This window comes from Lampetra planeri, chromosome 7, assembly GCF_965212315.1.
Source record: "Lampetra planeri chromosome 7, kcLamPlan1.2.h2, whole genome shotgun sequence".
Taxonomy (NCBI): Eukaryota; Metazoa; Chordata; class Hyperoartia; order Petromyzontiformes; family Petromyzontidae; genus Lampetra; species Lampetra planeri.
The window spans coordinates 13,856,792-14,433,507 of record NC_136113.1 but is presented as its reverse complement, the minus strand read 5'-3'; the positions used below and the strand labels follow the sequence as shown (position 1 = coordinate 14,433,507).

At 46.7% G+C, this 576,716-nt stretch overlaps 19 protein-coding genes and 1 long non-coding RNA gene across 43 annotated transcripts; 12 read left to right on the top strand and 8 right to left on the bottom strand.

The window, feature by feature from the left end:
* Positions 1–14,742: 14,742 nt before the first annotated feature.
* On the top strand, positions 14,743–23,504 carry LOC144720047 (S-geranylgeranyl-glutathione receptor P2RY8-like). Its single transcript, XM_078596485.1, has 2 exons — positions 14,743–14,895; positions 19,068–23,504. Exon 2 carries the CDS (start codon positions 19,081–19,083, stop codon positions 20,188–20,190), a length of 1,110 nt encoding a protein of 369 aa, XP_078452611.1. The 5' UTR covers positions 14,743–14,895; positions 19,068–19,080; the 3' UTR covers positions 20,191–23,504.
* A 27,851-nt stretch (positions 23,505–51,355) lies between these two features.
* GPCPD1 (glycerophosphocholine phosphodiesterase 1) lies at positions 51,356–72,105 on the bottom strand. 5 transcript variants are annotated; one of them, XM_078596481.1, is made up of 22 exons: positions 71,813–72,065; positions 70,305–70,489; positions 69,209–69,310; positions 68,212–68,303; positions 67,810–67,900; positions 67,468–67,552; positions 67,189–67,264; positions 66,989–67,030; positions 66,422–66,545; positions 65,788–66,037; positions 65,032–65,194; positions 64,442–64,574; positions 63,954–64,008; positions 62,870–62,962; positions 60,955–61,032; positions 59,427–59,466; positions 58,992–59,053; positions 58,802–58,867; positions 58,485–58,621; positions 57,808–57,943; positions 55,943–56,103; positions 51,356–53,841 (listed from the first exon to the last, which is right to left on the bottom strand). In XM_078596481.1, the coding sequence occupies exons 4-22, from the start codon at positions 68,258–68,260 to the stop codon at positions 53,715–53,717; spliced, it is 1,968 nt and encodes a 655-aa protein (XP_078452607.1). In that variant the 5' UTR covers positions 68,261–68,303; positions 69,209–69,310; positions 70,305–70,489; positions 71,813–72,065; the 3' UTR covers positions 51,356–53,714. The 5 variants fall into 5 exon arrangements, with proteins under 5 accessions (XP_078452607.1, XP_078452608.1, XP_078452606.1 ...); XM_078596482.1 differs by having other exon boundaries at positions 69,209–69,292; XM_078596480.1 differs by having other exon boundaries at positions 69,209–69,287.
* A 44,706-nt stretch (positions 72,106–116,811) lies between these two features.
* Positions 116,812–130,644, top strand: LOC144720043 (uncharacterized). 2 transcript variants are annotated; one of them, XM_078596476.1, is made up of 7 exons: positions 116,812–117,282; positions 119,517–119,563; positions 120,004–120,097; positions 120,995–121,063; positions 124,164–124,262; positions 125,529–127,772; positions 129,984–130,644. In XM_078596476.1, exons 1-7 carry the CDS (start codon positions 117,153–117,155, stop codon positions 130,055–130,057), a joined length of 2,757 nt encoding a protein of 918 aa, XP_078452602.1. In that variant the 5' UTR covers positions 116,812–117,152; the 3' UTR covers positions 130,058–130,644. The 2 variants fall into 2 exon arrangements, with proteins under 2 accessions (XP_078452602.1, XP_078452601.1); XM_078596475.1 differs by having other exon boundaries at positions 125,529–127,786.
* Positions 130,645–135,875: 5,231 nt separating this feature from the next.
* LOC144720044 (pleckstrin-like) lies at positions 135,876–168,357 on the top strand. 2 transcript variants are annotated; one of them, XM_078596477.1, is made up of 9 exons: positions 135,876–136,042; positions 141,331–141,486; positions 144,445–144,623; positions 146,165–146,256; positions 150,378–150,556; positions 154,142–154,249; positions 154,920–155,011; positions 158,798–158,879; positions 161,225–168,357. In XM_078596477.1, exons 1-9 carry the CDS (start codon positions 136,007–136,009, stop codon positions 161,399–161,401), a joined length of 1,101 nt encoding a protein of 366 aa, XP_078452603.1. In that variant the 5' UTR covers positions 135,876–136,006; the 3' UTR covers positions 161,402–168,357. The 2 variants fall into 2 exon arrangements, with proteins under 2 accessions (XP_078452603.1, XP_078452604.1); XM_078596478.1 differs by having other exon boundaries at positions 135,877–136,042; positions 154,920–155,003.
* Positions 168,358–190,586: 22,229 nt separating this feature from the next.
* On the bottom strand, positions 190,587–274,581 carry LOC144720039 (inositol-tetrakisphosphate 1-kinase-like). Of its 4 annotated transcripts, none has more exons than XM_078596469.1 (12): positions 274,351–274,581; positions 249,048–249,427; positions 241,668–241,692; positions 223,578–223,703; positions 222,145–222,262; positions 221,105–221,203; positions 218,747–218,787; positions 199,058–199,156; positions 198,759–198,924; positions 198,563–198,630; positions 198,206–198,374; positions 190,587–195,861 (listed from the first exon to the last, which is right to left on the bottom strand). In XM_078596469.1, exons 2-12 carry the CDS (start codon positions 249,221–249,223, stop codon positions 195,377–195,379), a joined length of 1,572 nt encoding a protein of 523 aa, XP_078452595.1. In that variant the 5' UTR covers positions 249,224–249,427; positions 274,351–274,581; the 3' UTR covers positions 190,587–195,376. The 4 variants fall into 4 exon arrangements, with proteins under 4 accessions (XP_078452595.1, XP_078452594.1, XP_078452597.1 ...); XM_078596468.1 differs by lacking the exon at positions 274,351–274,581 and adding an exon at positions 249,911–250,117; XM_078596471.1 differs by lacking the exon at positions 199,058–199,156.
* Positions 231,882–239,749, top strand: LOC144720042 (uncharacterized). The gene is made up of 3 exons (XR_013585691.1): positions 231,882–234,448; positions 237,801–237,880; positions 238,086–239,749. It is a non-coding gene; the product is annotated as an uncharacterized LOC144720042 (long non-coding RNA).
* Positions 274,573–279,867, top strand: MGME1 (mitochondrial genome maintenance exonuclease 1). Its single transcript, XM_078596473.1, has 4 exons — positions 274,573–275,647; positions 276,907–277,186; positions 277,807–277,942; positions 279,195–279,867. Exons 1-4 carry the CDS (start codon positions 275,104–275,106, stop codon positions 279,357–279,359), a joined length of 1,125 nt encoding a protein of 374 aa, XP_078452599.1. The 5' UTR covers positions 274,573–275,103; the 3' UTR covers positions 279,360–279,867.
* On the bottom strand, positions 279,857–295,672 carry OVOL2 (ovo like zinc finger 2). The gene is made up of 4 exons (XM_078596474.1): positions 295,350–295,672; positions 287,430–287,680; positions 283,326–283,509; positions 279,857–281,407 (listed from the first exon to the last, which is right to left on the bottom strand). Exons 1-4 carry the CDS (start codon positions 295,447–295,449, stop codon positions 281,034–281,036), a joined length of 909 nt encoding a protein of 302 aa, XP_078452600.1. The 5' UTR covers positions 295,450–295,672; the 3' UTR covers positions 279,857–281,033.
* A 17,945-nt stretch (positions 295,673–313,617) lies between these two features.
* PET117 (PET117 cytochrome c oxidase chaperone) lies at positions 313,618–316,649 on the top strand. The gene is made up of 2 exons (XM_078596467.1): positions 313,618–313,834; positions 315,906–316,649. The coding sequence occupies exons 1-2, from the start codon at positions 313,739–313,741 to the stop codon at positions 316,059–316,061; spliced, it is 252 nt and encodes an 83-aa protein (XP_078452593.1). The 5' UTR covers positions 313,618–313,738; the 3' UTR covers positions 316,062–316,649.
* Positions 316,246–328,991, top strand: KAT14 (lysine acetyltransferase 14). Of its 2 annotated transcripts, XM_078596463.1 has the most exons (12): positions 316,246–316,383; positions 317,471–317,698; positions 319,024–319,145; positions 319,636–319,757; positions 320,460–320,644; positions 322,019–322,540; positions 323,324–323,621; positions 324,406–324,712; positions 325,795–325,931; positions 326,636–326,811; positions 327,131–327,321; positions 328,432–328,991. In XM_078596463.1, the coding sequence occupies exons 1-12, from the start codon at positions 316,269–316,271 to the stop codon at positions 328,603–328,605; spliced, it is 2,577 nt and encodes an 858-aa protein (XP_078452589.1). In that variant the 5' UTR covers positions 316,246–316,268; the 3' UTR covers positions 328,606–328,991. The 2 variants fall into 2 exon arrangements, with proteins under 2 accessions (XP_078452589.1, XP_078452590.1); XM_078596464.1 differs by lacking the exons at positions 327,131–327,321; positions 328,432–328,991 and having other exon boundaries at positions 325,795–325,939; positions 326,636–326,801.
* Positions 328,992–329,060: 69 nt separating this feature from the next.
* On the bottom strand, positions 329,061–342,145 carry DZANK1 (double zinc ribbon and ankyrin repeat domains 1). 2 transcript variants are annotated; one of them, XM_078596465.1, is made up of 21 exons: positions 342,058–342,145; positions 340,985–341,102; positions 339,961–340,114; positions 339,476–339,605; positions 338,919–339,018; positions 338,490–338,605; positions 338,225–338,310; positions 337,692–337,809; positions 337,403–337,507; positions 336,347–336,439; positions 336,057–336,179; positions 335,510–335,659; positions 334,354–334,567; positions 334,023–334,126; positions 333,377–333,451; positions 332,538–332,643; positions 331,896–331,984; positions 331,104–331,184; positions 329,803–329,930; positions 329,600–329,674; positions 329,061–329,468 (listed from the first exon to the last, which is right to left on the bottom strand). In XM_078596465.1, the coding sequence occupies exons 2-21, from the start codon at positions 341,091–341,093 to the stop codon at positions 329,285–329,287; spliced, it is 2,340 nt and encodes a 779-aa protein (XP_078452591.1). In that variant the 5' UTR covers positions 341,094–341,102; positions 342,058–342,145; the 3' UTR covers positions 329,061–329,284. The 2 variants fall into 2 exon arrangements, with proteins under 2 accessions (XP_078452591.1, XP_078452592.1); XM_078596466.1 differs by lacking the exon at positions 342,058–342,145 and adding an exon at positions 341,296–341,985.
* Positions 342,146–343,026: 881 nt separating this feature from the next.
* On the top strand, positions 343,027–348,564 carry LOC144720034 (GDNF-inducible zinc finger protein 1-like). Its single transcript, XM_078596460.1, has 7 exons — positions 343,027–343,212; positions 344,045–344,400; positions 345,340–346,082; positions 346,186–346,286; positions 346,819–346,992; positions 347,455–347,622; positions 347,818–348,564. The coding sequence occupies exons 2-7, from the start codon at positions 344,104–344,106 to the stop codon at positions 348,075–348,077; spliced, it is 1,743 nt and encodes a 580-aa protein (XP_078452586.1). The 5' UTR covers positions 343,027–343,212; positions 344,045–344,103; the 3' UTR covers positions 348,078–348,564.
* Positions 348,565–349,748: 1,184 nt separating this feature from the next.
* MEMO1 (mediator of cell motility 1) lies at positions 349,749–359,723 on the top strand. The gene is made up of 9 exons (XM_078596461.1): positions 349,749–350,184; positions 353,683–353,764; positions 354,013–354,081; positions 354,191–354,303; positions 354,693–354,804; positions 355,275–355,417; positions 355,830–355,906; positions 357,151–357,255; positions 357,718–359,723. Exons 1-9 carry the CDS (start codon positions 350,112–350,114, stop codon positions 357,847–357,849), a joined length of 906 nt encoding a protein of 301 aa, XP_078452587.1. The 5' UTR covers positions 349,749–350,111; the 3' UTR covers positions 357,850–359,723.
* Positions 359,724–362,999: 3,276 nt separating this feature from the next.
* Positions 363,000–415,702, top strand: LOC144720031 (papilin-like). Of its 2 annotated transcripts, none has more exons than XM_078596458.1 (25): positions 363,000–363,139; positions 366,719–366,822; positions 368,892–368,986; positions 373,107–373,167; positions 379,348–379,450; positions 381,344–381,474; positions 387,646–387,769; positions 388,015–388,095; positions 395,605–395,777; positions 400,484–400,613; positions 401,086–401,209; positions 402,128–402,193; positions 403,537–403,750; positions 404,104–404,262; positions 404,885–405,073; positions 406,192–406,342; positions 407,266–407,343; positions 407,985–408,027; positions 408,458–408,671; positions 409,295–409,403; positions 410,018–410,408; positions 411,308–411,448; positions 412,089–412,219; positions 413,015–413,123; positions 413,357–415,702. In XM_078596458.1, exons 2-25 carry the CDS (start codon positions 366,745–366,747, stop codon positions 413,634–413,636), a joined length of 3,375 nt encoding a protein of 1,124 aa, XP_078452584.1. In that variant the 5' UTR covers positions 363,000–363,139; positions 366,719–366,744; the 3' UTR covers positions 413,637–415,702. The 2 variants fall into 2 exon arrangements, with proteins under 2 accessions (XP_078452584.1, XP_078452583.1); XM_078596457.1 differs by having other exon boundaries at positions 363,000–363,195.
* Positions 415,703–417,262: 1,560 nt separating this feature from the next.
* On the bottom strand, positions 417,263–475,762 carry LOC144720033 (numb-like protein). The gene is made up of 9 exons (XM_078596459.1): positions 475,342–475,762; positions 460,630–460,976; positions 456,728–456,802; positions 447,121–447,195; positions 425,759–425,899; positions 423,856–424,111; positions 422,934–423,323; positions 421,438–421,578; positions 417,263–420,238 (listed from the first exon to the last, which is right to left on the bottom strand). The coding sequence occupies exons 2-9, from the start codon at positions 460,753–460,755 to the stop codon at positions 419,580–419,582; spliced, it is 1,863 nt and encodes a 620-aa protein (XP_078452585.1). The 5' UTR covers positions 460,756–460,976; positions 475,342–475,762; the 3' UTR covers positions 417,263–419,579.
* Positions 475,763–484,948: 9,186 nt separating this feature from the next.
* On the bottom strand, positions 484,949–506,245 carry ERLEC1 (endoplasmic reticulum lectin 1). Of its 2 annotated transcripts, XM_078596455.1 has the most exons (15): positions 506,138–506,245; positions 505,803–506,021; positions 503,548–503,652; positions 502,665–502,745; positions 501,102–501,179; positions 500,600–500,663; positions 499,985–500,034; positions 497,748–497,971; positions 497,052–497,190; positions 495,837–496,010; positions 495,185–495,244; positions 494,269–494,393; positions 493,325–493,402; positions 492,108–492,183; positions 484,949–485,665 (listed from the first exon to the last, which is right to left on the bottom strand). In XM_078596455.1, exons 2-15 carry the CDS (start codon positions 505,998–506,000, stop codon positions 485,594–485,596), a joined length of 1,524 nt encoding a protein of 507 aa, XP_078452581.1. In that variant the 5' UTR covers positions 506,001–506,021; positions 506,138–506,245; the 3' UTR covers positions 484,949–485,593. The 2 variants fall into 2 exon arrangements, with proteins under 2 accessions (XP_078452581.1, XP_078452582.1); XM_078596456.1 differs by lacking the exon at positions 506,138–506,245 and having other exon boundaries at positions 505,803–506,113.
* Positions 506,246–508,420: 2,175 nt separating this feature from the next.
* On the bottom strand, positions 508,421–543,004 carry SANBR (SANT and BTB domain regulator of CSR). Of its 7 annotated transcripts, none has more exons than XM_078596449.1 (21): positions 542,709–543,004; positions 541,702–541,806; positions 539,448–539,634; positions 537,832–538,150; positions 537,473–537,566; positions 536,532–536,770; positions 534,245–534,303; positions 532,685–532,845; positions 530,034–530,120; positions 528,778–528,888; positions 528,038–528,161; positions 519,393–519,545; positions 518,726–518,865; positions 518,262–518,352; positions 517,224–517,326; positions 515,503–515,570; positions 515,342–515,370; positions 513,884–513,957; positions 512,919–513,010; positions 511,629–511,720; positions 508,421–511,163 (listed from the first exon to the last, which is right to left on the bottom strand). In XM_078596449.1, the coding sequence occupies exons 3-21, from the start codon at positions 539,616–539,618 to the stop codon at positions 511,121–511,123; spliced, it is 2,250 nt and encodes a 749-aa protein (XP_078452575.1). In that variant the 5' UTR covers positions 539,619–539,634; positions 541,702–541,806; positions 542,709–543,004; the 3' UTR covers positions 508,421–511,120. The 7 variants fall into 7 exon arrangements, 6 of the variants coding, with proteins under 6 accessions (XP_078452575.1, XP_078452577.1, XP_078452574.1 ...); XM_078596451.1 differs by having other exon boundaries at positions 541,706–541,806; XM_078596448.1 differs by lacking the exon at positions 541,702–541,806.
* Positions 543,005–544,462: 1,458 nt separating this feature from the next.
* LOC144720027 (uncharacterized) lies at positions 544,463–547,653 on the top strand. 4 transcript variants are annotated; one of them, XM_078596446.1, is made up of 5 exons: positions 544,463–545,731; positions 545,855–545,983; positions 546,112–546,293; positions 546,500–546,619; positions 547,002–547,653. In XM_078596446.1, exons 1-5 carry the CDS (start codon positions 545,408–545,410, stop codon positions 547,138–547,140), a joined length of 894 nt encoding a protein of 297 aa, XP_078452572.1. In that variant the 5' UTR covers positions 544,463–545,407; the 3' UTR covers positions 547,141–547,653. The 4 variants fall into 4 exon arrangements, 2 of the variants coding, with proteins under 2 accessions (XP_078452572.1, XP_078452573.1); XM_078596447.1 differs by having other exon boundaries at positions 544,466–545,731; positions 546,112–546,270; positions 546,504–546,619; XR_013585688.1 differs by having other exon boundaries at positions 544,467–545,731; positions 546,504–546,619.
* Positions 547,654–549,466: 1,813 nt separating this feature from the next.
* On the top strand, positions 549,467–568,216 carry AK7 (adenylate kinase 7). 2 transcript variants are annotated; one of them, XM_078596444.1, is made up of 18 exons: positions 549,467–549,615; positions 552,869–553,078; positions 553,625–553,733; positions 553,858–553,952; positions 554,424–554,534; positions 554,646–554,729; positions 554,838–554,926; positions 556,034–556,124; positions 557,503–557,580; positions 558,017–558,166; positions 558,699–558,827; positions 560,597–560,759; positions 561,680–561,808; positions 563,138–563,212; positions 564,602–564,799; positions 565,250–565,467; positions 567,040–567,198; positions 568,044–568,216. In XM_078596444.1, the coding sequence occupies exons 1-18, from the start codon at positions 549,529–549,531 to the stop codon at positions 568,080–568,082; spliced, it is 2,214 nt and encodes a 737-aa protein (XP_078452570.1). In that variant the 5' UTR covers positions 549,467–549,528; the 3' UTR covers positions 568,083–568,216. The 2 variants fall into 2 exon arrangements, with proteins under 2 accessions (XP_078452570.1, XP_078452569.1); XM_078596443.1 differs by having other exon boundaries at positions 549,514–549,598.
* Positions 568,217–568,237: 21 nt separating this feature from the next.
* On the bottom strand, positions 568,238–574,874 carry MRPL28 (mitochondrial ribosomal protein L28). Its single transcript, XM_078596445.1, has 6 exons — positions 574,392–574,874; positions 572,561–572,759; positions 571,671–571,823; positions 570,744–570,878; positions 569,444–569,530; positions 568,238–569,044 (listed from the first exon to the last, which is right to left on the bottom strand). Exons 1-6 carry the CDS (start codon positions 574,478–574,480, stop codon positions 568,937–568,939), a joined length of 771 nt encoding a protein of 256 aa, XP_078452571.1. The 5' UTR covers positions 574,481–574,874; the 3' UTR covers positions 568,238–568,936.
* Positions 574,875–576,716: the final 1,842 nt, after the last annotated feature.

The window sequence follows — 576,716 nt, the reverse complement described above, 5'->3', positions numbered from 1 at the left end:
TCCCTGTGGATTGACAGGGATTTTTAAAAAAACGTACCATTTTTATGATTTTGACCGAGTGGCCAATTAAATTCGAATTAGGTTCTAAAATTATGAGAAAGGGAAAATTTGACACAAGTACAAGCAAGTATATGTTTATGACTAGAAATATCCAAAATCCAAAAAATAGATTTTTTTTGCTCCAAAAAATATGACAATGAAAAATATATATTTTTTATCTCCAACCAGGGCCTAATAAAAAGTGTGTATCGATATGTTGTGAAGAGTCCTGCATCCACATGCTTTAATAAATCACATTTTCAATGGCGACATTTTTTGTGTGGTATTTTTTGTTGTTGAAGAGTGTCACAATGCACGCCAATAAAAGGATGGCCTTGCCAGTACCACACCCAGCTGCTCTGGTCTCTCCCGCAATGTTTATGTTTACACACCACACCAGCTACACATCACCTTACTCATTTAAGGCTGAGTTGACCTACGGGAGGACCAGGACTAGGTCAGATATTCCTTTTGCAACTGATGTTGGTTGTGGCTATGGATGTAACTCGGGTTTCCGAATTTATTGCGTCGTGCATGGACCGATACAACACTCACGAACACATACAGTGAAAATAAAAAATATCCCCCCGTATAGCCTTAACAGACTATTGTGGCAAGTGCTGTTAGCAAGTGTCTATGAAGGCCGACGGCATACGAGGGGGTGGGCGGCCAGCACCACGGCCAAAAGCGGTTGTCTCCCTAATGGTGATGTTTACACATCGCAACAGGTGCTCATTAAAAGCCTGAGTCGACCTAGGGGAGGATCGGTTCAGATCATCGTCACTGGTAGTGACCGTGAATGGGAATTGAACTCGGCTGTGGCCGGCTTCCGATACTCACTGCTCTTCACAAACACACACATATATATTCAAAGGCACACACAATGCATACAATGACACAATCGCCTTGCGTAAGCACATCAGCATAGCTTGTGTGAGTCACCCCGTGTGCCTCTTGATGGAGACGATTTCTGTAGCGGTAGCCGGTCACTGACATTGTAATTCTCTCTCTCTCTTTCTCTCGCTCGGAATAGAGTTTTTAGATAGAATGTCGTCCTTGAGTGGGCAATTTCAATCGGCGCTTACGAAACGGGGAGGATGCATTTATTGACGGCCAACGTCACGGGAATGCACGATTACAGAACGGCAACTCGCTTCATGTGAGAGCAGCCGCCATAAAGAAAACATGGGAAACAAAAGCGGCAAAAAAACCACACAAAGTGTAAATCTAATATGTTATTTTGTCGACGCAATCCGTCTTGTGTCTCACTGGTAACCAGATAGCTTATCGGCTTCTCTTCTCAGATGTTCCCGGGATTAAGTTTGGCTTGATAAGTGAAGCAAGTATATAATTAATGAAGCCCGATTCTGTCGTGCAGTTTGCATTCCCATCAATTATATCAGTGTTGAATTACGCAATCACGGGTAGCGTATTAGTAATCAACTGCAAGTTATTGGTTTCTGAGTGCTCTGATGTCGACTTGTGTGCTCTGACTTCACAGGTTACAAGCGACGACTTGGGAATGACAATTATACTCTTTGGTGCTTTCGGTAAAGTCAGGGAGGTGAAAATAAAAATAATAAAATAAAAAAAAATAAAAAATAATAGAAATACATTTTTAAAAAATAACTTTAAAACATTTTTTTACCTATGTATCAGAGTTCACGACTCTTGGACGCCGGAGTTGGAGGCACACGGGTTTTATTCACACAGCACGGTTCTGGCATACAACACTAGAGGGGGTGTCGGCCCCCTCACCCGGCTAGCTGGGGATACACGCGCTAGCTACTTCCTAGCCTGCCTCCTAGTCCTCCTCTAACGGGCTAGGGGAGGCTATCTGGCCCGACACTAGTAAGTCGGGCCCGGTACCCTGAGTCCCAGACCAGCGCTGACAAGAGCACCGGCTCTGGATCTCGGGACCACGCCGCTGGCCCGGTCCTGTTCGGCCCTGATAAGGACGGCGAACCAGGGGAGTCCAGGGCTCTAGCTAAGACGTCTTCAGTCTTCACTGGTTAGCTTCACAAGAACCCCGAGCCCTCCGATACATCCCCTTTTATACCCAGCCCCCCGCTGAGGGGTGGGGCCCCCCCGGGGTGCCTGGCGCGGACGTCGTAGAGAGCACCTCCCCGTGCACTCACGTAGCCCCGCCCACTGTGTTTGTTTGCCATAAGCTGCCATGCATAACGGGCTCTCTCTCTAACACCCCTACACCTACGTGACTTTACCGAAAAAACCAAAGAGTATGGATCATTGCAGCAATCACGAAAACTTCTAAATCTAGAAATGACAATTATACAGCACCTGGGAGAGAAGCGGTGGTGCAGTCGTTAGCACATCCACGTTAAGGCGTTAGGCACGCTGCCACAATTGTGCGTTGGTCATCATGTATGATGCCAATGTAAAACCTTTTTGAAGCACCCATGTTTAAATGTGTACAGTCGTACATCTTGAATCGATGAACATGTTTAAGTTACGCCATACGCTCATAGAATTCACGATAACTTCTGAGGCTGTGCAAAGTGCGTTTATGAAATCCACTCCGTGTGTTATTTGTGCTAAACGGAGCAGTTGTGGAAGCACTATGTTGATACATCAGAATTAATTTAGGAAATGAACAAACATGTAACTATTTAATGACTTAATTTATAAACAGCACGATATTGCAGATTTTTCTGTGAATTAATTCACCCCGAGAGAAGCAATAACGAAACAGTTTCAGTTTTCACGAAAATGGAAATTTAACTCAACATATATTTAACAACTAAAAGTAGGCTCATAACACTTTAATTTATCTGATATTAATGATATATTCATAATAAGACTTTTATATATATAAAACGACAGCCCTTTATAAACGTTACTACTGGATGAATGCATTTCACACTATTCTGTGTATTAGTTGTCTGTGTGTGTGTCTGTGTGTGTCTGTGTATCTGTGTGTGTGTCTGTGTGTCTGTGTGTGTGTCTGTGTGTCTGTGTGTATGTCTTTAGTTTATTGTCTTTTTCCCCCGCACCTCCGATTCGCACGGTTGGCTACGCACGCTGCGAAATAAGTTCAAAATTACCACAGGCATTAGTTATGGGTGCTGTTTGACCCATACCTCTGCACGCTTGTCAGCATGCATTGCTAAAGGATGGGAGGTGGGTTACCAGGCTCAGCTCAGATGTCACTCATCACCAATGTTTGCCATGACTATAGGAATCACACTCATCTTGCTGGGGGTTCGTAGCGTAGTTCACTAGCCCGCTGCATCACCGGATCCACCCAATTATATAACACTATAGATGATATTCTTGGTTCTTTCGGTAAAGTCACGTAGAAGGGAAAAATAATAATAATAATAATACATGAAAAAGTGGCGGGTTTTTTTCTTAACGTTAAGAAAAAAACACCACTTTTTTAAAAATTTCTTGCCGTGGTTTTCACACCTGATGATGATTGCTTTTGTTGCAATCGAAACGTCGTGATAATTTTATTGTTTTATATTTATATTTTTTATTATTTTATTGTTTCCCGTCTACGTGACTTTACCGAAAGAACCAAGAATATGAATCCCTGCAGTCACGAAAGCTTTAAATAAAAACTATATATGATGACAAATGACATCTCTACTCACACGTACATTTATTCACGATCCTCGAAACCGATTCGAGCGCGGGAGAGCAGAGAAACGTTTTCAATTTGATATCGGGAGCACAAATCCATCCCTTCGCTAGTGAACCAAAAATGCCGCGTTATATAATGCGGCCGCGAGCGAAAACTATTCCGCGAATTCCAACGGCGATCCTGTGGAGGAGGCGAGGGGATTCCTCCCCACGTGTAAATGATGCCCACGGGTGCACAGGGAGTGGCGTCCGTGATGAATTGCTGGGTTTGATGAGGCCCCGGGAGAGATTGATTACAACAGGAGAGACTCCAAACGGGGGAGCGCTGCCGTTGGAGATGAGAGACAAGAAGAAAAAAGAAGCCAATTTAAAGAAGCGGAAATTTACAACAGCACAGTCCGTCCGTAACCCTTCCCGCATTTATAAAATAAATTCTGCTCGCTATTAGAAGCGGTGATTTTTGTTGTCTTTGTGTTTAACGGTCGTGCAGCTACAGCTCACCGATGTTATTATTTGGGTCGTTACCGTGATTAGGAAGCCACTGGAGCTATGCACATTTACATCGAGATTGAAAACTCATTTCTTTAGAGCAGCTTTTTGTGTTTACTTTGTTGTTCTTCCTCCACACCTCCGATGAGCACGGTTGGCTAGATACGGTGCGAAAGAAGTTGAACATACGTACATGTGATGGTCGGTATCGTGTCCGACGTTTCGCCCCACAAACCCACGGGGAGCCGTGCAGGGGGGCTTCTTCTGGAACAGACTTCCATTTCCGGATGAATCTCCGAGCACGTGAATTCGGTCCCTTGAGGAAGCTCCCCCAAGCACGCGGAGCGAAACGTCAGACCTCGTGACGAACAACGCGCGGCGCGACCCGAAGAACACGTCAGCTCGAAGAGCAACTGTGTGTGTGTGTGTGTGTGTTCTAAATGTGTGTCCCAAGTAAGAAGCGGTAAAACACAAAAAAGTAAGGATCTCAGAGAAAATGTAATGAACTCCGGATGTTGTGAGGGTTCAATGGGACGGTGTAGGATTGCTGTGTTGAACCCTCGCTGTCAGGATTCGCTTGTAAATTATGAGAGTCCTCTTACGTGGAACGACTGCCAGCACGGCCAATCGGTAGTTATGATGCCTCTGTTTCGCCAGCTGCCATTTAGCGATTATGCAAAGCGAACCACCGATGGCACCCTACACAAGTGTATAAAGAGAGGCCTTAGCAGGACTTCAATTCAAATGATTTGGTTTAGCTAGATAATGTTGTTACGATATATATTATTGGTTCTTTCGGTAAAGTCACGGAGATAGAAGATAAAAAGATACGTAATAAAATAAAATTACAATTAAAATCAAAATAAAAGCAAAAACCCCACGACGTTTCGATCGCAACACAAGCGGTCTTCATCAGGCGGAGATGAAGACCGCTTGTGTTGCGATCGGAACGTCGTGGATTTTTTGTTTTTATTATTTTCTAATAATATTCTCTTTTAATTCGAATTTTCTCTCTATGTGACTTTACCGAAAGAACCAAGAACATGAATTCCTGCAGTCACGAAATTTTTAAGTCAAAATGAAATGTTGTTACTCCTACGTTATATATTTTTTGCAGTGTGCCGAACAACACTCGGTACGACCCGGACACATATCAGAGGGCTAAACATCTCGAAAGTGTTCTGTATCATTTTTTGACATAATATAAGTAAAGCGGAATATTTAGATGCAGTATGGGCAAAATATACAACAGTACTAAGAACATTTACCAACGTTCCACTCTCTCCCACGCTTTTTCTTTCACTTCGCTCGTATTGTAATCGCTGCGCCGTTGTAGGTAAAGGCGCAGGCCTGCAATTGCTCGCTCACGGCACTGCTGCTAGAAGAGGCCAATGCTAGAGGGAGCTCTAGAGGGCCCCCTCTAGAGGACATCTTGGCCGACTCTTTCTCGCCAAACGCACGTTGCCTGCCGAGCGACTGTCGTCCACTGCCGGATGGACAAGAGGCCGGGCGATTCGAGAAACTGACCCATTGCTTTAACTGCCTGCGCTGCGAGATCGAACGAGCGACCTTCTGACCTTAAATAAAGTCCAGTGTGCTAATCTTTACACGCACGAGGGCAGCATCCCTGCGCCGTTCCAGACAGAATACATTTATACATAAACGCCACTCCAAGTTAACAATCACCAGTCAGCGGGGTTATACATCAATCCTTTAAAAAGAACAATCAACAATAAGCTGCATAGAACAAACACGGCTACAGTTTAAATATTAGACCTCTAGGCAATCAAACCTTCCCGTGGCTCTGCTCTCCGGGCACGATAATGATATTGGCCTCGACTGACTCGGTCACCCTTGGAAGGATTTTTTTCCCCCCTTCTCTCGTCTGACTCAGACTCGGGACAATGGGCAATTTTCAGAAATAATTAAGAGTCAACTCGGATTTCTGCCCGTGAAGATGAGCAGGGAACACGATCACCGGAATGCGTCTGCGTCACGTGCGGATCGAGAGCGATGTGCTCATGTTTATATTAAAGTTGTTCCAGCCACCGGACATATATAATGTCTGCCGTGAAGGAGAATGTGCGTGTGTTTTATACAACAACAATAATAATAACGATGATGATGATGATAACAATACACCGATTGAAATAAAGGCATTGCTGAATAGGGTTGGGAGGAGCGGTGGAAATGGTGGTTAGCGGACCGCAATACGACTCCGGCAACGTGGGTTTAAGCCCAGCCCACGGCTGACATCGATGTTGAGTGATATCTGAACCAGTGTTGAGACCCCCCCCCCCACCCCCTTTACCAACTTACACTGACTGGTGTGGTGAAGTATGGTTAAACAACACCCAGTGACCAACGTGTCGCGTGGGAAGGCCTTCGTGCAGCATTGGATTGACAAAATTGCCAGACATATTATTATTATTGTCATCATGCCTGTCTTACAACTCTTGCATGGGGCTCCATAACTTCTTGCTCGCTCTCTCTCTCTCAAATTTGATTAATGCGTCAATAGCAAACATTGGGGACGGCTATGTTCATAATGTGAGATAGATGGAGACAGTTGATACCAGCTATAGATAGCGAATCAGGGTGGACATTTGTTTGGCATGATTGTCGCTCATCAGCTGAAGCAAGGCACACGATGATGATGAATTTTAAGATTTTCAAGTCACAAGTTTATTTGTTTCACCAGGTGACAACACAAGAGACCAGAATGAGTCGCATTTGCAATACTGCAGTGACCTGGAGCATTGGTCCGTATGTGTGTACGTTGAACGTCTTTCGCACCGCACGTAGCCAACAGATTCTTTCGGCGAATAATCCCAATTGAGTGATGTGCGGGAAATTTTCGAATTTGGCAACAATTGAACGCTGACGCCGGGCACCACGACGGCACACTCTTGCGAATGACATCAAGGGATCTTTAACGTCCACTGTGAAACAGGAGGCGCGTCGTTAAGGTTACTCCACCCGGAGTAATAACTAGGGGGACCGATAGATCCGAACCGCGAACCTCGACAACAAGTGACACAACCTGCTACCCCGAGGCCATACTGTGATGTTTATAGCCCATTTTCAACTCCCTGCTGGATGGAGACCCCCGTTAGTTGACCATACTTATCCACACTGGTCAGTGCAGGTTGGGTGAAAGGGCGCCCCAAGATCCGGTTGAGGCGTCACTCGGTTACCGATGTTCGCCACCGCTTACCGATATGCATAACACGTGTTCTGATAAGCAGAACACGTGTTCTGCATATTGTTAAGTGTCTCACACAGAACACGTGCTTATCTCAATTTTATAAATACCGTATATATATCCTTGTACGTGTGAGAAAAGTTTAAGAGGGAAGTGATTATCTGGCCTGTTGTTCGGTCGTTCAATGTAATCATTCATCACGTTCGCCGGTTTAAAAAAATAAAATTGTGAACGCCTCCGCCGCTGCGATTCTCCCTTGAGAGGGTCTCTTTGCTTCGAGTTGAAGAGATGCTCCGTTAAACATGCCGCGTGTTCCACACCTCTCTGGCAAAAGACATGCGTCATACGGAACATCAGTGCCGTTGTATTCCGATAGCATTGCACGTCAAAAGCGTCGACGCAGCGGCATCTCATACGCTGTACAAATGCGAATTATATTTATTGTAGTTATAGGCTGCCATGAATGTATTAAGAAAAGGCTGAAAGATCGTGGGTTTGAATATGGGCATCAGCCACCTGTAGTTAATTCGGATTTCACAAATGAGTTAATATATATGTTAGCATAGTATTCCTGAGACGATTTTAAACGATATTCGGAGTGTTGCATGTCAGGATAGCCGGGGATTGACCGTGGCTGATAACAATGGTAATTGGGAATGTTTCTAATTTCTCTGTGGGTTCACGTGTTATTGCTCGTGTAATGTTCGTACGCACTGACATCTCCACATTATTTGGAAGCCGCTGGGAGATGTGCACTTTTAAAATCAAAATAACCCGTTTGACAAAGCCACGGCCACTGAGAGTGAACCATTTGATTTTTAAAAAAACAACAGCAGCAAGTTTCACCAACAAATTTCCCCATCGTCACATTTTCCTCTTCACCCCTCGGCCCTAGGCCCCCACCACCACCACTCGTGAAACCCTCAACATCTGTGTCCCCTACAGATGGCAGATAGGAAGGGTTCAGTAATTGCGGGCTGATCCCGTGACAGCGCAGTGATTGGATCTTTATACACGCTCAACAAATAGTCTACGGGTGTATATTAAACAAAACGCTTTACAGATTCACATCTCAACACTTTCGTTTACGGGGTAATACGTTTACGTTTTTTTTTAGGAATCTGGTAATAACATTTCGGGGCAAACGATGCACTTAAAGAGCAACCACAAAAACAACCGCCATTCGCCACAGTAAGTAGTGATGTCACCACGGCGCTTGTGCCAGGCTAGGTGTACAGGCTAGTGTGGAAGGCTCGCAGCAGGTCCCGGGGGTTTCTTGTCAGTCGACCTCCTATGACTGGCGACATCTGTGCCCAACAACACCTGTTGCGTGTTACACAACAGCCCTGTTAATGAAGCCACGGCTGGGCTTAGGGCCTCTTCGTGCCGTAGGGAATCGTGGGTGGGATGATTTGGCTTCAACTGCGCTGCTCAGTTGTGGGTTGCAGGGTGCGGGGAGCATAGGCGTGAGAGAGTACTGTACAACGAGAGCTACAGTACCATCACCACGTGGCGCTGCACTGCAGCCCATCGCGTTAAGTTCGAAAATTTGCCACGAATGTTTGAACTGGGATTATACACAGCAACCATCACCCCTCACCACCCCCTACTGGCTACTGGCAGACGAATGCCCCGGGGTCACTTGCGTATGAGACTAATCGTGGCCTCTTGATTTCTGAAACTTAAAAAAAAAATCAGAGCATTATCCCGACCAAATCACCCTGCAGTGTGTGGGGTTGTTTGGTCGTAAGCCAAGCGCATACATCCATGGCACGTGGTACAATCCATATATAAGGGGCCGTCCATAATGACGTCACGCACCTAGGGGGGGGGGGTCAGACTTTTGTGACGCCGTGTGACGAGGGGGTGGGATCAAAAATCGTCCAAAATCGCGTGACGTTATTTATGGACGGCCCCTAAATACTTTTACATGTTGTAACAAATATTTATCTATGCACACAAATCGGAATACAAATTGCAAATAAACCAAAACTTCCAGAATGATTGTCGGCATTTCCCGGCATGCTCCATTCCCCAGCGACCAAAAAGACCAAATACAGCCGCCAACATGGTGGCATTAACCCAGCGTCCTTCGTTGTAAGGCATTTAATGTGGCCCCTGGCGTGCGGGCCTCGAAAATACACAAATGATGACCCCTCCCCCTCACCCTTCATCATCATCGTGCTGTCAAAACCCAGTGCTTTCAAATGTGTGGCGGCCATCACACTGATGATGATGATGGGCCACCTCTGAAAATGAGTGAAGAACACTGCATTGACCTCCACACGGATGAGAGATCTGAACGCAGGTCAATGGCATCATTCTAACCGTTCAGAAAATTAGGCTTGGGCAGGACGCGTCGCTGGAAAGGACAAATGGGCGATGGCCAAGAATAAGAACGGAGCGGCGGCTGAGGAAAGGGACACGGCGGAGAGGACGGTAGCCCGGGGAGACGGAGCGATGAAATAATCTCGTGCAGGATTGTTACATCGCAGGCGACGAAGTGGGCAGGCCTTCATCCAGCAGTGGAATGATCTGGCTTAATGATGCCGATGATGAATGGGATCCTGACACGAGAACATGCAGACACGCGCGCGCCTTGTCAGCGAGGGCTTTACGAGTCACCCACTTGAAGAAGAAGACACACAAAAAACCGACACCAGTATGAGGTCATCTTTCTAAAAGAACCTCCTCCCTCAACGCCCGTCGTCAATACTGCTCCCCCCCCCCCCCATTTTCCACCTCCGCAAACCAATTTTCTCACGGTCTCCCGCAGGTTCCTCCGGGTGAATTAATTTCACGAGTGACAAGGCAGGAAGGCAGTGAAGTCTTTAGAGAGCACAGAGCGCCTCCTGGTGGTAACATGGAGGCATCGCACCGCCGATTCGCTCAAACGAAACTATTTCTGTCTTGATTTGAAGCTTTCGTGACTGCAGTAATCCATACTCTTTGGTTCTTTCGGTAAAGTCACGTAGGTAGAAAAATAATAGATCACGACGTTTCGATCGCAACACAAGCAAAGAGTATGAAACAATTTATGTTTACATTTTTATTTAAAGCTTTCGTGACTGCAGGGATTCATATTCTTGGTTCTTTCGGTAAAGTCACGTAGAAGGGAAATAAAAAATAATAATAATATAAAACAAAAAAAATTCTCACGACGTTTCGACTGCACCTGCTGTTGCTTGTGTTGCAGTCGAAACTTCGTGAGAATGTGTATTATTTAATATTTTTATTATTTTATTATTTCCCTTCTACGTGACTTTACCGAAAGAACCAAGAATATAATTTATGTTGAGTTTAACAGGTTAAGGGCACCACTGAGCGATGTAGATCTTTTTCAGAAGCGACTTGGCTACAAATGATGGCTCAACGAAAAGTGGCCTTTATCGTGTGGAAACGTATAGCAGCCAAACACTCAAAACGCCCGATGTTGAGTCTAAATGTAGAGGGGGGGGGGGACACGGAGGACCCGGATAAAAATCTATGCGACCACGGGGAGAGAGACATGCAACTTCAAAATATACAGCAGGCATCGTCAGGATCGGGATAAAAAATCCACGAGCTCCTGTATACCAGGCGAGGTAGTTAACATCTCGCCACCGTGCCACACTAACCCGGTCTTTGCATGAGGTCCCCCCCCCCCACGTTCGAACAGTATGTGCCAACAGGATCACCCAATTATAATTGGAGTGCAAAAGCAATTGGCAAGGCGCCGCGAGTACAATAATTCCTTAATAGCTCGTCCGACTCGGCACCGCACGTGTGAAGCTATGCACCCCGGGAGTCTTCTGACGGTGAAGTCAAGGACCATGACGTGAGCCCCTTTAACTCTTAAAGATTGCGAGCAAAGGGAGTTCATCCTGTCGCAATTTAATCGATGCCCCAGTCTCGAAGCTTCTCTTCGTGGAATGTCCGGTGAGATCATTGACCATAACACATTCGTCAATAACACTGCCCAAGAGATGGAACAAAAATACACCGTACATAATAGGTGACGCTTTAGGTATGAAGTAGGACCATTGCTTCAAACGTCGCACGTGTACTTTTCCTCTTTGGGGCCGTGTGGTTGACGAATGTGCAGAGTCTTTTTTTATTTGTGTGTGTGCACCGCTACAAACGCAGTACCACACACACACACAAAAACCCCCATTGAGGTCATTTAGCTTGAAATGGCAATACCAAGAATTTCCCCACATTCGTGCACTGCAGTTCATGTGGATTACCTTCACCGGGAACTGACACGCACTTTAAAAATTAATCTAACCCTTTGACTGCTGGCAGGGCCGGCAACAGCAGCTGGTGGAAACACACGGATCGGGGTGGATGCTGTGTTGCTGCTGCTGCACGTGATCGCCTGTCATCCAGCACTGTGGAGGCAGCGAGGGCTGGTGGATCACCGCACAGATTGTTGTGGAACCTCTTTTCCCTTGGGGGGGGGGGGGTCGAGGAGGTGCCATTTCCCTGGCTGGCAGCATGAGAAGTGGAGGCATCGCGATATGCTTCCATTTGTATGAAATGCGCTTTATAAAATGATTATTATGATAGCTGAACACGCATCCATCTAGGCGAAGTGACAATGTAGACTTGGAGCTGCATGCGAGAACAGCAGATTAATTGTGGTACATATGAAAGCATTGTGTAATGTTTTTGAAATGGAGTAGAATAGCAGATATTTAGAGAGAGAGAGAGAGAAAATGCCAAGAGTGCCAATCAAACCGTGCAATGTTTTCCGTGGGATCGGTGGCAGAGTGGTTAGCAAAGTTAGCTGTGACCCATTGACCAAAGTTTGCATTCCACTTTCAGCGATCACCAGCAAACACATTAATCTAAACCGGTTCTGCCTCCCCCCACCACTCTGCACCAGGAACAAAGCATGATCCGATAACTAACGTCGTTTGGCTGATGTGGATGTCGAGAAACGATTTAATTTCAACGGAGGTGGTTGCGACAGATGATTGTTCCAGGAGTAGCGGGAGTCGTACATCGCTGCGACGATGATGCCTCCTCCTCCTCCGAGTCGTGATCCCTTACACGGTCTCTGGTCTGGGTTGACCACAGGTCGCAACACTGCTGGAGAATGTGTTTTTACACGCTTTCATTTAACTCACTCTGTCTGTTGTTGTTGTCGTTGTTGTCGTTGTTGTATCCTCAAATCGTGTAACTCAATTTTAACCCACTTACCAATGTGGTATCGACTGCAAACTTGGTATACTTATGTCATACTGATGACAATACTATATTCTATCATAAAAAATATTTTTTTAAACATTATTTTGTATATGTTATGTTTTGGCTTGAGTCTAATTGTCCACGATCAACTGACGTTGGCTGTAATTGGCCACGGTCCCTTACGTTATGGCAAGCTTCGGGGCCACTACCTGGAGTCGTGGAGTTCTGCCATTACTAGTACATTTCATAAAAGCGTGTTTTTAAAAAAGTGTTTTTACTTTATATTACTTATTTTCGATTCGTTCAGCGAGTATCCGCACTTCCGATCAGCGCGGTTGGCTACGTACGGTGCCGCAAAGGAAGTTCAACGTGCAGTGGATGCGGGTTTTAGGGGTTGTGGTGCGCCGGCTTCGAACGGAAGATCGAAGTTCGGGGAAATTCTGCGTCGGATCTTTCGCGAGGTGTTTGTGAAATTCTTGTGCAGTCCCCGTTCGGCTTTCCAAACATTGTGCAAGGTCGAGGTTTGCCTTGTGCAAAGTTCATCTCGCGGGTTCAATCACCCCACGTGAACCGCACGTTGTGCGGAGGTTTTCATCCTAGAAGTGGATTTACTAATTCGTACCGTTTTTTTTTCATAATGCTACCGTGCAGAAATGGTGCAGCGCACACTGGACTTGCGATTCCCGTCACTGGCACGTCTACCACCGAGATCAAAGCCGTCGAATCCGGTTCGCAGAGTTCATTGTCACACGCTTGTACCTGGAAACAAATTTCCAAACGCACCCGAGTAATCGAAAACAAATTTGTCGCGCAGCGCGCCCACGATACGAGGAAGATGCCGTGGGCCCAACTCGATTCACCCACGCTCCGGTCTTTGCCTCACGCGGTGTAGTGTCGGCAGTGTTTTCCCGTTCCTCACCGCCTCGCTCCCCCTCCTCTTCCTCCCTCTCTCTCTCTCTCTCATCGCCAGGACGCTCCTCCTCCGCCTCCACCTCGTCTGCCTTAGCCCTGTCCCTCGTCTCTCCCAGCGTGCCCGCGTCCTGATCCCCTCCCCCCCCTCTCTCTCTTTCTTTGTTCACAACCCTCATGCCACTTTTGTTTCTTATATAAACTAGTAAACCCGCACGTGCTTCGCACGTGACTGTACGTCCCTCGCTCCAGGCAGAACAAAAAACGTAAACATAAATATGTAAATAGAAAACAAAACATCAAAACTTAAAATAAAATAAAAAATAATAAACTAATAATAATAAATAGAGAATAATAAAAGCAAAAAACCCACGACGTTTCGATCGCAACACAAGCGGCCTTCCGCCTGATGAAGACCGTCGTGGTTTATTTAATTTCATTATTCTCAATTTCTTAGTTTTATTTTCTTATTTTTTTCTTATTATATTACTCTTTTTTATTTACGTGACTTTACCGAAAGAACCAAGAATATGAATTCCTGCAGTCACGAAAGTTTTAAGTCTAAAATAAATGTAATATAGTATTGTTGGTGATAACTGCATTGGATGAGGTGCACACGCACGAATAACAACAACAATAACAACAACTCAACACATTTGTCAATAACACTTCCTCACAAAGAAACAGTGCATAATAGGGGGCAACTTTTTGGCCAATGACTTTTCTGCACGGCACATCGGCCAGAGAGGTCGTGCTTAGGGAGAGGTTAAAGGGCGATTGGCCCAAAGGTAATTGTCCTGATCACCTTTTTTGGCCTCTCTATATGCAATGAAGGGTCATTGCCCGAAACGTTGGATGTTATGTATTTTTTACTTATTCACTCAAGAGAGTTTTACAGAGTCCCTCGAGAGGGCGTTTGGCCAACTCTTTGAAGCTATCCAGAGGTCTTGGCAGAGGTGGCAGGACCCACACTTTACCCCACCACACACGACCTGCCGCTCGACAAAGTGTGATGTGCACATGCACCTCACACTGCTGGGCGGACAGATGCGGAGGGGGGTGGTGGGGTGGTGGGATGGTGGGGGTTAGTCGGATTTAAGAGACTTGTACCATTGTTTTAACGTCCCCGCCGGGAGATCGAACGGGCAAACCACCGCTTTGCAAGTCCACTGTGCGTGAGGAAGAGACATTGAGACCCTTTGCTCAAATATTTCGGGGCGAAAAAAACAAGGCAGGCTGTAACATGCATATCCCTCCCTCCCTCCCCGTGGGCTGACGAAAGCTTTAATATCCGAGCCATAGACAGCCCCTTTGATCATCGGCAACCGGCGCTAGTAATCCGTGTGATCACTGATGCAGCCAGCCTCACAGGTGAAAGAAGGCGCGAAGAAGAGACTCCACCGCTGCTAGTACGCCTGGAAGTTGACTTTCCGTGGCATCGACCAGAAGGTGACACCTGCACGTTGGGAGCGCAGGTATTGTACCTACTTTCAAGCGCGGTGCTACGTCGTATATCTCTGACCGTCACTCATCCCATCGTAGCCGGTCGACCGCCCACACCCGGCGCAATGTTGGTGCATGGTGCTGTAACTGTCAATTGCTGTGGATGTTCACATATCCGTCTGATACCTCAGTCAGCAGCGAGTACTGTAATACTTAATGCGACGTACTGTAATGCTTAGGGATGTTGCCATCGTGTGATGGTCGGCACACCGGACGTGGATTCCAGTGGTTGCCAGTTGTGTCCCAGTGTGACCAGTATGGAAGAGTAGGCCAAGTACCCCGCTAAAGAGGCCCTCTATAGGGCTACCTGTAGTGGAGGCCCTCCCACCACCAGTGACGTGAGCGAGCAATTGCAGGGCTGCACCCTCACATTTTACTGTAACGCCAATGTTGGAATGTTTTAGGGCTTCGAGAGATGAAAAAAACAGCAACTACGGTACTGTACAGGCAAGCACAGGCATTGGGTTGGGCAGTTTCAGGTTTCTACCTTCAACTGTTAATACCTGTGGCTTCTGCTCTCACTGGAAGGTGCCGTGTTTTTTTTTAAGTGCCTGGTCGTTCCGCCGCTTGCCGTGGGGAGACGGTTGGAATTACAATTTTTGGGTCAGCTTCTCTCACTCGTGAATATGAATAGGTGTGCTCGTCACTGCCCGCCTGTGACCTCGAAAACCATGAGCAGTTAGTTGATTTCTCCGCGTGATGTGTATGTACGAGAAGCAAAGCGTGTGCCATTAATTCATATGCGTAGCTGAAAGGCTATCCCTGGGACACACAGCTTTGGCATGATGTGGTCAGATGGGGTGATGGTGGCGTCTTTCTAATGTAAGAACCGCGTCGACACTAAGCGAGGCCGCGTGCTGACGGGGAGAAGAGACGCTCTTAGAGACAGAGACACACACACAGCACAGGAGAGATACATTGAGGTGACACGGAGAGAGACACGCAGAGATGTGAACAGAGAGGACACGGAGATCCACGTAATTGTGGAGGTCGTTGCCCAGAGAGGTGCCAAGCCCGTGGTTGTTCGTTTCGGTTGTTCATCGAACAGAGCAACTCATGTATGCATGTTGCACTTCTTTCGCACCGTACGTAGCCAACCGTGCTAATCATAGCCGTACATGAGCGATACACACGGATGACTTTCTGCATGGTTACTTTAGAGAAGACAAGGCTAGACCAGTGAGTCAGTGGATACATTTTTTGTTATCCTGAAAGTGAATTTCCAATAACGGGCGATGCTTTGTTGCCGTCGGGATGCGGTTTGCAATGTGAAGAGTCGAGGATGGTGACGATTGAAGTGAGTAATGTGACTCATTTGAGTGCATAAAATAGACATGCTCAAACAAGTGTAGGAGAGCACTTTGAATGGTGGGAGACAATGATGTTGTGTATGATATGAAGCACAATCCCTCTATCAATCCATTGCTGTTTGAAGGCCTCGCCGTGCTGTGTGGGTTACGATGGTTATTTGACCATACTTCTCCACGCTGGGCAATGCAGATTGGTGAAGAGGGGCCCAGGGCCCGGTTCAGATATCACTCGTGGCCGGAAATCAAACTCGCGAGTGCAGTGCGCCAAGCACTGTGCCACCGCTCCACCCTCACCGCGTAGAGCTTGACGGCATTTTAACGGAAAAAAATATTATTCATAGTCGGTGCTGTAGAGAAATGCCAATCTCACAGTCGAAATGTTGTAAATGAAAATCATTAAGGATGGTCTACTGAACCGATCGCCCTTTCTGGGGTAATAAAATGAGCAGCGATTGTGCGGAATTTCTAAAGCCCGTCTCAGCACCAATCATCACCGCTCAGAGTCGCGATAAAGTCACGGGACACGCAACAGTTTTTCTTTAGAACTTCTCAAGCCACTGTCATCGATCATTTGCGCAGCTTTAAATCAAATAGAATGTTTCCGCAAAAAAATAACGCTTTTAGAAAAGTGACTTTTCACTGTTATTACACATGTTAGTTGATGGGTACACATACGGAGGGAGGTGGAATGCACCAAATTCAAAACGGCTGCACGGACGAATCCATCAGACCGAACAAACAAAACAAAAACGACGTCTAATTCAGACGAGAGAAACCCATCGCCAGTTTCAGACATAGTTTCATATTGTTTCTGGTCACACGCTGGAAACTGCCCATTTCGATAACCACACACGTGAGATTACACTGCGTGGGTTGTAGCGCTGCACATCCAACACTAATTACGGAGAGGATGGTGGGGAGGTGGAAACACATGCTGTTGACTTGTTCAGGTCTCCAGCGCCCAATGAAGGATGTGAAGGAGTCTGGTTGAGAGATTACACCACTTGCATGGACAACATTTCCACTGGTCGTACAAAAAAAAATTCCTCCCTCTGGCGATCCAGCAATGACCTTCCTGGCTCTTTCCTGCCGAAAGGGTGTGGCGTCACGGTGACACATGGCACGTGACGCATCGTGGAACGTTAACGAGGTGCACAATCATTGAGTCTGGGTCACTAATACAGGGTGGCTTCAAAAAAATGTTAACACTTACATGGGTTATCGTTTTTAATGGAATAAGAAGGGATAATACTACACTGTGCCATGATAACAAATGTGATGTTAAGAGCTTCAAAAAGTCAACGAGTCTCCAACTTGTTCGCCATCATTGTCAACGCGTGCCTGGGATCTTCTCCAGGTGGTCTCCAGAGCACGGAGGCACATTTCTTGCGGTATTGTCGCAAATTGTCGGAAGTGTTAACATATTTTTGAAGCGCCCTGTATATAAAGAATAAATTCGTTGTTGCTATGGCACTATTTGCTCCAACGTCCATGCTCCTCCCGCCTTGACCAGCGTGGTGAAGTATGGTCACAAGAGTCACGTGACACGGCGCGGCATTGGGGGGGGGGGCGGCCCTCATCCAGCTTGTGTTGCCTCCGAAACGTCGTGATTTAATTGAGTTGTTTTTTCATTTATTTTAATCAATTGATTGTTTTACCTACGTGACTTTACCGAAAAAAACAAAGAGTATGCATCCTTGCAGTCACGAAAGCTTCAAATCTAGAACTCACGCGTTTGTTGAATACATATTACGATCGCACCGCTTGTTGTAACGACTTAACGGTGACGGCTGCAGAGTTGGACTGAACGTAAACAAGAGAAGCGCAAGGGCCATGCACCACAAAGGGGTGACTGAAGAATTTTTGTTTATAATTGTTGACGGGGACACAGCCGCAAAGTTAAGATGCTCGTGCAGTTATTGAAGGCCGGGTCGAGGATCACGGCGATGAAGCAAAGAGGCACAAGGCGAGCGAGAGAGCAACGTGTTAGGAAAATGAAAACCGTCGGACAGATGTTCGTAGAGAAGATAGGGGCCTCCTATACTTACGGACATTCGACTTACGAACTTTTAGAGATACGAACAAAGCTGCCCATACGTCCAGTTGCCCGTTCCGGCCGAGACTCGTAAATTCAACCCCCACGCAATAGATGGCGGTTGTGGCATCTACATTTGCAGAACATGAATAACGGGTGGCATCTACATCTACAGGAGATTATACAAATTTTAAAGCCATTCCCCGTGTTGAGTGAACACGGCGTACAACACGTTTGGAATCGACGACAGGAGTAAAGTTGGACTTACGCACACATCGACCTATGAACAGACCTCAGGAGCCTAACTCGCTCGTAAGTGGAGGAGTCCCCACATTGTGCACGAGCGCAGCTGCGGGGTCACCATAAATCTGGCTGTCGTCTGATGAAGCTGGTTGTAATTACTGGCGAAACGTTGTACTCAGATTGTAAATGTTGTGGCTTGGCTCTCCAACACACCGGTGTGCTGTACTAGTGACGAATTGGCCAAGTTCTGTTTACGTGACAACCCTTACTAGTTGGCTGTGTCGGGTGGTGGCGGGTTTTAACGACACATTTATATATTTACGCGATATAACCCCAAAAAAACCCTCTACATTGGTCGCGAAAGCCTACGTGTTAAAGATTAGATGTGTTTTGTGTTAAGGAAATTAATTAACAGCAGTGGTTTTATGCGGAAGCAGGAAGCCACGAGTGTGTAGGTGTTACAAACGCAGACCAGTTGTTCGTCATCTGGCTGCATCTTGTGTGTATGCGTGTGTGTATATAACCTCCGTCGCCCGGCCACTCGTCCCTGCCGCAGACGGATCGCCGCGATGACGGACAACTCGAGCTCCAACAGCACCGTCACCCTGGACGACTTCACCGCCAGCGTGCTCACGGGCCGCCTCACCACGATGGCCCTGCCCGCCATCTACATCGTCATCCTGCTCGTGGGCCTACCGACCAACGTCTCCGCGTTCTGGATGCTCTGCGGCAGGATCCGGGCGAGCAGGTCGCCGTCGTCCACCAACATCTACATGATGAACCTCGCCGCGGTCGACCTCCTCTTCCTCGCCTTCCTGCCCCTGCAGATCGCGTACCACCTCCGGGGCAACGACTGGCCCTTCGGGCGCCCCCTCTGCCACCTCGTCACCACCTTGCTCTACCTCAACACCCACTGCTCCATCTTCTTCCTTACGTGCATCAGCGTGGACCGCTACCTGGCCGTGGTGCACCCGCACCGGGCGCAGCGGCTGCGCGGCGCTCGCACCGCCGTGGCCGCCAGCACCTGCACGTGGGTCATCATCCTGCTGTTCGCCTCGCCGCTGAACTTCATCAAGCTCACCATGGACGTGCCGCAGCTCGGCATCACCACCTGCTACGACGTCTTCCCCAAGATGGGCTCGGTGGTGTCGTTCTTCCAGACGTACTGCGTCGTCTTCTTCGCGTGCGTCTTCCTCGTCCCCTTCTCCGTCACCGTCTTCTGCTACCTGGCCATCATCCGCTCGCTGCTGCTTGGCGGCGGCGGCGGTGGTGCCGCGGCGAGCAAGGGGGCCGCCCACGTGCGCCGCCACGCAGCCCAGCTCTCCGTGGTGGTGCTGGCGACGTTCGTCACCTGCTTCGCGCCCTGCAACTGCGTGCTGCTGGCGCACTCGCTGATGCACCGCGTGGCCGGCGGCAGCAACCTCTACGGCGTCTACAAGCTGTGCCTGGCCTTCAGCAGCCTCAACACCTGCTTCGACCCGCTCGTCTATTACTGCGCCTCGGCCGAGTTCCGTCGGCGCCTCCGCTCCGCGCTGCGCTGCCGCCGCACCGGCGACGAGGTGAGCCGCTCCTTCTCGGAAGCGGGCAAGCCCAGCCTGGCCCGCGCCGGAGGAGCGGCGCGCAGGTCCGATGAGTCTTCGTCCATCAAGAAGTCGTCGGTGTCCGTGAGCAGCCTGTGAGATTATCGGCGGCCGTCGGGGAAGGTTTCTTTCGTAGTGACAGAAAACGGGGCGCGTCAAGCGCGGGGTTAGTGGTTAAAGGGTAAGCGGGAATGATAGCTGTGTTCGAATTGCCAATATTTGGTTTGGAAAAAAAAAACAGGATTACGTTTATGAAGGGGGATTTTTATGGATTTGGAAAAGTAGCAGCATTTAGCCCATGTAAACAAAGCAGTCACTACCTGCATCGGACGTGCAAAACATAATTGTGCGTGTGATTTCAAATCTCAATTACAGCTTTGCTCACAGACTGTTAGCAAAAAAAAAATCGTGGGCTTCATTTGTGTGTTTGCGAATGTGCCTTCCCATCCACCGTCCCATTGAGATGTTAATCTGGCCCGAGATCTTCATGGGGACAAAGAAAAATAAGTGAAGAGAAACTGAATTTAAGTGCAGTAAAACCATGGAATTAACTTAAATTGTTTCAATCTCTCTCAAATGTCATTTTTATTTGATTTTAAAGCATGGTTTTACGTGAAAGGGTGCTCATAACCTTTCATTGCTATCTTAAATCACGAGCCCTTACCACTACAGTCTTTGCAGGCAGCTGCTTGTTCTGTTAGTCATAAAACCGCAAGCAATATGCAGCCGTGTACAATGTGGAAGTCAGATTAAAAAAACATTTCCTGCAGTTTTTATGAAACGAATGTAGCAAAATGTCAGCATTCAAAGAACAGAAACATCAAGGACTTTTTTGTTGTTGTTCTTAATTCAAGTTAGGTGTGCCCAGGGATGCTGGACCATGGTTCACGTGCAGAGTACCACGTGCCCACTGTCCAATACTGACAACGAGTAAAATGTTCTTATACTCATTACACTGGTCAACACACTTTTTCTGGCATAAGGTATTGCAACGGTTTTAAGGTAATTTTGGGGTGCTGATTACAAATCAGTTTTTGTCTATCACATCAGGTTTTCGAGATATCAAATATTGCATTTTCAATAAAAACTGCAGAAGAAAATTATGAAATAAATGTGGATATCTACATAAAATGCTATTATAAACACACTATCCTAAAAATACAGCACCATATTTTAACGCTAAAGCAGTCACTGACTCGCAACAACTTGCAATCATAAGTGACAGAGTTAATTTCGGGTAAAATCAATGAAAATGGGGTATGCCGATAGCATAAAAATGATGTGATAGAGCAAATCTGAGATCAGATTTGGAATCAGCACCCTGAAATTAGTCTAAAACAGCTGCAAAAATCCAGGCCATAAAAAAATGTTTTTTTTTTGATTGACCAGTGAATTATCAATACCCTCTCGTGGAGGTCCATCCACCAGCGGCAGCAAGAGCTAGACAATGCAGGGCTGAGCCTTTACCTTGACATCTTTAATCCTACGGAACTCATGGATTCCTGCTATTACGGGAGGAATTTTTGAACACCTCATTGGCTATTTCACACAAACAGACATGCGACGATGCACCGATTGAGAACAATTGATGCTTACGACGCACGCACCGACTTGTGTGTGTGCGCGTTAAACTGAAGGAATAGTTGAATTGACCACACAGACTGAATCCTGGCAATTCAGCAGACCGCTCAACGAGATGAATTGGCCGCATGGCTAGTACCAGACTGTCAAGTGTTTTTTTTCTTTCACGTGGAAAACCGGGGGCATGCCACATTATCCCAGCTGAGAGTCAATTAAACCCATCATCCCTCCGTGGGTGATAAAACGAGTATCGTTTTAATGGAAAATCAACTAAGGTTGTTTGGTGGAGAGACGGCCCCCTCCATCATGGGAGTGTGGAATTTCTCACACGGCCTCAGGACCGCCACCTGAAATGATCACGTGGGGACCTTTTGACCCCAGACCGGCACGAGTCGGCTGCGTTGATCTGGATGTTGAAGGGTGAAGGGTGAGGATAGGGAGGGTTAGAGAGTACGGGTGCAGGCGTATGTATGTTGAACTTATTTCGCACGGTACGTAGCCAACCGTGCTAATCGGAGGCGTGAGTTTATATGGGAAAGTGACACGTAACGGGAGTCCTTTCGTCCTGCCATGGCTGCCACAATGGGTGTGGGGATTTATTTAAGCGCTACTTACGCTGCCGACAATTGTTGAGTTAAACGCTTTCTTGGAAATTTGAATAGCAAAGAGAACCAAAAAAAGTGTTTTAATAAAAAACACAAAAAAATGCTTTACGGTTATACGACCGTTGTCTTCATGTGCCACAGCGCAGATTATTACCCCACGATGCACTTTTAATGGCGTTTCTAATCAAAAGTTTGGAATGCAAAACATAGCAATTGAGTTGTTTCTCAATTGCCGCACAAGTCACACGGTGTCTGGCTGTGGGAAGAGAAATGTAAATACACAATGGGAGATGATGTATTTAGAATAGCTCTTGTCGCGACTGCTTTTTGCCCAATTAAATGTACTTTATGAAACGTGTCACCACTGTTCACGAAGCTCTTGCGAAAGCCAGTTGAGGGTGGCGGTGGCTGCTGCTGCTGCTGGAACTCTGAACAAACCGGTGCAGTCCTCTCCACGGCTACGAGCAGCTACGAAGAACGGCGTGTCTTCTTCATGGGTGCTAATCCGGTGTCATTTTGAGCGTTGTCCAGGGCTGACCTTGGAAACATATCTCCCTGCTCCAATTGGGGGGCAGGGGGCAATTGCACCCCCCCCCACCCATTCACCCCCTTCTCCCATCCAGTACAGCCACTGCCATATTTAATGTAGCGCACAGTTAAGGGGTGAATATCATTTAAGCACTTATTCCACTTCAACTGATTTTTTTTTTACAAACGTATTTGTATTGTTGTTACACATATGTTGCATATGTTTTATGCTATGTCACGTTCTCTGATGTGTTGCCAAATACAATGTTGACTTCGATTATGCATTTTGATATGAGAATATGTATGTATGTCGTCCCTTTGGAATTGATGCAATGAGTATCACTTTGAGAGACGGTCAATAATGCTTCCCCTGCGGATCGCCATGCTCCTGCCACAGGAACGTGGCATTTTCACCACCGGTTCAAGGCTATCAAACAGGATGTGTATATCTTGTCCTAACTCATATGAGCAATTCCGACTTTTTATAACTTTTTTTAACACACCGTATTTAACATTGAGATTAAAATGCCAACCGATGCGGTTACATCACATACTGTATTTATGCACTGAACTGTATTTTGTTCACGTACCATTTTTGCTCAATAAGTATCAAGCAACTGTTTTTATATTTCTTACGATGTTGTTTTTATAGATATAGGTCGTAATCGTTGTTTCCAAATAAAAGTCAATGAAATGTCACGATTATTTCGTCAATTTTCTTAAATGTTTAATTTTAAGATCAAGGAAGTGAAGAATGAACAATAGAATGGGTTTCGGCTTGAAAGAAAGGCGTGAATCAAATTTTAATGCAACATATGAGATCAGTCAAAAAGTTATCAAACTGAAAATCAAACACATGTTGGAGTCAATGGCGTTTCACAATAAAGGTTTGTTTCTCGATTCTTACACGCTCCATGTCATGGGTTCACATGACTCCCATTCACCACCCCCCACGGTTTGATATTTTTTGTCTTTTTTTCCCCACAATGTTAAAACAATTCTTGTAATGTCAGTGTCGCCGTCCAGAGATAAATAATCCATTCAGATCCCTCGGAGCAGTGCGTCTCTCTCCGGTAGAGAGCAGCCCGTGGCAGTGGATATCAAAGAACAACTGCTGCCATCCCTTTAAGTGACCACAGGTCAACGCAGGAGTGTGGCAGCAGCACCTTCTATACCCTTCTGCCACAGAGGAGAATTTATTCGTCGCTTGACAGTCAAACCGGTTTAGACTGTTGTCAAACCAAGTGCATTTCCAAGAAAATGTAAGGTTTTTTTTTGTGTGTAATCATTGGTGAATGGAGGCCATAATCTCATGACACTTAAGAACCCGGTTTTAATATCCGACTCACCTGTCTGCATTTGAATCAAGGGTCTCAGCAATGCAAGGGCAGCACACTGATCATTGAACCGTCTGGCCTACTGTACCATTCACCTGAATGTAATAAAAAAAAATTAGATTAATTGTTGATCAAAATTTAAGTCCTGAATCGTTCCGGGATGGGGTCGTGGAAGGGGGGTTGGATCACTTCACCCCGAGTTACACATCTACTCAATATGTATTGCATATCACTTAGAGATGGAACCCACATTCTAATCTCAATATTTATTTATACTGGAAAAATCCGATGAGCAATAAAGCTCTTTTCAGATATTTACAGTAGAGAGTGGGTCAGAACGTTACAGCTACAAACAGTACAAAAACACGATATGAGTGAAAAGTATAGGAAAGAGAAACAAATAACTTTAACAAAATATACAAATAAAACTAAAATTTATGTTTTTATCTTACAGGTGAACCCCACTGAGCGAGCTGTTAGCGTCTGTTAGAGACGCGACCTGGTCACAAATGCAACGACTCTGTTGAGAATAGAGTCAATGCTGGCAAGATATTGCAACCTGAACCCCGTGGTGTGGAATTGGAGGGGAGCCATCAGAATGCGCATGCTACGTCTTGCAGCCCCAGGCATCTCGGCCCAATTTTTATACAAGTCCTTTGAAAGCCTGTCATTACGATATTTGGGCCACCGACTTCTTTCATGTAGAGGTACAGTTAGCAAATTACCGACAGTTTCATGCCATAATTACAAAACCACAATTGGTCGATTTCCTTTTTTAACTGTATGCTTGGAAGGAAGTGTACGCCAGTTCTACGAGGTGATCCATTTATATATAGCCCTGTAAATTCTAGTAAAGCATCTTGCTTGTTTCTATCTCAAATTCGAATTAAATATTGTGAAAGCGATGGCTCCATACACATATCTCTATTAAATTTCGATTTAAAGCTTTCGTGACTGCAGGGATTCATCTTCTTGGTTCTTTCGGTAAAGTCACGTAGAAGGAAAGTAATAAAATAATAAAAATAAAACATAATAAAATAATTCTCACGACGTTTCGGCTACAACGCAAGCAGCCGTCTTCAGGTGAAGAATGAGACACTGCCAAGCTTGGAGCTTATATATAAGCTGGGTTGGAGGTGGAAGAAGAGCGCCTTAACAATTCCTCTTGATATGCACATTCTTTTGTTAAGGCGCTCTTCTTCCACCTCCAACCCAGCTTATATATAAGCTCCAAGCTTGGCAGTGTCTCATTCTTCACCTGAAGACGGCTGCTTGCGTTGTAGCCGAAACGTCGTGAGAATTGTATTTTATTATGTTTTATTTTTATTATTTTATTACTTCCCTTCTACGTGACTTTACCGAAAGAACCAAGAAGACATCTCTATTAATTTAGTCGGGTATCTGATAATGGATCACCATGACATTCACCCCCAAAAGCAATGTGAAGCCTATTCCTTTATTGTTGTTTTAAGAACACGTGAAAGTATCATGAACCATGTATTCATAATAAAGGCTTTTGGGTTAGATCGCGTAAGTATAAATGTGTCGCAACCCTCCACCACCAGACACGGCCAATCAGTCAAAAAATGTGTCACGTTAACAAAACGCCAATTAGTTACTTCTTCAGCCCACCGGTGTGTTTGAAGAGTGAATCCACAACATTTAGAATTTGAGTAGTACGACGTTTCGCTGGTAATTACATCCAGCATCTCCGGGCGATTTGCCAGAATAATGAAGCCATCCACCGGCTTCCGGTCTTAAATAGTGCAGCGGAGGTGGGGGGGGTATTGTAATTATATAATAGATTAGTAATCAGTTAATTAGCATGCGATTCCTCTATAAGGAATTGTAATATGTATTGTGTGTTATTTAATAATACGCTTCCAGGCTGCGCTAAGTCTGTAGCTATCAGGGCGGTTAAAATTATTGACATTTCTCTCAATTTCGATGGATTCTCTCACGTTCTCAAAATCAATTGAGTGTCCTTTTTGGCAAGCATGTTCTGCCACTGCCGACAGTTGTGTTTGAGAGAATTTAATGTTCCTTTGGTGTTCTTTTAGTCGTACGCTAATGTGACGTCCCACATAAGCAATTGATCCGATATGCACCTTCTGTTGATAACTTAGGTAATTCATCTTTAGTACAAGACACTAGTTTTTGAATTTTGTGTACTGTACCAAATCTTACTTTAATGTTTTGCTTATGCAAAACACGGGTTAATTTGTCAGTTACTCCTGAGATATATGGTATTTTTCAGATTCGCATCATCACCAAGCACAGAAATCCTCTCTCATCAAGACGCTCATACATCGGGCAAAAACAGTGTCAGATGGTGAAAGTCTAAGGAGAGATTAAACATGTTAAAGAAGCACTACGAATGAATGGCTATAACCATGCTCAAATTAACAGAGCATTGAATGCCAAACCACGACCGAACAACAAAACTGCTGAAAGTGATGAGATTATCAAAACAATTAAAATACCATATATCTCAGGAGTAACTGACAAATTAGCCCGTGTTTTGCAAAAGCAAAACATAAAAGTAAGATTTGGTACGGTACATATTAAATAATGCCACGACCTGCACGGCGTGGGATTATCCGGCAGTGGATTAATTAAGATTATTTCTACACGTACATATTTAAAATAGGAACTGGAGGTATAGGTAGAGGAGCTTTTACATTATTTAGTTTTTTATTAAAACTTCTTGATCACATACTGAATGTTGGCACGTAACCAACCAGGCTGCTATGTCATGCATAATACAATCATTTATCAATCCACCGCTGGATGAAGGCCTCCGCACATCCGACCATACTTCACCACGCTGGTCAGTACAAATTGTTGAAGGGGGGAGAAGGGCGGAGGAGGAGAGAGGGCAGTGGGGTGGTCCTGGACCAGTTAAAACACATTCCTGCGGAGGGAGCTGGTAGGAACGTTGAGTTGCTCGGTCAATGGCCAGGGTCAACGGCGGCGTGGTGTATTCCGCAAATATGCCCGACTGTGAGGGCGGGCACAAGCCGGCGTGAGTAGGTTAAACGTTGAGTTGTATAAGGGCACCACGGGGTGACCAGGCCCTCCCCACCCAGCCCCACCCCTCCCACCCCCCACCCAGCCCCAACCTCCCCACTCAGCCCCTGCCCACCCAGCCCCTCCCCTCCCTCTCCACCCAGCCCCTCCCCACCCTCCCCACCCAGCCCCACCCTCCCCACCCAGCCCCTCCCCACCCTCCCCTCCCCACCCAGCCCCTCCCTCCCCACCCAGCCCATCCTTGCACGACGGACGGACGGGCACAATAATCCCCTGTGGGCTGGTGTAACCAGGAGGTTCTTACCAGTATCACTTGCCACTGATGTAAGTCTCGATTATCACGTTTGGCTACGTACGGTACGAAAGAAGTTAAACACAGTACACGTTTAAAGGGCAGTGGGCTAACCACTGCGTCATCGCTCCTCCCAGGCTGTTATACACAGTACAAATCAGCAGGCGGCACCAGAGTTACATGAAAGCTCTGATACGTGCGGCATTGGCTGTGTTACTGTTCGCCTGTTGGCGTTCTCTGGTCTGACACCGGTGAGACTCGGCCATAAAGAAGGATGTGTCTGGTGTAGACAAATAAGTTTCAAAGACAATGTCATTGATTATCAGGGCATATTCGTTTGCATGTTCACCACAACAATGTGTTGTTAATGCGGGCATCTGTTTGGTGTATGAACATCTTCACAGCCGTTTTATTGGCAGAAAGGGTAAAACCTATTCTTATTTTTTCATACTTCGAAACTGGCACAAAGTTCACACGATAGAGTTACATCTCCTTTGAGGTGGCAGAGTCCACATTACAAAAATGGCCAACCGGCACAAGGCAGAAATTGTAATTTGATGTTGCGGATTATTTTGGTACAATTCTCCGAAGCGAATTACCTTGACAGAGACTATCATTGCATGACAAAAATAAGCAGACGCTTGCTTTATTTTTATATAAGATCATAAAAGTAAAATTAGACAATTAAAAAAGTAGTCAACCGAAATAGGTCTCCCATCAGCCACGTGTGTAACTCTGGGCACCACCAAGGAGAGACCCACGCAACGTTTCACGACTCAACGGCAGATTCGTAAATACGAAAGGGGCAGGCATCACCACAGCGACACACTCACCTACGCGTGACGCAGTTACCTGGCTCATCAACCACTTCAATGTAAAATGACATCCGTTGCTCATACATTTACATCGGCCATACGAGGAAGTTTACACGCATCTTCACACTCAACAGGAATGGCCACTCCTGTAGGTCGCTTTCAAACTACGTTGCGCTGCCGTGCTTTAACGGCGCGCACACTGGACTAGCAATTTGATCTCCTGGTGCGGCAGTTAAAACAATGGTGCAAGTTTCGATTTAAAGCTTTCGTGACTGCAGGGATTCATCTTCTTGGTTCTTATTATGTTTTATTTTTATTATTTTATTATTTCCATTCTACGTGACTTTACCGAAAGAACCAAGAAAATGGTGCAAGTGTCTAGAAATCTAACCACCCTCTGTCCAAACCAGCAGTTTCAATGGGTAACACCAGAGAGGGTCGATTGTCAGGTCGCTTGTGGTGGAGTTCAGTGTGGGTACTTCCACCTCTTCCAAGACGGCTTGTCAGCGTGGAAGTGGGCCAAAGTTCTTCCTTAAGAGGGACGCCAGAATGGTTCCCTCTTCCGCCAGCAGTGACATGATACCATTAATTCTAGATTTGAAGCTTTCGTGACTGCAAGGATTCATATTCTAAGGTTTTCGGTAGGTCAAAAATGTATAATTAAAATTAATAAAAGTAAAATAAAAATAAAATTAATTTTATTTTACTTTACCGAAAACCTTACACGTGTAACACAGTAACATGTAATCACGTGTATTAAACAGATACACGTTCGTCCATTGTGTATGCGCATGGTTCTACCGGAGACACACACACATACACGCATTTAAACTGCGCATTATAACCGAAATAACTTCGGTTAAATGGAGACCGGATCTTGTCGAGACAAGATACACTATTTGTCAAAACTTAGCGGCAATATACGTAACCGTAATACATCTCATTGGGATGTGCAACAGCCACGAGCGAGATATAGATATGACTTCTTAGTCACACGTAGCGTTGGACAAAAGTTGTCTGTTTACGCAATTTGTACGCAACAGAATGTGAGCCTAATACTTATATTTGTTAGTATTGTTCAAAAACAAAATTGCGCATGCAAATCATGTCGCCAACTAAGCGGTAGGCTGACGATGTTTTAACCATTTTTGCCGCATATACAATTCTTTAAATCTAATTGTATGTCTGCATATAAATACCAAAAAGTATAACAATATATATTTACTCACATTTTTTAAATAAAGTATGGAAACACGTCATCCCTGCCGAGTAAAGCTCGTGACAATAAAAAAAATATAAATATACATTTTCGAAGGCCCCTTGTGTTGATGCCAACAATGTTGCGGTTTAGTGTGGAGGTCACGGGCATCCTTTCATTATCTAATTTCTCATGAGATACTAGAATTCATCAATGACGTCGGTGGAACTAGCTATTTGCGAGATGACCAGTTGCATTCCTTTTCAGTCGAGTTTGGCTTTCAACATATTCCAGATCGAGTGCTATAGAAATGTATTTTATGCCTGGAACACAACGCCAGCGATAAATTCCCTCGTGCGGTGTCCAAAAAGTTGGCAAGTATGGTAGGTAGGTGGCAGCATGCTCTCGAAATGTGCTCCCGATTTTCATATTTATAAAAAAAATATTTGGCCGACATACGAATTTTTTTGGACGATCCCAAATTTTATTTGGTTTTCAGATTGAATCGCGATTTCCCCCCCCACCCACAAAATATTCCACGGCAGCATCTAGTGATGCCACTGAGTTCAAAGACGCGTAAATGTATAAACAGTAACGTCGTGCAACTGTTCTGAAAATGCATGGAACCAACACGTTCAACCTTTTACTGGTAGGAACCTGGTCACCCCGTGGTGCCCTTATAAAACTCAACGTTTAACCTACTCACGCCGGCTTGTGCCCGCCCTCACAGTCGGGCATATTTGCGGAATACACCACGCCGCCGTTGACCCTGGCAATTGACCGAGCAACCCAACGTTCCTACCAGCTCCTCCCGCAGGAATGTTTTTCTAACCCATTATGATTTCTGTACAATCGGGGTTTGATTTCTGATGGAATATTTTTCAGGGCCACCCAGGACTCCAACCCCCCAGACGTCGCCACCCCCCCGCACCCCCCACGCGGACAACCCCGTAGGGGAAGGGCTGATAACTCTTTTCAGGAGCTTGGCCCCAAACAGCTTTGGCTGAAACTCAGCCTGATAACAAGACACAGTACATGCATTTTCATTCCATGTAAGGTTCTATTTGAAGTTAACTGTTAATTAGCCAGCCACAGATCTCTCGGTGTTCAACGCAGTGAAACACATTGAGTGTGCGTGTGTGTTAGCATGTGTATATTTGTCTTTGTGTATACAGTACTATAGTATAGGCCAGGGGTCGGCAACCAAAATAACAAGAAGAGCCATTTCTTTCCAATTCGGTACAAAATTCAGTATTTCAAGAGCCGCAATGCATCTGAGTACATACTGTACTCACGTACATATTGTCAAGAAGCAGCCCGTAAAGAGCCGCATGCTGCTCCGGAGCCGTAGGTTGCCGACCCCTGGTATAGGCCATAGGAGGTAGCGGTGGTGCAGTGGTTGTCGTGCTGCGCTATGAACCAGGCCACCCAAGTTCGATTCCCGCTCACGGCCAACCGATCCTAGGCCTCCCCGAAGTCGACTCAGCCTCAAATGAGTACATGGTGCGATGTGTAAACATCAGCACTGGGGATACAAAGGCGGATGGGCGTGGTACTGGCCACCCACCCTCGCGTGTGCCGTGCCGGCCTTCATAACACTTTCCCCCAACAGTCTGTTCAGGCTGTAGGGGGGTGGATTTTTTGTATCTTTACACCGTAGTGTACATAAACGTATATACAATCATGTAGTTGTGTAGTGAGTTCAACCGAGTCGCAGACGTACTCTTGGCGGCAACACATTTATTAACACCAACACACGGGGTAACTGCCCCTTAACAGACTAGCAACCTCTGGTGGTGACCACCAGGCTAACCACGCTAATCACGCCGTTACTAGCTACAGCGGACCGGACCACAGCTTGGGTCCCGGTCCACGTGTTGGAGACTCGTAGAACGTAGACGAAGGTTTCTTCAGGATGAACAACAGCACCACTCCCTCTGGGGGACCCGGCTTATATCCTCTGCGGCGTGGCCGGCTCCGCTCTTGGCCACGACCACCTGCCAGAATCCTCGAGCAGGATCTCGACCCTGACACGTGACCACCCCTAGCCCCCACTTGGTGCCCATGTGTAGACTTAACCGGTCACGTGTCCTCTGGGGTCAACCAGAGTGCCACGGCTTTTAGTAACCCCATTCCCATGGCCGGCACTCCCACACCCCATCCTGTAAGGGTCGGCACTGCACGCTAAGCCTGGTGTCATCCAGCGCTATCGATCAACGCTCACCGAGCCCCTCGGGCCGGTACTGCACCCACATCCTCGTGGTGTCCGCGATGTCAATACATCTCTCTAGGGCCGGCATTACACAGTGACATCCCGCCATGTCACTACAGTTGTATAAACTTGTGTTTTTTTGTACATCTATTTCCATACAGCCTACAAACTCTTGTAAATGAATAGTTTTGCGGCAGTTTAAACCATTTATACTCCAGTTATCATTTGTGATGCAGCTCACAACTCTACCCGCACAACTTAATAACACCAGCGTTGTGTATTGAGGCGTCTAACAATTCCCCCACACTTGGGCAGTACAACACCTTGGATCTTCGCTCCCATTTCAAATCAGTGGCCACTTCAAGTTGTCCAAGATCCGCCTCGTGGATTGACTGGGTTTATTTTTTTTTGCAAGTCATCAACGAACAACGTGAGCGCATTTATTTTTAAGTTTCTGGAAACTTGTACGCTGTCCAGATAATGTGTTGGAAACTGGACTCTTGTCTGTTGCGGTGACGCTAATAACATTGAGTACTTGCTCGGGGGGGGGGCAGCCTTTCCAAGGATGTATTCTGAGGGGAAAAAATCCATCGTAATAAAATAAAATAATGCAGGCTTCTGGAACAAAAGGTGAAAAAAAACCTTTCAAATGAGCCGCCAAAATTTTCATAAAATGCACCCAGCCTGTGTACATTTTTCAAAGAACCGTCATTTTGTGAACAAGTGCATTGTTATTCCTCTTTGTCTTCACCAACTGTGACCGGTTAACAGCAGCAGTAATAGACAACGAAGACTCAGAAACACAGTATAATCTTGTTCAAAACCTACGGTTTTTCCAGTCTGAACTATTGTGTTACGTGTGTTTTATCATCAGTTACAGAGTTCATTTCTGTTGCCTTTAGCCAAGATAATGGACCCCATTGTGTAGATCTTGATTTGAAGATTTCGTGACTGCAGGAATCCATACTCTTTGGTTCTTTCGGTAAAGTCACGTAGGTATAAATAAAATAAAACACTGATTTGTTTTATAATAAAACAAAATCAGTGATTTTTTTATTTTATTATTTCATTTTTACTGATTTATTTTATTTCTACCTACGTGACGTTACCGAAAGAACCAAAGAGCATTGCGTAGATGTTGGAGACACCACATACATGGTTCCCAGAGACAGATGTTGTCCCACTGAGTATTGGTAACTATACTATGCTGATGAGTTCTAATTATGGTCAAACCAGTCAACAGTTGTATATTGCTGCTGCTGCTGCTGTCAGTAGGTCACATTTCTCAAATTTAGTTGAATGTTGATCTAAGACAAGACGAACACAATACACTTCTTCAGGAAATACTGATGGTTCTTTTCATAATGCGCGAAGGCCCGGGGTGCCATTTGCTTATTGTTTGCGAGACTCAAGGCAGGGTTTGCTGCGCAACTCCGATTAACAGAGGTGTGGACTCGAGTCATGTGACTTGGACTCGAGTCAGACTCGAGTCATGAATTTGATGACTTGCGACTCGACTTGGACTTGCATAACAATGACTTTGTCCCACCTATGAGATGTGGACTCGAGTCATGTGACTTGGACTCGAGTCAGACTCGAGTCATGAATTTGATGACTTGCGACTCGACTTGGACTTGCATAACAATGACTTTGTCCCACCTCTGCCGATTAATACGGTAGGCTACGTACGGTGCGAACAAAGTGCAACATACATTCAAAGCAGTCACGGGAATTGGCTGTTGTGTCACGAGCCCTTGGTTGTTGTTGAACGTATAGATGGTACTGAGCAAAGTTGAAAAGTTCACACTATAAGATAGTGGCATGCGTGCCAAGAACATGTGAAGGCTATTTTGGGTTCACGGTGTGGTTTGAATGCAGTGCCATTGGCGAGTGTGTGCTTGGAACGGGAGAAGCATAGCGTGTGACATGAATTCATATACGTAGCTGAAAATATATCCCTGGGACACACAACTTTGGCATCCCGAGTGAAGTGATGTGGTCAGATTTGGTGATGCTTGATCCTTCCTAAGATAAGAGCCGCGTCAACACTAAGCGAGGCCACGTGCTGACGGGGAGAAGAGACGCTCTTAGAGACAGACACACACACAGCACAGCACAGGAGGGATACATTGAGGTGACACGGAGAGAGACACACAGAGACGTGAACAGAGAGGACACGGAGATACACGTAATCGTGGAGGTCGTTGCCCAGTGAACGTATAGATACGTTTCAGGTGCGTGATTGTTCGTTTTGTTGTTTATTCAACAGAGCAACACACGCGTATGTATGTTTAACTTCTTTCGCACCGTACGTAGCCAACCGTACTAATCGGAGGTGCGGGGAAGGACAACAAAGGGTCGCCTGGCAAAAGCCCTGATTCCCTGTCCCACTCTTTCTACAAACCCTTTCTGCCTTTCCCCTTTTAACTCCGACGGCCGGACAATCACCTTTCCGCCCGCTCTCCTCCCATTGCATGCGGCCACTCAGACGAGCCTGCGACAGGATCTCGTCCCACTGACCTCAGGCCCAGCGCCCGATGAAGCTAGTGTGGGGCTTGTAGCATGTTATAAATGGGCTCTAAAAACACATTAAAACACACGAAAACATCTACTCGCATAGTACATTGTATTTTTCCATTTGCTATACAGCCAGATGATACAAATCGCTAACCTTAAACACACCCAGTTGTTCGTAAAAGTCGAAGGCAGTGTAGTACTATAGTAGTAGAGCAAGTGCAGAATCACTGAACCGGAATTGATAGCTTAAAAGTGCGGGGCCCGTAGAATTTGTAGCTACTTGTGCCACTAGGGTCACCCCGGGGCTTGCTGCTGCTGTGTTGGCGACTGCCAGACCCCGCGTGTGTATCGGCGTGCGCACCTGGCAGGGTCCACACAACGCCGCCGAGTGGTGGAGCACAGCGGGTGATGACGTCCCTCGAGATCGGGGTGCGTCGGTGAGGAGAAGGCTTAATGACGTCACGTCACACGCCACCAGACGCGGGGAGCAGGTGAAGGCTTAATGACGTCACGTCACACGCCACCAGACGCGGGTGGCAGGTGAGGAGAGGGGTTGGTGACGTCACGTCACCAGACGCGGGGGGGGTGGCAGGTGAGAGGGGTTGGTGACGTCACGTCACCAGACGCGGGGGGGGGCAGGTAAGGAGAGGGGTTGGTGACGGCACGTCACCGGACGCGGGGGGCAGGTGAGGAGAGGGGCTAATGACGTCACGTCACCAGATGGGGGGGGCAGGTGAGACGAGGGGTTTGGTGACGTCACGTCGCACGGGTGAGGTGCAAGCCCAGAGCGAGTGATGACTTCAAAGAGACGCAGGAGTGGTGAGGAGATGGGGGGGGGGGTGTGGACATCCCTCGTGTCCCCGTGTCACTTGCGTGGAGAGTGGAGTGAGAGTACTTACAGAGGCTACCGAGGGCTCGCTATCCCCGTCAGCATGTTTACACATTGTTCACGATTGCTGCGTGTGGAATGCCCCCCGCCTGTGTGTGTGTGTGTTTATAAATTTGCCACGAGAGAATAGAACTAACTGTCCGTTCCTAGCAATGATAACGCACGTGGGTCTGCATTGAAAGTGTCAATAAGATATCAGAGAGCCCCCCTCTGACCCTGTAGAGGGGGCCCTCTCGAGTGGGAGACCCTTCCTCCAGCAATGGCCTGGGCAGGCAATGGCATTGCAGGGCTGCACCTACACGAACGTCGAGTTGATATTGACGATCAATTTACAGCAACAGCGGGCAAACATCTCGCGTTAACATTCTGTCCGCATATACCCGATACGAAGGGCGTGTGCCATATTTTTTGCGGATTCCATGGCAGGACATTACATCTCAAAGTAATTTTACAACGCGCGAACGAACACGAGCCTTGGGACGAACTGTAACAGAGTTAGAAAATGTGGCCCCCGTCGCGGAATTGCAACCGAGTACAGAGGCGGATCATCCTTCATCCCCCTTTCTCCCCACCTTCAACTTCTGCGGAATGCCACGAACGCACGATCACCAAGCCCCTCGGCACCCAAGACCGAACGCACGCTCAACAACCGGCAACCACCTTGAACGTCCCAAGATGAAAACAAAATCACGAGTGAACAAAGTCCATAAATCCGAGGGAACGACGTGGGGAAGAGGCACCCTCACGTTCACGATATCGACACCGTGCCTGGTGCATTCTACCCCGCGTGCTCCAGTGTGGAGTGCCAGCCCACAGCAAACCTCGTCGACTGCGAAATCAACATCGCACTTGGTGTCATCAGCGGCACCCTGAAGTCCACTTTACTCCGGTGGCTTCGTGTGCTGGCAAACCTTTTGTCTCCAGCCAACAACATCCGACGATCCGGGAGCACAACAAGATCATGGAAAACGTCGCCCTCGCCTTAAATCCGCACTGGCAACCGACAATAAAAAAGACACCGGCACTCGATGGTCTGAATGGTGGGCGGATACGAACGTGGAAGATAATAAGTAATATTTAAAAATACTTTTTAAAAACACGCTTTAATGAAATGTACCGTACTAGTAATGGCAGAACTCCAGGAAGTCGCCCCGAGGCTTGCCATAACGTAAGAGAACGTGGTGATTTACAACCAACGTCAGTTTAGCGTGGACAATTAGACCCAAGGCGAAACATAACATATAAAAAAGATGGTTTAACATTTTTTTTATGATAGAATGTAGTATTGTCATCAGTATGACATAAGTATACGAAGTTTGCAGTCGATACCACATTTGGGAAGTGGGTTAAAATTAAGTTACAAGATTTGAGGATACGACAACAGACATAGTGAGTTAATAGAAAGCGTGTAAAAAAGATTGTTTAAAAATATATTTTTATGATATAATATAGTATTGTCATCAGTAAGACATAAGTATACGAAGTTTGCAGTCGATACCGCATTGGGAAGTGGGTTAAAATTGAGTTACAATATTTGAGGATACGACAACAACAACAACAGACAGAGTGAGTTAAATAAAAGCGTGTAATAATATATATATTTTAAACATCATTGAGGACCCGACCGTGGAAGTACCGGCGGGATTATCCCTCTCTCACGACGGCTGTGGACCCCACCGCTGAACAGCGCTCGGACGCAGCACGCGAGAAGCAAGAAGCGTGTCGCACACGTTGTTCCACGAATGTAAAATCAAAGAATCGCTAAATTGCGACCGTGGTAAAGCCCGAACCATCAAATGCATCACCGACGAGTGCGCCATCCACGCACACCCTGGCGGAATCCATAGTGTCTACTGCCAGCTTGGATTGGTTGAAGGACCTTCATATCAACTGACATCCTCTACACAAACTTTGTATCCCCCCTCGCCATCCCTCAGACTCCAAAAAGCTGATATTTTATTGATATTTATCATAGAAGAGAAATGAAATGGTTTATTTTTTTGTATTATTAAAGGTCATATTTAATATCTTCTTGGTTCTTTCGGTAACGTCACGTAGAAGGGAAATAATAAAATAATAAAATAATAAAAATAAAACATAAAATACAATTAAATAATTCTGAAAAATGTAATTTTTCATTTCTCTTCTACGTGACTTTACCGAAAGAACCAAGAAGATGAATCCCTGCAGTCACGAAAGCTTTAAATCGAAAAAAAATCATATTTAATAGTTTTACATTTCAGTACCACCCATTAACCTGCATATGTTCGTGAGTGCATGTGTTCATTTTCCTCTCTGATGCCGGTATCTTATCACCCTCATAGCGATGGGTGATTAGACCGACTTGAACTACAAACCGACGAACCCGTTATCGCACTTATACAAATAGCTCACAAAGTTCACTAACTCCTGGTATACATTCATGATCTTTGAACACCGATGACTCATGATACATCAGCGAACATGCCATTACCTACCAGCCAACGTAACCTAGCCACGTCAGAACATTTAATGCCATTTAAGACCCTGTAAAGTCGGCAACATTTGCACGGAAACTGTGACGCACGTTGTTGCTGTGCGGTGAATGTCACGTACGTGTGACAAATGGATTAATGGGCCTGTAGTTCCAGACAGTGACATATTTTTTAATCAAATCATGATTGAGGCATCATTCCATTAATTGTGGTTAAAAAACATTGAATGAACAAGTGCGACCACAGTGTTCCATGAATTGGTCCCGCTTCTTTGATCATGTCCACAGTTTAACCGTCTGGACCAGGAATTCTCCCCATTTTTATTCTGAGAGAATGGCAAGAGTTTACTGCTTCAAGTGTGACATTGGGAACTTCCTCCTCTTTTGAGAGACGCTCTGGGTTTCTGCGCAGAACGTGTTTTGGCTTTCCGGTTATTTTAACGTAGAAACCACCCAGCCACTTGGAGCAGGAGCAACGGCGCACCATCGTGTGACGTTTCCTCTTCTCTACGAAGTTGAAATGGCGTGCACTGTAGTCCTGTGAGCGCTGCAACACACGCTCGCTCATACACGAAGTCATTAACTGCACGCGGCAGAACTTTGAGGTCGAAACTGTGGTGCTTCAGGTAGCCAAATTCAATTCCACAAAATGAAATAAATGTAGCCAAGCACACGCCCTGGGGAAGCTTTTTGGTTGCAGGCCAGCTGCCGTGAAGAAATATCACTTGCAACAAACACATTGATCAGTGCGGGCAGCTAGTGTGTGTTGTGTGTTTAGGGCCTAAATCACGTAAATTCAATGGAAAAAACCCACGTGAATTTTGGAAAGATGCAGTCTGTGAAAAAGCAACAAGTTTTTTTTATTTTCAACAAAAATACAATAATCATCAGCCATGGTCAATCCACTGCTGGATGAAGGTCTCCCGAAGCTGCCGCCTTCTCTCACCATCCCGAGAGGCAACAATCCACCCAGCACCTGCACAAAAGCTGATTTCATCGCTCGAATCTCGTCGGTGCATGTCCTCTCAAACGAATTCCATTCCTTGACATCACACTCCCATCATTACACTGGTCAACACACTTTTTCTGGCATAAGGTATTCCAGCGGTTTTAAGGTAATTTTGGAGTGCTGATTACAAATCTGGCATCAGTTTTTGTCTATCACATCAGGTTTTTGAGATATCAAATATTGCATTTTCAATAAAAACTGCAGAAGAAAAATATTAAATAAATGTGGATATCTACATAAAATGATATCATAAACACACTATCCTAAAAATACAGCACCATATTTTAACACTAAAGCAGTCACTGACTCGCAACAACTTGCAATCATAAGTGACAGAGTTAATTTCGGGTAAAATCAATGAAAATGGGGTATGCCGATAGCATAAAATGAGATGTGATAGAGCAAATCTGAGATCAGATTTGGAATCAGCCACCCTGAAATTAGTCTAAAACAGCTGCAAAAGTCCAGGCCAGAAAAAAATGATTTTTTGTTTGTTGACCAGTGTTATTATTGACCGTTAGCCGTCATCTGCTCGAGCGGCACGTCCTGGGCCAGCCCACTTTACTAGTGTAGAGGATGTCCGAGTCATCCTCACACACCCGCACCACACAGACACACTTAATCTCCGCAGTCAACATCGCACACACCAATCACACGCACGGGAATACACCGGACGGGGATCAAGGGTTAAAGGGCACCGACGTCACGCGCGCGCGCTCGACTGAGACGTGGATTCGGGGGTGTGTGCACTGACGTGGATGAACCACGCAATCCGATTGGTGGGTCGGAGACACTCCGATCTGATTGGTGCAAATGTGTGGATGGGCAAAGGGCGGAGATAGAGGGTTTAAAGGGCGCTGTGAAACGAGTGTTCATGGGTTGGTTTTCGGAACGAGTGTGGCTGTGATTGGAAAAATAAAGTGCTTGCCAGTCCTCTTCACTAGTATTAACAGTTTGAATTATGGCATTCGACTGTTCCTTACTCCATCTGTTGCCCCTGTAATTTTAAGCGAGCATCTCACGCTTATTGGCTTGCTTTGTTGGTCAATGACCATGTTTGTGAACCGTATGCCATGGTGGGCAGTACTCACTGAAAAAAAGCGTTCTTTCGAACACACCAATACGGTCGTTAACGTGCCACTTGTTGCTTTTTATACATGCCTTTAATTGCCACATTCGTGACGAACATCAGCCGTGATCTAGCCACTTCTGGATGAAGGCCTCAAGTCGTTGCCCCGCGGTCCCGCGACGCAACATTCCATCGATCAGGGGCCGTCCATAAATGACGTCACGCACCTAGGGTGGGGGGGGTTAGACATTTGTGACGGTGTGTGACGAAGGGGGGGGGGAGGTTTGAGAAATGTGACGTCACATCAAAATTCGCAACTTTAAATAAATATAGACAACACGTTCCACTCAATTAAATAAACTTTTTAATACATTTTTTTTTGTAATAAATGAGTGCAGCGCCACATTAATTACGCACTACAATGACAATAGTTTAAAGCGATTTGAAGCATGTTTTTTGGGGGGGAGGGGAGGGCAAAGCTTTGTGACGTCATATTTGAGGGGGGGTCTGACTTTTTGTGACGCCGTGTGACTAGGGGGGGAGGTCAAAAATCGTCCAAAATCGCGTGACGTCATTTATGGACGGCCCCTCACCCGCACGTGGGCTGATTTCCATCGCTCCATCCCCTCGATACTCGTCCCCTTCAGTGCATTACAAACGCAACAATGGCTTACTTTTATGAAACTTAAAATAAAGACGTCTCTTCAGCAAATGGCTTTAGTTATATAACCGCACACGTAGCATTGTACGCCCCACAGACGTTCAAGGTTATGCGTGCGGTAGACGACACACTCGGTTTGGGTGGTGTGTTATGACTTGGCTTTAACACAACAGATTTCAAGCCAGTTGGCTGGCACAGTTGGGCATTGAATGCCAAAGGATTGCATTAATGTCAGAAAGCGATCGGGAATACAGGACTCAAATTCACAGCACCATTTCACTGAGCCAGAAATGTATTTACAGGAGAGCATTCCATTCAGCTTGGTTCCATGACTGGGCACACATGAAAGCATTAATAAAGCCAGAATACGAGGGAAAGCGACGGGCCAATTTAATAGCATGAAGTAAATAAACTAGATATCTCCATATATATCCCTCCAAATAAATAGTTTTAAGTATTGTTGGCACTTCCCATCAACTACAAAGCCTTCCGTGGGTGCATACTTTCATGAGCGTTGTTGATTTGACGCAATGTAATCACACGGATGGTTGACGCACAAGTAACTGGGACATTAACCGCCAGTTATGATTTAACTTTATCTACTCGGTGAATTAACTATGCAGATAATTCACCGTTACTGTATTGGTGCACACGCTCAAACAGTAGCAGAGAATACTATTATTGGAATGCGTTATATATTATATATATATATATTTTTACAAATGTTCAATTTTACCTATTTACACGAGAACAACACCGGGTTCACGCGATGCGGGCACACTGGGATGTTTAATGCACATTGCCTTGTAAGAATGTATCTGTAACACGTAGTATGGCTTTCGCGACTAATATTATCCATAATAGGTTTTTTGGGTTAGATCGCATAAATATAAATGCGTCGTAAAACCCGCCACCACCCGACACAGCCAATTAGTAAGTTTGTAACGTAAACAAAACATGCAAATTCGTGACTAGTTCATAATTGTGTGTTGGAGAGTTAACCCACAACATTTACATGTCAAAACACCCCCATCTTGCTGTCAAATTATAAATGTTGTGGGTTTACTCTCCAACACACCGGTGTGCTGTACGAGTGATGAATTTGCACGTTCTGTTTACGTGACAAACCTTACTAATTGGCTGTGTCGGGTGGTGGCGAGTTTTACGACACATTTATATTTACGCGATCTAACCCAAAAAAACATATTTTGTGGATAATAATGTATCTATTAAAAAAATAAGGTCACTGACGTAGAATAGCTATATTGGATAGAATTGCTTTCAAATGCTTGATGCAATCCTAATTGGATGGGAACAACTACAGTATGCCGACACTGAACTATCTGCCACATGTTCACATAACTGTGGAAACTGCCCACGTGAAAAATCTGGCTCTTGGCCGCTGCGGAGTTATGCAACGCGGCTCTCGGGCTTGAGAGCCAACTGAATGTGACTGTCATCACGCACTGGGATATTGCCCAGATGGCTTAGAATACAAAAAAGCCATCGTTTAGAGAATACCGTACTATTTTGAATTTTAAATGAGTGTTATTTACTCTTGATATATTACCTGAAAGGTAAAGTTGAAACAGTGGGTGCATTTCTAGAATACCACCTCCTCTGCCAACCCGGCAGTATACAGTATATGGGTGCACCACGGTTAGTCGAGCGGCATTTCGCAATGTGGTGGGGTAAAGTGTGCGAAGCCACACCTCTCGCAAGACGTCTGGTCAGCGTGGAAGGGTCGGCCAAACCTGTTCTCTAGAGCGGCGTTCTTCATTGCAAGGCCCGCAGCCCACCGGCGGCCTTTGGTGGCCTTTAGTGCGGCCCTCGAAAATACACAAATGGTGAAAACACCCTCCATCATCATCATCATCATCGTGCTGCTGTCAAACCCTCAATGGTTTCAAATGTGTGACGGCCCTCACACTGATGTCTCATCGGCGAAAGTGGTCCCCATGTGAGAATTAGTGAAGAACACTGCTCTATAGAGGGGCTCCCCATAGCGCCCTCTAGTACCCACATCGGTAGTGTGAGCAAGAAATTGCAGTGCTGCACCTTCACCTGGAATATGTCTTTACGTATGGAAAACTATGCTTCCTTTCGGCAGTTTATCAAAATGTGCTTTGCTGAATGCAATATGGACTTAACTCACACTCAGTCACGTACATTTTATTTTGGAATATTCAAAATTTGTTGAAAGTGCAGTACATTAAAAACGGTATTAGTTTGCCAACTATTGTATAAATAACCCTTAAATGTATCCATTTGGTTGGTTTGAGAGGTTTTGTGCACTCTGTGCAGTGCACGTCTGTGATCCAGAACTTTAAAGGCAAGTGTTTGTGAATTAAGCAGAGATTTGTGAAATGCATAAACGTGCTGGGCATGCGAGTTGGCTCGGAGATGGTAGAGGAGTGAGACTATGAACCCATCTGTGTGCTTCTTTAAGTGTTATTCCATTGTATGCATATACTGTATAATTTCTCTGGGTCCACGTACATACACACACATGCATGGAATTAGCCAAGCATCCAAATACTGGACCATCTTGCAAAGATTAGTCCTGGGATCCGGTGAGGAATTTCTGAGGTAAAGTACAAGTGGATACTATTCGTATTTCCACAAAATCCTTACCAGTGTCACACTTTATCGAATATATTAGATTTCACATGCGCAACCTTGGAACATTTTATTAAAAAATAAGCAAGGAAAATTAAAACATTTTAGTCATCATATATACCATACATGGTTATTGAACCTTTTGAATATGCACAATTGCATTCTTTTATTGAAATTGCGATACAATTTTTTTACTGATTTTGACAAAGATTTTAAAGAGGTTATGTTGTTTGCAACAACAACAACAATATATGTGCAACGCGACAACATTGCATGTCAAGCAAATGCACTCTGTCTGAACAAAATCAGCTCAATGAATGCAACATGAACAAGGACCTCAAAGGGAAAGGCTGTGTGCCCTTGAAATGTCAAACCGCACAACACATGTTTGAATACTACTGCTCTGAGTGATCTCGGTACATTCTAGATTTGAAGCTTTCGTGACTGCAACGATTCATACTCTTAGTTTTTTCGGTAAAGACACGTAGGTAAAAAATGAAATTAAAATTAAAAATAATAATAATAAACATTATTTAAAAATTCACGACGCTTCGGAGGCAACACAAGTCTCCGTCATCAGGTGGGACCGTCACAGCCAGATTTTGCTGTATCGGTACATGTGGGCGCAGTGCAGGAACTCACGTCAGCGATGGGGATGGCAACCACGAGCAGCGCTCCTGACCATTGTATTGTTCGGATTTTGAACTTACTTCTTTCGCACCGTACGTAGCCAGCCGTGCTGATCGAATGTGTGCGGTCCACCTCAGCGAAACACGGACCAGCGTTGTTGTCTCGTGTCGTGGTCCATATGAAAGTGACTTCATAAATTGCATCAACGAACATTCAGTTATTGCCATTGTCCTGCCAGACCCCGTGACTGTCCCTTCACCAGTACAGATTCCCCAAGGCCATGATTTGTAAGTCGTTCCCCTCATTGCTGAGAATTCGGAACCTCGATTATATTTTTTTTAAAAACAGTCTCATTGGCTTTGCTATAATATTGGCATACCGTGCTCCTGTTTAGATTTCCGATGCTATGTTTATTGGAGACAAGGTGGTGTAGTGGTAACACGTGTGCCTCACCGTGACAAATGTGTGGGTTCGATTCCCCACTGTGGGCAATTTTCTATATGTTCTCCACCTGTTCTGCATGGGTTTGCTCCGAGTTCTCCAGTTTTCTGCCATAACTAAAATAAACTCCTTTAAAAAGTTTTTTTTAAAACAACGGTTTTATTAACAACTTTGTTTAACTCACGGTCTTTGAGAAGTACGTCAATGGTGCCTGCATTTTGTGCGACCCGATTCTACAGTTTGGGGACCTGGGCGTTTTTGACCTACACACATAAATAGATAAATAATAAGGCGTCCATACTAAATGTTAATTGCTTTCAAGTAGCGAATTAATTGATTAATTGATGCCGATTTTGATACAGGCATGCATTGTCACCGGATCTGAGAGCGTGTGCAAAATGTGCAATTGATTCGACAACGGGAAGTGGACGAGATTTTGATGAAAATATTTGACCATGACAAACAGAGGAATCAAGTTACGTAAAACCGTTGAATAAAACACATACTATGTAACAGGTATTGCCCAAACACCCGAATACTAGAAAAAAAATTACTGCAAATTTCTAATTAGGATTATTTAGTAAAATTGCCCCTCTATGAAAACTTGGTAGAACCCTCCTGGAAAAAAAAGTATTGAGGCTTTCCTGGGTAAACTACCTAAATCATAATTGGCCATAATACATTTGGAAATAATCCCACAGCTACTGGTTAAATTCCCTAAAATAATTATTGAGTTAAAAGGCCGTCGGGATGCGAGTGTACCCTTGCCAACGCAACCCCCCTTCATTTGTTTTCTTTCACGGTATAACCAATCACCGTAACAGCCAATCACACGGCCAAATTCATTTAAGGCCACCCAAACAGGGCCCAGTGCCTACCAACTAAGCTATGGATGTGTGCCTTACGTGCTCAGTAGCACATATGCCTCGTCTAATAATAGAGTGTAGAGGCTGACGTCAAGACCGTGAGTATATATGTGTTGTGTTGTATTAAATTGCACTATGTGCGTGCATTCAAAGGTCACGTTGGTGTGAGAATATCCTCCTGTTTAAGCAAGAGGCGCGTCTCGCCTTCTCCTAAAGCATTCCCACTTTAGCCTCGGCCACATCATGCGATCCGGGCACTCTGAGAGAGGCCAAGACGTGTTGGGATTCATCTTTAAAAGTGTGCATCAAGACCGTTGATCAGCTGTGGCTGCCAAAAGCAAAGGGATGTGTTCCAAAACTGTGAACCTGCCAATATTGAACAGATATGTAGTACCAGAAGCGGCAGTGACGGTGAATCCACTGCTGGATGAAGGCCTGCCCAAGCCGTTGCCACCTCTCACAACCCTGCGATGCAATTACCTCACACCTGTGTAGATTCATTGATTCGCAGTAGTTACTCCCCATTTCTCGGACAAAGCGGTACCGATTTCGTAGACGCCAGAGGAATATGAAGGGACGTATTGATCCCTGACCAGGATATGAACTCGCAACCTTCTGATCGTAGGCCACCGGTCCTCTTCTGCCACGCACCACCTTACTGCAACTTTGTTTTGACAATCAGAAGGCATCGCTTACCCGCTACACGTTTGGTGAACACGAACTGACGCAGAGGGCACGAGCAGGGCACTAAAAGCACTCCTCTTCCAACATCAATCGCCTGAGCACTTGTAAATTCACATACAAAAACAATACAAAGACAAAGATTCCCCCGTATAACTTTAACAGACTGTTGGGGCAAGTGCTCCTATAAAGTCACAGCACGCAAGGGGATGGGTGGCTAACACCACGCCCGGCCGCCTTTGTCTCCCCCGTGGCGATGCTTATACAACGCACCAGGTACACGTTTGAGGCTGAGTCGACCTAGGGGAGGGCCCAGGACCGGTTCAAATAATTGTCACTGGTGTTGGCCGTGAGCAGGAATTGAACCCAGGTGGCGCAGCGTGCTAACCGCTACACTGCCGCTCCCCATAGTGGTAAAAACACAAAGGGTACATTTAGAACATGTGCGTACATGTTCTAAATGTAGAGACTTCTTCCTTAAAGAAAACGCATCGGGTCAGCCAACTCGGCTCTCTAAAAGGACCATAAATGCGTGTCAACGGGACCTCCAATAACCTGGCACTCCCGTTGAAGGTTGCCTGTTTCTGATCAATATATTGAAGAGTCACCATCTCAGGGAAAGTGTCGTCTTTTCCTCCACTGTGCCCAGCATGGCACTTAGAAGTGTTTTAGTCGCGGCACTGAACATCACAACAATGTGAGGAACCAAGCCAAAATTATTGCAAGCTGAGAGAGAGCACGTGGTTGATGAAAGATCAAATATATTTTGAAGGTATCAACCGAACATTTCGCAAATGCAGCAGAGGACAGACAATGGCTGGTGATCAGGGTGACGAGTAATGTGAGCTGAACTTAACGGTCTCCCATGCAAAGGAAACGATGGAGTTCAATGACGTTACTTGGTTAAAGGGCATTGATGTTCTTCGTGCAGTACACAATATATTATAAACAGTATAACAATCATCACAAACCTTTTAGAATCTGTTTAACACGTAGAATCTGCTATCCTTCGTCAAAGGCATTAACTATCACAGGCCCGAAAACACAGTCTGATCTGTCATTACACCCCCTATATTTTTTCGTCGCATTCATGATGAAATCCATCAAATTTTGCTTCGGGATTTAGATAACCTAATTGTGCACTTTTAGTACTGTGCAATATGACAAATGGAAAAGCTACAAAACATGAAGATCTTTCATGTTTGTAAGGGGGTACTTTCCTTTGTATATGTTTTAAATTAGGATCACGCTGAACTCCACCTAATCATTGAAAAATCCTGCTGCTGAATTACATTTATTATTTGCTTTTAATCTAACCATCGCCGCTATTGTCAACCAAAATTATATTTTTAATCGACACAAAAGTCGCAGTTTTTTTTGCAAATTTCACTTCATTCGGTCCTGAGCATCATAAAGAAAACATCAAAGAGCAGCAATGGAGCCTCTGCTATAGATGAAACAAACATCTTTTTGTGAACAGCACAATTTATTTTAATTAGTTTTTGCTCAAGTGACTTTCCTCTGGGGGGGAAAAAAAACCTCCACATTTATATTGAATGCAGCAGGACATCACTTTGAGTAATTCAGCCTATCCTCGTGAGCTAATAGAACATTCAGCTGCCAATTAAAGTTTTCTACCATCCACACTTTGTTCAGGCATGACTCAACTGTCTGCGTGCAAAGACCGCTGAGTATCCACGTGCGCGTCGTGACAGCATGAATGTCTTTTTCATTTGTAAAACAACAACTGCCGTTCGCCACGAAGGGGCGGTGACATCACCAAGGCGCTTGTGCCTAGCCGTGCACTTTGAGGCCACGTGGAGTGTCGAAGGTTCGCAGGCAGGTCACGTGATAGGCCCAGGTGCCATGGGTTGACGGACTGAGATGACCGGCATATGCACCACCTGTGGTCCTCACTGTGCCAACTTGCTGCGTTTTATCCGCCCGGCGCTTCGCTCGTTGTTGTGAACGTCGCTTCTCTGCCCTCCGCTGTTGTTGGGGGGCGACTGCCTCCAGTTGTCCAATAGCGTCCTTCACGAGCCTCCTCCACAGACGCCGATGTTGACAACACTGGTATCAGTCATTGGCAAGTCCAAGCAGCTATACGTCCTCTGTGCCACATCAGTCAGTCTCTTCTCTAGCTCATGCCACACACGTTTATCCCCCTCGATCCAGCCAAACAGAAGCCGCTTGTGCATGCTGTGGCTGGGCATACTGGCTACATAACCCAGCCTCGCGTGCCAGGAGCTCACCGATGGGACTGTGTCCAGATCTCTCAAGCATCTGCGATATTCTCACCCTGTAATCCAGTCTGGTTATACCCAATATGGACGCGTAGGCAGGCCCAGCCTTAAATGTTTAAAATTGGCGCAGATGTCATTTTGAGGGCTCCGCGTTTCACAAGCACAGAGAGAATAACTTTGGCCGAGAAAAACTCGGAGCTTCGTATGGAGCCATGGGCCAGGGAGCTTCAACGCAGCGTTACGCAGCTGCTGAAAATATAACCCCCCCCCCCCCACGAGCCTCCTCCTCTCTGCACACTGGGTGGCTTCCATCCAGTCAGAACGTGCTTCGGGCGATGCGTGGCCAGCCAGTCAGCCAGCCAGCAAAAATGTTGTCTTAGTGCGGTAAAAATATTAAAGTCATTGCTACCACAGTGACCAAATGTCCAGCATATTCTCCAGATTATAAGAGGCTCCGGTGAGTGAGATGCACTCCAAACTTGTGCCCGGTGTAAAATAAAAAAGCTATTCCAATCAAGATCTGGTCACACACACACAAAGCTTCTAAGATGCACCCCAAACGTCTGATTTAAACTCGAGGGAAATAGTGTTTCTCATAATCCTGACAATGCAGTTATAAAACTTATATAAGATTTACATTTGTTAAGAGTACTGTTCATTTTCGTATCTATGCTGAATATATTAAATTGCTTTTCGACACTTATACCATTTTATTCAACACTAGCCGAGTAACGACATTGACTCGATAATGCCAATTCGTTTTTTTTCCCATTAAATTTCCCTTTGGAAGAAACCCACCGGTTTTGTTCGCTAAAGGCTCGGTGAAGAGTTGATATTCGAGATACGTATTTAGAAGAACGTACTGCACTCACTGGGATTAATGTGAGCAATCCTTTCAATATAACACATCACGATGCCTGGAAAATAAAACTCCTTCCGGCAGTGGCATATACATGTCTGCAGACAGCCTACTATCACCAATGCAGTTAGTGTTTTGAAAGACTTGAGAGGGAAATAGGAATTGTATTCAACAATAATACAACGGTAATAAAGACATATGGAGGTCCAGCCAATTAAAAAATGTAATTAAACACTGTTTAAGGACCTTTTTGAGAGGTAAGGTTAATTTTAGAGAAATTCGTGCCATTCTTATCCACGAGTACTATTTGAAGATCACCAAAAAAAATTAGCACAAAATAAAACATTTTAATAACCCAAACTAAAAATGTAAAAACACATTTCCCCCAATTATGGTTAGCAAGCTTTCACTTGGAAAGAGACGTGGGTTTCTCACACTGGGCAATCACGTGGTTACATAACGCTAATTCATAGACAAAGCATTTTTTTTCTATCGCCAAGTGCTTCTTGTCAATGCAGAATTTCCATTAGTGATGAAATAACATTTACAAGAGATTAGGTAGACAACATGTCGATATAAGTAATCTTTTCTGGTAGTCCATAGGATATATTTAGTACTCTACATTTCATCCATGTACATTTTCACATGCATAAATGTACAACTTTAATTGAACATAAGCTGTTTAAATTCATCCAGAAGGCGCATCTTCTTCTTCAACTCGACATTCAACCGCCGAGTCTCCCTGGAACCGCGTGACGTGATCCAACACATTGAGCTGGGCACCGCAGAATTGCGTCTTTGGCCCGCAACACTGCGCGCGTTATAAATTGTATTGTTCTTACATCCTTGAGAATAGTCCATAAATATCGACAACATTGCTGTCAAAATGTTATGGAATCTTTAAGACACTATTGCAATGATTTACAATTCTAAGTACTAAATACCAGTTTCACACGTAGGCTTTCACGACCAATATCATCCACAAGAGGTTTTTGGGTTAGATGGTGTAAATATATAAATGTGTCGTTAAAACCCGCCACCACCTGACACAGCCAACTAGTAAGGGTTGTCACGTAAACAGAACATGCCAATTCGTCACTAGTAGAGATGGTGATAGTCTGAGAAGTGAAATTCAACATGTTAAAGAAGCGCTGCAAATTAATGGTTACCAAAACCAAATTAAATAACAAGAGCATTGAAACCGCCCAAGTAATTAAAACGATCAAAATACCGTACATTGCGGGGGTAACTGATAAACTAGCCAGATGTTTGGAAAAACAAAACATCCGAGTCAGATTTGGCACGGTACATAAAATACAGAAATTCATATCTGGTACAAAAGATGTATTACCGAAGCTATCAACTGAAGGTGGTGTACAGGATTAACTGCACGTGTGCTAAATGTTATGTTGGGCAAGCAGGACGAATGATCAGCACGAGACGAAAAGAAAATCAGAGAAATATTTAATTATCCCAAATGCAACTGTCAGCAGAAGCAGAACACACGTGCCAAGAAGGACACTCAATTGATGTTGATAATGTTGAAGTTTTGTGCAAAACTAGCTACTACTGGCCAAGACTAATTAATCTATCAAAATTGAAAGAAATCAAAATAACTTCAACCGTTCGGATAGCTACGGCCTTAGTGCTGCGTGGAAGCGAATCATCAAATAATACATTATACTGGTAGGAACCTCCTGGTTACACCAGCCCACAGGGAATTATTGTGTCCGTCCGTCCGTCGTGCAGGGAGGGGCTGGGTGGGGAGGGGAGGGTGGGGAGGGTGAGGAGGGGCTGGGTGGGAGGGTGGGAGGGGTGGGGAGGGGCTGGTCACCCCGTGGTGCCCTTATAAAACTCAAAGTTTAACCTACTCACGCCGGCTTGTGCCTGCCCTCACAGTCGGCCATATTTGCGGAATACACCACGCCGCAGTTGACCCTGGCCATTGACCGAGCAACCCAACGTTCCTACCAGCTCCCTCCACAGGAATGCGTTTTAAATGCATGCCTACAAAGGGCAGCGTACTTCAATAGGGATTACCGTTGGGCTATTTTAATAAACACAATAGACAGGAAGGACACATTCAAAGGGCTCGCATAATGCACATGCACAATGTACGTTGCCTCAGTAATCCCCCCCCCCCCCCCCACATTGTGCAAGAACGCAGCTACGCAGTCAACATATCTACGCCTCTATAGAACGAACGAAACAGGTGGACTTCTCCACAAATCTGGCTGTCGCCTGATGAAGCTGGTTGTAATTACTGGCGAAACATCGTACTCAGATTGTAAATGTTGTGGCTTGGCTCTCCAACACACAGGTGTGCTGTACTAGTGACGAATTGGCCACGTTCTGTTTACGTGACAACCCTTACTATCTTCTTGGTTCTTTCGGTAAAGTCACGTAGAAGGGAAATAATAAAATAATACGTTTCGACACCAACGCAAGCAGCCGTCCTCAGGTGAAGAATGAAACACCACCAAGCTTGGAGCGTATATTTAAAGCTGGGTAGGAGGGGGAAGAAGAGCGCCTTGACAAAATAATTTGCATATCAAGAGGAATTTAGCATATTTATTGGAAATGCGTAGGTGGTGGGCGGGGGGTTTCAAAGTCATAGTTGGCTGTGTCGGGTGGCGGGTTTTAACGACACATTTATATATTCACTACATACCACATTAATAAAAAAAATGTAACTACAGATATCACATCTTGATGCATTTATGAATCTTTATTTAGAATACAGGCACGTGAACATCTATATTGTAATAGGCACATATTTAGATTTTAAAATGACACGTAACACGAAACATTTTCAACTGGCATCCTGTGCAGAGTGGCGTGTGCAATCTACAAACTCAGCATTCTCAAAATGCAACGTGAGTGGTTAAACCCAGAGTGGAAGAACTGCGATAAATTGGTAAAAATATCAAGAGTGCTAATTTCGCGCATGATTTCCAAGTCGTTCATTTTGAAATCCTATGTAATGAAACATGGCTTATACTGTATTATTATGCATACTGTACACATTATGTTCACACTTGCAAACCCATAAACTGACAACAAAGCTTAAAAAAACAAAACACATAATGTACTAATTGAGGTAGGATAATGCAAGATTGTTATTTAATAATGTACATTTGAAAGAAAGTTCACAAACAAAAGTGTGAAAATGTACATGCCACAATCTAATGATACATTTTGAAAAGACACGTAGCTACTGTTAACCGAATAAATTCCAACGTTTCACACTCCAAAAGTAAACGTGTTCAGCCGGCAGACAGAAACGGCACAAACACAAATCAGAAATCCCTGTACATTTTAACACACATACATCACACATTAGCTCATTCCCAGATAAATTCTCAAGCATATTAATACAAAATAATACTTTAAAAGTCCTTCACCTAAAGGCCACCCCCCCCCCCCGTGTTTTAGTCATGGGGGTTGTTTGACCATACTTCACCATGATGATCAGTGCGGATGGAGGGGGGCCCAGGGAAAGTGAATTTGTCACTCACCGCTGATATTAGCCATGGCCGGGAATCGAACTCAGGTCACCGGGTTCAAAGTGCAGTGCACTAAACCATTGCAACTCCACTCACCCCAAAAGGACAACAATAATTGATTTTAATTCTTCCATTTAAATAACAAATGGTCAGGAACATGTTTACAAAAGCAGCCGATGCCCTTTCATTAATATTGCTGACATTGAACGTAAAAAGTAATTGAAGCCAGAAAATGTTTAAGCAAAAGACCCAGATAACACTTTTTATATAAAAATGTAATATTGTACTGTATAATTTTCATGTATTTCGTTCTATAATTGTATATGCTGCCAATTGGTTTTGCAATACGTGCAAATTAAGTCTGAACAATAAACGCAACATGCTTTCAAACAAGTAAAACAAATTAGAATCTTTTTTTTTATCTGCCCACACCACACAATAATGAAAATAAAAGGACATCATTGCACTTTATTACGTAAAGTTTTTATCGCATAAAACATAGTTATCAGCACTGCATTGATGTTATGTCTTTTTACAGTACCTCACAGCACACAAGTGCAATAAAATACTGAAAAAAGGCATGTGCACCAAGAATTTCTAAGTTCCAAAATCACAACAAAAAAGTCTGATGCTACCAAACATTTATAAGACAAAGAAAACAATTGTTGCTTACATTTTAGAGCTACCAAGCACTCACAAAACATACGAATCAGCAAACGTACATTCAGTTTTCTCTAGGTCAAGTATGTTCTCAATACATCATTGTGTCCTGATTTCCCAATGCGCATGCACAATTACAGTGAACAGATAGTAATCGAACTGCTTTGTCCGAGGCAACAATGAACTCGTGCTACCCCGGTTGCAACAATAAACGCAATTATAATCAACAAAACAGACCACAACGTATAAAATGACCTGAATATGAACGTATCCAAGAGAGTTGAGCGTAAACGTACGTTAGTGAATATATAAAAAGAAAAATAAATATACATCATTATGCATTGTCTTTGCATCACTTCAATATGACAGATGTTATACATTTTGCAGTTAAGACAACCGAAGAGGGTTGCATGCCAAGGACGTTTTCATGCCAAAATCGGGCCAGGTATTAAGTTTTATGCTTTAAACCTTCCAGCAAATGCTCGTGCCAAAGCAGACCGAGATGGCCGCATTTGCAATCAACATTTGACATTATTGCAGATATTCTAAATAGCACCAAGTACAGAAGCCAAATCATACATAGCATCACAACGCATCCATTTGCTTTTAAAAGTTAACACACTGTGAAAGTAACATGTTGGGCCAGCCGATTATGCAATTGGAATGAAGTTAATATGAGCAGCCTGCAAAAGAGCGAGCTAAAACTGAAGTTCTTGCTTGTTGACTTTAAAACGTTAAGACTAATGCACAATACAGCCAAGTGAAAGTATTAGTTACACATATATGCGCATGCAAAACATCACAATCTGCATAAGGGTTCGAGCAGTGAAAGGTTTCTAAAGAGATCTCATTGCGTAATCAATACCAAAGTTTGGAGTGCAGGATAGTACGCGGGCATGGATTTAAGAGATCTGATGAGCGTCCTCTCCATTCGTGTGGATGATGACGTCCAATGGCACCCCCTCGGTGACCTTATTCAGCTCTTCAACCTGGAACGTGTTCGCCTCCTCTGGTTTGGAGTCGTAAATTCTGTCCAAGACAGAGTAGAGAAAAAGTCCAGAAACAGCACATCCAAATAAGCATATGCTGCATGTTGAAATCACACAGTTTCCAGCGGACGCCGCTGTAACAAAGTGTCGGCAGTGTTCATTCACATGTTTTTCTTGGCCAAGCTTGTCACATTTTTAACACAACCAAAACGAAGATGACAACTGTTGCACACATTGCTTTGCAATATCAAATGTAACCTTGGATGCAATGGCACACGTGTTAATAATGTCGATCACGATAATTCACGGTACATCTACTGCTGGAAGAATGCCTCTCTGCGTCTTTGCCATTCCTCAGACTTACGATGCTACAATCGATAGTGTACCAAATGTCTGAAGAGCGCAGAACGGGGGAAAAGAGATGCAAATGGGAGGGACCGAACGATAGGAGAGAAATAAGCCAGTGGGAGTGAAGGCATGTTATTGAAAAGTAAAGCGATGAGGAAACTAGAAGCGGAGTGAAAAGCGACCTGGCTAAGTGTGGTGACCAATGGTGGAGCGGCAGATCTTGGACACGTTGTGGCCAAAACGTCGTGAGAATTGTATTATTTTATCGTTATATTTTTATTATTTTATTATCTCCCTTCTACGTGACTTTACCGAAAGAACCAAGAAGATGAATCCCTACAGTCGCGAAAGCTTTAAATCGAAATTTAACGAGCATTCTGTTTTTTTCAAAGCACGTTCATAACAAGTAAAACTACACGCAAAAACACCTACACTTTATTGGGTCACAAAATGTATTGCTTCGCGTACCATGACTTTACCGAAAGACCCAAGAATATGAATTCCTGCAGTCACGAAAGCTTTAAGTCAAGATTTAGTACATATTTGTCATCCCATGAGGTCAATAAAGGAAGATGACACATTATTTATGCATAGACTTGGCATACCAAGGTTGTACCAAGTTATCTGAGCCTTTGCTGGGACATTGTCGTTCAGAGACAAGAATGCAGCTCTCATTTCCAGTGCTCTTCTACGATTTAGTCAATTGAGCAAGTCTGCACAAAATCAATCTGTGATCATCTCCTCGTGTGGTATGACGTCAATTTAGTACCACACCTTTAGCATCCATAAAAATTAGGTACTTTATTTTGCCTGCAGAGAACTCTTGGTTGGGTGTTGGACTGCTGATTGGACGCTGGGGCATCATAGTAAATCCAGGTCTCATCATTGATCATAAAGTGCCTCAAACATCCTAAACTAGTCTCTGGTGTGGACCAATCAGTTTCAAGGACAATGCATAAATTATCAGAGTATTGGTTTTTTTTGCATTTGACTGCAAGTATTGTGGTTAATGTAAACATGGTTCCTTGAAAAAGGTGTCAGTTTTGTTGCCAAAAAAAAAAGGTGAAAAACCCTATTAGTATATTTTGGTACTGGCAAAGGAGGCCCCATGATGCCTCAAACCTGTCCAAGTCTGCCTTCTATCGGGTCAAGATCGACATGAAAAATCTCCTGAGGCTCGCTCGTGCTGTCACGTTTCAGCACTCTGGAGATCCAACACACACGCACCTTGCTCATACCCAAATGATTCTGCCAGCTCGTATCTTCAAGAGAGTCTGCCACAAAGACATTCTGCTGCGGACCTTTTGGCGCGTTGCAAATATGGCGCGCACTGCCCTATACGCTTTCAACAAGGTATTCATAAACTGAATTTGCTTCAGTGTTCTGCAGTCAAAATGTTAATTATATCATGATGCTGTATTTTCTCATTTCTGCGCTTATCATCGTTTATCTGCAATAGACGAAGGGATAAAGAAATATAGACTATTGTGCCCTGGCTCATTTGAGAACTCAAAGACCATACATAACTCTAACATCAACAGTGTGTAGTGTTTACCTCTACATCAGGCTTTAGAACATTTTGCACCACCCTCACGCATCTGATTGGCACGGCAAACCACACACCCAATCAATTTCCCATAGACAAGATGAACCCTCTGTTACGCACACATTTTTTTCAAAATTCTACACTCCAAGTCCACATACGTCGCTGCTACAGTTGAGAACGGGCACCATAATAAAGCGTCATCCTACACACACACACACACAAAAAAAACGTCCCGGGGGGTTCCTACCGATCATAAATGAGGCCGTCCATGCCCAGCTCCTTGAGACGGTGTCGATTTTCGGACACGTTGGTGTCGTTGCCCCAGCCGAAGATCACCAACCCCTTGGACTTGGCTTCCACAATGTAGGTTGGGTTTCGCAGAAGGTCCTCCGTGTGAACGCTAATTCCCTGTGAACGCAAACGAATGATAATAACGTGCATCAGAATAAAACAGTAGGCTTCAGAGCAAATTGGCTATTAAAGGTGACAGGTGATCATCGATTATCCGGTGCGCAATTATCCATCTTCCAACATTATCCGGAAGTCCTGAGCCGATCTGGCAAAACCAAAAAAAATTCTCCAAAGGCTGTAACTAGTCCAGCGATCGACACCATAGTAGATATGCATGATTTGTGTCAAATATTATATACAGTACATTATACACTACATACAACTTCATGAAAATAATGCACGTATATACATTTTTCATGACTAATAACAAGGCATAAAAACAAAAAATATACAGTGCAATCCGGCAAAAAGCGCATTTAATTCAGCTTTCGCTGGAGCACCGATCTAAAGGCTGCGATCGTCAAACACAAGTTGTTGAAACAAGAGCGTTGTGCGTACTTCATCCCATGCAGTATTCCAGAGTGGAGTAGTAAGTACGGTTACAGCAAATAGTCACTTTTAATAATAAGATATTTATTGTTGTCTATGTGTATGTTTAATTATGACAATTTCAAATAGTAAACAAATTTAAAACACAAAAAAAAACACAACAGCAAAAAACAATGTCTTTCAAGAATGTGCAAAAATAAGGCATTTTAAATAATGTGATTATCCGGTACCTCCACCCGCCCCCCCCCTCCCTGAAGCCGCTGGATAAATCAATGATCTACTGTATAAAGGTCATAATTGTAAGAAAGACTTTGTAAAGGAAAACACTCGCTGTAAACGGTGCGGCAGACGGGAGGCGCTGAGAGGGAGGAGGGCAGCGTCGCGTTGGCTACTTTCGCTCGCTTCACGATCCACCACGCTCCCATGCCTCACCACAACACAGCTCGCATATTTGGTCAGGTAGTCTCTCGTGCTACAGCCGCTAATATTTAAAAAATTAACCCGTAAAAACAAAGTTTTTCACTATAAATCCTTTATATGCGTGGCATCGGTTTTATTTTATTATTCATTTCTGTTTTTCTTGAGTAAGAGTTTCATTTTTATCACATTGGTATTTTAAATAAAATATGAAAAAAATTTTTCCTAAAAAGTGGAAAATTTTGGAAAAAAATTTTCACGAAAATAAATTGTCACGCACAACGAGTCTGTTTGCAAAATGTCAGCTCGATTGGATCACGGAAAGTGGGTTAAAAAACGACTGAAAGATTTGCATGGTCGTAAGCGCGCAAGCAAGTGAACTTAATATAAAGGATTTAAAAATACAACCCCGTGAATTTCAAAATATCGCTAAGGCAAAATGTCTGCATCTGTGGAGATCTATTAAAAAGGACTGGGCATCTGTGAAAAATAGCTGTATATCTCATCAGATTCCTCCAGTGTAAATATTATCCTGAAAAAATTTTATTCTGTATCACAAATACGCAACAGCGATTATAAAACCCACAAATATGAAGTGTTTACTGTCTAATAATGACAAAGATCCTCTGTGTAACCTTTAACAGACTGCTGGGGCAGGTGCTATTTGCGGACACCTGTGAAGGCGAGTAAAGAACACGAAGGGATGGGTTGCTAGCATCCCACCTGGCCACCGTTGTCTCACCCAATGCCGATGCTTACACATTGCACTCATTTGAGGCCAAGTAGATCTAGGGGAAGCCCAAAGCCTGGGTTCAGATATTTGCCCACTAATATTGCCCGCGAGCCGTCTCTTACCAGGATATTTTCGGCTTGAGCAAAGTGAACGGCGATTTGGGTGGAGCGGGTGCGAATGTCCATGAATTCTGGGTAAACCTCCGTCACTCCTTGAGTTAGGAAGAGTACCGGGTATTTATTCTGCTTCAAGCGGACCCTGGTAATGACAAAAACCCATTAAAAACAATCGTGGAAAAAAACAGCAAAAGATACATCTTCAGTAATGCAAACATTCAGGAATCAATGCAACACTTTGCTTTTAGGTCCCAAGGCCATGTTTATGTCTATTCTTTCTTCTGATCTTTATATACAATGTTCCATACTTCATAATTTTAGTTTATCTCATCTAGGATTTTATATCGTGCTTTTGTCAAAGTGTTTTACAAAAATAAAACGTGCATTAGTATTAGCTGCAACACTTCTACATTCTCCAAGGACGAAAGAGACTCCCTGGCTGCATCAATCATTTTATTTCAGCGACTCCCTCCCGGACAGGTGTTGACTAATCCTGCTCGCAGGCTTAGCTCAGGATGCCCAAATACAGACCCACCCCAAGGTGATGTGGGTGGAAGCAATGTGTCATGCGATACTGTCCACGATCATAACCACACAAGTGTGGGTGATCATCACTACACACTGGGTGCCACAGGAGAAGTGCAAACCGGAGCAGTGGCCAGGCGAAGAAACTGAAGACTTACATGGCACAGATATTGGCATCGAATGAGGAGTATATGATGCGTCGTGTTTTGGCTTGTTGCTGTACGCAGCTCAGGATGATATCAACAAATTGGTTCATGTCGAAGTAAGACGAGAGATTCCCTTCCCACACTCCATTCTAAAAAAAGAACAAACGTGCGTAAACATTATTTCGTAAAAGATTGAATTTAAAGGTGAAAATAATGTTTTCATTGTCAGGCATTTAACCAAATGGCGTTTTTGACATTGACTAATCTGAAATGTGATACATGTATTCATGTACTCTGGGTTTCTAGATTTTTCAAGTAAAAAGTCTCACCTTCTGCTGCAAGGGCCATTTGATTTCAATGTCAAAGCCAACATGCTCAGGAACGCCTTCAAAGACCTTAAAAACAAACCATCCAATGATCAAAAACGACTCTAAGAAGAAACAGAGCAGAAAGCATACACCATAGAAGGACAAAAACACCATGACTTAATCTTTGCATTGTTTGAATTGAAGAAATCACCTGGTCTAGTGTCGGGAACGACTGAGTTTCTGGGACATCATGAGAATCATTGAGGCTGGAATCTGCAATGACAGCAATGGTAAATTGTCAGCACAATCGTACAACATAAATTAATTGTGAATGTAATTTTGCATGGCCACATTCAAGCGAACATAAACTATACATTAAGAGACACACCCAGGCATTTTTCTACGTCTATATTAATTGCTACACTTAATTGCATTACTTTACCATTAATTCAGCAAGTGAATTTATAATACTGTGAGTGGTGTAAAATAAATAGCTTAATTGACCCAACGGTCAATACTAACACCACGTGCAGTTGGATTAGAAAACACAAAGTAGGTTATTTTTTTTATATTCATGTAAAATAAACTTTAACAGTTCAAAAGGTTATGAGTGTGCCTTAATGAACGGCGACAGAGGCTGACATACCGTGGTCAAGGTCGACTTTTTTTGCATGAGCGTGAGCCAGCTTCATGGATATAGGAAGGGAGTCAAGAGCATAGCAAAACTTAAAAGCACTTACAATCAAATTAAATGGCAAACTCTATGCCAAATAATTTGCCAAGGTTCATGCCCGAGTGCTTATGCTATCATAAAACAAGAGTGATATTTTTTTTATGGTAATATTTTTATAATTCTTTTTTTGCGTGTCTGGAATCTGACGATGTAACATCTTTCAAAATGGAAACTTACACATTTAAAAGGTTTACTCTGTTTGGGGATAATTCCAATCTTGGTAGAAAATGAAGCTCACAAATGATACCTTGCCAATATGGGAATCATATCTTATATGGACAAAATTGATCCAACAACAACAAAGTTTTCAAAGAGAAAATTAAATGCTTAACAAAGTCGATGCTGTTTATATCATATTGCTAACTAACCTAAAAGTTGTTAGTACATAGCAACCCATCAATGTAATCTGTGAAATCCAAGGAAGGCTCTGACGAATTTAAGCGACTTAAAAAATTACCAATATTTTCTTATTCAGTCTTTAACAGTCAAAATGCTATTAAACAATGTTTGTGTATATTCAAATTCTTTGGGTCTTTCGGTAAAGCCACGTAGATAGCTGCGATATTTCTCACCCGATGACGATTGCTTGTGTTGCGATCGAAATGTCGTGATATTGTTATTATTTTTACTATTTTTTATTATTTTATCTATCTATGTGGCATTACTGAAAGACCCAAAGAATATCAATTCCTGCAGTCACGAAAGCTTTAAGTCAATGTTTGTTTTAATAAGCCACGGCTTATCACCTTAATTTAATTCTTCGCCACATCAAACCATGTGTATGTAGAACTTCTTTCGCACCGTACGTAGCAGAAGACTTTTAAATCTATATTTATTGATGTAAAGATTCCACAATATTTTGCCCACTTAATGCCAATGCACCAGGCTCCATGATCGGCTCCCGTCGTCCCTATTTGAATTTAAATTCACAACCCTTTGAGAAGCTGTCCCTCAGGCAACTATTACCAATCCACTCATGCTCTTCTACACATATAATCACATTAACTTGTCCAACCAGCTGTATACATGGGTACACACTGGTTATTCCATCAGCAGGTCGCGTTTAGGAGGGGTTAAAAAATAATGGCTATTCCCATCTCTTTGAAGAGGTCTGGCCAGAATGAAAGAATATGGAGAAGCTCTCTAGAGCTCCCTCTAGTGGAGGCCCTTCCACTAAGCAAGTGCCGAGAGAAAGTGTAGAGCTGCACCTTCACCGTAAACCTCTGCAAAGATATTAATGTTCCGTGCATTTCCTTAGGGTTTCTTGCCCAGCTCTTTACGATGTAATCTTCTCACAATCTATACTGTTTTCTAAACGTTTGTTGCGATGTTCGTGTACAATCAAACTCAAGCTACTTCTCCTCACGTATTTAGAGTGATGTAGAATCTGCAGTTCATAACCGCGTGTGCATTTGCTATAAAAGTGACGTATCGCCCTTACCTTAAGCATTTGCAGTTGTTGGTAAGTCAGCTCCCTTACAGGGATCTCCAACAGCTCGGATTGATCATCCATGTGCCTCTACAAAAAAGGAAATGTAGAGGCTTAGGGTTTTACGAAGACCCTAAGATGTTACGTTTAGATGTAATGTGTGTGACTGCCATTGACTCGTGTGGCTAACAGGCCCACCAGGACATCTCTGAAAGCAAAGTTCTCATGGGTAGTGGTGGAATGATTAACCCCTGTGGTGATGCAATGAATTATCACGATTCAGCGTCCCAATTCAAGACCTCGTGTATTTTTTTTAACACGACGGTGAATGGCAACGCCTCCAGTGGCTGCAGGAATGATGCCAACCAATTACGTATAAACACATGGAAATGCATATTTTCTTATACACTCAATTCAATGCATGTTTTGCGACGTTGAGAATCAATAACAATTCACGAATCAATAAATTATGCTATCCCTACTCATAGGACAGGTCAAAATTAAATAGGTTACAGAGCAACTGCAATATACTCTGCACAAGACAGTTTATAAAATGTAACTTCCTGAAGCTTACCTGCTTTACAAGACATGTGTTTCCTTTGGTAATAAACGTGTAAGGGTAATGTACATATGGCAAACAAATGATGTGGATACTTCAAATTAACATTCAGATGTCCAGTCACCGACTGCCATGTCAAGCAGGGTCACAATCATTTACAAACCACATGGGCAACATCTTTATTTTTTTAAACGAAGACAATGGAGTTTGAAACCAAATATAGGGAATTTTTTTGTATTATATTGGTATCAAAGTATCGATGAAGGTTAACATATTCGTGGGGGGTTATATGATCAGTCTAAAAATAATCTGCACGAGCCAACTTTTTCTTTATTATGTAACGCTAATTTATGTTTGTGGAATATTTTAGATTTCGCATGTGGCAGTTGCTTTTGTTCCGACTTCCACTTTGCTTTATTGCTGTATTTTTTTTGTCTGCTTTGGTCATTTTAGTGACCCCGGCAACTCTTGCAAATGAGACTACCCCTGATCTCTTCCAATTCTCACCTTGTTCAACAAAATAAACTTGAATTTTAAACTTGCATAGTATCACCATCAAAAGTGCTATTAGTATGCATGCATATGAAACTAAATTAGTTGCTTCCATAAATGAAATAGGTGTTAGACTTTAAGTACAGTTAACTCTTGATTATCCGTGGGTGAATAAATTAACCGTACTTTCAAAAAAGGTGATTAAAATACATCTACACACACTGGTTTAATAATTAACTGCTCATCATTGTTTAGGGGCAGTCCCTCTGACCTCAAAATGTGATCGTGATTAAGCCCATTACTTCATGCAGAGCTAATGACAGAATACATTCTGCCACATTGTAACTCTTCACCCCCATTATACATACGTGAGCAATAAATGGTTTAAAACAGCGAAATTTATGCAATTTTTGCCATAATTTATCATGGGCATGTTCTCTAATTGCTGTTGTTCAGCGGCCCCCAATTATTACTGCAGGTTTGATAATAACATGCGCCCATCTTGTTTCTGTTTCGCATTGGGCCGTAATGATTGCCTGACGTCATTTGCAAGAGTATGTCATTGTGTGCTGGCGTCAGGGTCCAATTTAAAAAAAATAAATTACACGGAAATTACTCCTTTTGGATAATACTTAGCAATCACTGTATTTGGTTATCCAGGTCACTCTTGCAAATGAGTCCAAGTTGGTCTCTTGTGTTATCACCTGGTTAAAGAAAACAAACTCATCTGCGTTTCTGTTTAGTCCAGATTACCACCTCCAAATCCACAACCCTATTATACCAGATAATCAAGAGTTGACCCACACTAAAACCTTGATTCCAAAAGGCATGCTTCAAGCTCTAAGCAATCAATTACATACTCCGATATAACCTTACCTTTTTCATGGAGATACAGCAGGTAAAATCATGATATACTACTGGAACAAGATCTTTGGAGAGATGAACGTCCAGCTCTACATAAGCAGCTCCCTGAAATAACAAGACCATGAGCTTGCCACGTAACCTCGAACTATCAACACCTGGCACATAACTTGGAAGGTTGATGCATCACTTCAACATCAAAGCATGTGGAATGTTGCTCATTAATGTTAACATTGTCAACTGCATATTACGCTTTAAATATCTACACTTATCCTCCTAGCTGAGCTCCCAGCTTCCTGGATCGGACGAGATTGGTTGCATCCCGGATGATTTGGTCATAGACCTGGACGGTATTTGGATTGGATGACCACCATAGCGGTTGTCAGAGGTTGATTTTGGGCGATTGTGTTAGCAGAGGGCAGTGCAGGAATATCTGCTGTTGTGCTGTACTATGCTACAAGTCTATGCTCCCTGCCGCCACCAACCTGCACTGATCAGTGTGGTCAAGAATGGTTAAATAATGCCCATGATCTGCACGGTGTGGAGAGGTTCTTATTCAGTAGTCGATTCACAAAATGGCCGTACATGATTACACAAGACAACAAGAGAAAATCAAAGTGCAACGCCATGCGAGCTCGTCTTCAGCATTGTTCAAGGACAATGCAATAATTTTGTTTTAAAGTGTAAACTGTAGAAAAAAAAAATCTAAATACGTTTGGCAAAGCTCAAACACTGACATCACACAACTAGAGCTTTAACATATGCCTTACACAAACTACAAAGTTTAAGGATTTGCAACAATTAAAAACAATTCATTTTAGAATTAAAATGTTCCTTAAATTCACACCCTCAATGAATGTGGAAATATTATGAAGACATTGATTATTTTACAATTAAGGACATTTCCCGAATTCACGTTGATAATTGAGTATTTTGAATAAAAGATTGAAAGTGTGATCATATTAGCAAGAATCCAGGATTACAAAAAACATAGCATGCTGTAAATGTAAATAAAACTAATTATGAATGCTCTACACTAAGTTAATCTAAATGTGGAAGGAAAGAGTTACGTAAACCAATGCGATATTCATCCACTTACATGGCTTGCAGCATTCTTAAATGAGGTGATGGTGTTTTCTCGAACTTTAGCAAGCCTAAGAACATAAATATACATTTTAAAAAAACTCATTTTATGGCAACTACATATTCAAAATTTAAATACACCAAAATAAGCTTAAAATTTAAATAATGTTATCAGCATCTTAATTAAACACACATTTTCTTAGACTTTGTATCAACAATACTGTAGCTTATAAAAAGTTGATTAAATTATCAATCAAAATTGCTTTTCAAATGCATTGCAATAAAACACACACTTGTAAAACGCGTATTTTTTTTAATGAATGCATTTCATTCTACAATTAATGCATGGGTCAACAAAACATCCAACCTGTGGACTTGACAAAATAAACACTGCTATTATTAACCTGTTGTGCTTTTTGGAAACAATTCAGCATCAAGTAAAATTACGGCACAAGATCAGAGTGCAAAGCCATGTTGAATTTATGAAAAAGAGAGTTCACTAACTTCTCTGTGAAGTATGATATGCCAGCACCCCTATGACCGATGTCTAGGGTCTGACGTGGCTTCCAATACTTGGAGAATGAGGCCTTCATATCACAATGCAGGTCTTGGGCTGGGTGGATGATGAAGTAGTCCACTGAAATGAGGAGTCAGAAGAGAAAAGTCAATGGCAGTTACAGAACAAAGAAGTTTGGTTCATCAACATGTATAAAATACACGTGAATTTTTACTTAAATTAGCATCGACTATGTCAAAACCACAGATCCAGACTTCATTTATGCAGCTTAACATTACGCCTCTTGGCAATGAATGCCATTAATGGGAGATAATCCATGTTAAATAACTAAATAGGTAAAAATGCGACTATTACATTTGAAGACAGGCTTATGATATTCCACACGGGTCAAAATTTGGCTCAAACTATTTCAAATAGCTTTTTTTAATTAACAAAAATGCACAAACATTAAACACATAAAATGTTAACAAATCAAGTAAAAAGCTTCATTTATCAATGATCGATTCCCCCATGGAACACAACATGCAGACTTCGATATCCCAAAAGAAGTAAATGTGGTGCGGAATGTAGTGCTGACCGTTTACTTTGCCGATTGTCTGCCGCGTGTTTCGTCCCATGATGGGCAGACTAATGACGCCATTGCTTTTGCTCGTTTCCATGAGAGTCGATGAAAGTAGGCAGGCCGTGCCCACCAGGCCTGGCAAGGCATCGCTCTGTACCACCCTCTCACTCAGGTCCTCCTGTTGACAAAAGATATTTGGTTAGTTCTCAAAAGAAAACTCTCTCGAGCCTTGCCCAAATAAACAAAAAACATAAACAAAGCAAACCGTGCGTGTACTAGTTTGGCACAAGACATTCAGGCAACATACACATCACGAAAAACTGGTTTGTGCAATCCAGAGTTAAATGTAATGGCATCCAGTTGTGACAAATATTGCACGCTTGGTTAATTTCTTTTCTCACTTCATACAAATAAAAACAATGTTTATTTGCACAAGCCCAAAACTACAAAGATCCTCCTTAGCAGACTTTTGGGGCAAGTGCTGTTCACAAGCACTTATGAAGGCTGGCACAGTACACGAGTTGGTGGGTGGCCAGCACCATGCCGACCACCTTCATCTCCCCAGTGGTGATGTTTACACACCGCACCAAACACTAATATCAGGACGATTCGAACTAGGGGAGGCCAAGGACTGGTTCAGATAATTGTCACTGGTGTTGGCCATGAGCAGAAATCAAACTCAGGTCGCCAGCTTCGTCACACAGCACGCTAACCGCGGCACCACCAGTCCCCAAGTGTAACACAAACACATATGCGCACATCCAGCCATACCTCAAAAAAGTCAAAGGTAAGCTCCAGGTTCCCTGGGTCCACTGTATGGACCATGTACTCCATCCAGCATGATGGCTCCAGGGCATATCCACACTCGGGCTGGGAGTGCCGTGACTTGTACTGGCCCTGACTGATGAGAGAGATCTCAAGGGATAGTGGCACCTTGGGGTTGTCGGTCTGGGTACATTCTGCCTCCGTGTAATTTTCTGAATCGTCATCTTCCTCTGTGCCTTCAATAGTCAGCTTCACTCTGCCAAAAGGAGTAACAAAAAATATTTACTACAATTTTAAATTCCAGTCCAAGCGTTTTTAATTTTAAACCAAAACTGTATGAAACCCTAACACACGTGCACTTAAAACGATCAAGACAGACCGATACACAGGAATATACTAGGAACATGTTCAAATCACGTTGTTATAATACATTCGCAAATTTTGGCCCATGCCATTGTTATTACAGCAGAAAATGACCCACTCATTTTTAATGACGTCTGGAGATCTTTAACGTCGACTGACGCAGACAGCACGCATTTCATGGTTAATACATCCGCAGTAATAACCAGAGGTAGCCTTCAGGATTGGAAGCATGAACCTCCCCAAACAAAGTGGTGAGAATGTGGGCCCATGTTGTTACCTAAAACGTGAGTTCTTGAATTTCTTCTTATTTATGAGAACAGGCGGCTTGGTAGAAAAGTGCAGACGTAACCGGAGCTCTGTTTGGCAGGTCAACCAACCGATGTCAACGGATGTCACTCCATCTGTACATGGAAAAAGATGACAACTTAATACAATTTAAGCACGCACAGAGATTGCAACTCGATGGCGATTGTCATAAGAATACATTACATGCATTTGTACTTAATAATGTTATTCTAATTCTGTCCATGAAGTGGAATGAGTTTTTGACAAGGGCACACCCTCCCCATCTAAGTGTTATCTTCAAATTGAAATAATTTGACTCGATAGTTATGAAAATAGTTAGCCAACCATACAATGTCTCCAATGCAATGCATCCCTAGTTGTCAAACTGTCAATTAAATGTATCAGTTATAATACACATATCCCCGAGGTATGTAGCTATACTGTATACATATACACATGTTCTCTTGTGATTTTGGCAAGTGTTACAGAAAACAAAGTTCACCCAATGCTAATTAAGGTCCTGTTGCATATCTCAGGATGTTCGCAACGTGATACTTACTGACAATGCCAAAATGTCCTCCATCAACGCTGCAATTGGCACCTGTGGATAACAGATTGCACCGTTACTTCTCAAATGAATGAAATACCTCTTTGCAAACTGGTCCATAAAAGACAAGCTTAAATTGAGAAAATGGGTAAGACACTACTACAATGAATACAACATCAATATTAAATCAACACCTGTCTCAAGTTTCTTACCAGTTGGTGTAAACTCCCTGGGATGGAGGTGGGTCTCCCATTTGTTAACCGTGACCAGTTTACTTCCATCTTTAGTCTGTCGGAAAATGAGTAGAAGTCAACTGTGAAATGTTATCACTGAATTAAAGTTGTATTATTCAGACTGGCTTCGAGTCACTGCTAATGGAAGTCGTAATACACCTTTCTACGTGAATGACGCAACAAACTGCATTGTTTAGAAACATCTGTAAGCATTTGTAAATTATTTGCTTTAAAATCTAAAGTATGGTGGTATTGCACCTTTGACTCGTAGAAGCAGCCTTTGAAGAAGCGAAAATGTACAGTTTTCACAGAAGGCAGGGGTACCGTCACCGTCCAGATGTTACTGCAGAAGTGTAAAAAGGCCAAACAAAGATAGTTAAACACCGGTAACACATGTAGGTGGGTTCTAAATCGTGCCACTGTTTGTTTAAGACATAATTGCTTTTCCATAGTATGACATTAAGCGTATCAAAAGTTGAAATGCATAAAGGGTTTTTCATCATAATTTACTAAAATGTACATTGAAATGAGCTAAATTGTAAGACTTAAGGGAATCAATGTCAAACATGTCAACTTCATATGAGACAAAATAATATTCACCTGTCTGGTAATTCTTGATGCAAAGTTACAGAGTTCTCAGATTTCCAGCTTCCCAAGTCTTGGCTGTCCCCACACAACCCCAGAGCTTCCCCTGTTCAAATTATAACAAAAAATAGACAATCCTGTTCAATATTGTTTTAAAGGAAATCCAACATTGTGGTAAACGGGTATTTGACATAAGTGTTTCAGCACTGTTCCAGGGTGAAGTATAGTTAAACAAGAGCCACTGAACGACATGAAACAGGGCCCTTCATCCAGGAGTGAATGTACAAAGGGTTATACATGACATTATTTCCATGACTTAGGAAAGTTAAAATACAATAAGCATTTAAACTTGCAATAAATACCCATTACTGTGTTCATCCATGTGGCATACTTTCAGAGATCAGCCAACCAAATTACCTGGAAGAGTATCTGCCCTGACGAGGAATGTGACCTGAGACGGCACCATTTTCTTTCAAGAGGTAGACTGGCGTGAAACCGGTTTAGTTTGCCTAAAATAGATTTTAAAGGGGGAGAAAGAAAACGGTGATTAGATATTTTAAAAAGTTACACTTTCAAAGCGGGCGACACAGCAATACAAAAAAATACTGCAGTCGGTAATTTCTTACTCAAATAAGCATTGAAGGCAGTGCTCAATTCACATTCGTCAGTGGTAATAATTCCGCATTTGTACGGTGGGGGCGACTCTCCATGCAAACCAACCATGTCACTTCCCAACAAAGCAGTATTGATTTTATCGACCGTAGCGTAGTGATGGGGCAAGTCAAACTACCCAACCGGAATTTGAAACTCGCAAACCTAATAGTGAGCCACCCCTCTACCATTGACTTTTGAGACACCTGGTCAGTTAAAGATCTAGCTCAAGGTTCATTGTTTCCATTAACCACATTCTTCCATGTCACTCTGCATTAACAGCTTTGGATAAAGGTTTTCTCTTGCTGTTTATACATATTTCAAAGGTGATGTTTCTCAGAAATATCCCGATGTTAACTTCCACAAAGCAGTACCAACACATAACTCTTTTTTTGATGAACACTCTTAATTTTATATTAAGTCTAAAGTGAGTGTGACTTATAAAAATATTATTTTTACACTTTGTTTATCTAGGAAAACCTCACCGAGTCTCAACTCTTCTTTAGAAGGGTCCTGCCAAGTTTTCACAGTAGGAAGCGATCCTGCTATGCGTAATCCAAATTGAGTAATTTGCAGGTCATTTTCAGCATTGGGATGTTTGGCCAATACAAATTATACTGTTTGGGGTTTTTTAGCCATGGAAGTAAACCGGAGAACCTGGAGAATATAACCGCCATTCGCCACTAAGTGGCGGTGATGTCATCAAAGCGCTTGTGCCAGGCTATGTGCACGTTAAGGCCAAGTGAAGTGTTGCAACACCCACTAGCAGGAGGTCACGGGACAGACCCAGGTGCCGTGGGTTGACTAGCCGAGATGACCGGCTGATGCACCAGCTGTGCCCCCTACTCTGCCGGAGAAAAACACACTGTCACCTACATCGGTTAAAATAATGCCTTTGGAATACGAGCTTTATTTTTGTAGGTCTTTCCTAACTATAGGTGTTAAATACAATTCTGAATGTTCAGGAGAATAGGTATTTACTCTCTAGGTTTATCATGCATGTCTAACAAAGATGTGAAACACATGGGCTAATTGTTCGATATCTATTTTAAGGTTTCTGTTGAAACTCAAACCTGACACCATCGCCTTCAACAACACACTACATTCGTTCAAAATGGCATTCTATACATGAAAACACTTTAAAGAACGATGACCATGTTTCTTTCACGATGCTGCGAATTCAAACTGAAAAAAAGCATAATTCACAACTTTGATGAACGCCTTTCTTTAACTCGAGCAAAACTGCAGTTGTAAATAATCGCCTACCCTGCTATCATATTAAAGAAAAAACTATTTAAACTCCGTCATTATCTGCACATTTCAAAATCCTGTATGTATTGAAAAATATATCTACGCCAAAGCGTCAGGCCAGTGTGCAAGAGCAGGCCAAAGTACCCTCTTTCGAGGGATTTTCTGCAGCTCTTTCTATTGAAGATGCTTCTGCCAGTAGCGATTGGGATCTTTTAACCCCTGTTTAAGATGCTTTAGCTCTGCTGCACGTTTGATTAAACATCGAGAGAAACGTCTTAAATGATCTAGTTGCATAACTGGCATGACTCCATTACATCTTTAGCGTGGCATTCTGGCAACACCGTACCTTCCATGACATAATCTGTGAGAATTACATTTAAATGAGTGGATACAGTAATTTAAAATGGGAATAGCTAACAGAATTGCAATTCCCGAAGGAATTGTGCAAGAATGAAATCATGGAAATCAAACTAAATCCCTGCAGGAATCTCTCACCAATTGTAATGAAATGTGACTTGGCTAAACTGAATAGAAATTGACTTTTAAACGATGCTCTCTCGTCAACTCTTAGCTTTGTTGCGTTGCGAAGAAACAAGTTTGACACTCACCCTCCCAACCAACCGACGACAGCTCAGCTCACTTGTCCCTGCTTTTCTGTGTCACCTCCACGCTCAACTGGAGGACGAGGAGGGTTTTGCCTCCTTTAATGCCCCTTCTCACCTTGCCTCGCCCATCACTGGCCCACCACCGATGGATGGCCCTCTCGAGTATCGACACGTCAACAAATCCCCATCTGGAACAAATACGTGCACAATTAGTTGGGAAGTGCCAGACAATTTTTAGACTTGGGCCCACCCTCTCTTCTCTCTCTGGCCCGGGGTCTGCCAACGGTCACAAACCGGTTTTTAAAAAAGTGGTCATCAACTAACATTGGAGAGAGGGGGGGGGGCAAAGCTGAATTTCTAAACATTCAACCCGCAAGACAAAACTGTGTATTTATTTTATAAATTTTAAAAAGATTATCTATGACATGCTCCATAATATGGCGTAATGCCTACAATATGAAAACATAATCCACGTTGTAAATAAAAAAAAAGCTGTTTATAGTGTCGTTTGTAAGAGTATCAAATATATGGCAGTTTTAAAAATATGGAAGTATTATTTACATAAACGCCCCAGTGTGAACGATGCATAACGAGACAAACCCTATTAAAAAAGAGCATATATAGGCTTCCTATAAATGATACATCTTGTTTAATGACACACACCAAGTATGCGAATCAAGCATACTTCAGATGGGATACCAATTCTATCAAAGAATCATTCAAATGTGGCAAGGAAGTCAGAGTAATCGAAGGAAACATTCATTTACTAGACGGGGTTACGTGACACGATTGTTATTGTTAAATCACTATGTACTGAGCGTTGTCGAGTATTTCTAAGACGACTGCATATGAAATGTGTAAAGTTAAATGTGTTAGTACGTGTAAATTACTCTGTATGTGTGTGTATATCGCTGTGTACACACGAATCTTTGTAGATCTCTATGTATATGTGTTATTGTGGTGTAAGTGGGTGTGCGCATTTCTGTTGACAGCTTCACATATTGGGCAATAGCAGTCAAATTGTCGTCATTGGGGTGTTGCTTTTAAAGTAATTCTCTATTTTTTTTGGAAATTTTGCTTATTTATGGAATAAGTTAATGGATTGACAAACATTAAACTAAATACACACCGACATCCCAGCATGAAGGTCAGTATATCCAGATACAATGCATGTGTGTGTGTACTGCGTCTCTTTGTATGCGTGTGTGTATACTATATACATCTCTGTGTACGTGTTATCCCCCTGGTATCTACGTGTACATGTATTGTAAGTACATCTGTGTGTGTTCATACCCTTGGGTGTCTACGTATACCTTGTGTACAAACTAAATGCAGCAACAAAAATAGATTAACAAGACGCACACGTGTATAGTGTTGTGTATCTCTGTGTACATCGTGTTATGAATCTCTCTGTACGCGTACATCTCTTCTCCGTGTATGTATCCGTGAGCATCTATCTCTGTGTGTGTGTACGACGAGTGTGTTACTGCTCTCCCACACGCACTCCTCACCATTCTCGCTCGCTCCGCCACTTGTCCACCACCACCACTCCTCTTCCCCAGAGCCGCTGGGGGGGGGGGGTGGACAATTAACAGCCGCCACCACCACCAGCCGCCGATGCTGCTGCTGCTCTTTCTCGGGCTAAAATAAAGAAATGCGGCGAGAGGGGCACGAGGCGACTTGACGAGGAGGAGGACGAGGCGAGGATTCGACGACCGCGACGCGCCACGAACAACTTCGCATTGCTCAAGCCGGTCCAGACCGGTGCCGCATCCTGCCCGCACTGCGCATGCGTACACCAGCGCCCCGCCCACCTCAACCCGCAACCCGCCCCCCACCCCTCCGCAACCCCCCCCCGCACCCTCCCCGCACCCCCCCTCACCCCCCCCCGCAACCCCCCCCGCAACCCGCCCCCCGTAACTGCCCCCCGCAACCCCGCCCGCAACCCCCCCCGCAACCTGCCCCCCGCAACCCCCCCCCGCACCCCCCCCGCACCCCCCCCGCAAACCCCCCCCGCAACCCCCCCCCCCGTAACCGCAACCCCCCCCGCACCCCCCCCGCACCCCCCCCCGCAACCCCCCCGCAATCCCCCCTCGCAACCCCCCCCCGCAACCCCCCCCGCACCCCCCCCCGCAACCCCCCCCGCAACCCCCCCCCCGCAACCCCCCCGCACCCCCCCCCGCAACCCCCCCGCAACCCCCCCGCAACCCCCCCCGCAACCCCCCCCGCAACCCCCCCTCCCCGCATCCCCCACAAATCCCAACCCCCAGTTTAAATAGAGGGCAGTGTGGGGGACGGGGGGGGGTGCCGCGCTTATCCAGACTGGAATTTGCAACGCCCGCTCCCCTTGTATTTCATACACTGCATTGGCCACTACCACTGGAATCGCGTGTTGCTGTGTGTCGCGTGATATGCGCAAAAGTGTTGTCCCTCTGCTCAGATGATGAGCATTGCGGCATTGGCACTCGGTCTTGCCGTTCCGTAGCGCCCAAGTCGGTGGTGTGGACATTCCGCATTTACATTTACTGGGCCGAGTATATTAGAATGAGAATACTTTATTAATTGTATACCTGGAGGAATCCGTTCGTTCGTTTCTCAATCCGCTTGTACTGGTGGGGAGTCGTGGCGGTCCACACCTCCCTTTCGCTGGCGACAGACTCCAGCATTACTTCACTATACTCAGACGCTGTCTTTCCGACAGACCTGTTCTTCACCTGAGGACGGCTGCTTGCGTTGTGGCCGAAACGTCGTGAGAATTATTTTATTATGTTTTATTTTTATTATTTCCCTTCTACGTGACTTTGCCGAAAGAACCAAGAAGATTAATCCCTGCAGTCACGAAAGCTTAAATCGATACTATACACTACTACACTATACACTACTATACTGCACTATATACTACACTACACACTACTATACTACACAATACTACACTATACATTACTATACTACACTATACACTACTATACTACACTATATACTACTATACTACACTATACGCTACTATACTACACTATACACTACTACACTATACACTACCACACTATACACTACTATACTACACTATACGCTACTACACTATACACTACTATACTACACTACACACTACTATACTACACAATACTACACTATACACTACTGCACTACACTATACACTACTATACTACACTACACACTACTATACTACACTATACACTACTATACACTACTTACATGCGTTGGCTCTTCCTGGGGAATTCCCAAGCGTTCCCAGGCCAGCCGAGCGACGTAGTCCAGCCAGCGTGACCTGGGCCGGCCCAGGGGTCATCACCCAGTGGGACGTGTTGCCCGGTAGAGTTCCAGGGGCAATCCTTACAAGGTGCCCGAACCACCTCAAATCCGATGAGCTATGAAGCTCTTTTTCACGGATGTTCCAGTCGGCAGCGGGTCAGAACGTGACAACACAAATACAAAAAACACAATAGGAGTGGCACGTATAGGAAATAATTTTTCTACCTCCGTGACTTAACCGAAAGAACTAAAGAGTAAGTATAGGAAAGGTAAACACATAACTTTAAAAAAAAACATATATACGAATAAAAATAAACTATATACATTCTTTGGGTCTTTCGGTAAAGCCACGTAGATAGAAAATAATAAATTCACGACGTTTCGATCGCAACACAAGCAATCGTCATCAGGTGAAAAAATATAGTGGGAGAGCTGCTGATGCAAGAAAATAAATAAAATAGTATTTTTTATTTTTCTATCTACATGGCTTTACCGAAAGACCCAAAGAAAATGAATTCCTGCAGTCACGAAAGCTTTAAGTCAGGATAAACGATATATATTTTTTAATATTACCAGGTAAAGCCTACTGTGAGCTATTAACGTATTTCTCAGAAGCGACCTGGCCACAAATGATAGCATCGTACAAGCCCAAAAGTGGTGCCCTGTTCAAATGAGCATTACGGCATTGCTCCGCATCTTACCGTTCCGTAGCGCAGAGTCGGTGGTGTGGACATTCCGCATTCACATGGCCGGGCCGACTACATTTTAGGATCACCGCCACTGTTTAAGCACCATTAGGCCTGAGGCGGTGTTATGTGTACACGTCTGTGAAAGGAAGTTTGAACACCGATTATTATTTTTATGTAAGCACGTTCGTTTGTTTTTCCTGTTTGCAGTAAGTTCCAGCGTGTGTTTCTACGTGTTCTTGGTTTACATATTCTCTCCCTTCAATGTCCCGGCAATTCCACTAATGACCAAGACGAGTAGTGTTCATTGCATGACAGTGAAACTAATTATGAATGATAAAAATAGGTTTGAACCTTTCTGCCAATAATATAGGTGTCAAGATGTTCAAACACCAAATAGATACATTTTGCAAGGAATCGAAGTCTACGTTAACCACACGTACTTGTGGTGAACATGCAAACAAACATGTTCTGATATAATATGCGCAATGTCTTTGGAACTGATTGGCCTACGGCAGAGACAGCCTTCTTCATGGCCGAGTCTCATCCGTGTCAGACCAGAGAACGCCAAATGGCGAACAGCATAAGGACAATGCCACACGTATCACAGAGCATTGATAGCTCGGGGTGAGCAGCTACATCATGGGAATAAAAATAAAACATAATTTTAGTTTTATTATGTTTTATTTGTATTATTTTATTATTTCCCTTCTACGTGACTTTACCGAAAGAACCAAGAAGATGAAACCCTGCAGTAACGAAAGCTTTAAATCGACAAATGAAATGAATATTTCACATTTTCTAGAGCTGGAATTTAGCGAAATTTACAGGATAACCACATTGAATGTAACGGAGTTTTCGTCCAATCATAGGTGACCGGGCTTGAGACCACAACCTCACGACCTCCGATAACCCTCTTTACATACAGGCAACGTGTCTGGAGTGAATGCCAGCAGTGTCCAAGCTCAGAGCTCTGACCTCTGAGCCAACTGAACAAATGTTTGTACAGATGATATGTATACTTACAGTTGAAACATCATCAATATCATCATGAGGCAATGTGAGGAATGGAGGAAGCTCTGGATACATCAAAGTTCAAAGTTCATTTATTTGGTATAGCCCTGTGAGCCATTCGGCTCTTGAATCGGGTGCAACCGCAACAAACAAAAAACAAAAACATGAACAAGAAAACATCTTAAAGTGACTATGTGCAAACAGAAAATCCATCATTATTGATGATAAGATACTGAAATTGGGAGTGAAGCGCTCTAAACACAGTGCCAATGTCAGGTGCTGGGCTCTCTTTTTAATGAGTGTTACGTGTGTTATGGTAAAGCATGCTCAAAGCCGTTAAGTCCACATAGTGCAAAGTCAGCATTAGCCATCCTATCTATATGTAATAAACGACTGGACCACGATGTCTGGCTCAGTGTCCTTTATTATTCGGTTCGTGCTGTACACCCACACGGCTGTCTTTACTCTGTAGCTTCTCCACGGTGCTGACTCCAATGTCGGCCCGATCCACAACAGCAGCTCCGCTGCTGTTTCTCTCACACAGCCCCCCTTGGCTGTACTCTCTGCTGCTCTTCTCCGCAGCTCCTCCTGGCAGCCACACCGCTGCCTCTAACACGCAGCCCTCCTGGCTGTCTCCTCCCCAGCTGCACACCACTCCGCAGCTTCCTCTTATCTTCGGGGTTGGCTCCCGATGGCCGTCGGCGCCCCCCCTCTCCACACTTGCCCGCGTGGCCTCACTCTTTTCCGCTCACACCCCGACTGCCTTCCCCTTCCGGTTTACCCGCTTAAAGCCCCGAACCTTCCCCCCACGTCACATGACTCCACCCCCCGTGACGTCACCTCCGGAAGGTCGCTTACGCCCGCATTACACCACCCTCCCCCGTAGAAAAATCCCAGCCGACCTCGGCTGACTAATAGCAAATCGTAATGCGGCGAACCGAGCTTCCCCCCCTAAAGGACACTAAGCATATAATGTAACAACAAGAACAACAACAACGCAATTAACATCAACGAACGTACAAAAGCATGCAATAAATACAACTGTAAGAAAAAAATAACAAGACAGCAACAATCAACGAAACGTAAGCGATTTGGAACGTGTGCGGGTCGCCGGCCCGTCCCGGACGGTCGGCGGCCCACTCGCAGAACGGGAACGCGATGAAAGTCGAGGAATGACAGGGGGTAATCCCCCTGTCGTAGCCGGAAGTCCACCGACGTCCCGTGTCCCTAAAGAGTTAGTCTTGGGCTTGTCCTGTGACCGTGCCCGCAGCTGGGTCGGAAGAGCTGCAGGGCTCGAAGGTCCCGCAGACCTGGCAGGCGTCCTCCGAGCAGGGCCCCTCGTCCCCCGCAATGTCACGGCCGGCCTGTCTGGAACAGGTACGACAGGCGCTCTAGCGAGATCAATGGACGCAGGCAGGGGAGAGTCAGCAGCAACAGACCCCGGCAAGGCAACATTGGGGGATGACGCATCATGTAAGGGAGCAACATATGGTTTCAAGCGCGACGTATGCACAACCCAGCGACGAGACCCAATCTGGACGCGTGCTGACTGTGGGTTGGGAACCGCAATGAGGCGTACGGGACCATGCCAGGGTTTGTGCAATTTCGGCGAGGTCCCCGGACGTACCTGTGGACAATGAAGCCAGGCTAGGTCCCCAACCTTCCAAGGGCACTCCCCCTCAGACCGTCGCGCATATCGCTCGTTCCGGGCCTGGGCTTTGGCCGTAGCCACGCGGGCATTCTCCCGCGCCTCCGTGACTCGGCGAACCGTGTCCTGAATGTATTCAGGAAGTGGTTTACGAGGTCCCTTCACCCCAGTTCCCAATTGCACATCCACCGGCGGCACGTTTTCCCGACCATACATAAGGTAAAACGGCGAATATCCTGTAGCCGCATGAGGCGTCATCCTGTATGCCGAAAGCACCCCGGGGATGTGCAGATCCCAATCTGATTGTTGTTCACTCACGGTATGGCAAAGCATGGCAGACAACGTCCTGTTCAGCCGTTCAACCATACCATCCGTCTGCGGATGGTATGGGGATGTCCGTACTTTCTTAGTCCCAAGGCCCGCGCACACTTCCGCCAATAATTTAGAAGAGAAATTCCTGCCCTGGTCCGTGAGGAGTCTCTCAGGCGCCCCCTTATCCATAATATACCCAAACAAAAAGGCGTCGGTAATGGCCGCGGCCGACTGATCGGGCAACGGCCAGGCCATCGGCCAACGGGAGAGGTACTCAACCCCTACCAGCAAATATTTATTACCCCTCGCCGATGGTGGAAAAGGTCCCAATATGTCCAGCGCCACCAATTCATTGACTCGAGACACCTGAATCGACTGGAGAGGCGGCACGTAAGGATGTTTCGGCGGCTTACGTTGTGCACACGCAGGGCACGCGCGCACGTGCCCTACGACATCTGTCGCCATGCCGTGCCAAAAATAATGACGTTGCAACGTCAACAAGGTCTTCTGCACCCCTAAATGTAAGAGAGTGTCACAATGGAGGGTTCTAATCAACTCGAACCGCAAGGACGTTGGTACCACCAGGCGCCAACGTTCCTGGAACCCCTCCCGCCACATAAGCAGACCATCTCGGAGAGCGGTTTGCGGCCCCACAGCCGTACTCGGACTCCCATTGTCCTTAGCAGACCGCTTCCGCAAGGACACCAATGACTCATCCATCATCTGTTCCCGGATCCAGACAGACCGCGGCAGATTCAAAACCCCGTCAGCCGGTCCCGGTTCCATCGGAGTGTCCGACTTCTCGACGGCCAACGTGAGCGGCTGAGGGGGGTTTGGAATCGGCGAACACCTATGCGTCCCCGACTCACATTTACAAGGGGCGCGCCGCGGTAATCTGGAAAGTGCGTCAGCGTTCGCATGGCGCACTCCCTTCCGATGTTGAATTTGGAAGGAAAATTCCTGTAGCGTGTCCAACCAACGTGCCAACTGTCCGGATGGCTGGTCAATTTTAAGGGCATATTGCAAGGCCGCATGATCCGTACGCACAATAAAAGAACGACCGTAGAGGTATGGTCGAAATTGCCGTAGGAAAAAAACAACCGCCAATAGTTCTCTGCGAGTGACACAGTAGCGGGTTTCCGCAGGAGACAAGACTCGGCTACCATACGCCACGACACGCTCTACACCCCCTTTAGACTGTGATAACACCGCCCCAATACCTGTGTCACTCGCGTCCGTATCAAGAATGAATGGGTGATCGAAATCGGGATAATCCAATGTTGGGGCCGTGGCCAATAGATCACGCAGACTCCGAAAGGCCGCCTCCTCCGGCTGTCCCCAAACAAACTTCCGTCCTTTACCCGTAAGGAGATGCAAAGGCCTCGCAATCGTCGCAAAACCCGGCACGAATCTTCGGTAATACGAGGCAAATCCCAAAAACCGCCGAACATCCCCCACGGTGGCCGGAGTCGGCCAATCCCGGACGCACGCCGTCTTTTCCGGATCCGTGGACACTCCCTCAGCGCTCACGATGTGCCCCAAATAGCGGACGGACCGTTGCAGTAGGTGACATTTCTTTGGTTTGAATTTCAATTTGGCAGAACGCATCCTCGTGAACACTGTCTCCAGCCGCGTCAAATGTTCATCGAATGTGCGGCTGAAGACAATGATATCGTCCAAATATATAAGACATGTCTCCCACTGCAACCCCGTCAAAACGAGCTCCATCAATCTTTGAAATGTAGCAGGGGCCGCATTCAATCCCATCGGGAGACAGTTGAATTGAAATAACCCCTGCGGCGTACGGAATGCGGTTTTCTCCCGTGAGGACTCGTCAAGGGGAAGCTGCCAAAATCCCGAAGAGAGGTCCAGTGTGGAAAAGAACTTAGCCCCCGACAATGCGTCGAGGGAGTCATCCATACGCGGCAGGGGGTACGCATCTGCCACCGATATCTTATTCAATTTGCGGAAATCAACACAAAATCGCAATTTGCCATCCTTCTTCTTAACCAAAACGACTGGAGCGCCCCATGGGCTGTTAGATGGCGATATAATGTCCGCAGCCAACATGTCTTCCACTGCCCCCCGTACGTGTTCTCGCTCCGCAGGACTCATCCGATGCGAATTTAATCGAATAGGGGCAGCATCGCCCGTCTCAATGTGATGGTAAAGCAAGGAAGTGCGGCCCAAATCCAAATCATCGGAGCTGAACACATCGGAATATGTCAACAACAATTTACGCAGCGCACCACGTTGCTCCATGGACAGGGAAGAATTTTCGTCACATAAATGAGCAACCCAACGATCATCCGAACTCCTTGGCTCGGAAACCCCAGCAACAACTCCCCGGCTATGTGGACAATCATGGGTCGCAAACGCCGTAGTGGCATGTGCCACAACCGTACCGGCCGGGACACGGACGTTTTCTCCCCCCGCATTAAGCACCTGTAAAAACGGTAATTGATCCGGCCGGACGATGGTCTGTGCCCCCACTAACGCCAACCCGGTTGATATCGTGGCGGACGGTGACAACAAGACCCCTACTGCTCCTAGCCGATCAGGCAGGGGCTTCCGATACCGCAAGGGTATAAGCATCTGTGTACCAGGTGGGATGTCCACAGATGCGACGGACAGCGCCTGCACTTGTACGGCCGAAGCAGGTCGCCCCCAGGGCGACGGCAGGAACGAGATTTGACGGCCCCCCGGCAGTTCAATACAATTCTCATTGATTTTGATCAAAATGGGCATCTTAGCCAAAAAATCGGTGCCTAACAAACAAGGAACCGCCAAAGATCTCGATATCAACACAACACCCGAGGCCGACACATCCCCAATAGATATCTTAGCATCCACCTGACCCACGATACCCATGCTACCCCCGTTCGCAGCGACGCACGACCCATAAACCGGACGCACAGCCCCCGACGGAATGCCCAACAGATGGAAAATGACATCCGATATAATAGTCGCAGACGCCCCCGAGTCAACCAAAATGCGCACGTCCACACCTTGTATGGACCCCGGTACAGTGGACGAACCCGTAGCGGCCGCGACAACTCTCCGTGCCAATTTGCGCCACTGCGTAACTGAATGAAAAGGCCCCGTCGATGGCCTTTCTTTAACAACAACAATAGGATCGCGCAACACAGGTGGTGGGTGAGGTGGAAAGCCTTGCCGAGTGTCTGGTGCGTGCCGACATGCCTGTTTCGGAGGATCTTTAGCCGACTTGACCGGTGCCGAGGCCTCCTGCTGCGGCGGAGCCGGGAAGCGGGCCCAGCAGTCTCTGGCGTAGTGGCCCCTACGCCCGCAGCGGAAACATTCGGCCTCGTTGCGCCGAAGCGCAGGCCTCGCCTCCTGACGGCCCCGTTCTGGTAGCACCGCGCGCGGTCTCGGCCCGCCGCGTCCCGTCCATGGAGCGGAGGCGGCCGTCAGTTGTTGAGGGCCCCGGTCATCCGGAACATAGACGGCCTGCGCAGGGTTCCACCCCAACGCCTCCCCTTCTTTGACGGGCCCCCCCGTCCACGCCGTCACTTGTTTCCAGCGACGGAGGTTGAATTGCGCATCGAGACACTTAGCAGCCATCCGGGAAGTTAGCTTCTCATGCCCACACACAGGCATGGGGATCCCTAGATCCCGAGACAGCTCCAACATTTTCCCTAATATGAGAGGCTCAAGCAGGTCCTGTGGCGTCTCAGGATAAGCTGCCATGGCCAGCTCCAGCACCGCACCCCTGAACGCCACGGGCGACTCCTCTGGTGCTCGTTGTCGTTGAGCGAATCGCCGATGCGCATCATCTGGTGGCTCATAAGCATCGGCCATTTCTTGAAAAACACCACATAAAGTTGCCTTCTTATCGGTCGCTATGGAACGGAAGAATCGGACAGATTCGTCGTCCAGGAGAGTCGGCAACACCTCCAAAGCCTCCGCATCGGTCCATCTTGCTGTGCGTACCACCGCCAAGAAGCGGCAGGCGAACGCGCTCCAGTCCCCACCGACGGAAAATTCTTTAACTGTTGTAAGGTGGCGACTCCGACTCCTCTTCCCGCCGTCTTCCAATGGTGGTGGTTGTGATGGCAAATTCAAAATGGCGTCGGCCCGCGGCGTGGCCAAGATGGCGGTTTGGCGCCACGGAGCGCGCAAAATGGCGGCCTCTTGCCGCGTGGGCAATGGCGGCGGCAGGACAGGCAACGTGGCGGCCCGCGGAGCACCACTTGCATCATCCATCGTCCCTGGCGCGACGAGATGGCATAGATGCGCCAGGACGTCCTTAAGTGCCTCCAGTTGTACCGCCATCGCTTGCCATCGTTGATCCGCGTCTGATGATGTCGACGGACCCGCCACCGCGCCAACATCCTCCACTCCCGTTCCCGTGGTCGCCTCAGCCGGGCTCTCCTCCACCACCCCAACAGGATCCGCGGTTGGAGGGAGTTCGTCGTCGTCGGACGAAGAAGCCGATGCAGGCGCCGGATTAACTTTCTTCCTCACTTGTTTCGACATGCCGTTGCACTTCCGACACCAGTGTAATAAACGACTGGACCACGATGTCTGGCTCAGTGTCCTTTATTATTCGGTTCGTGCTGTACACCCACACGGCTGTCTTTACTCTGTAGCTTCTCCACGGTGCTGACTCCAATGTCGGCCCGATCCACAACAGCAGCTCCGCTGCTGTTTCTCTCACACAGCCCCCCTTGGCTGTACTCTCTGCTGCTCTTCTCCGCAGCTCCTCCTGGCAGCCACACCGCTGCCTCTAACACGCAGCCCTCCTGGCTGTCTCCTCCCCAGCTGCACACCACTCCGCAGCTTCCTCTTATCTTCGGGGTTGGCTCCCGATGGCCGTCGGCGCCCCCCCTCTCCACACTTGCCCGCGTGGCCTCACTCTTTTCCGCTCACACCCCGACTGCCTTCCCCTTCCGGTTTACCCGCTTAAAGCCCCGAACCTTCCCCCCACGTCACATGACTCCACCCCCCGTGACGTCACCTCCGGAAGGTCGCTTACGCCCGCATTACATATATATAAAAGGGAAATTTGTGAATATGTGTCTGTTCGAAATGTTTTGCATACTTCCCGACATGCAACAAACTTGAAATTTGGCATGTGGGTAGTTTCCAGACTGTACATCATGCAAAAAGTATAAAAATAGACTTTTGTATATTTTTTTGGGGGGGGGGGTGCAATAATAGATATATTTTGCACGGCAAGTAAGCTGTGACGTCACATCTGTGATGTCACCCGCATGCGGAAGCGTTACGCAGTGTGCCTGCCGATGTCACCGCCCCCCCCCAACCCTCCGCGGGTACAGTGCCATACAAATGTGTTGCAGGTCTAAGGCGTTCTTCGCGCAGCATTGCTGCTTTATTATTTCAGTCGTTTACTGCCGTACGCACCCTGAAAGTTGTGTGTCTGCAGCAAGCGCGTGTATGTGTACCTATAGACGCGCGCACGTGTGTGTGGGGGGAGCGGTAGTGTAGTGGTTAGCGCGCTGCGCTACGAACCCTGCGACCCGAGTTCGATTCCCTTAGGTCGACTCAGCCTCAAACGAGTAACTGGTGTGGCGTGTGAACATCGCCACTGGGGAGACAAAGGCGGCCGGGCGTGGTGAATTCAAGTCTCGGGCGAAGCCGGGTAGTTAAGCTAGTATCAAATAAATGGTTCCATTCTGGAAATGTATTCCACCACTTCCTCAGGGATGAGCACAGCCAAATACTAATTTGAGCAGACTACTTAATGTCACAGCACTGTACAGTACAGTGTATCTCCAACTATCGAGTACTATAGATACTAATGTAATTTTTAACTTGAGATTTTCTTATCTACTAGTTTATGTACACATTTTAACAACCCCTTATAATGGGATGGTTTAGTCACATCCACCAACTACAGTCCTGTAAAATGCCTTTATACACATGCCGTGTGTCAGGCAGTGTTGGACCAGTCAAACTCCCTTCTGTTTCAGATTATGGATTTTTTTTTTTGGGCCCAAAAAAAACACATTCACAGAGTGAATAGTGTGGTTGTATATAGCCAGCCAAACATTTAATAGTTCAGTAGTAGATGAAACACATATACATTTCGATTTAAAGCTTTCGTGACTGCAGGGATTCATCTTCTTGGTTCTTTCGGCAAAGTCACGTAGAAGGGAAATAATAAAAGTTAAAATACAACATAATAAAATAATTCTCGATTTAAAGCTTTCGTGACTGCAGGGATTCATCTTCTTGGTTCTTTCGGTAAAGTCACGTAGAAGGGAAGTAATAAAATAATAAAAATATAACATAATTAAATAATTCTCACGACGTTTCGGCCACAACGCAAGCAGCCGTCCTCAGGCGAAACCAGGTCTGTCGAGGCGACATTATTTTATTATGTTTTATTTTTATTATTACTTCCCTTCTACGTGACTTTACCGAAAGAACCAAGAAGAAAAATAATTCTCACTACGTGACTCTACCGAAAGAACCAAGAAGATGAAACACGTGTACTTTGTGAGCGTGAATGTAAGTCCACGAGGAGTATAATGAATCTTAATTTGGGAGCTTTCGTGACTGCAGGAATTATTCTTTGGTTCTTTTCGGTTAAGTCACGTCTAAAAATAAAATAATATAGTTTTCTAGTTATATTTTTGTTGCTATTTCTTTTATGCCTGATGATGATTGCTTGTGTTGCAATCGAAACGTCGTAATGTGTTGTTTTATTTTGATTTATTATTTTATTTTTAGACGTGACTTAACCGAAAAGAACCAAAGAAGTATAATGAATATGAGGGTAAGACTGGGGGACTAAGAATAGAATTAAGGTCAAGTCAGCTGCCATGTCACGTGCAAGTTACACGACCTAACTCAAGGGCTGTTAACTCCCTGCCAATTAAACCTCGTGCTGCGAGCAACGTGGTCTGGATACTTTCCAAAATAAGTGCCCGCCCTCATGTCTTATGGCGCTCGCAGAGGATAGTGGATTTATATATTTAAATAACGGTTTCCATATGAAATGTGCGGATATTATGTAATGTTTTTGGTACATTTTGGAATGCTAACGCATTAGATGTGGGGATTAAATCGTTGTCGACCATGAGAAACCTCTGTTCACTCCTGAAACTCAAGTTCCTTTGGAGACGTAGTAGCTCTAATAAATTACTCTTTTTTTCTCTAATAAATTGTAAGCAGAGAACTATAAGCCCGAGTCTGTATTGATCATACTTAAATTTCCCCTGATTGTGTTTGCTTTAGTAAATTAAATATTGTTTCCTTCTTTTTTTCATAGAATAATGTAGTCATAATTTGCATTACACTATTTGATTTACGTGTTTGACAGGTGCCCTATCCCTGTAATAAAGCACGTACCGATTAAAAAAACATTGGATCTGCCTATTTATCTAGGCTCTCAGCAATAGATCCCATTTAAAATTTGAAAAAGGCAGTATATGCACCATATGGGTGACATAAATCATGAATGTGCAGTGTGGCAAACTACAATAAAATAAAACCCATTGAAATATGTGCACTTTCCAGCTTAATGCTGAATAATTTTAATATATTGCATCTATTACTTGATGGTAGGTACTAGAGATAGTGGTTAGTGACAGCTCCACTCCCATGAGCTGTTAAATATGTACGTATTGCTGCATACGTTTCTAAACAACATTTGGCTTTGTGGCTGAAGTTTACATTCCAGCAAGGAAATTGCCTTGCATGTGTAGTGACTGACTTGGAGACGTAACTCGTGGAAGCAATTATTTTTTATTAAACACCGAGCACACTTTGTACACTTTATACAATACATACCCTACACTGGTACGCACTGTCTCTCGCTCATACGCAACTCTACACTGGTTGCTAGCCTACACACACAACGCTAGCCGTCTGACACTGACGGCGCTGAACTAAGACAGCCAACTACGTCGAGTAGCGTATTATATCAGATGGACGACGACAGGGATCCCACTCCAAACGATGGCCCCGAGCTCCCGCTCAGGGTCCCCTTTTATCCTGTTAGCGTGGCCTCGCTCCGCACTGGCCACGCCCCCTTTCTAGAACCTACTAGCGGCCCTCGACGTGTCCCTTCCGTAACCTTTACCCTAGATCCCTCTCGGGTCTATCACGTGGCCTGCTGCTGTCAGGGCTGCTACAAGCTGCAGATCCCCTTCCCTGCCAGCAGCCAGCGCTATGCTACTTAATGACCAATTCTATGTCACTACACATGCAAACTGTACACCCTCTTTCCTCTCCATCACAAAGTACTTTTTATATGAGCATTAAGTCCACACACGGCCATCGATGTTGGTTTCTTAGTTGTGAGTGCTCTTGGGAAAAGACCAGGAGCTTTTCTGGGTGGGGATCAATGTGTTGTATAAGCATTGTACCAATTGCATTGCACATTTAAAAAATGCAGCATTTCATCAAGGTCAGCCAATTGTTTTATAAGTCAGAACACGAACAATTTGATCTTTCTGCATATTAAGGGGTGTGTGAAAAGGCTCCCTCCACCAATCAAATTGACTTCATATTTGGCGACAGGATGGCAAAGTGACAACAGCTGCACTTCACAACAACAAGTTTCTGGGTTTGATTCCCAATTCGGATGCCTTTGTGTGTGGAGTTTGTATGTTCTATCCCCGTTTTGCATGGGGTTCCTCTTGGCTCTTGCCGCTCATCCCAATTCCCTCCCATAATTAAAGTTACAAGTTCGTACAGTTTAGAAATTACAAAGATCCAGAAATTACTACTATTCAAGACCCTCCAACGAACCGCGACCATGGTCACGTCAACCATATAAAGAATATGAAATCTCTCCAACAATTGCAGTGCACTAATACAATATAATAATAGTAAATAACCTATAGCTCCTTGTCAATCAACTGATGGATGAAGGCCTCCCCCCACACTGTTTCAGTCTTGAGGGTCGTTTTACCATACTTCACCACGCTGGTCAGGGCGAGCTGTTTTAAGGGAGAGGTATACGACCGGTTCTGGCGTAACATGCCACGAATAGTAGCCACGGCTGGGAATCAATCTCAGGTCGGTCGCCGAGTTCATAGGGCAGTGTCTTTACAACTGCACTACCGTGCTACTGCTCTACCCCGGTGGAGAGACGGAGGGATATATAACCACCAATATCTATAGACATCAACAAGCCTATAGACACCAACGAGTATCTGTTGTGCTGCTTTGTATTATTTGAAGCGCCCTCTTTTAGCGTGGTTATTGTATTAGGATGAACTCTGGCTGCATTTGTGTCTAAAAGAATGGCGAAGTGACAGCGACAAGATGATGCATGCACATATGTTGAACTCCTTTCACACCGTAGGTAACCAACCGTGCTAATACGAGGTGTGGATAGCAATGTGGAGACCATTGGTATTTCAATGAACAGCCAACAAAACAATATAGTTGCTCTTGTCAGGAATGTGAAAATAAGTCTACATAAGGCCATTCTTGAGGCTGATTTGTGACAAGAATTAAGCTTGGCAAAAAATAATCGCGCACCACAAAACATCAAGTTAAAACTCAACATAAAAGTACTCTTACAGAGTAAATGTAGCCACCGTGTATGCCAACATTCTGATTCATTTTATTTTAAGAACACGAAACAGACTTACCGTAGATCTGCCAAAGTGGCTGGGTGGGTGTGTTTCAGAATTTCAGCTCCGAGGCTAATGGCCTCGGTACAGTCGAAGCAAATTACGTGTTAAACATGAGAACACATTCCTGCGGAGGGAGCTGGTAGGAACGTTGGGTTGCTCGGTCAATGGCCAGGGTCAACGGCGGCGTGGTGTATTCCGCAAATATGCCCGACTGTGAGGGCGGGCACAAGCCGGCGTGAGTAGGTTGAGTTTTATAAGGGCACCACGGGGTGACCAGCCCTTCCCCACCCAGCCCCACCCCCCCACCCAGCCCCACCCTCCCCACCCAGCCTCTCCCCACCCTCCCCTCCCCACCCAACCCCTCCCCACCCTCGCCTCTCCACCCAGCCCCACCCCCCCCATTTTGGATGCACGACGGACGGACGGACACAATAATCCCCTGTGGGCTGGTGGAACCAGGTGGTTCCTACCAGTAAAACATTCACATTTGCCTGCAACGAACTTGCTAGCTGTGCTTACAATTGGAAAAAGCTGGGACCGTGTTTTCAACATTTCCTGATTCACCACAATCGTGGGGACAGCGGGGGACTTCACTCAAAAACACGTGAGCTGTGACGTTTCTGACATTTACAGGACACCATTATGGGTGTTATTTAATTGAATACAATGGTATATGTCTGTGGCGAATCAAGTTTCAAGTTTGTTGTTTAACCGGGCGAGAGCAAGGTAAGAACTAAAGTGACCCGAGTAAAATGGCCCATTATCCTGACTCAGGCATTCTGAAGCATTGCCCATCAGTACAGTACCAACTTGGTGCCAACATAATAACCAACAACTGTTAAAGGCCATCGTTGTATGTTTATATCTAAGAAGTGAATGAGTGTGCACGTTGGAGCTTACTCCATAAAATAATTTTGTTAAAGTAACATCTTCAACTTTCGCTATTTCTGAAAGAAAAAAAACCCCCCCACGTTTTTCCCATCACTATTTTTTGTGACAAAATACCGTACTGTACACTTTAGACAAACAGATGAGACTCTACACTGCACAGAACATCTGCTATCTGAGACTCTATTGCACACAGCTGCTAATATCCGCGGAAGCTGTTGGCTATTATCCGCGTCCCTGTGCTCTCTACGATCCACTGATAAGTGGAGACAATTCACGGATAACCTCCAGATGACCCCGCGGATATATAATAGGACCCGGCGACATTGATCCCAAACATTGCCACGGATAACAAATAAAAAGTGACCCACTGCGTTCTAAACGTTCCGTACGGTGCTTTGTTGTCGACGTTTTCCCAGGGCCGGATGAGGCAACCGATGTTTCCCCCCCCCCCTCCTTGTTGTGGCAACACATGGCGGCGATGTTGCGGGAGACGTGGCTTAGGGGTGAAGGGTCATCGGTCATCTTTTGACAACCTCCGCGTTAAGGTTCCAATGGTGAACCTGTTGTTTGTCATTCAAAACAACTTGCAGGCGTTCTCTACGCCACGTTTCTTTTCCGTTGAAGTGGGGTTTTTTTTCATAAGCTTGGAGCATCAGAGAAAATAGGCTACGACTTTTACATGTACGTTGAGCTTCTTTCGTACCGTACGTAGCCAACCGTGATAATTGGAGGTGCGGGGGAAGGACAACAAACTAAACACAAAACGCAAGATCTAGCCTTCTCGTGGAACACTATTCACCGCTTCAACTCCTATATTCTGTAGTATCCCACGCTTTTAAAATGCAACAACACGACAGTTGTGGTTGAACACTCAATGATTGCATATACAGCCCTCTTCAATCCACTGCTGGGTGAAAGCCAGTCATGGAAGGTGCTTGACCATACTTCACCATGCTGGATCAGTGCAGATATCACTCGACATTCACGTTAGCCGTGGCTTAGCATCGAACACAGGTCGCCAGTTTCATAGTGCAGTGTGCTAACCACTGTGCCACGGCTCTCCCAATTGTGAATGTAACTTCATTCTTGAGTCCATCCTATTCACCAATAGACAACCACACACATATATATATACATTTTTTGGATCTGATTTAAAATAAAAACCCCATGAAATGATTATCAAGGGTGACGTGATTAACAGTACAGTGTCATTCTTCCGATGTCATAAAGTGCTTACGCATCCTCTGTGCACTCGAGAAACAAAATAAAACAAATTTAACTCACTGGGCCATTTGCCGACCCCCGTTCTGCTGACACGGGTGCCATCACAGGATTGCGCCACCTGCTCTCGAAGATAGCCATCAGAGGAGCAGGACACGCTGTACTGGACTGATTGCTCACGTGTTTCTCTTTGTAAACCCGTTAGAGATTCAATCTTAATTTTAGAACTTTCGTGACTGCAGGAATTATTATTTGGTTCTTTCGGTTAAGTCACGTCTAAAGATAAAATAATAAATTAAATTAAATAATAGAATACGACGTTTGTGTTGCAATCGAAACGTCGTATTCTATTATTTAATTTAATTTATTATTTTATCTTTAGACGTGACTTAACCGAAAGAACCAAATAACCGTTAGAGATTGTAAATATTTCATGTCCCGTAAAAAAAACAACTAAATGTACTTAATGAAGGGGCAGTCGAGCTTCGGCACGAACATTAGCGCAGGCTTTTTACCGGACCCCAAAAAACCCCGAGTTCGATCTCCACGGATAATAACAAATACGGCGGTGAGTGACATCTTTCACGACGAACCTAGCCAGCTGTGCTCAAATCCTGGCCACCTGAGCCCCTCGACCCCGCCGAGGGGTCGGCAATCTGCGGCTTCGGAGCCCCTTGCGGCTCTTTAAGGATTGCTTCGTGACCTGTTCCTTCTTCAGGAGCCTTGCTATTTTGGTTGCCGACCCCTGACCCACACTCATCAAAGCGATGAAATATGGGGAAACAACCCGCAAGGCAGGAAGGCACGTGATGGGGGTTTTTTTTTTCGAAGTTTCATTCTCGAGACTCGTCAACTTTACAGTCAGCAAAATCACCGAACCATTTCCTTGTTTACTTGGATGACTTCGTAGGAGTGGACTTGAGCAGGGGCGCCCAGGGTACGGTCGGTGAGCAATTGAAAAACACATTCCAATGCGATCGTTGAGAACCAATCCTGTGACAATATGCACTCAATTCTTTACACAGGAGTATTAGATGTCGCCGCTGAAACTATGATCTGCCTCGTTCTCCGGTGTGTTTTCAAGACGTACCAAGCTTTGTTCGACATTGTGTCCGACTTTTCGCTCCACAGAAATGAGACCTTTTTTGGGGGAAAAGCACGTGGAAGCCAAACATCGTCATTTTTTTTCCGAACAACAAGCGATAACAACACGGAAACACATCGGATGGCCATACAGTACAACCGGGAGAGAGGAAACCCCCCACGCAATCATTTGTCTTTATGTTATAAACTAAAACAGAGTTAAACATTCCTAGAAATTTAGAGCTTTTCTTTTATAACTGGAGTGAGGGTCCCCCCCCCTCTTTCCGATTGGACGTTGTTCTCAGCTCGCTGCATCAGCTTGCGCAACAGCCCCTGGGAACAATGCTGGAACCGGGCCAGGCCGGCTAAGACAAAGGACCCATGGGCACTCCGAGCCAAACCGATCACAATCATCTCCCCGAACCGGGCAGCCGGTGTTACTAACCTGCTTAAGAGACGTCTGCCCGACACAGAAATAATTGTAAAGTCATTGGCTCGCTACAGAAATGAGATGCATGTTCAGTCGTCTCATGCAATTAATTCATTCGCCCGTCACCGCATTAGCTTCGGAACAACATGACCCAAAAAAAAGAGTTCAACTTAAAATACTGTAATCTGGCTTTCAGACAGTGCATACTATGTGTTTTGACGTATGGAACAGAAATATGTACGTTTGCAGAGCAAATGGAACGAAAAAACTGAAAATGTGGATTAGAGAACATCAAGTTAGTAACATATTGACTTTAAAAAAAAACAAGTCAGTTGCTTTGCGCAGGCCATGTCGACACAAGGGATGATGGTGAATATTCACCACTAGCGATGGAGTGACAGCCATAAAACAGAAACAGAAGAACAACAACAGCCGCCATTCGCCAATAAGGAGCGGTGACGCCACCACGGCGCTTGTGCCAGGCTACGTGCACTTTAAGGCCACGTGAAGTGTCGAAGGCTCTCTCACAGGAGGTCACGGGACAGACCCAAGTGCCATGGGTTGACTGGCCGAGATGACCGGCAGATGCATCAACCAGCTGTACCAACTTGCTGTGTTTTATCCGCCCGGCGCTGCGCGCGTTGTTGTGAGCGTCGCTCCTCTGCCCTCGGCTGTTGCTGCTGGATAAAACACTGATGGTTATGATATCCTAGCCTATCCTATATCTACATTAAACAATGTCAACATGACAGGGGAGTGGGAGTTGGGAGTGGAGGAAAAGAGGCACACCCACGGGGTAGTCAGCGACGGTCCAGCATGTGCAGCTGTCCTTGGGCTGTTCATATTAATGGAGGCATCAGTACAATGTCCAGCACAGTAATGTGTACATATGCATAAGTGCAAGTAATGATACAAGTTCAGTACTTTCCATGTTCGCGTGCGTGACTGGGGAGCGGTGGTGCAGCGGTTAGCGCTACGCTGCGCTACGAACCCGGCCATCCGGGTTCGATTCCCGCTCACGGCCAACACCGGAGACGATTATCTGAACCGGTCCTGGGCCTCCCCTAGGTCGACTCAGCCTCAAATGAGTACCTGGTGCGGTGTGTAAACATCGCCAATGGGGAGACAAAGGCGGTCGGGCGTGGTGCTGGCCACCCATCCCCTCGTGTACCGTTCCGGCCTTCATAGGTGCTCGCTAACAGCACTTGCACAGTCTGTTAAGGCTACACAGGGGATCTTTGTTTGGAGTTGGAAAGCATCGCTTGATTTTCATTGGCATCATTGCTCCTTAAAAACTGCTCGAGGCACACAAACAAGAAACAGCGTCGCTTGAAAGTTTTCGCGAAGGAGCGGCTTGAACGGCACCGCGGGCAGAACTTTTTAAACGTTTTGTTTTGACATTGGCATACATCAAGCTGCCTCCGAAGTTCCCGGAAAGCGAATACAGGGCCCGAAAGCCGCGTAGACATTTGCGGTGGTTAGGTAACTGAGAAGGCACAAATAAAGTAAAGACTCTCCATCACTCCCCCACCCCCACCCCGAATGTACTTTCAGTTTTTTCAAACGCCGTAGTCAACATCGCTCAGTTCCAATCTTAATGTGCACTCTGTCGAGAATTGTACAGTATGTTCACGTGGCGAATTTCACCTCCCAGTATCATTCCTTTGACCGGGTGTTTTCGATTCCAACATCATTCCAGCATCATTCCGCTTCCAACATAATTCCTTCGACCGGGAAATTCCACTCCCAACATCATCCCGCTCCCAACATCATTCCTTGTGCCGGGTTTTTCCGCTCCCAAAAAAATTCCAACATCATTCCGCTCCCAATATAATTCCTTGGATCGAGATATTCCACTTCCAACATCATTCTTTGTGCCGGGTTTTTCCGCTCCCAAAAGAATTCCAACATCATTCCGCTCCCAATATAATTCCTTGGATCGAGATATTCCACTTCCAATATCATTCCTTGGGCCGGGTTTTTCCACTCCCAACATCATTCAAACATCATTCCGCTCCCAACATCATTCCTTTGGTCGGGTTTTTCCACTTCTGACATCATTCCAACATCATTCCGCTCCCAAATCATTCCTCGGACCGGGCTTTTCCGCTCCCAACATCATTCCTTGGACCGGGTTTCTACGCAGGAGAGGAATCGGCGTAATTTTATTTTGTGTATTCCATGTGACTCGCCTCTGTTGGTGTGTAAAGCTAGGACACATTTTGTCACCGTGCGAAACGGAATTGAAACCCACTGTCCTGGCAAATGCGAATGCACTTTTAAATCGGCAATACCCACACAATCCCAGATGTCTTTGGATGTAGTGTTGTACTGTATTCGGTTTTCTTCTGGTGTTTGTAGCGTAAGGACAAGACTGACAATATCACAACATTCATCTCCTCATAGAGAATAAGTCCCTTGGTGTGGACCAATCAGTTGCAAGGACAATGCATATATTTTCATAGTATGTGTTTTGTTTGCATTTTGACTGCAAGTATTGTGGTTAATGCAGACATGATTCCTTGTAAAAAGGTTTCAGTTTTGTTGCCAGAAAAAAGGGAAAACCCCTATTATTAAAGTTACTCTTTTTATGTCTCTCAGCTTGTGTTTCTGGGTTTGTCTTTCTCCAGACCGACATCTGCCTCTGTACCTCTGTGTGTGTCTCTCCGTGTCTGTCGCTCTCTGTGTCTCTCGGTGTGTGCTGTGTCTATGTTTCAACGTGGATTGTTAAGTGCTGTGGCATTGGTGCGCTGAAGCATGAATCGTCACGTTCGTTCACGTGACACGTCTATTTACTTTGGCTGTGTCGGGTGGAGACGCAGTCGTTAAAGATTAGGACGGTTGGCTACGTACGGTGCGAAAGAAGTTCAACATACATACAAAGTCAAAGATCCCCCGTATAGGGGCCGTCCATAAATGACGTCACGCACCTCGGGGGGTGGGGGGGGTCAGACATTTGTGACGATGTGTGACGAGGGGGGGGGGGTGAGAAATGTGACGTCACATCAAAAATGCGCAACTTTAAATCAATATAGACAACACGTTCTACTTAATTAAATAGACTTTTCAATAAATGTTTTCTCCTACAACATCAGAGTGCAGCGGCACATTAAATACGCACTACAATGACAAATGTTGTATTTAGGGGGGGGGCAGAGCTTTGTGACGTCATATTTGAGAGGGGGTCTGACTTTTTCTGACGCCGTGTGACGATGGGGGGGGGGGGTCAAAAATCGTCCAAAATCGCGTGACGTTATTTATGGACGGCCCCATATCCTTAACAGACTGTTCGGGCAAGTGCTGTTAGCAAGCACTTATAAAGGCCGAAACGGTACACGAGGGGGTGGGTGGTCAGCACCATGCCCGACCGCCTTTGTCTCCCCAGTGGCGATGTTCACACACCGCACCAGGTACTAATTTGAGGCTGAGTCGACCTAGGGGAGGGACAAGAACCGGTTCAGGCAATCGTCACCGGTGTTGGCCGTGAGCGGGAATCGAACCCGGGTCGCCGGTTTCATAGCGCAGCGCTAACCGCTACACTACCGTTCCCCAAAGAAAGAAGTTCAACATACACACACACAGGAGTGTGGAGGACGCACATTGGCACTTTACTCATGCGATCTGACCTAAAAAAAACACAATTACGCACGAGCCTGTGTGTCACGTCTCAGTGTAGTATGTCCATTTGTGGAAGCGGTTGCTCAGGGCTACTATTTGTGTTTCATCAATCATCAACTTGCCTTTTGGCTGAAGTTGATAGTTGATACAGCACGCGTACTTGCCGCCTCGTAAATTATGTGGTTATGCCCGTCTCTGGATACAGCCAACACTTTTAAGAACGAAGCACGTCGAAAGTGGCACCAATTATAAATCATGTTCCAGAAGTTGACGAGCGTGAAAGTCGGAGGTTACCAATTTGAAACAAAACCGTCCATCTGTCCCCGTGTTGAAATTCCATTTCTAAGCTAACCTAAACTTTTTAAATTTTGCCAGTTAAGGCCCACTGAGCTATATATATATCTTTTTCAGAAGCGACCTGGCCACAAATGAAATCTCAACGAAGTGGCTTATCACGTGTAAATGTCTGACATCGGTTTGAAACACTTCTTTGCACTGTGTTGTTTTCCCATGTACCAAACATCATCTAGACAACAAAAGCCAAATCGTATTGTAATCTAGCGTATATACAATGAAAAAAAGTTAAACGTGGCATTACAGCAACAACAACAACTATGGGAAATTATTGAACAGCTCAAAACTATTGGTAAACCTTACACGTGCTGCGAATTAATCTTTAGACACAGGAGGTAAGGGCGCAGCCCTGCAATATCTGGGTCACATCACTGCTTGTGGATGGGCCTCCACTCGAGGCGCTACAGAGAATTCCTCTAATCGGGAGTTCGGCCGACACTTCGATGCTGGCCAGGGTCTTAACGTCTGTGGAAGAGGTGGTAGTACCCACAGTTTACCCCACCACAGGTGACCCTGCCGTTGACACCGCTCGGTGTAGTAAATGCTTTCATGGCTTTATTTTGGTGATTTTCGAAAGGTTTTTGGTTTGGCCATGTTTGTTTGTTGTAGTACAGAGTTAGACTGATGGCCTTAATCTAAGTTGTCTTGTGGTTGTTGTTGTTGTTTGACTTGCATCCCACTGGGATTTTTGCACACAGTGTTGGTGTACGGTGCTTTTTCTGCAATATTTTGCTGTCTTTTCTTGGATTTTCTGTTTGCACATAGTCACTTTAAGATGTTTTCTTGTTCATGTTTTTGATTTCTGTTTGTTGCGGTTGCACCCGATTCAAGAGCCGAATGGCTCACAGGGCTATACCTAATACATGAACTTGAAACTTGAAACGGGGCAGCTGCTGAACATATTCGCCCCATTGTTTTAACTGCCGCGCCAGGAGATCGAATTGGCAACCCTTGCATTTAAGGTCCAGTGGTGTAGTATTTTACGTACATATATACACAATCGTATAAACAAACATATGGCCGAGATTACATAAATTATAACATTCGATGATATACATTGCTCTTAGATGCAAAGTTCAAATGCGTAACAACCAACACGACTCAAATGTGGTATTTTTCTTGTTTATATAACGTATCAAAGTTTGTTTTTATGTCATGCAAGACTATAAACATACATCACTTAAAGCCGTTATGACCTTTTAGACAATAAATATTTCCCACATTGTTGCGAATTGCAATACTCTCAACAAACAAACTCATGAGAACAAAATGATAACTTTCACAGAACAACACGTATGAGGAATTTCACGGATGATTATTTTTAAAGTCCTTGTCCTTTCGACCCTAAACGATTGAGGCCGCCACTCATTGCCTCCGCCAACTCTCATTTTGATGAATTGCCACAAATTGCAGTTTGAGATTCAATAACATTTTTAAAAATAATAATAATTTATTCAGCGACACCGTACGGGAGAATGTAGCGGCCTCTAGTGGCCACAAGAGTCACGTTTGAACCCGTTGTGTACAGGGCAGAGGTCGCAACCGGGTACCCGATACCCCTACCCTACCCGATACCCGGCTACCCGTACCCGGCCGGGTACGGGTACGGGTAGCCGTTTGCGACCCTGGTGCGGCCGGGTACGGGTACGGGTAGACCGTGAGTCACTGGTGAGTCACCGTTTGTCACTCATTTCGGGTAGGGTACGGGTAGGGAACGGGTACCCGTACCCGGCCGGGTACGGGTACCCATTTGCGACCCTGGTGCGGCCAGGTACGGGTAAGGATTAAAACCCGTTTGCGACCTCTGGTACAGGGAGGGCAGTGCATGCACGGAGCCGGTTTTGTCAATCCACTGCTGAACGATGCCTTCCTCTGCACGCCGTTGCGGGTCTTGGGGGGTTCCATTGACCATACTTCACCACGCAGGTACGTGCAGGGTTGGTGAAGGTGGAAAGCAAAGACACGGGAGCACAGAAGTACACTTCCACGGATAGCTTTGGCTGCAATGTCCTCTGCTACCCACCACTCTTCCGCCATACCTGATGAAACCTTGCCCTGTGAACGCACAGTGGCCGCGTGGCCGATTATTTGATCATGGCGATTCGAGGTGTAAAGTCACGGAGGTATAAAATAAAATAAATGAATACCTACGTGACTTTACCGAAAGAACCAAAGAGTATAGATCCCTGTAGTCACGAAAAGTTCAAATCTAGATAGAATGGGAAATATTGCAATTACCGTAAATCGGGATTGTTTCCCTTACTTTATAGCAAAAGTTTGGGGAGGATGCGTCTTATAATCCGGTCACTGTGTGTGTGTGTGCATGGGGAGCGGTAGTGTAGCGGTTAGTGCGCTAAGAACCCAGCGACCCGAGTTGGATTCCCGCTCACGGCCAACACCGGTGACGATTATTATCTGAACCGGTCCTGGGCATCCTCCCCGAGGTCGACTCAAATGAGTACCTGGTGCGGTGTGTGAAAATCGCCACTGGGGAGACAAAGGCGGCCGGGCGTGGTGCTGGCCACCCACCCCCTCGTGTGCCGTGTCGGCCTTCACAGGTGCTCGCTAACAGCACTTGCCCCAACAGTCTGTTACAGGCTATACGGGGGATCTTTGTGTGTGTGTCAAGGCCGTAATTATAATATATATTGGGGGGCGGGGGGGGGACACATCCCCCCCCCAATATTAAAATATGCTCAAAATGTCCCCCCTCAATATATTGCTATAAAATAGATTTTTGTTTATATGATTGTGGTTATGGTTGTACTTTATTAATCCCTAATATCTGCCATTACATACAATGAAACAATAAAAGGTAAAAAAGAAAAAAACAGAGCAATGTAATACAATACACTATTAGACATTATTGTAAAAACATAAATAAAAAGTCCATCCCGTGTGTTAGTGATTTTTTTATATTTTAGGCAGAAAATGGCACGAACTTCGTTTTCAAATTTAGATTTTTTTTTCGGGGGCGGGACATCCAGACCACCTTGGAAGATTTGCCCCCCCCCCCCCCCCCCCCAATGTTGACTCCATTGCTACGGCGTTGTGTGTGAGAGACGACATCTATGTACCTTCATTGACATGCCGGGCAAACGTTTCGGGTGCGCGTCTTACTTTCCGACCAGTTCGGTATCACGTGCGTTCTATCGATCTGAATCGATGTGTATCAGTGCACCTTGTTTCGTGCTTAGCCGTGCTTTTACTTAATTTCCGATACACTACTACGATTCATCACTTTGTTTTTTTTTTTGGCGGAGTTTAGGCCCACGTTAAATTATCTGGCCATTAATTTTGTGTCGTCACGAACCCTTCACCACCCGACACAGCCAAACAGATGAAATTGCCACATGTACTGTACACGCTTTTAACTCGCCAATTAATATTGTTTCCGTACATCGACGGGCCCAATAAACTTGCTCCGGTTGTTTTATTAATTAAAATAAATGGAAATATTCAGACACCCCATCGTTACCTATGATAACCCATGGATGTTGGAATTGTCTCTGTGTGTGTGGGGATTTATTTTTGCTGACTTCTTACCAGAGGTGTGGACTCGAGTCATGTGACTTGGACTCGAGTCAGACTCGAGTCATGAATTTGATGACTTGCGACTCGACTTGGACTTGCATAACAATGACTTTGTCCCACCTATGAGATGTGGACTCGAGTCATGTGACTTGGACTCGAGTCAGACTCGAGTCATGAATTTGATGACTTGCGACTCGACTTGGACTTGCATAACAATGACTTTGTCCCACCTCTGCTTCTTACCAGGTTCCCCTCGCAAAAAGAGGTTTTTAACCTCGAAGTTTTTTTTTTACCTCGATAAATAAAGATGGGAAAAAATACTATACTGATTTCTTCGCCTATTTCAGTTCCTGAACGACGTCTCGCTCTCTCTCTCTCACTCACTGAAACGTACCAATGAACAGCGGACGTCTGCGAGCTGCTCGTTCGGGTTTCGTCGAAGGTGGGGTGACGCTATCAGGTCCAAAGGTTTCATTGACACAGCAAAGGGCTTGTGACTTTACGACAGCACAAACGCTGACTAAAGAGCCGCGCTGAAATCATATAAAAGCATCTCGACAAAAATAAGGGAAGTCGCACAATGAATAAGCAGACACCGTGAAGGGCCGTTCCCCGAAACGTCGCCTATTATATATTCTCCTCTCAATAAAATGTTGTTGACTTTATTTGTGGTGCATGTGCACCACTGCCAACGCAGTGCAATATTTGCCTTCTCTCACTGCTTGTTTTGTGTTTAGTTTGGCCTTCCCCCGCACCTCCGATAAGCACAGCTGGCGACGTACAGTGCGAAAGAAGTTCAACAAACTACGTACATGCGTGTGCCACAACACGCCAAACGCGCATCTCTGTTGACACACGTGTGCATGCACAAGCGAAGCCATTCATGATGTCACTGCGTTTAATTGTTTTAAAATTACATGAGATAAATGTTCCAATAAAATGGCTGTCGTTAGCAGAGGCAATGGACCTTTGGATGGTGTGCATAAAGCTATTGATGCTCTCATGAAGTATATTGATTGGATACTAAAAATAGTACCGCTTGGGCAAGAACATTATGTCCAGTTCCAAATGTACGGGGTGGCTGTAGATTTCTCACGCATTGTAGCCCGCATAGCACAGTACATGGCTTCATCATCATTAGTCAATGTCTCGGGGAAGGACATTCTTTAAGAAAAATCCTGGCAGTTGTATTTCAATCAATCAATGATTTCGTGAATAAATATAAAGTGGATGATATAAAATGAGTATCAAAAGTGATGTGGCCAGGAGTGATATCCGAATTGCTCCTGGACCTCCCACCCCTCACCAATTGACCAGCGAGGTGAAGTATGGTCAAACCACTCCGACGATCGACACATCGTGGCGCTACCTTCAATCAGTGGATTGTCAGGGGGGCTGTAAATGTATAACAATTGTACAATTTTAATGATTATTATAAATCTGAATAAGCATATTCATGTTTTTGTTATTGGCAGCCACAGCTGGTTAATCGTTGCGATGCATACATTAAGCGAGCATTCTAAATATTGTGAGCCTTTCTCAAAGTGCCCAGATCGTATGATGAGGTGGATGCTAAAGTGGGAATGCTGTGGGAGAAAGCCACGTGCTCTCTCTTACACGACACGAGGGTATTATCTCACACCAACGTGACCTTTGCATGTGCACGCACGGTGCAATTCAATACGAAACAAATAAATATATATATCACCCCCGAGTACTGAGATAATACACCGAGGTGACTGGGTGGATATGCAGCCTAGCAAAGTGCGACTGCGCGGCGCTGATGATGCTGAGGTCATAGGTTCAAATCTGGGCAGCGACCCAGAGCAGAATTAGACGTGCCTGCAGGCATGGGCGTGCATATTTCAAACGTCTGTTTATAAATGAAGACAATGTTAGGCTAGCTACGGGGAATGTATTACTTGACGCATTTATGTTTACAATGTTTTCGATTTCTCTTGCGTGACGCAGATTGTTTTTTTATTCTGGATTTCGATTTTTTTTTATTGCTGGATTTCTTTACTTACATTGCTTTCGTCGTTGTTTGGTGACCTGGGACACTCTCGTAAGCGAAAATAAACTTTAAAAACCTGTTCAAAAAACTTCCCAGAGCATGGTTATTTTTAAATCTTTTATATTAAGTTCACTTGCTTGCTTGCGCGCTTACGACCGTGCAAATCTTTCGGTCGTTTTTTAACCCACTTCCGGTGATCCAATCGAGCTGACATTTTGCACACAGACTCGTTGTGCGTGACAATTTATTTTCGTGAAAAAAATTACCAAAATTTTCCACTTTTTAGGAACAAAAAAATTTCATATTTTATTTAAAATACCAATGTGATAAAAATGAAACTCTTACTCAAGAAAAACAGAAATGAATAATAAAATAAACCGATGCCACGCAAATAAAGGATTTATAGTGAAAAACGTTGTTTTTACGGGTTAATTTTTTATTTCCACCACCCCCTCCCCTGCATGTTGGTGATTGACACGACAAAACATAGAGTCGTTTTCAACAGTCGATTGTCGTTTTTTTTCTGACGGTTCTGAGTCCATTCCTGGTGGAGTTTTCGTTTTCTCCGGCTCCGTCAGCCACCTTCAATTAAAATCTAAAAAGTTGTGCACCGAGTTAACCATCTCAGCCTGGTTGACCAATCAACTCCTCCATGTAAAAAACCGTGACGTTAAATATGGGTTGCGAATACTCCTCGAAGCATCACCCATCCCCAGTGCGTCTCTCCCACTCACAACGCTCACCCCCTGTGAGGGACCCCAACTCGCTTGTCGGTGTTACTCCACCACGCGTCACCCCCTCGCGCGTTCCTCCACCCGACCCCGTCTGACCCCACAACACGTAATTTTTCAAAAGCATATTTTTTATTTTAAAAATAACAAATCAGGGTTGTCACTTACGTGTTGTCACTTAATTTGGTTTATTCCTGCACGGAGAGTAAAACTAAATGTAGGTCTCATTAACGGGTGATTAATACTCCATACAAGACGTATTAAAGGTGTGCCTAGGGTTGCCACCTTGTCCACAGACTAAAACCCGAATACAATATATTGGACGTCTGTGAGAAAAAGAGCTTGAGAGCTCATCGGATTCCTCGGTCTAAATAAAGATTCTCAATTCTCGCATGCAAAGCATTGTAAAAAACATATTTACAATTGTTCAACTTATTACAGTCCTCGTGCGCAGCTGTAGACTGGATTAAACGTTCCACAAAATACCATCACCAGATGTAGATACAAATCAATTCCTGCCACCCGAACTTAGATGCCAATTGCAAGATGCCGATTCCCAGGCCGTCCAGGTCGAACCCAAGATCTGCCCAAGGGTCGATACAATTCCGTATTGAAATCCCTTCAGAGATAACTGTGCTTCCCACAATGCACTTCTCCGGGAACCACTGATAGTGTTTTGCGTGCGCACAGAGGCGTTGTGCTTTTACGAGTTTTGTTGTTGTTGTTGTTCTCACGCGTTGGTAATTTAGTAACGACGTCCTGTAGCCACATCTTGACTTAAAGCTTTCGTGACTGCAGGAATTAATATTAACACGTAGGCTTTCGCGACCAATATTATTCATAATAAAGGTTTTTTGGTTAGATCGCGTTATTTATAAATGTGTCGTAACCCTCCACCACCTGACACGGCCAAACAGTAAAACATGTGTCACGTTTGCAAAGGACAAAATAATTCACTTCTTTAGCCCACCAAATCACTGCACCTTATTGAATTAAATGATGACGTGACCCTGCTGCTGCTCTATTTAAGACCGGGAGCAGGAGGAGAGCTTCACCATTCTGGCAAATCGCCTGATGAGGCTGGATGTAATTACCAGCGAAACGTCGTACTCAAACTTTAAATGATGTTGATCCGCTCTTCAACACACCGGTGGGCTAAAGAAGTGAATTATTTTGTCCTTTGCAAACGTGACACATGTTTTACTGTTTGGCCGTGTCAGGTGGTGGAGGGTTACGACACATTTATAAATAACGCGATCTAACCCAAAAACCTTTATTATGAAAGGAATTCATATTCTTTGGGTCGTTCGGTGAAGCCACGTACGTAGTCACTTACCGTTCTCTGCCACATGGGGGTGCACCATGAGCTGTCAGAGTTCCAAATGGAAATTTAGCGACAGTAAATGCCTTCATACCACAAAATAGCACTCATCGGATGCATTTTATACAATTGTAAATGTTTTTTTTTAACAATGCTTTGCATGCGAGGCTAGTAATATGACATTAAAATTGTAGTCGGGGGCCGTTCATAAATGAAGTCACGCACCTAGGGGGGGTCAGACATTTGTGACGATGTGTGACGAGTGGGGGGGGGGGGTGAGAAATGTGACATCATCAAAAAGTGCAACTTTAAATAAATATCGAATTGTTTAACAACACTAATTTTGATACATTTTAATGATTAATAATTTGATTATTTAAATTTACTAAGGTCACTTTTTATTTATTCCATGAAGGAGCATTTTGCTTCTCCATGGGAGAATGAAGAAGCATAAATTTTGAATTTTTTTAATGATTGTTATTAAACATTTTGATTCTAATGATTATACCAGGGCTTTTCATTCTGTGGAATGAATATGTGATTGTTATAATTGTACTCTCCATTTTGCTTAGTTCTACTACAAAGTTTCAAGTATTTGTTTACAGTTATAAATACTTTTAATATTTTAAAATTATAAGAGAATTTCAATATAATATTTTGAACATCTGCAGTTTTAGTTAGACGTTGAATATTTTCAAGTGAATTTTATGCTAAATTTCAGCTTTCCAACGTCTCCTTTTTAATACGTGCTTTCTCCTACAACATCAGAGTGCAGCGCCACATTAAATACGCACTACAATAACAATAGTTTAAAGTGATTTGAAGCATGTTTTATTTTTAAAATGGAAATATGGTTTGGGGGGGGGCAGAGCTTTGTGACGTCATATTTGAGGGGGGTCTAACTTTTTGTGACGCCGTGTGACGAGGAGAGGAGGGGGGGTAGAAAATCGGCCAAAATTGTGTGACGTCATTTATGGACGGCCCCTAGGTTGAGGAGAAAGCCAGCAATCTAATTCCAGGACAGCAGAGCTAATATGAACACCGTTTGCATGTTTAAATCGTATTCGTTAAGGATATTCTGTGGGATAGAACTTTAGCAATGAATGCCGAGTTTGTTTAATTCAGTAAATACCGTTATTTTGGTTAGCAGCAAAAAATCATTTGGCATACCCCAAGCAACTCAAAGTGACTAAGCAACTTCACCGATTACGATATAAAGTATTTTTTGTTCATCAACGCAGGCCAACACTGTAGGAAAAGGCATTCATCAGCGTGATGAAGAAGACAGATTGTTGTTTTTTTGCAGACAACAGTGAGTTTATATTCTTGGTGAGTTTGCTCATTTAAATTTTGGAATTGCCGTTTGTTCTTTCGGATTTATGGAACTGGCTTCCTCCCGGCTGCCAACCTCAATTGTGGCCTGAAGAGGAAACGGATGTGAGCCGAAGCCCTCCCTAGCTGGCCTTCGGCTGCCAAGAAAAAAATAAGAAAAGTAGCTCACTGTCAGAAGAATGTTGCATTGACCACACACACAAGAAAACAACATGTTTTTAATGGAGTTATGACATTTAGTCCTGACTTTGATCATCTAACTTGGAGAGAGAAGTTGGGTACTCCACATGTACATGGTTTCCGGAGGCAGACTTTCGCAGCAGTGAATGTTGGTAACTGTACTGTGCTGATGAGTACAACACCGGTCAACAGTTGTCTATCACTGCACCACTGCAGCTGTCAGTCGGTCACGTGTACATTTACTGTGATGGTGACCTAAGACAGGAGGGGCCACAATGCACTGCTTCAGGAACTACTGAGAGCGTTTTTGTCACGTGTTGCTCAAAATTTTTGGAAAAAGTTTCAGAGCAACAGCTGTGGTGGGGGAGGGGTAATGGCGTGTCGTTAACTTGGTATCATTTTAAGTCAACAGTCATAAAATTACTATTTTCAGCACGCTATGGTCTCCAGGGGATATGCAATTTGTTTTTAATGACACGCACATGATGCCATCTAACCGGTCTGTCGAGTGCGTGAAGGCCGATTATTCAGAAGCTAAGCAGCGTGGAGCCTGCTTCGTCTGAAACTTGGATGGGACACTGCCTGGGAATACCAGATGTTGTACACGTGGATTGAAAGGTGGGGCAGCCGATGGCCATATGCAGCGACGGATTCTTGAATCAATCTGTGCAGAGCTAAGAATTGTTATTCCTACATGAATGCTTTTCTCTGGTTGCTCGGGGTTGTTTTCCCCCACATGCCACTCATTCATGTACCTGACCAAACATCCCAATGCAGGACCCTCCTGAAAACGTGGCTCGAGGCTCAATTAGGCTTTCCTGAGTAAATAAAGGACATAATAATGGGATGTGCTGGCTCTGTCAATTTTTTTTTACCAACAATGATGCTATCCGGCCACCAATATAATACGTTCCTGAAAGGTGCGAAGACGAATATCGGAACGACGTGAATCAAAGTGATGTACAGGGTCGTAGTGGGCGGTGGAGGCTGCGAGACGACGGATAATGAGACAGGACGGGCGGCCGATACTGCTGTCAGCGACGTAAGTGTGGGGTTGAGGCGACACAAATCGGATGGTGGTGTTAATAATTCACTGTGTAACAAACACATTTTGGTGGCTGGGTAGTAAGTGTTATTTCCTAATTGCTTATGCCTCAAAAGTACAAAAATGACTATTATTCCTCACAAACTATGATTTTTTGACCAGGACAGTGATTTTTTTTTATGTACCTATTTTCAATGAGAAAACGTGGTGTGCATTTTGTTTCTTCCGTTCACATAAATTCCTGGTCACACAAAGCAAAGTTTGTTGGGGGATAATAGCCATTTTCGATACTTTTCAGGCATAAGCAATTAAAAAATAACACTTACTACCCAGGAACAAAAATTGTGTAACATAGTGATAATAAAGTGATGACATATTTGCAAAACGACACAAAAGGGGGATAAGTTAATTGTGGTATTATTGTATATAGTTAATTTTGTCATGCCATGTTGCCAGTGATGCGCTAGGACAATTAACAAAGAGCTCAACAGGCTTTGTATATCATGTTTTTTTTACACATATATATACTGTTCTGCTCTACCCGTAATAAATGTGTAAGTAAGAAAGCTTGTAAACACAGCGCTTCATATGTTCGAAGTCAATTAATCGACGACCACTGTGATGGAAAGTTAGTTGTGGTTGCCCCGTGGAATGACTCACACCTGCCATAAGAAAGTGGAATTTCCACCACTGATTCAGGCTTGTAAGCAGGGGATGACCTGCTGAGTGGGAATCTGCATTGAAGTTTCACAAAAGTGGAAACCATGCACACCTGTCAACCCCTTATCAGTGCCTACCTTATTACACAGAAATTCAGACCTTATTGGTCACCCCGTGCCCTTATAAATCTCAACGTCCATCATATTAAGTCCCATGACAAGGGAGAAACACAAACAAATATAACATTTTTGAAACGGGTCAACCGTATGGGTTGACAGCTATGACTATCTTAAATTTGGAGCTTTCGTGACTGCAGGAATTACTCTTTGGTTATTTCAGGAAAGTCACGTATAAAGATAAAATAATAAATTAAATAATAGCATACTACGGACGTTTCGATTGCAACACAAGCAATCATCATCAGGTATAAAAGAAATAGCAACAAAAATCTAACCAGAAAACTATAGACAGACATATAAGCAGACAGATATCACAAAGATACACAGAGAGAGGACACGCATCGGCACAAAGAGAGAGTATGACTATGCTTTATTATGACTATGCTTTATTATGCAGTATTTAACATGAGTGTATGATGACATCTGAATCAATTTGTATAAATTGCAGGACATTTTCTCGAGTCAAATTAAGACGCAATTTCAAACGTGTTTTACGCGTTCCTGAAAAAGATGGTACGTGTACTTTGTGAGGCAGGCTCGGGGCGGGGGAGTAGAGGAGTAGTGGATAGTGTGCCCACGTGGGCATGAATGGGTTCTCTGTAGTTATCAGGAGAGAGAGACCTTTCAAAAGCACCACACACATAACACCCCATACAGACCCGCCACGTGGCATGCCCCGGCTTCCTCACTGTGCTCATGCGAACAAATGCAAATGTAAGCATTGGAATACTATGCGTCATGACGTATACACATCACCGTAACCATCAGACATGGTCAATCCACTGCTGGATGAAGGCCTCCCCCAAATTCGTTGAACTGTCATTTGTGGCCAGGTAACTACTGAAAAAAGAGCGGGCCTTACCTGATCAAAACAAAACGTTCGTTTTAGTTTATTCATAATCAATGTTTTTGGGTTTAGATCGCGTTATTTAGTAATGTGTCGTAACCCTCCACCACCCGACACGGCCAATCAGTAAAAAAAGTGTCACGTTGACAAAAGGCAACTGCTAAAGCAGTGAACTATTTGTCTTTTGTCAACATGACACTTTTTTACTGATTGGCCGTGTCGGGTGGTGGAGGGTTACGACACATTTATAAATAACGCGATCTAAACCCAAAAACGTTGATTATGAATAATATTGGTCGCGAAAGCCTACGTGTTAAACGTTTTAGTTTAGTTTAAGATGCTACCACGATCCTGAAAGACACCCATTATTTATCTGCCCACGAGCTGATTTCAACGTTCCATTCCCCGTGCGTGGATGTACTCTGCATCCCTGGGCGACCAGTGCATCGTGTCGGTAAACTGTGATGCTGCCGAGGTGTGAAGGGTTGGCACGCCGGACTTGCAATCCGGAGGTCGCCGGTTCGATCTCCCGGCGTGGCAGTTGAGACGACGGTGCAAGTTAATTCAATCGTCGAGCGAGCGGTAATTTGTAATTTGACACACCGCCGCTATTCGATGGGCAGGTTGCACGTTGTGGGGTCACGTGTGAGTACCTCCACTTATTCCAAGACGTATGTCTAGTCGGCAAAGTATCCTCTAGAGGGGGCCCTCTAGAGGCCCCCCTCTAGCGGATGCCCTTCTGCCAGCAGTTGCGTGCGCAAGAAATTGCAGGGCTGCGCTTTTACAGCTTTACATTTTTTTTAGCTGATGCCAAGGGATTAAAGTGGCCATATACAGGGCAGTGTATGACCGACATGTTTTCATTCGAAAAGCAACAAAGCACAGCACAGAACCCGATGCACCCTTTAGCACCACGTAGGTTTATTGTCCGCATGCCTCCTGATTAATATTCTGCCGTTGTGTGTCTGAGTGGAGCATGTGTTGTTGGCTGGCCCGTTGGATGCGTTGTTTGTGTGTCGGGCGTGGTGCTGGCCACCCAGCCCCTCGTGTGCCGTGCCGGCCTTCGTAGGTGCTCGCTAACAGCACTTGCCCCAACATGCTACACGCGGGATCTTTGTCATTGTGGAAATGTGAAATAGGTGGACCGCCCTAATTATGCCACGACTTTGTTTGTCCCCCGGTCTAATGAGGGTTGAAAAGCAAGGCTCGCATTTGAAAAGTGCTTTTATGTTTCACAAAAATCCGACCAAGCCTTTTTGTTCCTTCGCTCTCTCCATATTTATTTGGCAGAGCATAATTGCGGGTGACGTGGTAGCCTTTGATTGCTTCAGTATAATGTATCCCGTTCAAACACACCGCTTGCAATGAACTGTTTAAAGGTTGTTGTTTTTATGCGGCTTTGATGTGCAAGTGTTCTCGGTTCACAACGAGTAAGTGGCAATGCCACCCACATACTTTAGCGTCATCCGGTGCTTGCTCATTGCATTTGTGGCCACTCTTTCAACCCCCACAGAACAACGCTCCTCCAGAAATGAGAAGCAGGGTACGTGGACACGTACGAAGGTCACATGGACCCCCGCTGCATTCATATTATAATGTTTTAAAACCTTTCCAGTCTGTGCTTTAAAAGAAATGTGTTTCAAGTGTTGTGTCGTGTGTGTTATCTCTACATCCAGACATGAACACGCGCGCGTGTGTGAGTGAGTGAGTCGTGGGGCTGATTTTGCTTTTCCATACTTCACATGAGAGTGCTGTTTGGTCAAGGGGTGGGGTTGGTGGGGAAGAAATTCAGATATTCAACTCACCATTGATTGTGGTCAAATGTAGCAGGCTTGTGTTGGCAGTAAACCGCGTCACCCAAACACAGCATTTTAATCTTTATTTTGTACAATACAGCTGATATTTCTTTTTGGCTGCGGTCAAGGTAAGCCGTTACATACAACGTGTACAACATCGGAAAACATTGATTCTTACACACGTGATTAGGAGTGCAACTACCGTGAGCAGAAGATCAATATTGATAAACAAATCTACGCATCATCCCAGTCAAAATGCCACGTATTTGTGCGTGATTTATATTCCTCGTTTTGTTCTTTATTAAAAAAAAATTCTTCTCATATCCCGTCGTTAATTTGGTTATTATGGTCCTTGATTCATATTTGTTTTTCGGTTAGACACATCAGCAAACATGGGATAATAAATATGTATCCACTCACACGTGCGCATTTAATTCTCCCATCCAGTGGTGAGAGTGTTCGTCGTTATATGAATACATATTAAGCATTTCTCAGTTGCCACATTCTAGCTTTGAATAGGACGTGGAGCTGAATCATTTGCTTTCATAAAGACTAAGCAACAAATCACAAATTTCCATTAAAAAGTAACCGGGGGGGGGGGGGGTAATAGTTTTGTTTTAATGTAAGAGAGATGCAATCTTAAGTGGTGATGACTCGGAACTTTTGATTATTAAAGAATTTTGCTCAGAGCATCGCTCGGATCGTACAGATTAATTTAACTACACTGGAGTGGCAATGCATGACATTAAAAACCAGCATTATGATTTGCTGGGGGTGCTGCCGTGGTGCCATGGTTAGCACACTGGACTTGTCATAAAAAGGTCGCCGGTTTGATCTCCTGTTATGACATTTGAACAAATGGTCACTTTTCTTATTTTCCCTTTGCCTCTGTCCACCCAGCGACATCAGAATCAGAAACTTCATTTATACCGGAGGAATCCGATGAGCTATAAAGACATTTTCCCACAGATGTCCAGCAAGGGGCGGGGAATGGGTGCACCACAGTGGAGGCCTGCACCTTCAGCGTTTGCATTGATTTCTTTTGACGGCATTATGCCCATCTGACAAAAAAATAAAAACTATTCTGCACAGTTTTTCTTGAAGTAAACATTCTATCCGTACCACGAAAGCCATTCCAGCGGAAACACGGAGAGGAATTTGTATTTTATTGTTGTTTTTATTGCATCTGAACGCAGAGTTCCACGCACCTCGTTTCCGACGATCCGACTCTTTGCGTGGTGTCAACAGCCGATGTTGGCATCGTGTGCGCGCCAATAAAATACGTCTCGCAGAAGCACCACGTCTCCTTCTTGCGCAGAATAGCTCGCTGGGCCCCTAAGTTCCCACGCAATGAATGATGTTTGCATCGGCAACCTTGAACATTGGCATCCCTGAGCACTAATAACCACTACCGAGTCCATTAAAATCACATAAATCAGTAGCAAGCACGTATTCTATCAGTCGTCGGTTCACAGCAAATTGCAATAACAGACCGATGTGCACAAATAAAATGTTCACTTGCAGAGCTGATGCCGCTGATTAACGCCATACGATTACATTCTGCGTTTGCCAACCTTCAAAACACTGCATTAGAAGACAACGCCTGGATTTCGTTTGTTACCAGCACGGATTATTTCCACACAAGAAAAAGCAAATGAGGTTGCTGGACCTAAATGTATGCTTACATAATTACGTTATAATAACGTAAACCGATCATGCGCGCGGTATTCGCTCGCTCTCGACAATGCGGCGTTGACAATGTAGGGAAGATAAACGCAGAGGGAACTACTATATTAATTATAATTTAGATTTATAAGGCACCTTAAACCATGAATCTACGCGCACCACTGCAATGTGTATGTTGAACTTACTTCGCACTTTACGTAGCCAATCGTGCTAATTGGAGGTACAATGACTAGTGTGTGTGTGTGTGAACGAGTGTGGCAGTGTCTAATGATGTGCCGGTGGTTTGTGGTACTTAACTGCAGGGTCATCCAAAGGATAGATTTTTTTTAATTATCACCGTTCCTGGGGTGTGATCAGCACTACTCTTGACGAGGCAAACCTATGTGCGGTAGTCATGCCTGCCTTCTTGCACGTGTGTCTTTCCATGCGGCCTCGAAATGTGCACCAAGCTCGGCACAGGCAGCGAGGTGAAGGGATCAACACTCATAAAGACATCGTAAATAATAATACTGGTAGGAACCTCCTGGTTACACCAGCCCACAGGGGATTATTGTGTCCGTCCGTCCGTCGTGCAGGGAGGGGCTGGGTGGGGAGGGAGGGGCTGGGTGGAGAGGGGAGGGTGGAGAGGGGCTGGGTGGGGAGGGTGGGGCTGGGTGGGGAGGGGAGGGTGGGGAGGGGCTGGGTGGGGAGGGGCTGGTCACCCCATGGTGCCCTTATAAAACTCAAAGTTTAACCTACTCACGCCGGCTTGTGCCCGCCCTCACAGTCGGCCATATTTGCGGAATACACCACGCCGCCGTTGACCCTGGCCATTGACCGAGCAACCCAACGCTCCTACCAGCTCCCTCCGCAGGAATGTGTTCATGAATTAAATAATTACGTACACCGCTTTATCAGTTCACTGCTGGATTAAGGACTGCCCCATGCCGTGTTGGCCATGGAAGGTTGTTCTTGTATATACAGTACGTATGTTGAACTTCTTTGACACCGTACGTAGCCAACCGTTCGGGTCAGTGCGGGTTCAGTTAAGGGCGGTCCCAAGACTGCTTCAGATGTCGCTCGCCAACAGATTTTTGCCACGCGTGGGAATTCAACTCGGATGAGCGGGGTTCATAGCGCAGCATACAACCGCTCCACCACTTACGGGCTGTACTGTCTTTGTCATAGTGCGCCCTGAGTTGTGGATATCCATTATGAGGATGGTTTATTTCATGGGTGGAAAACACCCAATTTTTCCAGCGGCAGGCATCGGGTTTTTTTCTTTAATACAATTAAACCCGATTTCGGGGAATTAAAACCTGGTTTAATGAATACGAAACTCTGATCCAAGGCTTAGGCTGCTTCCTCGTCGGTGCTGCTATCGTACTCGGGGGGGGCGTCGGGCACGGGGTAGTCGTAGAATGCGGCGGGCAGGTTGGTCTTGATGAACACGAGCTTCTCCTGCACAATCGTGGGCGCCAGTGAGTTCCTTAGCTTGGAATGGATGACGCCCATCGTTGAGAAGTTGGCGAAGTGCGGTTCTGCAATTAGAGCCAATTAAACCGGATTTCTCCCAATCTCAGATGATCGGATTTAATATAAAAAAGACAATTAAACCCGATTGTAAAAAACCCGACTGTGGCACCCTTGGTTTATTCGTATACATTGTATTGTATTATGGCCTCCTAGACTATTGTGCATGAGATGTAAAAGAAGGAGAAACACGTTTCAGTGTGACACACACACACGCGCACACACACACACACGTGCGCGCGCATTATCATCTCAAGCAAACGTTTCTCCGAACCTTTGATTTCAAGAGTCGAAAAAGGGACACATCTCGAAGATAACATTGTAAATTATAATTGAAAAGTGGAAATTGTCGTGCCTTTTTCGACAAACAAAACGAAACACAACACGCCGCATTCGTGAAATCGTATTCACGCGGTTCGCATTCATCGTTTAGAAAATGCCAGATCATGTCCTTGTTTTTTTGTTGACAATGTGTGTGTTTTTGACAATCCGCCAATCGAATCTTCCGGCTGTTGTCTATGCCACCGCTGTTGTTGATGTCCAGGAAGCGCGAACGGCGGCGGGAGTCGGGACACTCGCCACGTTCTCTGAGACGGACTTTGTTGTTTCAGCGCCCCACCCCCCCACTTCTGCGTTATTCATACCCGTCCAGAGTGAGTGCACACGGTGGCATTGTTCAACGCTTCAGCATCACTGCCAACAAGAAGTGTGGCCAGTGTTCATGATTTCCGAAATGCAAATCGGCCTAATTTATTCTTTAAATGTTTGGGGGGTGGGGGGGAATCAAGGAGTTTTAATCAAGCGGGATTTATTCATGCAGGTTTGTTTGAATAAAAAAAAACTGAAAGGAAGGCACACGAGTAGGGGTTTTATTTATATCAACGACACGAACCCGCCTCTTTTGTTAACATTTTTAATCAGCCTCTTGCCTACGCTATTGAGCTGCAGTATAATTAATATATATCGATGACTGCTCAGCATTAATAATCATTTAGTAACCTTTCACCAAATTGCATCCAGTCTTCGTCATCAGCATCACCATTATCACCAACCGTGATCTATTAACCGCTTTCATTCAGACGCTGTCTTTCATTCAGACGCTGTCTCCCCGACAGACCTGGTCTTCACCTGATGACGGCTGCTTGCGTTGTGGCCGAAACGTCGTGAGAATTATTTTATTATGTTTTATTTTTATTAGTTTATTATTTCCCTTCTACGTGACTTTACCGAAAGAACCAAGAAGAAAAAGTGACTGCAAGCTTCGTCTATATTCGTTCTCTAATCCCTGTTTCAGTGTTTTCCTCTTCCGTGTCTCGGTTTTAATTCCCAAGATGCAAATATCTGATAAACACCCTTAGTGAGGGTTTATATTTCATCGCCTGACTCCTCTCTGATTTGTGGTTTTGTCGCTCTGTGAATGTAATCTCAGTGTAGATGTCCAATCTTTTAAAATGTCCTGAGCATTTAAATGGCTGCATCGATTTCCACCGATCAACATCTACAAAAAACAATTATTTTGTATTCACTTACTTTATTCTATAAAACCGATGAATGAAAGTGGTATTTTATATCTGAAGCTTGTCACGCAAGCGAAGGACTCTTAATTGAAGCGTGGACATCGTTTGTAAGCCGTTATAGGGGTTTTGTTTGCAGAGCAAGGTGCTGTGAATGGATAGCAGCGTGCTGCTACAACTGCCCTTCAGAGTTAAAGGGAAACGGCTTGTGCTGGTCATAGCTTTCTCTAGCACAGCCCCCCGTGCCCCCCCCCCCTCCCAGTTCTACAATACCGTGGGTGCATTGAGCAATTGTAATCCATTGGGGGCAATCTCAGTTTTAAAATATTTATTGCATCATCAAAGAGACGCGCCAGTTGGAAGTGGCTTCCTCCGCATCCTGACAAATCTGTGGTGAAGATCCAGCAGATGTCCGAACGTACTAATGGGCCCTTCTACAGCTATCGATTTAACATAATGCATTTTTAATGCGGGGCTTGAGAAGCGAAAGAGAAGTCGGTGATGTGGATGTTCCATGATGGATGTGCATGGTGTTTATATGTAGCAGTGCCGTTTAATGCAATATATTTAAATTCAATCTTTTGCTTTTTCCGAGATTATGAGCTGTAATTGGGAACTCCAAGAATAGTTTAAATATATATATAATATTCTTGCTTCTGCACAGATGGTCTTTGGCTGAAATTGTATTTCTTCTAGATATCAGCACTTCCGCTAACTTAGCATGATGTTTCAGAGCTTAATGGGCTCTTTGACGCGTGCTTTTCTTCCTGTGTCGTAGATATTACAGTGTTACAGTTGCTTTTACTCCTATTAGAGTGGATAAGCGCCACAGTAGTTAACGCGCTACGAACCCAGTGATCTGAGTTCGATTCCCGGCCATGGCTCAAACTCAGCGGCGAATGATATCTCAACCACCGGCCCTTTTGGATTGCAAATCCAGTGCGCTGACCGTTACACACATCCCCGCCGCTTTGAAACCTGTAGCTGTAAATTCGCAATCGTCAATGATTTCACACTTGCGTTGGAAACCTACAATGTAAAAACAATGCAACGTTCGCGTTGTTAACACAACGAGGCTGAGAATAACATGGGGGAATTGTAACTGCGAACATCTGCAAGCGTGAACGCAGCTCCACACGTCAAGCTATATTTAGCTTGAGGAACGAAGCGGTGGAACTTTGAATACTGTCTGAAAGCACATTTCAGAAAAGGAAGATATTTTTTCGTAACAATTTGCAGTTAATGGCTTGCTCTTCCCGATTTCACGGGCAATGCATACAATGACCTTCCATTGAAATAAGGATTCACTCTGGCGGATGCAAATGAGGCTGCTCTATTCAAAACCGAGCAAAACAATGAACAAAAAATAATGTAATGCCTTGCTACCGTCTGATAATGTAGTCCACAAAGCATGGGGAGACCACAATCACTGCATTGCGAACCTGTGCGCCAAACGGTATGTGTGTGCAGATGGTGGCAAAGGTGCAGCCCTGCAATTGCCGGCTAACCCCACTGCTTGCGGAAGGACCCCCGCTCGAGGGAGCCCCACCCCGAGGAGCGCCGCTCTTACAGGGATGGGGGTGCTGTATATGGCCAGACGTTTTGGAAGAGGTGGGAGTAAATATAATATAATAATTCAAATGCATAATGCGCATTCCATACTAGGATCCCAATGTGCAATGTGTGAAAAGCAGGAAACAAAAGCAGACCCAGGGCAACCGTCCAAATTAAAGAGGGAAGGCCACTTTAAATAGATGGGTTTTCAAAACAGACTTCAATATATCTACTGACTCTGATTGCCTGGTTTCGAGTGGAAAGGCGTTCCATAGCTTGGGCGCCATGCTAACAAAAGCCTGATCACCAAATAAGCGCAACCTAGACCTGGGAGTGCTGAGCAGTATCTTGAAATCTACTCGGAATATGACTGGTAGCCAATGTTTACCCCACCACACTGGCGATCGACTCCCTGCGTGGACAGAGACGAGGTGGGGAGGGTGTATAAGCTCTCCCACTGTTTCAACTGCAACGCCGGCAGATCGAATCGAACCAGCGACTACCTGCATTGTAAGTCCGATGTGCTAACCGTTACATCACTGCGGCGTTCCGTGCATAATGCACTGCATCCTAAAAGCCCGTTTGCCCTCGGAGGACAAGGCGGGATGCCGCGGCTCGCAAACTTCGGCACTAAAGCCCCCTCCGATGAGCGTTACACTGTCCTTGCTGAGCTTTATGACCCGTGGCTGATGTGAGCGCTGGAGCAGTCTCCCCCGCCCACGTGAACGTTAACAAACCCGCCCCCCCCCACCGCCCCCCTACGCCACTTTTCCACCACCACCACCAACCAGCCTTCAAAATACTTTATTGGCGTCGTGGGCTCGCGAGATGGAGTAAGCACTCGCATCTTAGCCATTAGCGTGCTATTTTGCGTACCTTAATGTGGAAATATTTGTATTTTCTCCTCCCATCGGCCAAGCTGAGACGACCTGTTGTCTTCATGGCAAAGGGAGACAGAGAAAAAAAAATCGCTCAATAACAAAACTCCGACCCCATGCGATGCTACCCCTTGCCTCATCAGCGCATTCCATCAAGAATGTTTCCTCTTCCACTTAAGGGCCCTTTTGTTGTTAGCCTCCTGGGCTGGTGTCGCTGCATAAAGTGCCACGTCCGTGATATAAAAACACAAAGCACAGTCGAGTCGTAGGGAGGGGAGCAGAGGTGTGACGCAGTGGTTGGCGTGCTGCGATATGAACCCTCTGAGTTCGATTCCTTGGCCAAAGCCTAACATCACTGGGCGAGTGGTATGTGAACCGATTCTTTGCCCCCCCCCCCCACCTCCACCCAGAGCCGTCCCTAAGGGGTACGGAGAATCGTGGCGACCGCCCTGGGCCCCGCACTTTGGGGGTCCCCGGGCTTCGACGTCACGCGGTGTCAGATTTAGTACTTCCCCGTTAAGTTTGAAGGCGTGGGATTTTCCCCGCCCAGCACTATTGGCGGCTCTGCACGCCCCAAACGCTTTCACCAACCTGCGCTGACCAGCGTGGTGAAGTATGGTCAAACAAACAAACTCCAACACGGCATGGCTATGCCTTCATCCGATAGAGGATTAAAAGGACTGCAATGTTTCACGCTCTACCATCAGCGAGTCAAAAAACGCAAAGTGACGAATCGATTTTTCTTTTTCACGTTGCCGTGAATTGCAGCGGCCACTAATAGCCGCTCGGTTCGCGTGAACCCTTGACATATATTGCCGTTCTTGTGTCGTTTAATAATCGATATTAATCGATGCATTGCTACACCTCCAATTGTGTAAATTACGTTATTAATCGGTGCAATGTCGGCATTATTTTCACAGCTCAATGTGTGGGTCACAATCGTTATGCTTCCTAGCTAAAGCGTATACAGTGTGTGTTAATTTCATCACGCGACAATTATTATGATTTGCAACGTCGTCGCTTAATCTACAGTGATGTCGTCTGTGTAATAATCGGATAAGTAATATTTGTAAAGTTCTGAATTTAAAATTAATGTGTGCACGAGGGGACGCGGGTGCTCGTGGTTTCGCTCTTTGCAGTTTGCAGAGCAATTCACCATCTCGATCTCGCATTCAACCGCCGCCCATTGCTTATTTTAGATTAAGCGCGACCCTTCTCGATACAATTTCTCATTTTATTGCCTAGCACACACTTCCCTGTGCCAATATGCAATCACCGTAACGTCTTGCAAAGACGTCACGTTATTTTTCTTTCAAAAAAACCTAATTCACTCTCTGTCGATATATCATCATTGTACGTGAAATGTGACAACAAAAAAGTCTAGCCTCATAATTTCACAACCGTAAATTATTGGGGGGGGGGGGGGGGGTGGGAACACCGAGCATGAAAAACGTTCACGCTTCATCGAACTCGTGTGAGTCTGCAGACGCTGTGACCGTGCGAATCGTGGTTTTTTTGTCAGCAATGCATTTGCCTCGGGGGGAGTAAATGAGGTTCATGGGCTCGTGTGCAGTCGTGTGCACGCTCCGTGTTTCTTATCCATATGCATAAGGGGGGGGGGAGGGGGGTTCTCGGAAAAGGGCAGAGCGTTCGCTTGCCCTGAATGAATTTCTGGTTCTGCAGAATGGAGGTTAGCCAGAAAACAAAGTAAAGGGGCTGCGACTGATCGATGGGGTGTTATCAGATTGCTTTCGTTAAGCGAATGGGGAGTGACCGTAGTATTTATTGCGACCGAAGCCTCGTGATGGGGTAAGCCGATCCAAGCCCAACCCCCTTGGTTCTCACATCACGAATACACGTATATATACCCAGAGCCTCTTTCGGTTTCGCAGTGCAGTTACAGAGGCAATCCGCAGCTGTCGCCGCATTGGCCACTAGGATCGAGCAGACGGCGGACACTTTAATGGTGCCGCCTGTGATACAAGGACTCGCGCACGCTGACCCCCGCCGCCTTCAAGGGCTCTCTGTCATCATGAGCAGCCGGCAGACGCCACTCTTTGTGCTGTTGCTGCTCTGCAGTTTGCTCTCGCAAGGTAGGTTTCGCAGAGTTGAACGTCGTCGTGATTGTTATTGCCTAATTTTTTCAAAGGGTGTCTCAGCGTCTAAACATGAATCGTATCGTGTCAAATTTCGATTTAAAGCTTTCGTGACTGCAGGGATTCATCTTCTTGATTCTTTCGGTAAAGTCACGTAGAAGGGAAATTATAAAATGATAAAAATTAAACATAATACAATAATTCTCACGACGTTTCTTTCCGACAGACCTGTTCTTCACCTGAGGACGGCTGCTTGCGTTGTGGCCGAAACGTCGTGAGAATTATTTAATTATGTAAAATGTTTATGATTTTATTATTTCCCTTCTACGTGACTTTACCGAAAGAACCAAGAAGACATATCGTGTCATTTTGATTTACAATATACGTCTTTAACACGCTGCGCGGTGCGCAGTAATGAATACCCTGCCCCCGTCTGTGTAGTGCCGGTGCGCGATAAACGCAAGTTCGCTTCAGCACCCTGGACAGCGATCAATACATAATGCCGGTGGCGATTGATCTTCTGCCGATGGCGATTGCCCAGTCGGAACGTTTGATAGTATTTAAATTCATTCTAGATTTGAAGCTTTCGTGACTGCAAGGATACATACTGTTTGTTTTTTTCGGTAAAGACACGTAGGTTAAGAAAGAAAACAAATCAATTAAATCACGACGTTTCGGAGGCAACACAAGCCTCCGTCTTGTGTTGCCTCCGAGTATTTAAATTAAGACGCTAGACTATGCAATAGAGTCGTTGACTATAGAATGCGTGCGATGCATTTCCTCGCCTTTTTGCGAGTGAAGTTTCCAGTTTATGAATTATTCGCCCTCGACTTTCTCCCACTCGTACGATTTCCGTCAGAATGCGCGCGAAGCCCATGCATTTATTTACAATCTCATTGACTTTCACAAGCGGCAAGAGACCAACGGGCAATTTTAAATGCGACCTTATGCAGGCCATGCCTGGAAGTGTTGAAGGTAAATACATCTCTTGGTCGGAAATCCAATTGCATAGTTGATCACGAAAGCGATACGATTTTCTCTGTGCGTTAAATATTGCACGGCTGTAATGTCAATTTCCGAAGGTTAAGTGTGCCGACTGGTTAAATTAACGGAGAAATGCTTCACGTCAAATGGTCTCGACACATGCGCGCGCACGTCGATTCGTGGTGGCTTGTGAAATCCTCGCACTGTCTCCGAATTCGCGTACAGCATCGCGTTTGTCTCACTGACGGCTACTCGACTGCGCCAATCTCGTTGCACGACCGAATGAAGTTGTTATCTCTGCGATCCATCTCACTCATAGGCACACTCCAATCACTCCACCTCTCTTTGATCGTCTCGTCGCGTGCATTTCTTTCCTCGGCTTCAATGCAGCCAACAATGTAAATACATCTATGTAGTCTCACCTTCTTCTTCGGCCGTCCATCGCAAACAATGATGACTGCGGAGAACAGCTGGTAGTAGCTGGTGGGATGAGAGGCCAGCCCTTGAGTGGAAGCATCGGCCCGCAACTGTGTGGGCAAGAGTCTCTGCTCGTCTGCTGGTTGGGATTCGTGTCGTGGATGTTGATGTTGGTGTTGATGCTGACAGGCATTTTCCATTTTGTAACATACATCCCTTCCGTTCAACACGTAGGCTTTCACGACCAATATCATCCATAATACGGGTTTTTTTTGAGAGGTTAGATCGCGTAAATATATAAATGTGTCGTGAAACCCGCCACCACCCGACACAGCCCATTATGAAGGTTTGTCACGTAAATAGAACATGGCAATCCAATTCATTAATTATTTTAATGGTTTCTGTTGCATTACCTCTTGTGTCTATTCCAGCCATTCCAAGCGAGCATCTCTTCTGCGGTGTTTAAATTAATTGGGACCTTTTAAGCCAATCTATTTTAAAGACAATGCATATATTATCAGAGCATGTTTGTTTGCATGTTTTGCCAAGCACGAGTGGTTAGTGCAGACTCGATGCCTTACAAAATTGATCTATTTGGTGTTTGAACATCTTAACACCTTTTTAATTGCCAGAAAGTGTAACATTTCCACTTGTTTTTTTCATCATTTTTTATTTATTGCTCGTGTAAGTCCACCGGACTAGGTGGATGATCACGCATTGCAAGATCGTGGGAGATATCAGTGGCTTGGGGAGGCCTTCATCCAGCGGTGGATTTACCATGGCTGATGATTGCGATGACCTGTGACCCCTTCCCGTTGTTTTGTTTACAGCCTCGCTGGCACCTTTGACTGGGCAGCTGTCCAAGGAAGACGAAGCGGTTGGTTAATTAAATACTCCCGCTCCGTTAGTAGTAAACATTGAGTTAACGTCACCTTCTCGTGCACGACGAACCACCGTGGGTGGCCTGTTACGACTCATAAGACTGCTGCGAAATGTATTTGAAGAATTCTCAAAACATTTCAGGGTGTTGCTATGAATCCTAAAAAAAAATCACACTCAATCAAAATAAATGTTGGTTTTGCTTTGAATTACCCAAGCATCGTGAGAAGGGAGGGTTAATCGAGTCGAATACAACACGCTTCGGTAATAGATTTGCAACGTGCACGCTCCGTTACAATGCAACAGTAAAATACTGCGATGTAGAAATGCGCAGAAAGTCAATGTGGCCGCACAACGAGCCGCCCGCACGGGCAGGCTACAGACCTTCGAGTGCGTACGTGATGAGTGAGCGGCGAGTGTGCGCGCTGTCGTTTGTAGGTAATAAAGTGCATCATCGAGGTGCTATCCGATACCCTGAGCAGAAGGGAGGATTCAACTCTAACCAAGGAATGCGTGGAGATACTGAAGAGCGGTTCGTATGCACTCGCATTTTAATGACAGGAGAAGCTGCGTACACCAGCACACCCCCTAGGGCGTAATAGAGCCAGCTGTGCGAATCAGAAGTTTCCCTTCGCCTTCCTCTCCCACGAGGTGCATGTTAAAGAGCGTTGTTGCTTCGATGACAACTGCCATTACGTAACGTGTAACTTCTATCCAGCCTCGGAGTCTCAAGTTTTATTTTTGTTGAACCCGGTGAGAAGTCACGAGACCAGCACGGAGGGCTTATTTGCGAGAATGTGACCTGGGGCACCGAGATGACAAAAGAAAATAACGTTTACAAAAGAAACAGTGCGGGCAATGAAGCCAATAGCTTCTAAAGAATCTACTGTGATGATTTGCAGAAAATGTGGACCTTGTGGCTGAGAAAAGGCGAATTTAGGAATGATCGTTACACAAACTAGGAGATAATATGCCGATCAGCATGTGTATTGTTAGTTACTTTGGCTAATTATAATCATAAATTAGTCCGCGCCAATGACCCAACCCCAGGTGAATGGCACTCGATCCCGTCAGATTTCGGAAGAGTAAGCAAACTCGAGCCTGGATCGGGCTCGGTGTCTCACCCACCATGCACAAATAGGGTTGTGATAAGGCTGCAGGACTAAAATGTGCAGAGAGAAAAAAACATGTGCTGTCCTGTAGTATCGTATTTCTATGCTCCCTGCCTTTAACTGGCACTGACCAGCGTGGTGAGGTATGGTCAATGAACTCGCACGACCCGTGACGGCGTGGGGAGGCCTTTGTCCGACAGTGGATTGGCAACTCAAGGGCTTAACATATGCAACATTGGACACAGGTAATGGATGATGAAGAAAAACAATATGGTTTTTTTTTCATTGTAAGTGCATGTTTTCATTCATTTTTGCAGACCAGCGGATATATGACTTGCTGCAACACGACAGCGTTTTTAATGGACTTCAAGAACTGGCGACACCAAGTAAGGAATCACCTTCCGCTGCCAATCAAACCACGAGTCCATTCGGTGTTCGCGTCGTTCTTCTAGCAACAAGGCGACCACGTCTTTTTTCTATAGCCCGTTTCACAATACGAGAGGCACACGAAGCATTCTGTGCTTATTTACGTTGTCGAGAGACACCGCACACAAACACGACCTCGTGTGCCACTCTGCCCTGCTGCTGACTTCACGCATAGCTTTGTGGCCATATCGGAGATGTGAAAACAAGTGTTTGGTGATGCTACGTTGGCAGTGATGCGGCAAGCACCACCGATTAGCACGGTCAATGTACGGACGGTGCGAAAGAAGTTCAACATAATACAACAAATTCCGTGCTCATTTTTGTGCTATGGAGAAGGGTTATTTTCCTAAACGTCGCCTATTATATATTTTTCCCTTTTAAAACGGTGCCATTGACAAATGTGTTAACTTTTATTTCGTTACACATAGGGGAGTTGTATTTTCTTGCCAAGTGTACACACTCCATATTAATGCGACAGCAGATCCATGTTATGGGTCAGATATGAGGACACGTTGAAGGATTGTAACCTCAAGGATGATGCTTCAAACCCATCCGCTGTCAACGATCGCACTGATAAGGGACGTACTGTAGCCCCATTTGCATGTCTAGGATTTGGACTTGTCTCCCACGTGAAAAGCCACCAGAAATTAAAAAAAGCAGCACTCAAGCAGGCGAAAGCCGAGCACTCCACCATCGAGGCGACCGGAAGAGTGCAGGCAGAGACGTGAATGGGTCGCGTAACAACAGTGAGTTGTTGACATTGTTATGCCAGCGCCATTGCAATGTGTTTTTTAGACAAATAATGAATTTGACTGGTCTTTTAGAAGCGGCGCTTCCGCATTCGGATAGTAATTGTTTATGAAATGTGCTATGGAATTTAATGCAACTATATCCTCTTAATTACATACACAATAATTCATGGGCGTGTGTGCGCGTGCGTGTATTTGTGAAACCTACTTCAGAGCACATACATGAGTGGGGAGCGGTGGTGTAGCTGTTAACGCGCTGCGCTACGAACCTGGCGACCCGTGTTCGATTCTCGCTCACGGCCAACACCAGTGACGATTATCTGAACCGGTCCTGGGCATCCTCTCCTAGGTAGACTCAGCTTCAAATGAGTACGTGGTGCGATGCGTAAATATCGCCACTAGGGAGACAAAGGCGGCCGGGAGTGGTGTTGGCCACCCACCCCCTCGTGTGCCGTGCCGGCCTTCATAGGTGCTCGCTAACAGCACTTGCCTCAACAGTCTGTTAAGGCTATAAGGGGGATCTTTGTCTTTGTATTGGTGAATGAGATACATATGAATGAGATACAATTTATTGGCGATTAAAATACAGACAGACAATGCAGAGAGATTCCCGTTATGGACAAGATCTAAACTGTATAATCTCCTTTCATTTAGAATGGCACAAATTGGTAATTGCCAGTCTTCAATAGACAATTTAAAAAAATACTAATGAAGCTAATCATTTTGCTGGTTAGTGCGTTAGGCGTAAAGACATGTAATTACGACGATGATTCATTACATCCTTTTTGAAATAAGTGTTTCAGTCATTGAGTAATAAGTTCTGTAGCGCTTCAAGGTAAGCATTCAACACAAGTGTGCAGGACATTCATTATTAACCTCCCACCCAGGGTAATCCATCCTTTCTCACTTAGCGATAAATAAACCAAGGGCATTCCAACCAATAATTCATCACGTTTTTCCAGGCCAAGTCAAACACAAGTCTCTCGCATCTGGGTCTGAAATTCGATCGCCGTATTTATTCAGCATCAGTTAAACTAAAGCAAAACTTGTTCAATATAACAAAAAATGATATTTAAAAATATATATATAAATTATTGCACCGTAAACCAAATCACCCTGAATACGCCCAATCTCATCGGAGCTCGGAATATAAGCAGGGATGAGCCTGGTTCTTGAATTGGTTGACCAACTATGTCTGGCGAGGTGTTGTAGGCATGGGGCAACAGGATGGCTGGGAATTAGCGGTGGAACTTGGACATGTGCAGACTCGCATGCATGGGGCTTATCCAAGTTCTCTCCCACGTGCTAAAAAAAGATCAATAACGCTGGTCAACAAAAAACAAAAACAAATTTCTGGCCTGGACTTTTGCAGCTGTTTTAGACTAATTTCAGGGTGCTAATTCCAAATCTGATCTCAGATTTGCTCTATCACATCTCATTTTTATGCTATCGGCATACCCCATTTTCATTGATTTTACCCGAAATTAGCTCTGTCACTTATGATTGCAAGTTGTTGCGAGTCAGTGACTGCTTTAGTGTTAAAATATGGTGCTGTATTTTTAGGATAGTGTGTTTATAATATAATTTTATGTAGATATCCACATTTATTTAACATTTTTCTTCTGCAGGTTTTATTGAAAATGCAATATTTGATATCTCAAAAACCTGATGTGATAGACAAAAACTGATGCCAGATTTGGAATCAGCACCCCAAAATTACCTTAAACCCGTTGGAATACCTGATGCCAGAAAAAAGTGTGTTGACCAGTGTAATCGCCACGAATCCTCATGTTGGACCATCCATAAAAATAGTTATTGACACTCATTTGAGACTTCCCAGGCTAAATAAGTGGCATTTATGATTCAACCTGGACGGTAGCATCTTGAGAGAGCAGTGTATTAGTCATCACGAGAGAGATAATGAACACAAGTGCAGAAAAGTTGATCGTGTGTGCAGTCTCCAGACCAAGATACAGACGGCAGCAAGTTAAAAAGACACACATATTTTAGTGCATCGCAGGATCCTGAGAGATGGAGGCAGCATGGTGAGACCTACATCCCTCAGTGAATTGATCATGGCTAGTGATGATGACGATTTATACATTATATTACACAGTAATGACATTTTAAGTGATACATCTTTTTTTACAACACATTCGATTTCACAGCTCTGAATTTTTTTTTTTAAAGGAACGCGTGTAAATGGTGACATCAAATGACTTTGCATTGGCAATGTGCCGCGTGCTTGTGTGCCTGTCGCAACCGACATTCTCGGAGTGTAATATTCGTTGCTCGTATTCTTCCCCCCCAGGTGTAAAACTGACACCGAGCCGACGAGGTGACAGCAGGGATTACCTCTGGGATGACTTTCGCAGGCACTGGGAGAAGCGATTCACGGAGCCCAGCGAAGGTACAATAATAGCTTCCCCTCTTTGACCCGTGCAGCCGCAACGTCTGTGGGAGCTGCACGGTGCTGCGGCAATAACCAGACTCCACTGCTAGACCAGTAGGCGACATTCCATGGGGACTTGCACATGCGCAGCCGGTTTTGTCAATCCGCTGCTGGGTGAGGAACACCCCACGCTGTAAATTTGCCCCCCTTTTCATGCAACTGCAGATGGAGGTAACGCAACTCGGCATTTGGCGAGAGTTGTGGTTGGTGACCTCTCTCGACCCGCGGCCGCTGTGATGCACAAACAAACAAAATGGCGGATCACCACGCCCCCATGAAAAATAGAAACATATATTTTTTAAGATAATGAAGACTATTCTAAAAGTGCTGTCAGTTACGAGTTTAAATAAATGCATACAAACAATGAACTCTTCTTCGCCATTGATTCGTGTAGATAGTGCAATGGATAGCAACAAAAAAACGTAGTTTGATGTAAAAACTGAAATCTTAAGTAGCTGCAAAAGTCGCTCCTTCCCGCGTTCTCGGAGGCACGCGGAGCCCTGTGGGTGCGTGGCAATGTCCCAGCGGGGTGCGTCGTGAGGCCATTTATAGATTTGTGAAATTATATCGTGCGTGAGAGTCGCTGGTGAATAATCACGCATGAATCTGGCAATGTAAGAAATAGCTAGGATAAAATATCTAGGATAAAATATCTAGGATAAAATATCTAGGATAAAATATCTAGGATAAAATATCTAGGATAAAATATCTAGGATAAAATGTCTAGGATAAAATATCTAGGATAAAATATCTAGGATAAAATATCTAGGATAAAATGTCTAGGATAAAATATCTAGGATAAAATATCTAGGATAAAATATCTAGGATAAAATATCTAGGATAAAATATCTAGGATAAAATATCTAGGATAAAATATCTAGGATAAAATGTTAAATCCATATGGTAGCATAGAACGATCGTTAGCGATGTGATTTGCAAGAGTAACTCATGAGGGTGAACAAATCACGTCATGCGTGCAGTTACCAGCTAGTTGGGATACCTCACAAAATGGGCAATTAATTAATCAAATATTGCTGTTCATTATTCATATATTTATCAATCAGAGCCATATTGTGTCAGCCAAGGGCGGGACTCGGTTGAAAACCAATCAAACAAGGGGAGTAACACAGTAGCCAAAACAAAGGTTGGCAACCACTGCTCGGAGAGCATGAACTCTTGGGCGAGAATGAGTCGTGTGGTTGTGCCCAATGTGCCCGCGTCTAGAGGAAGATGTTCGGTTCCCTGGCAAAGAGCACGCCGAGCCACGTGGCCACCACGTGGACGACAAGCGACTGTGGCGGTTCTGGCCGTCGGTAGAGGAAGACGTGGAGGAGGAGGCCAAAGGGCACGGGAAGCAGCCCATGGAAGAAACGAGGCGACACCACGAGGAGGAGGATGCTGATGATGATGATGATGAGAAGAAACGGCACCGCGAGGATGATCGCAGTGAGCCGGAGGAGAAGGATGAGGACGAAGAGGATGAGAAAGAAGGCGGCGTAGAGGAAAAGCGTCATCACGACGGCAGGCACAGCACGGAGGTCACGAAGCGACACGCGGACCGGCACGGCGAAGAGGGGGGCGACGACCCGCGCCATCGTGCGGACAGACGGGGCGTGGAAGAAGAAGAGGAGGACGAGGAGGAGGAGGAAGAGGAGGACAGGGAACGTCACCATCCAAAGCGGCACCACGACGACAAGCACAGCGACGACGACGACGACGACGAAGAGGAGGTGGAAGAGAAACGCCACCTCGGTGACCGGCAAAGTGAAGAGGAAGAGGAGAACAAACGCCACCGTGACGACAAACGAAGAAGCGTGGAGGAGCGTGAGAAGCATCACCATGGCGACAAGAGAAGCGAGGAAGAGCAGGGCCCTGTGCATCACCATGGCGACAGGCACAACACAGAGGAAGAGAAGCGTCACCATGGCGACAAGAGAAGCGAGGAAGAGCAGGGCCCTGTGCATCACCATGGCGACAGGCACAACACAGAGGAAGAGAAGCGTCACCATGGCGACAAGAGAAGCGAGGAAGAGCAGAGCCTTGTGCATCACCATGGAGACAGGCGCAACACAGAGGAAGAAAAGCGTCACCATAGCGACAAGAGAAGCGAGGAAGAACAGGGCCCTGTGCATCACCATGGAGACAGGCACAACACAGAGGAAGAGAAGCGTCACCATGGCGACAAGAGAAGCGAGGAAGAGCAGGGCCCTGTGCATCACCATGGAGACAGGCACAATACAGAGGAAGAGAAGCGTCACCATGGCGACAAGAGAAGCGAGGAAGAGGACAGCGACGAAGACGACAAGCATCACCATGGCGACAGAATAAGCGAAGAGGAGGTCGAGAAGCGTCACCATGGCTACGAACACGGCGAGGAAGGGGAAGACGTCGAGCGTCACCACGGCGACAAACGGAGTGAAGAGGACGGAGAGTCTGAAGAAGGCACGCGCAGCGAGGGGACGGAAGAGCACAACGGACATCACCACTTAGATAAAAAGCATCACCATGACGACAGGCGGAGCAGCGAGCGCTACCTTGAGGGTCCCGGCGAGCAAAAGCGTCACCACGACGAGAGAGCGAGCGACGAAGAGGCCGAGGAGGAGGAAGACGGCGAAAGGAAGAAGCGTCGCCACGGAGAGGCGAGGCGCAACGAGGAGGAAGATGAAGAAGAGGAAAAGAAACACCGCCACCGCGAAGAGACAAGGCATCGCAGCACCGACATAGAAAGCGAGGAGGATGAGAAGCGACGCCGTGGAGAAGGCCAGAGCGATGAGGAGGAGGAGGACAAAATGCATCAACACGGAGATGACAAGCGCCACAGCAGCAGCGTGAGCGAGGACGACGACGCTGAGGATGACGAGGACGAGCGTCGTCGCGAGGAGAAGCGTCACCGAGAAGAAAAGAGGGCACGGGACGAGGAGTGGGAGAGTGAAGGTGACGGAGAGAAGGACACGAAACGCGACGACGACGACGATCGTCACCATCATCGTCGTCAGCGCAGTCACCGCCACCAGGACAAACGCTCCAGGGAAGAGGAGCGACGGAGCGAGGAGAGCGAGCGGCGGCAGCGTGGCCAAGCACGCGGCTCGGAGGAAGAGGGCCGCAGCTCGGAGGAGAAGCGGCTCAGGGAGAAGCGCAGCGGCAGCGACGAGGGGGACGCGGCGAGCACGGAGGAGAAGAGGCCCCACCGGCTCCTCGCTCACGCCGGGGCCAAAGACGCACAGAGCCCCGAGAAATTGCCCGGCGACGACGACGACGAGGAGGACGAGGTGGAGGTGGAGGAGGAGGAGAAGAGCGAGGAGCATGGGGGGGGCAGCAGCGCGGAGGAGAGGCGTCACGCCACGCCGCCGGAGGTCGAGCGACCGGGCCCCGTGGTGGACGCCGACAAGCGCACGACGGAGTCGGCCAGCGACGAGGAGACGAACCAGTTCAAGGTTCACAAGAAGGGCGAGTCGGAGGAAAACGAAGGTAAAGATTCGGAGGTACGTGTGGCCAGGGCAAAGCCCCCCCTGCTTGGAGTCAGCGGAGACTATTCCGTTGTTGTTGTTGTTGTTGTTTTTGTTGTTTTTTTCTAAGTTCAAAATGGAATTCCGGCGTGACGCTTATGTATTTGTTCATTTAATGTCCGTTGTTGTTACTATTAGCGGTGGTTTGACAGATTTGTGATCGTTACATCGCAGGATGGTGAGGGATGGCAACCGCTTTGGCAGGCCATCATCCAGCAGTGGATTGGTCATGGCTGATGGATGATGTTTATAATATTATTTGGTTCTTTCGATAAAGTCACGTAGGTATAAAATAAAACCCACGTGACTTTACCGAAAAAAACCAAGGAGTATGGATTCCTGCAGTCACGAAAGTTTAAAACCAAGATTGATGTTCATAATATTTGCACGATCGTAATCTCTGGGGTGGTTTTAATGTTTGGCTTCTTGCTTTGCTTGTGAGAACAAAGACAAAGATCCCCCTATAGTCTTAACAGACTGCAGGGGCATGCTGTTAGCGAGCAGCACCTATGAAGGCCGGAACGGTAGACGAGGGGATGGGTGGCCAGCACCACGCCGGGCCGCCTTTGTCTCCCCAGTGGCGATGTTTACACACCGCACCGGGTACTCGTTTGAGGCTGAGTCGACCTAGGGGAGGATGCCCAGGTACCGGTTCAGATAATCGTCACCGGTGTTGGCCGTGAGCGTGAATCGAACCCGGGTCGCCAGGTTCGTAGCGCAGCGCGCTAACCGCTACAACTACCGCTCCCCACACACATACACAAAGATAAAGATCCCCCGTATAGCCTTAACAGACTGTAGGGGCAAGTGCTATTAGTGAGCACCTATGAAGGCGAGAACGGTACACGAAGGGGTGGGTGGCTAGCACCACGCCGGACCGCCTTTGTCTCCCCAGTGGCGATGTTTACACACCGCGCCGGGTACTCATTTTAGGCTGAGTCGACCTAGGAGAGGCCCGGGACAGGTTCAGATAATCGTCACTGGTGTGGGCCGTGAACGGGAATCGAACCCGGGTCGCCAGGTTCGTAGTGCAGCGCGCTAACCGCTACACCACCGCTCCCCACACACACACATACACACACGCACGCGCGCGCACGTGCACACACGCGCGCACGTGCACCCTTGACCCTTTGACCCGTGCCAGAGTTACCGACGCAGTCTTTCAGTATCGCGTGCAGGTGTGGTATTGTCAGCGCGTGGAACACCTGGGTCACGCCAAAATGGTCTCGTCACGATCACGATGACGTCGTTGACTGAACGACCCAAAGACATCCAGTGGACGGAGAAGACGAGAGAGAGACATGCGAATGACGACAATCGAAGCGGCTGTTTAATAAATCAGGGGCCTGGCCGAGTCACGCGAGAGCTGACACAGACCGTAGTGGCGGGCGTGCTAACAGGGGTGTTACACGGTTGACTACGTACGGTGCGAAAGAAGTTTAACAAAGAGAAAAGACGAATATTCCCCCCCCCCCCCCCGCTGTGTAGCCTGTGACAGACTGTGGGGGCAAGTGTTGTTAGCGAGCAGCACCTATGAAGGCCGTCACGGCACACGAGGGGGTGGGTGGGTGGCCAGCACCACGCCCGGTCGCCTTTGTCTACCTAGTGGCGATGTTTGCACATCGCACCGGGCACTCGTTTGATCTCTGAGTCGACCTAGGGGAAGATGCCCAGGACCGGTTCAGATAATCGTCACCGGTGTTGGCCGTGAGCGGGAATTGAACTTGGGCCAATAACCCACCAATCGGCACTAAGGGACGGCGACGTAACCACGGCGCCTGTGCCAGGCCAGGTGCACTTTGAAGCCACGTGAAGTGTCAAAGGCTCGCTGGCAGCAGCAGGTCACGAGACAGACCCAGCAGGTTCCATGGGTCAGCTGGTTGAGATAACGCACCACCTGTGCCCCCTACCGTGCCAGCTTGCTGTATTTTATCCGCCCGGCGCTCTGCTCGTTTTTGTGAGCGTCGCTCCTCTGCCTGCCAGTTGTTGTTGGGAGGGCGATTTGCCTTCCAGTAGCAGCAGCAGCGTCCTTCACGAGCCTACACCACCACACACCACCACACCTTAGTCGGCAGGCGATCAGCCAGTGTCCCCTGGCACGGTCGACTCGACGCCTCGTCGGAGAGACGACGCGATCCGCTCATAGTCGTTTGCGTTGCCCTTTCGTTTGCAGGTGAAAGAACTCACGAAGTTGGCCACGATGGAAGCCGAGCTGGAGAAAATTGTTCAAAGGTTGAGTGCAGCTAAGAGTTAGCGTGGCCCCGTACCGGGGGAGCTGCAACGACCACCTCCACCACCACCACCTCCACCACCACCACCTCCACCACCACCACCTCCACCACCATCACCTCCACCACAACCACCCGCTCCCCCAGCGCAGCACTTTCATCGGCAGCCAGCCCCCGCTCCACACACAACACACAACATCTATGATATCTCTATATCCCGTGCCGTTTATTTCCGCTGTGTTTGTGATGGGCCAGCGTTGTCGTGGCTGCTAAATGTCACCCCCCTCCCCTACCCCCACACACACTCACCGGTGCACGTGGGTGTTTGTTAGCCTGCGGTAACAACAACAACAAGAAACCAGTGGCGGTCGTGAGATGAATATATAATTATATGAAACCGTGCATGATTTGTGTAAGCGGTGTTTTATTATTTGTTTAGTTGCCGTGTGTTGATGAGCAGACGAGACGCATTGATTGCAGACTGAAAAAGCTGAACCCGAAAGCGCACAGAGAGTGTTGGTTTACCCGTTCGTTCTAATCACAGTCTCGCCCGAGTGTTTTGTCGTTTTGCCGTAATGCAAATAAAACGTATTAATTGCAAGCATACCAGTTTGTTGTCTGATGTTATATTCCTGACGTCATCTGGTCCAACCCATGTGAGACTAGGCTCTAAGGAAAGTTGTCTCGGGTGTGGACCAATCAACTTCAAGGACAGTGCACATTATCAGAGTTATGTTTTTGTTTGCATTATGACTGCAGGTATTGTGGTCTATGCAAACATGACTCCTTGTAAAAAAAGGTGTCAGTTTTGTTGCCAGATAGAAAGGTAAAAAACCAATTATATCTTTTTTTACAGGCAAATGAGGTTCCAATGGTGTTCGACGCGTCGTTCAGCCTTAAATGTAGGCTCCACTTGTCATGGCCCCGACACAGAATATGCATTCACCAACGTGGACGTCGTGAATCAGGCCCGGCGCCGCACAGCCCGATACGACACACGAGCAGGAAGAACGATTCTGCACAGCGACCACGTCCCAAAGATCTGAAAAGTCACGCGCACAATCACAGGGAAGAGTCGTGCGTGAATTATCCGCGTGACGCTACATTGCACAGACAAATGTAAAGACGCGAGAGTTTAAAAATACTTGACAGTTATTCGCACACAAAAAAAACATCAACTTTTGCAAAAGGCATTTGCTCTCAGAGGCTTATGCATCCACCCCTGCTCCTGTGCGATTCCATATTTACACAGCTAAAAGAAATCCACAGTCCAAATGCGAAGAGACTAATATGTTTTGGAGATAACGATAGAAAGGATACAACTCTAGCACTGCAATAAAGAATGGCTGAAGCAACGCAGCTAGAAGAGTTCACGTGGTCCCACCGTCACTCTTAAGCTGATGAGAGGGACACAAAAACAAGATTTATGGGTTATTTTTGCCAGTATCAAAAAGGTCCCGTAGATATGCTGTAACTGCTCATCCCGGGCGTATTCATGCTTACACACTTGCATTGCTTATATAATGATCCCCTTTTGGCGTTCTCTGGTCTAACCCTGGTGAGACAATTCCATAAGCAAGACTGTCTGGTGTAGGCCTATCAGTTTCAAAGGCAATGCATACATTAATTATCAGAGCACATTTGCATGTTTTGATACAAGTATGTGTGGCTAATACATACTTGATGCCTTGCAATAGGTATCTATTTGGTGGTTGAACATCGTAACACCTGTTTTACCGCTAGAAAGGCTAAAGCCTAAGTTCGTATCGGAGATGGATGTTGGCTTGCGAGAGTGGGTGGTTGAGGACTACAACGGGGAATTAGATGAGGTCCAAGATGGGCAAACCCTCGCACTCGGTGGCTTCACAATCACTCAGGCGGCATGGGGAAGGAAATGCCTTCTCATGCAAATGTGCTGCACAATATATTGGATTTCCCAAATGCTTATACAAAGGGTTCTTCAGAGTTGCATTAGCTCAGCAGCCATACGAACTGTTCATTCTATTTTTATACATTACAGACGTTTCCTCCACAGTGTAATTTTTTTTTATAAATAAATGTCCAGGCCCTTTCAAAATCAACTATTCGTTGAAGGGCTTCCCAGACGACATTTCAGTCGTGGGGGTTGTCTGGCCATACTTCACCACACTGGTCAATGTTAAGGATGTTATCCGTGGTTGGGAATCGAGCTCAGGTGGCGCACTAGAGTGAACAAAGCATTGTCACGCATCAATGTAGCAATATTTCCAGTGATCGTTCTCGCAGCATAAATAACAATACCTGGATGATAATTTAAGATCAAGTCAAAGCGAGCGATTTCCTTGTCAAATGAGCATTGAGGTGGTATCCATCCGCTGTTTGCTGTCTTAAATCAGATATTGAAGTACAGAAAATTGTGCTGCGTTATGATGTTCACACAACTCTCTTCTATTTCTGTTTTCTCAGTCGGCTCGATAAAGCAGAGCATCGGTGAAGTAACGCTTCCAACATTTCGACCGTGAACTTACACCACACGTTCACGGTTTCCTTAACGTCACACAACGCAACGTGGACTTAGATCAGTAGTTCTTAACCTAGGGGGGGGTGCACGCAGGCCCTGGGGTCATGAGATGCCCTTTCTGGGGGTGTGAGACATTGCCAGATTTGTTTCGAAGGTAAATAATCGAAAATACAAATTAAACACGGGCACGTACAGTAAGTAGAACGACTTTGTTTCACGTATTAACGATGCACATTTTTAGGATTGCAGTGAAGGTTAAGAACCACTGACTTTGTTACTCTGTGCAACAAACGACTCTGCAGGGGCTAAGCGGATGGGACGCAATAAACAAGCCTCAGGGGATAGGGGAAGTTTGGAGAGATATGAAAACACAGATTAGCAGCTGCCACTATTAGTGCAACAAAACAAACTGCTTGTGGTTTTTTTCGTCTCAACCCAACAGCATAAAGACACAAAGCACGTTCCATTAAAAAACACACACACACACACGTGCCCGTTCAGCTTTTGTAATAAATTACACTGATTACAAAAATGGTACACTAATAGCCAAGGATTGTGGGGTATGAATGACCGAAACTACATGGGAAAGATCAACGATTTTGCGGTTATTTTTGTTTTGCTTGTTACGCAGGAAAGCCGATTGCGACATGGGAAAGATCAACGATTTAGCGATTATTTTTGTTTTGCTTGTTACGCAGGAAAGCCGATTGCGATTGCGTTTCCTAATTAAGTACTTTGTGGGTAATTTTGGAAATTTGTAACAATTTGGATCATGATGCTGGCAGATGATTGCCTATTAGAATGACGTAAGGAGATATTTTATCATCGATGTGCTGTGAAGCAGCCGACTCATGTTACGTTTAACACGTAGCAGGCTTTCGCGACCGATATTATTCATCATAAAGGTTTTTGGATTAAATCGCGTAAGTATAAATGTGTCGTAACCCTCCACCACCCGACAGAGCCAGTAAGGTTTGTCACGTAACACAACGCGCCAATTGCTGGCTGTGTCGGGTCGTGGAGGGTTACGACACATTGATACTTACGCGATCTAACCCAAAAACCTTTATTATGAATCATATGTTACGGTTAATAAAACCCCGCAGTATTAACCGGGGCGACCTACAGGAATCCACCGCAAAACTCTGGAACAAGTTGCAAACGCACTACCGCTGGGCCACGTTAAACCAGCTCCTGACAAAGAGGGAATGAGGATTTCATTCGTATGAGAGATAAAAGAAAAAAAACATCTGCTCACACAATAGCGCCATCAGTGCAAGAGCAATGTCTGGCACCACGTGACAAAATTATGATCCACGATCTCGTTCAGGTTTTTTTTTTTACAGGCTCACATTATTAGACTACGGCATTAATAATACATAATCTCTCTTGTGCGTAAACGGCGCTGAACTCACCGCACTCTTGTGAGTGCATTAGCGTCCGCCCTTCTTTACTCTGAGCAATAGGCTGTGTCAACACGCTCGCGGGGCACGATCCACATTCGTGTAAAATGCACCGCGCGTGCGTCGTCGTCACGTGTTCTGAAGGGACGAGCAAAGGCGCAGGCCTGCAATTGCTTGCGCACGCCAAGCGGACAGGAGGGCCTCTCCGCTAGAGGTACCTCTAGAGCCCATGGTGTCTTAACCTTTACTGTAGCCTTTGTGCACCGTTGGTTCTCGATCGTAAAAAATTGTAAATAATGTTAATAAATTTCGATTTAAAGCTTTCGTGACTGCAGGGATTCATCTTCTTGGTTCTTTCGGTAAAGTCACGTAGAATGTAAATAATAAAATAATAAAAATAATTCTCACGACGTTTCGACCACAACGCAAGCAGCCGTCCTCAGGTGAAGAACCGGTCTGTCGAGAAGACAGAGTCTGAATGTTAAAAAAATACAAAGGGTTTGATGAAACAAAGTAGTTGTACTTCAGTGCCCGTGCTTAATTTGTGTTTTGATGAGTTACCTTCGAAAAAATATCTGGCCATGTCCTGCACACCCAGAAAGGGCATCTCGCAACCCTAGGGGGTGCACGCAGGTTGAGAAACACTGCTCCAGAGAGCCCCTTCTGGAGGGTATTTGGTCTACTCTTCCACGCCGGCTAGACATCTTGGAACGAGGTGGAGGAGTGCTCACACCGTGGCGTTACCTAAACACATTCCTGCGGAGGGAGCTGGTAGGAACGTTGGGTTGCTCGGTCAATGGCCAGGGTCAACGGCGGCGTGGTGTATTCCGCAAATATGCCCGACTGTGAGGGCGGGCACAAGCCGGCGTGAGTAGGTTAAACGTTGAGTTTTATAAGAGCACCACGGGGTGACCAGCCCCTCCCCACCCAGCCCCTCCCTCCCCTCCCCTCCCCCACCCAGCCCCTCCCCACCCTCCCCTCCCCACCCAGCCCCTCCCCACCCTCCCCACCCAGCCCCTCCCCACCCAGCCCCACCCCTCCCCTCCCCTCCCCTCCCCACCCAGCCCCTCCCCACCCTCCCCACCCAGCCCCTCCCCACCCTCCCCTCTCCACGCAGCCCCACCCGTCCCATTTTTGGATGCATGATGGACGGACGGACACAATAATCCCCTGTGAGCTGGTGTAACCAGGAGGTTCCTACCAGTATTATTCTACTGCTGTGGGGACACGTACACACGGCATGCAGGAAACTCGCCCATTGCCGTAATATTATTATTTTTGCGAGACCGCGATGGCAGTGGTCCACAAGCATAAATAACTTGCGCATTTGCCAATAACTTTTTTTCCCGAGGTGAAGAAAAAAGTACACGTATCCGACTTTTCTGTAAATGGCATGTTTCTTATCGGTTTTCTTTGGTTTCTTTGCTATTGATATCAGTCAGACTAGAATCCGAATCTTTATTTATACCGGAGAAATCCTGTGAGCAGTGAAGCTCTTTTCCACAGATGTCCAGTAGGGGCGGGTCAGCAAGTTACCTTTGACTCGAAGAAGGGGTCATTGCACGGAGCAAAACGTCGCCTATTCTCTGCGTGTTATCGTTGGCAGCGTCAAGGGAGGAACGTTTTTTTCTTCTCGTATATGAGATTGAAGCGGTCTTCTGCAGATTTCACTTTAGTTCACGTTCTCTCTCCCCTCCGGCTGCCTTTGGTCTCTGCCCTTCCATCCCGTGAGTCACCGCAGCTCCGAGAGCCGCAGTGGCGTGGCCGAAATTTGCCGGTTAATTTTGCAAGAATTTCCCAGAAATGGAACAAGATAGAAACAAAACTCAACATTATAAAAACAATGGCTTAGGAGCCTATGCAGACAGGAAGCGACGCGGTAGGCACGGCCACTTTAGAAACTTCCTTCTTTAGGAGTGGGGGGTGGGGGGGTGAGCCGTTAGAGCTCGATTCTGTTGTGGTCGAGCTTGCCTGATGCGACAAAGGCACCGCGAGACGTGCAAGATTATTGCTTAAAGCGGGGTGGGTGATAAAAATAAAACTGTGGACAAATCGAAGAGTCCACATGGAGATCATTAAGCAAGGATATTTGGTGAAAAGGGTAAGAGAGTGCTTGTATGCGTGGTGTTGGCTTGTTGACGTGTTTTACTTGTGATGGGTGACATTGCTTTTGTTATGTGACCCAGTGCTTCGTTCGCTCGTGCACTGCGCTAATGAAGCTCGCCGTTGGACGGGAAAGCACAACGGCTTATATGGAGTGCCTCTTTTCCAAGAGCATTTCATAATCCAGCTGCATTCGTTCAACAAGCCTGTCTCCGCTGATGAGACTCAAACCGTCGGAACCGGTCTAGGGTTTGCTTGACACTCTCTGTCTGAAAATCCAATAAGCAGAAACATGTATTTATATTTGGGAGCACGTAACATAGTTTTGCGTAAACGGCCACGGCTAACGCCAGTGGTCAATATCCTTCCCAAGTGCGCTCTAAGCAGCCAGCGGTGAAGCTTGACCAAAGAAGCCTCCACGATCGGTCAAATGTGGAGAGGCCTTCATCCGGCAGTGGATTGGCAAAGAGCTGAAAATTATAATGATTTTACCCGTTGTTAATATTTTATGATTAGCCTACTGTCTGTGTCACTGATGCTGAGCTGAGTGGTTAATGCTTCTTCTGTCAGGAGGCCATTTGATGGATCAAATTGATTATTTTATAGAGCGACATCGATGCTAATTGCGAACATCGCAAGCCGCGTTTACATCTAAAATCCTACAGAGACAAAGCACAAGACGCGATATGAGGTACGAAAGTGAACGTAACACGAATCGGATAAATCGACACTAAATTAAGCTCCTGACATCGGCGAAAGTCTGGAGAATAGCGAGGAATTATTGGGAACATCACAATTAAATTCCATGGATGGTGTGATACACGTGTTCACGGCGCTTGTCATAGAGCCACGAGACACCAATGAAAACATTTTCCGTGTCAAGCAGCCGAGGCCGAGTTTCCCAAAGTCAACCGTTGCGGAGTGTAAATTGAATAGCCACTCGTATTTAGGTGTTCTGTTTGGCTTCATACGTTTACATGGTGGTCATGGATCATCATTGGCACTCGTCAATGCCACAACCAATATCGTTCTTGCACACGAGCTGATCAAATCGCACTCCGTCTCCACAATGGTTCGTCGTGTCCGGCGTGCTATTCTTCACTTGGTCGTCATGTTGATGCTCGTGTTTTGAAATGATGTGTGTAAATGTATACGTGTCCATTCAACTCTTTTACAACTATATTTAAATGTATGTGACAGGAGACGTTCCAGCCGATGGCCCTGCTTCACAGCACCAAATCACGATCGGCAATAATCTGGTGCTTTGAAGAACCGTCGCCCGAAACGTCGCACATTATAGATTGTTGTTTTTTTTTATTTTAAAGCCACGGTGTTATTGACAAGCGTGTTGAGTTTGTTATTTGTTGCAGCAGCAAGCATCGCCAAATAATGTGTTACATCTAAATCTGTTGATGGAAAATGTGTAATAACAATCAAGTGTATGTTTTAATAGGTGCATCATTCGTGAAAATTGCAAATGTGCAGGGAGGCGCAAAATAAAATGAAACACTTTTACCGTTCACCGTATTCAACTTGCCAGAAGCCCTGACTCTCAGAAACGCGTACAGGTTTTACTCGCTTTACGCGAAAGTAGTAGTGGTAGTAATAGATCCGTAAAAAAAAAAGGGCGCACAAAGCGAAACTGCTCGAGGAGACATCTGCCTGCCAAGTAGCGCAAACAGTACACACACACAGTTTAACACGTAGGCTTTCGCGACCAATATTGTTCATAATCAACGATTTTTGGGTTTAGATCGCGTTATTTATAAATGTGTCGTAACCCTCCACCACCCGACACGGCCAATCAGTAAAAAAAGTGTCACGTTGACAAAAGACAAATAGTTCACTGCTTTAGCCCACCGGTGTGTTGAAGCGTGAAACCACAACATTTACAATTTGAGTACGACGTTTCGCTGGTAATTGCATCCAGCATCATCGGGCAATTCGCCAGAACCATTCTGGCGAATTGCCCGATGATGCCAGAACCATTCTGGCGAATTGCCCGATGATGCTGGATGCAATTACCAGCGAAACGTCGTACTCAAATTGTAAATGTTGTGGTTTCACGCTTCAACACACCGGTGGGCTAAAGCAGTGAACTATTTGTCTTTTGTCAACGTGACACTTTTTTTACTGATTGGCCGTGTCGGGTGGTGGAGGGTTACGACACATTTATAAATAACGCGATCTAAACCCAAAAATCGTTGATTATCACACACACACAGTACACACAACACACACACAGTACACACAGTACACACACACACAGTACACACAATACACACACAGTACACACACACAGTACACACAATACACACACACAGCACACACACACAGTACACACAATACACACACAGTACACACACACAGTACACACAATACACGCACAACGTTGTCCCACGTCCGACTGCAAAGCTACAATCGAGTGAGATTCACACCGCATGCTGTAGAACGAATTCTGGGTAGAAATCGGTGAGCCCGGAGGTCGGCGACTTGTTGCTCCGAATTCGCACGTGACTCTTTAAGGAACTCTTCGTGACGTTCATCTATTCAGGAGTCGCCGGCTCGTATTCACATTGCATTGTGGTCCTTGAAATATTTATTAGTAGATGTTGGTACTGGCAAAGGAGGTCTCATGATGTAGCTGATCACCCCGAGCTCTCATTACTCTGGTAGTGCGTTGTCTTTGAACTGTGCGCCTTTTGGCGTCATCTGGTCGAACACCATATGAGACTAGGCTCTAAAGAAAGCTGTCTGGTGTGGACCAATCCGTTTCAAGGACAATACATAAATTATCAGAGTATTGGGTTTTTTTGCATTTGACTGCAAGTATTGTGGTTAATGTAAACATGATTCTTTGCAAAAAGGTGTCAGTTTTGTTGCCAGAAAAAAGGGGAAAACCCCTATTAGTATAGGTCTTTTTTTTACCGAAAAAAATTACGATATTATTTTGATTGCCAGGTCTGGGTGAGCCGCATTCACAGGAAATCGCACAAACAGAACCCGCACAAAGCGAGGGAAACTTGTCGAACCAGCCAGTCTGTTGCAAAATCAACACCACCTATCGGAAACAAAATCATCTTTCGAGGTTTGCCTCGTGTGTTAGCATGCACCGTGAATCGCGGGCGACACACTCGCACGACTGATAATTAATCAGTCTTTGTGATGGCTTTTATTGCTTCCATTGAGGTCTCACAAGAAAGGAAATTGATTTCCTCCCTGCATGGGCACAGGCGATATATCGCAAATATCATCATCGGCCGGAGCTCCCGAAGAGCGGGTGGGGAACACCAGCTGCATCATTTCATTTTTTTTGCTGGAGGATCTCATTTTAAATTAACGGCAGGGGCAGAGCCCCCGGATCTCCAGAAGTGATATCGCACACGGCGGCCGCTGCAGCTGTGATTGCCGTGCCGACTAACCTTTTCTGGAGAGGAATCTGGCAATTGTCCATATCTGAACAGAGTTTGCAGTTTCAGGTCCGTTGATGAAAATAAACGCGGCGGCGGCGACGCCGCAAGAGGTGACTTAAGAGTCAACACTTTGAAATTTGGCGTGGGTCGTGCGTGCGCGTGCGTGTGCGCGCACATCTGTGGGTGCACATTAGTGGATCAAGTCATCCGGAAACGAGTACAGTGCCTGCATGGTGCGATGTGTAAGCATCAGCACTGGGGAGAGACAAAGACGGCCGGGCGCGGTTCTGGTCACAAACAAAACCAGCCTTCGTGCATTACTTGCCACAGCTGTCTGTGTTCGACTGTGACACGGGGGATCTTTTTTATTTATTTCCTTTTGCATCACAGCGAATGCTGTGATAGTGTCTGTGGACGAGTCATTTCATTTAACAAATCGGTTGGTGCAGCGGTCAGCGCGCTGCGCTAAGAACCCGGCGCCACGAGTTCGATTCCCGCTCGCGGATCCACCAACACCAGTGACGATTTATCGAAACCTGTTCTGGGCCTCCCCTAGGTAGACTCAGCCTCAAACGAGGACTTGGTGCAGTGGGAAAACATCGCCACGAGGGAAATAAAGGCGGCCGCACGTGGTGCTGTCCACTCACCCCCTCGTGTGCCGCTAACAGCACTTGCCCCACCAATCTGTTGAGACTATGGGGGGGGGGGAATCTTTGTCATTGTCATTTAACGAGTCACGCCTGCACCTCCTGCCAGCGAGACTCCGACACTGCACGTGGTCTCAAAGTGCACTTAGCCTGGCACAAGTGCTGTGGTGATGTCATCACCACTTAAGGGTGGACAGGGAGGGGGGGCTATTGTTCTTGCCTGTGGGTGAGCACACAATACAATGCAAATATATACAGCATCTAATTGTGACCAACTCAACGAATTGATAACTAGAATAAAGGGTTTTTTGGGGGGGGTGGTTAGATCGCTAAAATATAAATGTGTCGTTAAACCCGCCACCACCCGACACAGTAAATTAGTACGGTTTGTCACGTAAACAGAACTTGCCAATATCGTTACTACTTCAGCAAGTGATGACAACATGACGACGACAACTACGACTGCTGCCCAACACCACCGTCACCATCATCATCATCGCTCGATCATCATCATCACCATCAAGCCATGACCATCGTTGCTCACCAGAGGCCAAAGCGTGCGACTGGGACGACGTTTGACTCGATCTGAATGAAGACGCAGACTCGGAACAAGGAGGGTGGCCTCGTTCGAGACTGCGACTCGCTGAGGAGGACCGAACTTCGTGAGTGGCCCAAACCTCAGCCTCCAGGCAGACTGACCCGATCATTAACAATGGAAGTGGAAATTGACCATCCCTCACGCCGACATCGAACGACCAGGAGAGAGTGCCCCGACTTAAACGCGACCGCTTTAATCGACGGCACTCACAGAATCACGCAAGGAAATCCACAGACTAAGCAAGCCTTAGAATAAATGACGCAAATTTCGAGAAAAAAAGTGCTGGCCACTCTAAACACCGCTCGGCACTCGGTCCGCGCGCACGCATTTCACGTGCGCGCGTACAGCCCGCCGTGTCGATCTACTTGCAAGGACGTCCGTGCTTCAACCACGCTGGTCAGTTCGCGGTTGGTGAAGGTGCCGCGGGGTGCCGATGAAGAGTGGAGTTTGCCGAAATGCCCTCTCCTATTCCCATAACGACCACCACGCCTGCATCCCTCCGCACATGGTGCTCAACCCATGGCAGAGCGCTATCCAGGCATGAGCCCCGTCTAGCCACCGAGATGCGACGAGATAGGGGCGCACGTGCATTCCGGGGCTGCTCGGTCATTGCTGTGCGAATCCGCAGGGCCACGTTGTGCACAACTGGAAGGCGCGCTGGTTCATGTTGGATGGAGAGAGCCTGACCTACTACACGTGCAAGGGCGAGGTTTCCTCCAAGGGCTCCATCCCTCTGAAGGACTGCCAGGTCGTCAGCCCGTGCCTGGACTACAGCAAGCGCCCTGTGAGTCGTCCGTTCCTACTGTCTGCAGCGGCAATGTGGGAGCGGGAGGGAGGGGGCGTTGAGCGGTGCGCATCACTCCGCGTTAGAGAACGGCCCGCGGAAGGAGATATCACAGAGCTGCGTCTAATCTTTGAGGTGTCCTCTTTTATCCACGCGCTTGAAGATGCTCCGCTCACGCCCACACGCCCTGCTACGTCGCATATCAGTGACGCCAAACGTTTTGTGACATTCTCAGAGCTGGACGTTTGCCAAATTCAGTGACGAAAGAATGTAATACTTTTTTTGTGTGCAGCCCTTTTGTTGCTGGGCCGAGACCATCATCTCATTACACTTGGTCACAGGTGGCTAAAACCCAGATTCGAACCCAGGGCCTTGGGAGTTCCAGGTCATTGCTCTGGCCCTCTAAGCAACCCACGGGTTACCTCAATCAGCTTTGGGGGAGGTCATTCTTCGTGGGTCTATGACTCACGAGAACCACATTCGCAGGTACCGCACTCGATAATGCCGTCGCGTTCTATCTCAATTTGCTGTTAGCTTTAATCATCAATGTTCTTCTTATTAACGTTGCAAATTTAACCACATTTCAGCAAACTGTCATTCCCAATAAATTGAAGTTGCATTTTATTCCACAATAATTTGCAGTACAGTAAAGCATTGCAAACTGATTATATTAGCGCGTATAATGAGATTTCATACATTATGTACAATAATATATTGACAAATAATTACAAGAAATAGCTGTGTAATTGTGCTGCATTATATTCGAACCATAAATTATTATGATATTCTTAACCCAATAACAAAACAGCACATTCATATATTTTCATGAATTATTCATGGCATTGCATTAATCTAAAACAATATAATTGTCCGATAAAGAATTCTGTGGAAATTAAACATTAGCATCCAAAGCAATACAGGATATGATTGAATACTGGCAATAATGCTACTTATTGCCACTGAGATCCAGTATCAGTGGAGCACGCATTGAACACAATGAATACGATTAAATCAAACGTTTCAACTGAACCAAATTTCCCATTCTAATGCGTTCACCGCGGGTTTTTTTTTAGCGGAATTTGTGCAGGCAGTTACGATGGAGGACATTGCCGCTGCTCATTCCTATTGCTCCGATTAACAGGCGCAGATGGCAACTACCGTTCCGTGAAAATGAATCGTGATGTTCCTACCGCACGGATTAAACGCCACGTCTCTTTTAAATTATATTAAGTTCACTTGCTTGCTTACGACCGTGCAAATCTTTCGGTCGTTTTTTAACCCACTTCCCGTGATCCAATCGAGCTGACATTTTGCACACAGACTCGTTGTGCGTGACAATGCATGTTCGTGAAAAAAAGTTTCAAAAATTTTACACTTTTTAGGACAAAAAATATTATATTTAATTACCAATTGCTTAATGCTGCCATGCAATCATCTGACCCATAGGTGGCAGCCATCTCAAGCCAGAAGACGAGAGGACTCTAGCCGCCACGCATATAAAGGATTTATAGTGAAAAACTTAGTTTTTACGGGTTATACTTGTTTTCACTGAAATACTTTGCCTACTTTCAATTCGGTTTTTTTGGAATAGGCAATTGCACTCGTTGCGTATCCAAAACTGACTCGATAAAGGTGAGCGCTGTTGGACAATCAATCGTTCCCAACCGTGCACCGCTGGTCTGTGAAACATAATTCAAGTGATTATAATCTGGTGTTTCGTGAGAAAATCGTATCTGCAACAGCACCACGGACCACTTCCCACGGAGACCGCTGTAGATCATCTCACTGAAATGTTAAGTTAAAATGAGAGTTATTGTTAAATATTGTTCATTATTGCTTCATGTTGTCATCATTTGATTCAAGGTTTCTTACAACGTTGTTATTGGCCTTTTGCTTTGTGTTACCCACAATTCCGTTGAAAATGGGAACATCAGTCTCCTGTGCTTGCCATTAACCTGCACCCAGCAAAGATGTCATCGAAAAACACCACTGAGGAATTGCAAGTGGGGAAAAAACATCTTAAACGTCCTTCCCTAGTCGTGACTAAAGACCCCCAAGCATGGACTAAACTCTTGGTCTGTGCTCTCTCTCGTTCTCTTTTGAGAGCACTTGCACAAGGGCAGGTCCATGTTTCAAGCTCCCTCCATTCCCATCCAACCCACTCCCTCTATTCGCTTTGCAACACCACACTCTGTCTTGATTTGAAGCTTTCGTGACTGCAGGAATCCATACTCTTTGGTTCTTTCGGTAAAGTCACGTAGGTATAAAAAATAAAATAAAAATCACGACGTTTCGTGCGCAACACAAGCGTCCGTCATCAGGTGGGAAAGCATGGCCTGCTGCTGATGCAGACTGTTTAAAAAAACTGTTTAAAAAACAGTCTGCATCAGCAGCAGGCCACGCTTTCCCACCTGATGACGGACGCTTGTGTTGCGCCCGAAACGTCGTGATTTATTTTATTTTGTTTGTATACCTACGTGACTTTACCGAAAGAACCACACTCTGTGCCAGGGTGCCCGAGTCATAACCATGGAAGAAGAGTTGAGAAGGTTTAGCTGTCATCCGGCTTCAAAAAGATCGTATCTATCGTCATCTACAGAAAATAATGCTGAATAAACTCCGTAGCATGTGGCTTCTTCTCCATGCGTATGGTTTTGCATAATAACCCATAACTCCGTGTCTAGCTCTGATAGCTCACCACACAGCCTCGGGAGTGGATGTCGTCAATGCCGTAGTGAACAGATTCACAATGCGGTTCACTACGCTCTGGCCAGCATTTCCACAGTCGCATGCCGCTGGGATTTCTCTGATTTTCTCCACACGGACGCGGGTGCTTTGGTTTAGTCGGCTCAGCGTGCGTCATCGCTTTTTGAGGCAGTTCTAATCCGGGGTGGGGAGTTCGGGGGCGGGCGGGCGGGGGGCCGGTGTGGTTCCTAACCGTGTCGTGCGCACTCCAAGACGGTCTTCAAGGTGGTCAACAAGAAGCAGGAGCTGGTGATGCAGGCCTCGTCTCTCGAGGAGCGTGACGCCTGGGTGCTGGACCTGCGCTCTGCTGCCCGTTGCCTCCAGGAAGGGCGACCCTTCACTCGCTCCTCACTACGCCAGTCCATCCGCCTGGAGCACTCACTCAACCTAAGGTAGCGTTCCTCTCCGGCGGACGACGGCTGCCCTGGCACCCATTTTCCACTGGCGCTTGCGAGCCGAGCCAGCACGGATGGCCCTGGTGGAGAGAGGCGTTTTGCTCCCAGTGGCTTTTTGCTGTGGAGCCGAGCTGTATACAAACCGTAACTACGCTGGGTTTTCGCGAGACATCGGAATTCGACTCGGGGGGGGGGGGGCGGGGGGGGGGCAGTGTCCAAGCAGGTCCAGGGATTAATATTAAACACAAGCTTGTTTGCCCGTCCTAGGACGGAAGCTGTAATATTTACGAAAACAATTGAGCAGAGTATCATTGTATCTTGTGTAAATTGAATGGCAGTGAAGCTTGTACAAAAGTATGGCATCAAACACTTCACTGCAGTTCACTGTAGCACTGTATTAATGGCAGTGATTCTTGCACAAATATACGTCATAAAACACCTCACTTCATGTCACGGTAGCACTGTATACAACTGACCTTCAATTTGTTCAAATTCACTGCTCTGATACTTTATTCTCTTCTGCTTTCGGTCGCTGGGGTTGAAATAAATTGGAATTCGATACAATATCTGGAAAATCACCGATAAATGTCTATTTTACTATAATGTAGAATAATAATTAGACTTACCTTTATTTCTCAAGTGCTGAAGAAATAAATAACGACAGCCAATACACTTTGTTGCTGCGTATAATTAATTATTAGATTAACTTTCAATAAAGTATGATCTTAAATTTGGAGCTTTCGTGACTGCAGGAATTACTCTTTGGTTCTTTCGGTAAAGTCACGTATAAAGATAAAATAATAAATTAAATAATAGCATACGACGTTTCGATTGCAACACAAGCAATCGTCATCAGGTATAAATGAAATAGCAACAAAAATCTAACCAGAAAACTATAGACAGACATATAAGCAGACAGATATCACCAAGATACATAGAGAGAGTAACACACAGGCACAGAGAGGGAGATCGTCTCTGTGGCGAGGCCTTAAATAGACAGAGGGGGGCGGGGGCGGAGCGAGGGAGGGGTTAGAGAAAAAATTAACATGTCAATGAGTGCGACGACGCGTGGTCAATTACGCAAGCTTGAACATTAGGAAGGAGGAGGAGAGTTTCAATAAAGTGGCTTGAAACTTCAAACGAATTTGCGAGAATTTTTTTTTCATGCTCCAACATCTTCTGCCTGAGTGTAAAACTCCACCCGATCACGCATTAGTCACGGGACCAGCTCTGACATCACTTTTCCATCGATGGTAGCCCATGGCGCTTGAATCGAACTTGTGCATGGCGCCACGCGCAAACCACAGTGCCACCGCTCCACCCCGAGTGGATGTTAAGATTCTGCACCGGGGGCGTTACGATGTCACCGCGTGCTCGCGGGTGACTTTCACGCCCCACTTTGTCAACAGCATCCTCCCATGCAATGATTGTCACGCCGCAAAAACTACACTGCCACACGTACAAGTCCACGCATTGCCGTTCGACAAAAAAACTGAAATTCTCCTTTTGACAAATTGTACATTTCCTTGCTTGCGTAGAGAGATCTTGACGAGAATGAAAGACCCCGAGAGTGGAATCAAGTCGGAGAGTTGCAACAGCAGCAACAAGCTCTACAAAGACTGCTTCACAGGTACATCCTCCGTGAGCGTGGACATCGACAGAGTCCCTTTTGACAATCCACTGCTGAACGAGATTCTCGCCACGACCATGCGTATCATGGGGCTTTTTGACCATACTTCACCATGCTGGTCAGCAGGGGGTGCAGGGCCCGCGGAAAATCATACCGTGTGGGCCCACCCTCCCCCGCTGCCCCGACAACGCCTTCAAACTAAACCGGAAGTATTAGATCTGACACCGTTACATTGAAAAGAACGGGTCCCCCCAAAGCGCGGGGCCCGGGGCAGTCACCCCGATTCGCCATACCTCATGGATGGCTCTGCTGGTCGGTGCCGGTTGGTATGGACCCTCTACTAATAGGCTTTAAATTCCACGCATAACCATAGAGACAAAGATCCCCCGCATAGCCTTAACAGACTGTAGGGGCAAGTGCTGTTAGTGAGCACCTACGAATGCCGGCATTGCACACGAGGGGGTGGGTGGCCGGCGCCACGCCCGACCGCCTTTGTCTCCCCAGTGGCGATGTTTTTACACCCCCCCCCTCTTCTTATTCTCTTCGCCCATCCTCAGGACCCCATGCGATCAAAACGCTTCTCCCACGTAAATCCTCCAACCCCCCGCCCCCCACCGAAGACAATGCGCCGTGTTGAAGAGCGAACAGCGCTGTCGGCTCTTGTTTTTACAAATTCAAAAAAGTAATTTTACGAGCAAAGTGCGGTGCAAAGCACCAGTCAGTTTTTGAAATGGGGTACAAAAATAGATGCCCACTTCCCTAATTGTCAGATGTATGTCACGATCTATATACTTTTTTCAACGTGTACTTGTGTATTTTTCGCGTGACTTGCTTACCTTCCCTATACTCTGCACTCCTATCGTTTTGTTTGTGTCGTTTGTTGTAACTTTCTGACCTCGTGCCCCTTACTGGACACCTGTGCCGAAGGAGCTTCGTAGCTAATCGGATTCCTCCCCCTCCAGTCTAAATAAACATTCTCATCCTGATTCTGCAGCCCTTTGTCAATCGACCGCTAGATGAAGGCCTCTCCTCATCCGTGAGGATTCATGAAAGAGCCACCCGGGGACAAATACAGACATCGCTCACCACTCTGGGTTTCCACCTGTCATAGTTTTCCCAGGATCGTCCGCTATTTTTTTTGTCAGGCAGCTGTCCTGGGAAATCTGAAGTATTCCCCGGGACATTAAAAATGCAGTTTCTGCCAGCTGCTTAGTAATACTGTTGTACAGCGCTCAAGGAAATGCATTTGCATGTGGTCTTCGCCTCTTCTGGTGTCGTGAGAGATTTCTTCTTCTTTGGTTCTTTCGGTAAAGTCACGTATAAAGATACAATAATAAATGAAATAATAGCATACGACGTTTCGATTGCAACACAAGCAATCATCATCAGGTATAAATGAAATAGCAACAAAAAATCGATTTCATTTATACCTGATGATGATTGCTTGTGTTGCAATCGAAACGTCGTATGCTATTATTTCATTTATTATTGTATCTTTATACGTGACTTTACCGACAGAACCAAAGAATAATTCCTGCAATCACGAAAGCTCCAAAATTAAGATTTCTTCTTCTTGCCATGAGACGTCCAAGTTTTTGTGCCTCGGGAGGCGGGGGGGGTGGCAGCCCTCCTCATCCGCTGATGTTGGCTGTGGCCAGAAGTTAAGCCCAGGTGACTTGGTTCACAGCTAAATGCATCGGCCACTGTGGTACCACTCCGCCCTCTCTTGATCTACTGAACTACTTTGCTGCATTAACACATTTCTTCATTTAATATTAATGTGGGGCTGTTTATATGAACGAATAAGTGGAAATGTGCAAGCACTGTACATTTCAGATCTGTTTTTTTGCTGTTCAACATATTGACTTCGATTTTTGTTTATTTTTTACGTGTGACAATTTTAAAGAGTTAACTGTTACCTTTTTTCAGGATTATCTGTTGAGGTGTGAGGTTGTGAAACCCTTAACTGCCCAGGCCGCTCCTGGCTCATCACGCAGCCTTCGTCCACACACCAATAAGCCTCATTTCATCTGAGAGTCACAATCTCACGATTTGTTTATGTGTCTATATCGGATCACATTCTCCCCCCAGCCCCCCCAAGCTCGTCTTCAGTGGCACGTGCTTGTTTTTTTTTATAAAGCGGCGATATTGGACCTTGCCTGCCCATTTTAACTCTCCACCCGTCACGCTCGGCTGCAATGTTCAACAAGCCACAGTCGGAATAAAAATCCCGGAGCGAATAGCGCACGGATTTAAAGAAGCCCATTGCAATATTCGCACGTACGTTATCTTCGGGTTGTTATTTTGTGTTTACATTTTGGCATCTTGCTTTTGCCTGCGAGTAACACACACGTGTACCCTTTACTCTGTTGACGTGTGCCGGAGTTCATGGCACTAGTCCCTCGCTGCCGAGTGAACACCTGTCCACGCGCAGCGGTCCCGTGATCAACGTGCGCTTTGGGAAGAGTGGCATTTGAAGAGACGTGCGAACGCCCATCCTCCGTTGCGCACAAGAGCTCCGTGGTGGCGCCGGCGACTAAACGGCTGCCTACTTCTCACTGCGCTGCGAAAAAACAGCAGCCGACGCCGCCATTCGGAACGAAGTTCAAGTTCATTTATTAGGTATAGCCCTGTGAGCCATTCGGCTCTTGAATCGGGTGCAACCGCAACAAACAAAAAACAAAAACATGAACAAAACACATCTTAAAGTGAATATGTGACTAAGTGCAAACAGAAATCCAAGAAAAGACAGCAAAATATTGCAGAAAAAAATCACCTTACACCAACGCTGCGTGCAACAATCTCAGTGGGATGCAAGTTAAACAACCAACAACAACCACAAGACAACTTAGATTAAGGCCATCAGTCTAAATCTGTACTACAACAAACACACATGGCTAATTCTAGATTTGAAGCTTTCGTGACTGCAGGGATTCATATTCTTAGGTTTTTTCGGTAAAGTCACGTAGGTAAAAAAATAAAATTAATAAAAGTAAAATAAAAATAAAATAAAAATCATTAATTTGAAATTTTTACCTACGTGCCCTGATGAGGGCGGGTGAAGTGATGGGGGCTCGCTGGCAGGAGGAGGTCACGAGACACACCCAGGTGCTGTGGGGTTCGTTGAGATGACTGCCTGGTGCTGCCCGCTGTGCAAAACTTGCCGTTGTTTGGGCCCATTCGGTGCCGCGTTCGTTGTTACGAGGGTTGCTCCTCCGCCCTCCCAACGACGGGACGTTAACACACCACACACACCGTGATGAGATTCCTGATGACTGCCAGTGCAGTGTTCTTCAATATGAATCAACGACGAATAGGCGGCAATGTTTCTTAAAACGCGTGAGCTGCAGCGAGCACGAGGACTGAAATGACCTTGTCACGAAAAAGTAATGGAGCACCACATGTTTTCCACACTGAGATCGATTCTAGCTCAACTCGCTCTGGGCTCTGCCAAACACTAATATACAGAAAACAGACCACATGCCTGCTCTGTCAATTCAACATTAATGAGGTGATTCGTGTAATTTGTCACATCATCGGCATGAAAAAGGTTTGTGTGCGCATTTGTGCGTGTATACTTCGTTTTTGTGGAGCGGTGGTGTAGCGGTTAGCGCGCTGCGCTATGAACCCGGCGACCCGAGTTCGATTCCCGCTCACGGCCACCAACGCCAGTGACGATTATCTGAACCGGTCCTGGACCTCCCCTAGATCGACTCAGCCTCCAATGAGTACCTGGTGCCTTGTGTAAAAACATCACCGCTGGGGAGACAAAAGTGGCCGGGCATGGTGCTGGGCATCCACACCCTCGTGTGCTGTAGCAGGCTTTCAGAAGTGCTCGCTAACAGCACTTGCCCCAACAGTCTGTCAAGGCTACACCGGGGATCTTTGTCTTTGTTTGTCTTTGTGGAGTGGTAGAGCTTAGTGCACTGCACCGCGAACACGGCAACCTAAATTCGCTTGCTGACCACGGCTTATTTAAGTAGCAAGCACCTGAACGGTGCTGGGCCTCCCCTAAGTCGACTCAGCCTTAAATTAGTACCTAGTGTGGCACGATCGGAGTGTTCCCGACCTCGCCACGCGCGAGCGATCGACCGTGCGTGACTCTGCGCGTCCGCGTGCAGGCGCGTGCGTGGTCAACTGGCTCGTGTCTTCGGAGGTTGTGCGAACCCGCGCCGAGGGACTCCTCGCGTGCCTCGCGCTACTGGACGACGGCTACGTCCGCCCGACGGGCGATAGAGCCAAGTCCGCCGCACACTCGAACTCGCAGTTCCTCGACGACACGGAGGCCCTCTACTGTTTCGTGAGTTTCTTCTTTTTGATGTTTCAACCGACGCGCTCGCGCCGCCGAGCGGTCGAGTCGGCCAAGGATGGGGGAGGGGGGGGAATCGTCGGATCCGTGAGGTTTTTTTTCTTTTTTTCGATTTAAAGCTTTCGTGACTGCAGGGATTCATCTTCTTGGTTCTTTCGGTAAAGTCACGTAGAAGGGAAGTAATAAAATAATAAAAATAAAACATAATAAAATGAAATAATTCTCACGACGTTTCGGCTACAACGCAAGCAGCCGTCTTCAGGTGAAGAATGAGACACTACCAAGCTAGGAGCTTAAATATAAACTGGGTTGGAGGTGGAAGAGCGCCTTAACAAAAAAGACTGTGCATATGAAGAGGAATTTAGCATATTCATGGAAAATGCGTAGGAGGTGGGCGGGGGGGGGGTTTCAAAGGCATATTATGCCCATGCATTATGCAGGATCAACAGCACTACTTTTTTTATTCTATATATACTGGAGGGAATCCGATGAGCTCCACAAAGCTCTTTTTTTCTACAGATGTCCTAAGCGTGGCGGGGGGTGGTGGGGTGGTGGGTCAGAAAGTTACAGCAGCAATGCAAATCACCGCTGGGAGTGCAAAATTTAGGGGGGAAAAGTCACTAAAAAAGCAAGTATATAAGGACATATTGCAAAAGTATATAGACCGTGAAATACTTCTGACGATTAGGGAAGCGATATGTATGTCCAGGAGGTCGCTAACCCCACGCCGTTCCTGTTCCACCACCGGCACATCCGAGCCGTGTCCAATGGGGGGGCCACCCGCGGAGACGATGATATCTTACCTTGCAGTTGCATATTTATAGAGCGCCTTCAGTCAAGGCACTGTGACAGAGTTTTAGAGTAAACGGTGACAGAATGGAATGGTTTAGATGGCCAGAGGGCGCCAGGATTGAGGAATGAGTGACCTGCAGATAGAGGGCTCTTAGGGGGATCACGAAGGGGCAGGGGAGGGACGGGAAGGAGTGGAGGGGCGAGGGGAGGGAAGAGGAAGGGAATGGGCGATGATAGAGAAGATGTGGTGAGGCTTTAAGCGAGGAACGAAGGGAGGTTAAGGAGGTAGACTGCTTAGTGTACAGTGGCAATGTTGAGTCTATGGGCAGTGTTGAGTCTATGGTGCAGTGTTGAGTCTATGGTGTAGTGTTGATTCTATGGTGCAATGTTGAGGCTATGAGCAGTGTAGAGTCTATAGGCAGTGTTGACTCTATGGTGCAGTGTTGTCTGTGGTACAGTGTTGTCTATGGTACAGTGTTGTCTATGGTACAGTGTTGTCTATGGGGCAGTGTTGAGTCTATGGGCAGTGATGAGTCTATGGACAGTACTGAGTCTATGGGTAGCAGTGCTGCTGATTGGGCACAGGGAGAAGTAGGGGCAGAGAGAGAGGCAGAGAGAAGATTGGGAAAGACGCGGACGGAAGGGGACATGGGAGATGAGAGACGCGAGATAAGGTGGGGCAAGGCCATGGAGAGATTTGTAAACAGGATGGAGGCTTCCGTTACGGTCTGTCTTGGCAGCTTCTTACGCTCTGCAAACCATCAGCACTCAATGACTTTACAGACGCATCGCTGTACATTACATAAGTTACACATTATGCAGAGACATACCAAGGTGCGTGTGGGTAGAATTCGCCCTAGATCACCTTGGGAATGTGGAATCTCGTGAGCAGTTTAACCCTGGTTTACCTTTGGATGGAAGAAAATGGGAAACTTAATCAATTGTCCTCTCAGTGACATCTGACGAGCGATAAGGACTGAGGCTCATTACTCAATTATTGTACTTTCATTTTGCAGAGATGCTTTTACTTCATGGTAAAATAAGTATTGAAGAAAACATGAATGCAGGAGTGTATCTGCAATACACAGTCACAAAATATTCTGACAGTTTATATAACGATGTTCAGCCCTTTTTCAACCCACTGCTGGATGAAGACCTTTCCACATCATGCCAGTCATTGTGGTTATTTCACCATACTTCACCGTGCTGGTCGGTGTGGACAGGTGATGGTGTGAATCATATAAGTACAGCATGCCGATAAATGTTGCAGCACTACCCTCCGCTACACACCACACAGTCGCAACACGTGTGAATACAGTATATATTTTTTACTGGTAGGAACGAAGTGAACAAGCCTACAATAGATTATATCGTCCGTCCGTCCGTCCGATGTCCGATTAGGTGTAGCAACATCGCCCCCTACTGCAAACACTTGACAGGACCCTAAAAAAACCTTTAGACTCAGTGAGGCTTTCCTGGCTAAACAAGTGTAACATTCCCTTATAATTCCCTGAGATAGTTTTTAATTAAAACATTTAAATTAAAAATTAACTCACAGCGGCCTAAAGCCTACAGCAAGGCCTAAAACCTAGAACTAGGCATCAAACTCTCCCTTCGTATCGTATTTGTTCGTTCCTACCAGCCCACCCCGCAGGGACCTGTTTGCGGTTGTGCCGTACAGCTCTCCGGCTTGTTTTCGGGTTGTACCACACGTTGTTCGCCACGGTATCCGATGTTTCGCTCCACGCCTGCTGGGAGCTTCGGTTCCGTGTAGCCCAACGCCAGACCAAGTCGACGTGGGGAGACCCGCGAATGCACGTGGATCCAATTAACACATCGCATTCTACATTGCAAAGTAAATCTCCAAGAATGAGCCATCTGAAATGTATTCCAGTCGAAAGGATGCGTTCAACTAAATTTGCTGAGAAGAAGATGTATCTTGAAAGCGATTTAAAATTTGCATGTCGATGCTGAATCAACGCCAAGTGTCTGCTTGTGAATGTGTCTATCGATTGTGTCACCTTAAAAAGCGAGAAAGTTCATGCAAATGTCTTTTTCAACAGCCGCAAACCTGAGCAGCGCTACAAATGTCTTGCATTTAACTTCGATGACGAGGCATCTGCATTGTGTTCCAATATCTTTGCTCGTTACGAGAAGCGATCCCTTGAGCATCCAAAATACGACTTTAACAACATGTCCCTGTACACCATTGGAACCTCATTTGCCAGTAAAAAATATGATAATTGTTATTTTTTACCCTTCTATCTGGCAACTAAACTGACACCTTTTTTTTTACAAGGAGTCATGTTTACATAGACCACAATACCTGCAGCCATAATGCAAACAAAAAACATAACTCTGATAATATATGCACTGTCCTTGAAGTTGATTGATCCACACCCAAGACAGCTTTCCTTAGAGCCTTGTCTCACATGGGTTGGACCAGATGACGCCATGAGTTGGACCAGATGACGCCATCTGGTCCAACTCATGTGAGACTAGGCTCTAAGGAAAGCTGTCTTGGGTGTGGATCAATCAACTTCAAGGACAGTGCATATATTATCAGAGTTATGTTTTTTGTTTGCATTATGGCTGCAGGTATTGTGGTCTATGCAAACATGACTCCTTGTAAAAAAAGGTGTCAGTTTTGTTGCCAGATAGAAGGGTAAAAAAAACAATTAACAACATCCTGTTTGACTTTGCCATGCTTTTGGAGCCACATGATACCAAGAAGACGCCTCGCCGAAAGGCCGTGCACTGACGCTCGAGTTCCCCCGTTTGCAGATCGACAGCAGGCACGGCGCGCAGGACACGGACAGCGATGACGAGTGCTCCATCCTGCGGGAAGAGTTCAGGGGTCGCATCATCAAGCAGGGCTGCCTGCTCAAGCAGGTGACCGCGTGGCCTCTCACGCCTCCCAACAGGCTACAAGAGCCAGCAGCGCTCGTAATCACCGGGATCTCCAACCCAATTACCAGCCCATCACCGACAGACATTTCGCAGGACATCTCCCAAGACCTGACCAATGAACCCAGACGCCCGATCGCCCAGACTACGTGAAGTACCTTCGGATTAATGAGCAGAACCGACGGTTGCCTGCGGTGGTGCTGTTAATGCGACCCCCACCCGCCCGCGTGCACTGATACTGCCGGCAATTTGTCTGCGTTAGGACAATTTGTGTTTTCTTCCTGCATTCATAAGCACTGGCCGTGCCGCGGGTAATTAACGGTGCAAGCAATGCGGTTTAAATACGCGACGCTCGCAAACCATGATATATTTTCAATTGCGTTGACATGATTTGCTTTTACCGACACTGCTTGCTCTGCGTGGCATCGCGGATTTATGACGGCGATTTGAGCCTCCTGTAGACTGCAGGCACAGTCGCGATTGTGGCTACGATCCAGAACGCGCCGGGCGGACGCCAGAAAGGCATTAATCATCGAGCTAAAGCAGCCGAAAGCGATAGCAGATGCTTATCGTAGAACATAAAAGAACACAGTTGACAATGGAGGTGGAAAAAAAAGTCAACACATTGAAATGTCATTTCATTCTTTTTGCTTAGGGCCACAAGAGGTTGAACTGGAAGATAAGAAAGTTTGTGCTCAGAGAGGAGCCTGCATACCTGCATTATTACGACCCAACAAAGGTGAGAAGGTAGAGACGCAAACATCACAATAGCAATTTAAATCTTTCGTGACTGCAGGGATTCATATTCTTGGCTCTTTCGGTAATATTAGTAATATTATTAATTATTATTTCCCTTCTACGTGACTTTACCGAAAGAGCCAAGAATATCACAATAGCAGCCGATGCCTTCCCAACATATCTGGGCAAAGGAATATTACCGACTATAATCACCCAGAAATGTCTGTCCGTCCCGCGAGTGACGTCACTCCACATGAGGCCCCCCCCGCGTGACGTCACTCCACATGAGGCCCACCCCCCCCGCGTGACGTCACTCCACATGAGGCCCACCCCCCCGCGTGACGTCACTCCATATGAGGCTCACCCTCCCTCATTAATATTCATGAGTGGGTGGATTTTTACACTGACGCAGAGGAAAGTCGAGCTGAATTTAACTATTTATTACGCAAAATATTGCGTTTCTTTACAGAAAGTGACGGCCAAAAATAAATCTACGCTTCACAGTGCTACATCCGTGCGTGACGTCACTGAAAAAAGGCCCTCCCCCCCTTTCATTAATATTCATGCCCGCGTGGCAATTCACACTAACGCACAAGAAGGTCAAGCACTCCACATGCCGCCACCCCTCCCCTCATTAATAATCATGAGCGGGTGACGTCACTCCACATGCCGCACCCTTCCGCTCATTAATAATCATGAGCGGGTGACGTCACTCCACATAGGGCAACCCCCCTCATTAATAATACAATTTTCTATTGAATATTTCAGATTTACTGCAATATACACCCTTGGACGGGCAAAAAAGCTAATTCCTAAATGCAACGTTGGACCACTGGACCAACGTTGGGCCAACGTTGGGCCAACGTTCGCTGATGTGCTCGAGTTGATTTTGTGCAACCTAAAGCCAACGCACAAAACAAGCCGTACACGGTGCACAATAGTAGATTTTTCTAGAATATAATTTAAACAAATATATTTTTTTAAATCTTAATATATATAGGACTGCAGAGCTTGGCCAGTTTTTGGCACTGACTCAATGTCCGTCTGAATTCCAGCTTGTCTGTGGTTTCTCAGCAATTAAAGGATTTGATTTGCATAAACGATGACGATACAAAAAACTGAATATATTAATTTTCCCTCATTATATTTTCAAACGATGTGCCATTTGCTGCATAAACCAACGAGTAAAATGCGGCGTTTCTTCGCCCATGAAACGTACAACTCAAGAAACCCAAAGCAGCTCAAAGATGATGAAAAAAAACCCAACAACAGACATCGCCTTTTTTTTTCAAAACGCAATTATATTCGAGAGGACGTGACCTGACCGGGCAGAGCGAGGTAAACAACGTTGAATTGGGTGGTTGTGCTGGACGAGGAACGTCTCGGCAGGCACCCGGCTACTGCCTCACCGCAATAGACGTTGAGCAAAGCACCGTGGCAACAGTTGCAGGTTTGGACACGCCAAAGAGAAGGGGTGGGGATGGTCATTCATCACCGGGGAAGGGAACAAACCGACAGCTGCGAACGCTGCCGACGCCGTGATTGAGCCACCCCACGTTTTTCACTCAAGGCTCTCTCTCGGACGTCAACAACATTGTTACGCAAAGGTCCCCATTTGAGCTCCATGGGTATTGTTTACACGCGAGGCATCTCCGTTCAGTTCGGACTTAAGCCGCTTGCCTTTTCGTCAGTCATTATTCAGGGATGGGAGAGATGGAGAATGTTGAAACGTCGCTCCGGGCGGAGAGATTCGTGGCATCATTAATGTCAACGGCTTAGTGGGCTGTGAGCCAGGCGCGTTCTTTATCAAGGCACAGGCGTGTGGGCGATCAAATGGCAAACTTTGACCGGGCACGCGAAGGGGGTTGATGGCCTCTATCCAGTGAACACCACTGCGGCGGTGACATAGAGTGTCCTAACTTTAGAGCCGCAATCTTTTTCCAAGAATCGTATCGACAATGCCGCAGAGGTCGCAACCGGGTACCCGATATCCGTACCCTACCCGATACCCGGCTACCCGTACCCGGCCAGGTACGGGTACCCGTTTGCGACCCTGGTGCGGCCGGGTACGGGTACGGGTAGGCCGTGAGTCACTGGTGAGTAACTGTTTGTCCCTCATTTCCCAACGTCTTGTCTCTTCTCACAATTCAAGTTCCTAGAATCAACCCACCCGCGCCTGCAACATGGCTTCATCCCAGAGGTCGCGATCGGGTACCCGAAACCCGTACCCTACCCGTACCCAGCCGGGTATGGGTAGGGTACGGGTACGGCCGGGTACGGGTACCCATTTACGACCCTGGTGCGGCCGGGTACAGGTAAGGAATCAAACCCCGTTTGCGACCTCTGCAATGCCGTGCGTTTCGGCAACATTTTGATTTAGTTAACGTAGTGATGGCCAGGTGATCGGGGTCACTGAGCTGGCAGAGCGCTGAGATCCTGGGTTGGAACCCGGATGTTAGTCAGCTGTGATTAAAACGTGGTTCTCAAGTGTAGCGAGTCATCAGAGACTTGTATGTAAGAAATGTAGTTTTAACTTATGTTGGCTAAATTCCAGCTCTGAACATATCAGTTTGACTGCCATGCGTGGAACATTTCCGTTTGGTAGGGCGTGTGAAAAAGTGCAGCAAGCCCCGAGTGTGTGCGTGTGTATATGATGACAAAAATTAACATTTAAGTGTTCTTCCCTGTGCCATTTTCCGACACACAGCGTCCATACACTGCTTGCTGCCAGAGTTCCAAAGTGATACTTTGTCTCAAGTCGTGATGCCAATGGCTAAGTTGCTAACACGTTGAGAGAATAAAATAATTCCAGGTGGGATTGCACCACACTCCAGCAATCCAGTGCATTGAGTTAGTCGTGGATGATGCTGACATCTCGATTTAAAGCCTTCATGTCTGCAGGAATTCATCTTCTTGGTTCTTTCGGTAAAGTCACGTAGAAGGGAAGTAATAAAATAATACAAATAAAACATTATAAAATAATTCTCACGATGTTTCGGTCACAACGCAAGCAGCCGTCCTCAGGTGAAGAATGAAACACCACCAAGCTTGGAGCGTATATTTAAGCTGGGTTGGAGGGGGGAAGAATTAGCGCCTTGACAAAGAATTTGCATATCAAGAGGAATTTAGCATATTTATGGGAAACGCATTTCCCATAAATATGCTAAACGCATTTCCATAAATATGCTAAATTCCTCTTGATATGCAAATTCTTTTGTCAAGGCGCTCTTCTTCCCCCCTCCAACCCAGCTTAAATATACGCTCCAAGCTTGGTGGTGTTTCATTCTTCACCTGAGGACGGCTGCTTGCGTTGCGGCCGAAACGTCGTGAGAATTATTTTATAATGTTTTATTTTTATTATTTTATTACTTCCCTTCTACGTGACTTTACCGAAAGAACCAAGAAGATGCTGACATCGTCATGTGCTTGAGGCACCCACCTGCCCGGTTAGCAGGGCGCCTGTGAAGAGAGAGGACAGCGAATGAGTTTCCTCCCTCGCGAAACCAAAGATACGTTCAGCTGTTGGCCGAGCCGAATGAAACTGAAAATCCAACAGGCATGGACTCGGAACGGTCAAAAATAATAGTGCAATAAAATGATGAACAAGGTGTGTGTGAGTCGTGCATTTGTGAGTAGGACACCGATATGCAAACCCGTGCCTAAACACACGTCTCATTAGGCTCTCCGTGCAGGAAATTTGCGAGTCACTCTTGGGCAACAAAAAACGGTGTTTCACAATCTGTGAACTTTTGCACAGATGCAGGGCTGACCCAGTGTTGTTGTCTGCGGCGACAGGAGGATTCGCGTTACCCCCTTGGAGGCTTCGCACTCAAAAACAGCATCGTCTCGGCCATGGGAGAGGACGGCCTTCCCCCCGGTACGGACACAAAGATCCCCCGTATAGCCTTAACAGACTGTTGGGGCAAGTGCTGTTAGCGGGCACCTATGAAGGCTGACACAGCTCACGAGGGGGGTGGGTGGCCTGCACCGTGCCCGGCCACCTTTGTCTCCCCAGTGGCAATGTTTACACGCCGCACCAGGTACTAACTTGAGGCTGAATCGACCTAGGGGAGGCCCAGGACCGGTTCAGATAATCGTCACTGGTGTTGGTCGTGAGCGGGATTCGAATTCGGGTTTCCGGGTTCGTAGTGCAGCGCGCTAACCGCTACACCACCGCTCCCCACGGAGAGCCAACACACACACACGTGCACGGCACGTGGTCGACCTCCAAGGGGCCGCTGGCCTGCAGGCCCGCCAGCCAGGCCAGCGAAAAACATGGAACCGGCCAGCTTTGACATTCGATCACATGGCCTTCCAGCAAAAAAAAAAACGTTTTCCAAATTTGACGCAAGATGTAAAGTTGAAATTTGGTTTGGATTTTTCACGAAATTACACTTTTTTTGCAGCAGCAGCAGAAGCAGCAGTAATCTGCTTACCACAAAATGTGGCACTCGACAGTTTTTTTTGCAAAGCGGTTGTTTGGTGAATTAAAAGTGAAACTAAAATGCACACGAGTGTAAAAATAACAGGATTCATCTCGAAATGAAACAGCTGCCAGGCCAACTACAAAACATAAACAGTGTAGACTACAGTCATGTGGAAACAAGTACTGTACAGTACAACAAAGCAGACGAACCTTGCAAGAGTAAACCTACAATTTAATTCTGAAATGAAAAGCAACAACTTCCAGATACAGACCCAACATTGCTTGTTCAAATGTACGATTAGTCAAACAAAATAACAGATTCTTTCTCTTTTGCTTGTATTCGAAGAGGAACGTCACAACGTCGAATACCGCTTCACACATTTCTCCACGTACGAAAGACGTTTCGTTTTTTCTCACAGGAGGAACATGCTCTCGACTTCCCATATGTATGAGTCAGCTGCAGAACATAGAACAATGAAATGTCTGTTTACATCCCCAATCGACAAGAAATCGCGCTATGCCACAAGCACGACTACCGCCACGATACTGTGAGCGCTTAAACAAATGTCGACATAAAAATGTAATTACCGTATCTACCGAAATTAACTTGATTTACCGCAATTATAATTTGGCATGCACGCCTTTCCCTGGAGGGGGCGGTTTGAGAGAAAACATTGCTAGCATCATTCGACAAAGAAGTTGCATTAAAACACATTAACGTTTAAACAAGCGAGCGGAAGACCCGATTCAGTGAAATAATATTAAAATAACGATAACAAACTATAAGCATGATTTCTACGGACATTTAAAGGCGTATAAATATACACACACAGGTCCTATGCGGATTGTTACATCGCAGAAACGTAAGAGACAGCATCAACTTGTCTCTCACGGTTCCCGCACCTCCGATGAGCATGGTTGGCTACGTACGGCGTGAAAGAAGTTCAGCATATATACATACAACTAGGCCAGGCCTCCGTCTACCCGTTTATACCACTGGGTGGACGAGGCGGGGGTGGAATTAATTAAAACAAAACCTGCAACGTTGTTTCAGCTGCCACACCGGGAGATCAGATCAAACCAGCGACCTCTGGATTGCACGTCCAGTGTGTTAACCATTCAACCACGGCAACTTTCCTATTTCTAAAGGAAGTTTCGAAAAATCAAAACTGTTACTAAACTATGTTTTTATTTTACCAGGTAAGGCCCACTGAGCTCTATGGCTCTTTTTCAGACGTGACCTGGCTATCACAAATGATAACGAAGTAGCTTATTACGTAAAAATGTATAGCAGCCACATACTCTTAAATGCATGTTGATTCTAAATGTGGAGGGAAAACCCGGAGAACCCGGAGAAAAATCCACGCGACCACGGGGAGAACATGAAAAATACAAATATACAGCAGGTGTCGGGATCGGGATCGAACCCACGACCTCCTGTATAGCAGGCGAGGTAGTTAACATCTTACCACCGGTTTTAGTATTAAAATAATAGTATTATTAATAATAATACTAAAAGCGTGTTCTCCAGATTATAAGGTGCTCCGGATTGTAAGATTCACTCTAAATGTGTGCCCAGTGTCAATAAGGTTAAACAGATCTGGTCACGATTACACCCTTTTCTCTTGAGACCACTTTTTCCACTGTGCAACCCGAAGCCGTGCCGAGCCAGCCCCCGGCATTGACTCGGCACGGCCTCTCACCGCGGCGGCTACGCAGCGCAGAAGCGAAACGGGCAGACGAACCTTTGCCCGCCCGCCCGCCTCGAACGCGCTCACGTTCCTCTCCGCTCGCAGGCGGGGACAAGGTGCAGGGCAACCTCATCCACATCATCTCGCCGGAGGACGTGCACTACTACCTGCAGGCCAGCACATCCGCCGAGCGGCAGCAGTGGATCGAGGCCATCAAGCGGCTGTGCTGAGCACGTGGGCCCCTGCGCTCGATGGGGAGCCGGCGGCGTGACAGCGTTTTAGCGCCGCCTTGCGCTGCGAACCGGGCGGCCCCGAGTTCAATTCCCGCCCCCCCTCCTCCCTCCCCTCCGGCCCCCACTCGTGGCCAACACCGGTGACGATCATCTGAACCGGTCCTGGGCCTCACCTAGGTCGACTCAGCCTCCAATTAGTACCTAGTGCGGTGTGTAAAAACCTCGACACTGGGGAGACAAAGGCGGCCGGGCGTGGTGCCGACCACCCATCCCCCTCGCGTGCCATTCCGGCCTTCATAGGTGCTGGCTAACAACACTTGCCCCAACAATCTATTAAGGCTATACGGGGGATCTTTGTCTTTGATGTGAAACCCGCGGTTCTCACGATCACCCGGTGAACACTGCAAGCTTAGCCGTACAGTTACCGTCGAGCAGGGCCACACGGTGACCGGATTGCCAGGGGGTGCGTGTGGATTTTGGTGGCATTAATTGTGAAAGCCGAGGATAAATTATCACCCCCCTCCCCCCCCGCTTGTCCCTGTTGCCGATTGGTGCGTGGGTGAGCGGTAGGAGAATCATTAGGAGAGTAGCAACCGCAACGCGTCAAGCAGAGAGCCAATTGACCCCCGAGATCCCACACCCCATTGCCTTCACGAGCCCGCTTATTATGAAATGGCCGAGCTACAAACGGATTCCATTAAAACAAATTGTCGTTTCTTTTTTTATTTAAACAGGCCACCAACATGGCATTGCAATGACGTGTACGAGCGGTGCCAGCCGGGGGAGGTAAATAATAAGTATAACCAGTAAAAACAAAGTTTTTCACGATAAATCCTTTATATGCGTGGCGGCTAGAGTCATCTCGTCCTCTGGCTTGAGATGGCTGCCACCTATGGGTCAGATGATTGCATTGCACCATTAAGCAATTGGTAATTAAATATATTTTTGTCCTAAGAAGTGTAAAATTTTGGAAAAAAATTTTCACGAACATTAATTGTCACGCACAACGAGTCTGTGTGGAAAATGTCAGCTCGATTGGATCACGGGAAGTGGGTTAAAAAACGACCGAAAGATTTGCACGGTCCTAAGAAAGCAAGCGAACTTAATATAAAGGATTTAAAAAGGGTGAAATTTCGATAGGAAGTTCCAATCAAGTTCAATAGGAAGGTTTTTCCATCTTTCCGTACTTCACATCGTTGAGAAACGCACCTCACCTTAGCCCAATTCCCTGGCCATCAAGTTCCCGAGGGGGGTGCTCCTCCCCTTCCCCGCTATGAAAGCATCCACTCCCTCCCTCCCTCCCCACCAACTTGTAAAATGGGGGTTCCACCCGTGTTGATATGCTTTGTTATATGCAAAAAAAAAGCTCATGTATCCGAACTACAAGTCACTGCGTGCCTCTGTGCAATGCTGTGTGTGCGTGCATGTGAAGGGGAGTCCACGGGAGTCGTCCTGGCAATGGAACTTCACGGCTCACATCAGCACCAAACACTCGTAGGGCAGGGCAGGCACAGCACGGACGCTTGCAGCGCACCGACACTGTGGTTCACTTCAGCCAAATCTTCCCGGAGCCCCGAGTCTTTAGCCCCTTGCCTCTTTATAAACCCTCTCGCCTTCTTCCACCCGCTAAATTGTATCTTTTGGGGGGTTTTTTCCCCTCCAATCCCCTTTTCTTTTGCCTTTCTTGCCGGCGCCTTTCTTTAATTATTTTTTCTCAACTCGGTCCCTTGACCTCCTTGCCGTGACCCCTGCATTCAATCCTGGCGGGTCATCGCACGACATTCACATTTGCATATGTGATGCGCATGCACTCAGTATATGGGGAAAACAGCGACGGCCGACATTCGCCACGAAGTGTCGGTGACGTCACCACAGGCCTTGTGCCAGGCTAGGTGCACTTTCAGGCCAGATGAAGTGTCAAAGACTCGCTGGCCATAAGTCACGGGACAAACCCAGGTGCTGTGGGTTGACTGAAATGACTGCCAACTTGCTGTGTTTTAGCCTCCCGATGCTCCGCTCGTTGTTGTGAGCGTCGCTTTCCTGCCCTCTGTTATTGGAGGGCGACTGCCTCCAACTGCCCATTAGCGTCGTTCACGAGCACAAGCTTGTATGAAAGGCTGGCACGGCACACGAGGTCGTGGGTGGCCAGCACCACGCCAGGCCACTTTTGTCTCCCAGGTACTCATTTGAGGCTGGATCGACCTCTGGGAGGCCCAGGACCGGTTCAGATAACTCGTAACTGGTGTTGGCCGTGCGTAGGAATTGTAACGTCTCTTTTTATAGTCTGCCTAACAGCTGTGTTGGATTCAAGTGCGATGTATTAGACGATGGCGAACAACTGACGAAGGTAGCCAAGTGGCTCAGAGAACACATGAGCCAGCACTGCTGTCAACCTGGGTTCGAGTCCGGGTCTCTGCCGCCCGTGATTTTAAAAAAACCGGGTTCTAAATTGTAGCCCAGCCTCCGTAGATTACACAACACATCCATCGCATTGACTTTGGTTTCGAACTCAATATGGTAAAGTTACAGCGATTTAAAATAATAATAATGATAAATTCGACTGCGCCGAGACATACACAGGAATTGCCGTCTGCGTGTCAAAGAGCGCCCCTACTCTCGAAAGAATGAAACGACCGCTTGAAGGATTTGTTTGGGGGAATACATCCGGTGCAATATCTCTTCCACTGAGATTCTCCGGCAAAGTGAGCCGCTCTATCACGTTTCTGAATGTAATCTTCATCTGGTGGCATTGTGCCGATTACCACAATTCGACAAAAAAAATAATTTAATTCACAAAATGTTCATGTAAAAAAAAGAGGGAGATTCGCTTTGCATTTTTTTTTACCAATCGGTCTGCCTCGTGAAAATGAGAAAAAAAAACAAATTGGGCCCCATGACTGAATTTACGAGAAAACATCGAGGATGATTACAACATGTTCGTGAAAGGCATTCATTGTGTTACGCCCTTACACAACGGCAGACTTGAACAAAAAAAAACTCTACCCACCAGCAGTTTACTTCTGGCAACTTAGGAAGCACAATAGCAAACATTGTACACCCACGTCTGCCATGGCATTCCCCTCCCCAGCAAGCATCCGATTGCGCCAGTACAGTGCCAAATTAAAATCCATCCTCGCTGCGCCATATGCCGCCCACACAGCTCTTGCAGTTTAACAGAGACGGCCGAGTCAGGGTTTTGTGATCGAGGCAGGAAGCTCCGTCTCCCCACCGCGAGAAGCCGCAACCATAACCCCGAAAAACGTTGTCGCTCGAGAGAGAGACCATCCACATCGGCGCACTGGCTGCCTGTGCCACGTTGTACGTCGTGAAAGTCGAGCTGGGCTTCTCCGTTTCTTTGCCATATTCCATCGACCGATTTATTGTCGGTGAAGTGATGCTTTGAATAATTATCTGACAACACGACAAAAATAGTTGGGGGTGGGGGGGGAGGTGGAAAAAAGGCTCAGTTCTGTGGCCACGTGTAGGAGGCAAACCGCCATTTCATTTAGAAAATGGGCGAGAATAATCGGCCACGGAAAAAAATTGCAACGTAAATATTTTATTTTCATAAATCTATTTTCATGAATCTATTTAACCGACTACTCATCCGAGCAGTAATTGCATTGTTCGCTGCGAAGTCACTTCACCGAGTGGAGATTTTTTTTATTTCCAAGTATGCCCCGAGTCTTTCCCAGATACCAACATGCCCTTGTCTTTGTCGGTTTGAATAACAACAATAACAGCAAATGCAGTCATGGTCGTTTCACACATGTGGCCAAGGCCAATCATTGACACGCCGCGAGCCTCTCTTGGAAATATGCCTTTGTTTAACTTCCCACACTCAGGACAAATGATCTTTGCTTAAAACGCGTGACATACGTGTCTATCTTTAATGAACACACAATCAGGCACACCCAGTTTAGGAAAGGCTGAAGATAATAATAAAATAATAATAATGTACTTATTTATTCAGCATAGCCATATTGAGTCTAAGCAGCCTTTTTCAGTAGAGGCCTGCATTTTTTACATTTTAAGATGTTTTCAGCCAATCCATGAGCGTTCATACAATTGGCAGGAAACCAGAGCACCCAGAGAAATTGATACGCGAGCGAGGCAACACTCTATCTTCGTACGTACAGATGGAAACAGATGGTGATTAGTCCAGTTGCTCTACTGCCTTTTACTGGCGAGCCGAGGGTATGGCATCTCCTCGACACCTCCGATTAGCACGGTTGGCTACGTACGGTGCGAAAGAAGTTCAACATACTGCACATATGATCATTGGTTTTTTACCCTTTAATCTGGCAACAAAACTGACACCTTTTTTCCGAGGAGTCATGTTTGCATAGACCGCAATACCTGCAGTCATAATGCAAACAAAACACACAACTCTGATAATGTATGCACTGTCCTTGAAGTTGATTGGTCCACACCCGAGACAGCTTTCCTTAGAGCCTAGTCTCACATGGCGTTGGACCAGATGACGCCAAAAGGCGCACAACTCAAAGACAATGCACCATCAGAGTATGAGAGCTCGGGGTAAAGCATTTACACCATTGAGGTACCAATGATACTGCACATACATACGAGAGAGTTTCACAAAGTTTGCGTGATCCACCAACGCTCGCCTCTACGGTGCTGGATTACAGCAGATGCTCCACTGCCGCCTGACAATGGAGAAGTCCGTTGTCCACAGAATTATCGGATGAGGCCACACAAATAATGGTATTGACGTGTGGGTTCATTTTCGACTTGCTAGAGGTATTCGCTGAAACTTGCATTGAATTCTCAGCTCGCGCTCTGCGGCTTGTGTGCGCGCCACTAACAAGGGATGCTAAGTGTAAAGTGTCCGTGCACCCATTTGCTCTGTTAACGCTGTGACGACGTGACGTAGCTTCGTGTACGGTGATTAATTTGTGTAAGCATTCCATTAAATATTGCTTGCTTTTCATGCACGTCTTTTTTTTTGTTACCAAAAACATTGACAGAAAGTGTTTCTGGAAAGGCAAAAAGGTGTGGCTGTGCTGGATATTTTATATAAGGGGACGTACATAAATGACGTCACGCACCTAGGGGAGGGGTGGGGTCAGATATTTGTGACGATGTGTGACGATGGATGGGGGAGTGGTTGAGAAATGTGACGTCACATCAAAATGCGCAACTTTAAATAAATATAGACAACACGTTCTACTTAATTAAATCGACTTTTTAATAAATGTTTTCTCCTACAACATCAGAGTGCAGCGCCACATTAAATACGCACTACAATGACAATAGTTTAAAGCGATTTGAAGCATGTTTTATTTTTTGGAGGGGGGGGGGGCAGAGCTTTGTGACGTCATATTTGAGGGGGGTCTGACTTTTTGTGACGCCGTGTAACGAAGGGGGGGGGGGGGTCAAATATCGTCCAAAATCGCGTGACGTCATTTATGGACGGCCCCTAATGCGTACGCCATTAATTGTGCGACTTACATTATTTCATATATATGTGCAACCTGCATGGTGGTAATAAGAATGTGTCAATTGGGCTTCACTTGTAACAAGCCGTAATGGGTAAGTGTTTAACGTCGTTTTTGTTCAAGCATTATTTCAACGATCAGACAATTATTTGTTTCGTATACATTCTAACAGAGCAAACGTTCTCTCACACCGCGGGAATTTCAACTTGGCCTTGTGAGTCACCAAAAAAAAACATTGTGGTCAGTTTGAAGGTAGCGTTAACTTCCAACATTTAAAACACAGACATGAGTCAATTTCCTATACAATGCCTACTCAGCTACAAAACGTAAACCACTTTTGTTTTAAATCAACAACCAGCAAGTCTGCCACACCTCCCCCCACAGCAGCCTTTGACAACAGCTGACTCGGTGCTGTTCTTAGTAAAGCATGATGTGACATTTTCAGCAGAGGTATAGGCGAGATGTTTAATCGTTTACAATTGTCTTCACCTTTGCATTCGTAATTATTCTTTGTGTCACGTATTACTGCTGTACTAAAATCGTGAGACTGACCCACCTCTAGGAATGCATATCCAGCAGAGGTCGCAACCGGGTACCCGATACCCGTACCCTACCCGATACCCGGCTACCCGTACCCGGCCGGGTACGGGTACCCGTTTGCGACCCTGGTGCGGCCGGGTACGGGTAGACCGTGAGTCACTGGTGAGTCACCGTTTGTCACTCATTTCCCAACGTCTTGTCTCTTCTCACAATTCAAGTTCCTAGAATCAACCCACCCGCGCCTGCAACATGGCTTCATCCCAGAGGTCGCAATCAGGTACCCGATACCCGTACCCTACCCGTACCCGGCCGGGTACGGGTAGGGTACGGGTACCCGTTTGCGACCCTGGTGCGACCGGGTACGGGTAAGGAATCAAAACCCGTTTGCGACCTCTGATATCCAGTGCGTTAACCACTGCATCCTGGCAGCACATGTTTTTATCTTGGCTTGTTTCTTTCCATCTCGTGTCGGTTGTAATAAGAACCCACTGGAAACGACTGCCTTTATGAAGTGGCAAGAGTTGAAGCTCTCTGCGGAGTCGGTGCTGCCGATAAGGAACTGTTGTTGTTCTGCTGCTGGGTGCTGGGGTAGGCAAGGTTTTGATGTTTACTACAGTCTTGCCATTGCACGCATTGATGTGGAGGTTTGATGTGGAGATCAGTGGATGTACGAGCAATTTGCTGCTGCACCTGCAAAAGCTTCCAACAGTGGTGACATTTTAAAGGAAGTTTCCAACATGTGGTGGTGCAGAGCCTCGTTATATCCAATTGCAGTTATAATCAATCATGGGACGCCTGCTGCCATGGTGGGACGGTTATCAAAAAGAACTTGCAATCCAGAGGTCGCTGCTTCGATTCCATCTCTTGGCGTGGCCGGTGAATAATAAACAGGTTTTGGAAGTTGATCCCGCCTCTGTATACCCAGCTAGACGTGGTGGCGAGATGTTATCTGCCTCGCCTGGTATACAGGAGGTCGTGGGTTCAATCCTGGACTTGTAGGTTTGGAGTTTGCGTGTCTCTCTCTCTCCGTGGTCGCGTGGAATTTTTCTCCGGGTCCTCCGGTTTTCCCCTCCACATTTACAATCAACATGCGTTTACACAATTTGGCTGCTATAAATGTTCACAAGATAAGCCACTTCGTTGGGCTATCATTTGTGGCCAGGTCACTTATTTAAAAAGAGATATATAGCTCAAGTGGGCCTTACCTGCTAAAATACAAAAAAACATTTGTTTCGTTTTGACTTAAAGCTTTCGTGACTGCTGGAAATCATATTTTAGGGGTCTTTCGGTAAAGTCACGTAGATAGGTTCAAAGAAAATAAAAAATCATATAAAAAACTACGACGTTTCGATCACAACAAAAGCGATCGTCATCAGGAGGAAAAAATAGATCTCTTTCTGAGAATGGGTTTTCCCCTTTTTTCTGGCAACAAAAAAAACGGCGTCCTCTGGTCTAACACAGTTTGAGACTAGGCTCAAAAGAAAGCTGTCTCTGGTGTGGACCAATCAGTTTCAAAGACAATGCATATATTATCAGAGTGTGTTTTATGGTTTGCATTCTGACCACACGTATTGTGGTTAATGCAGACATGATTCCTTGTAAAAAGTTTCAGTTTGGTGCTTTAACATCTGAACACCTGTTTTGTTGCCAGAAAAAAGGGGAAAACCTCTTCTCATATTTTGGTCCTGGCAAAGGAGGTCCCATGATGTAGATCTCTTTCTCTCAATTTTTACCTCCAGATGACGATTTCGTTGTTTTCTTTGAACCTATCTACGTGACTTTACCGAAAGACCCAAATGATATTTGTTTCGTTATTTTAATACAAATGGGTACCGGAGTGAGTCGATCTGGAGGCATCGTGTGGTGAATTTCGAGTGCTCCCACCTCGATCCCAGCAGTCTGGTCAGCATGCCAACAAGTAGGACACAAGCCTCCCCTCGAGATGGGCCTTTTAAGAACTCCCCCGAGTTAAGAGACCCTTCCGCCAGCAGTGGCAATTGCAGGCCTCCAACTTGCCCTTGCAACATGACGCTATCACACAATCCTGTCGTGTACATTTTAATGGAAGTCGACATTTAAAATATTACGACTTTTTTTTATTGTTGTTGCTGTATAGGGAGCTGATTCAACGCCGATATGCGTGTCCTCTTCATGGCCGCTGGGCTTTCGAAAGCACAATTTTCAGCTAAACGTGCCGAGGCGAGTGGTCCAGGTTTTTTAATGTATTTATTTGCCACGCGTGGTATGCTTCAGAAATTACGGCTTTAGTTAAATGGCGTAAACGGGGCTACTCCGTTAAAAGTTTGAATTGCCGCGGAATTTTTTGTTGGTTAAATCTCAAGTGTGGAGGGAGGTCCTTGCAGCGAGCGGTAGCACGTTGGGACTAGAATGTCAATAAAGCGTCGTGATTTATTTTATTTTATACCTACGTGACTTTACCGAAAGAACCAAAGAGTATAGAATGTCAATGTTAAATAGATTATAAATAAGCAGAATATGGAACGATTCGATCTGTTTGTATCTAGCATGAATTCTGCTCTGTCATCCCCCCCCCCGCCAGTGTATATTACGAAAGGTGTTAAATATTGTACGAATATTTTTTTTTATTGGCTAGCAAACAGTAAAAATGCGGGGGGGGGGGGGCTGTGGCTTCAGCAGGGAAAGAGGTTCAACTCCCCCCCCCCGCCCCCCAATGCACCAGGGATGACAACAAGTAGGGAACATCTGTAGAATTCGCGTGTGAATGTCGTGTACCATTTGGCCGTGTTTCAACGTACAGTTATTCGCATTACTCCACCGTGCATTTGTGCGAACGTGGAACCAGGGCCTGCATCCGACCACGGCAGAACGATTCAATCGCTGGCATCGTGTTCACCCGCGCGTGAACATTGTCCTGTACCTCTACGTAGCATGTGACACATCTGTCTCTGCCTACTTCTGTATCTCAAAATCACAGTGACTCTTCTGAAACCTTGCCCACTTGAGACGGAAGAACACCATAAAATCTGTCCTTTCTCCCGGCACGTGATCAGCATGGTTGGCTACGTACCTGGTACGAAATAAGTTCAACATACATGCACGCATACAGATGTGGTCCCCGCCTGTTCCGTCTGTGTGGGATAGACGAGAGTGTTTCCCTCTCGCATGCGTTGTATTTTCTCCAGGTGCTCCGCTTCCCTCCCACGCGTAATAACTCCTCGTGGCCGATAACGCATCAATGTATAGAGGACCGCAGCGCCCAAGCTCTGCGATTCTCTCTACACGTAAAGATTCACGGTTGAGTCGCGTTCTTGAAAACCCGAACGTAAGGATGCGAATTATTTTCCCCACCAGAAAATAACATGGAATTACATGATTTCTTATGGGACATTGGTGTGCGATCAACTCTGCATGTGCTTGTCAATGAAGAGGCGATCGCCGCATTCAACTTGCTTCTCGTGCCATCACCTGGACGGGCAGGGTAACTGCAGCATCAGTTCATAAGTCGAATTAACACGAGGTTTATGACAAAAAATACCGCTCTAATTAGTAAGACATGAATCATGAACTGATTTGAATCAAATAACATGTCATTCAATAAACGAACTGTATATAAACGGAATAAAACGTATAAATGAAGGACCACGTTTAATATCCTAAAACAGCCCTTCAATTGAACACTCCTCTCCTTAAACTGAACCGTAAACATGCAACTTTGCAGCTTTCCAAGAAAAGTGTATAGTTGCCCCAAATATTTAACGAAGCTCCGCACAACCAGTGAATGTTACGAAACAAAAACGCCACTATTGGGCGAAAGGCCCAGTCTGGCAGAGCCATGAAGCATGCCGTCACTACAGTCACACCAAGTCAGTGAGTCATCATAAAAACGACGATAAAATCATCACTTCCAGCCAGAGGTGGGACAAAGTCATTGTTATGCAAGTCACAAGTAAGTCTCAAGTCTTTGCTCTCGAGTCCCGAGTCAAGTCGAGTCAAAGATGAGGCAAGTCCAAGTCGAGTCTGAAGTCATCAAAATCATGACTCGAGTCTGACTCGAGTCCAAGTCGCATGACTCGAGTCCACACCTCTGAGGTGGGACAAAGTCATTGTTGTGCAAGTCACAAGTAAGTCTCAAGTCTTTGCTCTCGAGTCCCGAGTCAAGTCGAGTCAAAGATGAGGCAAGTCCAAGTCGAGTCTGAAGTCATCAAAATCATGACTCGAGTCTGACTCGAGTCCAAGTCGCATGACTCGAGTCCACACCTCTGAGGTGGGACAAAGTCATTGTTGTGCAAGTCACAAGTAAGTCTCAAGTCTTTGCTCTCGAGTCCCGAGTCAAGTCGAGTCAAAGATGAGGCAAGTCCAAGTCGAGTCTGAAGTCATCAAAATCATGACTCGAGTCCAAGTCGCATGACTCGAGTCCACACCTCTGCTTCCAGCCACTGTCAATACACTGGTGGACGAAGCTCTCTCTCCCCGTGGGCGCGTGGATTTTTCTCCGGGTCCTGCGGTGTTTCCCTCCACATTTAGAATATACGCGCGATTCGAGCATTTGGCTGCTATAAATGACCACATGATGATGAGTCACTTGGTCGAACGATCATTTGTGATGGTCAGGTCGCTTCTGAAAACGAGCTGTACTCTATATCCCAGTGGGCCTTATCTGGTGAAAAAATAAATCGTTTTTTTAAAGTTAAAAAAATAGTTTAGAGTCATTGGGGATTGTTTGACCATACTTCACCATGCTGGTCAGTAGTGGAGGGTTGGCGAAGGCAGGGTGCGCCCTGGCATATAAAGGTCACTGTAATTATTTACACACTGGAGGCTACTCATTGTGTAAACCGAGATAAACGCTGCCTTGAATCACACATTTTCCTTGAACAAAAATAACTGCAAACCGTGTAAAAGCAGTGAACTTTGTGTGTGCATAACTTATCTCTCGAGGTAATGATTAAGCAATTAACTCTCTTCCCTTTTCTGTGTCAGCATAACTTGCTTAATAATACTTTAACGCCGTTTTATTCGTATTGTTTCGTATTTATTTATGTCTCGAAAGTGAAGAAGTTGGCAACAGTTCACGTGTAAACGTTCATAGATTATCGCACGCATGATTTGATACGTGCGACAATCCCAAAAACTACTTCTAAAGAAATTAGTTTGCCAATATAGATGATGTAAAAATGCATAGCTCCGGTTGCTTTCCGAATATCGGAAGGTAGAGCGTTCCAGACGGCCGCATTTGTGGCCAGCCAAACCAAAAGCAGCTGCTGTTGCTGCTGCTGCTGCTGCGAAGTTGACCAGAGTTCGACTGATGGTTTAAGGTCCTTGACGACATCGGCAAGGTCTTGTGGTGCATTTGTGACAAGCGCTTTGTGCGTAATGAGTTTTGGTTATAAAAAATAAATTAAATCACGACGTTTCGGATGCAACACAAGCTTCCGTCTTCAGGTGGCACCGTCACAGCAAAATTGCTGTTTTCTTTTTCACCCACGTGACTTTACCGAAAAAACCAAAGAGTATGGACCCTTGCAGTCACGAAAACTTCAAAGCTAGAATGAGTTCTGGTTACTTTGGCGATCCAGGGTTTTGGCACCTCCTCGACATTTACCAGAAGGGGGAGTGGTGTCACAACGTCCGTGCATTGCACCAACCCTCGCCTCCATCGCGCTTGATGGATTACTTACATGCGTGCATAGAGCCACCCACATGAAGTATTATCAAGTATTATATTTCCACAAACAACAAGGGACTTCCATGGGCCGAGTTTGCGGGGGGGAGGAGGCAACGCCCCGCTCGAACGGAGCACCTTTATTAATGTATTTTCAGTAGTTTACAATTAAGATGTTTAAACGAATTAATTATATGCACCCGCGATTCCTAATGTGAAGGACAAATCGAACCCCTGCCCCCCTTCCCCACCCACAAATATAGAAGTCAAACTCCGCATATGGGGTCTTCGTAAAACATGATAAATAATCTTCTTGGTTCTTTCGGTAAAGTCACGTAGAATGGAAATAATAAAATAATAAAATTAAACATAATAAGATAATTCTCACGACGTTTCGGCCACAACGCAAGCAGCCATCCTCAGGTGAAGACCAGGTCTGTCGGGGAGACAGCGTCTGACGCTGTGGCCGAAACGTGAGAATTATCTTATGTTTTATTTTATTATTTCCCTTCTACGTGACTTTACCGAAAGAACCAAGAAGATGAATCCCTGTAGTCACGAAAGCTTTAAATCGAAATGATAAATAATGTTGTGAATGCCCTTTCAGTTTGAGGACGAGACTTAAGTCCGTCCCAATGCCGTTGTAAAGTAGCCAGGCAACACAAAACAGCTTTTGTTGCGTACAGTTCTGAAGATATTTTCGGGTTTTTTTTTACAACAGCAAAGGTAGGAGGTTGAAATTCTACATCCAGCAATGGATCGGATCATGGCTGATGATGATTAAATATGCACGTTGTGTATATAATATTCGGACTCGAGAAAAGTTAAAAAAGTCACCGGTATTTCCGGATAAAAATGTTTCATTGTAGACAGATCGTGGCTGATGATGGCGATACACAAATCTTGAGCAAACCTCCCCCGCCACCACGAGGTGGCGATGAAGGACGTTTGCACAAAGCTACAAACGGCAATAACAACGTCAGCATGGCTCTTCAGATGATGAACACAGTATTTTACATCCTTACGCGCAACGTTTCATCAAAGCCCATATCCCCTAACTTTTTTGACCAGCCTATGAATTGACGCTCGCAACGGGCCCTATTGTTACCAGGCCACTTTAAACCCACAGATGAAATAAAATTAAAAACCGTCCCCTTGCTGATCATCCAGCAACGAAGTCCTGGCAAAAAAGAAACTGAACACGGAGTAGTCCTTGGATCAGAGCACAAAGTGGTACCACCTAAAATTAGCAAAACTTTAGTCGTACCGATGTATTTATGCGGCCAAAAAAATATGCATTTGATAACCCCACTCAGTTCCAACGGTTATGGCATAATTCCGCTGTTGTTGGCCACAACAGAAATTGGAAGCACTGAAGTTAGTGCTCCCGATATGGTTGCCCAACTTGAGCTGATGATGAGACCCCAGAGGTTTAAAACTGGGCCAGCAGATTTGGTGCAAATGCTGCTTAATAATACTGGTCTGACAAGTCGAGAGGTCCATGGTTGTACTTCTACACGTTACTACTGGTGACGGAGTGGCAGCTACAGGAGACAACCAAACTCCAAGAGGAACGATCGCCGCGGAGATGGAGCGATGACATCGGTGTCGAGATGGACGGTAGTAGCACTGGACCACGAGGGATGGCGACGGCACGGGCAGGTCTTCATCCAGCAGTGGATAAACAATGGCTGACGGTGACGAACCAACCAGCCGGTCACTCCAGCCCTCCCTGCTCCTGGCCGTTTTCAATATTTTATTCGCTTCTTCGTTTTTCTCCTCCTGAAGCAGCAGGGGGTCTAAGACAAACATCTCGTGGAATCCTTGAGGAACAATGCCACACGCAAACACGCGTGTATGTGTGTGTGTGAGTGTGTATGTGTGTGTGTGTGAGTGTGTATGTATGTGTGCGTGTGTGAGTGTGTGTGCGTGTATATGTGTGTGTGTGCGTGTATGTGTGCGTGTGAGTGCGTGTATGTATATGTGTGTGTGCGTGTGTGAGTGTGTGTGTGTGCATGTGTGTGTGTGTGCGTGCGTGTGTGTGAGTGTGTGTGTATGTGTGTGTGCGTGCTTGTATGTGTGTGTGAGTGTGCGTGTATGTGTGTGTGTATGTGTGTGTGTGTATGTGTGTGTGCATGTGTGTGTGTGTGCGTGCTTGTATGTGTGTGTGAGTGTGTGTGTATGTGTGTGTGAGTGTGCGTGTGTGTGTATGTATGTGTGTGTGCGGCTTTGAGCTGTCACCGTGCGACTGTCAAGTTGTGCGTGTCACTAAGAACAAATCGTCCATCGCAACCGATACAAATGGAACATTGCCGCGACACACACACACAAATAAGCGGACAAGAAATCTCTCCCACAATTCCTTCCTGGCGGGGCCTGCGTCATTTCGTCAGCAATGCGGCGCAGTGACACGCAAACGCTGGGCCAGTTTCGACACGCAGTGTCTCATCGGCATGGTCAAACTCGCTCGAGCCGACGGCGCCTTTGTCCACCCGAGTGGCGATGATTCGACACCGCACTGGGTGGTAGTCATTTGAGGCCGAGTCGACCTAGGGGAGGAGGCCCCGGAGCTGTCCAGATTATCGTCGCTGAAGTTGACCGCGAGCGGGAGTCGAACTCGGGTGGCCGGGTCCCGGCAACGCCACGCTTGCCTACTTCGTTCGATTTCGTTCGATCTCTGATTGGTGATTTCTTCGGGTTTCTGATGGTATTGTCCTGTACTGCATCACGCCACCGCTCCCCATCTGCACACACACACACACTCTGGTCCCTACGCCAATTCGATCGCGGGTGCGAAGTAATTCGGGTGAGGCGCGTCGTTGCTGCCCGTTTGATGGTGGCGGTGACGCAGACTGCTGCACGGAATACGAGGCAATGACGCCCTGTTTATGGAAATAATTTCATAATGTCTGCAATGATGACGCGTGTTTACCCAGGGAAAGGCTCACTGTGACTCGTGACTGGGCTGACACGTTGGCAAGATGTGAATTACCTCGCCTGATATAAACGTCTGCATGATAAGCCACTTCGTTGAGCTGTCGTTTGTGTTCAGGTCGCTTCTTTAAAAGAGCTACTACGGAGCTCAATATGGCCTTACCGGGTAAAATTAAAAGCAATACTAATAGGGGTTTTCCCCCTTTTTATGGCAACAAAACTGAAACCTTTTGCAAGGAATCATGTTTACATTAACCACAATACTTGCAGTCAAATGCAAACAAAAAAACAATACTCTGATAAGTTATACATTGTCCTTGAGACTGATTGGTCCACACCAGAGACAGCTTTTCGACCAGATGACGCCAAAAGGACAATGCATAAATTATCAGAGTATTTTTTTTTCGTTTGCATTTCACTGCAAGTATTGTGGTTAATGAAAAAAGGGGAAAACCCCTATTACTATATTTGGTACTGGCAAAGGAGGCCTCGTGATGAAAAGCAATGTTTAGTACCAATTTCGATGTATCGGTGCTGGCGTTGAGGAATCGGGATGCTGCCGTGGTTTAATGGTTCGCATACTGGGCGTGCAATCCAGAGATCGCTTCTGAAAAAAAAAGCGATATAGCTCAGTGGGCCTCACCTGGTCAAACACAACGCAGTGAGTGAGGTTTAGAGGCGTCACTGCGACTCGTAAATGAGTTTTAACGAATTCGCAGTTGGGGGCGATGATTGCTTTGTAGATTGCAATTGAGCCGTGCATGCGCAACCGTGAAACCCGTGCATTTGAATTAACGCAATTTCGCTCGTTATGTAAATAACGCTCGATAACAAGGTCTAATTAGATCTAATTAGATTCTCACTAAAGCCCTGCCGTTGCATGTGTATGAGGAATATAACGCTGCATCTTTGCCCAGACATTCGATTCAATCGTCAATTACACTGGTCAACACACTTTTTCTGGCATAAGGTATCTCAACGGTATTAAGGTAATTTTGGGGTGCTGATTCCAAATCTGGCATCAGTGTTTGTCTATCACATCAGGTTTTTGAGATATCAAATATTGCATTTTCAATAAAAACTGCAGAAGAAAAATATTAAATAAATGTGGATATCTACATAAAATGATATTATAAACACACTATCCTAAAAATACAGCACCATATTTTAACACTAAAGCAGTCACTGACTCGCAACAACTTGCAATCATAAGTGACAGAGTTAATTTCGGGTAAAATCAATGAAAATTGGGTATACCAATAGCATAAAAATGATGTGATAGAGCAAATCTGAGATCAGATTTGGAATCAGCACCCTGATATTAGTCTAAAACAGCTGCAAAAGTCCAGGCCAGAATTGTTTTTTTGTTGACCAGTGTTATTTTTTTTGTTTGTCTATTTATTATGACATTGCCCCGTCGCCTGTTAAGTGTCGTTCGTATCGCTTGCCGAATGTATTTAATGCGACTAGAATGTACATTATTTGACACTGTCGTTCATACAATTTGCATACTTCGCCAATAAACTATTCTCACAGACCTGATTCGGTCAATGCATCTTGAACGAACCACTGAGTCGATGTGTACGGTTGGCTGCGTACGGCGTGAAAGGAGTTCAACATTCCTACACAAGATGGTGCTGTAGGGAGCCACTGTTAAAGGGTCATTTGGTTTACGCTTGCACGCATGCCAAACGTCTTAGAAGAAGTGAGAATACCCACACTTGACCCCACCACACCCGACCTACCTACCAATCGACTGTGGCAGTCGCATAACGAGCGTGGTACCAGGGGTGGCCACGAGTTGGAGCCCCCTTTGACGACAAACCATGAGATCTGTTTTCAACAACAGTGTAAAAGAACAACACTTATTTTGCGAAGACGGAGCGCGCCCCCTACAACGTTAAATGTTCGAGAACGTGAGCGTAACGATGTGATTAGGCAAGAGCAGCAGCGTTATAAATAAGCCTAGGTGCGACCGTGCAGAGATACATCAACTATTCTAGATTTGAAGCTTTCGTGACTGCAAGGATTCATACTCTCAGTTGCTTCGGTAAAGTCACGTAGGTAAAAAATGAAATTAAAATTAATAAAAAATAAAACAATAAAATCACGACGTTTCGGAGGCAACACAAGTCTCCGTCATCAGGTGGGACCGTCACAGCCAGATTTGCTGCATCACTTTATTAATTTTAATTAAATTTTTTACCTACGTGACCTTACCGAAAGAACTGAGAGTATACATCAAGTATTGATTGCCGCACCCCCTGAAGTGATAATGTAGTGACTACGCCACTGATGATGTAGTGACTACGCTACTGGGATGTGGTGTAACCATTTACTCTGCTGGGTGGATAGACTCTTCAACTCCCGTGCCGGGAGATCGGACCAGCGGGCTCTGGGTTGTCGGTTCAATGTGGCGCAGACCAATACACCAAGGCAGAATGATCCATGGCTAATATAGAACTGTCCTGTGTTTATGGTCAGATAACGTATGAATGGTGTCATAATCTAGATTTGAAGCTTTCGTGAACTGCAGGAATCCATACTCTTTGGTTCTTTCGGTAAAGTCACGTAGATATAATATAAAATAAATCACGACGTTTCGATCGCAACACATGCAACCATCATCAGATGTGAAAACCACTTATATAACATTTCCTCACTTGATGCAGCTGATTCGGCTGTGACGGTCCCACCTGATGACAGAGACTTGTGTTGCCTCCGAAACGTCGTGATTTTTGTTTTATTTTATTTTCATTAATTTTGATGTTTTACCTACGTGACTTTACCGAAAAAACCTAAGAATATGATTCCTTGCAGTCACGAAAGCTTCAAATCTAGAATCACTTATATAACCTCTTACCACGGCATCTCTCTCCCACTTCAGCAAACAAAAATTCTTGCTGTGGTTTTCCCACCTGATGATGGTTGCTTGTGTTGCGATCGAAAAGTCGTGATTTATTTTATTTTATACCCACGTGACTTTACCGAAAGAACCAAAGAGTATGGTGTCATAATATTGAGAATCTTCAATAGGAGAGTTCATCATTGAATGTGTCGGGAAAATCAATTCAAGTAAAACTTGCGTTACCATTTATATGGAAACATTTCTATGACGTCCAAAAGTACAGACATGTTATACAAAGTAAAACATTGTGAGAATTTTGTCATTGAACATATGAAGGTGCAATCAAATTGAGCGGTTCAGATTTCCTGTTAAATATTTTTGGCAGTGTTATAATTAGTATTATGCCAGTGGTGCAAGACGACGTTTTGACAAGCCGTTGATGCATAAATTATTCTTAAATGTTTTTTTCTCTCGTAAAAACAGTACACGGACTCCTCTACTGAGGTTCCAGTGGTCTGTCCATAAGTCGAATTGTTCGTAAGTCCAACTTTACTCCTGTCGATTTTAAACATGTTGCATAGCATGTACACTAAACACGGGGAATGGCTTTAAAAGTTGCATAACCTCCTGTAGATGTTGATGTCACTGGTTCTTCATGTTCTGCCGATGTAGATGCCACCACCGACATCTATTGCGCGGCGGTTGAACTTACGACTCTCGGTCCGAACAGATTTGTTTCGTAACATACGAACAGATTTGTTCGTAACTCGGAACGTTCGTAAGTCGGATGTTCGTAAGTAGAGGAGTCCCTGCGATGTATTTTCCTGTTGTCCACGGACCACTGCTGGTCTACGAGGCCACTGCAGGGGGTGGTCCGCCGAGGAGAAGAAGATGAAAAAGAACAACATCTTCACCAAGGAAACGTACGATTTCAATTACTCGAAGCAGGTGGTGGTCCGGGAAATGTTTGGAGGTTGAAAAGGGGTCAGCACACTCGAAAAGGTTGGAAACCGCTGAATATAGAGACAGAGCATTGCTCGCGGGGCGATTATTCTTTAGAATTGTTTTGTGTGTTTAGTTTGTTGTCCTTCCCCCGCACCTTCGATCAGCACGGTTGGCTACGTACGGTGCGAAAGAAGTTCAACATACACACATTTGCGTGACATTTCGGGTTGAAATGCGACGTATTGGATGGCCATCAAACAAGCACGGCCACTGCATCATCGCGCGCTTTCAGATGCACTTCTGCGGCCGTCTGGAACGCTCTTCCGATATGAGGAAACCACTGGAGCTATGCACTTATAAATCATGTAGATTGAAAACTCATTGCTTTAGAACTGCCTTTTGTGTTTAGTTTTTTTGTCCTTCCCCCGCCCCTCCCATTAGCACGGTTGGCTACGTACGGTGCGAAAGAAGTTTAACATACTGTATATAAACATCTCGGCTCACACAAGACACGGGCAAAGCGTGCTGCGGTGGCATAGAAACCGGTTCAGGAGGTGCACAAATCCATCATCGCATCCTTCACAAATGCCGATGTATCACACTCCAAAGTTTTTTTACGACTCAAAATGATAATTTAGTCGGTGCTCATCTCCTGTTTCCAGCCCTGGGCCATTGGTAGAAATTCAACATTCCTGTGGCGAGATGTTAACTCCCTGGCCTGGTATGCAGGAGGAGGGCGTGGGTTCGATCCCGACCCTGACGCCTGCTGCTGTATATTCGGAGTTCCCGAGTCTCTGTCTCTCCCCCCATTGTCGCGTGGATTGTTCTCCGGATCCTCCGGGGTTTCCCTACACAGTTAGAATCAACATCACGCGTTTAGAGTATTTGGCAACTGCTAAACAATTTCCACGTGATAGGGCACTTCGTTGAGCTATCATTTGTGGACAGGTCGCTTCTGAAAATGAGCTATGTAGGCTCACAAGCGAGCCTTACCTGGTGAAATAAAAAAAGATAGTTGAGTTTACAGTTTCTACTCGGAAACACCGATTGACAATCCTGGCAGGATGAGGGAGCGTCTGCTGTCATGCGACGTTTTCCTTCCGCCGTGACGGACAATTGAATCACTGGAGGGCGCAGCCTGGCACGGATGGGCGTAACGCGTCACGAGAGTAACTTCGCGTTATGGTGCCCTCAACTTAGATTACAGAGGAATGTGTCAAAACACACGAGGGCGGTAAAGGCAATAATCATAATAATAACTGATCGATTCGTGCCAGACGACGGCGACATCTCTGCGTTGACGGAGTCAAAGACTGCCCGAGCTCAGGGAGGAGGAGTGTGGAGTGGTGAAAGTGGCAGTCGCGACAAAGACATATGGGGGACAAAAAGTCAGACCATCTCTCTGCCCCCCCCCCCCAAAAAAAAAACATGCTTCAAATCGCTTTAAACTATTGTCATTGTAGTGAGTATTTAATGTGGCGCTGCACTCTGATATTGTAGGAGAAAACATTTATGAAAAAGTCTATTTAATTTAGTAGAACGTGTTATCTATATTTATTTCAAGTTGCGCATTTTTATGTCACGTCACATTTCTCACCCCCCCCCCCCTCGTCACACATCGTAACAAATGTCTGACACCACCCTCCATCCCCCCGAGGTGCGTGACGTCATTTATGGACGGCCCCAAAGCAGTTGGCCCTGAATCCATGGCCACCTGATGGTGGCGGGATGACGCATCGGTACATCGCATGAGCGACAGATGATGGTGTGGGTATGAATCAATGTTTTTTTAGATTCGTATTTGATGTTACGTCTAAAAGGTGCGCCGTGACCCCTGCAGCCAACTCGAGTCCCCTATTTTCACCACACGGTGCTAAATAAATCGATTGTCGGCATTGTGACATTTGCACCTGCGTACGGAAAGAACGACAACTGCTACCAGTGCTTGTGTGATCAGATTTGCATACATTGACTGACACCTGGGCACAGGTTTCAGGGTGGATTTACAAAGACAAAGATCCCCCGTATAGCCTTAACAGACTGTTGGGGCAAGTGCTGTTATAACGAGCACCTCTGAAAGCCTGCTACGGCACACGAGAGGGTGGGTTCCCAGCACCATGCCCGGCCACCTTTGTCTCCCCAGTGGCGATGGTTTTAGACATCGCACCAGGATCTCATTTAAGACTGAGTCGACCTAGGAGATAGCCCAGGATCGGTTCAGATAATCGTTGCCGGTGTTGGCCGCGAGCGGGAATCGAACTCGGGTCGCCGGGTGTAGCTAACCGCTACACCACCGCTCCCCACTCTGGATTTACACGCAGACACGTGTCCTAAACACCAAACGAACACCTGTACACACCTCCACTGCGTATCAGGCGTCGCTCTCCATATAAGTTTATAACCATTGCACAAAGTTTCTGATTATTTTCACCCAAAACAGTCAATGTTCAATATTTATCCGAGGCTGATCAGGGGGTAAAGGGCACGAACCGACAAAGTTTGAAGTTGAAAGCGACCACGCATCACACATGTTCACGTGTTACATTTACAATAACGAAAAGTAAGACGCTTACAGGGAAATGTTTAGCTGTTTCTATGCAGGATATGTAGGGCATTTATTGTACTTTGGGCGTACGGTACCCACCTTCACGCGAAACCGCACTAACCAGCGTGGTGAAGTATGGTCAAACATAAACCCCACGCTCCGCATGCTATAGTGGAGGCCTTCATCCAGCAGTGGACTGACAAAAGGGCTGTGCACATGTAGGGTCGAATTCAAAGCGCAATTACATTCATACCCTGGAATCGAATTGGTTGTAAAGAACAGCTATCGGCAGAAACATCGCTATATATATATATTTTTTTAAGGACACTGTTATTGACGTATGTGCTGAGTTTATTTGTTATGTACTGCGTTGCCAAATACAATGTACAACTAAGTTGAATACAATCAAAGTTATTGGAATATGTCGACTAAAGTTCCTTTACCATTTTCCAATATCATACTGGCGTCGCGTGGAGCGATTACGCAATGTTTTTTAAAAACTAATAGAATATACAAAGTGACTTCTTCCTTATTTATGAATTTAAAAAATCACTGTCTTCTTAATGCATGTAATTTAAAATATGCTAGAAAAGGCGTGTGTGTGTATAGTCATCGGATTTGCGAGCAGGAGTCGTTCTGCAAGACGCGTATTTACACGTCCTATCAATTTTCCAAATAACTTGTTCCAGTACAGCACAATTGCTTAATTGTTGTACTGTACATCTGCACACCCGCCTTGCAATCACACTGACCAGCGTGGTGAAGTCCGGTCAAACAACTCAAGGCATCTGGAGGCCCTCCCTCGTTCAGCAAGCAGCGGGGCTGACACAAAAGGCCGTGCTTGTATAATAATAAAATATCAATCTCGCATCAGTACACACACACCTACGATGCGCTATTCGAAACCTGTTAGCGCAGCGAAACGAGGGATTAGGATTGGCGACATTTGTCCGCACGTAATAGGCAAGATCTCCATCGATTTCAATCAGCCCTCCCGACAAGTCACGCGGTACCTGTGTAGCAATTCATTACGCGCGTGCGACGCGTGACAACTTAAAATGTATCTGGACGGAAATTACTGAGAGCAACACGGAAAACCGCGTGGTCGGTTTACGGTCGGTCACGGCGGACTCTTTGTTGGGAGACCGCGAGGCAACTGAGATAAACCTGCAACGTGGGACCTTTTTGCAAGTATCAACGTATGAAAAATAAGAATAGATTATATCCTGTCTGGCAATAAAACACGTGTTAAGATGTTCAAACCCCCAACAGAAACCTTTTTGCAAGGCGTCGAGTCTGCATTAAGCACACGTACACGTGGTGAAAATGCACACGTACACGCACTGACGATATATGCATTGTTTTTGAAACTGAGCTGAAACTGAGTTGAAACTGACGGGAAACTGAGTTGAAACTGACGGGAAACTGAGTTGAAACCGAGTTAAAACTGAGTTGAAACTGACTTTAAACTGACTTTGACTTTAAACTGATTTGAAACTGACGGGAAACCTGACTTTAAACTGAGTTGAAACTCACTTTAAACTGATTTGAAACTGACGGGAAACTGAGTTGAAACCGAGTTAAAACTGAGTTAAAACTGACTTTAAACTGACTTTGACTTTAAACTGATTTGAAACTGACGGGAAACCTGACTTTAAACTGAGTTGAAACTGACTTTAAACTGACTTTAAACCGATTTGAAACTGACTTGAAACTGAGTTGAAACTGACGGGAAACTGACTTTAAACCGATTTGAAATTGACGGGAAACTGACTTTAAACTGACTTTAAACTGACTGGCCTCCACCACTCGGTGTCCCCCTACAGGCCGTGCTAGATGTTGTGCGCTTTCTCCGCTCATAATCGTGGATCAATTATTATTTTTTCAGAAAAACAAAACACTCAAATTACAGCCAAAGAATTGGATGCTCACTCATTTACTCAATTACATTACTGAAAGTGGTCAGAACATGCCAATGTTGGGACCCCCTTCTGGAAGGGAAAAAATTTAACCCGTAAAAACAAAGTTTTTCACTATAAATCATTTATATGCGTGGCGGCTAGAGTCCTCTCGTCCTCTGGCTTGAAATGGCTGCCACCTATGGGTCAGATGATTGCATTGCACCATTAAGCAATTGGTAATTAAATATATTTTTGTCCTAAAAAGTGTAAAATTTTGGGAAAATTTTTTCACGAACATTAATTGTCACGCACAACGAGTCTGTGTGGAAAATGTCAGCTCGATTGGATCACGGGAAGTGGGTTAAAAAACGACCGAAAGATTTGCACGGTCATAAGCAAGCAAGCGAACTTAATATAAAGGATTTAAAAAACACCCAGCCGTGCGACTCACTGCTTTACTGTGGGGCGCGCCTCCGTTTACCCTCGTTTCATCCACCCAGTAGACCGACCCTGGCGATAGCGACACTCACAAGCATCCTCGTCTCTTATTACGCCATGGAACCAGGACCGTCACCGCCGGGCGTCGATTCTCAGTGGCGGCCCCCTAAACCATCTGAAACGCGGTCGTCATCCCACTCACTGCACGTTCGCAGTGGCGTTCGATAAACATCGCACGTTACAAAGGGACGCCGCTTTCTTAAAGGCCACCCCCCCCCCCCCACATCTTTCCCCTGACTTTCCAGCGACGCCGAGTCTGGCCTTCAAGAGTCACGGTCAGTTGATGTCCATGAAACTATTGCACGCGCGACAGATTGCCAAATTTTATTATCGCATTCGTTGGGAGCGGTGGTGCAACCGTACGGAACCCGGCAATCGAGCAAAGTTTCATTCCCAGTCAATGCCGGGTGAAGCTGTTGCATATGTTAGAAAGGGGCCCGAAATAAAATCACGTAAATATAAAAAAAAAAAATGTAAACTTGTATAGTAAAGTAATTGTATTTTTTCATTTGCTACACAGCCAGATAATATGACAAATCGCTAACCTTAAACACCCAGTCGTTCATAAAAGTTAAAGGCGGTATAGTACTATAGTAATAGAGCAAGACCCGGAGTTGATAGCTTGAGAGCATTTACCGCAGGTGCCCTTGAAAGTGCGGGGCCCGTAGCTACATGTGTAGCTACTTGTGCCACTAGGGTCATCCGGCAGTGTTCCCAGTCCGGGGCAAACGTCGGTGGCGAGCGATATCTGAACTCGTCCTTGGTCACCCGTTCACCGACCCACGCTGACAAGGAACAAAAAAGGGTCTTGATAAGAAAAAGGGTTCCACTCCATTGAGGCATTCCTAGGCAAAGGGCACTGTTTGCCAACGCTGGTGTCCGTGGGTACGCATTGGGGGGTTGCGTTGCGTTTAAAGGCAATGGAGTAACTGTAAAGTATACACCTTATGCCCTCCGAATGAGTCCAGTTGCTTTCGTAAGGGGACACTTGCATGTCAATAGCTCTCACCCGCACAGTCATTCATCCTGTGGACACACCTCGCACAAACACTGCACAGAAATTATCGCGAATGCTGTGCCCAGTTTTTTTTGTCAATTTTTTGTGTTGTATACGCTTGATTCCTAGCCCCGGTGCAGGTACCTTAAAAGGGTGACCTCAAATGTGACAATGTGTGCGGCAGTCATCCATAACTACAACACACACGACGCACGGTTGGGCAACAACAGCAGCTACCAAGTGCAGAGAACGAGCAAACACGCACACTCACTCAAGCACTCTTTGCGTTAATAATCAATCAGGACCCCCACCACCACTACCAAGTCTCCGGGGTGATGGTGCTACAAATGCTCGGAGGTTGGACTTTAGAAAGAAGAAACACAAACGGATCTGCCGAGTGTTTATTGGTCTCAAACACAAGGCCGCACCTTGCCATGTGAGGGGGTGGTGGCGCCTCAAGTCTGAGATGGATTTCACAATTGTCCCTCTGTTCTATTAGCAGTACACGTTAACGGCAGGAGTCCGGTTTGTCTACCCAAACAACGTGTTGGGGCGGTGGTGGCTCTCTTTCACTGGCGATGCCCTCCTTTGTCTGTGCCAGATTATCCCAGCTGTCTATGTGAAACGGCCCATGCGAATGAAAAAAAAGAGAGAAAACTGCCTCTGAAAACAATAATATTGGAGGGTTTTTTGGGTTAGGTCGCGTAAATATATAAACGTGTCGTTAAATCCGCCACCACCCGACACGGCCAACTAGGAAGGGTTGTCACGTAAACGGAACGTGGCCAATTCGTCACTAGTACAGCACTAACCGGTGTGTTGGAGAGCCAAGCCGCAACATTTACAATCTGAGCACGACGTTTCGCCAATAATTACAACTGTTCTGTTCACGTGACAACCCTTACTAGTTGGCTGTGTCAAGTGGTGGCGGGTTTAACGACACATTTATATATTTACGCAATCTAACCCCCAAAAACCCTCTATTATGGATGATATTGGTCGCGAAAGCCTACGTGTTAATCTAAAAACAAGTTCCGAGTATTATGTTTGATATCCTGCGTACAGTTCTGTAACTGTGAGACGGAAGTTGTGGTTGCTGTGGTTAATGAACGAAGCTTCGATTCCAGGCCATGGGTAACATCAGTGGTGAGTCATATCTGAACCATTCCTGAGGGTCCCTCCCCCCCTAAACACTGACCATCATGGGGAAGTATGGTCAAACAACCCCCATAAGTGTGGGGGAGGGAGCATGGGGGGTAGTGAGGACTTCATCTATCGGTGGATTGGCCGGAAATTATCATTATTATTATAACCGGTCCCATGTATATTATAACCATGATGTGTCCTGTGATGGTCACACACTGAAACAAACATTACGTATACCACGTGACATTGATGTCCATTTAAATTATTTCTCCTGTTCTCTCTGCCGTGAGGAATGTCCATTGGCCAAAAACATAACCGATTGTATAATTATTTTTTACTACAAGGGCAGTAACATTAATGTTTAGCTTAAACTCTGATGTAAAAAAAAATCGGAAATTTAGCACACATACAGCGATGTCACAATACAAATCAGAAAACGCAACATTTTCCAACTTGGGGCCCTTTGAAACGAAATGATAGCCTGGAGGTTGAGTGGTTTCCTCCATGAGGCAGGTTCAACCTGAAGTTCTACTTTGCTTCGAGTCCTGTCTGTGTTCCCCGCTCTCAACAAACCAAAAGGAAAACTTTACCGAAAGAACCAAAGAGGATGGATTCCCTGCGGTCACTAAAACTTCAAATCTAGATCAAAAGCAAACCAGCGTTCAAAAGGCGAACAGCGTCATCTGGTCTAACACGTTTAGACGAGGCTCAAAAGAAAGCTGTCTCTGGTGTGCACCAATCAGTTTCAAAGACAATGCATTGTATACTAGCAGGGCATGTGTTTATGTTTGCATGTTCACCACAAGCGCGTGGGGTTTAATGCAGACAGGATTCCTTGATAAAGGATTCTGTTTGATGTTGTAACATTCTAGCGCTTCTTTTATCGCCAGAAAGGGTCAAATCTATTCTTATATTTTCAGACTGGCCAATCTCTTGTCGCTGCCTAATTCGCAGGTTGCCTTCTGTGGGTGGACGTGTCCCGGGTGGAAGGAGGGCAGCAAGGCTGCGGAAACTTCAAATACATTTTTTTTTTAAACTCAATAAGCCTCTTCTTGGTTCTTTCGGTAAAGTCACGTAGAAGGGAAGTAATACAATAATAAAAATAAAACATAATAAAATAAATTATTATGTTTTATTTTTATTATTTTATTACTTCCCTTCTACGTGACTTTACCGAAAGAACCAAGAAGATGAATCCCTGCAGTCACGAAAGCTTTAAATCAATAAGCCTCCCCCCCCACCCACCCACCCCGGTTGCCTGTGATGACGAAACTTCTCTGGCACGAGCGGTGCACATTGTGTCACCGCGAAGCTCAGATAAATATTCATCTGCTACATTGCTTGATGACGTTACCCGCGTTGATGTTTCCCCCCCCCCCGCCACTTGGATTATTTAGTGGGTGTTGTATTTAATTTACGCTCCTCGTGGCAATAATGCAAATTGTATAGAATTCGTTTCCATTCAATTGGGTCATAGAGGAGAGCTTCTTGAATATAATACCTCGTTTGAATAATACCTCCTTGGAATGAATACCTCCTTGGATGAATATCACCTTAAAAGCCTCAGCCCTAGACACCCACGGCCCCACAGTGGTTCACGTCTTGAAGAGTCGGTTGCACACAGACGCTACTCTATATAAATACCAAACATTGTATTGGATATCGGGGCTTTGTCCCCCCCCCACACCCGCAATAGTAGAGGCTATTTGTTATATCATTTGCCTTACGTACGGGTCAACATTGCCAAGTTTGGTGCGGTGGCGTCGCGCAGATACTTTGGCGACGTCTTGGCGTTTGTAAAAAGGGTGACCGAGCCGATGCGTTCGCGTCTCGGGCGGCGAGACACCCAGAAGCGGTGGGAGGGGTTGGAAACGCACGCGCGCACGCGCATGCACGCGCACGCACGCGCGCAATCAAATCAACGGGGACAGATTTACGCCCACGTGGCAGAGCTAACGAGTCCGCTCACGGTGACTGAATGAGGTCATGGAACGACGCGCCACTAAATCCCACCGGATTATAGAAAGCACCACCAACTCCCCCCCCCTCCCGCACCAACTTTTTCTTTACAATTCACTGGGCTGCATGCGCGGTAACGACGTCCTTGATGGCAATGTTTGCATTCCTAATGTGTTGTGTTTACGAGAATAATCCCACGCCTTTCTCGATCCCATGCCGTTCAGCTATGGGGTTGTTTGACTATACTTCACCTCGCTGATCAGTGTGGGTGTGTGTGTATATATATAGTGTACCGTTCTGGCCTTCATAGGTGCTCGCTAACAGCACTTGCCCCTACAGTCTGTTAAGGCTATACGGGGGATCTTTGTCTATCTTTGTATATATAGTGGGGAGAGGTAGTGTAGCAGTTAGCGCGCTGCGCTATGAACCTGGCGACCGGGTTCAATTCCCGCTCACGGCCAACACCGGTGACGATTATCTGAACCGGTCCAGGGCCTCCCCTATGTCGACTCAGCCTCAAATGAGTACCTGGTTCGATGTGTAAACGTCACTAGGGAGACAAAGGCGGCCGGGAGTGGTGATGGCCACCCCCTCGTGTGCCGTGCAGGCCTTTATAGGTGCTCGCTAAAGGCACTTGCCCCGACAGTCTGTTAAGGCTAAACGGGGTATCTTTGTCGTGTGTATATGGGCCAGCAGGGAGCGGTAGTGTCGTGGTTAACGCTACGCTGCGCTACGAACCCGGCGACCCGAGTTCGATTCCCGCTCACGGCCAACACCGGTGACGATTATCCGATTCCGCCATGGGCTTCGCCTAGGTCGACTCAGCCTCAAATGAGTACCTGGTGCGTTGTGTAAACATCGCCACTGGAGAGACAAAGGCGGCCGAGTGTGGTTGCTGGGCCGCCCACCCCCTTCGTGTGCCGTTCCGGCCTTCGTAGGTGCTCACTAACAGCACTTGCCCGAACAGTCTGTTAAGGCTATACGGGGTATCTTTGTCTTGTTTGTATATATGGGCCAGAGCACCTTCAGATATCGCTCGCCACTGTTAAGTCGTGGCCAAGGAAATGGAACTCACGTGGCCGAGTTCACAGCGCAGTGCTAACAACTGCGCCACCGCTCCACCACATTCATTGTACATTGTTGATATTTTACTGTAGACACACGTATTGTTACGTGTGTGCTGCAATCGAATCGGGGGTTTGAGTTTTCGACATTGTCGTCATCGGACTTGATCAATCCGCTGCTGTATGAAGGCGTCACCTCCAGGTTTAAATTCTCTCAAAAGACAATAAATACACTTTACGGCGGTTTGATTTCCCGTTGTGACCGAAAGCTTCCCTCCAATTAAACTTGAGCAAAGGTGGCTTGAGACGCGGTGCCGTAGACGGGGCAATGCGGCGACATCGTCAGCAGACATACAGCAGCAAGAGAGTTAGCGTGGTTTGCAAATGCATGGTCGTCAGCTCTTCAGGATAGCAGCTTAGCATCCATTTCACAGGCAGTGCGGCGAAAGTTTTCTTTTGCAGTATACAGCATTTTAAAACGTGATTACAGCAAGTTCGCGTTAAACAAAACAAAAAAAAACCACCTATACGCTTGGACTATACGCCGATTTTATGTGCAAAGAGAATAGCACTGCAGTCAATAGCGGTGCATTTTAGGTGAAGTCTCTATTAAATAAAAATATCCTTTTTAAAAACCATGACCCTACACATTTACAGCGGGCATTGTTTCGCAGTATTGTTTGGGTACGTTTAAGCGCGTGTCATGTAAAGGGGGGCGAGGAAATGGGAAAAATAAAGACACAGGCGGCCTCCGTATATTTTACATTTATTAGCTCATCCGACAACTATAAATGGCCTTTGTTTAATTCAGATGAACTTTAATAAATATACATGTAAAATTAACAGCATCACACATCTTATGCCAGAGGGACACGCACACTGCTCGGTGGTGGTACTGGAAAAGGCACATGGCGGGAATACATTACAAAGTCTCGGTCAAGCCTTAACATCATCGCAATACGTTGACCGGTATTAGAAGTGAACACCACAATTATAGAGCCAAACGATGAAACAATATTTTTCAAACATTCGGAATTTTGTAAATTCTTTAAAGTACAATTGTAGGGGGAGGGAGGGGGGCTTTAGCAAACGCCTAAAGCGAGGGTGGGGGAAATCTTGGTTCAAGGGAAAGTGCAACAATTGACTTAACAAGTACATTCTCATCTCACTCCCAAAGCCCTCGGAAATAGACGTCCTGTCATCTGAAAAGTAGAAAGGCGGCGGTCTTAACAGTCCAGACATCCCAGAAGCTTGACGCTCAAAATAAAAAGCAACCAATGGAATGTGATGATGTGCAATTGTGCACACGAGCAGAAATCAAACCGGATGATTTTGTTTTTTATTAAACATGCAAAGCAGCTACTTTTGACATTTCTTTGCCCAAAAACGTTGGAATTTTTTTTAATCGCAAGTACGATTTTTGGTTCGTTGGGTGCTTGGAAATGTTTGTGAAACGAATGACAATGAAAACCCAGAAACGGTGTCAATGACATGAAAAGCGATCACACCACGACCACCACCATCACGCGTTAAGGGTGAAATAGCATTCAAAAGTGATGCGGTTTGGTCAGAATAAGAGTAAAGTGACAGACTTTTGGACAAAACTGTTGCAAATACGGGCCTTTTTTCCAGTTGTCTGCCAGTTAGCTTTGCACACTTAGATCGAACGAAACAAACGGTAGCATTTAAAAAATAACAAAAACCATATCATCTTTACGTCCAGAGTTCCAAATTAAATATGAGATATACCGTATAGGATTACACAATTGATAATTAAGCAAAAGCTTGGACAACTTCAGCATCACGTTGCAAATCCTGCTGTGAATGTGGCAAAAATCGCCCTCCAGACTGTTGCTGTCACCCGCTCCCTTACGCGGCCCAGAAAATGACGATCGCTTCCTCTGCCTCAACTGGAAGGGCGCTGACGAATGAATAAGTTGGTGGGGGGCTCAGCTGACGACAGGTGCAAGAGTGGAAGCCACTGATATATATCAGCCACATGAATGACCTCTCAATAGCACAGAACAACGTTCCTCCCTCCCCGCACCCTCCATTCTGCAGATTAGAGAACGTTTCCAATCACACACAAACATAGAGAATTGTAATCGAATGCAAGGAGGTAGTCGTAGTTGCAAAAGCACAGCAACAGGACATGTTATCAAGAGAAATAAGCAGCAACAGTCTCGCTACGCCAGCACTGCCAAGCCAATCCACGCATCACATCTGCAGCGCAGCCTTCTTCATGCAAGTACCTCGCGCAAAACAACCTCGTTCCGCTGCCTTCTATGCATCATCACAGACGCTGGACTTCTCAAGAGGAAGCCTGGGCAGTCTCTTCCGCGTTTACACGGCATGGCAGAAAAATAAAACTGAGCCCACTGTTATCGGCAGTAATCTTGCCCACGTGGTAATGAGTGTCCTGTTTACAGACGTGAATAATGCCTCCATGGCCCCCCATGAGCTCGACTCTCCATCGAAAAGACGGCAACAAGATCATCCCGGGCTATGGACAGATGCGTGAAGCCAGACTGCGAGATAAAGCTGAGCAAAAGCCGATCGAAAGCACTTTTCTCCTCTGCCGACACATTGATAACGTTCATTAAACATTCAACATGGATACGTTCTTGCCTGTGTGTTAAAACTACAGCTTTTTTAAATCGTATTAACCAAGTGGTTGGGGTCACTCACAAACAAGAAGTGGTACATAAAAGAGCCTTGCGACAAGATATCACCCAACGATGGGTGAACACTTTGGTTATTAGTTCACTTCACGCTGGTGCTTGAGACACTGCTATAAGTAATTGACAATGAACCACAGCCTCGCAAGCACACGTGTGAATCCAGCACCCAGTTTTACTGGATCGTAGATCATTTCTGATTTTTTTAAACCTCTGCAATGGACATTGAATGGAGTAGCCAACAAATCATTTGCATTACGGTGCTATGCAGCTGTAATTAAGCGAGCACGACATCGCACCAAAAGATGCAGCGTTTTCTATTCAATGGAATCACAATTACAAGAAAAGAATACAATTGTTACAAAAATAATCTGTGCTGTATGAACAGAAGACGACGTAGTACATAGCGCCCAGATTTTGTAAACTATAGCGTCATCGATGTGTTCTTAAAATAAACTGTGCAAGTAATTATAATGAACACGAACAGAGCGGTTTAAGTTAAACCAAGCGAACAAAAACCCCTCTTATCGCCATAATTACCGACAAGTATTTTCACTGGTGGTCATGTCACTTAGGCCACAGTTTCCCTTTCACCCAAAATAAAATCTCATATTTGCAAGCAGAAAGACCATCGGGAAAAGCTGAGAAGAGCGGTGAAAACGAAAATACGGTTACACGCAAGTCCATCGACATAGACACGAGACTCAGAAGCAGCCACCGCTGCCGTAGAACACTGCACGCACTGCACCAAGCGCACTGACAACAGGTTAACACAGCAGCGGCAGACTTGGGGAGACCTTCATCCGGCAGTGAAATTGACCACGTCTACATCGGAGAGACAGCGCCGTTTATCTACGACCGACACCAAGTGTGTGTCTGGTGAGGGGTATTACCTTCAAGTGAGTCAGGTGATGGGTGCGAAGACAGAAACTTGTAAACAGTCACCTGGGTTCAATTTATACCTCCTTTCCACGATACAGCCGAGCCACGCTGTTGGCATGCCAAGCCAGCCAGGTTTAATTTTCCACTGCAAAAACCCGGGCTGTGCCACCGACATCATACGTAATAATGAACGTACGTTGCGTCAGTGTATAACAAAAAAATGTGTTTGTATGTATGCATGTTGAACTTCTTTCGCACCGTACGTAGCCAACCGTGATAATCGAAGGTGCGGAGATTAGGACAACAAACATAAAACAAAAAAATCAGTTCTAAAGAAATGGTTTTCAATTTAGAATTAATCCCGCCCCTAGCCCTGCTTGCTTCCGAGCCAGATTCAGATGTCTTCTTCTGAAGCCAGAGGTTCACCGTTTGATCCTGGCTCAGCTTGGCAAATAGCTCGTAGAAAACCACCCATACACAGTAAGGGCCCCGCGCTAGCACGGCTCGAATGTGCCAGTGGAAAAAAGAGATATGAGCCACCGGTATTTTTCCTTGATAGCACATGGAGCGGACAGCAGTCTCCTCAAACTGGACATCCGCCTTACCACTGAAGCCACACACCAGCGTGATCTCCACCTGCACGTACATTCCCTGGATGCACGGAGAGTGCACGATTCAACGAGACGGCTCGCGACAGAATGACGCGCTTTTCAAGAACAGCAATGATTACATTAGGATCACACAAGTGCAATTTATCTTGATTTTTGTTTAATTAAAAATCAACAAGCATACCCCTACAAAGAGGTATCAGGAATTGCTAGGCCAGAGCTCGTTTAAAACCTCTTTTTTTTACGTGCCAATATATTTTACAACAGAAATGATAAAATTCAAGACTCTTGGTTCCTGTTGTACATCGCTAAACAGGCGGCACAAGAGTGTGATGCCTGTGTTTCAATTTGTTTTAAAGTTCATCTGGGCTGTTTTTTTTTATAAACTAAATAACATTTTTTTTAGTCAGCGTTTCAATCAGATTTCAACACTTATTTACAATTTTGCGAAAGGATATCATTTGGCAAAACATTAAAGTTGATCAGAAATTAAATATGGAAGTTGTTAAAAAAAAATCTAAAAAACTATTTTTTAATTTCTAGAAGTGGAACAAACGTTGCATTTCAAACAAAAATTTACAAAGGTTCACCACAATAATATTCACAGTTGATTTTTATTACAAAATATATTAATACTAAATTACTGTAAATTAAATCATTTAATTAATGCTACCCATTAACCACCGGCCTTCCGTACGTCTCCGACTCGTATCAATGAGTGACAGGGCACTCATCAGATGGACACCTGCCTGCCTCTGCAAAGGAATTTAAAGCCACATCGTCAGTGGCATACTCTGAAAATTACATCACCCTTTAAAGACCTCTAACAAGCTGCAAATTTGGATTGACAAATTTAATAAATTTAAGGAACTTATTATTTCCAAAAATAAATGCTTATAGCTATGGTGCTGTCAACCTCACATGGAATGAATTAATCCTGACATTAACATGACTTCGGCAAATGCAATGCGCGCACATAATGGAGCGTGTTTGGACGGAGGCTTTACCACCACAATTCTCAGAGCACATGATCACCTCTACATATGCATCTGGATGGAGGGTGGGGTGGCTGCGATTAATAAGTCAAATTAAGTCATTTAATATGAACACACAGAAGATATCCTGCTATTTTTTTTCTTCCCAACCACTATAATTAAATGTGCACACACGTGACGAAGCGTCTGTACCAAAGCCACCAATATGCACGGTCGCGCAGCTGGAATGACTGGATTTCTTGTTTCAATTCGGTCAGACTGGGCACCGCTGTCCTAACGACAGAAGCTACACACCAATGATCGCAGACGACTGTTGGAGGGATGGATTGTTGGGCGATCACAAAGGAAAGCGTGACATCTGTGATGCCCCCGGCAGTGGGCTCAGCGACCGTTGCTGCCCTTTCCCACGAGCGATACGCGGTGGCACACCATGCCAATGTCCGCCGCCGCCGCCGGTGACACAGACACCGAGTGCACCCTCCGTTTGGTGGGCACCAAGTGCGATGCGCCGCTGCCAACGCCGTTCTCCACGGGCCACGAACTCCGGGAGGCCGTGCACCCGCATCGGCCGTGTGGGCGGCTCGGCAGGGAAAGCCGAGGCAGCTGCAAGGCCGACAGCCCCGCCGCGCTTGCGGAATCCTGGTCCCTGCAGGCAGCAGCCTGCTGCTGCTGCTGCTGCTGCTGAAGCTGCTGCGGTTGGGCTTGATGATGCTGGATCAGCTCGCCTGTGGTGGGTGGCTCGAGCTGTCCGTTAGGTGTCTGCAGGCGCTGGTTTGTCAAGACGCCGTCGCTGGGCTTGTGGGCCTGCAGAAGGCCCTGCACGTGCATGAGCAGCGCTGGGAAAAAGTCGGCGACGCCATCGTAGCCTGGGTGGACACGCACGACAACACGCGGCGCGCGTTATCAAAACGTACGTCCAAACACCCGAGAATAATTCACAATTCATTGCCCCAATATTTACGCAAAAATTAACGACGGTTGCACACGTTTAACTTTGTACTTAAAAGGGAGTTTACTCATTTGAGCATGTACTGTTGTAACATCCTGACAAATTTATACAGCCCGTTAAAACATACAAAAATACACAACGGTTACTATGATTTATATCTCACCAAGTCTGGGGCACAATAAGTGGAGTCCAAACTCAAGTAAATAAAAATAAACCGGTTAACCAGCTGATGCAGCCTAATCATGCCATGGTGTAAAGGAAACCCGGCTAGGTGGCAAAGCGTAATTTGGCAACGGGAAAAACATTGCCATCGCCGCTTGGTGTTCACCACATCACCGTTCAACAGGAAAATGTGCAGCTGCTTATAAAGCAGCGGACATTAATAGGCACCCGTAAAATGCAGTAAACACCACATGTGGCACAGCAACTAAAAAAGGTACTGCTCGTCAACAATGATCCACGGTTTATGACGCTGCTGCATGGTTTAAACAGAGGACCGAACGCATTTCCAGCATCCACAGCAATCTTCTCAGTTTTCTCTATGTAAAATTACGAGCCCGTGGTGTATTTTGACATATGTATTCCCACTTGTTTATACAAAGCCACCTGAATTATCACTGTTTTCCCCCCATACGCTTGTATTTTCTTAAGCGGATGGCCGTCCGTGTGCGATTACTTTTTAAGGAAAAAAATGGTTGAACAATTCTTTTTTAGGGAATGTTATATATTATGTTATTACTTTTCATGGAGATATCTGCTAAGAAAGGTACAATTAAAATAACTTTTCAACTGGCAGGAGCCCTCTTAGGCCTCGCTGTCAGCCTTTCTTGAGAAAACTATTTTAATTCCTCTATATATTTTTCAGCCACTGTATAACGTAGAAGCATCGCCTATCACCCACGACATTGTAAACGCAGAGGGGCATTTTTTTTTCTCACGGTGTATTCGTGTTCGGGAAGGAATTCTTTTCAACCATAAATCACTTTCTTTTGCGCGGGCGACGTAAAGACTAAATCCCAAACGGCATGTGGTCGTGAGAATTTTGATTTAAGCGCTACCTGAGGTTAAACAAACCGAGTATGCCCAAACTCGGCCTGGCTCCCATTTGACTTCCGAAATGAACGAGTTTCTTCAGAAAGCACTGGGGGCTTGCGCCAACAATGTTTTGTTTGCAATTTTCTGTCCACGGACGTTTACAAACAAACCCATCTCGTCGCATCGTCTGAATTTTTCCAAGTCAATTAAAGCAATTACGAAACGGCATAATTGTACTTTTGGGCATTTTGTTACATTGTTGCTTTATTATTCTTCCCACGCTTCGTTGGTCTATTTATTTCACACAAAAAGTAAACCGACTTGCATCAGCTCCAAAAGAGTTTGCCACATCGAGATTGGGGAGCAGATTAGCCAGAGTCACGGCGCACCCGGTTTAGGAAACGCTACGCAATAGCAGCTCTGGCATACACGCTTGCAAAGGGGTTGTAACCGCGCATTGTACGGCACGGTGTGTCTGACAGTCCCCTGCACGCGCTGGCCGTGTCTCGAAGAAGCTCCTGGAGGAGCTCACGGTACGTGAAGTGAAATGGTCAGACCATCAGGCCGAACAACGAGGGACACAGCCATAAAACTCTTCAGAGCTATGCAGCACAACCACTGCAGAGTGAAGTTGTGTTCCTGCAGAGTAATGCAACTCCACATGTGTAGCACACAGCCTTCTGTAGCTGCTTTACATTGAGAAGGGAGAGCACTTACATTAATTGAAAATACCTCTTGACATTAACCGCAGAAATCACCACTGATGATGATATGCACTCGTACAGCATGCCCTTCTCCCTTGAGCGTCATCTCATATACTATTCGTATATCCCAGCGGGCATTGTGTACGGAAAGGAGGTGGTCCAAATAATGGTAATCACACGGATGCCCAATCAGGAACCAACAACACTATATTGATCAAATGCCACAATTTAATTCTCAACCACACCACAAACGGAATCCAACCAATACGCATATTAATCTATTTTTAAACGTTACCAATTCCATCCTGGCAAAAGCACGTCACAACCCGCACATAACTCATTAATAACTTTGCATTTTAACATCCCGTGGGGCTTCAACTCGGGGGAACGAGGCTTTTGCAGAGGAATTTTCTCGCTGCAAGCGTGCATGTGTATGGGCGGTTGTTATGGTGGTGGTGGTGGGAGTGGCGGTGGCGGTAGCAGCGGCGTTGGTGGCAGTAGCGGCTTGCGGCGGCGGCTCACCTGGGAAGGCATTGATGTCGATGACGGCGTGGTGGCCGCTCTCCCGGTCCACGATGATGTCGATGCCGAACAGCGACATCTCGAGCGTCTCGCGCAGGCCCTCCACAAGGCGCCGCACCACCTGCAAGGACAGCTGCTTCCGCTGCTCGGCCGTCTGGCTCTCGTCTCGCTGTGCATGCAAACGGCGAGGGGACGGTGGGAAACGACAACTAAGATTAAAATTACGCTGTGGTGGCTGCGTGGCTCAACGGGTGGAATGCCAAGAAAGCACTTAAGATCATGAAATGAAATCCCAAGATGGAATGAACGAAATGCCATACTGACACATTATTTAAAATGTATATTATTCGTACTTACTGCATTTAAGTGCGATGCAGATTCAGCCTTGGAGACATCGTGACTGTTGAAAAAGATAGTTTTCTGATCTGCCAGACAAGAGATGAGATATTCAAATGTCACGGTCACAAATTATACAAATATATGCACACACACAGAGCTTTCGCGCATAATCGCTTGGACTAATCATGTATTGCTGAACAGCCAAATGACTCACCCGATTTCCCAGCGGGAAAGTTTTTGAGAGAGGGCCTCTCCACCACGTGAAAGGTGTCCCCAATGACAAACACCTTGTGCAAAACGCCGTCGTGGTTTATGAAGCTCTGCGCCACGCACGGCGGGCGGATGTCCCTCAACCCGGCCTCGCCGAACACGATGGCCATCTGCGGCGAGACCGCGCAAACCGTGAGCACCTCGGACAGACGAGCGCAGGCACGTCTGGAGAGAGGGAGCAACCAAAAGTCTTGTGAGCGTCACGGTGGGCGGAGGGGAGGGGCGGCGGGTGGCACTGGAGACCTCGTGGATGTAGCTAGAGTTCCGACTTCCATCGTCGGAGGCCACAGCGGGTGACTCGGTGCCAGCTGCTGTCAAGGCAGACACAGTTCCTCGGCACCACTGCAGGCCACACCAGGGAGGACGATACCACTAAGGAGAGCATCTCAAAGCCCTCATGGCTATTACTGTAGCCATGGCTGTTCTCTATCTTAAACTCAATACCGAATTATAAAGCATTTACATGTTATCGCATTTATATGGGGGGGGGATATGTGTATTTATAGAGTTTGAAGAATTCGTTTTTGTTTTGTTCATTTGTTAATTTCAGAGCAGCAAATGAGTGGTAGAGTGTGACAGGCCAGCAAGGGCTTTTGAGATGTCATTATGGTAGAAGTTCAAATGAAGACATTTCGCAGGGAAAGTCGGTCATAGGCAGAAAAAAAAGACAAAGGTTTTGAGGGTGGACTAGAGAAGGAGAAGGGTCCTCAGTTGCGCAGACATCCAGAGGAAGGTAATTCCAGACACTCGGAGCAGCAGCAGCAAAGCAAGGGCACCCTTTACGTTCAAGAAAGTAACACCGGGGGGTTTTGACAGAAGACTTGCTGGAGTGGAGGACGTGTTAAAGGTAGTAGATAAAGAGAAACGTTTAACACAATCGTTTAAGACAGATTCACATAATACATTTTTGAAATCATTAGAAAAAAGTGAAATGAGGCCTTGTTAATAAATTTACAATAACTAGATTTTTTTCTGCTCTTTGTTTTGAATTTTATAAGCATATTACTTACAATGGAAAGTATGATACCTTTACACACAACTCATTTTCATGAACATCTAACCATCAAGCACTTCGCACAAAACCCTTGTTCCCGCCGAATACATTGTTTTTGACAGACAGACAGACTTTCGCACGTAATAATCGCCCTCGCACTGCGAGACCACGCGACGACAGTCCGACTCCACACGAGTTACATTTTCGATACGTACACCACAGACCGCTTTTAAAATGCACAAAAATTTAATGGCGTGTGGAGGAGGCATCCGCTCGGCAAAGGGAAGGTGAAAGATGCTGCCATTGTTTTTCTTTGAAATCGTCGAGGGGTATAACATGAATAATGAACGATCTGTCTGACTGGGGCTTTGTCAGTGCGGAGGGCGGCAGGCGAATGATGGTGCAGTCTGCATCGGCACTCTGCAGACGTTTCCAAGTGCGGCAACATCCCATCAGTTGTTTATAAACGCTTTCTTTTCCATTGTGGCATGCAAGACGAGATAATAAACCCACCAACACCGGCGGCCATTTGTAAATTATTTAACGGGTTAATGGTCTTTGGACGAATATAATTGTGGTTGCCATTCGTTGCTGCGTCAGGTTAGAGGTGTGGAAGTATGTTGAAACGAGATGACATAAGGAAATACAGTTATGTAAATATACACAATTTGTTTTACTTTACTCAAAGCACACTGCAACCAAGTAACCACCAGCATGTTTTAGACAAACATCTGTAAAGTTTTGTCTACATTCTTACCACATTGTTCTATGCAATACATTTTATAATATTGTAAGATTATTTTAATTCATTCAAATTTTGCGGATAACTTGGCAATGTTTTTGTTCCTGTGAAAAAAAGCCTCTTGCACGTTAAAAGTTATTGTGCATTACAGCCTGGAATGATAAAAACAAAGTCTAAGCATGAAATGATTCCTAATGGATATCGCGGGATTGTAGGAAATTTAGAGCCATGGTGGGAAACCGGTTGTGTGGAGGCCGGCTTTGGCATTTAGGCAACAAGTTGAGGTCTCATGAGGCCTAGCCAGAGTTTTAACAGCGGTGGAATTACCATTGACGTGTACCGCCTATGAATATGCGACGCATTTTAATGGCGATTCTGGTCGACATCCGGCATCTTTCATGGCGTAATCCTGGTCAGAATCCTATTCTGATGAACGGAGATTTTAACACAGGAATCACCCCAAAAAATTAACCTGCCAACTCGAATGGGACATATTTCACAAACTCAAGCCCAGAGCAAAGTCACAACACAATGCCAGCCAACATGCGGTCTAGGCAACACTAATGCAATTACACGGTGGTTTCATGGCGTTGGGAGTGTTGTACGTTTCATTTGTGTGTTTCTAAGCAGAACACCAGTTGTGTAACTCGAAACAACTATTTTGCTAACCCAACGCATTTAAATGTGACTTTCCTCTTGCTCATATTCATCAAGGCCAACTTTCAAGTGGGGGAAAAAAACTGGAGAATATTGAAATATACTCCGAGAGCAACGAAACGGAGGCGAATAATAGGGACATTGAGTGCTTTCAGAAAAGCGACATACCAAAACACCTCGGGAAGACATTTTTCAATCTGTGCACAATACCTGCCTCTTACATATGGAGAAGAAACAAAGATATTGGGCTAAAAAAAAAACCCCCGAATCGATGAAAAGTGCACAAAGAAGCATGAAGGATTCTAGATTTGAAGCTTTCATGACTGCAAGAATTCATACTCTTAGGTTTTTTCGGTAAAGTCACGTAGGTAAAAATAAAAAAAAATTATATAAATAATAATAGAAATAAAATTATGAATCACGACGTTTCGGAGGCAACACAAGTCTCCGTCATCAGGTGGGACCGTCACAGCTAGATTTAGTGTACTTGATTTATAATTTTATTTCTATTATTTATATTTGATTATTTATTTTTACCTACGTGACTTTTACCGAAAAAACCTAAGAGTAAGCATGAAGGAGATGAATGCCTGGAAACAAGAGACACAGAAAGAAGAATGAGCGTATCAGGGAACAAACGCAAATCGGATACATCGATGACAATGAAGGGAAGTAAGCGGGCGGGCACAGGCAAACACGATGCTATACGGAATTAAGAGAACGCATGACAGAGGAGGACGACCCCATGGAGATGGAGGGAGCGACTACATCAGTTTACGGGCAGAGGTGAGATAGATCGTGTCATAGGCGGGACCGCGAGAGATGATGACAACAGCGTGGGGAGAGGCCTTCATCTAGCAGTGGATAGACAATGGCTAACGATGGTGATGATGATGAGAGAGAAAAAAAACACCATTATCATTCGAAACTTTGTTCGGTGAAATTTCGAAACAGTTACACAACATGTTTACAGTTACACACCTTCAGTTGCAACGGCAGTAATAGTTGAAGCACAATGGGTCGTTAAACCTGATTTTCATTCCCTGCCCCATTGCGATGGCTACAAACACAAGCGCTCTTTGATCACATTTCATTAATTATTCATGGAGCTGGAAAACCCAAGATTATCCCCTGGCCTTTTCAAAGGGTACCAAAACGAAAGATAAAAACATTACCTCATTAAATAGCCTTTCAAGCCGCTGCAGTGTGCACTGAATTTTGTTTGTGTGTGCACAGAGACAAAGATGCAAATGCAGCATTTAACAAACTATTGGGGCAAGTGCTGTTAGCAAGCACCTATTAAGGCAGGCACGTGCACTAAGCACCTCAAATGTGCCATGTTGGGGGTGGTGCTGGCTCCACCACACCCCAGCTGGTCTGGCCACCATTGTCTCCCCAGTACTGATGTTTACACACCACACCAGGTACACCTTTGAGGCCGAGTCGACCTAGGGGGAAGCCTGGGACCAGTTCTGATATCGCTCACCACCAATGTCAGCCGTGGCTGGGAATCAAACTCGGGTCACTGGGTTTGCAGCACAGCGCTACTACGAGAGCACACACGCGTGTAAAGACACACTCGTCATTAAGCACGCTTTACGCATGTTGATGTGCATGCACAAGCGTAGCTCCGCACAGGCGGAATTGGCCGTACATGTACGCGAGGCTGTGAGAGTGCATCAAAATTGTACGTTCGTGGTAGTAGGGCGATCGATACAATTGTAGCAACATCGGTTCACTGGTCCATGGGTTCAATGTCTGACCATGACGCATACCAGCATGGTCTGGCCCAGCCTAGCTTGGACCTCTCATAGATCGACTCAGCCTGAAGTGGGTGCATGGTGATGATCATAACCAGGGCTGGTAACCGTGGCAGGACAAACGCCGCAATGCACATTGCATCCCAAATAGCGACGTTTGCTCCAAACAGTCCTTGAGCGCAAAATGGGATCTTTGTCTTTGTGTGTGGCTGTCCAAACGCCTACGTTGTTGATTGCATAAGCAGCGAGGAGAAGGGACATTCCAGCCGTGCCTGGGAGTAGCAAGTAATCACCAGCACTGCTACGCTGACCACATTGTGGCAAAGAGACAGAAATACATTTTAAAACTGCACACTCTAAAGTTACAAAAGTCAACATTACACATTTTAAAAAAAGTACTGTGTGTAACCGCAAATATATTTTATTTTACTAAACCTGTTATTTGTGCGTGTGGCTGACAGCCAAACTCGTAAATGATTACTGGCTACATTAAACAGTACACTGATCCTGCCACACTGTTCCCACAGTACAGAAGGGCAAATTTGATTCCCCTCAAATACAGCTCTGAGCCAAAAATCCAGAATGCCTGTCATGTGTGGATAATCCACAGGAAGTCCCTTTCGGTAGGTCATCATTCACAAAGCAATTACTGACCAAGTCAGCAGCCTGTGTGCAAATGTAACCGCATCAGGGTGGCCATGGTTTGATTTTACAAAGGTGTCCATCCTGGTAACAGCCATGAGATTTCACCCGGTGTAAAATGAGTGAGGCGGCATTATGCATTTGCCTACACGTCTACCCATAAACGTATTTCATTATCGTCAGCATCACGATCATCAGCAGCCATGCTCCATCCACTGCTGGATAACAGCCTCCCGTGTCGTTGTCACTGCTCACGATCCCACGACATTGCGAGACACCTTGCTGCCAGACACGAGATAATCTTTGTTTTCCATCTCCCAGGTGGTTGTCCTCTTGAATGCGATCTCTTCCTTGGCTGCCATGCCATCGCCAGTCTCATCCACCAGCTGTCATCCCTTCTGGTTATGTATCTTTTCCAAGCCCAATTTACTTTTATTCACAATCGGAGAGATATTAGTCCTGGAAAACCCCTTCAGAGATCCACAATCGCCAGTATGGGGACCTATGTTCAAACAATCCCCGTGATTGGCAGTGTGGGGAAGCCTTCATCCAGAAGTGGATTGACAACTGTATTCATTATCTTTCCCAATAATACAATTATTATAGGGGCAATTAACCCCCCCGTGATTCGATAAATTCTCAAGATGCAGGGTCTAGTTCAACATACACAAACATCACAAATCGTTGCGATGAATGGTAGCACCTCCAGTGGATGCAAGGGTCACTTGATCCAATAACGTGCAACATTGATTACATACGCATACAATTCAATGTACGTATCATGTGCTTGAAAATGTATATCAATGAATCGATGGTTCTTTAAACAACTGATGCACTCATTAATTGTTAAGATTAAAAAAAACACATCATGACAACCTATTACGTGACAATTTCTACTGCATGGGAATTGTGTGCTGTATTTACATTCAATGTGTGCTGTATTTACATTCAATGTGGTATACTCTACAGTGTAATGTTAATAACAGGGCAGTGCCGACTTGTTTTGCTTGTGTTACTTATTTTAGATTGCCTTTACAAACTATGGGCGGTGGGCAAAGTCCATCGCGCTGTGACAAACGGACAACTATTAAATACATGACGCACTACTAAACAAATAATTGCTTTGCGAAAAAGACCGTGATCATTTATGGTGCCACTGTACATATATCCGCAGACAATTATGCACATCTTGGTTTTCAGGTTTGCATTTAACGAGCACCCATTCTACTACGGTAGCTATAAACTATTTGTGTTATTACCAGGTAAGGCCCACTGAGATGTACAGCTCTTTTTCAGAAGAGACCCGGCCACAAACGATAGCTCAACAAAGTGGTTCATCACGTGGACATTTATCGCAGCCAAATACTCTAAACGCACGCTTTTTTAATGTAGAGGGGAAAAACCGGATGACCTGGAAAAAAATCCACACGACCACAAGGATAACATGCAAACTCCAAATATACAGCAGGTGCCAGAGTCGAGATCAAACCCACTACCTCCTGTATACCAGGCGAGGTCATTAACATCTGCCACAGAAGCTATCCTGGGCAGAAGCTGCCGAGCCACGGCGCGGCAATGTTTCCTATCAGAGCAGCTCTCCGCAGCCTTCAACACAGGGACCGTCATATTTCTTATAGGTCAGCCAGCACATTCTTTCCCAGCCTTTGCACAGCAAGGTTCATTCTCTGAGGTACAGCGGCGGAGTAATAATTTCGGTCTGCCCGTGTCAGAGTTCTTGCAGCCGTCTCAGCTGAACTCGATACAATTACATTGGTCTCAAACGTGGCCTCGTGCTTGGGACTTTTTTTCTTTAATCCTCGCTGCATTGTGTGAGAGTGGCACTTTTTGAGCAAGTGGCCCATGGTCACCGATCAATACGAGTGCAGTTTAACGCTAGCACAGAAATCCTCAAGGAGCTAGTCGAGAATTGAAAACACAATTCTTCGGCGTTGGTCCATGTGGCACCTACCCGTTGGAAAACACTGTTGAGAATTTTACAAGTCAAATGCCCCGCACGGGAACTGCGGCACATTACCAATGCTTGTGCGTGCACAAACGAAGATCCACCACCCACCCTTCCAAGCCCCCTGCAGAAACTCCGTAGGCTGTTGGGCCAATTGATGCCAACGAGCATCTCTTAAGGCTGGCACAGCAGACGAGAAGGTGGTGTGAGCACAAACTCCTCCTGCCCAACCGCCTTGGATCCCCCCCTCCACCCCCAGTGATGATGTTTACACACCATGCTTGGAGTTGACCTAGGGGAGGACCAGAACTGGTTCAGATAATCACCACTGATGTTTGTCATGGCCGGGAATCGAACTCGGGTCGCCAGTTTCGTAGCGCAGAGTGCTGAGCACTATGATCTTGCTCCACACGCGCAAAGTGTGGACGGCAACTTTTGGATGCACTTAATTTGGCACTGCAGGCGAGTTGGTTCACAGTAGTCATAACTTCCCCAACGCTGATTTGTCGAATGCATGTTTCGGCTACACGCGGTTTACTGATCGAGGTAGATTTTCCGGCAGACAGGTATGACGTTTCGGCTACACACGGTTTGACGCTGCTAATATGCTCATCTCCTTGCCGTAAGTAGCGCGCGGTTTGCATGTACAGTACAGCAGACGTTGCCGATGACTATCTCGTCACCATGTTCCGCTCCCCAAAACTCTCATGCGGTCTCACTCCACGCATAAGCCTCCTCCAACACCCCCACCAGCATCATCTTCACCTTCATCCCACCATCATCATCATTTGTCGTACGTAAAAAAAAAGAAACATTTTAAGTTTAACCTTTTTGTTGTTAGTTTTACTACGAAATATTTGTTTTTTATTTTACCATGTATGTTATGAGTATGTTCTTTGTGTGAAAGCCAATGGGGGAAATCACGTAGAATTATAAGTTAAACAAAGAGGGAAGGGGTGATTATTTCAAACCCAGAAATGCAACCCTATATTTCCCATAACGTATATTATTTGTCGAATACCCAAAATGGCATTTTGTGGATTGACAAATGGCTGTACGGGAAATATAACATATGGCATTATCACACTTTGGTAAACTGCCTGCAACACACACCTCGTGTCCTTAACATAGCAATAGCTGAAACGTTAGCACACTATTCACATTACTAACACCAGATTAGCACAAGATAAATATCCACACTGTGGGAAGTCATGTTTTTTTTTATCTCCGGGGAAAGAGCAATACAGGAAAACCTTGAATTTCCGTTGTTTCTGAAAAATAGTTCACAACTTACATACCAATACCTTAAATGCATTTCCTACGTTATTATTATTATCAACTGAAAGAATGTGACCAATTCGAGATGTCAACGTGTGCTTTAGCGACAACAGACACGTGTGAAAGGCTGTGTTGCGGGTGTGCAGCCTCACAATGTTGCAACGCCACTACGAGCATTCTCAGCTGCTCAGTACCTACGCTACAGAGATCTTGACGAGCCCCCCTCGAAGGCTCTCACGTGAAGTCAGCTGACGATCCCGGCAATGATTTGCACTCTTGACAAATTAAGCCAAGTCCAGCCCTGAGGGTGGTGACATGGCCAAGCAAGCTTTGGAGGCATGAGGTTTGCAACCATTAATGATTAATACTGCACGTGTATTAAAACAAAAGTACGTTTGCACGCTTTCACAGTGGACATAAAGGATGCCAAATAATCTCGTGATGTTTCGTGAAAAAAAGAGTAGGCCATATGTGCTAGCATCACAGTGATAATTTGACAAATCACCTCTGAATTGCTTAATTGGGTAAAACGAGAGAGCAGACAATACCCGCCCGCAATATACGAGCACATTCATGGTAGCCTTGTTCACTGAGAATGGTTCAAATACCGTACCTACAAATGTACTGTTTGTAAGGAAATGCTACATCGAAGGTCAGATGCACGATGAACAACTCCTTTTGGCAATGGCTAAGTAGTGTCATGTTCCACGGCCCCTCCTCAGCAGGGAGACGCAGCAGTGTACACTCTCTCACCTTGCTCTTCGACTACCGACAGCACAATTGGAATTCAACGAGTGATTTTAAAAACGTCACAAAAGGCCACCTAATTTGAGGCTCTATAAAGGAAATGCCCTGAAACCTGGGTGGACCGGCGATGAAATCATACAAGCCCTTGGGAGACGAAGCATCTTTCTGAACGTCTTGACGAGGGTTATGTCATGTCGGATAACCTGCTAAACACGTGCAGGTCATTACTCCTCGATCTCGGTGTACAATGCACGCCTACGCCAGCCCCGAGATATTTTTTTTGAATGCCGTGCGATGCTTTATACACACACACATATACAATATGGCTTGCACAAGTTGTAAAAATTGTCTCGTTTGCAAAGCGCACACCAATGCGCTTCCTCGACCTAGCCATACACACACACACACCCCACTGTGTGCAGGAAAGGGTTACAGGCAGGCTTGTAATGCCTCACCTACAAAGCAGCTCACTGAACCATCATGGTACAGGGTTGCAATTCCATTCAATAATGAGATTCAAATTGCATTGTTTATACAGTCGCTTTCACACTACTTTTCTTATCCCCCCCCCCCATTCCAGGTGCACAGCTTTTGTTCTATCATTCTAATTGTAACATTAGCATACCATATTGCAGACAATTTGTGTATCATCGATGTTTAAACATGCAATTCAATGCATGTACCACAAGCGTCAGAATCAACTTCGATGATCGAATCGCCGCATCGTTACATGCCTAGGTATTCGTAACATACAGAGGCCGCACATGTCTGAGTATGAGTTTATCCTGGTGAGGAGTGGCGGTGCAGTGGTTGACCGTGCACCGGCGCTACATCCCCGACAAATATCGGCGTGACTCCCGTTCGGGCCGGACCCCCGCAATTCCGACTCTTTCGTGAGCATCGCGTTTTAGCACCGTACCAAGCGAATGAACAACTGTCAAGTTGGATTCCCCATTGTGCTCGGTCAACTCGGTGGTGCCAACTCACACCGGCTGGCGTCATCCTCCACATCGTCTGACCTGCGACGAACAACACACCGAAGCAGCGAGCCAGGATGTGGGCCCCAGGCAGTCAGAGGAAACGCTTGCTTACACACAAAACTTAATTAATGGATCGACTTGTCTGGGCACTAATGGATCGCACACCAATCAGGGATTGATCGCAAGTGCTGGGCAGGACTTCTCGTACGGCGACTTAAAATGGCAACGTCAGTGCAGGTCCTACCCATGCATCCGAGGCCAACTCTAGTCACGTCAGCACTGCGAATGGCCGGGGATGGCTTACAGGAGAGTAACCTGGGTGAGATTAATCATGTTCATATTTCACTGCGAATAATCCACTTACATCCATCCAGGTGAATGGCTGCCCGGGGACTTGGCAAGTGTACAGATTGCGCTATTTGGTTATGTAAATGAGTGCCTTACATCCGACCTTTCTAAGCACTTGGGGCAACAAATATACAACACTTTTAGTGGATTGTATTTTAAGTGGAGTTTTTGTTTTTCCTTTACGTAAAGTAACGAGGGATAGTTTGCAGAGTTTTAATCGCTTAATCAGGGGAAATACATTATACGGGTTGGGGGCCGTCCATAAATGACGTTACGCGATTTTGGACGATTTTTGACCCCCCATCCCCCCATCGTCACAAAAAGTCAGACCCCCCCTCAAATATGACGTCACAAAGCTCTGCCCCCGCCCCCCCCAAAAATAAAATATGCCTCAAATCGCTTTAAACTATTGTCATTGTAGTGCGTATTTAAGGTGCTGCTGCACTCTGATGTTGTAGGAGAAAACATTTATAAGTCTATTTAATTAAGTAGAACGTGTTGTCCATATTTATTTAAAGTTGCGCATTTTGATGTGACGTCACATTTATCAAACCCCACCCCCCCTCGACACACATCGTCACAAATGTCTGAACCCCTCCCCCCCCCGAGGTGCGTGACGTCATTTATGGACGGTCCCTTGGCGTTGAATATTTGTGTCATAATCAACCTTTCTGCATCCATCGTTTAACTCAGGTCACCCCGTTCAAAGTTGGCCCCGTTGCAACTGGCCCTGTGCAAGTACAACGCAGTTCATTGCAGCAGTACAGGCGTCGCGATGTCATCTCTCTTGTTTCCCCAATATACATCTGGATTTCTGTTTGATTTATTCATCCAAAAGTTTGCTTTGGCTTATTTCCAACGTACGATAGGGGGATTGGCACTGTGCACATGGTCGTCCTTCATTCACAATCGTAAATTCATAAGTTCAGAGTCATGATCTTTTTGTGATTGTATCAATTTGCGATAAGTCAAACTCAGGAATAAGCGGGGATGGAGCCGTGTGGAGAACAGAATCGCTCCTCAGACCTGTCTACGGACAGAATGCTTAACGATGACAGTGATGTTGACTCGCGGTTATTCCTAGAATGTTCCTCGTTGCAATGTGGAATAGGAATGTGGAATTTCCGTCACTGGCTCAGGGCCGAAGGAGAGAGTGAGAGGAGCACCGTCTCACATGCAAACAGGGGGATACTTTAACTTTGACATATTGAAAAATATTATCGAATTGTTTATTAAAAGGTTGCCTATAAAATATGTCCCCATCCACTCCGCCACTGCCCCCTCTTCACTCACTGACGTAAAACGTCCTGTTGACGGGAGAGACCCCTGCTGAAACATCAGGACACGGGTAACTCTGACTGTGGGGCCCAAGCATAAAGATCCCCCGTATAGCCTCAACAGACTGTTGGGGCAAGTGCCGTCACGGCACACGAGGGGGGTGGGTGGCCGCTTTTGTCTCCCCGGTGGCGATGTTTACACACCGCAACAGGTACTCATTTGAGGCTGAGTCAACCTAGGAGGAGGCACCAGGACCGGTTTAGATAATCGCCACCGTGAGCGGGAATCGAAACTCGGGTCGCTGGGTTTGTAGCGCAGCTGAGCGCGACCTGCTAGTGGGGCACAAGACAAAGATCACCCGTATAGCCTAAACAAACTGTTGGGGCAAGTGCTGTTAACGAGCACCTATGAAGGCCGGCACAGCACACGAGGGGGGTGGGTGGCCAGCAACCACGCCCGGCCGCCTTTGTCTCCCCAGCGGCGGCGATGTTGACACCGCTACACCAGGTACTCATTTAAAGGCCACCGGTGTCGGTGGCCGTGAGCGGGAATCGAACCCGGGTCCTCCAGGTTCGCAGCGCAGCGCGCCAACCCCTGCACCACTGCCCTTGGTGGGGCACACGCAGGCACGCACGCGCACGCACGCGCACACGCGCGCGCACGCGCACACGCGCGCACAATCGACGCGGTCGTGAAAACCGGGGGCACGTAGCAAAATCACCAGCACGCACGGGCTTTTGCCGAGGCAAAAGGGGGCAAGATCGCACAGCCTCGGCAGTAAAACACCGCCGTCTCGGTCGAAGGGAGGTTGAAGGGACGGACGAGTCATCTGTTGTTATTATAGTATATTAGTTAAGGCTTTCAAGTATTTGTTGGGGAGGCTCGCCTTTGTTGATCATGTTTAATCACCGCGCGTGGGGCGGGGGACGCTAACAAGTGCGGTATCATCCGACCTTTTCGCCTGAGCTAATGCAATTTCACAAGCTTAGCGCTTCTAAACGGCTTATAAATATTATAAACTGTAGGCGATACAGTGCGGCACGATCCAAAGCGGTGGCGAGGTAGGGGCCCCCCATTCGTCCATCTTGTGATGCCTCTGCGCACTTCACGGATGCCCGGAGACACTCACAAATTGCTCGGCACGTGATTAAATTTATCGGCGGTACCGACGTTTTCGACGCATTCGGGAGTGGGTGGGTTGGGTGGGTGGCATCGTAAATGACCCCCGTAAATGACCCAGCCGATCACGTTTACCATCGACGGCTATTGCAAAGCCCCGTTTCGCTGGGTCTCCATTTGGCACATTCCAGGTTGCTTGGTCGTGTGTGTCTTGACACAAGCGGAGCTCCTCGTACAGCAGCAAGGGGGCTAAGGAGATCCCACGCAGGCAAGGATGACAGCGCAATTGGCTTAACGGTGGGCCACATGTAACGGTGACAGATAAAACCTTGTTTGGCCATCAACCCAAACCGACTAATCGCCGTGGAGGAAAAACCGCGTGGCACGTGACCGTCATTTAATTGGAAAAAAAACGCCTACATGTAGGGATATAAGTGGCCGTCCATAAATGACGTCACGAGATTTTGGACGATTTTTGACCCCCCCCTCAAATATGACGTCACAAAGCTCTGCCCCCACCCCCCCAAAAAAAACATGCTTCAAATCGCTTTAAACTATTGTCATTGTAGTGCGTATTTTATGTGACGCTGCACTCTGATGTTGTAGGAGAAAACATTTATGAAAAAGTCTATTTAATTAAGTAGAATGTGTTTTCTATATTTGAAGTTGTGCATTTTGATGTGACGTCATATTTCTCAAACCCCCCCCCCCCCCCCCACTCTAGGTGCGTGACGTCATTTATGGACGACCCCGAAGTGGCCGCCACGGGGTGCGTCATCACGCCGCAGTGTGGCAAAAAAAAACTACCCGAGACTCGCGGTCAAAATTGCTGCATTGTCATCAAAATATACCGACCGGTGCTAATCGCTCGCGTTTAATACGATAAATAGCTTGGAAGTTACAGCAGCAAGATGACTGGGATTGTGGTGTTTTTAAATAGTTTTTTTAGAGCGCATATATCGCGGGCCATTTAAATTAACGCGTTTGCGGTCGCATGTTTTTATTGGCTTTTGCTTGAAAAAAAAAGATAGATTTTAAAGCTGGCATAATTTTAACGCCCCCCTCTTACAAGTGTGTTTTCCTGTTTGGGGTCACGCGCTCACTTCTGCAAATGCGAACACGTGCCGCTGGACCACTGTACGCGCTAACGGAAACCATACAGCTGCACACTTTGGACTCTCGCGCAGTTTTTTGGGGCTCCCCCTCATTTGCTGAAGTTGATCAATACCCGTTCACACACGAGAGAGATTCAAGAAGGGAACTCTACCAAGACGCACGCGACTTGATTCCCAAGTGAAACATCAATCCCGCCACCTGACATTGAACTGCGCACACAAGGCTGGCCACATTTTACGCGAAGCTACCAAGATCGGTGCTTAATAGTTTACTTATTAGCCAAACGGTTTTGTACGTATTCCGGCTTGTGACATGTCACCACAGCAACAGTCTACTTTCAGATACCTTTATCAACATTTGCAAATAGCACACGTTTGGGACGAACATACTCGGTTACCAAGTAGAAATCTCTCCCATTTCGACCCCAGCTACGCAATGAATTGCCAGGATTTTGGGATTGCGATTTGACTAAGCAAATCGATGCTTCGTCTTGTCTTTACTGCCTTCTGTACACTTTTTTTTTTGTTCTTCGAATATCCGTCCTGTCTTGTTTGTACTGCCCTGTTCACTGAAGGTAACATTTAGCATGCAATTTCATTTTAAGTATTATACAAAAATAAGATTCCCACACGCACAGTTCGATGAGAGTATAGGGAGCACGATAATTAATATTAATCAGTGAGTCACCACATCCCTACTCGGTTACACTGGTCCAAAATAAGTCCAAATGCGTTGACATTAACTACCGTACTAAACTTATGTATGCATCATGGGACCTCCTTTGCCAGTACCAAAATATGAGAATAGTTTTTCCCCTTTTTTCTGGCAACAAAACAGGTGTTAAGATGTTAAAACACCAAACTGAAACCTTTTACAAGGAATCATGTCTGCATTAACCACAATACTTGTGGTCAGAATGCAAACAAAAACCATACCTATTCTCATATTTTGGTATTGGCAAAGGAGGTCCCATGATGTAGCTGCTCACCCCGAGCTCTCATCACTCTGATAGTGCAGCATTGTCTTTGTGCTGTACGCCTTTTGGCGTCCTCTGGTCTAATACCGTTTGAGACGAGGCTCAAAAGAAAGCTGTCTCTGGTGTGGACCAATCAGTTTCAAGGACAATGCATATATTATCAGAGTATGGTTTTTGTTTGCATTATGACCACAAGTATTGTGGATAATGCAGACATGATTCCCTGTAAAAGGTTTCAGTTTGGTGTTTTAACATCTTAACACCTGTTTGGTTGCCAGAAAAAAGGGGAAACCCTATTCTCATATTATGTATGCAATTGAAATAATGAATACCCTAGTTCCTTTAAGTATCAAAGGAAGTTAAGCCAGTGGGATGTAACCACATTTTCACAACTCAGTGATCAGTATCTACGTTACATTTTCAAAGAAACAGCGACTGTATCTGCCGTTTAACCGAATATCGGGGTTAAAGATTCCATTGCGAAGCTATTTTCTTGTGATGTTAAAGTATGCAGCTAAGTGCCCTGCAAAGCCAGAACATTACACTCGACAAGCAGCACAGAGACTGCACAGGGCTGGCCACTGACTGGCTCACAAGCGCTGTGTGTGTGTGTGCTTTATCAGATAAGAGTCGTTCCACCAGTTTTTGAACAGTTATCTAACTCCACTGTGAAGGAAGGAAGGAAGCCATGACAGCGGATTAACCTGGTGCAGCTGCCTCGGCCTAGTGCAAGACCGTAGACCCCTTGAGACGTTGCTGGGCACCACGGCCGCGAGATGTTAACTACCTCGCCTGGTATACAGGTCGTGGGTTCGATCCCGACCCTGACGCGTGCATATTTGGAGTTTGCGTGTTCTACCCGTGCTCCCGTGGATTTTTCTCGGGGGTTACCCTCTAAATGTAGAAACATGCGTTCAGAGTATTTGGCGGCTATAAATTTCCACGTGATAAGCCGCTTTGTTGAGCTATCATTTGTGGCCAGGTCGCCTCTGAAAAACAGCTATTGATCTCAGTGGCCCTTACCCCGTAAAATAAAAATAGTTTCTAGTTTTATAGTTTGTACGCTGAATGGCAAATCGGTACAACACACCTTGGACGCAACTAGACAACTGTGTGCATGCCCACGCCATCCCATGATAATCCCGAGTTTCTTATTTTTTTTAAGTCATTGTATGTTGAGCTTCTTTTTCGCACCATACGTAGCCAACCGTGCGACTCGGAGGTGTGGGGGAAGGACAACGAAAGTTAATCTCATGACACAATAAGCGCTTTTATCCTCGTTGAAGGATAACGACAAAACACTGTTATCAAAGGTGCCAACTCCAAATGGCTTCAACAGCTAAAACTGACAATAACATCTGCTATATGGTGTTAATGATGGGACTGGTTTTGTGCACCGTGGCCAGAACCCATTGATGTGGCCAACATCAGTGGCGCCTTCCTCATACTAAATACGATTAAAGTGTCCAACGTCTGATGAAATTGGGCACATTCAGGGTAATTTAGTCAAATATATACATCTCATATCTGTCTGAGCAGCTTCAATCTGAAATTTTTGATTTGCAAGAGCTGTACTTCAAAGACCACAGCTTGACGGGGAATAGGTTTCATTATCATTCCACGGTTTGTTCAACTGGGCACGCTCAATGGTGGAATAAGTGTCCACGCAGTAACATTGATTCAATTGAAATTGTGCTGCAGTGCATAGAATGTGAAAAGTGCACAAGAGTGCACAATTACAGTTAGACGGAGCAGTATTCAATCCTGACTTGATAACCTAAATGTTTTACTCTACAGCCTTTTGTCAATCCACTGCTGGATGAAGGGACCCCCATGGCGGCGTGCGAGTAGCTTCATTATACTTTACCATGGTCACGGGTGATGGGGTACCTGGACCGGTGCAGGTATCACTCGCCACTGATATTAGCCACAGCCAGAAATTTCACTCAAGTATCCAAGTTCACAGGGCAGCCTGCTAACCTGCTACGGCATTGCTCTCAAGGTTACTCATACGGGCGTTACAAATACCACTCGCCGCACCACGCTGAACAGATTCCAAATTAGAACATTCCCGAATGAAGGGCCAAATTAAACGAACAAGCCAGTCAATGGCCCGTTTCCCCAGCTCGTTAAACGCAAGCAATTCACGCCGTCGTTGTTCAGACAAGAATTGGCAGCGCCACTCAAACCAGCTGCAGGTGAATACAAACTTTACGGGAGGAAAAAGCTTACAGTTCACACGACTGGAAGGCGTTAAAAATTCCAGACCTCAGTTTGCTTCTGTGTTCTACGAGCTCCCAAACATACTGGCAGCAGTCATTAGCCAAAACCAAAACAACAAAATAAAAAAAACACACGCGCAAATGCGGTTTGCTGAACAGAAGCAGCTGTTGCCAGGGCAGCCTCCAATACAATACACGCTGCAGGACAACTTGCAGGTCATTGCTAACTGCTAAGTGTTTGGCCATGACCAATATCCTGGTTAGGTGTATTAGTCCTCTAACAGTGACACATATACTGCATGATTTCTCAGTCGCACTCTACGGCTGTCACATGTGCTTTCTAAGCGTGTTGTTCAGCACGATGTCCAAGTTCGGCGTGACCACCAAGTGCTGCGAGCTTCGATGCATCTCCTGAAGATTTATTTCAGCACGTGCAGCGAAACGTCGGACATCGTGCCGAACATCACACTGTACAGACCGAAAAACGCCGCTGTAGAGCCACACAGTGTCCTGCCGACGCCAGGCTAGGGAGAAAATGTCGACAGCCCAAGTGGCGATCGCCAGCGAGCTGAGTGACAAGCAACGTGGGCCCACTCAGCCCACGCGACAGCCAGCCGCGGACAGACAAACGACCCGCTTGAGAAGATTAATAAGTTACATAGAACGGATTGGCCGAGTGCCAATGCATGCGGAAAGGGTGCTTTTGTTAACGAGAGATGCATTCCTTGCCCTGGTCCGGTCTCAAGGATATGAAGAGCTTGTTATGGTCTTGTCATTTCATGATCTGTTTAAAGCAGGAGAATTCTTCCTGTAAACCAATTACAAATCAATGTCTACAGCTTCTTCCTACAGCAGAAAAAAAACCTCTTATCAAATTAACTTCATTTACCTATGGCATGAAGTCAAATGTAAAAAAGTTTTGATTCCTGTTTCATTGAATCCTCCAATTTTCAACGCGTATACAGGAGTTGGGGAAGCAGTGGCAAAGTGGTTAGCATGCGCCATAATGAATCTGCCAATCTCACCCGTTCCCTGCCATGGCTGCTTGCGTGAGTGGTGATACCTGAACCAGTCCTAGCCGCTCCCCCACCTCACCACACTGCACTAGCCAGCGTGGTGACGGATGAATAAAAAAAAAGAAAAAAAACCCCGTCACTTACATGGCATAGGGGAGCGCTTCATCCAGTGGATTTATAAAGGGCTGAAATGGTTATTAACTTTATTCAAGATTAACATTCTCTGGTAATAATTCACCGTACTGTTACACGGACGGCTCCATGTACGTTGCAAATGTCCTAATCGGGTGTTATCGGTGACCAAAATTGCAGGTGAACTATTTCCGTATGCCTTAAAATGCATTTTTGCATTTGTTTCAAGGGCCCAATTTTCAAGTCGTTTAATATTCCACGATATCAGATTGTCGTGTGAACTGTTGGAATGTTTGTGCAGTGAACATGGAGAGATTTTGAGCATTAGGTTCCAATGTTGAACTGAGAAAATCCAAGAGAAGCCTTTGCCCGAAATTAATGACCGGTGCAGTACTTGAAACTATCATCACCTATATTTTAGCACAAGGGTGACCTGGGTTAAAGAATATAATAATCAAGGCGACAAGATGGCATTTACACTGATAAGCAAAATGATGTTGATACAGCCATGGCATTCTCTACCCATGCTTTACATATTTTTCCTACTCTTCCGGGAAGGATGAAAGTGCTCCTAAAAATAAACCGTTGCAATTGTCATGCTGCAATTGCTCTGCTATGTGTGTATACCAATTACATCACGACAATAATGTTTTAATTTTCCTGCTCCATCACATTCAGCAAACACTTTCTATTTTTTAAATCAACCAGCCATTAGTCATCATGTGACAGGACATCGCCCAATCTCCTTTGCTGCTCCCACTTCCCGAATTTCCATCCCCTTTCCATATTTGCAATGATGCGTTATTTTGTAACCTTGATCTTGCACAACACCAAATATTTATCTTTCATCACTCTACAGGGTCTAAAGACATCATATTGTACATTAACACAAATTGGCAATGCAAGTGTTTAAAGGACAATGCCCAAAACGTCGCCTATTATATACTGTTCCTTGTAAGGCAGTGAATATATTGAGGGTTTGTGTTGTTGTTAATTGTGCTTGTGCACTACCGCCAATGCAGCATCACCAAATTATTTGGTTAAAAGGATGTTTTTTTTCATGAGGACTTGATATCCAGTTACGGAGGAAGTGTTTTAAACGTATGAAGGGTGTCTGGGCCAAAAAGCGCGGTGCGCTCTGTTACCTTGCTTGGCAGCCACGCCGTTTGCACCGCACGCAACACTGGCAACACTGTCCCGGTGGGAGAAAAAAAACCGACGTGTGTGTGTGTGTTGCGGTTTACGGCTTTTGCCAGGCAATAAGGGACGGCACCGGGAAAACCTATTATTTTTAAGTGTTCATTTGTTCGAGAGGGCGAAAGGAGGGTGCAGCATCATCGTCTGCACTTTACAAGGGCTCTGATGGAGCCGTGAGTTCAGAATCAGAATCTTTGCTTAGACTGGAGGAGGAATCCGATGAGCTGTGAAGCTCTTTTTCACAGATGTCCAGTATTGTTGGGTCAGCAAGTGACAATAGCAAACAATACAGCTTTAAATCGAAAAATACAAAAGAAAACGATCGGAGTGAAAAATTTAGAAAATTGTAAGCAAGGTACTAAATATTCATAAATACATTTCTTCGAAAAGTCCAATTTATCTAGCTTGACCAAGGCAGCACAAAAAAAAGAGTCCAAGACCACGCCAAGATAACACAGTCATTCAATAAAATGGCACATTAACATTGAACTATCGACACACGGGTAAGTTACAGTGAACCAGCCACACATCAATTTTAATGTGGGAAACGTGGCAACGCTTTACTGCGGATCTGCTCGCCGCACTGATTAAACATTAATCTGGCACGTGCAACGGGGATTTAGAAATGCACACAATATAAAAACCCAAACAGCTGTCTTTGGCCAAGAAAAAAAAGAAAATCTAACTGGAAAAAAACACAGAAAAGAAACGTGCACTTGCATCAACTCACGCAGTAAACAACAACAAACAATAACGGTAACGTACCTCGTGAGACGCTGAGCCATGGGCTACAATATTCTTACACACTGCAAGCGAAACAAAATACACAGGAGTAATTAAAGCAGGTGCAGAAAAAAATATCATAATAAAAATGAACTGAAAACAACCTTCAGTTAAACATAGCATGGTGTACACAATATAAACGCGTAGATGCATAGATTACGTTAAATGTGCGGCCCTGCAACTGCTTGCTCAAGCGTCTGCTGGCAGAAGGTCTTCCACTAGAGGGCACCTGGAGGGTCTTTGGCCTACTCTTCCACGCTGGCCAGACGTCAATCAGCAAACTGCGGTGTACTCATTTACACTGCAGGATGGACGGGTTTGGGGTATTTCAGAAACTCGGACCATTGTTTCAATTGCCTTGCCAGGAGATCGAACTGGCGAACTCCATATTATAAGTCCAATGTACTTATCATTACAATACGGTAGCATCCAAACATATACACGAGTGCAATATGTGTGACAGGTGGCCGAAAATTATAGCGATTGTGGAACCAGAAAATTTGCACCAACCCATAGTTAGGTTGATTTTAAATATCTGCAGAAATTCGTGCCCTGGTCATTAGGCATATAACCATGCATTGATCTGCAGAAACCGATTAATTATCCTCCGACCACCTGCATGAAGCCACACAGGCGAGAATGCATTATTTACAAAAGATGCAAATTTTATTTTAATATTACATTAACACTAATGATGCAAACAAAGTAGAGCAAAATTGAATAAATATGAAACAAATAGCCTTTTTCCCGTCCAAGGACGGGTGTATTGCAGTAAATTTTAAATTTGCAAGCGAAAAGCAAACTGCGACGTGATATATTCATTGCATAAATTCGTGTGCAATTTGTAAGGCCGCGGTGACACAGATTTATTTCGTTTAAAGGTTATAATCCCTTGTTTGTCATGACATCCTTTTTACTTCGATGTCTCAACAGCGTGACGGAGATCACGTGACGTGAGGGTTCTGCCTTTGTAGTGAGGGCTGTAAGTTGACGCCGAGGAGGGGGGAGGAGGCGCCTCGCCCCCCCATGTGGAGTGACGTCAGCCGCTAATTATTATGAATGGGGGGGGGTGTCCATTTGGAGGACGTCACCTGCTCATGATTATGAATGAGGGGGGCTGTTCGATGTGGAGTGAAGTCACTTGCCCATGATTATTAGTGAGGGGGGGGGGGGAGTACTCCATATTGAGTGATGTCACCCGGTCATGATTATTAATGAGGCGTGGGGGGGTGTCCATTTGGAGGACGTCACCTGCTGATGAATATTAATGAGGGGGACTGGTCGATGTGGAGTGACGTCACGAGCGTTAAGGACATATATTCCTGGGTGATTATGGTAGGTATACAAGTGAGATTCTTTCATTTCGACAACAGAGAAGCCATTTCTTCAACTGAATCTCAACCTCGAATTGTGACAATTCAACGAATCTCCGAGGTCTGGGACAATCACTACATGCCTCCTGTTCATGTAACAAAACAGCATTTCAAGTTCACAAGTTGTATTCTCTACATGTCTGTTACAACTTATCAAAACGTCTCTGAGGACTCACGTTTGAAAATAAGTTTTATCGCAGGGTTCTTCAACTAAATTTTTTATCGGGCCAGATACTTGAATCATCTTGTGCTGGTGGGACACTTGACATTACGTGTCACGATGTCACATGGAGTCAAGACGTCATGACGTCTGCCCATGTGACAACTAATCTCTACCTAATTCCTCCACATCTTTTATATCCCTCTCAGCAAGTGTGTGAGGTGCTTGGAGGGGTATCTGTCTCGTGTGCTGGTCTGGCAGGACCGTGGAACAAGTAGGATCCACGTGTTGTGGATGCCTCTCGGAAGGGGACTGTTGGCTCGGGTCAGGAGTTGAGGAATCCCTCCAGGGTTGGTGCGCTGGACACCCTTGCGGTCGTTCCCTGGACTGTCTGTGACGTCGGGCGGTTAGAAGTTTACTATCGCCCTGCCTAGCTCGTGGTATGTCTAGGTGTTTACCCCCGCACCCTTGATCTCATTAATTTCCTCTGCGGGGTTCTCACTGGTTTTGTTCATGCGAATGAGGTTCACAATATTCAAAGTTGTGAGATTTAATTCGAGAATTTAGCGAATACAAAATAAAATTGTTACGTCTTGCTTACATCTCATCACACTATTCTGCATCTATTTGCGTCTCCGTGGGCCCCGTCTGGCCCACAAGCCGCCAAATGTAAGAACCCTGCCCTATAGCAATCACGCAAAGCGTCTACGTTCATTCTCCACACTGGGCGGTCATGTCGTGGACGAGAGTGCAGCCGGCCAAAGAGATGCCGAGCACGTTCTGGGTCCCGGTGCGCACGAGCCTCACCGAACGGGAAGGTGACGTTGCGCTCCCGCATCAGGGCCAGCATTTCTTCCGGGTCCGACGTGTTGAGTCGCACAAAAGCTGGCGTGCTGATCGCTCTCTCTGACAACAGAAACAAAGATTCCCCCGTGTAGCCTTTAGCGGAATGGTCGGCGGGCAATTGCTGTGAGCGAGCTGCATGTTGCACAAGAGGGATGGTGGGACCTAAACCATGCCTGGCCGTCTTTGTTTCCCCAGTGCTGAGATTACACATCGCATCAGGTACTCAGTTAAGGTTAAGTCGACCTTAGGTAGGCCCATATATTTGTCACTAATATTGGCCATGAGAGGGAATAAAATGCAGGCCACCGTGTTCTTGTGATGATAAAGACACAACAGCCTAAATAACCCTGGGCAGGCAGCGACTGTAGTAGGTACCGAAATTCCGTAAAGCAAAAGATCGTATTTTGAAGTGCAAGTCCTAGTCAGATTGTAAACGAATGCGTGTGGCTCCGGGTGATAGGGATTACACCTTTGCTCCCAATGCACCAGCCAATCAACTACCAGGAAGACAACCTCAAGCAATATGGCCGCCATGAAGTTACTCATGCAACATGACCGCCATGATGTCATCACTCTGTGCACTATTAATAACCCGTGTGTTTGGTAGGGTGGTCACCCTACCAAGCACTGTACTGGCTCAACCCCGCTTACCTTCCGAGATCTGATAAGATCGGGCGCATACTGGGTGATTTAGTCATCGGTGAAACATAGCGATTATATCATAATATGTAATGACCGGGCCAAACAAAAAAACACACGAGGGGAATTTGTATTTTCAATCAGGCATCTGGGTACCAGAATGTTTGACACGTGTGTTTGGACACTCTTGGTAGAGAACGAAATGACATGCAAGAAGAGGCCTACGTGAAATTCTTCGCGCGATAACCTGGCAGTGACCCGTCCGTCGCCTTCAGCAGATGAAAGCTTGACTCCCCCCCCCACCCCCTCCTACCACTGCCCCCCCCCCCACCTCCCCCACGCCATTTCAACAGAGAGCTTACCCAGCCGGCATATTTCAAGCTCCTGAATGAGGTCGTAAGACCGGCATCTGTCAAGCAGCTTCCGCACGGCATGCAGTGGGTCGAGCAGCATCGTCTCCGGGTGACTGTCCACGTAGCTCTGAGTGTGGTTTAGTTTAAAAGGCAAAGAGAAACAAAACACACGCACACCCGGCGAGTAATGCATGATGCATGGAATCCTTTATTTAACCAGCAGATGAAATAAAACCACTGGGGCACGTGAATTTATTTTTTTATTTTCAAGGGCGACCTGGGTTACGTTGAGAACTCAACGTGGCTGTTATTGCACGGAGTAAGAAATCCGAATCGTCACAATCACTCACTCGTTCAGCTGCTTTATTGTCGCTCTGTTAGCGCTACTTCCACGTTGAATTTGAATGTCATGCCCTCATACTGCCACCCTTGTCAAAGACTCTAATTGCCCGATTGGCTATTTCCGCTCTCATTAACGTGTGCAGCCCTTTCCAAATTTCCTGTAACCTTACGAAACTCGAGGAATGTATTTGTTCATATCTGCTTGGCTATAGTTAGTGCTTTTTGTTACTGGCCGCTTTGCATTAGACAAATTCAGGTCTGTGCTTAGCAAGTGATTAAAGAAGACAAACAAGATTTCGGTTGCCAGGATCCAACTACATCATAAACTTTGTAAATATGCAATGAAGAATTTTGCAAATTAAAATCTGCAAACAATGTTCCTTTGCGTAACCAAGACAGCCTCACGAGTATCTCTTTCAGGAGGTTCCTGCACTGTGACCTTGGACTAATTCCATTCATGAGTGTTTAGAGAGGAATCCAGACTACTCAGACAAAGCCCAAGCATGAGGGGTACAGATAGATTCTTGAATCCATGACTCTTCTGCCATCTCCTGGCTACTTCACAGCCACCTTGCCAAGTATGAAAATTCAATATCAACAGTGAAAAATATATTTGATAAGGCTTTTTGGAAGGTTTCTATCGATAGCTTAAACTTTGGTCCCAATGGAAACTGTACAATGAAGACAATGTTTGAGTCGTACACAATTTCATTCGTAATACTTTCAGACGGAAAGTCATGAGCGATAAAGAGAACCACAACAATTTTTGTTTTCATCGGATTCAAAGTTCATTCACAATTTTATCAATTGCCTTTGATTCACTTAATTTATCCTGCCAATGTTGAACTCTCACTGTGGGATGCAGCCAGAATGAAGTTACATCACTGTGTTAATGACAGATATTTTCCACAATCTGTGGTGATTGGCATGGGACCACCATACAAATCTCAAATACTTAGAAACCTTTACATAGAACCTTAACAATCTTTAGGCTTTGAGTCGAGGACCTCAGGAGATGAGACCACTGAACCACCCAGCCGGTTGTGTTTTTTTTCCAGCTTCCGCTATGCAGCCAGAGGTGTGTGGGGTCGCGCTCTGACCTGGAACCTCTGCACGAGGTTGGTGGAGGTGGCGTTGCCTTGGTCGGCCTCCAGCAGCAGGTCAGTGAGCTTGTGTAAGATCACTCGGAATGGGCCCTGCTGATCGAGGTCACGCTGCAGATCGATCTGCGCAATGGAGCAATGCAACATGGAGAAGGATTGACGCGACCGCCGTAGGTCAAAGCAGCTCCCGGGACTCAAGGGGCCAGCTCATCACCTCTCTTCTCTCCCAAAGGAAACCAAAACCCTCCTTCATCAGCCAAGTGCAACCAAATAGTATGTGAGAATTGTCTTATGACCATTTATCTGCAGGGAGCAAAGAGAAGTCTGCTAGGTATTAATGGTATCTACATGTAAAAAGTTCAGAAGAATAAGTTAATACGTTTATTACCTGAGTATTCGTTAGTTGTTTCATGTTATACTTTTGTCTTTGTCCTATTTTGTTTTACAAATGTATTCCCACTGGCAGCATTGCCACGAGACAAAGTGCCCATTTGTAACTCTTTCAACCCAGTATCGCTGGAGAATGGGCCGTGGAAGCGGATAATGCAGAACTTATTTCTGAAACAATTTCAAACTGACCTTTGTTACCCACACACAAGGTGGTGCACTATTCCACACACCCGGATACGATGAAGCATCTGTCGCATGGCAGTGAAACTGATATATCCAACATTCAGGAGCTAGAATATAGACACATCTGGTGATAACTCAAATGTACAGTATTACTAGTTTTTTTTTAATGAGAGCATTGAACTCACTGCACTGGAGAACCCTGGTTCACTCACAGAGGTGCAGGATATTTGCTGGGCCACTAGGCAACCTTTACTCGTTCAGTTTAAACTGCACCCCTTTTTATAACCGCACTTTGCATCTTAGCCGTGCGCTGTGGGCGTTCAGGTACAACCTGCACCTGCTCAAACCACCAAACTTTCTTGAGGCCATATGTAAGTACGTATGTTGAACTTTTTCCGAAACGTATGTAGCCAACCGTGCTAATCGGAGGTGCGGGGGAAGGACAACTAAACACGAAAAGTAGTTCTAACAAAATAAATCAGTTTTCAATCTAGATTTCAAAGCGCATAGCTCAAGTGACTTCCCTGTATCGGAAGGAAGAGCGTTCCGGATGACCACACAAGCAGATAGACACGTCTTGTGAAAAGTATACATTTATTTATTAACCATGCACGCACGTGCCCGATTGTGTTGTCATATAACTGCATTCCTGGGCAACCAATGTCTACGATTTCGCATGATGATGTATAAATGTGGACAAAATAACGCCAGCACTTGGCAGGACAGTCCACACAGGTTGGCGGCCTTGCCAGGTAATACCTCATCAGGCTTTTATTCACTGTTCATCCCATTAAATCAATTGGCAAGAGCAGACTTAGGCATTCAGCATCACAAAGGATGGCTATGTGCCTGATTAAAGTTGGATTCTTTCCCCCGCCTTCCACATAGACGAACAAGTTAGAACTGCAGCTCGAGTAATAGTCCTAAATAACACGGCAGGCAGTTACGTAAACCGTAAGATACATTTAACCCATGCCACCTACGTTAAATTAGAATTAAATTCAACGGACTGGGTAGGCGTGATGTGCATCAATTAATGGATGAATTAATTGACCAATTAATTGATGAATATCGGTGCTTCAGCTTGCTACAGGCCGATGACGTCAACATGCTCCGCCCATCAACCCCTGTCCAACAACACACGTGGGAAAAGAGCTAAGACTTTTTTGTTCCCTAACAATTTTTGTGGTATCCAAATCATGAAGTCAATCGAACTGATGATAGGTACAGTAATCAATTACTTGGATAACCGCATATGCCCAACCCTACACCTAATATAAATCATTCAACACACTTTGCGCTATTGAAGCAGTATGTTCAATTAACTTTTTGTGGGGAGAGGATTGATGTTCATGCATTGCGCAGATAGTTTTTTGTTCTTCCCTGACAAAATATACTCGAGTCACCGCGATCCATCTTCAGCATCCTTAACGACGGCTTCCAAAAGCTCGGTTAACACATTTTTTTCCTTCTTTACAAAAATATACAAATGTACAACAACAAAAAAGTCAAGCATCGGAACCTGCGCCAACTGGTCCTGGAAAATCGACGATCCCAATCTCATTGATATTCACGGTTGTGCGAAGCGGAGCCTCGTTTCAAAATGCGTTGGCAGACCTGCAATGAGCTCAGGCGAATAAAGTAGAAAAGCACATTTGTAGAATCTCCATATTTAGTGGTCACGGGCCTTATGACGTCTGATAAACACACATTACCAAATTAAAAACAGCACGCCTTTATAAGGCATCGTTACTACTGATAGACCGCTATTATTACTCTACTCAGAAATACTAGTCGAAGTAGTCGAGTCATTTTACAGGTACAATAACAGAATGCTAAGCTCAGATGGCATGAATACTTGATTATAGCAGACACACCGTCACGCTGGGTCACGACTAAGATGCATACAGATACAGAAAAATAGAGGCTGAAGTCAAAGAGTGCTTGATCCTGCTCAAAATGAATAACAGATGCAATGCATTTATCTGCTACACAAATGCCCATTCTGGATGCAGTCACTGCGTTTGTTCGGTGCATAATACGCCTCTACGAGCACACACAATGTCTCCTTTTCCAATTACAGGCTCACAATTCTAACAACGATGTTTCAGCTCAAAATTTCCAGAGGGCATAATTTCGTTTCAGGGTCAAAACATATAAGGGTCACAAAAGATGACCTCGCCTTGCATCTTGTTGTAAATTGCTGTGCTTGCCCGATAAAAACAAAAATACAAATCCCCGTGTCATGTGATCTGCCGGATAATATCTCGTGACACTCTTTAGCCAATGAGAATGCCACCCCCCTCTTTGCATTGAAGAGTGCCCACAAGATTAATAGCATCACCAAATAAATATTTTCACTTTATAGGGGGAAAAGTAAAAAAAAATTGATGACAGATAATACACATACTCTTTGGTTTTTTCGGTAAAGTCACGTAGGTAATTTTTTTTATTAAATAAATTAAAACTAAATTTAATCACGACGTTTCGGAAGCAACACAAGCCTCCGTCTTCCAAAACGTCGTGATTTAATTTAGTTGTTTTCATTTCTTTTATTTTTTACCTACCCGACTTTACCGAAAAAACCAAAGAGTATGAATCCTTGCAGTCACGAAAGCTTCAAATCTAGAGATAATACACAGTGGTGTTGGTTGTGTGCAATGTGCAACGGTCAACATGGAATTGTGTCAAATACTAGCCCAACCACACAACCTCCGGGACATTGGGTAAGGGAACGGTTACGTGTGGGAGACCTGTGACGTTACCGCATCACCAAGGACGCAGGAGAAACATCCGTCCTCTCCCACATCCGTGCCCTCATTTTTATCATCTGACCAGGCAGCTGACATGCAAATCTTAGGTGGTCTAATTGTAAACCAGATCTCTGTGCACTCACTACATAATAGACAGGAGAGCCACTTATTCTTTGAGAAGAGAGTACTAAACACATGCATGTTAATCACAAAGGGTGCAAATCAGCGAGGCCCCGACTGAAAAAACCTTGGGGGAAATCCAATAAACAATGTTTTGTACATTGGTAAAAAAAAAACTATTTCCCAAGTCTGTATAGTTGCCCACATTTCCAATGTTATTCTAAACATTGTACCAGTGGGCGGCAGTTTGGTACGTAAAGAATATTGAATTATTCAGCGTATTATAGAGGTAAACAACAACAACAATAAAAAAAAACGTGAGGATCCAGAGCATGGCCATAAGACAATCGAAATTGTCAAAAAAAATAAGTCTGTAGTGTGATCCACGAGACTTGACATGTACGCTGAAGTTCCACTCTCTCGTTCTTATTCCCAGACATTTGTCTCTATATATATTAAGAACTTACAACAACAACAACTTTATGGCAGTGCTTCAAACCGGGAGTCCAACATTGGTTGGTGCAACTGTGTTGGTCACTGTCCTTGATGTTTCCCCATTCATCACCATCAGTGTGTTCGTGTCAGAGGTAGGCAATTCTAGATTTGAAGCTTTCGTGACTGCAAGGAATCATATTCTTAGGTTTTTTCGGTAAAGTCACGTAGGTAAAACATCAAAATTAATGAAAATAAAATAAAAACAAAAATCACGACGTTTCGGAGGCAACACAAGTCTCCGTCATCAGGTGGGACCGTCACAGCCGAATTAGCTGCATCAAGTGAGGCAATGATTCAAGAAGTAATCCCTTATAAGCAAGTTGAAGGGGGGAGGAGGGGGGGAGCTCATCAGAATGTGGTAGCCAATGAATGGAACGTATCGGGAGGGAGGGGGGCGGGGCTCAAAGACAGCACGGAGTGCTAAGTACAACGCATCGGGAGGGGGAGGGAGCGGGGCCAAAACAATGGACGACGGCTTGGACGCGGTTGCTGCTGCACACGCCAACACAATGGACAGAGAGGGGGGAGGGGAGGTCTGATACACATGATAGACAAAAGAACGAAAATGCCCATGTTTATACCAATGCTGGCTGAACAATGAAGAGAGCACTGCCAAAAAATAACTGGGGATGTTAACACTCGGAAAAGTAAAGTAAAATAGTGCCTGTCAGATAAGATGGTCCAAAAAAGTGTAATTAAGTCTTTTTTGCGTGGTTGATAAGATCTTTCCAATGATTACTAAGTTTGTACCCATCATCACGGTTGAAATTATGTCTGTGTTTGTATATTTGTATGGCTTCGTGTACAAACCTTTGATGGTAGCCGGGAGGTTTACAGAGAACCTTGGTCTCGGAAAAGACAATTTCATGAGAGCCCACCGAGTTGTAGCAATGATCGGCAACGGTTACCATACATAGCAGGCGTGACCAAAAATATCTCCAAAATTCTAAACAAACATAAGATCCAAGTCCGATTCAGTACAGTGCATACAATCCGTGATCTGATTCCATCTGTGAAGGATGTCGTTCCTGACTTACAGTAGCCTGGAGTCTACAAATTGAGTTGCATTTGTGGTGATTGCTACATTCGAGAAACATCACGAAGGACAATGGAGCAGGCAGGGCTCACCGCAGCCACCATGAAAAAGGAACCTTGAAGATAATTTCTCATTTATATATTTTAACAAAAATGTTCCCCTTCATTCGCAGTTTAGTCTGCTCCGTTAGCCTCAATATATCACGGACACCTTATGTAACCCACTATTACGAAAAATGCTTTAACAGACCACACGCTGGTATGTGTGTGACCACAACTACGCCCGGGCCGCCTTTATCCCCCTTGTGGGGACTTTTACACATTGCAGCAGGTACTCGTTTGGAGGCTGAGTCGACCTAGGGGAGGCCCAGGACCAGTTAAGAGAATCGTCACTGATGGTGTTGGCCGTGAGCGAGAAATCGAACTCGGGTGGCCAGGTTCGTAGCGCAGCGCACTAACCCCTGTGCACTTCCTCCTCCCCACTCTTGCACACACGCGATTTGACAGGTAGAGCGTAATAATCTTTTCAAACTTCTGACTCGATGTACCGTTACGTGCCTAAAGGCTGCCGCCAGCTTGGCACGAGGTGTGCCTTGGGTACTAAATGCGAGTCCTTGTTCACGTTTTAAGAGTTGCTTGGGCAACTTACTGAGAAGCCTGGGAAGTCGCTTATATAATGAGCCAAGAATGTCTGTGTAATGCGCGTGACGTCACTCCACGTCGACCAGCCCCCCTCATTAATAATCATGAACAGGTGGGGGTCCTCCACATGGACCTCCCCCCTCCCCCCCCGCATTAATAATCATTAGCAAGTGACGTCACTCCACATTGAGCTCCCCCCCTCATCAATAATCATGAGCTAATGACGTCACTTAATAAAAAATTAAATTTAATAAACTGCCAGTACGCTCATCGAGGTTAATAACCAGGCTACAGTCTACATTAGTTTTTTTTTATTACCTTTATTTTTATTTTTCTATCTACGTGACTTACAGAAAGAACCAAATAATATTAATTCCTGGAGTCACGAAAGTTCTAAGACAAATTTTAATCATGAGCAGGTCATTATTTTCGATTGAAAATTTCAGATGAACTGCAATATCCACCCGTCCTTGGACGGGCTGTAGGCTTGGTGTAATATCACGTGAAGCGTCTCCTGAACGGATTTCAGGAAAACTCCCAAACTCCCGAAAGCAGTTGCTCTGAATCATACCAAAGCTGACCAATTCCATTCCCAGATCTGTGAAATTTGTTTGAGTAAAATTCGCACGGGAAATATATTTTATACAAAGCTTTATATTTAAAATGTTATTTTCGTGTGTAATTGTTGTTGGGCGTGTTATAATGTATGTGTACGGGTGTACACACACACAGAGAGAGGAGCGGTGGAGGAGCAGTTAGCGCACTGTGCTACAAAACCATTATATAAACGGAGTGGTAGCTCCTGCAATCTCTCATTTACTTGATACAGCTGTCGTGGCTGTGACGGTTCCACCTGAAGACGGAAGCTTGTGTTGCCTCGAAACGTCGTGATTTTTATTTTATTTTACTTTTATTAATTTTAATGTTTTACCTACGTGACTTTACCGAAAAATCCTAAGAATATGAATCCTTGCAGTCACGAAAGCTTCAAATCTAGAACTGTGCTACAAACCTGGTGGCCAGAGTTCGATTTCCACTCACGGCCAACACCAGTGACAATTATCTGAACCGGTCCCGGGCCTTCTCTAGGTTGACTCGGCCTCAAATGAGTACATGGTGCAGGGTGTAAACATCGTCACTAAGGGAGACAAAGGCGGCCGGGCGTGGTGCTGGCCACCCACCCCTCTCGTGTACCGTGCTGGCCTTAATAGGTGCTCGTGAACAGCACTTGCCCCAAAAGTCCGTAGAGGCGGAAGCCATACGGGTATCTTTGTTTTGTTTCTTGTTTATAAATGCACGCTTAAAGCATCCGACCTTTTGTACGTACATCCACGTATGTGTAGATGTTGATCTTATTTCGCACGTACGTAACCAACCGTGCTAATCGCAAGGTGCAGGGGGAGCAGGACAACGAACTACGTACGTCGGCGTGTTGATGTTGCGCGAATTTATTTTCATTTTTAAACGCCGGTAGATTTGACAACCCTTTGTGAGCGCATGCTCTACATATCCATGGAGGACCTCCGATGAGCACGGTTGGCTACGTACGGTGTGATGAAAGAGGCTCAACGTCCGTACAGAAAGTTGACAGTGAGTGACAAGCGACATTTTTCCCCGATGCCCGTCACGTGTGCGCATTACCATACAACACGACGTAAGGTCGATTTTCATGGCGTTTAAAATGCGATCGGATTTCAAGACGCTGTAAAGAAACGGGGCATGTTCATTTGACAGGAGTCAAGTTGTGCACAGAAGAGAAAAAAATGTTTTTTTCAGTCTGGGCTCTAACAAGGGCAGGGTTAGTCAACAGCTTGGATGGCAGCGGGTGAAGTGAGTTTTTGTGTGTTTGTGTCAGTTTTTTTAGTTTAGGTCTTTAGGATAATATAACATTGCTTGCAATAGAGCGGAGAACAAGTTCAACGTGCAACAACTGAACCGTGATTAGAGCACAAAGTCCCCAGTTAACAAGAGCCTGGGGTGTAATTATTTACCACTGGCCACTCAATAAATCTTGTAACTCAAGAGTTGCGATTCCATTCAAGAATCGGAATCTATTTTTTTTTATATAATTACCGTTCCGTTTGTGTTCTCAAACTTTTTTCGGTCTCATGTGCAACTTTGTTCATATCATTCGCATAAATACCATTTCCATAAATTGAAAAACAATGATTACTGCACAACCGATGCAATGGAAGTTGTCAACATGCTCTAAATAATCTATGTCAATAAAAGAATTGATATATTGTTACACCCACCCCTCTCGTGCCACCCCTAGTGAACAAAGACTGGTGAGTTGAAACTCTACGAGTGGTCCCAATGGGTATATACACTGGGGTACTGTCCCACCAAGCCACGTGTAATGGTACAAATGTAAATGTATTTACCAACGTTACATCGTGCAGTATCTACCTAAATTTGGACTTAAAACTTTCGTGACTGCAGGAATTCATATTCCTGTGGTTCTTTCGGTAAAGTCACGTAGATAGAAAAAATTCTAAAAAATAAAGTGATTAAAAACATCACGACGTTTCGATCGCAACACACGCGGTCGTCATCAGGAACAAGGAGGTTCGCCTCTGAAGGCAAGCGGTTAATAAAGGTTTAGAGATGGGCAGGGCAGCTGATGTTAAAATAGGAGAAAGCCCCGACACCGGCAGTAGGTCTCCACCAATCAAGCATTGCACCTCACTCCACACACCCACACACTGCTGACGGTGGAGGTTGAAAAGAAAGCACAAATCAAGTCAGCATTGTGGGTGTGTGGAGCGAGGTGCAATGCTTTTATTGGTGTCGACCTACTGCCGGTGTAGGGGCTTTCTCCTACATGAACATTAGCTGCCGCCCACCCCCAACTCTAAACCTTTACAAACAGCTTGCCGCCTTCAGAGGCTAACCTCCCGGTTCCTGATGACGACCGCTTGTGTTGCGATCGAAACGTCGTGATATTTTTAATCACTTTCTTTTTCTATCTACGCGACTTTACCGAAAGAACCATGGACTATGGTATCTACCTACATGCATTGTAGGGCCCACGCAAGTTCCTGACCCTGTATCGCATTGCTTTTCTCTGCATTCATGACACTGCCAGTGGAATGCAAGCCCTGGGGTGACACTTGCACGTTACTGCACATCAGTATTTTTTGTTACTCATCATCAGCCACATTCTATCCACTGATGGAAGATGACGTCCCATCAACGTATCCATCTCGAATTGATCACACATTATAATCCATCTCATACGGCTGCACACGAGTTGTTCCCAATTGCTCCAGGTTTGAGGAGGTCTTCCTCTTGGGAAAGTTCCCAACTTTGACTGCCATTCTATCACCCCCATCCTTATCCATCGGCCGTTTTCCCTTCGAGCAATGTGTTGCGCCCAAGCCCACATTATTTTCCTGACAGCAAATATGTCACGGTCTCCAATTTATTCTCCAATCCACGTTTTGTCTTTCCGTTTCTCAGTTTAATTCCAGGCATGCATCTACTCACGCTTATTTTGTGCACCTTCTGCTGTTGTTCCATTTTTATTTTCAATCCATGCTTACCATTCAAATGTCAGTTTTTCATAAGTATGCATTGCGAAAAGTTTTAGTTTTTATTTAGGCACTATTTGGTTGTCTTTTGATCAATTTCAGTTCTCTGAAATGCAAAGCACCTGTTTTTGTTTGCCCCGGGAACACAACAATGATCCCCCGATGTAAACTGCTAACACTCCCTGACCCAAACCATTGTCTCGTCTCCCCGTTGTTTGAAAGGCTTGCTTATATTATGTTTACCAACAGAGCTGTAATGGAGGTGTAAGGTTTAGAAGCGCTGAAATCTGAAACCTGAAAGGACACGAAGACATCGTCTATCTGTTGGGGGGGGGGGGCTTACTGACCATTCATATCGCAATGTTTGTTTAATTCCTCACTTTTAGGACCAAGAAAAAAAATCAGTGAAAGCGCCAGCTCTCCGAAAAACAATATTTTCATTTCTCCAGCGAATTAAATCACACCACGATTCATAAGCCGTACAAGAAGGCGAGGTTTAGAACTGTGGCATTCTCACGAGTATTGCCAATGTGAGTGATGGGCTGCGACGCAGTTGAAAAGTTCGTGGATTTCGAGCGACCACAACCGTATTTAAAAATGTTTCTCTCGATGCCAAACCCTGCCCTTTTTCACTCCGTCCATACATTTTAGCAGGGAAACCAAGTGTGACCTGACTGCAAGATGTGCTGCAGTTGTGGGTGACTGGTGCTAAGGCTGTAGAAGAGCTTTGTTTTGTTCCGACCGTGTGTGCGCCCGCGCATGCGTGTGTGTGCATGCATGCGTGTGTGCACGCCTGGATGCGCATGTGGCGATGTCAAAGATGAATTATCAGAAAAGTTGAACGTGTGCAGAAAAGAGACCTTTGTTTGGTTGGACCGGAGTGAGCAGTGCACAAGAGTGCAATCAAAATGCTCTTCAGGGACAATACAAACAACTGAAAACATAAGCTCTATGGAAAGCTAACACATGGTTCGCCAAACTGTTGCTGTTTTTAACCTCGAAGCTTCCTTATTAGTTTATTTTCATATGAAAAACATGCTCTCGTTTGTCCGGTCTGTTAACGCATGCAGGTCCCAAGCCACCACCACCACTACCACCACCACTACTACCACCACATTTTCTTGGTTTTTTCGGTAAAGTCACGTAGAAGGGAAATAATAAAATAGCAAAAATAAAACATAATAAAATAACATTCTCAAAGATGCTGTCTTTCTGACAGCTCTGTTTCTTCACCTGATGACAGCTGCTTGCGTTGTGGCCGAAACATCGTGAGAATTTCATTATGTTTTATTTTTATTATTTTATTATTTCCCTTCTACGTGACTTTACCGAAAGAACCAAGGATATGAATCCCTGCAGTCACGAAAGCTTTAAATCGAAACACCACCACATTGTCGACCACATGTTGCGAGTGGGCCAAACAACGCGGTGAATGTATTCTTCAAGCCAAATGCATAAACCCGACACTATGGATGTTTTGGGTACCCTCGCTCTCGAAAACCTCTCCCCTCCCCGCGTAACCCTTGCTCTATTCCCCCTCACTTCTCAAGGATAAATGCAGACTTACGGAGAGTTGAGCACACCCCGAGCATGTTAAAACGGGCATTTGTCCGGGCAACACGAACAAAAAAAATCCATTACGATTCCAGGAGAGAGGAGAGGAAGAGAGAAGAGGGTCATGTAACAGGCGTGGAGGAGAGAGGAAAGGGTCAAACAGGTAAGACTTTGCATCACTTGCATTAACGATGCAAGGTCACGTGGGTTAGGGCACGTGTGCTATGGCCGGATCAAACAAAAACAGGGTGCTCGCAACCGGTCCGTGCTTCTCGTTGCAAGTTTAATTAAGATACTTGGCAAGACACATTTTTGCAGTCCTCGTTTGAAAATGTTGCAACTGCTGCAGCGGGGGGGGGGGGAAGCAGGTTGATGAGCAGCGAAGAGAACCGCTTTCAGCAAGCTGAAACAAAAGCAGTCTGGTATTCCCACGAGCAAAACATCGGGAGGAGTCGCGCTGCCGACTCAACGTCTTGTAATGTGCTCGAGTCTCTGCGGACTCTTCCTTCGAGAGATTCGTCGACTCGCAGCCACATTACTTTGCTCCGCAGAGAGTGATTACTACACCTTTGCACATAAGGAACGCCATGAACACACACTCAAGGATTAAATGCTCACCAGACATTCGCCGAATATTTTTTGCTCTAGAAAAATTAAAACCTGACGGCTCTTTCTTATTAAAAGCTATTTTGAGACAATGCTTAAAAAAAGAACGCGACGGCTTAATGGGCTGCTATTCCAGTCAGAATGGATAATTGCGCATTGCGATCCGTGTTTACAAGCCCTGATTTACTTGCCAATTTTCCAGGCAATGATAACTCTAGAATATACGGAGCCCTTAATGGAAGTTTAATAAGAAATGTCTGGAAGTGTTGTCAGCAAGGTATACAACACAAGGAGGAATTGCTGAACGCCGCATTATACGCGGGACCCGGGGTTTAAGGATTTGCGACACAACCGCCCCATATCTCCAAGTCTCTTTCAAACACTGCGAAGAGCACAAGGCCATTAGCACTGCCAGTGTAGCCGCCTGTTCAACATCACACTAAAAAAATAAAACCCTCTTTGAACGTCAGGCAGCAGGAGTTAGCCCGAAACCTCGGTGTAAAGCATCTCAGCCATCGCCATTAAGTAAAGGATCCAACCTTGCGGATAAATAACAAAAAAGTGGTTTACACTGAAATATCTACGAGGCACACTCGGTTTGTAAGAGACGTGTGTTTACATTCACTAGCTCAGCGACCGTCGTGAATGCATACCGAAGAGTCCTCTTTAATACGATATAAAGCACAACACTTCTAAAGATAAAAGATACTTCGTTTCACATCAATACACAGGGTTCCCTCGCTTTACGCGGCAGTGGATGCGTTCCAAAAAAAGGGGGGCACAAAGCAATACCGCAAGAGTCGGCTGCCTGCCTGAGTAGCGCACAAAGTACACGAACAACGGTCCAACGTTCGTCCGATTTGCCGCATTGGAGTGAATTAAAACCGCATGAAGCTCATTTTCGGTAGAAACTGGTTAGGCACATATAAGCAAAAATCACACAAACAAAACCCGCACAGAGCGAGGAAAACCTGTATTGCATTTTTTGAATTTGCATGCCACACATGACACACACAAAAATACCGGTGTTTGCATAGCTAGCCAGAATAAATAAAAGCAGGCCGGAAACCCAATTACGACGTACGTAGCCAACCGTGCTAATCGGAGGTGCGGAGCCATAACAGGATGGAGAGCCTTGAGAAACTTGAATTTGAATATGAAAATCCAACATAGCAACATGATTAAATAGTGTTAATGTGTATATTACCGACTATGGCAAATGCATCATAAACAGGGAATTATAAGTAAAATGGAACAAAGGCTGAAAACTCCGCAAAGAAGCACGAAGAGAGGCATCTCCGGAATTAAGACACAGGGAATACACGAATAAGAAAACTCATGAAAATTAAACATCTTAGTTAACTGAGCATGTAGATCATTCGCAGACAGTATTATGATACACAATTAATGTTTTGGATTTAGGCCACGTGACCAAATATAAGTTGGCTTTACCCAAAACAAATCAATAACGTATCACAAACCTCAGTCGCTGTTTAAGAAGTAAGGTGACTTATCACTCGCTGAGAGGGATGACAGGTTATAAACAAGACTCGTAAGGAAATGTCAAACCGTGCTAATCGGAGGTGCGATTCAATTAATAGGTGCTGCGGGATTGTGAGAGATGCTGACATTGCAGGGAGGTCTTCATCCAGTAGTGGATAGACCATGGCTACTAATGATTATCATTATTAAAGCGCTGGGTTTTCTGCGACTTGTCAATGACTTACAATGCACTCCAGTAACCCGGAGCAATGACCTCAGTGATTCAAAGTGCAAAAACATTTCATACATGCAAACACCAGACACGAACAGACCCAAACATGCAGTACCAGCTCATACCTGTTTGTACAGGTTGCTGCTTCTCAAAGTCATTCATTAATCCACCAATGCAGAACTGCATAGCAGAGTAGATTGATAACCTCCAGGAGGATATGTCAATAATTACACCTTGTGACTTTTCAACAAGGAGGAGTCAGTTGGCTGGAGCGAGTGGAGCACAGGAAACTATGCCTCCGTCTAATTGACACACAGTTTTTCAAGTGCCAGACTGTTATCTTTATTACTCTTTGGTTCTTTCGGTAAAGTGACGTAGGTTGAAAAAATAATAATAGATCACGACGTTTCGATCGCAACACAAGCGACCGTCTTCAGGTGAAGACGGTCGCTTGAAAGAACCAAAAAGTATGGATTCCTGCAGTCACGAAAGCTTCAAATCAAGCTTGTTATCTTCATTGTGAAAAATGTAAGAAGCAGACTCACGGTCATAATAATGTTATGGAAAACAATGTTTCTTCATTATTTTTTTGCATCTTGAATGTGTGACTTTCTTGAAATATAACTTTAAGAGCAAAAAATATATCCATTTTAAATTATCCTTTGACAAAACCATCCCAAATGTGCCCGATCGTCAGATCTCGGAAGTTAAGTTGGCTTGAGCCTCAAAAGTGCTTGGATGGGTTGACCAGCGTGCACACAAATACGTTGTGGGCAGTCGAAGCGAGTGTGGCAAATGCTACTATTGATCTGTACTCCACGCACCTTCACGAACCTGCACTGACAAGCGCGGTGAAGTATGGTCAAATATCTCTCACGACCCACAAGATGTGGGTCGGCGGGGGGCGAGGCCCTAATACAGCAGTGGATTGACAAAACGGGCAGCATAAGTATTAAAAGTAATACTGTATTGGGAATTTTATTTGGAATAAACATGTTTTACAATATAACTATTATGCGTCATGTATGCGATTTACATTTGCTTCATGCTCGAACAGCTATAAAAAGAAAGAGGCAGGCTTAGACAAGACGGTCTGGAGTCTACAAGGAATATCCTGCAGAGAGTACAAATTAGCTTTGAGAACACCACTGATTGGGGACAACATTCACTATTTGGTCAATTATCAATCCTGCAGCCACATGCCTAATTCAGCGAAGAGAGGATGAACATTCAAGAAAGGAAGGAAACTGAGTGGAAGGGACAAGAGAAGATTTGGTGAGTAAATACCGAACGGTGTCGAGGTTATTTTTTGCTTCAACATTAATTAACCGTATGCAAATGTTCACCCAGTTTCATAACAAATACCATCACCACTGTAAGTACACTAAAATGAGACAATGCGACGCACATGATAATAACACTGGAAACAGCACGGACATGAAATGAGAAATAAGGCTTCTCTAATCCCATGTTATAACAGATCGGGGTGGAGCGGTGACAAGAGTGGTTTCCACACTGTGCAAGAGCCTAACGACCTAATTTCAATTCCTGGCCACAGCTACCAAAAGTGCTGGGTGCTAAATAAACTGGTCCCAAGCCTCCACTCCTTCAGCGAGCATGCAAAGACAGGTGTGGTAAAGTACGGTGAAATAACATGCCATGAGGAGGCCTACATTCAGCAGTGGAATGATGGAGGCCTGAACATTATTGTTTATACAAACATTTTCAAAGCTTTTGATTTAAAGCTTTGGTGACTGCAGGGTTCATATTCTTGGTTCTTTCGGTAAAGTTACTTTACCGAAAGAACCAAGAATATTTTCAAAGCTGTTTCTTGCAATGTATTAATAATACTGACACATCATCAGGAATAATACTGAAGTTTAACTATTGAAAGTAAACTATTATATTTTACCAGGTAAGGCCCACTGAGCTATATAGCTATTTTTCGTAAGCGACCTGGCCTAATGATAGCTCAACGAAGTGGCTTATCATGTGGCAATTTATTGCAGCCATAACGGTGGACCCGGAGAAAAATCCACACGACCACAGGGAGGACATGCAAACTCCAAATATGCAGGCATCAGGGCCGGGATCAAACCCACAACCTCCTGCATACCAGGCAAAGTAATTAACATCTCACCACCGTGTTCAGTTGGTGCCCAGTGAGGAATGGAGGAGGAGAGTTTGATTTATCGGAAATTCCACAGTGCAAAACCACCCATCCAAGCAGCACACATTGATAGTGGGTACAATGCACAAGGAGGAACTTTCAACTCAACTGGACTTTAAACATGTCTGGGTCACATAAGTCTTTTTGTAAAAAAAAAAACGCAAAGTGGTCTGACAACTGGGGTCCAAAGAGTGGGCTCGAACGTTAATGTCACTTGCCTTTCAGCAGGAGGATGAAAGTGGTCCTCAAAACCCTGGTCTTTGTGTGCTCGGAATATGCATTATCTATACACGACTATCAATAAACAGATCAAAGTGATGTGAATCGAAATTGAGAACAACGTTGGCCGTGACAATAAATTGGGCAAACGCATGGGGTTACAAAGGGGGGGGCAGTCTGACATTTTTAAAAATGCGCTGAAAAAAACAGTCGCCTCTCCAGAATGGCCAAACAACTTAGCCTCGTTAATAAATTGCATAATTAACATTGCACACATCAGTTGTGGTGCATAGGCAGAAACACACGCGTAGTATTGGGAACCAGCTATGGCTGCAAAGTTTGGTCGTACATGTTATGTATTTCGTTTATTGTTAAATTTGAATCACAGTTCCTATGATCACTGTTACATTGTTTTTATAGCTTTATTTTGGTGATTTCGAAAACGCTTTGGTTTAGCCATATTTATTTGTTGTAGTACAGAGTTAGACTGATAACTTTAATCTAAATTGTCTTATGGTTGTTATTGTTTGACTTGTATCCCACTGGGTATTTTGCACACAGCATTGATATGCGGTGATTTTTCTGGAAGACTTTGCTGTTTTTTCCTGCATTTTTCTGTTTGCGCGTAGTCACTTTAAGATGTTTCTTGTTCATGTTTTTGTTTGTTTCGGTTGCACCCGATTCAAGAGCCGAATGACTCACAGGGCTATACCAAATAAATTAAATAAAAACTAAAAAAAAACTGACAAATTGGGTCTGACTGGCACCACCTCCCTCCCTATGAATCTCAAAACAAGTCAAGATCGAAATGCAGCCCATAACACCAATGAATTGTACATTGCTGCAGAAGTGCCAACCATATAAAGTTCACGAGCTACACTAACGTTTTGCGTGCTTTGCTATCACAGGAAACCATTGTGGTGCGAATGTTCTCTAATCCACATGTTCGCCTTTTTGTTTCTCAGTATAATAACAAGAATCCCCCTTTTCATAATCATTTGCACACTTTACAGCTTTTATTCCATTGCCATTATCCTTGTTTTTGATCTGTGTTTTGAACTTCTTTTTCACCGTAGGTAGCCAACCACGCTAATCGAAGGTGCAACGGTCGTAGCAGCTAATATGTACTGATTAACAAACTGTCTGATGTCAGTACAATGGAACGTTGCCTTCTATGAGCAAGTTGAGTTTATCAAAATGCCTCCAATCTGCCCTCGCCTACCTCATCATTGAATCATTTTGATCCCAGCCCACCTTAAATAACTGTCCTCGGTATAATACTCTGATGTGTTTTCTAATTGTGTGCCTCTGGCAGATATCGTCAAATTGTTTGCAAACATATTGTCTGTGACTTTTCTTTTGATCACATTTATCTTCAGCCCCCACTTCGTAGCTTTATTTGATTAAGTTCTTGATAAGTAACTTCAAATTGTAGAACATCGCACAGTATTCGCTCGCTCTCGAAAAGAGAGAATGACTGAGAGAAGTGCAAGGAATCACAGACAAATGAGAAAGGCCGCCAGGCGGTAAGTATGTGCCAAATTCCACCCCGCTCCCTACCCAAGCTCTGCAGTCCTCTAATAGTAGAGTTTTATCGGCCAATAAATCAGTGTTTATATGCGGCAGGAAACCGGAGCGCCTCGAGAAAACCCACGCATGGGGAGGAGGAGGGGGGGGGTCAACATTTTATCCCACATAAACGAAAGAGATGGGAGTCCACCCACATTTGCTGTACAAGCCAGGGTTACGGCACCTCCTCATCGATGCCCACAGGAAGGAAGTTTCACAATATACACTTGCATTTTTACGATCCCCCAACCCTCCCTCGCCCCGCAGTGCTCCACTACCGCCTGTAGTGCATTCCCATTGTTTGTTATAATGACTGTGCCATTGGCAAATATGAGGCCGGTTTATAGTTTGTCTCATTTTTAAAGTGGTCAGTCGGCCCAAATAACTTTTACGCCCACAGAACGCAGTCTTGCTTAAAGCAAAGTGATGTAACACCTGGGCTCCTCTTTACTAGGCAACCATGCCACTACAAATAATAGGTTTTGTTTACACATAGCCAGAGGTGTGGACTCGAGTCATGTGACTTGGACTCGAGTCAGACTCGAGTCATGAATTTGATGACTTGCGACTCGACTTGGACTTGCATAACAATGACTTTGTCCCACCTATGAGATGTGGACTCGAGTCATGTGACTTGGACTCGAGTCAGACTCGAGTCATGAATTTGATGACTTGCGACTCGACTTGGACTTGCATAACAATGACTTTGTCCCACCTCTGCACATAGCCTTAAGGGGAACTCAATCACAGGAATAATTGTGGCTACTGCAGGCTCCTATGCAGGACAATATGAAAGATGATTGATTCGGTCATGCTAAACATCCTCTCAATTTTAAGTCTGTTATGAATTAATTCCCAGCTTATAGAAATACAAAAAATCTGTTGTATACACAAAGACCTCTTTAAAATGTCACAAGAGGAATAAACATTTCGCGTTTGAAAAATAGCGACAATGTGGAGTTGTCCAGGAATGTTTGGCAGCAAATAGTGTAAAATTGATGTCCTATATAACTTAACAAACAACAGATTACAAAATGAAAACAAAGGGATGAAGTAAATCAATTTTGTGAGGTGAAAAGGAAGCGTGTTGACTATTTTACATACCTTCACAAGCTGTATTCCATGAGATCTGAAAAAACAATACAAAAAAAACATGTAAACAAGTATCCATTTCTTGCACAAACACTGCACCAAGTTATTTTAATTGTTAACTCAGCAAAAGTGTTGGCTTTTGACCAAATGTGGGCAAATGTTTGTGCTACATGCATTCTTCACTTGACAATTCATAGCTAAGGTATTGCAGTGCATTTGTGAATTACTTTATTGATTAGTTCCGGTGACAATATTAACAACACAAGACAGCGTAGTTTTCAGGATTTTTAATCACGCCCATCTCCAAGATATTCTATCCCACCCTCTAAAGAGTGTGTTTTAAACCACGGTAAATTTTTAGACATAATCGACCCACAGAGTATTTTTGAGTGGACTCGGAAGAAGCATTTAAGAATATCATGTAATTGAATGACATTACCATGCAATTTCATATGCAATGGAACTCACACAAACACATTGTTAGGAGCAATTTAACATCATTCACACACGCACACGCAATTATCCAGCTCAACAACATCAATGTATATTTATAGTTGTTTCCCTACATCAACATCAGCCATATGAAGAAGAAATTTGTCCGGCGTGTAAATGAAATAAAAACAAGCTGGTGGCAGCCCAACCTATAGATGGCACGATACTTTTTCTTAAGTGCAATCCTCACTAAAACTGCAAAAGGGAAGCAACTCTAAACATGTCTAAAACCCAACAGTGTGGTGAAGGGTTTCAGCAATAGATTTTTTTGACCGAGGTAATAAAACCAATCCCATACATAGCTCATGGCCATAACCTGGTTCCTCCTGGTATAATACTTACTCTGTTTGACAAAAGTTACTCAAGTGCTGCGACTCAAAGTGTGAATCACAGATGGACAAATAATTATATTTTTTAACAATGTAGATAGACAGACCTTAATTTGACCAATGAAATGTTGAATTCAGCACAAAACTGTACCTCCGTCAAAAGAACACTGCCACCTTTTAACAAGAAGAAAATCCTAGCAAAGGGTCAACTCATCCCAAACACATATCCAATGGAGACACTTTATATTCGTGTTTTGTGCGCACACAGTATAACTAACGACACCCTAAAGGCAACTTACATGTAAAGCTGTAATTCTGTGATCATTTAAATATATTTCAAATGCAAACTGGTCATCTATGGCAAGAGCATTAGGTGCTGTAATGAAGCATCAATTTAAATTGATTCTCATGTTGATGATCCATCTGTCGAATTGTACGCTTTAAAATAAATTATGTAAACAGTATTATGATTTTGCTTGTGTACCCAGGAAAACATCACTGAGTCTCAAGACTCTTCTTCAAGGGGGTCCTGCCAAGTTTTCATAGTATTGAGCAATGGTCCTGCTGCCTAATACCAATTGAGTGGTTTGCGGGATCATTTTTCAGCACCGAGATGGTTTTTGACCAATACCAGTTGTATACAGTGTATGCTTTCTTTAGGTATGGGAGGAAACCAGAGCACCCAGATGAAACCCGTGCAGAACAAGCACAAACATAGATCTCCACTCAGAAAGAGTTTATGGAAATATTAACATGTGCTGTTGTGTTCGGCTAAGTGTGGGAGAACAATAGTCAATGGGCCACATCTGACTTGCAAATTAATTTCATGTGGCCCATGGCTACACGAGGCTTATCACTTGGAAAATGCCTGCCAAACTATATTTATCCAGCACTGCAAGCAGCTTAGCTACACGAATGGGATATTAGAAGGAAATAATGTTTAATCCAGCAAACGCTCTTTCTAAATTGAGCAAGTTTAGTCATTGCTGTCACGGCAGTAAAGGAGAGCCCGAAGTGTGTTTTATTGTTGGATACTGCTAAGATGTGTGCTAGCACCACAGGTAATCGGCCGTCAGTAAAGCTTTCTCACACCAAAACTCAGTTAAATGGAGCGAAGAAAACTGTAAAAATGAGACGGGGAAAAAAGAGGAACAACCCCCACGTGACTGTAAAAGCCAGACCAAACAAAGAATCTGATGTTGATATCACATTGCGACTTGCAAATCGTGACAATTTATAAAAAAATATATTGTGAAGGGTGCTGGGGAGGTGTTAATCATTACACACTGGCAGAATGTCACCGGAAAATGTCACTATGCCTGGACCTTTAAACAATGCAGTATTCTGTAAATCGGTGAGTGACCCGTTTTGTGCACCCTACGTAAGGTGAATCGAACGGATCCCGCGAGACCAGTGCGATCAAAATGTACCCACTTTGGCTGTGCGATAAATTGCATGCAGCCATGTCCACGTGATTGGCAAATCAATAGTATCTTGTGGGCGTATATGACAGCATGGCTGTACCCTATTACAGCACACAAATCAATTGTATTAATCAGATGATACTTTCTAAAACGCAGCCAACAAATTGCAATACTGTAAATCCAAGATTATTTTATTTTTTCATTCACTTCAAATTTTTTACATATAATTTCTGTATTACGTGCATTTGCATACTTCAGTTTTAATATTTTAGTCGTGACTAGCAGATGTTTTTGGGAAAGGTGTACTATCTATATGCATCATCATCAGGATCCATTCTAAGAATTGTATAATGCAAACAAAACACCATTCAAATGTATTTCAATTTTATCCGAAATTATCAATGGAATTCTTGATTAAAGCCTCCACAAGAGTGTCGCCATCTTTCAAGATACAGCGATGCAATGATCCATCTTTGTCAATCCCATGATGACAAATGGCCTGCCCCGTGTCATTCATTGGGATTGTTTGTCCATATTTTGGTTAGTGTGGATTACCAAAGATGGGAGGAGGGGGGTGATCTAGGACCGGTTCAGATATATATTACTTGCTACCAACATTATTAAGCCCCAGGAACTGAACTCAACTTGCCCAGTTCATAGCAGTGGGTTAACCACCGCCTCTCATCCTTACTCCTGCATTGTTTTCCAACGAAACACGGACATTCTTTTTTAATCACGACGCCTTAATACGTGGACAGATCGATTAAGTGGCACGCAGATTGTTTACAAGCAGAATGCATGAGGCACGCCCACTTTACACTTGGTAAGACTTGCTCACAGCGGACGGATGCTTAAATGGCGCAACCACTCATGAGGATGGGGTATCAAAAGACGCCAAAGCAATCTCCACACACAGTCAGCATAAGATCCTCATCGGAGGCCGGCGTTGCTATACTCAAGCTCCACAAGGTGATGCAACTTTACCATATACATACGACAGCTTCCGAATTCTCGGATTTTAAATGAGTGTGTTGCTTGATGTTGGAATGTGAAAAAAAGCCTATTGACACGTCGGGGAATAAAGCGTGGGTAATTCTACTGCAATGGCAACAAGGGTTTGGGAAAACACTAAAATCTATTTATCATTTTACCAGGAAAGGCTCACTGAGCGATGTAGATCTTTTTCAGAAGCAACCTGGCCACAAATGATTGCCCAACGAAGTGGCTTATCACGTGCAAAATATATAGCAGCCACTCACTCTAAATGTATGTTGATTCTAAATGAAGAGAGAAAAAACGGAGAGCCCGGACATGAATCCACGAGACCACGGGGGAGAACGTGCAAATTCCAAATATACAGCAGGTGTCAGGGTCGGGATCGAACCCACGATCTCCTGTATACCAGGTGGGGTAGTTAACAACTCGCCACTCACGGCGCAAGTACTGTGGTTAGACTTCTGCTCCACCTGGCTGGCAGGGAAGAGCGTGGGGTAGATATTCTCACTGATAAAAGGAGGCCCCTCTGTTTGCATTGGGGAGTTAGTTGGGGGTACTGTGTCACAGGACAAGACCTTTACTCCCTCGAGATAGGAACAGCTATATAAAGTGTGGATTGAGAATAACGTCTGATCAGCACCCAGGTAGCAAAGTCTGAGATCCTAAAAGATGAATTACTCAAGCTGCTCAGTCAGTGTACTTTTAAAGAAACCAAAGGAAATCAGACGTGTAAGAATGGTCAACGATTCAGCTGGTGCCTGTAGAATATGTTATAAAGGGGCCCTAAATATAAAAACACAAATATTAAAACACAATTTTTTAACTCGCATAGTAAAGTAATTGGATTTTTTTATTTGCTATACAGCTAGATAATACGACAAATCGCTAACCTTAAACACCCAGTTGTTCATAAAAGTTGAAGACAGTATAGTACTATAGAAATAGAGCAAGTGCAGAATCACTCAACCGGAATTGACAGCTTGAAAGCAAGTGCGTGGCACGTAGCATATGTAGCTACTTTTGCTCCTCGGATAATCCGGCACTGCTACAGAGGGATTTAAAATAAGAGTTTTAGTTCATATGCGGACAAAGATACAAAGCGCCGAATCTTGGCGGCGTTAAGCCATGACAGTAGTTGGGATACAAAGTGGCTCGGAATGATGTTAGAGCCTCTAGTGGCGGCATGGGTCAAATTACAGAACACTAAATACCATACATCGCAATTGAAATCTAATACTCAACATGCATCGAAAGCGTCCACATTTTTTAAAATCGATTTTCCATCAATTAACTTGATCTATCATGTCGCCTCTATAAGACGGACAGTTAGAAACAACACCACATTCGTGTATTTGACTATGGCCTTTGAGCAGAGTCCACTTTATAAACCAACATTCCTCCAGCGAATGTAAGAGGTCAGCAGCAGCAGCAACATGAATTAACACGTGGTGCAGTTCTGTATACTGTGCGTGCGGTATGGTATTAGAATTCGTGGTTTTGTTCCCACGTATATGCATCGAGGCAGCAGGTCTGTGAGAATAAAAGCGCGTTACAGCTCATCGGATTCCTCCACCATACAAACATCTTCAGAGTCAAATGTCCAGAATTCGCGAAAGCGAGCATCATCGCACGACAGACTCGATGATCAGCCAACAAATGGTGGCCCACAACACAGTTTAGTGGTGGCATGCCCCAGGTGACACGACCAGAAACTGGCAAGCCGCAATAGAAATCATCCCATTACTCTCTACGCCCGTACAGTCGTGCCCACATCTCGGCTGTGGGTTGCCCTGCCAACAAAAACCGACATTTGCTACAGCATTGGCAGCCAATGTAACACCTTTTAGAACAAAAAAACATATAAACTCTCCCGTTTATTCATCGTTCAATGGTACTTGCTCGCATCTAAGGCTCTCTCCTCTGTCTGTCTCCCTCTCTCTCTGTGTCTCTTTTAAAGGCAACTGCGTGCGACGAAATGGCAACCCCCCCAAAGCAAATGGAAAGCCACAAACAGTGTAGCAAAAAAAAAGCCAAGACCCAAATGTTTACGAAAACGCAATATGGCCTGGCCTGACTACTACCGCATTCAATTCGCGTGTCCCATCACCGTACTAAAACTCACTCCGATAGGCAATTAATAATTAATTGAATCAGCAAGCCCATTACGTAAGAATTGGCCTGCCACTGAAAACAATTCATCAAGTGCAGGCACCCACCGGGCCAAGACCGTACACCGGCCATCTCGACACGGTTTTGCTCTGCACATCCCCTATACGAAACCCCTTCCCGTGTCGCTTACCTTTGAATCTAACAGCTGAGTTACTATTTAGTGTTCGCTGCCCGGTCGTTGTTTGCCCCGATGACATTCAGTTTGCATCTGGGTGCTTTATTGGCATCATCACGATCATGACGAGCAGCATCACGATCAAGCCCCGTCTTGTTTAATCAGCGGGCGGGTGGGTGTCAAAAAATTATATTAAAAACCCTCACCTTGTGCGAAATAGAAATCTGCTGCATGCATGTACACCCATGAGTAGGGCTGAACGATTAATCGATATAAAATCGAAATCGTAATTTTAAACAATGCGATTAGCAAATCGCAAAAGGTTGCGAATTTTTTGCGATTTGAAAAGTCCTCTTACTTTCTTATTAGAATTGTGTTTTTATTATTATTACTTTATTTATTTAACTTAACAATTGTTCTATGTTTGATTGTTCTATTTCAATTTAAACATTTTAATAAATACATGTTGGAAAAAAAATCATATATTTTAAGTTATCATCCTTGCATTATAATCTATTGAGCAGTCCATATTTTGATGGTAGCATGTGCTAATGCTCCATCACATGTTTTAAATCTATTACACAGCGAATAATTCAACTGAAGCTTCACTTAAAAAAATCAAATCGCAAATCAAATCGCCAATATCTTGTCAGCAAAATCGCAATTAGATATTTCCCCACAAATCGTTTGGCCCTCACCCGGTGAGCCCCAGCAAAACAGGAAATATGCCTTGCACGAAAGGCACGAGCTGAATGAACTAAACCAGTCAATACTGGTCTGAGTCTAAGCGATCATAAACCAAAGGCGTCGTCGAGACCGATTGTCACGGACACCAACACCCGATGTGAACAAGGCGTCTCTCTCTCGTCAAACTTAAGGGACGACCGTGTCCAAACCAAAGTGCCCAGGGCCTCGATGCGAATACTGACCTCGCTCGAACCATGGGCGAGCAGACACACGAGGTGGGTTCGATGGACAGACGAGAGAGACGGCCCGGATAAGAACAGACGCAGGAAGATTGAGAGACACACGGATGAGACGTGAGACATATAAGACGCACACACACACACAAGATGAGACGAGAGACATATAAGACACTCAAACGAAACGCCGAGACGCTCAGCTGGTAAAACATGGGAGACAGACAGACTCAAGATGAGAGACACCCCCCCCCCCCATGTGTTGTGTCTCCATGCGAGCCACACAACAGAAGAAGCAAAAAAGCATGAAAGCCAGCCACAGATGAGACGCATCTCACACACACACACATTACACACACACACCACCCACGGAGATGACACACACACACACATGACACACACACACATGACACACACACACACCACCCACGGAGATGACACACACACACACATGACACACACACACACATGACCCGCGGAGATGACACACACACATGACACACACACACACACATGATCCACGGAGATGACACACACACGACCCACGGAGATGACACACACACACATGACCCACGGAGATGACACACACACACACATGACACACACACATGACACACACACACATGAACCACGGAGATAACACACACACACACACATGAACCACGGAGATGACACACACACACATGACACACACACACATGATACACGGAGATGACACACACACACATGACACACACACACATGACACACGGAGATGACACACACACATGACACACGGAGATGACACACACACACGACCCACGGAGATGACACACACACGACACACACACATGACACACACACACATGACACACGGAGATGACACACACACATGACACACGGAGATGACACACGACACACACACACGACCCATGTAGATGACACACAACCAAGACCCCTTTCCTCACCTGCACAGCTCAGCGAAGACGTGAAAGTTCAACTTTTTCCTCTTTTTGTCGCTCAGCCAGTATCCAACCACAGGCTGCTGCTGCTGTTGTTGTTGTAGCTGCTGCTGCTGTTGGTGGTGGTCAAGGGCAGTGCTCACGGCCACCCCTGAAGGTGCCAACCCCTGCATCTTCCCCATCGCAGGCAGCCTCTCTCGCCTCTGCTCTCGCCCCCTCGCCGACACACTCCGTAGCGGGCAGCACGAAGCCCTCCCTCTCACCACCCCCCTCGTCCCCTTCCTTGTGGGCGGGCGGGTGGGTGAGTGGGTTGGTGTCTGTGTCTCTCCTCCCGGTCGATTCCTCCAACGACCACCACCAACCCCGACACGACCCGGGTGTCAAACCTGGGCAGGCCGGCGGGTGAGTGGGTGGGCACAGAGGGACACGGTCGAGACGCTTTAGCACAAAGCACACGCGGCCGAGGAGCCCCGAGATCTGATGATTGTCGATGTTACAGCCACTGCGCGTGTACAGTGAGGTGGTGGTGGTGGTGATGGTGGTGGGGGTGGTGGTGGTGATGGTGGTGGCTCTGCGGACTTGCGTCGGGGTGGCGTACGGGTGATGCAGAGTCTCGCCACGGGCTACGTGTGTGTGGTGTGGTGTGTGTGGTGTGGGGTGTGTGGTGTGGGGTGTGTGGTGTGGGGTGTGTGTGTGTGGTGTGTGTGTGTATGTGGTGTGTGTGATGTGTATGTGCTGTGTGTATGTGGTGTGTGTGGTGTGTATGTGTGGTGTGTGTGTGGTGTGTATGTGTGGTGTGTATGTGTGTGGTGTGTGTGTGCGAGCAAAGGCAGAGAGAGTGCGTAAGCAGCGGGCGAAGCGCATTTTACCCTGGCGTGACAACGGCGTTGAGCTGTGGCTGCTGCTGCTGCTCGCTGCTGTCGGAGCGAGGAGTAAGTGGTTCCGTGTGGTGGTGGTGGTTGTTGTGGTGGTGGTTGTTGTAGTGGTGGCGTGTGGTGGTGAGTGGCGAGTGTGCGACGCTGTGGCGACGGCGCGCGCCTTAGCGAAACGGCGGCCCCACGGCGCTTCCGCCTACACAGGGCGGGGCCGGCAGGGGGGGGGGGCGAGAAGGTTCGGGGGTGGGAGGGGCAGGGGGGGAGGTGAGGAGAGGCAAATGGGGGGGGGGAGAGACAAATGGGGGGTGAGGTGGGGAGGTGAGGAGAGGCAAATGGGGGGTGAGGGGGGGAGGTGAGGAGAGGCAAATGGGGGGTGAGGGGGGGAGGTGAGGAGAGGCAAATGGGGGGTGAGGGGGGGAGGTGAGGAGAGGCAAATGGGGGGTGAGGGGGGGAGGTGAGGAGAGGCAAATGGGGGGTGAGGGGGGGAGGTGAGGAGAGGCAAATGGGGGGTGAGGGGGGGAGGTGAGGAGAGGCAAATGGGGGGTGAGGGGGGGAGGTGAGGAGAGGCAAATGGGGGGTGAGGGGGGGAGGTGAGGAGAGGCAAATGGGGGGTGAGGGGGGGAGGTGAGGAGAGGCAAATGGGGGGGGGGAGAGACAAATGGGGGGTGAGGTGGGGAGGTGAGGAGAGGCAAATGGGGGGTGAGGGGGGGAGGTGAGGAGAGGCAAATGGGGGGTGAGGGGGGGAGGTGAGGAGAGGCAAATGGGGGGGGGGGAGAGACAAATGGGGGGTGAGGGGGGGAGGTGAGGAGAGGCAAATGGGGGGTGAGGGGGGGAGGTGAGGAGAGGCAAATGGGGGGGGGGGAGAGACAAATGGGGGGTGAGGGGGGGAGGTGAGGAGAGGCAAATGGGGGGTGAGGGGGGGAGGTGAGGAGAGGCAAATGGGGGGGGGAGAGACAAATGGGGGGTGAGGGGGGGAGGTGAGGAGAGGCAAATGGGGGGTGAGGGGGGGAGGTGAGGAGAGGCAAATGGGGGGGGGGAGAGACAAATGGGGGGGGGGGGGGGCGAGAAGGGTCGGAGTGGGAGGGGCAGGGGGGAGGTGAGAAGAGGCAAATGGGGGGGGGGGGTGAGGTTAGGGGGAGAGGAGGGGATTAAGAGGGGGGAGGGGTGTAGAAGTGGAAGGAAGGGGATGGGAGAAGGTAGGGGGAGGCAAAGTGAGGAGTGAGGTAAAGGGGGGGGGGGGGGCAAAGAGGGGGGGCAAATGGGGGGAGAAAATTGGGGGGGGGCAAATGGGTGGGGGGGGGGCAAAGGCAAAGGGCAAAGGGAGGGGGGCCGAGAAGTGTCGGGGGGTGGGAGGGGCAGGGGGAGAGGTGAGAAGAGGCAACTCGGGGGGGGGGGGGTGAGAGGTTGGGGGGGGGAGGAGGGGATTAAGAGGGGGGGGGGGGGAAGAAGTTGAATATTGGAGAAGTGTGAGTAAGGGGATGGGAGAAGGGAGGCAAGGGGCAGAGGTAAGAATAGAGGATGTGGGGAGAGATAGGTAAGAGCGGGAGAGGGAAGATGAGAAGGGGGAAAGGTGCAAAGGGAGACGGGGGAAGAGATGATCAAAGCAGGCAGGAGGAGCAGGAGGAGGAGATGATAGAACGGCGATGAGAGAAGAGGGAGGGATGTTGAATGGAGATGGGGTTCAGGGGAAAGAAGGGCCAGAGCAAGGGGGAAATGGGAGGGGAGAGAGGAACAGAGGGTGGGGGTAGGGATTGCACAGGAGGGATAGGAGAGGCAGAAATGGAGGTGAGAGAATGGAGCCGGGGTGGTGGGGGGGGGGCTGGAGCTGAAGCTGAAGCTGGCGAGTGGACAATTAGGCTGGTATGGGCGCAGAGGCTGTGTTGGGCTGGGATAAGGAGGGAAATCCTAGTGAGTGAGAATGTGCCAGGAGGGACAAGGGGTCACGGGGTGAACAGCGCTCTGAGATTTGGGTTGGGGATACACGGGGAAGAGAGGAGGGAGAGAGGGTGAGGTGAATAACAAAGATGATGGCTTGGCTGGGCTGGGAAGGCGTGGGCGAGAAAGGACAAGGGGGGTTCGAAGCCTAGGAGAGTAAAATGTTGTGGGGCGGTGGGGGGTGGGGGATATGGGAAATTGGGTTGGGCTCGGGTCTGGGTATAAATTGGCAATAGCGAGCGGGGAATGCGATCAAAGTAGGGGGAGACACTGGACGAATGAGATGAAGCAACCGGATGGATCAGTGAGTAGTGGTAGTAGTAGTTCGGCTGTGTTGGGAAGACACGGCGAGAGGAGGAGGTGCTTGCTAATGAATGGGAAATTAGATGGGCAAAGTCAGAGAGTGGGTTGACCAATGTAATTCTGTTTGCTCGAGCAACTGCTGTTCATTCGTACAAAAACGCGGTTGGAAATTCGAAATCGTGGATCCAAAATATTACACATTTGATGGCATTTTTCCTGCTCAAGGCCACATTTTTTCGCATGTTTTATTTTGCAATACATGTATTTATGTTGCAATAAACAAGAAGGGGAACATTCCATGTTTCTGAAGGTAGTCGTTTCTCCTCTTTATAATTAGAAACGCATTTGAAAGCATTTTTAAAAAACTCGGCATTCTATTTTACAAGCAGAATCACCCACCCTAGGGGTAGAATGTGGAACTGGTGTTGTGGGTCACGTGATGTGACAACCCAGATCTCATTGAGGCAACATAAGGTGGCAGCAATAATACTCTAGGTTTTTTCGGTAAAGTCACGTAGGTAAAAATAAAAATGTGTAATAAAAATAATAGAAATAATAATAGTAGAAATAAAATAATAAATCACGACGTTTCGGAGGAAACACAAGCGTCCTTCATCAGGTGTAAAATGGTACAGCAAAGTAACTGTAGTGGGAGTTATTTATGATGGGGCATTAATATACAGTATAGGGTAAGAGGAGGGAAGCTTGTGTTGCCTCCCAAACGTCGTGATTTACTATTTTATTTCTACTATTATTATTTCTATTATTTTATTATTTATTTTTCTTTTTAACTACGTGATTTTACCGAAAAAACCTAAGAGTATGAATCCTTGCAGTCACGAAAGCTTCAAATCTAGAATAAATGGTAGCAATAACTTTCATAAAGGAAAGACCATGGGAAATGTGCACATGTTCAAGGAAGTAAAACAATCAACTTGTAAGGATTGAAAGCAGAACATGAAAACGATATGCTGCACATTGGCATGTGAACATGTACTGCCCTTTTCTTGGTTCTTTCGGTAAAGTCACGTAGAAGGGAAGTAATAAAATAATAAAACATAATAAAATAATTCTCACGACGTTTCGGCCACAACGCAAGCAGCCGTCCTCAGGTGAAGACCAGGTCTGTCGGGGAGACAGCGTCTGAATTCAAACGCTGTCTCCCCGACAGACCTGAATTCAGACGCTGTCTCCCCGACAGACCTGGTCTTCACCTGAGGACGGCTGCTTGCGTTGAATTCAGACGCTGTCTCCCCGACAGACCTGAATTCAGACGCTGTCTCCCCGACAGACCTGGTCTTCACCTGAGGACGGCTGCTTGCGTTGTGGCCGAAACGTCGTGAGAATTATTTTATTATGTTTTATTTTTATGATTTTATTACTTCCCTTCTACGTGACTTTACCGAAAGAACCAAGAAGATGAATCCCTGCAGTCACGAAAGCTTTAAATCGAAATGTACTGCCCTCTTTGCAAATCCACTGCTGGATGAGAGGCTCTCATGCTTCTAACACACTTGTTCAGTGGGGGTTGGTGAAGGCGGGGAGCATAGATGTAGATGCATAGAAGTACAGTACCACAATGGATTTGGCTGAACTGCCCTCTGCTGTTCACCACTTTGAGCACGGTGCACATGAGTGCATAACACATCAATGTTAATTATTGATAAGACATTAAATTAATGAAAGCCATCTATTTTATGACCGTGCATTTTAAATTAGTAGTAAAATTTACGACGTACTGAAAATTGTTTGGATTAGGATGTTTGATCCACGGTAACTGCTTTCTTTATTGCGGTGACTACAGCCGAAGCTGTAACGCATGTGCCGTTTGTTGCAGAGGTTTTTGGTTCAGTTGCAGAGGTTGTTGGTTAGATTCCAGTGGCTGCCCTGGTTAATACTGCATGTGCATTACGCGTGGACACGTGCCGTCTGCCTCGCAGTGTATTCAAAAAAGGGAGTTGTATTTAAAAAATGGAGTTGGCCACGTGTGGTGGCGGCGTTGTCACTGTGCAAATTTACCAAATAAATTATTTAAGTACGTAAAACCACGAATCAACATCGCCCTCTACTGCCATACCATACTCGTCTGTGATACAGAGCGTATCTGATGCCCTTGTGCTATAGGAACGGCGTGCATGCCAAATGTACGAACAATTTGCTTTATAAGCGGGACACGATTGGCAACGTATGAATTATCCCATTGTGATCATATTCATCAGAGCAGCAGCAGCAGCAGCGTCAGCAGCACTGATGCAATGCTCGCTAAAAAAAGCCATCCCCTGCTGCTGCGGTGTCGTGTGCAATCCAAAGCAAATAGAATTCGGACGCGCAACAACCATACATGTCGTATAAACAAAATATACACCGAATAGAAAAAATAGAAAATAAATCATAATAACAAATTATAATAATTCACAGCCCTTCATCAATCCACTGCTGAAGTCCCTTTACACACCGTGTTGATCATGAAGGTTGTTTGGCCCTACTTCGCCACTCTGGTGAGTGCAGATTTGTGAAGATGGTGGGGGGCAGGGAGAGAGATCCCAGGGCTGATTAAGATATCATTCACCACATGACCAGGCCAGGGAGTCAAACTCAGGTGACCAGGTTCAGGAGGTTCGTGGTGCGCGACAAAAGCCACTGCACCACTATTCCACCCAATTATACAGTGATTACGTACATCAATACGCGAATAACATACATTATAATATACATTATTAACGTATTACAATTTAAGTGTGCTATATTGCATTACTATATGTGGCATATAACAGACACCCAACCTCAAGGCAAAGCTCCCATGTCATTTAAGACAGTTAAAATGCTCGCATGTCATAACAGGACAACCCTTGGCGTATCTTTGAAAAGATATTCAATGCTTTACAGAGTATAGCTTTTATTCCACTGTAGTGTATTACCATATGTGGATGTTGGAGGTAGGTTATGAATACAAATATTAACCACACAGTAATGCTCACACATTATGTTATACATTCACAAGTATTTGATTTATAGCAAGTTTGAAGACATCAAAAGGATTTATTTTATATCGTCATAACACACAGCACTGCATATGTATGTAGAGCCCTTTGTCAATCCGCTGCTGGAAGAGGGCCTCCCCACAATGCGGATCGTAGGTGTTATTTCTCCACACTTCACCACGCTAGCCAGGACAGGTTGGTGCAGGTGGAGGGCATAGAAGCCTACGTGTTAAACTGGCATAGACGCGTTACATCATCCAATTTTGGGGCATGGACATACAGAACAATGGATTTTCTACACTGCCTTCTGATGCACACCATAAGGCCTCGCTCGCAGCAGCCTATAACAACCTGTTCGTGTTGGGTCAGGGGTCAGCAACCTTCGGCTTTTTAAGGACTGCTTCGTGACCGTTATTTATCGAGGACCACCGTCTCGAATTCGACATGCGTTGTGGCTCTTGAAGAATCGAGTGTTCTTTTTCACCGCATTCGAAAAAAATACCTCTTCGTGTTATTTCGGTAGCTGACCCCTGAGTTAGGTGATCACCCTCCAAGCACTATCCAGGCCCAAGCTTCTAGATTCGGCAAAATTGGATGCATGCATTCAGGGTGATTTGATATTGGTCTACTGCATGTCTTAAAAGGGGAAAGTGTACGGTATACGAATTGACATATAGGGGCAGGAGGGCGCAAGTGTATGTTTATTCTAAGTACATGCATCCGCAGGCATAGCCCAGCCCATGGGACCTTTAGGGTTCCAAGTGACGAATATAGACGAGGGCTTCTCAGCACAGCTGGTAACAACGCGCTTGGCACCACCCCTCAACTCCTACCAATACCACCCACTACACCACCCTGAACCCAACCTCCCAAATTCCTCATCTCAAGACAACAACCCATGTGGGGGATACCCCAATGACTCATTCAATGTCGACCAGTGTTTCTCAACTCTCGTCCGTGTGACCCAACCCCTCCAAGGTCCGTCTTTTCATGACGACCATTCTTTATAATCTTGGTTCTTTCGGTAAAGTCACGTAGAAGGGAAACAATAAAATAATAAAAATATAAAACAATAAAATTCTCACGACGTTTCGACTGCAACACAAGCAATCGTCATCAGATTTGAAATCCACAGCAAGAAAAAAGATGATTGCTTGTGTTGCAGTCGAAACGTCGTGAGAATTGTATTGTTTTATATTTTTATTATTGTATTGTTTCCCTTCTACGTGCCTTTACCGAAAGAACCAAGAATATGAATCCCTGCAGTCACGAAATCTTTAAATCAAGACCATTCCTTACTTTGCATGTGCCTGATGGTTGGTCATCACGGAAAGCCGTACCGTGGGGGGGTCATGCAACTCGAGTTGAGAAACACCCGTGTACTAACACATTTTTTTTGTTCTACCAGGTAAGGCCCACTGAGCTATTATAGTTCTTTTTCAAAAGCCACAACAAAGTGGCTTATCACGTGGAAATTTATAGCAGCCAAATACTCTGAAGGCATGTTTCTATATGTGGAGGGAAAACCCAGAGGACCTGGAGAAAAATCCATATAACCATGAGAAGAACATACAAACTCCAAATATACATGCATCAGGGTCGGTATCGAACCCACGATCTCATGTATACCAGGCGAGGTAGTTAACATCCCGCCACCGTGACACCACGATGAGATGTGTTCTCCAGCATTTCTTAAAATGTTTTAGCCTCTTTAACGGAAATCTTCCAATTGTCCCATCGGCGTCACGTCATGAGATAACATTTTCTGTTGTCATTCTTGTGGGAAGCAAGCACATCCCTCCAATGTGTTTGCTGGCTGTTCCGTGCATTTTATCTGGCATGATGTCCAATGTTTCTATCCATGTGTTGTGAGCTCCCAGCGCTTGAGAGAAACACATTCCTGCGGAGGGAGCTGGTAGGAACGTTGGGTTGCTCGGTCAATGGCCAGGGTCAACGGCGGCATGGTGTATTCCGCAAATATGGCCGACTGTGAGGGCGGGCACAAGCCGGCGTGAGTAGGTTAAACGTTGAGTTTTATAAGGGCACCACGGGGTGACCAGCCCCTCCCCACCCAGCCCCACCCCTCCCACCCCCCACCCAGCCCCACCCTCCCCACCCAGCCCCTCCCCACCCTCCCCTCTCCACTCAGCCCCACCCCTCCCATTTTTGGATGCACGACGGACGGACCCAATAATCCCCTGTGGGCTGGTGGAACCAGGTGGTTCCTACCAGTAAAATATCAGACATCGTGCCAGACAACACGCAGTACAACCCAGAAACACGTCGGAAGGCCCCACAGCAGCACGACTATGGAACTCTACGCAAGTCATTCCTTCAAAGCGCGATCGTAATATTTCAAGTACAGAAAGTCAAGGTAGTGCGATGGGTATTTTGTACGATCACTGATCACACAGATTAAGACCATCAACTGGCCGCACTTGAGAACCCAGATTAATCACACGTGGCTCAAACCCAGGAACTGGGTTCCAATTCAGGTGTAATACACAAATAGGTCATTCTTATCCCTCTTAGCTTTCCAGCCACCTTCTAGAGACCTCTGGCTCAATGTCTCCGACAACGTATTAGCACCCCCCCCGATCTACTTCGTCACATTTGCATGGTTTATTTTAGAGAGCTGGTCGTGATCGTTGCCGGTACCTTGCACAGAATGTAACCCCCCTCGCTCCCCCACGCCCCTCCCCCATCCCCTTTAGCCATGGCGCCGCATGACATTACTAAGAGAACTAGAATTGACACACTGGCCAAATATTTGCTCAGCCTCCAGCTAGAGTAAAGCCCATTCATTGCCCAATGTTATTTCGTTGGGAATGACTCTCAAGGGTAGGTGACTAACATGAGCAGACAATGTCCATGTAGCTCCAGAGAGGCCGCGACAGCTTATCGAGAGTATGCGCATCGTAACCCACAGATTCATACAAAATAACATCAGAAATTGGTAACACCAATTGGTATCCATTTATTTATATGGCCAAAAATAGTGGATTGTTTGAAAACCCACTCATATCAAGCGAGTATCACGTAATGCACTGTTATTGGCCACATACAGAAGTTGCAACCGCTAAAGTTATGCCACCTCCAATGGTACCAACAAGTGAAATATTTGGTGTGGGCTCACGAAATGTTCACCCACCACTGTATCCATATCAGCCCTATACATGCGTTCTTTATAATATACGACTTGCATATGTTTTAAGTGTCTACACATTATACGTTCAAGTAAAAAAATTAGTTGCGGTATGGAACATGTAAACGTTCGGTAAAAATGTTGATCAAGCAAATAATTAAACGATACCCTTGTCAATCGACTGGTGGATAAATGACCCCCCCCCTCCCCCATGGCCTGCTTGCCCATACTTCGCCATGCTGGTCAGTGCGGGTTGGTGAAGGAAGGAAGGGGGGGGGTGTTTGTCTCTCTCTCCGTGGTCGCGTAGATTTTTCTCGGGGTCCTCCGGTTTTTCCTCCACATTTAAAATCAACATGCGTTTGGAGTATTTGGCTGCGATACATTTCCGCGTAAGCCACTTCGTTCAGCTATTATTTGTGGCCAGGTTGCCTCTGAAAGAGATCTATATAGCTCTGTAAAATAAAAAGTTCGTTAATAGTCATTTTATGACGAAAGATCGTCAGGTAACCCCCGTGACTGTCAAACAGTGGATTGACCAAGGGCGTTAAGTTAAATATTAACCTAAGATCGACATTTTATAATTTATTTATTGTTGAAGACAACAACCGCAAAAAACTCGCTCTTGGCGCCCTGTAATGCGCTTTTGTGCTTTTACTTTCAAGTGTTAACATGCCGTTCCTAAAACACATTGACCGCCCAAATAAATTAGTGTGTGTATGTATAACTGGGGGTTGCTTATGAGCCTTTTGGCACAATAGTGCACTTTTAGTATAATAATGTTATCAGCAGACCCCTTATCTCCCAACAGCCACCAGTGAGAGCTGGTACTGGCCAGGGTGGGGTGGAGTTGGCTTAAACAAGAAGCTACCTTTGGTCCCTTGCGTGTGGTTTCTATGGAATTCTCTCAACGCCCCACTTAGCCATGTATGCACAAGGGGCAAGTGCTTCTTACACCACGCGCGCAAGTAAAACTGTAACCACGACGTGTACGTATGCTCTGGAAGACGCTCACTGGCCGAAAAAGCAGCCTTCTGCTGTACATGTTTTCTGCGAAAGATGAATGTGCCGAGATGTTTTTAAAGTCTTTTTTTTTCTTCCAAAAATTTTAATCCAATTGTGCCATTGCAGTCATGCAACGAGATGGAGACTATTTCCGTTCGGAACTCTGGCATAATTTTGTGTCACTGAACGTCCGCGGAAAATGACATCAAGGAACTACTTCTGAAAGTCACCTCAGTAGACATCCTCATCCACACGTGAGACACGTATCCTCTCCATGTCAATCAAACCATACATTTTAAGTCTCGGACCTGGATTGAGCCAAATTTGGTGAAAACTCAACTTATTCTTGGGTTTTTTCGGTAAAGTCACGTAGGTAAAATGTGTTTTTTTGTAAAACATATTTAATTATTTATTTGCCTACGTGACTTTACCGAAAAAACCCAAGAATATGAATCCTTGCACTCACGAAAGCTTCAAATCTAGAAAACTCAAATGTCGTGGGGGTTTCTTTGTGCCGTGGTGGGTGACCCAACTAAGACTAACGTACTCTTTGGTTATTTCGGTAAAGTCACGTAGGTATAAAATACTTTACCGAAATAGCCAAAGAGTATGTATCCCTGCAGTCACGAAAACTTCAAATCTAGATTAAGACTAATGTGTTCTCCAAAATCACAGCGTAGTGCGCTCGTCACTGCACCACCGCTGCAGGTACTACTATCCCGCTCTCAAAGCCAAAGTACCTACAGAAAAATGTTCGAAGATCGGACATGTCAAGTTATCATTTTCTACTACCCCTGCGGCAAAAAAAAATGTGACTTCATGACCCCAGTGTTGAAAACTGCTTAAAAAAAAAACAAACGGTGCAAAAATGAAACGCGGTCAAAACGATGCACACTGAAGGTCTGATGTTTATCGGATCGTGATGTGCCGGGTGACACGAAGATGCCACTTCGTGCGGGACCGTGCAACGCGTACGATTGCTCAGTGCCAGCGAGGGTGCAGCTAAACCAGGCAAGCGGCACTCTTGCGTGTGTAATGTTAGCATTCCAGCAGCTTCAGGGAGGGACAGGAGCGAGAGAGGATTTGCTCCCCGGGTGACCTTGCTGGATGCAGAGCCGGCCCTAGACCTTTGGGGGCCTTAAGCAAAATTTGGTTGGAGGCCCCTTTGATGTATGATTTTTTTCACCCACTAGCTAGCAGTGACTCTAGGGGGCCCTCTGCTGGCCACGGGGCCCTTTGCAATTGCAAGGGTCGCTTAGTGGCTGGACCGGCTCTGGCTGGATGTCTTGATGCTACCCTGGGGCGACTAAGACGCAGCCCTTCGTATAACTTACGAGCGTACGAAATAACACGATCCGTAAACAGAGACCTCCATCCGTCTCTCCACACAACAATGACAAACATTTCTTTCGTCCACCAGCCGATATCGTAGCTTTGCGGACCGACACTATGCAGCATAATTCTAGATTTGAAGCTTTCGTGACTGCAATGATTCATATTCTTAGGTTTTTTTCGGTAAAGTCACGTAGGTAAAACATTAAAATTAATGAAAGTAAAATAAAATAAAAATCACGACGTTTCGGAGGCAACACAAGTCTCCGTCATCAGGTGGGACCGTCACAGCAAATCTGGCTGTGACGGTCCCACCTGATGACGGAGACTTGTGTTGCCTCCGAAACGTCGTGATTTTTATTTTATTTTACTTTCATTAATTTTAATGTTTTACCTACGTGACTTTACCGAAAAAACCTAAGAATAACTATGCAGCATAATTTTTCTCAAGCATACGCCACACCAGTTTCGACCTCTCGAAGTCGGCGCTCAGCAGTTCCTTTCCCGAGTAAAGCCCCCCACTGGAGCTCCACGGCTCTTTTTCCCAAGAGCGACTGAGTCTCATCAGCAGTCAGGCCTTGTGAACGACTGTAAGGCTGCTTGCTTGCTGGGGTTGCCAGATGTTATTGTTGTGGACACCCCATCTTCAAAGCGAGGCCGTTATTCAATCACAAAAAGCCACAATGGACAACAACTCTGGCGTTGTTGTCGAGCTCCGTAATGATTACAGTATTTGATTACCGGCCACGATTCTGCCAATGACACCCAGATGGTGGAAACTAATCTAGAGTGTGCTTGTTTAGATAAATGATATCAAATGTTGGTCTGTAGAGCCTATGGGCCGATAAACAAAATGTCTGATTATTCATTGCAATCCTTGCAATAATACAGTACTATAGCTTTGTTTACCCAATTAAAGCTCGCCGAGTATCAAGACTATTCATCGGGGTTTGTTTGGATTGCAGAAAAGGAATCGTAGTAAATATGGGTGCATCAATGCCTTGCTTCATCGATGAATATCGATGCTGAAACTCGCGATGCAGATATAGAAAAATGCGCCCGTAAACATGTACAGTGCTTTGATTCGTATACATTGTATTCATCTTCTTGGTTCTTTCGGTAAAGTCACGTAGAAGGGAAGTAATAAAATAAAAAATAAAACATAATAAAATAATTCTCACGACGTCACGACGTTTCGGCGTGAGAATTATTTTATTATGTTTTATTTTTATTATTTTACTACTTCCCTTCTACGTGACTTTACCGAAAGAACCAAGAAGATGAATCCCTGCAGTCACGAAAGCTTTAAATCGATACATTGTATTGTATGCAATGGGTTCGTTCAACTCTTTTAGCCACATTCCCTTAAATAGACCCATACTCCATTGAGGATTGTAACATGTGAAAGGGTAAACAGGGCGGACAGCTGTGTATATGGCAGAGTTAATTTAGTCGGCTTTTATTTTATTCGAGTCGAAGTGTTAGTCTGGTCGACCACAAACTTTGGAATAATAGCCAAGCCTCAGTGTGTGTTTTATTCCATAATCTTCTTAGTCTAGTCGACTAAAATGCACTTCCTTTAGGTTCAGGTATGCAATTCCTGCCCTCTACCCTGCCCCCAGATATTATCGTATCAGCCAATCCAGTCAGTTATGTTATACATACTGCATATGTATAGCCAATTGCCATTTTTGGTTTTCCACTGTGCACCGCATTTTCCACTAATGCTCCTATGTTATCTTAGTCTGGCGTCTTCATTTGGACTCGTTAGTTTCGTCTCATCATAATCAGTCGTGCATTGGTATTTGGTGAGCAGCAGTCGTATTCATCCAACCATGGTCATAGTTAACTAAAATTCTGAAAACATGAAATTCACAGCTCCTTTTGTCACTAATTCCATGAATGGGGTTAACCTTGGTATTGAGCTCAATTTAAAATCTTACTCAAGGACCAGGATATTTTAGGTACTGGTGTGTAAGGACAACACAGCAGTGCAGACTTAGAAGAGTTAGAGTTGTATTTGCAAGCCCATGTAGGTTTGTATCTACGAGTATACACTCAAAAATCTGGACAAGAAAAAAAAGAGTTGGTCACGCTACTTGCCTCGCATTCATTTACTGAGCAACTCTTAGCCCTACAGGTTTTAGTGTTTCCAACATTGTACGATGTCTGAATATTCCACCAACCCATGGATGTGAAAGAAAAGTAATACTTTGGGAGGGTAAGTAGCTATGGGGCCCTATGCCAAGTAACCAAAGGGACCGATTAGGTTTATCAACGTATTAATGTATTACAGCATATGGCTTCTCCCTGTCCAAAAATTCCCAACCTTGTCCGCTACGTTCCCACGGGTTTCTACCGTGCATTGTTCGGCATGAGGTCAGACATTTTTCTGCATTTGCCGGGAACTTCTTTAGGAACTGAAGCTGCCAGTACATGGAGCGAGGCATTGGCCATCGCATTGAAAACACAGAAATCACATCGGAGAGCCGTAACAGCGCAACCGCAAAAAAAAAACCTACGCCGCAGTATTACGCGCACATACACAAACGCCATCTCCTTAGCTTGGAATTATGGCAGGGGTGTGGAACTTACGGCCCGCGAGCCCTGGTGCCTACACGAATGCCTGCCGAACACCTTGGCGGGCTGCTCGCCGCGAACAGGCCCCCCACCAACCCCCCCGCTAGGTAAAGTTCATTAACGTGACGAACGTGGCGGGCTGCGGAGAGTGAAGAGATTAGCCGATGTGTGGTCCCGTGGGCCACAAAGCCCAAGATTCGAGCCATGCATGGAGCACGGGACGTAATCGCTGAACAGAGGCCACTGAATAAAATTGGACGAAAGTTCAATCATAATCCAAAGGCGCTTTTGCGTTTTCGTGATATGACTTGCGTTATCAGCTGTCGTGTATGACGGCAAGTTTACACGCAACACACGGTTACACCCACCACCTCCCATGCCAAGTATTACGTACATTGGCGGTATGAAGTCCATCATGAACGAACATTACGACTTTTCCGAAACGCAGGTGTGTCACTAACGCAATGACCTGGCACGCAAATTCTGTGTATACGCTGCAACTGACGCCCTCTGTTTTGTTCTGCTTGGTGTTCACGGTAACTGACGAAACACACACACGGCAGACTGGACAGATTCTAACCGACCTGGGCTTGTCAGTTTCCAAAACTACAAAATGAGCTGGCAAAAGGCGGGTCACACTTGGGTTAATTGTTACTGCGACAATAATTGTAGCATATTACACTCGTCTCATTAACTTAAGATGGTAAAAGTGACCCCATTTTCTTTGTAATGTATCTGTAAATTGAAATTGGAATTTTGCAGCTACTAATGTCATTATTTTCCAAGGTGAATTCCACTTTGAAAATGTATGTTACAGATGGTGAAAATATCGTCATTGGTGCATAGGCTTTACAATTTGTTCTACATATTATTCCATAAGGAGACTCTGGGATGTCGCTGTGGTGTAATGGTTAGGACACCGGATTTGCAATGCAGAGGTCACCGGTTCGATTCGATCTCCCGGCGTGGCAGTTGAACCAATGGACGAGTTTCCTGAATCCACCCTCACCCTGCCTGACCCCCTTTGTTCATCCAGTAGTGGTGGCCCTTCTAGGAGATGTTAACTACCTCGCCTGCTATACGGGAGGTTCGTGGGTTCAATCCCGACCCTGACGCCTGTATTATTCGGAGTTTGCGTGTTCTCCCCGTGGTCACGTGGATTTTTTTCCGGGTCCTCCGTTTTTTTTTCTCTCCACATTTAGCAACACGCGTTTAGAGTATTTGGCTGCTATACATTTCCACACGATACGCCACTTCATTAAGCTATCATCTGCGGCCAGGTCACTTCTGAAAAAGAACTATATTTCTTATTGGGCCTTACCTAGTAAAATAAAAAAAATGTTAAGTTAGTTAATAGATATTTAAATGCAGGGCTGCACCTTTACCAATGTGTTAATGTGCCGCACAACAAACGCATTTGAGAGTCCTGGTTTTTTACCCCTCCGGTAAGGAAACAGCCCCCCCACCACCCCTGGTTGGGGTACCCCAAAGGTGACCCAGCAGACGAGCGTCTTCAGGTTTGCCCCCCGCCCGGGTCAGGCACCACCGCACACATTTCACAACCGAGACAGCAATTGCCCACACACGATAGCAACCATCTGTGTGTGTGTGTGCATTACAACACAACCAGAGGGAAATACGCCGACGCAAGCACGCGCATGCGTACGTTTTGAAACGCACCGTTCCGAACCGCACCGTTCCATGACGCATCTTTTTTTTCTTATCACTGGAGTGTTCTTGTTTATAACAATTTAGTACATGTGGAATTCGCGCTATCACTCTTGTAGTGCAAAGCTATCACGAAGGGAGGCGCTGTGTTTCACGTGAGTCTGCAATCGTTTCACCCAGGGGGTGATAATTGCGATCATGCCTCGTGGCACGTTTGGACTGTCATGCCAAGCGCACAACTCGCAATCTCGTTCCGAATTGTACGTTACGAGATCTTTAAATGTCCACTGTGAAGCAGACGACGCGTATTCCACGATGAAGACACCCACAGTTAAACCACCACCATTTACATATTTGCAGGTCGCGATATTTAACGCATTGTACAATTAATCCCAAACCAGTGGGAACATTTTCATTGTCGCTTTCAATAAAGCAGCTGTAAATATTTTTCCCTCGTCCGAATCATGAGTTAAGTCATGACTCAAGTCCTCCCTTCCTTCCTCTGCCAGTGACTGGTCATTCCTACAAAAGACTCCCCAGTTTCCCCCACCTCTCCGCTCTTCCATATCCATTCTAATATAATCGTCAACCCTTCCCCCCCCCCCCCCGATTTGTGTTGACCCCCCCCCCCCCCCCACTATTATATTATATTATTACTCAATTACTCAATCGGGATTGAAAATAGCAATCATTTCCCCCCCCCCCACTGTGCAGGCTATGTCTGTGCAACATAGCGCCTCCGTCCGATCCTCATGCTGTTGGGAAGGCGTGAACACCCCACGTGGACTAAACTTATCATGATGACACGGCCAAGGACCGAACCCTACCTAAAATGCAGCCGATCTCATCAGCTGTCAGAAGCAAAGGAGACTTGAGCTTGCATAGTGTGATGATAGTTTAGTTATAAAGCAGGTGCTGTGGTCTGTCACAGGACTATGTACGTTGAACTTCTTTCGCACCGTGCGTAGCCAGCCGTGCTAATTGAACAGAAAAGCAAAATCCATTGTTGTACTGTACTATCGCCGAATCTCTATGCTCAACGGCTTCATCGCTCTAATTTCTATTTATTTTGTTGTTGTTGTTGTTGCTCTAATTTCTATTTTCTGCATCGTTGTACTTTGGTTTTCATGTCGTTGAGTGACCCAGAGCCATTCTTGTGAAAATTGCCTTTTGCACGTCCAAGGACGGGTGTATTGCAGTACATCTGAAACTTGCAATCGAAAAGCAGACCACGACGTGATATATTCATTACATTAATTCGTGTGCAATTTGTAAGGGCGCGGTGACACAGACTTATATCATTTAAAGGTTATAATCCCTTGTTCATCATGACGTCCTTTTTACTTTGATGTCTCAACAGCGTTACGGAGATCGCGTGACGTGAGGGATCTGCCTTTGTAGTGAGGGTTGTGAGTTGACGCCGAGGAGGGGGGAGGAGGCGCCTCGCCCCCCCATGTGGAGTGACGTCACCTGCTAATTAATATTAATGTCGGGGGGGTCCATTTGGAAGACGTCACCTGCTCATGATTATTAATGAGGGGGGCTGGCCGGCGTGGAGTGACGTCACGCGCGGGACACACAGACATTCTTGGCTCATTATTGTAGTAAATGAGCCTCATCCAGGTCTCTCGAGTTCTCGCCCGGTAAAAACGAAATCGACTTGAAACTTGACCAACCCGCACGTGGACTACGGTCGAATAACCCCCAGGACCCACACGGTGTAAAGAGTCCATCATCCAGCAGCGGATTGACAAAGGGTCGGTGTGTATGCACTATTAAAGAACGGTAAAATGGCTACCAGCGTGGGGGTTGCGGTTCTAATCACGACGACTTGTGCGTGGTGCATCGGGCGATTGCCAAATCTGCCCGACTTCATAATTACAATTTTGCTTCCATCCATTATGTGTACAAAAAAAAATAAAGCGTGCTTCTGTTTTTATTTTCTGTTTACGTGCTGTAGGTTGCTATGTACACCGAGTTCAATTCCGGGCACGACTAGCGTCAGTGGCGAACGCTATATTAGCCATTCCAGGGAGAGAGAAAACCACTTCACTAACGCCCACTAACTACCCGTTGTTAAATATGGTTCAAACAACCTTTACGACTGACACTTTGCAGGTGCACCGAAGGCCTTCATCCAGCAACGGATTGACGAAGTTGCATCTCAATTTAGAACATCAAACCAGTACAGCTATTACGATTATCACCGGTCTAAAGAGTACTATCAGACGCTGTGTATACCGCACACACAAAGGAAATCCAAGTTGAAAGCTACTAGTGCATGCAAGTGTAACGCACACTCTTTCACAAAGGTAGCTCATGTAGGGACACGTTTCTTTGGCCATGCGATATGGAACATAGCCGATAGCAGGCGATAAATAATGCTTTGTGTAATCAAATACAACACCATACGACTCCTCTTATCCGGACTGATGCGATGCTCACTACTGGTGGATGCTCTTATGCGCGCTCCTCTTATCTACACGAAAAAAGGGGGTCATAAACACGAAATCCGAAGCTCCATTGTCAATCCACTGCTGGGTGAAGGTCAGCCCATGCTTGTCGGTCATAGGTGGTTGTTTGACCATACTTCACCACACTGGTCACAGGAGGTTGGTGCAGAGATGTGGGCAAGTATTAATTCAGATATCATTCGCCACTGATGCCCATCATGGCCAGAAGCTGAACAGAGTTCTTCATGGTTCTGGCAATTCGTCTGATGAAGTTGGTTGTAATCACGAGCAAAAGTAGTACTCAAATTGTAAATGTTGTGCGTTTACTCTCCAACACACCGGTGTGCTGAACTAGTCACTAATTGGCACGTTATGTTTACGGGACAAACCTTACTCATTGGCTGTTGGGTGGTGGGATAACGACACATTTATATTCATGCCATCTAACCCAAAAAAAAGTATGGATATTGGTCACAAAAGATCTACGTGTTAAACCCAGTTCACAACGCAGTGCACCGACCACTGCTCTCCACTAATAAACACGAATATTATAATGTGTTGGTTATTTATCTTATCCACACTTCGGTGCGGATAGTAGTATGGCGTACATCCTGGAGACCGCTTCCAGGTTAGTTCAGTTTAGGTCGAAAACCCACACGGATGAGAGAAGATAATAGGATGAATTTTCTACAACTTCGAAATAACTACGGATGAATGTGGGGTGCATATAAAGGGAAAGGCAGTTGACAGGAGAACAGACGAGAGACGGGGTTCCACCGTAAACAATACTGCAGCAGCCAGCAACACAGCATGGCCATCTCAGATCAGGCCCAGCAAGACGTCGTAAGGAGGAACATTTTATAACAAGGATTTGCATCTATTAATCATCTAAATGCCGTGGCATCTCAAAGTGCCTTTCAAAACACAAATCACATATATACAAACATCACCAGGGTGCACAAGACGTCAAAGACCAGAGGGGTGCAAAAATAACAATACATAAAAGACAATGAATGATGGACGTCACAGACACGGTGGGAGCAAACAGACCTGCACATTCACACAGGGTAGGGTTGCCACCTATCCTGGTTTTCCTAAGATTGTCCTCGTTTTGAGGTTGCTGTCCTGAGAAATCTGGAAAACATTAAAAGTCCCGTCAATCGTCAGCAGTGAAATATCACACACATTAATTTTACACGCAGTCCTCCCATCGTCTGGAACTGTGGCACTGTGAGATATTCTTCCTCCAATCATATGTCCCTGGTTTTTATTGTGCATCGGAGGTAGCAACGCAAACACCCGGGGAATGACAGCCACCAAGAACCTGAACATCATCAGAGTTCCGGGGGAAGTCCTGTTTGTTTCTCTTGAATGTACAATGATGTCACTAGGCATGCGTTGTCCTGTGTGTTTACTACACACTCAAGTGCATACAGGTCAATATTATCGGTTGTCTTGGAGACATTTTGTGATTCTTATTTCACATGCTCGGTGCCCTCTGTTCAATTGTGCTTTTCAAGACCCTTGGTCCATCAGGCCTTGTATGATACTCGTGTGAGGTGTGATATGAAGTTCTATTCTATTCCTGCCTTTACGTTCAGGAGCTGATTGCCAATGTCGAGGTTTGCTCGACGTGAGGTTTCAGGAGAGACTTCATGTAGTTTTGTTGTTCTTCCATTAAAGGAGCGCAGGCTACAGTGGTTTACTACATGGTCCATAGTTTGTGTTGCATGGCCACAGTCTCATTTTGGCTTTTCTTAAATTTTCCATTCATGACGGAGATGTGTGCATCGGCCTTGTGATTCATAGTACACCAGTGTCATCAAGGAATGTCAAATTCAGGAGGTGCGATGTTTGGGTCTCGAATGAAGTGTTTATTTTGGTCGTCCACGTTGTTAAACTGTTCACCAGCGTTCTTCGGGATCTGGGTGAGATTCTAGGATGGTGACAGCACGAACCTAGAAGGGGGATCAGGACATGAGTTGGCAGCGAGGTACATTGTTGTGGTCTTGGTTGATGAGTAGGTTATTGTTGACAACAGAATGTGTACGCTCCTTTGCAATTTGCATGTCTCTGCAGATATCTGGTAGCAGAATGTTTGCCAGAACAGGGAGCCATAGAATTGGTGTCAGTTTCAGTGTTTCCATTATGATACGCATTGCATTATTTAATTGTGCATATAACAGCTGTGTGTGCGAGCTCCCAGACCAGGCTGGGGTGCAGTGACTCTGCCACTGAGTAGATCAGTGAGCGGGCGGCAGTTCTCGTCACATCCTCCCGGTTTTTCCTGCGAGTTTCGGTTGCATGGCGATTCTTAATTTGTTCTTTTTAAAGGTCTGTTTTAACGGGGGCTTGACGGTCAGGCTTCAAGTTCGACCTCATGAGACCAGGATAGTCGCATTTTCAAGGGTGACATGGGGTATATGTCTGTCAGTAGGGGGTAACGAATGTTATGTATAATCCCAATTTAGCAACATTTTCAGTACATTAAAAATTTTGGCAAATTTGAACAAACTTGAATTTTTTTTTTATCAACGACTAAAATAATCTAAAAAGCCCCTCTCCAATGGGAATATTGGCAAACAACCATTCACCCACTCACTCACCAAAACAATAACAAATATACAACCAACAAATGGTCAATTTATTTGCAACAAAATAAGCTCGCGGGGGAAAAAAAGGGCCATGAATTAAAAGTACGACTTGTTTGCACGTCACGTGCCGCAAATAATGAGAAATAGATATTAATTCTGCCAGGGACATGAACACTCACAGGACGGACACTAACATCGTGAATGTAAATTCTGGGTGCACTTCATAAATTGTATGAATATGAAATATGTAACAAGCTGACCTACATTATTGTCCATCATACAGGTTTTTTTGGGGTTAGATCACGTAAATATAAAATGTTTCGTTAGATTGTAAAATGTTATGGATTTACTCTCCAACACAACCGGTGTGCTGTACTAGTAACGAATTGGCACGTTCTGTTTACGTGACAAACCTTCACTAATTGGCTGTGTCGGGTGGTGGCGGGTTTAACGACGCAACCCAAAAAAAACTGTATTATGAATATTACTCGCGAAAGCCTACGTGTTAAACTACATTATTGTGTTTGCAAATACAGTACTGAAATGGTATGTAATGTTGTTTGTGAGCTTTTATCATAAAAATGTGCCTTAATAGCCAGCACTCGCCGCTTATCAGCATTAAATGGACTAGAAATGTTTTACCCGTGACACACCACAGGAAGGAGAGTAGAGCCAATGATATAATGTATATGAAAGGAAAAAGTAAGGGAAAGGGTACGAGGAAAGATAAATAATGGGAAATAGAGAGAAAAGCGATTGAAAATAAATAGAAAGTTGCGACCATTAGAGATTATATAAGGGCCTTAGTGCTGCATGCAGCTGTCTTTTTTACAGGAGGTAGTGGGCAGAGGAGAGAGATTCGGAGTGGGTCACTGGTGGCCACACAGAAGTCCAGTGATTTATCGGAGGCCAGAGCTAAATTAGATATACTGTATACAAACCTAATGCACACGTTTCAGGGACAGCATGTACATTAATGTTTGTATATATTGTTAATGCATGAATGCACTGGCAAAACAAACTTTTCACCAAGTGCGTTCAAGGATATCTTCCACTTATATTGTGCAAAATATCAAGATTTGGACCATTTTCATGCTTGTATCATACATCAAGCCAAAGTTTGTGATCATAAAATGACATTTTATCACCATAGTTATGGCTAGGTCAAGGGTTAAGACAAAGGTTAGGGCTAGGATTAAGGTTAGGAGTTGCATTACTAGTCGGGATTGTGTTAGGGATGGGTTGTCATTAACCAATTTTTGTTGTATGAAGTTCAAATGCCAGCCTTTTACTTGGCACCTTGCCGTTGCAACAACGCTCTCTAGTGTAAATAAAGTGTACTTAAGATTGCCGATTACAGTGCACAATGCAACATAACACGTTCCTTCGGAGTGGGCAGGTAGGAACTTGGTTGGACAGCGCAGCGTTCGGGGGGGGCAGTTGGATGAGTGCCCCCCCCTTCTCTCCCTTCCCCCCCTTCCCCCCCACCCTCCCCGACATCGTCAACCAATCACGGCGTTGCTCGGTGTTCGGTGGGGAGGGGCATGGGTGGGCGGAATTCCGGATATGCACGACAGACAGACAACTAATCCCTGGTGGGCAGTGTGGAACCTGGTGTTCCTACCTGTATAATGCTTCACTACAAGTAGTTGTGGGTAACAAATGAGAGTAGAGGTCTCTCAAAACGTGGCTGGGATGGTTGAAGAGGGGTTAATAATTACGGCATCAGCAGATGAAACCGACAAAGCCAAATCCCTTGGCTCTAATCCAGATTTTAGCCACCCGTGATGTGAACGTGTGTTGCACTTCTTTTTCAACCCTACGTAGACAAGCGTGCACATTCTTATTTACGGCAAAGTAATCTCTTAAAAAAAACACTGCCAGGGCACTTACCTGGACTTTTACCGTAATGATCTACACACCTGTGCAAAAACTTCTGAGCTCACTGTAAAAATGAACGACTTTCTCTACAACCCTCATAGGGTCACCCCCCCCCCCCCTTTGCCCCATGAGGGTTGTGGATAAGAGGCTCTCCCTGTCCCAAGACAGCACAACAGTGCTCAGCAAATCTGCACGACAGATCTGCCATTTTTCCCCTTACAGATGGTAATAGGAGTGGTGTTCCAAGTGATTGTTTTACATATTTGTCATCACAGACCGCCGAGGCAGTTTCTAAACTATAAATCTTTAACCAGACAAGGCCCATCGAGCTATTAGCTCTTGTTTTAGAAGCGACCTGGCCACAAATAATAAGCTCAACGAAGTGGCCTATCGTGTGTAAATGTAAAGCAGCCAAATACTCCAAACGCATGTTTCTAAACGTGGAGGGAAAAAACCGGAGGACCGAGAGAAAAATCCACGCAGTCACGGGGAGAACGCGCAAACTCCAAATATGCAGGTGTCAGGGTCGGGATCGAACCCATGACCTCGATCATACCAGGCGAGGGAGATAACATCTCACCGCAGTGCCCCCTCAGCAACACATGGCCACCAACTCAATTATCCATCCTTGCATCACTGAATGGCTTTGCCAAGCAAAGGCTGCTTGCTATAAGCGTCCTCATTTTTGGGTGTGAGATATTGCTGACTGGCATAATGGGCCGGTTACTTCCGCTCATAAGTTAACATCCTAATTTTTGGGTGTGAGATATTGCAGACTGTTATAATGGGCCGACCATTTCCACTCGTAACTTAACATCCTAATCTTTGGGTGTGAGATATTGCAGACTGTTATAATGAGCCTTGCCACTTCCTCCTGTAACTTAACAACCTAATTTTTGGGTGTGAGATATTGCAGACTGTTATAATGGGCCTGGCCACTTCCTCCTGTAACTTAACAACCTAATTTTTTGGTGTGAGATATTGCAGACTGTTATAATGAGCCTGGCCACTTCCTATCGTAACTTAACATCCTAATTTTTTGGTGTGAGATATTGCAGACTGTTATAATGAGCCTGGCCACTTCCACTCGTAACTTAACAACCTAATTTTTGGGTGTGAGATATTGCAGACTGTTATAATGGGCCCGGCCACTTCCACTCGTAACTTAACAACCTAATTTTTGGGTGTGAGATATTGCAGACTGTTATAATGAGCCTGGCCACTTCCTATCGTAACTTAACATCCTAATTTTTTGGTGTGAGATATTGCAGACTGTTATAATGAGCCTGGCCACTTCCTATCGTAACTTAACATCCTAATTTTTGGGTGTGAGATATTGCAGACTGTAATAATGGGCCGGCCACTTTCTCTCTCGTTACTTAACCGTCGTTCACGACTGAGTGCCGGTGACATCACGGCGTTTGTGCAATGCTAGGGGCACTTTTGAGGCCACGTGAAGTGTCGAAGGCCCGGGTGTGACCTGTGCCCACGAGTTCTGTAGGGAATGCTTGCTGTATGTGCACGAGTTGTTGTGTGGTGAGCGATTCATGATGAAGCCCTTAGATCGCCTCGCGTGGACTATTCCCTTTCACACACCCCATCAACACGCACACTCCGAATGAACACATGCCCTGGAAGGAAGTCACTGGAGCTATGCACTTTTAAATTGAAAACTTCGTCTCTTTAGAACTGCTTTTTGTGTTTAGTTTGGTGTTCTTCGCCCGCACCCTCCGATTAGCACGTTTGTGTAAAAGAAGTTCAACATACAACATATATACACACCCAACACATGAACAGACCCGCATCGATAAACACCCAATAAGACACTCTCCAAATCAACACCAAACCACTAACACTGGAGCCATAAACACTGCGAACATGCAAACCCCCATCACCACCCCGCACCCCATCACCACTCAACCATCACCACCCCCACCCCCCATCACCCCCCCCATCACCCCGCCCCCCACCTCGCCCCCCATCACCACCCCCATCACCCCCCCCCCCATCACCCCACCCCGCCCCCCATCACCCCGCCCCCCATCACCACTCCCCATCACCACCCCCCACCCCGCCCCCCATCACCCCCCCATCACCAACCCCCATCACCCCCCCCCATCACCACCCCATCACCCCGCCCCCCACCCCGCCCCCCATCACCACCCCCATCACCCCCCCCATCACCACCCCCCACCCCGCCCCCCATCACCGCCCCACATCACAACCCCATCACCGCCCCATCACCACTCTGCATCACCACCACATCACCACCCCCCATCACCACCCTCCATCACCCCCCCCCCCCCACCATTGCCCCCCATCCCCCCCCCCATCACCACCCTCCATCACCCCCCCCATCACCCCCCATCACCACCCCCCATCACCCCCCCCATCACCATCCCCATCACCACCCCGCCCCCATCACCGCCTCCCACCCCGCCCCCCATCACCACCCCACATCACAACCCCATCACCACTCTGCATCACCACCACATCACCACCCCCCATCACCCCCCCCATCACCCCCCCCATCACCACCCCCCATCACCGCTCGACTTACCCTTCAACACGGCGATCGGACTTCACGCTCCGCACGACGCGGACAACGAGAAATGCGCCACGCACATGAACACCATCGCCACACGGAGCCTTCCCCTGGGCCCAATTAAGCCGCGGGGAGAAAATCGAACATCGCAGTCATCCGATTCGTGCGAATTTATCTGTTTAAAAAAATTGCAAATTAAAAAAAGCACACACGAAACGCGTTTCTCTTCGCGCCCTCCTCGGCTTCCGTCTGGGTTCACGAGGCGCGCCGGGGGTCAGGCGTCGCCACGTGTTTGCGTGCTCCACGTGCTTCGCATCTTCCACCGCGAATCTCTGCGTCGGTCGCTTGCAGCTTCGAACACACAAACTTGTTCTTTTGTTCCAACGTCTAACACAAAATGCGTCTCGCGACGTGTAATGTACAGCAGCGATCTATTTTGTCTTGTTTATTTGACCGCTTTGCACAGCTGTGGATGACATAACAACACCGCGTCCTGTGTCACTGCGTGTAACGCCCATTGACTTCCCGAGGGCTCGCGTGAGCCAGTATTCAACCCTTCATGTAACGAGACACAGACCTCCAAACTTCATCAGGCGCACGTTCAACCTCCAGCCAACGTGGCTCAAGAGATTAAACAGCTGTACACTGCGCAACGGGAGATTCTCAACCGAGTGCGCCCCACGGAGAACCCGGCTGCGGTGTAAATCCACCGTGACACCCGGAGAAGAGAAGCCACACAGCTACAGGTGGAAGAGGAGACAGCGAGGGATGATGTTCGTTTTATCCAAAGCGCATCGCCGCCTGTGGCGTCTCTTCGCCTCGCCCACCTCTTCCTCCTCCTCCACGTGCGGTTACAGCAGCAGCAGAAAGAAGGTCGCCGCCTCTACGTCTCGTTACGCCAGCGCCGAGACGGAACGGCTGCAGCTCGAGTACCAGGGCCTGGTGCAGGACCTCGTGACCGCGAGATGCACACAGGGGAGCGCCTCTCCAACTCAGCGCCGAGCGTCTTCCAGGTCTCCCGTCATTCGCTTTCGGTCACCTGTCGACGAGCAGCGGGAGGCGCCCGAGGTCCCCTTCCCGTTCCTCAATGACGAGCGTCATCAAGATGAGGGTGGTGATGATGAGGAGGTGGAGGAGGTGGTGGTTGCCCCGGCTCCTATTCGGGTCGAGGGGCCGCGTGCGGGAGGTCTCGCCAGCGTGACACGAGTCCTGCAGGACACCATGCCCCTGCAGCAGCGCTACGTGCTCGAGAGGTGGAAGCGGCGCATGATTCTGGAGCTCGGCAAAGAGGGCTTTGACCGCTACTCGCTCGGTAAACATGCACTGCTCGACTTACGAACGCACGCACTTACGAACCTCGACTTACGAACGCCCGCACTTACGAACACCCAGACTTACGAACCTCGACTTATGAACACCCGCACTTACGAACACCCGAACTGACGAACCTCGACTTATGAACCCCTGCACTTACGAACACCCGGACTTACGAACCCCCGCACTTACGAACACCCGGACTTACGAACCCCCGCACTTACGAACCCCCGCACTTATGAACCCCCGCACTTACGAACGCCCGCACTTACGAACACCCGCACTTAACGAGCCAGCTTCGATGTAATATTTGTTTTAACTTCGACTTAAAAAGGCGAACTCGCACTTGCAAATCGAACGGCGGAACTATTTGGTTCGGCTGAGCGATCGCGAGATGTAATGAGTCGGTCTCCCGCTGGGAGCGAGTGTGTGAAGTTGAGCGGGGAGCGGCGGTGTAGCGGTTAGCGCGCTGCGCTCCCAACCCAGCGACCCGAGTTCGATTCCAGCTCACGGCCAACATCAGTGACGGTTATCCGAATCGCTGCTGCGCGCCTTCCCTAGGTCGACTCGGCCTCAAATGAGTAGCTGGTGCGGTGTGTAAACATCGCCAATGGGGAGACAAAGGCGGCCGGGCGTGGTGCTGGCCACCCACCCCCTCATGTGCCGTGCCGGCCTTGAAAGGTGCTCGCTAACAGCACTTGCCACGTAAGTTTGTTAAGGCTCCACGGAGGGGGTCTTTGTTTATAATACAGAACTGTAGTGAGACTGGTGGTCAGACTGTTAACGGTTAAGTTATGAAAATGTTTGATTGTAAGATTGTGGGACTGTGATTTTATATTGTGTATTTTTGAGATTGCGTGATAATGGTGAGAATCTAAGATTTGTATTGTGTAAATACAATATTGTGTTGTGCCCCCTTTAAAATGAAAATCTGCCAATGTTTTTATCCTTTTTCTCATTGAGTCCAGGTGTACTGTACCATAGTTACGCTGCTCACTGATATCAATGACATTAAAGCATTTTAAAATTTAATAACAAAAAATCTTCAATGCATTTCCCTCGTGTAAGAGCAGTGATATTCATGCATGTTGGACATTATCAGTAGCAGCAGCAGCAGCAGAAATGATCCTCTCACATTGCCATTGAACACTAAATTAACGTAAATATGCCAAACATCCTTCATGCAGGATCTTCCTGAAGACGTCTCAAAGAGTTGCTCTGCCGGTTGAAGCAATGGACGTCGTTACATTTTTGCAGGCGTGCTCCGGCAGGGCCGCAAGCTGCACGCCGTCATCCAAGAAGCCCTGACACAGCGGCTGACGAACCCCGGCGCGGACCTGGAGCTGGCGCCGGTGGTGGAGGAAGCGGCGTTCGCGGGCGAGGAAGAGTCGAAGGAAGACGACGAGCTACTGCGGGGCTACGCGCGGAGCGTGCAGCCCGTCCTGGCGGACCTGGGGCGTGTTCGCGCCGTCGAGGGGAAGGTGCAGCACGCGCGGCTCCAGTACATGGGCCACATCGACTGCCTGGCCGAGTACAGGTGCAGCCAGCGTGGGTGCCGCGGTGGCGAGATGTTAAATCCCTCGCCTGGCATGCAGGATGTCGTGGATTCGATCCCGATCCCTGCGCCTAGAGTTTGTGTGTCTCTCTCCCCGTGTACACGTGGATTTTTTTACCGGGTCCTCTGGTTTTTTCCTGCACATTTAGAAACGTGCGTTTAGAGTATTTGGCTGCTATTAATTTCCACATGCTAAGCCACTTCGTTGAGCTGTCATTTGTGGCCAGGTCATTTCTGAAAAATAACTTTTCAGCTCAGTGTGCCATACCTGGTAAACAAAAATAATTTCGTTTAGGTTTTAGTTTATACGGCTGACGTTGATGTCCAGAAACAAATGTAATTTTACATTGAGCCAGATGATTGCGTCAGGAGCCAATGGAGTTTCCCCATTAACATTCCATCACACGAAGTTTTGGCCGCGCAAGAGACACTAAAAATCTTATTTCGAACCAAAGCCCTCTGCAGTGTTGGCTCAGTGCTCCGACTCTTTGCCCACATGGCCAGCTGAGATTTTCATTCATTTTATAGCCATTTGACGTGCGAATAGTCGAGCTAAAATATTGCTTTGAATCGGCTGTCCGCGCTGTTTGCCGGCGTTGCAGAGGCCAGCTCTGCCTGATCGACTGGAAGACGTCCGAAAAGCCCAAGCCCAAGCTGCGAGACACGTACGACAACCCGCTGCAGGTGGTGGCCTACGCCGGGGCAGTCAATTATGACGCGAACTACGCCCCCCTGCAGGTAACTGCAGCATGTGGGCGCTTGGACAAACTCAAGGAATTTTTACAATATTTTTCCAACAGTCTGCTATCTGAATCTGTGCTCTCGTTGTGGCCCATGTCCGTCACTGGTTCCTGCGCGAATGATGTTTGTTATATGTATGTTGATCTTCTTCAACGCCGTACGTAGCCAACCGTGCTATTGCAGGTGCGGGGGAAAGGACAACAAAAATAACACAAAGCAGTCGTAAAGACATTCGTGTTCAATTTAGATTTAGAAGTGCATAGCTTTAGTGGCTTCCTAACATCGGAAAGGAAGAGCCGTGCCAGACAGCCGCAGAAGCGCATCTGCAATCTCTCATTTACTTGATACAGCTGTCGTGGCTGTGACGGTTCCACCTGAAGACGGAAGCTTGTGTTGCCTCCGAAACGTCGTGATTTTATTTTACTTTTATTAATTTTAATGTTTTACCTACGTGACTTTACCGAAAAAACCTAAGAATATGCGGTGACCGTCTTTGTTCGATGGCGAGCCAAAAGCCGCTGCCGGATGCTGTCAAGTGTTGTCACTCGTTAAATACAACCGAGGACAAACACGTTGAGAAGCAACAGACAACCCAGGTTTTATAGCCGTCTAAACGCGACTATCTCAAGACAACGTACAGAAACACTCGTTCCATTTCTTTATTTGTTAGACTGGCATAGCATCACAGGAGTTGGCTAGGCCAGCGTGAGGTCAGATTTATTGAGGTTATTCCAGACGATAAAAAGTCTGGATTCTTATTTTAATGTCCTGGATCTTTGACGTAGTTTCATACAAGACAACATATCTAACTGCCAAAGTTGTCGCGATAAGTTTTCTTCCGAGCTTGATAATAAATGGCACATTAAATGCTTGTGCACAGGACAATTTAATTAGTTTGAACTGTGTCAGATGGCAGGGGAGGGTCTTAACGTCACAGGTCTTTTTTTGCCAGACCGTTAACGTGGCCTCGCTCCAAGAATCGATTGCGGATCAAAAAGTGTTTCATCTTCTTGGTTCAAAATAAAATAATTCTCACGACGTTTCGGCCACAACGCAAGCAGCCGTTGTGGCCGAAACGTCGTGAGAATTATTTTATTATGTTTTATTTTTATTATTTTATTATTTCCCTTCTACGTGACTTTACCGAAAGAACCAAGAGGATGAATCCCTGCAGTCACGAAAGCTTTAAATCGAAATTTTAAGTGTTTCATCGCTACAAGGCGAGCGTTTTCCCGATGCTCCCCCGCAGGTGGAGAAGGGCATGGTGGTGGTGGCTTACAGGGACGGCTCGCCGGCGCACACGCACCTGCTGGACCCGCGGCTCTGCCTGGAGTACTGGCAGCGCTGGCTGCTGCGTCTGCAGGAGTTCCACTCCCGCGCGAGAGAGGGACATCCGAAACGGACGAAGCTGTAATGCACGAGGATTGTCCGCGCATAGCCGTGTATACGTGACAGGCTGTTGCGGCAAGTGTTGTCGGCGAGCACAGGTGCGCGAGCACAGGTGCGCGAGCACAGGTGCGCGAGCACAGGTGCGCGAGCACAGGTGCCCGAGCACAGGTGCGCGAGCACACAAACGCACCGTTTGAGAAACCTGTCCAATATTTCAACTGTCACGCCTGGACATTGAACCGATGACGTTCTGTATTGCGAGTCCGGCGTTCTAACCAATGTACATAAAAACATTTCGACAAAGGCTTGTATAATAGCAGTCGCAAATTAAACCCTACTGCCTTTGTACCCGTACATGTGTACTTGAACATTTAGTATTTTGTATCTTCAGTGCTTTTTTTATGGATTTCAGAAAGATGAGTGTCATTAAGAACAATCCAAGCAAGTCAACTTGACACCTTTGTAAATGTTTGAAATGGTCACGAAGTGTAGAGGTGTTTAAATAAAAGAAAATAAACGATGTTTATTACGAACTTGTATTAATGTTTTAATATATCTACAGCATTCACCTTAATATAATTCAGCAGTGTTACCCGTACCAGACCACGTCCCGTAAACCACCCACCAAACAACTTGAGGATTATAAACTTATATTAGATAAAGGGTAAGGAGGAATATTTACACGCCAGTATAAAAAATACCATTCCCTGCTATGCAGAACTAATTAAATATGCACATATCAACTTGGTTTATATTGCATAGAATTGTAATACCATATCGCGGTCTATATGATAATAAATGGCTTGATTTTACACAAACTGCACAAGCGTTTTAACGTATGTACACTTCGTTGGCATAAGAGGATTTATTTTACAAAGCTGACTGACACCGCTTAAGTTTAAACAGCGAGAGACCTCTAAATAAATTAATTCACCGATGAACTCACTGCAGCCTTTTTTTTGCAAATGGCCTTTTGTCTTCTGATCAAATAGCATGGAAAACCTCGGTATTGAACACTTTGCTTCATCTTAGCTATGACTGCCCTTTTTTTTTCTTGGTTCTTTCGGTAAAGTCACGTAGAAGGGAAGTAATAAAATAATAAAAATAAAACATAAAATAATTCTCACGACGTTTCGGCCACAACCGCAAGCAGCTGTCCTCACCTCACCTGAGGACGGCTGCTTGCATTGTGGCCGAAACGTGAGAATAATTTGATTGTTTTATTTTTATTATTTTATTACTTCCCTTCTATGTGACTTTACCGAAAGAACCAAGAAGATTAATCCCTGCAGTCACGAAAGCTTTAAATCGAAATTTATGACTGCCTTTCATAAACAAAATGTGGCAGAGTCCATCTTGGGCTTTAAGGCTTTAGCAGCTAAGGGCTATTCGGACAAAATGCAACGAAATAAAAAAAAGGCGATGGATGAATCCATCAAAACGCTAGCAACAAAAAAAATCCACTCTTCAGAAGCTAAACATTTCGCAGGCACGCCACCGCATTTCGCGCGATCTGGTAAATCTTGTCATTCGTTCCCCGTGTCTACGAGTAACCCTGGGGTACCCTCCACAGTAGGGAGCACTCTCCGTGCATGGCTTTATAACCGACCAGACGGCAGGCGCGCGGGCCCCTCTCGGCACGACCCCTCCGCCCGCACCGCCCACGCTGGACGCCCTTGAAACCGCGCGACTGCGACAGCTACGGCGACGACGACGAATTTGACGACGAAGATGGCGATGACGACTCTTTGCTGCTGCGACCGCTGCTCCCTCCGTCGCTGCCTCCGCCGCCCGCCGTGGCTCCCCCCTGGGACCTGGCGCCTCCCTGAGCCCCGGGGGGCGCCGGCTTCTGCGCCGTGGCCTGGCTGTCGGGGTGCTCGCTCTCCGCGTGGCTCTGCAGAGCCTCGGCGTCCTCGGCTGTGTGTCCGCAGTCCTCGCACACGTAGAGCTTGGCACGCCGCTCCTTGTACGCGTACTCCTGCTCCTTGCCGTGGATCTTGCGCAGGTGCGACTCGAGCGAGCAGCGCTGCGTGAACGCCTTGTCGCACAACTCGCACCGGTAGGGCCGCACGCCTGCACGGGAACGGTGGGGGGGGAGGGCAGGGGGTGTCCCGTTGACCGCCGAATCTCGGAGCGCGCAAGCGGTTTGGCGTAAACTTTACTTAGAGAGGCGTAGCGCTGCTGTTTTTAAAGACATTGTACTGTACTCGCCGCAGAGATCTGGAGCGGCATGACCGCACTCTACGATAGCTGGCGCCAAACTGCCACACGCCCTCCTCCCGCATGGCCTTTCACTTCCGATTCCGTTCCGATGACTTAATCGGAAGAAAAACCGATGACGTGCACGTATGTCATCGGAACGGGAAAGGGTTCAAATACAGCTCGCGTGGGTTTTTCGCGGTTGTGCTGCACAGATCGGAGGTGCGTGATGTTCCGACGTAACTCGCTGCACGTTGCTGCGAGCATCTTCGTGAAGTGGATTCTTGCCGAACAACACGCGGTACACAACTAAGTTGGAATATGGATAAGTCCTCGGGTCTCCTGTCATGGTAAAATGCACCCTAAAAGGAAAGAGATTTCAGGATGTGCTAACCATCATCCAAAATGCAACTCGGGACCTGAAAGCCATTCCTGAAAAAAGAGTACCCAGAGATGCCTCGACAAATATGATCGCTGGAATCATCACTTGTGTTCGATCAGGAGGCGACCAGTTTGAAGGAGATACATTTGATTGGGTTTTGTCTGCATAAACAGGAGTCCCGGTACTTTTTAAATCAACACTCGTACAGCGATTCCTCCCGTAATGCGTGTTTCCTTAAAGCAGCACTTTTCAAGAATGAGTCTACCTTGTTCAGCGAGGAATTACTGTCGTTGCTTAGTCCCAGATCTTTCCACGGTGTCATTCTCTCTGTGGTCTTTTCCCCCGTGTTTCCCAATTGCATTTACCCGCCACGTAAATTAAAACCGCGGTTATCTTCTGCAGGGGCATTTTTTTCGCCGAGTAGTTGTGTTCATTCACAGTTGCCGACTAATGTGCCTGATATTTTTCCCCCACTGTCGCTGTACACAACTTTGCTGTTCGGCAAATGGCAGAGTAACAAAATCGTGCTTTCGCTGCGTTGCCCAAGCTTGCATTTAGTGCTAAAAAATCGGAAGGAATTTCTGAACTCGTGCAAATATACTTATATATTTTATTTATTATTACTTTTTATTTAAAGCTTTCATGACTGCAGGGTTTCATATTCTTGGTTCTTTCGGTAAAGTCACGTAGAAGGGAAACAATAAAGAACATTTTCTTGCTGTGGATTTCACACGTCGTGATAATTTTATTGTTTTATATTTTTTTATTATTTTATTGTTTCCCTTCTACGTGACTTTACCGAAAGAACCAAGACTATTATTATTACTTGTTCATTTGTAGTGCCTTGCTTGCCTTTTCTCCGTTTTGCACTCCTATCGTGTTTTCGTATCATGTCATTAGTTTTTGTATAGTTTTTTGTTGTCACTTGCCCACCCGCCCCCTACTGGACATCTGTGAAAAGAAGCTTCGTAGCTCATCGGATTCCCTCCAGGATAAATACAGATTCCGTTTGTCGCCGAGGCTCACGGTTCGAATCCAGTGGCCGACCTGGTTACTACTGCGGTGAGTAACGAACGTGATCACTCTTCGCGCCGTTCTGCTTCACTCGGTGGACGTTAAAGATCCGCCTGGCGTCATTTGCGAGAGAAGACCGTGACCGGTGGTCGAGACTAACAGAGTGGCACTCAAAGAAGGGAACGCACCCGATTATGTATGTACACATGTTTAACCTCTTTCACACTGTACGTAGCCAACTGCGGAGAAGCAGTGTTGAAATCCGCTCGCAAGACCGTGAGAGAGAAGACAACAGCTTGGGGAGGCCTTCACCCAGCACTGGATCGATCACGTCTGACGACGATGACGATGACGACGACGACGACGAATGCACCACAGTTGCCGACGTGCACCTACCGGTGTGCGTCCGGATGTGGCGCTTGAGGTCGAAGGTGTCGTTGAAGCCCTTGCCGCAGAAGCGGCAGCTGTGCTTGCGGAAGTCGCTGTGGCACTTCATGTGGCGCGTCAGCATGCGCTGGGACTGCAGCGCCTTGCTGCACACGCTGCACGTGAAGCCCGACGGTTTGGCCCCGCTCGTGATCTGGACATGAGAGCGGATTGGGGGCGGGAGGGGTTGGAAAAAAGTTAATCAGGAGTCACGAGAGAAGGGTCGGCACCATCGGCAGGTGAGAAAAAGTATCTTTCTACTGTGTGGGTCAGCGTTCTTCGCTAATTTTCAGAGGGGGGGGGGGGGGCACTTTCGCCGATAAGGCGACAGCGTGAGGATTCGCCACACCGCCTTCAAGGGGTGTTTCCACGATTGTGTTTGTCCGGGGGAGGGGGGGGGGCGCTCGTGGCCTGCAGGCCTCGCGATGAGGAACGCTGGCGGTACGACCCCGTCAACACGGAGGGAGGGAGATGCACGGCACAACCGTGACAAACCCTACGCAGTCGTATTAGACGGAGAAATTTTGCAGATTTTCATTGTTCATCACCGTACAGTTCTGTGAATTTGTAACATCTAATTTCTTTAGAATTGCTTTTTGTCTTTAGTTTGTCGCACCTCCGATTAGCATGGTTGGCTACGTACGGTGCGAAAGAAGTTCAGCATATGTACATACACATATTAACATTGTTTTATTATCATTATTACAGGAGAGCCTCAAGCCTGTTTCAGGAGGGTCCGGCCAAGATTTCGCAGTAGGGGGCGATGTTACTACGTGTGATCCCAATTGTGTCATTTGCAGGTCATTTTTTTAGCATTGCGACGTTTGGCCAGTGCCAATTAGAATGTGTGTTTTATTATCCATGGGAGGAAGCCAGAGGAAATCCATGAAGAACAGGGGAGAGAACATACAAACTTCGCGCACAAAGGGGCCCGAGTCAGGAATCAAACCCAGGCCCCTTCTTGCTGCGATGCACAAGTGTTAACCACTGTGCCACCCTGTCGCCTGAACAAGCAGACGGTGCGAGTTCTGTGAATGTGAACGTATTTTGCAACGGGGAGCGGTAATGTAGTGGTTAGCGCACTGCGCTACAAACCCAATGACCCACGTTTAATTCCCTGGGGAGACAAAGGCTGCCGGGCGTGGAGTTGGCCGCTCACCCCCTCGTGTGCATTGCCGGCCTTCATAGGCGCTCGCTAACAGCCCTTGCCCCAACCGTCTGTTAAGGCTATACGGGGGACCTGTGTCTTTGTATGTATGTTTAACTTCTTTCGCACCATACGTAGCAAACCGTGCCTATTGGTAGCTGATCAGGCAAACAGTTCAAACGTACAAAAGGTGTATATATAAATAAACGCATTGCCATTCTAATCACAATTGTAACGTCTTGCTTGCACTTTGCATTATGATGAGTAAAATGGTTCTTTACAGTCATTGTATGTTGAACTTATGTCTCACCGTACGTAGCCAACCATGCTAATCGGAGGTGTAGAATGAGGCTATATGGGGATCTTTGATGTTCTACTAGTTATCACAGCGAGCGGAAGAAGCACAGTGGTAGGGTGTGCGGCTCGCCATCGGAAGATTGCGAGTTCAAATCCCGCTCGTGGCTCGATTATGGCACGCTGTAAATCGATGTAGGATAAGAAAAGACTCGGGCCATCATCCCTCTGGGCCAGATGAAATGAGTACCACTTTCTGGGAAAGTCACCAGTGATTGTCCTATGGGAAAAAAACCATCACCGCCATAGGGATGTGGAATTTTCACCACTGGCTCAGGGTTGTAAACAGGAGACAAACATCACCCCATGCTCAATTGAGCAACTTTGTGTGATTCAGGTAAGGGTTTTCACTTCTGAGGTACGACAACAGTGAGACTTATGAGAAGAGGTCACAACACTGCATTGAAACACGTTGTCATGAGTAGTGCATTGCTACTCAACAAATAAAAGCTCGGCCTTTTAACGTCCCAGGAAAAAAAGTATACATTATGCCAGACAGCTACCTCAAAGAGAGGAAGACCCTGGGAAAATCAGGACAGGTGGCAACCCTAGATACACGTATGGGGGGGGGGGGGGGGGGCATTCAGCACGGTCACCCCTGAGGCCGCGCTGCCACAGATGAATGGTGCCCCGTGGTGGATCTGTAAGATTAGCCGGCACCACGGACGCTTCACACCTGACGGGGAACGATGCAACGGCACACGCCCGTGTACGCACGCTCGGCCGCGGGCCTCATCACGGGCAAGAACCCGATCAAAACAAAAACTCGGCACTGTTTTGGCAACACCGCCCACCTCTGGGTCTGAGCGCGTATATATTTGACGAAAGAAAATACTTGGCTGTGAAAACGATGGATAACATGCAGAAATGTTTGACAACTCATCGACTGCTGGATGAAGGCTTCCCCCCCCCCCCCACACGCTCAATTATTCATGGGGATTGTTGGGTTTCAAAATACTTTGCTACGCTCACCGGTATACCGCGCAGCACTGGTGGTAAGCTGTGACCGGGAATATAATTCAGGGAACCACGTTAATAGTGCAGCGTGTTAACCGCTGTACCACTACCCTCCGTAAAATGAACAAAAAAGGTAATAGCATCATTGGAACCTCATTTGCCAGTAAAAAATATGATAATTGTTTTTTTACCCTTCTATCTGGCAACAAAACTGACCAATTATCATATTTTTTTACTGGCAAATGAGGTTCCAATGGTGTAAATGCTTACCCCGAGCTCTCATACTCTGATGGTGCATTGTCTTTGAGTTGTGCGCCTTTTGGCGTCATCTGGTCCAACACCATGTGAGACTAGGCTCTAAGGAAAACTGTCTCGGGTGTGGACCAATCAACTTCAAGGACAGTGCATACATTATCAGAGTTATGTTTTTTGTTTGCATTATGACTGCAGGTATTGTGGTCTATGCAAACATGACTCCTTGTAAAAAAAAGGTGTCAGTTTTGTTGCCAGATAGAAGGGTAAAAAAAACAATTATCAGGTAATAGCATGTTTAAAACTGTACGGACCATTGTCAATCCACTGCGCTATGAATGCCTCACCACGCCGCGTCAGTCGTGGGTGCCGCTTGAACATTCTTCGCCACGCTAGTCGATGCTGGTTGGTGGAGGGGGTCGCGCCTCGGACTTATTCAGATAGCACCACTGATGTTAGCCGTGGCTGGGACAGAGACAAACTCGTGTCGCTGGGTTTATAGAACGGTGCGCGAACCAGAATAAGAATCTTTACTTCGACTGGACGAATCCGATGAGCCACCACCACCCCTCATGTACTGCAACGACTCTTGTTAACGGGACATAGTACACCATTGCATGTGTGTTTGAATAGGATGGCCAATCTTCAATAGGGCACCATGGCAGACGATTTACGTGTAGAGCGCATACCCGTTCCAGTTGTGAGTGCTATTTGAGTTATTGTAGTGAAAGTGTGAATAAAATACATTAATGAATGTAGTGGAAACATGGGAATCGAAAAACGTTTATTCTTACAATTGTGATTAAACGCATGAATCGTGAGTTTCAGAATAAATTTTGATTGGTGGATCGACGCATCGATGAGCATCTCCCCATGCTCATTAAAATTTAATTTGGTTGACGAAAGAAACAATTGGCCTGATAAAAAAAACCTTTACCTAAATATATATTGCAAAAGAGATGGAACCTCATGGTGCAACCACTGGTTATATATAGCACAACGAATGAAGTAAGCGTATGCTGCGTGCCCGTAGACAGGTAGATTCAATAAAATAGGATCAACTCCCATTGCTGGCGTGGATACATTTCCAGTCGACTCTAACTGGAGCAAAAAAATATTCGTTGCTATAAGCGACAATTGAAAAACCGTTACACAACTTTATACTAAAGTTCGGTTCATATTAGATCACCTCTACAAGAGTTATTGTGCCAACTCCATGGCGGACGGATGGAAGAGACAAACGGACGCGCACATGCGCCAACGCTTTCGCGCTTCCGTTTAGAGACTCAACGCTTTCTTTAAACTTTTACGACGGTCAACGACCTACCAATGGATCTTCCCGTCCCACAGCGAGCGAGCCTCACCTTGATGCGCGACCGCACGTAGTGCGGATCCCGGGCCCCGCCCCCGGTGCCGCCAACCCGCTCCCCGCCAAGTGCAGGCCTCGCCGTGGCCGGGCTCGCCGTGGCCGGGCTTGCCGCGGCCGGGCTCGCCGCGGCCTCCTCGCCGCACGGCGGCGGCGGCGTCGGCGAGCGCTCCCCGCTGGATGTGGCCGATGGAGACGCGGGGCACAGAGAGCCCTCCTCATCGCTGCCACTCGACGCGCTGTACCCAACTGCACGACGGGGAACAGCGGATGGGGGCGGGTGGGCAGCAGCCAAAGTCAAGGGGACAACAGGGTGGGAAACCTACGGCTTGCAAGTCAGATGCGGCCCGTGGCTTCCTTTCATATGGCCCACAGTGTCACGAGGCCTGCCACTTCCAAAGGGCTCATGGACGATATTTATCCATTGCATTATTTTTTATTATTCTGACAAGAGCCCGGTACAGAGCGCGCACAACAACAAGGGAAGGAGGCACAGAAATTCCACGGGCAGAAGCCCAAACACAGCTCATGGGTTGGAGGAAAGGGGAGATCGCTGGAAGCATCTTAGCCTCACTAATCGGGTACTAGAGGGGAATATTTCCTACCTGGCAATGGTGTGTTTTACATTTTAGCGCCATCCTCAATCACGGCGGCCACTGCAAGGGACTCTTGCAATGACAGAAGTGGCTGAGGTGCGCGTGGGTTCAAGCATTGATGCCAAAGATATATTTTTTAAAGTCCTATTCTACCCTCGGTATGAACATGCCAAGTGGAGGGAAATGCCAGCTCGTGAGACGCTGCCTGTGAACATAACAGATAAGGGGACACGGAAAAAACAACAATAATACTGGTAGGAACCTCCTGGTTACACCAGCCCACAGGGGATTATTGTGTCCGTCCGTCGTGCATCCAAAATGGGAGGAGTGGGGCTGGGTGGAGAGGGGCTGGGTGGGGAGGGTGGGGCTGGGCGGGGAGGGGCTGGTCACCCCGTGGTGCCCTTATAAAACTCAACGTTTAACCGACTCACGCCGGCTTCTGCCCGCCCTCACAGTCGGGCATATTTGCGGAATACACCACGCCGCCGTTGACCCTGGCCATTGACCGAGCAATCCAACGTTCCTACCAGCTCCATACGCAGGAATGTGTTTTAGGAGGGTCCTGCAATGCAATGTTTCTCACCTCATTAAAGTAAGACATAGTCCAATAAAAACAACCTTATGGAGGCACTCATCTAGCGATGGATTGACAAACGACTGTAGTTTGTTATTTCATACCTATTAACCCAGACAAAAATTAAGTGGTCACAACCCCACTGATGAGAATCCAAAAATACAAAACCGGGGTCCAACTTTTTTTCTGCTAAAACAACTGCTGCTCGGAGACAATTTGTTCTCGAAAGGCTCCGAGGCTGATGGACTAAACTGCGACTTTTAATTTCCACGCTCGTCTTAATTGTGGCTGCTACAGCCATTTCAAACCTCTTAAAACAGTCTGCATCAGCAGCAGACCACGCTTTCACACCGTATGACGGACGCTTGTGTTGCGCCCGAAACGTCGTGATCTATTTTATTTTATACCTACGTGACTTTACCGAAAGAACCAAAGAGTATGGATTCCTGCAGTCACGAAAGCTTCAAATCAAGATTGAAAATGTCCAAGTTAAAAAAAGAAAATCAAGCACACAAAATCTTAAAATGTATACCGACCGTGTATTAAGTTTACTCTTTGCTTGAACGTCAACCACACACATATACGCTATATTCTTTCAACATTTTTATTTGAAACCCGAATGGGCCAAGGAAATCCCCTTCAGCGGTCCATGAGGGATTCTGAGTCTCTTTCACTTTTTAAAATCACATCTTAAATCTCACCTATTTGTGCTGCAGGCTTTCCCCTTAAAATAAAAAAAATGTTGTCTGATTAGATTACTCTGTAATTATTATTAATCATTTTTCTAAGTTCTTTATTTTATTGGAATTTCGAGTGTAGTTGATATTATCAGCTTTCTATTTCACTTAGATCGTATCTATACAGTACTTGTAAGTGTAGTTTTAGTTGTAAGTACTGTACATCGCTTTGAGATACTTCAAATGAAAGGCGCTTTTATAACAGAGAGGTTATTATTACCATTCAAAACAGAGCATGTCAACTCAATGTCACCTATGCAGGACAGGCGATGACATTTCACGTGTCTCTACGTTTTTCATTTGATCTCCTTAAAGGGTACAACACCAATTCAGACTTTCAAATTTGTCAACTTCCTAAAAACACTGCCCCAGCTTTCTCAGAGCCCCCCGAAGCATAAACGGAGGCCTCAGCTGAAAGTCAGTCAATTATTCTGTCCCTCCATCCTCGCCCCGATTCTCAGTTTGTTTCACCCCAAAGGCCCATTGAGCCAAGCAGCTCATTTTCAATGGTGAAGGGGCATTGCCCGGACCTCTGAAATCCTCTGTATGTTTACGTTTGCAGCGCTGAGTTAATTAAGAACGTAGTGAGCGCGCATTCTCATGGAAAGTCGATTCGTTACATAAGTACGTCGCCAGACGGGTAGCACCACGCATATATACACACACCGATGCTAGAATGCAACGTGATATCGCAGCAGGTGCTGGCACGTGTTAAGACATGCTTGCAATACATTTCGTTTTGCAATGTCGTAGGGCAATTGTCTTCATAAGCTCTGGTATTGGCCTGTAACCTGTCTTGATCTAGTCAACACTTTCGTTCAGAGTCTTCGTCGAGCTGAGAAACCCTGTGTAGTTTTACTAAAATCCTCGTCTGGGCGATTTGATTCAATCATCCTTCTAATTCTGGTGGAATTAAGCAGTCAAATATTTTGGTCCCGTGCGTAGCAAATTGCATATTGGTGCGAGGGGTCTGCAATTTTCACGGAATAATATCATCAGGTCTGACGATCATTTAGTAAATCTGTTTATATACACATATAGCCATGTTGGTGTCCGTCAATGCACTGAAGTTCTGAAAACTTTACTAAATTATCTGAGCCTGCTTCTTCGTGCAGACTGAGTTAACGTCGTCTCAGTCTCACGGTTTTGTTTTTTTTATGGGCAGCGGTAGTCGTAGTTGAATGGTGATGGTGGTGATGGCAGAGTGATGGTTGTGATGGTGGTGATAATGGACGGCAGTCGTAGTCATGGTCACGCCCGACAATTTTCGTCCATAGTCACCGTTGACTAAAATAAAGATGTTAAAAAAAGACTTTGTTGGGAAACATTTTAGTCAACGAAATGAACACGCGTCACTGCACTTGGCTAGGTCTCCATTGAATGCAAAGCAAGACTTGTATCCTAAAGGGGCTCTCAACTACTTCAAATAAATAAGGAGAAATAACAATGACTGGAATACATTCGTTCATAGATTATGCCGTAGTGTGACGGTTAGCGCGCTGGACTTGCAACCCAGAGGTCTGCCGGTTCGATCTTGCGGTGCGGCAGTTTTAATGGATGGTGCAATTGTCTTAAATCTCGCCACCTCTTTCCAGTATGAATGTGTAGAGTACGACGCTTCAGCCTTGTCCGGGAGTTCGTACCCACAACGGTGAGGTGCTCCAGTAAATAACGCAACGCCCATCAGAATCGGAACACTGAAACCGACACCGATCCCCTGGTGCTCCCTGTTCTGGTAAACATTCTGCCACCAAATATCCACCGAGATATCGCGCAAACTGCAAGAGAGTGTCCGCGTTTTACTTTCAAATGACTGCCACCTACCTACCCATCATCAACCAAAACCGTAGCAATGACACCTCGCCACCGACTCGAGTCGCGATCCAACCTTCTGGGATCGCACCTCGTTGACTTGATCATTCCTCCTCGAAGACTCGGGTGGAGCCATCGACCGTATCAGAACATCAACAGACCGATGAACGGCACATATCCTTCATAAAAAAAACAAAAATTAAAGATAAGCCGCAGTGCGCCTTGCAGCCATGCCACCCGAACTATGGACCATACATACCACAGAGTAAACCACTGTAGCATGTGCTCCGTCAAGGGAGGCATTGCAAAAAACTAAACGAACTTTAATTCTAGATTTGAAGCTTTCGTGACTGCAAGGATTCATATTCTTAGGTTTTTTAGGTTTTGTCGGTAAAGTCACGTAGGTATTTTATTTTACTTTTATTAATTTTAATGTTTTACCTACGTGACTTTACCGAAAAAACCTAAGAATATAAACGAACTTTCTCCCGAAGCCCTCTCTCGTCGTGGCTAGCAGACCACGACGTTGGCATGTCGCTGCTGAACATCGTGTGACTGCCGTACGCAAGCATAGAAGAGTTCGTCGATCGGCAGGTGTGGCACGTGGTGGCGTTTAAGTGTGTTGTGGGTAACTCCCAGCGCATGTAACACGCCCGGCCAGCGTGGAAAAGTAGGTCAAAAATACGGCCGGCAGTGTCGTGAGCCGGGCTATTGCAGGGCTGCGCCTTCATCTATCAACCCCCTTTTTTTCGCGTGGACCGAAGCACGCACGACGTGCCCGTTAAGTCGTTATACTCCGCTCCATTAGAAGCCCCGGAGAACAAACAGTGGTCAGTGGCCCGGCCCCGGACTCCCCCCACCCATCCACCCACTCACCCCCAACCCCGTCAGCCACCCGCAGGGCAGGCGGTGTTGCCACAGCGGGAGCGCCGGGCAAACAAAAGCCACGCGATCATTAAGCCCGAGGCAGGTTAGCGGCGCAGGGAGTGTCCAGTGCTCCCAGGTATTACCTTAAGTGGTATGCGTTTGGCAGATAACTGGAGGTAACGGTAGTTTTACCATGGGCCCCCCCCACCCCCATCATCATCAACATCATAAGACTATGGCACACGCTAGAAGGATTGTCGGGGTGAGTGGATGGGGGGCGGGCATGAACGTGGATTCAGTATGCACCGTGTGGCTGATGGGATGCGTTTAAAATACTGTACGGTACTTCTATGTGTTTGTGTGAAGGGAAGCGATACGGGCGTCAGGCTGGGGACTACGATTTAGCAGAGGGGTTGGTCCCTTGCCTAGAGACGGCCGGTGGTTAAGAAGAATTGGATCGTGGCGGGCCGAGCTCTGTTGATGAGCCACTGAATATTCTTGGTTCTTTCGGTAAAGTCACGTAGAAGGGAAATAATAAAATAATAAAAATTTTACATTATAAAATACAATTCTCACGACGTTTCGGCCACAACGCAAACAGCCGTCCTCAGGTGAAGAAACTGAGCTGTGAATTTTATTTCATTCAGTTTTATTTGTATTATTTTATTATTTCCCTTCTACGTGACTTTACCGAAAGAACCAAGAATATGAATACCTGCAGTCACGAAAGCTTTAAATCGAGAGCCACTGAATGTGCAAAGTTTCCTCCGTGTTGAACCAGTGCTGCTGAATGTATGTGCTCCCAGGAGGCCGAGTGGCTGATGGAATGCCTAAACAAATATTGTGTATGTATTTGTTCATGTGGATGGAGAGATGTGGGAATGAAGCGTATTGACTACTTGATTTAACGGGGAGAAAGGTGGAACACAATGCATCATGGATGTCTGTGTGTAGCGGCTAGCACGCTGCGCTACAAGCCCTGCGACCTGAGTTCGATTCCCGCTCACGGTCAACACCAGCGACGATTATCTGAACCGGTCTTGGGCCTCCCCTAGGTCGACTCGGCCTCAAATGAGGACTTGGTGCGGTAAGCATCGCTACTGGGGAGACAAAGGCGGTCGGGCGTGGTGCTGGTCACCCACCCTCTCGTGTGCCTTTTTGGCCTTCATCGGTGCTGCTCGCAAACAGCACTTGCCCCAACTCGGCCACCTGAGTTCGATTCACGGCCACGATTAACGCCATCATACGAGTGGTGAGTGATCGCTATCAGTCGTGGTCCAAAGCAACCCTCAACCCCTGCCCCCATAGCAAGCCACACGGGAGGGCTAGCGTGGTGAAGTATGGTCAAACAAACCCGCACGGCCGAAAAGACGTGGGGAGACCTTAACCCGACAATCGATTTACAGAGGGCTGCAGATTATTCGTTTTTATTATTTAGGGCAAATACCTCTTGTAAGACATTTTAATTGAAGCTATTCATCGCGTCAAACAAGCGCTTGCTATTGTAGTATATGCACAATATATGGTGGCTGTATTGTGAGGACATTTATAAGTTCATAACTTTTATGAGCATCTCGATGCACATTTGGGAATTCGGTATACGAGCTCAGATATTCCGTGATGGTTTTGGAATTTTGCTAAATACATAGCGATCCATGTATAGACTCCCCGCTCAAATAACAGGGAGAGATAATATAAAACGCTACATTTTATTCCAAAGCCTCCACACGTTTCCTCACCAAGCGCAATGCAAATTGTTCAATGTTTTAACACTCTACTCGGTAAGATATGGAGTCATTGCTTTCACAATATTCAATCACCTGCTGGGAAGTGGGAACGTCATGAGAAATCAGTGGAATATCTATAAATTAATCTGGATATCTGTGAAAAAGAGCCGTATAGCTCATAAGTTTCCTCGAGTATAAATAAATATTCAGATTCTGATCATACTGCAAATAAAGGGAAAAACAACGACACAAGTTTCCGTCTCGCCACACAAAAATAAAACGCGCCTTTCAAAAGCCACTGTTGTACTGCACTTCTAGGACCTGACGGTAACGATCCTCGCATTCAACAACTCGCATTGACCAGCGTGGTGAGGTATGGTCGATTGACCGCCACGAGACGTGAGAGGGTCCTCGTCAAACCGTGAGTTGACGAGACGGGGGCTGTACAGGTACGAACGAGGCATGCCGCCCGGTCGACTTCACTTAAAAGTTTACACGGTTTTGTTTAACATTGAGATAAAATGACTGTGCGGTGGGGGGAGCAGGGTGTTCTGTTTGTCGTTGTGTTATATGGCCATGCATGCATGCAACTGGGTCGGAGTTTGTCTTTGGGTGGGGGTGGATGGGAGGAGAGTGCGTGAGGAATGGGACTGGTCGTTAGTGGAAGGTGTTGTTAGGCTCAGATTACGCCCATTGAGCGCGTCTCAAAAGGCCGGGGAAGGGGCCTGGTTGATGGAGGGAGGGACAAACAGGGAACTAGAGATGTAAGGGAGGAGGGGACACACGTAGATGGACGGAGATGGGAGGGAGGGGACACGGAGGGAGGGAGGTAGTAGATACGTTGTGTGCGGGTGGGAAGAAATGTGGAGGTCGTGATGGGCTGCAGTGGGTGTAGATGGGTGGGTCGCTAAATGGCGTTAATGATTGCCGCATTATCGGGCCCGTTAGCCTACCATAGCGCAAGTCTGATAACGCGAGCAATCCCTCGGGCGCCATTCCGTTATAAGCGAGACTCGGGGCGAGGAACCGCGCATGGCCGCGCAGCATCCCGCGGGGTCGCACCGCGAGACCTCGGGAGGCTTTGCGGCGACTCGTGCGGGCGGCGCACGGCGAGGGTAACGACCTCCACGACCCACTCTCAAAGAGAGTGGGGCACGCCAACGAAACAGGCATCGGCAGGCACCATGTTTGTCTCAACGGTGAGAATTTAAATCGGCACGGGTGTAACGGACCGCTCGCTGCGTCTTTTACGCAGCATTCATGGTCACCTAGATGGACGTAACGGTGAGACTGGTGGATACCTTAATCGATGTGCGCATTACTTACGGCCAGGAAATCACTACGTTTGTGGAATGCGCTAAGCTATACACCACCAACGCCTATAGGCTGCCACCTGAGCTATAGCTCAGGTGACTTTTCGCACAGGTAAGTTTTCGGCGCAGGCCCGCGCAACGCAGCCCAGCGTTCGCTACCCCCTCGAACGCCATCCACAAACTCACCCACTCACCCTCGTTCGCTCAACCAACACACACCTACACCCACCCACCTACACCCACCCAGCTACACACGTCGCCGCTAAAACCCCCCGCCATCCGGCGCGCTTACCAGGCACATACGACTCGGCCCGCTCTTGATCGGGGAGGCTGCTCCAGTCTCGGGCGGGCTTCCTCTGGCACGGCTGTTTCACGAGAAAAGCACGTGGCATCCTTCTTGCCTTCTCGTTCCTTTCTCCCTCTTCGCTCTTTACCTGTGACGGGGCCCGCCACGAAGCACGAGAGAGCGTGCGAGAGAGAGAGGAGTAACGTGTAACTGGTACGAGCGAGCAGGAAGGAGGAGAAGGAGGAGGGCTTGATTCTGAGCATGTGGGAGGGAAGATAGGCGCACCTTTGCTGGCGTGAACGTAGCTAGGGGGTGGGAGGCGGAGCTGAGCGGAGAGAGGGTGGGAGGGAGTTGTTTTGTGCCCTGAGTTCCGTTACACCTTTGCCTATACAACTCTTTTTGTGTGTGTGTGTGTTCAAGATGTAGTTTCTCTCTCGCTCGCTCTCGCTCTTTCTTTCGTGGACGTGTTTGAGCAGCGATGAGCGGGGTTTTCTTTGGTTGTACGCCTGAAAAGGTGCCCTAATAAGCCGTTAGTAGTAACACCAATAATAATAACGGGAATAACAATGAACTTTATTTACACAGGAAGGGTTCACGGAGACGCAAGGATATTGTTCGGGAGGGCTCTGCTTCTGATTTGCTTTAGCACCTTTAGACAATTACATTAATGAGCGATTGGCGTTGTGAGGACGAGCGGGGATGAGACGCAATGCTCCGCACAGACGGATCGACGAATCCGTTGTGCTACCGACAAATTCACGGTCGCCTTGCGACATCAAGTTTTAAGTTTGATTTATTCGGTATAGCCCTGTGAGCCATTCGGCTCTTGAATCGGGTGCAACCGCAACAAACAAAAAACAAAAAACATGAACAAAAAAACATCTTAAAGTGACTATGTGCAAACAGAAAATCCAAGAAAAGACAGCAAAATATTGCAGAAAAGGCACCGTAAACCAACACTGTGTGCAAAAATCCCAGTGGGATGCAAGTCAAACAACAACAACCACAAGACAACTTAGATTAAGGCCATCAGTCTAACTCTGTACTACAACAAACACATCACCTGGTAAGACACCTGGCAATGCCAGGCAGTCTCCAAATGCAAGCCCCAACCAGGTTCAAATCAGCTTAGCTTGCGTTATCTGGCGCACTGAAAGTGATTTATCAAAAGTCGCCTGTTAAGGCTGACTACGTGATGTATTTGGGGATCTTACACGTGTTTAGATTCACGCTGTGGATGAGTGCATCCTTGTGTATAGTTTGTTGTCCTTCGCCGCACATAGGATCAGCACGATTGGCTACGTAGGGTGCGAAAGAAGTTCAACACACAAATACATGTCATGTTCATGCACAGGTATTTCGTCAATCCACTACTGGACGACGGCCTATCCGCGCCCTGCAGGGATGTAAGACTCTATTTGACCACACTTCACCATGCTGGTCTGTGCGATGGTTGGTTACGACGTGGAGGAGCATAGGCCGCGGCAGCACAGAAGTATGGTACAATAATGCGGTTACCTTGCTGTCCACACAGTCAGGCCACAGTCGATAACAACTCGTGGAGCATGGCGGTCGCCCATCCAAGCACTAGCCAGGCTCAAGCCAGCTTAGCTCGCGAGAGAGAGGGCGCGTTTCGGGTGATTTGTTCACGAGCACCTGTTTTTAAACATTCGAGTTTAAATCTGCCGACCGGCAGAGTATCACTAAGTGTCAAGGGTCATTCACAGGGACGTCCTATTTGAATTTTTTAGTCGGGAAATCACGACGATTGTGTACTAGCCCATAACGCTCAAACTCCACGCAGATCGACTTCCAGAGACCCGTTTGCTGTATCTTGAAGGTACCCAGCTCGGCCAGGCACGAATCTCCCGCACGCAAAGGCTTCATCTCCGCGTGGTCCACCAACCCCGCCTCCATCATAGGAATGCGCCACTCAAATAGCTGCGACAGATACGACGATTACAATGCTAATGCGGATTTTGGTGATTATGATGGTTATTGATGATGCTGATAATGATTATGCTAATCTTGATGATAATAACAACGATGAGTACGATGACGCTGAAACTGCTGTTGATCACGACGATGTCGATTATGATGACGATGATGATGCTGATGGCGGTGATGCTAATGCGAAAGTATAATCATTATGCTACGGCTTTTGCTGGTGCCGCGAATGCTAATGATAATAATAATAAGAATGCAATTAGTAACACGCACAATGTTTCACGGTCATCAGTGACCGTGACTCCGAGGCGTGGAGCTAGGCTCAGTGTCACTCGAAAGCCAGGGAAAATAGATTGGGCCTTTAAGAAAGAGGTGGGGCCCATTTAAGTGTCTCTTCAAGGTAAGTGTAGATCTGAATGCTGTTGCGATTGTGCAGTTGGATGATGATGGCATCAGTCTACTGGGCATCTGTGACTACTGGACGTCTGTTGAACAAGACAGCTTCATAGCTCATCGGATTCCTCCAGTATACATCTGGCTGTCGCCTGATGAAGCTAGTTGGAATTACTGGCGAAACGTCGTACTCGGATTGTAAATGTTGTGGCTTGGCTCTCCAACACACCAGCGTGCTGTACCAGTGACGAATTGGCCACGTTCTGTTTAGGTGACAACCCTTACTAGTTGGCTGTGTCGGGTGGTGGCGGGTTTAACGACACATTTATATATTTACGCAAATTAACCCCAAAAAAACCTCTAATGGATAAATATTCTGATTCTGATTCCAGGCGGGTGGGGCCTGTCACGGAGAGACGACGCCAGGCGGCAATGATCACGGTGTTTGCCGCTTCGGTGGCTGCTGATGATGATTTATCCTGCTTCTTCTTCTTCCTCCCCCTCTTCTTTCTGATGTTGATGCCGAACAACGACTACGATCTCACATTCAGGTGGTCAAGTCCAGGTAACCACAGCGTCAGCAGCAGCAGAGTTGTATATCGCCGTGACGACTCCTTCGTATTTTCTGATCGGGTTTTGCGTCCTTTACGTGTTGCGCGGTCTGTTATGAATGATCACAGGAGAGGTTTTTTTAAATGCTTTATATTAAGTTCGCTTGCTTGCTTAGGACCGTGCAAATCTTTCGGTCGTTTTTTAACCCACTTCCCGTGATCCAATCGAGCTGACATTTTCCACACAGATTCGTTGTGCGTGACAATTAATGTTCGTGAAAAAATTTTTCCAAAATTTTACACTTTTTAGGACAAAAATATTATATTTAATTACCAATTGCTTAATGCTGCCATGCAATCATCTGACCCATAGGTGGCAGCCATCTCAAGCCAGAGGACGAGAGGACTCTAGCCGCCACGCATATAAAGGATTTATAGTGGAAAACTTTGTTTTTACGGGTTATACTTGTTAAATTCTCCATTCGCACCCGCAGCCATGGTTTGTACAGGGTGGACCGTGAGCTTCGTGAAAGTTCCAACCACGGGCAACTTGTGCGTTGGGTCATGCCGCCGGTGATGCTGCTGCTGCTGCTGCCGATGGTGTTATTGATGATGTTATTGATGCCGTGGCCCAGGTGAGGCGCGTGACTGCGGGTAAAAGACGACCATCGGCTCGTCGCCCACGCGCATGCGCTCGCCGGGTATAACGGTGTTGCCGGAGCGCGCAGGTAAATCCTGCCTGACCGGTTCGGCTCACGCCGACACCGTCACACCCCCCCCCCACTCACTCAGTCAAGCAGCCGCCTGGCCGGCAACAGCAACCCCAATCCCTTCCCTGCCGACCACCTACAACCAAAAGACAAAGATCCCCCGGGTAGCCTTTGGCGCACTTTTGGGGCAAGTGCTGTTAGCGAGCACCGATCAGGGCCGGAACGGCACACGATGGATTAGTCAGAACCATCCGCCGGCCGCCTTTGTCTCCCTCGTGGCGATGATTACGCAACGCATTTAAGGCCGAGTCTACCTAGGGGAGTCCCAGAACCGATTCAAATAAAAGTCACCGGTGTTGGTGGCCGTGAGCGGGAATTGAACTCGGGTGGCGCGCTTACCGCTACACCACCGCTCCCCCACCACCACCACCACACCCCACGTGAGCCCAGGTGAGCCACCTCGCCTCTCCCCCACCACCCATGCACGACTCCGCAGTTGTACCCCCGTTCAATCTCGTACATCTCGGCCAACTCACGCCATAGATAGACATGTGCACGCACAAACATAATACAAAGAACCCCCCCGTGGCGTCTGTTAATGTTGGAGTAAGTTGCTGTTTAGCGGCAGCGTGGCACCCGAGCCAAGTCCACCCGCCACCTTTGTATCTCCAGAGCAGATGGATTACCAACTGAACCATAAAAGGCTGTCGAAATCGGCGAGGTCCGAGACCGCTGTGGGGACCACTCGCCACTCGATCTGAGTCGAACTCGGCAGGCCGACTTTGTACCTCGCAGCGCAGTGCGCTAACCACTGCGCCACCGTTCCCGAAAAGTGCATGGACAAACGCATGCACCATACGCACACATGTACACTCTACACAGATGCAGATCCCCCGTATAGCCTTAATACACTGTTGGGGCTAGTGCTGTTAGCGAGGACCTAAGAACGCCGGGATGCACACGAGGGGGTGGGGTGGCCAGCGCCACGCCCGGCCGCCTTTGTCTCCCTAGCGGCGATGTTTACACACCGCGCCAGGCACTCGTTTGAGGCTGAGTCGACCTAGGTAAGGCCGTGAGCGGGAATCGATCTCGAGTCCCCGGCTTCCTAGCAGCGCGCTAACCGCTACACTACCGCTGGACATACACACACATATATACAAAGCAAACTAACATACACACAAAACACACATAGAAACGCAGACGACAAAGATAAACATTCCCCGTAAGTCGCATAGACCGTTGGGGCAAGTGCCGGCAGATACACATACATATAACGGTTGACCGGAGATCTTCTATTCCTGACCAGGGCTCACGTCAGCGGTGAGTGATAATTGAACCAGTCTTGGGCGGTTATGATCGGGTTTCTTCTACGCAAACCCCTTCATCAGCTCGCAGTGACCCAGCGTGGAGATGTCCGGTCATATAGCCACCATAATCGACACATCGTGGGAGAGGGGTTTATCCAGCAGTGGATTGATAAAGGCATGCCAATGATTGTTCTTGTAAACATGCATCATTTGGGCCACAAAGTTGGCCCAAAGTTTTCACAATTATAGAAATTATTGGTTTTCCGAGATTATTTTCAACATTTTTAGTTTTTTTCTAGTAATTGAAATATATATTTATTATGCTATTTTAAATACAATATCGTAAGAGAAATTATGAATAAAAAGAAAGTCGTTTTCACCACGAACAGAACGTTAAATACCGAAAGTAACATTTCCGCCCATCGTTTTCCAGCAGTAATTTATTTAAACAAGCAAACTATGGAACAATTTCAACGTTCTCCGATTCTCATCATCAGGATGTGGTCTGTTAAACAAATGCTGTTGGGTTGCCGGATGTAAGAGGTAAGAAGAACCCTGCAACAACGCTCGCGTAGTGCATATATTTACGTCCGATAATAATCGCTACCCGTTTAGCATTAGGTTCACTCGGCCTCAAATGAGTATCCGGTGAAAAGTATGAAAAATAAGAATAGGTTTTAACATTTCTTGCTATAAAGCTGACGTTTAGATTTTCAAACACCAAATGGATACTTTTTGCAAGCCATCACATCTGCATGAAGCACGCATGCTTGTGGAAAAACACGCAAACAAACATGCTCTGGTAATAGATTGCCTTCGAAACTGTTCGCCTACACTACAGACAGCCTTGTTTTATGTCATTCCCTTATCAGTGTCAGACCAGAGAACGCCAAAATGTGAACTGTGGCGTAAATAGCAACTGCGGTCGGGTGCGGTGCTGGTCACAAAATCCCTCCCGTGTGTACCGTGTCGTCGGGAATACGGCTTATTGATAACAGCACTTGCCCCGTAGCCGTCCCAAGGGTCACGGCGAATCGGAACGACCGCCCCGGGCCCCCCCCCCGCGCTTCGATGTCACGGTGTCAGATGTAATGCTGCCGGTTTAGTTTGAAGGCGTCAGGGGCGGGGTGGGGGCAGTGCCGGATTAAGCTAGTGCATGGCCTGTAGCATGTTATAAAGGGCCCTAAAAATTTATACATAAATATAAAAACACACATTTTTACTTGCATAGTAAAGTCATTGTATTTTTTCATTTGCGATACAGCCAGATAATACGACAAATCGCTAACCTTAAACACACAGTCGTTCATAAAAGTTGAAGGCTGTATAGTACTGTAGTAATAGAGCAAGTGCAGAATCACTGAACCGGAATTGATAGCTTGAAAGCATTTAGCGCGGGGCCCTTGACAGTGCGGGGCCCGTAGCATCTGTAGCTACTTGTGCTACTGGGATCATCCGGCACTGGGTGGGGGTCCACACAGTGTGGATTGCCCCGGGCCCCGCACCCCCCTATGGACAGCCCTGCCCGTAAGTTATGGGTTTGTACGTTGCATTTGCCTCTGTGTGCATGTTGCACGCGTGTGTATGTATAGGTTATGTTTGTGCGGTGGGCGTTGATTAACGACGCTTTGCGCCACAAAAGCGTGCGACCTGAATTTGATTGCTGGCTACGGTTGAGATCAGTGGCGAGCGATCGATGTCTGAACCGGTTCTGCCAGCCCGCCCCCCTGGTCGATTCCAACTTCAATGAGTCTCTGGTACTGTGTAATCATCAGCCAGAAGGAGACAAAAGGCGGCCACAAGCAGCTCCATCGCGTTCTGTTCTGACCTTAGTAAATAAAATAGTCAAGAATAATTTCGAGAGCCCGTCCAAGAAGGAGATGGAGCGATGCAATCAGTCCGTGTAAAATGGTGAGAGATAGTGACAGCTTGGGGAAGCCTTTATCCATCAGTGGATTGAACATGGCTCCTGGTGCTCCTGCTCCTGCTGCTGCTGCTGCTGCTGATGATCATCATAACCTGCCCCAACAGTTTATAAAATGTTTACATGCGGCGGTGGTGGTGGGTGGGTGGTCGAGGGGAGATGTATTTGTCTCTCCCAGGTGTGCAAAAGATGCGGGACGATGCCTCGCCGCCACGTAGGGCCCATTCACCACGCGATGGGAAGCCCCAGCGGCACCCGCCCAGCTTGCGCTATGCGCCCAAAATTCCACAAACGCTCCCCGGGGGCGAACGGTGCGCGCATACCGCGCCACGCAAGGTGCCCGGACCTCCCTCATCGTGCGGAACTCGTCCAAAGGCCCCTTCACCGATCGAGCAAATTATTGGGCGACACCTGCGTTGACAGCGTTGCAACAAAACACTCGCTACCTCTCTGGTATCTCTCTGTCTTTAGAGTGCTGTGAAGAAGGGTCGTTGCCAAAAACGTCGCTTGTTGTACAAATATTTTTTTTTAAAGCAGTGTTATTGACAAATGTGTTTAGTTCATTTGTGTGGTACATCTTGAATCCCTGCCTCACTTGATGCAGCAAATCTGGCTGTGACGGTCCCACCTGATGACGGAGACTTGTGTTGCCTCCGAAACGTCGTGATTATTTTTTCATTAATTTTAATTTCATTTTTTACCTACGTGACTTTACCGAAAGAACTAAGAGTATTACACCTACCATTTTAAAAGGCGTACGCAACGGACAGTCCTTTCGTCAATGCACTGCTGGACGAAGGCTTTCCCACGCCGTGTCGGTCACGTGTATATTTTAACTAGACAGTATTTCACTGCGCTGGTCAGTGCAGGTTTGGTGAAGTACAGGGGTGGGAGAGGAGAGAGGATGACCCATGACCGGCACAAACATTGCCACTAACGCTAGCCCTGGCCGCCAATGTATGTACTGTACTATGTATGTTTAACTTCTTTCGCACCGTACGTACCCAACCGTGCTAATCGGAGGTGCGGGGGGGGAAGGACAATAAACTGAACGCAAAAAGCTGTTCTAAAGAAATTAGTTTTCAATTCATAATTTAGAAGTGCACAGCTCCCAGTGGCTTCTTGAATATAGCTGCGGTCACGAAGTTCGCAGTGCAAGTGCAGCGCGCTATCCACTGCACCACCGCTCCGAGCGATCCTGTGGATGAGTTAATTCAATGAATAACTTTCAGGGGCTGAAAACTCGAAAGTGGGTAAACCGCAGCTTTCGACGGTTGTGTCGTTTCCGTTCCGTGGTGACGCACTCGCACTCGCGCACACACTCGCGTGGTTATCCACCCCATTCGCGTTATCCACCCACCATCGCCTCGCACGGCTTTGGGGGCTTTTCACTCTTTATGGCACCGTATTATAGTTCGCCATATCAGTCACACGTTTGCCATAAAATCGCTCTCCTTGCCGCCTAGTGACTACCTTTACCCCCCCTCCCACCACCACCACCACCAACCCCAACCCCGCGCTAAAACAGCTCGAGGCTTGATCGGGCCGGTTCAGCTCGGACGGACTTTGGAACTGGCAGGGAGGGCCCCGTTAGCCCCGAGCACCCGCAGGTAGCGGGCATACCATGGAGACGGGCGTGCAAGCGGCGTGCGGGCCCTGTCCCTTCTCACCATCTCCCCCCAAAAAACGTGGTGCATTTGAGAGATGAGGCAACGAGATTAAGTACTTACTGCTCCTGGTATCGCAAATCTCGGCGGCACTATGGTGAGTCAGGTCAACGCAGACTAACGCTCAACAAACCCGTCAATAACACTGCCCCCCCCACCTCGGTGTGGAACTCTATCCCTTTGCACGTCCGCAACATCAAATGCAGCACACTGACTTTTAATAAACATCTAAAGGCCTCTTATCTGTTTGGTGAGGACTTTCGAGCAACCCTGAGCTTGGCTCCGCGCCTCTGAGTTGTTGACTTGTCTGCAACATCTGGCGCGTTAGAAAAGTAATTGTTATTATGTATAAAATAATCAACGTTTCGGGCCATGGGCCTTCATCGCGTAAATATTGTGTTTAAATGCTATACGGCGATTCTTGTCTTGTCTCTTCCACTTATCATCTCTCGGCTGCGAAGAAGGCCATTGACCGAAACGTCGCCTGTTTATTCACACATTTCCTTTGAGAGCAGTAAGTTACTGGCGAATATGTTGGGGGGTATTGTGGCTACCAACGCCGTATCGCTACAAACCTGCCTCGACAAGAGGCTTGAAGTCTCAGCGAGTTCTCACCTGGTGAAATAAATTAATATTTTGTCAGCCGTACAGTAAAGTCATGTACAAACCCAGTACACCGACAATTCATCATGTTTTTCATCGAAAGTTTTGGGCTAGTGATGTTAGCGAGCACGTGTTAGGGCTTGCACGGCACGTGGTGCGTGGGATGGTGCGTGTAAGTGGTCATCACGATGCAAGCTGTACATACACACGCGCATCCACTTTGATCTCGTATGTCCATTGCAATGTAACCACACATTGATCCTTCGGGGAGTGTGTGTGATACAAACCCGTGCGACTATTTCCAAAAACAGGTTGTGATTCTCGCAAAAGTCGGCAAAACACGTTGAGCTAGCCTTACCTGCCCAAGGCCAAACGTCATTATGCGCTTAGTAAAAATACAAGGCTCCCCGTGTTGTCTTGAATAGGTGCTGTCAGCGAGCACCTATTAAGGCCGGCAATGGCGCACGAATGGGCGGTGTGGCTCCGTACGGCGCTTGTGCCACGCTAGGTGCACAGTGAGTGAAGCCACGTGAAGTGTCGAAGACCCCCGCTGGCAGAATGTCACGGAACAGACCCAGGGTGCCATGGGTTGACTCACTGAGATAACTGGCAGATGCACCACGTGTGCTCCCCACTGTGGCATCACACGAGCTCACCGCATGTACGAAACCAAATGACCATCATTAACCTCTTCCCTGGCGCTGACGGCATCGCCTCTCTTCTAAATGATTATGGCCAAGAAAGAAAATGCTGGTACACGACAAGACTTAACGGCAGAGTGGCGGCTTTTCTCCAGGCTGTGCCGCACATCCTTGGAAACGTTGCAAACGAGAGATGTTCCATCTCAAGGGATTTTGAAGATTTTTTTTCTTCCAGGTGAAACTATTTTAATAAATACAAATCAAATGCTGCGTACAGTAGAGGGTGATGACAGCTGGAGCAGAACGCACGGCAGACAAACGCAAATGAGTTCGTTATTCGGCACGTTTGGCGTTTGGCATTTGTTTAAAGTTTGTTTAACGTTCAGTGTCTTCGTCCCACCCATCATGAATATTATTTGCATGCCCCCCCCTCCCCACCCTTTATAAACAAGTTCAGGTTACAGGGCAATGATGAGCAAAAAAAATTTCCCTCGCCTAAAACGCTAATTGTCCCACCCCATATGAGAATTAAACGAGTCCACCCAACAATGCATGTTTGTATGTTGAACTTCTTTCGCACCGTACGTAGCCAACTGTGCTAATCGGAGGCGCGGGCGGTCATGTCTAATTATGGTGTGGCAGCCGAGGCATGGAACGGCGTGGGGCACATTTGAACCTGTAGAGTATGCGTGTTAAAAAGAGAAAACGTACGCATGCGCGTGCTTGCGTCTACGTATTCCCCTCTGGTTGTGTTGTAATGCACACACACACAGAGAGAGAGATGGCTGCCATCGTGTGTGGCCAATTCTCGTCTCGGTTGTGAAATGTGTGCGGTGGTGCGTGACCCGGGCGGGTGCAAACCTGAAGAAGCTCGTCTGCTGGGTCACCTTTGGAGCACTCCAACCAGGGGTGGTGGGGGGACCGTTTTCTTACCGGAGGGCCAAAACAGGACTCTGAATATGTTAGTTGTGCGGCAACATTAACATTGGTAAAGGTGTAGCCCTGCAATTAACTACTTAACTATTAACAAACTAACTGGCCCCACTGAGCTCTACAACTCGTTTTCAGAATCGACCTGGCTGTCACAAACGATAGCTTAAGAGTAGACAAAAATACTCGAAACGCATGTTTCTAAATGTGGAGGGAACAAACACAAAGGACCCGTAGAAAACCCCACGCCATCACGGGGCGAGAGAGAGAGAGAGAGACACGCAAACTCCAAAAGTACAACAGGCGTCATTGGTCGGGATCGAACCCACGACCTCCTGTATACCAGGCGAGGTAGGTAACATCTCGCCACCGTGGCAGAAGGGCCTCCGATACTTGATGAAGAGGTGGTGAACAGAGGCGGTGAGAGGGGGGGGGGGGGGTATTCAGTAATTTCGTCCATTGATTAAATTGCCACGCTGGGAGATCGAATCGCACCGGCGACCTCTGGATTGTAAGTCCGCTTTAATGTTTGTTTAAATAATCTGAACGTGTTACGTTTACTGCTCGACTTTTCTGCGTGCGCAACATACCCGTTAACCGCATTGTTAACGGTCTTTATATATCTTCTTGGTTCTTTCGGTAAAGTCTCGTAGAAGGGAAATAATAAAATAATAAAAATAAAACATAATAAAATACAATTCTCACGACGTTTCGGCCACAACACAAGCAGCCGTCCTCAGGTGAAGAATCAGAGCTGTCGGAAAGACAGCGCTCCAATGATTTCCGACAGCTCTGTTTCTTCACCTGAGGACGGCTGCTTGTGTTGTGGCCGAAACGTCGTGAGAATTTTATTTTATTATGTTTTATTTTTTATTATTTTATTATTTCCCTTCTACGTGACTTTACCGAAAGAACCAAGAAGATGAATCCATGCAGTCACGAAAGCTTTAAATCGGTTTTTATATCGTTTATTTTATTTTCATCATGAAATTCAACAGTAATGCTGCAACAACAACAACAACAATAAAAAAACCCCACACCATAACGACCGCAGCTGGCACTCTGCACTCGAGTTCTGGTTTGAGCTTTGCCGGGTGCAACCAACGCCGTCCGGACTTTAGCTTCGTATTGACCCGTGCCACAATTCCTCTTGCACACAGACCGTTGGTCACCGGGCCATATACCCCAGGCGGCCGAATGGCCTTGGCTGGCGGACCGCACGCACACACACACACACGCGCGCAATATAACGACGACGTTGTTTGTCCATCCTTGAGCGAGTCAAGCTTAGCGTGGCACGGCTTGGTTCCCCGAGCCATTGCGGCTGAACGTTATTCGTGAGTCTGCGCGCAGGTGAACTTGGTATTTATGAAGGTTTGAGTGAATAATTACTCTGTGTGCGTGGGTGCATGCGGTGGTGGTGGCGGTTAGCGCTGCGCTACGAACCCGGGTGACCCGAGTTCGATCCCCGCTCACGGCCAACACCGGTGACGATTATCTGAACCGGTCCTGGGCCTCCCATAGGTCGACTCAGCCTCAAATGAGTACCTGCTGCGATGTATGAACATCGCCGTTAGGGAGACAAAGGCGGCCGGGCGTGGTGCTGGCCACCCACCCCCTTGTTTGCCGTTCCGGCCTTTATAGGTGCTCGCTAACAGCACTTGCCCCCTACAGTCTGTTTAAGGTTATACGGGGGAGCTTTGTCTTTGTAGCCGTTAGCGTACTACGCTAGGACACCAGCGACCCGAGTTCGATTCCCGCTCACGGCCAACGCCAGTGACGATTATCTGAACCGGTCCTGGGCCTCCCCTAGGTGGACTCAGCCACAAATGAGTACATACCTGGAGCGGTGTGCAAAGATCGCCACTAGGGGGACAAAGGTGGTCAGGCGTGGTGCTGGCCACCCATCCCCCCTCGTGCACTTTCCCCAAAAGTCTGTTGAAGGCTATACGGGGGTCTTTGTATTTGCTTGTTTTGGGCAGACGGTGGTTAGAATGCTTTGATAAGTAGGCGGTGTTGGGTATTAAAGCTCAAAGTGTGTGCAGGCTACTCACACAATGATTGCTACTCTCTCATTATATATTCACCCCCAATTATAATATGTTCTAGTACTGTTATTTTGTTACGTTGCCCACGTCTATACCATGCCCCTCTGTATTCACCAAGCTGCACGGGCAGAGCGTGGTGAAGTATGGTCAAAATAGCCCGCACGACCCACACAGAATGGGTTGACAAAAGCGATGTACATATACGGAGAGATGGGGGGAGCTGAATGTTAATTTCATACATTATGATCACTCGGTCAATCTCTTCGTTGTCTAATTAGTTTCGTGAAGTGCACATATTTTTTGTATTAAAACTCTTGTTTAAAGAACAACTACAGTGTATCTCATTTGAGGCCTGCATAGGTTACAAAATCAAATACATGCACAAAAACACGAAACATTTTTGTTTTCCACCACACATTTAACCTGAGCTCAAGTCCTGGAAAAAAAGAAACACGTTTTAAGTTTGAGGAAGCCACAGGTGTGGCTGACAGGTAAGTGACAAAAGCTGTGAAAACACCAAGATGACATGGACAGTTTGCATTAAATGGTTACCACGAGGACAATGGATTGGGACTGGCACCACAAATCCATCATTAAACCGGCAGCCACCACAAATGCAATTTGGAATTTCCCCTCTGGGGTTTTTTTAATTAACAAGCAAATGCCTCTTTGCTTCACCACTTCTGTGGGGATGGGCTGCGGGGATGATAATAATAACAACAACAAATCCATCGGCGTGTAGGGACCACTAAAAAGGTGGGGAGTGGGGGAGGGACTTTAGAATTCCTTGTACACAATGGCAGTGCAAAGATAGCATTGAGTCAAGCGCAGCGCACGGGTGTGGGCTACGGAACATTTTGTCGTGAATTACCAATGTGCTTTGATTGCTTTGTTCGGTTACTTTTTGAAAATACGCTATTTGTCATGCTTTTAAAAGCACTTTAGATTTATTTTTTAGTCAGGCATTCATATAATTAACCCGCTAGACAAAAAACTATCTTTGGTTTGTTGTCTTCCACTGGCAGCACTTGGAACATTGGAAAATGGATGAGGATATTTAAATGTTAAACTGAACTCAAAGATCATGGGACCTCCTTTGCCAGTACCAAAATATACTAATAGGGTTTTTCCCCTTTTTTCTGGCAACAAAACTGACACCTTTTGCAAGGAATCATGCTTACATTAACCACAATACTTGCAGTCAAATGCATTATCAGAGTATTGTTTTTTGTTTGCATTTGACTGCAAGGATTGTGGTTAATGTAAGCATGATTCCTTGCAAAAGGTGTCAGTTTTGTTGCCAGAAAAAAGGGGAAAAACCCTATTGAACTCAAAGATATCAGGAAATATAGCAGTATATCATTGGACAGCTCAGCCGTGTAGAATACGTTTGTCATTCCACTGCTGGATGGAGGTCCCCCCCCCCCCCCACGACACTGTGGTGATCGTAGGCGTACGACCATACTTCACCGTGCTGGTCAGTGCAGGTTGGTGGGTGGGGTGTTGGAGGGAACCAGGGCCAGTTCTCGTATCAATCGCCACCAACGTTAGCCCCGGTTGGATATTGATATCGGGTCGCCTGCTATGCAAATTTGTATTACTCTCTTCAACTTATCGATAGAGCAATGTAGTTTACTTTATTCAAAGATACAACACTTCGATTATGGTAAATGCTTTACTTAGGTTCCTATTTGTGGGCTTCAGCGACGTGCGGTGAGGTCGATGGCTGGAGATGCATTGGCTAGTATCAGAGCCAGATTTGCACGGAGGGGGGCGTGTCCTCACTGAGGGGGGCGTGTCCTCACTGAGGGAGGCGTGTCCTCACTGAGGGGGGCGTGTCCTCTCTGAGGGGGGCGTGTTAGACACGCCTCCCTGAGTGAGGCAGATGTAATAGCTGCCTCCCCTGATGCTTTTTCATTGCAGTTTCATGACGAGATCAGCGAGCCTAAATATCTTTATACACATCCGTGAAATAAGTTACCTAGACTATGGAAGGCGATGACATGAAATGAAGGGGTCTACAAACATTACATTGGTGACATGCAGAGAGATAGTAACAGGCACGCGCTGATTGCCCGCGCTCCATCCAGTTTCTGAGGGGTTGCGCAATCAGAGGGGAGGCTGAGCTCGTCGCTGCCTCACCTCTCGTCTCTTACTGTATTTGCAGCGGAGCTCCGAAAATTTAACGATTTTGACTATAAAAATTACTGGAATCGTACATAAATGACATTTATAACAGATCAGTGGAAACATCTTAAATTTGATTTTATTATTCTTTTGTTTTACTTTTAGTAACAGCTATTTTTATTGGAGTATGCAGGTGAGGCTCTGCCTCCCCTGCCTCCCCTGACTGCACGTGACTGGTGGGCTTCATGCTATATAATTACAGGAACACTGCAGGCATATTAGACATGGCGACAAAGTGGCCTCTTTTATGTATGGCACCAGCCTGCTGTGCATACACATTTAGAAACTATAAAACCCCAAGAAATGCTCTTGTTTAACTTTGTGATTATAGGGTTCTGTGTTCTGAGCAGGGCTACAAGATTTTTTGGGTAAATAGCATCTAAACCTCCGGACAAAAGAGCCCATATTGGCCTCATTTACAAAGAATGGAGATCTAAAAAACTAAGTACAAATGTTTGAAAAGTTAATATTTCTGAATTGCATTTCTTAACAATGAAAACATGTATAAAGTTGTGGACATTCTCCAATCCCGCATCCCTGCTCCCACACACTTGTCTTTACTCGTGAATTGACCGTGCTTATCTTATAGAACAAATACGTTTCATTTACAGTTTTAATGTTTTGTTTTAATACGTATTAGGCATGCATAGTCATATTATTACACGTATTTAAATGCTTGTATTACATTTTACATTTATAGCATTTCGTGTATTTTCCCAAAACATATATACGTAGGCTTTGATGACCAATATACTAATTCATAATTGGTTTATTTTGGATTAGGACGTGTAAAAATATGTGTCGTAAACCCTCCTCCACCCAACAGCCAATTAATACAAGTGTCACGTGCATCAAACGTGCCAAATGCATTACTGCTTCAGCACCACCGGCGTGTTGGAGAGTAATCTCACAACATTGAAATCGGTACGAAATTTATTTCAATGCGTCTCCAATTTTAACATGATGTAGTTTCAATAAATAATGTTTAGACAGATTGTCAATCCACTGCTGGATGAAGGCCTCCTACACACCGTGGGGGATCTGGGGTTTAATTGGCGATACACACTTCAGTGTGCTGGAAGCAGAGATATACAATACGTACATCAAAGGATTCTGTCGAACTTCTGTGCACTGCCTACAAGTTGTATTGCCATCCAAGTACTATGAGGGCCCAAACCTGCTTAGCTTCTTAAATCTAATGTGATCGGGTGGATACTGGGCAATTTGGTCACAGCGTAAAGAAATAGGGATTTTAGTTTGCTGCGGTAAATTGGTAACCAGGTAAAAATGCCCATAATTATTACAGAGGAGACAGCTCTGTCTTTTATATACTATGTTGGTGTCCTTATGAGAGGACCGGTTCTCATATCACTTGCCATTTTCCAAATTCGATCTCTGGCGATGATTAATAAAAGTAGTAATTGTTGGTGAGGGTGCCCTCTCCACTCTCACCAACAAGCACTGACCAGGATGGTGAAGGATTTAACAACAACAAAAAACCTCCATGACTGACTTAGTCTATTTGTGAATTGAGAATGGCTGGAATTTAGAAAAAGTTTGAGATGTGAATTAGCTTTAAAAATGTTCGTAGGAAAACTACTCTTGTATTCAGATGCTGTAGTACAAAAATGGCAAAACAATTCAAAACGCACCCACTCTTGCATGGATTACAAACGTGCAGGTCTCCACGTGCTGATAAGTGCTTGCCTACATGCTGGGTGTTTAGGTCCCAGCTTGTCATTTTCCCTGAACGGTTTAAAGCAACGCAGGACAGCTCCATTGTCCTCATCATTTGTCATTGCAATCCGGTTTTTCTTGTACACGTCTAGCCCAGGACAATTTGTCGCAGCCACGTTGTGTGGCAACATTCGTGACATTTTAAAACTGTTTCAAATGAAGCCACTTGACTCCACCTAGCCGTAAAGGAACCATCTTGGTTCGGTATTATATAATAGCAAAAGTTCTGTTTACAGTGCTTCGTCAAGCCACTGCTGGAGCTGAGGCCTCGCCAGGCTCTCAGCTATGCGGGTTTGTTGTTGTATGAGACAGTAAGTACCAGAGGTGTGGACTCGAGTCATGTGACTTGGACTCGAGTCAGACTCGAGTCATGAATTTGATGACTTGCGACTCGACTTGGACTTGCATAACAATGACTTTGTCCCACCTATGAGATGTGGACTCGAGTCATGTGACTTGGACTCGAGTCAGACTCGAGTCATGAATTTGATTTTTGTTTTTATTTTATTTTATTTTCATTAATTTTGATGTTTTACCTACGTGACTTTACCGAAAAAACCTAAGAATATGATTCCTTGCAGTCACGAAAGCTTCAAATCTAGAATTAATACTTTCTCCAATAATTTAGTGGAGTTCATTCCTATCGATTTCTTATAATGACTATTACATCAGCAAAAATATATAAGATGGTTAATTATTTCACCATTAATTTTAACGACCAAATTCCAGAAAATATCTTATCGCTGAATATCGTGGGTCCCCTTGTTATTTTATGTAAGTGTTACTTCATGTAGCGGTTCCATGTTCATAAATTGATTTAATATTTTCTACATGTTTTAATACGGAATTGGTTTGTGGCAAATATCAACTCGCTGTGAGCTTTAGAAATTTCCATAATTAAAATGTAACAACGCAACACATTCGTCAATAACTCTGCCGTTAAAGGGAAAAAATATAATAGGCGACGTTTTGGGCAATGACCCTTCTTCGTTGCGTATTTTCCCGAGAGAAAGAAGACGTGGATTCGAATTTACATCACTCTGGGTATCAATGTACCACAGTGTAATGGATTAATGTGTGCACTCCAGCACAAGTTCAGTCATATCTTTGACTTTCTATATTTGAAGTTTTCGTGACTGCAAGGATTCATACTCTTAGGTTTTGAAGAAATAATAAAAGTTATTTATGATTTTAATAAAAGTTATTTCAAATTTTTATTATTATTTATAATATTTTTATTATTTATTTTTACTTACGTGACTTTACCGAAAAAACCTAAGAGTATGTATCTTTGACCTCTAAGATCCGCACGTGCGCTCACCAATGCAGCAGCAGCAGCAGCAACAACAACGACGGAGCCAACCAATCTCACTTAATGCCCTGATGTCGAACAACTCCACGTCCACAGTTCGCCTCTAGAGACATCAGTAACATCCTAGATTTGAAGCTTTCGTGACTGCAAGGATTCATACTCTTAGGTTTTTTCGGTAAAGTTACGTAGGTGAAAAATAAGTAAGAAGAAAATAAATAATAAAAGAATAGAAGAAAGTTACATTATTATTTTACTTCTATTAATTATTTTATTATTATATTTTTCTCCTACGTATGAGTATCAGTAACATCCACACAGCATCAACCCTTCCCCACCCCCCTCCTCCTCCTCGTGTTGTTACTGCGGCTACCGGCCATGCGTGGCGATCGCACAGGGTCACCCTAACCACCACGACCACCAAATCGATTCCTCTTGGCCATGTCCACCATCTCCAAGGTCACCCTGGGCTTTGCCGTGGTCTTCACGGTGTCCACCGTGGCCGGAGTCCACCTCAAGCAGCAGTACGACAGGCAGGTGGGTGCTGGCGAGGCGACACAGATTGCTTACTAGGCCGCAACTCGAGCACACCGGCACTCGGATAGCGAGCGCTGCAGGGGGAGGCGAGGCTCAGCCCGGCCGAGTGAATCCCGCCTGGCACCCCCCCGTGGTTGTGATAGTTAACCTGGAAGGGCTTTATCGTTCTTCACGGCAGCCAGTGCACACGCTGGCCACTGTCTGTACATAGTTTTGGTAACCACAGCGATTCATTTTGTTGTAAAGAACACAATTACGAGCGTGGGGATTTGAATTAACGTAGAATAACGCGAATTTTGGCTCGAAACCTTCGCGGCTTTGCGGTAAATCGGGCCTCGAACTCGCTGCCACTTCACGAGGATTCGAGACTTTTCGTTAAGTAGACTGTAGAATACGTGATTGTGTTTAAGAGAGCTTTACAATCCACGAATACTGATATTGCCTAGGTTATGAGAGTTCCGCGTTTTATAAATGTACTTACCCTGGGGTTTGCCTGTGATCTTAGGGAATAAGTGATGCTTAATGGTGCATCTGGCTCTGTAAGCGTTTCGAAATTGCCATTGAATGTTAAATGTTATTAATGTAACGTGGTCTCGTTTCGCCAAATAAACATTGAACGCTAAGGATGAGCTATGAGTACAATGCTACTTTTAGCAGTGAAACAATATAAATCTAAATGCTGAGTTGGCTAAAAGCTATTGTATAGAATATTGAATGAACACTTATAACCCCACCATCATCCTTAAAAAGTGTGGCCTTGTGAGCTTCAGGCGATATTATTGAAACGTAATTAGCCTCAAAGTTTCCGTTAGATCAGAGCTTTATTAATTTCCATTGAAGGGTAAGCTTCATAGAGTTGTGTATGGCCTTTGTAAGTTAAAACAATTTTAAGGACCAAAAATGCCCATCGTTTGGGAGTTAGATCTTCAGAAAAAAACTTTGATCCCTAAGTATACAAACTCTTTTACAGTATTTACAATAATTGTAAGGATCCTAAATGCACCAATTGTGGCCCTGTTTTGTTGAACGTCCGTGTATTCTAACCTCAGGCATTACATTTAAGGACTGAGCTAGTACTGATGTTGGCGTATATGTAGCCACTGAATGTCACTTGACTTTTGGTGACGTCTGTAACATTGCTAGAGATACTGAAGTGTAATTTTATTTATCCAGAAAATCCACGCTGCGTTTCAAGACGTGTTTTTTTGGTTTTGTTCAGGCGGCTCCTGCATTGAGACGTTTGTTCAGATATTTTCAGAGTAAAATGTGTGGGCATAAACTGGAGTATCTGGAGGAAAATAGTGTCCTAAATATTACATAGCACTCAAAAGGTAGCAGACAAGAAGGTTGAGGAACCAACTTTGCATTTATCCATCCGCTGGCCACCTCTCACCCCGGCGGAGTGTCGTGTCTTAATTCTGCATGTGATTCGCTAACCCGTGACTCCAAAATATTGGGTTACAGGCATGTGCAGCAGCTGTATTCAGAGTAATAATATTGTCAAGGTGGCCTGGTGGCAAATGTCACGTCACACATTGAGCTGGCTGGTTTGAGTCCCCTGGGTGTCAGTGTCGCCCTTGGGAACACAATGGCCGTGCACTAAAAACACGGTTCAGCTTTTTCAATTGACACAATGTTGAGACTCATTTCGACCCATAACATGTCAATATCCTCACAATGGCATAAAATATAATTACAAACACGTCTAATATGTTTCGATTTAAAGCTTTCGTGACTGCAGCAGGGATTCATCTTCTTGGTTCTTTCGGTAAAGTCACGTAGAATGGAAATAATAAAATAATAAAAATTAAACATAATAAAATAATTCTCACGACGTTTCGGCCACAACGCAAGCAGCCGTCCTCAGGTGAAGACCTGGTCTGGTCTGCTTGCGTTGTGGCCGAAACGTCGTGAGGATGATTTTATTTTGTTTTGTTTTATTATTTATTATTTCCCTTCTACGTGACTTTACCGAAAGAACCAAAAAGACGTCTAATATGCCTGTGCTTGTGTATATACGTCCACGTGTAAGCATTTGGTTTTGCATGTTGTGTGTGTCTTGTGTGTGCAGAGACTGCGTGAGGGTGTGTACCGTGACATTGAACGACAGGAGCGCAAGGCAGAGAACCTGCGGCGACTGCAAGAGCAGGCAGAGCTGTCCCGCATACTCGAAGCCGAACGTCAGCTCCAGTTGGCCGAACAAGACGGAGACACCAGCAAACACTAGCAAGTGCCGTCCTCATTACGAGACGGTGCTCCTGAAGCCAAACTACATTTTTTTCCTCTCTCGCCTCTCCTTGATCAGAGCCAGCTCTTAGGGAAAAATCAAGCTGTGCCCTGTATCGGATTGTGAATAAGAATAGCTGAAAGGCTGTATAAAAACCTCATTGCCACGTCGGTGTGTGTGTGTGCACGAGTTATCCGCATCACTTAAATGACGGATATGAAGAAGACTAAAGACTTAACTGTTGAAGCGGCCGAGGCTAAAGTGGACAGTGACATGGTCAGGACTGTCACCAGCCCAAAGGGTGAGGGTGATACTCCTGCGGGTAAGGATACAAGTGGAGAATGAACGTGGTTTCCAAGGAAGCAGGCACTGGAAAATCTGTGGCCGGGAGTTATTGTGTGAAGAACGGGAGTGGTATTATTATTATAGACTTGTTGCACTTATACTGTGAGCACTTCCATCGCAAAGCAGCAAGAGATTTCTGCATCCTTATTGGTGATTTATTGTTGCTAAAGTGGGTTGCTACCCACTGTAAATGCTTGGTAATGGGCTGCTATCTGAAATAAATACTTCATATGGTTAAAGAAACTTGTTTCACATGTCTTTGTTAAGTACATATGTAGTATATGCGCCCCATGCTTTATTTTCATGATTGTGCCCTTTTTACACAGTTCCGTTTTGCAAATGTTTACCGCTGTCAGCTTACTGACCTCAGTACTTTAGTAACAATTCTGTGTACAACTTTGTACTGCTACGGCTTAGTAGCAGTAATGGATATAGTATGTGGCTAATAACTTGATTGTAGGAGTTGATTATTTTCTGTCATGTTAATCTGTACTGGAACAACAGTAGCATGTGTGGGTGTACCTTTAGCGGCTGCCTGTTTAAAGATTAATCCCTGCAGATGCACCGTTGGAATTCCCGTTCAGGTTGGGTAAGAAGCAATCAAAAGTCATGCATTGCAGCACAAGTGCCCTGGGTTGCACATTAAACTTAGTTTATAAGGACATGTGTATTATAACTATAGTGATTTGTGGACTGAATGTCTGATCAGCATGCTCACTGTGTGGCTCATGAGCCATTAAGTACATCTTGGAGACCACTGTTCCATTATTTTCCGGCTGTGTACGCACTTACTAAAGCAGGCTACTTGCCTGTTTTTTAATTGTAAGGTATTGATCGTAGAATTTACAACAGGCAACAAATATAGTTCATCGTTTTTTTGTAAGCTAGGCATACTTGCATTTTATATTATAATTTACAACTGCAAACGAATATGTTTATCAAGAGCTCGGCAGTGAATTCCATCGGCACGTGAGTTAGGTGCAATGAACAATACATTGATGTGTAAATGGCCTGTACAAGTGTGCACCGTCCGTCACACATGCCCACTGCTGTTGGATCTACAGACTGCAGTGGTGGCGCGTCCATGGCCGTTGAGACCAGCTCGGTGGAAGATTCTGGTGCAGCGAGCGGGACCTTGCCGGGCAAGAGACAGCCCCCGGGAGGCGCCGGCATCGTTGGCACGGAGCCGTCGGACGGGGAGGATGGGAGTTCTATGCTGGAAGAGGGGGAGGTGGCATGGGCCGAGGAGCTGGCCTACCACTGTCACAGCTGCCAGAAGTGGACTGTGGCGAGTAAGCAGTGCTCTTTTTAAATCCTTTATATTAAGTTCGCTTGCTTGCTTAGGACCGTGCAAATCTTTCGGTCGTTTTTTAACCCACTTCCCGTGATCCAATCGAGCTGACCTTTTGCACACAGACTCGTGCGTGACAATGCATTTTCGTGAAAAAAAAATTTCCAAATTTTTTTTAAATATTTAATTACCAATTGTTTAATGCTGCCAGACAATCATCTGACCCATAGGTGGCAGCCATCTCAAGCCAAAGGACGAGAGGACTCTAGCCGCCCCGATGCCACGCATATAAAGGATTTATAGTGAAAAACCTTGTTTTTACGAGTTTATTCATCAGCAAAGCAGCTCCAATACCCTGTTAAAATTAATGCAACGTCATTGTTGTCAGTTTGTAACGTCCCAGGGCTGGGTAAAGGCCTCGCCAAATTTTCTCCATACGTTTCTGTTTTTAGTCGTCCATTAGTGGCCTCCGAATGCTTTAAAGTTATCTCGCCAACTCTTCCGCTGTCTATTCCTCTGCTTCTTTTGCCTTCTGCATAGTTGGACATAGACATTTTATTTTAGCTGGTAGAACTCCGATGAGCGATAAAGTTCTTTTTCACAGGCGTCTAGCTCTAGTTTATTTTGTACATCTTTGTTCAGTTCTCACATGGCCTGCGACTACCCACTTGATTTCTTTTGCATCACTAATGTAATATTAACATGTTAATGTTTACTTGTTATTATTTCTTCATATTCTTCTTTTAAGATTTTGTACATTGTTCATATTGACTTAAAGCATGTTCACTGTGGTGCTTTGTTTGACTCGCATCATCCTTGAAAATGAGACTGTCTTAATGGGGTTATACCCGGTTGTAAAATATATTACTGCAATTGCAACAACAAAAAATGAATTACAGAATTAAACTGCTTCTTTTTACTTGAGGCACAGATGCTGCCACAGTTTTATTTTTAATTTAATAAATCAATGTTAATGTTTGTGCTTTTGTGGATTTCCATTGGCCTTTAAGGATATGCAGTTTTTCATGTACTGCATTGTCTTCTTTTGGCCGTGGCCCTGTTTGGCCCCAAGGCAGAGTCGGATGAGGCCAGAGTTTCAGGATTTGGCTCTGGCTCAGCTTGACAAATAGTCCGTGGCAAGTTGTGGCTCAGATGTGCCAGTGGTAAAGCGGTATAATAAACTGCATCTCGATAGATTATTGTTCAAGTGGAAAACATGTTTTGGTCAATAATTTGATCCTGTTTAGACATTGATGTCGACAAAAAGTTTTTAAAAAATAATTAAAATATTGAAATTAACCGTGTTTATTTCCTTGCCTGGCTCAGGTCAGCTGAAGGGTGATCCACCCAGTCACCTGAAGGGAGACAACTTCTTCAAGTTCTGCTGTGTTGACTGCTCGCCAGATGGACGAGAGACCTTTGAGAGAATGAAACTGACCTGGCAACAGGTACCTCTAATCCGGCACGTGACAAGTCACATCAGAGGCAGAGTTATTCATTCACATAGAGGTCATCATTTGGACATAACACTCACTTAGACAAGTAGCGGGGTGCAAGCACATATCAGTACAGTAAGTAGGTCGCTGATTGATATCATGATTTTTTATTACCATTGTGTATGATGCAGTTTATTTCATGTAAATACACACGTTGTTTTATGGGTACTTTTTTCCTATATGGCACGTGGATCATTGAACAAGTACAAATCGGAATCGTCAACAACTTTTAAGTAAATTGGTTTCGGGCAGGACACTTTACGAGATGGGATGATGGCTGATGGACGAGACTGTTGACCAAATGGCAGCTTTAAAGCGAGAACGCGTCCGACAGGACAGCTGTTGCAAAGAGGCATTGATGGCAGATAACTCTGTTAATCAGCATTGCACACACATGGCTGATGATGATGGTGGTAACACGTGTGTGTAACATGTTTCGTAGGTTGTGATGCTGGCTATGTACAATCTGTCACTGGAAGGTAGTGGCCGTCAAGGCTTCTTCCGTTGGAAGGAAGACATCTGTGCGATCATCGACAAGTACTGGACCCTTCTTCTGGGAAACAGGTTAGTCCACAACTGGTGGTTCACAAAGCATCCGATGTGACCCAGCAGAAATGCATGGAAGATGCTACTCCAATGGAATAAGGAAGATGAGATTTTGTAACATTAAACCAATGTCTGTCTTGTATTTGATAGTTATGTTTGTACTAGCGTCAAATCATGTAGCATAACTCGCCATTATAATCACAGTATAATTCATTAAACAAAAAGTATAACAAATAATATAAACACCTAGTACTACCGGATAGGCTTCGATCTGAGTACTTGCCTTCTTGCCAGTCTCAAATCAACTTAGCTTGTAAGATTATCTGAGTGCTTGCCAGGCTCACAACTGCTGAGCTTCTAAGATTGTGTGATTTTGGGCACAGTTACAGAGGGATTTGGTTGCCAGAGACAGTGATGAAGATAAGGATGATCTTATAGTTCCATTATTACTACTCTTGTGGGAGTTGTCATGGTGCTTTTTCATAGTTCGTCTGCTGCTTGGATGCAAATCATGACGCTTCATATTATTTATAAAGTAATATATGTCTTTAATGACTATTGGTTATGGCTTGTTGGAAGCTTCCTGCTTGTCAGGGGGGGGGGCGGCCAGTGTCTTTCAAGCAATCGACCACAAAATCGTGTTCGCCAAACAATTCTTAGTCGACCGATCGGCTTTTTTCGGCGGATCGTCTCGGGCGTCCGCTGCCGCGTGTGCGACAGGAAGAAGACGAGCACGTGGTGGAGCACGGTGGCCGGCTGCCTCTCGGTCGGCTCGCCCATGCACTTCCGCTCGGGGGCGCAGCAGTTCGGCGAGCCGGGATGGTGGAAGCTGGCGCGCACCAAGCCTCCCTCGCTCCGGCCAGAACTGGAGAGCGTCCCCGCGCCTGGCGGGCAGCGTGGCCGAGGTCAGATCATGCTCCTGATGTTGTGGAGTGACTCATGCAGCCAGCTATGGCTGCAGAGTTTGGTAGTACATGTTGTTTACGTAGTTTATTGTGAAAATTCGGTCTCAGTTACTGTGACCACTGTTTCATTGCTTTTATGGCTTTATTTTGGTGATTGTCGACAAGTTTTTTGGTTTGGCCATGTTTGTTTGTTGTAGTACAGAGTTAGACTGATGGTCTTAATCTAAGTTGTCTTGTGGTTGTTGTTGTTGTTTGACTTGCATCCCACTGGGATTTTTGCACGCAGTGTTGGTGTACGGTGCTTTTTCTGCAATATTTTGCTGTCTTTTCTTGGATTTTCTGTTTGCACTTAGTCACATATTCACTTTAAGATGTTTTCTTGTTCATGTTTTTGTTTTTTGTTTGTTGCGGTTGCACCCGATTCAAGAGCCGAATGGCTCACGGGGCTATACCTAATAAATGAACTTTGAAGATCAGATTGGTGCTGGGGAGTGGGTGGTGGTGGTGGGCGGTGATCCGTTACGGGAGTTTGAGAAAGGAGAGAAAAGGAGCACCCTGAATAGGCTGTGTGAGCTGTTTTGTGAAGCGTATTGTACGGTGTGGAGAGTGTGTGATTGTATTTGTGTGACATGTAACAAGGAGTATGATACACATCTTTTATGTATGTATGTTGAACTTCTTTCACACCCTACGTAGTCGACCGTGCTAATCGGAGGTGCGGGAGAAGGGCAAGGGCTTTTGAACCATATTTGTGAGATAGTGCTAAAGTATGCATTGCTGTTGAATTGCCACCAGGAATGTTAAGGTTTTGGTTATTGCTCAGATCTGATAAGCCTGTTAATAGAAATGTTTTGTAGGCGTGGGGCATGCTTTAGAGTTCAGTGGGACAGACATCACCTCTTTATTAAAGACTACAACCCAATATCCTGGCCATGAGAGCCAGCATTAAAACAAATTCCATCAAATGACATTTGATTAAAAAAACATCACCCAATGTGTTCTTAAAATGAATGAATGTAAATATTGCTGGCCATTAGTAGGCATGTAATGTAATGATTCTAACCCCCCCAGTAATTTGAATAATTATCAAGATTCTTGGTCGCAATAATTTTGTCTTGGTTTTTACTTTATCAATTATACTTTTCTCCTATTGTTTTTTCTGGTTCAATACTTTTCTTTATTGTGCTTAATGTATCATAAGCATAACAATTACATGTTCATGTAATTATCCATAAATAATACAATCTCACAAACACAATCCTACACATGTATTGCGAGCATAAGAAATATTATTAATCGATTAATGTATGCATTGTTTACACGCCTGCCGCATAAAGATGTCACATTGCCCACCCTTATCATTTCGAGACCCAGGTGCTAGCAAGCAGAGCGCGGAGCCGGCGGCACGCGTGGACAGCCTGCGCAAGCGTTCGGCTCGCAACGCCGTCGAGTCGGCCATGGAGCTCAAGGAGAAGCGACTGCGCACTACCGAGGCCAAGGACATGCGACGGGCCCAGCGCGAGGGTGCCGTCTCCCCGACCTCCATCCCGCCGGCCCGCGCCACCCCACGCTCCCGACGTGCCGGCGGCTCGGCCGTTTCCTCCGAGGGTGGAGGCGGCGTCGGCGGCGGTGGCGGCGGCAGCGGCGGCGTTGCCACCGTGGGTTTGGAGCGCGGCGAGGTTCTGGACCATTCTTCGCTCCTCTCGTGCGACAGCGCCGGGGTCGGCGGTGGGGGCAGCAGCACGACGCCGTTCGGCAGCCCAGCGCCATCCCCGGGGCCAGAGCTGTCATCGTCGTCGGCGCCGGGCACGCCCCGCTCGCACGCGGCGACGCCGAGCCTCTTCTCGGCGGCCGACCTCGTGCCAGACGTGATGCCCCCACAGGCGCTACTGCACGGTGAGGTTAAGGCGACCAACAGAGATCGATTTTTTCGAAACTACCTAAGGGAGGGGATGTAGTCCTGAAACGTTAAGCTTTTTAAATAGGCTCCTACGTAAATGGTATTTTTGAAAAAAAATCTAAGGAATTATTTGTTAAATATGAAATACTATAATTCGGGGTCTCAAGCGGGGCGATAGCTTCTCCCCTTGCATCTGCCACTGTTACCAAACGTCCTGGTATTGGCCAGGACAGTTCTGGTGGTTTCAGAAAGGGTGTCATCCTTGAGTTGTCTTTACTCGATTCTCTGTCTCCTTCACTGTTGTAATTCGTTGTACTTTTCATATGTTTATATTATTGCTTTTGTCTCCTGACTTCTCACAAAATATACTTGAAACTTGTCAGTCAACTGCTGAATGAGGGCCTCTCCCCATACTTCCCCACACTGGACAAACATGCCTTACGGATAGTCGTCAACAGTCATTATATGCGATACCATTTATTTGTCTTTGGAATCATCCATTTCGCTGGAAGTTCTTTCATAAGCACTTCTGCGGCCGTCTGGAATGCTCTTTCTTCCGATATTAGGAAGCCACTGAAGCTTTGCACTTTTAAATCCAGATTGAAAACTGCTTGATGTGTTTAGTTTGTTGTCTTTCCCCCCACAACTCCGATTATCACGGTTGACTACGTATAGTGCGGAAGAAGTTCAACACGCATACGCACGAAAAGAGCTGTGGCGTCAATACAGCGCGGTGTCTCGTAACGCCCGACTGTGTGGCCGGTTCTCGCTTTGTGCAGGGGACGACGAGGACATGGAGCTGGACGCCGTCATCGACCCGGGCGTGGAGTTCGTTCCCACCGTGAAGCCCGTGGCGCTGCGCCTCGCCGAGGAGGGTGGAGCCGCCAGGGTGGAGCGCGTGCGTGAGCCCGAGCTGGAGCCCAAGACAGAGGTGGAGGCCGAGGAGGAGGAGGAGGACGCAGCGGTGGCGGCGGTGGGGGGGAAGCCGCACGGAGACGCTCCGGCGGCCGTCGCCGTGGCGCGCGCAAGGGAGCACACCAAGGTGGAGCGCGAGGATGAACCCGCACCCGCTCCCAGGTTCGTGCGGATTCTCCGCGCAGGTTTTGTTCACTGTCAGTGCTCGCGGGATGCTGCCCCCGTGGCGCTGCGGTCGGCATGCTGGGCTTCAGAGGTCGTTGTTTTTCATCAGCCGGCGTGGCAGTTGAAACAATGGGCGATTTAAGAAAAAATCTGCCCCCCCACTCCTGTCTATCTAGCAGTATAAATGATAAATGGGTGCACCACAGTTAGTCGATCGGCAGGTCATGTGTGTTGGGGTAAACATTTAAGTACTTTCACCTCAGGATGTCAAGAGTAGACCATATACCCTCTAGAGGGGCTCTAGTGTTGCGTCAAGTAGTCAAGTGAGTAAGAAAGCAATTGCAGGGCTGCACCTCTACCTTTTTAACTTTTTAGATTTGGAGGTGATGATTCGTTCCCCTTTGCAATAAAGTTAATTGTGGAGATTCGTTGTCACTGCTTGATTTGAGGATCTATTCTTGTTGTCAAATTTGTGCCATCTCGTTAGCATGTCATTTACTATTTCGTTTTCCAAATGTTAGTCTAACAGTATAATTAGCATGAAATCTGCATGAATCTTAAGGAAATGTATCATATGCGATGGATGTATCACCTGGGTCATAGCACAGTACACTAACCATTGTGACGCTGCTCCACAATGAGATTCAAACGTCAAGCCTTGGAGCTATGCTTCCCATTCATACTTGGCCCACTCCGGTTGGCATGTGTCCGCCATAGACAGCGAACGTCCTGGTAGCTAGCGATTCTGTGAAAATGAGCGCCTGCCGTCTGTGCGTGGCAGAATGATTTCGCTGAGCCTGTACGAGGAGAAGCTTCTGCTGCGCAGCCTCACCGGCTTCCCACGCGCACTGGCCGCGAGCTCGGAGGCGCGTCGCCTGCGGCGCAAGCTGCTCGTGCGCCAGGCCAAGCGGGAGCGCGGGCTGCCGCTCTTCGACCTGGACCGCGCCGTCGAGAGGGCGCTGGCGCTTGTGCTGACGGGCGACGGGCGCGAGGAGGCCCCGAGCTGCCAGGAGGTGGCGCTCTCTGCCGCCGGCCTGCACGTCTACCGCACGACAAGCAGCGACTTCCGCGTGCTCGATCGCTACCAGGTGACGGGGCCGCGCTCGCAGTGGTGCCCAGCGCGCCGCACGCTGGTACCGGAGGTTTATGTGGAGAAAGAATCGCTGGCCTCCACTGCAGAGAGCTCTAGAGAGTCCCTCTAGAGGTACTGTGTACGGCATACTCATCCACTTGGGCCAGACGCCTTGGTAGAGGTGGGAGTACCCACACCTTACTCCACTGCATGTGACCTCCTGATCGACTAAGAATACCCATTTGTACTGCACGGGTGGAAATCTGCCCATTGTTTCAAAAGCCGTACCGAAGGCATCGAAAGGCGATTTTTGGATTGCAAGTCTGGTGTAGGTGTGCCAAGCATTATAGCACAGCAGCTTCCATGATACATTGCCTGTGACCGAATCACCTAGAAGATCTGGACCCTGGAAAGTCCTTGGATGGACGACCACCATGCATACACACATGTTGAAGGCTGGTGCGGGGCTACGTTGTAGGTGGACGGTGAAGGGGAGTGTAGCAAAATCAATTGTTGTGCTGTACTGTGCTCCCATATCTATGCTTCAAACCGGCACTGCCCGGCATGGTGAATTATGGTCAAATTATATTCTTGGTTCTTTCGGTAAAGTCACGTAGAAGGGAAATAATAAAATAATAAAAATTAACCCACTCATCCAGCAGTAAATTGACAAAGGGTTGTTCATGTACTTAAATTGCCAGGAATGGGTGGATGGTCTGGTGAAAAATAGGTATTTATGAACTATTACAAAGTGCAGGGTTTTAAAAGTAAAATTGTGCAATGGTGCATACATAATGAAAAATATCGACATCCAACAGGTTCAATGGATGCATAATTACTTAATGGCTTGTTTCAGAAATGTAGACCATTGCATTGTGGTCATGGCCAACGAATGGAAGCTCAAATAATTGTAATGAATAGAGCTGGAAAAAATTCCTCAAATATTTACATCCCTCCATATTTCGATGACAGATGATTGACGACGCTGTTGGGGATTTGGATTTCCACTTGTCCACCCGAGGCTGCGTGGAGCGCTCACCGATTTTCTTTTTTGTTGTCGTTTTTGTTGCTTCGCCACTCGTTCACTTCTTACCGCAGACAAGTTTCCCGGCGCTGCAGGTGTGGAGGCAGGAGCCCACGCACTTCCTGCAGCGTCTCGTTGGCAGCGGCGACGCTTTCCTGAACCGCAGCATCATCAGCCCTTACACGTCACGTGTGCTCAAACCATACATCAGGTACGTACGTACGTGTCTCTCCTTGCTCTTGTCAAACCAGGTCACTCTCGCAATTCAGGCCATCCTAGTCTCATTTGAATTTTTACCTGATTTACTTTAACTTGTCTGTTAAAGTTGACCAATGTGCACTACTGCGCACTATATCATGATACCGCAACTTTGATTAGTACGGTTGGCTACTTACGGTGCAAGGAAATTCAACATAGACACATACATGCCAGGAACTATCAACATAATAGCTTTGTGTGAGCTGATGCACGATCACTGCCATTTCGTAGTTCCACTGATAATATAATCGAGTGCCTCCCCCACATCAGTGCAGGTCGTGAAGGTGAATTTACCATACTTCTACATGCTGGTCAAAGCAGCTTTGTGAAGGCAGGGAGCATAGATGTGGAAACATAAGTGCAGAACAATGCATTTTGGCCCCAATGGCCTGTACTGCCGACCACAATATCGCAAGGCCTATAACAACCTGTGTGTGATCACCCATCCAAGCACTCTGGCCAGGCTCAAGCCTGCTGAGCTTCCAAGACTGGTACGTGATCGGGTGGATTCTGGGCGATTTGGTCACAAGCTTGCGTCAACTCTCGTGAAATAAATATACGTCACAGATAAAAGGTCACACCTATCCACTGCTGCTGTGGGATTGAGCGCGAAGGCTTGCTTGAACATTGAGATTTCTTCACTCGTTGTTGGACCAGGCGAGACATTGAGTCGAAGCCCCTCAAGGTGAAGCTCCTGGCAGAGATCAGGGCGTTCGCTCATCGTCACGACCCCACGTGGACCCCTGAGCCGGACGTGCCCATCGACTACTGCTACGTACGACCCAACCACATCCCCACCATCAACTCCATGTGCCGACAATTCTTCTGGCCTGGTACGCGATGCGTTCTGCGTCTGCATTGGTGCGGTAGATTGTTTTAAAACCCGTCCACGGTGACGTATGGAATATTGCTGGTGCGTTAAATGTGCTGAATTCAAGTCGATTCCATCTTAATCGAGTACCTGGTGTGGTGTGTAAACATCAACACTGGGGGGGAGACAAAGACGGGCAGGCGTGGTGTTGACCACACCCCCCACCCCATTGTTCGCCATGCAGACATTAGTCGGTGCTTGCTAACAGCACTGGGCCCCAACAGTGTGTAAGTTTATACGGGGGGGATGTTTGTGTTTGTGCGTATTCATTCGTGGGCCAGGCATAGACCTGTCGGAGTGCCTGCAGTACCCGGACTTCAGCGTTGTGGTCCTCTACAAGAAAGTGATCGTTGGGTTCGGCTTCATGGTTCCCGACGTCAAGTACAACGAGGCGTACGTGTCCTTCCTGCTGGTGCACCCAGAGTGGCGCGGCGCCGGCATCGGCACGTTCATGATCTACCACCTCATACAGGTTTGCGTGCGTCTTGAGCTCAGACCTGTGTGCCTCTTTACGAGCCCTGCGAGGCGATCCATTTCCGGGATCTGCGACATCGGTTTTGGGGTTGTTGATACGTACTTCGCCACACTGGTCGGTGAGCACGGGTTGGTGAAGAGGTGCCCAGCACCGGTCCAGATGTCACTCGCATTGATTTTAGCCCTGATCGGAAAGCAAACTCTGGCATTCGGGTTTAGAGCGTAATGTGCTGAACCATCGACCTACATAAACCTCGCTAATTTATCAAGAAGGGCTCCTCATATTAAGCTTAGTTATTTTATGTGCTGTTAAATTGTTTAAATCTTATTACCAATGTTTTATGAGTTGCATTGTAAACGTTTGTGTTATAACTATTGTTGTAATCTTACTTCTATGGTGAACACATTGAACTGGTAGATTCCAGCCAATACAAACGTCTATAGGAGGAGACATGCATGAGCAGCATCTCGCAATGCTGCAGTGCTTTTCATCTTGCACCTTTGTGTATGGGTTATCATCGAGTACTATCAGGCCAGCAAGAGAAACCTTAGATCCTTCCCTTTAGTCTATATGAAAGAAAAAGCTAAGCTTCATATTTAACATTTTGTAACTCACTTGCAATGGCTTTTGCATTGAAATACAAGACTATCTCAGCTTCTCCAAATTGTATTTGACGATAAAATGCATGAATTCCACATGGCTGACCTACTTTTGAAATCCTCTTATAAAGTGCTCCCACTTTCTTTAGTTAATTTAGTTGAAGTGTTTTTACTGCAGTGGTTTAAACATAGCATGGTGGTTACTTTTAAGACTTGATGTGCATTGTACGCTCCAGTGGGATTTTACAAAGTTACAACTGCAGTGCTTTGCTTTTTATATTTTGCAAAAATTACCTTCATTTCATGGTTAAACTGAAAACGCGTAAACATTAAACACGAAAGTGGCACTTTTAACTTAGCAGCTTACACCTCTAATCACCTATGGCTCGTTCGCAGGCACTACAGAGTACATTTTAAACAGTTAACGGAGCCAGAGTAATAGCAACAGTCCTAAACTTCAACCAGTCGCATTTAAATAATTAAACACGTTTCCCCTCTGGTCTTGCAGACATGCATGGGTAAGGACATCACCCTGCACGTATCGGCCAGCAACCCTGCCATGCTGCTGTACCAGCGGTTTGGCTTCAAGGCCGAGGAGTACATCCTGGACTTCTACGACAAGTACTACCCCCTGGACAGCAAAGAGTGCAAGCATGCCTTCCTGCTGCGCCTGCGCAGATGACCACGCCGCTCGACGTTTGTGTGCGAGGGTCGAATTTGTCTTTTGCGTGCAGCTTGGTGTGTGGCCCCCCTTTAGTATGTATGGAAGGTCAGTTTACTTGAGATGTGTATATAGTTTTCATAGACTCACACTTGTGTAGAATATGACTTTGTTATTTGCAAGTTTTTCTTTTATTTTACTTTGATGGGGTAATCTACATTGTCATTAGCCAATAAATCATTGTAACGACGATGTTGAAAGTTCAAGGGCCATGCGTGTTAATTCGTGTACAGATTAGGCCACCATTTTCACTGCCCTGAAATGAATATACTTTTTTACTCCCATTGTTTTTGTCAATGTTGTCAATGTATATTCAACTTGCCAAATACATTGTTTTATACCACAAATGTATGCATGAACCCAGACATTAACACACAAGTACATTGTACAAACAACATTAAGACATTAACGCGGTGAATTTTTCCCTCAATCATTATCAGATAATCTGTATTTCAAATTATACACAACACAGTACATCATGAGAGATTGTTTGGGGAGGCCTTTAGCAGTGGATTGATCATGGCTAATGATGACGACACACATTACAATAATTTTAAATAGATCGCAAAAAAAACACACTTTTGAAGTAATATATTATCTCTGGGTGTAACCCACTCCTTCTATGCCACAACTGAGTGGACTAAAATACCTCTAAGGAGGCTTGCTTCATCGCAGAAGCTGGCTTGGCCTGGGTGAGCTTCTCCAGCAGACTTTGACCAAAGTGGCTGGCAAACAGGGTCACGAGGCAGTCATTCCCTCCAGCCACTGCCAGGTCCTGTGCTGTCATACCACGGTCATTTCTCTTCTTCAAGCTTGCATTGCACCTACACGGCATGGACAATGATGTAACCAAAGCAGTTGTGTTGTACATTTGTATAGCTTTTGTTTGCCTTTCAAACAATACGCTGTGTAAAATCCAATCTTAATTGTTGTTTACATATCAGGAGACACTTACGCCAGCAGTGCTTCCACACACTTCACGCCTTGAGCCCCCAACTCGACGGCCTCGTGCAACGCTGTGTTGTTAATTCTGATTTAAACGTAAACAAAAAAACAACAACGTCCATTGGCGGTCACGCAGAAAGCAGTATGACTACAATAGTAAAGTGTGAATGCTGAAGGTGCTGCAGTTGTGAAAGGAAAGAGGGCGGGTCATACAGGCCTGATGGTTGGTCCACGTTGGCCCCCGCCTGCACGAGGATGGAGATTGCGGTCGCGTGCCGGTTCATCGCGGCTAGGGTTAGAACCGGGCGCCCCTCAAAGCTCACCAAGTTGGGGTCTGCTCCCTGCAGTACGATCAAGCAAAACATCCGAAAAACGTAAGAAAAATACACCTTTACATCGCGTAGGTTTTCATAGTTGTGTTGTGATACCTGACGTTTGCATGTTCATGAAGAAGCTCTCGGCGTGTGGTATGAAACGCTGGACATAATGCCGAGTAGCACGTACAACCCAAAGACACGTCAGAAAGCAATACACTTCCACGTTTTAAAATGTTGACACAGTTGACACGACGACATTCTGATATTTTATCTGCTCTTTACATTCGTGTAAATTAATGTGATGGGGAAATCAATCTGTTTATCCGAAAAATAAATGTTGTTTAGTTATCTTGTGCTGATGAGTAATACGTATAATTAAAGTGTATGGTATCAGTGGCTCAGAGGTCAAAGTGCTGAGCTGGCACCAATACAGACTGCTGCTGGTGATTAAACCAGGTTCTCAAGTGCAGCGAGTTCATGGTTTCAGCCCGGTCACCAATGACTTCACAAACAACTTGCGTTATACAGGTAGTCCCCGAGTTACGATGGTAGTATCCGAGTTACGATTGTAGTCCCCGAGTTACGACGGTCCGACTTACGATATTTCGATCTTAAGATGGCGATTCGACAAAATTTGCCATCAACAACCTAACATCGTTCAAGTATGCAGACGGACAGAATCTTGGTGAGTACAGTACAATATGATACGTTACGATACGTTCAATGCATGTATGATACGTAGCTTTAGCAATTTCATTTTAAGGTTGTCGCGATAAATTGCTCTGTTTTGCTAAATTATCACCATTCTTTAAGACTCCTGGGTAGGCTAGGCCATCTTCGACTTACGATATTTTCGACTTACGATGGGGTCGTCGTAACGCATCTCCATCGTAAGTAGTGTTTCTACATCTCGGAGAATCAAAGCTCAATTGAAGGGATGTCATGTAGTTCTACAATTTCATCTTCTGTGGGGCCATTCCGTAACATGAACGGTTGTACTGCTTTGCAAGAGATCCAAATGGATTATTTATCTCGTGACATGAGAGCACAAATCTGGATAAAATTTGAAGAGAAAAAGTTAAAAGGTGTGTTGCGTGTTTGATGGCTATCACCTGAAAGTGCTCCATTTAAAGTATCTTAACCCCCCATGGTTTCTTTAAATGGGATCTTGGGAGATAATCTGTGGGATGGGGTCACCTCATTGAGCAGCCGCTGAAGGAATTCGGCCTGACCCCGCCCTGAAGTTCCCACCTCTTCCAGGAGCTGTCTGTTCTCTGCCTACAGAAACGTCAGCAACAAATTATGTTAATAGGTCGCATGAGGCAGTAACGGTTTTGAATAGGTAGCTGGAGTTATCGGAAAGAGTAAACTCATGAAAACAGTTTTGCCATAAAGTATCTGTGTAGAGCCTTTCGTGAACTGAACCTTATGGCGGGACCCCGGGGTCCCGAATAAACGGAAGTCAAAATCGTAATTATTTTGATGATACAGTGAAACTGCTCTCTACTCTTCATTATTATTTGTGTCAACGTCAACTTACAACCCTCACTACAAAGGCAGAACCCTCAAGTCACGTGATCTCCGTAACGCTATTGAGACATAGAAGTAAAAAGGATGTCATGATGAACAAGAGATTAACATTTAAATTAAATAGATCTGTGTCACCGTGGCCTTACAAATTGCACACGAATTGATGCAATGAATATCACGTCGCGGTCTGCTTTTTGCTTGCAAGTTTCAGATTTACTGAAATACACCCGTCTTTGGACGGGCAAAAGGCTAGTAATATAATGTTTATGCGAGAGCCGGGGGCTTATGGGACCCCGGGGTCCCGCCATAAGGTTCAACTGTTCAAGGGCTAAAAAGCACAACATAAGCTTCAATACTTTGTAATAGCAATGAGGGTTGCTTATCCCAGCAGTAAGGTACATATTGCATTCGACACAGTTTAATTATATATATGCAGCGATTTCATCTTGTGTAACTTACAGACATTGTGTCTTCTTTGAGAAGAACTTTCTTCTTTTTCTTAATGTTCCTCAGCTTCATATCACTGCCCACTGAGGCCTGGTCGCTCGCTGCAGTCAAAAGCAACAGAGCATACAACCAGCAATCCAGAATGGATAATTAAGAAATTGCAAGTTATACATTTGGTCATACAAATGTCACCAAAGCAATTCTATAAGCACAACGGCGAGTCTTGTTAATCTCAACGCTAATTCCTATATGTTTTCATTTTGAAGAAGTGACAAAGTCTTAATTATCTCAGTGACTTGTGCCATTGGCAGCCCACGTGATGCGCTTCTGCAGCCGTCTGGAATATTCTTCTGATATGAGGAAACCAATTGAACTATGCATTTTAAAATCGAGATTGAATACAAATTTTTTTATAACTGCTTTTTGTTTTTAGTTTGTTCTCACTCCCACGCACCTCCGATTAGTTCAGTTCATTTATTAGGATTTACCCTGTGAGCAATTCGGCTCTTGATTTGGGTTAAACCGCAACAAACAATAAAATTACAAGATACACCTAGCACGGTTGGCTACGTACGGTGCGGAAGAAGTTTAACACACATGTGATTGTATTATTTCCAATATTTTGGCATGCACAACGCGAAGAGTAGGACCCACCCAGGCTGGCTTGACTGCCATGAAGGCTGCCCCTCCGCTCTCCCAGGCTGTGGAAAGGCTGGCTGTTTTGTGAGATGCTGGCTGGCCTTATTGTCTCCATATTCGGCTAAGAGGAAACAGATCCACACAGATGAAGGACTGCTTTGAATCAGTGAAGACAACTACAGCACTTCAGTAATTATCTCGTTAAAATATGACCTCGTATACAGTTTATTTTGAATGTATATTCACTGGCAAATATTCATTTGACCAATATTTGTTTTTATGATTGTATACAAAATGTTGATTCACTCCATATTTTGGACAGGAGGCAAATTGCTGTTATTAGTTGAGTTTTAAAATCTAAGTTAAAAAGTTAAATGTACAAGGCAACTCCAATGACTAATTGGGAATGGGACGCAAGCGTAGGATTGATCACCCTGTCGCTGGCCACCTTTGGGGAGGGTGTATAGTATGAAAGGCCGAAACACCCTAGGAACCAAAGGGTCACTACTGACGATGCGCTCCCCAAATTTCACCAGGCTCACTGTTCATGAACTCTTGGAAGTGCTTGCATAAAGGATAGTAACATCTCATCCTGTGTTCTTTGGAATCTTTACTCATACATTTAAATCATTGCACATGCTCTGCAAATTCTAGTTCACCGAGTGATTGAGCAACAAAAGTGAGTAGTGCTTCTAGATTTGAAGCTTTCGTGACTGCAAGGAATCATATTCTTAGGTTTTTTCGGTAAAGTCACGTGGGTAAAACATCAAAATTAATTATTTTATTTTCATTAATTTTGATGTTCTACCTACGTGACTTTACCGAAAAAACCTACGAATATGAGTAGTGCTTACCTCATTGTCTCTTAGAACAAATTTTAGCGTCAAGTTTAATATGTCTCCCTCCTCTTGGACTGTGGCAGACATTATCTGCAGAAACACGTCGATTTTTTTAGTTGCTCCCATAGGGAGATACATAGTTGGTAGGATCATATATTATCCCTATCTTTTACATCCATACATTGCCTACAAAATTATGACGAACGGCAAACAAGAACTTGTGACCCTCTAGGTGTGACATACAGAAAAAAATGTATGAATAGAACGTGCAGTTTTAAAACATTGTAAATATTCCCATTCATGCAATAGCAGTGCTGCATGTGAATATTACTAATATAGGAAAATGAAAAATACTTTCACAACCAGTGGATCTAAGTAATGTGGTTTGTCGCAAGTTGCTTAAGTCACACCAAACTATCCTTAGGATTGGTACAGTGTTAATGGCAAAGGTTCCAACAGCCAAACTAAAGCAAATTAATCAAGTCGCGACAAAATACCCCAAGCCACGCTGTGCCGTATTGTAATACAGCGTCAAATCCTGAAGAATTGTACAAAACCAAAGTGTATTGGTTACCAGTCAAGATTAGGAAATAATAACAAACCCCACATGAAGAAATGGAATGGACATGCTGTCGTATTGATGGGAGATGTATTTTCTCACCTTGCCCATCCGCGGCTCGCCAATGAGCGCCCGGAACTCCGTTGTGTTCTGTGTGTAGCTCCTCAGGTGAGCGCACACATGGTCAATCTGCTTCCTCCAATACCCTGCACAGCCATGCAAAAAACTCGTATACGGCCACACTTGCTAGTAGGCAAAACATTTCATAGCCATTGTACGTTGGCTAACACTTTACAGTCAGCAAAGAAAGACAAATGTGATACAATGAATACAAGCTATCCATTCTGCAAGTGTAAATGTTAAAATCACAATGCAAATTGGACTCATAATAACAATGATGATGGCAATGATAACTTGTATGACAGATGATGACCTTTGCCGGGGCTGACGGCGGTGATAGGAGGCCTGCGGTCACTCATGCGATCCTGCTGCACACGCTTGGTGGACACCTCCTGCACCTTCTGCTCCAGACCCCGACCCGAGGGGTAGAAAAGCCCCACTGTCTGCGTGGCCTGGTCGGCTGTCTGTAGGCCAAAGCTGGCACGTACCAGCGGCAGTGACACCATCTGCCAGCTCGCACGCAGAGGCTGCCGCCAAAAGCAGCACGGCACCCCCATGACAACAGCAGTGGGAGGTTTCCATGTATAAGGGAAAGGTGCAACTGCGATTGTTGTATCCACAAGCAGAAGCCCTAGAGGCCCACTAGAGTGTATTTTGGCCTACTATTCCACACTGGCCAGATTTAGTGGAAGAAGTGGGAGTAGCTATTCTCTACCCCACGATACGCCACCTGCCGATGAATTATATTTCTGCATTGACAAGAGATGGGGGAATGTAAGATATTGGGAAGAATCAGCCATTATTTAGTTGGCAGAGAGGCAGTCGGTCAAAGGCAGAATATCAACTTCACAAGGGCTAGGAAATTGACAGCATGGATGGCTGGGGGAAGGAAGGGCAGCACAGGAGAATTATCAACCTCCAGCTGAGTTGACAGTTGACTGGAGGGCTTTGAAAGAAAGCTTTAATGATGTGACTCCAATATAATGTAAAGGTGTATTGGGATCAGGGCCGGATTAAGGCATGAGATTTAGGGGCTACAGCCCAGGGGCCTCTGCCAGCTGGAAGGCCTCCAGAGATTAAGTGAAAAGTTATTTCATTTGTGAATGCAGAATTTTATTTGTTGTTAGCCTTGTAAAAATTAATAAAAATTTTCTTTAACTTTGTTTTCCTTTTGAAAATATTACTGGGGGCCTCACAGTACCTGTAGCCCAGGGGCCTACACAATCTTAATCTGGCCCTGATTGGGATGTAGAGATCTAGACACTGACATTTCCAAGTTTTTTTTTTACAAAATCAGAGCTTATGTTACAATTGTTACATCATATGCATATTAAAATATTTCCAAATGTTTAATTGGTAGTAAATTTAAGTATTTAAAAGTAGCCTCTTAAAGATTATAGCCAAATATATTGGTGCCAAGAAATGATGAGTGCGCGGGACACAGATGGAATATTTATGGCAATGTATACCTCATTCAAAAAACCACCATGTCTTGATGTCACAGCATCCAAGCGGGCCGGTGGATCCAGGTAGGTACCACACGTACCACAGAATCGCGCCTCCGAGTGGCTGGTAGCTCCACACTTTGTGCAAGCTAAGTAACTCACTGGTGGGCTTGGCTAGAAATACACATACACGGACCATGCCAGACACCCACATTTATTCTGGCAAGAGATGGAGTAAATGGGAGCTGTATATTTTTTGTATCAATAATGAGTCAAACAAACACAAACACATCAGCTCGCCGATGTACGCATCAGCTTTCCGATGTGTTTTTGGCTTGTACCATGGCTTGTTCAGTGTGATGTCCGATGTTTTGTTCCATATACTGGGAGTGTCTTAAAGAGCAAAAACGTCAGACATGCCCAGCAATATGCGGTACAACCCAAAAAGAACATTGGAGAGCTGTATAGCACAACCGCAGAAATCTGTGGAACAAATGAATCGGGTTAATGCAATAGTCACCTATATGCTGCACATTCAGAAATATTTTGGTCAGTGACAGTAAAGCATTACCTTGGCCCCACACCAGTCACAGAAGCGTGCATCCGAGTTATTTAAACGCCCACACTTGGAGCAGTTCAGCAACCTCTTGTCAGTGGTCTGTGGGGGTGGTGCCACACTAATGGTGCTGAAAGCCTAAGACACAACACAGGTCATTTGTTTAATGAGTAGAGCAAACAATGACTGATCTTTTAAGTAATGACTGGCAAGCGTCAGAACAAATATAAAATGAACATTGTGATTTTACATTCTCAAGTCAAAGTATTCAGAGCGCAATCTGATGTGCGTATGAGTGGTGCTACCATGGGAGTCTCCGGAAGCCGGGTCTCACAGGTCACACAGTGCTTGACATTGGCTGGGTTTCCAGTCCCACAGGCCTTGCACAAGACCATATCCTAGCACGTGGACAGAAACCAGGTATATATGAGCTCTTAACCTCTTAATTTTTCATTGTGTCAATATACTATTGTAATCCCTTGAAGCCGACTTACAACTTTTATTTATGTCATTAATATTCTTTGGTTTTTTCGGTAAAGTCACGTAGGTAAAAAATTAATAAAAGTAAAATAAAACTCACGACGTTTCGGAGGCAACACAAGCTTCCGTCTTCAGGTGGAACCGTCACACCTGAAGACGGAAGCTTGTGCTGCCTCCGAAACGTCGTGATTTTTATTTTATTTTACTTTTATTAATTTTAAATTTTTACCTATGTGACTTTACCGAAAAAACCTAAGAATATGAATCCTTGCAGTCACAAAAGCTTCAAATCTATTTCATTAATATGCACACATGTACAGCTCTTTGCCAAGACACTGCTGGATGAGGGCCTCCTCACACCGTGTGGGTCGTGGGGGTAGTTGCACTATACTCCAACACACTGTTCAGTGCAGGTGGATGAAGTACTAGCCAAGCTCAAACCTGCTTAGCTTCTGAGATCTTAATGATTGGATGCATTACTGTTGTTTTGGTCATAGTTTCCACTTTCATTTCAAGAAAGCCAAAAGAGCCCACTGTTTGGCAGTTGCTATGGTCATGTAATAACGGCATATCAACTCAATGTGAATAAGGCCCTGTGCTGCTTTATTATGTCATGATTTATAACTTAGAAGATGAGCATTAGATGGCTACATATCTATTTGCAAAGAACAGTTGGCAAGCAGGACCTCTCCATAATACAGGTTTTTTTTTGGGTTAGATCGCGTAAATATAAATGTGTCGTAAACAGAACATGCCAATTTGTTAGCAGTACAGCACACCGGTGTGTTGGAGAGCAAATCCAAAACATTTACAATCTGACCTCTAGTCTGCACAACGTACACCCAACCCTACCGTGGCTACATGTTTGTGCATCAACAGACCTTGCTCGCTTGTGGCGGAGTCTTGCCAGGTATTGGCACCTCACACACAATGCAATTGGGTGTGTTCGTCGGCACCATTGACTTGCACGAGAGGCACAGGATCATCTATTGATACAAACACATAGTGTTACGCCCGGAGATGTAAAACAGACACGGAGGCACAACTCCAAATCCATTTTCTCACCGATAAAACATGTAAGCAGATTTGGATGTATTATTTCCACGCTCGTTAGCCGATCAAAGATCGGTAGCATCCTGAGCTGCGGTGTTTATCTCTCAGGGGCCTCACTTTTTCTGCCTTAGGAGGCGGCTGGGATGGCCCTGGTACTGGTGGCAGAGTGCAGCCACACTCCTGACAGAAAAGAGCAAACGGGTCCGAGGGTCGGGCGGCCAGGCATTTTGGACACCTGGGGAAAATGGGGCAGCAATCTTAGTAACTGATATCAAAGTCATCAAAGGCATTTATTATCAAAGGCATATATTGAAAGCGTTTAAAAATACCTCAACGAGTATTGTAAATTATCACAAAAGGTGTGGTCATGAGTAATAAGCACAAGAAAGTGTGTAGGCAAAATTAAGATTATATCTACTTATACATGCCACTTACTGTGAAAAATGATATCACTTTTTGGATAGATGAAGACATGAAAAGAAAAGGAATAGCAAAAAGAAATGACAAAAAGTTAAAATATTTAAGGAAAGGAGCAAATCAAGATTACAAAGAATGCAATTTGAAAAAAAAAATTAAAGGTAACATTTCTGCATTTCTGTTTAGAGATTTCAACAGAATTGCTCATATGTTGGTGGACACGAAGTCATTACTTGAGATATTCCAGTTCCTTTTGGAGCCGCAGGGTCTGGGAACTAATGAGAGTCTTGGTGGGGCTGGTCGCATCCGACAACAGAGACTAAAGGCAGTGAGACAACAATGTAAACATTACTATTTGCTCAATCACTGTACTTATGCTTCATGCAATGATAAGATCATGTGTACACAAGAATTGGACTGAAAGCAAGCTTGTATCACTGCGTGGCTCCAAGATAATACATTTTAGTGAGGGAGGTGGCGGGTTAATGACTGCAACACCTGTGAACTGTGGGAGAACGGCAAGCCAGAGTCTCGGCCTGGGCTGATGGGTCCACCTTCCATGATGCGCTTGCCTGTTCTAGGCCTTTGTCGCCGACTACCGTCAAGCGTCATCTCTGTAAATATAAACATGTATGTATGTTGAATTTATTTTGCACCGTACGTAGCCAACCGTGCTAACCGGAGGTGTGGGCGAAGGACAACAAACTAAAAACAAAAAGTAGTTCTAAAGAAATTAGTTTTCAAACTAAAGTTAAAAGTGTATAGCTCCAGTGGCTTCCTAATATTGGAAGAGCGTTCCAGACGGCCGCAGAAGCGCATCTGATAGCGCGCTATGCAATGGCCGTCTTTACATAATTGAGTTACTTGCAGCATTTGGCATTGTTTATTATATAAAAGTGTGTGGTCTATTCACAGCTAAAAACAAACCTTTCATTTTCTGGGTCGTGTCTCCCCAAGCTGATTTTTGTTCTTGGTTCACAACTTTGTTGATGACGTCCGTTGTTGTCTTGAATCCTTCCAATGTTTCCTAAGGAATATTGAAGAGTTACTTTTTTATTGCATTAAAAAAATTAAGGCAATGGATTTTCCCATGAGGAGGTCATGGTGAAACGAATCAAGTGTGTGCATGCTTCATTACTTGTTATGCTTATTTACCCAGGGAAGCCTCACAGAATCTCAAGACTTTTTGGCAGGAGGATCCTGCCAAGTGTCTGCAGTCGGGGGTGATGTTGCCATGTGTAAACCTAATTGAGTAATTTGCAGCAATTTTTTCCAGTGGGATGTTTGGCCAATACCGTTACATTGATGTGTTTTTTTTAGCCGTGCGGAAAACAAAGGGGTAATTCCTGACTCGAAAATTAAGCCCAGGTCCTTTTTTGCTGTGAGGCACAAATGTTACCACTACACCATCCTGGTTCCCTCTGGTTCTACAGATGAGTGTGAATGAAAGCGTGCAAGGTCCAATCACGAAACATCAAACGCACAGTCTTGCCCAGATCCGCCTGGTATTCCAGCAGGAAGTTTTCCGCATTGTCTTCTGGGCCAGCGAGATGCTGCGGAGCGGCATACTCCACCAGGAACACTTTGGTCACCACGCCGCTCTCGCGCCCATCCCTGGCAATCGCGCAAAAGAAAGTAAAAATGAAACTCCTTCCTTACAGCGGAGCGACCGTTTGCAGATTTCGTACAGCAGCTCTGTATGGATTCATTCCGCAAGCAATTTATATGCCAAGTTATTCCTATTAACATAACTTTTGAATGCTTGGTGTTTAAAAAAAGGCAATATAAAAGAGTGTTTTTGAAATGCGAATCACACATTTTGCCAATATAGAGACATGTGCTTCAAAGCAGTGTTAATGATTAAAGACTAAATGTTCCCTCTGTGGTATACAAATAAAATTCACCACGGTTTGTATTTATCGAATGTCTCAATGCAACCACATCTCAAGAAGCTGTGAGTCGACAGTACCTGGTGACCGCCATAGCTTTGACGGTTCTCTTGCCCTCGTTGAGGGTGAATGGCCCTTTATATTTCATGGCGTTCATCTCATTGTGCCCTGGCTTCTTGAGTAGCTCTGGCTTGCTCCCATCCACTGAGAAGTAGATAAGTACCTCTGGCGTGTCTATAAAGAAAGTGTCGCATGTGCCACTTAACGATTGGAAAAGCACCGAGAAAATGTGCGGAACACTATCAAAAGTATGTAACATTAACATTTGGCACACGATCTTAAAAGTGCTGATGGCAGTCATTATAACAACCAATGGATATTAACTCAACAAAATCATGAGAGCTTAATAAAGAAGGCTGCGAGTGGGGCTCAAGATAAACATTAGTAAAACAAAGTCACGTCCAACAGATTTGGTGATAATAGAAATAAATTTAACACGTAGGCTTTCGCGACCAATATTATTCATAATATAGGTTTTTGGGTCAGATAAATAATGCGATCTGACCCAAAAACCTATATTATGAATAGAAATAAAATTGAATATGTCTTAGAGGGACACAAATGGAAATCACATCACAGTATGTAGATTACTTATGAAGGCAAACTGGAATATAAAAGGTTAAAATAAGTGGCAAGCTTTTGAAAAATGTAACTTAATATTGTAAAGCAATATACCAATGTGTCCAATAAGAGTCATTTAGAAAAAGGTTCTGCGATTGATTCTGAAAAAGACGAATGGGGATATCAACTACCACAATGCCTAGCCTTTGGCATTTTACTCAGTAGAAATTGACGCAGTAACCAAAAATCTCAAAAACGGTGGGACTTTTCTTCACCTGAGGACGGCTGCTTGCGTTGTGGCCGAAACGTCGTGAGAATTGAATTTGATTGTTTTATTTTTATTATTTTATTATTTCCCTTCTACGTGACTTTACCGAAAGAACCAAGTAGAGAAAAAAACTGTGGGACTACAATAAATTGATGTAATTATGCGATGGCATGGAACACCATGAGGTCACAACAGGAAGACCGTGCGATTCTCACCAGACTTGATGGCGATGTAGGTGTTGGAGTCAATAAAGGCCTTGGGTTTGTCCGGCCCAGGGAACCTCAAGGGGATGATGTGGGGCACGGAGATGGACCCTGCCGTCATGATGGCGATCTACACACAACAGCTCACGGTCATAACAATGCATAACAACAGCACTCTGAAACAACATCAGCCATGATCAATCCACCGCTGGATGAAGACGTCCACAAGCTGTCAACACCTCTCCTTGTCTTGCAATCAAACAATCCATTGACCACCTTACACGTACGCAGATTTCATCGCTCCATCTCTGCGATCTGCCTACCTTTGTTAGTCTTCAAGGGCCGGCGCTGGAGTTGCTACGTCAATGCTATGGGGTGTTTTAATAGAATACTGTAATGTATATCGTTTACAATAATAGTCCATTGTGTGCCGCAATTGCCATAGCTCTGAAATGTAACGGGATTGCATAGATGGGAACAAAAATACGTCTCTGGACGATTTTAGAGCTTTCAAAATGTGTGAAACATGCCAGAGGGTTTAGGCAGATACAAAAAGCACGTTTCGATTGAGACGATTATCGAAGACCGCACAAACTTCCATTGCATATCGTTCCACAAATGTCATCATTTTACGTAAGTGCTTAAAAGAGCGTTGTGAATGTTCACAATGAAGAACAATGTTATTTCAACAGCACATTATTTATATATTTATCAAATCGCCGATAGATAAAACGCCTCGGCACGCCGTCTTGTTCAACCAAGGGGGTTCGTTTAGTCGTACTCCACCGTTTTGGTGAACGGTAGGCGGCTAAATAGAGCAGACAATTAGCACCGCAGTGGTCACGGCTAACATCAGTGGCGAGTTGTAGCAGAATCGGGCTGCTGCTGCTGCTGCTCCATCGACCGATCCGCACAGACCAGCGTGGTGAAGTATGGTCAAAACTGGGCGACGCGGCGTGTGAGAGGACTCGACCCAGCAGTGGAATGACGAGCCGTGTTGCAGTCACTTCACATGCAATTGGCGATGAGCTAAATGCTCTAAATTATCTCTAAATGCTCTAAATGTTCTAAATGTTTGTAATTACCGCTGCCGTCGATCAACGCGGAGAGGCCCGCTCGCCGTTGCCAGGACGCCTGCCGAACGCCCCCACGTGGCAGCGGTGACGCGCGCTCCTATTGGCTGTTGCCCTACCTCCCCCCACAGGGGGAGGCGCACGAGTATACCGCGTTCTCATTGGCTGAGCGCGATTCCTTAACGATGTCGTTAAGGAATCGATTCGTATATTAGAATAACGAGCTCAGAGATGAGCTAAATGTGTGCATAGAAACTGGAATCGATTTGTCGCTTGTATCGTTTCCTGCATTCGATTAACGAGCGCGTAGATTCTTACTCGACCCTGTGCATGTCCAATCACTATGCACTCCTATCGTGTTTTTTTAAAAACATTGTTTTCGTTGTAACTGTCTCACCCGCACCTACTGGACATCTGTGACAAAAATAGCTTCATAGCTCATCGGATTTCTGCAAGGGTAAAAGGAATGAAAATTCAGATTCTCAAATTTCTCCCTACGCAACATGGCTACCTCGCCGCCGCCATCCCCACCCAGCATGGCTACCCCCCCCCGCTATCTCCACCCAACATGGCTACCCCCCCACCCAACATGGCTACCCCCCCCAACACCACGCCATCCCCACGCAACATGACCGCCCGAATGATCGCCTCGCACAAACCGGTGACGTCCTCAAACGCGACTCTAATCTCTTGTTAAGGGGCGTTTCTATTGGCCGGTTACCAATAAAGATCTACAATCGGTGGTGGTTGGAGGGGGGGGTTGGTGGGAGGGGGGGGTTGGTGGGAGGGGGAGGTGGGGTTGGTGGGAGGGGGGGGGTTGGTGGGAGGGGGGGGGGTTGGTGGGAGGGGGAGGTGGGGTTGGTGGGAGGGGGGGTGGTTGGTGGGAGGGGGTGGTGGGAGGGGTTGGTGGGAGGGTTGGGGGGGTTGGGGGGTTGGTAGGAGGGGGCGGTACCAATAAAGTTATACAGGAGGCGAGCCAATGGGGTGAGAGGTTGTTGGCGGAAGGCGGTAGGCGAAGTTGTCGACATGCAAACATAAACCCCGCGCCACCCTGCTGCTACGCTCCTGCTTGGGATTGTACCTCACCTATTGTATTCTTTATTATTATTATTGTTGTTGTCATTCGCGACGACAACCTCTGCTCTATTCAACGTTTGTTCTTTGAGCGTGAGTATTGTGTCCTCGTCCTGCCGTGTCGAGGCGCGTGTTTGTGTGTGAATGTGTGAATGGTGGCGGGCGGGCGTCTAAACGCAATGAATGCTGCGTTAGGCCTCGGGCAACATGTTAACGTTTAGAATTGTCTTTGCAACTTTGCGCTTACTTGCGGTAAACATGATTGTACCCGCGCAGATGCAGTGATTCATTTGTGTAGCCCCTTTATCAATCCGCTGCTGGATGAAGGCCTCCGCACGCCGTCCGTAGATGTGGACACTTAGAAGTGCAGTACAACATTTACGTTTGGTGCACCGCCCTCTGCTGGCCACTGTATAACAGCCTATAGCACCCGTTCCACGTGGTAAGTACTGTACAGGCCAGAACCTGATTAGCTTGCGAATCCTGGGTGATTTGTCATAGGACCAGAAGCTGTTTCCACCTTTGTCTAAATGCTGTACTCGAATGCAACATACATTATGCGTTATTTGTACATTACTATTTGAATTACATTCAAATGGATGGACTTACACCAGCGATCATATCAATTTATTGCATTATTAATGGTTTTGCTGTGATGAAAATGACATGCATTTGGGCACTTAAGCAGAGTGCGAAGTAATTTGACGAAACATTTTCACGTATTTGTATGAATGTTATAAACAAACTAGCATCGAGGGGGAGACCCTCATTTCAATAGAGGTGTAAGCAATTGCAGGGCCGTACCTTTACCTTGCCTTTATATTATGAAACATAGTCGTATATTGCCAATATTTTTAAACATGGACACTAATTTACACCGAACATTGATTCAAAATCGGACGTGTTTTTTCTGTCTTGTCAACAGGAAGCAAGTACAACCCCACCAACAATCCCGTGAAAACTGCCTTCAAAGCCCTGCGAAGGATGCAGCCTCAGTCGGAGCACATGAATACGGTGGAGCTCCGCTACGTGGACTACCCGACGGCACTGTTGCTGCGGATGAACGAGCTGCGGATCGCCGGTCACTTCTGCGACGTGACGGTGGAGGTGGACGGTGTCCACTACCGGGCACACCGCTCCGTGCTGGCCGGTGCCAGCAGGCTCTTCGAAAACCTCTTCACGCAGCACCAGAGCCAGCCCATGAAGCTCTACCGTCTGGACTTCCTAACGGCGCGAGCCTTCGGGCTTGTGCTCGAGTTCCTATACACCGCCTCGCTCAAGGTTGGTTGTTCGGTTCAGTTTCGTGAGGATCCGTGACGGGGTTGTTTCTTTTTTGTGTGTGTTAAACTACCGTATATGTAGTCCACTCTTCTTCTTGGTTATTTCGGTAAAGTCACGTAGAAGGGAAGTAATAAAATAATAAAAATAAAACATAATAAAACAATTCTCACGACGTTTCGGCCACAACGCAAGCAGCCGTCCTCAGGTGAAAACCAGGTCAAGAAGATGAATCCCTGCAGTCACGAAAGCTTTAAATCGAAATATAGTCCACTCTTAACTATTGAATGTTGGTGTGAATGGCGTGCAATTTCTGCTCCTCAATATTATCATGTCGGCCAATCAGTGAAATTGTTCAATTTTCTGACATGCATAAAGAGTCAATGCTATTTTTTAGTTTTCGTCATTGCACTCGAGTTTCTAATGTTACTAAATTACTTTATCCTGCGTCATCACTCAAACTAGTTAATTTCATCTTGCCATAGTTGTGACACTTTAGCATTTGGTGCGTAGTCACCATCATCATGCTTAGCGATTTTCGCCCACTCGTGGCCATCGTTCAAATTTACAGTAAAACCTTGGATTGCGTGCATAATTCGTTCTGGAAACGTGTTTGTAATCCCAAGCACTCGTATATCAGTTGTGATCACGTGACGCTCGGCAGACAAAGCGTACACGTACTACTCGTATTGCAAGACCTCGCTCGTTTATCAAATTAATATTATTTTAAAAAATTGCTCGTCTTGCAAAACACTCGCAGACCAAGTTACTCGCAATCCAAGGTTTTACTGTAACTGCTTTAATTGACTAGACTAAGAGAATGACTAATTATTAATGTAAGAAATCAACACGCTAAGAGTTGACTAAAATTCCACAGGTTATCGTCGACTCGCATATAACTGACTAAAACAAACAATGCTGACTAAATGAACGCTGCTCAAGGTGGATGTGGGCGACCTGGAGGTGCTGCGATCGGCCGCGCAGATCCTCCAGCTGGGACCGCTCGAGCAGGTGTGCGGGCTGGTGCTGCAGCAGGGTGTGGTTACTGCCGTGACGAGCTCCTCCGCCGCCGTGTCTGCCATGTCGGGGCTCACCGTGAGTCAGGTGGTGGAGGGAGACGAGCTCATGTCGCAGCAGATCGACGGCGAGGGCCAGGACATCGGCGATGGAGGGTTCTGCGAGCCGTACACGGTTGAGACGACCGCTGGCTTTGATGTGCAGGTGTCGACGCAGGACGCGGTGAACCAGTCGCTCTCAGACATCGAAAAACACCTCGTGTCCATTGCCGAGGGCCGGGACATAACACTGGAAGTCCCTCAGGAGCAGTCAGATGAGAATGTCTGCAAGGTTTTTAGCGACGCTTCTGAGCAGCAGCAGCAACAGGAGCAGCAAGAAATTATGGACATGCTGGGTCAGCAGAGCAAGGAGCTGCAGCTTGAGACTGAAATGGCCCAGCCTAGTGGAGAAGTGGTGGTGCTTCCTGTGAATGATTTTGATGAGATTTCGCAGGCCACTGCTGAAGTGGCTGCCAATGGGCAAACCCAGGAAGTGATGAGCACTGATTGTCAGTTGGTCACCCATTCAATGCAAGTGGAGACCCCCAGCACGTCCCAGCCACCACCCATGTCACGGTGCTTCGTGTGTGGCCTCAATGTGTCCAACTCCACAGACCTCGGAGCACACTTGTAAGTTAGCTTCATGCATATACTTTTACTACATTACGTTGCATAAAGTCATGCATGAAAGACCAATATAAAATGTAATTTGAATTATTTTGGTTCCTTGCAGATGGAAGGAACACTTGCTGTTCAATGAAGGCGAATGTAAAATTTGTGGAAAGGTTGTTAATTCAAAAATTGCAGCACAGAAGCATCTTCTCTACCATGCAGGTACAGTTTTAAGTAATGTGGATAAACAGCAATGTTTGTGATAATAATAGGAGTATATATTATACTAACTTCGTTTCTTCTAGGTGCAGTTTAAGACTTTTTAAATCCTTTATATTAAGTTCACTTGCTTGCTTGCTTGCTTTCTTGCTTACTTGCTTGCGCGCTTACGACCGTGCAAATCTTTCGGTCGTTTTTTAACCCACTTCCCGTGATCCAATCGAGCTGACATTTTGCACACAGACTCGATGTGCGTGACAATTTATTTTCGTGAAAAAAATATTTCCAAAATTTTACACTTTTTAGTAAAAAATAAATTATATTTAATTACCAATTGCTTAATGGTGGCAGGCAATCATCTGACCCATAGGTGGCAGCCATCTCAAGCAAGAGGACGAGAGGACTCTAGCCGCCACGCATATAAAGGATTTATAGTGAAAAACTTTGTTTTTACGGGTTAATTTTTTTTGTGGTACAAATATGGTTTGGTGGTAATGAAAACTTTGACAAGTTTTACTGTCGTGTGACCCTGAAGGAGAGCGGAAGCTGGAGTGTGCCACGTGTGGGGAGGGCTTTGCCTTCAAGCAGGACCTGTTGCTGCATAAACGCAAAGTGCACGGACGTGGGAAGTCCTACATGTGTGACGAGTGCGGCCGGGTCTTTCGTTGTAACGGGAACTTCATCCGCCATCTCCGTGTTGTACATAAAGGTAAGACCAATGCCACTTGCAGCACTTAGAGCTAGAGACTAAATGTTACAAAGTTACTGTGAAGAGTCAGGTTTGTTTGGGCTGTATGGTTTGAAAGCACAAGGTAAAAAAAGCAAGTTTTGTTTATTTTTGGCTGATTCAATATTGCATTAATGACACATGGGAATTTATATTTGAATGTTAATCGGTGAATGACACATTTTTAAGATTGTTCAATGAGAGTAATTTGAAATCATGTGCATCGCTAGAGCACACAATTATGTAATTAATATATATATGGAAAAGAGGTTGCAGTCATGTCACACATTTGTGTTTTAATTATCCAAGTTTACAATTTGTGTGAAACAATCTGAGACATAGAGCTGCATTTTCTACAAGATAAAATACATCATTTTTATTCTTTAGGCGTTGTCTTTCATTAATCTCCAAAGTGCTTGTGATGTGGCCGATTGTCGCTGGCAGGTCAAAGGCCACATGTATGTGAGTACTGTGGCCAGTGCTTTGCGGACGTGGGCAACCTGACACGACACCTGCGCCGCCACCTTGGTGTGGCCACCTTTCAGTGCAGCAAGTGCGAGGAGAAATGTGAAACCTTGACTCAACTCAAACTGCACCTTCGGACTCACATAGGTGCGTCCCAGATATACTGCGCAAATTAAGATGATAACTCAATGTTCATAGCTGTTAAATGTGATTTCAACTTTGCAATGAGATGTGACTAATAACTTTTTTGTTTAATCATTCATTTCATTGTCCTGTAAAAATTAGAATTACACTGATTTATGTGTGTATGTAAATTAATGACATTTACTTCATCTGCTACAGGTGTGAAACCTTTCGAATGCAAGATTTGCCAAAAGCGTTGCCGCAGCTTTTCCTCCATACGTGCACACATCGCAAAACACAATGGGTGCCAGGCCTTCAAGTGCACTCTCTGCGAGTTTGTTACACCGGCCCGTCGCAAGATGGAGCAGCACATGAAAAGCCACAAGCCAGACGATGTCCCGGCCGACTGGGCAGTGGAGCAGACCACGATGTTTATTAATCACGAACCACCCAAGCCCCAGGAAGGTGGTGCAACATAGTTGTGCCATCAACATTTCAGAATATGGCAGCTGAAATTCTTGTCTGCAGCATCACAGATATGCTATTTTTTCATGTTTATGTTAATCTTGCATTACTTTTTCCTTGCTATAATTAATAAATTGAGAGCAGACGATGCTAATGAGGATTGTCGTAATTATGAATACCAAAAAGATGTATTTGGCTAATTCGGTGTGACTCATGGGTTCATGGGTTAAATTTATTTTGATTGGGGAAAAATGTTAAATACAAACAGTATATAAAAGACTACTCTGTTCAAGTACATTTGTAATCAAGCAAGGTTTGATCTGAATTGTGTATAATTTTCCTAAAGTACCAGAGATCTGAATGATGTATACAGTTTCAATATGCCATTATATATATATATTTTCACTGAGTTTATTTTTTTGGGTTTAATAAAAATGGTTATTTTTGTTTGAATTGGTATTATACAAGTGATTTAAAACATAAAATGACAAGTCACTTAAACTTGTAACTATAGTGTTTTGTCAAAATTGAAGATGATACTTTAAAAATGTGCACGTTACTATGACCATTTAATAGTGAACTGTCAAACGTTATCCTTTGTTTAGAGTGCTTAATAGTTGTAATGGTAGTGACATCCACAAAAGGTGCTCTTACATATTAAGCAATAACTTAACATTTCACAATATGCATTAGAGATGCTATTAGCATAATTTTTCGTTTCTTAAATAACTACATTACATAATGCAACTCATGAAATTACATTAATCATTACTAATTATTTTTGTCAAAACATTTTCTGAAATGCAATTTTTTCGTGACCAATACAGAACTTATGATAAATTACCTTGCAATATTCAACGCCACTTGAACGTTTTTAAAATACGCATCATGTTAACAGAACACTGGAATATGAACATCTATAAATGTTAATGGGGTATATATTATAGACGTATCTAAATTGGGACGAGAGAGACGTGGAATATTGTAATATATGTACAGGTACATAGAACTTCTTTCGCACCTTACGCAACCAACCGTGCTAATCGGAGGTTCTGTGGAAAGACGACAAACTCAACGCACACAAAAGGCAGTTCTGGAGGTGGTAGTCGGTGGTGTTTGGTTTTTGTTGACGTGGTGTGTAATGTTTTGAAAGAGATGGGTGGGGGCACCCCTTTCCCCGTCACTGCTCAGCCAATGGTGGCTGGGTTTGCATTCTAGGCCAGCCTCGTTCCAATGTTTGTTGTCAGATTCGGAGGCTAAAAAACCTCCAGACAGATGGAGAAACGTGAATTGGAGCTATATTTATACGCACAGCCGTCCATGAGAGATGAATCGTCCACCTTAATTTAGGCGCACGCGCGATTCCCAACTTATATCGATCTTTCCCAATGTACCATTCATCCACACTATCCATTGATGCCATTCTGCATGAGACAATCTTGTTTCTCGATTTAAGCAAGAGCCTGGCTGAGAATCACAACACATCCGTTTCACGCATACATATTTTTAGAGCGCAAGTCCACTTGTCAAGCACGTATATCTCCAATTTTTGTTTTGTTTTTACAGTTTTACCCAAAATAACATGTCGAGATGAAACCTCTGCTTTGGCAAGAGAGCTGCAGCACATTGCCCTCCCCAGGACTCAGCTCCTCCCAAACGCGAATCCGCACTCCCCTCGCCATTTAGAGACCTCCTCCAGCCACCCCCAGAGTGGCCGCTTCTTTGTTTTCGTCTCTTTACCAGCAGCAAGCAAGCAACCTAAAGCCATAAAACCCAGAAAAGAAACACAACAACAACAAAAAAAACACGTGCAATTTGTTTGATTTCTCTCCACGACTCGACCCGAACCACTCGAAATTCAATTCCCATTTAATTTCGGGGCATCGGTCCCTTGTTTAGACTTTTTTTTATGCCCCCTCCACCCAACGCCGCCTCTTAAATATCGCCTGCTTCTCGCCGTTTTGTCTCTCTCGCGTGTGTCGTGTCTTCGTGTCGCCTCTCCCCCTCCTCTTCTCTCCTTCTCGTACTCACCTCGAGAGCCGACGCTAATGGGCGATAGGATGTCGAGCCGGGACCTGGAGCGGGAGGCAAGCCACGCCGGCAGCTGGTACTCGGCCTCCGGTGAGTTAAGTCGGACAACCTCCACCTCTTCTACACAAACAAACCTACACCTCGCCGAGATTCTCATCTTGTAGCGAGAAATCGCCTGCTGGCTTGGAGACGGTGAGGTCTGGGCTGACAGCGGCGGGTAGCAAACGTCGAGGTTTTCGTAGAAACGCCGGGCGGGTGTCACCGCTCTCGCCTGCTCGCTCAACCGTTTTGCCTGCGGGGACCGCGGCTGAAAGCCTGCGGCCTTGTGCCGGCCACGTACCTCCCCGGCAATTTACATTCGGCACGAAATCCCGACGAGCTATTTCACAATCGCCGCTTTGAGAAGGAATAAATTATTTTATCACTTGGGGTATTGCTCAGAATGGGGGTTATAACGTGCCTTCTGATCCAATGGTTTGAATTCTATATTCTAATCGTGGGGATTAGTCTGTCTATTAGACGGTGTTTTAAGCAGGATTCACTCAATACAGAGCCTGGTTTTGTTGTTGACGTTAAAAATAAAAGTGCGTTATGTGGAGGCCCATGTGTTATTACTCGGGGCAGTATTTGTTACCATTGGCAAATTGTGCAACACTTTAATTAAGGGAACGTAGCAAAGTTAAGATGATAATTAAAGGTTGATTGGTCACATTAGAGAGGCCGCAACATGGAACGCTTTCGAGAGGGTTTGTTGGTGATGCGGAGTGATTAAATCGGCGCTAGAGGCATTGCAGGATCGTGAGGTTTGGCGACAGCTTAGGTGGAGGGTGGGGGGCGTCCTCCAGCAGTGGAGTGATCATGGTTGACGATGATGGTGATGAGACATTTGGGACTCATCAGGCACTAACAACAACAAATGAGTGGCAGTGAAGGCCGAGGTGGTTGGGGGGGGTTACTTCTGTTGGCTAAATCTGACGCGAACAGCCAAAGTGTGGCTGATCGAACTTAAAGCGTGGTCAAATGGAAATAGATTGGGTAAGTTGACCGCTCTGCGAAAACAAAACAAAGCGCCGCTCGAATTTCCCTCCCCATTGTTAATCATCCGCCGCACGGAGTTGCTGTGTGTGTGTGAGAACACCCGATCGGGATTGCGTTTGCAGGCGTCATCGCAGTATTGCTGAATGCCCGTGCGCCATCTTACGTCGGTGTGCCCCATCTAGCACCCCCCTTCCCCTTAGTAAGATGGCCGGCCCTGGTAAACCGCGTCACGTGTAGCTTCGAACCAACTCCCTGAGTAAGATGGCCGGCCCTGGTAAACCGCGTCTCGTATAGCATCGAACCAACTCCCTTAGTAAGATGGCCGGCCCTGGTGAACCGCGTCTCGTGTAGCCTCGAACTACCCTGATAAATGTATATTTAATTTTTCTACCTACGTGATTTTACCGAAAGAACCAAAGAGTATGGATTCCTGCAGTCACGAAAGCTTCAAATCGAGATTCACCCTGAGTAAGATGGCCGGCCCTGGTAAATCGCGTCTGCTGTGGTGGGCGCCTTCCGATTGGCTTGCAACACCGCGCGATAACGCTTCCTGATTGGACGACTATATGGAGAGGAAAAAAAGTAGTTCCAAAACAAGACGCGATGAGAAAGTGAGTCCCGTAAGAGGCTTCGTCGTTCGTAGGAGCGTATAAATAAAACGCCGCGACGAGAGAGACGGGCGTATTGTGTGCGCAGTATTCCGTAAAAAGTTTATGAATGGAATCAATCGGTTTGGCGGGGGTGAAAACGGGATTTTGTAAGCGGGCGGTGAAAAGGTCGCGCACTGCTTTGCCGCAACGAGCCTCAGAGACAGCGCTGGGTCAATGGGCGAGCTGCTCGTGACCAACGTCATCGGTCTGACCACGCCCCCTCTCAACCTCTCCACCCCCTTGAACCCCCCCCCCACCCCCCTCAACTTCCCCACCCCCCTAAACCCCCCCACACCCCTCAACCTCCCCCCCCCACACCCCTCAACCTCCCCACCCCCCTCAACCTCCCCAACCCCTTCAACCTCCCCACCCACCTTAACCCCCCCACCCCCCTCAACCCCCCCACCCCCCTCAACCCCCCCACCCCCCTCAACCCCCCCACACCCCTCAACCCCCCCACACCCCTCAACCCCCCCACCCCCCTCAACCCCCCACCCCCCTCAACCCCCCCACCCCCCTCAACCTCCCCACCCCCTTCAATCTCCCCACCCCCCTCAACCCCCCCACCCCCCTCAACCTCCCCACCCCCTTCAATCTCCCCACCCCCCTCAACCCCCCTCAACCTCCCCACCCCCTTCAATCTCCCCACCCCCCTCAACCCCCCCACCCCCCTCAACCTCCCCACCCCCCTCAACCCCCCCACCCCCCCTCAACCTCCCCACCCCCCTCAACCTCCCCACCCCCTTCAATCTCCCCACCCCCCTCAACCCCCCACCCCCCTCAACCTCCCCACCCCCTTCAATCTCCCCACCCCCCTCAACCCCCCCACCCCCAAGTTCAATGAAGCCCTTCGTGGCCACTGGCTCGCAATGCACTGCGAGATGACAATAGGGCAATTTAGCCCGGCTTGAGGCATTACAGTTAGACATGCGTGATCCAGGCATGACACGTGATAATTAGCCAGGAATGAGACTTGATAATTAGCCAGGCATGATAATTAGCCAGGCATGTGGCTTGAAACGTGTGCAGCCAGACACCTGGCTTTCTATTAAGAAATTGATATGCGTTGACACTTAGGCAGACATCCAGATAGACAGTTGTTCCATTGGGTGGCCTATTATGAAGGAATGTGTGTGTGGGAAGCTATGGCATGCTGCATGAGTCAAGCTACGGTTCCTGAATGTGGTGTTTCACATGTTATCAACATTCCTCATACACAGCAAAAATATATTTTTTTAATGTGACTTTTCATATTCTTGTTGGTATCGAAGACAACCCATTGGTTGCAAATCTACTTACAGAAACATGTTTTTATATATTTGAACAATACATTTGAGCTTAGATGAGTAAATAATATTCCATTCCCAATTAAACATTTTTTGTCTTATACCATAATTGTAGCACAAAGAATAGTGTTTTTTTTTTATTGCTAATGCTTTTCTATAAATAATAGGCAGTGTATCACCTTTGGAGCTTATTTAATCCGCCATGTTTTAATACCTGATGTCGTACATTTGTACACATCTTTAAATAAATTTCGATTTAAAGCTTTCGTGACTGCAGGGATTCATCTTTATTATGCTTTATTTTTATTATTTTATTATTTCCCTTCTACGTGACTTTACCGAAAGAACCAAGAAGATCTTTAAATAACTTTAAATGCCCTGTCATCTACTGAATGTTGCACATGGCAATAACGTTTACTTGGGAAATTCAGATACTGAGTGTAAGGTACAGTGCAGAGCATGAAGTGTTCCGCTGAACCTTTGTTTTCGTCGGGGATGTACGTTTCTTAACATTTTATTACGGGGCCATGACGGTTGACTTTTCCTTGTGGGCATTGGCGGTGTGGCTGGTAGTAAATGCACGTGCGTTTGGCTTCTCTAAACCCCTTTTGCAGGCTCACAGCTGTCAAGCCAGCTGGAGGGATGGCTCGCCCAGGCACAGGCCACCCGCCGGCCTGCAAGAGCCATCATTGCACCGTGAGTACCGGCCGAGAGCTGCAGTCACCGTCGGGGTGGTTGAAGTCTAATGACCCCATCTGGCTTGAGCACAAGGCTTGATTGGTAGGTTAGCTAATGATATTGATGATGGTGTACCCTTACACAGCCACCCTTGATCAATTATGGCTCGATAAACAACAACAACAAAAACAACAAAAACACGAGTTTATGAAAAACATTGTAGCTGTTGTGAGTTGTTGTGAGAGATGTTTGCTTTGATATTGCAGGCACGCCGGCTACTCGTATTGCGGATCGTGTGCGGCTCACGCCTATAAACAGGTGGACCCTGCTCAGACGTGAGTAACCACACGAGACGCAGACAAATTGAAGGCGGCTTAATAGTTGAGTCGTGTACAGTCCTCTCGCCTCCTGTGTGAGCGGCGCGTGCCATTATTCTGTTTACAGGAAACGAGTGTTCATTCTGGGACCATCCCACCATGTACACCTGTCGGGATGTGCACTCTCCTCTGTCTCCATCTACAAAACGCCCATCTACAACCTCCGCATTGACCAGAAGAGTAAGTTCCATAACGCTCGCAGGCATGTGCTCACGCAGGGGGTAGTGGTGTAGTTGTTAGTGCTCTGTGCTATGAATACAGCACCCTGAGTTTTATTCCAAGATGAACAGCGAAAACATCAGTGGCGATTATCTGAACCCGTCCTGGGCCTCTCCTAGGTCGACTGAGTCTCGAATGAGTACCTAGTGCGGTGTGTAAACATTACCACTCGGGGGAAAAAGGCGGTCAGGCGTGGTGCTGGCCACCCACCATGTGTACTATTCCGACCTTAAGAGGTGCTCGCTAACAGCACTTTCCCCAACAGGCTATTAAAGGCTATACGGGGGAGTCTTATGTGTGTGAATATATGAACTGACCTGTCTCTTGCTTCCAAATTCATTTACTTACAGTTTACTCGGAGCTGTCCCAGACAGGCATGTTTGAGAAGATGAGCGTGGAGGTGGATGAGGATGAACACAGCATTGAAATGCAGCTGCCTTACATTGCCAAGGTCATGGAGAGGTCAGAGATTAGGCTGTCGGTGTCAATAACAGTACTGTGTATAGAATATAGGCATGGCAGTGATTTATTCCCCCCCGCCCCCCGCCTCAATAGATGAAATGAATTGTCACAAATTAGTATCCTGATTGGGTTATGATTTTTACTGTAATTTCTGCTTCCCATTGTCCTGTCACATTTGTACAATTGTATGCACTCCGTTCGCCTAAATGTATCTTTGGCATATTATTTACATATAGTTTATATAAATTATAACTTTTCAATTTGTACATGCATACTTATGGGCACAGTGCCTTATGTGAATTGTGATATGGTCAAATGCAATTAGGAAATGTTTGTGGAAAGTGAAATAACTAGAACCATGCTGTTTTTTCATGAGCATAATAACAGCAGAACTTGTTTAGTTATGGTCAGTCTAAAGTTCAAAACGAATGAAAAATCTTTGATGCCCTTTTGCCCCCCCCCCCCCCCAGCCGACGAGATGATTTCACCATTGTGCCAGTCTTGGTGGGTTCTCTGAACGAGTCTCGCGAGTGTGAGTACGGGAGACTTTTCAGCAAGTACCTCGATGACCCAAACAACCTGTTTGTCTTCTCCTCCGACTTCTGTCACTGGGGTAAGGTTTTGCAACCATCATTTTCCACCAGTAACAATGAGAATTGCCGCGATGCAATTTGTTCACGACGCGACATAACGTTTCACACTTTTTAATAATCTTTTGTGTGTTGACATACTTATTTCGATGATTTTAAAAGTAATTCAACTGCAGCTCACCAGACATACGTTTGCCTTAATATTTTTTAATCATAACTTTACAATCTCTCATGCCTATAATGCACATGCTGTCAAAAAACAATGACGTCATACTACTCTGGCAACATTTAAAAGCACTGATATAACAGAGGCCTTTCTAATGGCACGGGAAAGTAACAGTCATTGTTCCAGTAACTGGTCATTAATTTGGAACTAGCCAGGGAGGAAAGATGACATCATAGTAACATGAAAATATATCCTTTGTCTGTTTGCAGGCCAGCGGTTTCGTTACACTTACTACGACGAGTCTCAAGGAGAGATCCACAAATCGATCGAGTACATTGACAAGATGGTAACCTTATCCGCATGCAGCATGCTCACTTGTGCATTGTGTGCTTAAGATGGTGTACATTACGTTTTCCAATGCAGTTTCCTGTTTCACATGAAGCTAACAGCAGGTGTGAAGGTCATCATACAAACTAGTGATTTTTGAGGATCACATTGTTTTGGAGTCTGTTCTGATGATTTTTTTTCTTCTATTAATCATTGGATTTGTTATCAAATTCTTTGGGTCTTTGGGTAAAGTCACGTAGATAGAACAATAAAATAATAAAAATTAAAATAAAGTTAAATAAATAAATATCACGACGTTTCGATCGCAACACAAGCAATCATCATTAGGTGAAATAAGAGGGGGGAAAAGCTGCTGAGGCAGGCTGTTTTAAAGGTTTTCCTGCTATCTTTTGTCTTTTTTTTCTCATCTGTCTCTTCCTGTGTATTTTTTGCCCTGATGGGTTTATTGTATTTCCTGTGTTATTGTTTGAGATGCTGTGATACTTAAGCAAGTAATGTTTTCCTTACAATTACGTATTTTAAGAAGAAATCCAAATATATTAGAAATTAAATAAATCACTCATCTGGTGGTATATTTATGTTAAATTATACAAATAACACAACGATAAAATGTGTAACTATTTGTTCGGAGTTTATTGCATCATTCACTGTCAAGCAAGTATGGGTACAATTTCTATCTCACAAGTATCCGTTTAAGTTGAACATTGCACACATTTGTTAATGTGCTGGCACATGGTCCAGTGTATATGGCTTGAATACAGCACTCTGGAGGCAAGGATGGTTGGATCAATACAGATTCATGTCTCTTGCTGGCCTGCCAGCTGATATCAGTAGAGGAAATTATTTCTGGAATCCTTGCAGAGCTTCAAGGGTTATTCGCTCATGTGCGTGGTGGGTTGCCTCCAAGTACTCCCGTTTCCTCCCACGTTCAAAACATATTTTAGCGAAATTGACCAAATATCCCAATGCAGGACCCTCCTGAATATAGTTGGCTTTAATTGATAAATATAGAAATTATAGATCTCCATTCTGTTTTCGGTATTGTGTCGCGTGTTGTTTGGCATGATGACCGATGTTTCGCTGGAATTTATTTCCTGAAAAAGAATCTCCCAGCAGCACGGTGGAGTGAAACGTACAACTTGAAAATACATCGAATAGCTTTTGAGCACGACTGAGCACCTACACAATAGGGCATCATTATTATTGTTAATGTGCACCTCACCGTGTGCCATCTCTTTGCAGGGTATGGACATTATTGAGCAGCTTGACCCCGCAGCTTTCAGCAGTTACCTGAAGAAGTACCGAAACACGATATGTGGACGACATCCCATCGGGGTCATGCTGAACGTGAGAGCCATCCCATTAACACACTCTGATCTCTTGTCCGATGTACAATCAAGCTGTGCTTGTGCCAGCATCAGGAGGCAACAGGTTGTTTGTCACTGTAGTCGCCTCGCTGTGCCACTTGTCACGCAACAAACGAGTCGAGATACATGTAGGTGACACCATGTGCTTGCAATGTACTGACTGACATCGTATGCAATCGCTGCGTTTTTAGCCTGACCCCTGGTTCTGCTGGCACTGAGGGCAGATTCAGATGTCTCGTGATGCTAGCATGTCCTGTTTGGTTCTGGTATGGCACGGCAAATAGCCAGTATAAAACCACCCTTACTGGGAGGGCTCTGCATTGGCCCTGCATTGGCTCAGATGTGACAGTGGAAGAAGGGGATAAGATGCTCTGGCGTTTGTCATAACCCTGTTGGAGTCCATCATTATTAACTTGCCAATGTCATTCCCTGTTGACGGCAGGCGGTTGCGGAGCTCCGGAACAAAGGCGCGAGTTTGTCCTTCAATTTCCTGAACTACGCACAGTCGAGCCACTGCCGCAAGTTCCAGGACAGCTCCGTGAGCTATGCAGCCGGCGCGCTGCAGGCATCGTGAAGGCGCTCGTACGTGACCCGGGCCACCGCGCAGTGGCATCGCGGGCCGAGGCCCCTCGCTTACCTTTTCTCCATCCGGCTCGGCTTAATGGCGGTGCTGCTCTGACCTGTCCGACCATCGACCGAATACGTTGCACTTGGCTTTTTCTCGCGTGTGCGTGCGCGTGCGTGCGTGCGCGTGCGTGCGTGTATCAGTCGGAGATTGGCGTGGGTCTTGAAAGGTTTGCTGTGCCCAGACTCGTGGCCGCAGTATTGAAGAAGGCTGTACGCCGCTACTGATTGCAATCCAAAGGCAGACTATAGACTGGTTGCTGTGATGTGTTGTTGCCTCGATGTTCTCTCTGCTTTTGTGAGGTTTATTTTTTCCTTTTAATTGCTTTGGTGTGTGGATATTTTTAATGTCTGAACTATTTACTCAAGCTTAAATAATGCCATGCTCTTGCAGAAGGGAAATGAAATCTTTTATGGTGTACAAAGCTTGTTATTTCTCTACAATTTCACCTGCTCCTAACTGCTAACCAAATATATTCAGACAGCAGTTTACATTGTGGCTTTGTATCGTAGATATAAACATGTTAACAAGTGTTTGGGTAATTTTATGATACAGAAGTATTAAGCCGTGGTGGTGTTGTAAAATTGTTGCTTGTAAGGCTTTATGCACAAAGAGATTGGGAAAATAAAATGTGATGGGAATGCATCGATTGCAAACTGTCTCTATGTTACAAATTTCACTTTAAAAGTAACTTTCCTGCACTGGCAAAACTTAACAGACGATGCACATTTACATTGCAGGTTAACAGCTGGATTTGAGAAGCATGCAAGATGCATTTTTGTCACATGATTGAAGTTTGTGCCCTGTACAATCCCCTTGCAGATGCTGCTGTGTAAATTCTAGGAACTGGATGAAATGTGGTTTTCAGCAGTGCGGTACTGGTGTTGTAAAATGTTGGCACATTTGTACTTAAGTTGTGGCGTGACGGTCGTGACCCCTCACCAATAAAGTGTAATGGTGCGAAAAGGTCTGTCCGTGGGTTGACGGCATATGTGGGAACGTGGGTGATATAAACGTTATCGTTGCTCGCTGTGTTCGCGGATGCGTGCATTGCCCATCTCGCACACCCCCTGTGTTCCTTCACAGGTTTGGACAGACTGCCTGGATTCGTATCCATTGCACAATCTCAAGAGTAGGATGAGAGAAGGTTTTTTTTAATCCAAGTTTATGTTCACTTTCTTTTGTGCGTTCAGGACTTCCCTGCGAGAGACTGAGTGACTTGTGTTCTCTGGGAGTCTTTGGATAATCTGTGCAGGTCATACTGCTCAGTGGAGTCCATTTTCATCCGTGAGACTTCGTCTCATTTTATAGAACAATGCTGCATGCAGCACGTGTACTGAAGTCGACTTTTGTCCGATCTGCCATCCGCCCTTTAACATCAATTGAAGGTTTCGTCAAAAATTATTTGTGTGTGTGTGTGTAAGGACTGTTTACTGTTAGTGTAAGAACTGCTTACTGTTACAAAAAAAACCCCAGACAAAGCAAAAACAAGCCGTTATAATTTTCACAACTCAATTATTTAGACTTTTAAATTGCTTGTGTTTTCATGCTTATTTTGTTACACGTTTGTACCTTTATGGAGCGCGCTTTCCATGTATACTCGCCGCTTACAAAGTGACTCGTTGCAGACCATTATCGGAAAAACAGCCCCTTTTCCCCCCACCCACTTCAATGGCCTCTGCTGTTCATGGCTCTGAAATGCCTATGGTCTTGTAGTTGTAGTGGTGAAGGAGTGTCTCTACTCCTGTAGAAGTAACGAATTAGATAGGCGTTACGCTTCAAGTTGCACTGATATGCCTTGCAATAAAGTGCTCTTTGTTTCACTCGGTCTGTGTTGTTGATGCTGCACCTGTTTGTAGGAAACAGTGGTTGTCCTGTGGTGACACTGGCTACCCGGTGGTATCGCGTGCGAGGCATGGGCCCTGGTGCAAGCAATGAAATGAGGCCCCCGTGACTGCCGTCTTTCATGACCCAACATCTCGACCCCCTCTGGTCCATGAGCCCTGGTTTAGTTGTACCACTGGGGCACCCATCTTAGACAAATGTGAAAATTCCACTTCTTGCTGTGGGCTGATTTATTGGGGCGACCGCCCTCTGCTCCTCCACCGATGCTTATTTGAGCAGGGACTCGAGCGTAAATTGAGACACGTAATGAGGGATACGTCAGATTCATTCTCAAAGCTTATAATTATATTTGTAGATTTTAAGCTTTCGTGACTGCAAGGATTCATATTCTTAGGTTTTTTCGGTAAAGTCACGTAGGTAAATTTTTTTTTTAATTAATAAAAGTTATAAAGAGCCACCTTTATTTGAAGACTTCCACAATAAGGGACCCGAGGCTTCCTGCTTGTCTTCCGGCTTGTATCTTCTTTCGTACGTCCCCACTCGTGCTCTACCCTTATATCTCCCTCAGCTGCCTTTCTCGAACCTTCTTGTCCTTGTTTTTAAATCCTTTATATTAAGTTCGCTTGCTTGCGCGCTTACGACCGTGCAAATCTTTTGGTCGTTTTTTAACCCAGTTCCCGTGATCCAATCGAGCCGACATTTTGCACACAGACTCGTTGTGCGTGACAATTTATTTTCGTGAAAAATTTTTTCCAAAATTTTCCACTTTTTAGGAAAACAAAAAATTTCATTTAATTTAAAATACCAATGTGATAAACATGAAACTCTTACTCAAGAAAAACAAATGAATAATACAATAAAACCGATGCCACGCATATAAAGGATTTATAGTGAAAAACTTTGTTTTTACGGGTTAATTTTTTACCTCTCGCCAATCTCTGTCATTTACCTTTAACGGATCCTTTTTGCTTTCCCGTTCGACTCTTATTCTCCACTCCCTTTAAAGTCTGCCTCCCGATCAATCGCTGTGGAGGTCTCTTTCTTCCAATCGGAGACCTTTGTTTATTTTTCATCACATGGCTTGGGGTAAATATTCGGCCATTGCACCTGTGTGGAGTCCCGTGAGAATGTCTTTCGATGCATAAATGCATTGTCAGAGGTTCACGGGATTTTGACTCGACGATGGAATTGCTGCGGAGGTGTGACAATTACAATGGGCTGAGTCAACCCTGGCCTGGACTTAAACTCGTGTTTAACTTTGGGTGCTTGCCCCCTTTACCAACCGAGGTGTATTGGCAAATGGGAAACACATGGATCGGGAGCGGCGGCTTTCTCTGGCAGTTGTGTAAGAAATAAACAGCTGTTGAGCATGGAGAGGCCATGAGTCATTGTTATTGGGTAAACAATTCTGCTAGGTGCGTTTTTGTTATGCATCTGTGCATGTGTATTTAATTTAGGCTACCAAAAAAAAGTGAAATAGTGCGTCATCATCGACCATCATCCTGCCAATGCTGGATGAAGGTCTCTCCAAGTTATCACCATTTCACGACCCTGCGATGCAAAAATATATCGATCCTGCACATGCGGCTAACGTTCATCCAAGTGTGTTCCCTCCTCTAGCTGTGGTTATATTTAATTTACAGTACTTTAGCTTATGTGTGCCTCATTACTCGGGTCTAAAAAATAAGTACCATTTTTTGGGAAGTCAGCGGTGGTTGTCCTCTGGATAGACAAGCACCCTTCATAGGAATGTGGAATTTTAATCACTGGAAATTCCGCATTTCCATGGCGAGATTTGATGGAATGGCAGCCAAAGGCGGGAGCGCAGCCGAGAGGACGTCCACCGTGGAGAAGTAGCGATAACATCATCTCTGCAGGAGCTACATGTTTTGTTGCACCGCAAGACTGCGGGACGGTGACACCTTGGGGAGGCCTTGATCCAGCAGTGGGTAGATCATTTCTGATGATGAGCGAAGGGCGGTGTATATGTATTGAAGAGAATCGGACAATTGTGAGAATGTGTTTTGTTCAGGAAAGCCTCACTTGAGCCTCAGGATTTTCAGGAGGGTCCTGCGTTGGGAAGGTTTGGCCAATTCTAGTTTAAGGAGTGGGGTTTGTATGATGGAATCAACCAGAGAACCCCCACTTCGCTGATAAGGTCAGAACACTAAGAAAGACCGTACGTGCGGGTTGACGATCCCACTTGCTGTACTGACATCTCCTGGCCACTTCGCATATCCTTAGCAAATCTCAGGACAATCCACCATCTTTCATCCAAAGCGCTGGGTCAAAGTCGTGAGTCGCCACGCCCGGCTGTAATCGAAAACAACATTTGTCAATAACACTGCCTGAAAAAAAATATAGGTGACGTTTCGGGAATCGGTTCTTCTTCGTAGCACAGGCTAGAGCAGGGGTCGGAAACGAAAACAACAAGAGCGATTTTTTTTTCAATTTCAGTAAAAAAAAAACTTCAAATACGAGACGGTGGCCCTGAACGACCTCACGAAACAGTCCTGAAAGAGCCGCATGCGGTTCTGGAGCCGCAGGTTGTCGACCCCTGCCCATGGTGAACTGGACTCCCATGGTAAACTTGACTTCCATGGTGAACTGGACTCCCATGGTGAACTGGACTCCCATGGTAAACTTGACTCCCATGGTGAACTGGACTCCCATGGTAAACTTGACTCCCATGGTAAACTGGACTCCCATAGTAAACTTGACTCCCATGGTAAACTGGACTCCCATGGTGAACTGGACTCCCACTGTGAACTAGACCCCCATGGTAAACTGGACTCCCATTTTAAACTGGACTCCCACGGTGAACTAGACCCCCATGGTAAACTGGACTCCCATGGTAAACTGGACTCCCACGGTGAACTGAACTCCGATGGTAAACTGGACTCCCACGGTGAACTGGACTCCCATGGTGAACTGGATTCCCACTGTGAACTAGACTCCCACGGCGAACTGAACTCCCATGGTAAACTGGACTCTCATAGTAAACTGGACTCCCATGGTAAACAGCCGCCGGATGCCGACCCCTGTGCCAGGTTGAGTTCCTCTGCCAGGAAATGTTTCCAACAAGCGCCTCCACCGCGACAAATTTGTCACGTCCCACCTCCAACCAATAACACCCAACAGCATCACCACCCCTGCCTGCCTGCCTGCCTCCTCCTCCTCCTCCCCGTACCTCCTACTGAGTCACATCACGCACCGCGTAACCTTTTATTTAAATAAATCAGGGGATCCTCCCTGCCCCGAAGTCACAACTTCACGGCGCAACAGAGAGAGAGAGAGGCGGAGAGTGCAAAGCGACTCAAGGCGCAAGGTCGACACCGACGCGAACCTCCTCCACTGGAGCGCCTCTCAAGTTGAGCTGAAGAAAGACACAGAGGTTTGGAACTCGACGCGCTATTTACTCCGACTGCTCTTCTCCTGTTACCCACGCAAGTAACTCTCGCACCTGTGACTCGCATTACGCACGCATGTGGTGTGTGCCTCGAGCTTGCGTTCCGATGGGGCCCCGTGATGCTGCTGACATCAACGTGTACGTACGCAGGTTGCTTTTTAAAAAAAACGCAGTCGAAACTTTATCGGGACGGTCCACAAAATTAGTCCTTGGACTCCTCCTTGAGGATTTCCTCGGCGAGACAATTGACAGCGTTGTTGTTGTTGTTGTTAGTTGTGTCGTGATGCTATACTTGTGGTGGGAAGAGCAGTGGCGCAGTGGGGTTCTCACTGCGCTACGAACGAGCCACCTATTCCTGGTTCGACTTCTTGTCCCCAGCCACGGCTGACATGAGTGGCGGGTGATATCTGAACGGCTTTTGCATCGGCACTTCAACAACCCGCACTGACCGGTGTGGTGAAGTATGGTCAAACCATCTCCCCCCACACCCCCCCCCCCCCCCATGACGTGGGAATATGTTCATCCAGCAGTGGATTGACACAGTAGCCTCATACAGGTAGGAACAACAGGTTCCACACTGCCCACCAGGGATTATTTGTCTGTCTGTCTGTCGTGCATATTTGTCTGTCGTGCACGAATGCGCTGGCCAACCAAGTTCCTACCTGCCCACTCCGAAGGAACGTGTAATGTGTTAAATTAAATTAGAGTTACATCGGGTGTGCCGCGTGTGCGCGCGATTACAGAACCTTTAAAACGTCTTGAGACTCGGAGATATTTAGCTGGGTGCTGTAATTGGAATCATCATCGGGATTCTTGTTTACCATGCTACAATGGCATTCAGGTTTCCCTCGCTGTATGCGGTAGTAGATGCGTTCCCAAAAAAGTGCTGCCCTGCCGAGCAGCGCGTACAATGCACGCACAACGTTGTCTCACGACCGACTGCGTAGCCGCATGTGAGTGAAATCAACCCGCATAGAACGAATTTTGAGTAAGAAGATTTAGTTATCCGCATATACGCGAAATCGCACAAACAGAACCCGCGTGAAGCGAGGGAAACCTGGATTATATTAACCTCACAGAACTTCACCGAAAGATTCTCCTGAGCCTCGGTGAGGCTTTCCTGAACAAACAATTGGGCATTGTTATTGATTCCAAAATACCGTAGCCGAGTTCTTACTGTTATTTAGTAAATGCCCTGTGTGTGTTTTATATGTAAATGTGGAATTGAAATTTTCAAAGTGCGAGAAAACCCATCACTACAGACACAAACTATCAACAAAAAGCTGTGACATTGTTTCGCATTCGCATCGCCACACCTTTTGGCACGCACTGTGATCTGTTCTGCAAGCGATATATGGCACGGCAACGCGTCCCAGACAATGGTTATAAGATTATTATTTCACACAGGATCGTGATATATAGTATCGGATGGTTTGGCTGGGTGAGGGAGGGCTCCATCCAGCAATGAACTGATCATGATAGATGACGCTGCTGCTGGTGATGATGAATATAAAACTCTGTAGCCAACCCTCAGACGTTTGGTGCCCATTAAAAATGCAAGCTGTCTTTGTAATATCTTCATGAAAAATGCTCACGCGAGGCATTGGATTGTGCTCATCTCAGTTGGTGAAACCAGAGCGAGTGGTGGAAATCCCACACTTCTCTGGCGAGGGTGAGTCTTTGTGCATTTCAAAACGAAAAGCCAATTGTTGTTTACTGCCTTGGCGGCTTGTGCCGAGTGTCCTCGCTCTCAAGCAGCAGTGTGGCTGCCGACACGGGAGTAGAACTCAATGGAATTTGTCCTCACGGTGAGACACATTCATGGACACGTTCAATTTAATCGTGGCATTGCAATAACCGCCAAGACAGCCGTGTAAATTTGCGCAACTTGGTTGCATGAAACTGAGTCGCTTACGTGAAGACGTCTCTGCGACCAGTTAGTTGCAAGCAGTTGAGCAACCGGTCGCTCGGGCGTAGATTTGGTTTAGGACTGCGAAACATGACATAATATACCGTGGGATGAGTGCCTGCTCATGAGTAGGCGGCCAGTGTGACACGAGTGAGTTGTTGTGTTCACAACCACGCCCGGTAACACCTTTCACTCCCCATTGTTGATGTTTAGCGCGCACTGTGCCAAGAATATTACTTGTTTCAATTAGCGGCCAGGACAGGCTCCCATGTCAATGAATCAACATGCAAACACACACACACACTGTACTTGAATGTGTTTGCACTCGAGATACATCCATCCTAACACAGGATTATTGGTCGGGTAACTCCAAGTCGTCAGACAATATGTAATGATCAGTTTGATTTCAAAAGACAAGGCGTTCCTAAGGATGCCCTTTTAGGCAAATATTATCAGAATTAGAGGGACGTGCATTACCATCACGTACTTCTAATTCAGCTAAACAATATCAGTGGGATGTAATACAAAACATTTGTTCAACATAACGAGGATCTGTTTTCAAAACCACATTAATTAAATGCGATTTTAGCCTATAGGCTATCCAGCCCAACGGAATAATTATATAATTTGTAACACGCACGAATTTCCCAGACATTAATGACCATGATTCTGAGGTATGGAGCGAAGGTTAATGCCACTCAAAAGCCATGGGGAATTGGGTGGCCTTTAATAAAGAGGTGGGCCTTTAATTGTCTCTTTAAAATCGGTATATATTGAATGCTGTTGATGTAGCATTGGTTTAAGTGGCTTTCAATCTTCTGAGTCTCATCAGGAGAGTGTGCCCTCTTAAATAAATGCTGCTGGGCTGCCTGATGTTACGAGGCAAGATCCCTCCACGAAGACCATGGCAGGTTGTGCTGACTAAGGTTGAAAATAAAATGCTGTACCCAAATAGTTAATGACCAAACATCTTGAATATGACCTCAATAAAAAATATATAATCTCTACATTAACCCATTAAATTGCATTACAGCTCTTTAAATCCATTTGGAAAATCTGTAAGGCTAAATAAAGGGACAATGCCATATTGTAGTAGTGTAAAGCGTCCTAGTTCAACTCCGGTATATTGTTCCATGTTATTACAATGCAGTGGAATAGCTATCGAGTGTGCAGGCTGTGCAACTGCACCCTAGCCCATGGACCAGAGGGGGCCCGGTTTCTGGGCTACTAAGAGGGAAGAATTGGACAGGGGCCCCATTTAATGATTTGCAGCAGGGCCCTTGTCAATCGACCACACCACGCCACTGCTACAAGGTGGTGTTTGGCTTAAGGTGTCACAATACGTGCATGTCTGTGTGTGGGGATTGGTAGTGTAGTGGTTCTCACTGCGCTATGAACCTGGTGACCCGAGTTTGATTCTCGAATTTTTGAACCAGTCCTGTGCCTCCCCTAGATCGGCTCAGCCTTATATAAGTACCTGGTGTGGCAATACATCAGAACTGGGGAGACAAAAGCTGCCAGGCGTGGTGTTAGCCACCCACCCACCCACTCGTGTGTGGTGCCAGCCCTCATAGGTGCTCACGGACAGCACTTGCCCCAACAGTCTGTTAAGGCTATATGGGGGATCTTTGTCTTTATGCGCGTGTCTGATGTAGGAACGTGGCATCGAACCAGCCCAGTCATGGAGCCCGTGCCTGCACTCGTTATCGTGGGATGTCTCCTCCTACTTGGCCTTGCCCCCGTCTCTCTAGCCTCGCCGGTGAGTTTTACCAGCTGCACATTTAAAAGCACGATCTAGATATTACACGGATACAGGTAAACACAGGAGTACCAAGGGAGGCACCACCTCGTTTGGAGGAGCGGCAACCTCGGTGTGAAACCCTTGAGGTTGGAAGAGCTTGCAAAAGCGAAGCAGACCTTGGAGCTCACGTGCCGAATGTCTTACTGCTGTGGAATCCGGCAGAAGGAAGGAAGTGATGGCAAGCTGCGATGGCATCAACAATACGTTAATTGAAGAAACAACATTATAGGCGACGTTTTGGCGGACAATGGTCGTTTTTCATAGCACATAATGGCTGCGATGGCATTTTTAATTGAACTCGAGTGCCTCACCAGCCTCCCTGAGGAACTGCGTCTGAATAGGGGGCACAGGAATTAGGGGAGCCCTGCTGCTCATTGGGGGATGGGGGGGGGTTAATGGGACTTTTTTCTCACGTGCCTTTCCTGGATATAAATGTAAAGAACAACCCCAACTCCGGGTGTAGCCCATAGCGGGCTTCGGCAAAATTTCCGCATCGCCGATTGCACGTCAGTGACAGGTCGTGTTTGGTAAATCCACTGCTGGATGAGGGCCTCCCCATGCCATACGGCTCTTGGGGGTAATTTCATTATCCTTCACCACGCTGGCCAGTGCAAATTCGGTGAGGGCAAGGAGCATAGACCTGGGGGTATAGAAGTACAGTACAATAATGGATATTGCTGTAGCGGACTCTGCTGCGCACAATGTATCCCCGCAGCATGAGGCTTATTTAATGTCGGTCACCAATCCGAACATGATACAGTCTCAAACCTGCTTAGCTTTTGAGACCTCGACGAGATCTAGTGAATTTCATGTGAATTGGTCACAAGAGTAGATTCATTATCCAGCGTGATATTAAGTTATTCGCCGACTAGCAGACAGAGAACGGGGAAGAGGTGGTGGCTATGTGTTATTTATCATTGATTTGAATGTCTGTTGTCAAGATCCATTCACATGTATTGCATACTTACTGGGGAGAGACAATATACGTGTAAATACTATAGTCTATTAAAGCCCAGAATGGGTCACATACATTCGAATAATACTTAATTTTGTATAAGCAGTGCTCCGTATTGCTCTTGACCAATTACTTCTCCCGAGTAAATACATATATATTAAACAAAAAAATGTAGAACCCTTTATCAATCCACTGCTGGGAGCAAGACGCTTCACGGCTTTCAGTCGCGCGTATGGTTTGACCATACTTCACCACACTCGGTCAGTGCAGGTTGGTGAAGGGACTGCCCAGGATCTATTTGGACACCATTCGCCGCTGTTATTAGCCGTCACTCGAAATTGAACCCAGGTCCCTGGTTTCCATGCTCAACATAATGTAACTGTAGATTTTTGTTACGCTTGTCTCAGCAATTCCGAACAAAGTGCACGATGTACTTTCACAAGCGCATTAACGAGCATGATGGTACATCGTTGGGCAAATCGTGAGGATTAAAATAAATCCCATGACATTTTCTGTAAAACTGCACAGTAGCTCACAAGGTATGACTCATTTGAGAATAATGTTATGATCGTGTGCGGACAGAATGTGCGGGAATTACATTTCAGGCATCGTAGAAGGATTTGATTAGTCATTGACATCTATAAAAAAAAATCAGCCGCTGTTATATATAAAAAAAAAGTAGGCACATTGTCTACACCTGCTCAAACGAGCAACGTGCCAAGGCTCATTTCAGATGGGGGCCCTCTGGCAGTTGTGGAAATTTCACATGTATGTTGTTAACTATGGGGGGGGGGCGGGAGGTGAGGGGGAACTCAACACTTAAATCAATAACACTGCCTGATTTAGCCGTGGACCAGGCATCTCACTCAGGTGGCCGGGTTCATAGTGCAGCGCGACTAGCATCTCCTGGCGCAGAATGCTGTCCGAGCTGGCGTGCGTAAGCGTACGCATGCTCACCAAACAACCGCAGGCGCGTGCGACTTTCCACATCCCCCCCCCCCGCCCCCCCCCCCCCCCCGATTGCTGTGCTGTGCTACACGTGTGACTGCATCCTCTGTTTTTCTTCCATCAGTACGACGATCGATCGCAGTCGACCGACTGGTCTGAGTGCAGCCGCACCTGCGGTGGAGGAATCATGTTCCGCCGGAGTCCGTGTCACTCTGGCAGGTGAGGGTGTGAGGCGTGTGCCTCCGGAGAAGGAAGTGTACAGTTCATCTTCTTTGGTTCTTTCGGTAAAGTCACGGAGATAGAAAAATAAAGTGAATAAAAAAGAAAGTGAATACAAAATAAAAATTATGAAAATAAAATAAAAACATGAATGTAGACTGTAGCCTGGTTCTTAATCGGAGTGAGTGTACTGGCATTCTATAATGTAGACTTATTTTTGGTTCTTTCAGTAATAAAAAAAAAGAACAAGTCTACATTATAGACTGCCAGTACGCTCACCGAGGTTAAGAAGCAGGCTACAGTCTACATTATAGACTGCCAGTACACTCACCCAGCTTAATAACCAGGCTACAGTCTACATTATAGACTGCCAGTACACTCACCGAGGTTAAGAAGCAGGCTACAGTCTACATTATAGACTGCCAGTACACTCACTTAGTTTAATAACCAGGCTACAGCCTACATTAGTGTTTTTTGTTTTTATTATTTAATTTAATTTTTTTCTCATTTTTATTTTTATTCACTTTATTTTTAGTTTTCTATCTACGTGACTTTACCGAAAGAACCAAAGAATATTAATTCCTGCAGTCACGAAAGTTTTAAGTAAAAATTTAAGTGTACAGTTGGCGAGGGGGAGATCACCGCCAAAGCTTGACATGGCTCATCGCACTCCGCTGCGCGATATTATTTAAATGTTTTAAAGAGACAAGTTTTTCATGTGATGTTGGGATGACAAGACACGTTATTTAGCTCATCTCATCTCACCGTATCATGACAAGATTGAAACATGTTTTCTTATTCCGCGAATGGCTTTATAATCGCAAAGAGTACAAGAATAAGCAATTTCAGCGCTTTGTCGATACCCCGTCTGGAAAATGCGCGATAATGATGTTATTATCACGATAGGAATGAAATATTTATTACAACCTCAGCACCCCACATCCAGATAAGGGCCGGTTCATGAAGGTTGGCCACTAATGTTAGCTGAGGCTAGGAGTCAGACGGGTTCACACTGCTCAGTATGTGCTACCACTACACAAACGCTCCGAGAACGATGTGCAATACCCCGAAAATCAACAGAAATTACCCTTCTCAAAGTGCAAGATTGTTTTTGAGAGGGCATGACCTGACTTTGAGAGTGGGGAAAAAACTTGTAATGAAGCGATTTGGTTGTGATTGCGATTGCTCGCCGGACACATCGGTTGAAGGATGGATGAAAGTACAGGGTTGTTTCATCATCATGCTCTTAGTTTTGATTGTCAAGTCAATTTTATTTTTGCTTGCACACGTGGGCAGCATTTCTGGCACAAATCTGCCACTCAAAGCGCCATCATCACATTAATGCTTAAACATAAACATTTTGTATTCTCTAAAATTAGGGAATGATTAGATACATACCATCTATGGTTGTTTAAAATATACAAAAAATATAAATCAAGTTTTGGTTGTGAATTAATTGTTGAAACACGTTGTGTCAATCATTCCCCGTATTACTCGAGAATGAAAACTAAGATAAGCATGAGCCTCTGATTGTATGAAAGGCAGGGTTGTTGGGATGCCCTGGAAGCTTGTCTATTATCATAATCAGTCTTGATCAGTCCACTGCTGGATGAAGGCCCCTCCAAACCGCCTCCACTTCTCGCGATCCTGCGATACAACAATCCATCCGGCACCTGTGCATAAACTGATTTAGTCACAGGAACTGAAGCAAGTCTATAGATACAACTATTTATTTCCTCTCAGTTTTAAATATTTTTTTTTGTGAATGGCCATATTGTAGGTAAATAATGGTTATTTGCAAAAGTGACTTTTCTTTTTTACTTAGGAGTCCCAAGAACACCTTTCAAGAAGGTCCTGCTTGTAGACATTGCACATCTTGCATGCTAAAGGAAATATATGGGTATTAGTGAAGAATGTTTAATATTAGCATGGATAGGCTGGCAACCTACTTGCCACACCGCCTCCCACTGACACCTTGCTGCCTCAGATTGCTCAAAGAGAATTGAGAAAGCTCAAACATGTGTATAGCAGTCAGACGTCATTCTTATTATGGGACACATTCACTTGGATTGTGTTAAGCAAATGTTGCAGATAACACCAATGCTTGGCGATGCCAGCTCCAAGGCATGGACACCTGGGGGCATTGGCACCGGTATACAGCAAATTAATTCATTTATTTCGTAAAACGAATCTTTCATTATTTTTGTGAACGCAGCATGCTTGATGACACACACGGTGGTGGGGCGGTGGGGGGGGGCAATTCTATGTTTGAACAAGTTGCTAGGAGTGTTGGTATTAGGTAACAAAAATATGTCACGGTGGTGAAAAATTGCATTCTTCTGGCTTAAGCATCACGGGTATGTTTTGTTTTTGGATGATTTTGAAATATCCTGAAATGTAATTGCGTATGCGGCCGGACAACATTGGAAATAACGCAGCCATCATCCCATCCTTACGTGGTCTCTTCCCCCCCCCCCCCCCAACTGTCAATCGTATATTTGTAGTGTTAAATCGGGCCGGTGTCCGAGAACGAAAAAAAAAGTCACACCGGCTAGCGATAGAGTTACGCCAGATAACGTATCGATCAGCCGATCGTCGATATAACGTGATCCACCGTCGCCACGCGTAGGACGACATATGAACATGGAATCGAGGCTTCCTCGTGCTTGACAAAGCGTCGCTTTCACCTGCCGCGTTTGGCTGCCCGCGAGCCTGCTTTATTCGAGCCCAGACATAGATTTGTTTTGCTCATTTGATGTGGAGGCTAAGCGTGGAATTTTATGGTTGAACGGAGACAGCCACAAAAATGCCACACCCAGCGCTTAGGCACATTCTTACATCCTTGAGCCATCTTAAATTGTGGTCTGGACGCTACGAGAATTTTCGTAAAAGAATATAATTCTCTTTGCTATCAAGCTACTTGTTACTCAGGCCGTCGTCACGTGCCAAGAATCTGTGCTGGCTTGCTCAGCCGCCCTCCTCGGTCTAATAGACTCTCGCCCCCATCATTGGCGGCTCTGTACATGTACAAGCTTAGTCAGTCCACTGCCGGATGAGGCTACAGTTGCCACCTGTCTTGCATTCCTTAGCATTGTCCTCTTTTTGAAGTAACTGTCCTTGAAAAGCTGTGAGCCGTCTCAGAAAAAAAAATGAACCGTCAAAGGTCCCGGGTTTTTGTCAGCTAAGTGCAGTTTTCCCCTCCGCCGGTCTCAGTTCTTTTTTGTCGTGCTCAGTGGTGGCACCCCTGAGATGAGGGTCTCGCCAACGCGGCGCGGGTCAAAGTGGTTATTTGGTCACACTCCACCACACTGATCAGCGTGGGTTGGTGAAGGTAAGGTGTGAGCACAGCACAGCAACACTGCTGCCCCACCAATGTAGCCCCGCAGCCTATATCACCTGCTTTTAGCCATGGTGATCGCCCATCCAAGCACTACCCAGGCTCAACTGTGCTTAATTTTCGAGGAACGAGAAGATGGGGTGCATTTCTGGCGATTGTGATCGTCGCAGTGGCAGCATAACGTCACACGATTTGGTATCTTCCTCCTCGTAGAGGCCTCCTGTACATTCGCAGGCCACACGCAGGCAACGTCACCCTGGGCCTCCTGGGCCAGACAAAGTGCACACAACCACGTCGCCGAACCTTTGCGCTCGAGTTCTCGTCATCAGAGTTTGCGAACGACTTTAGGAAGCGCGCAAACAGGACTCGTGACGGCGGGTCGTTGTTTGTTTTGGCAGTTGGCGTCCTTCGGTGCCCGAAGCTCACGGCCCCGCAGCGTGGGCGCTCGCCCAGCGAGTGACTCTGAAAACACTTCCCAGATGAATTCACAACCCTCCTTCGCCTTTCACTGCCAAAGAGGCGGCGCCCTCGGCCCCAAATGCGTGCTCACGCAGAGAGCACAAGAGAAGGCCGTGTACCGCCAACTTCTGGTGCTCTTTGTTTGGTCAAACCTTGGCACTGTGCCCCCTTTCCCCACCACCCCACGTCACCAGTCAAGTCCTTTTAAGAAATGTAACGCCTTTTTATAGGGGCGATAAATTCCTGCGGAGGATTTTCCCGTGTGTCAATGCATAGGCGGTGATTTTATGGAGCTGGTAACGTTTCTCTCTCGTTCCTTCGCAGGAACAATGTCGGCTCGCACTGCACGGGGTCAGAAAGGACGTACGCTTTGTGCAACACGGAGGTGAGGAGGGACATTCCGGTCGTGAGGATTGAAATAAAATAAATCCAAATCGGACGCGTTTGTGTGCCGCGCTTTGTGGAAGACTTTATTGCAGTTCTCGAGTGAGGAAAAGGATAGATGCGTTGTCAAAGGAAGGACAAAAGGGCCCTTCTAACAGTCCTTCAGGACCACAGGGGCATGCATTGCTTTATTTCACTGATGTGTTTTTGGCTCGGCGCATGAAAACATGAATCCAGTGGGTACAGTGGTTGGTATGGGCCCCGAGTGTGAGCAATGGAAAGTGGCCTCCTGGGTATTTTCCCTCTCTCTTCGTAGCCCAGCACCTGGGCCCCTCTCGACCCACGTGACACTGGGGCAGTTGCACCGCCTGCTTCATAGCGGCACCACTGAGTGGTAGTGGCTGGGTGCGGGGTGGCGATGGAAACGATTTCACTGTCAGGGGGTGGTGTTTTCCAATTCATGTTAAAAAGCACTCGATGAAGGAGCTCTATGGTAGTGCTTGCATCGACAAGAGAGAATAATCCTGGACTGTTCCCGCTGTTAGGTGGAAGGTATTTCCCCCCCGGTAGCAGTCTGTACTCCTTTACCTGGTTTACGATTCGTTTTTGTATTCAAATACGTTTCATTTAGTCACGTAAAAAGTGATTTGGAAAATCTATAGGCCAGGTGGAAATGTATATCTTTCCAAAATTAGTTGCCTACTCACAAACAGGATGAAAGCGAACTAGATCCTTTATACCCTTGGGTTCTTTTGGTAAAGTCACGTACATAGAAAAATAAATAATAGATCACGACGTTTCGATCGCAACAACAGCTTTCCATTGCTCATCGAAACGTCGTGATCTATTATTTATGTTTCTATCTACGTGACTTTACCGAAAGAACCAAAGAGTATGAATTCCTGCAGTCACGAAAGCTTCAAATCATGATACGACCCTTTTATATTTGATAAAATTTAATCGATTGAAGGAGACGATGAACACGTTCTACGATAAGACACAAACTACACGCAACGAATTCCATCAAGTCACAGAAGGTTACAATTGGGGAAGCCACCGTAAAAAAACTACGCGTAAATCACGGCAGTAGCCGTTGAAGAGAAACAATTCTGTTTTGGTGAACAGGACGTTGAGTCAACTCGCTAAAATACATGAACGGGAAATTCGACTTGAAAAAAATACACGAAATACTCTTAGGTTTTTTCGGTAAAGTCACGTAGGTAAAAAATTAAAATTAAAATCAATAAAAGTAGAATAAAAAATAAAATTAAAATCACGACGTTTCGGAGGCAACACAAGCTTCCGTCTTCAGGTGGAACCGTCACAGCACGATTGCTGTATCAAGCAAGAGGATCTGTATCTTACTTGATAAGAGGATCTGTATCTTACTTGATACAGCAATCGTGCTGTGACGGTTCCACCTGAAGACGGAAGCTTGTGTTGCCTCCGAAACGTCGTGATTTTTTATTTTATTTTATTTTTATTTTACTTTTATGAATTAATTTTTTTTACCTACGTGACTTTACCGAAAAAACCTAAGAATATTAATCCTTGCAGTCACGAAAGCTTCAAATCTAGATAACACGAAATATTCCACTTCTCAATGTCAGCCGTGTGAATGACCCCAGGTCACATCGCACCTGAACACGCGCACGAGTCAGAGCCCTCTTGTCAATCCACTGTTGGATTCAGACCACCCAGAGAGTGGAGATCTTGGCGGCTGATCGGGGGGAGGAGGGGGGGGGTGATTTGATCACAGAATTAATTGTAAAAATCTTGATTTATAATTTTGCCCCCTCTCTTCGTGTTCAAAATCAACCTTTTGCATTCCTCTTTGACAATGTATTCGGCTTTGCCGACCATTCCCTTGTTAACGACGGGCTGTTGTAGGTACAGTAAATATGAATGCATTGATTAACCACGTTTTTTTTCAATGTGTGTTTATAATGTCGTTAGTATATTTATGTATTAATAGCCATTGTTAAAATATCATCAAGTACGGTTTTTGGGTGAAAAAGGGTGACTTTCGATGCTGTCGGAACGAATTAAGCCTTTAACGCGTATTTCCTATGCTAGCTTAACGACCAAATCACTTAACGGCCAGTTTCATGGAACCAATTACCGTCGTTCAGAGGGATTCTACTGTAGGCCGTTGCCTGGCAAGTCAAAATATCTATTGTTGTACTGGTCTTCTATGTCCCCACATGTATGCTCCCTGTCTTCATCATCCTCCCGCACTGACCAGTGTGGTGAGGTCCGCTCAAATAGCCTCCAGGAGTCCCACGGTGCGGGGAGGTCGTCATCCAGCAGTGGATTATTGACAAAAGGGCTTCACATGCACACAGAGAGGGAGAGAGATAGCCACGGTCGTGGGCAGAAGGGGTAGAAGGCTACAAACGAGGGAGAATTCCTTTCTGTAACAAGGCAGTGCCTCGCGTGCCACTCCAGAATGTTTGTTTTTGTTTGGGTGAACAATTCTTCACCGTCTCTCCCCGCGTTCATTTAATCATCCAGTGCGGAAGACCCCGTCGCTAAAGTTGTGGCCGTGACCCCGAGGGGTCTGGTCCTCCTGCCTCTCGCCCCAGCAGCGAAAGCGGCGAGCTGCGTGACCTGTTCTGCGCCCCGACTTGTTACATTATTCACCCCGCAGACATAAATCTCGACACGGCTGACACTCTGCTGATGTTCCGGTTCAACATCAGGACTTTCCTCTTCTGCCTGCGACCGTGGCTATCTCTCTCTCTGTGTGCATGTGCAGCCCTTTTGTCAATAATCCACTGCTGGATGACGACCTCCCCGGACCGTGGGGGTCCTGGAGGCTGATGAAGACAGGGAGCATAGATGTGGGGACATAGGAGACCAGTACAACAATAGATGTTTTGCGGCACTGCCCTCTGCTGAAGATATTGCCCTGCAGCAGTCTGCTGTGCACCTGTTTTATGCACGATGGTCTGACGTGCAAGCACTCCCCCAAGTTCAGTCTCGCTTAGCTTCTGCGATGTGATGAGTGCACTCTGGGTAATTTGGTCATAGGCTTCTTCGTGATTTTGTCTGCCCATGCACTTCAACCATAATAGCATCGCAATTCTCTCTCTCGCCTGTAGCCTTTTACCCCTTGTTTTTTTTGTAAACTCCTCTTCACACTCTCTGAATTAGGCATGCTTCCCTTGTGTCTACAGTGCGCCTGTCACACTTTATACCAGGGGTCCTCAAACTACGGCCCGCGGGCCACATGCGGCCCACCGAGGGCATTTATCCGGCCCATGGTCACTAATTGGGCTGCGCTTGTGAGCACTAATTGGGCTGCGCTGGTGAGCACTAATTGGGCTGCGCTGGTGAGCACTCATTGGGCTGCGATCTGTGAACAAAACTGCAGGTGTAATTAACTTTTTAATGGCACCCGCACCAGTGTGAGCCTGGGGTAAAAGCGGAGTTCCCCCAATCAGACTGCATTGATGGGCAGTGCAGTCTGTATGTCTCTGTGTGGGCAAAGTTATTGCTGGTACTGTATATTGTTTTTGTAGCGCTGTATATATATTGGTATTTTACTAATAGCAATTTTGACTCCCTAGGACACAATGATGTCAAGAAAGAGAAAAATTTACTCGGAGTGTAGGATATTCAAAAAACAGTGGACTTATGATTACTTTTTCATGCAGTACAAGGAAAGAGCTGTGTGTCTGATATGCCAGAATATAATGTCTGTGTTCAAAGAATACAATTTACGTCGACACTATGAAACTCAACATAAAGATAAATATGATTGTTTGGTCGGAGAAGTGAGAAAAGATAAAATATTAAAACTGAAAAATACATTAACAACTCAGCAAAATACTTTTGTGAAGCAGAAGCAGCTAAATATTTCATCACTGCGAGCAAGTTTTCAAGTTGCCAAGCTAATAGCGTGCACTGGCAGACCATTCGTTGAGGGAGAATTTGTTCAAGAATGCCTTCTTCCTGTTGCCAAAGAGATGTGTCCAGAGAAGGCCGATTTATTTAGTACAGTGAGTCTTTCAGGACCTACAATTACACGGAGGATTGAAGAAATGGGAGACAATTTCCATCAGCATTTGCAAAACTCCAAAAAAAAACTTTCCTATTTTTCCTTGGCACTCGACGAAAGCAATGATGTTCGTGATTCTGCACAACTTCTAATTTTTATTCGTGGGACGAATGACTATTTCAAAGTCACAGAAGAGCTTGCTGCACTGCAAAGCATCAAAGGAACAACTATAGGAGAGGATATCTATGCAAAGGTTTGCCAAACTGTGAATGGTTTGGAGCTGAACTGGGCTAAACTAGCCAGTGTGACAACTGATGGTGCTCCTAGCATGGTGGGGTCTAAGAAAGGAGTAATTGCTCGCATTAACCAAGAGATGGACAAACATAACCATTCTCGTCCAATAGCCATACACTGCCTCATCCACCAACAAGCGCTGTGTAGTAAATTACTGAAGTGGGACTCTGTTAACTCATTAGAGCTCATGCACTAAACCACAGACAATTTCAGGAATTTCTGTCTGAGCTAAATGTTGACTATGAAGATGTTCTGTACCACACAGACGTCCGTTGGCTGAGTCGAGGGAGAGTTTTGAAACGTTTTTATGACTTACATCCACAGATTACAGCTTTTCTGTTTTCAAAAAACAAAGAAGTACCAGAGCTCAATGATGCAGAATGGAAATGGCACCTTGCCTTTCTGACAAATGTAACAGAGCTACTCAACAGTTTCAATGTGCAACTTCAAGGAAAGGGGAAGCTCATCTGTGATATGCAATCACATGTCAAAGCATTTGAAGTAAAATTAGGCCTCCTCATCAAACAAGTGAAGGAGGAAAACTTCTGCCATCTCCCCACAACTCAAAATCAGTTAGCGGAAAAACCATTGGTTGCATTCCCAAACAAAACATGTGTGGATTCACTGGAAAAATTGCAAAAGGAGTTCCAATTTAGATTTAAAGAGCTTCATCTCCATGAACAGGACATACAGCTTTTCCGTAACCCATTTTCTATTGACATTGAAAATGTGGATACAATTTACCAAATAGAACTGGCTGAACTGCATAATTGTGACTCTCTGAAAGACGCATTCAAGTCAAGCAGCCTTCATAATTTCTATGCATTTCTCCCCTCTGAGACATATCCTCATCTCAGGAACCATGCACTCAAAATGGCAACCATCTTTGGCAGCGCTTATGTCTGTGAACAAACTTATTCCAGAATGAAACATTTGAAATCTCCAACCAGATCTAGACTAACGGATGCACACTTGCATCACTTGTTACGACTAGCAGTGACAAATATGGAACCGGACATTGACCATCTCATTAGCCAAAAGCAGGCCCATAGTTCCCATTGAAATACTGGCAAGTTTGTTGATTTAACTTTACTTGTTCTTCATTTTAAATATTGTAATTGTTCCCGTTTTGTTTCTTCACTTCAAAATAAGATATATGCAGTGTGCATAGGAATTTGTTCATAGTTTTTTTTAACTATAGTCCGGCCCTCCAACGGTCTGAGGGACAGTGAACTGGCCCCCTGTTTAAAAAGTTTGAGGACCCCTGCTTTATACATTCAAAAGTGTGTCCTGGGTATAACGTTAAACTCTGTCCCATGATAGTGTCACCCAACACAAAAAACAATGCTGAGAGAGGAGAGGCAATGGGAAGCCACCTGGACCATCCTTCCTTCATCATGGCTCAAGAACCCGAGCAATGGTGATGAGTTGTGAGGTGAAGAGAGGCGAGGTGGATTGGGTAAGATGAAGGGAGCTTAAACTAAGGACCCGCCCTCGAGAAGATAACTCAAAAGAGAGGCAGAGAGAGAGACAATTCATCCAAGTGCAATGTTTTGTGTTATATAAATCTCACTGCACGCGTGCGTGTGTGTGTGTGTGCGGGGAGTGCTAAGAACCTGGTTATCAGAGTTTCATTCCCACTCACGCCCAACATCGCTGACAAATATAAAAAAAAATCGTTGCTGGTCCTCCGCCAGGTTTACTCAGCCATAAGTGAGTGCCTGGTGCGGAGTGTAAAACAGCGTCTCACAGTGGGAGCTCAAGGCGACCGAGCGTGGCGATGGCCACCAACCCCTTCATTCATAAGTTCTCACTAACAGCACTTTCCCCAACAGTCTGTTAAGGCTATACGGGGGATCTTTGTCTTTGTGGTGGTGCATACAGAGCTGTCCGGACGGCTCGCGCGAGCACCGCGAGGAGCAGTGCGCGCAGCACGAGCAGCGCGAGTTCGAGGGCCGAATGCACAAGTGGGTCCCGTACTACGGAGGTACGGCCACCGCACGCACGCGTCACATGCAGAGTCGTCGTGTGACCGTGAGATGAGAGTTGAGTGTGGTGGTGGGGGCAGGGGACATGATGGGGGTGCAGGTGGGGAGGAGAGGGCCGAATGCACAAGTGGGTCGCGTTCTACGGAGGTACGGCCACTGCACGCGCGCGTCACATACAGAGTCGTCGTGTGACCGTGAGATGAGAGTTGAGTGTGGTGGTGGGGGCAGGGGACATGATGGGGGTGCAGGTGGGGAGGAGAGGGCCGAATGCACAAGTGGGTCGCGTTCTACGGAGGTACGGCCACCGCACGCGCGCGTCACATGCAGAGTCGTCGTGTGAACCTGAGATGAAAGTTGCGTGTGGTGGTGGGGGAAGCAGACGTGGTAAGGGGGGGGGGGGTGTGCAGGTAGGGAGGAGAGGGCCTCGGAAAGAATCATCAGGCCTCAAAGGTGTCCTCCTCTGGCATTTCACCCCGGGCATCCAACTATTTTGGGGGGCCCTTTGATTGAGAATGCAATGCGTGAAGGTATTTCTTCGCTGTATTTTTTGACCCCGGGGGCCAATTCGAATATCGCTCGCCTCCTGACATTGGCCGTGGCAGGGGATCGATTCAGAAGTGTGCAGGTTGCTGGCGGTTTTGCGGTAGTCAATGTAAATTAGCATCGGGAAGGTCCTCCTGAAAACGGTGAGGGCGGAGTAGCCGTACCCCGAGGTGCGTCGGCGTTGGCTGGCCTCCTTTCACCATCTCCACGTCAGCTACAGCCGTTAATCTCCTCCATTAGCCTGCGAGATCGTTCCAGAATCAATAAAACCGATACCTCTAATGAATGCCTCCAGCGGAGAGTCTTGAGTTTAACGGCCTTATTATCGTTTTATTCAATCCCAGGAATGCTGTGGCATTTTTATTTGGTGAGTTTTGCGTCACCATGGTATTTTGGGGGTTCCTTTGTGGGCGCCTGTTGTGGTGTGCTGTATAACGCAGTGTGATGCAGTGGGGCGTGTAGGTGGAGCGCCGGTCTCTGCACTCCGCTATAAACCCAGAAATCTGTGTTCAATTTCCAGCGATAACAAACAACAGCGGTGAGTGATTGTTTGAATAGACTCTGGGCCCTCTCTACGCCAAACCCACACTGACTAGCGTGGTGAAGTATGGTCAAACAACCCCCATGAATGACAGGGAGTCAGGTGGACGTCATCCATTGACATGGGTTATTAATCATGGCTATCTCATAAAGCACGTGCACAGTAAATTGGTGTCACTTACATCTGTCATCGTCTCTCAGTGTGACGCCCTTTGGTTGCAGGGCTCGTAAAAACGCGACGACATTTTCGCGAACGGAACGCTTCTAGATTTGAAGCTTTCGTGACTGCAAGGATTCATATTCTTAGATTTTTTTCGGTAAAGTCACGTAGGTAAAACATTTTAATTAATAAAAGTAAAATAAAAATCACGACGTTTCGGAGGCAACACAAGCTTCCGTCTTCAGGTGGAACCGTCACAGCACGATAGTTGTATCAAGTGAGAGAAATTCCAAGAAACAGTATTTGTATATATACTGGTTGAGGGTGGGAGGAGCCAAGGTAGGCCCTGAATACAGCAGTCGTGCTGTGACTGTTCCACCTGAAGACGGATGCCTCCGAAACGTCGTGATTTGTATTTAATTTTTATTTTACTTTTATTAATTTTTATTTTTTACCTACGTGACTTTACCGAAAAAACCCTAAGAATATGAAAAATGGAACGCTTCACAAAGGATGGAACGCAAATGTTAGGAAGGCGTTACATAATCCAGCGAAATGTAATGCGTACCTTTTCTCTTCTTCTTCCTTATTTCATACACGTTGCCCCTGTGTTGTGCGCATGCCCCCTCGCCCACCCGCTCGCGACCAGCCCACAATAAATGCGAGCTGAACTGCATGGTGCGCGGTCACAACTTCTTCGTGCGCCAAGCAGAGGCCGTGGCGGACGGCACGCCCTGCGAGCCGGGCGGCCGAGATGTGTGCGTGCAAGGGGTGTGCCGGGTAAGGAGGTCATCCCCCCCCCCTCCATCCATTGGGCCCCCAAATAAGGCCCCCCCTCCCCCCCACACTCCCCCATCCAACAGCTCTCCATGCTCGAGCACAATCGCAATCTTTTATTTATTCTGGAGATATCCGACGAGCTGCAAAGCTCTGTTTCTTTTACAGATGTCTGGTAAGGCGGTGGGTCAGAAAGTTACAACAATGCACAATACAAATAAAACCCTTTCCGAGTGCAAAGTATAGGGAAGGGAAGCACATAGCCATAAATAAGTAAATGAAAACAACATCATTTTTTTTATTTTACCAGGTCAAGTCTATTGAGTGAATAATTATTTTTCAGAAGCGACCTGGCAACAAATGGTAGCATCAACATTAACAGCAATAATTAATCAATACATTGCTGGATCAAGGCTCCGCCAAGCTACTTTTTCAGGAAGTTAACTGTTTTTATGCATGGAAAAACTCTTAAACGCCATTCATCATCATCATTCGAACTGCGTTTTGTGTTTAGTTTGTTGTCCTTCCCCCGCACATCCGATTAGCACGGTTGGCTACGTACGGTGCGAATGAAGTTCAACATACACACGTAGCCATGATCTATGCATTGTTGGGTACAGGTCTCTCTAAGTCGTCACCATCGCTCAAGGTCGTGTCATGCAGTGATCCGCTTGGCACTCGCAAACGAGCCGATTCCATCACTCCATCTCCATGGTGGATGTAGCCACAAAAGCGTTCTCTCTGTTGGCAGCCACTCCCATTGTTTGTATTGCCCACCAGTCAGTGTCCCTTCAAGAGATGGGTCTTGTCCAAGAGATGTGTCTTGTCCAAGAGCTGTATCCTGTCCAAGACCGCTTACTTTTCTTCAGTCAATTACAACGTCTCCATCTTCTCTCTCCACGTGTTCCTCTTTCCGCCTCTCGATGTGATTCCAAGCACGCGCCTCTCAACATCGTTGGATAAACACCGCCCCCCCCCACCCATTCCATATTGTTCATGCGAGGTTGTTTGACCTTACTTTACCACGCTGGTCAGTGCCAGTTGCTGAAGGAGGTTGACTCGGATCAAGTTCAGATTTCACACTCCTCCCAATCGATAGTCCTGAGTGTAAATGCAAGCTTAATCCTAAATATGAATGAACAATTGTCAAGCACTTTTATAATTGTTATTCATAGGGTTCTAATAATTCAACCGCAAACTAATTAAACCACATGCTATTTAAAACCACAGCCTAATTGAAACCAGAGACTTATTGAAAAGGCCAACATTGTGTAACGCTAACCTCAGGCTACAATGTAAGTGCTTCACATGTATATCCAAGCACAGTTACAAAATGTTAATGTGCTTTGCCAATTCGCACTTAAGAATGATTTTCATTTCGTATCGCGGGGAATCCAACAACAATGTTGATATGTTAATGTCGGGGTTGGTGGGTTGACAGCAGTAGTCGAGCAAATACCTAAAACGCTGCTGGTGAATCATCGAAGCTGGCGGTGGTGTTACGAAGTGGCCCTTGGTTTGGGATTGGTGTCCGCAGTTGCACTGTGGGCCGTTATTCATCGTCCATTGGTGTAGGAGACGGACACAAAGTGCCACGTGATGTTCTGATGCGGTTCAGCACAGGCGATTGTTTGCAGGGCAAGTTGAAACTGAGAGGGTCTGCTGCAGAGTCGTCAATTGAGCGTGCGTTAGATGCGTTGCTCTCCGCTGAGCCTCAGGGTCGAGTCAGGGCACTTTGAGAGCTGCTTCAGCGTTGTAGCCAGTTCCAAGTGTTTACACAATGAACCTACACATTTAACCAAACCGCATTAAGACCCAACCGTGTTCCTATAGTTTTGCAAGTTCCAGATTTTGCAGGCAAAAAAAAACAATCTGCACAGTACATTTTTTTGACCGTGGAACAATCGCGTTTTAAATTGTCCACGGAGGCATGGTGTGTGGTTGGATTCCATCCACATTGTTTTCGGTGTGAGTGAGCACATACTGCACATCCCAGGGTTTTTTGTGTGGTCACGAATGCCCTTTAACAACAGGGTTTTCTTTCCCCCACCCCACACACTCCGCCTACCTCCCCACCCCGACATTGACTGGTTCCACTTATCATGGCACAGACATAGGTGTGGCTCAGAGTGCCGCCCAGACGGGCGTATGTCGGGGGAGGTGTCTGTCCAAGGCACGGGTGTTCAATGATGTTGCCTCAAAGCCACTGCAAAAAACGATTGGGGTTTCACGCTTAATGTGAAGGGTAACACTGGTCAACAAAAAAAAAAAATTCTGGCCTGGACTTTTGCAGCTGTTTTAGACTAATTTCAGGGTGCTGATTCCAAATCTGATCTCAGATTTGCTCTATCACATCTAATTTTTATGCTATCGGCATACCCCATTTTCATTGATTTTACCCGAAATAAACTCTGTCACTTATGATTGCAAGTTGTTGCGAGTCAGTGACTGCTTTAGTGTTAAAATATGTTGCTGTATTTTTAGGATAGTGTGTTTATAATATAATTTTATGTAGATATCCACATTTATTTAATATTTTTCTTCTGCAGTTTTTATTGAAAATGCAAAATTTGATATCTCTAAAACCTGATGTGATAGACAAAAACTGATGCCAGATTTGGAATCAGCACCCCAAAATGACCTTAGAACCGTTGGCATACCTTATGCCAGAAAAAGTGTGTTGACCAGTGTAATAGACACCTTTCACAAATAATAATTGCTTTCACGTCGAGGGGAATCTGTTCATCTCGAAGTGTATCCCCAGGTAGACAATCGGGGAAAGGACACCGTCCAAACGGAATTCTGGTACACAACCATGAGATTTTTGCATCAGCCGGCCTTGCTGGAATAATTTTAAAACAAAATTGTTTATAGATTGATGTCACCTAATTTCATTGGCATTTCACAAGAACGTATATTTGTTACCAAGCCGTCACGCGTATGAGATGCACTTTTTCAGCAGCGTAGATTTCCTGAAACGTTTTGGTATAATGACGGAGCCTTTAAGTGAAAGTATTCTTGAAATGTTGAGGCCTCAAACATCTGGAGAGGAGTGGCGACAGCCATTCGCGCACTGCGCTCTGCACCCAAGTTCGTCTCCTGGCCACGGCTAAAATCAGCGGTGATATCTGAAGTCGGATGTAACCGTGCTGATAAATAAGCGGCAATGCACGCATTTGGTGGCTTGTGAGGCCAGGACCCTGGGAATACGAGAACCACCGTTCTCAAAACCCGACAGTTGAACGCTGAGAAAGTTCGCGTTCAAAGAGTGCCACCTCAGCATTAAACCATCCCCTGCTGAGGTTTTCGCGCCGGTAATTCACGAGCGTTGATTGGACCTCACCCGACGCCGGCGATGGTTGTCGATACCCCGGGGGGCACCCCCCAGCAATCGTGAGTGGCTCACAGGTGCGGCCCATGGGAGGGGGGGAGGGGGCTATATTTGGTCACATCTCAAGTTGCACGAAGACATAAAAAAACCAGTCCAGCAGCCCTGTCTTACCTTTTTTTTATGCTCGATTCAGTATGTGCTGCCCATAGCAACCCACGGTTAGGATTTTTTAATTACCACAATTGGGTTTTCATTGAATGATCTCAAAGGGTAGGATTAGATATGTCAATATCATGCTAAAGATAACCTAATGTTTCACCTCCTCCCCCACCCCACCGTAACTGAATTATAACAATTTTGTTTTTGTGATCCCATTCAAGTCTATTCTGTTTGTATCTTGTGTACTGTCTCTTTAAACAAAAAATCTCTCGTTTTCAGTAAATTTGTCCCATCAGCCTTAATGTAACGTTTGCATATAATTTGTTCAATCATTATTATGATTACTACTTTATAGAAGGTACTATGCAAACCCACTGGCTATCATCAAAGATTTGTCCATGAAGCCATCCAGATATATAAACACAGACACAACTTCAACCGAGACGATGGGTGCAAATTGAGCAATCATTAGAAGGACGTGATTAACCAGATAAAGTCTTAACCTTCTGTGATGTTTCCATCCTTCCTGCCGATGTTAGCTGACTCTCTGAGTTGCATCGCTAGGTTGCATGTCTTTGTGTTGACGGGCTGGATGTCCTACTCGATCTGCCAACCGAAGTATCATTGACATGCTAATCTCGATTTAAAGCTTTCGTGACTGCAGGGATTCATCTTCTTGGTTCTTTCGGTAAAGTCACGTAGAATGGAAATAATAAAATAAAAAATAATAAAACAATAAAATAATTCTCACGACGTTTCGGCCACAACGCAAGCAGCCGTTCAGTCATTCAGACTGTCTTCTCGACAGACCTATTCTTCACTTGGAGGACGGCTGCTTGCGTTGTGGCCGAAACGTCGTGAGAATTTTTTTTATTTTATTTTATTATTTCCATTCTACGTGACTTTACCGAAAGAACCAAGAAGATGCTAATCTCCCACAATACAATGGCCACTTCCACAGCCTCAGGGAGACCATCTCTTGCCCCGCCCTCTTACCCTGAGGGGACTCCCATCTCAGGCCTATACAAGACCTTGTTTCAGTGGCTTTCTCTCTCTCTCTCACCTGAAGACGATTGCCTGTGTTGCGATCGAAACGTCGTGATCTATTATTTTTCTATCTACGCCAATTATTTACTACTTCAGCCCACCGGTGTGTTGGAGAGTAAATCCACAACATTTACAATTTGAGTAGTGCGACGTTTCGCTGGTAGTTACATCCAGCATCATCGGGCGATTTACCAGAATAGTGAAGCAATCCATATGCTTATGAAAGCAGGTGTAATTTAAACCTTTACGTGAATAACATCCGATCTAATTAGGCTCTGGTCATGTTTGAACCTTCTTTGCACGTATTGTAATCGTTTGCGAAAAGTAAAAAACAAAACATTTCTAAAGACATTTTATGTAAGTGCAATTTGATGAGGTAAAAAAACAACAGTTCATGGCCAACGCTTTTGGTGAAAATGGCACCAGCCTCATCGTGTGAGAGACTGCAAGCCGAGACTCGGTGGTCATGGGTGCCAGGAAGACCTGGCAGAACAAACGCTAGCTCGCATATCTTCTCAGACAACAGTGGTGGTATAAATCATATTCATAATTATTTATCATTATTTCTTCAAAGGAAGATATAGTGAGACATGTTTCTGCCAATATTGAGCATTCAAGTCCAGGAAATTTTTTGTTGTAATGTTTAAAAATGTTGCTTGTAGCCTACGGGTTAGATGGACTCAGGGAGGGTCGACAAAGAGGGGAATAGATTTGACTAGTCGCCCGATGATGTGCTATCCACCAGGGCCCATGCCAACCCACACTACACTCCTGATGCACACATCCATTCATCTCATCATCACCCATCATGAGCTATGATCAGTCCACTGCTGGATGAAGGCTTCCCCAAGCCGCAGTAAACTCTGGTGGTCTTGGGATGCAATAATCCTTCCATCACGTGCACATGGAACTGATTTCATCGCTCCATCTAACTAGGTGGACGTCCCCTTTAGACGCATTCCATCTTAGTCATCGTTATTTAATGGCATTCAATTTCAAAACTTCCTCTCTCACCACTGGCTTGTTTCTCCTTTTGTTTTGGATTATGATATCAAACCACAATGCCAGAAAATACAGGGTGCTGCTTTGCATATGATGTTTTATGTCAACAAGACAACCCTTTCCAGTTGATACGTTTGTATGCGGTTAATGTTTGCTTTGATTAAAAACCAAATAGGTTCAAAAGCAAAATTCTCACAAAGTATTTGCTCACAAAGTGCTCCGTATATTATTGACTCTAAAGGTATGAGTTGTTGACCCTTGACTCCAATTTGAACTTTGTAGCATTATGATTGTGCATTGATTGTTTTGCCTATGCCACACGGACAAATCTATCCCAGAACACCTCTTAATCCAAGAGGTGCCCATGTGGTTCAGGGGTCAGAGCATTGACCGGCACTTTGGAGATCCTGGTTTCAAATCAAGGTTTCGGCCATGTGTGATTAAATTGTATTGCCATGTAGAGTGAGTTGATGGCCTCAGCCTTGTGTTTTTTTTTTAATAATCTGAATTTGAGATCCTATTTGGTGTTTCCCTATTGTTTTTATGACTGGACCTCCACGATATTATTTCGGGGGCCCTCTGCACTCTTGCTGAGTTTGTTGACGCTTAGCGCCGGGCCGTGTGTCGGCCCGCAGACCGTGGGCTGTGACGGGAGGCTCGAGTCCGGCCTGGTGGAGGATTCGTGCCGCGTGTGCGGCGGCGACGGCTCCTCCTGCGTCCCCGTCACCGGCGTCTTCAACAAGCCCGAAGTGCCCCGCGGTGAGTGGCGTGGGCCAGGCTGCCTCGTGTCTTCCACCCCCTTTCTTCCGCCTGCTCCAGGGAAAAAAGAAACTCGGGTCGCCCGTGATATACGTCGCACGACATAGAGCCAGATGTCAAGTTAGATTCCTTTGGGTTTGCTGGGGAAACAATTTACCCATTAAAACGCATCCGTTGTCTGCATTTGATTGCGCTTGAGTAAGTGCAAAAACAAAACGGCATTCATCTCTGCTTTTGTCTTGCAGGCTACGTTCAAATCCTTGTCATCCCGGTCGGAGCGACGAACATCAAAATTCAAGAATCGTCTGCTTCTAGAAATTACCTGGGTACAGTGTACGCACACACGCACGCACAGGCACACACGTGCACACACACGTGCGCTCAACTTCCGTTATGTGCAGCACAGCTGTCGGCAGACAAGCTTGGGCACAGCCGATCAGACTGGTTTGGGTTTTGGTCTCAAATCCATTGACTGAGAGCCATGGAAGATTCGAGCCCATGCAGGGACAGATCCTTAAGGGCCTGATAAGAAAGCCCAAGGCTTTGGCAGAAAAAAGTTAATAGAGAACGAAAGATATTGCGGTTTTACATCGCATCAGGCAGTGTGTAAATATGCCATGCTGCAAATATCAGTTTATTTAACGGTGCTGCATTTTTAATATTCTCAGATTTTTTCGGTAAAGTCACGTAGGTAAAAACATTAAAATTAATGAAAGTAAAATAAAACAAAACAAAATAAAATTCACGACGTTTCGGAGGCAACACAAGTCTCCGTCATCAGGTGGGACCGTCACAGCCGAATTAGCTGCATCAAGTGAAGCAATGATTCAAGATGTAATCCCTTATAAGCAAGTTGAAGGGAGGTGGAGAGGGGGGGGAGAGCTTATCAGGCTGTGGTAGCCAATGAATGGAAACGTATCGGGAGGGAGGAGGAGCGGTGATCAAAGACTGCACGCAGTGCTCAACACAATGAATGGAGACGTGTCGGGACGGAGGGCGAGCGGCGATCAAAGACTGCACGCAGTGCTCAACACAATGAATGGAGACGCGCCGGGACGGAGGGCGAGCGGTGATCAAAGACATCACGTAGTGCTCAACACAATGAATGGAAACGTGGCGAGCGGTGATCAAAGAACAATGAAGAGATTACTGTTAAACACTGTGGATGTTAACACTCGGTGAAGTAAATTAAAATAGTGCCTGTCAGATAAGATGGTCCAAAAAGTGTAATTAAGTCTTTTTTGCGTGGTTAATAACATCTTTCCAGTGATTACTGAGTTTGTACCCATCATCACGGTTGAAATTATGTCTGTGTTTGTATATTTGTATGGCTTCGTGTACAAACCTTTGATGGTAGCCCGGAGGTTTGCAGAGAACCTTGGTCTCGGAAAAGACAATTTCATGAGAGCCCGCCGAGTTGTAGCAATGATCGGCAACGGCCGAAGAATCAGTTCTGCCGTGTTTCAGATCTGACTTGTGCTCGCGGACACGATCAGCAACATGACGTTTTGTTTCTCCAATGTAGCAATCACCACAAATGCAACTCAATTTGTAGACTCCAGGATACTGTAAGTCAGGAACGACATCCTTCACAGATGGAATCAGATCACGGATTTTATGCACTGTACTGAATCGGACTTGGATCTTATGTTTGTTTAGAATTTTGGAGATCTTTTTGGTCACGCCTGCTATGTATGGTAACGTGATAGTTTTGGTCAGAGTTTCATGTGGTTGTTTCTGTGTGGTGGGAGAGACAGCTTGGCGGATAGTGCGGTCAGAGTATCCGTTCATCCTGAGGGCCCGATGTACATGTCTTAATTCATCAGTCAGGTGGTGTTGGTCAGAAATGCCATGGGCTCTGTGGTATAGCGTTTTGATGAGAGAATTCTTTTGAGATGGGTGGTGGTGGGAATCCGGTTTCAAGTAGGAATTTGTGTGGGTGGCTTTCCTGTAGACAGAATGTCCCAAGGATCCGTCAAGCCTCCTCTTAAACAGAATATCCAAGAATGGTAGTTTACCGTCTTTCTCCACTTCCATGGTGAATCTGATAGATGGGTGTCTAGAATTGATGTGGTCCAAGAAGTGGTTCAATGCTGGGAGGCCATGTGGCCAGATGACGAAAGTGTCATCCACATATCTCTTCCACAGGGAAGGACGCAGGGTGGATGTCTGGATGGCGTCTGATTCAAACTTTTCCATGAACATGTTGGCTATAACTGGTGACAAGGGGGAGCCCATAGGGGTACCCTCATTCTGTTTGTAGAAGGTGCCATTCCAGGTAAAATAGGTGTTGGTGAGGCAATGCCTAACCAGCGCAGGTACATCAGAATTCAATCCATGTTGGACTAAGTCCTCAATTATTGTTAGGGTGTCCGGTACTGGGACTTTGGTAAACAAAGATACTACATCAAAGCTGACGAGGATGTCATCAGAATATAGCACCATGTCCTTAACCATAGAGACTAATTGGGTTGAGTTGAGTACTGCCGAAGAGGTCTTGCCTGTGAAGGGGAGCAGAGTATCTGATAGAAAACGGGCTAGTTTGTACGTCGGAGAGTTTATCGTCGACACGATGGGTCGTAGCGGGGTGCCTTCTTTATGGATTTTGGGAAGACCATAGAGTCTGGGAGGTCTTGCCGCCGATGGTTTTAGAGAGGGACGTTTGCTTGGTTCGATTAGGGAAGTCGAACTCGTGATGATACTGTTGGTTTTTGTCGTTAGGCTTTTAGTGGGATCGTTTTTAATTTTGGAGTAACTCCCATCATTAAGCAGGTCCAGGATTTTGTTGTTGTATGAATCTTTATCCATGATGACCGTGGCATTGCCCTTGTCTGCCGAGAGGATGACTATATCATCTCTCTTTTTTAAATTCGCGAGTTCAGAGCGTTCGTTTTTGCTGATGTTACTAGTGGGTTTCTTAGCATTCTTAAGAATAGTAGCTATTACCTTGTTATCGCGGCATCTCTTGAGGAAGGCCAGCGTCTCGAGAAGCTGTGACTTCTTGTCTCGTTGTCTGTTAAAAACTCTAACAGATAGGTGGAATTCCTCCCCGTAGAGGGCATTAATTCTAGATTTGAAGCTTTCGTGACTGCAATGATTCATATTCTCAGATTTTTTCGGTAAAGTCACGTAGGTAAAAAACGCGATAACAAGGTAATACCCATCGCTTTCACACTCACATCCGCTGCTGTGTCCTCACCGAACTCCAAACAGATCTTATTTAAAGCTAGCCTATCACTAATCTCGGAGAGAATAAGGTTACTCCGATCTGAACTCGATAATTTAGACAAGACTCTCTTACAAACACATCTAATGTTAACACAAAAAATGTCACCTTCTGATTGGAACCACGTTGATAACATGACTTCTGCTTCTGCTGACTCAATGTCAGCCAAATGCAAAGCTAACCTGATTTCTAAATTCAACCTCCTATCTAAAAAGAAACCAGAGCCACACATCGCAAAGCTGGATGTTAACAAGACCGTGATTAATCAGAGTAACATTCCAATTTCTGACAATCTAAAAACGGTACTGGCCAAAGGACTAAATTTCGCCGTCACCCCTAAATATATACCAGTAGAGGATATGATTTCTCAGATTGATGTAGCCCTCAGAGGCATAGGACACATCCATGCGGATGTAGCAAGAGCTGAAATAGCTACTATTCTTAAGAATGCTAAGAAACCCACTAGTAACATCAGCAAAAACGAACGCTCTGAACTCGCGAATTTAAAAAAGAGAGATGATATAGTCATCCTCTCGGCAGACAAGGGCAATGCCACGGTCATCATGGATAAAGATTCATACAACAACAAAATCCTGGACCTGCTTAATGATGGGAGTTACTCCAAAATTAAAAACGATCCCACTAAAAGCCTAACGACAAAAACCAACAGTATCATCACGAGTTCGACTTCCCTAATCGAACCAAGCAAACGTCCCTCTCTAAAACCATCGGCGGCAAGACCTCCCAGACTCTATGGTCTTCCCAAAATCCATAAAGAAGGCACCCCGCTACGACCCATCGTGTCGACGATAAACTCTCCGACGTACAAACTAGCCCGTTTTCTATCAGATACTCTGCTCCCCTTCACAGGCAAGACCTCTTCGGCAGTACTCAACTCAACCCAATTAGTCTCTATGGTTAAGGACATGGTGCTATATTCTGATGACATCCTCGTCAGCTTTGATGTAGTATCTTTGTTTACCAAAGTCCCAGTACCGGACACCCTAACAATAATTGAGGACTTAGTCCAACATGGATTGAATTCTGATGTACCTGCGCTGGTTAGGCATTGCCTCACCAACACCTATTTTACCTGGAATGGCACCTTCTACAAACAGAATGAGGGTACCCCTATGGGCTCCCCCTTGTCACCAGTTATAGCCAACATGTTCATGGAAAAGTTTGAATCAGACGCCATCCAGACATCCACCCTGCGTCCTTCCCTGTGGAAGAGATATGTGGATGACACTTTCGTCATCTGGCCACATGGCCTCCCAGCATTGAACCACTTCTTGGACCACATCAATTCTAGACACCCATCTATCAGATTCACCATGGAAGTGGAGAAAGACGGTAAACTACCATTCTTGGATATTCTGTTTAAGAGGAGGCTTGACGGATCCTTGGGACATTCTGTCTACAGGAAAGCCACCCACACAAATTCCTACTTGAAACCGGATTCCCACCACCACCCATCTCAAAAGAATTCTCTCATCAAAACGCTATACCACAGAGCCCATGGCATTTCTGACCAACACCACCTGACTGATGAATTAAGACATGTACATCGGGCCCTCAGGATGAACGGATACTCTGACCGCACTATCCGCCAAGCTGTCTCTCCCACCACACAGAAACAACCACATGAAACTCTGACCAAAACTATCACGTTACCATACATAGCAGGCGTGACCAAAAAGATCTCCAAAATTCTAAACAAACATAAGATCCAAGTCCGATTCAGTACAGTGCATAAAATCCGTGATCTGATTCCATCTGTGAAGGATGTCGTTCCTGACTTACAGTATCCTGGAGTCTACAAATTGAGTTGCATTTGTGGTGATTGCTACATTGGAGAAACAAAACGTCATGTTGCTGATCGTGTCCGCGAGCACAAGTCAGATCTGAAACACGGCAGAACTGATTCTTCGGCCGTTGCCGATCATTGCTACAACTCGGCGGGCTCTCATGAAATTGTCTTTTCCGAGACCAAGGTTCTCTGCAAACCTCCGGGCTACCATCAAAGGTTTGTACACGAAGCCATACAAATATACAAACACAGACATAATTTCAACCGTGATGATGGGTACAAACTCAGTAATCACTGGAAAGATGTTATTAACCACGCAAAAAAGACTTAATTACACTTTTTGGACCATCTTATCTGACAGGCACTATTTTAATTTACTTCACCGAGTGTTAACATCCACAGTGTTTAACAGTAATCTCTTCATTGTTCTTTGATCACCGCTCGCCACGTTTCCATTCATTGTGTTGAGCACTACGTGATGTCTTTGATCACCGCTCGCCCTCCGTCCCGGCGCGTCTCCATTCATTGTGTTGAGCACTGCGTGCAGTCTTTGATCGCCGCTCGCCCTCCGTCCCGACACGTCTCCATTCATTGTGTTGAGCACTGCGTGCAGTCTTTGATCACCGCTCCTCCTCCCTCCCGATACGTTTCCATTCATTGGCTACCACAGCCTGATAAGCTCTCCCCCCCCTCTCCACCTCCCTTCAACTTGCTTATAAGGGATTACATCTTGAATCATTGCTTCACTTGATGCAGCTAATTCGGCTGTGACGGTCCCACCTGATGACGGAGACTTGTGTTGCCTCCGAAACGTCGTGAATTTTATTTTGTTTTGTTTTATTTTACTTTCATTAATTTTAATGTTTTTACCTACGTGACTTTACCGAAAAAATCTGAGAATATGAATCATTGCAGTCACGAAAGCTTCAAATCTAGAATTAATGCATTTTTAATATTTATTTTCTCCCCTCCTATCTTATTGAAATTATACTGTCTACATCATGTCATGATATGACGCGTCAATTCAGAACCCTCTTCAGAGCAGTGCATGTTAGAGAACGGCCCGTGGAAATAGATATAACGGAAGTGCTTCTGAGGTCTCTTCGAGTGTCCACGCACCGACGGCGTGCATTCTCACGTGCGCTGCTGCAGAGAAATGTTCGGTGCATAACATTCAAATCGAGATATCTAATTTTCAAAGCTGGAATTTTGCCAAGTGAAGAAAAAAGCGAATTTCATGCGATGGGTTTTTGCGCATTCATTGGTGTCCGGGCTGAAACCATCATCTGGTGACACTCGAGATACCCAGCACAAACACGTTGTCCTGCGGAGGGAGCTGGTAGGAGCGTTGGGTTGCTCGGTCAATGGCCTGCAGGGTCAACGGCGGCGTGGTGTATTCCGCAAATATGCCCGACTGTGAGGGCGGGCACAAGCCGGCGTGAGTAGGTTAAACGTTGAGTTTTATAAGGGCACCACGGGGTGACCAGCTCCTCCCCACCCAGCCCCACCCCTCCCACCCCCCACCCAGCCCCTCCCTCCCCACCCAGCCCCTCCCTGCACGACGGACGGACGGACACAATAATCCCCTGTGGGCTGGTGTAACCAGGAGGTTCCTACCAGTAAAAGGCATTTGGAGGACATTGCTTCAATTAAAAATGGCTACGTTGGGCCAGTGGAGGGCGCTCGTTGCAAACTGGGCAGGGCGTGTAAAGAGCACACAAAAGACAAAGACTCCCCGTGAAGTCTAAACAGATTAATTATTGGAGCAAGTGCTGTTAGCGACACGGCACATGAGGGGGTGGGTGGCCAGCACCACACCCGGCCGCCTTTGTCTCCCCGGTGGCGATGTTTACACACCGCACTCGGTACTCATTTGATGCTGAGTTGACCTAGGGGTGGCCCAGGACCGGTTCAGATAATCGTCACTGGTGTTGGCCGTGAGCGGGAATCGAACTTGGGTCGCTGGGTTCGTAGCGTAGTGCACTAACTACTCCCGATACACAAAGGCCGTCAGCATTTCCTACAGAAGTGCATTGTGGCACTCTTAGGTGACCACAAAGATCGAACAAGCGTGACTAAAACTGACAGCAGTGGCAGCAGTGATGCATCACTGGTGACCCAACACAAGGGGTCCACAATGCACCTCTTCAGGACATGTTGATGGTTCGAGCATAACGCTTGGAGGCTGACTGCTTGTTACACAGAAATGTGTGTCGTTTCAAACTCATGATTTTTCGAGCCAGCACTTTTATTCTGTTATGATAAGGTTTTTTCATAATTTACAGATTTGACTTGGCTGATAAGACAAAGTACAAGAGAATATATTATTTTGTCCATGGCTATCTATGCACACCAAACCAAAGAGATGGAAAAACAAAAGCTGGCTCGTACAAAATTCTGAGAATGCTGCAGATCAGCCGGTTTTGAAAGAATGATGAATTAAGAAGTATCACGAAGAGCAAAGCAATGCCGTCAACTTAGAAAGGCTATAATAGCTCTAGGTAAGTCAACATATTTGAGACATTTGACAAGAACAGAAGTGTCAAAGTCTAGATATTGTTGAAATAACAAAACAAATCGAGCCGAGTGTCAAAATCTAGTTGTGTTTCTATGCTCATGTGAGCATCGGGTCGTGCTCACCTCCATTGATGGCCCAAAGCCAGTGATGGAAATTCCACATTTCTATGGTGAGTGCCAGTCTGTGCATTTTGAATTATGCGTATGAAAAGTGTATACGTGGTCTCTCATTTTGCATCCCCCCCCTCCCCGCTCCCTCGCCTCCCCTCCCAACGGGAGCAGCCATCAAGAACCCGCTCGGCCACTACTACCTGAACGGGCACTGGACGATTGACTACTCTCGCTCGTTCCCGGTCGCCGGCTCCGTGCTGCGCTATGAGCGCCGCGACGAGAGGGACGACTCGCCCGAGGTGGTGACCGTCCTGGGGCCCAGCACCGAGCCGCTCGTCGTGGAGGTGCGGCTCACGGGGCACGACACAGTTCATGTTCACCTAAAGACGCGAAGGTTTTCACAGCCAGTATTACGATGCGTAATTGTTTTTTTTTTATATTGGTCAGGCCACGTAAATGATCTGGCTACGGTTGTGTTGTTGCGCACATGAGCATGGTTGGCTACGTATGGTGAGAACGAAGTTCAACATACATACACACGTGACGACTCTCCGCCACCCAGAAAAGCAGAGTTTAAAGTGTCATGTGTACAATCGTTTAAGAAAAATATATTTTATTATGAAGCCAATTGCCATGGCGGTATTGGAAAATTAATGTTACTGCGTTCTCCAGATTGTAAGACCTTCTGGAAAGTAATACACAACCCATACCCCTGGGGTAATTTTAAAGAAAGGTGTGTTTTATAATCGTGATAATATGGTACTATATTAGGCAGAGGAATCTTCCAGAAGAGTATACTGAAATCAGATCTTTCGCAAGACAAAATATTATCTAGATTATTAGACCGACCCCAAACTTTTCTTTAAAAATATGTTTGGTCAACACTGCTGAGATTCTGGGTTGGAATCCATGATGAAATTGGGCTATTCTGCAAAGTGAGGTTGATATTCTCAGTTCAGTGCGAAAAATAAGATTTAAAAAGTAATTTATGCTCACGTGAGCGCTGGGATGGCTCTCACACCTCCAGCAGAGGTTGGATTCATATATCGTTTAAATGCAATTTTAGAGGAAAAAAAGAGGCAGTCAGCCTTAGCCAGAGGGGAAAAAATGAAGTTTTTGAGCCTGGGCCCAAACAGGAGCAGGAAGTCAACAGCTTGGATGGCTGGGGGGGAAGGAACTTTCACATAATGGGGGCAGCAGAGAAGAATGAGCGACCTCCCTCTGACCGAAGGCTGTTCAGGTTGCAATCCAGGAGGATTAACACTGACACACGGTGGCGGGTAGAGATTTGCAGGAAAGATTTGAAAAAAAAAAACATTCTCTCCAGGGGGTTTATTTTTCAATTACATTCAAATTGCACTCGGATGTTTGGCCAATTCTTTTCATTTTTTTTCTCTCAATTCTATTCGTGCTGCTTTGAGCATAACGTTGAGAGACAAATGTATTTCTATTCAGAACCCTCACGGCGAGCAGAGAATGGCCCTGGTAGATGACGGCACGGATCTATTTCTGAAGCCACCGCACGAGACCTTTTATATCCACACTAGAGGGATACCATGTAATGCCCTGCAAAGATGTTTAGCGGTATGTCATTCAAATCAATGTTTTTAAGTCTCAGAGCTGAAATAAGCAACATGAAGTGGGGGGAAAATAGTAACGTTGTGTTTTTTTTTATCCTTTATATTAAGTTCACTTGCGCGCTTGCTTGCTTACGACCGTGCAAATCTTTCGGTCGTTTTTTAACCCACTTCCCGTGATCCAATCGAGCTGACACAGACTCGTTGTGCGTGACAATTAATGTTCGTAAAACATTTTTTCCAAAATTTTAAACTTTTTAGGACAAAAATATTATATTTAATTACCAATTGCTTAATGGTGCCATGCAATCATCTGACCCATAGGTGGCAGCCATCTCAAGCCAGAGGACGAGAGGACTCTAGCCGCCACGCATATAAAGGATTTATAGTGAAAAACTTTGTTTTTACGGGTTATACTTGTATGATCACTAATCAGTGACCTCGTTACACGGGACGGTTGCAACCTGGAGTCTCTCCCAGGGTTCTCAGCAGTGCTGACTCATTGCTTTAATCCCAGAGCCACCCGGCCATCAGTCTTGAGGGATTCTTGGGAACGATGTTTGTTTTTCTACAGATATCAAAGTGCTTCCAAACGGGCACCTGAGCTCAGTTCCTCTTTTATTGTGCAGAGGGCCCTGTTTCAGGGGTGTTTTTGGAAAAATATTCGGACGCTGGGGAAAAGCCATCGGTGGGGTGGTGGGGGGGCTGTAGTTTTGTTTGTGTTGTAAATCGAACCCCTGCACGGGTGCGGTATTTTTATTCGGTAAGACTGGTGCCAGTGAAGGTCTCCTTCTTTTACGACGTGGCCTCGTTTTAGGAGCTCAGAGCGTTTACAAACAGCCCTGCGGACTTCCCACGTGGTTTCTTTTAAATAAAATATATACGGCCCTCAAAATGCAAACAGATTTTTATTTGAAAGTTGTCTCGCCGGTGTTTTTTTTCTTCTGATAACCCCGTTGGGGCATAACCTTCGTTAACGGCGCACGTGACACTCATTTACAGCGAGGCGGTGCTAGTTTTAGCAGCCTAGATTTACGCGATGTTACTCTACGATGTTACTTTACGAGATTACGACTAGAAGATCCATGTACTGTGCCTGCAAGTCGGTTGTTTTAAAACAAAATGCCTCAGTGTAACTTCGGCATCGCAACAATTTTGCCGGGTCGCTGGCAGTTGAATCATATGCCTAACATTCATGGTAAAATGTATTTAATCGCCATTATTTGTTTGTGTTTAGTTTGCTGTCCTTCTCCTGCACCTCCCATTAGCATGGTTGGCTATGTACGGTGAGAAAGAAGTTCAGCATACATAATCTTTAACCATCATCGATCCACTTTTGGATGAAGGTTTCCCCAACTTTTCGCCATCTCTCACAGATTTGCCATGCGATAATCCACATCGCCAAACACCACACATCTCTCTCCACGTGTTTTAGTGGCGTTTAAAAAAAATTATTGTTAATTTGGCATAGCAGAGTTTAAACATGGCCTTACCCGGGCACACAAAGCTAAGAACTTAAACCAGGCGGCACGCGCTTGCTCATTGAAACCAATGAGCAAGCGGCACTGATTGAAAACGATGAGCAAGCGGCACTGATTGAAAACGTTATTTTTCTGGAACATTGGTACGCTGCTGTTCATTTACATAAATTCGTTTTCCAAAAATTTGCTCAATTTCCAAAGATGACTGGCTATCAATGGACCCCAAGACTCTTAAGAAATGAGTCTCGTTTCTTTGATGCTGTCTCTTCTCCTGCTCTCAAACACTGCGCCTCTCCGGCCTCCCCACGTGCCGTGAAGAAGGGCAAGTACCGGAGACATCGCCTCTCACCAGCTCCTTTTTAAGGCCACAGCGTCATTGACGAATGCGTTGAGTATTTTTTTACATTTTCCCAAAAGCCTCTTGTTTGCCCCTATTGCGGGAACAGACACGCTTCCCCGATAGGGACGTCCTTCTTGGGCGTGCTGCGACTCATCCCTCTCTGTGCCCGAGGCAAGGAAAGATCATGCAGCGCTTCCATCCGTGCGGTTGCTCGCAGAGCTTGGGAAGGAGAGGTGATGGATTCTACGGTTGTCGGGAGAGGTCTGGGATTCAGAGGAAGGATTTTTTTGGGAGTTTCGCAGGGATGGAGGAGGTGCAGCTTTGTTGTGGGTTTTAGCTGGCATGGAAGATGTACCAAGGCACAATGCGTGCCTGGGTACTTAAATGCCACGATTGTACCATCCCAAAAGCAGGGCCTTCTCAATTTTTATTTCCACATGAAAGAGAGAGAGAGACAGCTTATTTAGAGCATTCTCCCGTCGCCATGTCCTGTCGTACATCAAGCGTTTTCAAGTTGACCAGCCGACAGTTGTCACTGCGCCTGGCTGGTAAGCAACTCCTCGTCTATGTCGGTGTTTTACACAAACAACGCAAACTGCCATTTTGGATTTCTTTACAGCAGTGGTTTTTGTTCTTTTATTATGGTTCTGAGGCCGTGCCTACTGCTTTTGTTCGATTCGGCTATGGGATCTGAGGCAGCAGGAAAAGAGGGGAGAAGACCTGAAAGGCACGGATGACTCAGTTTATAAAAACCGGTCGAATCGCTAAATGCTATGCACTCCGGTCGGTGTTCAGTTCAGCAAAAAACACTTTTGCCAAGTTTTCTCGAGAGACCCCATAATTGTGAGCAGCAAATTAAAGGACATCAAGTTGAAGGGTAGACGTAGACTAGAGCCAAATAACGATGTGACTGTCGCCACTTTGATTATGCAACAATGTGTGCGGTACAGTCATTGCGTGCAACTGTATAGCGCAGTAAAAAATATATATATTGATTTCCATTTAATATAAATTACTTTTCTTTTCGTCTGCCTAACTCAATTTAATTCAGCAAAAGGGCATCAGGATTCAAATTCTAATCTCGCCGGCGTGTTTGCCGTGTACTGTCCTTAACGAGGGCTGTAGTACTGCTCGTCACTGGTGCCCAGGGGTAGTGCATCGGTCGCTTGTTCAGGAGGTTTCTGGTTCGAGCCCAGCAGCCACCTTGGTTAATACTGCGATTGTATTAATACGGGATTCCACGCCGTTTGGTTTGCCGTTGAGGTAAAAAAAAACATCCCACGACGTTGTTTGAAGAAGAGTAGGCAGGCCATGGTGCGCTCGGTCCACTGTCCAATTTGACCAAATTTGGTAAATCACTCGCAAATTACTCAATTGGGAGGAGCCTCGTAGCATCATCGCCCTCCTACTGGCAGACTAATGCCCACTCGCATGTCGGGGCTGCCTGTTCACCTTGTGCCGCATGAGGACAGCTGTCACTGGGGGTCACCCTTGGCAAGACTGTCGCAGAGATGTACAGTGCTGCAATGGGAGGCGCACGGTATGCGCGCGAAAGGCGACGATGATATGAGACGCCACGATGGGCTCATTAAAGTTTCAAGACGATGGCGGCAAAAATGCTGAAGCGCATTTCTTATTGAATCACCACGCAGCTGATCGGCCAGGAGCGGAACCCCGGGGTGCAGTACGAGTACTACACGGTGTACGACGCAGAGGAGCTCTCCCGTCGCGGCATCTGGAGCCACAGCTCCTGGAGCCACTGCAACATGGACTGCGGCGGAGGTGATCCACCGAAGAAGAGTGATTTTTGGACTTTGATAGAATTTGGACCCTGGAGTCAAAATACTGTTATATTATTTTAACTCTGGGTTAAATATCCAATGATAGCCAAATGATCGTCCCCCATGAGAAAAGCACCCACCCACCCCCTACCCCGGGAGTTAAGATACAAATAATTATTTGGACCCAAGAGCAAAAATTCTATCCATGCAATATGACCGCTATATATTAATGGGACTCCCCCGGGGTTAGAATGCTGTATGGGATTGTTAACGTTACATGTCGGCTCGTGGGGCGATGACACGCAACTGTGCAAATGAGAGGGAAAAAAAGCTGGAACATTAAAAAAGCGAGATGGTAATCGATTGTAGAGTTGGATCGTGACTTCGGATTGTGCCAACTAATGGAACCGCCGAGGCGGCGTTGGTTGGAATCGGGTGGCGGACTGATGCTTGCTTCCCGTGCGGTTGAGCAGGACAGCAGACGCGAACTGTGTACTGCACCCGGGACAACGAGGTGACGCACGAGCACTTCTGCGGCGAGCCGAGGCCTCGCAGCAACCAGAGCTGCAACACCCACGCTTGTCCACCCGGCATGTGGTGCGTGACACGCACGCAGATCCCCCGTGTAACCTGAACAGACTGTTGGGGCAAGTGCTGTTACCGAGCACCTATGAAGGCCGGCACGGCACACGAGGGGGTGGGGGGCCAGAACCGTGCTCGGCTGCCTTTGTCTCCCCAGTGGCGATGTTTACACACCGCCCAAGGTACTCATTTGAGGCTGAGTCGACCTAGGAGACGCCCAGGACCGGTTCAGATAATTGTCACTGGTGTTGGCCGTGAGCGGGAATCGAATTTGGGTGGCCGGGTTCGTAGCGCAGCATGCTAGCCGCTACACTACCGCGTGACCCACACACACACACCCAACCACTCAGTCACCCGCCCAACCGCTCACCCAACCACTCACTTAGCCGACCCGCCAAACCTCTCACCTACTTACCCACCCAACCACTCAACTCGCTCACCTGCCCAATCGCCCTCCTGTCCACCCAACACTCACACGCCCACTCACTCACCCACGTGCCCAACCACTCATCCAACCACTCACCAGCCCACTCACTTGCGTGGTATTGGGTGAAAGAAACTTAAGGTCACTCCAGTCCATTGATATAACGCCAGTTTTATGAAGTGGCTTGGACATCTTTAACGAATTGTAATAATCTAATCTAATATTTTCACCGTACATAAATAAAATACAAAAAATGTGGAATGTCAGTGAATGATTACAGAATTGCCTCTGACGTTACCTGCTGCTGATTTGGAGCTCATGCCCTGCAACCTCCTTGGATTGGTTTTGCAGATGTGGATCGTCACCAGGCATGGCTGCTGCCCTTCGACAAAGCGACAGAGAAACTTTAGATATCGGTCGGACCGGGACTTGAAACTGGTCCGGGGTTTTATTTATCTGCGTTCTCCCCACGCCATGTCTCTGTTTCTTGGCCCACGTGTTCCCCTCAGGTTGTCGTACAAGTATAGGCCAGAGGAATGGAGCTCAAAGCGAGCGGCCAGTTCATCCACCTACAGGTAACTGCAGCAGCGCATTCGCCAGCAGAGCTGCACCACACACAACACCGTGCTGCGGCTTCATCCTCCGTCAAATCTCACTCGTCTTCGCACGCTCAGGGGTGGAGGGGATGGCACAGTGGTTAGCGCTATGCGTTACGAGACCTGAGTTCCCTTCTTGGCCGTGACGAACGTGAGCGGAGAATAATATCTGAACCGAGGGCCTAGCCCTCCTTGGTGAAGTACGGTCAAAACAACCCCCCGCCCCCCCCCCCCTCTGTAACTGACACTGTGTGGAGAGACCTTCATCCAACAATCTCAGTCGTTTTCTTTCACACCCTACAAGTACAACAAACAAACCGTGCCACTCTCACGTTTGCCCCCCCACCCCCCGCAATAACAAACGCAGGGCACACACGCTGCCCCTTCCAGACCGCAACCACGCGGCGGCACCGCGTTTAAAGTGACGGGGCAAACAAGACCACATTGGGGCACGACGACGCAGTTTAAGTTGAACAAACTCTGACCAAGTGTTAAACGATAAACAGAATGAGGTCACGACACGATCTGCTTCTCGTCTGTCGTGCATTCCGCTCTAGCTCTCTCACCTCCTATGCTCACGAGGCAAGGTCACAACACCCTGCTCGCGATTGTACGAAGGAACTACACTATGGGAACCTCATTTGCCAGTAAAAATATGATAATTGTTTTTTTACCCTTCTATCTGGCAACAAAACTGACACCTTTTTACAAGGAGTCATGTTTGCATAGACCGCAATACCTGCAGTCATAATACAAACAAGTACTTACTTCAAGGACAGTGCACATTATCAAAGTTATGTCTTTTGTTTGTATTATGACTGCAGGTATTGCGGTCTATGCAAACATGACTCCTTGTAAAAAGGTGTCAGTTTTGTTGCCAGATAGAAGGGTAAAAAAACAATTATTGTACGAAGGAAGTTAAACACCACGGGGCTGGTCCGGGATTTAGATGAACGCAATTCCTTAGTGTAACACGGAGGCAAAAACCTGGTGTTAAATAAATAACGCATTGTTATTTATTTAACACCAGAACAGTGGTCAGTGTTAGATTTGAAGCTTTCGTGACTGCAAGGATTCATACTCTTAGTTCTTTCGGTAAAGTCACGTAGGAAAAAAATGAAATTATTAATTTTAATTTCATTTTTTTCCTACGTGACTTTACCGAAAGAACTAAGAGTAGTGCTTAGTGTATCACGCGGCTAACCCGGCGGCTTCCCCGCCCACAAGCTAACAGCGCTCGCGTGACCACCACCGAACGGACCGTGCGTGCGCCTCTGCGCGTGTCACATTCCCCCACCCCGCCGCCTCGTGCCGCCCCGCAGGTGGCAGGCGGGCGCATGGGGGCCGTGCTCGGTGAGCTGCGGCACGGGCGTGCAGGCGCGCCCGGCGTCGTGCCTCCGGGAGGAGGGGCGCTCGGGCCAGCTGGCCGTCGTGGACTCCGTGCTGTGCTCCGCCACGCTGGGCGAGGGGCCGGCGGCCGAGCAGGCGTGCTTCCAGAGGGCCTGCCCCGAGTGGGTGGTCGGGGAGTGGTCCGCCGTACGTTACCCGCCCCAGTCCCCTTTCCACGTGCGCGTGTGTGTGTGTTGAACTTCTTTCGCACGAAACGTAGCCGAACGTGCTAATCGGAGGTGCGGGGGGGCAGGACAACAAACTAAACGCAAAAATAAGTTCTGAAGAAATGTTAGTGTATGTGTGAATGTGGGGGTGATCACCCCAACCTTGAGACTTCGAAGATTGGTATTTCATTGACATTTACCAGTGAAAAATACATTCAATGTTTTAAAAAACGAAAAGTATGAATAATGTAGGACCACATTTATAAAGTTTGAAATTTCAGGACCGCTTCGTGTGCACTCCACGTGTGTGCTGTGCATGTGTGCTACGCGCAGTGCTCGGTGCGGTGCGGGCCGGGCCAGCAGACGCGGGAGGTGACGTGCGGCTCGAACGACGTGCACGGCTGCGGCGACAGCAAATGCGTCTCGACAACGCGGCCGTGCAACCTGGGCCCCTGCCCCACAGCGCAGTGGGTCGCCAACAGCTGGAGCCCCGTGAGCCTCGCCGCGCATGGCGCCTGCACGGTCTCCCTGCCTGTCCGCGTTAGCATCTGGGCGCTACGGTGGCTAGGAGATCTTCTTGGTTCTTTCGGTAAAGTCACGTAGAAGTAGGATAATAAAATAATAAAAATAAAGCATAATAAAATAATACAATTCTCGCGACGTTTCGGCCACAATGCAAGCAGCTGTCCTCAGGTGAAGCTCAAAGTTATGTGGAATCCCACCCCGTAGTGGCGGTTAAATTTCGATTTTAAGCTTTCGTGACTGCAGGGACTAGGAGATGTTAACTACCTCGCCTGATATCCAGGAGGTCGTGAGTTCGATGCAGACATCGCCTCCCCCCCACCCCTACTTTGAAAACCTGGCAGGACCCCTCCTGAAATTAATACAAACTCAGACGTTCCTGGGTAAACGAGTGTAATGATAAAATGTAACAAACCACTCCACCCACACCTCTAAATTGAAGTCTCATTTCTTTACAACTGCTTTTTGTGCCTGGTTTGTTTCCCTTCTCCTGCACCTCCGATGAGCACGGTTGGCCATGTACGGCGCGAAAGAAGTTCAACATACATACACACATGCAACATACACGCACGTGCGTTCTCGCGTGCGCCAGTGCTCAGTGTCATGCGGCGAGGGCGTCCAGCTACGAATGGTGTTCTGCTCCACGGACGTCGGATCGCAGCAGCAGCAGCAGACGGTGAACGACGGGCAGTGCTTGGGGTTGCGGCCCCACGACTCCCAGATGTGCTCAGAGGCTCCGTGCGAGCAGACGTTCAGCTGGTTCATCGGCCCGTGGGGCCTGGTGAGTGGCCTCAGATTCGGGCTGGGCTCGTCGTGCCAATGGTTTGTTTACGTTTCGTTACATTTTTATTTAGCTCACCTATGTGTTTTCGGGTTGTTTGCACGCCGCCGTTAGGCACGATGACCGGCGTTTCGATCCACGTGTTGGGAGAGCTTCTTCTGGAACTGAATTCCCACCACGTGGAGTGAAACTACCTGTAAAGCACAGCGGAGAGCTGTACAACGCAACTTCAAAACAAACCCTATGCAGTCGTGTTAATTTAACCTTGTATTATATTTTTCTGTTAGCTTTGGTCTTGCATCCTAGGATGTTGTGTTGAATTAACCATTTGTGATTTTGATTATTGCTCTAATATGTAATTGTCATGTATGTAAGTTGTCTGATCAAGGTCCCCCTTAAGAAGCGACTTTTAGTCTCGATGGGTTTTGTTTTATTATGAAATTGACTACACGTGGCATAAAAAGACACTCACGAGGTGAACTGTTAATACAATTAAGTGGCCTTCACGCAGAAATGTATTTACCACCTTCTCAGGCTACAACACGGCCGCGGCTGTGCAGTTTAATGAATAAATTAGCTGCGGTATATTTACACGAATTGCAACGCCTCCTAAGAAGAATCTAGTGTAAATAAAACGAGGCATAATAACGCCGAAGGAAAATGGAAGAACAAAAAAAATATACGAATTTTTTTTTAATCCACTCAACCTCGATAATTGTTTTTTTTACCCTTTTATCTGGAAACAAAACTGACACCTTTTTTTACGAGGAGTCATGTTTGCATAGACCACAATACCTGCAGTCATAATGCAAACAAAAAACATAACTCTGATAATGTATGCACTGTCCCTGAAGTTGATTGGTCCACACCCGAGACAGCTTTCCTTAGAGCTTAGTCTCACATGGGTTGGACCAGATGACGCCAAAAGGCGCACAACTCAAAGACAATGCACCATCAGAGTATGAGAGCTCGGGGTAAGCATTTACACCATTGGTACCTCATTTGCCAGTAGCAAAATATGATAATTGTTTTTTTTTACCCTTTTATCTGGCAACAAAACTGACACCTTTTTTACTCAACCTCGTTTATCTCTGTCGCCACCACCCGCCCGCCCGCAGTGCTCGGTGAGCTGCGGCAAGGGAATGCGCAAGCGGCAGATCCTCTGCTTCAACCAGGAGCAGCTGAGCCAGGAGTCGGGGCTGTGCCGCTTCCTGGAACGCCCCACTGAGTGGGAGCACTGCAACAGCCAGGCCTGCTACCTTCCTCAAGGTGCCGCCACCTGGCCGCCCCCCCCCACAACACAGTGGGAGAAGGGTCAATGAAATCATGTCATTAGCACACTTAGTATTCGTGCCATTCTTTATAGGCGCAAACCTATCACGAAGGCGCTGTGTTTCACAAGTGGCCTGTATTGGTTTCACAGGATGGCGCGATGTGGCAGCGTGGCTCCACTCGATGCGCCAATTTGCGAGTAATGTTCAAGTTTGGCAACTTTGGGCCGTGACTCCGGTACGCGTGACCCTCCTGCGAATAACGGTCGCTGTGTGACGGTGACGAAGCAGACGGCGAGGATTTTTTGTTGTTGGCAGTAAACCCGAGGAGGTATCAACCTGGGCGGCTGCTTACGCTCGAACTGCGAGCCTCCGCAATGAGCGGCAGAGGTCGCAAACGGGTTTTGATTCCTTACCCGTACCAGGGTCGTAGCTGGGTATGGGGTAGGGTACGGGTATCGGGTACCCGATTGCGACCTCTGATGAGCGGCAAACGCGCCATCGCTAGGCCGATTCGCCACCCCCATAATGCAATGCCCTCCCTGCAACTATTTCTACAACCATGCAGGCCGGTATAGTTGTACATGTATAGTTGTGCCCCCTGGTATTCAAAACAAAGCTGCCAAACCGGGGAGGCTCCATTGTGTTTTGGTGATTCGTATTCCGTCCAAGGAAAGTCACGTATGCGTGCACACAAGAGCTGGAATGGCGGCTGCATCTCCTGCATAGGTAAGAAGGTAAAGGTGGAGCCCTGCAATTTCTTACTCACGCTACTGCTGGTGGGAGTGCCTACACTAGAAGGAGCTCGAGCGAGATAGTATTGTTGTGGCCTGCCCTTCCACGCTATGGCTGCAGCTGTCCAGCTGATATGATTGCTTGTTGCTGCATCGGAGTTTGTCTCTGGCGTGACGCGTGATGCAGAGGTGCCCAGCAAAGCGGACCCCCGGGGCTACGACTCCACGGACCAGTCCGTCGCCCTGCAGCCCCAGAGAAACAACGGTAATGCCGGCCCCGGGTGGGGGGGGGGTGGCTGGTGCTTTACACCGGCATGCGCACGTGAGACTGTTAAAGGCCCATGGTGCACTGGGGGCACGGTGGAGATGGACGGTGTATACATGGCATGTAATTGAAATGTGTAATCTAAAATACATTTGTAATTCGTATCTGAATTAGATGAGACACAGAGAATTGGTCATTTGTATCTACATTACATTTCTTGAGTATTTTAACCTGAATTGATTTTGCCCTTCTATGGTGCTGGCAACACACCTGTCACAACTTTGTATGAGCAATGGCATAGAGCGATAGAGATCTGTCCTGCTGATGGGGACGGTTTGTTGATAAGTGAGTCTGATGACCAGTGATTGGCTGAAAGACCACGCAAGATCGGGTAGTCATGTGACCTCTGTCATGGATGGGATTGGAAGTTGCCAATCCACTTACAAATGATAATATTTATGCAGATTTTGGATTCGGAAATAAGATTTATCAAAACATTTTAGAAATGTTCATTTATACAAAAAAATCAAACCCCCCCCCCTACAAGGAATATGTTTAATCCAATCCCTTTGCTGAATCGTGAAGCCCTCTTCTCTATGTGCACTAATCGTTGGTACCATCTCTGTGTGCACTGCGTGCAGCGTACTGGCCCGCCGCTGAGACCCAGAGCTGCACAACCTCACGGTACCGTCCCGTTTTATTTGCAAGGGTGACGTTAAACGAGCTATAACATTGTCTCGTGAAAAGAACTGTTAACGACTCGGAAAAAAACTCATACTGACCGAACCGAAATGATGACAGATATGGGGGAGGGCTGGGGGGGTGATCGATGGACAGGGTGTGGGGGTGCGAGTGACTGGATGCACAGGATCGGTGACGTAAGTGTGGAGTGAGCAATGCACGTGTGTAATGAGTAACAGATGAGTGGGGCGAGTGATGGATGAGCGAGGTGAGCTGTAGACATGCAGGGTGAGCCACGTACATTGTACTCTGTGGGTGAGTGACGGATGCTTGCGGGGGTGAGCGACGTCCTTTGTGGGTGAGTGAGGGATGCTTGCGGGGGGGGGGGAGGAGGGCGGGTGGGGTGAGCGACGTTGCTCGGTCCCTTCTGCAGGCACGGCTGCTGCCCCGACGGTGTGCTGGAGGCGCAGGGTCCCAGTTTCTGGGGCTGCCCAGGCTACGCGCCGAGTGACGCCAGGGTCCCCAATGGGCACGACGCGCCGCAGGTCAACAACAACAACCACAACAACCACAACGGCTACAACAACAACGGCTACAACGACGGAGGATCCAGCAATGGTTACAACCGGAACCCGGGCACCTACGAGGTTTGGGTCACAAACCAAGTCCACGCGGCCGTGGGGCTCCATTGTTGGTGGAGGTCGGTGTGGTAAAAGCCACCGTTGTGCTGTACTTCTATGCATCAACGATGATGCTCCCATCCATCTTCACCCACCGGTGCTGACTAGCGCGGTGAAGTATAGCGTACCACATAACTTCCACAGCTCGCATGGTGTGGGGAGTCCCTGATCCTAGTTTGGAATATATTAAAGTTTCATAACACGAGTATTTTTTATTTTTTTTTATTTTTTTTAAGTGCTGATTATGTTTGGAAATGTTATCGGCCGTCCGTTGTGTTGGCGGCATCGGCGAAGGTTAATCCCACACTTGGTGCCAAGGTTAGAACCGATTTGGTGACCGTTTGAAAGTACCTTGTAAATAAAGCACCATGTACACAAATAGACATAATCGCTTTGAATTCGAGGGTCAGGCTGCCAGGGTGTCGAATGCGAGGGGCCGTACACGAACGTTCCCCCACGATTCTTTCCACCACCTCTTCACCCTTCTCGCCCTTCTCACCCCTCCCTCTCCCATCTTCGTCGCCACTGCGACCCCACCCCACCCACGGCGCACGTCGTCGTCCGTTTCCCCCCTCTGCGTCGCCGCGTAGAATGGCGGAGGCTGCTGGCAGAGCGCGTACGGATGCTGCCGTGACCTCGTGACCCCCGCCCGCGGCCCCGAGTTGCAGGGCTGCCCGCAGAGCTACGCGAGTAGCGGCGGTGAGGCCCCCTTACCTTCCCTATGCACTCCATTCGTTTCACGCATTGTTTATCGTCGTAACTTTATTACCCGCCACCTACTGGTAGAGGTCGCATACGGGTTTTGATTCCTTACCCGTACCTGTACCCGGCTGCACCAGGGTCGCAAACGGGTACCCGCAACCGTACCCGGCCGTACCCTACTCGATACCCGGCCGGGTACGGGTACCCGATTGCGACCTCTGTGATCAAGCCATGTTGCAGGCGCGGGTGGGTTGATTCTAGGAACTTGAATTGTGAGAAGAGACAAGACGTTGGGAAATAAGTGACAAACGGTTACTCACCATTGACTCACGGCCTACCTGTACCCGGCCGCACCAGGGTCGCAAACGGGTACCCGTACCTGTACCCGGCCGGGTACGGGTAGCCGGGTATCGGGTAAGGTATGGGTATCAGGTACCCGGTTGCAACCTCTGCCTACTGGACATCTGTGAAAAAGAGCTTCGTAGCCCATCGGATTTCTCCAGAATACAGATTCCGATTCCGATTCACTTCGCCAGTCGGGCGGGAGGGGGCGAGTCGGGAGGTTCGGGAGGACCGAATGATCGCGAACCTACTTTCCGTGCTGCCTCCAGACCCCGTGTGCGGACTTCCCCTGGACAGCGGCACCTGCTCTGATTGGTCGGCCAAGTGGTACTTCGTGGCCGACTCGTCCGTGTGCAACCGCTTCTGGCACAGCGGCTGCGGCGGCAACGGCAACCGCTTCGACTCGGAGGAGGAGTGCGTGAAGGCGTGCGCCCACGTCGGGGCGCACATGTCGCACCACGCCAGCGCCCACCACGGTGCCCAGCAGCACAACCAAGGCGGCCACAACGGCAACAACAATGGCCACGGCAGTGGAGGGAACAACAACAACAATGGCGGTCATGGTGGCGGTGGCGGTAATAGTGGCAGCCATGGCAATCAACAGGGCAGCCACTCCAGCAGCAGCAACAGCCAATACAGCTACACGTACACCAACTACAGGTGAGTGGCATGCTGGGTAATGAATGGAGCATGCTGGGTAATGGAGCTTTTCGATGTGGCTGAGAGACACCTTGAAAAATAATGGGTAATTCTGAGTCCATGTTATTATCCCTTCAACAAAGGTGACAAATGCTGCTGATTGTGCTAACGACGGAGCCTTTAAATACACGGCAGCACACGAGTAGTCGCCTCGGTACTGAGTCAGTAGCCACGTGGTCGTTGTGTAGATTTAATAGAATTATCGTTACAGTTTAACTCCTTTAGTCTGTGATGGAGTGGGGGGGGGGCAGACTTTGCAGGTCCTGTCCTTAATCTACCCAATAACTACCGGGAACCGTTGATTAGTCGGTCACCCCCAAACTCTGCAATGTGGCTATGCCCCCCCCCTAGTATTGGGGCCTGCTGGATAATGCTACAACACAGTGGGCCTCTTGCAAAACTGCCACTGCTCTTCTTGGCAGCCACTACCGTCAAAACCGTGCGCAATCCGCACGCGCTAATGACGGAGCGCTGGGTTAGCGTACAGAGTTATGTGCGTGTCTATTTGTGAGAACAACTGTCGTTGCGTTAAACTTTACAGATTAATGACTAACAAATGAAGCCTCACTGAGTATCGAGACTGACGAGCCCACGGGCCCAGTCTCACCGATTGCTTCGGAGCGCTCCGGCTAACGGTGACCCCGTGCCCTCTCGCCGTGTCTTTCTTCGAGGGCTTTTACTGATGAATGCAAGCTGATAGACAAAACCGCTGGCTGCTACATTGTCGCATTTTGAGGGTCCTCTGAACCAGCGAGCTCTCCGCTCCCCCGACCGCCCACGGTGTTTAAAATCGTTCTCCGCATGCCGCTGTCCCCCGCCGCGTTGCCCGCGCCCTCGCCGACCCCGCCGTGGCCGCGCAGCACACGGGTGCTCAACCAGGACCCGGCGGTGGTGACGGCTCGGATCGGCCTCCCCGTGCAGCTGCACTGCTGGGTCGCCGGCAACGTGAGGCCCTCCATTGAGTGGCTGAAGGACGGGCGGCCCATCTCCGAGCAGAGCAGGTTCACACGTCATGCACGTCACCTTCACGCTCCCCCTGTTCATGGCGTCCGCCACACCGGTGGCACGGCCCTGAAAATCCTGGTGCATCACACGCACGGGTTATGACGTAACACTCGCCGTTTGCTCAGGGATGTATTTTATTGGCAGTTGCGCAAGCTGACTGGGTAATGTATCCCTGAGCCTCACAAACGTTATTGTGCCCTCCTGGCACGGTCGTATAGAGATAATAGACTATAAAACGATTAAAACTAGTGTTATTTTACAAGGTTAAACCCACTGAGCTCTATGGCTTTTTCTCAGAAGCAACCTGGCCACAATTGATATCTCAATGAAGTGGCTCATTATGTGGAAATGTATAGCAGCCAAATATTTTGAACGAACGTTGATTCTAAATGTGAAGGGAGAAACAGGAGGGCCCGGAGAAAAATCCACGCGACCACGGGGAGAACATGACCTCCTGTATACCAGGCAAGGTAGTTAACATCTCGCCACCGTGGCGCCCGAGTGCATTTGTGTAGGTATCTGTAAATGTGTGTGAACGTGCCCAACTACGTGCGTGGCCACGCATGTGCGGTTGATGTCGTTATCGTCGTCGTTGTTGTTGTTTGTGCTTCTGCGGCGACGTGCCCGCCAACGCAGACGGTACACGGTGCTGTCCAACGGCACGCTGCAGGTTGCGGACGTCCTGCAGAGCGACAGCGGCCTCTTCACCTGCCGCGTCACCACCGCTCGCGGCACCAAATTCCGCAACATCAACCTCGTCATATCCGGTGCGTGACCGCGGGATTGTCTCGGGCGAGCCTCGCCGCCCGCCGTTTTGTGTTACCTCTTAAAAGGAAGATTTTGGCTTGGTGTTTACTTGGTGTGGTGTGTAAACATCAGCGCCGATCACACACCTACCCCCCCTCCCCCCCATTGAAGCCGGCATGATCCGGGCCTTAATAGGTGCTCACTTATGGCGATTGCTCAAGAATTTGTGTGCGTTGGTCTGTACTACCTGTATGCATTTCGCACCGTACGTAACCGACCGTGCTTTATCGGCCTGTGGGCCCCAATGCCAATACCACCATCTGCACACTCGATCATCACACCGCCGGCTGTTACATTGTAGAATCACTACCTCGGCTGAATGGCCCAGGCTGTCCGAAATGAGCTTTCAGTTTTGTTAATGATAAAAATACTTAAAAGTTATAGTCTGGAAACAATACCTAAAATTATTTTGCCCACTCTTTAGGTCAGGTCATCCCCTCTCAAAAAGCGGTTGTGTTGTGTAGCTCTCCAATGTGCTGTTTGAGTCGCACCGTGTGGCACGATGTCCGACGCTTTGCTTCACTGGGTGTGAGCTTTCAAATCCCATTTCCGAAGAAGCCACGTGCGTGGAAAAGTTTGGGCATGATGCCGAACAACGCGCGGTATGACCCGAATACAAAGCGGAGAGCGATTCCTTGCTTGTGATGATATATTTGCTTCCTCTTGTTCCGCAGCTCTAAGTGGAACGGTAAACACGCCTTAAAGACGCCAGTCGTGTAGTGCGCCACTCTGACTTGCATCGGTGACGCGCGCAGGTGAGCTGCGCATCGTGAAGGCCCCGAGCAGCATGCACGTGTCGGAGGGTCAGCACGTGGAGCTGCCCTGCACGGCCTCCGACAAACGGGCCTTCATCCAGTGGACACGGTACTTGGATGCGCCTTTGGATACACACTGCTCTTTGTATTTTTGGTGACCCAGGCTACTGTCGCAGGTTGAGAAATCAGTCTCGTGATTTCTCAACCTGGGTTAAACAAATTCACGTGAAGCTCGAAACGTAACGCCGAGAGAGAGAGAGCGAGCGAGCGACCGAGCGTTCATCTCCCTCTGCGTGTCACCTTCCCCGCTCCCCGCATCCGCCGCGCCGCCACCGCGCACAGGGACGACGTGGAGGTGCAGCTGTCGGAGGGGCGCGCTGCGCTGGGCGCCGACGGCGAGCTGGTGCTCTTCTCGGCTCGCGCCGGCGACTCGGGCCGCTACGCGTGCGTGGCGACGCTGGGAGGAATCGTGGCGCGCTCGCCGCCCGCCGACCTGCTGGTCGGGGCCACCGCCCGGCGGCCCATCAACGTCCGCTGGAGCCAACGGCGCGGGAAGAGGGAGAAGCCGAGGCGCGCGCTGGGCCAGAGGGAGAGGGCGCACGGGGTCGCCCGTAGGGTATGATGCGCGACGGGACGGCCGGAGCGTCGGAGCGGTCCGCTACCGACTCGGGCGGGTCCTCGCGTCCTCGCGAGCGTGCGCGAATGCGGCTGCGCGATGGGAAACACTGTGGGCAGGATTTGATCAGGCTTCGTACGTCGCGAAATCAAATTACTTACGATTGTCGCGAGCGTAGCGATGTCGGCGCAATTTGAATTTTGCATTTGTCGCATTTTTGTGCTTTGACGTACTTCCGAGCATGAATGAAGATCGATCAAAAGTTGTTAATTTGCATGAAACGCAACATAAACCTGCCATGAATCTTATTGCAACTTTACAATCTATAACGCTTATAATGCTGACAGAGAGTGATGATGTCATAACCACCAGGCTGTCAGTTTATTCGGAAATCATCTTACAAAACACAATTTTATTGGGTCATTGCGATGTTTTTCTTTATGTAAAGTTTTGTGAAAAAATATATCCTGGGTGCTTCAAAAAAATGTTACCATTTATATAGAACTATCGTTTTTATTGGAAAAATAACCGATAATAAACATAACAAATGTATGTTAATAGCTTCAAAACGTCAAAGAGTCTCCACTTCTTGGCCATCATTGTCAACACGCGCCTGGAATCTTCTCCAGGTGGTCTCCAGAGCTCGGAGGCATATTTATTGTGTTATTGTTGCAAATTCTCGAAAGTGGTTACATTTTTTTGAAGCACCCTATAATAAAAAAAAACATAATTAGCTACAATAATCACGATACGATCCCTAGCAAAACAAACTAAACAAATATATTTGAGTTTATGTCGCTTGATATATTGTAGTATCTTGTCACGGGAAACCTTATTCTGATAAAAAAAAATATATACACAGTTTGTAGCGGGCGGGCTTTTCACACGCCAGAGAATGTTTATTTTCCAGTTGGTGGAAAAGACGTCACTGTCCGTCACTAACGATTGGGCAAATCGCCTGGCTTAACGATTCTTAAGCTCCAGTTCCCGTCACTCACCCCCACGGTGCAGCTGTCGGCGATGACCCAATCGTCAGGTGCATGCAGAGTGTCACGAATTAGAAGTGCACTGTCACAGCTGAAATGCTGCATTGTGGGGCATTGCGAGGACTGGACTTTGAGAATCTCTGGCCTAGGTGATGCATTTTTTAACCATTTCCTCACAATGCAAATCTTGGCTTAGTGTAGTTTTTCAGTTTTCAATCCGAGCAATTATTTGTTATGTTCACACTGATAACTGTGCTGTATCACTGCGTGCGCTCTCACAATTGTGCCGCGCACGTCTGATGTGTGTTTTCTGTTTTAGTCGCATCGCATGTTGTGTGGCCAAAATGTCTGACGATTTGGAACTGCACTGCGTATTATTTGAATGTCATCGTTGTGCAGTCGCTGGCCATCAGTGACATTTTCCGTAATCTCACCAGTATTTCAACACTATTCACTTGAGTGTTTTAAATCTACATCAGTCACGGCAGCATCATTTTCTATGAATAAGTTAAGATTTTCTTAAAATGTCCCCCCCCCCCCAATTATCTTGCAATTGTGTTATTGCCATCTTGGTGTGAGGTGACTAAATTCGAATTTGGAACTCTTCAGCGAGAAGTGCACCACCCTGTGCCAGGCAATGGCCATGCCAGGTGACTTCACCTGAGTAGATTACTTTATCGACATTAGTGGTCCATCTTTGTAAGGGAACTTGATTTTTTTTTTTAAGTGTGTTCTTTTAACTTTAAGCATTGGGCGTCTAATTCATTTTTTTGTGGCATTCCTGTGTGCACCAGTAGCCAGTGCTCTTGCGCTAGGCTTACAAGGCCGGTGAAGGCCTCATCTAGGTTTGGCCTACGGGAAGCACAAGGCCATTGAATCCACTCCCAACGGTGGAGATTGCCTCCTCAACATTTGACCAGAGATTGATCGCAGCTCTGAAGGGTGTGTGCACGGGTGCCCAACTCATCCTCTGTCAGTGTTCGGCAGGGCATCATTTGAGCCGGAGCTGTCCGAGGCTGAGATGCTGAAAATATTTTTCTGCTCCCCCTTACCTCCGCTATTGGGGGATAACGGCGGTGGTCTGGGGGGGGGGGGGGGTTGGGGTTTGGGGGGACCCCGGAAGATAATCCGTGAGGAATTAAGCCCCCGGTGTTGGGTGTGATTGGACACGTATGTTGTATGTATATTGAACTTCTTTCGCACCGTATGTAGCCAACTGCACTAATCGGAGGCGCGACACATCAGTCGTGGTGATATTTCGTTTTGTGCATTTTTTTTTATTTTGGCTTCTATTAACCTATTTTTGAAATCGTGTCTCCCGCAAATTGGCTTGCATGCTAATTTATAGTGACGATGTAACCACTATAAATCGGATATCAGCTAGTTTGCAGGTGCTAGGTAGATTGATGCATCACAGGAATTGGCTCGTGATGATGACAGTTGTTGTTTTTTTGGCTGGTGATGATGCAGTTCTGCCTTTAGGCATGTCATGATGAATCGAACCATCAATGGAAATTGGTGAGCCATTAGAAATATCACATGTGCACGTGCTCATGTGTGCGAGCGGAGGATGGTTGGGGCCTGTGTGTGGTGGTTAGCGCAACTGCGTGTTCAACCCAGCAACCTGAGTTCAATTCCTGGCCATGGCTAAAAGCCAGTGGAGAAAATCTGCACCAATCCTGGGCCTCAGCCTTCAATGACTACCTAGTGCGGTGTGTAAACAATAGCACTGGAGAAACAAAGGCGGCTGGGCATGGTGCTGACGACGCCATCTCCCTTGTGCACCGTGCTGGCCTTAATAGGCGCTCGCTAACAGCACTCGCCCCCCCCACCAGTCTGTGAAAGGCTACACGAGGGATATTTGCGCATCGGTAGGAGACGCTATTATGGGAAAGATTTTAGGTTAAGGATTAGATTTTTAAAAATCCTTTATTTTAGGCTTTTCTTTTCCTGTAAGATGAGCTGAGATGGAAAGGACTGTGTTTTGCCTGCGTTTCGAGAAATGCCGTCACCGGTGACTTTCTTCGTTTGATTTCTTTATTGTGCTGAAAAGTACGAGGTATTTAATTAATTTTCTTAAATTCCCACCACCCCCCCCCCGACTTCTGTCCACCCAGCATTATGAATGAGTTACACCACAGAGAGTGGATTGGCAGGTCGCGTTTGGTGGGGTAAAAGTGCCGGTGCTTCCACCTCTTCCAGTGTGGAAGATGTCTCCGGTCGGTGTGGAAGAGTAGGCCAAACAGCCTCTGAAGGGGTTCTTCAAGAGCCCCCTCGAGCAAAGACATCATCCGCCAGCAGCGGTGCGAGCAAGCATTTGCAGGGCCGCACCTTTATCTTTTTCCGACTTAATTCTTTAAAGTGTAACGGGAATATAACGTTGGATTTGAGCGTCACCTTCTGAGCGTGTGTCGTTATTTCCGAGCTTGTTGCATTGTGCGTACGGCCGAGTTGAGCTTGCGGGTGGCATCACCGAAGGTGACGTGGAGAGATGTACATATTGTTCGTTCGAGTTGTGTTATGGAACGCCGTCGAGAGATGCAACAATGTGAATTTCGACCGGGTGTATTCGGTGGCAAGTCTGCGCAAGGATGAGCGGTGTAAACAGTCAACGGCGGCGTGTTTGACAATAGCGTCTGAAAGTAAGCTGGGAGGGAAAGGAAAACAAACCCAGCGTGCAGTTTAAAAACGATTTCAAGTGCTTATATTTTTTTATTTTTCAAACGTTTTATTTTCATTTTAATCCGTGTATTCAACAAAGGCAAAATAATCCCGTGGCTGAGCGCCAAACGGAAATTTAAAAAATCCCTTAAAACACATTTTTTGCCAAGATGCACGCGCTTGCACGCCTAGTACCCTCACATGTACGTACCTTGTAATTTCTTTTTAGAAAAAAAAAAATATCTGTAAATTCACCTCCGTTTGCCGTTTAAATAAATAACTTTTCACACTACAGTGCCGTCATCGTGTTCTTGAGTGGCCCGCTCGCACTTTAAAGCCTCGCCTGCAGTCCCTTCCGATTGCCCCCGGTCAGGGGGGGGGGGAATAGAAGCGTTGAGCCAAAGCCATTGGCGCTGTCACACCACCCACAGTAGCCTCTTTGTCCCCAGCATCCGAATGGGACCCCCTTTCCTTCACAAACCAGTGGTTGTCAAACTCCCCACGTTGTGACCACGATGTTTTTTCTGTCTTCCCCCCCCACCTCCCCCGCCATTCTATCCAAGTTGTGCAATGGGTGTCATCGCCATGCCACGAAGCATCCCATTTGGAAATCTCACGGAGCTAGCGCATCACCCCTTGCATTAGAGAACGGCCTACAGCAGCATAAGAAGGAGGAGGAGGAGGTGGTGTCGTGCAACAGCTACTTCTGGGTATCCCTTCCCGTGATCTCTTATCCACACTTGGTGGGGCCGGCGTGGCGGCACTTTCCAACTTGCCCTGCTACAGAGAGGAGAAGAAACCCGACATGAGCAGCACAGCTGGGCTACTGCAGTGGAACAACAAGCAGACGGCTCCCGAGCCGCACCAGGCTGGCTTGGCAAGGCCCCAGCGTGGCGGCCATAACGCAGGCGAGAGGTTCGCTTCACCGTGGCCGATTTAAATTTAGATCAGCTCTGCCCAATCGGGCTCACGAGGTCGTCCTGGGGCAAAATGGCAATGAGATGGATTTAGTTTTGTAAAGTCTTCATCTCCCCCCCCACCACGGCCGCTTACTCCGCACTGCTGTGCATCCCAGAGTGGGTTACGGCAAGAGGAAGCGAAGTGGAAGTGTTGGAGGAGTCGATGCCTGAGGGCTCGCGTCGTAGCACGGCATAAAAACAGACGTTCCGGAAGCTTCTGGAGCGAGGCGTCAAAATATATTAACACCGACAACAAGATCCGAGAGGTTACTGTGTTACTGCATTACATATGAAAGCTCGATAATTACCGTACTCCCGACGACACACGAGTGTTCATCGCGCTCGGCAAACACACACAGACGTTAAATATATCGTAGTAGTAGCGTAATAGTTCGAGTATTAATAGAGATTGCAATATATTTTGGCACCGAAATAAAAGAGAAAACACATTTTGGTCGTACAACACAATGACTGTCAGTGCCTTTGTCTTAAATTTGGCTTCGAATGCATTAGCGTTTTGATCAATCGATCTTTATTTTTACGTGCCAATATCGCCCTCTGTAAAGTAGGCATGGGTGCACGTTGCAGCAGAACAGGAACGGTACAGGGGGCACGGAGCAACAGGAATGAAGTGAAAAAGCAAACTAACTGCTCGTTCGAGTTCCTGTTCGTTCGACACTGCAGTGATGCTACGAGAGGGCATTTGAAGTCATCGCATGTCAGCGATTATTATTGTTGCTTGCTCACGCACGCGACACTCGCCCTCGTTTACTCAGATTATTCATAAACTGAGGTCACACAACTTGTGATACAATAATAATAATATACGGGGATTAATATTTTTCTCCCTTTTTTGTATTTTTTTTTTTAATACGGTAAAACTAAAGCTATGACCGGTTATAACTTATAAATAACGTACAATAATACACATCATATGCCTTGCTCCAATACTGACAAACAGCAGCTTTGGTAATACAACTGCAGTCTCACCATGGACCTATAACTTAACATGCAAAAACAAAGCTTTGCTTCCCACATGTCCCGAAAGACGAGTGTATATTTATATATTCTATATATATAAAAACCTCACCAACAAAGTGACCATTGAGCAGCCCCGTAACGTCGCAGAAGGAAGGGAGTGGGCTGAGCCTTCTGCTCGTAAATTCTCAAATTTGTTCGAAGTTGAACATCGGCTGCGTTGTACCTCCCCCCCGACCCCCTGAGTTTTGGGACGCCCCCCACCTTCATACGAGGTCACGCTACAGGCCTGCCGCTGAGACGACGCAGTTCCCTTCCTGCCCCGCGCGCACCCACGCGCGACGCACGCCGGGCCGACGTCAGCATCACAGGCGAATCTCGAAGGTTTTGAACGCGTCCGCGCAGAAGGGGTCGCCCCTCGGGGGGCCGAGGCACGACTTGTGGCTGTCGGCCTGCGCCGCGGCCCAGCGGCTCTCAAACGAGTCCACCTGCGGCAGCGCGGGGGGGCGCGGCGCGCCAGCGTACGCCGCCAGCACCGGCGAGTCGCGCGGGGCCCAGGACGCCGGGCCGCCGACGCCGCCGCCACCAAACACCGCGGTCGTCTGGCGGGACGCGAAGACGGCGCCCGTGGTGGGTCGCGCCGCGCCCGCTGCCGACGCCACCTTCGGCGACCCCGTCTTGCTGAAGACTGACGCGGCCATTTGCGACGGCGTCATCCCCGTGCGATGCTGCTGCTGCTGGTGCTGGAGCAGAGGGGACGAGTACGGGCCCGTGTGGGCCGTCGTTGGCAGCGCCGCCGGAGGGGCCTGGTAGCGGGGGGCCGCAGGCAGCGGCAGCAGCACGGCCGCCGCCACCGCCGGGCACGACGCCGGCGGCGAGCGCGGCGTCAGCGGCGAGGGGCACGGCGTGGTGACGGCGCGCGCCACGTCCGCCAGCCACTGCTCCGCCTCGGACAGGCTCATCGGCTTTACCCCGGCAAACGTCGCCATCTCGCGAGCAGCCACGGGGGCCCAGGGGACGTTCCCTGCATGGCGGGATCGGAAGGAGGAGCGCGCAAGAGCGAGAGGATAAGAGAGAGAATGAGAGATTGCGCTAATTGCAAATTTGTAATTGCGCACACGAGTCGAAATAGAATGAGTCATCGACGCTTTCACGGAAAAGTGTAGTTTTTTGTCAAACTAAGGTGTTTGTTCAATTAATGTGACGCTTGAAATAGCCGCAAGGAGCAAACGGTTCTGCTTCCAGTTAAAAATATCTCGGTCACCGACTGTGGCGTTGATGGAATGGATTTGGCACGGCCTGAAAAAGGCTCAAGGAGATGCAGGGAGAGTCTGGGGCAAGGGCAACGGAGGCAGCTGTCTGAGATTTTTCGGAGTTACGCTCAGAGCGGCCGTTAAGAGTTTGATATTCATTTTTGCAGTATATTTGTTTAGAGAAATATATCTCAAATAAAATGTAATTCGATTTTTTTTCATGATGAATCTTACAATTACCCTATCCACAATATTACGTCACCTCACGCGTATTATTCAAAATGTTCTGTTCACGTTTTCAAAAGCCAAGCATCGTCACTTTTTGCCGGTAAGTCCATCTGCGCAACCCCCCGCGATTAAACCGGTAGTCTCAGCTCATTCACCAATAATTGCGCAGAAAAAAACTTTCATTTAGCTTTCTTTCACGTAAGTGAGTCAAAAATAACTGCAAACTCGATAAGTGCACTCGACAGGATTTCAGAAGGTCTGCGATATCTACTTTCGCGGGCTGTTCCCTCCCGTCGGATGGTGCATTTGTGTGCGAGAGTTATGAGTGGATATTTGATCCAATGCCCATGACACCGAGTGTACGAACTGGAAGTTTGGTCAATGTTAGAATCGTCTTGGAATGTAACAAAGCAATTGAAGCGGGGCGATAGCTCTTGTATCAATCTCACTTCAAGAATTTGACACACGTGTGAATCAGGGCATGTGTAAAATCAAACAGCGACCGATTGCTGCATCGGGAGCCATTAGAGCCTACTTCTGGGTACGTGTTCACGGTTGCGCTGAATAGTCCTCCGATGTGTCGTCGGGGTCGTACCGCGTGTCGTTCGGCACGATGCCCGACGTTTCACTTCATGTACCGGGAGCTCCTTCGGGGTGCCAAATAATTTAGTTCCCGAATCGTTCGTTTTTTCCCGATTTCACGTCAGACAAAAACCCTAAAACGCAATGGAGAGGGTCGAACCTGCCGCAGGGGAGGCCATGCGGGGGGGCCCGCTGTCTGCCGACGGGGAGTAGAAGGGGTCGCTTGGGGGGCTTGGCGCCAGCCTCGTTGAGTTCATCTGGGCGCAGAGCGCGTCCACGTGCCCGCCAACCTCCACTGTTCCTGTAGCCACGCACGCACACACACCCGTTACTGAGTTTATTTCCTATTGAAGGTAGTTTACAGGGCTTTGTCCACCTGCTGCTGAGGGCAGGTCCCTTCACGCTGTGCCTGGTCGGTCATGGGGATTGTTTTGACCATACTTCACCGCGCTGGTCAGTGACGGGTTGGTGATGAGGGTGCCCAAAGGTGGCCGGGAATCAAACTCGCGTTGCCGGATTAAATGCACAGTAATGCTGCTACCCGCTGTGCCACTGCAATAATAAAACACATTTGTAAAAAAGATATTGTATGATTTTTAAAATTTACATTTTAATGTTTTTGTCTTTCTTCTCGGACGTGCGTTTGCATTCCACGTGTGTTGTTTCACATTTGAGGTTTTTAAACACAGACGTGAAAAATGTACTCGACTTTTTCACGGCAACAAAGTTCCGTGAATCAACAAAAAACACAAAAGCTAAGTGTGCACATGGCGACTCCGAATATTTCTTTTTTTTTACTTCTCACAACTTCCCTTTAACAAAGAGAGCCCTGTTGAAACTAAACAACGATAATGTGCACCTCCTATATTTCAGTTGGCTCATTCGCAAATACATTCACCCCAGCATAATTAGCGGATATAACTGAGATTCCCCATATACCTGGGATTTGAACAGAAATAATAAAAGCATGGCAATTGTTTTTGAAACGAAGCAGCTTTTAGAAGAAAGAAAAAATTAACCGGTAAAAACAAAGTTTTTCACTATAAATCCTTTATATGCGTTGCGGCTAGAGTCCTCTCGTCCTCTGGCTTGAGATGGCTGCCACCTATGGGTCAGATGATTGCCTGCCACCATTAAGCAATTGGTAATTAATATAATTTATTTTTTCCTAAAAAGTGTAAAAAAATTTAAACAAAATTTTCACGAAAATAAATTGTCACGCACAACGAGTCTGTGTGCAAAATGTCAGCTCGATTGGATCACGGGAAGTGGGTTAAAAAACGACCGAAAGATTTGCACGGTCGTAAGTGCGCAAGCAAGCAAGCAAGTGAACTTAATATAAAGGATTTAAAAATAAGAATAAAATACGTGTGTAGGCCAGGTCAGCGATGGGGTTGTGTGGCCCTCCATTCTCGTTAAAGATCCAATCCCATTTCAAGCCCAAGTGATGCCCAATTTTAAACTGGGGGATTCTAATCAGGAGCCTTAACCGCACATCATCATCTCATCATCATCATCATAAGCAAGTCATGATCGATCCACCGTTGGACGAAGGCCGGTTGGACAGATAGTGCACGGACGCAGCTAAAGCATCTGTACTTTCATCGGACACGCGTTACTACACAGCGAACGGGAAAAACCCCATGACGGCCTCACCGACAGAAAATCCGCAGTCCGCGCTGTCGAGTCCCGAACGGCGCTGCAGCGTGGACGGCAGCTCGTCCAGGCGCAGCGACAGCTGCCGCTTGAAGGGCGACGAGCCCTGCACCAGCGCCGGGAATCCGCGGAAGGAGCCCTGGCGCGCCATCTGCTCGAGCGGCGCGCGCCGCCGCGGGATAGCGCACGTGGCCGCTCCCCAGCTGCCCGCCGCAGCCGCCGCCACGACGACGCCAGCGGCGGTGGCGGTCGCGGGAGACGGCGGCGAGGACGGCGACGGCGTGGCCGGCGGGGAGCGGCCGTCCGGGGACGGCGCCGTCTCGACGGCGGGCCTCGGGCGGTCGCTCGCCGTGCACAGGGCGCCGTTGGCCACGCCGCAGTCGCTGGCCGCTGCGGGTCCGACGCGGGTCGGGGACGGGGGGGGGAGAAGACGGGGCAGCGTTAATGGCTGGCTCGATGCGGTTGTGGAGAGGGCTTTATTTATGGTTGCGGCGAACGACGGCAACGTTTGCGGTGAGAGTTGAAGGAGAACGTCTCACCGGACCAGCGCGAGGGGAGAACTACATGTCAATGCGTTTTAGCCGTGGATTATTACGCCACTGAGAAAAAACTGAGACTTTTAATATCCCCGGGGAGGACTAAGAGATTACCGGGGACAGATTCCTCAATAAAGAGGATGATCCGGGGGGGGGGGGGGGGGGGGGAACCAGGGTAGGTGGCGACCAGGGTGATCTTCTTCTTTCTTTCGAATGGCTCCTGATGTAGGTGCAGAGCAACAACTACAGCCCAGATAACGGCGTCAGGAGCAGCGGAGTGGCATCGCCGCGATGTCTCCTCCGCATTTTGTGGATCGTGCATCGCGTCGTTACATGATGTGACCTCGGCGAGCCGCGCATTCGTTCTCGAGGGGTGCGCCGCTTACGCTTGTCATCCTCGGAGCCGCCGCCGCCGCGGTGGTGGTGGCGGTGGTGATGGCGGTGGACTCCGTCGGCGCCGCCGCTGCCGTCCGCGGTGAGGCCGCCAGGGGAGCGCGCGCCGCGGAAGGAGCCCTCGCGCATGAAGCTGGTGCGGTCGACGTCGAACGTGGCGGTGACGCCGCACTCCTTCTCGCGCCGCTGCTTGCGCTCCAGGCACACGGTGAAGGCGCAGCCCACCGCGTGACTCAGCCGCTCCCCCTGCTCAAATAGCGGACGAGTGAACGGTTAAACGACGGATTGTAACAGCTGCGCAATCGCCGTCGTCATCATCATCGTCATCATAATTGGCAGTGATGAATCACGGAGGGACACAGCTGGGAAAGAATCGATTCTTTTCTGGTTCAGTTTTCAGCGTCGCAGTGTTATTCCCATATTTTTCTACCTTGTTTGTACAGTTCGCTATTCCCATTTGCCTAAATGTAGCATTAGCACGTAATTTGCACCGGATGTGCATACACGCTAATTTCTGTGATTCCATCGTTAGTCTTGACGACCGGCCGTTATCCGTTACAGCACAGCCGAGAGGGCATCCACCGTGGAGATGGAGCGACAATGAGCCCATGTGCAGGAGCTAGATGGATGAGGGATGGTGATGGCTTGAGGAGGCCTTCATCCAGCGGTGTATAGATCATGGCTAATGATGACGAGAACTGAAGAATAATATGAATCGATGTATCGTCACACTCCTGTAGTGCTGATCTATCCGATTACTTAATTAATCGATTACACTACCTATTAACGGTTCAATTACTTGACTAATCGGATGACAAGAAAATATTGCGCCAATGAACGGGAGGTGATGGGCGGAGTTTGATGACCTCATCGGCATTACCAGCCGCGTCGAGCTGGGAGTGGCTTATAGGGGTTTCCCACCTTTGGGAGGCTGGATGTGGGGGGGGGGGGGTCTCTATTTGTAAAGGGACCAGAGTCATTGACGACAGTAATGAAACAAAATAGACGAGCAGACCATGCCTCCTTCTATAATCAGCCTCTCCACACAAGAAACAAAAAAACACTTCTTACGCAACCCTTTGGCCCAAAGGCTTTCTGGGAGTGAATCATTTCAGCAGCATTGATTCAGCACAAGCAGACTCTGGACTGGCTTCGGCCACACGTCGTCTCACCAACAGCCAGGCCCGCCGGAAGCAACACTGGCGAACTGCCAGATGTCACAAGCAAGTACCCTCCCTTTTACTGGTAGGAACCTCCTGGTTACACCAGCCCACAGGGGATTATTGTGTCCGTCCATCCGTCGTGCATCCAAAAATGGGAGGGGTGGGGCTGGGTAGAGAGGGGAGGGTGGGGAGGGGCTGGGTGGGGAGGGTGGGGAGGGGCTGGGTGGGAAGGGGAGGGTGGGGAGGGGCTGGGTGGGGAGGGTGGGGCTGGGTGGGGGGTGGGAGGGGTGGGGCTGAGTGGGGAGGGGAGGGGCTGGTCACCCCGTGGTGCCCTTATAAAACTCAACGTTTAACCTACTCACGCCGGCTTGTGCCCGCCCTCACAGTCGGGCATATTTGCGGAATACACCACGCCGCCGTTGACCCTGACCGTTGACCGAGCAACCCAACGTTCCTATCAGTTCCCTCTGCAGGAATGTGTAATATATGGGTCCTGGATATTCATTCCTAGAGGGTCCTACGGGTCCTAGCGATGTAGTCATTTACGATGTTTAGCCAATGAATTAATGAATCATCTCAGCACTGCACCCCTGTTACTGAGCATACAGCACACGTACATGGCTGACCCCCTTCCCCCAAAGTCCCGTTGACCTCCAGTCTAACCAGCGCCCCCCCCCCCTCCCTCTCTGCACAACCCCAGCCTCAACCCTCGTCTCACTGTGGAGCAGCTCACCGAGTCGCGAGCGGCCATGAAGCAGTGGCACATCCAGCGGCGCGTCGTGCCGTCGCGGCATATGTAGGAGAAGGCTCGCTCGAGGTTCCGGTCGGGCGCGCAGAATGACACCTTCTCGATCAGCTGGTCGACGATGAGGTCCTGCAGAGGAGCGGTCAGTGCCGACGCGTTACGCGCTGTCATTGCGACCGAGATCGAGGTGTCATCGTGGCCAAAGACATTGACGCCACCGCTAACACCTTCTCGCCAACGCGATCCATCCTTTGGCAGATCTGGCAGCCGCTACCACGCAGGAGACACGTGACTTCCATCATCTCCCCGTACAAGTCTCCCACTGTGAACGTCTCTCGCCACGGTGGCTAGGAGATGTTAACTACCTCGCCTGGTATGCAGGAGACCGTGGGTTCGATCCCGACCCTGACCACTGGTATATATTTTGATGTGGATTTTTCTCCGGGTCTTCTCTTTTTTTACTTTCACATTTAGAAACATGCGTTTAGAGTATTTGGCTGCTATACATGTCCACATGATGAGCCACTTCGTGGAGCTATCATTTGTGGCCAGACTGCTTCTGAAAAAGAGCGATATAGCTCAGTGGGTCTAACCTGGTCAAGTAAAAAGTGTTTCGTTTGTTGTTAAGTTTTAATAACAATCCACTGCTGGAGCATCGCCACTCCACACCGTGTCGTCGTGGGCGTGCTGCAAGTGCTGTTAGCGAGCATCTATTAAGGTCTTTAATAGAGAAAGGGCTGCAAGTGATTACTATTTTGTTACGGGCAACAAAGCAGTTCTGTATATTTTCCTTTCTGGAACACATCCCTCGATGCTACGCACAGTATGTATGTTTAACTTCTTTCGCACCGTGCGTAGCCAACCGCGCAATGGACCATGTACTCAATAAAAGGCTGAGTTAACCTAGAGGAGGCCCAGGGCAAGTTCCCATACCGCTCGCCACTGGCCAGAAATGGAACACCGGTTACTGCGTTTGAGGCGGGGTGCTCTAACCACTGCACCACCACTCCCAACTCGAAACAAAGACAGAGATTCCCTCACATAGCCTTCGCAGACTTTTGGGGCAAGTGCGGTTAGCAAGCACCTACAAAGGCTTGCACGGCTCTCAACACATGAGCTACTGGTATTGAGAAAATCTGTGACTGTTAGCAGTAATCAAAAACAGAGGTTCAAATGTTTGAAGGCTTTCTCCAGTACAACTTTGCCAAAGGCTCTACAGCGTTCTTGAGGGTTTTTAAGGATCACCCAAGAAGTCAGAGAATGTAAGTTATCTTTGACCAATCATGCTCAGCCAATCATACTGATCCAATTATATTCATCCAATCATCGTTACTACCCAGCCTATCATACTGAGCCAATTGTATAAAGCCAATTATACTCTGTCAATACTACTCCTGAGCCAATTTACTAATTCAGTATGAGATTGCATAGGCGAATCTTGCACCCGTGTATGCATGTATATAAAAGTACCTTTTCTTAAATACGTATGTGCATGTACAAAATCGTGGTGCAGTGATGGTGGCAATGGTTAACGCACAGCGCTGTGAGCCTGGCCACCTGAGATCGATTCCCGATCACGGCTAACGTCAGCGGCGGAGCAATATCCGAGACAATCCCAGCCCACCATTTTTCACACCAGCCCGCACGGACCACAATGGTGAAGTATGGCCAAAACATCCTCCATTACCGACGACAGCGTGGGGAGGCGCCTCATATCCAACGGCAGACTGACAAAGTTCTGCAAAATTATTAAGTTTCGGTACAACATATGAGTTACAGAATATGCATACAGTTGATGTATATATTTTGTTGCTATCGAAGGCATTCGGAAAGTTGATATGAGCACTGCGTCTGAAAAATATATGCGGGAGGGCTTTAAAGTGGAGGGCCTTTCACTGCATGGCCACACCAGCGACAGTGTTGACCCAGGCGTATTTATTTTCATCAGCATCCGATGGAAGAAATAAAAAAACAAAGACCTTCCCGTTTGTTATTGCTAACTTTCAAAATAAAAAAACACCACGGGGCGCAGCAACAAAGTGTGTTATTATTTGGTAGCATTTTTGTTTTGATTCATCGTTGCCAAACGCGATCGGCGGAAATATCTCAAGAAGCACGGCACGGACGCGCACGGCAGGAGAGGAGGGAAGTGGAGGGCGGGGGGGGTCCGGGTGAAAAAGGTTCACGGGTGTAAGCGGCAAAAGCCTGCAGCGCTACAGCCGGGGGTGGGTGGATCACGTGAAGATGGAGCCATCGTGCGCGTCGCCCACGCATCTTGTACGTTGGCCAGGGTTCGTGACAGGAAGGGGCTTTCCTTGAGATTGCTGCGACTGGTTCGTGCTCACGATGCACACTGGCAAAGTGCTTCCTATTGGCTTTGAGACGTGCGTCAAGGATGAATGTCATATTAAATAACACTGTTGATGATGATAATTACGTGAACTGTGATTGGATGATGATTATTCGATAGTATTTATGATTAATATAATATTAATTTGATGATTACTGTTGATAACAATTGGATACTGATTATTCTTGATATCATAATTGCAATGGTCATAAGGATGACTATGACGATCATTCTTGGAGAGTGATGATGTTGCTACGTCTGTTGAACTTCTTTCGCGCCGTACGTAGCCAACCGCGCTAATTGTCGAAGGCGATTTGATGATGAAGATCATGGTGAAAGGGCGCTTCATTTATTTCAGACACAATGGGACACAATAACAATACACTGGGTGTGCTCACAATGGAGATCGAATTCATAAACAGCATTTTGTCAGCTCGCACGCTGCTTGGGATAGGCGAGCGCACGTTGTTGTGTGCGTATTTGGTAGGTGACACAGTTTGTGATGTGTATAGTGGGCACCTCATGTGAATGTCACATCGCTGGGTCTTTCACCAGTACAATTAACGACTGGAGCTAAAGACTGGACCTTTGAACAACTAAATGGCGAGATGACTCTGCCAAAGATGCCCCTGTGAAAGGCTGAATCAGCAATGAGCATAACACCCGAAAACAATGACAATTATAATCACAACATTTACGCTGCCGATGTTGCCAACATCAGCAACTCCACGGTTGTCGTACCGTACTGGGCACATTATTTATCTTTGCACCGCACTGCCCTATGAGCTATGAGGCCTTACACAGGCACTGCGTTCAACCGATAACCATACTCGTGCGCCGTGAACCTTAGACAATGTAAAGTAAGGGATTGTGTTGGTAGGCGGTGATCAGGCACGACAACAAACAGCATCAAACACACCTCGCTACGTTTGCCATTAACACTGCCGTCTGATGGAAAACTGCAAAAAATGTGAACACTTACATGGGACTATCGTTTTTAATGGAAAAAGAAGGGATAATACTACACTGTAACATGATAACAGATGTATGCTAAGAGCTTCAAAAAGTCAACGAGTCTCCACTTGTTCGCCATCATTGTCAACGCGTGCCTGAAATCTCCTCCTGGTGGTCTCCAGAGCCCGGAGGCACATTTCTTGTGGCGTTGTTGCAAATTCTCACAAGTGTTCACATTTTTTTTAAGCACCCAGTATATATGTTTTTGCAATTTATCTTCTTAAGAGCAGTGGGTGAGGCTGAAGAGACTGACTGCCTTTATTTATACAGTACACTGTGCAGTATAGCTCCTATCTGCCCTGCTGTGACCTGCGACTCCTATTGTCTGTGGCTCCACAATGCAAGATTCTACTGACAGCAAAATCTTGACCGTAAACATGAAACGTTGGGCCAAAGTTGGGGCGCCAACGGTTCCAACCACGTGCCAACGTCGCACCTTTCACAGGGTCTGGTATTTTGGCGACGCTTTGCTGCGTGTAGAATCTTTACCGGCGGGAGATGTCACCGCAAAGGGTTGGAAAAGGGTTGAACAATCTCACTCGGAGCGTGCTTCGAGTAAAAAGAAAAACGATCCACGCTGACCATCGGCCTTGTGATACCACGCACGTACTGGGCCCTAAAGCCACAAATGCAAGCCGCACGGAAACCCTGCAATACCTGGCTGTCTCGGAGCGAAACCCCCGAAAAATATTTAGAGTTTAACGTTCACACAAATAGGCAATAGAAGCAGCAGCAGCAACAATTGCAGACTTGATGTCCAAGTCCAGTTGCATGTGTGTGCGTGCGCACGTGCCAAAGCCCTCTCTTTCCTCCAAAGTTTTCTGAAAGACGAGATGAACACGGCGCCTTCTGGCAAAGATGCGCAAAAGCGAACGCTTAGAGTGGTGGGGGGGGGGGCAGCGTGTGCAACATTTCCAACGGCGCCCTCTAAAATAAAACCACGCGAAATATCAACAGTGAATAGCAGCAGCAGCAGCATCTACCACCGACGAGCTGTAAGCACCTGCGAGATCGCGTAACGTACAAGCCCTCTCTCATCTCTCAGCCCGCTCGCTGCGGTGCCAAAGAAACGGTCGATCCTAGCTCCGCGCCGGTCTGCCGAATTTCCAGACGCCAAAGGCCGCGATTCGATCCGTTCGGCGTCTGGCAATGCGCCGCGTTGCCTGCGACGAATCCGTCAAAGTGACGGCACAAGAGCAGACGATTGACTCAAGGTCAATGCTGGGACTGAAACGTTTTGCTTAGTGGGGCACCCTGTGGGAGAATGAAGCGGCGGTGAGGGTGGGGGGAGGCGAGTAGGAAGATGCTTGGTCTGTTGGCTCCTTTCTTGCGGCTTTAATTGCCAGCCTTGTGCTTTTGTGCAACAGACATCGCGCCGCTCCCGGAGCGGGCAACACAAATTCCTGGCTCGGAAAACGAAGCTCCGATTCGTGGAGGGAGGTGGGGAAGGCGAGGCTGGGATATTGGAGCAGGAGGGGGAATAAAGTGCTCGCCGTGTATTTTTGCTGCAACTAAAGACGGAAGTTAAAGATTGAGTCGACGGGGGGCTTTGGGGTTTGGGGGGAGGGGGTAGAAACGAGGTTCGCGATGTTACCATGACCTTGGGCACTGAATGTAAGGAATTCTGGGTGGGTGGCGCAGCAATAAGAGGATGTGGGTTGCGTTAGAAGGGAGCGAGTTACAGCCCGAAGCCCGTGTGGACAGTTGACCAAACCCTGGCCAGTGACGTAGCTATCAAGTGTGCAGGCGGCGCAACTGCACGGGGTTCCATGGGTCGAAGGGGTCCAGGTGCTGGACTATGCCACGAGGGAGGAAATTGCACAGAGGAAGGCCCCTATTTTTACTTTGCACCAGGGCCCATGCCAACTGCACCATATGCCAGTCACCCTGAGCCACCCGATCCACGGTGATAATCAATTAAGTGACACGAATAAAGGCCATCACCCAAAACGTTGCCATGATATATATAAGGCAGTGTTATTGACGAACGTGAGAATTTGTTGTTGTTATTTAAGCACAGTGAGAAGCACCATCTGTGTGGGCATTAAGCAGCCAATAGCTTCCAGCAATTGGACCGTGACGGGGACTCGCGGTGAGATTGCAATGGCTGCTCTCTGGACGATTATGAATAGAATGGGGTTGAAAAAAAAATCAAGTTCGATTGAATTCGATTTTAAGGCGGATTGGTTGCAAAACTTTTTACAGGGTGCAAAACGATCACGTCTGATGTTTATTTATTCATGACTTGAGAATAAAACGGCCGATGGCGAGGGTATCAGTGGTACGATGATTTGCACACTGTACTCTGAGCCTGGCCACCAGAGGTTGATTCCCGGCCACAGCTAACATTGGGCCCTCCCTTCAACCACCCGTACTGGACCGGCCTGGTGAAGTATGATGAAATGATTTCGATTTAAAGCTTCATTCAGACGCTGTCTTTCCGACAGACATGTTCTTCACCTGAGGACGGCTGCTTGCCTTGTGGCCGAAACGTCGTGAGAATTATTTTATTATCTTTTATATTTTTTTATTTTATTATTTCCCTTCTACGTGACTTTACCGAAACAACCAAGAATATGATGAAATGCTTTGCCACATTGTGGGGAGGCCCTTATCAAGTAGTGGACGCACAAGGGTTGTAAACTAATATTATTATTATGAATTTTCAGTAAAACGGTCAAGATTTTGCTCAAAGATTTTTCAACATCAATATTATTGATGTCAAGTTTGTGATGAGCGTAGGAACAGTTTTTTCTCCCTTGGAAAAAAAGCTATTTCGGCCAAGAAAACATTTTCAACTGAATTTATTTTAATTTACTTACATGCGTATGCAGAACATGCAAGAGCCAACACCTGGCATCGCACGTGGCACAATCTCAATTCACACAAAGCCAGGGTAAAAGCCTCATTAATGAATGGGTTGATATTAATTCACAAAGCCCGTGATGCATTCGTCCAATTGTGTTTGCAACATTCAAGGCTTTTCAGTTCGTGGAAGTGATATGCAATTGAAGACTGAGCGACAGGGCGCATTGAACCGTGGAGCCTGGCACCCCGAGTCTGATTCACCGCCACGGCTACCGTCAGTGGCGAGTGACGTCTGAACCAAAACCTGGGCCTCCTCTTTCGGCAACCCGCACTCACCAGCGTGGTGAAGTATGGGCAAAGAACCCCCACGACGCGCACGGTGGTGGGTGTGAGAGGGCGGGGGTGTGGGGAGGGTACTCATCCAGAATTTGATTGACAAGGGTTGTTGTAGAATGTTGCAATAAAAATGAGAATACCGTGTTGCATTTTGCCAAAAGGGGGAGGGGGGGGGCATGAATTGCTACACTCGGACTGAGCGTTAATTAGCGAACTCCCGCATTTCTGAGCCAGCGCTGTGAACCCTCCACGCCAGGGCGCCGCGCAGTCAAAGACGACAATGCTGACGATGACGATGCCAGTGCAGCAAGCGTTTCGCGTTCTGAAAGGACGAGGAAGCGAGCCGGAATCGGCGGTCCAATTTGCAGGCGTGCCGCATGGCTGTCTGCCTCGTCTCGCTACCGAGGGCCCCCCCTCAATGCTGGCACAAAACTTCTGCTGCAGCAGACACATTTTTGGGGGCGCCGTTTCCCCCGCGTGGGATGTGCGCCCCCCCCCCCCCCCCCCCACTGCGAGGCGTTGTCTGCGGTTGCTGGCGCTGCCGCCGCCCCCCCACGCGTTGCCCCGCGCATATTGCCATTCACCGGTGCCCAACACGATGCGTGCAGCCCGCATAAGAGGGCTCCGTGGGGGGGGGGGGGGGTTGGCAAAACGGGCTTCCTCCCACCGACTGTGCCCACTTGCTCGGAAGTGGAAACTCTTTGTGATGATTGAGCCGTTTCCCTTCGAAGATGTGCGAGAGTTCGGGCTTAACGGCCAAACGCGGGGATAGTGCTGCTGTCCGCCGATACGGAGGTGGGGGGGGGGGGGAGTGAAAGCGAATGAAGTGAAAGAGAATGAATTACTGCGATTGTGTGAAGTAGGGCGCGTGGTCTGAGGGTGAGCGCAAGAGGACGGCACAAAGTGAATCTCCAGCGTCAAATTCGCGAGTGAGTGCATCGATGGGTGGCCCATATTCACCCATTAACATCGTGTACCGGAATCGACGGTCTGATTTGCGTAAGTTGCACGGGGGCCGGGCGGGTGGTGCAGCGGTTGGCGGCACTGCGTTGCGAGCCCGGCAAACCGGAGTTTGATTCCCAGCCGGGGCGTTAACATCAGCAGGGGAGCGATACCTGAGCCGGTGCTGTGCCGCCCGTCCTTCCCCCACACTTCGCCAACTTGTATCGACCAGCGCGGCGCGAGGTACGGCGTAATGACCCCTCGTGACCGACACGGTGGCGGGCGAGGTCTTCTTACATCCACGCCAGCGGATGGACAAAATGTGCCGTCGACATCTCCACGACATTAATAGGGCGCGCCCCAATGTTTTTGTCTGTTGCGGCGTCGCCTTGCCGCGCAGTGACCGTGTCTGCGACGACGAGAACGCGAAGCGCGCAAATGCGTGCGCGCCCATCTTCAATCGCGCATCCTAACGGACTAGGAGAAGTGAATTTTTACAAGGAGTCATGTTTGCATTGATCACAATACCTGCCGTCGGAATGCAAACAAATAAAACACAACTCTGATAATGTATGAACTGTCCTTGAAATTGTACACCATGTGAGACTGGGCTCTAAGAAAACCTGTCTCAGGTGTGGACCAATCAAGTGGGAAGCACGTGGGAAGCAAGTGGGATGAAAGGGCACGTTAGCCCGCGTGAAACGGCGTCTGCGACCTTGCACAAATATCGGGTCAGGGCAGAAGTGTGACCTACATGGCCGGATATGCGGCGCTGAACCGTGTTGGCTCGGTGATTAAAACGCTACCCCCCCCCCCACCTCCGCGGAACCGGTTCACTTGAACTAAGAACTCAGTCCGTGCCCACAGAGAGCAAGAGACACGCGGACTCGCGCCCATGCTCCGACTCGAATTCATGATCCGGTGATGCTGCTGCCGCTTTGGCAGTGGTGCGACAATAACCCCGCGGCCTTCACCGTCAAGACAAAGGAAAGCACGTGATAGGTGATGTTTCTGGTAACGTCCCTCCTTCGTTGCACATCATGAATAGCGATGCCAGGGAGACGGAGTGGATGAGTTGGAGGCTGCGCTGAGCACCACTGCGGCTTCATACTCCTACTCAGCACGGCGGCGACAACAGAATCCGTCACTTGAGCGCAGCCCATTAAGGCCGTCGCTGGGGGGGTGGGGGGGGGGCCGTGAATTTGCTCCGCAACGCAAACGAGACACGCGCGGCACCCCAGCGGAGGGGCACTCTGAGCTGCTGACTCGGGGCTAATTCCCGCCTGCTGCCTGGTCCGCCACTCCTGGCTAAAGGGCTCCGTCGAGGCGGTGCGGGGGGGGGGGCTGGCGAATACCCGCCGCTCCAGCGCACGGGCAGGAGATGCTTAATTGAGACATACTTCAACGGAGCCCTTCAATTTGGCTCATTGTTACGGTCACGTCCGGGAACGCTTCGCCCCCCCCCCCTCCCCCCCCCCACCAACCCCCAGCGGAACCGGCTCGAGAGAATTTTTGTTACTTTTGGCGAGATTTTGCCGCGCCGTTGAAAGGCGAATAATGTTAGCCCTCGTCGTTTGCTGGGCACTGATTATAATGGAACGCGGCGTGGATTTGCATCGCGGTTTCAAGTGTGACCGCATCTCGACACGCGGCACAGAAGAGCTGGGTGCATCTGCCCGATGTGCTTTCGGGTCGTTCGGCACGACTCCCCACGTATTGATCCACTAGCTTATTCAGCTCCGTGCGCTGGGAGCAAAACGTCGGACAACGTGCCCGAACACACACGCGGCACACACCCGAGAGAAATTTAAGCACGACCGTGGAAACCTACGCGGTGCGTGTGTACAAATGTGTATTTTTGCCGCGAGGACATGAAAAGAGAAGGTCTAATTTGCAGTGATCTTGACCCCGTAGCCACGTGGTCGTGCTTGGAGCCTTTTGTAATTATTTGATGCCCACTTAAGCCGCAGCAGACAAAGTGCCCTCTTCACTCGTGGGGAGCAGTTGCTCAGCGGTAAGCGCGCTGCACCACGAACCCGGCGACCCGAGTTCCAACACCAGTGACGATTATCTGAACCGTTCCAGGGCTTCCCCTAGGTCGACTCAGCCTAAAATGAGTACCTGGTGCCGTGTGTAAACTTCGCCACTTAGGGCGTGGTGCTGGCCACCCACCCCCTCGTGCGCCGTATCGGCCTTCATAGGTGGTGCTCGCAAACAGCACTTGCCCCAACAGTCTGTTAAGGCTACACGGGGGATCGTTGTCTTTGTCTTCACTAAGCAAGGCACATGGTTGTCAATGGCTCCGAACGGAAAGGGAAGCAGGAGGTGTTCATCACCGCCGAGGAGTGTTCGTGCGGTCAGCGTCTTTACCGTGTTAAGTGATAGTCTCAGTCTAATGGATAACAGCCCCTGGAATTTTACACTACTCTGATTACTCTATCGTGTCGTCATTCTCGTTATGCAGTCTATTCTTAGTCTTAAGCCTCACCTTACCATATTAATAAAAGTGTGCCGTTCCTGGCCCTTCCCCCCTCAACCATTATATATACGGGGTGGTATTTCTTGTGATCTCTCATTTACTTGATACAGCTGTCGTGGCTGTGACGGTTCCACCTGAAGACGGAGGCTTGTGTTGCTTCCGAAACGTCGTGATTTTTTATTTTGTTTTATTTTACTTTTATTAATTTACATTTTTTACCTACGTGACTTTACCGAAAAAAACCCTAAGAATATGAATCCTTGCAGTCACGAAAGCTTCAAATCTAGAATGAAGCGGTCAATTTGTATTGTCAATCGCTGACTCTCTAGGTGAGTACATGTTGGTGTGAGTGATGCACAATTCATCCTCGCGCCCTCCCCTCCCGGCAAAAGCAATACTTCTCAGTGCAGCTAAATAGCGAACGCAGACAATGTTTAAATATATATAGATCCCATTACCATGTTGGTCTATCCCAGTGCGCTCCGTATTTACTCAGGCTCGTTAATTTAGTCTCGTTATCGTCGGCTGCGCTTTGGTGGGCAGTAGTCGAAGTAATCATCGTCGCGCTCGATGAGTTTCATCCACTCCGGTCGCTAATGGCTGAATACAAATTTGGAACGAAAAAAATACTCGACTGCCAAATAAGTTCGTCACTAATTTCGTTCAAAATTACCAATTTTAACAACAGTGCCGAGAAATCCGAGTTGACAGTGGCCGGGTTTCACATGCACCACCGAGCACATATTTTCTTTTGTTGTTAAATCTAAAGATACCGTCCTTCAGGTTCAAATCCCAAAACCATAATTACACTTGCGCGCACGATCTCAAACAAATGCAAACTCACTACGGCAGGCCAGCTTTCAGATGCGCTTCCGCGGCCATCTGGAGCTGTGCACCTTTAAATCATCTAGATTGAAAACTCATTTATTCAGAAATTATTTTTGTGTTTGAGTTTGTTATCCCCAACCTCCCCCTCCCCTTCGCCGCACCATCGATTAGCGCGGTTGCCTACGTACGGTGCGAAAGAAGTTCAACGTACGTACGTACAAGCTGCAAGCACAACGTGCGCGCTTTAGCTAAAACACTGGACGAGATGGTTTCTTTGTCCAGAAACGCAAACTCCCTTTCTGCCTGGGTGTCGCGACGTTCGCTGGTGATCCGAACGGCGACGTTTAAAACTCTGACGTTTGGAGCTAAGATAAAAAACACAAAACTCCATCCTGAGACGAATGCCGTGGTCGGAGGTCATCTCCGAAAGTTTCGCTCGAAGAGAGTTCAATGAACGCTTGACATGCAGAGAGCATAACATACAATGATTGCATCGCAAAGGATCTTGCTCTGGCGATGATTGAACCCACGTGCATGTATTTTCAGTGACGAGGAAACATCGCTGAAGACGACCGCATGGCGGAGTGTGCTTATTGACCTGGTTAAACGTGGCTTCAATAGAGTGCGGTACAACACACTGTAATGATGCTCTCACTGAGTCTCAAAACGATTTCAGGAGGGTCCTGCTACATGGGATGCGTGGCCATTGCCATGAATGAGTGTTTAGTTTGTGAAATGAAGCCGGACCGCCTGGAAAGCAGCCACTGATGCAAGGGTATTACACTCAACTCTCTGCACAGATGGATTCAATCCGCTTGCTATACTGCCATCTCCAGGCCACATTACAGTGCAAACCGACGACATCTGCTACTTCCAGGCAGTCGTCCATCCAAGGACTAACCACGAACAACTCGACCTAATCCCCTGGGATCTTAGATCGGGTGCATTCTGGGGGATTTAGTTGTCAAGGACTTATCCAATAATGAGATTAAGATTTGCATACAATACATTTCCAACAGACACATCACCAGGGCACAGCTCTCCAATGTCTCGCGGGTTGTATCTCTCGCTACTTGGGCACGTGGTCCATGCTGGGGGCTCCTTGTCAGCACGTGAAGTGAAACGTCGGACATCGTGCCGAACAAAACGCAGTGAAACCAGAAATCTCACCCGAGAGCCATATCAGCACAACCGTGAGAACCTGCGCGACAGTGTGACGAGTCCATCCTCAAGGCCTATGACGGAAACACCGTATCACGGGGCCTACCTTAAAACCAGTTTCAGGAGCGTTCAAGTTTTTGTTTTTAAATGAACTTTAGTAATGTATGACCATGACTGCCTGCCATATGAGCATCTTGACATTCCCAACATTCGCAATGTTAAAAAGCATTCCGAAGATGCCCTTCGGAATGCTTTTACACCATGCACTCCTCGGGAGACGAATGCTCTCCACTCCGGTTAATCGCGTAAAGAACCGTATCGACTTCAATACTCAGAGGGGGCTTGATATTTGCTTCGTAACCCCATGACCAACACGGCGTGGAGATGCCTGACTTCAAGGGGCGGATTGACAAGAGCGCCCTAAAATTATTGTTTTTTTTTTCTTTAAAATTCGTTAACAACTTTGCAGGCACATTCACAGCGCACTTGGGAGATGCACGCCTCTGCAGAGCTGTCAAAGAAGTCGGCACATGATTTGAAAATTACGCACGGACACGTCAATTAATTCGTGGCGATTTTAAACAAAACATATGATAGCGTATAAATATTATTTGAAATAATAAAAATAACAGATGATGCATTGGGCAATTCATTAATTCACTCTACAGCCCTTTGCTCAATCTACTTCTGGATGAAGGCCTCCCTACATCTTTCGGTCATGGGGGCTGTTTAACCATACTTCAACGTGCTGGTATTGTGAGGGTTGTTGAAGTGGGAGGTCCCAAACCAGGTTTCGATATCCCTGGTTGCGTTTGCCGTCGCTGGGAATCGAGCTCCACTAGACGGAGCTCTAGAGAACCCCTATAGAGGGTATTTGGTCTACTCTTCCATCACTTGCCAGATGTCTCGGAAGAGGTGGGCGTACCCACACATTACACCACCATGCCAGGTTGGCCAATCACCAATGGGATGGGGGAAGGTATTTTAGAATCTTGCCCTCTGAACTAATCAAGGCACAAGATACATTGAATTGTTTGACAGCCGAGTCGATTGGTTTGCTTAACACTCGCGTTGTTTGCCAGACTAATGGGGGGGGGGGGTGGGGGGTGGTGGGTTTCGCTCGGCAATGTCACTGCTAAGTGATGGTTTTCGGACCAAAACGGCAGCTAAATCTCAGTTGACAAACTACGCGAAGAAAAAAAAAGATTTCGCGGCCGTAATTTAAATGTGTGTCGACTGCCAATTAGCACGAAACCATCACAGCCGTGAAGCGACATGCCCCGGGGCGACATCCACTTGGGCTTTAGGAGCACAGAACCCAAAAAAACTGAGAGCGACGGTGAAACAGAAACTAATTTAGACCGCACGGGCAGCGTAGGGGTGGGGTAACGATTCACTCCCATCGCTCAAAAGAAATCCACCAAAGAATTGTAGCTATTAAGGGTCACAATATGATTTAAGAACGTCATATATTTATTTTTTCAACATTGTCTTCTAGTTGCTGGAGGGGCCATGAAACCACATTACACGCATCAATAATGTGGCAATGTGTGAGAAAAAAATGACATTCTGTTATCTTCGTGATTCTTTCGGTAAAGTCACGTAGAAGGGAAGTAATAAAATAATAAAAATAAAACATAATAAAATAATTCTCACGACGTTTCGGCCACAACGCAAGCAGCTGTCCTCAGGTGAAGACCAGGTCTGTCGAGGCGACAGCGAACAGGTCTGTCGAGGCGACAGCGTCTAAAAAGTTAGACGCTGTCGCCTCGGCAGACCTGTTCTTCACCTGAGGACGGCTGCTTGTGTTGTGGCCGAAACGTCGTGAGAATTATTTTATTATGTTTTATTTTTATTATTTTATTACTTCCCTTCTACGTGACTTTACCGAAAGAACCAAGAAGATGAATCCCTGCAGTCACGAAAGCTTTAAATCGACATTCTGTTACTCGCGATTCGGCACTGCGGGCGCTCACGCGGTCCAGTGGTAGCACGCAATCGCGGCTTGTTGCAGAGGTGCGCGGTTCAAACCCGTCGACCGCCCTAAACATTACTGCGGGCCGGATTGAGACCGTGGGAGGACCGCTCGCCGTCCGCTTCACAAGGCAGCGTTAAACATCCCGTGACGTCGTCCGCAAGAGAGAAGGCAATTGTGTGCCGGGCGTCACGGTCCAAATTTGGCCACGAGATTAAGCGGAGACGACTCAATTGGGATTCTGCATAGCAAATCATCCGTGGCAGGACCCTACTGAAAAAAAGAGCCGGCGAAGGTTTCTTGGGTATACAAGCACGATGGTAATAGCTTCATCATCATTAGCCATGGACAATGCCCTCCTGGTTTGAGGCCTCCCCAAGCCGCCGCTACCTCTCATGATCACACGATCTCACGGTTGTTTAGCTAAAGAGACGATATTGACAGAGGTTAGTCGATTAATCGTTACACCCATAGTTGGCAGTGGTGCCTCAGTGTGAATGAACACATCACAATTTTCATTTACAATTTTACTAATCAAAATTGATAATTTACAGCCCAGATATGAATCATTGAGTGCATTGATGGCTTGGTTACACCCCTACGTAGCACGCAGGATGGGGAAACATCCCACGAACGTGCCGTGCTCACTGCACTGCAGCTGGGTTAACACAATGGATTCCCACCAAGGGCGGACGATTTCTGAGAAATTCGCTGAAATTTCTGACGATTTCAACCTTGACCAGGAGATGCCCTCCGGCGTTGGTTCCCCTCTTCTTGGGGGTGAGGGTGGGGGAGTCAAGCAACTACCCACGCGACAACGCTGATTTATGCACTCAATCACTTTGGCAAAACAATATAAACCACAAATGTAAACCGATTTCTGGTCATCGCTCACGAGCGTGGGTGCTGCGGCGCAGAAGCCATGTATTTGTTTCCCTTGAACTCTGGCCCACGTAAAAAAAACAATAACTAAGTCCGTATAGCATTTCATAGCAATGATGATGATGCCAACTATTTACCCAGCGAGGTCGCCACTGCGGCCCAAGACCCCTTTTCACGAGGCTCCTGCTGTATTGGCCAATTCTCTTCAGGAGTGTTTGACGCACTTCAGATTAGCTACGTACGGCGCGAATGAAAGAAGTTCATACATTCATGTGGAAGGAGGCTGGAGAGCTCGGAGAACATAGCGTCGAAGCGAGAGCGGTGATCAACATTTTTGGTATAGCGGCCTTCCCAGTCGTGACCACTGGTCCCTCTGCCCCTAATCCCACAAAACTACACCTCCCCAGATGAATAAGACTACAATATAAAGCTTTCGTGACTGCAGGGATTCATCTTCTTGGTTCTTTCGGTAAAGTCACGTAGAAGGGAAATAATAAAATAAAAATAAAACATAATAAAATAATTCTCACGACCTGTTCTTCACCTGAGGACGGCTACTTGCGTTGTGGCCGAAACGTCGTGAGAAGAATTTTATTATGTTTTATTTTTATTATTTTATTATTTCTCTTCTACGTGACTTTATCGAAAGAACCAAGAATAAGACTACGACACACACACACAGAGATCACATGTTCACACCTCTAGTGCGTCTGGTCGCCACAATGCGGCGCTGATGTTCCGTGCACACGATCAAAAACAAATGTCCTGCACGGTATCCATGCTGCACGGAATGAGAACTACCGGTTCACAGTTATGATGTAATGACCCCACCACCACGAGACCATTATTAAATGGTCCTGTTGGAACTGTTCGCAATCATTCCTGCCCCATGTGTCCAGTAAGCAAGCGACGTTGGGCAAACGTTGGAAAGTTGTTCACACTTGTTGGGACAACATTCCAGGTTTCCTGGGTGAACAACCCTGTTTGCTTTGCTGTATGACCAAATCAACAGGAATGCGCCCGCTCCCATTGGATCCCATAAGCTAAGCCGGTTGGAGGCTGGATAGTGCGTGGATGGGTGACACAGCGTGCACCAAAGTCGAGAGCTAAGAGGCATTGTGAGCGGTAGAGAACAGTGCAGGCAACACTCATTGTTCTTCTGCACTTCCCCCCCCCCACCTTCACCAAATCCGCACTGACCAGAGAGGTGAAGTACGGTCAGTTAATCCTCACACGACCCGCACGGCGTGGGAAGGCCTTCGATCGGCAGTGGATTGACAAACCGGCATGTATTGATCATGTTTGCTCCGTTAGGTTAAAACTAATGCGCGTGGAATTTTTTTTACTGCTTCTTAAACACACCCAGCAGCGCACTTGATATATCGCGAGCCTAAGGAATCAATGTCAAATGCGGAATCGGCCCGCTGTTACAAGCCCAGGCGAAGGTGCAGCCCCAGCAATTGCTCGCTCACGCCACTGCGGGCGGAAGGGCCTCGACTCGAGGGAACACTTAGAGGGCTCCTCCAGAGGGCACGCGGCCTCAACTCGTCCACTGTGGCAAGACGTCACGGATCAACGACCACCACCACCACCACATGCAACCAGCCTCAGGTTCAAAGGAAATCGCATTCATTCACTGGCTTATCAGTGCCACCCCCGCCTCCCACCACACCACACACACCTGCATAGTAAATTAAAACACACACACACAAGGGGGGGGGGGAGGGGGGGGGGCAAGGAGTGAATAATCGAGCGACACAAAAAATAACGAAATGAATCCATAAATCCCTGATTCTTAACGCAACCGAGACGGTGCGACTCAACACAGACGAGGCCGTAGTTGCCGGCTAAAGTGATGCACTCTGGGTCGGCGAGCTGCGGGGTTGCTGCATGAAAGAACGAGTTAAAGCGTGGCCGGCCTTACAAACTACAGCTGTCTGCCATCTGTGGATTCCGGGCCAGCCCCACCACCACCACCACCAGCCGCCCCCCCTCCACCATCCTCAGCCCCCCCCGCCCGCCACTCCTCCCACCGCTTTGTCCCGTCCCATGGCAGAAGGCGCGAGTCCCCCGACGGCTCTAATTCGATTGAGGCCCAAAAACGAATAAAAGCCAGCGTCTGGGCGGGTGATGCAGGGGATGGGGTTGGGGGTATCGGCCGCCAGGGATTTAGACGACAAAGGTATGAACATACCGCAGGGGAAGAGAATGCAGGGGGTGGGGGGATGGAGGGGGAAATTCCCCCCAACCTCCCAACTCCTTTTCTTTCCCCAACTCTCATCTGTGATGGATGTGCATCGCATTACACGTTTGTGTTATCGCTTGTTTTGAGACACGGATCTCCGTGGTTTGAGTTGCAAGATCGTATTTCATTCAAAGTTGGGTGTCGTCTCTTTCGTGTTGTTGTTGTTGCAAACTTTGGATGTTTGTTTTCCATCCTTGCACACTTAAGATATTCTGATTAACTTTGATATATTTCAGATCGTGTGTTGAACTTGTGTTATAAAGTGAAGTACGTTCGAACATGTGCGTTGTGAGGATGTTCAGTAATTGTGTGTGTTCTTACTATTGCCACCTTTGCTGTCAAGATATTTAGCAAAAAAAAATGTATTGCACTTTAGAACCCATTTGCAGTTGTGACGTTTTATCATTCATAATAATTGGTCGCGAAAGCCTACGTGTTAAACTGACGTTTCATCATGATGTTCATTTTTCGCTGTTAAAATGAATTTATTTCACCTCAAGGCTTCGCTTTCAAAACGTCTGGTCTCAATGGTGTCTGACCTAGTCTTAAAGGAAATTAAATATAATTGAATATGAATTATACATCAAAATAGATTTGCCAAATGTCCCAAGTAGGATTCTTGGTTAGCGTTCAAATAGCGAGTCGGGACACTTACGATCGTATGGGTCAATTCATCAGTCTCGAATTGAACGGTGAAGTTTCACGCAAAAAATTCACGGGCAAATTAAAAATGAGTAAAACTTCACGCAGCACACAAATTGTTGATGTGAATAACAACTCGACCACCCAGCCCCCCCCCAGAAAAAAAATCCTCAAATTAATCTCAGCACTCTTTATCAGGAGGGTGCCGCGATTAATTGTTTGAAACACGCCTTTCTCTTCCCAAGTGGGAGCAAATCTTCACCACCGGAGAATATAGATACACAGCGGGCAAAGTGTGACAACAATCTACTTTCTGTACTGCCTCCGAATATTATCATTTTAAATACGTTGCTGAATTTACTCACAAAGTGCTTTGCCCTATGACCAAATCACCCGGAACGCACCCGCTTGCTTCAGAGTTCAGAGAAAGCAAGCTAAGCAGGCCTGAGTTTGGATAGTTGCTCGGATGCGCGATCAACACTGCGCGCTGGTTTGCAGGGTCACGTGCTAAGGTGGGCAGTAGAGGGCAGTGCAGCAGAGTGTACGGCCCTGCTGTACCGTGAGCCTCTGCTTCCACGTCTACCCCCCACCACCACCATTCCCCGACCCGCACTGAGCAGCATGGTGAAATATGGTTAAATAATCCCCTTGACCCTGAACGGTATGGGGGAGGCCCTCCTTAGTCAGCGGTGGGATTGAAACCAAGGGCGGCGCATCTGTGCCGGATGCGCTATGCACGTCACAAGTGAAGCGGCCAAAAAACAGTGGCAGCGATAGATAAAGAAGACGAGCCCAACGCCGCATATCCGCCCCGACCGATCAACCGCCCATACCCATTGCGGTATTAGCCCGTGGCGGCGTATCTGTATTTACTACAGACGCTCACACATCCGACCTAGTCCCGTATATCCGCCCATACCTCGGTCCCCAGCGAGTCGGATATGCGACGTTCTCGTGGTTGTGGGCCGAGCAAGACGAAGGAGGGATTTTGCGATCGCGTGAGCGTGCTTTTTCGAGCGGCGGCCGTCACATCCGGGCAGCTACGAGGGAATCTGAGTGGACGCGTGGCCACGCTCGCCCATCGGTCACGGAGACCCAATCCAAGGCCCCCCCCCCCCAGCCAAAGCGTCCACTGCTCCGGTCCCATGACCGCTTGGTGGAGGTGAAGATTAATGATCGACACCTGTGTGCCAGCCCTTCACAGATGACATATTTTCAACTCTAGTTTGAAAACAAATGTTTTGAGAACTGCTTTTTGTGTGTTAGTCTGGTGTCCTTCCCCCGTACCTCTGATTAGCACGGTTGGCTAGGTACAGTGCGAAATAAGTTCAACAACAACCGCTATTCGCCACTAATGAGCGGTGACATCACCACGACGCTTGTGCCAGGCTACGTGCACTTTAAGGCCACGTAAAGTGTCGAACGCCCGCCGGCAGGAGGTCACGGGACAGCCCCAGGTGCCATGGGTTGACTGACCGACATGAGCCTGGATAGTTCTTAGATGGGTGAAGTTCAACATACACGCACATACACACACACAGCAGGGGATTGACTATTGGCGGGCTGCACACGTGCGTGTTCCGCAGCTCCGTCCGTTGCCTTGAATTCCGGCTCCTCCGTGGCCCTGCGTCCCCCCTGGATGGGGGGCGGCACAACGAGGGCCGGGGACGCTAAACCAGCAGCACCGGTGGAGGGCCTCTGAGCCACCAGGCATGTAAAGCGGCAGCAGATGTCCTCTGGTTTTGGACGGCCTCGGATAGGCGGTGTTGAGGTGGAGATTTTTTTTTTTGGCGGGGGGGGGGGGATACTTTTCCATGTTTAGGTGTCATTCTGTGTGGGGCTTTTTGTTTGTCTGCAGGAGTGGGTAGCTGGAGGGTCGCGGCCGGCCTGCTCCGATTCAATCTGTCGACATGCACTCTCCGCGACGGGCCCCGCAGGGGATCAGGGGATGGGTTTGCGCAGCCGTCATCACGTGGATTCACCACCACGAGCCGCTCCTCCCGGTCTCCCTCCGACAGCTGCAGGGGCAACAGCGGCAGCTGCTGCTACTGCGTTCTAGCTCCGTCCACCAGCTCCCCGCCCCCTCCTCCTCCCTCCAACCCTAGCCCTCCCGTCACCGCCGCCACGACCACCAACCACCACCACCAACCACCACCGCCACCACCGTCGGACACGAGCCGCCCTTCCAGCCAGCGGGCAGCGCGCACAATGGCGAGTGACGCTGTAGCAAAGCTTAATGACCGTCTGTCCGCGGACAAGAGGCGCTCAAAAGGACCCGCAGCGAAGAATGAAGAATAACTCCATCTGTCACGTCTTGGGCACAATGCAATGGATGGGAGAGAAGAAGAGAGGTCTGGGCGTTGGGGGGGGGGTGCGGGGGGACGCTGGCAGGATGGAACCCCTGAAGGCTCAGGGTGCGGCACACGCCTCTTGTTCCTCTGCTCAGACGTCCACCCCACCCCCCTCGCCGCTTTTGTCCCCTAATCGCGCCCCTCTATAGCAACCCCCCCCATGCCATCTCGACATTGTCCGTGGGCGGGCGGGATCCTTTGCTTCATTAGAAGCACGCGCCATCTGTACGTCCACGCGGGGGCAGCCGGGCCCCGACCCCGGCACGCGTGTCGAGCCGGCGACACGCGTCGGGGTAGCCGGCGACACGCGTGTCGAGCCGGCGACACGCGTCGAGGTGGCCGGTGACACGCGTCGGGGTAGCCGGCGGTGGTGGCGGCACTCCTGTTTCAATCTTAGTCCACAGATAATTGTCTTGAGTGTCTCTTCCAAAACACATCAGTCATGTTACGTCCGCTGCTGGACGAAGGGCACTCCAAACCATCGTGGGAGAGTTTTCGCAGCACTGAAACGGCCAATAAAAACTATAGGCCTGCTTTGCAATGTTTTTTAAAGCACAACACATTTATCAAGAGCTTACTACTTACTGCCTTTAAAGGAAAATAATATAGCACGCGACGTTTCGGCCAATGGCCCTTCTTCCCAGCACATAAAGAGGCCATCGAAGAACAGCGATGTTTAAGTTACTGTCTGTTTGAGAGAGAGAGAGAGAACAAAAATAACTGTTTACGTTTGCAGCAACAACAAAATGTGACGTGGGTAACCAAACACTCCGGTGTGCCACCAGAGATACGCACAGCTGGTCTCCCAAGCGGGGCGAGGCGTGTCCCCCGAGTTGATAACACCAGCGCATGTTCTTTTCATCTTATCCCTCAAATTCCGTCCCAGTTGTGCGATCGGATTCGCGTCGTGAGACCAGACACCCATCCCGAACGCTCACAGAGCAGCGCAACCCTTGGTCTTCAGAGAACGGCCCGCGAAAGCGGATATTGCAGAACTACATTTGAGATCCCTTTTGAGTGACGTCTGGTCCACACATTAGGAGGCAGCACTTCCCGATATGTCGCAGAAAACAACGCTCGTCGCACAACAGTCAAAACTGATATAACTAGTTTATTGTCATGGTTGGAATTGAATAAAATTTAGTCGTTCTGACCGCACTGAGACCATCAACTCTACAATTCAAAACCCAGTCTAATCACGCGTGGCCAAAACCTGGATTTTGAACCCGGCACTTTTGTGGTGCCAGCTCAGCGCTCTGTTCTCTGAGTCACCCCGGCGACATCCCGAGGTTCCGCCGTGCGCCGCGCGCCACGCGCAGTGCCGTGCGTCGTCCTACCTTGGTGCTGTCCTCCACAACTCTCAGTCCGTCGGCCGACACCCACAGCATGGCCCGCGTCTTCTTCTGACCGCTCTGGGAACAGAGATAAGCGCGATGGCAATGGGCGGGGGAGTTGACTTCGCATGCACCGGTGAAAGAGATGAAGGTCGTCGTCCAACAGCTCTGCTGGGTGAAGCTGTCCCGTGCGACGGCGAAGCCAATTGTGGTCTGAAACCACTTCAAGGAAAGCAGGAAACGACGACGCGGATTTTCATTGCCTCATTCTCTGTCGGTGAGACTGCGTTCGATTTGTAGCGATGTCTCCCGCGGCAGTTTCCTGGCTTAGCCAGTGAAGTTCGTCCCAAGGAGCTGGTGAAAACGCACTGGCGCTACTAAAACCCCTCACCTCCATCCAGATGAAAATTCTCACTGTGATAAATTAAGGTCGTATTCAACGGCTTTTCTCTTTTTTCTCATTTAAAGATTCATCGGAGCCGGTGTAAAGAGTCCCTGAAGACGAAAGACTGCACGCATCGCGAGCTGTTGCTGCTCTTCGTTTGCCGCGAGGACACCGATTAATTCTAGATTTGAAGCTTTCGTGACTGCAAGGATTCATACTCTTAGGTTTTTTCGGTAAAGTCACGTAGGTAAAAAATAAAATTAAAATTAATAAAAGTAAAATAAAATTAAAATCAATTATTTTACTTTTATTAATTTTAATTAAATTTTTTACCTACGTGACTTTACCGAAAACACCTAAGAGTATGAACACCGATTAAGATTGTAAGGCGCCTTGAGACTTGGTGGAAGGCGCCTTACAAATAAATGTAAATTATTAATATTATTAATAATGTCTGATTGGCTGGGGGGGGGGCTCTTCCTGCTGAGCACACGCAACGGGCGCCGGTCTCCTGAAACTGAGGCTCAAGGCCCGCGTGGAGCGGCTCGTGTTAGTCAACGTTAAAACATCACAAGGAAACAACATGCGGGCGAACGGTGTTAGTTGCATGCTAACGAAGGCCGCGCGCGCAAACCCACAGCTCCCAGTGAGCTCATCAGTCGACCGTGCAGCGTTAGCTCACGAGCACCCGGTCCCGCACTTTAGCTTTCGTGAAAATGCCACCTTTGAGCTGCCCCGCACCTAGTGTCATGCGCGGTGTCATTATTATTATCGCGGATTGATTGGTAGATGTACACTTGTTACATTGTTATGGTTGTTTGTTGTTATTTATTCGTCATGTTTGTACAAAAATCCATTCTCACGTCACGTGCTCACTCTGGACGGGTCGCCTTTGACAAAGAGATTCTCATGCTCATGGGACCTCACCCCAAAAAAAATGTAAAGACGTCTCAACTGGCGGACACCCACCATGGCTAGGCAATGCAGCTGCACAGTTGACTTCTGAGTCGATGCAAAGTATCGCACTATTTGGAGATTTATGTTGTTGCAGTGGTGTTAATTTGTCATTTATATTCCAGTTTTTCATTCCAAGTCTTATTGAAACTGCAATTCAGGAGTCAGCGTTGACTGTGTGTTATAAACGGTTTCCCCGCGCTCATGAGTGAGTTTTCAAATGATGTTATTACACAGTTTTGAGAAATTATTAGTTTTTTTTTTTACATTTCTGATGTTTATATTTGTGCACGGTGTCAGCTCCGCGTCCTTTTTTTACATTCAGTGGCAACAAAATTCATGAAAGCACCACTGTGGCCGAGAGAGCAAAAATTATTTCAAGAGAAATGTATTTTTCATGAGGAGGATGTGGCAGACGACAAACAACCGTGCACGGGCCGCCCGCGCACGGTGTGTACTGATGAATCGGACATCTGTCTAAACCATTTTTTGTTTACTTTTTTTATTTTACCAGCCAAGGGCCCCCTGAGCTACGTGGCTCTTTTTCAAATGATAGCTCAACGAAGTGGCCTGTCACGTGAAAATTGATAGCGGCCAAATCATTGAACGCATGTTGATTCTAAGTGTGGAGGGCGAAGCTGGAAGTACCCGGAGGGCAATCCACGCGGCCACGGGGAGAGAGACACGCAAACTCCAAATATACAGCAGCAGGCGTCAGGGTCGGGATTGAACCCACGACCGCCTGTATACCAGGCGAGGTAATTAACATCTCGTTACCGTGGGCGTCCCATGTCTACTTGACACCTCCCTCTCGAATTTTCCGCAAGTGGTTTTCACCCTGCTTGTACATACGGCCGTGCGCGACGGACAACCGTCATCTTGAGGTGGCCTCATTCACAAACATCGAAGGCCGCTTCGCACCAACACGAGGGCGCACGGAGAATGCGGATCCAGTTAGCTGCGTCGCGTCGTCGACGCGTATGCCCTCGCGAGAGGAGGAGAATGTGCCGCTTTGCTAATAGAAGCGCACGCCTGCCCGCCCACGAAACACGCAGGTCGTCGCGGCGCCACGATCGATCTGGTGGTAAACTTTGAACGTGTTTAACCGACCCTAATATTTTCCCACCCATTTGCCCTTCCCAAATCCATCCGAATCGCTCAACCTCTCCCGTTCTTCCCCTTGGTTGCAAACAAAAAATATAAACTATGGATGCCGTTGCGTCGGTGAATTATCGCGCGTCACAGTAGCACAGGGCGTCTGCGTGATGGGGCACAAGGCACTTGCTGCCTTCGAGACCGTCAGCTTGCAGCCAGCGCCGTTAAATGGCTCAAGAATCCGGACGCCAAATCATACCGAACGTCGCTCTTCCAGTCATCGAGTTTGCTCTCTCTGCAACGCACCGTACACGCCGCAGCTCAATCTTCCGAGCATGCCTTCTCGTTTTTGTGTTATTGCTTACCTTCTCCGAATGCGCTGTTGATGTGTGTTTGCTTGTGCGCGTGCAATGCTATTAGTGTGTTTGGCTGTGATCTACACGAAATAATATCATTATCAATAATTAATAGAATCACAATTACCTTTTCTATGGCAGAAGTAGCCAGCTCACAAATAATTATTCAGAGGCAACATAATTGAGAAACAACGAATGATACATATCCCGTATGTCTGTACGCACACTGTCCATCTGTTCATTTTACATTGAAGAAAAACGTCCCAGAACAAATGATTGTTGTTTCGCGATGGTGGGCATCGACTCCGGCAGGCAGAGAATTACGGAGGGGGGCTTCGGTGTTAATTGGTTTCGCCGCGCAACTCGTTATTTTTGTCCGCGATCTGCCGCCGAGTGTGAACACGTGGGCACGTCCGCGAGCTATGGGCACGTGCAATGCACTCGGGAGATTACGGAAATAAATTCCGATGCAACGGAGCAATCCCCAGCTTGGCTTTTTTTTCGTCATTTTCTGCTCAAGGATTCATCCCGTGTCCGTATGTTACCGCACTACTTACAAGCGGTCTGGCCAACGTGGAAGACAATGCCAAAATACTACCCCCTAGAGGCGCCACACCTAGAAGCTGAATCTAGTGAGGAGGCCTTTCCGCCATGAGTGGTGTAAGTAAGCATTTGCAGGGCTGTACATTTACCATGAATGAATATAAATAAATGCACTATGAGACCTCCTTTACCAGTGGCAAAATATAGTAATAGGTTTTTACCCTTTCAACTGGTACAAAACTGACACCTTTATACAAGGCATCATGTTTGCAATAACCACAACACAAGCAGTCAAAATGCAAACAAAAGAAACAACTCTGATGATGATAATGATATGCAAACATGATGCCTTGTATAAAGGTGTCAGTTTTTGTACCAGTTGAAAGGGTAAAAACCTACTACTATATTTTGCCACTGGTAAAGGAGGTCTCATAGTGTAAATGCTTACCCCGAGCTCTCAATACTCTGATAGTGCGCTGTCTTTGAGTTGAACGCCTTTTGGCGTCATCTGGTCCAACACCAATGGACACTAGGCTCTAAGAAAAGCTGTCTCGGGTGTGGACCAATCAACTTCAAGGACAGTGCATATCATTATCATCATCAGAGTTGTTTCTTTTTGTTCGCATTTTGACTGCTTGTGTTGTGGTTATTGCAAACATGATGCCTTGTATAAAGGTGTCAGTTTTGTACCAGTTGAAAGGGTAATAACCTATTACTATAAATAAATGCACACAAAAAAGTCTGCCAATTTTCAATACATCAATGGATGTAGGCTTCCCCATGCCATGTCGGTCATGGGGTTTTCTATTTGACCATACTTCGCCGTGTTGGTCAGTGCGGGGCTTGGTGAAGTGAGGTTCGGGCACGACTGCTTCAGATATCACTCGGCACCGATGTTATGCTATCGCTGGAAATCGAACTCGGGCAGCCGGAATCATAGCAGAGCGCCGCTAACCAACGGTAGGCCGCTTCACCTCACGTTCCCTTATCACACTCCTTTTCACGATTTTATAGAGGCGGGGGGGGGGGGGGTGCACGGTTAAAAAACACACGCTCTTCAATCAGTAGTCATTCCAAACGATGCCAAACATTACAGGGCAAACCACCACCACAAGTGGACGTGCGAGGTGTTATTGGCATGCGGTTAAAAAAAACGCATCTCGCGTTAAGACTAAAACGGCGGAAAATATCTGCGACGGGCGCTCTCTGCCGTGTCACCACTTACTCTGGAGAAGAACGATATCGGAAACTTGTGACTCTGTCGTGGCGAGGAGAAAGGTAGAACATCGCACATGAGACGGCGCCTGACCTCGCCGTTATCAGCGCGACGGGAGGGGGACTGCGGTTACCGATGTTCCCTGAGACTCGCGCGAACGAAGTGGCAGAGGCAGTCTCCCAGCACAAGTGAAGAAACCGCAATACAAATACAAAGCCAACTCTGTGCAGGTATTACGAGGTTGTTGGGCTACATCCGTTGGAAATCACCAATTCGACCGAATGGCCGTTCCACTCGAAAGCTCTCGGAAGCCACGTTCGGGTACCCAGGGCACAAGTGCAAGCGGCCGCGTGGTGAATTGATCTTTAGTTCTGTTTGGGGCTTCATTGCCGAACCGGTGAAAATATTGCTGGGAAATTGCACCGCCGATGGAAGCTATCCACAGTGAACAAATGATTCAAATAAATTATCAAAAAAGCAGATTATATAATAGGAAGAAAACTAAAAAGTTAACAGTCGCCGAACGAAAGAGGGGTGATGCACATCCCACTCTGCACAGCCCTGAGCCAGTGGTGGAAATTCCTCATTCCTATGGCGGGGGTGAGTTATTCTATGGGACGCCAATTGTTGACTTGTTATCGACCCCAGAGAGATGAAGGGTTTAGTCAACCCCTTATCGGGACTTGAACTCTTGCATTGACACTTGAATGTGCCGTATGTTGCTGACCGTTTGGCATTTTGGGTCTCAACTACTATGATGTAATACGTAACAAAAAAAACTTCCGTCTGAGTAATTTGAAGTGGAATGTTCCGCAATCTTAACATTCGAGATGCCTTCTTTATCCGCTCATGAGAAGCTTTGTTAACCGAGACATCGCACAGTAATTAGCAGGCTGGCTTCAGAGGCTGGTTTGAATTTGTGTGTGTTTTTGTTGTTGTTAAGAAAACAGAGCAAAGCACATGACCGAGCGAAATCGGGGATACAAAAGCGGCAATTAAAGCGGGATACATCTGCGAGATTATTCTAAATGGGTTAACTCGCGGTGATGGGCGACAAATCCGTTTTTAAAAGGAATTACTAAAGAGGCATCCCCGGAACGGTGGCGCGGTATTGTGTCGCTTTTGTTCGGAGCGCGGCCGCGGGGATTGGCACGGGACCCACGCCTCCTCCTCCTCCTCGTCCTCGCACGGCGATCGCTACCCCCCCCCCTTCCTCACCATTCATCGCAAATCCTCGCATGCGCGGCGCGGAGCGGAGAGCGAGCGCAACGCTGCCTCTTGGCGGCGCCGGCGGTCGAGGAAAAGCCTCCGAATGAAGAATGCGGCGAAGTAAACGCCGCGTCGCAGTCGGCGTGACGTCGCATGAAGACAAACGGCTTAGAGGGGTCGGATTGAACTAAACGATTTTTTATGATTTTATTATTATTATTATTTAGTTTTTACCTGGTAAGATAAAATGAACACATGAAACAAACCGCTTCCGCCAAGAACGCTATTCCCTCCGAGGCAGCTTTGTAGTCTGGCTTGCACGCTGACACACACCGTGCCCCCGCGTTCATATTGAGTCAGATGTAACAATTACGATAATGCACTTTTTTTTATTTATCCAACAAAGCCTCACTTTGTCTCAAGACCCTTTTAATTTCAGGAGGATGCCGTGTCAAAGGTTGTTTCAGCCCCTAAACGCGCTTCGGAGAGATGAATGGGGCAGGGAAGTATGGCCAACCGACACCCACGACTGGCTCAGTGTGCTGGGCAGCTCATCCAGCAGTGGATTAGCAAGTTATTTCATAAGTTAAAGAATGCCTTGACTTGTGAACTATGTAAATGGGGATGGAGTACCGCTCACCATCATATGTTCCCATGAGCCAGTGGTGGAAATTTTCACTGTCGGATTCCCGCAAATGTTTTTGAACCCTAGAGAAATTAGAACTTTACGTGCAGACTACTGCACAATCGCTGCGTATGCCTTGTGCCCACGCAGGGACGGCTGCCACTGGGCGCAGCAGGGCATTGGAAGGGAGAGCTGTGATCTAAGGCGTTTTGAGTTGCTGAGGCTTTAATATCTCTGCAAATGCAAATCGTTATCCTTACCGCACCTTGATTGACGTGGTGAATCTGGTGTTTGCAAAAAATGCATGATGATTACATCGTAATGCTCCACAAAGATGAACTGATAGGTTTTGTATGTTACTGATGTTTCCATTGAATAATCACCCACCTTGTAGTGGGAGTGCTGTTGACAATAACATCTGGCAACTCAGTGGCTAACGCTCTTGATAAGACCAGCCCAGAGTTATTCTTGGTTCTTTCAGTAAAATCACGTAGAAGGGAAATAATGAAATAATAAAAAATCCAAAATAATAAAATACAATTCTCACGACGTTTCGGCCACAACGCAAGCAGCTGTCCTCAGGTGAAGAACAGGTCTGTCGTCATTCAGACGCTGTCTTTCCGACAGATCTGTTCTTCACCTGAGGACGGCTGCTTGCGTTGTGGCCGAAACGTCGCGAGAATTGTATTTTATTATGTTTTATTTTTATTATTTTATTATTTCCCTTCTACGTGACTTTACCGAAAGAACCAAGAAGATGAATCCCTGCAGTCACGAAAGCTTTAAATCGAAATTTCAGCCCAGTGTTATTTTATTTTTGTTTAAAAAAAATTGTGCTGCTGAAAAACTTTGGCTCATGAACTAATTTTCATCTTACACGGGGAGACGAACGGAAGTCTAGATATTTATTTCCGAGTAATGCCGGCAATGTATGCATAGCCAGTCAGATTTGTTTATAACCCTGGTGGTAATGTCATCACCGTGAAAAACAAACTGGATCTGTAATCGAGTACCTCGTCACACACCCAACTAATTACCTTTGGCCAGTAAGAACACTCAGCTGCTAGAAAACCCCCCAACTATTTATCGAGAAACACACACACGTGCGTGATGCTCGCATAACTTGTGAGAGAGACAACCAATGCAATCCCACCGTTATGACAAAAGGAAAAAAAGACATCCAATCGGCAGTACGAAGCCGGAGAGACCGAAATGAAATTACCAAAGAAAGTTGGCACGCGTTGGTGAACTGGCAAGCCATGACCCCTGTTTTGCAGCTCTCGAAGAAACAATATTGGACGTCAACAGCAAAATAACGCGATCACATCGCGGCAGCGGTGACTGCTTGCCCGGCGGCAAAGCCGTTCGGCCAAACGCCGGTCAAACTAATTGAGACCGAACAAAAACGTAGAAAAAAACCTCTCTTCCCCTTCCACAGCATCTCTCCGATGCAATCTTCGCTCCGCCGTGAGCAAACATCGACACGAAAGGCGAGCCTCCAGCGTGCCGCGGGAAGGGGGGGGCATTGGCTCAAGTGCGTTGCGAGCTAAGCGGCGGCCAGGGCCGGTAGAGGAGGAGGAGTGGGGGGGGGTCACGGAGGGAGGGAGCAGCATCGCTATTGGGCTCACGGAGCCCGACGGGGCCTGTCAGTCGCGGTGGTGTCCGCGCGCTGACGATGTGGGCTGCCTGCCCCACGGTGGCGAAGGCTTCTCGTGTACATATTAATCACAATAATGGTCACAGCGTGTCACGGAAGGCAGCCCCCCCCCCCTAGCGTTCGGGGGTGGGGGCTGGGGGAGGTGTAGGGAAGGGGGGTCGAGAGAAGACTCAGCCCACCCTTCTGAATTGTTATGGTGAAGTTAAAACATTAATTGGTACAATATATAAAACGAGTGAAATAGAGGGTTGGTTCAAAGTGCACAAATGAGTGTGATTCAGTGTTGGGCATTTCAGGTTCTTCCCATACACGCCCGGTGGGTGGGTGGTAGAGCAGAATGGGTGGTATACAAGAGCAGATCGCATCGTTACTCATTTTGTTTTGCTGAGCATTCAACGTTTGTTTAAAGCTTGTTAAACATTGACTGTGTCGTGCCCCCCTCCTCCCTAATCCCCCCCTACCCCCCGGAGTTATTGTACAAAACGCGGTCACACTGCAGCGTGACCCTGCAGGTTTCAGGATGCAGGGTCACGCTGCAGGGTCACGGTGCAGGGTCACGGGGTCACGCTGCAGGGTCACGGTGCAGGGTCACGGGGTCACGCTGCAGGGTCACACTGCAGGGTCACGCTGCAGGGTCACACTGCAGGGTCACGCTGCAGGGTCATGGGGTCACACTGCAGGGTCACGGTGCAGGGTCACACTGCAGGGCTGCTGGGAAGCCACGCCGATTCTCAAGGCTCTTTCAGAGGACGATCCTGCGTGGTGAGATGTTGGCCAGTTTCTTGAATGTTTTGAATGAGCTGGCCCTGGTGAGAGTGTGTAGAGGAGAGAGTGGGCCCTGTGCATTTTACTCTGAATGTGACGTCAGTCAGATTCGCCAGTGACGTCCGCCTGCATTCACTTTTTTTTGCAAGAGGGTTGTCAAATTGAACGGACGTGAAACGGCGACATGCCGTATAATTACATTAGACATTAGGCGCGTAATGATGCGGCGGACTCATGAACATTGATTCTTAACTTCGCGATATTACGGGAACGGTGCGCACGAAAACACTCGAACATTTTCCAGCTGATATATCTGTCGTGCGTAACAGACCCATGTGACTTTTACAGCGGCGAGAGGTGGCTACGTCACAATAAAAAAAAAACATTAATCATTTATTCATCCTAACCCGTGGCACTAGAATCGTGAAGAGTAATGGAATCATCAGGGTGCGGGTCACGAATCATCATCCCAAGGCAACTCGCTTGTCGCCATTTACAATCAGATCTCGTTCGTATGTGTGTATCATTTGCGTCGTCTTTTACTGACACATTCTGTTTTTCTCTTGCATCCCTGCATTCTATCAGCCTAAAAGTGACATTTTAATATCGGTTGTGAAAGAAAAAAAAGCCAATGCATCATTGATCATATTCCTGGCAATTCAGCGTGCGTACCGCGAGCATAAGAAGCGATGTTAATCGCCGCGCGTCAGAAAAAAATCACACACGCGCTAACGTATAAAACCGAGTAATGGAAATCTTTAAAAATTGCGTGCCGAAGAAAGTTCGAACCGCCGCGACAACTTACAGACTTGAGCCGCTTGATGGCTTCCTCGCACACTTGCATCCCCCTCGAGTCTTCCACCTCCACGCAGCCCAGGTACTGCCCCGCAAAAAGACAAAGACAAAGATCCCCTCTATTATAGACTAAACAGATTGTTGGGGCAAGTACTGTTAGCGAGCACCTATGAAGGCCGGAACGGCACATGACAGAGGTGGGTGGGTGGCCGGCACCACGCCCGGCCGCCTTTGTCTCCCTAGTGGCAATGTTTACACATCGCACCAGGTGCTCATTTGAGGCTGAGTCGACCTAGGGGATGCCAAAGACCAGTTCAGATAATCGTCATTGGTGTTGGCTGTGAGCGGAATCGAACTCGGGTCGCCGAGTTATAAGGTGCAGTGCTCTCAACCACGACTGCCCCGTCCAGGACACGCAAACACGTTAAACCAACTTTCAATTCAGCTTCACCCTCATTTATGGTATGTTTTTGCGTGCCGCTATTTACGACACCACTCACTCACGGCCCGCTTTTCATCGCCGCCACCCATTCCCACGAACTGCGCTCGTCAATCGGCCAAACATCCCACCGCAGGGGGCTCCTGTCGACGAGTCTTGAGACTCGGCGAGGCTTGCACGTAGAAGAAGACCTGGTGATGCAGGCAGTGACGAAAAGGAAACTGGAACTCCTCCTCTCCCCCCACTCCCTCTCCTACCCCTCCCCCCTTCGCACTCCCACTTCATTTCTAGGTCAGTTTGCTCATTAAATAGATTCGGAGCTGAGACAATTAGTCAAACCAAGTCGAGCAACGGAATTAAAATGCCTCCCCTTTCATTACACTGAGACGGTTGGAATAGTACGAAAACAATTCCCACGTATATATGTGTGTCTATTTCAAGCGTAAAACAAGCCGTGCCGGAGTCAGACTCGCCACTGATGTCCCGCTTGCTTCGCTGAGGGACACGTCCCGGGCATTGACCCTGAAGGACGGACAAAGGGTAAAGGGTGCAGCTCCTGCAACAGCTCGCTCACGCACACTGCTGGCGGAAGGTGCTCCACTCGAGGAGGCTCTAGGACAGCCTCTCTCAGTCCTCAGAGGTCTTTGGCCTACTCTTCCATGCTGGTAGAACATCTTGGAAGAGGAGACAGTACCCACACTTTACCCCCACCACATTAGCCTGCCAATCAGGCTCACGTTGGTGTGGCAAGTGTTTACTGCTGGATTGGCGGGAGGCGGGGGGTGTGATTTCAAAGAGACTTGCACCGATTTTTTTAACTGCCCCTGCCAGAAAATCAGACCGGCGACCTCAGCTTGCTAACCATTGCAGCCCACCCTGGTTGGGTTTTAACTACACTGCCCGAGAGGGCTTTGTGTGCTGTGTGGCAGGCGAGAAAGCACAGCAGCGGTGGCGTTAGGCAAAAACGGACCCAGGGAGAAAAAAAAATCGCTGTCACTGCAAGTTTTCCCTTCGCTCTCGGAGAAACCCCGAGGGACTGTGACATTCTGACAAACTCACGGCGTCAGCGATCTAAATTCACAGCAAATGAGGTGCTAATTACGATTAAAATTAGTGGGGGTGGTGGGATTCAATTTAAATTCGCCTCGGTAGAGGAAATTGGAGCGATGCTCCGTGCCGACGCTGGGGCAAGAGCTTCAGTAATTCCAGAACGTGTCTCTCCTGGTTCCTGGGCTTTTGTGCCCCACGGCTAATAGCTGGGCTCAGCATCGGTGCACTGAAACGAAGGGCATGCGAGCCTAAACACGAGAAAATTAAGGTCAGTCGAGTGTTCACCGTGGGCTCTGCGTGTAGGTATGTGGTGCCCAAAGGTAAATTCATTCTATTTATATATATTGGGCCATACAGAGGTGTCGGTGTAATTAGCGAATTGTGCTATGAACCCCAGAGCATAATAACACTAAACGAGCTATTTACGTGCCAAAACCGTCATCCATTATATATATATTTTTTCCCTTTTAATGCCACGGTTTTATTGACGAATGTGCTGAGCTTTTAATAAAACGAAAACCGTCGGAAACACTGCTGCAGCACCTCCAATTAGCGCAGTTGGCCACGTACGGTGCGAGAGAAGTTCAGCGTCATGCACACAACGCGGTGTTGAACCCGGTGGTGTGCGCACGCTCTTGTGTGCGATCCAGCCGTAGACACCAGGAGCAGCGAGATGGTGATCTGAGGATCGTGGACGCGTGGATCTGCTTTTCCTTCTACCCTGTTCCATTCCATTTTCCCCACTTAGAATCATGGATCACGATGATACTCGGTGTATGTACGGAATATAGAGAACACTTTCTAACGGTTATTATACAACATTTTAGTTCTGGCCTCTATCACAGTATATTATTTGCGTGTTTTTCTGTTCTAAGCAAGGCTTAATTTCGGCTGGAGCTCTGCTGGACGGAGGAAGTAATCACCACCCCCGCCACCCCTTTCTGTCTGGGGGTAAGGGGGGGGAGAAAGGGATGGGGGGGATGGAATGGGAGGTGGGGGGTGAGGGAGGGGGGATGGGGAGGGATGGGGTAACGAAGCTGAGGGATAATGATGGAGAGGTCACAAGGCCCCGGAAAATATTCAGTAAGAAATTAACCCCCGATTCTAAGGCAGTGTTAATGCTGCTTTGTGATATATATGTGTGTGTGTGTATATTTCAACATCCCATGCTCACAAGTTGTTGACCTCCCATCTAAACATCCGCCACTCCCACAGGAAAAAAACATCCTCCCGCCGCGTCAGATAGAGCGCGCTCTGGAATGACTGATTGGCCACATGGGCACCGCTGAGGCGCACTCTGGCAAGCGCGGATGCACTCACAAAGCCGAACAAATGAATAAATAATGATCCACCTTATGCGCACTCGAGAATCCAGCGAGGCCCTCACATTGCGATGTGTACCGCATGCGGTGTCCTTGCGACTCGACGGGCTGTTGAGTCTGCGACCAAATGCGCTTTTTGTGTGTGTTCAGTTTGTTGTCCTTCCCCTGCACCTCCGACTAGCACCGTTGGCTACGTACGGTGTCAACGCACTCACGACCAAATCGCCCTCAATGCGCCCGATCTCGTCGGATCTCGGAAGCTAAAAGCAGCGGTTGAGCTTGGTGGACAGCACACGGACCTGCATATGCGTCGGCTTGCGCCGTGACGTGGGCGGCACAGCAACGGATCATTGAATCCATCTACGGGGAGCTTTGTGTTCGCCCCCTCGTGCGTGGTGGGTTTTCTCCAGCTACTCCGGTTTCCTGCCATATGAAGCTGAACACTCGATACTAGGATTGGCCAAACATCCCAGTGCAGGACTCTCCTGAACAATAGCCTCGAGACTTCAGCGTATCTTTCCTGATTAGATTAAGGACATTATTGTTAGACGAAGAGCAAATCACCCCGGATAGTGCTCGCTTGGGTGTCTTTCCCACACACGCCAGGTGTCATAAGCTGCAGTGCTACGTGGTGGGCGGAAGAGGGCTATTCAGCAGGTTCAATTGTTGCACTGTGCTGCTATGTTCCCGTGACTATGCCCCGTGCCTCCATCGACCCACACTGACCAGCGCAGAGAAGCACCGGCCAAACTAGCCCACACGGGGCTCACGTGACCCATGTGGGGAGGCCTTCGTCCATCAGTGGCTTGACAAGGGGGCTGTGCGTGGCCATGCGCATTCAAATAAAATATATATATATATATAAATAAAAATCGCCTGTCCCTTCTCATTCCACAAAGGAATGGACGAAGTCCTCCCCCATGCAATGATGGTCAGGGAAGTTTATTTTGTTTTCACCACACGCTTCACCACGCTGGTCCACGAACATGAAGCACCATGTGCGTGTGTATGTATGTTGAACGTCCGTCGCACCACAGGACCTGCATTGCCACGATCATTAATACGACCACCCACAGCGCAAAGCGCCCGGCGATGACTCACCTTGACAGGGAAGCTGCATTGCCCGCGTCTCACCGCCTCCTCGTCCGACTGCCACTGGTGAGGGCGACTCGCCTCCGGGACGTAGTTCTCTTTCCTCTGTCTCAGACTCTGCCTCAGTCTGTGCATTGCTCCTCTCGCTCGCTCTCTCTCCCTCTCTCTCCGTCCCCTCTCTCTCTCTCTCTCGTCTGCTCGTCGTTTCTTTGGCAATCTGTCGGTCGCTCCCTCGCCGCACCGCAGGCCGTCTCAGATTTCTCCGCAGTGGGTGGGTGGGGGGGGCGGGAGAGTGGAGCGCGTTGATCGGCGGTGGCGGTGGAGATTAAATGGAGAGTTCCGTCGATGCTGCCAACCTGTCGGAAACGGAGCCAATGTCCGGGGTAGCGGAGTGGGTGGGATGAGGCAGGTGGAGGAGAGAGTGGAGGAAGGGAGCAGAAAGAACGACACACACACAGAAAAGAACACACGGAGCAGTCAGCGTTGAGAATACGGCGCTCTGCCAAACACGGGAAGGTTCGGCGCCGCCAAAATCACCGATGGAAATCGCCGCACCACAGGCGGCGCCGAGAGACAGGCCACAAATTCAGCAGCGGCACAATCACTGACTCACAGCCACCCTGACAGCGAGGGCATTCAGTCGACACATACAAAACGCTGGGGTCGGAGCAGTGGCACAGTGGTTCACGCAACTGCACTATACGCCACATTCACCAGCCTGCACCAAGGTGCATGATGAAGAATGGTCAAACAAATCCCCTCATTGGCACAGCATTGGAAGGCCTTCACCCAGCAGTGAATTTACAGAGATTTCTGAGAATATATGATTCGTGTTAATATTTCAATTGTTTTATACGTGCATGCTTTTGAATATGTACAATATTTAGAGTTACAATGCATGATTTCCCTCAGGAATAACTATCAATTTCAAAGAAATAAATACGCAAAAAATGTGCTTAGCTGAAAGGATGAAACTCTTGTCGTTTGCTAAGTAGCTTTGAGTTCATATTATTCTCTTTCTCAAGAAAAAAATATATTTTATATTCACCTGGCAAAATTAACGGTGAACGTTAGGCCACGGACATGTTGATGCCCCTCATACAGAGTTTATGAAACAAATCACAGTTATAAATATCTTTGTCAGTTAACTCTACAAAAATTACGGCTAGAATTGAATGTTTATTGACGTCGGATATAGATTTACATTTTAATTGTACACAGAGTAAGGCCGGCAAACACAGGCCTAAAGGAGCAGGATGAGACCGGCTATTGCGAGAATTTGGCAAGACTCAGTGAGGCTTTCTGGGTTAAAATAAAAATAAAAAAGGTAAAACAACAACAAGACACGGGCCGCCCAATTGGAACCCAGTCACGTGTAACCCAGCTGAGCGCTCACAGCGATCACATTGGCAGGGCAGTCGCGCGTGCCCTGCATGCAGCAACGAGCTGGCGCTGCAAGCCTCCCAGGTTACCCCCGGGTCCCTCCTACCTGGCCCGCCAAGGCAATCTGCCGTGCACCTGGGCAGCCCATACCCCATGCAGTCGAGTAGGTAAAGTTGCAGCCTTGCAAATATTCGCTCACGCCACTGTTGGGAGAAGGGCCTACGCTAGAGGGGTAGTTTTAGACAGTCACTCTCGACGGCATTTGATCTATGGTAAATATACACTATGGAAAGAATTTGGGAGTACCCACACTTTACCATCACCGGTGCACGTGACCAACGTAATTGACTCACGATGCTGTACCCATGTATAATGCTGGGTGGACAGAGTATGCGGGAGGCGGATTTGAGATATCCGTACACATTTTCAACCACCATGCCGGGAGATCAAAAAGTCCAGTGGCGCTTACCATTTACGCCCACGGCAAGGGTGGCAATAACGGCATCTGAAACGATGTGGCAGGGGTCTGCCGCAACTTCAAAGGACGCGTGCAGCAGAGCCATCTGTGTCTGTGTTGTGTGAAAGCAGCTAGGCTGAAATTAGACTCAGCTGTGATGCGCTTTTATAATATTGCTGCTGCTGCTGCTGCCTGCTGCCTGCCTGCCTGTGAGGGGGTAATCATGTTGACATGGCGCACCAGCCACAGAAACGTGCCAGAAAGCAGTGTCATGTTAATTCAGAAGAAGAAGAAAAACATCTCATTAGTGGAGCGGCCTGGGATTAAACACATTTCACTCACTTGGCCCATTGAATCACCAGGAGAAAGAGACGTTCACACTCCCTCTATAAATATACTAAACTATTTTTTACTTTACCAGGTAAGGCCCACTCAGCTATATAGCTCTTTATCAGAAGGGACCTGGACACAAATGTATAGCATCCAAATACTCTAAATGCATGCTTCTGCAGAAAATAATCGCAAACGGGTGGACAAATAAATTTCCATGGCGTGTGGGCTGGATAGTTTTCAAAGATGCTGAACATAATAGCAGTCTAAACGCACAAAATTCTGCACCGGGTTTTCAACAAAGAACCAACGCAGCAAAGTGCTTCACGACATCACGGGAAAGGGGCCTTCAAATATAAGAGTGTCCGTACAAGCCGAATTGAGCCACTCCATTAATAAATTCAGAGATATAAATTACTAATAGCCCTTTGTGAGTCCACTTCTAGATGAAGGCCTCCCCACCCACAGGCACCAGTTAACACATCGCCCCACCACTGATGATAGCCGCGCTAATCAGAGAGATATACCAAAGCTTAACAAATTGGCGAATGAATAGTAAAATATAGAAACGTGAGATTCAATAAGCCTGGCCCAGGAGCTCAGGACCGAGAAAGATGATGGACAGCTTGGGGAGGAACTTCATCCAGCAGTGAATTGTTCATTACTGCCAATGATGCTATTACATAGAAAATAAAGTCTTCTAACTTTTCTTATTAACGGATTCAACGCTGCTGGACTCCTGATAGCCAGAACAAGTCCATTTTATTTTCGCGTATTTCAAATGGATATTATTTCCTGTGACCTTCATCTGAGTGCCAATTCTATTGAGCTGCTCTTAATGGATTGCATCCCCTAACCTCCACCACAATGCAGATTAAGCGACCCCTCTTACCACCACCACCACCACCCAACCACCACCCAACCACCAACCAAACCGCCACTCCCCCCATCATCTCCGATTAGCACGGTTGGCTACGTACGCTGTGAATGAAGTTCAATATGCATCACTTTCAGACATCCCCGACTTCTCCCCCCCCCCCCGCTTCCCCGTGCTCAACCATGATTCATCCACTGCTGGACGAAGGCTTCCCCAAGCCGTCACCATCTCTCACAATCCTATTTGGCTGCTATACACTTCTGCACGATAAGCCACTTCGTTGAGATTTCCATTTGTGCCCAGGTCGCTTCTGAATAAGAGAGCAATGTGTCTCAGTGGGCTTTAACTGGTTAAATAAGAAAAAAATTTGTTTAACATTTTAATTGAATGGCTCTATCTCCTTTGTGCGCTACACCCCTTGGCTGCAACTTACTCATCACGATACCCGACCATCGGCCATCATCCTTCCTAGCGACGTGTCCTGCCCAAGTCCCATCGCTCTTATTGACGTTCATCATTGCATCTGTAACCTGCTCAACGCTCTCTCAGCGTGTTCTGTAGACGAGTCCACAAAATTGTTCTCCGAATTCGCGATTAACGCTGCCTCATAATTAACTTAATAAACATGAATCAGAATATGTATTTGAACTGGAGGAATCCGATGAGCTATAAAGCTCTTTCTTCACAGATGTCCAGTCGGGGCACGGGGCAAGAACGTTACAACAACAACCAGTACAAAGACACAACACGAGTGCAAAGTACAAGCGAGGTAAGACACATCACCCAAACACAAACTCAACCATCCCCATCCTACCAGGCCAAGCCCACTGAGGTATCAACTTCTTTTTCACAAGCGACCTGGCCCACAAATGATAGCTCAACAAAGTGGCCCATCATTTGGACACTTACAGTCCCCAAATCATCTAAAACAAGCTGACGGTTCGGGCTATGGCCCTGCTTCAGAGCCGACCATCGGCCGCCCCCAAACGCCTTCTGGAAGCCGCGCTGCACTTAACAGTTCGAGCGGAATCTCTTTAAATCTCGGCTTGGTGTTTAACCCCAACAAACTCCACCGCTCCACGCTTTCGCGGGAGGGCAACAGGAGACCGCGCCACAGTCAACATTCCTCAAAGACAAATCCGCTACCCCCATCACCCAAACCCCCCCACTGTGATTTCATTAACGGTATCAATGGGTGGACAGATGCAGGAACCCCCCTCCCCACACGCACACCCCCACCCCAGCCACGGGCACCTGTCACACAACTGCGCTTGGTTAAAAAAGCCACCGCTTCTCTTTGTGACACCACGGGACCAGAGAGAGAGAGAGTGAAAGAGCGTGAGTGAGTGAGAGAGATTGTGAGTGATAGAGAGTGAGTGAGTGAGAGAGTGAGTGAGAGCGTGAGAAAGCGTGAGTGAGAGAGAGAGTGTGTGAGTCAGAGAGTGAGAGAGAGTGTGAGTGAGAGGCTATACGGGGGATCTTTGGCTTTGTTTTCGTGCATGTAGGCCTCCCGTAGGTCGACTCAGCCTGAAATAGGTACCTGATGCAGCGTTTAAGTATGAACACTGGAGAGACAAAGGCGGCTCTGCGTGGTTTTGACCCCCGCCCCCCTTCCCACATACCCCCCCTCTCATTTGCCGTTCCGGCCTTCATAGACGCCCGCAAACACGCACTTGCCCCAACATTGTGTATGTGGGGCTGTCATCATCATCGTCATCATCACCATCATCATCATCATCGTTTATTCGTCATACCACGCCTCCCTCGCAGTGAAATCTCGAGACGCCGTTCGAGATAATCACTCGGTCAGAAAGTTCCTGCAGATCAAATACGACGTGCAGAGGCGAGGAGGTATAAACGGGGATTGTGTTTCTCGCTCCATATTTTGCAGAACGTGGCTAGGACTGGATGGAAGTAGGGATCGTCAGAGTAAGGCACTACCACTAAGAGTACGAGGTACACTTATCCACATTGATACTATATGTAATATCGTACCCTGCATTGCACACCACCTCACTCACACACCACAGCACTATCACGAGGACAGAGTAAGGCGAGATGGATATGGTGCACGGACATAATTTCTGGAACAGCACTCCGGACTGTTCCCGCTGGAATGAAGACACTGGTTGGATCCGTTGTGCATGCCGGAATAATGTTCTGCACAATTGGGACTTGTAGAGACATGTCTCTCTTCTCCTTGTGCTCTGGAGGAGCGTAGCTTGAAACAATAGCAAAATATGCCGTAATTAACTCAACACATTCGTCAATAAATGAGCTTTATTAAATTTGTAAATTGTGCACCACTGCCAACGCAGCAGCTGCAGCGCCGATTAATTTACTGAATTCGCGATATGATGGCGTTCTCACCTCTGCACCTCTTACCTACTCTGGCATTAACGAAACATATGACGACATTGCCTTGGGCTTTCCTCTCATGTAGTCGTTGGGTAATGTCCAGATACTTTAAGGGTCTTTAACGTGTGGTGGTTGGAGAGTCCCGGTGTAAGCCTGGGCAACTATCTGATGATCTCTTCAACCCTAAAACTTTGTCTGATTTCTGGAGAGACGTAAGAATCCGGCCCCGCCACCATCAGTCAGCTCTCCCCACTGCGATAGAAACGGTTGGCATTCTATGGCTGCTGCTGATGATCATGATGATGGTGGTGGTGGTATCGTCATCAGCATTCAACCGTGTTCAATCCACCGCTGGATGAAGGCCTCCCGGTGCCTCGCCAATCACTGCCAGCCATCGCTTAGTGCATATCTGAATGAGGCAGGACCATTTGCTACCTCAAGAGTTTCGATTTAAAGCTTTCGTGACTTCAGGGATTCATCTTCTTGGTTCTTTCGGTAAAGTCATCACGTACAAGGGAAATAATAAAAAATAAAACATAATAAAATAATTCTCACGACGTTTCGGCCACAACGCAAGCAGCCGTCCTCAGGTGAAAAACAGGTCTGTCGAGAAGACAGACTTGTTCCCGACATACCTGTTTTTCACCTGAGGACGGCTGCTTGCGTTGTGGCCGAAACGTCGTGAGAATTGTATTTTATTACGTTTAATTTTTTATTATTTTATTATTATTTCCCTTCTACGTGGCTTGACCTCAAGAGTGTTAGCCGCGGCCGGGAATCGAACTCAGGTCGCCGGACTCGTGGCATTACGAACCGACGCGCACGGGGCAGTTTCAGCCTCTCGTGGTTGGCGGTGCGCGTGAAGCCTCAACCGCTAGCCAACACAGTCCCCGAGATCCCATCGTGGCGTGTTGGTCCATGCCGGGAGCAAGTTCACAGATGGCTCGAGTCAGGCAATGGGACAAAAATTCACTGCGATTCGCAGTTTGGGACGTAGGTTCCGTACACAAATGCAGCATTTTGAATTCCTCGCATTATTGTTTAGTGTTTAACGGTTCAATACTCTGGCAGTGAATGCACATGGCGCTGCGTTTATCGATCGCTGTCGAACAATGTTGGAGCGTTATTGATTTTTTTCCGTCGGGGGTTTTGTCACCGGTAATTTGGAGAACTAGTAGCGATGGTGACAGCTTAGAGAGGCGTTCATCCAGCAGTGGATAAACAAATGCAGATGATGATGATGATGATAGTGAGGTGGTGGTGGTGATGGTGCTGCTGGTGGATAATTGACCTCATTGATTTTGTTTTAAGCAATTGCATTCATGATATATTCAAAAGAGTGAGTTTTGCATCAGTGCAAAACAGTGGACGGTGATTAATTTCCAGATTTCCCGCAATGATAATATGAAGAAATTAGAGGAAACCACATTTGATTTCGAAACCTCGACACGTCTCCCGACAAATCCCAAGACATTAAATCGTTTAACTCTCTCTCTCTCATCTGTAAGATACGGAGCCATAGCTTTCACGATATTCAATCACCTGTTGACAAGTAAGAAGGTCATGAGAAATCAGTGGAGGGAGGGGGGCACATCTAAAAATAGCTTGCCTTCTATTATTAATATGTGCACACACACATGCACACGTGTGCACGCATGCATGGACACAGCGTATCGTACGTACAGCAAGGACGGATTTATTAATTTAACAAACAAAACCGTCCCCAGGTTTTTTTCTTTCAAAGTAGCGCTGCTGTCAGGATCATCATCGGAAAGTCGACGCCTCGATGGTTCGTGACAGCGTCCACATTTGCAATCGTTTAGTTCCGACACATCCCTGAAAAGTGTCGCGTGCACATGCGATGCAGCTGCCCTCCCTCGCTCCGCCACCACGACAACCACCACCAATACAACCACCATTATCACTATCACCAACGCCACCACTACCAAAGCCACTACTACCACCAAAGAGCAATGATCCCCCGTATAGCCTTAACAGACTTTTGTGGAAAGTGCTGTGAGCGTGCGCCTATGAAGACCGGCACGGCACACGAGGGGATGGGTGGACAGCATCACGCCTTTGTCTCCCCAGTGGCGATGTTTACACACTGCATCAGGTATTCATTTTAGGCTGAGTCTACCTAGGGGAGGCCCAGGACCAGTTCATAAAATCACCACCAATTATTTATCGCCATGGCCAGGAATTGAATTCGGTCTACCGGATTCTTACCGCAATGCGCTGGCCACGACACTACCGCTCCCCCAACCACCCCTATCACCACCACCACCATCATAATCTCCAAGTAGCAGACGGGGCATGGGCAGTAAGGCCTCCCCAAGCATCCACAGCTGTGCTGGATCTCGGGGTCCCGCGTTCCTGGGAGTCGTGTAACAGCAAGCGAGCTCCTCCGTGCGCAAGGTCAGCGCGATACTGTTTGTTTTGATCATTAGTTTCAAACTGAAAGAAGCAGCAACACGTGAAGTGCGCGTGTGTTATGCACTTTGTAACCACTCTCTATTCGCTTCAGTGTCACATCGTACGGGAGGTGAATCGGCTGGGGACGCTGGTCACTGAGACGGCATATTCGTGTTTAGCACGGGACTTGCAGCACAGTGATGTAGAACTTCAGGGTGAACCTGCCTTACGAGTACAACCCATCGATAAAAGCGCCTGGCTTTAATATTTGGGGACCCGAAATTGTAATGTTATCGTTTTTTTTTAAATGCTTTAGTTATGACTCAACTATATTTGCTCAAAACATGTCTAGCCCATCCCGGATAGAATGTACGTAAGCCTCTCACTCAGTCACGATCAACTGTGCGCCTTTAACATCGTTGGTTGGTTGGTTATCGTAGTGTTTTTTGCTTCTAAAGAGGAATGATTCAAAACTGCTACAGACGCAGATGTAAACGAGAGGTTTGATTTCGCTGGATGATGTTGTTTTCTTTTTATTCTGATTAAATATTTCAATAAACGAGAGTAGCACAGGTGATACACGAGTCTACGTCTAGTCAGTTGGTAGGTGGAGATACACGAGGTGTTGTAGGCTTGAGCTGTGGGGTGGCCTAGGTGGTGCCAGGTGACGCAATCGTTTCTTGAATGAATTGCCCAAACATTTTAGTTCAGAACCCTCCTGAAAAAAATTGTCTGGAAACTCGGTCAGGGTTTTTCCTGGGTAAATAATTGTCTTGTACAAATGTCATTACTATGATTAGTAGTAGTATTTTGTCGAGGAACGGACCTTTTACTTGTAGGATTGTGAGTTCAAATCATTTCCAGAGAGACCTGGTTCCTGCCATCGTAATGTGGGATTTTCACCACTGGTTCAATGCTACAAATGCATGCAACATGCGCATAATTCATCGCTTGGTGTTGGAGGAGAGAGTGACTCCACGTGTCGTACTCTCTGTGCAAATGATTTTCAAAATACTAATTTGCAACTCTCTGTCAATTCACTGCTGAACACCCCCCTCCCTCCACCCACCAAAGGAGGTTGTTTGACCATACTTCACCACATTGGTCAGTGCCTGCTAGTGAAGGGATGGGGGAGGGGGGAGACCCAGTATTGGTTCAGATGGCAATCGCCATTGATGCTACCAATGCCGGGAATTGAACTGAGGTTGCTGGAACCACTGTTACCACCGCTCAAATGGCAAAATTAGTTTTACTCGACACAAATTATTACTGAGGCTACATCTTCGACTGTCCAACGCTATCTTACAGAACACGGAAAAAGGGAAACTGTTGAAATATCAAACCCAAGATCATCTGGATGACAAACGTGACAACACGGACTAATACGCCGCACGACGGAGGAGAGACGACAGCTTCCCCACGACCATTGTGACTAAGGACTAGTTCATGGTGATGACGATGATGTGCTCTTATCTCCAGCAGGAGAATAATGGGTGACTCTAATAGCTGCGGTAAAAAAAGACAAAGCTGCTGAGGTTATGAATCTCTGATGGGCAGAAGCGGGCGTCTGCCAATTTTAAGACAGGAATCGTGGCGAAAAAAGCACGCACACTTAACGAGTCTCCATCCGTGGTGGTGGTGGTGGCTGCACTTGCGTCGATTAAAAAACCACACGATGCGCTGCACGTGTGCGGCCCGATGTCACCCGTTGTGCTGCTGTCCACACGACGGAGGTACATTCAGTCTCCGCTCGAAGGGAGGAACCTCGCCTTGAAGAACGTGGGCGCTCATTATAACCTCGTCTTTTAATGACCGTAAGTCGGCGTGAATATTTAATACAAATTGCACACTTTCTTTGCAGAATAGTGCAGATTTTTGGTTTCAAATAAATCATCTCAACGATATTGATTTTAATGTCGTGTGCTGATTTCGGGCCACGGATTGGGATTTTGGCTGATTTATAATCACACTTGCACTCTGACCCTTTTTTGGGGGGGTAAAGAAAAATAACAAAATAACTGCGTTTTGTGCTTAGTTTGTTGTCCTTCCCAGCGCACCTCCGATTAGCACGGTTGACTACGTACGGTGCGAAAGAAGTTCAACATGCTACACATACATTGGGTCGGAGGAATCGGACGCCGCGGTTTCCATCGCACAGAGACCAAAACAAAGAATAAGTGAATATTGTGTTCGCATGGACCAATTCAATTATCGGTCCCTTTGACACACCGACTTAACTGCTGGCAGGCCACATTCCCCGTTGCGTGCCAACAAACCGACGGGAATGAGTCCACACCGAGCACTCTCTCACAGATGTTTCAACTAAATATGAAAGTATAAGCCAATAGGAGCACTCGACACAATGAAAGGGCAGCGGTGAGACAGCTCATTCACGTACGCGATTACTGCCCTTAAGGCTTAAGAGATTCAACTTTGGAGGGGGGTTAGTTTTGTTACGTTGACCTCGCGATCAAAAAACGGGCGAAGCCGGTTATTAAGATGTTAGTTAATTCTTGGGGTTTTTATTTTATTTCTAACTAGCTTTACTACCCGGCTTCGCCCGGGACTTTGATTCACCACGCCTGGCCGCCTTTGTCTCCCCAGTGGCGATCCTCACACACCACACGAGTTACTCGTTTGAAGCTGAGTCGACCTAGGGGAGGCCCAGGACCGGTTCAAATAATCGTCACCGGTGGTGGCCGTGAGCGGGAATCGAACTCGCGCGAATCGCTACGCAGTCGCTGCCTTCCCTCCCCACACACAGACAGGATAAAGACAAAGATCCCCCGTGTAGCCTGTGAGACTGCGTATCGATTCGCGCGCTGCGCTACGAACCCGGCGACCCGAGTTCGACTCCCGCTCACGGCCACCACCGGTGACGATTATTTGAACCGGTCCTGGGCCTCCCCTAGGTCGACTCAGCCTCAAACGAGTAACTGGTGTGTGAACATCGCCACTGGGGAGACAAAAAGGCGGCCGGGCGTGGTGAATCCAAGTCCCGGGCGAAGCCGGGCAGTAAAGCTAGTCTTGCATAAATTAAAAAAACAATTAACACCGCAGATCTCCCCTCCTCTCCGTGGACCTCGAGAGAAAGAGCGTAATGCGGCAAAACGCAACGACCAGAGCCGGCACACTCACTCAGCCACTCCGCGAGGCACGCGGCCGCATACTGTGTTCTCATAAATAATTGAAATGCACGTCTGTTAGTATTAGCGCGCCCCGAGACGCTAACAGCGACAGATGTGTGGCTATTTATGTAGATATAGGTGCACACTCGGGCTGTGGAACATCTCAACGTAATGCGTGTTGAGGCCAAGGCAGAAGTATTGCCCGGAGGGATATTTTTTATTTTATGTATCCCCCCCCCATCCCCTCTCCCTCGTTCTGCCTTTTATACGCATCTATGCTTTCCATCTGGCCCGGCCCGGCCCGGCAGAATGCGTCCCAGCTTCATTCTGGCGCTCGGAAAATCGGCACCAAGGACACACTGGCATATCCCCGTCACGATAGGCGATGGCCGAAAGGAAGAAAATAAAACAGGGGGCGCGTAAAAACACACACACAAGCCCAATTAATTATGTAATTTTGATGTCATCCCAGCCCCTTGGACCAAATCAGCTGGAATGCGCCCGAATCTCGTCGGGTACAAGAAGGCCCGGGTTGGCGAAGCCTCTTGTGCCTGCTGGTCGCCTTGGATGTGCCCCACCAGCCGGCACAAACAGGTAGCGACAGAGCTTCGGGGAGGCATGGGGGCTCTATGTGGTGGGCAGCAGAGGGCAGTGCAGAAGGAAAACAAAAAAACCTGATGGTTCGGTTGTTTTGTCCTCTCCCCGCACCTCCCCACGATCTTCACCGACCCCACACTGGCCGACGCGGTCAAATATCCATCGCCGGCCACTCGAGGTGACTGAAGGCCCTCACACCCAGCAGTTGAAATGACACTCTGGATTGAAAACTCACTTCTCAAGAATAGGTTATTTTTGTTGTTGTCGCGTTTAGTTTGTTGTCCTTCCCACGCACCTCCCGTGTGCACGGTTGGCCTCGTACGGTGCGAAAGAAGTTCAACGTACGTACGTCGTCCCCTTGTGTGCTCGGGGCCCATCCATTATCGAGCGAGCGCCTTCTTTGTTGTCGTTGTACCGCCGCCACACTTTGGACTACGTTCTGAACGGCACGCGCTGTGATACAAAAGCTCAAAACGTGGATGATGAAGACCTCGCGTCCAACAATGGGCGATGCAGATACAGCGAGCCAGAGCAGCTGTGCCAGAAGCGTGATCTCTTGTTTTTTGTATCTCTCTCTCTCTCCTTTGGGATCAAAATCATCCCAGCGTGGGCAGTGTGCGCCCGTCGGCTTTGAGCAGAAAAAGAGGATTAAATCCACACTTCTTACTAAATTAACCAAAATCCTTTTTGTACAGGACGTTGTCAGTCCACTGCTGGATGAGCGTCTCCCTCTGGACACCAGCACAATCCGCAACAAACTAAACCCACACACGTGCTGAGCGTACTTCACTGCGCTGCTGAGTGCCGATTTGGTGGCAGCATAGCAGTACCGTACAACGATACGCAGATTTTGCTTCACTGCCCTCTGCTGCCCACATCGTAGGTCATAAGCCAACGAGAGTGATCGGCGTGCCCTGTAGCAGTGGCTCGCCAACATCACGTGTTCCCATGACCTGATGTGATTTATGAGCGCCGGTCCTCTATCCAAGCACCATCCCGGAACAACTCTGCATCACTTCGCTTCCGAGAGCAAGGTACGTTTCGTGCTATTAATAATTGTGTTGTAACTGATTTCTGTTTAACACGTCGTAGGTTTTCGCGACTAATATCATCCATAATACATGTGTTTGGGGTTAAATCGCAGAAATATATAAGTGTGTCGTTAAACCTGCCACCACCCGACACAGCCAACTAGTAAGGTTTGTCAGTAAACAGACCATGGCAATTCGTCACTAGTACAGCACTAACCGGTGTGTTTGAGAGCCAAGCCACAACATTTACAATCTGAGTACGACGTTTCGCCAGTAATTACAACTAGTTCTCCTTCAACTAGTTGTAATGACTAATTACAACTAAGTTGTAATCACAACCAATTACAACTAATCTCAACGACTGTTTACGTTGGTTGTGTCGGGTGGTGGCGGGATTAACGACACATTTATATATTCACGCGATATAACCCCAAAAAAACCTGCATTATGGATAACTGACTTCTGTTCATCTTCTCGTAGTGGTTCTACACAAATGTGCTGTGGTTTGGTTCCACGCGCCTCCAAGTTGTTCTCTCTAAATCTCTCTTTCTTCAAGAGCGAGCGAATACTGTGCAGCGAGTTACACGTTGCGACTGATTTATATTAATTTCGCAGCGGTGCCCTTCGACTGATGGCCAGCTCTTGCGAACAGGCGAGGAGGTATACACAATGTGCCAGGAGGCAGGAGGGCTCCCGCACATGCCTGGCTCATTACCAAGAAAAACAAAGCTTGGCTTGAGAGGGTCATGCCACTCGTAATCTGCCACCCCCGGGCTCCGCGAGAAATGCCCTTAACGGGAAGGGTTCTCTCTTCTCCCATGAATTATTGTGGTGGGAACTGGAAAACCGGGGTTAAGGCGTGTAGCGCAGACATAGCTTCAGTTCCGGAAAATAAAATAAAAACAGACGTGAACGCCTGACTTCATGGGGCAACGTTTTCATATAAAATATCACCCGATCCATAGCAAGAGAGAAGAACTGTTTAATACAAGTGATATGTGTGTTTTGTGCAGAAGATCTCAACTGACTACATTTTGAGGGCTCACCCTCTGCACCTCTAACCCTCCTCACCCTCTCTCGCTTCTCACTATCTGACCCTCTAAATATCTCACTCTTATACGCTACTCACACCTCACCTTCCTCTCTTCTCCTCTCACACCTCCTCACCCTCCTCACCCCCCCCCCACCAAACCCTCTCACCCTACACACCCTCTCACACTCACAACGCCATTCTCATAAACGGCATCCCAACCGCGTGTGCACCACGCTCGCACGCGCGTCCCCGCATCTGCCGGCGCGTGGCAGCGGCAGAAGGCGTCGGTCCCGTGGGGAGCCCTCCCACTGTGCTCGCAATCAGCACCCCCTCCCCCCACCCCCGCGTTCTCTCCTCTCGAACTCTCTCCTCTGACACTCTCACCCAATCTCTCTCTCTCTCTCAAACATCGCTTCTCTCACCCATCCTCACCGCTTCTCTCGCCGGCTCAGCTTCGCGTCCTCTCACAGTCTCACACGTGCGATCATCATGTCACCATCTCGCACCCTTCACCGTCACGCACTCTCACTCCCTCGTCGTCCCAACCTCTCACAAGATGACTCTCACCCTCTCACCCCAGAACACTCTCAGCCTCGAACACCTCCCACCATCTCACCCCTCTTATCATCTCATCATCTCACCCACTCGCTGTCACCCTCACACCACCCTCTCACCCTCTCACCTCCTAACCCCTTCTCAGACCCCTCGCAATCGGAAAGACTCGGACAGAGCCAAGATTTCCTACGAAATGTAAGAATTGCTGGTGTGGTTTTTTGTCGCTGTAAACCAGGTTTCTGTAACGAGGTCGCTATCGAAAATGAACTTCAATTGCCCAATGGGGTTTACCCTATGCCAAAATAAAACATTGACAATGAATATACCGACAGTGGGATATATTCAGTTCCCAAAGAAGCTCCCAGCACGTGGAGCGAAACGTCGGACATCGTGTCGAACTACACGAGTCACCACCCCGAAAAACACATCGGAGAGCGTGCGCCACAACCACGAAAAACGAACGCAATCGTCCACTGCAATATAGCACACACACAGAGACACACACACAAGGCGAGAGACACGCAAATTGTACAAAATACTGGAGGAGTCTTACTCACCAAGGCACTGTTGGGACGAAATATCTGTCTCCCCGGGCAATTGCCCACTTGTTTGGCGCCCACCACTTCTCAATGGATATAGAATATCGATGCGATTCAATTGACACGGAGCTCCAAACCAACAGCCTTCTTTGTAAAGGAGAAGAAAGCGAGAAGAGCTCTCCACTACTCAGATGCTGAGCCAGAACCCAGAGACACAAGGAGGTTATGGGGGAGGGAGGAGGGGGGTAGACTCTTCACATCTGACAAAGCACGGAGCTGTCAAGCCGGAACGTGTTGCAGTCTTCTGCGGAACGCGACGTCTGGAGCAGAGAGAGACCCACACGCTTGTGGCTGCTGTTACAAATAAATAAATAATCCACACGCTCTCACTCTCTCTCTCTCTCCTCTCCCGCTCTTGCACCCACAGTGATGTATGGACCCCCTCCCCTCTCCACACACTCTCTCTCCCACTGCCCCCCCCACTCCTGCACCCGCAGTGAATGTAGCAGCGCTCGCAGATGCAGAGACACCAGGAACCACGGGGCGAGGCGTCTGCTTGGCCACCGCTAGACAACTGCCCCCACATACCCAGCGCCCCCGGGGCTTTATAGCGCAAGCTCCGAGCGCCCCCCCCCACCTCCCCACAACTCGCGCACGAAGCGCAACCAATCGGCTGCTGCAAGAGGAGCCCGGAGAATAGAGGAGGGGGGATTTGACCAATCCGAGGCGGGGTAAAGACAAAGGCACAGCACCGGCAATTGCGCCGAGAACGCCACTGCTGGTGCAAGGGCATCCACGAGAGAGAGAGAGAGAGAGCTCTCCTCGAGAGCCCTTCCAGATGATATTTGGGCCGAGTCCTTGAGGCTGACCAGACGTCTTGGAAGACGAGGTGGGAGTGCCCACGCTTTTCCCCACCACATGCGATCTGCCGGTTGACACACTCTAGTGTGCTCATGTATACTGCCGGGTGGAGATCAAACCCTCGCATTGTGGATTGCAAATCCTAACGCGCTTAGCATTTTACCACTGGGCCCGGTGTCTCCATTCCTCCAGGGCTCTGTTTTAAAATCAGAGCCGCTTTACGGAATGGCCAATGTGAGTTCCCTTTAGATGGACTCGTCCTCAGCATAGGAATATGGAATATGCACCACTGGCACAGACGTTGAGCTGTGGTGAATACGCATTTTGAGGCTGTGGTATTTCCAACAGTTTATAAAAATGGATAATTATTTAATAAAAAACAAATGACTTCCAGCGCTGTGTTAATCCCCTGCTGCTACCCCAGTTCGCGTGCAACATTGGGCTAACGTTGGCACGTGGGACGTTAGGTAACAGCGTTCCGGCGTTTGCGGGACAACCGCTTTGCAGGACGACGGCACATCCATGCTCGCCGGGGACGGAGGCTCGAGATGGAAAGACGATTGTCTGGCGGTAACATCACCCACGACGGCGCCAGGCGGTCGTGTATTTTCGGCTGAACGTCTTTTCCCTGCGAGGGACTATTCGTATTTCACACGTGTGACGAGCGTTGCCCTTCAAGGCGCTGTGATCGTTTTTGCTCTACACACAAAAGAGAACATTGGTTGGTGGGTGGGTGGGTGAGGAGTGGCTGGATCTCACACAAAGAGAATTGTGTAGAAATGTTATCACGGGCTTAGAAAGTATCCGGTGAAGAAGAGGGAGATGCGCCTGTCTATTAAGCGACGGAAATGTTTTTGAAATGAGAGTCGAATGCCCTTTCATTTGCTGGGTTACAAATAGGGGCATGAGGTTTCTATGTGTATATATTTTTTTTTGATTCCCCGTGTGCACAAAGAGCATTGTATTTATATTTTTATTTACTGGGTAAATAAAAGGCGATAGTGTTATTTTTATACGTTCATGCCCTGGGATAAATAGAGAGTGCGGAGTGTTTATTTTATCTCTAGAGTAAATACACAAAATGCCATGTTTACGGTAGAAATTATGGCGGCACGTTGCCATATTTAATTGTGGTGTGGGGCGCCGTGGCAATCGCTTTGCGCTACGAACCTGGCAACCCGAGTTCAATTCCCGGCCAATATCAGCGAGGACCGATGTCTGAAAATGTAACCTGCCCCCCCCCCCCCATGCCGTGGAGAATCCCCCCAGGGTAATTCCGAGGACTCAACACGACGCAGCGTCACGTCGACACAACAGCTCCGCCTGCTGAGACATTTCAGGAATTTCCAGCGCGTCTCATGAGCCGCTATCTATCTTGGCAGGCATAAATCAAGGCGAAACGGATCGGCGCTCAAATATTCATACACCAAAGTGGCGGTGAAAGCGAACGGCCATATGAAATACGTCCTTCGGCTAAGTGGTATTGAAACGCATAGTACAATAAATAAATAATTGCTTTCTCAGAATGTCATTTTAAAGGGAAGTGCAGTGACGAATTCCAGACTTTACGACGATAATGATAATGACGGGCATTGAAGAACCATGCCACTCTCCATCATTAGACTGACCTTGCTATTAGATATACATTGCCTTGATCCCAGCTGTGGAAAAATATTGGGTTATTTGGTTTTGGAATACTCATAAAATACCACTACTTACAAAACTACGATAATACTACTCCGGTCAAATACTACTATTACAATAATATTAAGAGGTTTTTGGGTTAGATCGCGTAAATATATAAATGTGTCGTTAAAACCCGCCAGCACCCGACACAGCCAACTAGTAAGGGTTGTCACGTAAACAGAAAATGGCCAATTCGTCACTAGTACAGCATACCGGTGTGTTGGAGAGCCAAGCCACAACATTTATAAACTGAGTACAACGTTTCGCCAGTAATTACAACTAGCTTCATCAGGCGACAGCCAGATTTATGGATAAGTATTACTGTTTCGTTCCTTATATAGAGGCGTAGATGTGTTGTTGCCACGTTCTGTTTACGTGACAACCATTACTAGTTGGCTGTGCCGGGTGGTGGCGGGTTTTAACGACACATTTATATATTTACGCGATCTAACCCAAAAATTTTTATTATGGATGATATTGGTACCGCGAAAGCCTACGTGTTAAACTGAATATTACGACAATAATAGTCTTACTTTCAATACTACTAGAATACTATTACTACTACTAACAATACTACTACAATAATACTACTACTACTTACACTACTACTACATTCACACTAATATTACTATACTCTTTGGTTACTTCGGAAAAGTCACGTTGGTGACTTTTTTCTACCCACGTGACTTTACCGAAAAAACCAAAGTGTATGGATTCCTGCAATCACGAAAGCTTCAAATCACTAATATTACTACTACTACTTATAATACTCCTATTCCAATAATATTACTATTGCCACAATAACTAAACAGCACAACAATAATACTGCACGATTCCTAATGAAACCCTTTTGCTCGGAATGTCTTTATAGTTCGTGCATTGGGATTATTGGCCAGCTCTTACGCATGCCATGGAGTGGTGCGCAAAGTCACGCACAGATTCAAGACTCCACTGCTGTGCTGCCAAACTCATTGCGACCTCACAGCCCAAGCTTACAATATCCGTAATTTTCTCAACTTTTGGAGGTTTTTTTCTTTCATCGCTTCGAACTACCGTTGTCAACTGAGCGGTTTAGACGCGAAATCTTGCGACTTTTTAAAAATTTCCCAGCGGGAATTTTTTTTGTCCAAGTTACAAACGACCCATCTAGCGACTTTCACTCCGGACAACATTTGGGAGTGATCCCATGCAGGTCTGCACTCAGGATCCTGTATCGGTTCACTTCTGTGTCAGGAGTGAAGCCACACGACTCCGGGGAGACACACACGATCCTCCTCTATCGGTGTCAGCAAGAATATATTCTTTATCCTGTTTTCAACAGCACGTTTTTTGGCGTGGGTTTCGCGTAAATAATATCTGCTTTTGTTTATTCTTCGTGGGCACATTCCCTCCGTGAAAATGCCCTCTAACTCGCCGCCACTGCCGATGGTCTAGGTCTGACGTGGTCGTCCCTGGCTCAATCGGCGGTGGGGGCGGGGTAAACAAAAACATCTCGAGTCCATTCGCTCCGTGTAAACGCTTGGGCCACTTGGCGTGCGGTGGCATCACCGGTGACTTCAGACGCTCCGCCAGAACGACACCTGGGCTGGCGAGTTTTTATTTGTTTGTGCGAAGCAGAGGTCGCAAACGGGTTTTGATTCCCTACCCGTACCCGGCCGCACCAGGGTCGCAAACGGGTACCCGGCCGGGTATGGGTAGCCGGGTATCGGGTAGGGTACGGGTATCGGGTACCCGATTGCGACCTCTGGGATGAAGACATGTTGCAGGCGCGGGTGGGTTGATTCTAGGAATTTGAATTGTGAGAAGAGACAAGACGTTGGGAAATGAGTGACAAATGGTTACTCACCATTGGGTACCCGTACCCGGCCGGGTACGGGTACCCAATACCCGGCCGGGTATGGGTAGCCGGGTATCGGGTAGGGTACGGGTATCGGGTACCCGGTTGCGACCTCTGGTGCGAGGCGACTTTCTCCTTCAAGAGCGCCCCAACCCGCCGCCCTTCCCACCCAGCGTCGAGGAACCTCTCGTCGCTGTTAAAGCGAAATCTCCACGAGAAATATATTTTTTTATTTTTAAAATTCAGCCGCTGCCCGCGGGAAGAGCCCCAAAACCCGCCCGCTCGGCTCATTGCTACCCGCGGGGGCGGCCACGCTGCCCCTTGGCCGTGCACTTTCTCAATGAGCACCATTATGCAAGAAGGTGTTCCGTTGCGTCAGGGGAGAGACATTTAGGCCCTAAGTGGGGTGGGGTGAGGGGTGGGGGTGGGGACCCCCCGACAATGTCCCTCGTTATACCCCGGCGGCCGGGCTGGACTGGCGCACGCGCGGCACCCCCCTTCTTCAAAGGGCCGAGCTGGTGGTGAATAACGGGGGGGGGGGGGGGGGGGAGTGGTGGGGTATTGGGGGGGGGGAGTGGTGGGGTATTGGGGGGGGGGCACAACTGTGGCAGGCCCCCCCCCCCTCCTACTCCACCCCCCCTCGACTCGCCCACGGTCTTCGCAATTCTCCAACCAAAAAAACAATCGAGCTCCTTGTTTCAAGTGGGGGCGCGCAACAAAGGTGCGCTGCAAATCGAGTTGAATTTGCTTTTTATTTTATTTTGCTACCCCCCCCCTCCCTCGGTGGGCGTGAGCGAGATGCAACTGCGAAGGAGGCTCGTTGTGCTTGTGCAGAAGCAAATTGACTGCAATTAGCTTGGGCTGGAGAGTTTGAGCGCAGCAATGGACCGGCTTGTAAATCGTATCCTCGGCGAGTTTTGGGCCGCGGTATTTTGTGTGTAAACAGTCGTCATGGCCATGTGCCGTTTTAATAGGGGACCCCGGGTTATTAAAAGTAACAAAATACATGGAAATAGATGCGTGTTTCCCTCTCCCCCCCAACCCCTCCTTTTAAAATGTCAGGCCTTTCCATTCAAAAACACTCCAGTAAACAAAACAGCTTTCTTTCCAACTTGACGTTTCCATTTATCGAGAGAGCGATGGGACGATGCGAGTGGAGCAGTAGATTCCGTGAAATGAATGGACACTCTGGGTGACGTTGGATGACGGTCATGAACCACCGGCATCAGAACATCACAATTACCATCATCTTATTGTATGTTGAACTTCTTTCGCACCGTACGGAGCCAACCGTGCGGGGGAAGGACAAAAATAAACGAATTCGCAAAAATGGATTCTCGAGAAAAATGAGTTCTCGATCTCGATTTAAAAGTGCATAGCCCCAGTGGCTTATGGGATGGAAGAGCATTCCAGAGGGCAGCAGAAGCGCATCTGAAAGCGCCACGCGATGCGGTGACCGCCTTTGTTCGATGGCTCGCCAAAAAGCCGCTGCTGCGATGATGAACTGAGTTCGCCCGACGGTTTATGCCCCTTGATGAAAATGCCCCAAAAAAAATCCACGATTGCACGGACGCTACGGACACCCTTGTGCACAGAGACGCGGTGAGCGCTTTCAAGCGGCCAAACAACTGCCCACCAACTAGATTCCTGTGTGTCTATGTGTGTGTCTCTCTCTGTTTGTCTGTGTGCGAGTCTCTCTCTGCTTGTGTGTCTGTCTGTGTGTCTCCGTGTCTGTGTTTTGTCTCTCTCTCTCAAATTTAGCAATCTTTGGAAGAACGTAAACAACCAGGTGGCGTGTTGACTGTTGTGTTGGCCGACTGTGCTGTATCGCATTATATTTCCAAATTTACTATGTTTGTTTTCTCATTTATTTGTACCTGATAATGGTTGTTTGCGTTGCAATCGAAACGTGGTATTCGATTATTAATTAATTTAATTTCTTTCTCCGTGACTTTACTGAAAGAACCGAAGAGTAAATGCCTACTACATGATGCTCGTTCCCCAGCAACATCCCTGAAATTCGATTTAAAGCTTTCGTGACTGCAGGGATTCATCTTCTTGGTTCTTTCGGTAAAGTCACGTAGAAGGGAAATAATAAAAATAAAACAATACAATTCTCACGACGTTTCGATTGCAACACATCATCATCATGATAATAAAAATAAAACAATAACATTCTCACGACGTTTCGATTGCAACACATCATCATCATGCGTTGCTTGTGAAGGGCAGTCATGATGATGTGTTGCAATCGAAACGTCGTGAGAATTTTATTGTTTTATTTTTATTATTTTATTATTTCCCTTCTACGTGACTTTACCGACAGAACCAAGATTAACATCCCTGAATTTCACCAACGACTCTCCTGGCGCCCTTGTACGCCGATCTGAATTCCTCCAAACGGACATCGTCACATCGTCACCATCCAAGCTTTTATTTTACCCGGCGAGAGCCAATCGTGCTTGCGTGGGCGATCAGGTTTGTTACAAGCGGCTGCGAACATGCGTTGCTCGTGAAGGGCAGCGCAGCGAAATACAACGTTGGACTGTTTCGTGCTGCAACGTGTATGCTCCCCATCTTCACCAACCCTCACTGACCAGTGTGGTGAAGTATGATCAACTAATCCTGCCCCCACCCCCACACAGCCGGCACGGTGCGCAGCGCCCCTCATCCATCAGTGGACTGACACAAGGGGCTATGCGCGTACATACGAACCCTAAGCTTCTATTTGCAGAGAGACTTCAGCCCATCGCAGCCACATTTAAATCGACACCATTCTCAAGGCTGCGTTGCCCAGCGAGAGAGCAAGCCGATGGCAGACAGAGGCAGCCGCTTTTAGTGGAAACACCTCTGACCTTTTCACCTCTGCCAAGGGTCCCTAACCCAGACTCCCAGTGGAGGCTGTGAATGGGGGGGGGAGGGGGGCTAAGGTCCTTTCCTGTGCGGCAACAACTCCAGCCTCCACCCAAACACAGCCGTGTCCATTAAACTAAGGAGGCTTTTTTTACATTTTTCAACGTCCGAGGTATTTTTTTGTGTGGAGCGGTGGCACAGTGGTGAGCACATCGAACTACGCACCGGGCCATCCGAGTTTTGTTTCAGGCCACGGCGACCATCAGTGGCGAGTGGTGTCCAAACTGCTCCTGGGCCCCCTCACTCACCAACCCGCACTCACCCAGCGGGTTTGAAGTATGGTCAAACAGCCCCCCCCACCCCCCCACCCCACGACTGGTGTGACACGGGGAGGAGGCCTATATCCAGCAGTGGATTGGCAATAGGCTGTGAATTCATTGTCCATTTTATATCGACGGTGCACGCATTCACTTACATCCTTTTTTGTTAATATTAAACATTTGGCGCAAGACATAGGCATGCAAAGATGCATCAGTTTGTTAATTGCAGTAATATAAATTCTCGAAAGCTACAACACATGCATCAGATCACGTAAGAATGTATGCCCTATCGATTTAAGTAGATTACAAGCAAATTATGCATACTCTTTGGTTCTTTCGGTAAAGTCACGTAGGTAGAAAAAATAAGATCACGACGTTTTCATCGCAACGCAAGCAACCGTCATCAGCGGATGATGACGATCAGGCGGATGACGACGATTGCTTGCATTGCGATCGAAACGTCGTGATCTATTATTTTTTCTACCTACGTGACTTTACCGAAAGAACCAAAGAGTGTGGATTATTGCAGTCACGAAAGCTTCAAATCAAGAAGCAAATTATGTTTAGACTACTGGGAATTGTACAAACCAGACATAAGAGAAACAATACTAAAGAGATGGTGACGAAACAAAAGTAATTTATCAATTACAGTCTAATCACAGCCCTGAACAGCACAACTATTCGAAACACCAGGGCGCGAATCACCACAGCTCCAGTCGTAACCCATCGTGTGAATTTGAGTCAAGAGTAAAAATGATGCAAAGGGTTCGTCCAATTTCCCAAAGTAGTCAAGTGCCAGTATTTCATTCGAGACCAAGCTTCTCTGTAATTCTCTTGTATACAAAGCACACGCGCTAAACCTGCCACTCAAGCCAACGAGGTCCCATAATTTAACTCTCCGACCAGCCTCCGCACCCTCCATCCATTGATTTGATCATTCACACCTTGCCGACGAGACCCTTAACTCACCCAAGGATGCTCAGGAAAGATGAACCTGGAACGCACGAAGGCCAATGCATCGTCGTGGATACGTTCAATGACTGCGCCCTTAACCTAGTCGCGTTATTATAATCTGGGTAGCCGAAACACGAGCATAGCTTGGAAAGATGAGTGAATTTGGTGGATTACTCAACAAAAAATCGTAATTAATGACCACTTTGGAGTCGATCACTCGAGGTCCTTTTAAAAATGGCGGTCTTCCCAACAACTTTCCTCGTGAAGGTGGGAAACCCCCTTACAAGCCAGGCTCAGCATGACTCGGTTGACGATGCAGGTTACATTAAGCTCCGTTCATTCTCTCATCCAGCAGAACAAGTAAAAAAACATCTTTCCCCCCCCCCCCCAAATATTATTGAGTTATTCGATTTGTCAAGGAATCGTATCGTTAAACCAAAGAGTAATTTATGCCATAAAAAAATAACTGGATAATGCAGCTCTAAATATTGGCTGGAATGCTCACTGTGGCGAGACTTTTATCTTGTTTCATTTTATTTCACCCACAATGTTCTGCAAAAGAACATCACAAGTTTCTGTTTTTTTATCCTGTCATGGTTTGTTTGGAATGGCGAATTATGAATACGATGTTGTTTATGCAACTCAGCAAAAACAAAATGTAACAAAAAACACAAAAAAGGAAAAACAATGTTTTGCAAATATACGCTGCACATTCCAAGGGCACATAAACAGTTTAAGTGCAGCCCTGCAATGTATTGCTGAAGCCACTGCTCGCAAAATAGCCTCCACTAGAGGGAGCTCTATAGAACCCCTCGAGAGGTTTTCTAAAGGCACCACGAGCCTCGAGATATTTGGCACGGCAAAGGAACCAGGAACATTCACACTTTGTACACGGGCAAGTCACCCACACAAGGATGGTTGACGTTCGTCTCGACGCTGACAAACCCAGTGGTCTCTCATTCTCTGTTCTGCCTCACAAACGGAATATAAATATATCCCTGGCTTAACTTAGTTACAACATAGGTTCAGACTTCGCAAGGCTTAGCGTGAATAAATCCTTACTTTGCGTATAAATTCTCAACTATCCAATGCTTTAAGACAATGACAACGAAGCATCGCTGCATATAGTTTATTCCCAGAAAAAAATAACTTTGTGCAGAAATGATTTATAGTACAAATTAGAATTTACCTATATTCATTACAAGGTCATTCTAATTACGGGTAACATTCCATCACTTCCGCAGACCATTAGAGAAAATATTTTACGCAGAAAAAAACCCCACCAGCAACAACAAAAATTACAGACGTTTGCGTACGGCTCCTCAATATACACATAGCTCGCATACACTCATCTGAGTAAATAACAGCGCTCGCTAACCCAGGTCTGAGAGAAACGCCGCTCAAATTCCCGCGGCTACCGCACGTCTTGTTCAGCGTGGCATCTCCTTGGGTACCTCTTCAGAAGAAAAAAAACACCAATATCGACATTATTCAGCATCACAGACCATCACGTGAAGAGATCAAAGTTCATGAGGCACTGCTTCATCCTCCGTTTCAACAGAACCGAGAGCCATTCGCGTTGCCGCCTGGATCGGACGTGGCACGCGTTTAAAACGGGAATCTCGCAGAGGTGGGTTCCCCCTGCTTTGGAACGATGGTCGGGTGGTGGCGGCGGCGGCGGCGGCGACGACGACGGGTTACGGGGCCACGGCAACGTGGGTGAGCTTCCCGTGCGGACGCTGGGAGAGGGGCGACCGGATCACGGCGGAAGTGACAATTGTCCAGCGTCGTCTGCCGAGTCTAGAATGCGACACATAAGGGATGATTCCACCTGCAGGGGCACAACAAGGAGCATATTGTTTATTGGTTCACGCTAGATTATTATGAATATCTAAGAAAGCCTCACTAAGTCCCAGAACTCTTTTTTTTTCACGAGGGACCTGCATTGCCATGTTTGACAGATTCAATTCGTGAGTGGTTTCCATTTGGGATGAAATCAGAGTGCATTGAGAAAAATTACACGGATTAGGGATGGGGGGGGAGGGTAACACTCAAGAGTTCCACACAGGCACTCAAAAATAGAACACTGCATTGTCTTGTCCCGGTCACCTCGCAGCCTAAGCCGACCAACGCCTGCTATTCTCAGGCAGCCTGCTATTCGTGTACTCAATGGGCTCAACACTACTTCGCTTGTGTGTGATTGGACACATTCAATCAGGGTGATGTTGTAATGGGCACTGGCCCGATCTTGTTTTCACACCGGATTTGCATTCCGTAAATAGCGTCGACCAAGTTCTTACAATTTTAGGAATTGCTTCCCGTAAAGCCCGCGTAGCCGGCACAGCTCAAGTTGCCGTGCGGAATCTCAAGCGAGGGGTCTTAACTGCTGCTCCGGCTGGAGGCCACGCTAAGGATGGCCCAGTGCTGGGTCGGCTGAGTGCCGAGTTTGCACGCACAGTGGCCGAAAGATTGCACGGAGACTCCGTGCCAAACCCAGCGCTGCTCGGGGCATGCTGTAAACACTAATCGTAAAAATTGGACAAAAAAAATGAAATGGCCACTTAGTCCATAATCAACGATTTTTGGGTTTAGATCGCGTTATTTATAAATGTGTCGTAACCCTCCACCACCCGACACGGCCAATCAGTAAAAAAAGTGTCACGTTGACAAAAGACAAATAGTTCACTGCTTTAGCCCACCGGTGTGTTGAAGCGTGAAACCACAACATTTACAATTTGAGTACGACGTTTCGCTGGTAATTGCATCCAGCATCATCGGGCAATTCGCCAGAATGGTGAGGCTCTGCTGTGTCTCCCGTTCTTATATAGAGCAGCAGCAGGGTGACGTCATCATTAACTCATTAACTCATCAGGTGCAAAGATTTGAGGGGGGGGGTTATTGTAATTATATACTTGATTAGTAATAAGGCTATTGTTACGATGCGAGTTGTAGATTAGTAATCATTTGGAATGTGTTCTATTGTGATTATGCTACATTAATAATCAGTTAGTGCTTGTTTCCCTTATAAGGAATTGTAATGCATCTTATTTAATAATACGCTTCCAGGCCGCACTAAGCCTGTAGCTGTCTGAGCGATTAAAGTTATTTCTGTTTCTCTCAATCTCAATGGATTCTCTAATTAGTCTTTGCCAGTAGTAACTAGTTTTACACAACACTTCAACGTTGTCAAAATCAATTGAGTGTCCCTGTTGGCAAGCATGTTCTGCCACTGCCGACAGTTGTGTTTGCGATAGTTTAATATTTCTCTGGTGTTCTTTTAGTCTTACACTAACGTTACGCCCTGTCTGTCCAATATAGCATCTGCCACATACACAATCCGATATACACCTTCTGTTGATAATTTAGGTAATTCGTCTTTAGTGCACGTTACTAGTTGTTGAATTTTGTGTACTGTACCAAATCTTACTGTAATGTTTTGCTTTTGCAAAACACGGGCTAATTTGTCAGTTACTCCTGAGATAAATGGTATTTTTATTGTTTTAATAATCTGATCGCTTTCAGCAGTGTTGCTTTGCGATCGTGATTTGGCATTTAGTGCTCTGTTAACTTGAGCATTATTGTAGCCATTCTGTCTTAGTGCTTCTTTAACATGTTTAATCTCTCTCACTAGACTTTCATCATCTGACACTGTTTTAGCCCGATGTATGAGCGTCTTGATTAGAGAGGATTTCTGAGCTGGGTGATGATGCGATTTCGCATTCAGATAGGCATCAGTATGCGTTTGCTTTCTGTAAACGCTGTGTGTTATTTTACCATTTAGGCCATGCCCAAGTAAAATATCCAGGAACGGGAGTGTGTTATTCACCTCCATTTCCATGGTGAACTGAATGGCCGGGTTTTGTGCATTGAGATGATTTAGAAAATCGTTAAGTGTATCTTTACCATGTGGCCAGACAACCAAAGTGTCATCCACATATCTAAACCAAAAGGATGGTTTTAATGTGCTCGAGGCAAGTGCTCTGGTTTCAAAGTTTTCCATGTACAAATTTGCTATAGCAGGAGATAAAGGAGAGCCCATTGCTGCTCCCTCCCTTTGTTTAAAGAATTCACCTCTCCATAAGAAGTAAGTGTTATTTAAACAATGGTCAGCGAGTTTCGGAATATCTTTTGGTAAATCTGTATTCTTTACCAGTGTATCAAGTAATTTAAGCGACTCGCTCACTGGAACCTTAGTGAATAGCGAAATCACATCAAAACTCACCAAAATATCATTAGGGTTAAGTTTAATATCTTTGATCATATTCACAAGATGTTCTGAATTTCTTATGAATGATGATGTCCTACCGATGTAGGGCTGTATTTGTTTAGTTACATATTTTGCTAAAGCAGTGAACTATTTGTCTTTTGTCAACGTGACACTTTTTTTACTGATTGGCCGTGTCGGGTGGTGGAGGGTTACGACACATTTATAAATAACGCGATCTAAACCCAAAAATCGTTGATTATGAACAATATTGGTCGCGAAAGCCTACGTGTTAAACTGGCCACTTAGTCCTTTGAAATATGGAAGAGGGGCAAATTGTTGGAGGTGGAGCAACTATCCAACTCCTACTAATTATAACCCTAACCACACTGGCCAATCACAATCTAGCCTTGCTACTAACAGTAATGCTAACCAAACACTACTCCTACCAAACTTGCCAAAGCAGATATCAACCCTACCCATAACCCTAATCATACGAGCCAATGAGACCATAGGCCTTCTACTAACCATATCCTTAACCACACAAGCTAATCAAACACCATCATTACCCGTAACCTCAGTGACACGAGTCAATTACAAGATAACCCTGCGAATCACGCTAACCCGACCGAACACTAAACCTAATCCCAAGCCCGAACAAACGAGCCAATCAGCTCCGAGCAAGGAACTTACCTCGACCCGGACCCAAAAAACAAAGTCCAAGCAGGATTTTTACGCGCAGGCCTGTTTAACTCGTCATTCCCTTTACACGACAAGGAAGATTCGTTTTCCCAGTGGTTAATTGGTAACAAGCCCCATCTTTGTACAGTAAAGAGGATGGCGAAAAAGCATAGCAAGCGTCTACGTGAATTTGAAAGTGCCTATTCATATAGCCACCTACTTAAGCTGCCCTAAAAATAAACACGCACACACGGCACATCTCACAGTAGACTCTTCATTTCTATTTATTCACGGACTGATACGTAGACGGCTGGAGCGGTGTCGAAGTCACCTGAGATCTACTAATCTGATATTTATCCATCACTAGAAGCATCTTAGCTGCCCTAATCGGGGAACAGAGGGGAAATATTTTCAACCTGCTAACATTGGTGACTCTCCAATTCACTCGCTCTTGACCCTTTGGGCCATTAAAATAAAAGCACGGAGCAATCGATGCGAATCATCAATTATTAAGGAAATAAACGGATATGGAGCCTTGCAAAAAAACACAATTTTATTGGAGTCACCGTGGCCTTGAGAGCATTAGTTAGCTCCAGCAAAAACGCAATCGGCCATTAGCGATCTCAACACAAATCTGCGGTTGCCTCTTAATCCAAAGTTGTCCCTTAACCACTGTACTATTGTCCCTTGAGCAAGTCTTTTTGGTACCATTTCCACAATGGTTTAAACAAAAGCCATCACAAACCAGTGAGTCTAAATATTTCGGCTTGTGACAATTCAAACCTCAAGTGATTCAAATTCGAGACTATTTCTGTTGTCTTGTTTTTTTTCTTAGAAGTCTCACTTGTATTGATCCTGATTTGTATTCTTTCGTTTCTACAGTTCATGTGCATAATTCGATGCATCGATACATGCTTACATAAGAGACAATACACAAGAATCTCACGGGTCTTTCAGGTTATTTACTGATGTTTAATTTCTTTCATTGGGAAAACATTCAACCTCGTTTAGGCAACACTCGTCAAGGTTTCAAGTGAAGGCCGGTTAAAGGTGCATCCCCGCAGTTGCTTGCACATGCCACTGCTGGCGGAAAGGCCGACACTAAATGGATCTCAAGAGAGAGCCCCTCTACAGGGTATGGGGCACCCTCCCAGGCTGGCCAAACATCTTAGAAGATGTGGCGATACTCACACTTCGTCTCACCACACGGGCCTTGCTGATCGACCTAACTGTTGCTTACCCATTTATTCTGCTGTGTGGGCAGAACCGGGGGGGGGGGGGGGGGCGGGGGATTTAAGAAACTTGGACATTCTTATAACTGCCACATCAGAAGATTAAATAAAACCGGCAATCTCTGGAACCCAAGTCCAGTGTGCTAACCATTTTACCACAGCAGCACCCCGAAGGCAGGTAATAAAGAGCCATTTAAAAGGTTCAGAGATCCAATAAGCAGACAGTACCTTTCAAATAGCCTTAAATAACATCAGCAAATGATAATCCATGGCCCTGTCCACTTCTCCACGCAAATGAATTCGACATGTTTCCCGACAAAAAAGTAAAATGTTTCTTATTTTCCCCAAAAACATATAATATCGCTGTTTACACAACTGATTTGGACTTCGCCCTCACATGCACATTTGATTAACATTCTTACAAGTTATGAAAATCATGTGCTCTTACACCGACGCTGTGAATCATCACACTCCACCCCTCTGGCAGATGTTGTGGATCCACATACGTCAGCCGAAAAGCAAGCAGCCAATTTTAACCGGGGAGGTTTGAGTGGAAAACACACATAAGCGGCAACAAAACGGCTCTGCTTTTTACATAACCCACGGAGCAAATGGATTTTAAAAAATACACCACTGCCAATTGAACGACCAACAGTTATTCACGCAGCTCCCCTTAAGCCGCCTCTATCAGCCACAGCAGATGCCGCGGACTCGCAAAAACACAAATCTGTCCTCGGCAAAGCGTGAGCTTAGGGGCGGAAGTGCTCGCTCTCCCGTACTCCTGCACGCGCAAGCCTGCTGGCCCACTCACTGCCTGTGCCATCTGTGCGGGACGAGCGTTTGCAGTGGCCGTCTGCCAGGTGAAACCGAGCACCTGCGTCGCCCACGACTCGCGTGTAAACACTCGCACACCGCCCGCATTCTTTTGATCGATTGAAACGCTGCTGCGATGGCTCCCTGAACAATACCATTAACGTCCTTCCTGCATCGTGCATACCACAGCATTTTCTTTGCAATCGAACTGAGACGATGAGATAATTAAGTAAATATGAAAAAAAAAATTGGATTGCGGACGATTACCCCGCTCTCCTTTTAAAAAATTGGTATTTGTCCCGACATCTTGCCTCCAGAAGGAGGGAAACCCCCTACAAGACACGCCCAGTGTGGTGCGACTGATGACATGTGTTATAAAAGTAGTCTGGTAACACTGGTCAACAAAAAAAACATTTTTTTCTGGCCCGGACTTTTGCAGCTGTTTTGCTCAGATTTGCTCTATCACATCTAATTTTTATGCTATCAGCATACCCCTTTTTCATTGATTTTACCCGAAATTAACTCCGTCACTTATGATTGCAAGTTGTTGCGAGTCAGTGACTGCTTTAGTGTTAAAATATGGTGTTGTATTTTTAGGATAGTGTGTTTATAATCTAATTTTATGTAGATATCCACATTTATTTAATATTTTTCTTCTGCAGTTTTTATTGAAAATGCAATATTTGATATCTCAAAAACCTGATGTGATAGACAAAAACTGATGCCAGATTAGGAATCAGCACCCCAAACTTACCTTGAAACCGTTGGAATACCTTATGCCAGAAAAAGTGTCTTGACCAGTGTAATTGAAGTGATCATCAGTCGAGTAATGGACTACTCGAATAACCGAATTGCTAAACGATATCTTGAAGTGCTTGTGTGCACGCAGTGCTTGTGGCTGATGCGTAGTCGAGCACGTTGCAAGCATAGACAAGGCATAACTTAAAAACGAACATCTTACACTGTGGAATTAAAATGACCGAGTTTGGAAAAATCACTTGTACGAACGGATGCTTTGCAACTTCCACTTGTCTTCGTAATTATTGAAATAGCAGAGTGTAGGCCGGTGGCTGTGAGAGCAAAATGTGTTTACATACTCGGAATATAATTCTCTGGTCTGTGTCTCTAAGTTTTAGGCAACCTTTTGATCAATTTGGCAAGTTGTCTACGGCGCTAGTCTTCACCCGTGAGAGCAAAGACGTTATTGTAACGTTTTGCTCATGCTGGCTCATCTTCACCCGTTATTGTTTCCCCCACCCATTATGGACGGGTGGTATGTAATGCGTTAATGCGTTCAAACTTAGATGAAATGCGCTGAAAAACAAGAGCATCCTGTGACTCACCCCGAGTATGTATTGGCAGCTGTGGGGTTCCAGCATGTACACCGTGACCGCGTGCGGGGAATCCGACTCTTTGCATCTGAAAATAATTCAACATGCTCAAATGAAAATCGATCATGTAAACATTACTCTTCGATAATAACAGTATTATATATATATATAAAGGCGTATCACTTTGGCACGACGTATGAATTCGGCAGCAGACAGTCAAAGGAGTCAAACAGTCGGTGAGCGATGGGCACGCGAGTGGGAGGACAGTTCAATCCTGGATGTGCAGGAACTTCCAGAAACCGCAAGCGAAATGACCAGCTGAGGATTGTGCCGCCTCTCACTCTTTGTGCCAAATACAATATTACGCCCCAGAAAAAAGCTCTTCCAGGCCAAAACATCCGCAGCCTTTGTAACTAGTCTACTTTGGGATGAGCTATTTCGCTACTTGCTGAAGGCTTCTGGAGAAATGCTCCCATTCATAAAAAAGCAGCTTTAGAAAGGAATGTGCCAAATTGACCAAGGTTAGTGTCTCCCCCTCGTGGCTGTCGTCCATGTCAGAATCACCCGCAGTCATGTACACCGAGCCCGTTCAAAGATGTATCCGTAAGAGGCTGTTATTTCCTCGCAAGAAGTCTTTTCAAGCTCCATCGTAGAGAGGTCAGCATTTGTTGTCAAAGACTGACAAGAGCAATGTCTGTTACTTCTTAGCCTCAGAATAATGATGCATTGAGATGACGTAAGGAATCTCATGGGAGAATAGAGTATAAACAATATTAGAAGTTCAGAAGAGAATGCAACAGAGCATTAAAGACGTAATGAAGAAAGGGAGGTTTGTGATGGGAGGAACACGTGTACAGGATGGAGGAGGATAGGAGCTTACCAAGACAGGCATTATAGAGGAAGGCAGAGGTTGCTGACCAGAGGAAGAGATCGAAAGCCAAACGCTGTTGGTGATGAGACTGTACGAGTGGTCTTTGAAGGACGTGTTTATTGTGTAAAAAGAAGTGCTGAGACCTGCAGAGCGGACCTTGAAAGTAAGAATGAACTTGTCAACAGCGCCAAGGTGTAGCAGACAGAACCCATGGTGCGGTGTGGTCACGAATGGCATGAAATACGATGACCTCTTCACGATTCGTTTTAAAGTATAGCAGAGAATGGCAGTAGAGGAGCAAAGACATTCACCTTTACTAATAATACCATGTAACCTGGCCAGGAGATATGCGACTCACTTCAGCTTGACGATAACTTGTCTGGGCTTCCCGTTTATGTCGCACAAATCCCCATGGCCATAAAAATGTGACACGGATCTGCAGGAACAAAACGTGGCAATGTATCAGTCATCGCCATGGGGTAGGGTAATGTCCACAAGCAGTTAATACTCTTTGACTGGTATATCTGAGCCACGCCCATACGGTAAGGGTGATTACGACTGGCGATTTGGCTAAGAGTAGGAAACAAACCCCAAAACTGGCCACACAAGACAACCCGAAAACAAGGCAGTGGGGGTGAATCATTCTCATCATATAATGCAACTCGCTCGCTGCGCGTGACGTCAGCGGGTTCTGCGGTGGACAAAACAAGCTGGTGCCTCCTGACCCGAGCATCAGGCTGGCTCGGCATGGCCCCGGTACGGCTCAGTTGCACAGTGGAAAACAGACAGGTGCGAGGTCCTTCACCAAAAGGAGGTAACCAGGAGGTTCTGGGGGGTCAGTGCACTGGGGGCTGGCACCCGCTGAGATCCCAGGGTTCTGATCTGGACAGCCGCTCGTGATTAGGGCGGGTTGTCAAGTGTTACCAGCTGACGGAGTTAAAACAATCAGATTACATTTGTATTTTAACATAAATTGGCGAAATTACACCTCTGATAGAGATTGTGGGTTCGATACCGACCCTGACAGTTGTATATTTGGAGTTTGCCTGTTCTCCCCATGGCCGCGCGGATTTTTATCCTCCGGTTTTCCCCTCCACATTTAGAAACACGCGTTTGGAGTATTTGGCTGCTTTAAATTTCGACGTGATAAGCCACTTTGTTGAGCTACCATTTGTGGCAATGTCACTTCTGAAAAAGAGCTATATAGCTCAGTAGAGGCCTGACCTGGTAAAATAAAAAAATAGTCTAAGAGTTCAATTATACCCCAACAACTTACTCAATTTCGGAGCACGGTCCACATACTTGATTTTGAGAGTGCCGTCGGCTGCGCGCTGGTAGGCACGGGGGGTGCTTCCCTTGGCCCAGACCTCGTGCTCCTCCTTGTTCCACGTGCCGACCACGATGACCGTTCTCGTGCCATCCTTCTCCTGATCACGTGCGGACGTGACACGCGAAAGCAGTGTCATTCGCTCACCTCGTTCACCCACTTCCCCCTTCTCAGTCACCTGCTCACTCGCCAACGCACTCGCTCACTCAATCACCCCACTCGCTCATCTGTTCACTTCCTCACGCACCCACTTGCTCGCTCACCAACTTGCCCACTTACTTGCCGACTCACTTTCTCATCCGCTTACTCACCTACCTTACAATTCACTCGCTCGCTCACCCACCCGATCACTCACTTGCTCAGGTCAGTGAAATACTTACATACTTCTATTTACAAAATTGCCTCAGGGTAAATTGCTAGTTATTTATGCGCAGAATCGCCGCATTGTTGCAGGGTTTTATGCTTCAAATGGAATCTAACGGCCACCCTCATTATTACTGTGGGTGTAATAACTGTAACAATACACGCAATCGGCTTCACAGTGGACGTTAAAGATTCCCCTGACATCATGAGCGAGAGTAGGACGATGAGTGCCAGCGTCTGTGTCAAAAATTTGAAAATTACGCACAAAAAGCTCAATTGGGATTGTACAAAGCAATCATCGCCCCACCATACTGGCAGCCTAATGCCCCCAAATCACTCTTGTAAATGAAAGGCTCATGGTCTTGAATTCTCACCTGGTTAAACAAAATACACTCGTGTTTCAATCGAGGTGCTGACAGTTCTGCACCTCCCAATACATGCATACAGTCTGTATACAATGATGCCCCTCAAGCCATGCGTGATTGTGATGTGGTAGTGGTGGTGGTGGTGGTAAGAGGCAACACAAACCTCGTGGTATTGATGCACGTGCCTGCCATAACACAACTCGTACTTCCACCACCCGACGCCCTGTGTCAGAGGAGGAAAACAGGCGTCGGAAAAAATGTCACACGCTGAAATGTATTGCAAATGTATCACCGTCGTCATCATCATCATCAGCTGTGATCTAGCCACTACTGGTCGAAGGCCTCTCCACCCCATAGTTCTTTCCCACGTTCTCGCAGTGCAAGAATCCATTTGCTGTTTGCGCACGTGCCGACTTCATTGCCCTACCTCTATTATAGGCATCCTCTCATTAATGCGAAAGCAGGTAAAATTCACACTGTACATTTTGATCGGCTACAGATTTAATAGTTCATAATTTACTTATCATTTAGCTTTATAAATTGTCCGTTTGCGAGCACCTATGAAGGCCGGCACGGCACATGAGGCGGTGGGTGGCCAGCACCACACCAAGACACCTTTGCCTCCCCAGTGGTGATGTGTTTACACACCGCACCAGGTACTTATTTGAGGCTGAGTCGACTTATGGGAGAGGCCCAGAACTGGGTTCAAAAAATCGTCACTGGTGTAGGCCGTGAGCGGGAATCGAACTCGGGTCGCCGGGTCCGTAGCGCGGTGCGCTAACCACTACACTACCGCTCCCTGCTGCACAACTAACCCCGTGGAAGCAGTGCGATCCGGCCAGGAACGCTCGGAGAAGCTGCTCGTCGGTCACAGACGAGATGAGCGTCATCGTCCTCTGCCCGCCGACCTGTGCCGTGGCACGATGCTTGTGGGCCTGCTCAGCCGCCTTAATCGCCAAGTCGGGTGTGGCAGATTTCTCCTGCACGGCCTAAAGCAGCGGAGAAGATGACCGTGAGTTGTGCGCAGCGATTCAACTCCAACGCTTGCCTTCCTTGCCGCACTCAGGCACCGGATGTCGAAAGCGTTAATGTGTTATCTCTGTCCAGCTGTGCCTGTCTGTAGCGGGCATGGGGTGGGGGTCACAATAACTCTTGTAAAGATGACCCAATGTAAATAACATTTTAGAAGAAGGTCCAAAGTAAGCAAAGTGTTACGCAAAACTAGACGAGAAAGCCCAGAGCTAAACAGAAAAAGAATGACGACAACAGAGGACGTCGATCATGAGCAATGATCTCGATAATAATGGTGACGATGAAAATTACAACAATGACGGCCGACCAGGTTTGGCCCAAGACCCTCACAAGCTCCACATGGCCGTGTAGTTCAAAGGAGGGTCCTCTGTGACCTGCAGGCGACCTGAGAAGCAGACTTGACCCGTAACCCGTAACGACCGCGACCCCTAACCCGTAAACACCTTGACCCCTAACACGTAATGACCTTGACCCCTAACACGTAATGAACTTGACCCCTAACACGTAACGACCTTGACCCCTAACACGTAATGACCTTGACACCTAACATGTAATGACCTCGACCCCTAACACGTAATGACCCTGACACCTAACACGTAATGACCTTGACCCCTAACACGTAATGACCTTGACACCTGACACGTAATGACCTTGACCCCTAACACGTAATGAACTTGACACCTGACACGTAATGACCTTGACCCCTAACACGTAATGACCTTGACCCCTAACACGTAATGACCTTGAACCCTAACACGTAATGACCTTGATACATAAACCACGACATTGACCACTAACCCACAACGAACTTGACACATTACCCACAACTACCTTGACCCTTAACAAACTTGACCCCTAACCGACAACTACCTTGACCCCTAAATCCACAACGACCTTGACCCCTAACCGGCAAGGACCTTGACCCCTAAGCCACAACGACCCTTACCCCTAATCCACAACGACCTTGACCCCTAGCCCGTGACAACCTAGCTGGCGACCTGTCTGGTCCTTTGGAAGGTGTCGTGGGGCAAGCTGCTCTCCTTCTGCTCCTGCTCCATGCGGTCGAGGCTTTGAGGCCGTGCGGGAGACCCGGGGAACGACTGGCAGTGAATGTCATTGATGGGCGTCGTCTTGAACCTGCAATGTAGCACAAAAGCCGGTTAATCCAGCCACTGTGTTTTCCTCCCACGTGCAAGCGGTCGCATATGGATTGGGGACACTTTCCAGAGCAGGAACCTCCTGAAACTTGTTAATACTGAGCACGCACCGCTCTCTATTTGCTGTGTCACACCTCTGGCCTTCTCTGTGAGTGGCCAACATTAATGATTCATATGTCATAGCCTGCACTTGTTGAAAAAAAAAATCAGTAAAATAGAGAGATTCATGTTGTTAGAATTAAAAGTGTCTGCATTATTGAGTTACATTTTCCAAAAGTGCTCCGTTCTGCTCGTTTTCCCCCGTCTACTTGTTCCTGATCCACATTCAATAATTTAAGGTTAGAATTACTGATGATTGTGAAGAAAATGTTTACACAATGATGACCACCACCACCACTGCGAATGGGGAGATGGGCGACAGGGGCTAGACCGAATTAACACCACAATTCCAATGAGCACGGTTGGCTACGTACGGTGCGAACGAAGTTCAACATACGGACATACATACACACACACACACAACTCGTGGACACTCACTTGTACTTTGGGTGGCGGCACAGCAGCGGCGTGAGCACGACCACCTCGTACTCGCAGCTCGTCACCTCGGCCACGGAGAGAACCTCGTGGCGCGCATTGGGGTGGCACACGTAGAGGACGGAGGCGCGGCGCGGCACGCCGCCACGCAGCCCACACGTCGTGCCGTCACCCATCTCAACCGGGTAGTAGGCCGTCATCTGCCCGTCGATGTTCTTCATCGGGATCTAACGTGGCACACGCATGCATACCCGCACACGTCAGTTTGTGCTTGAATAGAGACTAAGAACCCATCCCCCAACCACCTCGCCATTGTATAGCCTGTTAGCAAGCAAATGCTGGTAGCAAACACCGATCAGATCGACAATCATCACAGGATGGACGCAGTTGATTGGCCTTAGAACCACTCAACTGACTCAGACCAGGCATTTAAATCAGGAATACTTACTACCGCACATGGAAAATAATGCTTTGTCTTTCTTGAGTTATGGGTAACAAATCCACACCTGTGTTGCAAATGGACACATAGTGAACAGACAGCAAGTCTGTCATGAATATAGAATGTATGCATAGGAAGCAAAGTTCATCCATGTAAAATGACATTTATTTTCAGTGCAACGGCCGATCGTAGCCTTCGGCCCCAATGTTTTAATGCAGCCTTTGTTTACACAAACGAAACAGACATCCTGCCTGTATCATTATACACTTGTTACCCACGACCCACCAACCATGGCCAGAACATGAAGCCCTTAGCAACAATGGGAATCCAACAACGACCACAACAAAGTCCAACAAATTAATCTGAAACCGGATTTCGGTGAAAGATTACGGACACCAGCATCCACACACTCGTATATTCCAATACAACGGGGGTAAAACCAACTTGAGCCACGCAACAGCCCCGGTAACTCGATTCTCAATGGAATCATTCTTCGTCATTAAATTATCAATTGTTACTAATTGCATTAAAATTTACCGCAAGTTGACACGCAGCAATATTGCTCACGAGTGTGCACGTGCCACGCGTCAACTGGTTGTAGATGTTTTTGAGCAGGCCAGAGGTCGCTTGCCGGCGTAATTCAATTATCTCGGCGAGACAGGAATGTGCGCGCTCTGTCTGTTTCTAATTTTAAAGCCAAGCAAAATCACAACAAAATAGTTTGAAAGAACACGGCTACATCCATGAACTTTAACGAGGAAACCCATAAATCCCACTTAAAAAGTGCAGCAACTATAAGTTCAGAAGGAAACAAGCCAGCATGGCTATTCCATTGAGGAAGCCTCCTTTTAAACAACACAAAGACAAAGACCCCCCCCCCCCATATAGCCTTGACCAGACTGCTCAGCCAGTGCTGTTTGCGAGCACCTATATATGCAAATGCACTCACTGACACGGACTCATCCAGCACATAAAATTAAACTACTTTAAATAAATTATTTTTTATTTTACCAGATAAGGCCCACTGAGAAGCGACCTGGCCACAAACGATAAAGCCCAATGAAGTCGTGGAAAATTATAGCAGTCACATACTCCAAACGCATGTTTCTAAATGTGGAGGGAAAACCGGAGGACCCGGAGAAAGATCCACGCGACCACAGGGTGGTGAACGTGCAAACTCCAAATATACAGCGGGCGTCAGGGTCGTGATGAAACTCACGACCTCCTGTATACCAGGTGAGGTAGTTACCATCTCGCCACCCTACATGCTTGCACTGTAACGTAACGCTGTAATGACAAATACAATTGTCTCTTTGAGAGTATGTTGTTCACAACTTGCCAAAATAAATATACAGATATAGACACTGACACTGAAAACCTTCCCGATGTTTTGGAGAGCACGGTAGTTTACGTGAAAATCGAAACGTCGTATTCTATTATTTAATTTAATTTCTTTCTACGTGACTTTACCGAAAAAACCAAAGAGTGAAAATAGGGTTAGTGGCATTTCAATCGGTAGCATACTGCACGCCTGCCAATCCTACAGGTTTGATCGATATGCTGTAAATTTTTAAAACCATTTGACGGCACATCGATTTTCAAAGCTCAGCATTCCGTTTCGTGGATTTCTTGAAGGACAATTGTCCTGACGGAATATTTGCATTTAAAATCAGTATGTGGTAAAATGGTTTAAGAATCGGCAGCCTACCGCTTACATCGGTACGTGTGGCAAGTTGGGATGCTGCCTATTAATAATGACAGGGTACTCGGTAGGCATCGTCCATCATAAAATGTTACTCACATCATTGTTCTTTGTTGACGTATACTCATGTTTGCTTGGTGTTTCGGTGTCTGAATAAAGGAGAGTAAAATAATCCAGTCACATTGTCTGCACACATTACACACCAGGCTTTGCGCGATTATGAATATATACATGAGTCATGGATAATATTCAAAGAAACATAAAACGAAACTGGAAGGGGTATTTTTGAAAAACTTGACAACCCACAAAAGTACTCTGGTGTGTTTTCGGGTGGAAATGCGTGTCGCTCAGAATGATGTCCGACGTTTCGAAGGAGCTCCCAGCACCTCAAGGGAAACGTCGAACACACGGCACAACCACATCGGAGAGCTGTACACAGCACAACCGCAAACACCTGCACGGCAGTGCCCAAAAAAGTTAATTTGCCCAAAAAGCAGGCTTTTGTTGAGAGTGGGCAAATTCAGTGAAGCGAGTGAAATACTAATTCTGCTGAGCACCCACCTGTGAAGATAAGATACGATAAAAAGAAGATTGTTTTATGTTTAAGAGATGTCAGCATAAGTCATCAACCAAAAAGTACAAATGTGGGTTACCAAATTTTTAAAAGGAATCTCTCAATTGTCTGCTTGAATGCCAGCAACGACTGTTTCTTACTTTTTGTCAGCTCTGGGTCATGTTTGGCAATGTATCCCAGGTAATATTCTTGCACGGTCACTCTCTGTAAAACAATGTCACTCAAATTGCATAAACGAAATACCAAAGACACAAACGCACTATTACACCATTTACAGACGAACCAATTTTTGGTGAAAACTGTATTAAAAAAATTTGTTTAATTAAAATGTTTGTTCTGTGTAGCGTTAACGGTGTTGAGGTTTGCAATGAAAATCATGGCAAATACAAAAGCTCAGGACTAAATCAGAACTAAATAATAAATTGGCTGAAAACATCTTAATGTACATAGGACACCTGAGCCTGGGCAATCTGCACAAATCACAACGCTACATAAAACAAAACATTACTCATTGTCATGGTTACCAATAACAGCATTTCATCACGATAACAATAAAAACTATTTTTACTTATTATGACCCTTTGGGGGTCAATGTTAGAAAAATGTTCTTTAAGAGCCGTGGGATGAAAGTGTGTTACCGACCTGCCCAAACTCTTTCTCCTCGTGGTACTGGCGAACGTGTCGCCCATGGCAAACTTCGTACGTCCAGTAGGGCTCAATCTGCCCGGAGAGAGAGGCACGGGGTAAGGCACGCGGCTGTCAATGACAGGAGACCAGATGAACTTGCAGCATTCAAGAGAGCATGCCGTCCTGGTGGCAAGTATTCAACAAGTCCTGCCTCAGGGGGGATGTAACAACGAAACGCTTCACCGACATGCATGTACACACTTTGTCACTCCGACAGTGAATTTCTCAAGAGCATTTTGCATGCCACTTTGGATTTAACTAAAATAGGTTACTGTACACATCAAGGACATACCTTTCTGAAAGTGTAGAGATAATCGAACATAATAACTGTGGACATGGCAATGTTTAAGATAACATTGTTTTCAGAATTTTATTGTTAATGCAACTATAACTGCTAGTCGGTAACACTTTGCTGTCGCTGACGTCTGCTGGTCGAGTCGCCCTTGAAAACTTAACTTCAAAGCTCAATGGGCTTCACTTGAACCTTATGGCGGGACCCCGGGGTCCCATAAGCCCCCCCCGGCTCTCGCATAAACTGCGTTGCGACGTCATTTTATGTCTGTTGAAGGCGAACGATATGGCAATCCGTTCTTCTCGACGAGCTCTACACGACGCGCTAATCAAAGTTTCAAGGTTTTGTTTATGACTGCGGCAATTTTGGCAATGGATTGATTTCTGGTGGGTCGCGGCGTTTATGTGCGCGGTGGGACGGAGTCGACAAAAATAAACGATTTTGACTTCCATTTATTGAGGAGCCCGGGGTCCCGCCATAAGGGTCACTTATTGAAAACGAATTTCTTTAGAACTGCTTTACGCATTTAGTTTGTTGTCCTTCCCCCGCACCTTCGATTAGCAAGGTTTTCTACGTACGGAGCGAAAGAAGTTCAACATACATACATAATCAGGAAATAGACTTCTTCTGAACTTCCAATAATAACAATGTTCAGCTTTATTTCAATCCACTGATGGACAAAGGTCTCCTACATGCCGTATCAGTTGTGAGGATAGTTTGACAATACTTCATCAAGCTGAACAATGTGGGTTCAAAGGGGGTTGCGGTGGGGAGGGGGATCTAATGACACTAATGTTAGCCGTGACTGGGAATCAAACTCAGGTGGGCAGGTTTAGAGTGTGGTGCGTATCCAATTCCACTCCCGCTCCACCCCTAAGTAAGGTGCAACAAAATCTTATATCTATGACCCAATTCATGGCCCAAAGCTCCACTTGTCTGATGGATTTGCTGTGAAGTATCTGCAAAAGCTGTTGTTAACATTTCCACTGCCTTGTGCACTGGACCAAGAGTTACGTGCAAATATTTTTTAGTAATGCCATTGCGTGACATAAATGGTGCATTCTCGAGTGTGTGTGTGTGTGTGATCTCCGTACCAAGTCAAGGTCAAAATAATGATGGTAATTTTGGTTGCCTTTGGGGAACAGCTATTACTGTTGAAATATAAACAGACAAGGCTCCGCTTCACCGTCCAAAAATAAATTTAAGTGGCCTCGAGGTCCCCATACCCGATAGGAGCAGCTGTTTTGCTTAAACAACGGATCCAAGAGCACGTCTGGGTCGGGAGCCTTTCCCAACTCTTCATCATCCTGGAAAAAAGAAAATCACAAATTCACTCGAGTACAGAGGTCGCAATCGGGTACCCCCGATACCTGTACCCTACCTGATACCTGGCTACCTGTTTGCGACCCTGGTGCGGCCCGGTACGGGTAGGCCATGAGTCACTGGTGAGTAACCATTTGTCACTCATTTCCCAACGTCTTGTCTCTTCTCACAATTCAAGTTCTAGAATCAACCCACCCGCGCCTGCAACATGGCTTCATCCCAGAGGTCGCAATCGGGTACCCGTACCCTACCCGATACCCGGCTACCCGTACCCGGCCGGGTACCCGTTTGCGACCCTGGTGCGGCCGGGTACGGGTACGGGTAAGGAAGCAAAACCCGTTTGCGACCTCTGCTCGAATATTACGACTGCGTAGGTCTTCATGGTTGGTTGTCGATTCCCTTGAACTCTCCAAAGCATTTTCAGAAATTTTACTGAAGAGGCTTCCAGCACGTGGAGCAAAATGTCAAGAGATCATGCTGAACCACTCACGGTACAACCCAAAAACATATCAAAGAGTCACTCTAATATTACCTACCACTCACGAGGAAGCACGCAACCAGACAGGAGGATTTTATTTTAATTACATATTGTGAATTTTAAAACATGAGGGCTGTACACTATAATAGACATACGGAAACTAAAGTATTTAGACTCACAGCTTCACATGATGGGGAATACATGGAAAACTGTTGATGATGATAAAAGAAGTGATACGATTGAGACAAAAGTTCGCTGCGAGCTGGGAAAGATGGACATGATCGTTTTGCTCCTCGGGTGCGAGTTACCTGGTCTGCCCTCTCCACCGACGGCAACATGCACTTGTACCGCTCGTTTTCTTGCGTCGTCATGATGATGTAATCCTCATCGCGGTACAACGCACCTGACGTTGGCTGTAATATTAAAGTATTGCATTAACATGGTTAATACACTTGAGGATACTGAAGTAGTGGGAAATATTTTTGTTAGTTTGGATAATCCATTGCACGTGTCACCATGGGACAGATTATAGAGGCCCATTCATATGACGCCATCTCCAACTCTTTGGGTGACATTATTACAATCAGCCAGTCAATCCACTGCTGCATGAAGGCTTGCCCAAGCTGCTGATATCTATCTCAATTATGCAATATAATAATCCACCTAGCGCCTGCACACGAGTTGATTTCATTGCGTCAACTCCTTGGTGGACAACCTCTCGAATGAGTTCCATCTCTTGGCTGCCACTTCATCATTATTCTTGACCATTTCCCATCTATTATCGTGAAATGTTCTTCCCAAGGCCTCTTACTTTAATTAACAATTCGAATGATGTCATTTACGTACATACATACATTCGCTAATCCATGCGGTACTCTTTCTGTATTAGTCTTTTTGTACTCTGATGCCCGAGTGATTAATTATGACAATCGTGAAAGGGGACAATCGAACTTGGGCCTCAATTCAGTGATGAAAATATTGATTAGGATTATCATATCGATTGGGGGTCGGGAGTCCTACAGTGTCCGTGGTTCTAACTTTCGCGGAACCTACTGGAAGCTGTACGGCATTCATTTAAAACAAGCACAATGTCCAAATGCCGACTGTGGATGGAAACAATGTCGTTACATTGCCTCCTCAAGTTCTCCTGCATAAGATCATGTTTTCGGTCGACATCTCATACTTTCCTCTTCATTCCCATATGTCCCCCACCCACTCCACACTTTCTTCAAGTCGTTATGCAAACGCCTTCCTTTTTCTACCTCTTGGCCTTTTCCCCCAAAATACTTCCACAACTTTTTTTAGCAAGCATTCACTTATGACAAGACGCCCAATCCAGATCGTATGCATGCTCTCAATGTTTCCAATTAAGACTTATTTCCTTCTGGACCCATTCGAGCACTTCCTCATTGCTCTTTCTGTCCAACTGATTTTCTACATGTGATGCTATGCCCATATCTCAAATCTGTCCAGTTTTCCATCGCCATTCATTATCATGAGCATGGATGAAGGCATCCCCATCTCTCACGGTCTTGCGATGCAACAATTTATCTAGCTCCTCCAGATGAGCTTATTTCATCACTCCATCTCCGCAGGGCACACCATCATCTCAGGCGAGTAGCCTTCTTTGGTTGCCACTCTGTCCATCATCTCATAATCCCGTCTAGTGTTGTACTGCACAGCCCACTATACAGTCACAATGATGCCTAATTTGCATATGCTCACAAATCCCAGCCGTTCCCCTTCAAGTTTCCCAGCACCATTCAAGCCTTAAGTTTAAAGGTGAACTCTCTCTATCCATGGCTCTATGTACGTACAGGTTGATTCCTCTATAGATACACCACAGATTTTCATGGACCCACTTACGTTTAACTTAACCGCAGATTGAATATTGTGATGGTATAATATCTTATATAGGCCAGTGATAACAGGCGATACGTGTAATGAAGCTGGTGGCAGACGTAAATAGACACTTTGAATTAAAATTAAGAATAATTGCTCCATATTTTTCTCTTATGTAATTGGTGTCTCCATAAATGCCTCATTGTGTACGTTTTAGAGAGGGCAAATGTTGGGTGCTTAGCCGATCCGAACACGTTGTTTTATATGCCTCATCACCAGATCATGGTCCATCCACTGCCGGATGGAAGCTTCTTCATCCAGCCACCGCCACCTATCACGATCCCGCGCTGTTACTAATCCACCCAGCACCTGCCCACGCACCGATTGTCATCGCTCCAAGTCTCCTTGTTGGACCGTACTCTCAGACGCGTTACATCCCTTGGCTGCCGCCACGGAGAATGACATTTGGTGGTCTCCGTCTGTACACGTGTGTAGATCTTGCACCCTTGCCGTGCGTCTATGCATGTAGAAATTATTCTGCATGCCAATTTCAAGTACCACTGCGCTGTGTGGACACGTACACTTGCCATTGTACACGTGTGTGTTATGCGTGTCGATACATGTACACATGATACGCGTGTCTGTCCGTACATGTATACACATTATTTAATACGTGTACCGTGTCTGCTTGTAATATACATGTAACAACAGCGCCACCCACCAACGTCAGCTCGTGTCCCGGCCAGGTAATGTGGAATGGCACGTCGTCCGAGAGGATGCCGGCCCGGGCTGTCCCGCAGAGCGCGAGTAGACAGAGACCCCCGGCGAAGTTCACATGAACTCCTCCTCTCACCCATCCTCCTCTTCCACCACCACCATCACCACCTCCTCCACCTCGTCTCGTCCGCCCCGTGCACATCGCTTTATTCCGTGGGCCGACCTACTCAGGACACAGCGGAAACAGCAAGGTAGCTGATGTAAGAAAATGTAATGTTTTAAACACTAATTGGTGATTATTGTTACATCGAAGCTAAAGGCGTGTCAAGCTGCACTTACGGATGTTACTCTTCGCCGACTCCACGATTACGCGACTCACACGACGATTCCACCGAATCGATTCCGGAAATGTTATTGTTGTTACCATTGCGGTGCTTGTAGAAAAACTTTTTTTTACAGCGCGCGATAGCTGAAGGGTTTGTGTATTAACGATATGGGCCGTATTAAAATGGGAAAAAAATGTGTGTACATTTTTTTTTGTAATGCGTGGATCTATAAACTCGCGTAAAATTAGATTCACATTACGGGAATCGATCCAGGACGAGGAGTTGGTGACGGGGCGTGGGGGGGGGGCCGGAAGCTGGGGGGGTGGGGGAGACCGGAAGCGCGCGCGGGATCAGCTGATTAGCCACGCGGCCCTCTTCCGGCGCACGTCACAGCCACCGGCGGGAATAAACTTTATTGACAACGAGACCCCTCGGAGGGTGGAGGGGGGGGGACTCGCTGTCAATAAAGTTTATTCCCGCCGGTCGCGTCACTGGGACTCGATTTCAATAAAGGTATTCCTATTCTTGGTTCTTTCGGTAAAGTCACGTAGAAGGTAAATAATAAAATAATAAAAATACAACAATAAAATTCTCACGACGTTTCGACTGCAACACAAGCAATCATCATCAGGTGTGAAAACCACAGCAAAACCACAGCAAGCAAATTGCTGTGGTTTTCACACCTGATGATGATTGCTTGTGTTGCAATCGAAACGTCGTGAGAATTGTATTGTTTTATGTGTATTATTTAATTATTTCCCTTCTACATGACTTTACCGAAAGAACCACGAATATTAATCTCTGCAGTCACGAAAGCTTTAAATCGAAAGGTATTCCTCTGAAAATATGTGATAATTAAGAAAAACCTCGTCATGTTATTATTGTCCTTCGCGTGAAAGTGACACGACTGTGTTATCTACCAACGCTCGGCATTTATAAACAATACACAACTAAACAAAGCACTCAAATGCTGTCCCCATGAGCCTCGAGTCCACGCTACGCAACCCCTTTGACACCGCCAAAAGCTCCGAGCTGCTATTTTTACTGGTAGGAACCTCCTGGTTACACCAGCTCACAAGGGATTATTGTGTCCGTCCGTCCGTCGTGTATCCAAAAATGGGAGGGGTGGGGCTGGGTGGAGAGGGGAGTGTGGGGAGGGGCTGGGTGAAGGGTGGGAGGGGTGGGGAGGGGCTGGGTGGGGAGGGTGGGGAGGGGCTGGGTGGGGAGGGTGGGGCTGGGTGGGGGGGATTGGGGCTGGGTGGGGGGAGGATTGGGGCTGGATGGGGAGGGGCTGGGTGGGGAGGGTGGGGCTGGGTGGAGAATAGAGGGTGGGGAGGGGCTGGGTGGGGAGAGTGGGGAGGGGCTGAGTGGGGAGGGTGGGACTGGGTGGGGGGTGGGAGGGGTAGGGCTTGGTGGGGAGGGGCTGGGAGGGGAGGGGCTGAGTGGGCTACCACATTCAGATAAGCCTCCCCCCCCTCCTCCCCTTTTATTAAAAAAAATCGCGAGCGTCACTCCGCTCAAGGTGAGAATTGTATTTTATTATGTTTTAGTTGTATTATTTTATGATTTTCCTTCTACGTGACTTTACCGAAAGAACCAAGAAGACGAATCCCTGCAGTCCCGAAAGCTTTAAATCGAAAAATGTTATGGCTTGGTCACGTGTTTTCAAAACATGTGAGCCACAAAGGTTGGACAAGTTTCACAGTTACCACGTGTGTTTAGGCATGAGCCACCGATGTCAGCTAGGTATGTAAAGTGAGCCATCTGGATTGAAGGTGAGGTGTTCAATGGGCAGATCTGAATCACGTGCGATCAGGTGTGAATCTGTGGCTGTGAGTAGGTGCCACGTGTACTGTATGAGTTGGGAACAACCCACTGTGTGGACTCGCTTGATATTAACTGCCGGTGTTAATTGGACAGAAATGAGCCACTTTTGTTCAGTGAGCAGGTGTAATTTAGTCAGAATCCATGACCAAATTGACCAGAATATGCCAGATTTTGGAAGCCTGGATAGGTTTGAGCCTGGTAGGGCTACATCGCGGGTAGTACAGCAACATCAATCGTTGTACCGTACTTCTGTGTTTCCACCACTGTTCTCTCCGTCGTCAACAATCTGCACTGAGCTGCTTGGTGAAGCATGGATCAACCCCGACTCCCAACACAGGTGTGGGGAGGCATTAATCCAGCAGTGGACTGCCTTAAGAGGTTTGCATGCACAGATTAACCTTAATATTTTAAGTGTCAGCCGCGAGAATAAAAGTACTGCACTAAAATGTAAGGACAGGGACAAGCGAGGCATCGCTGATATCACGATTTAATTTTTTGTTCCATTAATACAGCAACCCACAGTGAAATTACAATCAGTGCATAATATACTTTATTGTTGACAATGGATTGCTTTCAAATTATAAAAAAAAATAACAAACGTTAAATACAATGCCTTGCACGTGGGTGTAAATGCCAGTGATGTTTTGCTAAAAGCTTCATTCTAAAAGCATTTACAAAATGCTTAACTCGGTGCGCTCAGCTCAGTGAAATAGAATAATTTATAAAAAAAAAATTGCTTTCACTTGCCTTAACAAATAACCTTTAAAACATCACGTAAACAATTTTAACACAGTAGAGACTAAAAAAAACAGTTAAATAAGTTTCATTCGAAAAAAAAGTGTAGCAAACAAGAGTGCAAACTTGAAAAATGCTAACAGAGTGCAGGTCGTTTTGTACAGGGAGAAGGTCCGGACGCAGTGACAATACAGCACTTAGATTACATGGTGCCTGTAACACATAAAAGGGAATTAATGCATTTTTCTCGTAGAAATATCTGACGTGGATAACCGATGGGACCCTGAGACAGATTGGCAAGCGCCTGTGTGGTCCGCCAGGCCTGCATGTCGCTTCCACTGGCAATGTTACACACTGACCAGGCGGTGGAGCTGTTGTGGGTTTTCCCACTTCCAGTCTTTAAAATGTTTTCTGCATGCGTGTTGTGTGTGTTTGTACCATCGGGTGCAAACGGAAAGTGGGTCTTCCTTTTTCCATTGAAGCAAGGCAACTCATTACACCATCCCCCCCTTTTTTAGAAGTCTTCACCAAGTTTACCGTTGTTCAAATGTGAGCGACGATGAGCGTGTAAGTTCTCCGATGTGTTGTATCACGTGTTGTTCAACATGATGTCCGACGTTTCGCGCTATGTGCTGGGAGCTTCTTCGGGAACCGAAACATTGGACGTCATGCCCAAGAACACGGGGCACAACTTGGTAACACATCAGAGGGCCATGAACCACAGCTGCGAAAACCTACCCAAGTAGTAATGATTTGCTTGCCATGGCCTTTAGTCGAGTGTACAGTTTCTCCAATATAGTTAACAGCCTTAGCGTTATGTCTATTCCCCAGTGGTTCGGCGTGGTTAGTAAGGAATGAAAAGGCCCACCCCCCCGTCCAATTTTTCCTTTCCCCACCCTCTTTGTAGAACTAGCCCCTCGTCACTTCCGTGAGCCACAGCGCAGTCGCACTGCCTGCAGACTCAACAAGAGCTGCACCACTGATGGTCGCAGAGCAGTTATTGCGATCAATACGTGTTGGGGCAAACCGAGAGGTTATTTCACTCCAGTCGTTTGGCATTAAAAACACGAGGCATTGGTTGGCATTTAATGATTAACCTATCAGCACCCGAGTGATTTGATGAAATGTCACGACTTGGCATCACGATTATATTCGAGAATCGATTAAATTTGTCTTATTTTAACCACTTAATTTCTCTTGGTTCTTAATTTCTCCATCTTGTTTGTAGTTTTGTTCTTCCAATTGGCCATTAGTGAGCATCAGCATATCATTTGCATATACAGTATATTGCATAAATCATATCGATTCACATGCACAATTTGATGCGTGTATGAGCATGATAATCAATTGTATTAGATGAATCCAGGTTTCTCGCTACATGCCCAGGCATTATCCAGAGGTGTGTGGCCTCAACAGGACTCAACTAGCTCAGTGAACTCTTGCCAAACGGTCACACAAAAGCCATACATTTTGCGAGATATTAACTACCTCGCCTGGTATGCAGGAGGTCGTGGGTTCAATCGCAACCCTGACACCTGTATATTTGGAGTTTGCATGTTCGAATGTTTGCATGCAAACTCGTGTGGATTTTTCTCCGGGTCCTCTAGCTTTCCCCTCCAAATGTAGAAACATGCGTTAGAGCATTTGGCTGCTATAAATTTCCATGCGATAAGCCACTTCGTTGAGCTACGTAGCTCAGTAGCCCTCGCCTAGTAAAATAAATTCTACACCAAGTCACTAAAGCTTTGGTTTATGCATACTGTACTATCATCTGCCAATACAGCAATACATAATCTTCACAAGAAGTTGAGTCTTTATTTCCAATGTATAACAGTAGTTTTAGTCCATAGGTCAGCTCTCCATATCAAAACTAGTTCTAATTGGTTTTACAACCCATGTATCTGCAGCATTCCTACGACCTTGGTTTTAAAATACTTATAACCAAATACGCCATTTATAATACCGTAACCGTTAAACATATTTTTAGGTAAAGGTGCAGCCTTGCAATTGCTCACTTGCACGACTGCTGGTGGAAGGGCCTCCACTAGAAGGAGCTCTACAGAGCTCCTCTAGTACCACATACTCTAGTTAAATATTGATCATAGTAAAAACAAAAATCCTTATTTAAAACGTTGACAAAAGCTGCGTATGTATTTATCAAAATAAGTTTTCCTGCCACACTGCTGCAGGGAACGGCGCTGTGAGTGATTGCTGAGCTGTGCGAGTCGAGGTCTGGCCTGAGTGTTGGTGGTTGCTCTTCAATGTGTTTGGAGGGGCTGAAGAAGCTCTCGGCACGTGGAGCGAAACGTCGGACACTGTGCCGAATAACGTGCGGCATAACCCGAAAACACATCGAACAGCCGGACAGAGCAGCCGCGTAAAACCTGCACGTGGTTACGATGAGTTCCCTTCGTGCTCCCCCTGCGGTTCGTCCTCATAACTGCGCCCCTCTCATCGAGGTGATTCGCGCCTTCAACCTGGGGACGACGGAGACGCAAACGTTAATTCTGTGGCCACCAAACGATCAAATCAATTAAAATGGTGATTACATTTAATACGTGCACACAATCTCACAGCGCGAGGTTGTCACAAATGCATTTTAGTGTCACGGACGAGTATAGTCTGCGGTAGTTTCACAGTAGGGGGGAGATTTTGCGATGTGCTTTTACTAAATTAGGTGACTTGCGAGTATTTTTCTTTAATTTGGAAAATGCGAACTGTGATGCTGACAAACATGGCTTACTCTTCAAAGAATATCTCTGGATCTTTAACGTCTGCCGTGACGCAGACGGCGTGTAAGAAATTTCCGGCAGATTCCAGGTGATTTGGTAAAAGTATAGCCCCGCTCGAGCAGTTGAGACAAGGGCCTGTGCACGTACGACTGATCACCTGCATATACATACGATGACGTGTTAAATTCTGTCCGGAGTTTTTGTCCTGACCTTGCGACCTGCTGCGAAGATCCGCCTGGCCTTGACAATGGCAGAGAGGCTCGGAACTGGGCCTCCAGCTTCATGTAGATCCCACCCGGGTACTGGGAATGGCAGCATAGCCCACTCATAAGCAGGATGTCGGTGAAGGTGTTATATTGTAATAGTACTGTAGTATATCGTAGTTGTTAGCACATTAAACTTGCAATCTGGAGGTCACCAGTTCGATTTAATCTCCTGGCGCGGCAGATGATGCAATAGAAAAGTTATTGTTTAAATTTGTTTTTATTTCCGTAGTTTCCCTCCACATTTATTCTGATTGTGTCATCGGAATCGTGGCATGAGACAAATAATCTATTCATATCTCCCACAGAGCAGTGTTAAGAGAACGGCCCACAGAAGTGGTTTTCACAGAGCTACGTCTGAGCTTTGGTAAACACAGTAGGGGGCAGCACTTTCCAATCTGCTCGGCACAAGACAGTAAATATCTGTCGCAAGACCAATGTTTTTAATTCTCGGAACAGAAATTTGGCCAAATGAATCGAAGAAGCAAATTGAATGCGATGGCTTTTTTCCACAACGGTGACTGTGCTGAATCCATAAACTCGCTCCACTTGAGAACTCTGTCCAATAGCAAGCGGCTGCCTCCATATGAACCCAGGATTCTCAGCAGTGCCAGCTCAGCGCTCTGATCGCAGAGTCACTCCGCCACCTCAATGGGCAAGTTTCTTAAACCCCCCTCACCACCGCCCCCACCTCTGTCCACTCAGCAGTATAAACAGGTACCTAATCTCGATTTAAAGCTTTCGTGACTGCAGGGATTCATCTTCTTGGTTCTTTCGGTAAAGTCACATTCTACTTCACATTCTACGTGACTTTACCGAAAGAACCAAGAAGAGGTACCTAATCATCGATCGGCAGGTCACGCGTGTGGTTGGGTAAAGTGTGGGTACTCCTACCTCTTCCAAGATGTCTGGTCAGTGTGGAAGGGTAGGACACATACGCTAAAGAAGTTTATCTCGAGCTCCCTCTGATGGAGGCCCTTCTTCCGGCATTGGCGTGAGCAGGCAATTTCAGGGAATCACCTTTACCTTTGACTAGGTCCACAAACAATCGTGTTGTCCGTTTTGTGAAATGTCGTCGTGTACGCGATTATTGTTGCACGTTTTTTTTCTGTGCAACGTTGAATTACCTGACGATACTGATGAAATCATTAAGTAAGAAATCAAAAGTTGTAACTCAAGAGCCATCACCTCGTGTATTGACGCGGACAAGAGGCGTTTCTCTTTTTTGCCGTGTTACCTCTTTAACTTCCCTGGTCTTGCCGCGATCGGTGCCTTCACTGCAACGGAGCTTGGCGAGGTAAGCGCAGAAGTCGTTCATCCTGCGCTGGTCTGCACACGCGCCCACCATCAAACACGAGACGCTCTGCATCTAAACAAATAACTCGAGCGAACGGTCTCGAGCACGATTCAGCTACATTTTCCCACGGACCACGTGATACAATTAGCGTGTGCTGGCGTGCCAACGATGATGTCATCTATCCCGCTTACAGGTGTTATGAAGTCACATGGAGTTGTGACATCATAACATGTGACCGCTAATATGTACCTCTCGTCTACAGCTTTCTCATGCCCCTCTTGTATATCTCACTATCTCACGAAGAGATGATATTTTGTCTACAGCTCTTGTCATCGCAATATCTTGTTTACCTCTATTTAAGCTCATTAGTCATGATCTACATCTCGGTGGCCAACATCTCGAGGTGAGCCACAGCTTGGCGGGTGACTCCAAGAGCCTTTGTTGGCTAGATGTGGCTGGGGGCCGTCAGTTAACGAACCCTGGTCTAGTGTATACCCGTAGAATTCCTCCGACTAACCAGAAAACACGACGACCAAATGCAGAACTGCATCAAATGTGCGATGCTTGTTATCTGCCAGCGATCAGGAAAGAACAAAAGCTATAACAGTTTCCTGTGCGTCATGGTAAGCGTGTAACGATGCGTCGATTCATCCGTTAGCGATTCTTACACTTGCGTGACAAGCGTCAAATCGCGTATGAGAATCAATTACAATCATTGCAAGTGATGTGGAAATATCACCATTGGACTAACGCAAGGACAGGCGATATCAATAAAACGTTACAGACTAATGGGAAATAATCGTTTTTTGCATTCAATCGTGAAGATCCGTCGCAATGCACAGGCGGGTGGAGGGGTGGGGGTGGTTGATGACTTGCTATGTGCGTGGTAACGGGACTTTGCGTACCCTCCTCACGCTGGGTGTCCTGATTGTATCTCATGGAGCGGCACACGTCCCACTTCTTCCGCTGCGCACACACGCTGCAAGCGTCCACACGCAGACGGGAACTACTCGTTACGGTCGTTACGGGTCCGACACGACGAATAGCATCGTCTCTCGTTGCTGCCCGTCCCGCACCGCAGACCCATGCCACAACGCACCTTTACATCATCCGCACCTAGTTTACACAACAAAGGCTCATTCCTAACAGCGTGCTTCAGCCTACCTTGGCTCCTCCAGGATATATACAAGGACTGTTTTCTTGGAATTTCTCTCACTTGATACAGCTATCGTGCTGTGACGGTTCCACCTGAAGACGGAAGCTTGTGTTGCCTCCGAAACGTCGTGATTTTTATTTTATTTTTACTTTTATTAATTATAATTTTTTATCTACGTGACTTTACCGAAAAAACCTAGGAATATCACCTCCTCTCTCCAAGAAAGATCTGTTCAAGTTCTCTTTAAATTCACTTCCCACCCCCATTGCCCCCGCCCATCCCCCCGTGCCCCAACCCCCCCCCCCCAAACACACTTTCTAAGTGTCCCAAGGTATAACCATCATATATAGGTAGGTAAAGGTGCAGCCCTGAAATAAATTAATAATGCCGCTGCTGGTGGCATGGCCTCCACCAGAGGAAAATCGAGAGAGCCCCCTCTAGAAGGTGTTTTGGCCTACTCTTTCACGTTGACTATTTTGGCTTACTCTACCACGTTAACTATGTTATCATATTTTTTTCGATTTAAAGCTTTCGTGACTGCAGGGATTCATCTTCTTGGTTCTTTCGGTAAAGTCACGTAGAATGGAAATAATAAAATAATAAAAATAAAACATAATAAAATTATTCTCACGACGTTTCGGCCACAACGCAAGCAGCCGTCCTCAGGTGTAGAACATGTCTGTCGAGAAGACAGACCTGTTCTACACCTTCTCGACAGACCTGTTCTACACCTGAGGACGGCTGCTTGCGTTGTGGCCGAAACGTCGTGAGAATTATTTTATTATGTTTTATTTTTATTATTTTATTATTTCCATTCTACGTGACTTTACCGAAAGAACCAAGAAGATATGTTATCATAGTCATCATTTTTAAAATACATTTTTATAAAGTGTCTTGACATGCTTTTACATTGAGATGGTATCATCATCATGAGCCATTGTCTATCCACTGCTGCATGAAAGCCTCCCCATTTTATCATGGTGCCTCGTGTTCCCGCAACGTCTCAATCCATCTCGCTCCGACACGTGAACTCATCGCTCGACTATGGTGGTGGTCAACTTCTCAGGCATGCTCTCTCATTTGGCTGCCATGGTGTTACCACCAGCCTTGTCGCATCAGTTACAATGGAGATTGAATAACAATATAAATTCACTCAAGTGCAAGCCGACTTGTTTACATAATACACGTGCAAATGCAGGTTACTTACTTGAATGGGGAAGGGCTCAACAGGTTTACCTATGAAAGAACAGATTTTTTTTTCACACGTAAGCTCAAACAAATGGTAACAATTCCGAATTCATCAAATCTGGGCTATATATTCCTTCACACACATTCCTTCAAAAGCAAACACATGGAATGCCTTGGCACCTTTTCTTTCTGAGGCGTGCGAGAGGTTTTCTTCCTGGCTTTGATGGACTTCTTGGCCTGTTTCTTACCTAGAGAGCAAAGAGGGGAAGGTTAGGCTCATCCTTGTTACATTTACACTAGCAGGTCCTGGTTTACAGTTCGTCTGTGGCTGTTTGCGTCAAGAGCCACTACACACACAGATGATTGCACTGCGCTCTGCGATTCTGGGCTAGGTATCGTAAAAAATTTCATCAGCTCTTAGCATACAGTTTCTCTAAGCTCATGATGCATGCATCACAGCACACGCATCAAATCGCACAGATATGAAGCAATGTTTTTACAATGAGCATGTTGCATGCGGGAGATGCCGTGGTGTAATGGCTAGCACACGATTCGATGTCTTAGCGCCCGAGTTGAGACGCAAAAACTCAACATATTTGTCAATAACTCTGTGGCCTTCAAAGAAAAAAAAAATATATAACGGGTGACATTTCGGCCAAGGCCCTTCCTTCACAGGACATAGAGAGGCCAGAGAGGTAGCAACGCATTATCACCAATTAATTAACAAAATGAAAAAAGAAAACCCTGAAAATCCCCATTCCCACGTCGTCCATCCAGCATTAGAAGGTGAGCGGGGGTGAGACTTTTTGCAACTATTTTCGCGTTGTCCATTTAGTCAAGTAATCGAAAAGATCATCAATAGAGCAATAAATGTCAAGTAATCGCGTGGCGCGTTCAGATGCACTTTGGCGGCCGTCTGGAATGCTCTTCCTTCCCATATTAGGAAGCCAATGGAACTATGCACTTTTAAATCTAGATTGAAAACTCATTTCTTTTGAACTGCATTTTGTGTTTAGTTTGTTGTCCTTCCGCCGCACCTCCGATTAGCACGTTTGGCTACGGTGCGAAAGAAGTTCAACATACGTACAACATTATTTAATAATATTAATAATTTAAATTTATAAAGCGCCCTTAAACAATCGTTCTCAGGGCGCTATGCATGGAAAGGCGAAATAATTAACAACCAAGTAAATAAGAAGTGAAGAAGACGTTTGAAAATAACTAAAGGGAGAAAACCATTTTAAACGTATATGTTTTTGGTCGAGATTTTAAGATTTGTAAATTGTCTCGGAAGTTCTGACCTCGAAGGGCAACGAGTTCCGGAGTTTAGATGCTGCGATGCTCAGTTGGCAGTGGTGCACGAGTACAAATAACAACAGCAACAAAAAACAACAACACATTCTATTTAGCTTTAAAGCTTTCGTGACTGCAGGAATTCATTGATTATTTCGGTGAAGTCACGTAGAAGGGAAATAATAAAATAAAACAATAAAATTCTCACGACGTTTCGATTGCAACACAAGCAATCATCATCAGGTGTGAAAACCACAACAAGAAAATTGCTGATGATGATTGCTTGTGTTGCAATCGAAACGTCGTGAGAATTTTATTGTTTAATTTTATTATTTCCCTTCTACGTGACTTTACCGAAAAAACCAATAATATGACAACACATTCGTCAAATTACACTGTGGCCCTAAAAGCAAAGTATGTAACAGGCAACGTTTTGGGCAACAGTCCTTCTGCACAGCACATAAATGGAGTGGCCAGGGAGATAAGAGTGGATACGAATAATAGTGAGAGACAACACTTTACACGTCTTCTGTTTTGAGGCAGTGTTACTGACGAATGTGTTGACGTTCTTGACTACTTAAATTATCGAACGTAAAAACTGCTTGGACCTCTCTTCTTGTGCACCTCCTCCTCGTCTCCAACTTCATCATCTGTCACCTCCGACCCCGTCGTGTAATCATCATCCTCAGAAAGCAGGGCCTGGACCTTTAACTGCGTACAAATACAATCAACAGCTGTTGCACAAAAAATATATACAAATGTCAACCAAATCAAACACTGCTGTATGTGGATTAGAAATTAACCCGTGTGCAGTTTGAATACTGTGATCTGTGGTTTTCAATCTTTGAAGCAAAAATACGCCCATGTCTTTTGTCTAAAGCATAAACACATTAGAAATTAGATAAATCACAACTCTAAACCATTGACTTGTCGGTCTAAGGACAGGTTTGTTGTCCAAGTTACCGCCACCCTCTCCAATCTAGCGCTTTCCTTTTTGCTTCATCACACGCCTCCTCCCTTTCTTAAATGGCCCTCCCTTGCTCTATCGAAAAAAAAGCTATTTTATTTTACCAGGTAAAGCCCACTGAGCTATTAGCTCTCTTTCAGAACCGACCTGACCACAATAGATAGCTCAACGAAGTGGCTTATCATGCGGAAATGTATAGCAGCCAAATACTCTGAACGCGAGTTTCTAAATGTGGAGCAAAAAACTGCAGGACCCGGAGAAAAAAAATCCACGCAACCACGGGGAGAGAGAACATGCAAACTGAAAATATACAGGTGTCAGAGTCGGGACCAAACCCACGACCTCCTACATACCAGGCGAGGGAGCTAACATCTCGCCACTGCAGCACCCTATCAATTGCTCCTTTTCCACAACGTCCTTCCGAGAGCTGTCTTCAGAAAGCCTACACCGCTGACAATATAGCCCCTGCAGATCTTTTTCCTTCTCTCAATTGTTTCAATGAAACTTCTCTTCTCCCGATCCCACATCAGCACTTCCTCTTCACTCTTTCTTCCTGTCACTTACCCACATCTCAGTCACTTATCAGTCACAAAAAAAAGACCTGCCTGTCACAGCTGACAATCCCCTCGATATGACAATGGTCAGTTTAGTTGCTCTTCAGTCTACGAGAAGGACTTACCACATCTGCCACTTTCTTTAAACCCGCAACGTTGGTAGCGCCCTCCACATCGTGCTTCTTTACCTCCGTGGCGGCCGCGGCGCTCCAGTCGCTGCCGTTTCGTGTAAAGAGAAGGCGGAAACACAAAAGGCCTTGAATTCATCACGTCGTGTTTAAAAGCCAGTCTCTTTCAACGACACGAGCTGCTCTCTTACACGAACGAGTGTACAACTGGGTGCAGTGATTCAGTGCTTGGGAGGCAAGGGTTCGTGGATCACGTAGAGAATCGATCGGGGACCCCCTGTTAAATTTCTCTCCTCCATAGCTTGGGGCCTGGGCCCCCCCCTGGTCTGTGGGCCTCGGTGCAGTTGCACCACCTGCACACTCAATAGGCATGCCAATTGAATACAATGGGTGAATCGTTATCTGGGGTTACCCACCTTATCCGCCCCACCCCCCCCCCCCCAAGGCACAGGTGCCCTCACCTGCTGGCGGATGGCGTGAAAGGCACGCACACAGCGTCGCGGTGAAGCAGGAGGTCCTGGTGGACGCGCGCACTGGGCCCGGCTTCGCCAGGGCCTCCCCCACTTGCCCGTGACACCACGTGGTCACGCACTTTGCAGCCCTGCGAGGCCGGGGGGGGTGGGGAGTTGGGGGGGGGGGGAGGTTAGTGAGGGGTAGGGTAGCAAATCGGGTTCAGCTAAGACCGGATCGGTTGGCACGGTGAGTCAGGTATGGACGGGGAGATGGTGGATTGGCGAATCAAATGTAATCATGACTCTGATTTGTAACAATGAATTAAATCACTGGGAGGGATTCATCGGATACCAATTGCTACAATTGTAGCGACACTCAGGGTTGACAGGAAGGTTTTTGGAGGCCTGGGGCCGTCTCTGCCCTTTCTGTTGTTGTAACTTCCCGATATTTGGACATCTGTGAAAAAGAGCTTCATTGTTCATCGGATTTCTCCAGGATAAATAAAGATCCTGACCCTGAGAACCCCTCGGATCTGAGGTTTGGGGCGAACTGCCCTACTTGAAGCCCGCCACTCCCCCCAGGCTGTTCCCGTCCATGGACCTGGCGATGCTAGGCAAACGATGCTGTTGTTTAAACTCGCAGTTGAATGTGTTCGCATTGGCAGCAGTGGCTGACCTTGCTGGGCTGCAAGAGATCAAAGCGGAGCGTGCGCTGCTTGCAGCAGGGATAAATCCCTAAGCCAGTGGGCGCGCCAGCCACCCAGTCATCCCCGTAGAGGGCCGGGTGCGTGTGGTACAGGCAATGGGACAAATCCTTGCACAAGAAAACCTGCGACAAAAACACACACGCACGCACACGTGAAATGTTACTTAGAATACGAATGGGCTTTGGAAATGGCAAGCCTCATTGCTTGCGTTTTGAGTGTTGTGGCATTTTATCTTGACTTACAGCTCCAGCTAAAGATTGCAAAATATACCAAAAAAAAAACTCATCGGAAAAATTGTGCTTTGGACATGCGGGAAGTATGGTACATCATTGCAGATCTGACTCACAGGGGACTTAAGTATAGGTGGATATGGTGGTTGGATATGCAACATACTGTATTTGTAAATAATACAGATCTTTCTACGGAAAATCTACTCATATCCACCGAATTAATGCCACCCACACCATTAACTTGTGCACACGCACCTACCTTTAACCTTTTGTACCAAGTTGTTGTAGAGAGCATCCCTCAAAATAATCACTGACATCATACACCAATAAAATACAAACGGGTACATGATTGCAATTTATTAGTTAAATCCATACTTGCAGAATTGTTAAACGTCGACTTATCAGTCAGATATGGCACGTTGAGTTTTTATTATTTTCAACATAGGTTGAAAGCGTTTTATGCATCAGCTCGTCCATGTGTAGTGGTGATACGCGCTGGGTGTATATGTCGTGTGCCAGCGCGTATGTACGGGTGTGTGTGTGGTGACGCGCGCTGACGGGGAGGAGCAGGCGTCAGTGCGCGGGTGGGGGTAGTGCTGCTGATTGGCTGTGTGCCGGTGACGCGCCCAGAGGGAGTGATCGGGTAGCAGCGCGGTGTGATTGGTCGGAGAGTGGAAACACGCGCTGAGCGGAACCGGATCGTGGGGATAGCGCGTGGGGATTGGGTAACGGAGGAGCGGTGCCGACGTTGAGGTCCGCATCCGCTCCGTCTCCCGGGAAGAAGGGGTATATAAGGTGATGCACAGAGGAGCAAGGGGCAGAAGTGGAACCATCTAAGAATGAAGACGAAGGTGTAGAGATAGAGCCCAGAGAGGAGAGTAATGGAGAGTAGAAGTGAGTAAGGTATAGTGTGTAGCCAGCGAGATAGAACGGTCTACACGAGCTGAGTAATGTATAGTGTGTAGCCAGCGAGATAGAACGGTCTACACGAGCTGAGTAATGTATAGTGTGTAGCCAGCGAGATAGAACGGTCTACACGAGCTGAGTAATGTATAGTGTGTAGCCAGCGAGATAGAACGGTCTACACGAGCTGAGTAATGTGTAGTGTGTAGCCAGCGAGAGAGAACGGTCTGCACGAGCCGAGTATGCATACGGTGTAGCCAGCGAGAGAGAACGGTCTGCACGAGCCGAGTATGCATACGGTGTAGCCAGCGCGAGAGAGGCAAAGTCTACACGAGGCGAGAGAGGAGAGTGTAGCAGAGGCGCAGAGTCTACACGAGGCGAGAGAGGAGTGTAGCCGAGGCGCGGAGTCTACACGAGGCACAGAGAGCCGGCAGCACAGAATCCTGAGTCAAGAGAAGTGCGGTGTGAAGAAGAGAGGCCACGCGTTGTATTGTTACAAGTCAAGATTTAATAAAAGAAGTGTGTTCCCGTCAAGGAGTTTCCTGCCGTCATTTTCCAATACTTCATCTGGCGTCAGAAGTGAAACGGGCTTCCAAGTATGGAGACGAGGAAGACCCGTAGGACCCACGGGATTGACCGCGAGGAAGACCTGGACGACTCGGAGCCGCTGGTGGCGGGGGGTGAGGAAGAGGACTTGCCCACGCTGCAGGGTCCGTCGACGGCGCCGGCCGAGCGACCGGGGACAGACGCCGGGCTTCGTGAGGCGCACTCCCGACTGGCGGAGCTGCTGCTCGCCGCCGCGTCCATCTTGGCGGAGATCAGCTCGTCGGGAGGAGCGGGGACGGTGGGGGACATTTTACAAGGTCGCCCCGCAGATTCCCGCCAAAACGAATGGGGGATTCCCGCCATTGCGCCTGGGCCTACTTTTGGCGGGAACGGCGAGCGCCACGTGGTGGTGGGTTCCCAAGCGCGCGCATCGACGTCATCAGCGCGCGAGGGGGTCCGCCATCTTACGTCTGCTGCTGGAGCCGCCATCTTAGACACCGACGGACAGGCGGAGAGGAACCACGAGGCGGATGACTTCATTTTTCAGCAGCGCCTGCCCACGTTGTCAGCCTTCAAGGCGGAAGGCGGAGACTGGGGCCAATTTCAGCGAAGGTTTTTGGCGCATCAAGAGATGTCAGCGTGGTCCGATGCTACGGCGCTGCGGGCATTGCCCGCCATGCTGGACGACGATGCGCTCGCGGCCTTCAGGGCTGCACGGAAGTCGGACCGCTCCACGCTGAAGGATGCGCTGGGTTTGTTGGCCAGGGTCTACGGGCCTCCCTCTACATGCCGCCATCAGTTCTACGCAAGACGGAAAGCGGCCACGGAGACCGCGCTGGCCTATCGCACGGCGTTGCTGGCTCTTGCTGATGCTGCGTTCCCTCGGATGGACGAGGAGGGCCAAGACGCGATGGTTTTGGAGCAGCTGCTCAAGTTGGCGCAGGACCTGGGGGTCCCTATCAACACAGCTGACGACATTGATATTTCTTCTTTGAGAGTCGCCACGAGTATTCAAGCGCACGAGGCCCTACAACGGAAGCAAGGCGTTGGTTGCAACGCTGCTGTCGTCGCAGCCCCGGGGTTGGTGGTCGCCGAACCCCAAGTCGTCAGCCCACGAGAGGAGGCGTTCGCCACGGGACGACCAGGGGACTGGAGGCCGGGGGCCCGGTCGCCTCTGCGATCGGGCCGAAAGTCGGAGCAACCAAGATCTACTCCGACCCTCGTCACGTGCTATAACTGCGGCCTCCGGGGCCACGTGGCGTCCGGGTGCCGCGCTCCGCGGCAGCGCGCCATGGGAGCTCGGCTGGACGACGACCGAGAGCCCAAGTCATCTCTACAATCCCCGGCAAGTCGCGGCACCTCACACGCTCGGCCTGTTTATTCGGCACACATGGGACGCCGCGTTGCGGCGGAGGAGGGCCGGTTAAGGTTCGGGGATTCGGTTCGGCGAGGGGGGTTCGGCCGGGACCAGGGAGACATTGAATGGGCGGAATTGGGGCATAGAATTGTGGCTGCTTCGGCGGGTTCGTCCGTTGTTACGGGATCTATTGATGGGGTTGAGATTAGGGTGTTAGTGGACACGGGGGCATCGGCAACTATTATATCGGACCTCATTTATAATATTCTTCCAGTCCAATGTCGTCCGCTGCTTCCAGTGGATGTGCCATTTTACGCCGCTAATGGGGGATCGTTGGGCATTATCGGTCAGGTTAGGGCGTCCATTTGCATTGGAGATATCAAATTATCGGGACCCGTTTTCGTTTCGTCTTCTTTGGCAGTTCCGTGTCTTTTGGGCACTGACTTTTTGGCTAAAATGCCCATTAAAATTCTTATCGATCAACGATGCATTGAACTGCCATCGGGTCGCCGGATTTCATTTTTGACGGGCCCTACTGACATTCGGACGGCGTGCGCTACGATACAAGCGGTGGCGACGCAGACAGTGCAAGTGCCCCCGGGTTCACAGATGTTGATTCCCCTCCGGTTGCGAAAACCATGGGTGAGGGAGGCTTCGGGACAGAGTATGCTTTTGGGTCCTTCTAACAAGGCTGTCGGGGGTCTTGATTTATCGGTGGCTCACACTTTGGTGCGGGCTGACAGGGATCCGTTTGTGATGGTTTTGAACGCGGGGTCGCGACCAGCTGTCATCCCGCAGGGCACCGTGCTGGCTCACGCGGCGCAGGTTCCTGGGGATGATGGGTTGGTTGCGCAGGTGGGCTCGAGCCCCGCGCGGAACGTTGAGCCAAGGGAAGACCTTGAGTGGGTCCATTCGTTATGTGCCGCCTCGGACGATTTGTCGGCGGCGCAGTTGGGTGCGCTGCGCGAGTTGCTCATTGAATTCTCTGATGTATTCAGTAAACATAAGTATGACATTGGGTGCACGGATTTGTTGCACCATCACATTGAAACGGGCGATGCGGCGCCGGTCAGGCTAAATCCCTTCCGACTGAGTCCCGTGGAGAAGGAACATGTTCAGTCGGCTGTTAACGATATGCTAGAAGCCGATATTATTTCACCCTCCTCTAGCCCGTGGGGAGCGCCTATTGTGCTGGTTAAGAAGCAGGACGGGTCCCTGCGATTCTGCGTTGATTTCCGTCGCCTGAATAAGATCTCTGTGGCTGACGCGTATCCGCTCCCCAGGATGGATGAGTCCCTCGATGCATTGTCTGGTGCGCGATATTTTTCGACTCTTGATTTGTTATCGGGGTTTTGGCAGTTGCCGCTCGACGAAGAGTCGAAACCTAAGACAGCATTTCGGACTCCAGGGGGGCTGTTCCAGTTTAACCGGTTACCCATGGGACTTCACTCCTCTCCAGCGACGTTTCAGCGACTTATGGAGCTGGTTTTGTCGGGCTTGCAGTGGGATACATGCTTGATTTATATGGACGATGTCATTGTTTTCAGTAAAACGTTTGAGGAACACCTCCGGCGATTGAGAGGGGTGTTCTTGCGAATGCGATCGGCTAAGTTGAAATTTAAACCGGCCAAATGTCACCTCCTTCGTAGGTCCGTTAGATACTTGGGTCACATTGTCGATTCTTCGGGGATCTCCACCGATCCCGCGAAGACGGATTGTGTCGGTTCGTGGCCGACACCTACGTCCGTTTCCGACGTGCGTAGTTTCATCGGGTTTGCTTCTTATTATCGGCGGTTCGTTGAGCACTTCGCCACTATTGCAAAACCCTTGCACGCTCTAACGGCGAAGGGAGTGAAGTTCAAATGGGGACCGGAGGAGGAGGCCGCGTTTCGCTCCCTCCGGGACGCCTTGGTGGGTGCCCCACCCTTGTGTTATCCCGATTTTGCCAGTCCCTTTTTGCTGGACACGGATGCTAGCAACACGGGCATTGGGGGGGTGCTATCCCAAGTCGTTGGGGGTGTCGAAAGAGTTGTCGCCTACGGTAGTAGGGTGTTGTCTCCGGCGGAGCAGCGCTACTGTGTCACCCGTCGCGAGCTGCTTGCCATTGTTTTTTTTGTGCAGCAGTTTAGGCCATATCTGTATGGTCGTCACTTTACAGTCCGAACGGACCACGCGGCGCTACAGTATTCATTGAGGGTCGCCCAGCCCTCGGGCCAGTTGTCGCGTTGGTTGGAAGTCCTCCAGGACTATCAGTTTACGACTACGTACCGTAAGGGGTTGCGACACACGAATGCCGATTGCTTGTCGCGGTTGTTGCCTTGTGATGAATGCGCGTGTTTGTCGGGATCGGCGCGCTGTAAACCGACGCTTGCGGGGGAGATGGGGGCACTGGCTGCGACAGCGGGCGCACCGAGTGGGGATGATTCCACTGCCTCTCAGGGTCGGGACTCGCTGCTCTCGCTGTCGCTCAGCGAATGGGGCCGCCTCCAGATGGCGGACAGCTCGCTGCTAGCATTGCGCCGCAAGGTTGGGGGTCCCGAGGGGGACCAGGAGCGTACCGGCTCCTATGTACTTGAGCGGGGCGTGTTATTGAAATGGGACAGTTTGTCCCGGCGGAACGCACTCGTGGTGCCTTCCGCTGTGAGGGGGAGGGTTGTCTTGGCGGCACACGAACGCCTCTTGCACTTGGGAGTTAACAAGACGCTTGCCCTGCTTCAGCGTGACTATTACTGGCCGGGAATGGGAAGTGATGTGGTGCATATTCTGAAGGGGTGCGTTGAGTGCGCCAGGCGTAAACCACCGGCCGTGGCAGCTAATCCACCGCTGCAATCTATTCAGGTCTCGCGTACCAACGAGCTCGTTGCACTCGATATTTTGGGGCCCTTCCCAGTCACGCCGAGAGGGAATAAATATTTGTTAGTGGGGGTCGAATACTTTACCCGATGGCCTATGGCGTGGCCTCTCGCTAACCAGTCGGCAGCGGCTGTGACGGATGCCTTCGTCCAGGGCTATGTCCTGGACAAGGGGGCTCCCGAACGCCTGCTGACCGACCAAGGTAAAAATTTTTCGAGTAAATTGTTGCAAGAGGTGTGCGATCTGTTGGGTACCAAGAAGGTGCGTACCTCCCCGTACCACCCGCAGACTGACGGGATGGTGGAGAGACTCCACAAAACCTTGACTTCCATGCTGTGCCAGCAGGTGTGCGAGGCACATGTAGATTGGGACCTGCAGGTCCCGGGAGTCCTTGCCGCGTATAGAATGGCCCCCCATGCAGCTACGGGGTTTTCCCCATTCTATTTGATGTACGGTCGGGAAGCTGACCCGCCAATAGAAACGCAACTTGGCCTGTCCGCTCCACGAACTAATTCTAATTTGGCAGAACATATTAAGTTTAATATTCATAAGCTGACAGAGGCGAGGGAGGCCGCACGGCTTAATTCGCGGGCTCGCCAAATTGCTAATGAACGGTTGCGGGCACGGAAGGTGTCCATGCACGAATGGAAACCAGGTGACAGGGCCTGGCTGCATTGCCCTCAGGCACCCTTGGCTACGTCGCCTAAATTGTTGAGACCGTGGAGGGGACCCGTGGAGGTCGTGCGCGTTGCACGGCCCCAGTGCGTTCAGATAAAGTGGGGAAAGCGCCGGTGGTACGTTCACCCCTCCCGACTGAAACCGTTCTCGCCTCCATATGGCCTCCCCTTGTGTCGTGATGGCCGGGCGTGTGACGTGACCGGCGACCCAGAGGGGGAAATGTCTCTGCCTGATCCACACGTATTGTCGCCTGATCTGCTCCCAGGTGTCTCGGAACTGACAGCTGCCGATCACCGGCGGCCGGATCTCCGCGGCGGGGCCGGCCCTTTCAGGCCCGTTCCGCGCCGTCTGGAGCGGCCGGAACCGCCGGACGGTCGTCAGTGTCCCGCCCCATACGATGGACCAGCCAGACGGACTCGCGCCAGGTCGTGCTACTTTGCATGACCTGCCTCGTGAGGAGTCGGGGCAGTTGGAGCGCCTCGTCACTGCGTGTAGTCGCAGGGACGTGGGGCGCGTTCGTTTCGAATTTGCTCGTATCGTGTTATTGTTGACTTTTCGCGTTCATTGTCAATCTGTACATAGTTATTCTTGTTGTTGTTGTTGTTGTGTTATGTTACGGGGCACACTCGGGGGGTTATGGGGTTTTTTTTTTTGTTGGTTGTCGTTTTATCGTCGTGGTTGGTTGTTGTTAGCAGCCGGGCCGGCTGCGAGCTATGTGGGAGGGGGTGATGTAGTGGTGATACGCGCTGGGTGTATATGTCGTGTGCCAGCGCGTATGTACAGGTGTGTGTGTGGTGACGCGCGCTGACGGGGAGGAGCAGGCGTCAGTGCGCGGGTGGGGGTAGTGCTGCTGATTGGCTGTGTGCCGGTGACGCGCCCAGAGGGAGTGATCGGGTAGCAGCGCGGTGTGATTGGTCGGAGAGTGGAAACACGCGCTGAGCGGAACCGGATCGTGGGGATAGCGCGTGGGGATTGGGTAACGGAGGAGCGGTGCCGACGTTGAGGTCCGCATCCGCTCCGTCTCCCGGGAAGAAGGGGTATATAAGGTGATGCACAGAGGAGCAAGGGGCAGAAGTGGAACCATCTAAGAATGAAGACGAAGGTGTAGAGATAGAGCCCAGAGAGGAGAGTAATGGAGAGTAGAAGTGAGTAAGGTATAGTGTGTAGCCAGCGAGATAGAACGGTCTACACGAGCTGAGTAATGTATAGTGTGTAGCCAGCGAGATAGAACGGTCTACACGAGCTGAGTAATGTATAGTGTGTAGCCAGCGAGATAGAACGGTCTACACGAGCTGAGTAATGTATAGTGTGTAGCCAGCGAGATAGAACGGTCTACACGAGCTGAGTAATGTGTAGTGTGTAGCCAGCGAGAGAGAACGGTCTGCACGAGCCGAGTATGCATACGGTGTAGCCAGCGAGAGAGAACGGTCTGCACGAGCCGAGTATGCATACGGTGTAGCCAGCGAGAGAGAGGCAAAGTCTACACGAGGCGAGAGAGGAGAGTGTAGCAGAGGCGCAGAGTCTACACGAGGCGAGAGAGGAGTGTAGCCGAGGCGCGGAGTCTACACGAGGCACAGAGAGCCGGCAGCACAGAATCCTGAGTCAAGAGAAGTGCGGTGTGAAGAAGAGAGGCCACGCGTTGTATTGTTACAAGTCAAGATTTAATAAAAGAAGTGTGTTCCCGTCAAGGAGTTTCCTGCCGTCATTTTCCAATACTTCACATGTGTCAATTGGTAAGCGGCAGGTGCACTATAAGAAATGCAGATCCAAGATGAACAAAACTTTAGGAGAATGCTACGTTGCTGTTAGGGACTAGCCCACTTGAAACCTGGCCGGATTGCCCAAATTCTTGGCCAAAACTAGGAACACACAAACCAGCGCAAAACGAACTATTTGATAACAATCAAACGCAAGTTTGCTCCGACAGCTCCCCGTCAGCTTCCGTACTGCCAACCGAACACTTACGAAGGCAGGCGCGTGCTGGAGAACATTACATAGTCCATACGTGTGCACGATTCTTCCTGAACCTGCTTGCGTTAGACTGCACCTGATTGCAGCGGGAGCAGGTGAGGTAGTTGACGGTGCCCCAGAGGCGCCAGTAGACGTTGCGCCACGACTTAAGCTCCTTGTGGAGCGCCGAGAGATACTCGTACACGTCCCAGCCCCTTTCCCTGCACGGTGGGAGCAGGGCGGAGAGACAGTGGCGTGAAGGCACGTGTTATTTTCTCGGAACTTTATTTTCATGCGGTGTCGATAAATGCACTCAGAAGACGAGGGTCAGGAGTGGTTGCTGCAGTGTCGACCGGTGAAGTTGGATATCAGGAGTTATCCTCAGCCCACTGTGTGCGTGTGATCTCTGTGGAAGGGTGTGCGTCGTTCAAATGCCGGTCTTGCTAAGTCACAAGCGAACTCACAGGAGCCAAACGTACCGACCGTATCGGATGCCGAACAATTACCGACTCCATCCTTGGGGACGGACTGCATGATGATGATGATGATAAATGAAGTCAACTGCATTAATAGAGAGGTCGAAATTTGGGTGCTAACCTGATCCTAAAAGGTAACTGTATGCCTCATCACCGATATGCTTGTCTGGATATGTATCGTCATTGGTGTGTCTGTCCACTTTCACTCGTCTGTGTCTAGATACGCGCATCTGTCCGTGTCTATTCGAGTACACCAATCGGTCCGTGTGTCCGTATACATGAAACAATGAAAACTCCAGAAAAAATCACGAAGCGAGAGAGGGGGTGGGGTGCAGTGGGAGTGGGGGGGCTTTCGGAAAACCTGACATGGCGATACAGAATCTCCCCGTGGCGGTCGATGAGCATCTGGCTGCGCACGCAGGGCAGCTTGCTCTGCGTGTCCTTGGTCAGCAGCCTCCGACAGAGCCGGCACCTGCAAGAAGACACGACGAGAGCCCGGGGCGGGCGGGCGGGCGGGCACGCGGGGGTGGGAGCGACAGCTGCTCCAGTCGGGAAAGAACATCGCTACGGCGTCGCTTAGGTAACGACAAACACGGCAGCAGATATTCGGCAAGCCCCTGCTGATATCTTGATATTGAGCCTGATAACTGGGAGGTGACATGGCCTTAGCGGTCGCGCGTTGACGGCTTGTTGCAGAGTTCTACAGTTCGAATCCAGCGGCTGCCGTGGTTAATGCTGGAGATGTATTAACCATAAAAATACGAGTTGTCTGCTTCAAAGAGGACGTTAAAAATCCCGCGACGGCATTCGCAAGAGTAGGCCATCGTATGCCAGCAGTATGGTCAATATTTAAAAACTTACCCGTAAATGACTCAATAATAATTTAACTTGATATCCTGTCATTCATGCAAAACTGCATATCACAATTGGTTTACAAATAGGAGTCATCACCCCCAATTGTGGAACATCTTGAAAAAGTCATAAGGCTCAGTCAGGCTTTCCTGAGTAAACAAGTATAGTGATAATAGGTTTTAATCAACAAATAAATGCATCATTACACGTTTACTCTCCTCCTGAATTTGCCATCACCAAGCGTGGGGAAGTACGGAAAAATAAGCCCCACGTTTCGCACAGCATGGGGAGACCCTTATTCTAGCAGTGGTTCACAAAAGGACCGCATGTATACATTTGTTATCTAACACTAATAAGGATAGAATATTTTGATTTGAAGCTTTCGTGACTGCAGGGATTCATATTCTTGGTTCTTTTGGCAAAGTCACGTAGAAGGGAAGCAATAAAATAATAAAAATATAAGACGATATAAGACAATGTTATCGTCTTGTATTTTTATTATTTTATTGTTTCCCTTCTACGTGACTTTACCGAAAGAACCAAGAATAGGATAGAATACGTCGCATATCCGACCATCGCTTTTAAATTCAGGTAAATTAACTGCATGCACCCAGTGCAGTATTTAGACAAGGTGCAACTGTCATTCTACAGACGTTTACATATCTTATCTTTTTCACAAATCCGCCTATACCTCCAGTCCCCACAGCGTGTGGGATATACGACCTTGTGTTATTTTCAACTAACGGCTGCCACTCCGGCGCTCACCTGTAAACGGAGGCGGCGGAGCTCGGAGAGTCAGGGTTCCTGTGCTCCGCGTCGAACAGCCGCTCGATTTTCTTACAGAAGATTTTACTGGCAAAACCACACGGACAGCAAAGACCGAGAGCGTTACGCTGAATGATACAAATTCTTCTTGAAGCAATTTGTGATGTTTCAAGACAAAACAATGGCAAACAGCCTCTACGTTATCTTTACATCTTCTTGGTTCTTTCGGTAAAGTCATGTAGAAGGGAAATAATAAAATAATAAAAATAAAACATAATAAAATAAAATTCTCACGACGTTTCGGCCACAACGCAAGCAGCCATCCTCAGGTGAAGAACAGGGCTGTCGGAAAGACAGTGAAGAACAGGGCTGTCGGAAAGACAGCGTTCACCTGAGGATGGCTGCTTGCGTTGTGGCCGAAACGTCGTGAGAATTTTATTTTATTTTGTTTTATTTTTATTATTTTATTATTTCCCTTCTACGTGACTTTACCGAAAGAACCAACAAGATGAATCCCTGCAGTCACGAACGCTTTAAATCGAAAGTTATCTTTACACTCAAGAGCATCGTCAATAATGCCGTTTCAGACAATGACCCTTCTTCACAGCATAAAATTAGCTCATGCATTGGGTGTGTTCTTAATCGTGCCTGTGCACCACTGCGAATGCAGCATCGCCAGATAATTTGTCAAAGTTTTTGTTTTATTGTTTTGCTCTTTTCCCCCCAAACTCATTCCGGTTGTGCTCTTGGAAATGCATCACGAAATGGAAAATCCATTCCGAAATCTTGCGGTCGCGTGCTCCATGTGTCAGGGAATGGCTGTGTTGCAGATGTTTCACGTGTACCCAAAAATAAATATATTTTATGCAGTAGGGGTCACAATTTCCAACACACGCTGCTAAGAGGCAGCATGTCACACGTCAGTCAACCCGTTATTTTTAGTTCTCCAGAACAAAAATTTGTCAAATTAAATTCAAAACGAAGTTTAACGGGAGGTTTTTGTTGTTTTGTTCAATAAGTCATAAACGCACCGAAACCATCAACTCAATGCATTTGAGAGTACAACTTAATCACGGGCGGCTGCTCATATTCAAACCTAGGAACATAGCGGTGCCATCTCAGTGCTCTAGCCCTGACCACTTCAACTTGTAATCCAGTACCGTGGAGGCGAGGGTCGGTGGATCACTCAAATGCTGTGAAACTCCCTTCCCGTAGGCACCAAGGTGCCATACCCTGACTCGCCAGGAGAAGGCAGCACAGCAACTTGACTAATCACCATCTGTTTCCAACTGTGGGATAGGGAGTTGCCCTCTCGCACGCGTGGATTGTCTCCGGGTGCTCCGGTTTCCTCTCGCTTGTATAAACGCTCATCTATTGGCTGAAAACATCTTAAAATACCAATGCAGGACCCTTCTGAAAAAGAGTCCTATGGCTCAGTGTGGCTTTCCTGGATAACTAAGTAATTATAATTACATTAAAATAACATGTGCCCGATCTTATCAGACCTTGGATTGAGCCTTGGAGAGTGCTTGGATGGCCGACCACCAAGCACAAACGCATGTGTTGTAGGCCCTGTGGGCAGTAGAGGGCAGTGCAGCTAAATCCATTGTTCTGTGCTCCCTGCACCTTCATCCAATGCGCACTGGCCCAGCGTGGTGAGGTATGCTAAACTAACACCGCTTCTGAATGTGGGGAGGCCCTCATCCAGAAGCGGACGGACAAAACGCGCTGCACGTGTAGTGGACGAGAATGCGCTGGCGCGCGGCTGGTCAGCAGGGTGTGCCATTGCGCTGTAAATATGAAGATCCATAACCAGGATGTTAAGTAAACAGGCACATCAGCAATAGACAACGATGCTTGGTCACAAGCAAAGCACGATCAACATGGGACGGACGGGGTAAACAGAGTGCATTCACCATCTGTCCCAGAGGTTCTTGTTTATCGTAACGGGGATTTTGTTGCCATTGGAAGCAACTCCGCCTAATGACAAACACGGATGATGGTTGGGGAATTATGGTAACAAATGGCCAAACGTTATGCGGCATGTTTTGAAACCACTTAAACATTCACCGCGGGTGGCCGGGTGTCTCGGGGAGCTCGTACTGTGTGAGAGCAGAGCTGGTGCTGCCGAGTGCCTGAGTTCGAATCGGGGGTCAGCCGTCCCATAGTTAATTGGATTCTCGAGTATAGTGGAAGCAGAGAAAGCTGCTAAAGACCGCCCGGCATGGCGTGGGCTTGTTGTGGCCTTATGCTCCACAGGGAGCAAAGAGGAGTAAGTAAATCGTGCATTGTGTGTTGATGGTCTCAGAATGGTCGCGAATGACTTTTTATCAATTTAATAAATGACTTGAGCATGGAACACTACATAAGTGGGGTTGCTATGAAAACTAGGAGCGGGGCATACAGAACATGTGCAACTTTCTTGAATAACCTAAGCCCAATGACGTAATTGTGAAAGTAGTTGCACGACATCTGCCAGACTGTTCTCGACACAGGAGTGGTGCAATGCTTGCCACACTCACTGCTAGGGTTTCATTTTGAAAATGTCTTTGTCTCATAGCCAGACAACTAAAGAACAATTGCAATATAATTGTGAAGATTTTTTTTTTAAACCTTCACAATTCAGGACACTCGTGCAAACTAAACCCCACCTCCTAAACTTGTCCTTGCGATCCTTGAGCTCCTCGGCCTGGCTGTGAGTGAACAAATCTGCGATGCGCATCACCAGCTCCTCGCCAATGCAGTTCATGTTCGAGGGGGCTGACACCACGTCGGCCATGCGGGCATGGCAGTACCGCACGCACTCCTCCACCTGCACACGTCCGGAGGGAAATGAAGGCAGTTCACCATCATCATCACTCTGGGGCGTGACGTGGCCCAACGGTAGTGCGTTCGCCGCTTGTTGCAGATATTCGCGGTTTGAATCTGGCAGGCCGCCCTGGCGAATACTGCAGAAGCATTAACCATACAGTGCATGCCGTCTGCTTCTCAGTAGACGTGAAAGACTCTCCTGACTTCATTTTCACGAGTGAGCCATTGTGCGTCGGTGTTATGGTCCAAATTTGCCAAATTACCTGCAAATTAATCAATTAGCAAACAATGCCCCCGACTGTGAACTTACTGCAGACTGTTGTTTGTTGAAACATAGTGCCTTCGTGATAGCCTTGCGTTATAAAGGTGGCGCAACAACCAAATGCACTAAATTAATATAATTACTGTCACTTAATATTTGTACGGCACCTCTCAAGGCACCGGGCGGCAAGGGCCGCCCCATGGCAGCTGTCCCTGTGAGGCACAAGCTGAACACAACACCGGCCAGCAAACGGTCATTCGTCTGTCAGGACAGAGAGCGACGCTGCTTTCCAATTCTAGAGCAAGAAAGAAGATGGGCCATGGTCCGAAATTTCAAGCAAATTAGATATTTTTACTTTCAAGGCCAGTGTTACTGATGTGCGTGTTAAGGCTTTGTTATTTGTATTTGTGCACCACGGCCAATGTAGCAGCATCACCTTTGAAGAAATACAAGTTGGCTTGAGAAGAACACATTACAGATGGTGAACGTTGTAAACATATGCCGTCGAGGTCCCGGGGAAATTGTGAAACAGTGAAATTTTGGAACACGGCCCCAAAACAAACAATCCGAGCACACGACCGAAATTAAACACAACTTCACAAACACAATAAAGCAATTACGTACAAAACACATTGTACGAAAACATATTTTATCGTTAGCTCACTCTGCCATTGCGTCCGAATTATGAGAATGACAAATCTCCAAGTGCAATAACAGACGTTGCAAAAATTAGTTGTATTTTTTTTAAAAAAAGAATTAAACAAGAAAAATGGAAATGTCACAGCCTTGGTTTCGCCTCGGACTTATGAGACTGGACGGCCTCGAACGCAAGCACTGAGCCGCACCAGCGGATTTATTCCATGACGACGGTGGGGCTTTTTGGCGTGGATGAAATCAACACAGTCCAACCGTTGTCAAGAAACGAGTGTCGCAGGCACAACTGCGTCTCCGTTTGGAAAACAAAGGCAAAACAGTGCAGTGTTTGTGCAGCGTTTCAAAATATCGGCTCGCACAACCAGCTCGCGTTCCTTACGAGGGGTCACGGCGTTGCTGCGGCTGCTGCTGCTGCGAGATGTGCGTTCCCACAAGGCAAATGAGCCTCAGCTGAAAAAATATACGAAAGTTTACGCATACTCACCAAAGAGTCCATTTTTAGGAATTCTGACGAGATGAGAATTGAGATTACGTTGTTTGGTTCTGTATGGGTGGTGGGGAGGGGTAACATGGAAGTGTACATTTATCAGTACCGTATAATGCACGTGAAATTTAAACGTAATATAAGTTTTGGTAATGGTTAGAGAGTTGAAATCAAAGACAAATGCTCTTTTTTTTTAATTGCATACAAACTCACTATGCGTTGCAGTGGAGCATTATAGGTAATACCATGTTTCAACAACATTTCCGTGTTCATAAATACTGCTGGATATTGGTCTCAAAAGTCAGCTAATGGCTAAAACATTTTTTGTATCGTGAGACACAAAACAGAGTTCTATAAAAAAAAAATGGGTTAATAAAATTTACTAAATTGAATGATCGAATCAAGTTTCATCAGGGTTGCGATTCAACTCAACACTACGGTAAAACGTAGCACATCTGTTACAGGAGTGACGTAAAACGATTACATATCAGCATATATGCATCGAGAAATATTGATTCTTACACATGAAATTCAATGTATGTATCTTCTGCTCAAGAATCGACAGTATATGAATTATTACATCATGCCATCCCCATTATAGAGTAACTAAGAGGTTAATTAAAGATAGTAACAGGGTTTTTGCTATCATTGAACGACATCGCAGCTCCGTGAATCTCGATTGTAGGGATCAAATAGATCAATGATGGAACTTCCGGGTCCACATGAGGAACACGACCTTGCTCCCCTTAGGGGTGGCCGGGTGGCACGGTAATCGGAGCACTGCGCCGGAAGAGCGCAGAACCTGGGTTCAAATTCGGGTTTCAGCCACCCGCAATTCAGCAGGGTTTTCAAGAGGTGTAGTCAAAATGTATGGTCTCAGCCTGGTCTCAGCTTGGTTGCAAATGACCGCACAGAAAAAGTGGAACATTCAATGTCGCCTTTTTTCCACTTCATTTGGGGAAATTATTTCTCTCTCTCATATTATATTATTTAAAAAAGAAGTTTGCTGGCTGGTTGCCTAGCTGGCTATGCGCCATCCTGACTGGCTGGAGGCTATGCATTACCCTGGTCGCCAGAAGGAGGGGGTGCATGGGTGGCCGGCACACAAGTGGGGGTGTGCGGTGGGGGGGGGCCACAGAGGGGAAGTGCAGGTGGGGGTGGTTGCAGGGGCCGCAGTGGTGCAGTTGGTGAGGGGGGAGAGGCACTGGGGGTCACCTAGCGGTGGGGAGGTGCGGATGTTGGGGGTTGAGGAAGACGATTGTTATTCACTATATAGCCAGAAAAAGTTTTGCTGGCTGGCTGGCTAATCGGCTGGAGGGAGGGAGGATCACATCCAAAGGATGTACGGGCTGCTAGTCTTAAGCATATTACCAATAATCCCCCTTGGCAACGCGTGATTTTCTAAACAAATCAAGGAAACATAACAAGACGGCATACCAAGTGTGTGCAACACCACAGGAGAAGGAGCTCCTACTCAAAAATACAAAAGCAGTATGAGCAGAAGCTATTGTTTTGGTACCATTTTGCTCCTAGAAAGCTCTTAAAACAAATAAGCACGGGGGTTATTTCCATAGACAATGGTATTATGCATGGCAGCAATCAGCCCCTGTAAGAGCTGACATTTCACCAACTCAGCTCCACTGACTTTGGTCTTGCACAGCCAAAGTGTCTGCACAGCATTTCTGCAGCAGGGGTTCTCAACTTTTCGGGGCTGCGCTGTGGCCTATGGGTAGCCTATTCACCGATTGTTGCAGAGCTTCACTGTTAAAATCCAGCAGCCGCCCTGATTATTACTCTGGGTTTAATAAACCATAATAATATTACGCGATGTCTGCTTTGCAATGGACGTTCATTATCCCACAATGGAATTCGCAAGAGTCAACCCATGTGTACCGATGTCATGGCTCAAATTTGTCAACTTGAAAAATTACTCGACTGGAAAAAAGTAACAATCATCGCACATTACTGCTTTAAACTTGGTAGAACACTTCTAAAAAGCTCATGAGACTCAGTGAGGCTTTGCTGGGTAAACAAGCGTAATAAAATTAACAGCTACCCCACGGTTTCAACAGTGTTCTCTTTGTATAGTGATCAAAATGGACGCATTGTAATACATCAACTACATTCTCAGGTTGTTATACATGGGCCAGTGCAAACGTAAAAATTTGTCGGCACAGTCTAGAATCCTGCTGTGATCTTCATACAAACCCCCGAGCCTCTAGCAGCCACCACAATGCTTATTTTTAGTTGAACGAGGGTTCTAAATACTACTTTACGCGAGCACTACCAAGCTGCGGCTGCTCTCCGCGGTCGGCGAGCCGCGTGTTGCGCTTGACATAGCGCATGAGCCAGTCGAAGATGTGCGCGTCGCAGTGGACCGAGATGTCCACATCCTCCCAGCGCTGGGCCTCCATGGAGAGGTATTCGGAGAAGTAGCGCATCTCCTGCACCAGCAGCTGGCGCGGGCAGCTGAAGTCGCGCTTCACGCCGCGCGCCTCGTCGCACACGTGGATCACCATCGTGGGCCTGCGTGCACACACGGACACGCACGCGTGCAAAGATTACCCCTGCCGCCGTCCCACCCCTTGTGGCCCTTAGCAGACTGTCGGGGTAAGTGCTGTTAGCGAGCAACTATTAATGCAGGCACAGCACACGACAGAGTGGTGGTGCTCAGACGCTTTTGTCTCCCAAGCGCTGTATTTATTCATTGTACCAGGTACTTATTTAAAGCTGAGTCAACCTATAGAGGAGACCTCGGACTGCTTCAGCTATTAGACACTGCTCGCCATTGGCATTTGTCTTGGCTGGGAATTGAACTCAGGTCTCTGGATTCATAGCACAGTGTGCCCAACTACTGTGCCACCACTTCTCAAATGCCACCACAAACAATGGCGCATGCACACTCATTGGCGTACATATCTTATCACTGTCAGCTAGAGGCAGAGTAGGTATGGTGCTTGCTGGAGTCCCATGGGCAGTTTCATACAACGCCTTTATTTTTCAGGAGGGTTCTGCATTGGGATGTTTGACCAATACAAATGGAGAGAGTTGCACCTCGTGATGGAACCCGGAGTATCCAGATGAGCCATGGATAGAAAAGCCAGATTTAAGGGAATGCTCACTGATGTTCACCGTGGCTGGGCAACCAAACTCGGATCACCGATTTAATCATGCGGTGCACGAACCAGCGTGCCACAGCCTCATACATTAGGTCCAGCCACAGCTTACCCCTGACTTTCCGTTGACTTCTTTGGCTCTGCAACATCAGCTGCATCTTCCTCCTTGTGGAGCCCGGTTTTGGCAGGAGATGCAGCAGGAACATCTTGACGCAAAACATAAAAATCGAAAAAAGCAACTCGCCAAGCATGAAAAAAATCCCGATTCAAATAGATTCTTAAGCTCGCAATGCATGCATCCGATCCTGTATGTAAATAAAGACATAATTTGTAACATTGGGTTCTTAAATCGAATTTAGACCCTGGAACGGGACAATTGAGCTCATCGCTGACAGGATAATCACATTTGCAATGTAAACAAGTTGTGACTACTGAATACTGTAACGCTCAGCAGAATGCCGTGCTGCGCACCTGGGGGCCAGCACGCCACGCCGTCCGTCTGGGCTGACGGCTGCGCCTTCATGGCGCAACGCAGCAGCAGCAAGTCCTTGATGTGCCCGACCAAAGCCTGGAACGGCGCGTCCGGCCCATCGTCACCTGCCGGATGAGCCCTGGGAACGAGCGAGAGGACGGCGCTTCTCCTCTTCAGCTCCTCGAAGCGCCGGGCACACTGCGAAGCACAGCGACGCGCTCCCATGGATGACCCTTCTCCGTGAAGTGCTTCCTCGACGTTTCCACAGCGCGTGCGCAGAGCGTCCCGCGTTTCCACCGCGCAACGGGCAGAGTGCAACTGCTGGTAAAGAAGGTGGCTCAGTTGGGGCAAAGTAAAGGGCCTCCGTGGGGCAGTTTGCTTGCAGGGCGCCGAAGAGTAGTTTTCAAGCACCCTTGGCAGGTCACATGCTAACACGCTCCTTCGCGTTATCCAATAATAACGGGAAGATTCCGTGCGAGTGTAAATGGGCCCTTGCAGTGACGTGACTCTATACGCAAAAATATAGTGTTGTCAGCTGTACAATATTATCCCCCTCTAGTAGCTGATTAGCACGGTTGAGATGCCCACATTAACAACTAATAACGTTTCCGGGTTGTTTTGAAATGGAATTTTAACTCAAGCCATTGCATTTATAGCACAGTGTGCAGACCACTGTGCCACCCGCTCAAGAATGAATGTACATACTGTGACTGCGAGCAGTACATGGGCTGAAGTCACGGGCTGTGAACGGCTCAAGGGCAGTGGGTCTCCCTCCCCCGCTCTAAGTGGTCCCCCGTGGCTCATAGCTCTCGTGAACCGATGGCACTTCACGAGAGGCAAGCCGTGATCATAACGTTTTAAATTAGCACCCCCTTGACATGGTAATTATGCTCTATTAAATTGTGTACACACGTGTGCGACATAAGAAGGCACTGCACTAACAAAGACACACACGATCATGAAAAAGCGCACACAGCACTCGTCTAAGGAACCTTCAAGATTCACAGGGCCCAACGTTAATGCCCAAAACGCCCTTCCCCCCCAAGCGTTCCGTGTCCTCTCCCTGCTCTACAGTTCCAGTCCAGGCACACGACCTTGCTTTTTCTGTACAAATCTACAAAGTATAATTGCGTGCCGTTTCTGTGCAGCACATTGAGATGCGGTCACATTTAGACGCGTTATAAATTCCAACTGCATTGAACTGTACATGTACAACCTGCTTCATCAATCCTCTGCTGTGAGGCCTGTGAGGATGGAGGGGGGGGATCAACAATAGACGTTTGCTGCACCAGCCGCTACTAACCACAACACCTAATTACCCCTGTCTTTTCCACACGGTTATCACCCAACAAGCATTAGCCAGGCCCAAACACGCTTAGCTTCTGACATCCAAAGCATAGTCACCAATCCAAACACCTTCCAGGCCCAACAATTCTGCTTAGCTTCTGAGATCTGACTCTATGAGGCGTCAACGGTGGTCACCCATTGGAGCACTATCTGGGCTCAACACTCCTCAGCTTCCGAGATCTGGCGAGATGTGCGGCACACCCCGGTTGATTTCTCCACAGGCATTGTGTACACTGCATTGATTCGAAGGAGGACGGGGGCGCCTCACATCGTCGGCGCTGCAGCCGGGCACGAGCCGAGCGATGCTGCCCCAGTCGCCCGGCGGCTCGAGGACCAGCAGCGAGCGCAGCACCGAGTCGAGCAGCTCCTGCTGCGCCGCTTGCGCGGGCCACGCACCGCCGCCGCCACCGCCACCCTCGGGTTGTCCCACTTGGCTCATCGTTCCTCGCCAGTGGCTGCAGACGCATGAGAAGAGTGCTCTTCATACCCACGCGTTTCCGTCGAGCAGACTGCCAACCACATACCAGCTGGCACCAAATCCTCTTTCAATGTTTTTGTATTCCCATTCATAAATGATGAATAGAAAAAAAGATTAGCCCTCTGTTAGTCCACTGCTGAATGAAGGCCTCTTCACACAGTGTTGGTCAGTTATCAGGGGGTTAATCAGATTTCACCACACTGGTCAGTGCGAATTGGTGAAGGAATGGGAGCCAAGACTAGATTAGATTAAACTCACTCCTGATCTTGGCCGTGGCACGGCATTTAACTCAAGTTATTGGCTTTATAGCGCAGTGCGCAAACCACTGTGCCCACCACCTCATGAATTAATGTACATGCCATGAAAGACAAATCTGCACCGTTCTTGTGCATACACCTCTAATCTGCATTGGCCCACCGTCTGTTAGGTATGAACATAGGATAGATGGTGACAGCTGATACCGTGCCAGTTCCAACAAATTTTTTTTTACAATCTTTAGGAAAATTTTTTTTACGTGGCTTATCGTAAAGGAAGACACTCAACCAAAAATTAATTTTCTGGACGATGTAATAACAAAGATTAAATTAATCTATTTGATTTAATACATTTTCATTATTGGCTATATCGTCACACTACACAAGTGATGAATTGCTTGAATCGATGATGACGAGGGTCACATTATTAAGCATTTACGACAACACTTGAAGCATTTCAGAACGTTACGCTGATCATGCCCTCTGGGGTGACATCAATCAACCTCCAGGCTGTTGTTTTTGGGCCTCCAAATAAAAAAAAACGTATTTCTTATTTTACAGTTTTACACTCATATATTCCATCAAATGTCCGCTTTATAGCTCTCTGATCAAATTCGACTTCAAATAAGTCGCTGTCAGAATCACCTATACAAATCAGACGCAAGACTCTTGCCATTTGTACAAACAGCTCGGGCTCAAAGCACTCAAGCAGCACATTTTGCCAACAACTGCAGTGTTGTATTGCAAATTGTCAAAAGTTCGTGCATAATTAATAACCAAACTCTCTCTCTCTCGTTAACACAGAGCATAGAGTTTTGAACTTCTCAGCAGGGTTTGCCCTGAATGAGCCCCGAGTTGGATTCTCAGCCAAAGGTGACCACGGCGACGAGTGATATCTCAATCGAGTCGGTGCACTTGACCCTCCTTCACTAACCAAACCAATGACCAGTGCGGTGAAGTATGGTCCAACAATCCCCAACATCGTGGGGGAGGCCTTCATCCAGCAGTGAGAGGACATCGGGGCTAAATGTTGTGTTTGTTTATGATTGAGTGTTTAATGACTGCGAATAGTGAATGATTAACCAGTAAGGTCATTGCCCAAGACTTCCTGGCAATACTCTCCTGTAATGATTATACAACTATTGGGCCCTCAACGTGTTCAATAATGATCCAAAGTAAATAATGAGCCACTGAGCTTCGAAACCCGTAACTATAGTTTACTTTTTACCATTTGCTCGTTCAAAGGTTCATCTTCTTGGTTCTTTCGGTAAAGTCACGTAGAAGGGAAGTAATAAAATAATAAAAATTAAACATAATAAAATAATTCTCACGACGTTTCGGCCACAACGCAAGCAGCCGTCCTCAGGTGAAAACCAGGTCTGTCGAGGCGACAGCGTCTGAATGAAACAGCACACGAGCTTGGAGCATGTATATAAGCTGGGTTGGAAGGGGGGGGCGCCTTGACAAAGGTTGTATTCCCATTTTCCAATCTACGGAAAAGGGAAAAACAAGATAAAGGTGCAGCCCTGGAATTGCTTGATAAGGCCACTGCTGGCAGAAGACGGGCCCCTCCGATGAATTAGGCCTACTCCTCTACGCTTGCCCGACGTCTTGTAAGGAGGTGGTAGCGACCAGATTGTACTCATTTATACTGCTGGGTGGACATCGGCCGTGGGGGGTGGGGGGGGGGGGTAGCATTGATGTAAGTGCCGCACCGGGAGATCTAACGGGTGAACTCTGGCATAGATTTTTTCTAGAACAAAAAAAAATCAACTTTCAAAAACTCGCACCTACGTAATGTTGTTGTCCCTGGCTGCTGCCCAAAGTTTCGGTAACGGTTCACACACAAAAATAAAATTGTATCTCAGCGGCCGTCCATAAATGACGTCACGTACCTGGGGGGGGGGGGGGTCAGACATTTGTGACGATGTGTGACGAGGGGGGGGGGGGGTTGAGAAATGTGACGTCACATTAAAATGCGCAACTTTAAATAAATGTAGACAACACGTTTTACTTAATTAAATAGACTTTTTAATGTTTTCTCCTACAACATCAGAGTGCAGCGCCACATTAAATGCGCACTACAATGACAATAGTAGAAAGCGATTTGAAGCATGTTTCATTTTCAAAATGGAAATATGGTTTTGCGTGGGGGGGGGGGGCAAAGCTTTGTGACGTCATATTTGAGGGGGGGGGGGTCTGACTCTTTGTGACGCCGCGTGACGAGGGGAGGAGGGGTCAAAAATCATACAAAATCGCGTGACGTCATTTATGGACGGCCCCTTGTCCCTGGCTGCCCAAAGCTTCGGTAACGGTTCGCACACAAAAATAAAACTTTATCTAAGTAGAAGAATACTGTCGTCAACTCGAGTTGACTTACTGCTCTCCCAAGTCGATCTCAACTCAACACATTCCTCAATCACGCCACCCTAATGGGGTGAATCACAATAATCTATGTGCGACGTTTCAGGCAATGGCCCTCGTGCATAGCCACCAAATCTGTTTGTGCACCACTACCAACGTGGCATTGCGATTTTTGTGTAACTTTATCAGTTCTAGATTTGAAGCTTTCGTGACTGCAAGGATTCATCCTCTTAGCTGTTTTTCGGTAAAGTCACGTAGGTAAAAATAAAAATAAATAATAAAAATAATAACTTTATCAGATTCATAAAATCGGAGCGCCGGAACGAACGTGCGGCGAAAAAGCGAATCGATATCATCCAGGGAAGCAGTAAGCCGATTGAACGATGAAGTGTTGTCTTATAAGATAAATAAAAAAGGCGTGAAAGCCGCTCACTTGCCCGGCAGCAGCAGCGTCGGCGTCATTCAAACCTCGGCACTTAGCAACTGCTGGGCCCCGTCCGCCTTTATCTCTCCTGTAGACACCGACTCCTCCTTCACGAACGCGTTCCCTGGCTTCTGATTGCCGCTACACGTCGATGATTTATTTCTGATTATTATTATTTACAGATGTAGAATTAATTCAAACAACGAGTTGACATTTGACACTGAAGTGATACTGTAAAGGAACGATACAGATGACAGTGAATACTGTACGGGAGGTGGACATGCCGGGCTGCCAGGGGAGACGGCCCCGCCCCTCGATCAGCTGTTCGCTCCACCCACGTGATCCCGCCCCCCACAAACCCCCCCCCCCCCCAGAAGCCCCCCACGTGATCACCCCCACCTCACCCCTCCCCTCACTCTCACTCCCAGTGACGGCAAATTCACACATCACGTGATCACCCCCCCCCCCAAATCCTGCCCCCCACCCCCGTACGCAACGCACGCGCTTCACACCACGTGATCCAACCCCCCCCCACCACTCACCTTCCCTACCAAAGACAAAGGTCCCCCTGTAAGAGGCTGTCGACCAGACTGTTGGGGCAAGTGCTGTTAGCGAGTAGCACCGAATGAAGGCCGGCAACTGTGGGCACAACGAGAGGGTGGGGGTGGCCAGCGACTACGTCCGGCCGCCTTTGTCTCCCCCCCCCCCTCCTGTGACGATGTTTAACACACCGCACCAGGTAGTCATTTTGAGGCTGAGTCGACCTAGGGGAGGCTCAGGGAGCGATTCGCAGCGTAGCCCTAACCGCTGCCCCACCGCTCCCCTTAACCCCCCCCACCCCCCAATCTCTAACCTCTTCGAATTCCATAGAGCGCATAAGAACGCATGGCTATTTCTGATTGGTCCGTTTGGGCGGGCGGGGGTCGAAATTGTCACGTGCGCGCCGGACGGACCAATGAGCGGCGAGCTCACAAACCAGCACGGTACGCCGCCGGCGTATGCGGTCTAGGAAATTGCAAACAGGAAGAACCCGACGTGAACGGTGCGTGGGTGTGTGTGTGTCCACAGCGTCATGGGGACTATAACATTCACAAAAGTAGCACTTTTAACGAGCTTTATTACAAATATGCGATGAAAATAAACTCGCCCGCTAGCGTCTTGTTGTTGTTGTTGTACGTGCGGCGGGGTGGATATCGGTGTACGGTTTGTGAAGTGGAGGTTTTTTTTTATTTAATTGCGAGACCCGCTGCTGCTGTGTGGCGTTCTCGCTCCCGTCGTCCTAGCGACGCGCGCTCACGGATCCCAGCGGCGGCCTCCGCTGCCGCCGAGGCGAGCGGACTGCACCGCCTGCGTTTGAAGGCCACGGCGTGTCGATCAGCGATACACCGCGCCTCGCACACGGGAGCGAGCGGTGCTGTGGTTGTAATTTCATTCAGTTCAGTGTTCATAATAAGGGGCCGTCCATAAATGACGTCACGCACCTGGGTGGGGGGGTGTCAGACAGAAATGTGACGTCACCTCAAAATAAATATACAATTGTTATAACACTAATTTATATAATAACACTCCTACAACATCAGAGTGCAGCGCCACATTAAATACGCACTACAATGACAATAGTTTAAAGCGATTTGAAGTATTTTTTATTTTCAAAATGGAAATATGCTTTTGGGGGGGGGGGGGGGGGAGCAGAGCTTTGTGACGTCATATTTGAGGGGGGGGGTCTGACTTTTTGCGACGCCGTGTGACGAGGGCGGGGGGGGTCAAAAATCGACCAAAATCGCGTAACGTCATTTATGGACGGCCCCTAATGACACTTGCTGTAGTGCCCTAAACCTAATGGCGAGCCATTTAGCCGGGCAATGATGGTGGTTTATGCTCGCCTCTAATCTAGCACCGTGGGGGCGAGGCTTGGTAGATCGCACACATGTTGTGGAACTCCCTTCCCGTAGGCGTCGAGGTGCCATGTACCCTGGCTTGCCAGGAGAAGGCAGTACAGCAAGTGGACTAATCTCCATCTGTTTACATCTGTGCGGAGATTAAGTATTGCTCCCTCGCGTGCGTGGGTTTTCTCCAGGCTCCTCCGGCTTGGTCCCACGTGTATAAACTCTCTTTGATTGGCTAAACACGTCTTAAAAATAAATACCCAAATGCAGGGCCCTCCTAAAAAAGAGTCTTACCACTCAGTGTGGCTTTCCTGGATAACTAAGTATAAATAATATATATCTACAGGAGCGCTCAAGTGTTGAACCATTTACTGTTTAAATTAAACGAGTTGGTCACACTGCGTTGGAAGTGGTGCACAAAAAATGCAACACATTCGTCAATTACGCTGCCTTAAATGGAATACTACTATATAATTGGCGACGTTTCAGGCAGTAGCCCTTTATAGCACATTAGGGTTACTATTTAATGTTTCGTTTATTTAAAAGTAATTTCACCACCCCTGGTCTGTGGCATTTTGTTTCTAGCTTTTGTCTAAAAATGGAAGAAAATGTGTATATTGAGCATAATAGTTTTAAAGTAACAAAACAGTTGCAGTAAGTCGGAATTTATTCTAGGTTTATGATGAGTTTAGAGTTCACTATTGGAGTTGCCTTCACACATTTTGCAACACAAGTCTCAGCTATGTCTTATATTACGTGAGTTGTCAATGTCTAAATGTATCCTGCATTTCTCTGTTTAATCCACCACTGCTGCCTGGCAGGATGAACACAATGAAGACAAATCCGCCGTCCCCGAGCAAGTGTCGAGGCCGGGCTGCAGCGCCTTGCAGGCAGGGTGCACAGCCGCCCGCCGTGCGACCCACGGGCCGTCCTCTGTGGCGCAGCGCCACGGGCTCCCTGACGGGGGTCACGGGGGTCACCGGCGTGGGGATCGCACCGACCGTGGCCGACAGCGGAGGGCAGCTGAGCCTGCCCCTTGCCCAGTCACTGCCCCCGCCTGTGCCCCGGCGCCCTGCCAAGGAGGCAGCTGCGAGCATGGAAACCCAAGAGGGAAGTGGCAATACAGCAACAGATTTGCACGTACAGGTAGAGCAATGGCTGCAAAATAACTCGCTTTTACGTTTGCAGACGTGTACAGACTTGTCGTGACATGTTAAATATTTAATGGTCATATTACATTTTTATTTTATTTTAATGTGTTTCTGATAGTTTCAAGACAGGGAGAAAGAGCTGCTGGATCAAATACATGCCTTGACAATGCAGGTGAACCTGTTGGGACAGGAAAATAAGGATAAAGATTCAATGGTGACATCACTGAACGAACAAATGGATGCAAAGGTTAACATTTTTTTTTTGGCCTTTCAAGATAATTTTTTTTTTTATTCTGGAAAGAGGAGTTTGTGAAAAGTTATTATTAAAATTTTGTGCAGGGGTCAATGGGGCTTTTTCTTTTTTTTCTTTTTCAGGAGCTGGAGCTTGAGGAAAGGCTTGCCACAGAGAGGCAGACACACAGACAAAGTCGAGAGGAACTTGCTAAAGTTGAGAACCTGGCAAAAGAGCGCATGCTTCTCTTGCAGGAAAATTCACGACTGCATCACGAAGAAGTGGAAAAGATGCAAATGCAGGTTTGCATACGTGCGGCGCTCTGGTATGGTAGCATAGCAGAATTTAACATTTCACGTATTATCTTGTGGGAACTGCATAATTTGACTGACCACAAAAAATATAACGACACTGCAACATGTACAGGCCTTTTAAGTAAATGATTTGTCTTAAAATGCTTTAATTATCTATGCTGTGCTTGCCCAATGGATCAATGAATGTGCATTATTTTGTTACATGTCTTATTTTGAGGCAGCACAAAGAGTCTATGGCTGCAGTTCTAGAAGGTAAAGAGAAGGAGGTGCAATGCTTGGAAGAGAAGATTGGCAAGCTGAAACAGCACATCGCCGACCTGCTAAATGGGAGGTCCAGGTAAGAGGTTAAACTGGAAACGTATGGAAACGGAACATACTTTTGGAAAGGGGAGGAGAAGGCAGATCAAGCAGCTGCCCCCCACTCCCTAACTTTTGAATTGAATATGCAAACCAGTTAGTACCGTTGGGTACTTACAGTGTGAAAGAAGTTCAACCTACATGGGCCAATGTGCCCCCAACTTTAACTCAAAAATCTTTCCTACACTTCAGCTCCTCAGTACACTCATACAATTGTAGTTATCAAGTGTTATCCCGATGCTTTAGGTCTCAAAGACGGTTTATGATGCTAGCAGATGAAGATAATTTACTTGTAATAAAGTTGTTTTTATTCCACTTACGGGCATTAACCATTTCATGAAAATGTGAAATGTTATTCACAGAGAACGGCAGCAGCAGCTGGATGAGCTGAGGAAAGAGCTGACCCGGATTACCCAGGAAAATGAACTCATGCAGAAAAAACTCAAACGATACACGTCTGGAAAAGAGGTGTTAAACGTTGTACGAGCCAAACCCACATAAATGCATTGTATGTGTTTATCTTAGCAACCTATTGAGTTTCTCAAACTCGCAGTCTGAACATGTGAAGTTACCATTATCGTCACTTATCTGGACTCGGAAGCATCATGTGAATCTCAATAAAATCGATTTGTTTTTCATGTACTTAAGTCATGTAAAGCTCTAAAGTGCCATTACATCAGCAGGTAATGTGTGCCTTATGTTGTGAAAGAATATATTTACTTTTGTTATTTAAATAATGTATACACATTTTGTCCGTCTTTGGTACTTTTGTATTGCATCAACGATTAATTACCACTAAATTAGAGGTGAATGATTTATTAATCTGCATGCCTTCTAGTATATGTCAAGTAAGTGAACCCACAATGTTATATTTCATATATGCGAAAGTGTAGGTTTTCATTAAAATAATATGCGACCACAACAATAATAATACCAAAGTGGTGTATCCTGGGATGGACATGGTTTGTAAAATTAGAGTAAAATGTGTTTTAAATACAAACGACGCCACAGCGATGTCACTGGAGTGAAAGTACGCTCACCAACGTGCACGAGTGATGGGGCGATTGTCGACGAGAGTGCACTTTGTACTGGTAGGAACCTCCTGGTTACACCAGCCCACGGGATTATTGTGTCCGTCCGTCGTGCAGGGAGGGGCTGGGTGGGGAGGGAGGGGCTGGGTGGGGAGGGTGGGTGGGGGGTGGGAGAGGTGGGGCTGGGTGGGGAGGGGCTGATCACCCGTGATGCCCTTATAAAACTCAACGTTTAACCTACTCACGCCAGCTTGTGCCCGCCCTCACAGTCGGGCATATTTGCGGAATACACCACGCCGCCGTTGACCCTGGCCATTGACCGAGCAACCCAACGTTCCTACCAGCTCCCTCCGCAGGAATGTGTTTATGGCTGGGGGCGGTCCATAAATGACGTCACGCGATTTTCGACACTTTTTGACCTCCCCACCCTCGTCACACGGCGTCACAAAGAGACCCCCCCTAAAATATGACGTCACAAAGCTCTGCCCCTCCCCAAACCATATTTCCATTTGGAAAATAAAACATGCTTCAAATCGCTTTAAACTATCGTCATTGTAGTGTGTATTTATTGTGGCGCTGCACTCTGATGTTGTAGGAGAAAACATTTATTAAAAAGTATATTTAATTAAGTAGAACGTGTTGTCTATATTTATTTAAAGTTGCGCATTTTGATGTGACGTCACATTTCTCAAACCCCCCCCCTCGTCACCCATCGTCACAAATATCTGACCCCCCCCTCCCTTAGGTGCGTGACGTCATTTATGGACGGCCCCCTGGCTGGAGAGGGGGACCAACGGTCACGTGCAAAGGATGTGCGGGCTGATAGGCATAATGTAAATAGCTTAAACCTGGTCTCGTCTCCATATTTCAGCATTTTGCTGCCGTTGTGCTTTCAAAAACTGACCTCGGTTTACATTTTCTGCTGTTTTCAGCAAAAAAAATGTGATGACGCTTGTTTACGAAATGAAGCCCCACTCAGTCTCAAGGCTCTTTTCAGGAGGGCCCTGCCAAGTTGTCGCAAGAGAGAGAGAGAGTGATGTTGTTATGTGTAATACAAAGTGAGTTATTTGCAGGCAATTATTCAGCATTGGGATGGTTTGACCAGTAACAGCTTTTTGTTGTTTGCTGTGGGAGCAAACCGGAGAACCCGGATGACACCCATGCAGAACGGTGGGTCAAAATACAAAACTACTACACAGGAAGGGACCCGAGTTGGAAATCGAACCGAGTCATATCTTTTGATTTAAAGCTTTCGTGACTGCAGGGATTCATATTCTTGGTTCTTTCGCTAAAGTCACGTAGAAGGGAAATAATAAAATAATATATATTTATATTTTATTATTATATATATTTATATTATTTTATTATTTCCCTTCTACGTGACTTTAACGAAAGAACCAAGAATATGAGTAATATCTTGTTCGATATCTCGAATTGTTTACAGTATTTGCATTTGTGCCAACCACGTTAATATTGGGTACACGCTGCGAACGCGTTCACCCTGTCAGCCAATCACGCGCGAGTAGGCGTGGCAATACAGTTTTATTTGCAATTTTTTAAAAGTTATTTGTTTACTTTTATTATATTTCGCACCCCTATCGTGTTTTTGTATTGTTGTAACATTCTGACGTGCCCCAACTGGACATCTGTGAAAAATAACTTTATAGCTTATCGGATTCCTCCTCGAGTCTAAATAAACATTGTGATCTCGTGTGCACTTTGTAAACGCGCTCAGCCTCGGCAGCCAATCGCTGCTCAGCTCGCCCATTGGGGTGCACTCTGTGAAAGTGCCACGACCACGCGCGATGTTGCCACGGCAACGTTGACAACAGAGAGAGCGAGAGAAGAGGCCGGTACCATGGAGGAGGAGGCGAACCCGGCTCCCAGGGCCCGCCGCGTCTTCATCAACCGCGTCGACTCGTTCCTGGGTAGGAGCCTCGCGCGGGTGAGTGGGGTGGGATTGACTTGTTGGGTGAGTTGGGCTGGGTGAGTGGGGTGGGTTTAGCTTTTTTGGGTGAGTTTAGCTTTTTTGGGTGAGTTTAGCTTTTTTGGGTGAGTTGGGCTGGGTGAGTGGGGTGGGATTGACTTGTTGGGTGAGTTGGGCTGGGTGAGTGGGGTGGGTTTGCCTTGTTGGGTGAGTTGGGCTGGGTGAGTGGGGTGGGTTTGCCTTGTTGGGTGAGTTGGGCTGGGTGAGTGGGGTGGGTTTGCCTTGTTGGGTGAGTTGGGCTGGGTGAGTGGGGTGGGTTTGACTTGTTGGGTGAGTGGGGTGGGTTTAGCTTTTTTGGGTGAGTTGGGCTGGGTGAGTGGGGTGGGTTTGTCTCTTTGGGTGAGTTGGGCTGGGTGAGTGGGGTGGGTTTAGACTTTGTGGGTGAGTTGGGCTGGGTGAGTGGGGTGGGTTTGACTTTTTGGGTAAGTTGGGCTGGGTGAGCGGGGTGGGTTTGTCTTGTTGGGTGAGTTGGGCTGGGTGAGTGGGGTGGGTTTGCCTTGTTGGGTGAGTTGGGCTGGGTGAGTGGGGTGGGTTTGCCTTGTTGGGTGAGTTGGGCTGGGTGAGTGGGGTGGGTTTGCCTTGTTGGGTGAGTTGGGCTGGGTGAGTGGGGTGGGATTGACTTATTGGGTGAGTTGGGCTGGGTGAGTGGGGTGGGTTTGACTTTCTGGGTGAGTTGGGCTGGGTGAGTGGGGTGGGTTTGGCTTGTTGGGTGAGTACGGCTGGGTGAGTGGGGTGGATTTGACTTGTTGGGTGAGTTGGGCTGGGTGAGCGGGGTGGGTTTGACTTTTTGGTTGAGTTGGGCTGGGTGAGTGGGGTGGGTTTGACTTTCTGGGTGAGTTGGGCTGGGTGAGTGGGGTGGGTTTGACTTTCTGGGTGAGTTGGGCTGGGTGAGTGGGGTGGGTTTGCCTTGTTGGGTGAGTTGGGCTGGGTGAGTGGGGTGGGTTTGCCTTGTTGGGTGAGTTGGGCTGGGTGAGCGGGGTGGGTTTGACTTTTTGGTTGAGTTGGGCTGGGTGAGTGGGGTGGGTTTGACTTTCTGGGTGAGTTGGGCTGGGTGAGTGGGGTGGGTTTGACTTTCTGGGTGAGTTGGGCTGGGTGAGTGGGGTGGGTTTGACTTTCTGGGTGAGTTGGGCTGGGTGAGTGGGGTGGGTTTGACTTTTTGGGTGAGTAAATAGGAGACAGTACAAATACTGTAAGTAGTTACAGCAACAAGGGGCAGTGCAAACAATTTACATCGCGTTTTCGAGACAGTACAAAGTATGTATTACAAACGTGACATGGCCCTGAATGGTGTCAAATTCATCATTTCGCTGGGGTGGGTTGATTCATTATGTGGCTAGTGACAGCCATGTGTTTGCATTAGGACTTAATGACTGATGAATGGATTTTGAAATGAATGCTTGCATGCGCGAGTGGATGGATGACTTAATCACTTAGAGGCCCTGGCTTTAGATGATGCTCAGTTTCTCCTAAAATTGCATCTAGAAATACAGCAAGGACATGCAGTCTGGGATTCATTATCTCCATCGCCCGTGCAAAGGGAAGACGTCTGTCTAAAAGTCGCATGAGCAGTGTTGCACGAGCGTTCCCACCACAATGAGCCGCAGTACATGGCAGGCTCATAGATCACTCAAGTGTGTTCAAAAGCGTTGAATTGCACCGACGTTAATAAGGGACACAGCAATAACCCCTTCCCCCCCAAGGAGAACACGCCAGCAAACGTGGCTTTTCTCCAGTGTCGTGCTGTGCAGCTGTTGAGTTGTGATGCACAAACCCGGCCTTAGAGCACAAATGTGGCTCCTGGGATATTAGCAGTGAAACGAATGCTCCCGAGGCTGTGAATTCTCACTGTGAAAAGCGAGGCACAATTCATCAACTTCAGCGTTCCATGGAGGTGTCATGGAAACGTAGATACATGTTAGACTTGTGCCACGAGTCGCCGAAAACTGGAGCCTACAATTAGTCGGGGGGCTCAGTGGAAAGGGCACTTGCCGAACGTGCAAAGATGATAATAAGAATATCAATGACCTTTGTTTTTTACCCAGGAAAGCCTTGCTGATTCTCAAGACGCATTTGCAGAAGGTTCCTGCATTGGGATGTTTCTCACTTGAGTTCTCTAACCATGGGCAGATCCATGGCTCAAGCTCTTTCCAGCCCATCTGTCTTCCTCAACGTTTTTTTTTTAAACCATCACCGGATGCAGTTTAACATTATAGCAAGGACATTTGGGATGTTTAGCTGATTCCATTAACAAGTGTTTGCCTTCATTGGAGGAAATCAGAGTACTCAGATAAAACCCATGGTAGCAAGAGTGTAACAGTGCAAGCTCTGCAAATATGTATTTAAGAATCTCTTACTGTTCTGCCATCTCCTATATGTATGTATTTTGAACTTCTTTCACACCATATATAGTCAATCTCATACTCCCAGGCAATCTCCCATCCAAGCAGTATCCAGGGTCAATGCTGCTTAGCAGCTTCTGAGATCTAATGAGGTCGGACACATTCAGCATAATTTGGACGCAGGTAACAAGATATCACTGGTGGAATATACGAATGTGAAACTTAGGTTTACGTGCTCGTGAAATGAGCCAATGCCAATGGAGGTCAGGCACATGTGGGGTGATTCGCGCATAAGCGATAATTATGGACATTGAGTAGTGGAGTAATTTGAGAAGTTGGGGCAGAGTGAGAGGCCAGACAAGAAATATTGTGACCTGTCCCTAAAGATATTTTTTTAAAGATGTAACGGAGCACTTTCAAGAAATTTTGACAAATTACAAGCCCTCAATGTTACTTTGCGAAAACCGAAATAGTGGAAAACAGGTTTTATTCATGTCTTGTAAAAGAGACCAAATCTAGAAGATGTCCTGTGAGATGATGTAAACCAAGGGAGGACTGGGAGATAGAGTGAAGGCTGGCACATGTGTATAGGATAATTATATTAAAAGCTGGGGCGCATACCGTGGATAATACTTAATGCTTGGCAGTGGATTAGAATGGGCCTATGGGATTTTATATATTAGCCGGGCATGTTGCCCAAAACATCCCTCGTAGGAGGTATTTTGTTTCTTGTTAAGCGTTGCATCAAGTGGGAATATTAATAATTCATTTATTTTTGACCAGATGCTCCATTGTGTGTGGATTGTGCGAGAAAAGGTGTGTGTGTGTGCATGACCAAAACATTGGCAATCATTGTCCATTTTTGCTCATAGCATTTGTCGGGCTGTGTGGTCGGAGCATCCTTGGAAAGCATGGAAGGGATGGAAGAGGACGAAGAAGAGGAGGCGCATGATGAGATGGATGGGGAAGGATCTGGACAGGGCCCATCGAAGGCAGCTCGTGTAAAGATGACTTACCAGGTTGTGGGCACCCTTGGACAACCAGAAAGCCCGGAGCCTGATTTTGTGCAGCAAATCGTGAAGGTATTCGCAGCAGTCAAGAATCCAGCCAAATGCACAATTTACCACCTTGGTCACAAGTGATCAATTACATTCATTCTGTAGGGGAAGTGCTCTTTCCAATAACGTCTAGTAACCCAGCAGAATTTGTGTAGCAAACCTGGCTCTGCTGATGAGACCCAGAAAGTCAACCAATCCCAGAGGTTTGCCTGCTTAAACCAAATGTTGCTCGATAACATTGGTTCGAAAGCGTTATTGGCTGATGGACTGAAGATTTATGATACTTTGGCAATGTAACATACTCTCATATGTTTACTAACATTGGATTATTTTGTAGCAAAATAACATGAATGTCAAATATACTGCTGGCAAGCAGACATCTAAATTGCAGGTGAAGGATGACACATCACAAGGTTAGTGAAAAGTCAGAAAACAATAGGCCTAGTCCGTGTATAAGAATAACAATTATTACCCCTTTTATGCACGTGATTTATTCTTTGGATAGACAGATCGAAGTGTTTTTATTTATTTATTCTGTTCATTTGAGTTTTCCGCTTATACTTTTCACAGCCTTCGTCACGCGAAGACCTGCTTGGCCACCTGATGGAGTGTGACATCGTTGTTTACAACATCACGGAGGATGCCGATCAGACAGAGGAAGCCTCCTGGGCGGTCACCGGTCAGAACTGCCACAATTGGATTTACCGCTGGGCCATAAGCAGATGTTATCGCTGAAAATATGGGAAAAAAACATTGGCTTTTGAGTTTGGGTTAACGTTTTTTTTTAAAATGTTGTTTCACAGAGATTCATGAGAAGTTGAAAAGCTTTGAAAATCCCAAGATGTTTGTTCTGTTGTCTACGATAATGACATGGGCACGCACCAGACCTCTGGACCCTGTGAGTGCAAAATACTGATTGTCGTTTATTTACTCAGGAAAGTCTTAGTCTCTTTCAGAAGAGTTTTTAATTGGTATAATGTTTGCCATTTTGTAGAACACCAGGGTACCTGGAAAAAAACCCATTCATATGTTTAACTTCTTTTGCACCGTACATAGCCAATCGTACTGATCGGAGGTGCGGGGGGAAATAAAACAAACACAAAGAGCAGTTCTAAAGAAATTCGTTTTCAATCAATCTAGAATGAGTTTTCAATTCATACGAGGGAATAACGCACAAAGTGCCAGAAAGATAGAGACTCAATCCATTGGATAAATCTCGCGTAGTTTCTGCGATCTAAACAAATCGCGTGTGTATTCAGGGCGAATGGGTCGTAGGCAAATGGGCAACACTTGTACACACACTCTCCGCGACTTAATGAGGAGTTTTATATTTGGCACGTTCACTACAGTGTTATCGTGTTGGTCCCAGGATGATCCAGAGCTGGACTTCACGGAGGAAGATTACCGGAGGAGGAAGCCCCATCCCAACTTTACACAGGAGATAGATGTAGAGAGACTTGTCATCAAGCTGGGAAAAACGGTTAGTGCTGCATAACACGAGTACAGTATTTAATACATGGTGTGAAACAAAGCAACAGATTCACAAACAATATATTTACCACTTCAGCGTGTGATTCTGCTTGCTTTCCAGAATAAAACCACCTTCTCCACCTTTGTGCTGGCATCTGGTCTCGTGTATGGAATGGGAGAGAGTGTTTTTCATCACTTCTTCAAGGTAACTTTGTTTTGCTGGTAACAGAAGATAACATAGACTGCCACGGTTGTGTAATGCGGCTCGTTTGCAAAGTGAGCCTTAACAGCGCAGAGTTGTTGTTGGTTGCAGACAGCGTGGCTTGGAGAATTGTCTGCCCTGCCGATATACGGACCCGGAAGCAACATTGTCCCAACTATCCACGTTAAAGACGTTGCAGGGTAAGAGACGTTGTTTATTGCAGTACTGGATGCTGCCATGGTGAAATGGTTATCGCGCCGGACTTGCAATTCAGAGGCGTCCGTTTGATCTCCTGGCGCGGCAGGTCAAACAATGTTGCAGTTTTCTTAAACCTCCCTGACTGTATCCACGTAGCAGTATAAATGGGCAGGTTGCATGAGCTGGGCAGGTTGCATGTGGTGGGATGAAGTGTGGGTACTCCAACCTTTTCCAAGATGCCTACTGTGGAAGAGTCAGAATATTGATTTATCCCGCAGGAATCTAATGAGTTACAAAGCTATTTTTCACAGATGTCCAGTAGTCACAGATGTCCAGTCGAGCAGGCCAACAAACCCTCGCGAGTGGCTGTCTAGAACTCCCTCTCGTGGAAGCCCTTCCGCCAGCAGGAGCGCGAGCAAGCAATTGCAGAGCTGCATCTTTTCCTTTCATGCTAAATTGCGGGCCAATTATTTACCTATAAAATCATCGATCCATATTGATTATTGCGCTAGTGATACATGCATTGAATTGTGCGTGTGGGAAGCCATTCATTATAATTCACGCAAATGAAGTGAACAAAACTGTACACATTAGATGAAAATAAATAAACGCTCAACAGACAAAGGCAAACTTTAAATTGTTTTGCAATGCCACCATAATTCTTGGTAATACTAGTTCACTTTTGTTAGACTGGGCTCCAACTATATGTACAAATACACCAGTTCACCAGGAATGCACCGATAAAATTATTTTTTTTATATATCTCTCAGGCTAAGTATGGTTGAGCCTGGATAGTATTTGGATCCGCAACTACTGGGCATAAAACAGCTGCTGTAGGCTTTCGTACAGCTGCATCATCAGCAGAGGGCAGTGCAGCAAAATCTATTGTTGTACTGTACTATGTTCCGGCATCTATGCTCCTCGCCTTCATCAACCCGCCCTGACCAGCACGGTGAAGTATGGTCAGAAAACCCACGTGACGCGCACAGCAGTGGGGAAGCATTCATCCAGCAGTGGATTGACAATTGGGCTGTGCATAAAGAGCATATGCTTACGCATTCATGGTGAATTGCTCATAACATTTCAATATGTCTGTCTCTTTCAAACAGTGTGGTGCAGAATATATTGGACAGAAAACCAAAGGTGCACTACTTGCTTGCTACAGACAGCTCAAAGCACACACTGGAGGAGATCGTCAAGGTATTTGCTTGACATTAAGGGTTGTATTTTTGTAAAACATAGGGTATTTAATCCATGTTCTCTTACCTTTTAATTTGATTATGCTATTAGTTTAGTTTCATTAATCTTGCAATCCTTATCCTTATTATGTAACCAATGTCACTCTTGCGAAGTAGACCTCGTTCGTGTGTTTGTCTTAACGAGTTGTTTCCACGTCTTGCTGAGTTAAATATTGAATTGGATTTCATGGACTGTAGTTTATGAACTCATGCATGACAGTACAGCACCCGTGGGATTGGCAGCCGCATTCTTCCAGCGGTCAGTCAGTTCCAGAACTTCGTTCGCCCAGCACCACTGTGTTCGCGGATTCGGCGAACAACCCTCATCGGGATTTATGGAAGGTTCAGCGTGGGATGTGTCACGTGGTGTGTGTTTTGTAAAAAGTCTCGCACTCGAAATCTCACCGAATGTCTGGAGGTGGCAGCAACGGGGCTGTTACCGCGTAGTGTCATCTCGTCAGCACAGGATTAATAAAAAAAAAGTTGTTTAATTGACTTCTGTGAATGCCTTTGCCCTATTTTGTGTATAATAAATGCTGTCTTATTCTTGGTTTTTTCGATAAAGTCACGTAGAAGGAAAATAATAAAATAATAGAAATATTTATTATTTTTTATAATTTTATTATTTCCTTTCTACGTGACTTTACCGAAAGAACCAAGAATATGAATCCCTGCAGTCACGAAAGCTTTAAATCAAAATGCTGTCTTGTTATGTTATTGGCTTGTTAACGTGTCAGGGTATAATTTTTAATGCTTTATAATTGAAGTTAAAAGAGGTAATGCACGAACTCTGTCCATGTCTGTAGCGGGGAGAAAGGAGTGTCACGATTACTCTCGTTAAGATAATCCAAAATATAAAATTACTTGTAAAATTTGTGTTGCTATTAGGGGAATAACCTATAATGAAACTGGCAACGTTTATCAAAGAGTTGGCAAAAACATGGTGATAAAAAAAAACTGGGCAAAAAATTAGGTTATGACATTACAGGCCATGCGCGTTGCCTTCATGTCTCTCCATGACATCATTACGTGTGATGTCATCCAATTGTGCGGCTCAAAAAGTAATGTTATCATTGCTAATTAAACGCTTCCAAGGAGCGTGTTGGAAAAGCGGTATAGAATCCACGTGAGCGCATGCATGTTCATCCATATTCATACATGTAGGGGTTGATAATAACCTAAGGGTCACATGCACTCTCAAATCGTGAAACTGCATATTTTACGAGTATAACGTTTGACATCTTTACGTGAAAGAACTGTTGATATAATAATTTACTTTCACTCCAATCCAAGTTGAAATTCCCGTAACTAGAATTTGTCATGAACTTTGCATTTTACAGGCCATCAGCAAACACTTGGGACCGGGTAAAACCATAAAAGTGCCCAAGGAAGAAGCACTCCTGTCAAGAGACCTCGTGGTAATGTCATCTCTGTCTTGCATACCTATCCTGGTATAACACAGCTGTATATAGTAAGCAGTTGATCTGTATATATGTGTGTGTCTTCAGAGAAATAACTCTTCCTAGACCTCTGCAATAATTTCAATGATTTAGGAGTCATTTAAAAGCTAATGTAAGCAATGTAAAGATTACGAGAGAGAAACAATAGTTTTAAAGCTATAATTTGGCTTAACAGCTGCAGTGCTGGTTATCCAAATCTATCATTTGCAATATCACGGAATGTTACGTGCCCCACTTTAAAAAAAAAATCATGAAGAGGTCTGCGTGTTGGGGTAGCAGTGGGTCTGTGAATCTCAGCGGGTTTCCAACTACATTGCATAAACGAGTGAGTGGTTTACTTGAATGCGCCTCCCAAGCGTGGAAGACTGAGCGACTCCCCCTTGTGCCGTGGCAGCAATCGGATTACGACCACCTGCTCGTGAATCTGCGATTCGATGCGCAGTTCTTGCGCGGGGGCATGAACATCCACTGGGTTGCTGAGGGTGGCCTGGTGGAGAACATCGCCACCATCGTCAGGGAGTACAAGGAGACACGAGGTCTGCTGGTGAGAACCTTTTGCTCCCCTTGAGCGCGCTCGTGCGAACGCTCTGCACTCGTTTCGTGCGCTTTAAAGAATCCCACTGAAGCGTTGAATTTTTCTCGAAAGTCGAATTACAGTTTTAACTGATTCTTTCAAGCATTTTTTTGGAAATTTGGATGATGTTTAACCATCTTTGCAAGCACAATGTAAAATAATGAGCAAGAGTACTTGTTGCCTAACCCATTTGGAGCAACTCGATCTGTGGTTAATCTCAAGCGTCCGGGGAAATGTGAACATCATATGCATGAATCAAATCATAGTTTAATTTATAAAAATAGACGTTTAAGTTTGTTTTAAGTGCGTTAAATAATGCGTGTAATAATCTATTTACTATTTTGGGAATTATTTTGTTGCTATCCATTTGTAAATGATCATACGAATAATTTCTACAGTAATCAATTACTTGAATAATGAGATAGCCAGGCTCCGAGTTTCACCCCCCGTCAAAACAACCCAGCGCGTGCGCATCCCTCGCGGGTGTTGTTTGCGCTCACAGCCCATGCGTGCCTGCGTGCTTGGCCCGCCTGCCGTGGGGAAGACCTCCCTGGTGGAGAAACTCTGCAAGCACTACAGGCTGCACCACATCAAGGCCAAGGACGTCGTAGATGGGGCCATCGAGAGGCTGGTGAGCAGCGTGGTGCAGAGCTGCCTGTTGGATTTGTGATTTGCGTGGCTTTACCTGCGAAGCAGGACGCTGCCGTGATGTGCCGATTAACACGCTCGGCTCGGTGGGCACACTGACAATCCAGAGGCTGCCGCTTTGGTCTCCTAACGTGGCACTTGAAGCAATGGCCAGGTTTCCCTCTTGTCTACCCAGCGGAAAAGATGGACACGCCACAGTAAGTCGATCAGCAAGTCACACGTGGTAGGGTAAGTAAGGTACTGTACTACCACCTCTTCCAAGTTCTAGCCTGTGTAGGGGAGTAGGCCAAAGTACCCTCGAGAGGGGCTCGCTAGAGTCCCATCTACTGGCGTGGGCCAGTAGATTGCATTGCTTATGCGAGATGCCCAGCGAGCTGACCCATTTATAAATTTGACAGGCAGCATGGTCAAGTAGAGCGGGGGGAGGCCCTCATCCAGCAGTGGATTCACAAATCGGGCCGTACATGTATGTGATCTTACAATGGGTCCCACGTTGGTGGTGAAGGGCACTCTTGTCTGTAAAACACCAAGGCAACACAGCAGCATTTGTACAACAGGCCTCACTCCAGGGTTTTCTACATAAACAAATGCTGCTGGAAAACATTGCTCTATAAAGCCCAGAGGCTGATGGACTAAAATGTTATTTTAAATAATACATTTTAGTTCAAGGGACCCTTGTGTATTAAAAAAATGTTTTACTGTCTTGGAGGATAATGAGTAACATTTAGAAATAATACATATACATTTTCAGTCCAATGATTTTCTGTAAAAAAAAATGTGGAGCAAGAATTGTTCAAGCAGGTAAACTCTGGACTGTTTTTGACCTCCCGGGTCTCAATGGTGGCATTAGGCATGTTGAATAATTCTGCTGCATTATTGTCAGGAGCGATCCATGTGCTTCTAATGCCTAGTTTCCACAAACAGCCAACTCGAGTCGATTTGAGGGCACTCGATTTGGCCAGAACTCGAGTTGAAGGACAACTGTCGGTTAAAAGTGTGGCGTTTTCCATTATTCTCCGAGCTACTCAATTTATCACGCGAGTTTGACAGGCCTTTCCCAGAAATACTTCCAAGTAAGATTTTCTCAGAAATGCTTGTGAATTAAAGGTCAAGACCACGTTGCTGGCAGAGTTAAACGTTGAATTAAATGTAAAATCAAATGTTCATGTTGTCCCACAATGTTTTTGAATGTTACGTGTTTGGTGATGTATTTCCGCTTGGCCTGGATCTGATATAGGAATTTCATGTCAGCCTGCGAAGCGAAATTAACCCAGATATTTCTGCCTCGAGCTCGAATTCGCCGCCAACTCGGAGGAGAGCAATTCTCGTTTATTCTCGAGCTCTTGGCTCCTGGAAATGAGTGAATGTCTCAGTGGGTAAAATGTGTCAGTGAGGCTGTAACACGGGGCGCCACGGTGGCGAGAAGTTAACTACCTTGCCTGGTATACAGGATGTTGTGGGTTCGATCCTGACCCCTGACACCTGTATATTTGGAGTTTGCATGTTCTCCCCGTGGGTTGCATGGATTTTTCTCTGGGTCCTCCGGCTCACCCCACCCTCCGCCCCCCGACATTTAGAAAGATGCGTTTAGAGTATTTGGCTGCTGTAAATTTGCACGCGATAAGCCACTTCATTGAGCTATGATTTGAGGCCAGGTCGCTTCTGAAGAAGGGCTATATAGCTCAGTGGACCTTTCCTGGTTAAATACAATTGTTTAAGTTGACATGCAGGGATACTTCACTCTGGTTACAGGAGAGGATAGCAGCTCGGGCACAGAAGGAGGGTGAAGAGGAGGAACACAGAGAGACGGAGGAGGAAGAGGAAGGAGGAGGGGAAGCAGAGGAAGAGGGGGAATCAGCTCAGGATGCACAGGAGCTGCTGGAAGCTGTGAAAGAAAGCTTGGAACAAAACAATGGTAAAAAAGAATAAATGTCATACAGGGTTTGTGGAGCATTCAAATATGGATCCTGTTACAGACAATCATAAACTAAATACACATTTTTGTAGTTCTCATATTATACATTCACATATATGCAAAATATGATACCATGGTAATGGAAATATAAAACGTAATGTTAACATCACCACAGCAGTGGAATGGGCTTTTTATGTAATTCATCGACTTCCCATGTAAAAGCCCAAATGATGCTTATATTAAATTCTGTCAGTGTCAGATTCTTTTTTTCCCGTGCTGTAATTCCTGTTCTGCAGAATATACCAGATGAGCAGTTGAGGGTTGGCTCGAACCTCCTTCCTCAGTCAATAAAATCAGGAGTGCTTTGTGGGGTGTCAGTAATGGTTGCTCTTCGCATATCTGCCAGGCGAATGTGGAATTTATTTACCCCTGGTTCAGGACTCTAAACAGGCGACAAGCTTGTTCAATCGGGAAATTCTTTCGTCCAGGGTGGGTTGATCACACACATTTATAAACCTCCCAAACCCACTTGGGTTACGAGGTGGCCAGGAGATGTCAGTACAGCAAGTGGATTGAATTAATCTGAGCAGAGCTTTGAGTCTTATCTCCTTAAATGTGTGGTGGGATTTCTCATTTTGAAAATAAAACGTACTTCAAATCGCTTTAAGCTATTGTCATTGTAGTGCGTATTTAATGTGGCGCTGCGCTCTGATGTTGTAGGAGAAAACATTGATTAAAAGTCTATTTAATTAAGTTGAACGTGTTGTCTATATTGATTTAAAGTTGCGCATTTTGATGTGACGTCACATTTCTCAACCCCCCCCCCACCTCGTCACACAGCGTCACAAATGTCTGACCCCCTCCCCCCTAGGTGCGTGACGTCATTTATGGACGGCCCCTAATGTGTTTGATCCCAACAGGTCGGCTTGAGGACACGTACTTGGTGAGGTTCTTCAAGGAGAAGCTGCGCTCCATGTCGTGCCAGAATCAAGGGTTCATTTTGGACGGTTTTCCCAAAACCTACGCCCAGGCCAAGGAGCTGTTCACTGGTACGGCGTTTGAATATCAGAACATCGAAAAGGTTTCGATTTAAAGCTTTCGTGACTGCAGGGATTCATCTTCTTGGTTCTTTCGGTAAAGTCACGTAGAAGGGAAGTAATAAAATAATAAAAATATAACATAATAAAATAATATAATAAAATCATATAATAAAATACTTTTATTATGTTATATTTTTATTATTTTATTACTTCCCTTCTACGTGACTTTACCGAAAGAACCAAGAAGATCGAAAAGGTTGTGTTGGTGCAAGGCGCTGGCAGTCTGCTGCCCCTTCCACCTGCTCTCCCCTTTTTTTTCGCCTTTGCCTTGATGTTTGTTTTTCCATTGTATATTTGACTTCATGTGTTTATCCTCACGATTTTGTCTTGCATAGCTCTTTTGATTTAGATTTTCTTTCATGGAGTGTTGAAAATGTCACGCGTATAGCGCTGTGCGATCTTTCAATGAACGGCGCAATATAAAAATAAATGATATGTTATTGTTACTAACGAGATGGGGCCATTCAGTTAAAGTAGTTTGTTAAGGCAAGAAACTCCGTGGGAGGCATCTGTCTCCCGCGTTTTATTGTCGCCGTCATCGTGGTTAAGTGCAGTTGACAAAATAGGCATCGGCGTGCAAACTCCAAGACACCGAATGGCAAATTGAGATGAACTGAAATAAAATAAAATACAAATGAAACATGTGTAAACGTAGCGTACAACCAAACCATCCTGAGTGTACCAGACCTCTTCGAATCTCAGAAGCAAAGCAGGCTTGAGCCTGCTACATACTTGGATGGGAGACTGCCTGGTGATACGCAGCGCTATAGGCTTGGTCGTCAAGGTGGCCAACATGTGACAGTATAGTAATGAATTCTTGAATCTGTCTGTGTAGAGGTTTGAGTGTTACCCCCTCCGATGCATGGGCTTCCTCCACATTCTTTTGTTCTCTTGTTCCCCACCCAAAACAAAACACTGAAATTCAATTGATCAAACACCCCTGTGGAATTGACCAAACGAAAAAATCTAATCCTTTCGTTGGTAAGAAACAAAAATATAAATAGTAAAAAACCCAGGTTGCTGTGACCAAATTGTAAATGCTGATACCACATCAGGTTTGACTCCAAAACGTCTTGAATAAACACATCTCGTGTTTTAAAGTTGGGCATGGAATCAAGCGTTCTCAACCCCATCGAGATTTTACTCCCCAGATGCGGACCTGCCAAGCGTGTGGCACAACAGAGGAAACGTTATGCTTCATGCGCATAATGTTTGGGGAATTATTGTACGCCGTTAAGTAAATTCACCAAGAGTTTTCCCTTCTTTTGCTTGCAACAGGGGAAGACGATGCTGAGGAGGAGGAAGACGCAATATCGGGCAAAGAAAACTACTACGACAAGAGCATCATACCAGGTGTTGCAACGTGCGCTTATTTCGACACCACATGCGATGGACAGATAGCGCCGAATTGAATCAACTCGCCTTGCATGCTGCTCTCATGACAATGCACACTGCCAAGTGGCAAATCCCTATTATGATTATCTATGGAAATATCATGAACTCATTAAAAAATAATTTCAGCACAATATTTTTGATATTCATTTTAATGTAAATGTTTACATACAGAGCACATACAATGCCATCCAAGGCATAATACTCCCCCTGATGCATTGGCACATTTCAGATAATAAGAGGGGGAAGGGAAGGTGGGGGCATCACTTCTCTTAATATCAGCCCCCTGAATGTGAACCACATTTTTTGAAGCTCAGGACAAAAGTACTTCAGCACCTAAAATCAAATCGACGTTTAAAACATTACCATGAATATTGCATTGATAGTTTGGTTCTGACCATTTCAGTTTCAGTATATTTTAGTTCGGCTGTATTGTACTTGGGATCAAGGTCAAGAAGTCATCATGGACAATCTCTGGATGCCAACATTCTTCTATAGTTGACATCTGACCTTTAAGGGCCACTCTTACAGTTTCCTCACCGGCCAGCTTGCCACTGCAATGCTTGTCCTGATCATCAACCCTCCATCATTTTTATATTGGTGTGTCCCACTCATTGCAATCGCTTTTTTCTTAATTACATGCACATCACTTCCTCGCCAGGTTCCCTTAAGAGCTTTAAAGTTCGCTCACCCTATCCTTCCGTCAAATTCCCAGCATCCTCCGCATGCACTTGTTTTTTCAAAGGCCAGAACTATTGCAACTCTTTTCAACTAAGGTTGAATGCGAACATACATTCGCTCCATCCCTCTGTCTGTCCGTGTGTCTGCTAAACATGGGGTCATCTTAAATCCTATGATGATCCAACACGTTTTATTCGTCGTGTTAAGTTTTGTAGCTGTGAAGGACGAGGCAGAAAAAAGTCCACCGCCGACTTGGTCAAGCACGAGGATGTCACACACCATGCGGGCGCTTCTCCTCTCGTGACGTCATTCTGTGTGACGTCATTTCACGCGGCTAGTTGAATATTATGCTTCTGATGACAAAACAGACATCAGAAAGCGTTACGGAACCATGCATGTGCATGATTTTCTTCATTATTGTGTAATGGCTGCATGGTGAGTGAAACTCGCTGACCCGAGCAAGCAAAATAGACATTCCTCCTACCTCGTACACCGTGCTTCAAATCGCCCAGCAGAAGTTTCCTCTTTCTGTCTCCTGGCCTCTTTCTCGTCAACCTTCCGTGCTTTCGGAACCTCTGAGAATGTGACGGTGAATCTTCAGGATTGTCCTAATTAGACCGTCGTTGTGCTGAGATCCGGGTTTTTGCCACGGCTGTGGGGGTGGTGCAGACTTGGTGGTTTCCCTGGAGGCCCCGGACGATTTCCTGCGTGACCGCGTGATGAACCTGCCCGAGGCCGTGGTGGCCGGCACTCACTACACTGAGGAGTCCACTCTGCGGCGGCTGGCCGCTTTCCGCGCGCACAACACCGTCGACGAGACCATGCTCAACTACTTTGAAGAGCAGAGCGTCGCCGTCGCACACTACGGTGGGCCGCTGCGTTGTCGCCGTCGCATCGATACGCGGTGGACTGTCTGTCACGTGTGCAGGCGGTGCAACTGCACCAGCCAAGCGAAATATTAGGGTCATCATAGATAATATGGCTGCATCAAATGTAGGCACATTTATCACGCTCATTAACGTAAAAAGACTTGATCACTCACGCCTCTATATTGTCTGCATCTGTCTTCTGCCATCTCACTACATTTTTATACCAGTCGAAGATGTTTAAAAAAAAATTTATTTTTTATTTTGGCTTATTCTAAACTATGGTTTACTCGAGTCTGGCTTCAGAGGTTTTACTGTATGTGGTGCTTCTCCCTGTAGTGCGTGGGACTCATGGTACAGCACAATGCTTATCACTGCACATGTGTTACTGAGGCTGATGCATAGCCAGTGAAAACGACACACATTGTTTAATATTATCCTTACTTTGCAGATGTAACCAAGGAAGATGCTGAATTCCTGCTGCTGGCACACCAGCTGCTCAAACGGATGGGCGAGCCGCGTAACTACGGCCTGACGGCCGAGGAGAGGGAAGAAATCTTCCGGCGTGCGGCGGAGGAGAGGATGAGGCAGGAGGCCGAGAAGTGGGCCGAGTGGGAGAGACACGAGGCGGTGGAGGCGGCCGAGAGGGAACGCAAGCTCAACGAGTGGGTCGGTACTCTCCCTCCAAGTAGCACCTCGCTCGCGTCGGCCGCTGCGTAGTGGACCAGCCTCCACTGTTAACAACGGACCCGTATGCACGTTGATCTTCTTTTCGCACCGTGCATTGGCAACCGTGCTAATCGGAGGTGCGGGGGAAGAACAACAAACTCAAACACAAAAAGCAGTTCTAAAGAAATCGGTTTTAAATTTAGATGATTTAAAAGTGCACAGCTCCAGTGGTTTCCTAATATCGGAAAGAAGAGCTTTCTAAACGGCCGCAGAAGCGCATCTGAAAGCGCGCGATGCAGTAACGCCGCTGCGAGGACGACCGGAGTTTGTGATTAACCTCATGTAATAAACGATCTGCATTTATGATTTGTTTTCTATGATCCCCCTGCAAATACTTGTTTATTATTTTTGGATTTGTATATTACATTTTATTGCAAAATTCACATCTTGAAAAGGTCTCTGAAAACAACTTCATGTGGCAGTTGGGCTTTGACACGGCCATCATGTTTAAGTGTAATGTGCTTGTGTATGCCACTTCCGCCAAGCTTGGTTGTATTCGCAGTAGGTTTCAACGGACAATGTTTACAAGATCTTTCTGGGACAAACCGCAAATGGAGGTTTGATTCCAAGGCTGAATGCAGAACATTCAGGAGGCAAGGGGCTTTGGGACCAAACCTCCACTCGGGGTTTGTGCCAGGTACCTCTTGTCAAGACTGTCTGTTGAAACCTTGAGTACAACCACTGTCGAAGCACTCGGAGAAGAAAGGGTGAGTGGGCTTCACTGACACTATATACCTACACAAGATGAACTTGGCCAAATGTTGAAGTCAAGCAGTGATACCACAGGCGTCCTTGGGGGGGGGGGCATACGTCCCCCTTAATTAGCAGCAGTACACATCTCTAAGCACCATGTGCCCCCCCAATGTGGAGGCTGGAGAGGTACTTGACTTCGAGTTATGTAGGTCATCACGGCCGATCATCCATATTCCTCAACAGTTACTCAGTTAACACCTGATCATCAAAGGTATGCTCTTGAAGTCCCCCGCTTACTGAGCTTTACATTAAGGTTATAAACATGGACCCCCTCCGTTTAGAGCTGCCCTATTAACGGTCATAGAATTGATACTGAATCCAAGTGCAGTTGCGTTCAACATACATATATTTAACAAGATTCATATATTTAACAAGATTTAACAAGATTCGTTCACCACATGGGACGCTGCCGTGGTGTAATGGCTAACACACTGGACTTACAATCCAGGGGTCACCGGTTTGTTCTCAGTTAAAACGATTGACAAGTTGCTTAGAAACCCTGTCCACCGAACAGTAGGAATGGGTACGGCAGTTAATCGGCAGGTCGCGTGTAAAGTGTGGACACTCCCACCACTTCCAAGACGTCTGGTCAACGTGGAAGAGCAGGGCAATATCCCTTGTAGAGGGGCTCTCGAAAGCTCCCTCTCGTGGAGCTCCTTCCACCGACAGTTAAGCGAGCAGGAGACTTCAGCGCTGCACCGTCACCATTCACCACATGTGCAGCGCTTTAAGGGCTCGATGACCCGTGTGCGTTGGCAGCAAGCCAAGCTGGAGGCAGAGAGGCAGCAGGAGCAGGAGCTCCTGGCCCGCGAGACGGTCCCCTTGCGCGAGTATCTGCTCGCACACGTGATGCCCACGCTCACCACGGGGCTCATCGAGTGCTGCTCCGTGCGACCCCCAGACCCCGTCGATTTCCTGGTCAGTGCTGGTGCCCTTTGGATTGGCTTGTTTTACTAGCATGCACACCCGAGTTTCCACTTCAGATAACGCATTTCCATCCACGACATCACACTGAATGCGCCAAAATCCCGTAAAGCTTTTGGAAGCTAAGCAGGGTTTGAGCTTGGATGCTTGGATGGGTGACCACCGTACACACGAAACAGGTGTTATAGGCATTGTGGGCGGTGCAGCAAAATAATGTTTTCTTCAAACAGGCTGAACATGTCCATATGCTACTTCAGTGCCATTGGGATTGGCTTAAGTTTCCGAGCACGTCGGACCCAAGTTTCACATCCGCGTAATTTACTCTTAAGAAATCATATTGCCCTTGACCAAATCACCCTGAATGTCTCCTCAGATCTGGACGCTCAGCCAGATTGAACTAAGTCAGCACTCTGACTTAGTTCAATCTGGCTGTCTGGGAATACCGGGTGTTGTAGGGTTGGCTACGAGGTGGCTGGGAATGGATTCTTAAATCCATTTGGAACGTTGAGTGTTAGCACCTTGTGTGTGTTTTTTTTATCAGCTTACTCCAGTTCCCTCCAGTATTCATAACACACATTGGTCTAACATCTTAAAAAACGATCTTGAGGCTTTTCTGGGTAACAGGCATTCATTTGCTTTAATAACCACAATTTGACATTGGTATTCATAAAAAAAAACTATTCCACAACTTCACTGTACACTGGGCAGATACTCTGCAGGTCTCAATTAGAAAATAGCTTTTAAACTTAGGTTCTTAAGATGCAGTACTGTACTGCGAGAAATTGTGGAACCTATTGTTTGATCAGTGCATTTGCATTGGCGTGGTGTGTCTGTTGCAGGCGGAGTATATATTCAAGAACAATCCTCAGGTTGACTAAGTCAAGCTGATCCACCCTCACAGAACGGTCCAGAGAGCCCTTTAAACGCAAGCCATGCATGCGAATTACATTTAACATTAAAAAAAGAACACCACTGTTATACAGTTGTCACAATAGAAATATTTTTAAGACGGGAACATAACACAAAACACAAGTTCTCAAGTGTAAGAAGCATTTTAATTGAGAGCCTGCACAAATATATGTTTTTGTGTGACAAAGGTTAACTTAAATACATGTTTTAATAAAAAAAATGTGTTTGGCAGAGTGCATAATGTTTGTTCAACAATCGTTATGACGACGGATAAACAAACACAAGTGGTGTAATTCTTGTGTTTGATGTTTCTTGTTTGTGTTTTGGTGAAAACGTGTTGACATCTCTGTTAACAACACTCTGGCAAATCACCGAGACATTCCATGTTGACCATTCTGCTGCCCAAAGCTCATTTGATAGATTATTTCAGCAGTGGTTCTTAATCCAGATCTCAAAAACCCCATATTTCAAGTTGACCAAGTTCTAATGTTCAACTTATTGGTCAATAAACTGTATGGAATGATAATGGGTACATGATACAGCATCATACTGCACGTGGGTGGCCTGAGTTGGATTTAGGATCACCGGTGAAACATTTTAGCCCTCTCACTCAGCGTTTCTCCAACTCCAGCCCCCGTGAGACACCCACAGTGCACCATTCCACATCTACCAATCTTCCAACTTCATGTGCAAAAAATAATCCACGGCACGTTGCACGCTAACGCACGCTCGCAACGGTTGTTAAGAAAAAAATAAAAATGCATCCTGCGGGCCAGCGAGGACTGGGGTTTGAGAAACAACGCTCCAACTCAGAAGCTGCAAGTTAACTGCGCCGCTCATTCTTGACGACCACGGCGGGCTCCTGCAGTTGCATAGCGGTCACCTTCTCCACCAGGTCTCTCACGTAGACTTTAAACAGCGGCTCAACGTCCTGCAAGAAGACGCCTCGGTGTCAACACCTCATCGTTTCTAACGCACCACTTAAACCACTTTCCCTGTACAATAGTAGGCATGCAACCATTCACCATCGAGTGGAATGATGAATTTTCACGAATAATAGTTTGATTCGAGAATCGGTGAGATTCGTGTGATTGTCATCTCAAATAGGATTCAATTTGTTTTATATCTCGTTTGCAGTTTTTTTCCCTTTTTGTAACAGTATATCATTTGCTAAACATGATCTCGTACACAGTTTTCAATGTATCGCAAGTGTAAACATTGATTTGAATCGATGAATCAAAGCGTCGTTACATGCCTACACATCTTTATGTGATTGGTACACAAAATAAAAATCAACCTTGCAACTGTACCGTAGCAGTCACTGTCATACCTTCTTTTCTAGTTGTCTTTGCTTTTCAACAGCCTCCACCAGGGAAAGGCCAACCCATTCTGCCTCCGCTTCTGGAATCACAAACTCCTGTACAAAAAGCACAACAGTCAGAGATGCTGCTCAAGTCACAAAAAATATATACTATGTCAATTCTAGATTTGAAGCTTTTGTGACTGCAAGGATTCATACTCTTAGGTTGTTTCGGTAAAGTCACGTAGGTAAAAATAATAATAGTTGAAAATAACTCAATTAAATTCTCGAATCAAACTATTGATTTCATTGAGTTATTTTCATTCATTATTATTTTATTTTTTTACCTACATGACTTTACCGAAAAAACCTAAGAGTATATACTATGTCAACTGCCTTTCTTGATGCAATACTTTGCAAGCGTGAACACAACGGTGCTGGCTGCAACACGGCAAGCAGATGGCTGGTGCAGCAAGTGGTTTGAATCCATCTGCGTGGAGCTTTTGAGTGTTACGCCTTGTAGCTGCGGAATCTATCCGTGTTCTGTTTTCCTCCAATTTTGCCACACACCCATTCATTGAATCTAACCAAAAATCATAATGCAGGACTCCCCTAAAAAAGTCTTGGGAATAAAGTGAGGCTTTGCTGAATTAAGGGCATTATTATTACATCTTCTTGGTTCTTTCGGTAAAGTCACGTAGAAGGGAAGTAATAGAATAATAAAAATAAAACATAATAAAATAATTCTCACGACGTTTTGGCCAAAACGCAAGCAGCCGTCCTCAGGTGAAAACCAGGTCCGTCGAGGCGACAGAGTCTGACGGCTGCTTGTGTTGTGGCCAAAATGTCGTGAGAATTATTTTATTATGTTTTATTTTTATTATTCTATTACTTCCCTTCTACGTGACTTTACCGAAAGAACCAAGAAGATGAATCCCTGCAGTCACGAAAGCTTTAAATCGAAATTATTATTACGGTTCATTATATATGGGTGGATTCTCTGTATTGCGGCTAAACCGTGCTTACGGAGAAATTATATGTTCACGCGCGTTTCTTTCATTATTAGCGGCTTCTCATTCATCGAGTCAGTGATTCATTGCCCATGTGAGTGCATACATGTCGGCAGGTAAATGGATTACTTACAGAAGCAACGAAAACAGACAACACATTCTTTGTCTTTTACGAAGATAAACAATAAATATATTTTTGTCATATCCTAGTTTACATCTGTTTTGCATTGTCTGCTTGTATTTTATTCTGGCCACCCCTTCCTACCCATGACCGTGGGTAATCGAGAGGTGACTTTATTAGTTCCTTGCTGGTCAGCTACCTTGTACTTGTCGTAGACGAACTCCCTCTTGACGGGATCATCGGGGTAGAGCTGCGTGTCTTTGCGAGCCAGACGCAGCAGCAAGGTCCTCTTCAGCTCCATGCCAAACTTGGAGTTGAGGTCCTCCTTTGGGGTCTGTTGTAAACAATTGCAGCAGAACATTCAGTGCTGCTCACAAAGCACGATTCTGCATCCGGCAATAGTTCAGGATGTTTCTGTCCCCTTGTTTATATTGGAGTCGCAATGATGCGTACTGCTGCCTGCTATAGGTAAATTGGACACTGATATTCAGCAGGTTATCACATGTCAATATGCCTTAGGCAGGTATTGTTATTCCTTGTGCTGTGGGTATTTATGGGATTGAATCAATGATTTTATGTAAATGTAGTGAAATATACATATTACTAATAATGCAGTTGTAAGTTAAATTAACTTAAGTTCATTCACGAGTTGAACAGCTGGCATAACTGCTGATGGAACATCTAATGCAGGTTTATGCCCTATAAACGAAGTACATTTTAACTGAGAGTTCTGGACTGATGAAAGGAGTAACTGGCAGTTCAACAGGGCTGAGCTCTCAGAAACATCTCTCAGGAATTAAATCCCAGCTTGCGTGTCATTTCCCCTTACTGGTCACACTGGCGGTAATGACACTCACTCTACTCACTCGCAAACTCAAGAGCACCTTTCCAAAATATGTATTATAACAAATCAAAAATCCAACCTACACATTGTATTAGTTAATTCACATCCATACCACGTGGGTATTTACATCAGAGGTGGCCAGGTTAAAAGGGAAAACGAAAAACTGCGCCTTCTGGGTCACACGATTAACACTTCTATACCCGTATCGTCCGGTCTAAAAATCTCCGTTTTAAAATGTGGTGGGTTCGTGGTGGGGCGTTCGAGGAGGGACTGAAGATTCACCTTGAGGATGTAAAAGTCAAATCCGTAGGCATTGTCAATTAGGTCCAGAGTCCTCATGGTGACGGTGACGCTGAAGGTGTGGTCCAGGATCTCGCTGTACAGATCCCGCTTGAACAGCTGGGGTTTCCACAGCCTGCGCAGCTTCCGGGAGAGCTGAAGGGACGAGGGACAACACAGCCCGGCTCCATGGGGGGGTTCATCACGATGGTGCTGCGGGTTCTCAAGCGAGGCCCCGTACGCGCCTCAGTGCGACGAGAGGCATTTTATTGTTTGTTTGCAAAGTGTGATGAGATCTCCACTGTGGCTATGGTTGGTGTAACAACAGCACACATTTGTTGCCTACGCTCGAGATACTTTCCTTCACACATTTGCTTGTCTCCTTTGTAACCAGAGTGGAGTAAGCAATTGTAGGGTTGCACTTTTGCCTTTGGTTTCTACCGTCTCCACATGGTTACATTGAGCTGTGTGATGGCTCGCTTAAGGCGGTACCACACAGAATAAAAACACTATTAAACTACAACGAAATTGTTATTTTTTGTATTTTACCAGGCGAGGCCCACTGAGCTATACAGCTCTTTTTCAGAAGCGACCTGGCCACAAATGATAGCTCAACAAAATGGCTTATCACGTGGAAATGTAAATATATATAAATGTCAAACAGCCAAACACTCTATAAAAGCGTGCTTCTAAATGTGGAGGGAAAAACCCAGAGGACCCGGAAAAAAAATCCACGCGACCACGGGTAGAGTTCACCTAAACTCAAAATATAGAGCGGGCGTCAGGGGTCGGGATCAACTCCGCGACTTCCTGCATACGAGGCGAGGAAGTTAACATCTCGCCACCATGGCTAAACAGCCGGCGTAAGGTCCGTGGGCTCGCAGAGGGCCAACCTTCTCGTTGTTGGCGTAGGTGAAACCGTAGAGCCAGCCCTCGCCACCCCAGAGGCCGTTCTGCGACTCGCGCGGATAGTAGACGGGGATGGCCGGGTTGCGCTGGATGCGCCACCGCCTGCCCGTACGTGAGCACGACTTCCAGCCGTCCTCGCCCGGCACAAAGTGCACCGGGGTCGGTTCTCGGGGCACCATGGAGCTGCAGGAGAAGATGCGCCATGGAGTTAATCGACGTCTCGCACCGTCTCGATCACTCATCACTGTGTGTGTCTGTCTACCACTAACCACTGTGTATCACAACCACTGTGTGTGTCTGTCACTAACCACTGTGTGTGTCTGTCTATCACTAACCACTGTCTACCACTACCACTGTGTGTGTCTGTCACTAACTACTGTGTGTCTGTCACTAACCACTGCCTATGACTACCACTGTGTGTGTCTGTCACTAACCACTGTCTGTCACAATCACTGTCTATCAGGGGATGTTTGAGGGGGGAAAGTGTGCACACAAATCTGTCTGTCGCCTGATGAAGCTGGTTGTAATTACTGGCGAAACGTCGTACTCAGATTGTAAATGTTGTGGCTTGGCTCTCCAACACACCGGTTAGTCCTGTACTAGTATACTACACTATACACTACACTATACACTCCACTACTATACACTACACACTACACTACTATACACTGCACTACTATACACACTAGTGACGAATTGGCCACGTTCTGTTTACGTGACAACCCTTACTAGTTGGCCGTGTCGGGTGGTAGAGGGTTTAACGACACATTTATATATTTACGCGATCTAACCCCCAAAAAAACCTCTATTATGTCAAAACAGACTGTTGTACTGTACTACTATTGCCGCCGCGCTTGGAGCGCCTAACGCTCCCCGCCTTCAGCAGACCGGCGCGGACCGGCGCGGTGAAATGTTTACACGCTTTCATAAGTGACAACGACAACAAAACAACAAAAAGGGTCCCATTTTGTGGCGTGGTGAAGTATTTATGCTCGAATAACGCCTCTCCTTCCCTCACCCTCCTCAAGTGACGACCGAGGGAGCCCCCCACCTCCCTCATCATGGTGGTGGTTGTGGTGCTGTGTTCGTGAGGTGGAGGTGTGTGTAGATAGGGGCAGGGTCACGTGGTGGTGGTGGTGGTGGAGGTGTGTGTAAGTAGGGACAGGGTAACGAGGTGGTGATGCTGTGTTGGTGAGATGGAGGTGTGTGTAGGTAGGGGCAGCGTAACGTGGTGGTGGAGGGGTGTGTAGGTAGGGACAGGGTAACATTGTGGTGGTGTGTGTAGGTAGGGGCAGGGTCACGTGGTGGTGGTATGTGTAGGTCGGGGCAGGGTAACGTGGTGGTGGTGGAGGTGTGTGTAGGTAGGGACAGGGTAACATGGTGGTGGTGTGCGTAGGTAGGGGCAGGGTAACGGTGGTGATGCTGTGTTCGTGAGATGGAGGTGTGTGTAGGTAGGGACAGGGTAACATGGTGGTGTGCGTAGGTAGGGGCAGGGTAACGGTGGTGATGCTGTGTTCGTGAGATGGAGGTGTGTGTAGGTAGGGACAGGGTAACATGGTGGTGGTGTGCGTAGGTAGGGGCAGGGTAACGAGGTGGTGATGCTGTGTTCGTGAGATGGAGGTGTGCGTAGGTAGGGGCAGGGTAACGGTGGTGATGCTGTGTTCGTGAGATGGAGGTGTGTGTAGGTAGGGACAGGGTAACATGGTGGTGGTGTGCGTAGGTAGGGGCAGGGTAACGAGGTGGTGATGCTGTGTTGGTGAGATGGAGGTGTGTGTAGGTCGGGGCGCAGGGTGACACGCGTGAATCGCCGCCTACTCGCGGTAGTGTTGGGGCAGGCGCGAGTAGACCCCCTGCTGCAGCTTCAACGCCTCCCACATCTTGGGCGGGTACTTGTGCAGCGGCATGGCGCCTTTCGCCTCCACGCACCCTCGCCGCGACGTTGATAACAATCGATTGAAGGCGATGTTAAGAGAGTAACAGCGCCGATGTCGGTGGATGCTTTTTGGTGATCGATTAATCGGCTGACGGAGTCGCTCTGACCGCGGTCACTGCGTGGGTCGTGCCCACTCCAGGCGACACGATGCGCACCAAGACGGTTCACCGCTCCCGACAAACCCTCCCGGTCATCTATCTCCGCAGTCGACAACGTGAAAACGCATCGACGAATGTCGTCTTTTCTTTTTCTTTGGGGGGTATTCTCCAGCGAGGTGAATTCGTAAGCGCGCGACTGTGTTTTTAGTAATTTAGCATCGAGCGTAAATCGGGACTGCTGGAGCCGTTGCGAGAGATCTCGATCCCAAGGATTGTCGATCGCTGCGAGTGATCAGTTTGTGGGCGCATCGAGTTGCCGCTGCCACTCAGCTGAAGGTGACCCCGAGGGGGGGGGGCTGGTGGCGTTTCTTAGGTTCCCAAACCACGTGGAACCAGCATTGCAATAATCGTCGCGCTATGCAGTAAACACGACACGCGGAACCGACGTTGTCAGTGATGATCACGGCCGTATACACCATTGGAACCTCATTTGCCAGTAACAAAATATGATAATTGTTTTTTTACCCTTTTATCTGGCAACAAAACTGACACCTTTTTTTACAAGGAGTCATGTTTGCATTATGACTGCAGGTATTGTGGTCTATGCAAACATGACTCCTTGTAAAAAAAAGGTGTCAGTTTTGTTGCCAGATAAAAGGGTAAAAAAACAATGATCACGGCTGTGTTTGGGCCCCCCCCCCCCCCCATAAGAGCACCGGGGCGGTTTACCGCGACGTGTAGGGCACCCCCAGTGGCAGCTGTCTCAGTGCGCACAAGGTGATTCCGCTAGTAAGCATGGCCCAACGTTGCATGTTTACCCGAGCACCTGGTTTATAAACATTGTAATTAAAATCCCTTTGTGATGTCAATGACCTGCATATTTTCTATACTTCGCGTGCACTCTCAGGGCAATTGCAAGCGCGCATCTCATTGCACCGCTCGGGTTTAGTTCCCTCTTAGCTGGAAAAATAAATGCAGGTTACATTTTCTATAGTCTTGGGTTACCCAGAAAGGTCAAGGACTATACAGTACCCGTTCGTTTAATGTGTGATCATGTTATGCACAGCTCTTGTCGATTAATTTGCTGGATTAAATATCGTGTCTGCCACGGAGCTGGCTTCGCAAAAACTTCACCAGTGCTCGTTGGTGCAAATGGTTGCCTGAGACCCATTCAGGTGTCACTCGCCACTCATCCTAGCCGCTTCCCGGAGTCGAACTGGGGTTCGCCATGTGTGTTTGTTGTAGTACAGAGTTAGACTGATGGCCTTAATCTAAGTTGTCTTGTGGTTGTTGTTGTTGTTTGACTTGCATCGCACTGGGATTTTTGCACACAGCGTTGGTGTACGGTGCTTTTTCTGCAATATTTTACTGTCTTTTCTTGGATTTTCTGTTTGCACTCAGTCACATATTCACTTTAAGATGTTTTTGTTCATGTTTTTGTTTGTTGCGGTTGCACCCGATTCAAGAGCCGAATGGCTCACAGGGCTAATAAATGAACTTGAAACTTGAACTTGAAAACCGAGCTCAAAGCACCGTGCGATACACCTCCACGAGCCGTCCAACAACTCTATCCACTAGGTGGCAGCAGATATATGAGAGAGAATACACATGCAGTTAGCAGCAGGCGGCATGGCAATTTGACAAGTGTGTCTTGTAGCCGCCACGTCGCTTATCTGCATCAATTAAAATCATAATGAACCATTGTCCACGGTCGGATGAAGGTTTCCCCAGCCCTTCGCCCTCTGGCGGTCATGCAATAAACACAACAATCCACGTCGCTCCTGCACAACAGCTAATTCCATTGCTCTATCTCCACGGCGGTCATCAAGGTCGTCGTCTTTTCCCTCCTTCGCCACTGCGTTGTTAGTCTCGACCTCGCGTCGTCGTCATCATCATCATACCCTCAGTAGGGACGTGTCCTGCCCACGCCCACTTTATTATTATTTTTTATTTTAAAACAGCTGCTCACTCAAAACTGATTATTAATAAATACCATTCTTAAACATGTGTTTTTTTTCAACCATGCACGTTCAGTCTGTGCCCCACGTCACCCATCAATTACGCCGAGTATAATTTACGCAATGACTAAAGCTAATGTGTGAGCATGAC

What these genes read in the sequence shown, in the direction of transcription:
- LOC144720047 (XM_078596485.1), top strand. Translation starts at nt 19,081, where the DNA reads ATGACGGACAACTCGAGCTCCAACAGCACCGTCACCCTGGACGACTTC.
- GPCPD1 (XM_078596479.1), bottom strand. Translation starts at nt 68,260, where the DNA reads ATGGTGCCGTCTCAGGTCACATTCCTCGTCAGGGCAGATACTCTTCCA. An exon ending in GACAATCGGCAAAGTAAACG is followed by an intron (nt 64,575 to 65,031) that starts GTCAGCACTACA and finishes TCCTCATTTCAG; the next exon opens with TGGACTACTTCATCATCCAC. An exon ending in AAAAGTCGACCTTGACCACG is followed by an intron (nt 59,054 to 59,426) that starts GTATGTCAGCCT and finishes CTGTCATTGCAG; the next exon opens with ATTCCAGCCTCAATGATTCT.
- LOC144720043 (XM_078596475.1), top strand. Translation starts at nt 117,153, where the DNA reads ATGGTGCCGCCTGTGATACAAGGACTCGCGCACGCTGACCCCCGCCGC. An exon ending in TGTCCAAGGAAGACGAAGCG is followed by an intron (nt 119,564 to 120,003) that starts GTTGGTTAATTA and finishes TGTCGTTTGTAG; the next exon opens with GTAATAAAGTGCATCATCGA. An exon ending in ATTCACGGAGCCCAGCGAAG is followed by an intron (nt 124,263 to 125,528) that starts GTACAATAATAG and finishes GCCCGCGTCTAG; the next exon opens with AGGAAGATGTTCGGTTCCCT.
- LOC144720044 (XM_078596477.1), top strand. Translation starts at nt 136,007, where the DNA reads ATGGAGATCATTAAGCAAGGATATTTGGTGAAAAGG. An exon ending in TGGACTACAGCAAGCGCCCT is followed by an intron (nt 141,487 to 144,444) that starts GTGAGTCGTCCG and finishes GCGCACTCCAAG; the next exon opens with ACGGTCTTCAAGGTGGTCAA. An exon ending in AGAGGACGGCCTTCCCCCCG is followed by an intron (nt 158,880 to 161,224) that starts GTACGGACACAA and finishes CTCCGCTCGCAG; the next exon opens with GCGGGGACAAGGTGCAGGGC.
- LOC144720039 (XM_078596469.1), bottom strand. Translation starts at nt 249,223, where the DNA reads ATGGGGAAGATGCAGGGGTTGGCACCTTCAGGGGTGGCCGTGAGCACT. An exon ending in CAACGTCACCTTCCCGTTCG is followed by an intron (nt 218,788 to 221,104) that starts GTGAGGCTCGTG and finishes TTTCGCTTGCAG; the next exon opens with TGTGTAAGAATATTGTAGCC. An exon ending in CTGCATCGCACTTAAATGCA is followed by an intron (nt 198,375 to 198,562) that starts GTAAGTACGAAT and finishes TTGCATGCACAG; the next exon opens with CGAGACGAGAGCCAGACGGC.
- MGME1 (XM_078596473.1), top strand. Translation starts at nt 275,104, where the DNA reads ATGATGTTCGTTTTATCCAAAGCGCATCGCCGCCTGTGGCGTCTCTTC. An exon ending in GACTGCCTGGCCGAGTACAG is followed by an intron (nt 277,187 to 277,806) that starts GTGCAGCCAGCG and finishes CCGGCGTTGCAG; the next exon opens with AGGCCAGCTCTGCCTGATCG. An exon ending in CGAACTACGCCCCCCTGCAG is followed by an intron (nt 277,943 to 279,194) that starts GTAACTGCAGCA and finishes GCTCCCCCGCAG; the next exon opens with GTGGAGAAGGGCATGGTGGT.
- OVOL2 (XM_078596474.1), bottom strand. Translation starts at nt 295,449, where the DNA reads ATGCCACGTGCTTTTCTCGTGAAACAGCCGTGCCAGAGGAAGCCCGCC. An exon ending in ACGTGCGGTCGCGCATCAAG is followed by an intron (nt 283,510 to 287,429) that starts GTGAGGCTCGCT and finishes TCTCATGTCCAG; the next exon opens with ATCACGAGCGGGGCCAAACC. An exon ending in CCACATCCGGACGCACACCG is followed by an intron (nt 281,408 to 283,325) that starts GTAGGTGCACGT and finishes GTTCCCGTGCAG; the next exon opens with GCGTGCGGCCCTACCGGTGC.
- PET117 (XM_078596467.1), top strand. Translation starts at nt 313,739, where the DNA reads ATGTCCACCATCTCCAAGGTCACCCTGGGCTTTGCCGTGGTCTTCACG. An exon ending in AGCAGCAGTACGACAGGCAG is followed by an intron (nt 313,835 to 315,905) that starts GTGGGTGCTGGC and finishes TTGTGTGTGCAG; the next exon opens with AGACTGCGTGAGGGTGTGTA.
- KAT14 (XM_078596463.1), top strand. Translation starts at nt 316,269, where the DNA reads ATGACGGATATGAAGAAGACTAAAGACTTAACTGTTGAAGCGGCCGAG. An exon ending in TGAAACTGACCTGGCAACAG is followed by an intron (nt 319,146 to 319,635) that starts GTACCTCTAATC and finishes CATGTTTCGTAG; the next exon opens with GTTGTGATGCTGGCTATGTA. An exon ending in CCCACAGGCGCTACTGCACG is followed by an intron (nt 322,541 to 323,323) that starts GTGAGGTTAAGG and finishes CGCTTTGTGCAG; the next exon opens with GGGACGACGAGGACATGGAG.
- DZANK1 (XM_078596465.1), bottom strand. Translation starts at nt 341,093, where the DNA reads ATGACGGCAGGGTCCATCTCCGTGCCCCACATCATCCCCTTGAGGTTC. An exon ending in AAGGAACTGGAATATCTCAA is followed by an intron (nt 337,810 to 338,224) that starts GTAATGACTTCG and finishes CATTTTCCCCAG; the next exon opens with GTGTCCAAAATGCCTGGCCG. An exon ending in ATGGTGGTTTTTTGAATGAG is followed by an intron (nt 334,568 to 335,509) that starts GTATACATTGCC and finishes TTTTGGCGGCAG; the next exon opens with CCTCTGCGTGCGAGCTGGCA.
- LOC144720034 (XM_078596460.1), top strand. Translation starts at nt 344,104, where the DNA reads ATGCAGCCTCAGTCGGAGCACATGAATACGGTGGAGCTCCGCTACGTG. An exon ending in ACAGACCTCGGAGCACACTT is followed by an intron (nt 346,083 to 346,185) that starts GTAAGTTAGCTT and finishes GGTTCCTTGCAG; the next exon opens with ATGGAAGGAACACTTGCTGT. An exon ending in TCTCCGTGTTGTACATAAAG is followed by an intron (nt 346,993 to 347,454) that starts GTAAGACCAATG and finishes TGTCGCTGGCAG; the next exon opens with GTCAAAGGCCACATGTATGT.
- MEMO1 (XM_078596461.1), top strand. Translation starts at nt 350,112, where the DNA reads ATGGGCGATAGGATGTCGAGCCGGGACCTGGAGCGGGAGGCAAGCCAC. An exon ending in GCAAGAGCCATCATTGCACC is followed by an intron (nt 353,765 to 354,012) that starts GTGAGTACCGGC and finishes TTGATATTGCAG; the next exon opens with GCACGCCGGCTACTCGTATT. An exon ending in ATTGCCAAGGTCATGGAGAG is followed by an intron (nt 354,805 to 355,274) that starts GTCAGAGATTAG and finishes CCCCCCCCCCAG; the next exon opens with CCGACGAGATGATTTCACCA.
- LOC144720031 (XM_078596458.1), top strand. Translation starts at nt 366,745, where the DNA reads ATGGAGCCCGTGCCTGCACTCGTTATCGTGGGATGTCTCCTCCTACTT. An exon ending in AGTCCGTGTCACTCTGGCAG is followed by an intron (nt 368,987 to 373,106) that starts GTGAGGGTGTGA and finishes GTTCCTTCGCAG; the next exon opens with GAACAATGTCGGCTCGCACT. An exon ending in GGCCTGCTACCTTCCTCAAG is followed by an intron (nt 406,343 to 407,265) that starts GTGCCGCCACCT and finishes CGCGTGATGCAG; the next exon opens with AGGTGCCCAGCAAAGCGGAC.
- LOC144720033 (XM_078596459.1), bottom strand. Translation starts at nt 460,755, where the DNA reads ATGCACAGACTGAGGCAGAGTCTGAGACAGAGGAAAGAGAACTACGTC. An exon ending in AATGCAGCTTCCCTGTCAAG is followed by an intron (nt 456,803 to 460,629) that starts GTGAGTCATCGC and finishes TTTGCGGGGCAG; the next exon opens with TACCTGGGCTGCGTGGAGGT. An exon ending in TTGTGGAGGACAGCACCAAG is followed by an intron (nt 425,900 to 447,120) that starts GTAGGACGACGC and finishes GCTCCTCTGCAG; the next exon opens with GACCTCATCGTCGACCAGCT.
- ERLEC1 (XM_078596455.1), bottom strand. Translation starts at nt 506,000, where the DNA reads ATGTGCACGGGGCGGACGAGACGAGGTGGAGGAGGTGGTGATGGTGGT. An exon ending in AGGAGAAAGAGTTTGGGCAG is followed by an intron (nt 500,664 to 501,101) that starts GTCGGTAACACA and finishes ATTGTTTTACAG; the next exon opens with AGAGTGACCGTGCAAGAATA. An exon ending in TGCCGCCACCCAAAGTACAA is followed by an intron (nt 497,191 to 497,747) that starts GTGAGTGTCCAC and finishes GCTACATTGCAG; the next exon opens with GTTCAAGACGACGCCCATCA.
- SANBR (XM_078596448.1), bottom strand. Translation starts at nt 542,737, where the DNA reads ATGACGCCGACGCTGCTGCTGCCGGGCAA. An exon ending in ATCTCTTGCAGCCCAGCAAG is followed by an intron (nt 518,866 to 519,392) that starts GTCAGCCACTGC and finishes CCGGCCTCGCAG; the next exon opens with GGCTGCAAAGTGCGTGACCA. An exon ending in GGAGGTGCACAAGAAGAGAG is followed by an intron (nt 515,571 to 517,223) that starts GTCCAAGCAGTT and finishes TTTGCTCTCTAG; the next exon opens with GTAAGAAACAGGCCAAGAAG.
- LOC144720027 (XM_078596446.1), top strand. Translation starts at nt 545,408, where the DNA reads ATGAACACAATGAAGACAAATCCGCCGTCCCCGAGCAAGTGTCGAGGC. An exon ending in TGCATACGTGCGGCGCTCTG is followed by an intron (nt 546,294 to 546,499) that starts GTATGGTAGCAT and finishes TCTTATTTTGAG; the next exon opens with GCAGCACAAAGAGTCTATGG. An exon ending in CTGCTAAATGGGAGGTCCAG is followed by an intron (nt 546,620 to 547,001) that starts GTAAGAGGTTAA and finishes TGTTATTCACAG; the next exon opens with AGAACGGCAGCAGCAGCTGG.
- AK7 (XM_078596444.1), top strand. Translation starts at nt 549,529, where the DNA reads ATGGAGGAGGAGGCGAACCCGGCTCCCAGGGCCCGCCGCGTCTTCATC. An exon ending in CACTGGAGGAGATCGTCAAG is followed by an intron (nt 556,125 to 557,502) that starts GTATTTGCTTGA and finishes TGCATTTTACAG; the next exon opens with GCCATCAGCAAACACTTGGG. An exon ending in GGCCAAGGAGCTGTTCACTG is followed by an intron (nt 561,809 to 563,137) that starts GTACGGCGTTTG and finishes TGCTTGCAACAG; the next exon opens with GGGAAGACGATGCTGAGGAG.
- MRPL28 (XM_078596445.1), bottom strand. Translation starts at nt 574,480, where the DNA reads ATGCCGCTGCACAAGTACCCGCCCAAGATGTGGGAGGCGTTGAAGCTG. An exon ending in CCTACGCCAACAACGAGAAG is followed by an intron (nt 571,824 to 572,560) that starts GTTGGCCCTCTG and finishes TCGTCCCTTCAG; the next exon opens with CTCTCCCGGAAGCTGCGCAG. An exon ending in TCGTCTACGACAAGTACAAG is followed by an intron (nt 569,531 to 570,743) that starts GTAGCTGACCAG and finishes CTTTTTGTACAG; the next exon opens with GAGTTTGTGATTCCAGAAGC.